General features: G+C 37.2%; 8 protein-coding genes across 12 annotated transcripts; 3 read left to right on the top strand and 5 right to left on the bottom strand.

Annotated features, from left to right (window-relative positions):
* Positions 1–16,223: 16,223 nt before the first annotated feature.
* Positions 16,224–26,690, bottom strand: tgm2a (transglutaminase 2, C polypeptide A). Its single transcript, XM_084098309.1, has 13 exons — positions 26,549–26,690; positions 25,723–25,902; positions 24,565–24,792; positions 23,823–23,941; positions 23,551–23,679; positions 23,114–23,291; positions 21,472–21,601; positions 20,975–21,078; positions 20,647–20,889; positions 19,194–19,469; positions 18,942–19,102; positions 18,179–18,315; positions 16,224–16,685 (listed from the first exon to the last, which is right to left on the bottom strand). Exons 1-13 carry the CDS (start codon positions 26,556–26,558, stop codon positions 16,538–16,540), a joined length of 2,043 nt encoding a protein of 680 aa, XP_083954435.1. The 5' UTR covers positions 26,559–26,690; the 3' UTR covers positions 16,224–16,537.
* A 1,258-nt stretch (positions 26,691–27,948) lies between these two features.
* On the bottom strand, positions 27,949–93,183 carry quoa (quattro a; the record flags this gene model as incomplete). Its single annotated transcript, XM_084098660.1, has 26 exons — positions 27,949–28,643; positions 28,850–28,908; positions 29,961–30,154; positions 30,268–30,444; positions 31,193–31,309; positions 31,528–31,705; positions 31,930–32,100; positions 33,022–33,246; positions 33,744–33,827; positions 33,921–34,170; positions 35,280–35,748; positions 36,705–36,996; positions 37,910–38,101; positions 39,165–39,287; positions 40,130–40,268; positions 43,292–43,443; positions 43,601–43,699; positions 45,367–45,483; positions 45,607–45,693; positions 45,781–45,874; positions 46,065–46,188; positions 48,508–48,675; positions 48,860–49,988; positions 52,715–52,912; positions 69,572–69,733; positions 93,103–93,183. 25 exons carry the CDS (start codon positions 93,181–93,183, stop codon positions 28,861–28,863), a joined length of 5,070 nt encoding a protein of 1,689 aa, XP_083954786.1. The 3' UTR covers positions 27,949–28,643; positions 28,850–28,860.
* dlgap4a (discs, large homolog-associated protein 4a) lies at positions 92,989–262,557 on the top strand. Its single transcript, XM_084098390.1, has 13 exons — positions 92,989–93,442; positions 129,011–129,111; positions 223,603–223,967; positions 226,001–226,846; positions 228,698–228,927; positions 234,876–235,032; positions 237,525–237,714; positions 250,582–250,982; positions 253,743–253,831; positions 254,888–255,222; positions 257,867–257,958; positions 259,945–260,097; positions 261,180–262,557. The coding sequence occupies exons 3-13, from the start codon at positions 223,674–223,676 to the stop codon at positions 261,402–261,404; spliced, it is 3,012 nt and encodes a 1,003-aa protein (XP_083954516.1). The 5' UTR covers positions 92,989–93,442; positions 129,011–129,111; positions 223,603–223,673; the 3' UTR covers positions 261,405–262,557.
* Positions 262,558–269,081: 6,524 nt separating this feature from the next.
* On the bottom strand, positions 269,082–275,386 carry myl9a (myosin, light chain 9a, regulatory). The gene is given in 8 exon segments (XM_084098349.1): positions 269,082–269,248; positions 272,041–272,212; positions 272,763–272,924; positions 273,782–273,988; positions 275,213–275,272; positions 275,275–275,299; positions 275,301–275,332; positions 275,335–275,386. Coding segments are annotated over 8 exon segments (699 nt in total). The 5' UTR covers positions 275,372–275,386; the 3' UTR covers positions 269,082–269,244.
* A 1,411-nt stretch (positions 275,387–276,797) lies between these two features.
* On the top strand, positions 276,798–302,260 carry pfkfb2a (6-phosphofructo-2-kinase/fructose-2,6-biphosphatase 2a). 2 transcript variants are annotated; one of them, XM_084098330.1, is made up of 16 exons: positions 276,798–277,053; positions 277,168–277,306; positions 280,309–280,434; positions 282,087–282,183; positions 283,064–283,130; positions 284,088–284,162; positions 284,301–284,357; positions 285,974–286,098; positions 288,274–288,481; positions 292,141–292,287; positions 293,614–293,718; positions 294,506–294,635; positions 294,879–294,941; positions 295,576–295,640; positions 298,084–298,275; positions 300,600–302,260. In XM_084098330.1, exons 2-16 carry the CDS (start codon positions 277,249–277,251, stop codon positions 300,642–300,644), a joined length of 1,560 nt encoding a protein of 519 aa, XP_083954456.1. In that variant the 5' UTR covers positions 276,798–277,053; positions 277,168–277,248; the 3' UTR covers positions 300,645–302,260. The 2 variants fall into 2 exon arrangements, with proteins under 2 accessions (XP_083954456.1, XP_083954455.1); XM_084098329.1 differs by having other exon boundaries at positions 276,798–277,306.
* Positions 302,261–306,877: 4,617 nt separating this feature from the next.
* Positions 306,878–319,900, top strand: LOC311073430 (complement receptor type 1). The gene is made up of 12 exons (XM_084099200.1): positions 306,878–307,168; positions 307,862–308,068; positions 308,160–308,256; positions 308,746–308,819; positions 309,939–310,154; positions 310,931–311,134; positions 311,402–311,590; positions 313,859–314,044; positions 314,557–314,653; positions 315,670–315,743; positions 318,076–318,255; positions 319,415–319,900. Exons 1-12 carry the CDS (start codon positions 307,117–307,119, stop codon positions 319,615–319,617), a joined length of 1,779 nt encoding a protein of 592 aa, XP_083955326.1. The 5' UTR covers positions 306,878–307,116; the 3' UTR covers positions 319,618–319,900.
* Positions 319,901–322,587: 2,687 nt separating this feature from the next.
* Positions 322,588–442,842, bottom strand: scube3 (signal peptide, CUB domain, EGF-like 3). 4 transcript variants are annotated; one of them, XM_084099083.1, is made up of 23 exons: positions 442,479–442,842; positions 410,401–410,523; positions 398,773–398,898; positions 388,927–389,061; positions 371,657–371,803; positions 370,968–371,084; positions 363,362–363,412; positions 357,143–357,259; positions 353,907–354,029; positions 344,561–344,677; positions 338,920–339,042; positions 338,576–338,692; positions 338,386–338,481; positions 336,667–336,783; positions 335,251–335,409; positions 333,729–333,932; positions 332,637–332,798; positions 332,001–332,168; positions 330,833–330,994; positions 328,016–328,213; positions 327,033–327,185; positions 326,872–326,951; positions 322,588–325,616 (listed from the first exon to the last, which is right to left on the bottom strand). In XM_084099083.1, exons 1-23 carry the CDS (start codon positions 442,567–442,569, stop codon positions 325,464–325,466), a joined length of 3,039 nt encoding a protein of 1,012 aa, XP_083955209.1. In that variant the 5' UTR covers positions 442,570–442,842; the 3' UTR covers positions 322,588–325,463. The 4 variants fall into 4 exon arrangements, with proteins under 4 accessions (XP_083955209.1, XP_083955208.1, XP_083955211.1 ...); XM_084099082.1 differs by having other exon boundaries at positions 410,401–410,526; positions 442,479–442,705; XM_084099085.1 differs by lacking the exon at positions 363,362–363,412.
* Positions 442,843–452,768: 9,926 nt separating this feature from the next.
* LOC311073321 (specifically androgen-regulated gene protein) lies at positions 452,769–464,171 on the bottom strand. The gene is made up of 4 exons (XM_084098961.1): positions 464,057–464,171; positions 456,475–456,656; positions 455,737–455,923; positions 452,769–455,631 (listed from the first exon to the last, which is right to left on the bottom strand). The coding sequence occupies exons 2-4, from the start codon at positions 456,577–456,579 to the stop codon at positions 453,839–453,841; spliced, it is 2,085 nt and encodes a 694-aa protein (XP_083955087.1). The 5' UTR covers positions 456,580–456,656; positions 464,057–464,171; the 3' UTR covers positions 452,769–453,838.
* Positions 464,172–480,306: the final 16,135 nt, after the last annotated feature.

The following is a 480,306-nucleotide window of genomic DNA, read 5'->3' as shown; positions in this document are numbered from 1 at the left end:
AACTGACTGTTCTACGACCGAGGAGGGTCGTAGAATGGTCAGTTCGGTTGTTCCCTGCCGGAAAACAATCGTATGGGGACGTTGACACTTGGCAGCGCTGCGACTCTCCTCAACGATCTCGACACCTCGGTGTGAAGATTGGGAAAAAACGGTAGTTCCCGACGAGGAGGTCGTGATCTAGATGGCAAAAATCGATCATCTAAAAGACTCTTCTTTTTTTTTTCAATACGATTTCAACATCATCGGCTGGCCAGTCAATATTTAATTTAGCTACAGCACGAGTCAAGACCTCCATTAGCTCCTCATCAACAGAGGTATGAGCTGGCGAAGACTCATAATCCCCTGTGTCAACACTAACGACACCCAGTTCCTCGGAACTGGATAGCCGCATCATTGGTGCATCAACCTGGGAAGGAGAAGCCGCAGAGCGGGCTCCTTCCTGGGCAGAGGCACTGGATTCAGGGGTGCTTTATAGTTTCCTGGTCGATGACGTCATTCGCCTATGACTCGTCTTTCCATTGGACTGATTATACACATGCTTCACGACACAATCATGCAGGGTGTTCCCACAGCATCTCAAACGCAGCTCGAGTTCCCTTGAAAGGGATCTGAACAATTCAAACTGATTTGCGAACCAATTCAGACAGTTTTGCCAACTTGTTTAATCAATTTTTTGAGAAGAATCGACTCAAAAGAGTGATTCATTTGTGAATGGGGCATCGCTCATGTCCCAGAAAAAAAGAGACAGCGCACGCTTGGAATAACTATAGCTATAACTATAAATGTATTGAGTTAAAGTACCCACATTTAAATCTACTCTTAAAAGTAAAAATTTTCCAAAAAAATACTAAATGTCAAGTAAACCCACCTCTGCAGATAAAGTTCATGGTATAATAAATCATGTATTTAAGGAAACAGGTCTTATTTGATTTTAACTTGTTCTTAGAGTTGTGAAAATGACTGAAGGTAAGACATTAACCCTTAAAGGTGCCATAGAATGGATTATTTTATTATTTTATAATGTTTCCTGGGGTGCCCTTATAATGTTAGTATGTTTTTTAGATCAAAATTTGTTATAATTTAGAAATAAAAGGCATATTTCCTAGCCTGATTTCATCCATTGATTTGAACACTCTGTTTGAAGGGGCGTGTCTGCTGTGAGACTTCAGTGTTGTTGCCCACTGCTGTGATTGGCTGACATGCTTGCATATGAAATATCTGGCATTACATGTAGAGCTATCTGGAAAACTTTTACTATTACAGCTTTTATATGTTTTTACTATTACAGCTATCGGGATTAACGAATCATGAGAAGTTTTTTGTTAAGTATTTAGATCTATTCCCATCACATAAAAGGTTTCAGTGATGAGCACTGAGCAGATGACAGCCTGTTGATCGCGTGAATGAAGATCTTATCACTGCAACGCGATATACTGATGCATAAACAGTGTTGAACGACTTTGAAAGAAAGATTATCTGTCTGAATTTGAACAATTACACATCAGAAATTCACATAACCCACTGGTTCTCCAGAGGCTCGGATGAAGGAGCAAAAAAATATTTTTGTGTTCATTTGTACAACCAAACACTGAGCAACTGCCATGCTTCGTTCGCTCGTTTGCAAGCCATGATGTCTCTCGAGGAAAAAACAATATCGCGCTGGATCTAGATAACACAATGTAAATTATCGTTAATAAAATCCCTACTTGCCGCTTGCGGGAATATAACGTTAGTTGAAATTGCCCCCTTCGTCCGTTTGAGACGCCGAGAGAAGCCTGGCTGCTTGATATTGTTGTAACAGTCCGTGGTGAAATGGGCAGAGCAACTAAACAACTTCGAATTAAACTGTAGCGGTATCCGATTATAGATAGATAGATTATAGATAGATCTGCCATTTTCCCTATGATCCTCCTCCTGCTTGTTTCTTCACCTGCAGAACTTCTGATGATTCGGCTGTGCAGTTTCGCCTGGCACTGAGCATGGGCTGGCATATGCAAATTTTTAGAGGCGTACATATTAATGATCCCATCGGTTTCGTCACAGTTGGTGTTATGTGGAGATTCGCCCGTTTTTCAGGGGTGTTTTTCAAAAACGAGATTTAAATAAGAAAGAGAAAACTATGGTGTTTGAGACTCACTGTATGTCATGTCCATGTACTGAACTCTTGTTATTTAACTATGCCAAGATAAATTCAATTTCACATTCTATGGCACCTTTAAAGAAAATTGCAAGAACCAAATAAATTGAATACTTTTTTAATGTCTCTGAACATTTTTATAAAAAAGTGTACTTTTTGGGAGAAGTACCCAAATAAATGTATAATGAAGAATAGAGGAAGCTTATAATGTATAATGAAGAACCCTTTTCTGCTGAAATGGTTCTTTGTGTTTGGGTTTAGGGTTCCTTTTTTTTTTTTTTTTTCTGTTACTGCCAAAGCCTCATTATTCATTTTCTGGAGCTCAACCATCAACTGCACAGACTATCAACACACTCTCAACAGATAAATTATTTCTTTCTTAAAATGTCTATAAATGGTTTCTAACTGGTTTCCTAATGATATCATTTTTTTCTTTTTAGTTTAACAGTACCAGCTCTGTTCAGTTGAGGATACTTCTCTACACTTCTCCACTAAGTAACAAATATATTGAATTTATAATCCATATTCTTAGATATTTTTATTATTATAATTATTCTATTTTAACATGAGCTAATTACTTTTACATGAACAAATGAAAGATACATTGTAACTCTAAACTCAAATGTCTATTTCAGATGCTGTTATATGGCAGAATCTCATCATCTGCTCAGAGAAACTGACGCTCAATTACACCAAAATATATACATACAATGATGGACCTATCAAAATTGAATTGCAAGATGATAGACATATTCACAAATAATGTCAAGAGGGATTGATAGATGCATCATCATTAAAAAGCTATTGCAGGTTTAACCATGGCAAAAAAGGCATTATTTGTTTGCAGGTTTTCATGGAATTAAGCCTATTAATATAGGCTTAATTAACAGATATGAGACACAAAATAACTATAGCGTGATATATATATTGTTAGCGTGAAATATAATTTCTCGGTAACACTTTATAATAACTGCATGGTATTAATCATTAGTTAAGCATTACTAAACAGTTAATTCAGCATTTATAAAGCATTAATATACATTAATAAGCAGTTTATAAATACAGCTATAAATGCTTTATTATTGATTTATAAGCATATCTATAACGTGTTTAATAATTGTATTTTCATACTTTATTAATGATCAATTTATCATTTCTAAATGAAGTATAGCATTTACAAACCAGTTACATTATTTACCATTATTTACAAACTAGGTGTTGTCATTGATTAGTAAGATCACTTAGAAAGTAAATGTAGTAAATGCAGGTAGTATAAAGCATTTAGAAGTGGTCTGTTAACTATTTTTGTGAGCTCATCTAAAGTGAGGACTAGTTATGCCTTGTAAAGCATTTATAAAGGAGATTTAAAGACTCATTGATCTTCTAAACAGAAACAGGAAACAATCACAACACAGTGATACAGAACATAGAAATATTTAACAGCCTTTAAATCTCCTTTATAACTGCTTTACAAGGCATAACTAGTCCTCACTTTAGATGAGCTCACAAAAATAGTTAACTGACCACTACTAAATGCTTTATAACTACCTGAATTAACCATGAATTACAGTAGAAATACATGTTAATAAAGCATTAATTAACACACTAAGTAACTATTACTATTTCTGAATAATAATATGTATTTAAACAGTTTATTAATCATTTACTTACACTTTCTAAGTGATCTTATGAACCACTGACAACTCCTAAATAACCGGTTTGTAAATAATGCAATACTTCATTTAGAAATGATAAATGGTTCATTAATAAAGTATGAAAATACAATTATTAAACACATTATAGATATGCTTATAAATCAAGAACAAAGCATTTATAACTATTTATAAACTGCTTATGTCTATTAATGCATTATAAACGACAAATTAACTGTTTACTAATGCTTAACTAATAGCGTGCAGTTATTATAAAGTGTTACCAATTTCTCATATCGTGAAATAAGAATTTGGTCATATCACCCACCCCTACACTATATGTGAATTGCCTCTAGCAAAATGGCAGTTTTCCAACTCTTTTGAGATAGAGGAAAGGCTGCACAAACCCTAACATGATCCCAATGCATGAGGCCCCAGACCAGGACAAAAGAAACATATTTAAATCTATAATATAATAAAGCACAAGAGAGATAATCACAGGACTGTGCATAAGCACTGTCGATGCCAGCACGATCCGAATGATGCGAAAAGCCTTGAGTTTGTCTTGATTCCCTCCATCTTTCCTCTTGAAGTCGTCACTAGGTCCAGGATGCTTCAGAGCTTTCAGGACCATCAAGCAGCTGAACGCTTTGATACTGAATAAAACAAGGAGCTCTGGTAAGACTAAGCTAGCAAGTTCAATGATGTTCACTGAAACTATTAAGCTTGAGCTAATGATCAGAATCCATCCAATGACAGATATGGCAATCCTGTACTTCATGGGTTTGAGCTTCAGGAAGGTCACAGGATGGAGAACCCCTATGTAACGCTCCACACAGATGCAGCTCTGAAACAGAGGACGGCCGACCAACAACACCAGTGCAGGAAAGTATACGGCAAACATGCAATCAGCACAATTAAAGAAATACAGCTTTATGACAAAAACATAGGAAGGGCAGTAGAAAACCTCAACCAGCGCTGCATTAAAGACAAAGATTTCAGTGGACTGTCCTTTAATCATCTCCTTCACGCTCAGCCATAGTATGTAACAGTTTGCTGGAAGACCAAGAACCAGGTTGATGCTGAGAGAGACAGCGATAAAATAGGAGGGTATAAAGAAGCTTGAGCTGGAGTTTGCTGAGAACAACGATTGTATGCATGTTGAAGTGTTGGTTTCCTCCCAAGTCACCATTTTTGTATTTTCTTTTCAATCTATAAGAAAGCAAAGGAAAAAGTGGAGAGATCAATAGGTAACAATAAGTGTAAAATTTAAAAAAATTTAGTATAAAGAATGTTTCCTCACAAGAAGCTCTTGATACGGTAGATGTTAGTTTGACTCCAGACGATTGAAAGTGGGACTGAATGTGGTTTGTTTTAAATGCTGAAGAACTGCATTACAGTGACTTATTGGAACATTTGAGACTTTTTTTTAGCAGTTTTGCATTGATGCAATATTCAAATTCTGTTTTTTTAACATGAGAAAAGCACATCAAACATGCAAAAGAAAGGCCATTTTTTCCAACCACACATCTATTTGTAAAGTGTAATAATTTGTCTGTGTTCACTGTAATTATAATAAATCAACAGTATAGTTGTGACAGTACAAACTATTCTGAAGCAATTTTTTAAGAAGCACACTGTCTTTTACAGATTTCTCCTGATTGTCTTCTGGGGCAGCAACAAGCATGGCCTGCTTTCTCTTTTAGACAGGTGATGTTTAGTTCTCCTCAGTGTTAATTTTGACAGCAAATTTTGATTTAGATTTAGTCATAGTCCTTTTGACTAAAATGACATTTAGTTTTAGTCATTTTAGTCATCTGAATTATTTTAGTTTTAGTCGACGAAATACAATAAGATTTTAGCCGACTAAATCTACAGTAGTTCTTTATTCTTTCAAGCCGACATATTTATTTGTATAATTATAAAATATAATTAATCTTTATTAAAGCTATAAAAGAGCAGTGAATGCTTTCCTCTATCTTTTGTTGTTTGATTAATTAATATTAAGGGCAAAGACTGCATTAGGTTTATGGCGCACTGTCACTTTAAGACCGAATGTGCGCTGATCCAATTTCACTGATACAGATCCGATATTCTCACAACTCTTTACGTTCTGTAAAAACATAACCAATTGTTTGCGTGAATACTCTCCAAAACTGACATTTAGACATAATGTTGTGTGTATTTGTCCATTCAGACACGAAAGAGAGCTCATTTCAGTATTTGCGTGCTGTACAGCTTTCTACTGTATGTGCATGGCTGGGTGTGTGCGCACAGAAAACCGTACTGAATACAGCTCTCTTTTGCGTCGTCACTCTTATTCAGATCTATCCATATGTCTGCTCTTCTCTTTCTCCCAGACGTTTACATTTTTGAACGTTTTATGATACATGCATCAAGCGCATGCCAACTCATGTCCCGCCGCGTAGATCAGTTACATTTCAAATCTGCCCATCTACCACAAATGCAGGACATCAGTTCTGACTGGATCTCTTCCCAAACCGTCCCTCCCTAACATTTTCTTCTAGTTTTTATTCATTGACGAAAATGTCAGTAGATTTTCGTCATAGTTTTTGTCATTCAAAACTGTTTTTATTTAGTTATCGTCTCGTTTTTGTCTGTGAAAAAATGTCGTTGACAAATAATTTTCATCATCATTTTCGTCTTTTCGTTTTTTCACAGACGAAAACGAGACAATAACTAAATAAAAAAAGAAATTAACACTGGTTGTCCTGTCTTCTTAACTTTGTACTCCATTCTGACAAAGTTGCTGCCAGAGTGGGTGATTCATGGCACTACTTTCTAGGGATGGGGCTTTATCTCACACTTTTTAAGAAAGCCTTTTAGTTGGCCTTTAAGCCTCTTTTTTTTACCTCCTGCAGAACAGCAGCCAAGATGTAAGATTAAGATTTCTTCCTTCCTTGCGCATGTATATTATAGAGATGCAGTGGCTAGTACTATCATCTATGTTGGTGAGAAAGGCACCTCTATACTGGGGATGGACTTGGTGTCTGGCTGTATTCACATTGCTGGAAATGAAGTGGTCTCACACCCTCATCTCCTACTGTTGTGAGACAAGTGATGGCTACAAGAACAGAGGCCCATATGCGGTAAATGGACTGCATTTATATAGCGCTTTCACAGACCTATGGCCACCAAAGCGCTTTACATAGCCTCACATTCACCCATTCATACACCGACGGCGGTGTCAGCCATGCAAGGCGCCAACCAGCTCGTCGGGAGCAGCTGGGGTTAGGTGTCTTGCTCATGGACACCTCGACACTTGGTCAGGTAGAACCGGGGATTGAACCACCAACCTTTCGGTTTGTAGACAACCTACATGAACCACTGAGCCACTGCCGCCCTTTGTAAGGCTTTGTAAATCGGGTGAAAATAAGAAAGTTAGAAAAAAGTTAGAAATGCAGTTATTAAAGAAGCCATCATTGTGCAGGTAGATGCCTTGGGACACACTATTATTGCGTAAGGCAATGACTGCCACATTCAGTCTATTTTGCTAGCACCAGGGTCCTGGATTTGTGGTTGTGCCAAACTACTTGGGTATGAGGGCATACTTAAAGAATGTGGGTGTTTTCAGTTAGACTGAGGACACACAGAAAAGCTTTGAGAAATAGAAGGAGCTCATTCTGAACAGCCCAGCTTTGGCGAACTTTGATCCAGCACTGCATACACTGGTTTCCGTCTGCAATCTCTTCATGCCAGCTTTGCCAAACCCATGACAAAAGTGCCAAAACACATACGCCTCCTCAGTGGTGGAAAGTAACTAATTACAAATACTTTCGTTACAGTACTTGAGTAGATTTTTAGATTTTTTCTACTTTCTTGAGTATAATTAAATTGTGGTACTTTTACTTGAGTAGAATTAAAATGAAGTATTCAACTTCGCTACATTTATTTTTCACCAAAAGTACAGAGTACATTTGACAAAGGTGCCGACGGAGCAACAGAGCGAGCTTACATTTCACAAACACTTTTCAAACGACTGCGTGCGGTGGAGACTGAGCCCTCAGCCCTGCGCTTCAGCCAATAACAGACAGTTCTGAAGCGCTTCAGCCAATAACAGACAGTTCTGAAGCGGGTGCAAAACCAATCAAAACTTCCAGTTCAGCTGGGGGGGGCGGGGCGTTCAAACCGCGCTTTGACATTCAATCACTGGCGCTCGTGTTTAGAATCCGTATTGCTAACGTTTCAATATTTGATTGAATATAAGCAAAGTGAGCTATGCTCATATTCTGATTTTAAAATGTAATTGTGGCAACTCCTGAAATGGGTCATTCCATTGATATTACCAGAGCATTGAGCAGTTGAAGTAAATAAAAAAACTTGGCTCATAACATGGAGCAAGAACAATGTAAGTGTCTTGAAAACATTAACACAGTTCAACTAAAAGGTAAAGCTCGCCCTCTTTAACAATACAGTTAAACTAAATGTACGAAGCAAACTTTGTACAAAGCTGAAAAACCCTCAACAACAGTGAAATAAGATTGCATGATTTGTCTGTCAATCAGATGCATGTAAAAGCAATAGTAGGCTCCCAGCACATTTTCGGTAGAACGAAAAAAAAAAGAGCATTTAATTTAACGTTAACCATACCCCACTTAATTTTTTTTACTGGCACTTTTTTATTCATACTACATCTCTCTTTTTTATCAGACCTTTCACTTAACCTTCTTTGCTTTCAAATATGAAATTATTCATATAAAAATATTCAAACATTTTCTCTTGACAACAGGGAAAGCTAGTATGTTTGCTTAGCATACTGTCAAAAACTACAATTTATGAGTTTAATATCATGTTTTGCTTCAAAATCTAAATTACTTGAAATTACTTATGTGGTTTCATGTGTGAGAATATATTATTTTATTAAATTCTATAATACAGGCTATGTTGATTAGCATTGCATTAATGGGTTAGTTCACCCAAAAATGAATATTAGCCCATGATTTAATGTCTTGGCTCCTCCAAGTTGAATGGCTGGAAAAAAATTAAAACCCAAAAAAGTGCATCCATTCATGATAAATAAAATAAAAAATACTCCATATTACTCCAGTGGGTTAATAAAGGCCTTCGGAAGCGAAGCCATGGGTTTTTGAAAAATACCCATATTTATAACTTTATAATCTAAAATAACTAGCTTCCGCCAGACGATTGTACGCATACTAAGCAAATTGACTTGCGCCACAAGAGTAACCTGTGACACATGTATGATGTAGTAGGAGTATCGTAAGCTTAGACGCCTCTCGTGGTTTAAACAAATAGGGCTGTGCAACAAACTGAAGCTCCTCTTCTACGTTGTGCGTCAAGTCAGGGGTTAGTCTTCCACCGTAAATCGATGCGTATGGTTGGTCGTCTGGCTGAAGCTAGTTATTTTAGATTATAAAGTTATAAATATGGGTATTTTCCTTACACAAACACATGGCTTCACTTCAGAAGGCCTTTATTAACCCCCTGGAGTAAAAGTGGAGCACTTTTATCGTGGATGGGTGTACTTTTTTGGGCTTCAAATTTTCTCTAGCCATTCACTGCCATTATAAAACTTGGAAGAGCCAGGACATTTTTTAATATAACTCTGATTGTATTTATCTGAAAGAAGAATGTCATATACACCTAGGATGGCTTGAGGGTGAATAAATCAGGGGCTAATTTTCCTTTTTTGGTGAACTACCCCTTTAAAGACATACATCATTCTTATGAAAATACCTAAGATATCGCTTATGTGTTTGTCTTCATGTTTCTTCAGTCAAATGTCTCTATTTGCATGTTATTATATCCATATAGGCATTTCCTGAAACGGCATAAGTGAATCATTCTATGAATCTCACTTGTGGTCTTTCTGCACGAGGTATGAATCAGTGTGTACTGGGCTTCCAGTATGAATGAAACAGAATTGACATGTTTAGCGCTCCATATCGCTATCATCTCCCCATTTTGGGTAAAAATAGAAAAATAATACTAAAGTACTTTGTAACGTAGTTACTTGAGTAGTTTTTAAGCAAACTACTTATTTACTCTTACTTGAGTCATATTATTTTTCAGTACTTCTACTTGTACTCAAGTAAATTATTGCTTAAGTAGCAATACTTTTACTTAAGTACAATTATTTAGTACTCTTTCCACCACTGCGCCTCCTCTTCAGCTCATACTACTTCCTTCAAGTCAAGTCAAGTCACATTTATTCATATAGCGCTTTTTACAATACAGATTGTTTCAAAGCAGCTTTACAAAGATAACAGGAAAATAATGCAAAAAAGTTTGTTTCCAGAAGAAAATTGCTTCACTGTCCAGCTTAAGCAAGTTCAGTGATGTTTAATTTTTGTTGTAAAAAAGTCTTGTCATGTGTTTGTTGAGTCCTGGTTGAGAAACATTTGTTTTATGCTCAACTTTAAAATTAAGTGATGTTATGTATGTCTAACTTGTTTCTTTCTTCTGTTTTGGAAGTGTTTGAACTATATTATTTGGACTGTTTATTTAGTATGGTTTGTTTTGAATGTTGTAGAAGGACTTGTTTGTTTTCTGGAGGATTATGATCCGTGAGACAGAATATGTTAGGAAGTTTTATAAGTTCTTTTATACACGAAGCTCTTCATACCATCATCTGACGATCACCTTTATTGTCCATGGACTCTACTATTGAGTACAGCAGGCATATGGATTAAGACTGACCGTTTTCTGGAGGATATACTGGACATTATGGAACTTAGAGAGAATAAAGTCTTATCTGAATTCCTCAATTATACTTACTTGCATCATCCATGGACATTGTTTTGTCTTAACTCTATATACATTTCTGTGTGTTGTGGTTTGGGGCGAATAATTTAAATGGAAGGTTGAACTGAATTGTTGTGCTAGTGAATGTGTTTATTTTTCTAAATATAAACTACTGAGATTTTGCATTAAATGAAGCCTTTGGTTTGTGTTTATGCTTGGTTTTGGGTTTAGTTAAATCTAAAACAGTTATAAGGTGATAAAAGTGAAAAAGGCGACAGTGGCAAGGAACTAAAACTCCATCATGTGGCAGAATGGAGAAAAAAACCTTGGGAGAAACCAGGCTCAGTAGGGGGGCCAGTTCTCCTCTGGCCAACGAACGAACAGTGTATGATTATGATTCAGGCAGCATTATAGGTCAGAAGTCAGATTGAATTGGAACAATATGAATATTTACAGTTCCATCTGGTTGAAGATCGGAGACATCACACCGGTATAGAGACGGGTTTGTTGAGGATCAGTGGCGATGGCTGTCATGTCGATGAGGTCTTCATAGGGGAGAGTCTAGTTGTCACAATCTCTGCTGACACTTCAGGGATGCGTTGTGGTTGTCTAGGTGCAGGTCCTCAATCTAATACGGCCCGGATCCGACTGACTACATCATGCGTTGTGGTCGTGTCTAGGCGCAGGTCCACCATCTGATCTGGATATGGCCCGGATCCAGCTGATTACATTTAACCTCGGAATAAGCAGAAAGACTAACATTAGCGTAGATGCCATTCTTCTTGTGATGTAACGAGTACATCGGGTGTTATAGGAAGTGTTCCCCGTTCCGGCTGACCTAATTTATGCAGCCCAATAATCATTTAACTGATTTGAATTATAGTAATGTAATTCAGTGTGTATGCCAGGTTAAAGAGATGTGTTTTTAGTCTACATTTAAACTGACAGAGTGTGTCTGCTTCCTGGACAATGTTAGGGAGACTGTTCCAGAATTTAGGTGCTAAATAAAAAAAGGATCTACCGCCAGGTGTCGATTTTGATATTCTAGGTATTATCAGCTGGCCAGAATTTTGAGATCACAATACACGTGAAGGACTATAATGCGTTGAGAGCTCGCTCAAGTACTGGGGAGCTAAACCATTTAATACTTTGTATACATTTTTAAATAATGCTGATTACTTTCAATGTTTAATAGGGAGCCACTGCAGTGTTGACAGAACCGGGCTAATATGGTCATACTTCCTGGTTCTAGTTAGAACTCTAGCTGCTGCGTTTTGGACCAGCTGTAGTTTGTTTATTATGCATGCAGGTCAACCACCCATTAGAGCATTACAATAATCTAGCCTTGAGGTCATGAACTAACTTTTCCACATTTTTCATTGAAAGGATATGTCGTAATTTAGGTATATTTTTAAGATGGAAGAATGCGGTTTTACAGATGCTAGAATTAGTATCGAAGAGAACAACCAGGTTCCTAACCGATTTGCAAGTTTCGTTTGGGCGCAAAGAAATATAGAGCTGAGTATCATCAGTATAACAGTGAAAACTAATCCCATGTTTCCTAATGATATCTCCCAAGGGTAGTATGTACAGAGTGAACAGCAACAGTCCTAGTACTGAGCCTTGCGGCACTCCACACCGAACCTGCGATCGATAAGACATCCCTTCATTTACTGCTACAGACTGATAACGGTCAGACAAGTATGATTTAAACCATGCTAGTGCAATTCCATTAATGCCAACATAATTTTTGAGTCTTATTTGAAAGAATGTTGTGGTTAATGGTATCAAATGCAGCACTTAGATCGAGTAACACTAATAGAGAGATAAAACCACGATCGGATGATAAGAGAAAATCATTTTTAACTCATTTTTAATCTCTGTATGAGTCTTTAATGAGTCTCAGTACTATGGTACGTTCTAAATCCTGACTGGAAATCCTTGCAGATACCATTTCTTTCTAAAAAGGAACAAGTTGCGTTTTTACACAAGAAGTTTAATACTAGCCAGCTTAAAAGTTTTCAGTACATATCCTATTGACAAAGATGAATTAATGATATTAAGAAGAGGATCTATGACCTCTTAAGTAGCTTAGTCGGTATAGGGTCTAACATACATGATGTTGATTTAGATGATTTAACGAGTTTAACGAGTTTAGACAATTCTTCCTCTCCTATCTCCTAATTTTTCCTCAGGGACACTAAAATGCACTGCCTGATGCGATACTGTAGTAGACTGTTGCATAGTTTCTCCCTAATATTATCAATCTTGTAAGTAAAGAAGTTCATAAAAAAAACGTAGCAACTAAATAGTTTATTATTATATTTCTCTGCATATTTCTTTGTTTTTTAAGTAATTTAACTCGCCGTTTCACTATTAACCTCGTAGAGAGATGCTGCACATACAGTAGGTAATTCACACATCCACAATCTCTGCCTGTGAGATGAATGGGAGGGTTTTGCTTATTTGCTTATTTATTTACTCATTCATTTCATTATTTATACAAAGTCTGTGGTGCCCGCATGCTGTATGCCTTAAGCATGTCATGTTTATACAAGAATATTTGTTTACACACTGATTGATTTACACAACAATAATTGCATAACGTTAAAAGTATACATAAAGAGTAAAGCTTAAATGATTAAATTAGAAACAGGAAGTCATTACAGGGGGAATAGGGGAAATTACAGATTAATAGTATCTGTCATAGTAAATGACACCACTAAAAAATATTGGGGTAGAATTGCTTGATATTGTTCCAAACAAAACCACCATTGTACATCTCTGAGCAACAACGGTGTTTTGATTTTGAATGAATCAGCGGTTTGGAATGGGTCATTAAGGCTATTGGCAGTTTTAGTTTCATATTTCAGTATGAATTAATTTCTTACGGTCACAATACCTATAGTTGGTAGCCTATTGAGTTTCCTCCTCCTGTGTGTGTCTTAAGAACATGGGTGGAGAAAGGTCTTGGTATAATAAATAATGTATTTAAGAGAACAGAACAATTATTTTCACAACTCCAAGAACAATTTAAGATTCCTTATAAAGATAGCTATCTTAACCTCAAATTAGACATTGTATCATTAACCCATAAAGAAAAATCGCAAGAACCAAATAAATTGAATACTTTATTAATGTCTCTAAAAATGTTATAAAAGAAATAGACAAGATTAGTTGATGTGCTTTTGGGAGAAGTACCCAAAGACATGTATAATTAAGCTTAGACAATGTCATGGATTGCAAAAAAAATGAATTGAATAAGGAAAAACCAACCATAGTTCACTCTAAATAGATATCTTTAAAGGTTCATCTAGCGGTTTTATTTAAAACCTGAAATGGCTCGTTGTGTTTGGGTTTAGGGTTCTTTATTCCCACCTTTTTGTTTTTTAAATCTGTAACTGCCAAAGCCTCATTATTCATTTTCTGGATACCATCAACTGCACAGACTATCAACACACTCTCAACAGGTAAATGATTTCTTTCTTAAAGGAGAACTCCGGTTTCTTGATTCTTAAAGGAGAATTTCCTGTTTTCGGTCGAAGCCCACAGTAGTCGATTGTCGAGTTCACGCGCTGTTGCTTAGATACATATGATCACGCGCGTGAACTCGACAATCGACTACTATGGACTTTGACCGAAAACAGGAAATAAATACAGGTATGAGCACTGGCTGAATTAACTTCATTTTTATCCATATCTTTCACATCTACTGCAGTCAGATTCACCGTGTTCACTCTGAAGGAATCACTCACATTGGCTGTGCACTTGTAATGACACATCAAGGATGTTAAGAGGCTATACTGACAGCACTCCAAATTTACAAAAAAAATGAGCTCAATGTTAAAATTGACCGGAGTTCTCCTTTAAAATGTCTATAAATTTCACTTTCAAATTGCAACTGGTTTCCTAAATCCTAATGATGTAATTTTCTCTTTTTAGTTTATCAGAACCAGCTCTGTTCAGTTGAGGATACTTCTCTACGTTTCTCCACTAAGTAACAAAGATATTGAATTGAATCCATATTCGTAGAATTTTTTTTTTTTTAACATTAAAAAAAAAATTATTCTAATTATTATATTTTAACATAGGCTAATTACTTTTACATAAACAAATGGAAGAGATACATTGTAACACATTGTAAACTCAAATGTCTATTTCAGATGTGGCAGAATCTCATCACCTGCAAAGAGAAACTGACACTCAATTTCACCAAAATATATACATGGACTTAAATGTATCATAAAGGATTGTGAAGATATTTCACTTTTTTTTTTTTATTTTTTTTTTTTACAGTTATCAAAATTGAATTGCAAGATGATAGACATATTTACAAATAAATGTCAAGAGGGATTGATAGACACATCACAATTATAAAGCTATATCGGCTTGAGCCATGGCGAAAAAGGCATAATTTGTCAGCAGTTTTTTTTAATGGAATTAAGCCTATTAATATATGGACTTGATTAACAGAAATGAAATAAAATACCACAAAATAACTATATCATGATATATATCGTTATTGTGAAATAAGAATTTGGTCATATCACCCACCCCTACACTATATGTGAATTGCCTCTAGCAAAATGGCAGTTTTCCAACTCTTTTGAGATAGAGAAAAGGCTGCACAAACCCTGACATGATCCCAATGCATGAGGCCCCAGACCAGGACAAAAGAAACGTCTTTAAATCCATAATGTAATAAAACACAAGAGAGATAATCATAGGACCGTACATAAGCACTGCAGACGCCAGCACGATCCGAATGATGCGAAAAGCCTTGAGTTTGTCTTGATTCACTCCATCTTTCCTCTTGAAGTCGTCACTAGGTCCAGGATGCTTCAGAGCCTTCAGGACCATCAAGCAGCTGAACGCTTTGATACTGAAAAAAACAAGGAGCTCTGGCAAGACTAAGATATGAAGTTCAATGATGTTCACTGAAACTATTAAGCTTGAGCTAATGATCAGAATCCATCCAATGACAGATATGGCAATCCTGTACTTCATGGGTTTGAGCTTCAGGAAGGTCACAGGATGGAGAACCCCTATGTAACGCTCCACGCAGATGCAGCTCTGAAACAGAGGACGGCCGACCAACAACACCAGTGCAGGAAAGTATACGGCAAACATGCAATCAGCACAATTAAAGAAATACAGCTTTATGACAAAAACATAGGAAGGGCAGTAGAAAACCTCAACCAGCGCTGCATTAAAGACAAAGATTTCAGTGGACTGTCCTTGAATCATCTCTTTCACGCTCAGCCATAGTATGTAACAGTTTGCTGGAAGACCAAGAACCAGGTTGATGCTGAGAGAGACAGCGATAAAATAGGTGGGTATAATGTAGCACGAGCTGGAGTTCGCTGAGAACAACGATTGTCTGCATGTTGAAGTGTTGGTTGCATCCCAAGTCACCATTTTTATATTTTCTTTGTAATCTATAAGAAAGCAAAGGAAAAAGTGGAGAGATAAATTGAAAACAATATGTAAGCATTTAAAAAAAGTATAAAGAATGTTTCCTCACAAGAAGCTCTTGATACGGTCGATGTTAGTTTGACTCCAGACGATTGAAAGTGGGACTGAATGTGGTTTGTTTTAAATGCTGAAGAACTGCATTACAGTGACTTATTGGAGAGTTTGAGACTTTTTTTTTAGCAGGTTTGCATTGATGCAATATGCAAATAATTTTTCTAACATGAGAAATGCACATCAGACATGCAAACGAGAGGCAATTTATTCCAACCACACTTCTATTTGTAAAGTGGAATATTTTTTTTCTGTGTTCACAGTAATTATAATAAATCAACAGTATAGTTTTAACAGAGCAAAATATTCAGAAGCAATTTGTGCACTAAAAGTGGCATTTGGGAAGTTCAAGTCATGTTTCTGAAAATTCAAAAGTGCCAGTGTCAAAATGATGTCTGGCCCTAAACATGGCCTCTGCACACCGCCGGCCCAAGTTAAAAAAGCTAGATACCATTAACAGAACAAGATATCACAAGCGTAAGTAAAAACAGCTCATTTATTCATAGATGACTAGATTCTCATAGGTCTCAATGTTGTGAAGTTTATCACTGGTAAAATCTATCAGTATTTTTCTTTGTCCTGGCAGCTTTGGTGTGAACTCCACTTTGGCGGTTGCAAACTCTTTAGCACCAACTGTTCCAACCCTGCGGGGAAAAAAACAACTGTTACAATAATGCATTTATTTTATTATATATTTTGTATTAAAAACAGCGACAAATATCTTGACAGTGTTGCACATCATGTGAAAAACGTCTGTAGTCAGAAAACAGTGTGACTGTTTAAGATGTTTAGGGTTTTAATGAGCAACTTAAATTCAGTCATTCATTTATATCTTCAATATCTTAAACATCAAAAATAAGTAAACAGAAAATTTTAAACCTACAATAGGACTAAATGTAGCAATGATGAAGTTTATTTTTAATGACATTTGAATACATGCTCATTTTTTCAGTCAGACAAAAAAAAGAAAAAAAAAATCTCTTTCAAATTTAGCATTCAGTACATGCTACAAAATTAGGATGGGTCTACGTGATTGCTATGGTGTTCTGAATGGTTGTTAGATGGACGGATGGATAGATATACAGATAGATATAGGACAATTTAAAGGGTTAGTTCACCCAAAAATGAAAATTCTGTCAGTAATTACTCACCCTCATGTTGTTCCAACCGCGTAAGACCTTCGTTCATCTTCGGAACACAAATTAAGATATTTTTGATGAAATCTGAGAGCTGATCACTTCTCCATAGGCTGCTAGGTGACCGAAACTTGCTGGCCCAGAAAAGTTATTAAAGAGATCGTTAATATAGTCCAAGTGACTACAGTGGCTCAATCTTAAGTATATCAAGTGACGAGAATACTTTTTGTGCGCAAAAACAAACAAAAATAACGACTTTATTCCACTATTCATTTCCTTCTCTCTGGGCCTCGTAGTGATTTTGCGCTGCGCGTTTGTGTTACACGTCATCACGCATCACACACATGACCAGCGTCGGGCCAATAGTGAGCCTACGTGGTGACGTGTAACACAGACGCGCTGCGCAAAAACACTACGTGAACCAACTAGAGGCCCAGAGAGAAGGAAATGAATAGTGGAATAAAGTCGTTATTTTTGTTTGTTTTTGCGCACAAAAAGTATTCTCGTCACTTGATATACTTAAGATTGAGCCACTGTAGTCACTTGGACTATATTAACGATCTCTTTAATAACTTTTCTGGGCCAGCAAGTTTCGGTCACCTAGCAGCCTATGGAGAAGTGATCCAGCACTCAGATTTCATCAAAAATATCTTAATTTGTGTTCCGAAGATGAACGAAAGTCTTACGCGGTTGGAACAACATGAGGGAGAGTAATTACTGACAGAATTTTCATTTTTGGGTGAACTAACCCTTTAATTGCAATATTCCTGGTTGGTCATGCATAGTTTTAACTATTTAGTAGCTTGTAGGCTACAATTTCAAAGTAACTTACACTGTGTTCATTATATTTATGTGTTGTACTAATGCATTACCACTGAAGAAATGCTGCATTTGTCTCCCAAACTGGCCAAGTGATGATTTAAAATGATACCAGTTATGTCTGCTGGCAGAGCGAGGGAATGTAGTTTCACACCCCAATCCTAAGTGAGCAGATGACTTACTCATGAGTGATGGGTTTCCCGTCAGTCAGGTTGGCACCATGTATAGTGAACACACAGTTCTCCAGAGGCTCCGGCAGTGGATTCTGCAGCGCTAAATCTGCCACCAGGATCTGGCCCACTTTCGGCACGCCCAGAATCTACGAGGGAACGAATCACACCTTATTAAATCTGTGAGTCATGTATACGTTATTCATATTAAATATGTACTGGCTGTCTCAATTTAGCGAGCAACTTGAGACTCTGCTGATTCAGTCCAGCTCTAATTAGGCCAAATAATTTAAATGAGCATAATCTAATTAGCCCCTGAATGTTTGTGAAGTCCAAAATGTGAACCACAAGTCATTCCACACTGTGCTTTTTCATAAAAGATTGAGGGATTTTACTTTAACCACTGAGACATTAACATTATTTTGTAGTTGTTTAATTAACTTAATAGAAGTAATTAAAAAGTTGTTAGATGGACATTTCTATTTAGATTTGGGGATGTTTGATCCACTATGCAAGTCCATAAAAAAAGTGTGTATATATATATATATACTGTATATAGAAAGTGGGATAAAAACAGGCTTTAGGTCTTTGCCATGTTTTGTGGATCTTGCTTGTAAACTCCACGAGTTGAATACTGTACAGCATTTTGGTGTTTATTTGGGATTTAATTGACAAAAAAAACTTCTGCCCAATAATATGCTAATTTTGTAAAGCCCACATACTGTAAATGTAAATTGTCAAGATCAGTATAATGAAACCAAAAGATTAGTTTTACATTGACGATTATTTCAGGGCTGTCCAGCATGATGGTCTTCTTTGCTCTGTAGAAATCCCGTGTCTCTGCGTCGATGAGTAAAGCCATCAGTTTGATCATCCTGTCATGAGTAATGGCTTTACTGTACTCCGCGTACTCCAGTCGAAGAGTTACCTTGCCCCCTGAAATATAAAACAAGGTGAGACAGGGTTACCTTTTTGAATACATATGAATACACAAAGTACAAGTTACAACTTAATGAACCAGTCTTACCCTCAGTAGAAGCTAAATTCATCTCTGTAAACTCGCCCAGTCCACAGGTTTCCCCAAGTTTGCCGTTGTAGGACACCGCCTGGGCGTAAAACATGACCCGACAGCACTTTGTGACCATAGTGTTGTTTTTGAGCTCTGCGTAAACGTCAAAGTCGGAGCCGATCTGCATATCTGGGGTCACTCTGATCTTGATGTGTAAACCTGGTTCCTCTCCGGCCTGTGCAAGTCTGTTGTGATGATTTGCTTTCTCAAAAACCTTTCTCTCCTCTTCAGAACCTGAACAGAATACAGTCTTTATCATGACGAGGGCAAGGGAAATTTGTTAACGTCACAATTTATCGGTACCAGACAATGCTCAGTCTTACTGCCCTACTGACACCAAGAAAAAAAAGGGAAACAGTTTTTTTTTTCATGTTTTGTATGCTGGTGTCTCTACCAGGCTTTTAACCTAGCCTCACCAAAGCCGCGTTTCCACTGAAATTAAACGGAACAATTTTTCCCTGGAACCCTTTCCCCCCTAGACCTGTTGCTGTCTGCGTTTCGATTGCGGTCTAAAGTACCGTGAAAATTAGCCAAATTAGTCCGGTGTCGTAGGACGTAGGACTGGATTTCGTTCTCTGTATATAAACTTAATAAAGCCTAAACCTCGTCGTCGGTCCATCTGACCTATTTTTTAAACTCCATTGTTGATTCGAATAGCAAACAACTCTTACGGCAAGCACCGCAACAGAATTTTAAAAATGGTGGTTGAAATAAAATGCTGTGTGAACTCAACCAATTCAGTGCCCAAGTTCCGCCACTGAAAGTACTACCTCGCGAGCAGGGACTTTCTGTTGGGAAATTTTTTACCTGGAACTTAATTTAGACCCTGGTTGAAACAAACCGAGTACCACCCCAAAGCCCTAGTTCCTGTGGAAAGTTCCTGCGGTGGAAACGTGGCTCAAGTCTACCATTGTTAACACACCAGCTAGACCAGTGCCAAACTACAACCAACTAACATACAGTAGCTTGGACCAGCATTGAAACTCAATTGAAGCTGTATTTACTTTATTACAATTAAATTCACAAGCTTTTGATTTGATTTTTGATTTTGAGAACTATTCAGTTCTGTTTCAATTTGACTCTGATCAATAGTTACAATGCCTGTTTTGTTTGCATACTTCTGAGCTACTGCTGTAAAGTTTTAATAACATTTTATAAATAAGAAAATAATTTGTCAGACTGATTCAAATGCAATCAAAAGATGTTTTTTTTTTGTTTTTGTTTTTGCATTCAGCCCTGTTTTTTCCCCAGCAGAACAGATACACCCATTCTAACCAAGTGGCTTTTTCAATGGTACACTGATGATATTTTATGGATTCCCTTTTGGGAATTGAACCTGTTGTGAATCCCGTTGCTTACCAATCTAAATCCTTAACAATGAATGAATGAAGAACCCAGAATGTCTCCCTACCCTCTGGATACTTGTAGTTGTGTGTAATGTCCTCTCTCTCATCTCTGCCCACTGCTTTAGTGCTGATGGATTTCCCAACCTCCGCAGTAGATCCTCCTATCTTAAAGACTCTTCCATCTCTCAGTTTGATGTACTCCACCACGTCTGCGTTTACCTCAGCGTACAAGAACGGGGTGTCATATTGGAAAGTGAGCTCACCCTCTTTGATTGCTCTGACGGAGGACGGACCACAACAGGGGACGCCTGACAAAAAGAAGACAACAGAATTGAAGTCCTTCTTCATTGACTCTGCTTTTTCTCTTTAATCAGTCATTGATCATTGGCTCACCATCACTCATATGCTGGGGTGTTGGGTCACTCGCTTGCCAACCTTCATACCCGAGTGCCAGGTCTGAACGTGTCATCCAGTTCTCCACCCAAACGTGGAAGTTCCTGAGCAAGGACAAGGTGCCTTTTTCATATTTGCTTTACACTTTAAAATAAAGGTCCCAAAATGGGGTTTTCACAGCGATACCATGAATTAAAAAGTTTTGGTTCCCCAAAGAACCTTTCAGTGAACAGTTTAATATTCTAAAGAAACATTTTCCTCTACCTTTTGTGCAATGGAAAGTTTCCATTAATGTTAAAGGTTCTACATGGAAACATACTAATAAAGAACCTTAATTTTTTTAAGAGTGATACTCAAGTTTAATATCTAAAGAACCTTTTGTGGAATGGAAAGGTTCTATGGATGTTAAATGGAACAATAGGCAATAAAGAACCTTTATTTTTTAAGAATGTACCACTTAACTTTATCTGGATTAATTTTAACTTCACTATACGTACCATATGGAGTCGTCAGCAATGTTCTCGTCAAATTCGTTGTAGAAACGCTCCATTATTAGGTCGCCATTGCTGTCATGTGCTGATCCAAAGTTAGTGACGACTCTGCATGGGATTCCCAAAGCTCTGGACACTGGGACACAAATAAAGCATAAAATGGGGATCAGAATCTGTCATAACTGAGATTGTTGGTACCTAACAGGTAGGAACAGTTTGAATAATTGGGACAGGCATATGCCTTTAAAAAGTAAACATGATTACTGAAAAGTGGAGGTTATGAACCAGGGTTATTAAAAACATTTGAATAGTGCAAATATAACATCTAGAAATGACCCCAACCATATTTATAATTATTCATTGTGTTACATATTCAGTACCACATACAAATAAAATTAACACAAACAAACCAAATTTGTTGAAAAATACAGTACAATGATGCATCTGCTTGCTATTTGGTTAAAGGGATACTTCACTTTAAAATGAAAATTCTGTCATCATTTACTCACCCTCAAGTTGTTTCAAACCTGTATGAATTTCTTTCTTCTGCTGCACAGAAAGATAGATATTTTGAAGAATGTCAGTAACCAAACAGTTAACTGGAACCATGGACTTCCATAGTAGGAAAAAAAAGTACTATGGAAGTCAATGGTTCCAGTTAACTCTGGTTACTAGGGGTGTAACGGTACGCAAAAATCACAGTTCGGTACGTACCTCGGTTTTAAAGTCACGGTTCGGTTCATTTTCGGTACAGTAAGGGAAAGAAATGCAAACATTAAACTGCAGGTTGTTTATTATTATAAACTTTTTTTAACAATTTGTTTACACTTTTTTAAACACTTTTGAATAAAATATATATAAAATAAAAAAAGAATAAGAAATAAAATACTGCTGCAAAGTTCTCCACTAAATAAAATACTCTCAGTCTCAAACCAATATCACATAATAAAATATAATGAAAAATATAAATAAATAACTATGATTACAGTGCAGCATTACCAATCCCAGCTTGTAGGCCTGCTCATATTATAATATATATAAATATATATATATAACTTTTCCAAAGTGTAAAGGGTGGCTCTTCAAGCTCCGGCTTGTCCATACTGCCACAAGGGCTTGTCTGCATTGGCCATAACGCTAGCTAGCGAGAGGCTGGGCTAAAGCGTGCCGTGTATGTTGTTGTACAGCGCGCGCTGCGCGGTGTGTGATTTTTTTTTTTTGCCCTGCAGTCAATTTCAGTGGTTTAGGTTACAGTGACGACGGGTAAAACTTTAGAATCAGCTGCAGGGCGGGATTTGCGCTGAACGCGGAGACTTCCGCCACTTAATATGTTTGTGTGGAAACACGAAAATGTACCTATGTTCCGCACACAAAATATTGCATTCGGTCATTCGGTGCACACGTGCACCGAACCGAAAGCCCTGTACCGAAACGGTCCGGTACGAATACACGTACCGTTACACCCCTACTGGTTACTGACATTCTTCAAAATATCTATCTTTCTGTGCAGCAGAAGAAAGAAATTCATACAGGTCTGAAACAACTTGAGGGTGAGTAAATGATGACAGGATTTTCATTTTAAAGTGAAGTATCCCTTTAAATGATTGTTAATAGACTTGAGATAATTTTTGCAAAGTTAATGAAGCACCTGTGCAGGCAACAGCTGCGAACACCCAGCACTGTGCGTAACGCACCGCTTCGCAGCCGTTGTTACTCCACTGCCCGAGGATGGAGCAACTGTCCTTCCAGACGGTGGGCTTTACCCCGTCCTCATAGTCACCTGACCAGTTACCCTCCAGAACTCCTTTATCTCCTCGACTGTTGATCTGAACAATACAAGACACCTTTAACATTTTCTTCAATGCTTGCAAGAATAAAATGATTATACACTACTAGACTAGATTATGTTGTTTAAGTCTTAAAAGAAGCAGAATTTGAATGTTTTGCTTAATGGAAATTGTAGATTAGAATCTAAACGTCAAGTTTTAGATTGTAACTGAATAGCGGTTAAGCTGGTGATAATCAAGCAGAACACTTTTATAGTTATTATAGTAACTTCAGTAATGTTTGAGGGCCGTTACTAACCATGGCACTGAGGACTCGAGTCACGTACACAGGGTTCCTTCTCTCAGAACAATCCAGAGCTGCATCACTAATGTATTTTGGACTTTCATTCAAAATCTGCAGACAGATGTCCAGTATGCCAGACTCAAACTGTGGAAACAGAAGACAAACATGTCAGTGAATTGTAAATGCTTTGTGCACTAATACCATCTCAGTGCTTTATTGGCTGCTTCTGCCACTAAAAATGATTGTATTAAAGGAAGTTGTCATAGAGATATTGCGAAAAGCAGAACCTGTCCAAAAAACCACGGTAGGGCCGTGATACGCTTGGGTATCCCGCGGTAGATCAGCCCGTCCTGAGAGAGGACGTATTCCTCCCTCTCTGCTTCACTCGCCAGATATACTGAGTCCTCTGAAACGGCCAACACAGATTGAGAATATTAATTTGAAATTGAAATATTAATTGAGAATATTTTAATTTGTAAAATGCGAAAGTAAGCAATATTAGCAGTGTCTTGAAATTTGCGATTTGACTAAAAACAATAATAATTTGGATTTGCCAAATGTTACCTAATACAAGGAAGATGAGTTATCTTGTATAATAATAATTGAAAATATAATTGAACGATAATTGAAAATATCAATTATTTTCATCAAGTATGCTTTTTTTTTTTTTTACAAAATAAGAATGAAGATTTTTTTAAATTATATATATATACCTATATATACCTATATATATATTCGCTTTAATGCATGTAGCAAAATAAAAGCAGTCAAATGTCAAAAGTAATTTAATTTATAATCTGTAAAACAGTAGAAAAAAGTGGAAATCAGGATTAGCCATAAAATAATGTCTTCAGGATCATTCATAAATGTGAAAATGGGCTGAGAATCGAACAAATAGCTGTAATCTGGCTCACAGGAAGAAAGGAATCATGTCTTTATAGCAATTTTCTGACCTCTTCACCTCATTTTCATTGTGTGCCCCTGGTTATGTGCTCATCAGTATTGATCACTCATTATAAAACAGCTTACTTTTGCACCAGGGGTTAAAGAGCAGGACAAAATCTCCCAGGCCAACTCCTTCTCCCTGATCCAGGATCAGCTTATAGACTCCAATAGGGGCGTTTGGGTGTGAGCACACGGTCAGAGAGACTGTGCTGTCGGACGCTGTCTCTGCAGTGGCACTCCAGCATGATCTGGAGAAGAATTTACTGAGGCTGAATTTGGCTTTGGTTTGTGCTTCCACTGAGGGTATCGGACCTGAAATCAAACAGGAAGACATGAATGGATAAACACAAGAACTCTAAATGTGACATGCATGTTTTGAAGCCTTTACATCATGTTTCTAATTATATACTAGCGTATGATCTGATGACTGTGTGTGCAGCATAACTGCCATGCCTTTCAGCACTGTAAATCCTCTAAATACAGAAGTAAACTTCACTGTCATGGGACGCCCTGTAATAAAACCAGCCCTGATTTATTGTAGCCTAAGTGTTTTAACAAAGTCATTAGCATCTAAAGTGAACATGCACGTTCCTGTTTTAATTGTAAATGATTTATAAGTGCGTGTTATTGGCGGAACAATTATTTTTTTTGGCATCATACTTATTTCATTAAAATCCGATGTCTCCAAGCTAGACCTCACAGGTGGATGCCTATTGTAATGATCTATCTAGGAGTGATTTTTATTTATTTTTTACAGCATTTTAATTGTGTTTGGTCACCAAGTAATTGTTGCTAGTAGTTGTTAAACTACGAATGGATCAAAGTTTGCTATTAGATGTCTTTTTTTTTTCATTGATAGCCTTTCAAAAATATGTGAATTTTGAATAATGTGAACGTTGTTTAAAATAAAATATATATATATATATATATATATATATGTATATGTATGTATGTTATATTTTGTGTGTGTGTGTGTGCGTTTATATATTTAATTACAGCATCTGCCAATTAAATTCTGACCCTTGTTAACTACAGTTTCCAGGCTTCACTTTCACTTGAGCTTCACTTTCTGCACTGCCATTGGTTGCTGCTGCTTAGTTAAGTCTGCTTAACTTTGTTGCAGTGGCAGTGGTTGCTTTCACTCATATCACCAACTCATGATGTTAGGTTGCTTTGGTGCCTAATGGTTCAGATATGTATGTTTGTTGTAAAGTCTGAATAGGATGGAAGTGATCGAGGAACCTGTTTTGGCGATGAAATTGATATCGGCCCCATTTTGAAAGTGAGTTCCCGGTGTCAGGTGTAGAGTAATGGTGAACGGCTGTCCTCTCCTCACGATCAGTCTGTCCACACCGTTCAGAAGCGTGTGGTGATCCGTGTTGTTCTTCTCACACGCCAGATCAATGCGTTCAATCTCCACGACTGTGAAGGGAAGAAATAGAAAATATGCAGTCATTGATTCTTTAATAAATGCCTTTGTGCATTTTGCAAATATTTATAATATTAATTTGCACTTGTCATTTTCAGTGACGAAGCACATGCACAACATGCTGCCATTTAAGCATTTCTATTTTTAGCACATGACCCATAGATTCTTGACTAACATTTGAGGAATCAGAATAAATGGGTTTGCATGTTTTGCAATGGACAGGAACATCATGCACAGCTAGAAACTGATGCAAAAGCATTGTGATTCTTTAGCACTCTGACCCATGAAGATATGTAGATATTTTAAACAGATAAACACCTCAGTCACGAGTGAAATCACAAGGTCACCAATACTGACTGTTGTAGAAGAAAAGTGTTGAGGATTAATTATTTCAACCTGAGAAAAACGTTTTTTTTAAGGTATTGCAATGCAATTATCTGTTCGATTGAAGTGAATAAATCTTCAGGTAACAGCTGTGGATGATCTTTACATCACAACCACATGTACGTTGAACAGGCTTTCACAGTTCCCGTAAAGACACTGTGGCAAATTATTTCTCATGCATTTTCCCAATAAGTATCCAAATTTACCACAAAAACGTGTTATTTGCTCCAAATGCTACCATGAAGTTGATCCTACCTTTGTCCATGGTCCCAGGCGGTAATGCTTGGCCTGCGCTAGGCGTGTGGCTCCGTGTTGGGTGACTTCAGCATGTGCTGGGGTCACTGGAGAGATATTTTGGGCGTTGTGTCCTAATGTTACGGTGGTGTCAGAAGACGTAGACATTGAACCCCGGCTCTTATTTATGACAGTTCCTGTCTTCTTCAAAATACTGATGCCATTAAATCACATTACAGCATGTCATGTTACATGAGTCTATTTCTGACGAACAGTCTCTGTGGGGTCATAGAAGCACATTAATTATGATCTATATATGTGCACCCCTGGACATGTCTGCTTACAACTGTAAAGCTGTAAATCAGAGTCACTTTCATTCATTTGAGGATGTGGTCTGTTTTAGCTCTAACAGAGTTTTTTGTGTGTCTGTGTTACAGTAGGTGTATTAAAGAGGACGTACTGTATTATGCCCTTTTACAAAGTCTTGTTGTTTTTGGACTCTACTAGAATGGGTTTTCCTGCTTGAATGTTGATTATTTTCCCCATATTCTCAATTGTTGCAGCTCCTCTCTTCCCAGTCTGTCAGTAACGCTCTGTTTAGTTCCTGTCTCTATAAGCTCCTCCTTCTGAAAAGCGCACTGTGCTCTGATTGGTTGGCTGGATCATTGTGTTGTGATTGGTCAAGCACTTTGAGTGTGTTTGGGAAATGTCCCACCCCTTACCATAACCGCCAGTTTCAACACTACTAACTAACTCAACCAGGCCCCGCCCCTTTATTCTGTATGTTAATTATTTAAATGAGGAATATTGTGACGTGTTTGTTCCTGGAAGAAAACTCAAGACTACAATGGAGGCATTTCAGGGAGTTCAGGAACACTGACACTGATATAGAGAAGAACTTTGTACCTTTGCAGAGCTTTTTCATGCTCAGACAGTAACATTACACACTAAAGAAAATTGGAAAAAATAATGTATAATCATAATAGGACCACTTTAAGTCACTTTTTGAATACATTTTTTAAACAAAAGACTTCTTGCACACACAATAGTGATTATTGTTAATGTAAAACATTTAGAAGTTACTACTATAGATGGTGCTGTAGAAGGCAGTAAACATTTGCATCAGATCTGCATTAGGTTGATTATAGTTAAGATTCTTTGTAATTTAGAATATAGAATGTCTTACAATTATTTTCATTATGTAAGAGGCCGCTTGGATAAGTGGATGTTTACTAGAACTTTATTTACATATATTAATTAATTAATTCACTAGATTGTGTTCAAAGCAAACCGTTTAGTGTTTAGTGCTGGAAGTCACTGGAAATAACGTATGGCTACTGTCTGTCTGTTTATCTGACTGTCTGTCGAAAGCAAGACACAATACTGCAAATTATAATTACCTTCTTTTATTTATTATAAATCTTTTAAATAATAAAATACAGTTTTCTCTCTCCAGTGAGGTACTGACATCCTGCATATTACAGTATACACAAAATGAACATAAAACCCTTAGACAGTCCAAATGAATTTTCAAAACAAATTTTCAAGCAATTGTTTTCATTATGTATGTATTTTCAAAATTCCCTGAACCCCACAAACTATACTGGGGTTTTTGAACTGGTTAAATGTACAAAGCACAGCATTTCAGTGGTATAGCAGGAAGTTTGATAATCATGACACATAAAATATTTGGCTATTAATTCAAATTCTGGTTAATGTAATATTAAACATTGCATTTTCTTATGTAATATGATTTTTAAACACATTTTTATTTACAGTTCATCAAGAAATTGTCTCATGCAAAACAGTGGCCAAGCTTAAACAGAATGTTTCTGTTCTTTTTCCAGAACTGCAACAGGAAAATGTCCATGTAGTTCCTCAAATGTGCCTTTTCTGATGATGATGATGATGATGATGAAGTAAACAACTGGTCCAACAAAAAGGTCTGGTCACTCTCATCTTGCTTTTTCTTCTTTCTTACTACAATTCTGTCAAAATATGAACTGATATATTTTCTGGTCTGTTCTGCATCAGGAGTTTCCAAACTGTAACATCTGACTTGTTGACTTCACTGGTTAGAGGTCACATGACCTGATCTGACATCAGTGAATTACCTCTGAAGAGATACAAGCAGAAATTTTGCATCATTAGTATAATTCAGAAATTGCATGATGTTGATGTTGATAAGTCACATTAATACATATAGTCTCATTAAACAGATTAGAGCTGTGCAATAGTTTACATTTTGCGAATGATACAAGATTTGAAATATATCACTTTATCCAAGTACTTTTTATTATTTGTATCTGTATTAAAACTTACCTCTATCACAGCTAAACTTCTGTTGATGCTTTGGATCGAATCGGCTCTTGAAACTGACACTGAGGTAAGCACAGAATAACATCATTAACATAAAATATGAACTTATTTTCCTCTTGAAATATCAGTGTTAAACTCTCCAAATCTTGATTGTCGAGTTCACGCGCGTGATCATAGGTAACTAAACCTATGCGCGTGAACTCGACAATCGATTACTATGGACTTCGACCGAAAACAGGATGTAAATACAGGTATGTCCGCTGGCTGAAATAACATCATTTTTATTAATATCTTTCACATCTACTGCAGTCAGATTCACCGTGTTCACTCTGAAGGAATCACTCACATTGGCTGTGCACTTGTAATGACACATCAAGGATGTTAAGAGGCTAAAAGCAGGTTTAAAACTTGCCCCATTGAAGTCAACAGGGTGCAAATTTTAAAAAGAGGATAACACGGTGTAGGCAACACCGATTTTTGTCGTTGTTCTCTGTACTGACAGCACTCCAAATTTACAAAAAAATGACCGGAGTTCTCCTTTAATTAGTCGTATAAGAGTAATTTATATTAGAGTCAGGGGAGTAATTTACTGAGGGGATTTTGGATATCCCTTTTTTCACTCCATAAATCAGAAAATACTGTCAACAGCCAGGAAAAAAAAACAATGTTTTTAGAAATAACGTTGTATAAAATCAGGCGAATGATACATGAACAAACCCCTCAGTAATAACCTTCACAATATAGATAGGAATAAAACTGTAAAGTTTGGTGTATATAAGTGCTGCTGAAGTGCAGTTAAAAAAAACATTTAACTTTTACTTATATGTACACTGTAATAGAAATCTACAGACGCAAATAGATGTAGTGCAAGAAATAAACATTTACATTTTTATTTTGGATGTTTTCTTTCCATTTGTCTGAAATAAATAGCCCACAATTGATCAGTGCATGGAAAAAAAACCGAAAAAAAAAACCTACTGCCTGTTGTGTCTTTGAATGTTTTTTACAATGTAGGATCTTTAGGACAGGTGAGCATAATTTTGCCTAATAATGTCGTCTAGGTAAACAGCTCACTGAGTTTTGGAAAAGAGGTGATTTGCATTTATGTCTCAACCTTGAGAGGGCCGTGAGCATCTGTGAGTGGACTGATCTTCTTTCTGGACAGGGTAGGTGAGCTGTAGTGAAGACCATGAGCAGGAGACGACTGAGGAGTTCTGGAGTGAACCAGTGATGACACAGACGCTCTCCTTCCTGTGGGGCAATTAGGATCCGCACAGCTAAATAAACCTGCGTTCTCCGCAGATGAGTCTATGAAGAATGGATGGAGAGAGAGATTTCATATTACTAAGCCCTTTCCCTTAATATACAGACACTTGTATTTATTTTCCTGTAATAGTAAGTAGATGTTTTTGCTCTGATACCGTATTTTCCTTGGAAAACGCTTGGGGACATGGAGCCCCGCCCAGACGAGGATGATGAGTGGCTGCCGGCGGTTGACGTGCTGCTGCCAGAGCCAATCGAATCAGGCCGTGGCAGAGACACGCCCCTTTGAAGGCTGGACACCAAGGGATTGGGAGTTTTCAGAATTCCTACAACTTCTGTCAAAACAAAAGTCACAGAAAGTTTAGGTGAATAGTTGTTTTACTTTATTAAGTCAAATACATACAGTATTTTTTTCAGCCGTGTAGCAACTAGGATAGAGAGATGCAGTGATGTATGTACTCAGCATCATCCTTGTTCCCTCATCAAAAAATCAAAAGGATTTTTCCATTGGCTTGAGAAGCAAAATGAATAAAGATATTAAGTCTTAAGTTCACGCTTAAAACAATGATAAAAAAATCTGCCAGTGGGATCAGAAAAAACAAACTTTATTTAAAGGGAAAACAAGTTTATTTTTCTTTCCACACTGGCAGACATTTGTTCTTGTTTTAAGCGTAGAGTAACTATGTTCATTATGAGATATTTTTCAGAAAACCAAAAATCTTAAGTAATTTTTCTTCTCAAGTAATGTTTAGATATTTGTACAGGAATTAGTTAGGGTGAACATCACATTGTAATTATCAGGTGCAGCTTGGGTCATGAATATTACAGTTTGTGGGCTGAGACTCTGAATAAACTAAATAAAACTGAGGAAAGACAAATTTTGATAAAACTGCATTTTGTTCATAGCTGTTGCAATAGTGTTTTAATCCTGATTGTGGTATTTTAATAATAAATATACTAGAATAACTAATTTCAGGATAGTTTTGCCCACCCTCTTTTTCAAACCGTTCCTTGAGTTTATTACTATGAGTGTTATGCATCAAAGAGAATTCAATCGTCAGCTTGTGATTGGCTGATAAATACCTCTTCCTGTAACATCACCGTTCACGGCGTGATTGTTAACGGCTGCATTTCTGGGCTGAAAGTTTATAAAAGGTTTCCAACTCATTCCCATGAACAACCTCTCTTGTCGTCTCATCTCTGAAACAGAAATATCAACAAGTTCTGTGGATCTACAAGGACATGCAAGCGTAGACAACATGTACAGTAACCTCTAAGTAAACATTTAAAGTTGTTAGGCTTTATCTCTAAATGACTCATTTACATTTTTTACCATATATTGTATTCCCAGGTGAAAAATACATTTTTAATACATTTAACAGTATGTCTTTTTCACCTGGGTTGTGCTATGCTCTGACCTCTGCTCTTCAGCGCTTGTTCCCACAGTATGTGTTCCAGGTCTCTGGTCCAGGCCTCCTTGATGTCCCGTGTCTCTGCCTGTAGGATGTAGGTGTCCTGGGATCGTCTCCTCCTGAACCAGATCTCGAAACTCCGGCCACTCAGACCGCAGGAGTGGGTCATGCCAATCTCACAGGTCTACAGAGAAACATTAAACAAGTTTAAAATGTAATCATAGGAGACACGGATCAAATTGTGCAAATGCAACAAACACTGATTTTATTTACTAATACCTTTATTTGAAAATAGAAAAATGCTGAATATGACCACAGCAAATCATTGCGTATTGATGCTAAGAGTTCAGTTTGTTTCACAAAGGAAAAAACGGACCAGATAAAATATTAATATTACCATACACATACCTTGATAGACAATTTGTAAACGTACACATCATCTCCACGGTCATTTTTTTTGGTCTTGGTGAAGAGAATGACGTCTTGGAAGAGAAACACTCGCCGGAGGGAACGTTTCTTGCGGAAAATTACCCAAAACTCATCCTGGCGAATCAGTTGGCCCTGCTCGTTCAGGTTCAGCTGAAGAAATAGAATGACAAAACCATGATTGCAACTTACATATTATGGAAAAACTGTTTCAGGTGTGTCAGGTGAATTTGGTTGAGTTGTGAGTATTTGAAGCTTGTTTCTGTATTTAGTTGCGTTGTGAGTATTTGAAGCGTGTTTCTGTATTTGGTTGAGTTGTGAGTGTTTGAAGCATGTTTCTGTATTTAGTTACGTTGTGAGTATTTGAAGCTTGTTTCTGTATTTGGTTGAGTTGCGAGTATTTGAAGCATGTTTCTGTATTTGGTTGAGTTGTGAGTATTTGAAGCTTGTTTCTGTATTTAGTTGCGTTGTGAGTATTTGAAGCGTGTTTCTGTATTTGGTTGAGTTGTGAGTATTTGAAGCTTGTTTCTGTATTTAGTTGCGTTGTGAGTATTTGAAGCGTGTTTCTGTATTTGGTTGAGTTGTGAGTGTTTGAAGCATGTTTCTGTATTTAGTTACGTTGTGAGTATTTGAAGCTTGTTTCTGTATTTGGTTGAGTTGCGAGTATTTGAAGCATGTTTCTGTATTTGGTTGAGTTGTGAGTATTTGAAGCATGTTTCTGTATTTGGTTGAGTTGTGAGTAGTTTGAAGCTTGTTTCTGTATTTGGTTGAGTTGTGAGTATTTGAAGCATGTTTCTGTATTTGGTTGCGTTGTGAGTGTTAAAAGATTGTTTCTGTATTTGGTTGAGTTGTGAGTATTTGCAGCATGTGTTGTCAAACTGTTGAAGATGTTTTCTTTATTTGCTGATGTTTTTTTACATTTGCATGTCTTCAGTTGCAGCACGTTGAGCTCTCTCGGCCACCGTACATAAAATGTGAGTGTATATGGTGACCAAAGTGCACATTTGGTGAACTATATCTTAAAAAAATTTTTTTATAGGTTATTAAAATTCAACTTGAAATTTCACCACTAACATCGCAGTCCCGGATGGCGTCCATGGTGAGCAGGTCGTTCCCGTGCCGCAGCTGGAACCGCACCACTTCTAGAGCCGCCCGGATCTCCTCTTGCTCTCCGCTCTGATCCGGCACACATTCGTCCAGGATCTCCTGCAGCAGAAGGCTGTATTTACTGATCCTCTGGACGGGCTTCAGCAGGTATGAGGAGAGATCCATGCTGTCACCCAACTCCATCTGCTTACGCTGGACATGAACGGAAGAAGTTTGATTTCATATATATCAGTAAGATATTTTTTGTAAATAAATGTATACTTTTATTCAGTAAGGATGCATTAAATTGATCAAAAGCAATTAGTAAAAACATTTATAATGTTACAAAAAAATTCTGTTTCAAATAAATGAAACTTGAACTTTCTATTCATCAAAGAATCCTGAAAAATAACATGTATCACTGTTTCCTCAAAAATATGAAGCAGCACAAATGTTTTCAACATTGATAATAATCATAAATGTTTCTTAAGCAGCAAATCATCATATTAGCATGATTTCTGAAGGATCATTTGACACTGAAGACTGGAGTAATGATGCTGAAAATTCCGCTTTGATCACAGGAATAAATTAAATTTTACAATAAATTTTACAATTTTACAATAAAGAAAACTATTGTAATAATATTTCACAATGCTACTGCCAATAGGTTTACATAAATTCCAGTATAACCAATATTGTAGGTTCCTCACCTTGAAGTATCTATGATGTTGAATGAGCGCATCAGACTGGGGTTTGTTCTTGCTGTAAAGTGCGTAAAGTCCAAAACTCTCTCTCTGTTTTAATAAATTTTCGTACAAGGTCAGAATGATATTCTGTAAGTTTTAAGAAGTGAAAGCAGCATGACTACGATTAAACTGTTGTCTTACATGATTTAGGAAGCAGCGTCCGACTCTGAGTGGTTCTGCCTGACAGGACTCCAGTTCCTGCTGGAAGTGCTGGCAGTGAAAGTCGTACAGTTTCTCCAGGTTTCCGAAGATTCGTCCGCGCTGACCGCGCAGATCCTGCGGGACGTCGGGTCTGGCCAACAGGGGGAAGTAATGAGTCAAGATGTATCCCAGAGAGCGGACGTACTCCACCTCCGTCAGCAGGAGCTCCTCCATAACGCGGTGAAGCTTCCTGACGGGAAATAAAGATAACGACAGATTTCAAAAATAATACAAATCCAAAGTATCATTATATTACCATGTATTTTTGCACATGGCTCCATGGTAATACTATAGCTATTTTGGATGTTCAAAATAGCTGGTCATGATCACAATGACACTATGGAAATCTACACTATTTACATATGGTATGTAAATAATGGTAAAGTCTTGTTTACCATTAGAATAACAATTATGGTTTCCAGTAGTACAATCTGAAACAACACGGTGTTGTCACTTTTATAATCCTATATTTGTTCTTATTACCGTAACTTTACCTTTCTGACATCAGTGAAAGCTTTTGGACAGAGAAAGAAATAGCAAATGAAAAATATTGAGAATTTTTTCCTCTGTTATACTGTTTAAAAGTTTGGGGAAAAAGAAAAGTTGTTTCAAAGGCAGAGAAAATGATTACATTTTAATTAATGATTATTTAAAAAACAACTCACACTGATGATTTTTTTTACAATTAGACCGGAAAAATGTATTAAAGTAAACGACAATAAGGTTCATTAGTTAACATTAGTTAAAACATTAACTAACATTAACTAACCATGAGCAATACATTATTTACTGTGTTTGTTAATCTTTGTTAATGTTAGTTAATAAAAAAAATACAGCTGTTCATTGTTTGTTCATTTTAGTTCACAGTGCATTAACTAATGTTAACAAGATTTGGTAACACTTTATTTTACAGTGTCCTTGTTACAGATGTTACATGTACTTACCGTAGTAATAACAGTAAATTATGCATAATTACATGCAACTAACCCTCAACCAAATCCTAACCTTATACATGTAGTTGCTTAATATTACTCAGTACTTATATAATTACACTGTAACAATGACACCTTAAAATAAAGTGTAACCCAAGATTTTAATAAAATATTAGTAAATGTTGAAATTAACAAAGCATTAACACAGATTAATAAATGCTGTATAAGTGCAGTTCATTCTTAGTTCATGCTAACTAATGTAGTTAACTAATGAACCGTATTGTAAAGTGTTACCAAGTGAACAGTATCAATATTCCATGTTGTCTTTAAGCATCTGGAATGGGCACAAGAACACAATATAACTCACATGGTTCTGTTTGGGCTTTCTGGGCTGGATGCAGTGTTTCCTCCATCAGTTCTCCAGTCGGTCTCGGATCCACGGGCCGTCTGAGAGCAGAAGCTGCCGCGACGAGGGTTCCCGTACTCCTGGTCCTGTGAGAGGATGGGCTCCGTGATGTGGAGCTCAGATCTCTTGATGTTTCTGTTTGTCGCTTGCCAAGGGAACCACTGACAGCCCACCGTACCCGAGCCTGCGACCGGCTTCTGGTCCTGGGAAGCTCTTCTGCTAACGTTTCTGCCTCTCTGCCCGCAGTCTGCTGGATTTTCCTTGGCGGTCTGTGGGGTTTTGGACTCTCTCCGGGTTTTGTGGTTGGATCTGAAGTTGAAGCAGGTGACATTGGTGTGCATGCTGTCTCTCGATCGACTCGCCCTGCTCTCTGACGGATCCGGCACAAACTCCTGCTCATCTTGTACTGGGTGGGCGATAGGACCAAAATCTTGGAGAAATGAGATGAGATATCACAATATAGTTCTTTTTGTTATTTAAAATAAGAACAAAAAAGCAACTTAGGACAAAGTACAATAGAACAAATATACAAATATGGAAGCTTATTTGGAATAAAAATAAAAAAAGTCAGAATTGTGAGATAAATAGTCAAAATTACCTTTTTTTTAATTTTTTTTATTCTGAATAAATAATTAACACAGAATAAATAAGAATTGTGAGAATGTAAACACAACAGAATTGTGTGATGTAAACTCATAATTCTGAGAAAAAAGTAAGAATTGTAAAATATAAATTCAACATTGTGAAAAAAAGAAGCCTGAATTGTGAGAAAAAATTGGCAATTACCTTTTTTTATTTTTATTCTGTGGCAGAAAGAAAAAACCCAAACAAAACAGAATCGCAAGATATAAACTCACAACTGGGAGAGAAAAAAAAGCCTGAATTGTGAGAGAGTGCAATGAAAAACAAAACATAACAAAAAAACAATAAAAAACAAAGAATAGCGAGATTTAAACTCATAATTCTGAGAAAAGAAGAGATAAGATTGTTAGATAAAAAGTCGCAATTATCCTTTTTATTTTGTGGCAGAAACAACAACAACAAAAAACTGAATTGCGAGGAAAAAAAAGTCAAAATTTCAAGATGTGAACAATTTTGAGGGGAAAAAAGCCTGAATTGTGAGAAGTAGCAATTATCTTTTTAATTTTTTTATTCTTTGGCAGAAAAAACAAAAACAACAACAAACCCCCCACCTCCACAAAAAACAGAATTGTCATATGTTAATAACTCAATGCAAACTCGCGATGTTGAGTTTCTTTAACTTAGAATTGTGAGGGGCGAAAAGCCTGAATTGTGAGAATTTTTTTATTTTTTTATTCTGGGACATAATCAAGCATCCATATCATCCCGCCCCACCCTATCTTACAGATGCTCCTGAATCCTCACCTGGAATCTTCTCCGGCCAGTCAGAGCCTCGTCCAGCGGGTGTTTGAGCTCCTGCCAGTCTCTCCTCCAGCCGGCGCCGGACGTCCTGGCAGTGGATCCAGGCAGCGTCCCACACCCGCAGAGCCCTGGGGCTGGAGCACGCCTGCGCTCTCACGTCCTGGAAGTGTTCGGGAGAAAACTCGTCTAACCTCTGCAGGTGAGCGTGAAGACGGGCCCAGCTCTCTTCATCTGGGGAACAGCTATATTGATCCTGATCCAAAAATCGCCTGCAGTCGCTGGCCACGGCTGAAGCCTGAGAGAGAAGATCGATTAGTTCATGATTTTTGGGGGGATTTTTGGCATTATATGGATTAAAAAAAGTCAAAATTCCAGTTATACTTTACTTTAAGGTGTCATTGTTACAGTGTAAATATATTTAAGTACTGAGTAATATTAAGCAACTACATGTGCTTACTATAGGGTTAGGGTAGGATTAGGGTTTGGTTGAAAGTTAGTTACATGTAATTATGCATAATTTACTGTTATTACTATGGTAAGTACGTGTAACAAATGTAACAAGGACACTGTAAAATAGTGTTACTGAAATTTCTTTGTTGAGCTAACCAGATGTATTTTTTGAAAGGCAAGTTTATATTTGATGACTAGTTATAACATAAAACACAAGATGGCAGTATGATCTCATGATCTGAATTTGCACGAAATCAGCATATTAGAATGATTTCTGAAGGACCATGTGACACTGACGACTGGAGTAATGATGCTGAAAATCCTATTTTAACTATTGTTACCATGACTTATTAAGCTTTAATGTTTATGTAACATAAATGACAAACCTCAAACATGGATTTTAAAGCCAACTCAAAAGAAGATATTTTTAAGAATATGGGTAACCGAACAGTTAATGTGCTTCATTGACTTCATGGGGGAAAAAAATACTATATAAGTTAATGGGGTCCATTAACTGTTTGGTTACCATCATTCTTCAAAATATCTTCGTTTGTATTCAGGTTTGGAACAACTTGAGACAGAATTGACCGAAGTTTCATTTTTGGGTGAACTATCCCTTTCATATACAGTCTTAAAGGGGTCATCAGATGCAAAATTCACTTTTATATGGTGTTTGCATATAAATGAGTCTTTCCAATGTTTTGGTTTTAGTTTATATATAAAGTATGTGGAGAAATGAATGAAACTGTCAGACGTACCCTCTCGCAGAAGTGGCAGACGTACACCATCATCCCCATCTCTTCACAGCAGCGCTCGGCCCGCAACACAAACTCAGCCAGGCTGGATTTAAACGTGGACACCCTCCTGTGAAACACCTCGGTCTCGGGATAGTTCGGCCCCTGCACTCTCTCCGCGTCGGACACCAGCATCATCGCCTGGTGCTTTCGCTCCTGGTATTTCAACAAATACACACGGTTAAACAGCTTCCCACACTCTTCTATATGGAATCGTAAAGGGTTCTTTCTGTCAGATGCTTCATACATAGAACCTTTCCATCATGGGATCATTTTTTGTACAGTATTTAGTTTTAATATTTTTTTTTTATGAATAATGCAGCTTGTAAACATACTTTATCACTAGAAGAAATTTAAATATCTTGTTAAACGACCCATCTTATGCAGTCATTTAAGATATTTCTTCAACCTTTTTGGCATAAAGCCTTCTTTAGAATTGAGTTAAGAACCGTAGGTGTAGTAATTGCAGGACGCAAGAGAATCCAAACAAACACTTCTTTATTAATCTTTATTAATTTGATCATGTTCTCAAAACATTAGCACAAAAATGTTATTTATACATCGTTTGTGATTTTTTTTTTCTTTTTTTTTTCTGAAATGTTTTAGTTGGATGGTTGTCTAATGTTTTTTTTTTATGTTTCAGAATGTTCAGACAACATTCAAAAGTAACATTCCCATAAATGTTTGTCAAATGATAAAATGGAATGTTCCCTTAAAGTCAATAATGATAATTAATAGTTAATAGTTAATAATTGATCCCTTACAACTCATCTTTGATCACCAAAATTACATATTTAAATGTTTTTTCCTTGAAAACATAAAACTTCATGCCTTAAAATATCCTGAATGTAACTCTACACTCTACACACAATATGCTAATTAGCCCCGCCTCCACTCACTCACAGCAGCTCAGAGATCCAATCGTTGACAATCACACGTTTTTGAGACTGTCTTTTGTTCACCACAGGTGGACTTAAATGTTTGCATACCCCCCCCCCCCCCCATTTAAAAAAATAAATAAATAAATAACGTTTTGAATGTTCAGAGAACGTTCAGAAATAACGTTTTCATAACGTAATTGGAACGTTCTTAGAACATATATTTGTTAGCTGGGTTAATGATTTTAAAACGTGCATAACATGAGAAAGGATTTCGTTTAATCCCTAAATGAAGTCACTTCTGCAGCAGCACAGCATTACGTTTCTTGACTTTCACTTACATTTGCTTCGGAGAGAAAAGCTTGGAAACTCTGCAGTGTGTGTTGGATTCGTTCACTGGAGTCGTCCACAGATTCGGCTTGCAGGAGCTGCGTTTCTCCTTCTGTGTCCAACCATTCCTTCATCTACACACAGACACGCTTACTGAACTACTCGCTACAGATCTACTCCAAATACAGAAGATGAATGTACACTATTGTTTTTTTACTTTTATTAACATCTTTATTCAGCAGGAATGCAGTAAAGACATTTATAATGTTACAAAAGATTTTTGTTTTAAATAAACTCTGTTCTTTTGAACTTTCTATTAATCAAAGAATCCAGTAAATCACGGTTTTCACAAATATGAAGCAGCACAACAGTTTTCAACATTGATAATAATCAGAAATGTTTCTTGAGCATCAAATCATCATATTAGAATGATTTCTGATCATGTGACACTGAAGACTGGAGTAATGATGCTGAAATTATCACAGGAATATATGACATTTTACAGTATATTCACATAGAAAACAGTTATTTTAAAGATTTACAATAATACTGTTATTACTGTATAATCTTAATGTAAAATTACTGTATTTAATCAAAGAATTAATGCTTTAGCGAGCATCAGACTTATTTCAAAAACATAAAAAAATCGTACCGACTTTCTCTTCGATTCTATTATAAAAAAATAAATAAAAAAATGACATGCATGTACTGCGTTAGACTAAACAGAGAAGGCTCATAGCACTTGCATATTGTTGTCCTACTGTTAGTTTAACTGCTTCTGTTGTTCTCATTTGTAAGTCGCTTTGGATAAAAGTGTCTGCTAAATAAATAAATGTAAATGTAATGTAAATGTATGACTCCAAACTTTTGAACGGTAGTGTACTGTACAGTATATTGTGGCTTTACCGTAGTACTAAAACCTTTGATTTTTCAAAACCTTTCCGTTTGTGTTTTGTGTTTAGATCTATGATTGTACCTTTGCAAACCTGGACTCCATCTCTCTGAGCTGTAACAGGAAGTCCAGGTGCTGCAGGGAGACATTGGACTTCCTGGCCAGAACATGCACCTGCTCCTCCATGGCATTGTACAGATGTGTGACTGTGTCAATCACCTCACTGCGGCAAAACAGATGATTTACTCCATCAGGGATCTTCAATATTATATGCATGATGATCAGTAGAATATGTTTTTTCCATTCCACCATTACTGGTGATTCCATCACATCACATGTACTTTGAAGTGATATTGGATACACAATTGTAGTTTAAAGGGATACTCCACCGTTTTTTCATATTAAACTATGTTATTCCCTTAAAGGGATACTTCAGGATTTAGCATTAAGCTTTGTATTAGTAGAAAACCTGTAGTATTTTCGAATTACCATGCTTTCCACCCTCATATCCCCCTGAGAGGAGAGATTTATGTATTTTTTGTCTGGAAAAAATCCTCCGATGACGCAAAAATCGTCATTTTGCGTCATCGGAGGATTTTCTGGCCTTAGGCTAAAGACTACAGCCAGTAGGAGGAGCTGTTCCGCCTGTTTTCAACCCGCCCATAGAGGGTGGGATCTCACTCACAGAATGTACACAGTGTCAGCCGTCTTTCTTTGGAAGCTAAGCTAGCAGGCTCTTGTTCTGTGGAGAAAGCGGAGTAAGTAGGGGTTACCATCCTCCTTTTCCCGGACTTGTCAGGCGGGCGAGATCGTTCAAAATGTCCGGGATTCGGCTTTTGCTTTCTGCGGTTGCCATTCATTGTTTACATGCACACCTTTAGTTTCAATCTAACTGAATTCATTCCGATCGGTGAATCTGAATGTAGTGTTTACATGAACGCTAAACAAGTGATCGGTTGATGTGCGTTTTAACATTGCTAAGAAAATTCCCGCACCTCCGTTGCGAGACCGGTGCGTCTCAGTAATGACGCCAACGGCCTCGCGCCGTTCTCCCGCCACCCTAGCCTCGTCCTGCTCGCCACAGTAAACAATGAATGGCGACTGTAGAACGCAAAAGCCGAATCCCGGACATTTTGGGTGATCCCGAAATCCCAGGCAGACTCGTCACGGAGACTCACTGGTAGCCTAACCTTAGGCTTGTTTGAGATGAGCAAAATCTGCGCAGAATCGATCACCGGTGATCAGCGCGAGATGCATGCCGGTTAGAAATGTGTCCAAGTGCGGTCCGCCTTGCTCTGATGTCATGCTGACGTATGTCAAAAATCTCTCGCGATCGCAAGGCGCACGTGTCGGATTCTGCAGGCGAGCGCAGTTGCTCTCCACCGACTGCGCTGATCAAAAGCATGATGGGAAACGACTTGCTGACGACACAGCTTAATGCTCATTGGTTTAAACAACTGCGATGTTGTTCTCTTTTAAAATGTTAAAACTGTAATATCATGTTTTATGTGTATATTTTATGTGTGAATATTCCCAAACTATCTGACAGTGCGATCTCTTTGGGTTATGCAATTTAATTTTTTATAAAAAAATAATAAAAAATAAAAACACATGTCTGTATTAAAGAAAAAAATATTGATAAACATGTATTTGGAATGGAATTAAATAACAAGTACTTTGGGTGTCTTGTTCATTTTATTTATTTTAATATAAAAGCAACAGAACTTAAATTACATCCAGTTTATTAGCAACACCGTGCACGAGCGTGAATATCGTGAATCCCGCGATATCCATCTTTGATCTCACAGGTGTCAGATCCATTGCGAGAAGAGAGAACTGTCCGTCTTGCCTGCGCTTTTTTCACTCCTCCCCTCACTGCAGCCGCCTACTCTCGCACACATTTCAGGCGAGGCTAGGCGCATCTCAAACAAGCCTCTTGTTTTCAACTGCGCTCTCTTACCGGTAGGCGTGGCCTCCTAGGGCAGCGAAGCAAGTGCATTCTGGGAGTTGTTGTCTTTCATCCACATAAGCCAAAAATACATTTTCTGGCTTTTCTCAGTCTAGAAAGCTCCAAATAAAAAAATTTCTTCACATTTCTTCTACATAAATGACCTATTTTAAATACACATTCATCTTTCCAGAGGTGAAGTATCCCTTTAACTAAGACGAGTTGATACATACCTCTCTCATCTCAGTGCGTGCACTTAATCGCTCTGGCGCGCGGTGACACTTTGAAAGCACTTAGCTTAGCCCAGTATATTCAATGGTATCTAACAGCAATGAATTTAGAAGTGACCAAACACATCAACGTTTTCCCTATTTAAAAAAAGTCACGCCTGATCCTCTTTCCACTATTGACAGAAGTGAGAGGAAGAGATGACTTTTGTACTGCGCTGAGTCAAAGTACTTCCAAAAGTGCTATTCCTCCATACATTATAGTTATCCTTTTTAACCCGCTTAGAAAAGCGCCACGTTTTATTTTGTGTCACCATACTTGGTAACTACTCGTGTAACTGTTTTTAAATAGGGAAAACGTTGATGTGTTTGGTCACTTCTAAATTCATTGCTGTTAGATACCACTGAATATACTGGGCTAAGCTAAGTGCTTTCAAAGTGTCACCGCGCGCCAGAGCGATTAAGTGCACGCACTGAGATGAGAGAGGTATGTATCAACTCGTCTTAGTTAAGGGAATAACATAGTTTAATATGAAAAAACGGTGGAGTATCCCTTTAATAGCTTAGTCATTCATCTAGCTCAAGTTTGTATGGAAGCGTTATTCCGCCACAGAATATAACATTTTAAAAGATAATTGTGACTTTTTATCTCAGAATTAAAGGTTATATCTCGCAATTCTGACATCTTTTCTCAGAATTGTGAGATATAAACTTGCAATTGCGAGTTATAAAGTCCAATTATATCAAAATTCTGACTTTATAGCACACAATTGCAACTTTATATCATGCAATTCTGAATTTATAACTCGCAATTGCGTGTTATAAAGTCAGAATTGCGAGATATAAATATGCAATTCCAATTTCAAGTTTATTATTCAAGTTAACTGAGACTTTATATCAGGCAATTCTGACTTTATATCACACAATTTTGACTTTATATCACGCAATTCTGGGATAAAAGTCATAATTGTGAGATATAACGTCGCAATTACCTTTTTTATTTTTCATTCTGTGGTGGAAACAAGCTTCCATAAGTTTGAGAGTGAAGTGTGTTGAAATGTGTGTTTTTACCAGCTCTGTTCACAGTGTGGCGACCTCACATCAGTTTCCAGCCTCAGCCTGGCCAGCATGGCTCCGCCTCCCCTCTGCAAGCCGACCAATCGCGTGTCTTCCATCACTTCCTTCATTAGAGCTGCCTGCTCCTCAATGCACTGATGCACATCCTGATTTCCACACAAGAATTTCTGCCATTTTACATATTCACAGAGGTCTGTGCATCATCTTTAAGTAAGAACAGCATGCTTTCATTTGTGGATGAATTTAGTTTGGAGGAAGTCAGTTTATGACAGGACAAGAGCAGATATAAATGTTTTACTTTACCTGCACTGTGTCGATTTTATGAACACCTTCCAGTTTCTTTATAGCTCCTGATAGCAGAGCGGACGCCTCTTGCAGGTCTGACACAAATGGATACAGTTTCTGTAACAGAAAAAGTGGAGCATGTTTGTACAGATATGCAAGGTTACAGAAACTTAAAAGTAAAATAGCTAATTTATTCCAACAATTGGGTTTTTACTTTAGAATTAAATCCTGTCTTTCTTTTGAGGCAAAAAAGAGGCTTGTTGCAGCGACTTTTATGTCTGTACTGGACTATGGTGATGTTATATATATGCATGCATCTTCACAGTGTTTACATGCTTTAGACACTGTTTATCATGGTGCACTGAGGTTTATAACAAATCTTAAAACCCTCACTCATTATTGTGTGTTGTATGCTCGGGTTGGCTGGTCTGCGTTGTCCATCCGAAGACAAAAACACTGGCATGTTTTTATTTATAAATCTATCCTGGGTTTACTTCCTTCATATCTTTGTACATACATCTGCAAAAAGAATCCTTCTCGCTATAGCCTCCGGTCACAGGAATTATTTTTTCTGTCTGTTCCAGTGGTACGAACTGAATTTGGGAAGAAGGCATTTAAATTTGCTGCTCCCTCTGCCTGGAATTGTTTGCAAAGTACATTGAAACTGAGGAAACTGGTCCCCGTTGAACACTTTTAAAATAGTTTTAAATGATTTGGAGAATGAAACATCGGGCTGTAGATGTTTTAGCTAGTTAAGTATTTGATATTGAAATTTTAATGGATTTGCTTGTGTGTGTATAGGTGTATGTATTGTTGGATGTTATTTGTTAAACTCAAACGTGCTGTGTCTGTCAGTCTTGGCCAGGACGCTCTTGTAAAAGAGATTCTTAATCTCAATGTGCTTCTTTCCTGGTAAAATAAAGGTTATAATAATAATAATTTACAAAGTAATAAATATATAATAATAATAATATTATAATAATTTCATAATTAATTTAATATAATGCTATTATAAATATTACATAATTCATACATAGTAATAACAATAAATAACAAAATAATTAAAAAAGTCATTTAATATAATAATGTTAATATATTATAATTATAATTGACAGTATAATAATACTAATAATGATAATAATAATAATAATAAATGTTATATATAATAATAATGACTATAAATATATAATATAATAGTAGTAGTAATAATAATAAATATTACAATATTATATTTTAAATAATGTGTATATATATATATATATATATATATATATATATATATACACACATTATTTAAAATATAATATTGTAATATTTATTGCAATATATAATGCTGTAATATATAATGCATATTACAATATAAGTTACTATTTTAGAATTTGTAATATTATTTTAAATATTATAATATTATAATTCATATAATAAGACATTTATAAAATACTAATTAAAATATAAAAATACATATATAATTTAATAATCAAAATATTATATAATAAATATTAAAATATTATTTAATTTAAAATAATATAATATAATTTAAATGATTATATATTAAATATATTATTATACTATTATAACTGATATGTAATAATGTAATATAATTATATTTAAATATAATTTCATATTAATATTATATTATTTTATTAAATATTGTATATTATCTATCATAATATTATATGTATAAAAATACTATTTCATAATAATAATACAAATAATAATAATAATCCTAAATATTATTATTACATTAATATTTTATTAATAATGCTGGCTACACAATAATGTACCTGATGTATTTGTATCCAGTCACAGTGATTGTACGGTAAGGACCCGTGTAGAGCCGCAGTTATCTGACCGACGTCCACTGTTTTATGTAGAGCCTTAAATGACGTCACTGTTTCCATCTGCAGAGCGTTGAGAAGATCAAAGTCTGTGAGAAATAATCTTACTTGCACAACTATATCATAAAGAGAACCACTGAAGCCAGTTGTGTGTGATTATAGGGGGAAAACAACAACTCTTCTGACCGTAACGCCTGGCCTTTTCTCATGACTGTGGAGATTGTCCTTATTCACCAGCAGAAGAATCCAGTGCACAGCACGAGGATCCTGTTCCTGTGGACAACGCTCAAGATTAATGCTCAAATATTTATTTAGAAATGTTCTCAAGCCACAGTTTTAACCCAAAAAACACACGGCCACCTGGAGCATCAGGAGAGCTTTGGCAAACTCTGGATGCGGCGGCTTCTTCCGTGCATCAAACACCACCGTCATCCCTACATCTTTCATCTCTTTCCTACAAAACACATGGTTAACATTCAAATTGCTGGCTGATATAATGCATACATGTAATTTAATGTTAGAAAATTATATTTCCACATTTGCTGAAAACATTTATTTTACATAATATTACAAATTACCACGAAAAGTTTGAAAGCTTAAAATTACAATGCTATTGACCTGTATGTGTGTGAGTGCTGTTGTACCTGGTGATGGTGTGGAAGTACAGCAGAAGCTTGCAGATCTCCGTGCTTGAGATGTGTGCAGAAGTCCAGACCTGATGATCTCCGTAAATCTCCAGAACTGCTCGACCTGAACGGTCCTGTCCACCTGGAGGAGGCAGATGAGGTTAGATGGACGTTGGACCGGGTAATGGTTTCATGACTGCAGTCTACTCTGAGATCATCTGCTTTCATTTGCCTTGCGGAGTGTAAAAAATATTCAGTTCCAATAGAAATCACAACCTACGTTGTGAACATTATATAAACATAATTATTTATTTACTTATTTATAAATTTATAATTTAAAATAAAAATATAGTTTATTGGTTTTAAATTATTCATTTTTAATATTTGTACACTTAAATGTATCATTTAAAAATAAATTTACATTTATTTATTTTAATTTCAAATGTAATGATTTTTATTTATTTATTATAATACAGTACAAATACATTTTTTTATACAAAAAATACAGTGGGTACGGAAAGTATTCAGACCCCCTTAAATTTTTCACTCTTTGTTATATTGCAGCCATTTGCTAAAATCATTTAAGTTCTTTTTTTTTTTTTCATTATTGTACACACAGCACCCCATATTGACAGAAAAACACAGAATTGTTGACATTTTTGCACATTTATTAAAAAAGAAAAACTGAAATATCACATGGTCCTAAGTATTCAGACCCTTGCTCAGTATTTAGTAGAAGCACCCTTTTGATCTAATACAGCCATGAGTCTTTTTGGGAAAGATGCAACAAGTTTTTCACAGCTGGATTTGGGTATCCTCTGCCATTCCTCCTTGCAGATCCTCTCCAGTTCTGTCAGGTTGGATGGTAAACGTTGGTGGACAGCCATTTTCAGGTCTCTCCAGAGATGCTCAATTGGGTTTAAGTCAGGGCTCTGGCTGGGCCATTCAAGAACAGTCACGGAGTTGTTGTGAAGCCACTCCTTCGTTATTTTAGCTGTGTGCTTAGGGTCATTGTCTTGTTGGAAGGTGAACCTTCGGCCCAGCCTGAGGTCCAGAGCACTCTGGAGAAGGTTTTCGTCCAGGATATCCCTGTACTTGGCCGCATTCATCTTTCCCTCGATTGCAACAGTCCTGTCCCTGCAGCTGAAAAACACCCCCACAGCATGATGCTGCCACCACCATGACTGTATTGGACAGGTGATGAGCAGTGCCTGGTTTTCTCCACACATACCGCTTAGAATTAAGGCCAAAAAGTTCTATCTTGGTCTCATCAGACCAGAGAATCTTATTTATCACCATCTTGGAGTCCTTCAGGTGTTTTTTAGCAAACTCCATGCAGGCTTGCACTGAGGAGAGGCTTCTGTCGGGCCACTCTGCCATAAAGCCCTGACTGGTGGATGGCTGCAGTGATGGTTGACTTACTACAACTTTCTCCTATCTCCCGACTGCATCTCTGGAGCTCAGCCACAGTGATCTTTGGGCTCTTCTCCCCCGATAGCTCAGTTTGGCCGGACGGCCAGCTCTAGGAAGGGTTCTGGTCGTCCCAAACATCTTCCATTTAAGGATTATGGAGGCCACTGTGCTCTTAGGAACCTTAAGTGCAGCAGACATTTTTTTGTAACCTTGGCCAGATCTGTGCCTTGCCACAATTCTGTCTCTGAGCTCTTCAGGCAGTTCCTTTGACCTCATGATTCTCATTTGCTCTGACATGCACTGTGAGCTGTAAGGTCTTATATAGACAGGTGTGTGGCTTTCCTAATCAAGTCCAATCAGTATAATCAAACACAGCTGGACTCAAATGAAGGTGTAGAACCATCTCAAGGATGATCAGAAGAAATGGACAGCACCTGAGTTAAATATATGAGTGTCACAGCAAAGGGTCTGAATACTTAGGACCATGTGATATTTCAGTTTTTCTTTTTTAATAAATGTGCAAAAATGTCAACAATTCTGTGTTTTTCTGTCAATATGGGGTGCTGTGTGTACAATAATGAGGAAAAAAATGAACTTAAATGATTTTAGCAAATGGCTGCAATATAACAAATAGTGAAAAATTTAAGGGGGTCTGAATACTTTCCGTACCCACTGTATATTATTGACAAAATATTATTTATTATATATTTTTTTTATACATCAAATGTTTTCTTTACAAAGATGATTTATAATAATAGTTGGAAATAATGGCATTTAATGCAAAGCATTACTGATTGGTTAATTATTTTTAACTAATTTTTAATGACGCTACCACCAAGACTGACACAAATCATACGACTTATCTACAGTATATCAGTCAGCCAGATCATTCAACCATTCAAAAAGGTTTCACATCCATTTCAATTTGCAAGGCATAAAATGCATTTACGTGATCAAAAGAAATTGTAAGTCAAAGGTCTGACTCAACTGACCAAATTACATTAATTTGGCATGATAAATGTTTGTGTGTGTGTGTTTTTTTTTTTACCTGTTAGACACACGATTCCTGAGTGAAGAAGGCCATCAGCTTTAAGTGAAGTAGGAGTTGATGATCTGGACGGTGGTCTCTCTGTTTCAGCTTGCGCTGAGGCGTCTGAATGATTCATCCGCGGTCCAGTAACAGGAGGGGACAGAGTTTTTGGGTCCTGAGAGAGATCTTCAAAGGAATAAGTCAACATGCATTAAAAACATGTTCAAAGAGATTGTTTTGCTTCTAATATGATGATCATAAGGACTGTAATATCATGTCTTTAAATAAAACATATTGAACATATTTGATCTTTTCCTTCTTTTTTTCTTAGATTAGCATCTTGCCTAGAAGAAACCGATATAATCCAAACCTTGAGTCACAACGAATCGTCTTCTGTTTATCTTCGGAGACACAAGCCCAAAAGTGGTGGTTTTCTTCCCTGGAACCACATGCAGCCTTGGGATCATTTCTAAGTAGCTGCTTCTGTCCACCTCACTTGTCTGTCCTTGGACAACAATGTGGCATTTCTCAGACGTCCCAACCACAGGTGGAGTAAAACAGTCCTGGGAATTGTTCTGGGTTTGTTCCTCACGCCCTCCGCTGGAGTAATTTCCTAACCAATCTGTTTTTGAAGAGCTGCACTGATTTGGAGTTTCCTGAGCAGGTTCATTTGGACGCTCAGATCTTCCTTTGGGTTTAATGGGTTCTTCCGTGAACCGACATTTTTGGGCTTTGGTCCCATGTTTCCTCTGCATGCACGGCGTACAGGGTTCCTCTGCGAACCTCACGGTGCGCACACAAGCAGTTCGGTCCCGAGTCGCACCGCTGGACCTCAGCAGAGGAGTCTGTGAATATCCTTGGGTTTCTTTGGTAAGGTCCATTAGAGCATTGCAATTGCTTACCAAACTGCTCTTACTTCTGCTGTCCCATGTGTTTGGAGACACCCATCCCACCGGCCGCATCCCAGATGGATCCATTTCAGCGTGTCTGGAACTACTGCTGTCTATCAAACGCAAGGACACTGCTATACCATCCCGTGCAGGACAAATCCTCGTCTCTACGGAGAAATTAGAAGGGGGAGGTGTGTGTGGACGGCACAAACTCAAAGACTCCTGTTGGTTTGACGGAGACGAGGAGGCCATACTCCGATTGTCCTTGAATTCAGGGTTGGCCACCTCTTCCCAGGGAACTTTGACTATGCCCTGTTCGGTTTTGAGGACGCAGCGAGCCAGAGGCGTTCCATGTCTCCCGTCGTTGAGCTCCTGAAGCCAGGCTTCAGTGAAGATGCTCGGGTAAGAGGTCTCGGGTATTGGGGTTTCCACCTCTAAAAGGCTCTGGACCACGATGCGGGCGGCCTGGTTCGCAGACGGCACAACCTGCAGGTAAAAGTCTCCCGGTCTGAGCAGCAAAGGGTTAACGGGAGCAAGCTGGATCACGATGCGATCCTTTAAACACAAAGGCCACCCGGCGCAGCTGAACACCCTCTGAGAGTACGGAGCCTGTTCAGGACACACAGAGAATTCCAAATGGAATTTTAACATTTAAATTTGAAATTAGGCGGCAAACATATTCAAATTCAAATTGGAATGCTGCATCCTAAGGAAGCAGTTAAAATGATTTTAAAATATGAATAAAAAAAATTCATAACACTTTTTTTAAAATAAAAACCTTGTCACTGTACTTAATTTACTTAATTTAACTTAACTCTTTTTTTTTTAATTAACAGTCAACTAAAGTTACATTTAACTGACAAAAAAAAGTTCAATTTTGTATATTGTATGTGAACTTATTTTGATGAGCAATGTAAAAACATGTTATAACTTTAATTATAAAGTTTTTTACATTTATAATGTATTTACAGTGTTAAGTTTTGAAAAGCCTTGGATGGATGGATGGATGGATGGATGGATGGATGGATGGATGGATGGATGGATGGAAAGAATGATAGAACAATAAAATGAATGATAGAACAAATGATAGATAGAACAAATGATAGATAGATAGATAGATAGATAGATAGATAGATAGATAGATAGATAGATAGATAGATAGATAGATAGATAGATAGATAGATAGATAGATAGATAGATAGAATTCACTCCCAAAGTATATATTACCTTTAGCACCAATGAAACGTGTGCATAGTCATGCATTTTGAAAACAACATTTGATTTGTAAATAATGAAGCAATAAGACTTCCTCAACATGTCACATGTAAGTGCTTTAATCATTTTAAAGCCTTTCTAAGTGTTCACATTCCAGTGTCAAATGCTGACAGCCAAGAATTAAGTAACAACAGCCAATTAAATTAAGATCATTCTTCTTTTACTAATATAGATAGTGATAGTGATTATGAATTAAAAATTATGCAGTGCAGCTCATGGCACTGGCTTCAGATGAATATCTGTGGAAGCAGACTGAAGAAGGGCTTTAAAGGACAGTGCATTATGTGAACAGCACGGAGTGATGCTCTTGATAATCACTGCTGGAGAACATCTGACGGACATCACAGTCACTCATTGACTGACCTCAGATACTGCAACGGTCTGAAACACTTATCTCAATAAGATATCGGAGTGATGATCTGTCTGAGAGCCTCTCATATTAGCTGAACTCAGACTGATGCGGCTAAATATCATCAGATAATGTGCTTCTAACAATTTTCAGACATTAATGTCAGTTTGAAAATGTTGTGTTTTTAGTAATCAGAAAGCATTTACAGTATAAGAGAATAAGAGCCAGCAATGTATACTGTTTCCATGGACGTTTTCCATCAACATAATATGCATGCATAAGAGAAAGTGTAAGGGTGTTTCTTCAACTTTGGGCATTTTATGTCTTAGATTGATTTTTATAAAAATAAAATATATAATTATATTCATATTTATTGATGGTCACATTTAATGCCCTGTTATGCCCTTTTACAAAGTCTTGATGTTGTTTTTGGGCTCTACTAGAACAGGTTTTCCTGCTTGAATTTTGATTATTTTCCCCATATTCTCCATTGTTGCAGCTCCTCTCTTCCCAGTCATAGACAGTATATAAACTGGACACAGCGACCCCATTGGATTCAAAGGAGACAAGTGAAGTCAATTAGAAGCACTCACTTCCTGATGGTCGAGCGCACTGTGCAGACTCAAACTGAGCTTGATGACGTAGATGTGACGTGAGCAACCTGTCTGTCTTCTAGTAGCTGTGCCAAGAGAAATCTGAATCATTCCCTTCCGAATCTCACAGAGACGGAGAGTGTGAGTAGGAGCTGTCCATGAGATAGGAGCAGGAGAAACTTTTGCTAAGTATTCTGATTAATTATTTTGTCATTTTGCCTCCACGTCCCCCCGATTGCCCGTTAGCTTCTCCTCCTGTCTATACAGTAATCTCTCTACTGTGCGACAGAGAGTCTCGTGGTTATGACGCAATCGTTAGCCTATTTTTCTACGGGGCCATAACGTAAGATACAAGGTAATGGAGCCTTTTATACATTTTCGTGTTTCTTTAGAAATAAATAATGGACAAATGGAGTCTTTAAACTCCTCAGATGTAAAGTTATTCGCTGTCAAAGTGACGCCAAAATGAATGGGAGTCAATGAGATGCTAACAGCAGGTGATGGTCTGCTAGCCAATGGAGGCGCCCGGGGAGACTTCAAAATAATATATTCCCAGTCTGTCAGTAACGCTCTGTTTAGTTCCTGTCTCTATGAAGCCCCTCCTTCTGAAAAGCACACTGTGCTCTGATTGGTCGGCTGGATCAGTGTGTTGTGATTGGTCAAGCACTTCGAGTGTGTTTTGGGAAATGTCCCACCCCTTACCATAACCGCCAGTTTCAACACACTGCTAACTAACTCAACCAGGCCCCACCCCTTTATTCTGTATATTAATTATTTAAATGAGGAATATTGTGACGCGTTCATTCCCGGAAGAAAATTCAAGACTACAATGGAGGCGTTTCAGGGAGTTTAGAAAGAGTGACACTGATATAGAGAAGAACTTTGTAACTTTGCAGAGCTTTTTCATGCTCAAACAGCAACATTACACACTAAAGAAGATGTAAAAAATAAAATAAAAAAAAAAGCACAATAGGACCCCTTCACCCCCTTCAAGTTTCTCAGTGTCCATACTTGAAGAAACATCTGTAGGTCCTGTAACTAGCAGCCATTTTTTTTGTATGTTACTAGTTCGACTGTAATTTCTAAGGTCACTTATACAATTTTCCCCTCACACTCACACAGGCCGACTGCTGCACTCGCTCCAGAAGATGCCTGGCAGGGATGAGGAATTCGGTCAGACACTGGAGGGCGTCTCCATGGTAACGAGCATCGATGACCTGGAAGAGTTGGCTGAGGACAGTGGAGGCCGTGACCTCAAACGGTGGGTAGAGGACAGACAGACAGCTCTGGATGGACGAGTCCAGGGACTCTGGGTTCTGCGGGACACACAGACATGCAGTCCATGAACATAATAAATAGCACATTTACATTTTCTGTGAAGAAAGTGCATAGTATTTTATACAGCTAAAAGGCCAGAAAGATATTTCATTTCATTTCTCAAATTGAAATGCAGCCAATAACAATCAGAAGTATTTCATATTCTGAATTACAGGCTGAATATCCATATTTAAATACAAAAAGAATCATAGCTTGCAAACACACATTTTCGTTGTGATAATAGGAAAAAGAGAAAACGGGGAAATCCTTATTAAGCTCAGTTTCCTCCGCTTTATAAATATATTATGGACCCATAATCTATCCGAGCCGTGTATTCTTTATGTTGACCCATAATCTACAAGATCCAGCTAGTTAAGACTCAACAGGGGTGGAACTAAAACTTCCGATAGTGCGTGTGTTTTTCTACACATAGGGAAAGTTTTAATGAACGAAACTGTCAGCCCACACTGACGTGCATGCACCGCCCCCCAAACAAACACTTTAACCGCGTGTATACCCGCTTATAATGTAGTGAGGGCAGGGAGGGACACGATTCAAAAGGCTGTTTGCTTTACATGAAGTGGCGAGTCTGTTTCGATAACTACAACATTCAGCTCCTCAGAACTGGATAATTGCAGTACCAGTGCCTCATTCGAGGTGGAAATAACGGCGAAGCGTGCTTCCGACCCAGGGATGAGACACTGGACCTGGCAGGTGAAGGCAGAGAAAGGGCGAAGCCCGTCTCTAACCCCTCTGCCAGATCCATTTGCGAACCCCACGACTCAGGCCCCCGCTCTGCCTGAGAATTTGTCTCTCCTGAATATTCAGCTCGACTTACAACCAAAAAACACAAGACTTCAATCAAGTGAGTATCACCGACAGACAGACAGGTGTGTGAGACGGTCTGTAGGGAGTTTTCAGTTTCAGTTTCAGATTGAGTTCTCTGACCCTCAGGCCCAAATCCTCCCCTTTAGTCTCTGGATCTGGATTTAGCCGCTCTGCTGGTTCAGCGGGGTTAATGGACATTCCTAGTGTCCAGTGGGCTCAAGCATGTGCACGCATATACGCACACCATAGAGGTGTTCATTTAAGGGCAAGGCCCCAAAGATGTTAGAGAAACCAGAGACGGGGACCGCTCAACTGTTATAGATCACACAGGATTTACTGTCCAGATCAAATATTAGATGAATTATTACTGTATATACAATCCAAAAGGAAAATGTAATATTTAAATGTAATATTTTTTACTTGTCCCTATTATACTATTTTGAAAGTTCATAATTTTGTTTTGGAGTCTCCTATAATAGGTTTACATGCATCCACTGTAACACTTTCATTTCCTCATAATATCCATTGCAGCATCATCTGTCTGAAACGGTTCAATAAAGAGTCGGTCTCTCTAAACCCCGCCTTTCTGTAAGCTTCCTCTGCTCTGATTGGTCAGATGGCCCAGTCTGTTGCGATTGGTCGACCGGTAACGATGGCATCGGTTTTACTGTATCTATCTCATCCTCTGGAAATGCATCAAAGTGGATTTTCTCTCACAGCAGAAAAACAGCGTCTTCTCGACATGAACAACACAAACCAAACTCTTCCAGTCTCAGCAACAACTACAGTGATCGAGGGTCAAAGTAGACGTAGTTCGCCGGCAGCCAATGAAGACCATAGGCTGGCATTATGCAAAATTGTTAAAATACTACATGGGTTCGAGCAGGAAGTGAGACTGGAATTACTGACGACTCATTTCAGGCAGTTCAGAGTCGATTCTTTCTTTTAAGAGACAATAACTCTATTTATCTGCATTTTTATCTTTGAAGCTTTGCAGACCTTTTACATCACAAACAGAGATATTACACTGCATGAAAGGTAATATTTGAAAAGGTATAATAGGGGCTCTTTAATGGCCATTCACACCATTCATATCTAAATGATAAAGTTTTAATAATCATTCTAATTTTTGAGAATAGCAAAGTTCAAACCGTAACTGTAAAGATAACACAGAGCAACAATATTGTTGGAATCACTTTCAGAATGATTTTTCCAGCCAATCAGAATACTTCTGACTCTAAACTGCTTAGAATAGACAGAATGTCCATTAAAAAAGAAAATTCTTCAAAATAATGCACTTTTAACTTTCATAAAAAATAAATCAACTTTCCATTTCTGCTGAGATTGCAAATTACAGTTGCTTTTTAGTGACTTTACAGTATTTACTGGTGTGATAATTTCAAGCAAAAATTAGAAATCTTTGAGAATAGATTACCTTCATTATTATTATTATTATATTAATAATATACTATTGCTCCTATACGATTGAATCCAGCTCGGATAATTTCTCGAGTTTTATCTTGTGTGGGATAGCAAGTGTCTGATGTGAGAATGGACACGTATGTGATACTGGATCTGTCCTGCCCGATATATTTCTGACTGATCCGCATTTATGTCGAGTGAGAAACCGACGCCACGTTTGAGGACTTGCTGAAATATTCTTGCAGCGACCTCGAATCTCCTCTGACCTCAGCGGCCATCCATCAAATCACATGACTGATGTTCTGTGTGTGTGTTGGGATATAGGAGTGATTCTTGAACACTAGTGTCCAGTTTCTCTCTCATACGCAGAGACACTCAAATATAAACAATATCCTATAGCACTGTAAAAAAATAAAATAATAATTATTAGAGTAAGTTTGATAAGAAAATACTATTTCAAACTTCACATTTAGTTTGTGTTACTTGCTGTTTTAGCAATTTCTGAGTGAAAATGGTTATTACACCAATTTTATTTGTGTCAGTGAGTGCATATAATAAATCCAGTCACTTTAGTGACGGACTAAAACAAGAACAGATTTCCATTTTAACTTCGCACTGACTTTCAGGGTTTATACGTTTCAAAGTAAAACCTACACCAAATGTTTTTTCATAGATTTTGTTGATAAAATTATTAATTGAGAATTAGATAACAAAAAGTAACTCTGTTATGTTCCTTAATCACGTGTTGGAGCAAATGTTTGCATGTTTATCCAGGCCAGTCAGGCAATAAAAGAGCATTCAAGCATCTGATGCATGAGGAACGAGGCGCTTGACTTTCCTCAGAGGAATGTCATGCGTTATGATTCACTGTTGACTTACAACACGGTCTAAAACTTCCATACATGCCATGAAGTGATTCTATAAAATGCCACAAAGTGTCATATTGGTTTTCAGAATGAAACGGAAGTTTATAAATTATCTCTTTGCATTATCATTCAAAGTTCATGACATGAAGTCACAGGTGCAGAAGGTTTGAATACAGAACAAAAAAAGTTACCGTACCATTCTGACCAGACGACAGCGCCTCTCCAGTTAAACCTCCATGTCAACTATCTCTGAAGTCCCTCTGAAGCAAGTAAGTGATTTATGTTGTTAAGCGGATCCATCCATTCTGTCCGTGTCTGTCTAAACTGAACACTGCAGGACTCTGATTCCTCTGTCTGTCTGCTATGTCTTTGAAAAGGGGCTGTCCACAGTTCAGAGAGAGAGAGAGAGAGAGCCCCTGTTATCAGGGATTTCCTTGTACTTTTAAAAGTAACGTGCCACAATAATGACAGTGACAACAGTTAATTTCTGTTTTGTTACTGGAAGCTTCTTTGAAACAGTCTGTATTGTTTAAAGCGATGTATAAAAACAAAGTTCTGTCATGAAACTCTAGTTGGTGGCGGCTGATAGGTCTTTAACTCAATCTGCTTGCAATCACATCATTCTCTATAGGGCACAGCTGATTGGTTCCTGCTGTATCAGTAGCCAATGAGTTCACGGCTCAACATTCAAATACTTGGTCAGCATTTGCTGTAGCAGTTGCAGTGCGCTTTCAGAAACCCTCCACCTTCCCCAGCTCCACCTGTATAGATCTGATACGGGTAATTCATGTATGCTGTATTGTACAGCAGCAGCAAGTCCCGTACTTGCTCTACAGCAGCAATAACAGCAACAGCAGCAGCAATAATCTTCAGCAGCAGCAATAACAGTAGAAGCAGTGTAGCAGATCTATTTCACCAAGACCAAACATATCAACATTGTCATATTCATTACCATGCCAAACACTCCAGAGTTGTCATGAAAGGACAACGACTTTAATGCAAAGTCGTCATGAAATGGCGTTTGCAATGCATTTATTTTCATAATGTGACAAATTTCACAGTGAAATATGATTATTTAATGAATATTTAGTGCATAAAAAAATGTAGATTTAGTACAATAATGTAACATGATTTTCCCCATCAGGATTTTATAGAACTTTGAAAAGTGATCACATTAATAAATTATATATATATATATATATATATATATATATATATATATATATATATATATATATATATATAAAACTTGCATTTACATTTTGATAAAAGATTACAAAAACTTTGCAGCAATGATTTGCAATAACATCAAGAAATCAAGAAAAATAAGGTTTATTTTGACTTCATGTTGACTGGAATATTTCTTTATTCATTCAAAAATAAGTCCGTTGTAATCGTATTTTCCATGTCGGTTGTATCAGCTGCTAGTTTCAGTACTTTCAGCTGATTTTCTGAATCCAGTTTGAAATTTGAAACAAACGAAGGTTCAAATGAAAAAACATAAAAGGTTTTCAAGAGAACGTTTGATTCAATGAACTTTTGATTTGAACTCCGCAGAGAACTTTTGATTCTTTAGAAAACCATCGTATTACTTGTGTTTTAAAGAACCTAGAAACCAGTGTGCTGATCTGAAATGAAATGTCAATATCTATAATTAAACATTTAAATCTTTTTTTAAATTTCCAATGAACCATTTAAAGCCAAAATGTTCTTGATGAAAAGGGAGTTCTTTACTGCCAATAAATAACTAATTAACAGACATTTATCTTTGTAAAAGTTGATAGTTAACAGATTACCGTTAAATACTGTAAAAGTTTTAATACAGTAAAACTTAAAGTTGTTACCATATGTAAATCCGTGACTCAAAGCGAGACATAGAACCTTGTAAAAGCAGTCGAACGGTTAACAAGTGCAAATCAACAATGATCCCTCAGATAACAGCTGACCACAATCACAGACCTCATGAGAACACACAGACACATTCCCCAGAACCACAGCGTTACGTAACTCAGTTACTCATGCAGCCAAGACAAATCATATGCTTACTTGCTAAATGCAATCAGCAAAAGACATGCAAACACAATTTGTCATTTAAGAAACAAAAATCTGCCATATAAACCACATACACACAGAAATACTAATGTTAGCCGGGTTGAGAGAGAGAGAGAGAGAGAGAGAGAGAGAGAGAGAGAGAGAGAAAGAGAGAGAGAGAGAGAGAGAGAGAGAGAGAGAGAGAGACGTGCTGTAGACGCACAGCTCGTAATTTCTCTTCATGCTGAGTGAGAAATTGCTGTTCTCTAGAGATCCATTAGATAAATAGCAGTTAAAGATAGCAGCCATTAAACCGGCCCGACCCACTCAATGAGAGAGACAGATGCGTGTGTGTGTGTGTGTGTGTGTGTGTGTGTGTGTGTGTTTAAATGATACGGAGAGTTTAGACACAAGCAGGAAACTATTATTGAAGGGTCTTGACATCAGATAGTGTTAAATGTCTATACTATGTGTACAATATGAATGAAAGTGCCCCTATTATGTTATTTTAAAGACTCCTAATTTTGTTTTGGAGTCTCTTACAACAGGTTGACTGCATCCAAGGTCAAAAAACACTCTTAATATACATTGCAGCATCAGCCCTTTTCTCACAGTGTCTGAAACGGTTCAATAAAGGATTCAGTCTCTCTAAACCCCTTCTTTCCAGCTATATTACAGACTACATAAGGCGATATCTGAAAAAGCATAATAGGGAGACATTTAATTATTTTATATAAAACATTGGAATAATCATATTGATCCATAATTCATAATCATTAAGCTGTAATATATATGATTTGCTACTTCATATTTTAGTGGAAACTGTGATACAGTTTCTTAGATGGATTATTAGATGAATAGAAAGTTCAAAGAACAGCATTTAAACAGACATCTTTGTAATATTAAATGTCTTTTGTGCATCAATTTAATTCACCCTTGCCTGATAATTTAAATATATGTATATATGTATATATATGTATATGTATATATATATATATATATATATATATATATATATATATATATATATATATATATACTGACCCCATTTTTTTTAACAGTATAGTGTACTTCAATAGCAAGTAGCAAGTTTTTTTAAAGGAATGAGCTCTATCAGCCATTTCAAGGGGAAATGTTTGCATGTAGAAATGCATCTAGTAAATGTTTGCTTTTATTGCAACTTGAAGTGAATACTATGAAATGTTAATGCAATTTAATTTAAACTAATTTGATATAATCAGTTGGTAGAAAACAGTGTTTTCCTCTAGCCTGGAAATCCAGACCCAAATCCGAAAGATTAAGTAATAAAAATCGCCCAACTCGAGGGGCGGCACCAAGCATGCATTTGAAAATCTCAGCACGCAATTGGATAACACTATGACCAATCACTGTCATGATTGCGCTGATCATCTGTTTAACTCGCCTTTGGCCCGCCCATATCATATACACCGATGTGATTGGTGCAGCTCGGCTACAAGGGCATAGTTAATGAGCATCATTACTCGACGTCAGAGAAACTCGCTGAGCAAATTCAAATTGTGCTCTCGCGACAACTCTGGATTTCTTCGGTTCCATCACCTCAGGCAACAAGAGTTCTTTTAAAGGATTTTTTATGGCTTTTACACACACACACACACACACACACACACACAAAAAAAAAAGATTGTGATGCTTTTGTGTTGTTGACAGCAGATGAATCGGCTCTGTTCACCCTACAGCAGTGCATTAAAGCTGATCACTGGTCCCACACGTCTGAGAACATCTAAACAGTCGTAACCTTAACAGAGGAAACACTGACTGATGCTCTTTCCTCTCTCTCCAGCACGGACTCCTCCGGGGAACCGGGAATGCCACAGCGCATCTCTGAAACCTGATCCGCACGGGCGAGAGCGAGAGTTATGCGGCCCGAGGCGTCTGGTCGTGCTGGTTTGACTGTCCTTGGCCTCGTGACAAATTCACATTACATAAGAATGTAAACTGAAGTGAATTGACAACAGCGCTAAAGTTAGTTCGGCTGTAACCGGGGAGTCCAGACGAATCATCCGTTAAAGAAACAGCGAGAAACTCAATCGTTACTACGATGAAGTTTAGTTCTTTCACATTTGACAATGATTATGTAAATGGTGTGTATCATAGAAAAGACTTTAGATAGCCTAACTATTTTTTTTTGTTGTTGTTGTTATATTTAGCATTCTCAAGGAAAAGTAAACAGGGCCATTCAGAATTCATCATTGTTATGTAAGTGTTAGTATGTTTTGCAAAGAGACTGTATAGATGTCTTTAAAGGGTTATTTCACCCAAAAAATGAAAATTCTGTCAGTAATAATCACTCTCCCTCATGTTGTTCCAACCCCGTAAGACTTTCGTACATCTTCTGAACACAAATTAAGATATTTTGATGAAATCTGAGAGCTGACTCACTCCTCCATAAGTTTCTAGGTAATTGCATCTGCCGGTCCAGAAAGTTAGTAAAGACATCGTTAAAATAGTCCAAATGACTACAGTGGCTCAACCTTAAGTTTATCAAGCGACGAGAATACTTTTTGTGTGCAAACCCCCCCCAAAATAACGACTTTATTCAACTCTTGATTTTCTTCTGTGTGGGTCTGAGTGAGTTCACGAGAGACACGACGCATGCGCGAGAACTGAGGAGATGATGCTCACGAGCATTTGATGGGAAAGTGTGAAAGGTAAGCCATTCATTTTGCGGCATTGGTAAAGCACTTTTACGTTTTCTCGTTGGTTTCTCACGATTCAGACATCCAGGAAATGCACACATCGAGACCCTCATCTTCTCAGTTCTCGCGCATGTGTCGTGGCGCTCTCGTGAACTCACTCAGAGGCCCAAAATAAAATAAAATAAAAGCAACAAAAGTGTCACATTTGGCATCTTGATGGGGCGGTTGAGTCAAAACAGGGAATTCTGTTGTCATCTACTTGCCCGTACCCAATTATTATGATTTTTCTTTTTTTTGCAAACACAAATAATGATTTATTCATGTTTGTTCCTCACAAACAGCATTCAAATGGTGCATTTAAGGTAAGTTCTTGTTTTCTTTTTCCTATTCACTTTTACTGTATGAATAAGAGAAGCTTGAACATTCTGCTAAATATCTTCTTTTGTGTTCCACAGAAAAAGAAAGGTTTGGAATGGTATGTAAATGGTGAGTAAATGATGCCAATTTTCATTTTTGGGTGAACTAACTCCCCAAATCATAATAATTTTTCTTGTTTAGAAAGATAATGACTCATTAACCCGTTTCTGAGAGGGTCACCCAATGCTGCAGCAGGTGCAGTGTGACGTTCACCGCGAGTGTTTGGATGAGAAACAGTGTGACTGGTCTAATCAGAGATCCGACTGTAGTTCCTCACTGTTGATGAGTGCACAGATCTGAAGTCATAATCCTCAGGGATGTTAATGTTACATGCAGTAATGTAACAGACGACGGGAATGTTGCAGTTATGCATCTGCCTGCTCTTGCCCGGACAATCGTTTGCGCTCGTTAAATTACCCACCGAGAGACGTGTGCTATTTTCAGTCATGGTGAGCAGAAGCACTCGTCTATCAGAGATTACTTGAGCTGTTTAGCATGGCCAATTTTCACGTAATGATATCCTTCACAACATCCACATGCGGTTGTGTGGCATTCTGGGATTTGGTGTCTTCTGAGGTTTAGTTTTGAGATTTTCCCTGAGCATGAAGGAATGTTAATGATGAAATCATCTAAAATCTGATTATTATTACTTTATCACGCAATTCTTCATTTTATTTAGCAAAATATCTCACCATTCACTTGTGTGTTCAGGTTGCACTCAGTCACCATTATATGTTTGGTCTAAAACTCGACTGCTTTCATGTTTTGCCGCAGGACAGCAGATGGAAGTACATTTTCTGTCATCTTTGCAGGACTGTGATATGAAGAGTGTGCAAAGTAACATATTTTAGCAACTCTGTAAAAAGTGAATAGCACATAACATACACAATACTGGTATAAACATGAATATCTATGGGTTCAATATGCGTCACATGACTAAACTTACGTCATCGTTTTCAAATCGTTTTCAAAGCTCTCGTTGCTAAAAACAAAAACAAATCCGTGTGGACGGAAGGCCAAAACAGAGAGAAAAAGATGCAGAAGTGTTAACAAAACCTTTGTCAAACCAACATTCATAGTCTGCCTTTTCTTGTTAAAAATGACAGTTACATGAATTGATTTGAATTCCAATTTATTTCAAATCTCCTACTTCACATTCTAATTCAGAATGCAACTTTGCATTGGGTTTGCCGCCTCAATTCAAAATCGAGTAACTGAACTGGAATTTAAAAGGCATTCTAATTATTTCCTAGTCCAGCTTTTTGGAGGGAAATGACAACAAAAAAGGGAATGTTTCGTTACTGCTCAGTTGTTCTGTGTCCTTTATTTACAGTTAGTCTTATATTTGCCTCCACACTTAAATACTGCTGTACTTCTCCTTCAGAATGACTTGTAGATGCTATCATGGGATGTCATCTTCCGCTTCCGTGTATCTGAAGGCAAATGTTACGAATTCCTTCCTGAGAGCCTCGCCAAAGAAAACGCTTTAGTTCAGTCATTGAACTTACAGCAGCTTCAGCTGTAAATTTACTGGAATTGCATTGGCTTATAACTTAATTTACGTACAGAATATGTGCTGAACATAACTAAAATATATGATATAAGTCACTCCGCTGCATGTCATGCCCTTTAACCGTGACTAAACACACAATACAGGACAGCCTCAAGTGTCTTACTGCTTCATTTATAAATTCAGACTATTCCAGAACCGCCTTTGAACTCATTTCATGTTCTCGGATCATTTTCACTTTTCATTTGCATATTAATGTCACGTCTCAATCCCATGATGCTCTCTGCTGGTCCCTGTGACCCCAGACAGTGACGACTGTACAGCTGCGTACACAAACAGAGATGAACAGCTGAGCCGCTCTCAGACGCCACCTTCACTGCTGAACCGCATTCATACCGCAGACATGAAGACAAGAACAGCTGAAGAACTGCTGTCATCTCTTCAAAGGGAAATTGATAGATCATTCTGATTTGTGGAGCTCTGTTTAGTAGATTGTGGCCAACCATTATAATGAAAAAGACGATTGTGAAATTTTTTACACATATTCTCCATTCTTGCAGCTCCTCTCTTCCCAGTCTGTCAGTAACGCTCTGTTTACTTCCTGTCTCTATGAAGCCCCTCCTTCTGAAAAGCACACTGTGCTCTAATTGGTCGGCTGGATCAGTGTGTTGTGATTGGTCAAGTGCTTTGAGTGTGTGTAGGGAAATGTCCCACTTCTTACCATAACCACCAGTTTCAACACACTACTAACTAACTCAACCAGGCCCCGTCCCTTTATTCTGCATATGAATTATTTAAATGAGGAATATTGTGACGTGTTTGTTCCCGGAAGAAAACTCAAGACTACAATGGAGGCGTTTCAGGGAGTTCAGAAACACTGACACTGATATAGAGAAGAACTTCTGCTGGAGGGACTTTTCAAAACTGATTGCTGATCAAACAGCAACATTACACACTAAAGTAAGATGAACATGTAAAAAAGAAAGAAAGCATAATAGGTTCTCTTACGCAACAGACCAATCAAAGCAGCATACAATTCATACTGTCACAGCAGTTTTGTTGAGTGTGTTGAGTGTGATGTTCTTGCTCAAGAAACTGGCCTTTCATAAAAAATGACTCTCAAACCACCACTGCAGCAGAATATTTCCATAGACACAGGCAAATAACAACGTTAAACCGGTAGGATCATATGGAATAATATATGACAATTAAAAAAAAAATCCAAGTCCAGCAAAAGCAACATGTGAACAGCTGAACAGAAAGCCAAGTCTAAATATCGCAGTCTGCCATGATACTAGTTCTCACAACTCAAACTTCAGCCGCACACCGTGTCATGATAAACCTTTGCTTTATCCTGTTATATAATGAAGCCTCACTATCATTTATTTACAGAAGATCTAACAGCCTCCAGGGGAACATTTTATTCTCTTCTCATCTTGTCTCGCATTTTTCTAGTTCGAGATGATACACTATGCTGTCGTTTGGTTTGGTGTTGTGCTGTTTTCTCACTATATATAATTGAGTTACTTTAAGTCAGTTTTAAGGGTGTTTATCGAAATAAAGCTGTTTGGTTCCCACAAGCGTGAGAAATTAATTTGCAATTAAATTAATATTTTTGAGGCAACTGTGGCTGATTATCACTGATGTTTTTGTCCCTCTACATTTTCTTCTTTTCCAACACAAGAACCTCTTATTATCAAGAACAATTTTGTCTGTTTAAATGTGATGAATTTGATCCGAGACGCTGGGCTCGGAGAAGCGGAATAGAGAATGATTGGATGCATTTTGGCAGTGTGAGGTTCTTGATGTGCTACATTACTGTTTTTTTTTGTTTTTTTCTCATCAAGGATACATTCAATTGATCAAAAGTGTAAAGACATTTATAATGTTACACACACAGTTCTTTTGAACTTTCTCAACATTAATAATAATAATGAATGTTTCTTTGAGAGAAAATATTACAATGATTTCTGAAGGATCATGTGACACTGAAGACTGGAGTAATGATGCTGAAAATTCAGCTTTGATCACAGGAATAATTTTTTTTAAAAAATATATTCACATAGAAAACAGTTATTTTAAATTGTAATAATATTTCATAATTTTACAGAATTTATCAAATAAATGCAGCCTTGCTGAGCAGAAGAGACATATTGACATTCCATATGTTCTTCATTGGTTCTTCAGATTAGTGTTTTAGTTTGGTTTATCTATGAAACCAGGCTGTAAAGCTGCTGTTTTTACTGAAGTCTTTACATTTTTGTATCATGTCATTTGTATTTGTTTAGCTGCCTCTGTTTTAGTAGATGCACTAGTAGTCCCACACAAACTGCCTCCTGTTTTACTATTAAATGAACAGAGACTAGGACCAAATCACACATTCTCTTGAGTACATACTTATTTTGAATAAGTAATTACTTTGCGAGTGCTAAAAAAGTATGTTCTATTTAGTATAAGCTGCATCACTTCACCTCTATTCACAAATCCTCTTCCGCTGGCTCATGGGATAGTGTCCATCATATGCATATTTCACCGAAAGTAGTAGGTCATCTGGGTCTTATTCCCTACTCTTTTATGAGAACTATGAATTTGGACATGGTTCTTTTGTCACATACTGTTTTTCGCCTACTATATAGGATGCGATTTCAGATGCGGCCTATGTTCAGAAAGGCATTCTAAGTATTTCTGCAGTATAGTTTATGAATACTGTGCATGTTCTGTGCAATTTTCTGCATGCATTATAATATCTCTTTCTTAATTTGACTAATGAAAGTGAAGACATTTTTATACAAACACAGCTGTGTGGACTTCCTACATGATAACTGGATGGCAACGAAATGACAGCAGATGATGATTTCAGCATACTATTTGAAATGGTTGCATAACGTGTACTCCTACAAATACTCTTTTTAAAAATAGTGTTCAGCATACTGTGCAGTAAGCAGAAGGCTAGTATTCCGTTCCCATCATAGCTGAGAGCAAGAGGGGAAAACGGGAGAGACGTTGCTGACACGGAATAGGTAAAAGAAGCAAACGGCACACAAGAGCGATCAATCGCCATTATCCTGGACAGAAGCGCTCTCTCTGGGAAAAGAGATGAGTTTCTGAAGACACATTAGTGTGTAATGTACCTTCACTGTGTCATAAACAAACAAGCGTCTTCACAGACAAACACACAAGGCATTTTCTCGTTTTACTGACTACAGCGAGGTATTGTAATGAAGCTTCAAACTCAGGATCACTGATGCGTTTGAGTGTCTTGAACGCTTCTCTGTATAATGGAATTCTGTATATAGAATCAGGCTTCATTCTGGGTCATTTATTGTAAATAAGCATTGCAATTAGAACTACATGATAAAAAAAAAAGTTGCTGCCTTACATTTTTTTTTAAGTATACAATCAATGTTTGGATGTTTAAGTAATTTCAACTTAAATTACATTAAACTGACTTAAAAATTAAGTTGAATCTTGTATAACTTAAAAAAAGTTGAAAATTGCTTAACTTATTTTGATGAGTTAAGCAATGTAATAACATGTTGTCGTAACTTATTGGTCATATAATTTTTTTTTACAGTGTATAAAGGGTTTTACAGCTTGATTCAATAAGGGAAACTATTGAGTTCCAAAAATAACTTTTCAATCTTGCACTGTAAACCCGAATAAGTTAGCAGAACTCAAAAAATTTAAGGCAATCGATTGCCTCAATTTTTTTAAGTTTTGAAATTCAAAGTTTAAGTAAGCAGAACTGGCAGATTTTAAGTTTGTACTTAAACAAGTTAAGAGCAATTAAAATCAGAGTACACTATTTCATACATTTAACTTAAAACCTTCATGTAATCTCAATGTGAACACTTTCATTAGTATTAACTTATAGTTTTAACAAGCTAGCTTGCTAACATACTATTATGTTATCATGCTAACAATAATATGTTATACAGCACTTGCTGCATGAGTGCAACAATATAAAGATTTTATTTGCTCTCAAATCAAGCTCATGCACCACTTGTCACCATGATGGTAACTATCCTAAAACCAACATTAACAGAAATTCTTCTAAATTAGCATAACAAAACATTAATCAATACTCAATCTCCCACTTAACATTAATCTTGCACAAAAAAAACATTATATTACACTTAATTTTAGCATGTACTCTCCCATTCAAGTGCCATCGGCAAAGCATGCTGGGAAATAGACATCCCAGCCGTTTCAGTTAAACTTAAGTTTATTTAAATTAAAATAAATAATTTCATAAAACTCAAAACAATGAAACAGTTCAGTTTACTTAAAATATATCAGTTCTGTGAACTTGAAAGAAAAAGAAAGTGCTAAATACTCATAAAAGTTAATTTGACTGAACTAATTAGTTTAATTTAAGTTTGTCCTACTCAAACCAATTAATTATTTTGAGCGTTAGGGTGTGTGTTTCTTATGAAAACTATCGTGCTTCAAAACCAAAATCAGGAGATCTGTATTCTCTAAAGAACCAATAACCAACTCAAGCTCCCCAAAAAATGGTTCTTGATCAGAAGAGGGTTAATTCAAACTAAAATGCTGCAAAGAACCAATGAGGAATGTTTATGTAAACCTCAAGCATTTTGATACTGAAATACTAGATGCTAAGAAAAGTTTAGGGGGATAATGAGGTTGTTTTTGATAAATTTATTCTCGTCATGATTAATAGATTAATTTAATACATTATATCATTTACTTTTAACAATGGACCCTTTTATACATTTCTGTGGTTCTCAGAAGCAGAAGTCATCACTGCTGGTTAAACTTCTATAATGGAGAATGGGAGATGGCAGCAAATATCAATTTTGCAAAAAGTTAAAATCCAACTTTTAAAAAGTTAAAAAAAAAGTTAAAAAGTGTTTCCATATATCAAGACATTTATTACATGGGTTAGAAAAGAGAAAAGATTCAGTGAACAGTTCTAAAAAAATATATAAAAAAGCAGATTGTCTGAATATTATGTTTCTACTGTAAATCTGATATAAATGGTTCCCATTTCTGTTAACCAAACATGTTTTAATCTCTCTGAATAGTTTTTTAGGAACTTTGTCAGGATGAAGATGCATTTTTGACCCAGAAATAAAACCTGATGCAAACTGACTTTATGTAAACATGATCTTTAATGAACTTCACAAATACACCGTATGCCAGTAAACATTATTTCAGCAGGTAAAGCATGTGCAGTGAATAATGACCCTGATGCAGGAGTGAGTGAGAACCTGAGCCGATGCTTCTCTCCACCTGTGCTGCTCATGTCAGCGAGAGGCTATTTCTGACCCTTCACTCCAGGACACTTTAACTGCCCCAGTCCCTCCTGTCAGAACCTCCAAGAGCTCAAAACACAGGCAAATCCTGACCCTTCGCTCCAGGATACTTTAACTTCCCCGGTCCCTCCTGTCAGAACCTCCAAGAGCTCAAAACACAGGCAAATCCTGACCCTTCACTCCAGGACACTTTAACTGCCCGGTTCCTCCTGTCAGAACCTCCAAGAGCTCAAAACACAGGCAAATACTGACCCTTCACTCCAGGACACTTTAACTGCCCGGTCCCTCCTGTCAGAACCTCCAAGAGCTCAAAACACAGGCAAATACTGACCCTTCACTCCAGGACACTTTAACTGCCCGGTTCCTCCTGTCAGAACCTCCAAGAGCTCAAAACACAGGCAAATACTGACCCTTCACTCCAGGACACTTTAACTGCCCGGTTCCTCCTGTCAGAACCTCCAAGAGCTCAAAACACAGGCAAATACTGACCCTTCACTCCAGGACACTTTAACTTCCCCGGTCCCTCCTGTCAGAACCTCCAAGAGCTCAAAACACAGGGGCAAATCCTGACCCTTCACTCCAGGACACTTTAACTGCCCGGTTCCTCCTGTCAGAACCTCCAAGAGCTCAAAACACAGGCAAATACTGACCCTTCACTCCAGGACACTTTAACTGCCCCGGTTCCTCCTGTCAGAACCTCCAAGAGCTCAAAACACAGGGAAAATACTGACCCTCCACTCCAGGACACTTTAACTGCCCCGGTCCCTCCTGTCAGAACCTCCAAGAGCTCAAAACACAGGGGCAAATACCGACCCTCCACTCCAGGACACTTTAACTGCCCCGGTTCCTCCTGTCAGAACCTCCAAGAGCTCAAAACACAGGGGCAAATACCGACCCTTCACTCCAGGACACTTTAACTGCCCTGGTTCCTCCTGTCAGAACCTCCAAGAGCTCAAAACACAGGGGCAAATACTCATGTGCCCAAATATCATCAGTGAAATATCATCACGCTTTAATTTTCTTTTTATTAGTCACTCAGTGGGCAAACTGTGACAATGACACTGACAGCATTTAATCATTTAGAATATAACAAACGTAAATTCTAACTAAAGTATCATTACAAAACTGGAAAGAAGAAGTAAACTAGTAAACATGTTTTGGTCATTAACAACAGCTTTGTTGACAATTTAAACTGCCACAATATTTTCTGTCATTTACAATAATTGATTTTATGAGTTTAACTGAATCAGTAAATAAATTAAAAGGTTGAGAAGGTTCAATTAACTTTTTTGAATACTGGAATCAGTTTGATTCGAATACTTGCACAATTTTCTTGTGCACGTTTCACTAACAAACAACAGTGCACGATGCTTAAGAAATTATAGTTTATGAACATTCAAAGAAGTTGATATTCAAACATTCGCATCTTTAGATGTTTGTAATTTAATGTGCTGATCTTTATATGGCTAATGTTTGCGGCGTAATAAGATTCCAAACACTTTCGCGCGCAAACAGCAGATTCTGATTTAACCTCCACAGTTTGAACCCAAACAGCTCTAGAACATCTTTAACACCATCATAGATGAAATGCAATAATCACATGAATAATTTCAGATGCGCGTCTTACCTGAACTGCGCTTTGGAGACTCCAGTTCTCTGCGTGTTTCACTCTCGAGTCGAGCGCGCCGGTCAGACAGACAGACAGACGGACAGACGGTGTGGGAATGTGAAAGCGAAGCTCGTGACTCTCTGAACTCTTGATCAATAGTGATGTGGATGACAGCAGCTGCTGTTGAGGTCCGGGTCTGTGTCAGTCACTCACCGCAGGGCCGAAGCGTCTCCAAACCCGCCCGAGCGACACCGGTGTCCTAAAATAAACTCCTGTGGTGGGAATTCCGCTGTAGTCCTCAGGAAAACATCTCGACCGCTGACAAAACACAGCAAATAACAGCAGCAGCGACTGAGAAGCGTTTAGAAACCACAGTCACGAACTCACAGAGATCGTCATACTGTATATGTCATTATATCATTATAGATCTTTGCAAATTCATTAGGCCTACATTATGTATAGGCTAAATAGTATCATTATAATTATTGATGATAATGAGGCTTTTGGTGTTTAGCATTCTGGATTTTTTTTTTTTTTTTTTTGTAGAATTATACATGATATATATGTATATTTTAAATATATCATTAATTTTGTAGAATTATATTTCATTCATATATGGTATATATAAATAGATTTAAAATAAATAATAGATGTTTGATAAAAATATATAAACAAAACAATCAATTTATAGGCTAATTATTGTCGTAATTAGGTTTTCAGCGTGTTGGAAATGTTTTTAGAAGTTTGTTGAGTTAATGTCTCATAAAATAAATAATGTGCAAAAATTTGGCCCTATTTTCCCCCCAGTTTATTTGTAGGCCAGTTTTGTCTGAGGAATTTGTCCCACATATCAACTGAATTCTTGATGAGTGACACATCTTGAGCGCTCTGGACTCAACAGCACAAACAAAGATCTCTCAAATGACGGTTTTGTTTGTTTATAATGTAGTTCGGACTAACAAGCTCTTCCGTCGTGCTGATAATAATGAAAATAGCTGATGAATAATTTAAGACCTTCTCGTGGGAAAATGCAGAGCAAAGTAGGCTATTCAGATCATGTTTAGATCATAAACTGCTTCTTCTCTTTTATTTATTTGATCATAATTAGTCTTCCAGCTACAAGTTTACAGGGTTCATACAAAGTATGTAGGCTATGACGAGAAATAAAGATATAAAAAAACAAATAAATATTGTTTATATTAGGCTATTTAAAACATTGACAAAGCTATGTAACATTTTCCTCCTTTAAAAGTAGAATTTGTATTTTATTAAAGGGTTAGTTCACCCAAAAATGAAAATTCTGTCAGTAATTACTCACCCTCATGTTGTTCCAGCCCCGTAAGACTTTCGTTAATCTTCAGAACACAAATTAAGATATTTTTGATGAAATCTAAGAGCTGTCTCAGTCCTCCATAGGCTTCTATGTAATTTCATTCTGCCAGCCCAGAAAAGTTAGTAAAGACAGTGTTTAAAATAGTCCAAGTGACTACAGTGGCTCAACCTTAAGTTTATCAAGTGACGAGAATACTTTTTGTGCGCAAAAATAAAATTCATTATTCATTATTCAACTATTGATTTTCTTCTGTGTGGGTCTGAGTGAGTTCACGTAGTGTAACAGCGCAGCGCTTCTGGGTTGTACATCAGAACGTAGGCTCACTATTGGCCAGTATCACACGCATCATGCATCATGAGCCTACGTTCTGACGTACAACCCAGAAGCGCTGCGCTGTTACACTATGTGAACTCACTCAGAGAAACACAGAGGAAAATCAATAGTTGAATAAAGTTGTTATTTTTGTTATTTTTTTGTGCACAAAAAGTATTCTCGTCGCTTGATAAACTTAAGGTTGAGCCACTGTAGTCACTTGGACTATTTTAACGATGTCTTTACCAACTTTTCTGGGCCGGCAAGTTTCAATTACATAGAAGCCTATGGAGTGAGACAGTGGAGTGAGACAGCTCTCAGATTTCATCAAAAATATCTTAATTTGTGTTCCGAAGATCGAAAGTCTTACGGGGTTGGAACAACATGAGGGTGAGTAATTACTGACAGAATTTTCATTTTTAGGCGAACTAACCCTTTAATACATTTAGTTCAAGTTTTCTCCATCCTCCTGCGATACATTAAATGTTCCAGTAGGTGGCGCTATGACGTCACACGTTTGATCTGTCCTCTAATGCTGCAGTGTAATTAACATTCATCTGTGTCTGTAAATGTGTCAGTGCTGTGATTGGTCAATGTGCTGCACACCCTTGAAGCTGATTGGCAGATGGTGTTCATTAAACAAATCTCCATTCTTAACAATGATAATGTAATGGTATTGATTATATAGTGAATGATTGCAGTAGATGGCTTTTTATGAGCAAACATAAACATCCAGCTTAATTCTGTATATTTTCCCATAACCTCCAAAGACAAACAGTCATAAATCCTCTCAACACGTCTCGTTTTTTTTACTGCATCTATAGTCTTAAAATATAGAGGCTGTCTGGCAGGCCTGAAGGGAATGTTAGAGCAAGTTCTCCAAGAGAAATGGAGTTTGTTTTATCTTTATCTCTGTTTTACTGAAGCTCATGACTGTATGAATCACAATGTATTGATCAGATTCAGGTCATTTAAACACAACAGAGCTGAGAAGACACAATGCAATCTGACTGGAGCATATACCTATATTTGAAATGTATAGTTTAAAAATATATATATATATATCATTTTGTATTCATTAAGATTATGCTTGTGAAGAAATAAGTTCACTTTTTAGCATACTTTTTAAAAGAGTTTGGAAATATCCTTAAGTGCAAACTGAGTGTAATGTTTTCAAACACGTAATTGCATATTAATTGCAGTGTGACTCAAGTATTAAACTATCGGCTTTATGATTTTGTCTTATATATTTGTCTTAGATAATATCTGAAGGCCCTTCAATACAGTATATTTCTGATACTTCTAAAATGACAAAGTTTATTTACATAAACTAGGAGTGACAGTACAGTCAAAATTCTTATAAAAACTTAATTCCATAGATCTAATAAACAAAATTAGTTTAATACCAATGACAATATGCTTAAAACAAATTATAAAAACGTATAATAATTAAATTTCACAATTCTAATAACCAAAATTAGTTTATTACCAATACGAATATAGTTATTTTTTTTAAATAAAACTTAAAATAATTAAATTCCATAATTCTAATAACCAAAATGTGTTTATTACAATAGCAATATAGTTAACTTTTTTTTTTAAATAAAACTTAAAATAATTAAATTCCATTATTCTAATAACCAAAATTATTTTATAACCAACTTTTGGTCATTTTTTAAAATGGTTTTTGGCTCACAAAAAGTTGTGCCAGGTAAATATTTTAAAATATTTTATCATACACCAGTTATATTCCATATAAAAAAAAATGACTTAAGATTTTATAAATTTACATGGCTTTTCCAGACCTAGAAATTATTACATATCCATGACATCCATTTTCTTATATAAAAATTACAGTGGTTAAGAGAATAAATTAGGAAATTAGCATCTAAGATTTAAATGAAGGATTTGAGCTTTTAGCTTGTTTTATCTTATTTTAAATCATTTTAAGCCATCTTAAAATTCGTTTTCTGAGGCCCCCTAGTGGCCAGAGACAGTGCAAAAACTCCCCTAGACTTGCACTGACAGAGGGACTCATGTCATATTCAGGATGATGTCTATATCTGCGGGTTTGAACAGTACATCCGACAATAAAGCACTGATTTCACAAAGCATGCTGTGAACAAACATAGTGCCACATTACAATTAGCATTACGCGTTCATATTCGGTTCAGAATATTCTCTGAAATTCTACCCATAAGCCTCTACTAATCCACACAAAAGCCTCCATAGACTCGATGAGAAAAGTGGCAAGCTGTCCTACTTCAGAACTGGATATCATCCACACATTGTCAGAGTTTAGACAAACACGTGAGTTTGTGACCCTCGACAGAGAACCTTCCCAGCAGGCCTTGAGGTGGAGCTGTGGAAAGGTGCAACTCTCTGCGGTGTGTTTTTCACGCTGTTGGTGTGTTCAGATTGTATTTAGCACAATGTGGTGAGTTCCTGCCAGCTCTCTGACACCCATCTGTGTGTGTGTGTGTGCTGAAGGCTGGATTACGTTACTGACGGTCCCTGGCACACGCCGCACGCGTCTACGTGAGCCAAGTCCACTGGGAAGCTGCTCTAGTTCTGGTTTGTGGGAACTGGGAAGTGCGTGTCCCGGTCGCGCTTCACGCTGAAGGCTGCTGGGATATAATTGATTTTTGTGGACGAGGTTGTCAAGTAAACTATAACACACAAATGATAACCAGAAACATTTATTTAAACAAAATGCCATCAAATGTAATCGGTCACACAGGAGATTCATGTTTTTTTTTTACTGTAAATTCTAAGATTATTGGCCTAATTGTTTTTACTCCCATAATCTGTACATTTCACAGTAATAACAATATCCTATTAGATCTATTACAGTTTTTCCCCATCATATATAGTCATGGAAACCTGCTGTTTACCAATGAACAGGCTTTGTAGCATTTTTACTGCTAAAATTACAAGCATTTTTACAGTGTAGGGATCTGCACTTAAGTACAGTGGAAGTTTATGAGGAAAGACATGGTTCATACATTGCGTTTTGTATGTTAAAAAGAGGCTAGTGTGATAGAATTGCTTGCCATCCTTGTTGATTGTCTTCTAATATATTTCGCTTCTTCTTCCACTCTTAAGTCTATGGCAGCCTATAGAACTGCTTGCGGGAAGGTTATTAAATTTGGCACACTGATAAAGGACAGTCTGAATATTAACCAAAGCGATTTCAGAGTCTCTGACTCAATCCCTCTAGCGCCACCAACTGTCCAAATTTGCACTTACGTTCATGCTAATAACTTCTGAACCATAGGGGCTAGAAACAAACTTTTTCTCTGATTCCTTGGCTCAAGACGATTCGATTGCATCATATGACGTCACTTCCGTCATGAAAATTTTCCCGCCGTTTTTAATTTTCAGACAAAAACTACTTTTTCGAACTCCTTCAGACCATGCCGAGTCAAGTTGATTCGTCAAAACATTCTAAAATAACAAAAGAAAGAATTCGATGAAGAGCACACGACATTAACATGAGGTTATATCTCTGCAATGCTTTGGCATATTGGTTGTGATATAACAACCATGACCTGAGGGTAACTGCACAGTTTCGGTGCAGTGCCACCTAGTGGTCAGGATATATGAAAAATTGACATTCTGCTTCCAACTTCTGAACAGTTTTGCCAAAAATCACAAAACTGGTCTCTTTAGATTTGCTGCAGCATGCCCAGTCGAACAATACCCAATTTTCCCATTTTGGGCTTGAATTGTTTGTAAAATGCTATATTTTACGAACGCATTGGTGTTTCATTATGAAACTTGGTATGTGTCATCGGCACCATGCCCTGAAGGTACTGAAAAAGTTGAGACATCGCCACCTTGTGGTCAAAGGTCAGAATGAAATTTCCAAACATGCTAATAACTTTTGACTTAATTAGCCTATTGTAATGAAACTGGTCTAAATAGATTCCAGTTGGTCTGATGCTCCCAGCCATGATGGCATGACTTGTCATGCCGCCTTTGTGCTTGGCCCCCTAATTGCTGCTTGCAGCTATAATCAATTTTGTGACTAACCATGGTAAACATTGCAAGAACACCAGAAACTGACTGCTTGCATAGAAGAAAATGGGAACACAGGATTTAAATCAGTAAAAATAGAAGTTTATATACCATGACAACAGCAGTCCTATTGCTAAAATGGGATATTTACACCTCCAGTAACATACTTTTTTTTTTTTTGTCAATTTGGTACACCATAGATTTATACTGTAAATATATTACTTCAAGTAATTTGTTCTTGTAGTTCAACTGTTAGACAATGGAGCTAGTAATGTAGGCAGTGAACATCAAGACAGTTTACTATGTTTTGAAAAAGAGCTTATTGATTTTTATTTGAACCAATAATTTCTGTGGTTGCAAAGGCTTTCTGAATGTTTTAATATGTTGCTATGTAGTTGCTTGAGGGTCCAGTTGCTATGCGATTGCTATGATGATCTATGTGTTTTTGTGTGTGTGCATTGCTTTGCAGTTAATAAAGTGTTCTAGAACATTACAAGGGTATTGCTAGTTATACACTGCTAAGTGTCAAAAGTTTGGGATCAGTAAGTTTTGTTTATGAAAATATCTTTTGCTCACCAAGGCTGTATTTCGTCTGATTGAGAATGCAGACGAAATGCAGATCAGTTTTCAAATGTAATATATTTTGAAATCTAAATTATTCCTGTGATCAAAGCTGAATTTTCAGCATCATTACTCCAGTCTTCAGTGTCACATGAACCTTCAGAAATCATTCTAATATGAGTGTTTTTTTCTTCCTCTTCATGTTTTCAGGATCAAATCTTTCGAGGAACCTTCCCTGCATGAATGCGTTCAAACGCAGCCCAGTGAACGCATCAGTTCAGAGATGCACACAGACTTCAGTTACATTATGAAGGCAGCGTTCAGCCTCCTGGTAAATAACACTGATGAATAAATGGACTCTAATGTACTACACTTACCTAGCAAGGGCAAATTTACTCCGGTCACTACTAAAGATCACACTGCACACTCTGCGGCTTCTCCTACAGGTCTGTGTCATTTAATTCCAGCCCATTAGAGCCGCACTCTTAATAATGGAGCAATAGGCAGTTTGCTTAGATTAAAAGCTTCCCTCTCAATATAGGGTTATAATAACAGAAGCGCAGTCCAGACCGCCTCTCTCGACGCTTGCATAATGATCTGCTTGCTGTAGCGCTGTGTCTTTCTGTCCAATTCACTCATTTACTCAGCTTCATGCCCTTTGCACGGAATGCCATTAGTATTATTATATTCATAAAATCCTCATTATATTACATAATTGGGGACTCATACAATGAATTCCACAATTATATGTCATATTCTGTAAAAAAAGAAAAAGTATTGTGGAGAGATGTGGTGAAATTGTTGTCCTGTAAGTGCCGTTTCTCTAAACACTACATGATCCAGTCAACATCCTTAGAAATGACTTGAGTTGCAAAATAGCACGATTATTTTCAGGAAAATAAATCTTAATTCAAGTTTATTTGACTCACCCTATTAACAAATCCTTTTTCTCTTGTAAGCAGACATTTTGTGAGTTTTATGCTTAGAACGTAAGATACAATAAAAAAAAATATACTCTCACTGGCCACTTTATTAGGTACACATTGCGAGTACCGGGTCTGACCACTTTTGACTTCAGAACTACTTTATTACTTCATAGGAAAGCTGCTGGAAACATTCCTCAGAGATTTTGGTCCATTTTGCCATGATAATATCACACAGTTGCACACACAACAGATTTTTCGGCTGCACATCCATGATGCGAATCTCCCGTTCCTCCACGTCCCAAATCTGCTCTATTGGATTGAGATCTGGTGACTGGAGGACGTTTGAGTTTAGTGAACTCACTGTCATCGTGATCATGAAACCAGTTTGAGATGATTTGAGCTTTGTGACGTGTGTGTTATCCCACTGTGGTCATAAAGGCAAGGCAAGGCAAGTTTACTTATATAGCACATTTCATACACTATGACACAGAAAGGAATAAAAATAATCACAAAATAAATGCAAGGAAAATTAAAACAGTTATAAAATCAATTAAAAAAGTAAAAAGATGATACATAGGTAAACTTCTCATCTGGCAAAACACCGGTGTATCATATTTTACTCTGAGATTTTCCCCATGGTGATTGTACTGTGTGTGTGTGGTGTTGGACACATACAGGGATGGACATGGTCACCAACAATACTCAGGTAGACTGTGGTGTTTAAATGATGCTCAATTGGTACTAAGAGACCCAAAGTGTGCCAAGAAAATATCCATTACACCATTAAACCTCCAGCAGCCTGAGCCGCTGATACACGGCAGGATGATCCATGCTTTCAGGTTGTTATTCTCTGAATGTTTTTTTTTTTTTTTTGTGCATTGCAGAGTACAAGGTGTTGTAGGTCATTAGCATTACCATGTCATTGCTAAGGTGTGTTTTCTGTTTTATTGCATGCCATATGAAAATTGTAAGTCTGACTGCAGTAATAGCTCTCCTCTCCTCAACAAGACACATGTTTTGAGGCCAGCTTCTGCTGAATTATGCAAAAAATTCGAACAACTTAAACGTCCTGAAATAGAGCAAACGTAACACCCGCCACAGGAACCCAAACAAGACCAACGGCCGGGGCGTCACATGCCTGTGATGTCAGCACATTTCCACAGTCACGATTGGCCGAGCTCAGCGTGAAAGGGGCGGGGTGATGCTGGGTACTGAGAGGTCTTGCGACCCCTTTTGCTTATTTTAAGCCAAAAACGCCTCCGCAAATAAACTGCCCCCACCGAGAGGAGTAATTGGTGTAGTATCTCCCAGCACTAGCATGAGATAATGTCTGCGTCGCACTGCCAGCGCTCCACAGGACAGACCCATTTCCATGAGCCACTGGGCCAGAGCAACACACACTCCAATGTTAATGACCTACAGTTTCAAACTCATAAAAGAGATAGATGTTCTCCTTTTGTGTGGGCAAATGTTCACTTTATATCTGTCAGGATGGCTTTTGAAAAAGGATCTTTTGTGGAATTATATAAAACGAGGGCTGGGCGTTGACACAAATTTCTCGATTCGTTTTGATTCGATATTGATTAATTGGGGCCTGTCAGGTTGGCTACAGTACATGGCAATTTTCCTACAACTAATGCTGTACACTATAAAGGTATATAAAGGTGTATAAAGGTGTATACCCAGTATACATTACTATAATATTACAGTTTAAAATGAACTGATTTGTAGGCTACTTACATTTCTGTCATGTTGACTCTCGGAGTGTTTGGCAGGGTAATGGATATGACAATGTTGATATGTTTGGTCTTGGTGGAATAGACCTATACACTGCTTCTACTGTTATTGCTGCTGTTGCAGAGCAAGTACGGGTGAGTAATTTACAATGGCTTCAAACGCGGCTCAACCAATCAGAAACAAGTACAGGAGCTATCTGATTTAAGTCAATTCTAGAATGATTTTTACAAATAATTGTATATTTGAATAAACTGCTATGTTAAGGCACTTTTACTCAAACAAAATGAACCTACTTTCTTTTTTAAATCATATTAATCTTTCATTTTGAAAGGGCAGTTTGAGGAGAGACAGAAAGCAGTCAAATATGTACTTGAACTCAATGCAAAGGCAAGGTAAAGTATCTATTTTTATATCCAAGATGGTAACTTGGAGGTAACTTAGTATACTAGTTTTGAAAGGTTTATCGTTAAATAATGTGTGCATGCATTTCACATACTATTTTTTGTTTTATGAAGCAATGTTATAGTATACAGTGTGCTAGTATTCCATTGTTGAAATAGCCCATATGAGTACATGAGTGATCAGAACATTTTGATAGATGATATTTGAACAGTGCATTTATTTTTATGCAGACAGCAGAGGCTGCCGTCTCCTCGTGGGACCAAAAATAAATACCACGGTAACATTTATTCAGTGCAGGACTAGTTAATGATTAATGCGCACACAGCAGCAGAGGTGATTCGAGCGGTTTCACTGTGAACAGAACGCTGTTAACTTGTGACGAGCATGTCTAGTTAATCTTTAATGTAAATCGCATTTCTGTAATTGTAGCGTGCTGATGTGACATGTCATGTTCCCGGAATCTAGTCGTGTGTTTCATGAATTACTGAAGAGGTGAACCAGCTGCTTACAACAAATGAATGTGGATTACCCTTTCTGTGTTTCTGCTGGTTAATGTCGCCCACTTCTTCTGGTCTGCAAATGTGGTTTGGGTCCCTCCTTCAGTGCAGGGTTATTATAGTTAACTACAAATAAAACTGAAACCAAAACTACACAAAAAAAATTACTTGAAATAAACTAAACGTTAACTGAAATAAAATAAAATATAGAAGAAAACCAAGGCAACATTTCTCATTTACATTTAGTTTAATTTGATGTAAAATAACTAAAAACTAAAAATGAAATACAATTAATAAAAGCTATGACTACAAAAAAAATACTAAAACTTTTAAGAAAATTAAAACGAAAACAGATTAACAAATTAAAAATAAAAACATATTTAAAATATTAAATAGTATATAGTAGAATAAATAAATAATAATAAATAATAATAAATAATAGTATCTCATACTTTAATTCTTAAATAACACTGTTCAATTTGTATCTGTGGGATTTCTTCACCTGTTTTCTCGTGCGATCAACAACACACATGATTTGAGGAATCATTCACATCTGAAGCATAGATGTAAACGCTGAAAGATGTTTAAAGGGGTCATGACATGGATTTTTTAAATTATTTTAATATGTTCCTTGAAGTAAAAAAACCCCACATATGCGGAAAAACGATTATTTTCAACCCTCATTCTGAAATGAATTGCTCCATTAAGGCTTGTCAGTGAACGACCACTCTTATGATTGGCTAACGTCACTGCATAGGAAACAGTATCAACACTCATTGAGCTATTGCACCTGAGTGAGTGTTTTGAAAACATTATCCATATAAAACCATAATTTACAGAGAATTATGCATAATTAAATAATTTCATAAGCATTATGAAATAATTTACTCACGGTTTGTGATGCAGCTGCTGTCAGATTTAATACAGTCTCTGCTTCATTTGTCAACAAAGGTTTATTTGCGAACTCTCCATTACACTGTGCCTCGTTTACAAAACAATCTGAAGTCAAATGCTCCGAACAAACATTTAATCTTCCGACAAGATTAAAAATAAACCATCCTCTTGTTTCTGACGCTGGGATCCTTCTGAAGTCTGTATAGAGACACAAATGAACTGTTTATTTGGTCGCATTAAAAGCGAACGTTCTTTCACTTTTCCATTTGATCACAGACTCAACGGGTATCATTACGATATCCAGTGTAGACAGCGTCACTGATTATAATGGGTTTTATTTGCTTTTGACGCGACACAACCATCCAGTGTTGGCAAATGTCAGCCGTTAAGTGACTGAACATCAGTGGGCGGGGCCTATAGTGTGATGATGTATAACTATTGGTGGATGTCTTGCTTTGGAGGCAGTCATTTGCAAATGTATGATGTCACAGATCCCTCAATATCAAAACGAGCCGTTTTTGGAGTTTGATTAAATAAAGGCTTTGTTTATTATGAGGACGTTTTAAGCTCTGAAACTTGCAGGATGTTTAATGGTACAAAGACCTCTCATATGTCAGAAGATCAAGGCAAATTTGATTTCGCATGTCATGACCCCTCTAATACTGTATGAGCATCAGTAATAGTGTTACATAAAGAACACTTTTTCTTGAGTATTTGCCTAGATGGAAAGTGTTTCTTTTCTCTTTTGGAGGGTTTTAGGAGCTTGGGATGGTTGCAACATGCACTCCGGAGACAATTTTGTGCTGTGAAGATAAAAATTGTTCTCAGTGGGGGTTTGAAATGAGTCACATTCACTGAAGAATCACACTCCAGTGGAACAGGCTCTGTGTTATGGCACAATCGCTTTCTGATGATATTTCACTTAAAGATATTTATTTAAATTCATTTTTAATAAACATAATGCACCCAACTTGACCTTTTATTTCCGGGGGTGAGGAAAGAAATGAACCAATTACAGCCATGACTTTTAGCATTTTGATTCATTATTTGATTAGACTACCAAAAGTTAAGACATTGTACACAAAATGCAATTAATAACTTAATAACTAAGAAAATGTTTAATCAAGGTAATAATCTGCCCGAGGCTGTAGATTACACTGATAATATAAGGGGGTCTACATCATGTCATACTGAAAAATACCCATTTTAACCATGGTAAAATCACTGTAACATGGCCATAAAAGTGTCTTAATTCTTTAATCAAGCCTATGGACCCAAAGAGATGAAAAAAGCAGTTAGAAAGAGAGCATTGGAGAGCAGAATCATGTAGAACCAGTGTTAGTTTGTGAGCTCAGTCTGTGCATGTTGTGCGTGTTTGTGTTGATCCTCTCGGCCTTGTAGCCGTGGGGTAATTCATCAGTCTGTTGTGGTTTGGGGTCTGAAGGGCCGGTAGTGACAGCAAACTGCATTACTCATGAGTTTCACTTGATGTCAATGACTTATACTAGTGCAGATGCCAGTGCAGCTCTAGAAATCACATTAACACACAGATATAATGATGTCTTTAAGCTGGTCGCATCATACTGTACGTCACAGATAAACACTTTCATTATACTCACACTTTGAGGAATCTGTATTGAGATGCAGCATTGGAAATGAAGCTGCACTGTAAAAGTAATAAAAGCAAATATGATAAGAGCAGCAAAGTAATATTCTCCATCTTATTTTATTATATAGCCAGACTGAAGACAATGTCACTTCCATAAACTTCTGCTTTCAGATTTTTCAGTATTGAGATTATGGATTTAACAAATGAATTATATTATGTTTTTTAGGTCTGAAATGCTTTTAGTGAAGGCATGTGGTGGAATAATCAGTCTGGCTGTGTCTCTTACCTGTCTTTAGCTAACCTGAGTCATGTTTAAGAACCGGAATATCATCTTTACAATTGGCCAGTAAGTGATGCCCTAGCAACCACCAAGAAAATCCTAGCAACACTCTAGCAACCTTCAAGGATACCCTACTTACTACCTAGATCTTTGAAACACCTAACAATGCACTAGAATCCACAATAGTGATTGCAATCCGCTCAGTTGATCACGGCCCAATGTTCCACTCATGTACTACTCATGCTCTCCGGTAAAATGCAGTCGCTCCAATCCCGCTCTGTCATGAAATTTCTCTGCACTATACGTCTTTCTGTTTGTAATGAATTTCTTGAATAAATGTCTCAATTACAGTAGGCCTATAAGCTAGATAACAGTTCAATTACACTAGATAACAGCTAGTTAACAGTATATCACAATGAATGAATTTCTTCTCCTTCTTTGTTCTTAACTTTGAAGTTTACTGTGCATATAAGTATAAGGTTCGCAACTTCATTAAAACAATATTTGAACGCCATGACCTCATATATTCTCGGACCAGCATATCACATAGGACATTCTGGGTTGAGCGAGTGACAAAAAGGTGCTCTCTGCTCTGGAGGAAATATTACTGGTCCACTTCGCTAACATGCTTTGATAGCAACAGCATAGAAACCAGCTATCAATGACCTGGCACCCTAGCAACCACTCATGACACCCGAGGAACCACTTAAAACATCTAGAACACCCTAGCAACCACCCAGAACATCTTAGAACAATGTAACAATTCACTAGAAACCACTAAAACACTGTAGTAACTTTATAGCAATGCCTTAGTAACCATCAACAACCTGACAACCACCTAAAAGTCCATAGCAACCACCCAGAACACCCCAGAAACCCTTTAAATCACCCAGAACATCTTAAAACCATGCAGCAACGGACAACAAACCACCAAAACATAGTCCTAGCAATATCATAGATCAATAACCTTGCAACCACCTAGAAGTCCCTAGCAACCACCCAGGACACCCCAGCAATCCATTAAAACACCTAAACCACCCTAGCAACCACCGATAACATCTTAGAACCATGTAGCAATGCACTAGAAACCACCAAAACACAGTTGTGACTGCATAGCAACACCTTAGTAACCATTAACAACCTGGCAACAACCTAGAAGATGCTAGCAACCACCCAGGAAATCCCACCAACCACTTATACCGCACTGAACACCCTAGCAACCACCCAGAACATCTTAGAACCATGCAGCAACACACTAGAAACCAAAAAAAACATAGCAACACCCTAGTAATGACTTAGTAAGCATAAACAATCTGGCAAACACCTAGAAGATGCTAGCAACCACCCAGGACATCCCAGCAACACTTAAAACACATAGAACACCCTAGAAACCACCCAGAACATCTTAGAACCATGATGCAATGCACTTGAAACCCTCAAAAGACTGTAGTGACTGCATAGCAATGCCTTAGTAACCATCAACAACCTGGCAAACACTTAGAAGTCCATAGAAACCACCAAGGACACCCCAGCAACCACTTGATTCACATAGAACACCCTGGCATCCATCCAGAACATCTTAGGACCATGTAACAATGCACTAGAAACCACCAAAACATAGCAATGCCCTAGCAACGCCTTTGTAACCATAGAGAACCTGCCAACCACATAGAAATCCCTAGAAACCAGCAAGGACACCCCAGCAACCACTTGATTCACCTAGAACACCCTGGCAACCATCCAGAACATCTTAGAACCACGTAACAATGCACTAGAAACCACCAAAACATATCGATGCCCTAGCAATGCCTTAGTAACCATCAACGACCTGGCAACCACCTAAAAGACCCTAGCAACCAGCTAGCAACCCCTTAACATCCATCCAGAATATCCTAGCATCATGGTGGTGAGTTTTACACATTTTATCATAGAATCTACTTTGCTCTTGGGATGCACTGAGTCCAGTAACACTATTCCAAATCCACTGCCTCAATCTCTCTCTCTCTCTCCCTCTTTCTCTGATCCAACCTCTTTCCCCACAGGCGGTTTAATAGTCCATCTGTGTGACAGACATGACTCTAAATGACCAGATTTCCCCATCGTCCTGCACAAAAGAGACACCCTGAAGGAACGTAACACAAATTTACATACTTTTTTTCAGGTCCTCCTGTTCCAAAAAGATCTTATCAGTTTTTTCCCCTCACCGTTTCTTCTTCATTCCCAGTTCCATTTCAGTGCAGAAGGATTATTTATGAGGGGGCTGCGTGTCAGGCCACTGAAATGAGCCTCAGACGCTGGAGAAGATTTCAATCACTGCAGATCCGTGGCTCAGGCCCTGACCTTCCTGTAAGAGCACTCTTCCTGGAATGAGGAATGGGGGCGGGTGAAGACTGGGATAGACACAGAGAATCCAGTCAGAATCATTCTTGTTGAAATGTGCAATATTCATTTGTAAAACACAGCCACATTTACAATGACAAAATTAATGACGAATAAAATGTGAGTCACTATTTGGCAGGAAAAAAAAATCTTAATTTGCAATGAAACTGCTGGAAAAATTAAAAGCAAGCTTGTCATTAACTGAATCTATTCCATTACATTGCAGTGTCGGAGCATTGTATTGGCTTTGTTATAGTGTATAGAGAAAAAGCTTTTTTGCGCCTCTCGTTTAGGATTCTCGGCACAAATACAGATGTAAGGGGATAAAACTGATCATTTCAAGGTTTATCAAACTGCATAACAATGTAATGTTTATGTGAAGAGCAGTATAGCTAATGTAAACTTAAACCTATTAAAAAGCATATTTTTTCATTGGAATAAAATATATATATTAATGCAAAGTCGTCATGAAATGGCGTTTGCAATGCATTTATTTTCATAATGTGACAAATTTCACAGTGAAATATGATTATTTAATGAATATTTAGTGCATAAAAAAATGTAGATTTAGTACAATAATGTAACATGATTTTCCCCATCAGGATTTTATAGAACTTTGAAAAGTGATCACATTAATAAATTATATATATATATATATATATACCTATATTTATCAAAGGATGCATTCAATTGATCAAAAGTCACAGTAAAGACATTCATAATGTTACAAAAGATGCTGTTCTATTGAACTTCCTATTCATAGTATCCTCACTGTTTTCAACATTGATAATAAAAAATGTTTTTCGAGCAGCAAATCAGCATATTAGAATTATTTCTGAAGGATCATATGACACTACATAAAATTATATGAAAAGCTTAAACTTAAAACATGAATGGAACCAAGGTTAGGTTGAAGTACTACACTCACTAAAACTGAAATAAAAATAAAGATAAATAGAAATATATTTAAAAAAAACTAATAAGCACAATAATTACTAAAATAGATTAATAATAATAATAATAATAATAAATACTATAAAAGTATATAAATAATACTTGTAAAGAGTGATGAATTGACTGTAGGATCTGTTGGCACTGGTGACCTCAGTGGATCTGGGTTTTAAGCAGACCACCAGCAATTCTGATAGAGATAAACAGTTAATCCATGACCTTTGAGAGTTAGTAACACATCATTAGTCTTTCCCCAGCAGCTCTTAGTGATGCAGACCATGTAGACGCCCTCAGCTGTGCTGTTTTCCTCCAAAAGAGTCTTACTGTTTCATCATGTGAGAGAATTCTGGCTTCTTTTCATTCTGATGATAACAGTCTTGCCTTGTTACCATTGTGTCCTTGAGGAAAAACTCCACCCTTGGTTTTTCATGAGTACTCCCCTCGATAATTAGTGTGCTGTAAGTAACTTTCATTAAAAAAGCACCTGTTAAATTACAAATAACATTAGTAAATGCAAGTCTGGAGTTGAATGCATAATGAAAAAATGGCAACACTTTACAATAAGGTCCCATTATTTAACATTTGCAAATGCATTTACAAACATTCAATGAGCAATACATTTATTATTATTTTATTCTTTTTTTACCGTTATTTTTTTCAAATACAGATAGCTCAGACCCATTAAATAATTAAATAATAATTAACTCATTAAATAAATCAGATACAGCATTTGATTTAAGTAATGTAATAGTTAATGTTGAAATTAACATGCATACCCAACGCTATCTCACGACCAATTTGTACAAATTCGTACGAATGAGTAAAAGGTGGCTAATTCGTACGAATTTGTACGATTTGTCTAAACCCCAGTGATGGGTAGGTTTATGGGCGGGGTCAGGGGTAGGTCATTCGTAAGAATTCATATGAATTGGAGAACTCGTAAAATATGTACGATTTTACATAAGACATTATCAAGACGATCTGCTGAAGTTGAAACTGAGCATCAGAACGAGGAAGAAAAATTATTTAAAGTCCCCCTGTGGTGTAAATTAAGCTTTTAATGTTGTTTATATGTCTATGTGGTGTTTTTAATCTGCTTTAAGACAAACCATATGTAAAATCATAATTCAACAGCATTGCTGAGCATTTTCTCCTTAAAACTGCAGTGAACCAAAGACAGTCTCAAAAACACAGTTTGAAATCGCTGGTGTTTCTGACGTCACAAACTACCTTGTAACCAATCAGATCAACGTGTGATCGTCAACGACTGGATCTCTGAGCTGAGTGAGTGAGATGAGGCAAGGGTATAGAGTTACATTCAATCTATTAATACTTTTTTTTCAAGAAAATGTTTTTAAATATGTCATTTTGGTGATCAAAGATGAGTTTTAAGGGATAAAATTATTGACTACAGGGGGACTTTAAGTGACTTTGAACGTGTCAAGGTTGTTGGTGCCAGACGGGCTGGTCTGAGTGTTTCAGAAACTGTTGATCTAATGGGATTTTCACGCACAACCATCTCTAGGGTTTACAGAGAATGGTCTGAAAAATAGAAAATATCCAGTGAATGTCAGTTCTGTGGGTGAAAATGCCTGGTTGATATCAGAGGTCAGAGGAGAATGACTAGACTGGTTCAGCTGATAGAAAGGCAACAGTAACTCAGATAAGCACTCGATACAACAGAGGTCTGTAGAAGAGCATCTCTGAACACACAACACATCAAACCTTGAAGCAGAAGAGCATCTCTGAACACTCAACAAACCAAACCTTGAAGCAGAAGAGCAACTCTGAACACACAACACACCAAACCTTGAAGCAGAAGAGCATCTCTGAACACACAACGCATCAAACCTTGAAGCAGAAGAGCATCTCTGAACACACAACACACCAAACCTTGAAGCAGAAGAGCAACTCTGAACACACAACACATCAAACCTTGAAGCAGAAGAGCATCTCTGAACACTCAACAAACCAAACCTTGAAGCAGAAGAGCAACTCTGAACACACAACACACCAAACCTTGAAGCAGAAGAGCAACTCTGAACACACAACACATCAAACCTTGAAGCAGAAGAGCAACTCTGAACACACAACACATCAAACCTTGAAGCAGAAGAGCATCTCTGAACACTCAACAAACCAAACCTTGAAGCAGAAGAGCATCTCTGAACACACAACACATCAAACCTTGAAGCAGAAGAGCATCTCTGAACACTCAACAAACCAAACCTTGAAGCAGAAGAGCAACTCTGAACACACAACACACCAAACCTTGAAGCAGAAGAGCATCTCTGAGCACACAACGCATCAAACCTTGAAGCAGAAGAGCATCTCTGAACACTCAACACATCAAACCTTGAAGCAGAAGAGCATCTCTGAATACACAACACATCAAACCTTGAAGCAGAAGAGCATCTCTGAACACTCAACACATCAAACCTTGAAGCAGAAGAGCATCTCTGAATACACAACACATCAAACCTTGAAGCAGAAGAGCATCTCTGAACACTCAACACGTCAAACCTTGAAGCAGAAGAGCATCTCTGAACACACAACACATCAAACCTTGAAGCAGAAGAGCATCTCTGAACACTCAACACACCAAACCTTGAAGCAGAAGAGCATCTCTAAACACACAACACATCAAACTTTGAAGCAGAAGAGCTCAAGCAGAAGAAGACACACACCGGTGAAACTCCTGTCAGATGAGAACAGAAACTGAGGCTATAATTCACATGGATTTACCAAAACTGGACAATAGAAGATTGGAAAAACATTCTGATGAGTCTCTATTTCTGCTGCGACAGTCAGATAATTGGGTCAGAATTTTGCACAACAACATGAAAGCAATGATCCGTCCTGCCTTGTATCAGCGGTTCAGGCTGCTGGTGGTTTAATGGTGTGAGGATATTTTCTTGGGTCTCTAAGTACCAATTGAGCTTTGTTTAAACACCAAAGTCTACCTAAGAATTGTTGCTGACCATGTCCATCCCTTTATGACCACAGTGTATCATCTTCTGATGACTTCCCGTAGGATAACACAGCATGTCACAAAGCTCAGATCATCTCAGACTGGTTTCTTGATCATGACTAAACTCAAACGGCCTCCAGTCTCCAGATCTCAATCGGATAGAGCAGCTTTGGGATGTGGAGGAACGGGAGATTCACATCATGGATCTGCAACTGTGATGCAATCATGACAATACGGACCAAAATCTGTGATAAATGTTTCCAGCAGCTTGTTGAATCTGTGCTATGAAGAATTAAGGTCGAAAAAATTGGTGCTAGCACAGTGTACCTAATGAAGTGGCCAGTCATTGCTTCATTGCTTTCATGTCTGCCAGTGTATAATCAAGAAATGTTTGTAATGATAATGCACTGAACTATTTCTGAACAACAGAGCTTAATTCTGAATTTGTATCATTGCATAACACATTTTCAATCAGCAAGAACGGAAGTAATCTGATCTCAGATCTGTACGACAGGTGCAGAATCATCTAACACTAATCTACCCGAACTAATCTATCTAATCACACTAATCTACCCTAACTGAGATAGGTCAAACTTCTCATATCGGAATGAATCAACATTCAATTAGTTTGGGTTGAGGTTGGTGTTGAGGTTGGTCGATGCACCCGTTACGCTATTCTGTGATGGATGCTTGATTATTTTAGCCCAGTGTTTTACATACTTGATTTTTACGCTCAAGAGCAGGTTTCCAGATGAAGGCTGCAGGAGATGAAGGAGAGAATGCGAGGCATATGGACTCAGCATCTGAGTGTTTGTCCCTGCTGGTTTGAGCTCAGATCCGTGTCAAACTCGACTTTCAAGCTTTTTGATGTTGGCCTAAATAACATCTAGATCTACAATCTAGATCATTTGAACTACTTTTAAAGTTTGAAAGCTGAAAGTAGCCCATTCGTGAAACTTATTTTATAGATTTGAGGAGTTTAACAGTAGCTTTTCTGCAAATATGTAAATGTTCCACATGGTTTGGTTATCATAATAGTGTCCTTTACAAAACCTAACAAACTTATTTTTTGCTTTGAGATTTTATAATATAATAAAAAAATAAGTGTGGCTTACAGTACTTTTGGTAACACCTTAGATTCCATTTGTTAACACTAGTAAATTACATGAGTTACATGAACATAACAATGAAGAATGCTACTAAATAATTTATTAATCATAGTTAATGTTAATTTCAACATTTAAGAACACTCTATTTAAATCAAAAGTTGTATCTGGTAATATTATTTAATGGACCTGAGCTGACATGAACTAACAACAAACAGTTGTACACTGTAAAAAAATATTTATCAAAGATTATAATATAATTATTATTATACAAATAAATACTTTTTCAGTTCTTGTACTTCAAAATTTCACATTGAATTCAGTGTTACTTGCCATTTTGGTAACACTTGATTTTAGGATCATTGTTACATGTTGCGTGTTGTCACTATAGTAATAATAATTGCTAATAATTACTAATAATTATAATATACATAACTATGCAACTAACCCTAAACCAAACCTCCTAACCCTAACCCTATAGTAAATACATGTAGTTAATTATTATTACTCAGTACTTAAAAGTATAAATACACCGTAACACTGTAATGTTAACAAAGATTGGTTACACTTTATTTAAGGTGTCATTGTTACAGTGTAATTATACAGTATATTTAAGTACTGAGTAATAATAAGCAACTGCATGTACTTATAGGGTTAGGGTAGGATTGGGATTTGAGGGTTAGTTGCATGTAATTATGCATAATTTACTGTTATTACTACGGTAATTACATGTTACATATGTAACAAGGACACTGTAAAATAAAGTGTTACCCAAAGATTTATAAATACTGTAACAAATGTGATGCTCATTGAATGTTAACTAATGGAACTTAGTGCTTCCAAACTTTTTAGGGTCACTGCACATTTACATTAATTTAGCAGATGCTTTGATCCAAACGCTTTTATAGTGAACAGAAGGTGGGCGAGATATGAGCCTATTTATTTAGTGGTTTGCTGAAGTGACCTTCAACCATGAATCTGAAACCTGCTCTTATAAACTCCAGTGTCCAGTTTCATCATTTAAAACGCATGACGTCGGTTATTTACAAATGTTCCTGCCTTTCATTTGCCCTTTAGGTGCAGACGAGCATTTGATGTGCGAACAGGAAACATCTACATCTGTGTGTGTGTGTGTTTGTGTGAAACCTTCTGCTCACCCCCTACAGCGCTGATGAGAGCAGCGAAAGCAGAAACATGACGTCCGTTCCAGTCATCTGGGAATATAACAGTTCATCCTTAAGGAAGGAGGGGTCAAGAAGTCAGAGTGGCTTTAGCGCAGCTTAATAACGTGTGTATGCGTTTGCCCTTGAGTGTACGTATAGCCATGTGTGCATTTACATGCAGCGTCCTCGTATAGAGAGTCACTGCAAACACACTTCAAACATTAAACCCTGTCAAGTGCACAAGCGCCTGCGGACATGAAGGGCTCTTGGTAACATAAGAGTAATCCATGCTTACATTCAGTGCTAAACCACACCGGCCGCATCCCAATCACTCGTTCATCAGTTCACACACGTCTGTTCTGCCCTTAACACTGAGCACAGGGACGTTTGTCTCCTTGAGCCGAGACCCCACGCAGACCATAACCAGAATGAGTCCAAACCCACATTACCAACATCTCCATCATCTCCACTTCACTTTTCTACACCTCTTAATATCAAAACAGTGTTTTGAAGATCATCCATTGCATTTGCATTTATTATATGACATGTTATTTGATTAATGGCCTGCTGTGGAAATGTTTCCATTAATCAATCAGTCAATCAATTCAAGTTTGAAAAGTGAAGGAATGACTCTTTCATCGCTCATGAGATTCATTGGGTTATCGCCTTTGTTTCATATGTTTCTCCTAAAATAGAACTATAAAATTAATGTTGATAAAATTAATCTTGTAGCTTTAGAAGCAACTGAGTTTGGTCTCAGAAGAATTTGGTTAATTTTCTTTTTGATGATAAAGTCCATTTTACTTTTAGCATAATTTAGTATCTTCAAAAAGGAGAAAAATCTAAGACTTTAACAAAAGATTCAAGTACACGTGCTCTAATTCATCTCACTGCTGTCTTGGAGACAAGTTGAGATATTAAAGAGATGTCATTTGTGATTTTTATTTATTTATTTTTTAAAAGAGATAATTTGGTCATTTTTTTGAATTAAATGATAAATATTTGAGAATCATTGGCATTTTGGCACATTGTGAGATCTTTAGAGGAGACTACAGGAGAAAAAGCTAAGAAACATGGGACTCTAATTGCTATTTGTTTAATCTCATTGCTGTCTTAGAGAATCGGTTGACATTTTAAAGAGATCTCATTTGTGATTTTCTTATGAGATACTCGGGTAATTTGGTCTCAATAATTAGATAAGTAATATTTAGGTAATATGGAAAAATCTGACTTTTCAATTCAATGCAAAATTTAAAACATATGAGACATTGATGAGACATCTAGAGGAGAAACGTGAGATCCCTGGGGTCTTAATTTAGGAGTAAAATCTGAGAAGCTGGAGACCATAATTGCTGTATTTAATCTCATTTTATCTGAAGAATTGACTGAGATGTCAAAGAGATCTCATTTGTGTTTTTTCTCAAGAGATATTTTGGGTAATTTGGTCTCAAAGGAATTAGATGAGAGAAATGTTTGAGGAGACACTGGCGAATCTGGCTTTTCAATGCAGATTTTCAATGCAACTTTGAGACATTGTTGAGATCTCTAGAAGAAAAACATGTGAGATCACTGGGGTCTTTTACTTTTGGAGACTAATTGCTCTATATTTAATCTCGCTGCTGTCCGTGAATCGATTGAGATGTTAAAGAGATCTTATTTGTGATTTTTCTGCATGCATTAGTCTCAGAACAAATAGATGAGAAATGTTTGAGTTCATATTGAATCTCACTTTTCAACACAGATTTTCAATGCAATGCAAGTTTGAAACATTATTGAGATCTCTAGAGGAGAAACATGAGACCACTGGGGTCTTTTAGGAGAATATATGAGAAGCAGGAAACTGGAAACTCTATCACTGTCTATCAGTTGATATGTTAAAGAGATCTCTCTTGTGTTGTTTCTACTTGGGTTATTTGGATCTCAGAAGAATTAGATGAGACATATTTGAGCTCATGTCGAAGAATCTGACTTTTCAATGCAGACTTTCAATGCAAGTTTGAGATATAGTTGAGATCTCGAGGAGAAACATGAGAAACCTCTGAAAAGCAGGAGACTGTAATTGCTCTACATTTAATCTCACTGCTGTTTATCAATTGATGTTAAAGAGATCTCATTTGTGTTTTTTCTACTTGATTTATTTGGGTCTCGGAAGAATTACATGAGACATATTTGAGCTCACATAGAAGAATCTGACTTTTCAATGCAATGCAGATTTGCACATAGTTTGAGACATTGCTGAGATCTAATAGGGGAGAAACATGACAAAAATTCTAAAAAGCAGGAGACTGTAATTCCTTCATATTTAATCTCATTGCTGTCCAGGAGAATCTCTGAGCGGTTACAGAGATCTCATTGCTATTTTTTCTTTCCTATGGGATGTCCAGTCATTGCAACACCCCCGTGTTTACCGTGTGGTGCAGCTCCTCAGTCTTCATGTTCACATTCATCCAGTGGTTGATGTGGGATCCGGTCGCGTCCTTCTCCCGCATCATCATCATCATCATCAGCGGCAGCGCTCGTCATGTAACCCGTCTTCCTCGTTCAGTGATGTGATGTGCGCTCGCCGTTTGTCATCATCATCATCTTCATCAGGAGCGGACAGACAGTAGCGGATTCTCTGCTCAGCTTCTCTAGAGGATGTACCGTGTTACCGGAGGGAAACGGCGGAGAGTCTTACCGGGGGCCCTTCCGTGAGAAAACGAACAAGGACGGAGAGGATCGACGCGGATTTTTGACTCGATCTGTGCGGTGAGTGAACCTGGCATCAACACTGACATGCTAAACGTGCGCCGAAATAAAAGACACATGCATGTAGGAACAGGGAAGAGCTTCATGCTGCTGTCAAACAAACATGCATGTAAATTTCTGCTGCATCGGGTCTGCTGACGCATTTTGCAGTTGTCTGTGTGCCAGGGGCCAAATCTGGGGCTCAATTCAGTCTGTTTGTTTCTCCCGGTGCTAAAGTTGTTTTTTTAGGGTTTTTTTTTTTTTTTTTTTTTTTTGTATTCACATGAATGCAACATTTGCTTGGGGATCTTCAATGACATCTTTGACAAGGCTGTTTGTTCGTCAAAGTTGTTTAATTCCATTAATTGGCTTTATATGCATGACAGGTGCACATCTCTAATATCATAGCACAGCAACTGTTACTATGCAAACTAAGATTTGTCTGTATAGTTTGTCTGAAATGCATAACGGTTAACCCTTTGATGTCTGTGTACTCTAAGAGATGCTGAGATGTTTGTTGTCATGGTATTAATGTTAATGGTCAGTTTTTTTTAATAAGATACCACAGATAGGGAGATATTTCTGAAGCATCACTGATGTTTAGTCTCTTTTTTTTCACTATTAAGTCTAATACACAATTGCTTGGGCGTCCTTAATAGGGTTTTTTTCCTTATATTTTTCCATATTAAATGCATTTTAATTGATCTGCATCACAATTAGTACACAATGTGTCATATGAGCTATTGTTTCTACCTGAACTGATGCTTAAAATGACTTAGCTTGTTTTTTAAGGGTCTTTCATTCATATAAAATATGTTTACTGAATGAAAACCAGGTATAGTTCAAATTTGAAGTTATGTTGTATATATAATGTCTGGCTGTGTTTGTCTGCAGTGTGTCTGAAACGCATCGTTAACCCTTTGAGTTAATTGTCTAAGTATAGTTACTGAGAGAGACTGTTGTCATGGTATCACAGTAAACAGACAGTTCCTTTCATAACACACTAATCAACTTATTTTGTTGATACTGTTACTGTAAGAGATACTGATATTTGGTTGTCATGGTATCAACTAAAAGTCAGAGCAGAGATTCAGTGGATGACAAGATCCGAATCAACTGTCAATGCACTTAAAGGGATTCACTCACCCAAATATGAAAACACTGTCATCATTTACTCACCCTAACAAAAGAAGCCTGTTAAGCTCCAAAAATAATAAAACAGAATCATAAAAGTACATAACATACACTCAAAAGATATTTAGGCCTATTTAAGCTTTAGTATTTCAATTATACATGTAATATCTCCATTTGCATTTGGATTACACCATTTAAATATAAAATAATACACTTAATGTGATGCATATTTGACAGTCATACATGAAATATGAATAGTTTTTACAATAACCAGGTTTATCATCAATAAATCCAATTAGTTTCAGTCTTTTGAAATAACTGATTATTGCTTGTTCCACAGATATTTGTTCATATTTTTAAATGAATACATGTAATTGTCTTAAAAATAAACAAATATATGCTGATTTGAATAAATGCATTTAGAAAAAAATATTATTTAAATAATCAATTATGCAAATAGTTATTAATAAGCCATGCCATGATTTTTTTTAGTGCAGGCATTTTACCTTTTTTTTTATTTATTTATGTATGATTGGCAATCAGAAATTGCTACAGTAGTAGGCTTGTACAAATAATTAGAAACGACATTGAATTAACCTTGACATTTTGAGGTAGAAAGACTGAAATAGTATTTTCTTTGAAAACAGTCTAGTCTTCTGTGATAGCTTTGTTTGCAAACTGGCCAAAAAGCTGTTATTGATCAAAAACTTCACCAAGAGCAACTAAATCTGTATTCTGATTCCAAATATTGAAGAACAACTTAAATTTCCGTCTGCTTGGAAAACTCTGTGTAAGGATTCTTAAACAATTCTCCCTTTGTTTTCCAAGGAAGAAACAACAGCATACATGTTGGCAACAACATTAAGGTGAGTGAATAATGACCATCCCTTCAACCCTTCATTAAATATTCTCTCAATCTCACGGTCAAAGACAGCCATTTCCACAGTGTTTTAACTGGCCTCCAGGGCGTCTTTCACTGCTGGTTTGCTCGAGAGACACAACCGCTGATAGATTCTCTTTCTCTAGCTAAACTGTAAGCAAAAAGCAGTCAGCGACAGATCCCAGCGTCCCACAGCTGCCTGATTTAACACATATTTTAGGGCTTTTCTCCCCCAGATGTTCCAGTTGTGATTGGTTCTCTCTGCAGGTATTTGACGGGCGAGGGCCCCGGTTGGACGGGACCTAATTAAAAGCCCGTTGTAGCGGTGGGGGGTTTTGATTGATTGCGCTTTTGGGTGTTGTGGCAAATCTAAAGAGCGCGCGGTGGGCGTCGCTCAGCTCAGCGAAGGGCTTGCAAGAATAAATCAGCATTTAAAACAAACATTGCCGTTCATCTCAATTAGAGGAAGCGCGGTGGGTCATGGGCACAGATTCAGTCGAATGTGTCCACGGATCTGAGCTCGCGCAGCCGCAGGCGGATGACCCTGTGTGTGTCTCTCCGACACACAGCCATTAGACAGCAGGCGCTTTTAATGAAACACTTTATACGTGTGATGTCAACAGGGATTTATCCTTCGGCTGTGATGCGGGATGAAGCTCAAACAGTGCAATCAGGATCCAAAATCAACCTTTTCCACACCTGCCAATGGCATGTGGACTGGGAAATTTACTAGCCATACATATTTCTTACCAGCGTGACTTAATTGTGCATTTATATTTTTTCAAAAAATGTTTTGTGCTATTGACAATGGAGTTTAGAGCCAAAATATCTTATATTCACCAGCATTTGATCATACAAATAGAAAAACAGTAATATTTTGAAATATTATTACAATTTAAAATAACCGTTTTCTATGTGAATATATTGTAAAATGTAATTTATTCCTGTGATCAAAGCTGAATTTTCAGCATCATTACTCCAGTCTTCAGAGTCACATGATCCTTCAGAAATCATTCTAATATGCTGATTTGATGCTCAAGATACATTTCTGATTATTATCAATGTTATAAACAGTTGTCCTGCTTCATATTTTTGTGGAAACTGTGATATATATCTTCTTTGATGAATAGAACGTTACCAAGAACAGCATTTATTTGAAATAGAAATCTTTTCTTCACTGTCACTTCTGATCAGTTTATAATATTTTCTTCAGTAGACGTTTGCATGTCTTGTGTTTAATTTGCACGTCACTTACACCAGTGAGGGTCAGTCTATCATTCTTACAGTTCAGTTTAAGCCGAATACAATGTTGCCAACAGTCGAGTAGCTGTTTAATGTATTTGCCAAGGCCAGTTTTTACTCGTGTTTTCTGCTTGGCAAGTGTTCATTTTGGACCCTGCGTTCAATGCATTGAAAAGAACAGCACACGAGTGTTTTTGCTGTCAGGATTGCATTGTTTAGGCACAGCTGCATTACCTAGCCACAACAAATCAAGCCACATGTTAGATTATGCTCAAACTAATTAGTTTTGATCTAGTTAATAGGGACTTGTGACTGAAATTCTTGTTAAACTGGTCTAGAAGGGTTTAAAACCGCACCAATGACTTACTGTACCAGATAATGGAAATGTAATTTTCTGGTTTCTGGTTTAAGGCAGGCTGGATAGGCAGATGTGCAACCTGAAGATTCAGGTACATGTTGAGAGTTTAAATGACTAATCTGGTCATATTTTTCTAATTGTAGTGCTGAGATGACAGTAGTTGACCTGAAAGAGAAAAACGATGGTAGAAAAAGACACTTTATACTAATGTCTGTTATAGCACCCCTTGTGGCCCCTTCAGGATGAATCTTTTATTTGCATTGCTTTCTGACATTTCAGTAGCCTGGGTGCCAGCCCGAACCCCGCCCACAACATTTTTTGGTCGGGAAGTTCGGTCTGGACTCGATCCGTTGAGGAGTAATTATGCTCGGCTCGCAGAAGGCCGAGCCAATCAAATTGCCAGGGCGGGCTTTAATCGATGATGGACAGATGATCTGCGGTTACGTAATCACCCACGTCACCAAAGAGCGCTTGGGTTGACTGCAGCAGGAGATGTTTAGATTCCGCTATCGCGTCTGTTATAAGAGAAATCGACAGTGGATTAATTTTAAAAGACGAACAGAGAACCGCAATCAAGGCATCTGTCGATCAGAAAGATGTGTTTGCCGTCCTTCCTACGGGATTCGGCAAAAGTTTAATTGATCAGCTGGCTCCGATGGTCGCTAAGAAGATGGGACGCAATGAAAACCCTGTGGTCATTGTGGTTTCTCCTTTGGTCACACTCATGGAGTGCTTTATTATTACTTTACTCATTACTTTACTACTTCTTCCTGCGTGTGTGCAGTTGAGCTCTGTTGACAACTATGCGTCGCGTAAGGTATCTGTTGTGATGATATACCATGATGATTTATGTTGCCCGTATATCTACATGTGATATTGCCCGTATCCCCCCTTATTAATTTTCAAGTATTGTAATATTTTTGATTTGCAATAAAAAAATAAAAAAATATGCGTCGCTCAACATACACCACTTACTGCGTTACTCTGATTGGTTGTAGGTCTATCCAATTGAGTGCAGAGTTTTTTTTTTTCCTGGTTCGGTTAAGACACGCCTCATAATCAAAGCTCTATTGAGCAGTATCAGACTCACATTCTGACTAGAATATGAGTATGATGAAGTCAGGCTAACATTTCAGATCATGATGTGTAAAATTGAATTTGCATAGCTGAAAGTGTCAATATTCACATATACTTCTCTTGTCATTCGTATTCTGATTGTATTAAGAAAACTAGCTTTGTATTTGATGCAATAGGGGGAAAAAATCAATGCAAGCTTAGCAAAGCAGTGTGAAGCTGTGTGACAACTGAGTTTGTTGTCTTGTGCAAATCATATAGCAGTGCAGAGAACTGAAGCAACAAAGCTTGTTTCTATTAGCTTTTTCTTCTTCAGTGGCTTTTGTGCTTAAGCATATTCATAAGTTCATGTCTTTTTAATGAAGTTTTATGTTGTATACTGTATAACACAGCTCTTATGCGCTTACGCTTGCTGTCAGCATCAATCTGCTGCCCAATCAGAACGACCCGGCCCTGTGACATCATAACCAGCCTCATATAGTATGGATCAGTTGTTTTTTTATCGTGACAGTGGTCACATGTCCTTTGTTTACGGCTCTCAGAGGATCGGAGAGGAACACAGCTGTAAGTGCGCTTCATCGATGTTGTTGTAGACTCTACCTGCTGTGATTATCAGGTGTAATAAAGGACCTCATACACAAGTGTCAGGAGTGATTGATTATTTTTACATCAGAGAAATGGCCCGTGAAATGGTGGAGTAACAGCGGCTTTTGTGTTGGCCGGTGCTCTAGTGGAGGGATTGTGGGTCTTGTGTGTTTGGATGTGTGTCTTTATTATCATAAATGAAATTAGTAATGAAATGTATGTATTTATGTATGTGTGTGGGGTTCAGGTAAACCCTACATTATGGTCCCCATGAGGAAATAGGGGTAGGGTTAATGTAAGGGGAAAAAATATGTCTACAAAACCACATGGGGTAAATTTTTTGAAATTTAGATTTAAACATCACATGAAAATTGAATAAATAAGCTTTCCATTGATGTATGATTTGTCAGGATAGGACAATGTTTGGCTGAGATACAACTATTTGAACATCTGGAATCTGATGGGGCAAAAAAAATCAAAACATTGAGAAAATCGCCTTTAAAGTTGTTCATTTATGTTCACGATTGTGCTGCATTCACTCACAAAAATAAATGTTTTATATATTTACGGTAGGAAATTTACAAAATATCTTTATGGAACATGATCTTTACTTAATATCCTAATGATTTTTGGCATAAAAGAAAAATCGATAATTTTGACTCATGCAATGTATCGTTGGCTATTGCCACAAATATACCCGTGCGACATGTGACTGGTTTTGTGATCCAGGGTCACATATAGAGTTTGTATAGTGTAAAAATCAGTATGTCTGTGGAAAGTCCCCATAAAACATGGCAACCCATTTTGTGTGCATGTGTGTGTGTGTGTGTGCGTGCGTGTGTGTGGAAAGTCCCCATAAAACATGGCAACCCTTCGTGTGTGTGTGTGTGTGTGTGCGTGTGTGCGTGCGCGTGTGTGTGTGTGTCTGTGTCTGTGTGTGTGTCTGTGTGCACTTGTTTATTGTCTGAAATGGCAAGTTTTGTTACATATAAAAAAATGGCTGATAGTTTTTATATGTGATTTGTGTAGACAGTTGTTGTACATTGCTGTTAGTCCAAAGTCAGGCTACACAAGACTAGATGTAGTTTGATAAACACGCTCCTTTTATACATCTACAGTCTATTCGGAGAGTCATCTCAATACTCAAAGTGACATCATGCCAAGACCAGGAACTGATGCGGCTAATTGGAAGATTTACCAAAGGTGGCAAGAAGACGCGGGCAAAATGTCTGTTGTAACCTTTGTAGAGACGAAAACATGAACTATGTGAAGTGAAAATGCTAAAATAACCATTGGCGAAGTCGTACATTAATAGCCGAGGAGCCTTCGAGCAGTTATTTTAACAGTCATTGTTGTTTTAAGACATTATCTCCACAGGCTATTGACTCTTATCTCAATATATGCAAAGTTATTATAATAATAACATAAACCCTTGGGTGTTAAGCATGTTACTTTATTAAAGACTGAATATTGTATCTACAGTAGATAATTATATTCAACTGAATATATCCACATTTGTGAAAGTTAATGTCGTTATAAATAAACTTTATTTAGTGTACAAATATAATTTCCGGCATTTAAGACTTTATGCTAAAAATATGCCGATTCTTTTCTTTTTCTTTTTTTTTAACACTTGTACAGTCGGCACATGGCTATTTCTGAATTCTGAGCCCATAAAAGCCTCATAAAGGTGACTGAAAGCACTTCTGTAATGTGTATTTCCTGTCCTTGAGTTGATGTATTTTTAGAGAGGCTTCTTTTATACTGGGGGCTTTTGTTTGTAGAGAAAATGACAGTTATATTTCCCATCTAACAATCACTTTCACAGTAATGATGTCCAAGATGAAGAGAAACGAGATCTGACTGAGGATCCGGGTCTTTGAAGAGTGTTTATTTACAGATTGGATCTGTTGGATCAACTGTCCCGTTCACTATACTGTACATAGACCTTCTTAAATACTTGATTCTAATTGGTCCATGACAGATTTTATTGCATACTGTATTTATATACAAATATACCAAAAAACATTATATACAAATTTATTTCTATATTTTATTTCCCACACGCCATGCAGCTATTTTCAGTTTTGCTTTAAATAAATTTGTTTAGGATTGGCGCTTATAATTGTTGTTTTTAATAAATGCCATAATTTGTGTCTGTTTACTGAATATCGTTACATTTAAAGGATTTGTCGAGGAGGGGATCTAAAATATAATGTATATATCCAGCTAACAGGAAACGTTCTCAGAACTTTGGCTAACGTTCTGGCGAGGTAATGCACAAACATTCTTCTTCCAGTAACATTAATCTTTAGTCTTTGATTAAAAAATAATTCTGCAACATTTTAGTTGGATATTTGTCTAATATTTTTTAAACGCTACAACTTGTTTCAGAATGTTCAGAAGACATTCAAAAGTAACATTCCCATAATGTTTGAAGAATGATCAAATGGAATGTTCCTTTAAAGGGAAAGTTCACCCAAAAATTAAAAAATCTGTCATCATTTACTCACCCTCAAGTTGTTCCAAACCTGTTTGAGTTTCTTTCTTCGGTTGAACACAAAAGAAGATATTTTGAAGAATGTTGATAACCAGACAGTTGACGGTAGCCATTTTTTTCCTACTATGGAAGTCAATGGGGTCCATCAACATTCTTCAAAATATCTTCTTTTGTGTTCAACCGAAGAAAGAAACTCAAACAGGTTTGGAACAACATGAGGGTGAGTAAATGATGACAGAATTAAAAAAATTGGGTGAACAGTCCCTTTAACATTCACATAACCGATAAGATTTTTAAAAACATTTTTAAAAAACAACACAGAAATAGCTTTTTCACATCTAAAAGGGAACATTAGCAAAACGCTAAGAAAATAGTTTTGTTAGCTGGGTATATGTTTGCAAATGTTTCATTTTACTAACTGTTAGGCTATTCAACATTAATGTGGGCTAAATGTAGGCCTACATACTTCAAGAGGGTCCTGTACCAGCCGAATCATTGATATATTGAGGAATAACATCCAGCTTTCTCCAGGTATTGTAGATCTCCTTGACTATGATCTCAGGTCAGTTCACTTAAGTTCTCTGTCATATTCCTGGACTAGGCCTATTTATCTCCATGATCACTGCCCTTTGTAAAGCTCCTGTGCTTTAGGACATTCTCTGTCAGCTCTGATCTCTCAACGTTTGTTCTCTTGAGCTTGGACTGTCCTCTAATAAAATAAGCCATCACTTTCTTACTTCGTTGGGTTATACGAGTGTTTGGTGCAGCACAAGCACTTTAAACCATCTGACAGACTCAACGCTTAATTTACTATCATTTTCTCGAGACAATCCACCTGACGTTCCTCGCGGAACAGCTTGTGCTACAGCCGGCAGAGATTAGCTACCGTTTCCACGTCACCGTTCTCCCTTTAATTCAACTTCCTCATTATTTAAGTGTCTCGCAGAATAAGAAAGAGCGACAGAGAGGGAGATAAGCAGAGAGCATGAGGAGAGACAAATGGAGAGCAGATTGTTGAAGTTTAATTGAATCCATCAGAGAAATGAAGTGAGCTTGTGGCGCAATTACAATATAAGATTTGCATTTCTCCCGTATTTGTCATGTTTGACAGCATTCGAGTCCCTGCGTTCGTTTCCAGACAGAAGGATCTGCTCGTTAACTTCCTGTAAGTGACCCGCGCGTGTGAACTTGACCAATCAGGTGGCGGCAAAGCACGTTCACCAATGCATTTGCATGTAAAAAGACGCGACGACCTCAGGCGATGTTTTGTCCCCCCGCAGCTACTAATGACGCCGTTTCCCCGGGTAATTAATTAGTGTCCGAGCAGAAGCGATGTGGCGTGTGGTAATAACAGATGTTTGTTCTATTTACAACTGCACAGTTGAAAACGGCTGCAGTCTGTTGGGGTATTCCTAATTGTGTAATTGCGCCTTCAGCGATAAAGATGACGAATGCTGCTTTGAACGCCGGCCCCCCGGAAGGGCCCTCATCGCATTATGAAGACATGCGCACCAGCGGGGCTTACGTTAAAGCTCATTTGCTGCTCTAAAGCATGCAAACTTTCAGAGTTCGGTTGGGAGACGACAACGGCAATGTTTGAACTTAATGCTTAGTAAAACTTAAGTATGCACTGAAGAGTGCTGCAGGCATGACGTATTTGTGTAGCTACAGCAAAAACCCAGAAATGAGTTTGTATTTTAGCACTGGTTCCATCGTCCTGAAGTCAATGGGTTTCTGGTTAAATGCCTGGAATGACATCTGTGGTGAACACAAGCTCAAGATATTTTCACGTTTAATTCCATAACATAAAACACACCTTTGTGAATGATTTTTTAAAGCAGTTGCTAACACGTGTCTAAATGAGTCTACAGAGGTTGTCGGACATTAAACATCATCTACTCACTAGTCGATTTCACAGCCTCATGGTGTCTATAATCTCGCTCTTGCAAACTATTCCAACTCAAACTTTCAGGGAAAATGTTTTTATATAAAGACTGAAAGAGTGGCGGTGACATTGAAGTCATGTGACTGTAGAACGTTTATAGCCTACGTTTAGCTTTTTACTGCTGCTGATCGTATTTATGCTTCAAAATTCATAAAAGTTGGGTTCACTTGTGAAGATTATCACGTTGAAACAAAACGTGTTAGAATTATAAACATTTGTTGGTCACAGAGCTTATTTTCTGCAATAATCCAAAAGCCAATGGAAAAATCCTATTGGGTTTTTGTGGAGGGAACTGCCAATTCTTTGGGTCCGAGTCGTTCGTTCATTGCGAGTTATGGAAAAGAACCATCATAACTAAATTCACAAGTTTATAAATTGTACGAAATTTGAGACTAGAAATGCATCACAACTGTAAGAGTAAAAAATAAACTAACTACGCACTTGTTTGTAAGGAAATTTGGGAAATATTAGTTAATTTCTGTATCCAATACGGCCTTCACGTCAAGAGACAAAAGAGCGAACGACTCATATCTGAAGACTCAGGAGGTGAACGAATGAGTAATGTTTCCTGTACAGAACAAAACAAACAAAACACTCTCTAAGGCAACTCGTTGTTCCCGAGTCACATTAAAGATTAGTTCAAAATAAGTCATGATCGACCCATCACTATTTGGCAGTCAGAACCAAGGGCTCAATGTTTGCGTTAGAAACCCTGCTGGAAGATAATGGAATTACACCATTATTGGGTTAAAAGCATATTTCTCCAAGAACAAGTGTAAATTTACTTGCAAGCTATGTATAAATTGCAAAGATTTCTTCATATTATTATAGTTGATGTTTTAGCAATTTTTGGAGTGCTGTTAAAGTATGAAAGGCATTTTTTTTAACGTTTTCTCATTTCAGTTGAAATTTGTGCAACTGTGTTTGAGAGAAATGGCAATGCTAACAAATGGCTCTTTTCAGGTACTATAGGCATCATTAGTTCATTCACATAATGAGTCAAAAAGAGATTGAGACCGAAATGACTTCCAGTTCATCAGTCACAATTGAAATTGAAGGTTAAATGGAGACCGTTGCATTATGGGATGCAGCCAAATGTCATCCGGACATTCTGTTCAAACAGAAAATCTGCATTTGCAGACACACTGCAGAAATGTTAAAGTTCCCCTTTGCTGAAAATCAAGCTTTTAATGTTGTTTATGTCTATGTGGTGTTTGTTAAGACAAACCATGTGTAAATTCATAAGTCGACAGCATTGCTGAGTATTTTCTCCTTAAAACTGCAGTGAACCAAAGACAGTCTCAAAAACACGCTTTGAAATCACTGGTGTTTCTGACGTCACAAACTACCTTGTAACCAATCAGATCAACGTGTGATCGTCAACCAGTGGATCTCTGAGCTGAGTGGAGGCGGGGCTCATTTGCATATTAATAGAACCACATATACTAAATGAGGCAAGGGTGTCGAGTTACATTCAAGCTATTTTAAGACATGAATAATCTTTTTTCCAAAGAAAAAACGCTTAAATATGTCATTTTGGTGATCAAAGATGAGTTTTAAGGGACAGAATTATTGACTACAGGGGGACTTTAAGGTTTCCTGTCCAACCGGCATTAAATATAGCGGTACTGTAGTGTGCTACGTTTCTGAACTCATTCTAATTGGAAATCTTCTGCTTCCTAGACAGACAAGCTCTGAAAAGCAGAGCAAGGAGCCGATAGAACAGCAGCTGGGCCTTTCGTTTGCCTGAGCGGCCACGTTCCAGTACAGACGAAACCTCGCCAACACTGTTCAGATGAAATTCAAGCACTTAAATCCCTCTGCAAAGTGCTTCTTTCTCTAATATTTACATTTAAATGCATTCATTCGTCAGATAGCGACTCGCTGTTGGGTTATACAGTCAGAATGTGCTGTGGATGCAGTTTAACACTAGTAAATGCATGCCTGGCAGCGCTAAAGAGCTAAACGTTCGGGAAAATCCAACAGACTTTGCTATAAAAAGGCAATCTGGGGTTTAACAGCGTTCTTTGTGTCTCATTGTCCTGGATGGAACATTGAAGTGAGATAAAGAGCACAATGAAGACCTGCTATTTTAGAAGAATGCTAGTCAATAGCACAATGTAAAGAGAGGAATTGTCATATGGTACTTTTTCAAAAGCAATTCATATAGGATCACGGACAGGAAATAATTAGTGCGTCTCGTTTTAAAGTATGTGTAATGTGTATTGTCTATAGATCTCATTCTGTTTCCAAACAGAGAAAGTGATCCGAACCGCTCCGGGTGTTGTTGTATATGTACAGTATAATCAAAAAACTTTTCTTTTACAGAAAAACTGCAAAGTCAGTGTGAAGGACTGAAGCCTAGTGCACACTGTACACATTTGTCTGTCCTTTTCATTATTTATTGACAGATTGCACATTATGACCCCAGTAAACAGTCATAATTTGTTGCGTTTCTATAAATGCACAGCATTTGTGCGACAGTAGCTCTGCTTTTTCGAAACACCATAGCTTTTGTGTGTTGTTGTGTTTTGTGTGTGACATTTGCAGTTTTCTAAACTATTGTTTCTCACATATAATTCTGGAAATGTATTGATTCTATTTAATTGGTTGATTCAAATTAAATTCATTTTCAGTGAACCAAATAAAAAATAGTTCAATGATTCATTTGAGTCCACAGACGCTGGCATTGAATTTTGAATGTGGCTTTTATTTATTTATTTTTTCAATATATAGAAATTAATTATAAAAAATATAATTAAAAATGAAAAAAATATTTATTACAATAATGTAGCTAAATATTTATCTAATGGGATTCATATCTAAATTAAATGAAACCGTCGGTGAGAATGCAATATAATATGATTTTGCAACAAACTAACAGAATTTTGTAAAAGTTTTAGCAAGTTTTTTTTTTTTAATTTGAGCTTTTGTGTTTTTAATATTTCTTTTCTTGTTTTCATTAATTTTCAGTTCAGTTTTAGATAAACTGAGCAGTGTAGAGTAATTTAAAGAAATTACAGTAATTTTAGTACTTTTCATTAATTTTAGTAATTTCAGTTAGTTGTCAGGGCAACATTTCTAATGGATTTTTAAGTTATAGATATATTTTTCCAGTTGAATTTCGATTACCTGAAATGTTTTTTTTTTTTTTTTTTTCATTAGTTTAAGTTTTAGGTTTTGTTAAGGATACTGCTATGTGGTTACTAAGGTATTCTGAGTAGTGTGTTATACATTGCTATGTGGTTGCTAGGACTTTCTTGGTGGTTGCTAGGTGAGTTTTAGATGACTTGCACATCCTACAGGCATTCAGGTGCTGTATCTATTATCAAGTGATGGCTATGGCCTTGAAATAATTTGACAAGGTAAATGGTTTGCAGTCATGTCATAACTACTGCACTCTCTCTGACCCCACAAGCTGCCTTCCATCTTCACCTTTGACCTCTCATGCATTACCCTGAAAATCTCCAGGTGAGCATTTCTACCTTGATGAGATTTGAACAGGACTCATGAAATATTCATTCTTCGTCATTTAATGCAATGCACAAACACACGCACACATGTCTGAAGAATTAAACCACCTATTATTTGACAGGTATAAAATAAAAATAAAACGACATGAAACGGCAGTTGCAACCAAATAGATGAAATAATGAGTATGTGTGGCAGGACTTGACTTTTTCATCAGGAATTGTCTGAATCTTAGTATGTATTTCATATCAAAATGAAGTCTGATTATTATGTTTCATTATCTGATATGATTGTTGTAACCTTTATAGCATTAACCAGAATTAAATTACTGCATATAGTGGAAAGAATGTAAAAAGGCTGCGTTACCTAAAACAGGGATGAAATAGCTATTTGGCTTTTAGCTAACATTATTTTCCCTGTCCGCTATGATATCAGTGCAAAAAGAGACTTTCTGATGTGGAGAAAATTATAGATATCATGACATTTTGATTTCAAGGTGTGCAAACTTGCACTACAAGAACATGAGCATGTATTTAAGGCAAAATACTACAGGGTAAACATTTTAAAGGTGCACTGTGTAACATTTAGGAGGATCTGTTGACAGAAATGCCGACATGTTTCTACAGTGGCCCTAAACGGACAATCGCGTTTCGTCATATGTTGCTCTATAGCAGTGGTTCCCAATTCCAGTCCTCGTGACCCACTGCTCTGCACATTTTGTATGTCTCTCTTATCTGACACACTCAGTTCAGTTCATGGAGTCTCTCCTAATGAGCTGATGATCTGGTTCAGGTGTGTTAAATAAGGGAGACATACAAAATGTGCAGAGCAGTGGGTCCCGAGGACTGGAATTGGGAACCACTGCTCTATAGAGAAACCCGCGAGCAAAAAGCAAATGCATAGCACTGCTTTAACTGGCTACTCTCTGCTGTCTCAGACGACGACATCACTTCCTGTCAGCCACCGTAACTTCTGTTGGGTGCAATTCGCAACCTCACCACTAGATGCCGCTAAAAATTACACAGTGCACCTTTAACTAAAAAATATCATCATACAATTGTTTTCTATTATGTTTTCTAAAATGGTATGTTTAAATATGCAAATGTGACTTTATCTAATCAAATCTACATTCATTTGCACAGATAAATTTGAACACTGGATAAAGCCATGTTCAAAATTCTTGTTTCATTCTGTTGACATATTAGAGTTAAAGGTTTTTACAGTGGGGATTTTGGAAATCTCTTTTTATCACTCCATAAATCAGAAAATACTGTCAAAACAAAAGCCATAAAAAATACATTTTCACCATGTTTTTAGATATAAAATGTAATATATACCAGGCAAATGATATAGGAACAAACCCTTCAGTAAAGTCCTTCAGAATAGGAATAAAACTGTAAAGTTTGGTGTATATAAGTGCTGCTTAAGTGGAGGAAAAAACTTTTAACACTTTAAAGATGTATATTGTAATTGAAATCTACAGACGCAAATACATAAAGTGTAAATAAACACTTAAATGTGTATTTTGGAAATAAGCAATGGAAGCAAAACAGCCCAAAATCTCAGTGCATGAAAAAACAATGTAGTGTCTTGTCTATAAGTGAATAAAAATGATCCATTTTTATCTAATTTTGTCTTCAAAGGAACATCTGTGCATAATGTATCTTTAATATCACATTAGTAACTTTTTCAAAAGGCTAAATCTAAAATTGTGGCATATTAGCATCAGTTTCAGGCTGGTGTATTTCACAGATCACAGGCCTATTGGTCACTATCATAATGCTTTGCTTAAGAAAGATATATGGGCCACTTTAGCAATTGTACAGTAAGAGATAATGGATCTAGAAATCGAGGAACGGCTCAAAGAAAAGCCGCAGTGCGTAATCAGCGTTCTTCCTCAATACTCATGCATTTAATCCCGGTTCAGAGAGCCAGCAGGCTTTTGTGCTGATTTCCTGAGTAATTAAAATGGGAAAAAGCTCATTTAGCTTTACTTCTCTCTGCTGACAGGGTTGGTCATGGCCTGGGATTTAAAAGGGAATTTTCTGCTCTTGACGGAGAAGCTTCATGCCCTGCACTGTATCCTGAGATTAAGCTGGTATGCTTTTCTTTTCTTCAAGTGTTCAAAGTCGCACTCTGGATTCTGGCAGCTGGAGATTTATTTATTCCTCAAATGAAGTGAACAAAAACACAATTTTGTAGGAAACAAAATCAATGAATGGTTCAGATGAAAGAAATAGACTAAGCAAAACCTTCTGAATGACACGTTTCATTATAAAGTAATGTATAAAATTGCTTAGTGGAATTAACTAAAGAACTATTCCTTTAAAATGTAAAATCTTGTGCCCTACTGTGCCTGATAAATAATCGTCAGCCATTACATTTGGTTGAATGGCTGCTGAAACTAAGTGCGACTTAAATCTTGCTAATAATGTACACAGCGTGAAAGCAAAGGCAAGATGGTAACATATTTCGTGTCGCATAATTACTTGTTCTAAAGAAAGCTTTAGTTGTGTTGGAGTTCAGTTGGGGGGAAGTTGGAACAGAAGTTGTTTTAGCTCAAAGGGTTTTGACGTGTGGAGCGTGAAGGGAACATTCAGCATGCGTTCACGTGTTTAATGTACAGCACGGCTTAAATAAATGACTGCGCTTTCTTGTGGAGAATAAAAGTTGCTTGTGTTGATGGATTGAACTGGTTTGCTGGATAATGTTGCATAAAAGTATTTTTTATTGATTATTGTGTTCACTGGTTGGTTTTGCAATCATCAAAATAGTTGCAATGGACAAAATAGTATTGTTTGTTGCTTTAATTGGCCATTTATTGACCATAATATGAACTTGCATATTTCAGAGCATAATTTTCATGGTTTAATCATGCACACTGGCTTTGAATAGGACAAATATTATTTATACAGTGGGTACGGAAAGTATTCAGACCCCCTTAAATTTTTCACTATTTGTTATATTGCAGCCATTTGCTAAAATCATTTAAGTTCATTTTTTTCCTCATTATTGTACACACAGCACCCCATATTGACAGAAAAACATAGAATTGTTGACATTTTTGCACATTTATTAAAAAAGAAAAACTGAAATATCACATGGTCCTAAGTATTCAGACCCTTTGCTGTGAAACTCATATATTTAACTCAGGTGCTGTCCATTTCTTCTGATCATCCTTGAGATGGTTCTACACCTTCATTTGAGTCCAGCTGTGTTTGATTATACTGATTGGACTTGATTAGGAAAGCCACACACCTGTCTATATAAAACCTTACAGCTCACAGTGCATGTCAGAGCAAATGAGAATCATGAGGTCAAAGGAACTGCCTGAAGAGCTCAGAGACAGAATTGTGGCAAGGCACAGATCTGGCCAAGGTTACAAAAAAATGTCTGCTGCACTTAAGGTTCCTAAGAGCACAGTGGCCTCCATAATCCTTAAATGGAAGATGTTTGGGATGACCAGAACCCTTCCTAGAGCTGGCCGTCCGGCCAAACTGAGCTATCGGGGGAGAAGAGCTTTGGTGAGAGAGGTAAAGAAGAACCCAAAGATCACTGTGGCTGAGCTCCAGAGATGCAGTCGGGAGATGGGAGAAAGGGGGGACAGGGACAGGACGACTGGTTGCAATCGAGGGAAAGATGAATGCGGCCAAGTACAGGGATATCCTGGACGAAAACCTTCTCCAGAGTGCTCTGGACCTCAGACTGGGCCGAAGGTTCACCTTCCAACAAGACAATGACCCTAAGCACACAGCTAAAATAACGAAGGAGTGGCTTCACAACAACTCCGTGACTGTTCTTGAATGGCCCAGCCAGAGCCCTGACTTAAACCCAATTGAGCATCTCTGGAGAGACCTGAAAATGGCTGTCCACCAACGTTTACCATCCAACCTGACAGAACTGGAGAGGATCTGCAAGGAGGAATGGCAGAGGATACCCAAATCCAGCTGTGAAAAACTTGTTGCATCTTTCCCAAAAAGACTCATGGCTGTATTAGATCAAAAGGGTGCTTCTACTAAATACTGAGCAAGGGTCTGAATACTTAGGACCATGTGATATTTCAGTTTTTCTTTTTTAATAAATGTGCAAAAATGTCAACAATTCTGTGTTTTTCTGTCAATATGGGGTGCTGTGTGTACAATAATGAGGAAAAAAATTTTAACTTAAATGATTTTAGCAAATGGCTGCAATATAACAAAGAGTGAAAAATTTAAGGGGGTCTGAATACTTTCCGTACCCACTGTATATATTTATATTTATTAGGGATGCACAATATATCTGCCACCATATCAGTATCGGCCAATATATGTTCACTTTTAATGTTATCGTTATCGGCCCGATAAAAAAATATATTAAATTTATATATTAAAGCCGATAAATAATGGTTTATTTCCTTGAGCTGAGATGCTTCAGATGCGCACTGTTCAACATGATGGTTTTGAATTGCTTGAAATATGATTAGAATCACTTCAAAAAAGGAAAATACAGTAAAGTGCAACAGTTCAGTGTGCCATATAGGCTATGTAAAATTATATTGAGAACATTATAATTGTGTGCTTGGGACATGGCTTTTAATGGTGAGACTTTTGTTTTTGTTATCAGGCTCTAAAAAATCTCTAGTTTCAGATTTATCGGCCAATATATCGGTTATCGGCTTAACGCTACTGTATGTCTTCAGTAAACCTGGAAAGAGAGTAGAAATATGCATGTGCTCTACTTGCACTTTGAATTAAACCATAGTCCAGCGCTCTTGTTAATCTTTGATTATGCTTTCGGGAAACGTGCCGTAGATATGAAGACCGACTGACATGTTGCTTGGGATACTCTTTTGTCTGCGGTTAAAAGTGTGCTCATGCTCTACCTGTATGTTCGGTTTTGGTTCAGTTTAATCCCTGAATAATATCCAACTTAAACTGATTCTGTCTTTACCACAGAATATGGCGACGACCAACAGAGCAGGTCGATCAAAAACCCAGAAACGCCTTCAGGATTCACAGCAAAGCTGAAAAGCCCAGTTGAAATGCTGATGGATCCGTGTGCCTGCTCTTGTGCTCTCTCATGCTGTGACTGATGAACACGGTATGGGCTCTTTGGCAAGACCGTCTCTTTTCTCTGCTCTCAGGAAAGGGGTCCGTTCTGCTCAGCTGAACACTCAGACACTTGTGCACTGCAAATGTACAGTGGGATTGACCCACGCTCTCAGAGGAGCCGCTCTGCGCCTTTCTTCTTCTCCGAAATGTAGCTTTCCTGAAGCAGCGGCACCATTTTTGGTCCTTTCAGTGTAGTTTTGTTGTTTAGTAGTGTGAGCGTTGGATTGGTGGTGATTTATATGATTTTTTTTTAAAGTACACATCAAGTGTGGTTGTGATTTAAAAGGTCGTATCGTGGAGAACGGTATTTATTTGTGCTTGACATACTCAACATTCACAACACCGGCTGCAAAGGCCATTCACAGAAACTGAGGTCAAAGCAGCACATGATGCTTGTGTTGAGAGGCGCACTGAAGCCCTGACTTTATCATTTCAAGATTGATCAAGTCAAGTCACCTTTATTTATATAGTGCTTTATACAATACAGCCTACATGTTTCAAAGCAGCTTCACAGTAATAAACAGGAAAATAACAGATTCAATGATGCAAGTGGAATTCAATTCTTCTGTAAAGCAGCTGCAAAAAGACATTAGTGTCATAATTCTGCTCAAGTCAGTTCAGTGTGGATTCAGTTCCATTCAATAACTTTGTTCATTCATTGTGAAACGAGTTCAGTTCAGCTGTAAGGAGCAGTAGAAATATTGTCATTATTCACTTTGAGTCAATTCAGTGTTGATTCAGTTCAGTAACAGTGTTAATTATGAAATCAGATTTAATTAAATAAGATTTCAATTGTTTCAATAATCAAGAAGCAAAGCATTGGGATATGCGAATGCTTTCATGACTGACTGTTGGACATATAATGGATTTAGTTTGAAATTTGAATTCATTTAGTTTTAATTCATTATTTATTTTAATTTAATTTTATGAACTAAACACCTAGATTGAAACATTTTAAATAACCTGTTAAACATGAAAGTGTTATGCAATAATGTAAGACATTTTTCCTTTTATAGAACCTTTTTGGCATAAAGTGTTCTTCAAAATTGAGTCAAGAACCCTAGAGTTCTATATGGAACCCATTGAACGTTTTTTTCTAAGAGTGTGATGTTTTCAAATCATTTTACCACTTGATTTGTTAGTCATATAATGATATTTCTGCATTGATGAGTTCTCGCTGTCGGGGCCAAATGCATTAATTCAGCAACCACAGAAAGACAGTTTAATTAAGGTGAATATATCAGCACACAAGTGGAAAATCAAAGTCGCATCTTGGTGAATTTAACTGTGAATTGAATGCGCCACAATTTGAATAGAAGTGCTGCGCAGATGAGATCTCCAGATACCGAATCTCTTTCTTTGTGAAGTGGAGCTCCACTTATAGCGCAGATATCATGTTGTTCTGTCAGAGATTTCCCCGAGGAGAGACAGAGAGAGAGATACAGCGAGACCGGCCGTGGTTCAGTCCCTAGATCAGGCTGACAATTGAAAAGCTCCACACGGAGCCGGAGAACTCCGGCTGACACCATCATTTAGCGTCTCTCCTCAGGACTGACCTTCATCTGGGCGAGAAGACCTCGTGAATCTGGCAGTCCTCCAAACCCAACAGACGGCCCATGATCCTGTGCGGGACGGAGCGGGTCTTTGAGTTCCTGACAAACACACTCAAGACAGTTTGTGCCCCTGTTGTTGTTGCTCCAAATCTGTATGCTGTTATTTTATGAATAATATTACTAAAATAAATTCATATAAAATATATATATATTTTTGAAGAATCTGCAAAACTGCTGCATGATGTCACTGACGTTCAGTTTGGGGTTTAATTTTTTTAATTTATCTCTTCTGCTCACTGAGGCTGCATTTATTTGATAAAAGTATAGTAAAAACAGTACTATTGTGAAATATTATTAGAATTTAATATAGTTGTTTTCTATGTGAATATATCATAGCTGAATTTTCAGCATCATTACTCCAGTCTTCAGTGTCACATGATCCTTCAGAAATCATTCTAATATGATGACGACTGAATTTACATTTTTGCATGAAGTATTTCTTACTTAACTATAAAGCAAAAAATAAAAATAAATTTCCATTAATTCTGTTAATGAACCGCACTCCAACAATGAAGTCTATTCCAGAAAAGACCCTTGCCCTGGTCTTGTAAACAACACTGACCTTTAACAGATCTGAGGGAAAGTATGTCCTGAAAATGTCATTTTAGCTTCATGAAACAGTATTCTGCTTTGATTGGTAAAGATCGTTTCAACGGTCAGTTCTACGAGCTGATGGATGTAAAGCGTGATTTGTCATGACAGGCCTGTTGGTTTCGGCCGACTGCAGGATGTCTTACTGTAACGCTACGCTAGCATGAGGCCGTTCTGGGTTGTGCTAGTTGTGTTTACAGAGGGAAGCGGAAGGCTTGAACGCGGTGCTGTTTATTCACGGTGTAATCGGCCCACTCTGTAACTGCTGAAGTGTCTCCCAAGGGTCTCCAAAAGCGTTTTTTGTTGTTCTGTATTATTGTCCTCAGTGGAGCTGTTGCTTTTTTAATTTAATCAGCGCTGAAAAGAACCCAATAGAGATGAATGAGGGGGAAAATACAACCAGAGCAAGAGCTTCAGGAATACATGAAGGAGAAAACGACTAAACCTACAGGGAAAACCAAAAACGTTCTCTCTCTCTCTCTCTCTCTCTCGCTCGCTCTCCCTCTCTTTCTCTTGCTTTTTCCCAGCATGCCGTATCCAGCTAATCTCTGGGGTTGGAATGGTTGTCAGTTTAAGCCGGTGGAGTTTGAATCTGTTCTCATGACTGGTTTTAATCCTGCCATCATATCTGCATGATATTTAATTCATTTCCTCACTTTTACCTAATAATCATGTGCTGCATATTTTATTAGAGATATTAAAATTGATAAAAAATTAAGTGATTTTATGCTTTAAAAAATCTGCCATTCAGGTCAGAAAAAAAAATGTAACTATGGAGAAAACGAGTTTATTTGTCTGAACCCACTGGTAGATATTTTTTGTGACACTTTACTCAAAGCTATTATATATAATGCTTTATAAAAGTGTTTTTAATGCATTAATTATGCACCTTATAATGCATTGTATGGTGTGAATAATAATAATAATAATTGTAAGCACAGTTATAATACATTAATATACGTATCTAGTCATTTCTGCACCTTTTGAAATTATAAAGCATTAAAAGCATAACAAACAACCAATTTCAGATGCAACAAGGAATCTGCAAATATTATAATGCATTTTAACTTTACAATCAATTATAAACATATATAATGCATTATGAATGCCTTTATAATCAAGACTTGTTGTCTGATGTGATTTTACCTCTCAAGTAAATGTATCTTGATTTAAGAATGTTTAGATATGTGTGCTGGAAAACAATTACAATCTTTTTTAATTCACTGCAGCTCATAGTCAAAATGCATCAAAACAAAGCTTGAGAATCAATGTCTTAAGCATGCATTTACTCTTCAAAAGGACTGTTTGTCTGAAAACAGTTTCTTTAACCAGTATTTAGTCTGTAAAGTGACTATAAACAAATGATTCAGCTCTTCACCTCTGGATCTGAAGGAATGGCTCTCCTCTTTTTTTGCTGTGGTTCATGGAAACAGTGAATTCATGCGTTGGTTCGTACAGATCAGAACTGCGCCGGCACATTCTATCGACCTTGTCAGACTTGTTCTGTTAGCAGAAGAGAAAGTGCAGCAGTTTAACACAGACACATGACCGTCTGCATTATTCACCGTCAGAGGACCCGCTGCTCCTTCAGACACAGAGATATCAGCGCACATGCCTTCCAGAAGTAAAATACCAATCATAATCATTATGTAATTGTTCATATATACACAGAAACATTCAGGAGCAAAGAAACTTAACAAATAAAATAGCTACATTATATTTCTCAGCAATGATTGGTTAACATTGTTGGTTTTGAAATAATTCAACTTAAATCTCTGTTGATAATAGACATTAGATAGACCCCGCATATATATCTCTTTCGCTCTCATTCAAATAAATGCTATAGTTCATTCAAATACATTTTAATCTTACGCACTACTTTATTTCTGTGTCTGATTTAAAGCGGGCAGAAGGCTGGATCTAACGAGACATTAATGACCGTAATTTTTACCCTTTTGTTCAAATATTGTGCTGCAAACTTCAATAACAGCTTTAAATTGATATTTTCAACACTAATATTAATCAGAAATGTTTCTTGAGCATCAAATCATCATATCAGAATGATTTCTGAAGGAGTAATGATGTTGAAAAAGCATTATTTATATGCATACTACCCACTTTGCACATTAGGTGATATTTCTTTATGCATGCAACACCTGGATGAACTATTACAGAGGAGCTTTGCAGATGAACTTTATCACACAATGCAATGTGTTTATATGCAGCATATGCTGTAGTGTATTCTGTACAGTATTCAGTTAGTATGCTTCCATTCTAAACATAATGAAAGAAAGAAAGAAAGTGTAAGAGAGATACTGAGAAACAAACTGACAGAGAGTGTCCACCTCTTTAGTTATCATCTTCTGCTGATAGACTCTGACTCTTCAGAGTTTGATGCGTACAGAATCAGAGGTCACGGGCGGCCACATTAAAGAGGTTAAGTGGCAGAAAAGTGGAGCATAATAGTTTTGATCTTCATGCTAGCGCTCGGATTGTTCTCGGATCGCATCACTGCAGGCCGTGTCCCATTTCTTCGGCCACTCAGGACAGAATGAGCGTGTTAGGGATTCATCATAGGACAAGAGACAGAAATAAGAGGCTCTAAATAACTATTTTACTCTGTCTCTCCACCACCACACACTGCTTTAGGAAGGAAGGTGATGTGATTCTGGGCCAAAGGAGAATCATTACAGAGGAAACTCCGTAAATTCCTCTTCCTGTTGTTCCAGTTCCTATTCAGGTGTGACCAATTTATTCAGTTTAGTTCCCATCTCATATATTAAAAGCAAAACCTGCATTTCACATGTTCATCTTTCTTTAGTGTGTAATGTTGCTGTTTGAGAATGAAAAAGGTCCCTCCAGCTGGAGTTATTCTCTATATCAGTGTCAGTGTTTCTGAACTCCCTGAAACGCCTCCATTGTAGTCTTGAGTTTCCTCCGGGAACAAACAAATATTATATAATTAATATGCATAATAAAGGGGCGGGGCCTGGTTGAGATTGTAGTGTGTTGAAACTGGTGTTTATGGAAAGGGGCGGGACATTTCCCAAACACACTCGTAGCGCTTGACCAATCACAACACAACGGTCCAGCCGACCAATCAGAGCACAGTGTGCTTTTCAGAAGGAGGGGCTTCATAGAGACAGGAACTAAACAGGGGTGTGTTTCCCAAAAGCATCGTTAGTAAACTATGTTTGCAAGTTCCTTCGTTATCAGCAGTTCAATGAGTCTGTGTTTCCCGAAACCATTGTTCCAACAAACATTTGCAAACAGCATCGCAGAGTTGTGTTTGGATTGACAACTCTCGATCTGTGGTTAGAAGCAGAGTTTCTGGTTTACTTGACATGTGAACTCAATAAATCCTTATCTTGAGGAATATAAGCAAGCTGACATTCAGTACAACCTGTGTCTTTAATTTAGAACAAATACAAATGTCATTTACATCTTTTAGTTTGTCAAGATATTTAAAGCGTTGTTTTTGAAGAGTGCTCATGTGCGAACGAGGTCTATTACGTAAGAACGAGCCTATGATTGAATCTGGAAATAAAGAAAAATAACTGAGAATGTCATGTCCGTAATTTATAGCAAAACATCTAGCATTAATTCAATCTCAAACAGATTCATTAAAATAAGTTACCACCTGTGTGACATCATTAACCAACATGGTTGAACGACCAATATATGACAATACGGCTTTGGGAAACAGTCGTGACTGGCTAGTTGATTTCTTCAACGATGCATCATACTATAGTAGTGAAGCAGAGAGTTACAACGTTGTACGGGAAACACACCCCTGAGCGTTACTGACAGACCGGGAAGGGAGGAGTTGCAACAATGGAGAATATGAGGAAAATAATATGTTTTTGAACATTTAAACATGAAAACCTATTTTAGTAGAGCCTAACAACAAAATCAATACTTTGTAAAAGACACATCAGGTGATAAACAGGCTGTTAGTTCAACACTGCTATATAGCAGCAGAATGTGTTGCTTTAGTCCAGTGAATGTCTCAGCGTCCGCAGCAGAACGATGCTGTCAGACGGTGACAGCGCTTCTTTGTGGAACAAAAGACATGAGACACACAGATGCCGGTGCAACAAACTACAGGTGAGGCAGTGGGAACGAGTCACTCGACGGTCAGACGCGGATGGAGTTTATCCGCTGAGACGTTTAGTGTCGGTTCACTGAGAGTTCGGCCTATTGTTCGGGGTTTTTGTGAGAGTGTGTGTGTTTACTGGGTGAAATGAATGGAAAAAGAGATTTTTAATAAACATGTCCTCTTCTGTATGGAGAACTAACAATGATTCAGCACATCAAAGGGACGCTGTGTATGTAAATGACATGTTTCTGCAGTTGTTGTGCACAAGCATCTATATGCACCTGGGTCACGCAAACCCTCTGCAACCCTCATCAGTATGTGCGTCTCGCTGTCTTCCTCTCTCAATGCTAATACGAGACGCTTGCCGCATTGTGCTCGAATGGCTGGTCTGAACCTCCGTACGAGAGGTGAGAATCTCCAGGGATCTCACCATGGCAAGCGTTATTGTGATCTCTCTTATATTTTGTGATGCGCCTTTCATATGCAATTCTCACCACTTGCAGTTTGGGTGTGCGATACTCGGCTCAGATATTTAAATGCCATAGTGCTGCAAACCGAAGTGAATTTGATTGGACCGAGCATTCAGTTCAGCACAATGCCAAATTATTTTCTCATTCTGTATTTTTGAGACTTGAAAATAGTCTTGTTTTCTGAAAAATGCATCAAAATTAATTGAGTTTATGCTTAAAGCAAGAGAAACTCACTTAAGTTTGATACATTTTTCAGAAAAGCTTAAATCTTTGTCAGAAGAACACTATGACTTATAATGACTAATACATTTAGTATACTAATAAATATAATGAAACTCTCAAAAAAATGTCCACATTCTGTTTTGAAATATTTGTGTTGTTATTTTTAATAGTAACGTTTGCGATACAAATAATGCAATTAAATGCAATAAAAATAGATAAATAAAAATACAATAATTTAGAAAATTATTTTTAAATAATAATTTCTTAGAAAATGTATTAATTAATTTCATACCCGACTGTCACATTGTATGTGTAATCTTTTTAAAATGTATATATATATATATTTTCATTTTTATTTTATATCGCTTTTAGCAGATCTCTTAATAATTATATAGTAAAAATAAAAATATTTGTTTGTCATACTGTACATCATAATGTTGTGATGTCTAAATTAACTTGTAAAATGAAAAAAAAGTTTTTACTGTTTTTATTTTTTTATTTTTTTAGATAAAATTGCGTAAATAATTAACATTTTGTTTAGACAAAGTAGTATACATTTTTATATTGGACATTTATTGGTTATCACCATAACAGTGTTTGGCTATTAAAAGACTTTTATGCATCCCTACTAAAAATACACATGAGTTTTAGGTAAAAGTGTCCATTTTTAACAACAGGTTTTTTTTATCTATTTGTTTCGGTAATGGGTAGAATATATTAATAATTGACATTTTTCTTGACTCTGCTATCTTGGATTCATTTTTGATTTTGGCTTTTTGAGTGGCCAATGCTCTAGTTAGTCAGCTCACATGGTTTTGTAAGAGAACTGTTGTGTGAAATTTGTGTAAAGTGATTCTCTGGTCTCGTGGTATTACAGTATGTGAAGTTTCTGCTTGAGAAATCAGGAGCTCTTCTTTGAAGATCAAACTTTGAGATTTTCTCAGCGTTCATCTCGATCTGATCTTCTAATCCTGCTTTCTGGCCTTTCCATTGTTGATCCGTGTCTCCATTTGCCTTCTCGCTCTCATTCATGGTGTTGCTATTGGAAATGCATGGCTTCAGACTGTAAATGAGCGCTGCGGTCTGACAACTGTGGCGGTTTAATCAGGTATTTTACTGGAAACGCTGTCGCTGTGACAACTCTGTCAGTGTGGCGATGCTTGTTAAAGACCCTGTTTCACCCTGAGAAACACCCGGAAAAAGCCAACAGACAGATCCTACCACCCTGCACAGACTGAGCCATGTAGTTACACGTACCGTGATGCGCCATAAGTGTTTTTCTGACGAGATCTCTTTCACACACCCACCTTTTTTTTCCAAAGCTAAAGATAAAACATGTTTTCAGGTTTACTTCCAGGGGAGAGAGTGGAACACTTTTGCTTACTGCTTAAGACACTTACTTTAGCATATACTGTGAGGCAGTATAATTTGTTTTATTAAAGACCCCATGTGGTGAAAATCAAGTTTTTGATGTTGTTTATATGTCTATGTGGTGTTTTTTAATATGCTTTAAGACCACCCATGTGCAAATTCATCAGTCAACACCAATGCTGTGTATTTTCTCAGTTTGGCCTACTGTATCTCTCAACTCAAATGTTTTTCCCTAAATATCCAAAACAGAAGCAAATGTGTTAATGGTTGACATGCTGAGTATTTTGACTGCAGGCTTTGGCACATCTGAACATAGATTGAGACGTTTGTTGAGATCTGTTCAGAAAATCTTGTTGACACTTGGGTGTTTTATTTAAGAAAAGTCTCCATTTATTCTCATTGATGTCTAAGATAAACTGTTGATATAAAGGAAAATACAAAGTTCTTTCATGAAACTCTAGATGGCGGCGGCTGATTGGTCCTTAACTCAATCTGCTTGCAATCACATCATTCTCTATAGGGCACAGCTGATTGGTTCCTGTTGTATCAGTAGCCAATGAGCTGCTCAACATTCAAATACTTGGTCAGCATTTGCTGTAGCAGTTGCAGTGTGCTTTCAGAAACCCTCCACCTTCCCCAGCTCCACCTGTACAGATCTGATACGGGTAATTCATGTATGTTATATTGTACAGCACCAGCATGTCTTACTTGCTCACAGCAGCGTGTTGTGTGTGTATTGGCAGTAGCAAGTCATGTACATGTGCAACAATAACAGTAAAAGCAGTGTAGCAGGTCTATTCCACCAAGACCAAACATATCAACATTGTCATATCCATTACCATGTCAAACACTCAGTTTTTATCTCAAATGTTTCTCCTACAGTTCCTTAGGGGAAATGTAAAAAAATGAAATACAGTAAAGTACAATATGTGCATCAAAAGTGTCATATACGACATACGATTATAATGAGAACATTATAATTGTCACCACTGTGTTCATGGACTTTTCAGTTAGTTGTCATTTGTCACATGTTCCTATGTTCATCTGTATCACCTGTGTCCTATTAATTACCATCATCTGTGTTTGCTATTTAGTTCCTCCTGTCTTCACATCAGTTCACTCTGTCTTTGTCTGATCTCTGTTTTCATCCTGCCTGCTTGGAGAACTTGGGAACTAGATGTACAATCTGTTTGTCTTCGTCTTCCTATCTAAGCCAACCGTGACAATAATTGTGTGCTTGAGACATGGCTTTTAATGGTGAGACTTTTGTTTTTGTAATCAAGCTCTCAAAAACATATAAAAAATTTTATTTAAAAGATCAGCTTTCAAATATGAAGAATTATCGGTTTCTGCCAAAATCTTCATATCAGTGCATCCCTAGTTATAGCGGTCTTAATGAGAAATGTTTGAGTTCATATTGAGATCTCTGGCTTGACTGACTGACAGATTTTGGAATCTCGGCAAATCTCAGCACAGTTTGAGACATTATTGAGATCTCTTCTGATGACTAGGGTCTTTCTGTACTTCAGAAAAGTCTCTCACATTTCCATTTAATCTCTTTGACACCTAAGAGAAAATATTGAGATATTAAAGAGATCTCATTTGTGATTTCTCCATCGCCTGCTGCATCGTATAGCGCGAGTTATGCCTCTTCCACAGACGACAAGCATTATGTATGAATTTCTGGAGAGCGGGGCGCTAAGCAGCCATTAGCTCCAGGATGAACCCGCTGAGTGGCAGCGCTTCCTTCTACGACTCTAAATAAACTGAACTTCCCAGTGGAATCATCACGGGTGGATGACAGGCTGGAAATGGGATTTTGCTAGCGAGCAGATGAATCTCTAAATGGGAAGGCAGGAGGGATATTTGGCCATTTCCCCCATAAAGATTTCATTTGACAACCCTTCAGCCTCCACCCACTGCAATATCTGCGTGAGTGTGTGTGTGTTACTGAGTAAATCGCATGTCAATCTTGCTTGTTAGTCTAGTTTGGTGTCTTGAGTGGGTCTTCCAGGTAGAGCACACCTACACGACAAACTTTCACATGTGGGCGAGTGTGAATTAGACAGCTATAAGGTGGCACAGACCAGTCAACGAATCTGTGACAGCAAAATGAATATCACTGGAAATGGTGAAAATATATTCCCACATTTATTCCCCAGATGGTGAGATTTTCGTTCAGAGCAAAACACAGCTTGTCACAAATAATGTGTCTCCGGTCGGACAGAATATCGACAGTCGTTTGTCTTTTTTGAATGTGATTTAGTGTGTTTGGTAATGTGTGTTTTGACTAGTGCTGAGATTCGACATTTTTGTTCTGCTTAATCAGATGGGATTTGTATTCACAGATTTGTGATTTAAATCTCTTCTGAATTAAACACATCTGTGTTTTTTTTGTTTTGTTTTTTTTTGTTTTTTTTTTACACAGTCTCTGTAAAAGAGCAAGTGACTTGTTTTCTGCTCTCTGAGAAATCAAATCTAGATATGAATGTCTGGGATTGGGGATTTTTATTTTTTAATAAACTGGAGATGTTTGGCTTTTTTTTTTTTAAATATCAGCATAAGTTTTCTGTTTGGCTGATGTGTCGAAAGAGGGACTTTTATTTTGTCTTATTTCATCTTCATTCTTTTACGCTGGTCTCTATTTAACAGTCCCATCTAATATGTTTTATCGGCCAATATATCGGTTATCGGCTTTCAAATATAAAGAAATATCGGTTTTGGACAACATTTTCATATCAGTGCATCCCTAATTATAGAGGTATAAATGAATAAAAGTTTAATGATATCAATGTCTGTGATTGTGGAATATTATTTGTTAATTAACCGGAGGTAGTAGAATGTTTGGCGTTTTTTAAATATCGGCATTGGCCGAAAAGTTTTTCTGTTTGGCCGACGTGTCGGAAGCAGGACTTTTATTTTGTCTTATTTCATCTTCATTCGTTTACGCCGAACTCTGTTTAACAGTCCTGTCTAATATATTTTATTGGAAGATATATCGGTTATCAGCTTTCAAATATAAAGAAATATCGGTCTCTGCCAAAAATTTTATATCAGTGCATCCCTAATTATTAATTAATTATAAAAGAGGGATAAATTAATGAAAGGAATGAATGTCTGTGATTATTATTTTGTAATAAACCGGAGGCAGTGGCATGTTTGGCATTTGTCGGAAGCAGGACTTTTATTTTGTTTTATTTAATCGTCATTCGTTTACGACAGTCTCTGTTTAACAATCCTATCTAATACGTTATTTGATAGAACTGTTGAACAAAGAAAATAAATGCCATATGCAAAGTATTATAGCGTTTGCTTTTATATTTTATATTTTTATTTTAATAATAAAAAGACAAACACTACTTTCTCAATTACCGTCAGCATATACACATTATATCATGTAAACAAATCTTTGAATATCTAATAAACATTTAATTTCACAAACTTTGTTGAATCCAGCTGTGTGTACTGACGATCGGTTCGTGTGAACTGAATGTGGACAGGAGGAGAGAACTTCACGATCAACAAACATCAAACCCTTCATTTCAAACTATGCTGTTTTATATATAATTGTCCAATATGTCATATTCGTGCCATTTTCACTGTGTGCTGTATGTAAAACTAATTCCATTCCAGACATAACCACACATTATCTTTAAAGACATAGTCAGCATCTGTGTATACTGTGCATTATGCAACAGTATATATCCCGAAGGATTAAACTCATTATCTAAAATGTTCTGCTGTGCTGATTTAAGTGAGGCAGAACCTTCTTAAGTTCTAAAACAGTCCCATGTTGTTGGTGTTTTCTGGACTCAGCGTATAGCGTGGCACTAAAATAAGCCCGTGACCCTGTGACATCAGTTCCTTCAGCGTTTCTTCTGCTCATTTTGCTGTTAGTGCCCGCAGAGAATGTGTTCATGAATAATTTAGCGGTCCTTCGCAAGGGGGCCTCAAATTGGGTCTTGAGGCGAGACTGGCGAACCTTGACGGAGAGTGTTGTAGAATTTCCTGGAATATTTTCATTTCGTATATTTGTTTCCTAACACACAGCAAAATGCAATGGACATTCTGTCTGATTATGATGTGAGCTTGTATTGCCTCCTCTATGATGTCATAGTTGTCGCAGAGTGGGCTGAGAGAGAGAGATGGAGAGAGAGATGAAGAGAGAGATGGAGAGAGAGATGAAGAGAGAGATGGAGAGAGAGATGGAGAGAGAGATGAAGAGAGAGATGGAGAGAGAGATGAAGAGAGAGATGGAGAGAGAGATGAAGAGAGAGATGGAGAGAGAGATGGAGAGAGAGATAAAGAGAGAGATGGAGAGAGAGATGGAGAGAGAGATGGAGAGAGAGATGAAGAGAGAGATGGAGAGAGAGATGGAGAGAGATAAAGAGAGAGATGGAGAGAGAATGAAACGGTCACAGGCAGATGTGTGTGCAGACGCCAGTAGGAGTGAGCATGAAAGCCTGTGTTTTCACTGACGTTGTTGTGCAAGATTGAGTCCCTCGCAAGAATACGACACCAAACAGTTCAAACACTCCTGCTGTTTGACCCCTGTGGTAGACACTGCTGTCAAAACATCTTTCCTTATTGACGACCATTCAAAAATACAGTAACTGTGTGTTTTAGAGAGGAAAAAAATGCAAGCAAAAAAAAAGATATATATAAAAAAAAATATATATATATATATATATATACACATTATAATTACATATTATATTTTAACATTTAATTTTAGTTTTTGTTTGTTTAATTAGTTATTTAATTGTTTATTTAAACATTTAATTATAATCTTTGTCTGTTTAATTAGTTATTTATTTGTTTATTTAAATATTTAATTATGGTTTTATTTATTTACAGCTGAATGCTGTTTAAACATAAATAGATCATCATCATCAATCAACATTTACTACATGAGTCAATGCACCATCAATCCTTCTTCCAGAATGTGTTTTTGTCTTCCCCTGATTCACTATGGTTAGCATATTATAAGTGTTTATAATTTAGACCTGTCGGGATGGTTTTCGTTGTAAATTGTGTTTGCGTCACTCGCCTGTGTGTGTCTCGTCAGATCCATAAACAGAGAAAAATTGCTCCAGTAACTTTCCCGCGTGTCTGGTGTATGAGTGGCAGAGGTTAGTTGAGTGTGTGTGTGTGTGTGTGTGTGTGTGGTGTGTGAGTGTCCAGCCTGATCTCATGAAAATGCGTCTCTATAGCACGCATTGTGTTTATCGTACAATTTACACACGAAAATGAGTTTTTAAGTGCCTATGATATGCAGTTTTCGGGTGCATTTGATACGCACTTTATTGAGTGTAATACACACCACTAATCCTAACCAAACGTATAATACACACGCACCCCACACCACTACTAAACCTACCCATGCATATGCTATGCACATAAAAACTCATTTCCGGGTATAAATTGCACGATAAATACAATGTGTGCTATAGAGACGCATTTAGAGAGAAAGGTTGACATGGAGCAGTTAAATCTCCAACCTCTGGAGAATCTCCCGCTTTAAACGCCGAACAGAGGAGAGTCTGCTGGCAGAGCGAGAACGAGACAGAGCTCGTAATAAAACAAGAATCAACATCGACTCGGCTTTTCAATGATGACGAGAACTGATGGATTTGAAATGTTGTAAAAGCGACGCAGAGATGAAGGTGTTTTTATTACTCAACATGTGAGGAAGGTGTTTTATTGAACAGATATATTGTCATATGTAGCTCTTTAACAGTGTTCATGTAAAGCATTATCTATTGTGAAGATCATTTCATTATGGTTGTTGTAGCGCTGTGCTGGAATTTATTGTCTATTATTGGGTAAAGCTACAGTAATGTTATCAGCTAGTCAACTTGAAATCCTCTTCATCTAAACTGGTCATATCTCTGAAGCCTAGTACTGAATGTTTTATGAGCAGTAGGAGAATCATATTCATCTTCATCCAGTCACGCAGAGCCGAAGAACAATGTTCTTCCTCAAAATACATGCAGTTTTGTTTTTTAACTGCTAGAGGGCCGAAAGTTACATATAGTGTACCGATAACTTAGACTAAAAAATAAATAAAATAAAAGCTAAATAAAATAAAATATTTATAAAACCTTAAACTTAATGTATTTCAGCTAGTTGCCAAGGCAATATTTCTTAGTTTAACTTGATGTACTAAAATAACTAAAACTAATTAATTAATAATTTATAAAAAATATGTTTTAAAAATGACAAAAACACAACAAATTTACTAAAACTTTAACTAAATTTAAAATGAGAACAGAAAATCTCTCTATAAAAATATTATATTAAAAACTACAATAGTATCTCAATGGTAAATGGATCAGACATTATAAAAAGCGATCCTTGGGGTCGAAGGAGGATGGGATTCACGGTTCCTGGTCATGTCGAGTCATTGTTTAGCACTTCCTTTTCATTTAGACTCATATTTTCTTGGTATTTTCCCAAGCATATCTTTAAAGGGCACCAAACACACTCTATGAAGATGAAAAAGATGAAAAGGGTGAAGAAACGCTGTCTTGTAAATCAGATAAATTAGCTATTTATAAGAGCGTTATTTGAAGAATCAAAGCTTTCGCAGGGCGTCTGTCACAGCGGCCGGCCGTGTGTGTTTCTGAGTCCAGCAGCATTGAATAATTGAAGATATTTGTTTTTGCATAGTCATGTTTCAGATGAGAGTTAATGCTCTTTCATATACTCTCACAAAACAAGCTCTGTGACCTCTCAAACGCTTGCACATTAATGATGGCTTTCCCACCGCTCTCAAACATATTACTCGACTCATTCATTCTGGGTCTTATTGTGGTGTTTTTATTTTCCTGTTTGGCACTGTTTAGCACTTTTTTATTACTGTCATTGCAAACCCTGATCAGTGAGTTGTATTTTCTCTGGAGAACTCGAACCGTAAGCATTCCCGTTTCTCAGTTGTTTGGCTAGCGAATGCAGAGCTGGATGCGACTGGCATTGAGATGCACGACAGATAATATAGACTCATTGTCTTTATCTTTGTAGACATATAACCTTTGTCTGTTGTTGTTTATTAAACTATATGAGTCTTGTTGCACAGGCTATGTTCAGAACAAGTACTGGAGTATGCACATTTTCTGCATACTGTACATTGAATGGCCACTACATTTCCAAAAATGTGCAGTATGCAACAGTTTTCACAATGCAATGCATTGAGCTTGACCTTCCATTTCCATTGTGATGGAAAAAGCCATGATGTTTAATGTTTTTATATTTAATTAGACTGCCAAGTGTTTTAACACAAAATTGGATTCAAAATTCAAAAATAAACAGTTTTATATCTGACAGAGCTGAAAGCCTCTTGCTGAATTAAACATGCATGTAATGAGTTAATATGACTGCAATATCTATCCATCCATCCATCCATCCACTCACCCATCCATCCATCCATCCATCCATCCACTCACCCATCCATCCGTCCGTCCATCCATCCATCCATCCATCCATCCACCCACACACCCACCCACCCACACACCCATCCATCCATCCATCCATCCATCCACTCACCCATCCATCCATCCATCCATCCATCCATCCATCCATCCACTCACCCATCCATCCGTCCATCCATCCATCCGTCCATCCATCCATCCGTCCATCCATCCATCCATCCATCCATCCATCCATCCATCCACTCACCCATCCATCCATCCATCCATCCATCCGTCCATCCATCCACCCATCCACCCATCCACCCATCCACCCATCCATCCATCCATCCATCCATCCACCCACCCATCCATCCATCCATCCACCCACCCACCCACCCACACACCCATCCATCCATCCATCCATCCACCCACCCACCCACCCATCCACCCATCCATCCACCCATCCATCCATCCACCCACACACCCATCCATCCATCCATCCATCCATCCATCCATCCACCCATCCATCCATCCACCCACCCACCCACCCACCCATCCATTGTGTGTCTGTTTATTGACAGTAATGAGCTGAAGCATCTTTAATTGCTTCATGTGGACAGATATTTAATGTAAGATAATGTAATCTTCTCAATTATGATACATTTTAAATGATAATTAATGCTGATTTTGCATTGGAACATTATACATTAGCGTGGTCTGGCTTTCTTTTTGAATACCGTTGTGTACAAAATATCCAGCTCTGAATTAAACCGAATGGCTGATGAAATAAAGGTTAACACTGATCCCAACTTTATTGCATTGTTTCTTTTTGGTGACAAGAGTAATTGATGAACCCCAGGATTAAAATCATCATATTCAGGGACAGGGAGATCTCCATTCCCTTTCATTAGATTTGAGTGAGCTGTTCGTACTCGCTTGGTTTATTGAATCTGCTGCTAAATTCATTTGGTTCAGACCTTGGTGCAATAAAACCCAAGTTATATCGCTGAGGGAAATGTTTTAAGGATATTTAATCAGGACAGGATCAGAATTAATTTTCGGTGACTCAGGAAACCTGAACTCAATCTGAGTTGCTTCTCAGACCTTGAAATGATTGTCGATGGAGAATCGTCATTAGACAAACACTTATTCCGGAACATTCTTAAATCCTGTTAGTCTGGTAAGGTTTAACTTACGGCGTTTGCTAAAACAGCATCACTAATGCTCATATTTAGGATGTGAATAAACTCATGACTCTAATTATTTGTGCTACGGATCATGTGGCTTGTTGAAGAGAAGAACTATTACCCTTTCTTAACAAAAAACACAGTGTTTCGCTTTTTGAAACGCCACACAATGCAAAGACGGAACGTTTAGTCAATCATTAGTCTCTTGATTGTGGTATTATATTCTGGCTAATTATCTGTGAAGATTAATTTCATCCTCTTGAGCTGCTTAAACACTGAATGTGTTCATTTCAGAGGAATATGAAGGTTCTGATGTGAATGTCTAACTGAGCCGCCGTCTGCTTCCAGAATGACACAAACCGCAGTGAGGATTTGTCCGAATGTGAGGAGCGCTCCGGACCGTCCGTCCAGTCTCACGCAATGATGAGCATGTAAAGAACCCGACTGAGGTAAGCACACTTTTATTAAAGTTGTTCTCAACTGGTTTTTGCTAAAGGGCTCAGATTGGACAGCTAGTGATGAATGAACACACACTCAATTTTTTTTTTTTTTTTTAGCTGGGTGAATTTTCCAGTAAGTTATTTATTTTAAAAATGTATATGTTAAATCAACTAAATCAGTTCAGAGATGTTTATCTGCATGAAGCAATAAACAGTTTAATAACACTTTTTTTTATTCATATTTATAAATGTAAAGATATATATATATATATTTATATATTTTTTTCATTTATGAATTCAAATCACATAAACTAAATGGTCCATTCTCTTGTTCCATTAAGAATTAACAAAATTTTTAATTAAGCTCTAGTTTTTTTACTCACTTAAAATTCTTAATTCATAATATGAATAATATATAAGAAGTATTCAATTCAATTTGATGGAATTTTACTATGCAATTGAAACTCGTAAATCTGAAAAAAGGGCTTGAATGTTTTGGGTGCACGGGGAAAAGCAGAAATGTAGTATTATTGAAATGTATTATTTGTAGTTTTAATTTATTAGAATTTATTATTTAAATAAAATAAAATACATTATTGCTAATTAAAATAAGTTGTTTAAAATATTGTTTACCTAATATTTATATGACTTATATATAATAATGTATAATGCTGTTTATAAAAAAATTGAATGTTTTATTAAATATTGTTAAAATATATTCTTTAACATTTTTATTTAATTTTATATTTATATATATTTAATTTATATATATATTTATTCGCAGATAATTAGCCAGAATATAAAGACCACAATAACAAAAATATTATCATTGAAATGTATTATTAAAATAAACTAAAATAAAGGATTGTTAATTAATAAATAAATTGTTTAAAATAAGTTGTATCTATTATATGCTATATATATATATATATATATATATATATATATGTGTGTGTGTGTGTGTGTGTGTGTGTGTGTGTGTGTGTGTATATATAGCCTATATATATATATTATAAAAAACATTAAATGTATTATTATTATTGAAATGTATTATTTGTAGTTTAAATTGAAATTATTGACCTTAGCTTTATTCATTTTCGTTAAGTTAGTATAGCCAACAACTAAACATATGGGAAGGGTTTTCACCTTCCTTTTAAAAGTTGATAATCCTGTTTATGTCATTTTAAGTATCCACAATAATTGCATTTTTTGTAAGTATCATTTTGCACCGTTGACCTGCAGCCCATGTGTGGTTGACGACACACCAGTTGAGAACGGCTGTTTTCTAGCATGCTGCGTTTGAGCCTGCGTTTGCTGAAACGCCTTTGAACACAAGCATTGAGCCTCTGCTGTTTTTTCATTGTTCACTCTGCCAGCGCAGTGGCCTTGGTTGTGCTGATTTGCTGCATGTGTAATGCACTTCAGAACGGGAAGATCAAGTTTGTGCTCTCGCAATCTTGTTCAATCAATAATGAAACGAGGTCTTGTCAGAATTGTCTAGCACCCTCTCAGACTTGTCTTTTTGCTCAAATCTTGACTGGAAACACGGTGAATCAGTGGTGGCTTATGCATGCATGAGATTTTGAGGCTCCGAACCCTCCTAGAGGAAAGGCAGACTTTGTTGTCGAAAAGATAAATGACTCCCTATCGGAGCGCTGGTGGACTATAAACGAAGTAATCTGTACAATGTCCCCTAACTGCAACAACGTGCACGTAGGCAACATAGTCAACAAAAGCCAATTTGATTTAACCTTCATGACATGCTCATTTTTTCTAGTTGATCCTATAGTGTTCTTGAGATTGAATGAGTGGCCCCTGGGGGCCGGTGTTGTATATGAAGAGTCAAACATGGAGATCTGTGTGCAGATTGATGGGCTGCCTGCCAATTGTTCATCAGCCGGCTGTACGCGCCACTTGCTCGAGCGCAGATTTATGAAGTCATAATGCCGACGAGTGACCTCCACTGAGGAAAAAACCCCTGCTGCATTTTCATCACTTTGATGAGAGCTGCATCTTTACCTTTGCCAATAACTTTTAGACGGACGATCCATCCAAAACTAGAACTTCACCGGATACGTGTTGAATTGTGCGGTCGTATTGTGAGACAACTATGAGTAAGCTATTTATTCCTGTGATGGTAAAGCTGAATATATAAAAACGTCAAGCCCATGTGAGAATGGCTTGTTGAAGTTTATGTGTTACAATACCATGATATTGGCTCCAAAACTGGTCAATTTTACATTACAGATCCTTCCTCATGAATTGCCTGCATGCATCACGGGCTTGAGGACAGGGTTTTCTGCACTGAAAAGCTAAAGGTCATTCACATTGAGCTCTGACGTACAGCTCCGAAGTCAATGCAGTGATAATCTGGCTGTTGGTGAGTGACAGGCGTTGAAGACGTGTTGACCTGAACTGAAGATCATTTCTCACACTCTCTTCTAGCAGTTCTGGAGGAGATATTCACCCCATTCAAGTTTGACACTGTGTTGTTCACTTCATTACTGATCAGATGAAAATGATACCATAGCATTTGTAAGTTAGCATGTATACACTGACTAATGGAAAATGCAGCTTTATTTCCAGACACAGCTCACAGGAACTTTCTGGCAAGATCCTCTCAAAGTTATGAACAAACGTTCTTCCGGTAACATTAATAGAACGTTCTTTCAAAGTTATCTAGTATTAACTCTTTCTGTCCGGCTTTCTGTGTTTTCACTGTTATACGGTGGGCGCTATTACGCATCTTCTGAAAGAGTACTGAATCTCAAAACACAGGCAAAGAAGAGGCAGAAACATTACTTATGCGTTGCAGTCTTTGAAAAAAAACATTTTCTCAGCTTTTTGTTCAAAATGTTGCTTTTTTATGAAACTTTTATAAAAACTTATGAAAGTGTTGATAAAAAAAGAATGCATGAAGCTAGAATAAAACTTTTTTTTGTTTAAAAGCAGATGCTCTGTTCTTTCTTTTTATATGCGTGTTCAGATATTCATACAACAAAATTCTTCTGGGGGCCATGACAGTTTTGTGAAAATGATCAAAAATGCTGGCGGTGGCAGGCAACTTAAAAAAAAAAAAAAAAAAAAAAAAACGCTGGCGGGGATGTTCTCAAAACATTTATACTGTACATTGTTCATGGAAGTTTTTTTCATTTTTTTTTTTCTTGAAACCTTTAGTTGGATGTTCATCTAACATTTTTTAAATGTTGCACTTGTTACTTTTGAATGTTCTCTGAATATTCCGAAATGTTCCCATTATGTTTGCAAATGATAAAATGGAATGTTCTATTTTTAAATCATTTTAAAAAGAGGATGAACTAAACATTCAGAGAACACTGACAAATAATGGTTTTATAACTTAATTGGGAATGTTAGCAAAGCCCTTTTAGATCATATTTTTGTTAGCTGGGTGAATTTTCCAATAAGTTATTTCTTTTAAAAATGTATATGTTAAATCAACTAAATCAGTTCAGAGATGTTTATCTGCATGAAGCTTTAAACAGTTTAATAGCTTTAATAGCTCAGTGCTTCTCTCTGATCATCTCCATGAGATCCCATCATACAGCAGAGACACATTAAAAGCAAGGGAATCTAAATCTACAGACTTTTAAGTGTTTGTGTTGGATTTTGACAGAATCATTGATGTCTATAGTGGCAGTGGTGTGGGTGGGTTATGTCTCAGCGAACAGCACTTATCCAGCCGTGTCTCAGTGCTGGACAGAAACAGTGTGACTGGTATTATAGGATGTCATTGTGAGTGTAGATGTCCTCTGTGCTTCATCCTCAGGCTAAATGATTCAGCAACTTCACATGAGAATGACAAAGATTAACAGCGCATGCTTGCGTTCAGCAGAATCACACACATTAGCGTTTGAGAACACATGACTGAGAGAGTCATATTGTGTTTAAAGAAAATGCTCTTTAACTTTTGTTTAGACATTGTCGATACTGGATCGATTAAACTCCTACACAGTTCACAGGATGGTAGATTCATTCCAGCAGTTTTTCTGTCTGTAATTATTACAGAGGAGTATTGCTTCCACACCTCTCTCATTCTGTTTAGTATGTACAGTATGTGATGGTTTTTTGAGATGTACAGTAAAATGCAGATATAGACTGAGGTCTCACAATGTCACAGCATTTTCTCTCTGAGTCACCCTCATTTTGCTCTTGTTTATGTCAGAGGACAAACAAATCGAGAGCGATGCTGGGAGGTTCGAATGCTAGCATGAATTTATCATTTGTTTTTAAAGAATTTTATATTTTATGAATAAATTATGAGCCTTACTTGCTAGTGCAAAGATAGATAGATAGATAGATAGATAGATAGATAGATAGATAGATAGATAGATAGATAGATAGATAGATAGATGGAGGGATGATGGATGGATGGATGGATGGATGGAGGAGGGATGGATGGATTGATGTAGGGAGGGATGGATGGATTGATGTAGGGATGGATAGATACATGGATGATGGATGGATGAATGGAGGGAGGAAGGGATGGTTGGTTGGATGGATGTATCTATGCATCCATTGAGAGAGATGGGGGATGGATGGATAGATGGATGGATGGATGGATGGATGGATGGATCTATGTATCCATCGAGGGAGGGATAGGAGATAGATAGATGGATAGATGGATGGATGGATGGATGGATGGATGGATAGATCGAGGGAGGAGGGATGGATGGATTGATGTAGGGAGGGATGGATGGATTGATGTAGGGAGGGATGGATGGAGGGATGGATGATGGATTGATGTAGGGATGATAGATGGAGGGATGGATGATGGATTGATGTAGGGATGGATAGATACATGGATGATGGATGGATGAATGGAGGGAGGAAGGGATGGTTGGTTGGATGGATGTATCTATGCATCCATCGAGAGAGTGAGGGATGGGGGATAGATGGATAGATAGATAGATAGATAGATAGATAGATAGATAGATAGATAGATGGATAGATGGATAGATAGATAGATGGATAAAATTAGGGATGGATGGATGGAATTGGTTCAAACTAATCTTTATAAAAGGTTGGGCATTAGTGAGAAGGCATCTGTCAATAACATAAATGTGTACATGAGTGTGAGCTTGTGTGTGTGTGTGTGAGATAGTGTGTGCACACGCTCATAAATGTCCACAATCCACACTCCGACCTCGGTCTGGTTTTCCTGCTTTTGTTGCAGTGAGTGTGGAGCCAAGACCCGCTCCATAAGGAACATCCCGTATCAGAACCTCTCTCGCTCCAGCTTCAGAAGAGAAGCAGTGACATTCACACACACTCGTGACTCTCTGAAGCGTCCCGCTCATGAATATGGATGTGGCCGTCCTGTGATTGGCTCAGCTGTGGTTGAATGACAACCTCTGACAGATCCCCACTGCACGCTATATTAAAGATCCCTGGAGACCCCGGACTCATAATTCACACTCAGATTTAAGACGTGACCGCCATTAGATATGAAGAGCGCAGTGGGGTTTTATGTGGGCTGAACATACAGTATGAATGATCTATGTAAAACTGTAGTTTTCATAGTATGAGTGGTAACATCACAATAAGGACTTATTTGTTAGTATTACAGGTAGTTAATGCATTAGCTGACATGAAGTAACAATGAGCAATACTTTATATTTTTAAAGTATTTATTGACCTTTTTTAATGTTAGTTAATAAAAAAGTTCATGTTCATATTAGTTACTAAGGTTACAAGATACATTTTTTTATCTTAAAGGTGCTATATGTAAGATCTTTCATGTATTATTCGCTTTTCATTTCCAACGTGTGAACAGCTTGTAACGAAACTTAAAAAACAAGACCTTCCTTTACTTTCTAGGTTGCCTATGAAAACATGTAGACTGATGCAAACATCGCTGTGATCCGATGCTTTCTGAACTGCTGTTTTCTTTATTTAGGCTATATAGAACTTTATACAATACAGATAGTTTCAAAGCAGCTTTACAGTAGCCGCATTTCCATTACCCTTCAAATTGCGCATATTGAAATTGCGAATTGAAAATACGCTTAATGGAAAAGCGTAATTTTCGCAAAAACTCCCATTTATCGCAAAAAAGTTTTTCGTGGTTTTTCAGGCAATTCGAAAAAGAAATATTTCGCAAAACTGCAATGGAAACAGTTTTTGCGCATTTACAGTCACCTGACGTAGATGACGCGGTGTGTTTGGACAGAATACGAGACAGAGTTCTTTATTAAATTCATAAAAGACAGAAGAATTACAGGAATACTGGATTCTAAACCTCAAATAAATGCCACAATCAAGACCTCAGAGCAGATATGAGGGAGAAACACCCAGAAACACCTCATATGTGCCGCTCACAGTATAACTGTCTTTCCTTACCATTAATGCTTGGATAACACACCTATCTCCTTCGATTAATAATAATGGCCAGTGTGGCGGCTGCAATATATAAGCCTACCAACATTCGTTGCCATGATTTTTGTAATGACTTCTCACGAGAGGGAAAAATTACGTTTTAGTCGCAAAACATCGGTTAATGGAAAGTTTTTATCAACATTTAGAACAAATCGCAAAAGTTTTGGGGACAACAAGGGTTTCTGAATTCTACATATAGCCTCTTTATTGTATTAGCACACTGAAAAAACTTGGTGTAGACACACTTTTACAGACAGACAGACAGATCATGTTAACTGCATGATGTAGTTAACAAATGATCTCATATGAATTAAAATCAATACAAACAACTGGAGATGCAATTCCGTACAGTTTTCAGGAATCTCACAGATGTGTCTAACAAGCTTCGACTCGCGATTTTGATTTTTGTTCCTCGTCTAACTGGCTTTCTAAGTTACCAGTGCTTAACATCGGGGAATCAATATTAAACTGATCCGTCCCTTCAGACGGTGTTTGTGCTGGAATGGCATTGACAAGCTAGCGGTTCATATAAATGCTTGTCTAAGAAGTCAGGTTCACATTCATCTATTATTCATATACACTCAATACAGCAGCAAGAGCACCGTAATAGACCCTTTGTCATTCACATCAAAATATTAAGCACCAGAAAAAGATTTCAACATTGATAATAATAAGAACCATTATTAATAATTGCCCACTAATAATAATTACGTCTTTGTCTGCCAATGGCTGTATACGTGTGCACTTTTTAGTAAACATGTTAGGACAGGAATGGAAAAAAGACTGAATCTTTAGCAGTGACAGTATGGAGATGCAAATGAGGATTGTGATTGGAGGAGATGGGTCACATGACCTGAATCTCAGTCAGGTAGCTAAAATGTTTTGTATTTTTTGTTTGTTTTTTGCTTCTTTAATGAATGTAATGTGATTGTTCCATTATTTTAAGTCAACTTGCCCCCAACGTGATCCAGCCAGCACATCTCTGTGTGTGTGTGCAGATGTTGAGGTCAGACCGAGGATAGAGAGCCAATATCCAGCTGTGATATAGCACATGTGTTTTCTGGCTGCTTCAGCTGACCGCTTCATAAACCGTGTGAACGCTTCACTTTCCTCCTGTAACGCTGATCTCATCCTCCTCCTTAGAAATATATACCAGCATGTGTGTGTGTGTGTGTGTGTGTGTGTACTACCCAGCTCTCGTCACGTTGATTTATTGTGCAGCTTTGTGCAGGTGGAGATGGATGTGCTCAATGATATGTAACCAAGACATGAACAATATTCATGCATGATGTAAACTCATTGACATCACTTGGCTGTAGTTGCATGTTGTCTAGTCAGCTGTCCACTGCCAAATAAACTACCTGAGGGAAACCTTCACTTCCTGTAACCTTGTCTCCTCAGTTCTGATTAGATAAGAGCATTGCTATTTTTTATTGTCATTTTTCAAGATACTACAATAATCAGGCATGTCATGCAAATTCCTTTGGCTTTAGTTGCGTGTTCAAGCATGACGGTCGTTTCATACACTTCTGTTGGATGAAGCTATGTTTATATATATATATATATATATATATAATTTGTGCATTTATTATTAGTATTTATATATATTATAGGTCAAGCTAAATATTATATAACTTGGACACAAATCCTGACGTGTTTTGTAGCAATAAGCATGGAAATTAAATAGATACAATTTATTATTAATTGTATTATTAATAATAATAATAATATACCCTAGAAAATTTATGTCGTTTTCATAAATGTACATTACCCATGATTTTTAATAACTTTGGTGACAGAATGGATTGGTTGACAAGTAAATAATAAATCTATGCATCATATCAGCTGAGTTTTTGTCTGTTGTTGTGTGTTGTTTGGTCGGCTGTTGTTCCTCACAGCTAAAGCTGTCTCTCTCTCTGAGACAAAGCACTCGTAAACCTGAACCCTGCACAGCCTCATGAATAATTCATTACATGCTAAAGTACTCTTTAAATCTTTAAGGCCATTCTCGCTGCGTCATCAGCACATTCATGACCCACCGCTGTGTGTCTGTCTCTGTGTGTGTGTGTGTATTTGTCTCATACACGCGTCTCTACTCCGTTCCAACTTACAGACGTAATCCACACGTTAACTTCTAACGTGACACCACCGTGACATCTGTATAGATCAACAGCTACACGTTATTGACGTGTTTACGTGACGTGATATTTGCGTGTACGTCTCTATTGAAGGCCAAAAGGGCCAAAACATGTGAAACTGCCATGTAAACACGCAAATTCGTCTTAACGCATTGTACGCGTTAACACGTCATTTACACGTTAATACGTAATTAAATGAAATTTTATTCCGTCAGTTTCACGCAATTTACGCGCTAACCCGTTAAGCGTTAATACGTAATGTTAACGTGTAAATTACGTGTTAATGCGTAAATGACGTGTCACATGTAAATTGTGTGTTAAGACGTAATTACGTGTTTACACAGCAGTTTCATACGTTTTGGCCCTTTTGGCCTTCCATACGTCTCCATATAAAACAAACGGAGACGTACACGCACGTATACACGCGTTATCTGTCGTGCTTGTCAGTCTCATCGCCGAATGGATCATTTCGAGCGCCATACTCGTGTGGATAGAATTCAAATGAGGGCTCCTTCACTCACTACATGTTTCTTTCACACCATCAGCGAATGAATCTCAAGCTCTCATCCGTCATGTGTGCTACGGACGGGACGGTCATGCTGTCACCCTCTTTGAACCTTTCATTTGCTTGCTGCTCACAGACATATAACAATTTCATTTATTACTTATCATTTATAACAAGCAATTTCACTTTGTTGCTCCATCAGTGCATAATGAATCAGGCAAGCAAGCCAGAAGTGACTTCAGATGTCTTCCCTGCGGCAGGGTTAGTTAAAATGGCTGTAATGAGGCTGTTTAATATCAATAGGATCCTGATAATTAATAAGACAAGCTAAGTGAAAAAAATACATGGCACACACTAATACAAATATTCTATATTTTAAGATTAACAGCAATTTTGTGATATTCACAATACTATGTTGGTGATTAAGTTCCCAGAATGTTCTCTGGTGTGATTAAATTATGTATTTTTGTATGATTGTTTATATAATATTATTAATAATATATATCTCTTTAAAAATTTATGAATAAGCTCTCTGAAGCGCGTATGTGGCAGTATTGACTGAGCGGCACTGTTTTTTTTGTGTGTGTAAGAAGTCTGGGAAAATATTGAAGTATAAAATATTTATCCTATGGTCCCTTTAATAGTAAGTGTTCCTTTATTCTTGCTTATGTACAGTAATAGGATTACATGTGGCCAGTGTGATATATTAATCGTTTTTAATGAATGTAGCGCACATTATTTACGTCACGCATGTGAAATGGCACCAGACTTGGGCCTTTGGCTCTTTTTCTCTTTGTGCACTACTGGTGCTCAGCTGTTTAATTACCCAGAATGCTCTGTTCTGCGTCATGCTGCAGGGTGAAGGAGCCCATTTCAAATGATTTGTTTCCTTCTCTTGCATAAATATGGACAAAAAGGAATGCAGTTTCTGCACTGAGCTGAAGATATTTGTGTGCGCAGACGAATCTGACATGCCACAGTAACTGCACTGTCCTGCGTACATGAAGATCTCTGAAATATACATGTTTTTTCTATGATGCAGGATATTACAGTTTTTCTCAATTGCTAAAACACATTTCTTGAAACTATGCCCCAATTCCCCAAACATCCTATTTTCAGGTCAAAATGAAGCTCTACACTCAAAACCATTCACTCTTGCTGAAAAAGCAAACTTTGCCCTCAGACATCACACACTAGCCCTCACAAACACACACTACAACATAGTCTAACACACTGGTGCAATAAATTCAAAACAACATTTCCAAAACTGGTAAGTTATGTTGCTTGTGGTTCCCCCCCTCACTTTTCATATGATGAACACAAAAGACACAACCAATGGATACATTGCCACATTTTGTTATTCCTTAATGTACTGTACTGTACATTACATCAAACAAACAAACAAACAAACAAACAAAAGAAATACTCTGCCCCAGCATCCCGTCTTTGGTCTGGGTCAGGCCAGAGGATCTCTTCAGCATCACAGGCTGTATTGGCCCTATAGGCAGCGGGGGGGAAATCCTCTTGCTAACCTGTTCCCCGCTGGCACACGTCAACTGAAATAATTGACAGGCTTCTTCCATTTCATCGTCTCTGTGTAGAAAAATAGAAGTACTGATTACTGTAACTGTAACACATCCTTTTTACAAAATGGAAGCATTCAGAAATTTTATTAAAAATGTCTTTTTATTACAGAATTATAGGGCAACAGCTACAGTACATGTATGTGTTGTCACAGCACAGTGTGTACTGCACTCAAAAGTTACAGTAAAGAGCAGTCTGAAGTACATCTACTGTGCCTGTTGTTCTCCATGAAGGTTCTTATGATCGAAGTGACGGTGAAGCGACTCAAGTTTGGCTGAACTCGTTGCCCAGCCTCCCTCATAGTCACACCATGGACAAAGACATGGGCAACTAGAGTGGCACCAATTTCATCCGAGACTTGTCTCCTTACCCTTCACCTTCCTCCTCCTCCTCCTCGAGCTGATGCTTCATGGATCTGTGGATCCATTGTTCCAAAACTCAATAAACTGATTCGGGCCCTTTCATCTATCTATTGAAGAATCTGATTGATGTGTGTTCAATTTTGACTCTTAGTGTTTCCACTTGGGTAATTGTGTGCTAACTGAGCTGAAGCTGTGCTGACTTGAGTGAACAATATTGAATGCTAGTGCTTTCTAAATGACAACATGGTGTAGGCAATGAGAAATTAAGGGATTTGTAGAGTTATGGAGTTTTGCAGTAACAGTTCAACAAATCGGACTCATGTGTCAAAACAGGGAATAGTGTTTATAGTTTAGGGAAATGGGTGTGATTTTAATAATAATAATAATTCATTACATTTATATAGCGCTTTTCTCTGCACTCAAAGCGCTTTACATAGAAGGGGGAATCTTCTACAGTCTATCAACCACCACCAATGTGCAGCATCCACTTGGATGATGCGACGGCAGCCATATTGGCGCCAGAACGCCCACCACTACTTACCAGAGGTAAAGCTAATGCTTTAGCACCAGAGGATTTTTGAAATTTTAGTTCAAAAGCCTGGTTATAGTGTTTAAGCAATCAAGAAAAACTGTAATCTCACATCATTAACGTTATTCATTGAACTTAATCCTTCTCGGGTCACTTTCATCTGTAGTGTTTAGATGATTCCTGCAGCACATGTGTTGTAATCTAAACTCTTTCTGAGTTCCTGATGTGCTGTAAATGCTTTGGGCCGTTGTTTCGTCTCTCATTATTTTCTCAGAGTATATGAAGCGTCTAAAGAGCTTATCTTCTGCTTTCTAGGCTATTGAGAGGCAGTTTTGTTTGCTGAAAACATCAAAGAACTTTAGATAAGCACAAGTTTATTAATAAATAAGCCTTTTCACCAAATCTGCACAACAAAATGCACAACATATTTTGTGAGAAAGTGACTGTCACTATTTTAGAATCAGCTCACCATTTATTAGATCCAGTTATTGGATTTCATTCAGCAAATATGATGCAGGGCAGTATAACGATAGAATTGTCATTTTTGGGTGATCTATCCCTTTAAGAATTGCAAATGCATAGGAATAAAGCCAAGCAGAGCTTTGATGGCTCGGTTGGGCTGTTCATTGCCATCGCTGTGTGGAGTCCAGATCCTGGACATGCGATCAGGCACGCCTGAGGTGTCGTGATATGCCAGACGTCATTGATCTCCAGCGCTTTCCTTGCTCTTGGCATGTTCCTTCCTTTCCCTTGTTTTGGAAACACTGTCTCCGGAAACACTACTGGGTCATGCATAATCAAGCACATCTAGCTCCTAATGCAACGTTTTGCACGTTATAGATCATTCTTTAAAAGGTTTGTTTGATTAGTCATGTTAGATAGTGAGTTTTGCACAGGCAGACACCACACACATTCCCTTCAGAGTATTACAAATCAAAATGTCTTACTTTTTTCCACTGTTTTAAGCACTTTATTTTACATAGAACATGTATTTTGACCATTAGATGGTCATTACTGTCACAGTATGATTCTACTGTATTTGATGAAACTTGGCGCACAGATAGAGGACAGTCTGAAAATTAACCACAGCAAATTTGGAGTATCTAACTCAATTCCTCTAGCGCCACCAACTGTCCAAATTTGCACTTACGTTTATACTAATAACTTTTGAACCATAAGAGCAAAACAAAATACTTTCCCCCATTATGATTCCTTGACTCACGACGATTCGCTTGCACCCTGTGATGTCCTTTTCTGTCATAAAAAAAATTCCGCCATTTAGAATTTTCTGAAAAAACTATTTTTTTTAACCTTCTTCTAAACGATTCGTCCGATTTTCACCAAAATTGGCTCAATTCATCTTCAGACCATTCTGGCAAAAAGATATTAAAAGATTTTTGATAAACCCAACCGTTATAACACGATTATTATTATCGAATAACACGCAAATAAGTTTGGAAGAAGAGCACGCCAATATCAATATCTCAGCAATATCTCCGTAACGCTTTAGCATATTAAGACGAATCTTGGTACATGCCATCACAAGCATGACCGGAAGCTACAAGTTACGTTTTGGCACAACGCCACCTACTGGTCATGTGATATGAAAAATGCCTTTATATTACGATATTATGGTAATACAATTATTTGTATTTAAATCAGACTAAATTAAAGGCAGTACAACAAATAGCCTACTACCATATAGAACTACTTAAAAAAGTATTATAGTAATGGAGGGAAAATGTGCTTAATTGCGATTTGGCAATTAATATGGTTTCTTTTTTAAGCAAAATTGTATTTATTTATTTGTTTGCGGTTTATAGGTACATGGTCTTCAGAGAATTTAAAAATAATATTTTCTTACACTGTCCTGAGTGCTGTATTTTACACTGAACATGAAGTTACAAGGATATTTTTTGTAATTTGTTTCCTGTTGTAATCACAGACAAAGACATCTCATTATTTGAGGCCTGGATGATTTTTGGCAGTGAAATGCTCTGTGAATATTACATTGGTCCCTTAGGCTGATGAAACCTGATGTAAGGTGATTTGAAACATGTTGCACACCTGCTTCAGTCTGCTTGACCACTACACTCAAGCTGCACTGAAAAACAAATAAAAATAGAAAGGCACAGAGAGCTAAACATTCTGCCATCATAAAACTGATTCATCTCTTCCTCATGGGACTAATTAACATCATGATTTAAAACCATTTATAAAGTCTCTTTTTAGTTCTATTGAGATTATTTTCATAATCATTTAAGGACTTAATTTTACTATAATTCATCTGGACATTCCAATACTGATGGTCAATAGTGTAATGAGTAATATTTTATTGTATCACAATATAATATAAGCTATATATTAGCTTGGCAAGTCACTCCTGGAAGTTGTTTTGAGATTTTTATGTAATGCAATGTATTCTATGTTATTTAAGAAGAATTATTTTAAAATAGATTAAAGCATTCATATATATATATATATATATATATATATATATATATATATATATATATATATATATATATATATATAATTATTATTATTTTATTTTTTTTTCATACATTTTTCCTGAAAAAGTATGAAGCTGAATATATGTATGTATATATACGTTTTTTTTTTTTTTTTTTATTCATTAATTTGAATAAATAAAAATATTAAAATATAATTGCATTGTGACATTTTTTACATTTATTTATTTGTCATTTCCATTATTTCAAATGCTGATAGGCTACTTATTGGATGGTTATTAGTGTAATGGAGTAATCTTTTCCTGTATCACATTAACAATATTATTGTAAAAAATGTTTTTATTAAATCAGACTAAATTAAAGTCAGTACATCAAATACAACCTTGTGTACAAATATTATAATACTTCAAATGTTAATAGTATTTAATTGAAAATAATGTCACAATGCAAACATTAACACCCTAAAAAGGCTTCATAGTTTTAAGCGAAATTGTATTTATTTATTTAGGGGTGACATCAATAAAGTCTGTCATGTTCCTGAAAGGTTTTGTGAGATTTTTGCAATGCAGTGCATTTTATACAGTGCTTCATTTATTCATTTTAAAGGGGTTTTGTAATGATTTCGGAGTGATGTTTTGGTTAATCAGACTTCCTGTTTCACATCCAGAACATCATGATATCTGACCTGTGATGCATGAAACCACAAAACAACTTTTTCCACACAAACAGTCCTGTTGTTTTGCTCCAGAAAACACCCTCAGAGCAATTGATCGCGCACTCTGTGCACCTGTGTGTTGTGCTTTGCTCTGTTATTGCTTTTTTCCTCTTGTTTTTCCTGTGAGGAGGAAGATGAGGAGGAAGATGAGGAGGAAATAGGCTGAGCAGCAGCTGGAATTCACACAGCTGGTGTGTTTGCTCTCGCCCAAAATGAGCAAACGAACATTTTTAAGTGCTTTTTTAAGGTTAACAAGATCCTCAGACCCGGGGAGGTTGACTGACAGCAGGACTGATTGCTTTTAAGAGTTCCACTGTCGACCAAAACCAGAGTTTTTTGGGGTCTCATTTTGCCTTAAAAGTGTGAAATTTACCTGATAAAATATACCAACTTCAAATGCAGAGGCAACTAGACATTATACAGTAGGTTGATTCCCGCTATTGATCTGTGTCTTTATTACCTTCCTACAATTTTAAAACTATTTAAATGAAATGCTACATTTTCCAAAATAATTTTTTTACAGGGAAATCGAGTAATTATTTATTTCATGTTCACAAAATAAATGTGAAACGTATTACAGTTTTTCTTGATTGCTTAAACACTATAACCAGGCTTTTGAACTAAAATTTCGAAACCATAACGCCATTTATCAAAAAACACACACATTTCCCTAAACTATAAACACTATTCCCTGTTTTGACACGCGAGTCAGATTTGTTGAACTGTTACTGCAAAACTCTACACACAAATCCCAATGGATCCAGAAAGACATGAAGGAAGAGGTCGAGGCAGCAACACAAGCAACATAACTTTCCAGTTTTGGAAATGTTGTTTTGAATTTATTGCGTGTGTAAGACTATGTTGTAGTGTGTGTGTGAAGTTTGGTTTTTCAGCAAGAGTGAATGGTTTTGAGTGTAGAGCTTCATTTTGACCTGAAAAAAGGATGTTTGGGGAATTGGGTGAGACGTTATGGATTTGTGTTTACTTTTTTGAGAATACTAGGCATATTTTCAAAAAATGTGTTTAAGCAATCGAGAAAAACTGTATTTTTCTAATATATATATATATATATATTTTTTTTATCTTAAGAATTTATGCACAAGTAAACAAAATCTATATTAATTAATATTACCATCAATTGGATATACAGTAAGTGTGTGTGTGTGTGTGTGTGTGTGTGTGTGTGTGTGTGTGTGTGTGTGTGTGTGTGTGTGTGTGTGTGTGTGTGAAAGAATTTCTCTCAACTTATTTCTGAGTCTGCTTCCATTTATTTGTGAATATGAAAAAATATGAATATATATTTAATATTTGTCTTCTATGAACATGTACTTACTTCATGTTTGTTCAGTGATCATCAGATCTCACGCCTCCGTTACAGGCTGGACTCTCAGAGGAAATACTGATATGAACTGAAAGATATTTTCCATAACTAATCTACCGGGGGATTGAGTTCAGTGCTTTGAGTTTGTTCAAATAAAAGGAAAGGCTTTCCAATCCTGTACGGCTGATAGTTTAAGTGTGTTTCTGACTCTCCTACATCGCTGTGGATTTAAATATTTAATAAAGATGGCTATTTCCATTTGCATAATTCCATATGTGGATTGCCATGCATAATTAATATGCATCAGATTTCATCCCACGAGGCACTGAAGGACCTTCTGCTTAGTCAGACCAAGAGAACCCTGGAGTATTGGACTAAGTGTTTATGAAAATGGCCTGATGAAATCATGAAAGTTTGAGGATAGTGATCTTTATTTAACATCATCAGTGTCAGTAAATTACATCCCAGCTGACAAACATTTAGCTAATGTTCCCATTAAAGCTGCAGTCCGTAACTTTTTTGGGTTGAAATTTATCCAAAATAATTTTCAGTGTTCAAAACTCTCTGCTTGCCTCAGCTCGATTCATAACAGTAAGCTTGTAATAATGTTTTTAGTTCCAGTGGTTCTGGTGGAGCATGTCTTTGCGTCATTACGTCACATCTGTCCACATAAAGAAGAGTCTCGGCTAGTAGGCTATGAGTGTGAGGATGTTGGTGGTGGAGATTTATAGCCTTTTCTCACAGCACTTGATATAATTAAAATTAAACCAGAAAGGTTCAAACGACAATCACCAACTGGAGATTCACCCGATGTAAAACGCAAAAGACTTCAGACTTCAGACTTCGGAGTGGCCACAGAAAAAAAGAGACTGCAACCGGCCCATGAAAAAACAAGGATAATATCGGAAGGGCATTAAATGTAGTCACGCAATGCTGATGTTGTTAACATTAACAATTTCAGAACAAAGTATAATTTGCATGGTTTGACGTGATATGATAAGCAATCATTAGATTTAATCAGCATGATTTACTGCAATGCTTTTTCCGCTTAGTTGGTCAGAACAAAAGTGGATGTTACTTGTTCAGACGACATTTTCCAGTGAAAATCCTTATGTTGGTCATACTTCCAAAAAGTAGAATCTGTGATTGTGAATGACAGGATCCACACCGGCGGCGACTGACAGCCGCACGTTCTCCTCAAAACATTGGATTCATCCGCGCTGTGCCGTGTCGAGGCACAACCCATGTAATGTTGATAATTATGCGAATAACTGCAATTGCAGATTTCGAACAGAGATGGCGACAAAGAGTTATTCTTAAGGCTGAATTTTTAAAATAGAGAAATTAGTTTTGGCTGTACTGCTCAGTGACTTGAAAAACCAACATGAAAAAGAATTGTGAGAGGATTGTGGCCAAAAAAATAATAATCATAAAATCATAATATCAATCCTGATATGATATTTTTGCTGTTTCGCCCACCCCTAGTGTGTATTTATCATATGAATATGTGTCTGATGTGTCAGGGTTCTGTCACCTCTGTTTGGTGTATATCTGGTTTGGTGACAGAGCTCTGGCATTCCCGGTTTGTCATGTGTTTGTGTTTAGTCTGGTTTGTTGTGAGCACATGGCTTGTCTTGTATTCCTTGTCCCAGGTGCTCTCTTGTCAATTGTCTGGCCCCTCCCATCTTGTTACCTGATTATTGATTAATTTGCCACACCTGCCTTGTTCGTTACCCTCTTTTGTTTGCTTCCTATTTAGTCTCCCTGTGTTTGCAGTCCTGTGCTGGTTCGTTGTCTATGGTTCCCTTGTGTTATGTTCCTGTGTAATGCCTGTCTCGTTTTTTCCCCCCATGGGGAGGTTTTTATTTGTAGTTTTGTTTATTTATTTCTTTAATAAATATCCTAATCTGCACTTGAATCCTCGCTTCACTTTTTGACCTGCTGTGACATAATGAACTATTATATATTCAAATAACCTATAAAATCATTTTCTATACTTACTTATTTATATCCTATAAGAGCTATAAGAATATTGCAACCTGCACATATTTCTAACAGGAAATCATTATTTTTTGTTTTACCTGCTTTAGGCTTCAGCTCAAGGTCACATGCTATAAAAATTCTATGAAGTACAGTATGCAATAATATGCAATATCTTCCCAATAAGATGATAACTGGATGTAATTCTCTGAATCCAGCGTTAGAGACATGCAAGTTCACAAACAGTGCAGGAGTTCATTACAGTTTCCAGTGCAGATGGACAATTTGATGAATTAGAGTTAGAACAGCGTAATATGGAGCGCAGGTGTACAATACTTGCCTAAATAGATTATATTGTAACACTATAGATCATATTGCAATTCTAGTGATCTGCTTTGGGACTTCATTTTTCTTCAAGGTTCATTTTTGTTGAATTTAAGATACAGTTCCTCATGCATGTATTTATAAGACTTAGTATTTTTATTTTTTTCATAGAGCCCAGATATGATTACCTAACTGGGGCAAGGAAGGAACAATCCCTCTCTCTGAGACAGAAATCAATGCCAGCGCTGCGTTGAGGAGGGATTGCTCAGTGCCGGTGGGTCGATCCGGTTTCTGCGCAGCTTTTCGAGCAGAATTAATGCTACAAGACCTCACTGTGATAGATCAGCGCCGGTCTTTGCTCAATGTCTTCAGGTCGCCTCAACATGTGTGTTTGCAGGAGCACTTCAGCAATGACAACGGCTTGGCCTGACGGCGGAAAAGAGGCGAAAAGATTATTAAAGAATGTTTTATTAGAATTAGAAAATACTATTTCAGTCCTTCGACTTCAAAATTTCACATTTAATTCAATGTGTTACTTGCCCATTGTTTTGTAATTATTTGTGGAAATTTACTGGCGATTTCTGAGTGAAAATTGTCTCTACAGTAGTTTTTTTTATATTTTTGTTATAACAACATTTTTTAGATACCAGTGAAATTTTACAATTCCTGATTCCAATTTTGATATCACAAAAAATACTAGCCTAATATATAATTAATAAATGAACATTATTAAAGACAAGTAAACAGTTATGAATAAAATAACAAATTACATGTGATAGCACAAAAAATTTATTAAAACAAAGATAAAAATGAAATAAAAAGTGCTTTTCAAGAAGGTTGAAATTGAAAAGAAATTGAATAGGGTACTAAAATGTAAAATAACACTGCACAGTCTTCACTGTATAAATTACATAGAGATAGGGATGTGACAGTGGGATGTGGCGGGAATTCGGGGGTGGATTGCTTGAATGGTGAGTTCATTAGCCTATTATTTTTAATGAAAAACACAAAAACAAAACAGTAGCCTACAATGACAAACTCATAAATAGGCGGCCCAATATTTGGGCACACTTTTTGGGGGCTTGTGCCCCAATACGGATGAAAGACTGGAAACGCCTCTGTTAAGCGCAAGAAGATGCGAAAGAGAATTCAATTCGCTATTCACGCACTGTCTCGCTTCTGTATATCAACTTGCTGTTTATTCTGGCCAAGAACCGGCCAATTTCACAAGTTTGATTGACATGTAAAGTCGCCAACCGGAGCTCAGACAAATCTCACTACAATAACAGACAAAAAAAATTGGCATGTTTGAATAATTAAATATAGCCAGTACTATAACGTCAGAATGTGGCTCATACAATCACATTTCAGAAGCATAACTATGCTTTTTATAATAATTACTCTGCAATTGAATGCTTCCTGTTCTTATTTGGTCTTCCCAGTCATCACTGAACACACTGTGTCACACTACTTTACACTAATGTGCTCATGCTGCTGGAAATTGTTCTCATTTCACAGTGAGATTAGATTTGTGCCGCAACAAACAGGTCTGAGGATGAGACTCCACCTCCTTCATTTATCATTTGCAGCATTGTGTTATATATTTAAATAATATATTCTTGTCTGAAAGCAGACTTATGATCACAGAAGGGAAGATGATTATTATGCTGTTATTTATGTTTTATTTGCTGTCACGCTATTTGTCTACTGGAAAGTGTCTAATCTAGAAGTGTTGTTGTTCATAGCTGGGTGATACAGATAAAAAAAAAAGATATCTATTAGTCAGCCATTGTCGTCAGTTAGATTAAAATTTTAAGTAGAATACAGGAAAAAATCTAGTTAAAATCATTTAAGGTTTTTCACAAAAAATAGCTCTACCGTTAAAGTGTGGAATAATTCTGATATTTATTATATTATCAGTTATTATTAGTACTCAATTTTAATTAGGGTTCTGATTACCATCAATGTTGTTTCAATGTTGAAATGTTTCTTGAGCATCAAATCATCATATTAGAATGATTTCTGCAGGATCATGTGACACTGAAGACTGGAGTAATAATGCTGAAAATTCAGCTTTGATCACAGGAATAAAATACATTTTCCTATATATTCACATATAGACAGTTATTTTAAGCTGTATTATTTCAGAATATTCCTGATTTTATTGTAGTTATTTTTAAATAAAGTCTTGGTGAGCAGAAACATAAAAAAAATATATAAATTAATCCAAAAACATTTACTAGTAGTGTTACATGTACTTTTGCTATGAAAAATGCCATGGTGAGATTTCCATGAACATTTTTGAATGGTGACATAAATGAATCAGTGTTGACACTTTCTCAGTCACATTCAATCTTTAATGACATTGTGTTTTTTTTTTGTGCCTCTACAAAATCTCTGAATTGTGTGTAAACGAAAGAGATATTTAAATGAATGATTAATTTGATCAGCAGAGAAGAACAGAGGAGGTTGATACAGTATATGTTCAATAAAGGCCTTTTATTTTAAATCTCTGCCATGAATGAGTCCTGCTCTTACTGAAGGTTGAACACACGGTCACAAGTGTTTGGTGAGGAAAAGTGAACCAGGCTGCATGACAGAGATTCTGCTGAAACGCTCCTCTTTACGGCAGGGACAGATGGTGCGGTTTGTTCTGACGCTCAACCATCGTGTGCTGAATGGATAACACTGACCAACCTCCAAATACAAGCACAACAACAGCCAAAATATCCCAAAACTTTTCTGATGAGTCATTTGGCTCACACAACCTTAATATGTGACCGTTTTTGATTCATGGGCAATTTCATGTTTGTTTTTTATCTTCATATTTTTTTATTAATATGTTTTTATCTTTTTAAGACAATTGCCTGAACTAACTGATTTCACTGAGCCCTACAATAAAGAGTGCACGTATAATTACATTCTAAAAAATAATTACATTCTTGGGTGATTTTTTTTACCCAAATCCTGGATTGACGTAGATTTTTGGGTCATTTTTTGGGGTTATTTTTTAAAGTGTTTGGGTAGTTTTTGTGTTACCCTGCTCCTGGGTCAGACGTAACAACCCAGTGTTTGGGTGTTTTTTGTGTTACCCAGATCCTGGGTCAGATATAACAACACAGGGATTGAGTTATTTATCGCTGGATTTTGCAACCTCTTCAGGAGAGAGCAGTGCAGCTCCGTCAAAATGGTCAATGTCTTCAGTAGTTGTGAGGAGTATTTTTTTTTTTTTAAAGTTTAGAGGATTTAAATTAATCCGTAAACATTAATTCATGTATGAAGTAAAAAAAGAAAGAAAAGAAAACTAGTACTATGGTAAAAATGAATCAACCCAGTATGCTGGGTTAACTAATCAGCCCAATTTGCTGGGTAAATTTAACCCAACATTCTGTTCTATATTTAACCCAAATTGGGTTGTTTTTAACCCGGTGTTTTTTAGAGTGTACGCATGGTAAACATAATTTGAATGTTTACGTTCAAATAATTTTGGAGCCTGCAGATGAACTACAATATACATCACAGATCAGTGACACACAGCTTCAGCACAGGCTTAGATTAGCCAGAACGCTTGAGTCTGAAGGTGTGGAAGCAGAGGGCATCTGGTCTCATGTCGTACAGGACGATGCTTTGATGCCTGCTGGGAGATTGTGTCTGTCAGTAAGGATGTGATCAGTCAGAGTTGGTCCAGAGATGTACCATGATCCTCACCCCCACTGCTCCTCATGGGACTGACGGGAACAGCTGTGTCAGCGCCCTCCATCGACTGTCTTCAGAAGTGATCTAGCTCTCCTCCACAGCACAGATGTCATGGGCAGGTGTGTTTAAAGGGGCCATATTCTACTGCACCTGTCCTTAATTTTAAGCAAGGTTTCCTGTACCAAAAACATTACCATTTTTTGACACTATATTTTTCCTCAGATATACAGTAAAAGCAGCATATTGTGAAATATTATTAGAATTTAAAAGACGTGTTTTCAGTGTGAATATATTGTAAAAATGATCAAAGCTGAATTTTCAGCATCATTACTCCAGTCTTCAGTGTCACATGATCTTTCAGAAATCATTCTAATATGCGGATTTTCTGCTCAAGAAACATTTCTAAATATTATCAGTTTCTGAAGGATCATGTGACACTGAAGACTGGAGTAATGATGCTGAAAATTCAGCTTTGCATCACACATTTTAACATACTGTATATTAATATGGAAAACAGTTATGTTGATTTGTAATAATATTTAATAATATGACTGTTTTTACACTGTATTTAAAAATAAATAAGTGCAGCCCTGCTGAGCATAAGATAGCCTAGTTAAAACAAAAATCTTAATTATGTATTGACATACTGTCTCTGTGACTCTCTCTGTATGTTACATCGTATAACACCAGTAGGTGGCGACTAGGGACTGTCATCTTGAGATAATCAGTGGATTATTTACTCATTAAAAATGAGTCCAAAACAACTGATTAGCTGAGAATTGTTCAGATAAATGATTAATTGAATAATTTACTTAACCGATTCCCAGATCCAGCCCACAGCTGGTACGTGTTGAATCCACATGTACCAGATGTGGCCCGGATCTGGGCAATCACTATGTTGCTGTCTGAGAGGAAAGAATGTAAATAGCGAATCTGCCATGGCACGAGCGAACTGGATTTTAAAGGGAATGGGAGATGAGACTCTGATTGGTTTATTGCACGTTACACCCAAAACACACCCATTACTCATTAAGAGAATAGAGACAACCCTTTTAGACCATGTGCCGGGCATGCAGACCATTTTTCCCGTCGTTAAACTAGCAAAAGTGGATTCGGAAAAAGAAATATGTGCCTAAGTGCACTTGCACAGTGCGCTTTAGACCATGCGCTTAGATTGTTAAAATATGGCCAATAATGTTTTTTGCCTACTGTATAGTAGGGAAGTATGTGATTTCAGATGCAGTGTTTATGATTCTAAGAATCATTCATGTAAGCGATTCATTCAAGAAACAAGTAATGAGTCATTGATCCGTTCACTCAATCGATTTGTTCAAAAACGATGATTTACTCAATAACGTCAATAGTGTTGCTTCTCGCTGGTCCTGCCTTTCCTTTGGAAATATTTATGTTGACGGAGCAAAAATAGAGAAGGTAACTTGGCTAGCAATATTGTCTGAAATGTCTTAATCAGTATTGGAAGTCGTGTGTCTCAGACAGCAATATAGCGTCGGCCCAGATTTGGCCCACATCTGGTACGCATCGAATCCACGTGTACCAGATGTGGGCCGGATCTGGGCGGATGCTATGTTGCTGTGTGGGCGTTGGTCTGAATCTCAGAAATTAATCAGATGACAGTTGTGACACCCATAGCTGTCAGGAATAATGTGATTTGAAGGCTTTAGTGGTGGTTTGAGTGGAACTGTTGATCTTAAGGTATTTCGCCCTGCTGCAGCTAGTGTTAATGAACACAGGAATCAGATCCTTTTATCTATTTACCTTGGAAATGTACACATAAAGTGGCTTATATGTGGTTATCTTTATAATGAAACACTTTACCCAGTAAAAACATACTGGATAAAATATAGACAGGAATACAGTAAAGGTGCAGTCATGTGCAATTGTTCAGTGAATGATTGTTGTTGTTGATTTTATCACATAACTGATCGTCTTGTTGTTGTCAGGATGCCTTTGGTCGATACTCCAAATTGTCCGTTAGTTGATTGTGTTTCTTGTACAAGTGTTGAGGTCAGTTCAAGACAACAAGCACTGTGTTCTCCATGACACGGACATTTTTCATAGAAAACATTTGTGAAAATATAAACATGATGGAAATAAAGGAGACTGTTTGCATAGAGATTTTTTTAATAGGTTATTTTGGTAGATAATTGTTGCAATGATATGGCAACTTGACATTTTAAGGTCAGTCAAGACATTTGCTTCCAAAAGATTAAGTAAATTAATTAAAGCCTTGAACCAGTTGCCTTCTCTTTTTGTACTTCCATGCCTTTTTGTTTAGTTTTTTACAGTGTAATCTTGAAATAACAAGAATTGATGCTTTGGAATTGAAAATGAAAAGCAGACTCCTTCGATGAATACAAAAGAAAAGAGCTCTTAAACATTTTCTGGATAATTTTTACTTTATGCCAGAGAGCCAGCAGTGAAACTTGCAAGAATGCAGTCCCATATGACCATAATATCACATATGAGATCTCTTTAAAGATGATGTGTGTAATTTTTTTGGATGGTAAAACCCTTTCTCGTATCCCAGCCTAATGTTCAGAGAGAGCTAAGTAAGTCATTTGTAGGCTGATTTCCCTAAGAAATATAAACACTGTGACTCAATCAAAACATTATTTGCACATTCACCTTGATGCAACAACATCTCCTCAACCAATGGCGTGAGTTTGGTGTGTGACTATCTATTTTTCCAACCAATATTTTTGGTATTGAATGAAGTTTTTCTCTCATTTTGAATACTTTTTTTCTCTGACATCATCTGAATTCTAGGAATGCTTTCTCTTTGATGATAATTTGGCAAAAAAATAAGTTTATTTTAATGTCCAATGTTCTTTTTTCATACAAAGTTGTCACACTTTTACTATCAGGTTTTAAGACAAAACCCATGAAAGTAGCAGTCTACATGTGCTAAATATTTCACACCATATACAGCATGTTTTATATGAGGAATTAAAGGGATAGTTCACCCCAAAACTCTCAAGTTGTTCAAAACCTGTATTACCGTAATTGCTTTGTTATGTGTTATGTGGGACATGAATGTTTGTAACCAAACAGTAAGCCATTGACTTCCATAGTTATTTTATTCATATACTATGGAAGTCAATTGGGTTCACAACTGTTTGATTACCCATATTGTTCAAAATATCTTCTTTTGTGTTCAGCAGAAGACTTTATTAAGGCAGCATTTTAAGGCATTATAGACACACTCCTGATGCAGATCCAAGATGGCAAACGAAGCAAGAAAAATGCTGATTATTGACAATTCACAGGTCACTACATTTTGCATCACATTTGATTCCTCTTCCTTGGTCCAGGCTAAAATAAATGTCTTTTATGTTGCATATTTTGTGCGTTTAGGTGACGGATACTAATCTAGCAGGCAAAAGGAGAAGAGATACAGAAAGACTATGATGGCTCTGATAGATGACTTGAAAATGAAGTGCTTTCGATGATGAACTTTCGAATGGAATAATCACTGACTCCTTATTTAGAAATTATGGTAACGCTTTATAATAATGTTCAGTTGTAAGTCATTAATAAGTGGTTAGTTAATGATGAACTAATCATTTACAAAACTCATAATTAATTCATAAATGATTAGTTCATCATTAACTATCCACTTATAAATGACTTACAACTGAACATTATTATAAAGTTTTACCAAAATTATATCATTATACACTCAGATACACTGGACATTAGAATGTCTTTGTACTTTAAATCTGTCTGAGAGAATAATAATGTGTTAAGTAGACGAACAGCATAAAGGAACATGTTAAAAAAATTTGTAATGGTAAAATGCCTAAAGCCTTGGTTATCTCATGTGTTTGAAGGAAGCAGGATATAGGAGAGACTAGAATGCAAATGTGGTGAGAGATTTCAAATTACAGCATTGTATGAATTGCATTAGCTTGTTTGATAGCTGCATTCTTAAATTTATGTTTATTAATTTAGCAGATACTTTAATATAAAATGATTTACAAATGAGGAACCAAAAGCTATTCATCCTATAGTGAGAGCATGAGAAGTACTATGATACAAAGTTCTATGATACAAAGTACAAAATATTATATAGATAAGATGCAGATCCTAATAATTTAGTAGATATTTTATGTATTTATTCATTAAAGCAGGAAGATGAATATGCATTTGGCGTTTTTGGGTAACCTCTGTTTTTATGCAGACATCTCCAGGGTAGATTTTGAAGTAAAGGGTAAGTCAGAGCTGTAGGGGACAGATGGGATTTTAGTGCTCTGTTTAACTACACAATAGTGGCAGAGTCACCTTTGCAATGCAAAGTATAAAGGCAAAGTCACAACAGCTCTGTGAAATCTCTAAGCTATATCACGACCGCTTTTGTGAGCAGGACTTCAAAATAGTTTTCTTTTTCATGCACGTATATATTTTAGGTAACAACCTAAAGTTCATTATAAGTTCCCTTACATTGTTTTGCCAAGCTTGACAGCTGTTGACAGCAAATGCTAAATGTTCAAAGTGTTTTCCCCTAAGTGCTATAGAAGTTTCATCAAGCCATTTTTGAAAAATGTTAACAAAACGGCAGCTTCCCAACACTTTTAAGATAGACGAAAGGATACACAAACCCTAACATGACCGACAAACTCAAGGAAATGGACCAGGACAGAAGAAACTTCTCATGATCTATGAAATAATAAAGCACAAGAGAGATGATGTTAGGGCCGTATATTATATTCCACCCGATGGCCGAACAGGCGATCCTATATTTCATGGGTTTGAACTTCAGGAAGGTCACGGGATGGAGAACACCTATGTAACGCTCCACACAGATGCAGCTCTGAAACAGAGGACGACCAACCCAAAGAACCAGTCCAAGAAAGAGCAAGCCAAACTCACAGTCACTACAGCCAAAGAAAAAACGCCGTATGAGAAAAACGTAGGAGACGCAGAAGATGACCTCAACAAGTGCCGTGTTGAAGATGAAGATTTTAGTGGACTGTCCTTTAATCATCTCCTTCAAGCTCAGCCATAGTATGTAACAGTTTGCTGGAAAACCAAGAAACAGGTTGATGGCGAGAGAGACGGCGACGACATGGGAGGGTAAAACGTGGCATTCACTGGAGTTTACTACGTACATTAACGGCAAGCACATCGAAGCATTTGTCACCTCTGACATGGTCATAGTGTTTTTGAAACCCTTGGAAGAAGGTGTAAGGAATAAAGATCTATTAGGACTCTAAGAGTGACTATTACAAACAAATTTTCTAGTTTTAAAGTAAATTAAGAGTGTTTCCTCACCAACTTGATTTCAGTCGTTCCTCAGTGTTTAGGTTGTCCACTGAAGACTCGAAATCACAGTAACTAACTGCTAGTTTGGCTCTGAACGGGTTAATGGTCCACTGAATATGATTAGTTTCATATGCTGCTAAAATACTTTATAGTTATGATTCATGACTTGGATCATTTGAGCAGTTTTGCATTGATGCAGCATTCAAATTTTGTTATCAAGCTTGGGAAACAATACGTATGCAAATGAAAAAAACTATTTATCACAATTTATCACATTTGTCAGGTTTAGAATAACTTATTTTCACCTTAGATTCCCTTTGGTCATGTTAAATTCATAAAGTGGAAAATATAGTGTAAACTTTTTTGACATCTCTTGAATTCAGATGTGTTTTGCTAAAGTGAATTTTAAATGTTGTTTTCTATTTTTTGTTAGTTTATTTTTTTAAATGTCTTTATAGATTTTACTATGCATCACAGTATCGAAGAACAGGGAACTCCGTTGATTTCATTTGTTTGCCTTATGCATCAGATCAAGACACATCTAATTCATTGCATTTGCATATTTATTTACTTTTGAGACACTACTTTTGTAACCCTCGTTCCCTGAAGGAGGGAACGGGAGATGTAACGTCGACATTACGACGTAATTGGGATTACTTCTTCGGGCGGCAATTTTTAAATGTGTGCATAGTGGGAAAACGGCGGATGGAGACGGTGATCTGTTTTAAGTCTGTTCTTCACACAAATCAAATGTTTGGACTCTGAACACTTGGAATATTTGTTCTTTTTGAATACATTTCTTGGCCAGGTCACTCTTGTAAAGGAGTTTTTTAACCTGGTTAAATAAAGAATGAATGAATGAAAATTGTGTCTGTCATCATATCCTGCCTGTTATATCCTGTGTTTTATATTATATAATACACATGGGTCAGTTTAGATGTGGGGTTGGGTTACGTGTCCAAACGTGTCTAGATAGCGTAAATACAATAAATGTAAATAAAATTATGCTGGCTGATAAAATTGAAATTGAACCCAACCCAACATTTCTTAATGGAAAAATTATAACTTAATATATAATTTCATCATGACGGTAACATTCCCATGACCAACTGTGTATGACGTCAAAGATTTCTCATTGAAATCAATGGAGTTCCCTGTTTGTTGATACCATGACACCTAGGGGTACCTTTAGCATCTTCATTGTGACGTGGAAGGCACTTGGGTCATGTATTCAAATCCCAAGTATGAGCAATAATAATAGTAAGGTTTATCATATAGCAAGCAAAAAGAATTAGTGGCAGAACGGTAAATGACATAAAACATGGTTTCTGACAAGAGAGAGGCAGAGATTATCGGTTTAGACATTGTCTGTAATTGGTAAGGTGTGATTGGTCTAAATTATTCAGATTTAACTTTTCACTGTAAATGATTGTCTCAGTGCTAACGTAACCTGCCAGAACTTACGCTATGCTTGATGTTTACTGCCCAGTGTTTTAGCTACACAACAGTGGTATTCAAAAAGGGCCAATTTCTAGTCACTTTTGCAATTCAAATTAGAGCAGCAGATTTCTCCGATACACAACTACACCAGACAGGCAACAATGATGAGACCAAGTGCACATTTGATTGGATTTAATGTGTATTTTTTAAATAAAGAGGTTTAAAATACTCAGAAGCATATTAACCCTAGGTTATTTTGTTGAATGAGTTTATATTAATGAAGGAAAGGGTAAAAGTATGGTTTTGTCCTCTGCTGGACAAGAATTTTCAATAAAACTCTTATTTCAATGTTAACAAAAGGGCAGTTTTCCAATTTTTTTGAGATGGAGGACAGAATACATAATCCCTAACATAATCCCAAAAGCCAAGGAAATGGACCAGGATAAGAGAAACTTCTCTAAATCTAAAATATGATAAAGAACAAGAGAAACAAAGATAGGACCATATGCTAGTAATGAAGAGACGAGCAGGACCAGAATGTTCTGAAAAGCCTTGATTTTGTCCAGGTTTCCTCCATTCCTCTTTTTGCCGCCATCACCAGGCCCAGGACGCAGCAGAGCCTTCAGGACCATTAAGCAGCTGTACAGTTTTACAAAGAAAAATAAGAGTAATTGTAGTAGAAGTAAGTTATAAAGTTTAATCACGCCCGTTGTAGAGATTACACATGAGCTAATAATAATAATCCATCCGACAGCGGATATGGCGATCCTGTATTTCATGGGTTTGAGCTTCAGGAAGAGCAGAGGATGGAGAACGCCTATGTAACGCTCCACACAGATGCAGCTCAAAAACAAAGGACGACCGACCAACAGCACCATTCCTAAAAAGTCCACTGCTAACCTACAATCAATGCAGTCAAAGAAATATTCTGGTATAGCAAAAAAAAGAGAAAAACAGAAGGTGATTTCAACGAGTGCCGCGTTGAACATGAAGATTTTAGTGGACTGTCCTTGAATCATCTCCTTCACGCTCAGCCACAGGATGTAACAGTTTGTTGGAAAAGAAAAAATCAGGTTGAGGCCAAATGCAGTTGTGATAAAGTAGGAGTTTACAACATTGAAAATGGTGGAGTTCACAGGGAAAAGCGATGTCCTACATGTTGAGTAGTTTGTCATCTCCAACAGATCCATTTTTGTTTAGTTTTTCTTTTATCTGTTAAAAAAAGAAAAATAACTATGTTGAAGGACAAAATATGAATTAGTTAAGTAAAGAAAAAAAGTTTCAAAGCAAGTTTAAAAAAGGTAATACAATTTTTGTATACAAAATGTGTACTCACAACAAGCTGATGTTGAATTTATTTTCAGTCGTTCCCGAACAAGCACGGTCTCTATAACTGCTAGTATGACTGCCGAACGTGTTGAATGTGAGCTGTAAAGATCTCCTTTCGACTAAATGAGGTGTCTTTGACATATTGAACAGCTTTGCATGGATTAAACATTCAAATTCTCATTTTTCAAGGCCAAAAATTCCATATCAGGCATGCAAATGAATTTTTTTTTGAAATGTATACTGTATAAATAACATCAGACTGTTCAAACTCAGATGAACAATAACAAATGACATATTACAGTGTCATTATTTATTTAACAAAAATAAAGCCAAAATGGAAAAGGCATGGGTGACAAACTAAGTACACCACCCTATGATTCAGTTGCTTGTAGAGCCACTTTTTGCAGAAATAAGTTGAAATAATCATTTTCTGTTTAACAGTATCACTCTCGCATCATTCTGGAAGAAATTTTGGCCAGCTCTTCTTTACAATGTTGCTTCAGTTCATTGAGGTTTGGGGGCATTTGTTTATGCCACAGCTCTCTGAAGTTCCTGCCGCAACATTTTAGTCGGGTTGAGGTCTGGACTTTGACTGGGCCAGTGCAACACCTTCTTTTCCAGCCTTTCTGTTATACAGGTGCTGGTCATAAAATTAGAATATCATCAAAAAGTTGATTTATTTCAAGAATTCAACTTAACAGGTGAAACTAATATATTATATAGACTCATTACATGCAAAGTGAGATATTTCAAGCCTTTATTTGTTATAATTTTGATGATTATGGCTTACAGCTTATGAAACCCACAAAATCAAAATCCCAGAAAATTAGAATATTACATGAAATCACACAGTAATTACACAGTGATACCATGGTCATTGAACCAGGTTTTGGTTCTTTTGGCAGTGTGGGTAGGTGCAAATCCTGCTGGAGAATGAAGGAAGCATGAAGTGCTCTGGAAATGTCCTGGTAGACGGCTGCGTTGACTCTGGATTTAATAAAGCACAGTGGACCAAAGTCCTCTTTTCTGATGAGAGCAAATTTTGCATCTCATTTGGAAACCAAGGTCCCAGAGTCTGGAGGAAGAATGGAGAGGCACACAATCCAAGATGCTTGAAGTCCATTGTGAAGTTTCCACAGTCTGTGTTGGTTTGGGGAGCCATGTCATCGGCTGGTGTTGGTCCACTGTGCTGTCCACTCAACGCAGCCGTCTACCAGGACATTTCCAGAGCACTTCATGCTTCCTTCAGCAGACAAGCTTTATGGAGATGCTGACTTCATTATCCAGCAGGATTTGCACCAGCCCACACTGCCAAAATAACCAAAACCTGGTTCAATGACCATGGTATCACTGTGTAATTACTGTGTGATTTAATGTAATATTCTAATTTTCTGGGATTTTGATTTCGTGGGTTTCATAAGCTGTAAGCCATAATCATCAAAATTATAACAAATAAAGGCTTGAAATCTCTCACTTTGCATGTAATGAGTCCATATAATATATTAGTTTCACCTGTTAAGTTGAATTCTTGAAATAAATCAACTTTTTGATGATATTCTAATTTTATGACCAGCACCTGTATATTTGCTGGTGTGCTTCGGATCATTGTCCTGTTGCATGACCCAATATCAGCCAAGCTTTCAGTTCATGGTCGACCCAGTGACTCCATCAGCGTAATGGACAGTTGGTATGAGGTGTTTGTGCTGATATGCTGTGTTTAGTTTTTGGCTAACTCAGCACTGTGCGTTATGGCCAAACATCTCCACTTTGGTCTCTTCTGTCCAAAGGATATTGTTCCAGAAGTCTTGAGGTTTGTTCAGATGCAACTTTGCAATTCTAGGCCATGCTGCCATTTTCTTTTTAAAGAGAAGAAGCTTTCTCCTGGCAACCCTTCCAAACATGCCATACTTGTCCAGTCTTTTTATAATTGTACTGCCATGAACATTAACACTTAACATGTTAACTGAGGCCTGTAGAGTCTGAGGTGTAGCTCTTGGGAGTTTTGTGATTCCTCTGAACATTGCACACTCTGACCTTGGAGTGAATTTGCTGGGATGTCCACTCCTGGGACGATTGGCAACTGTTTTAAATGTTTTCCACTTGTGAATAATCTTCATTACTGTAGAATATGGACTTCAGATGGTTTGGACATGACTGTATAACCCTTCTCAGATTGATGGCAGCAACAATTGCTTCTCTAAGATCACTGCTGATGTCTTTCCTCCTTGGCCTTGTGTTAACACACACCTGAATGCTCCAGACCAGCACCCACTTGCTGAGGATCAATTAATCAAAGACATTTGATTAGCAGCGCCTGACTGCTACTTACCCTCTTAGATCCCATGGAAGCAGTAAGGGTGTATTTAGATTGTTACCCATGGCTTTTCCATTTTGCCCTAATTTTTGTTAAATAAATAATGACACGGTGTGATATGTCATGTGTTGTTGTTCAACTAAGGTTGTATTTACCTCATTTTAGGATCTTTCAAGGACCAGATGATTTTATATTATGCCCTGATACATAAAACCACAGAATTCAATAGGGTGTCCTTTCTTTTTCACATTACTGTGTATACTGTATATACTGTATATATATATATATATATATATATATATATATATTAGGCCTGTCAATTAAATATTTTAATCTAACCCTTTTGTGCGGGGGTTAATAAAGGCCTTCTGAAGTAAAGTGAAGTGATTGTGTAAGAAAAATATTCATATTTAACTTTATCGACTAAAATAACTAGCTTCCGGCAGACGGCCAGAAGCATTATAAAGCTTGGAAGAGCAAGGACATTTTTTAATGTAACTCCGATTGTATTCGTCTGAAAGAAGAATGTCATATACTGTACACCAAGGATGACTTGAGGGTGAGTAAATAATATTTTCATTTTTGGGTGAACTAACCCTTTAAGCATACATCATTTATCTTGTTTAAAGGGGTCCTATTGTGCGTTTTCACTTTTTCAACTTTAGTTAGTGTGTAATGTTGCTGTTTGAGCATAAAAAAGATCTGCAAAATCACAAAGCTCAAAGTTCACTCCAAAGAGAGATGTTTTATTTAACAGAATTCACTTTCCAAGAACTACAAAGTATGGCTCCTTTGCCGTCTAGAAACTTGTTTTCTTAGGATCTTATGAAGTCACAATGTTTCTCATTTAAATAATCTCCGCCCACGGAATATGCAAAAAATGGGATGAGGTCTGGTTGAGCTGCATTACAGAAGACAGTGTTGTCGCTATGTTGAAGAGACGCTGTTTTTCCTTCCTGTTACCAAAACAAATTTGTTTGACCTTCCTAAGGCTGAAAAAAAGCATCTCCTGAAATAGAGCAGTTCCCACCTAGTCAGGAAAATCTGCCGTACTGAAAAAAATTATTCGTTGAATTTAATAATTTTTTTTATCATAAGTGGTTGCACACAATTGATTTTACCTACATTTAAACAAATGCATTAAGTTGAACTTAATCAATTTTAGTTCAACTTAATGCATTTGTTTAAATGTAGGTAAAATCAATTGTGTGCAACCACTTATGATAAAAAAAATTATTAAATTCAACGAATAATTTTTTTCAGTGTAGGTGGATCACAACTTGTAAGTATGTCTTATTATTTGTAGCTTTTGTAAGCTCTCGCTTTTGTAAGACTGTTCACCACCCCTTAGGAAAATGGTATGGATTGTGACATTTCCCGAACATGTGTTAAGTGTTGCCAATCACAGCACATTTCGTATTTCGGAAGAAGGGGCTTTATCGAAACCAGAACTAAACAGCGTTTTCTAACTAGACTGGGTAGAGAGGTGCTGTAATAATGTAAAATATGTGGATTGTATTGATTTATTTTTTTAATAATCAAGCATGAAAACAAATTCTAGTACACCACAAAAACAAAATCAAGACATTGTAAAAGGGCATAATAGGACCCCTTTAAACAATTTCAAAGGACTACAGTAAGACCCAAAAAATGTCCTAAGATTTGTATACGGCTCATGTTTACTGCCCAATGTTTTAGCTACACTACAGTGGTTTTCAAAATGGGCCAATTTCTAGTCACTTTTGCAATTCAAATTAGAGCAGCAGATCTTTCAGATTCACAACTACTCCAGACAGGACACAATGACGAGACCAAGTGCACATTTGATTGGATTTAATGTGTATTTTTTATATAAAGAGATTTAAAATAATCAGAAGCATTTTAACCCTAGGTTGTTTTGTTGAATGAGTTTATATTAATGAAGGAAAGGGTAAAAGTATGGTTTTGTCCTCTGCTGGACAAGAAGTTTCAATAAAACTCTTTTTTCAATGTTAACAAAAGGGCAGTTTTCCAATTCTTTTGAGATGGAGGACAGGATACATAATCCCTAACATAATCCCAAAAGCCAAGGAAATGGACCAGGATATGAGAAACTTCTCTAAATCTAAAATATGATAAAGAACAAGAGAAACAAAGATAGGACCATATGTTAGTGATGAAGAGACGAGCAGGACCAGAATGATCTGAAAAGCCTTGATTTTGTCCAGGTTTCCTCCATTCCTCTTTTTGCCGCCATCACCAGGTCCAGGACGCAGCAGAGCCTTCAGGACCATTAAGCAGCTGTACAGTTGTACAAAGAAAAATAAGAGTAATTGTGGGAGAAATAAGTTGTAAAGTTTAATCACACCCGTCGTACAGATTACACACGAGGTAATAATAATAATCCATCCGACAGCGGATATGGCGATCCTGTATTTCATGGGTTTGAGCTTCAGGAAGAGCAGAGGATGGAGAACGCCTATGTAACGCTCCACACAGATGAAGCTCAAAAACAAAGGACGACCGACCAACAGCACCATTCCAAAAAAGACCGCTGGGAACTTACAATCAATGCAGTCAAAGAAATATTGTGGTATAACAAAAAAAAGACCAAAACAGAAGATGATTCCAGCGAGTGCCTCGTTGAACATGAAGATTTTAGTGGACTGTCCTTGAATCATCTCCTTCACGCTCAGCCACAGGATGTAACAGTTTGTTGGAAAAGCGAGAACCAGGTTGAGGCCAAATGCAGTTGTGATAAAGTAGGAGTGTAAAACATTAAAAATGGTGGAGTTTGCAGGGAAAAGCGAGATGTTTGTCATCTCCAACATGTCCATTTTTGTTTAGTTTTTCTTTTATCTGTTAAAAAAAGAAAAATAACTATGTTGAAGGACAAAATATGAATTAGTTAAATAAAGAAAAAAAGTTTCAAAGCAAGTTTAAAAAAGATAATGCAATTTTTGTATAGAAAATGTGTACTCACAACAAGCTGATGTTGAATTTAACAAGCACGTTCTCTATAACTGCTAGTATGACTGCCGAACGTGTTGAATGTGAGCTGTAAAGATCTCCTTTCGACTAAATGAGGTGTCTTTGACATTGAACAGCTTTGCATTGAAGTACCATTCAAATTCTCATTTCAAGGCCAAAAATTCCATATCAGGCATGCAAATGAAATGTATTTTGAAATGTATACTGTGTAAACAACATCAGAGTTCACATAATGTCCGAATCTACAATATGACCCATACTTCTGTCATGTCTAGTTTTGAGTTTTGTTTGACAAAACAGTCAAAATTGTTTTTATGTCCTTTATTTTTAAGTTTTCCCATTGTCATGTTCCTGATTTTGTCATGTGCTCCCCTTTGTCATGTGATCCTGTCAATTGGCTTGATTATGTTCACAGGTGTGTCTTGTTTAGTCAGTAATCCTTGTGTATTTAAGCCCTCATGTTTTCCATGTTACCTGGTCTAGTATTGTCCCTGTTACTCCAAGTCCAAGTCCAAGTCCAAGTCCAAGTCCAAGTCCAAGTCCAAGTCCAGTCAGTTCATTATTTTGTTTCTGTTCACATTGGAAGTTAATAAATATTACACTTTGTCAGGATCATCAAGCTAGTGATGGGCAAATCGAGGTTTCGTGAAACTGAAACAGTTGAAGCAAATGTGCCGTATTGTGTCGAGAAGATTTTCAAGATTATCAAGTGTATATAGGTTATTTTATTAATTGTCACGTTTTGTTTTGTTTGTTATATGATTGGCTCAGCTAAACAGACCAATAAGAGACTATTAACTACCATTATTCATTTTAATTATACTAATGTCTAATTAAATGTCTACAAATGTATAAAACTGATCAGAGATCAGGTAAACAGACACTTGTTCATTGGTTCTCAGTGACTCCTCATGATCCATGGGTTGACAGAGATAATTGCCCCCAGCGGCGAATCATTGAAATTTCGAAGTGTTTCGAAATGTTTTGAAACAGTTATGACGTAATGAAGCCTCGTTTACTGAAATCACGTGACTCTGGCAGTTTGATACACTCTCCGAACCACTGATTCGGAAACAAAAGATTCGTAAAGGTTTCAAAACTTCATGAAGCAGTGTTTTGAAAATGTAATCACCACATCAAACAAGTGAAGAGTTCAATGCTGAAAAAAATAAGAAATCCTGTCAAAAGTAGATTGTAAAGTACAATGACGTTCACCGACACTAATATGCATAAACAGATGATCAGAATCCATCCAATGATGGATATTGCAATCCTACATTTCTTGGGTTTGAGCTTCAGGAAGGTCACAGGATGGAGAATGCCAAATGTAACACCCCACACAGATGCAGCTCTGAAACAGAGGACGATGATCAACAACACCAGTCCAAGAAAGACCACACCAAATCCACATTCAATACATAAAAAAAAAATGTGGTATGAGAAAAATGTAGGAGGTGCAGAAGAAAATGTGCAGCTAGTGCTGCTTTGAAAACGATTTAAGTGGATCTCCTTCATGCTCAGCCACAGTATATAGCCGTTTTGGTGGAAGACCAAGATCCAGGTTGATGCTGAGAGCGACGGCGATAAAATAGGAGGAGAGAATGCTGCATGTCCTAAAGTTCTCCCACATATTTTACCTAGATCTTTTGAACTCTTTTAGTTTAGTAGGTTTAGTTTTAGTTTAGCAGATTCTAGTTTGACACCTGCCGTGTATGTTGAAGGTCTACAAAGATTATAGTTTGTTTCAAATGCTGCCGACAGGTTTGATTTAACAGTTTTGTCTTGTTTAGCAGTTTTGCACTGTTGAAATATTCAAATTCTGTATGGAAATGCCTCATCAGACATGCAAATTAAACAGCACTTTTTTTTACAACAGCACTATTTTCCATGCTAAGTATCTTTGCCCATTTTCACAGTAAGATTATAGAAATAACACTGTCCGATGCAATTACATGAAATGAATATGTGAAATATTCCAAAACCGTTTGTTTTGCACCTGCGTTAAGTCTCATGGCAAAATTATTAGATGCGTAACGTATTTAAGGTGTGATGTGAAGGAATTCTGTGAGATGCAGTGAGCCTAAATTTCAGAATTTTGATGTTAAATGTTTCATACTGCAAAAGGAAAGGATTTTCATGATACAATTGCTGTCTGTTTTTTAAATGTTATTGAAACATATTGTTGACAGAGAGTTTTTGGAGAATTCAGTCTTTGACCATTGAAGTAGAGCTATAGTTGTCTAGAAAGTAACTACTCGGGAGTGTTAAGTTAAATCAAGTCAAATTTATTTGTAAAGCATGTTTTGTTTTGTTTTGTTTGTTTTTTTACAATACACATTGTCTCAAAGCAGCTTTACAGAAAATCATAATGTTTATGTTAATAATATTTTAATACATTCATGCATTTATAGTTGCATTTAGAAGATTAGAACTGAGTGATTATATAGTTTACATTTTGCAATGATACAAGCAATCAAGCAGTTGAGATTTCCAATAGTACAAAATTAATACAATTAGTATTATTAAAACATAATTGTCATTCATTTTGACTACTAAACATATTTTATACTGTTAAAGCAATGTAATCAAAACTAGTGTTGAGGGTAACATTATAAGTTACAACATTACAACAAATTTAAACTCAAATACGCGAACCTGCAATAATTAAATATGTAAAATAACACAAATATACTTTATGTATTTAATCTCACTTTATTAACCAATGTCTTTGCTGCTGAACTTATGTTCCAATTCATCCATACGAATGAGCAAAAATTACTTTAGATAACCAGCACATTGCTGAAGTAAGAGTGTTGAACTTTCTTCTCATGCATTTTTTCTTACGTAATATTGTAATGCATTACTTTTAACTGAATGTGAAACGTGAATGGTGCACAAACCATGCAAAGCTTTCTGTATTTCAGCAGTATTGCAGAAGTTGTGTGCATTGACACCTGTGTGTGTTTGAACAGATCTGAGTGTGTGACATCCATCCATCCATCCATCCATCAATCTGTCATGTGGGTTCATGTTCACATGTTGTTTCTGTCACTTCAAATGTTTTGAGAAATGAGCATCTGACTGTGTGTGAGCAGGTGAGAGAGCAGATGAGATTTTCCACGATGGAAATAATGTGTGGTTGTCCACATGCTGTCTGCTTAAGACTCATACATTACAAATTATTGACAAAACTGAAAATGGTTTTCTTTATACTGTTAATAACTAAACTCAAGATCATTCTTAAAAAATAAATCTGAAGTTTTATTGATGTTTACAATCATTGAATGCACATTAAATATTAAAACATTTTCCTAATTTTATCATTATGATTAACTGTAAGTCTCACCAAATCTACTCTTTAAATCGAGAAAATATTGAATCAGGAGAGACAGATGGCAAAAAAATTCACAGTATATTCATAATGATTTTGCTGGCGTGGTGAATATCACAATGATTTTAGTGGCTTTTTTGGTCATTAATTTTGACGTTCAAACTCAAATTGTCAGATGTTTTAATGCCATCTTTAAACTTGAGGACAAAAAAAATGGTGTTAGAGTTGCTAAGTTTGATTCATTCCCATGAATCAGTTTGAACTGTCCATTTCAGTGAATCAGAACACTGAAGATTCATGAATCAGTGATTCGTTTGTCATTACTCAAATTTGTTCATGTTCAAGTCTTTTACCATTTTAAATACTGCTTTATTAGTGAATATATTGCATTAAACATTATGTATACTTGGCTACAAATATTTATTTGAAATTCAATTAATTGGCTTAAAGTAAGTTTTCAAGAACAGAAGCTTAAGATAATGGGGTAAGATAACCAAATGAGTTTTAATTGAAATGGAAACTTGTTTGATTGTAGTTTGAAGTTGTTAGTTCTGCACTAATGGGCAATCTGAAAAAGTTTCTCTGCAATTATTTTCCTATCGTCCATTAAGACAGGAAAAGGAAATCACTGTGACTAGTGTGAAAGATGTCATCCTTTACTCTCTGCAGGAAATAAAGTCAATCCAGTCGAATGCCGAGTTCTAGTTAATGCAGATCTGACCATTGTTGCTTATACCTTGCTTCCAGCATTACATAAGGGGTGAAATATTCCCAACAGAAATGCACAACTCATTGCATTGACTTTGTCTCTGAAAGTAACCTTTAGATGTCTTTCTATTTTTACTATTTTCTCACGTTGAGGCCATTTCACACATTGGGTCTCATTCATGAAACACGAGCAGAACGAATTTTTGTGTAAATCGTGTGTAAAGTGGTTCTGGCGTAAATTTTCGGATTCATTAAAATGTTCGTATTTCCCAAATGTTAGTTGGTACGAAAGAAATCTACACCTGCTCCCAGCCACGCGTAAATAGTACGTTTAACATCCGAACGTTTTGCTCATTAATAAACTGCATTTTAATTCAACGTAATCGGGTACATATTTACACAGCATTTTGAAAAAGTATTATATATAGTAATTACATACGGTTTTTCTTTTTACTTGTATTACGAGAGCCAGTAATAGCATCTGCAAAAGGAACACAAGTCCACAAGTTTTTTTTATTTTTTTATATTCAAGCTGTTTTTTTTTTTTTGTTTTTTTTTACAAGTCCGCAAGTTACAAGTGTTGCAGTCAAGCTTCATGTCGAACCATTTTCTTTTCACTTCTGGGACTGTTCGATTAAAAGATGAAACTCCATTAACTGCATCTGTAATATGCTGCCAAGCATTTTTACCTAAAGCATGTAGCCTATTACCTAAAAAAATCCTTTTTTTTTAGGACCTGATACGCCACTATGTACGCTTGAAAATAAAATGTGGCGTTTTGAATGAACTTCTGATAATAAAACTTCAATTTCTGCATCTGAGAAATTTCTCTTCTTCATTCGCTTTTTTTTTTTTTTTTTTTTCCAAAATTATACATGTAATAATACAATAGCATTCGCTTTTGAGAAGACATGTTGAAATCCTTCGTTTCGTGTCATAATATGATGCCCATATATAGCTGTCAGTCGGTTTTAATTGGCGGGATTTATGGTAATTGAGAATGAGCGTGCACGCGCGTCCCATTTACGAGTGATTGGAATTCATTAACCCACACACACATTTCACTATCAAATCTGACGTTTACGAAGTATTTGTGAATCAGGAGAAGAATTTTCGGGAATGTCTCTTTACGCGCAAATCACTCACATATTTACTCGTATATTTACGAATGTTTCATGAATGAGACCCATTGTGCGTAAGCGGTGTGTATTTATTTCGGCACACTTATTAACAGTTTGTGGCATTCACACTGCACACGTAAGGTGCTACGTATAGCAGAAGCTTTATGAGATAAAATACTGTAAAATACTCACAGCTCACAATGACACAAAAACTTGGTAACACTTTACAGTAAGGTTTGTTAGTTAACATTGGTTAACTACCTTAGTTAACATAAACTATAAATGAACAATACTTCTTCAGCATTTATTAATCTTAGTTAATATTAATTTCAACATTTACTAAAACGTTATTAAAATCAAAGGTGGTTAACATTAGTTAATGCATTAGTTTTTGTTTTTTTTACTAACAAGTATGTTTTGCTCATTGTTAGTTCATGTTAATTAATGTTAACTAATGAACCTTATTGTAAAGTGTTACCAAAAACTTGCTGTTCTGTAAATTTGATGTGTATTAATTCTCAACAGAACACTATTTTAACCCACAAATCAGTGTGTCTGTTTGTTTTGTTACGCAGCAGAAACACAGTCAGTGTGATAGTACATAACCTAATTTGGTTTACTGAATCAGTCACATGACATGTATGAAGTTCATGAAAGTGTAACCGCATTTTGTCATGATCCACTGCATGCATTTTGTGTCATGTAATTCATTCAGACCACAAAATTAGTCTTGGCACCCCATAAACATTTTACAGAATGTTTTATCCAAACAATAACAGTCTGATTTGAACATTTAAATATGCTGAATTCCTGTGCATTTGCATGATATTGATACTAACATTGAGCAATTGTCGCACATGGGCGATTTACGACAGTCTCCTGCCATGTTTTGTAGGATAGTCAGGTTGTGTGTGTGTGTGTGTGTGTGTGTGTGTGTGTGTGTGTGTGTGTGTGTGTGTGTGTTATAAACTTGCTTATACATAAGGCTATTGCCCTGATGGCTGTAGTTTAAAGTTCCTTTGGCACTTGAGAAGCCACAGAATGAAATGTGTTCATTTGTTGTGCTTTGTGATTCGTCTCAGAAGAGGCTTTCTGGCTGGTATAGTCCTGAAACTGAGGAGCAATTTACTCTAGTCAAACAAGATTTTTCACTGGTGTTTAACCGTCTTTTTCATTTTTTCTGTATATTTTACCATTTGAGAGATGATTTGCATTATTAGCTGTGTTTGCTAAGTTAAGGTGCCCCTATTATGCTTTTTTGGATTTTACCTTTAATGGAGTGTGTAATTTAGCTGTTTGTGAATGTAATGTACTTAGCCCTGCCCTCAAACACTTGTAGCTGAGACTGGAAGAGTTTGGTTTGTGTTGTCGACACAAGAAGACGCTGTTTTCTGCTCAGCAAAAGCAAATCCACTTTGCTGCTCTTCCAAAGGATGCGATTCATATGGTAAAATCGACGCCATCGTTACTGTTCGTATCACTGTGTATCAAGGGCTGAGGAAGATCCAGAGCTGAACTTCAGTAATGGTAATGGCCATTTGATTTCCGACACGTGCTTCAAGCGGTAGACTAGTCACAACAGACTGGGTCATCTGTCCAATCAGAACAGAAACCAATCACAACAGACTGGGTCATCTGACCAATCAGAGCAGAGACCAGTCACAACAGACTGGGTCATCTGACCAATCAGAGCAGAGACCAATCACAACAGACTGGGTCATCTGACCAATCAGAGCAGAGACCAATCACAACAGACTGGGTCATCTGTCCAATCAGAGCAGAGTAGATCAATCACAACAGACTGGGTCATCTGTCCAATCAGAACAGAAACCAATCACAACAGACTGGGTCATCTGACCAATCAGAGCAGAGTAGACCAATCACAACAGACTGGAACGTCTGACCAATCAGAGCAGAGTAGACCAATCACAACAGACTGGGTCATCTGTCCAATCAGAGCAGAGTAGATCAATCACAACAGACTGGGTCATCTGACCAATCAGAGCAGAGTAGACCAATCACAACAGACTGGGCCATCTGACCAATCAGAGCAGAGACCAATTTCAACAGACTGGGCCATCTGACCAATCAGAGCAGAGTAGATCAATCACAACAGACTGGGCCATCTGACCAATCAGAACAGAGTAGACCAATCACAACAGACTGGGTCATCTGACCAATCAGAGCAGAGTAGGCCAAACACAAGGAGTTTAGAGAGACTGAATCTTCGAACGAATGCTTTCTATCACTGTGAGAAAATATTTGATGCTCACGTCCAGTGCTGGCAAATATCAGCCGCTAAGCGACTAGTTATGGTGTGATGATTCATAACTTTTGGTTCAATGTCTTGCCCTGGAGGCAGTTATATGCATATTTGCCCGTTTGATGTCACAGATCCCGCAATATCAAATACGAGCCGTTTTTGAAGCTTGAATAAATAATGAAGAGGACTTTTTAAGCTCTGAAACATGCAGGATGTTTTAACGGTACAAAGACCTCTTATATGTCAAAAGATCAAGGCAAATTTGATTTTGCATGTCATGACCCATTTAAACTAATATATTATTTTAGTAATATTTTGATTTACTTTTCATTTTCAATTTCATTTCAATTTTAAGTTTCATTTTAGTTGAAGTTTTACTATTACTAGTACTGTTTTACATTTTAAACCACTCATTGTCTACTGAAAATGACAAAAGTATTTTATTTTTTAAAATAGAGAAACATTTTAGAATTGTATTGTAATTCTAGTGTGCACTGAAAAAATTAAATAAAATGTCATGTAACACAATGAATTAAACGTGAAATTTTGAAGTAGAAAGACTGAATAGTGTTTTCTTGTTAAAAAAAAAAAAACAATTCCAAAAGTTTATGTACAACTTCTCGTGTGCAGATGCGAAGCAGATGCGAAGTGGCAGACAGGGGAGGGGGCATGGGGGCACTGGCCCCTCCTGAAAACTGATTGGCCCCCCAATGTGCCACACCCTTCTACTTGTCTGTCACTCAAAAATTCAAATGATATCTTTCGGCTTGCATCTCTCTATAAATTACAGGAATGTCTGTCTGTCTGTGTGTCTGTCTGTCTGTCTGTCTCTCTCTGTGTGTGTGTGTGTGTGTGTGTGTTAACCACATATCTCTCGAACCGTTAGTCCGATGGATTTCAAATTCGACAGGTGTCTTGCCACGGGCACGAGTAAGTGCAGTGCCAAGTTTGACGTTGTTTGGATGAGAAATGCTAAAGATATCGTTAAATATATAATTTTTAAAAGGTTGTGGTTTAAAAATAAACATTCTGACATTAGAGGGTTGTATCGGTCAAAGAAGCCCCAAGAAGGTCGTGGTTTAAAAATAAACATTCTGACATAAACACTCAGTCAGCTACACTGTTTACTTCTGAATATTATAGTTTGGTTCCAGAACGTGATAAATCCATTTTGATTAATTTGAGTAAAAATGTGTTTTCTTTACCAAGAAAGTGGCAAGATGAAAACCACTATTTTCTGTTTCAAACTTTCACAAAGCATCTTTAGGTTATAATATCATAAAAAATTCAAATCCAGATTTGGATTTTCAAAGATTTATTATAAAAACGGATTATTTTCCCCCAAAAATGCAATAAATTCATGACACTTTTTTTTCGAAAATGCTATCATATTGAAACTGTTGAAATCAGCCTCACTAAGAAATATCTCCTGAACTTTTTTGTTCAGCGAGCAGCTCACAAAAACTGATTTTGCACGGGCACTTTGCACTGCTCCCTGAATCGACGCGCTTATTCATTTGTGGATGTAAACTGAATCTGTAAGTCAGCTATGCTGTTTACTTCTGAATATTATATTTCATTCTGGTGCGCTTAACGTTATCGCTGCTGTGTAATAGTAGCCTATGCTATTCACCAACTAAACATATCCTATTCAATGTGTTCACAGTCTCTTTCACGGGCATCATTTGTAGTTGCCTATTCACAAACTGTTTGCTCAAGCGTAGTGTTTTCTTGGAGTTCACTGTGTGCTTTCTATCATGCACAAATAAAAATGTCACTGAACTTTTGCTGTATAATTGTAACAATGAGCACTCAAACACACCAAACCAACAATTACTAAAAACACACTCAAAAATTGATTTTGCACGGCATTTTGCACTAGCACTTAGAAGGTTGTGGTACACATAAACACTCAGTCAGCTACCGGTACACTGTTTACTTCTGAATATTATAGTTTATTCACAGCCATCATTTGTAGTAACCTAGCCTGCTCCCTGAATTCAATGCATTCACAGTCTCTTTCACGGGCACCAAACCAACAATTACTAAAAACACACACAAAAACTGATTTTGCATGGGCATTTTGCACTAGTTTGAATAATTAACGGTTCGGCAATACTTCTCAACAACCAGACTAAGAATAGCGAGCTTCTGTTTTCCAACTTTAAAAAAAGCACATGGTAAGTTGAGCTTATTTATAGGCTATTCCTTTTTTTAATTAGCAAGATTTTGCTAATGAGTTTGAGTTGTTGGTACCGTGTTTCAGTGTTAGGACAGACCAGGTTCGATGTCATTACAATGCTCTGTGGCTGAATGAATGTAATAAATAGCCCAATAACACAATCAGGGGTTTCCTGTGTTGTGATTTTTTTTTTTCCGGCCGATAAGCAAGTGATATTGCAAGCCAGATGCCGAAGCAAATCGTATTATCTCACGTTCCACACTTTAAAAGCTGTAAATATCAAAGGTGACTGGTGAGTCTAGATTCTAATTAATGAAGAAAATGACTTGACTTTGACTTGAGAACGAGTACTCTAAATTAAATCAGTGTCGTACCGCATGACTCCATAATGACTTTATAAGAATTGTAATTAAACTTTAAGAAATCAATACAAAATTATTGCGAATCTACGAATATTGTTTGTTTGGATTTAAACACTTCGAAATGGACCATATTCATAAAGAGAATTTAGCTGTTTGCACAATTTGCAACCCGGACATGGTATGTAACTGTCTCTTATGGATAATTTCTCATAATATCTAGAGATTATGAAGATATTTGATGTTGAGTTTTCTTGCTGTCTGAAATAAAATAGATGGTGTTTTCCTCAAATATCTTGTAGTTTTGCAATGTTGTGTGGCACAATCTGGCAATTTCTTGAATTTTATAACAAGCAAAGTGAAATCAAAATCAAATCAAATTTAGTGTGAAGTCCTAATGTATGTATTTTCTATGAAGATAGACTTTACAGAAGTTAGTGACAAAACGGCATGACATCCAGAAACATTCTCAAATAAAAAACATAAATATAAATAGCAACGTAAATAAAATATTACTAAAATGTATAATAGCATACATGTATACAGTATATATATATATATATATATATATATATATATATATATATATATATATATATATATATAAAATACTAAAATAACTCTGGACTAACTTAATTAAGCTATTCTACACTGTTTTTATAAGATTCATATCATTTACAAACTAGACAATTTACAAAGTAGTTAAACTAAAGGTACCCTTTTGAAAAAGTAGCTATCTAACAGAAAGTATGGATATATGATACAGTCATATATGCACAAGGCTTAGCCTTGGCATATTTCAATTTTGTCTATTCATCAATGCATTTTACTGCAAATGCTGCTATGCAAATTTAATGTTGATGTTGATACAAGTTATTATTCTTGTATTTACTTAATAAAGTTATATTCATTAATTGTGTATTTATTATATGAATGATTAATATACTTCGGCATTTATAAGGCTGTTCTATTTATTTATTTCTGCCCGTGTATAAGGTTGTGAGGATTTGTGTAAAGTTTATATAACCTAATCTTGAGTTTTATTATTTTTGTGAGTTGTACTCTATTCACAGATTGGATTCATTTATTTATTACAGTTTTTCACTTCTGAAAAGTGAAAAGTTAATACAAATTGAATTTGACTGTTCTTATTTACAGCAGTGAATAAATGCCATTAAAAGATAATAATGTATCACCGTTTATTGCTGATTTTAAAGCTTACTGAACTTTAAATGATTTGGATATCTACAGTTTTACATATAAACACAACATAAGATTGGCCCCTCTGTATTAACTGTGGCCCCTCTTGTGCCCCCCAGTTGAAAAAACCCTAGAATCGCCCCATCGTGAAATTGAATGTCTGTGCTCGATCGACTCGAGGGGAACATGAGAAGTGGAGAAAGTGTTTGGGAATTACACTGAGTCACAGATGAACGTGGGCTGTAGTGAGCATGTGTGCTTGAATCGCCCCAGAGAAACGCGCCTCGCTCCCCTGTAATTACACTCGTGATGGTGCAGCGCCACTGAGATGTGTGTGTGTGGGTCGAACTTTAATAGTGAAGGTGTTGTTGGCAGAACCCAGCTGAGATGTGCAATACACGCTGAATATTTCATAGCATATTTTCCTCCTGGTTTCGGCTCGGAGGATGAAACCTCAGAAACACACGTCAGCAGAAATGCTGTAAATAGTGTTTCATTTTAGAAGGACAAAGAATGCAGGGATTGTTTTGTCATTTTCATTTATAGGATAATTTCCCAGGTGTAAAGCTATAGAAAAGATAAACTACCAGTGATTTTTCCTCTTTATGGGGGAAGGTGGAGAGAACATTCAGAGACAAAATGGAACGAAACATCCATTATCCGATACAATATAGCAATACAATTTATGTCAACATCATTATGAAAGTTCAGAAAGCTTGTCTGCATCTTATGATATAAATGCGCATTCAGTATAATTTTTAAAGGTGCATTATGGTATTGCAATCTGTGGTTGAAGCATAAAATTGCAAGAAACGTAAAATTTTGTTTTCTAAATTTATTTAATATAATATTAGATTTAAAACTAATATTTTATATTATTTTGTTTTTCTCATGTCTAATGTCAAGATGACGTCTCACTTCAAATACAGGGAATTATGGGAAGTGAAAAGAAATGTTAAAAAAAGTATCTATTATTTTACCCCAAAATGAATAGTAACAAATAAACAATATTTTGCCTAGAGAAAAAAAAAGGTGTATTTTTAGGACCTTCAAGATGTTTTTCACTAGCCTGGATGCCAGCCGAACTTAGCCCCGCCCACAACATTTTTAGGTCGGGAAGTTCGGTCTGGACTTGATCCGTTGTGGAGCTATTATGCCCGAACCAAAGCTGTTCCGACCAATCAAATTGTCAGGGCGGGCTTTATACGATGATGGACAGATGATCAACAGTAACGTAATCATCCACGTCACTAACGAGCGCTTGGGTTGAATTCGTTTACAACAAAGATGTCTGCCGCTGGAGAATTGAGATTTCACACTTACAAATAAGTCAGATAGAATAAATGCATATTTGACATGCTGTCCGAGGTGAGGGCTCCGGGATCGGTATTCGGCCCGAACCCAAAGTACTCCCCCCGTATTCCTGGCTGTGGAAGAACAAGCCGAGAGTGAGTGGATGGATGCTGAAAAGTGAACTGTCAAGGAATGTTAGATGAGTTGTTAGATGAGTGAATAAATATATGCTTCCTCATGCTGATATGTAGACATGGTAATTGTTTGATGACATGTTGACTGGATTGATTATTTGAACGTGCTCTTCCCAAACTTTGTTTATGAAACATCATGTGTAGATTCCGCCATCGCGTCTGTTATAGAAGATATCGACCACGATCAAGGCATTTGTCGATTGGAAACATGAATGAAGAACATGCGTCACTGACTCCGTTGCTCTGATTGGTTGTAGGTCTATCCAATTGAGTGCAGAGGCATTTTCCTTCCTGGTTCAGTTGAAACATGCTCCATAATCACAGCCCAATGGAGCAGTATCAGACTCACATTCTGACTAGAATCTGAGTATGACGACGTCAGGTTAGTTTTTCAAATGAGCCTGTCATAAAAATTATGTAATAAAACAAACAAAAAATGTACGGAAACATTATAGGGAAGTTGCGATAGTCTTTTTTTCCCTATTGTGACGGATATCAGAGTGAAACAGCTTCTCAAACAAGAACAAATGTAAGGCGGGGCTTGTGGAACTGATTGGATGGTTGTGATTTGCTATTGGTGGATCTCATGTGAGTGACAGGTTGCCCCGCCCTCAAAATCAGAGAAGAGAAGATATGTCGCTGCAAGAGGGTGGTGAAGTTATTCTAATTTGAGATTACGAGGCACATAAATTGAAAATATAATGATGTGCATGGATAAATAATTTATAATAAATACAGCAAAATTCCATAAAAAACTATTTCATGGTTCCATTCCAATTTGATTTCATGGTGACTTTAATGGTCTTACAAACAGGCTTCATTTTCAAGCAAAATATATTTATGGGCGAAATATAACATGCAACTAATCCAAAATAAGATAATTTAAGTTCGTCAACTGCAAATACAATATTTTGTGGTGTATTCTTTGTGCTCTGTTGGCTAGCATACATTATGTAAAAGAGGAGGATAATACAGCAATTGCTGCTTCATGCCATTCATCCGTCGTCATCATCATCATCATCATGGCTGTTTGAAGTACTAATGAAATGAGGATATTTTCCACCCTTGTTTACTAGTGGAACATTTGAGCACAAAAGTTTGCGTGTGTGCACAAAAGCAGGATATGTGCGATTGTGAGGAGATGTTGGTAGAAGCTAAACTTCTGGAAGGGAAATGTATGTCCTCATTTTCACTATCAGATCAAAATGTCCTCGGTGAACAGTCAGCCAAGTGAATGATTTCCATCAAATACTTGCCTTTTCTTTATCTCCAGCCTCCTAATGTAAGACATTCACTTACGCTCACAGGGGACGCTGGCTTGATTAACGTTTCTTATCATCCCTGTTGAGTTTAGGCAGATAATTTATTCTAAACAGCACCAATTGCTGAGAGATCTGCTGTAAATAATGGATATACTGCGATATTTTCAATTAATTTTAAACGATTTCACGCCTGTTTGAGTTAAAGTGCTCTGCACTGTAAAAATGAATACGCTATATCTACTCAATAAAATTGTGGCAACAGATTACAAGCAATATTATTAATTAAATGTAACAAATTAGAATTGAGTAATAATTAATTCCTTAAAAGTTAACCATTTAAAATGAGTAAAATTTACACAAAAAAAAATTTCAACAAAAATATCTGAACAGACAGACGTCAAAGATGAATTAAGAACTCTTTATTTTTTATTGTCAACATTGAAGATGTTAACAAGCAGAATCACTGAAGGAGAAAACCATAATTGCACCATTATGGTGGTCGGTGTTTGTTTTAGTTGGGCTCTTGACCCTTAAATCATTAACTTTAGATTTTCTTTGGCTGCTGTACCTGAGTTATAACAGCCAGATGAACAAATAGAAAAGGTGATCTGATGGTGATGGTTGTGTTTTAACATAATCATTATTTCACAATCATTTGACCTGAATCACTGAACTCATATAGAGCCCAATTTCTGAGTTAGGTTTACTTTATTAATTATAGCAGCACTATAAAATTTGTTGTAAATTTTACTCATTTTAAATTGTTAACTTTTAAGGAATTAATTTGATTAATTATTACTCAATTCTAATTTGTTAAATTTAATTAATAATATTGCTTGTAATCTGTTGCCACAATTTTATTGAGTAGATATAGCGTATTCATTTTTACAGTGTTTTAAACCACTCTCATAATAAACTAACTGTTTGCAAGAAGTCTACATTTACACTCTTTACTTTAAAACTCAATCCTGGTCGTATTGTGAATAATTAATCAGTGCATATCAACAAAGAATGAGAAAGAACATTTCTTTTTCTCATTTAGTATCCTTTTACATTGGAAAACGTGACATTATGGAAACAAAGTGTGAATGCTGTTTCATGCTGACTAACTTTAGTTCGTTTTTGTGTGCGTCCAGACACATGATCTGGATTGTTTATCGATTGATTGATTAATTAAGTTTTATTTAAACTTTATTTTATAGTTACTGAAATAGGTTTGAGTTGCTAAAGAGTTTGAGTTGTTTTTCCCAAATTGTTCAGTCCTACTGTGAAAGGCTGGTTTGCCAAAGGGGGTACAATGGTGTTTCATGTATTCAGAGTTGTTTACAGTGTTAAAGAGATGGATTATCATGCTAAACATGGCCAAAGTTTTAAAAAAATATTTTGGACGAATAACGGAGAATTTCTGTGCCGAAAATCTTACTTCCGGGTTGGTACAAGTTTCGGCTGTTTTTTTTCGATCGTGGATCTAATGACGTAGATGAGAGTGGAACTCCTTATATGAGCATTTCTCTCGGAAAAGCGCGCCCGCGCACACGTCGACCAGAGGAGAGCGAGACCGCGCACATCAACGCGCTTCAACAGGAAATCATCGGCAGCGCTGCATAGGATTTGTTCAAGAATGTCTCTTCAAAGTGTGTTTTTGGATGTGAGGGAAAGCTTATCGTGTTCAGCTTCCCAAAGAACCCAACGTTACAGGAACAGTGGATGCAGATTGTTTTTCCGGGGCAGCAACGGAGTGTAGCAAGTGCGGTTGTGTGTTCTGGTCATTTCAGTGACGAACGTTTTATTAACAAGGCCCAGGTCGACGCTGGATTTGCAGATCGTTTGCTATTAAAACGTGGAGCGTTCCCAGTGATAAAAGACCCCATTCATGTAAGTACAACTGGATCAGATTTCTGTCTTTTGCTGGAAATCAGCACATAAGTGAATATACGTTGACTCTCTATAGCTCCGCCCACGGCACGCCTGCAGGAGCTCGGCTTTTTCCGGAGAGAATCGGAAAGCTGTATTTTTCTTTTATAAGAAAGACATTCACTTACGCTCACGGGGGACGCTGGCTTGATTCACGTTTCTTATCATCCCTGTTGAGTTTAGGGAGATAATTTATTCTAAACAGCACCGATTGCTGAGAGACCCGCTGTAAATAAGTAAATGCGATATTTTCAATTAATTTTAAACGATATCATGCCTGTTTGAGTTAAATTCCTCTGCAATGCTCTTTAAACCACTCTAGGTATCTCATAATAAACTGTTTGGTTTGAAAAAAGGTTTCAAAAAGAGGTTTTGAGCTGCTGCTCATAAAGAGTAGTTTTTCCCAAATTGTTCAGCCCTAAAAGGCTGGTTTGCCAAAGTCTTTAGAGTTAAGAAGTCATTTTTCATCATTTTAAAATTTTATTTTATTTTGTACTCCCCAACAAAATCATTCTACAATTATTCAGTCATCATCATTAAGTCATCATCATTAAATCATCTGGTTTAAATTCCTGTATTTTATCATGTTACAAAATGTTGCAGAACAACTAAATATTGCAATTCCAAAATTCGTTCAGCCATATCATAGACTCTTTATCACATACAGACATCTATAATAATCAAAAGCATGACAAAAGTCGGTAACACTTTATTTTACAGTGTCCTTGTTACATATGTTACGTGTACGTACCATAGTAATAACAGTAAATCATGCATAATTACATACAATTATACTTCAATTATACAACTGGAGTGACTTCTGCAGATTCGTTTCATGTTACAGAGGTTCCGGAGACAAACATCTTAGAAATTATTAATAAATTGTCTAATTCCAAAACAAATGATTTATATATGATGAATAGTTGGTTTAAAAAAAAAAATGTAACAGTGTTAGTTAAACCTCTTACACATCTTGTCAATCTTTCTATAAGAACCTGTACATTTCCTTTAGGATGGAAAAAAGCAGGAATTGTGCCAGTATTTAAATCAGGAAGTCAGGACTCTATGTGTAACTATCGTCCCATATCTATTTTACCTATTTTATCTAAAGTTATTGAGAAAGTTGTAGCAGCACAAATGGTTGATCACTTAGAAGCCAATCAGTTCCTCCACCCACAGCAGTTTGGTTTTAGATCAGGTTATTCCACTGAAATTGCAAACTGCTGTTTTATTGAAAATGTGAAGAAATCACTGGATAGGGGTGATGTGGTGGGAGCTGTTTTCCTTGACCTTAAAAAGGCATTTGATACAATCAACCATAGTTTACTTTTAACTAAAATGTCATCTTTTAATTTTTCTACTAAGGCAGTACAGTGGTTTGCGTCTTATCTTCAGGCTAGAGTTCAGTGTGTTAAAGTTAACCAGGAAAAATCCTCACTCTTGAACATCAAAATGGGCATACCACAGGGCTCCGTACTTGGTCCTTTGCTGTTCAGTCTTTTTTTAATGACCTACCATTAAACTGTTCAGGTGCCAGCTTCCAGCTCTATGCAGATGATGCAGTTCTTTATGCACCCGCTAAGTCACCAGAGTTGGCTGCTGATGTTCTCTCTGCATGTATGGCTGATGTCGGACAGTGGCTCAATCAAAATCATTTGGTGCTAAATTTTACAAAGACAGTCTCCATGTGTTTTTCCATTAAGAAACTTGATCTAAATAAAAGATTTAAAATTAACTTGCAAAATGAAAAAATTCAATCTGTAACAGAATTCACATACCTTGGATTGGTTATAGATCCTCAACTTAATTTTACTAAACATATCAAGAAAATCTCTAAAACAATACAAAGAAATCTTAACTGTTTTAAATTAATCAGACACTATATACCAAACCAGGCAGCCCTACTGTACATGCATGCTATGCTGTTTTCACATATTTCATACTGCATGACAGTTTGGGGGCAAGCAGCTCCGTCTGCAACAAAACACATTGGTTCACTTTACAATCGAGCAATAAAAATTATGGATAAAAAGCCAATCCGCTATCATCACTGTTACATACTGGAGAAATATAAAATATTAAGCTTTGAAAGCTTTAGTAATTTATGTTTCCTTAAATTAATCTTCAAGTGTATTAATAATTTAGCACCTTTGAGCCTCTTAGTAAATTTATTGAAATACAGAACAGCCAAAGAGTTACTAGAAGTAGTACAAATCATAACTGTACAATACCATACTGTAGGACAAGCTTTGCACAGACTGCCTTTTCTGTTAAGAGCTGTAGCCTATGGAATGCATTACCATCTGATATTAAGGCCATATCTGACTTCAAAAAGTTCACTTCCAGGATTAAGCTGTGGCTAAAGACAAACCAAAACTGTATACATTTTTAATTGTTGTTATAATTGTGTATGATTATGTATGTATATGTGTGTATGTGTATATATATATATATATATATATATATACATACATGTATAGTTTTGTATTATTTCTTGTTTTTTATGTATGTATCTGTTTTATAATGTTCTTAGAAATGCCCAACCAGGGACAGGAGTTGAAAATTAGCACTAGCTATAAACTCTATATGCTGCGCATCAGTTACAGGCTTTGTATTGTAACTATGTTTGCTTGTATGGTCCCTGTTAAATAAACTTTAAATAAATAAATAAATAAATAAACAAATAACCCTCAACCCAACCCTAATCCTACCCTAACCCCATAGTAAGTACATGTAGTTGCTTAATATTACTCAGTACTTAAATATATAATTAAACTGTAACAACGACACCTTAAAATAAAGTGTAACCCAAAAGTCTCTAGTGTTTTTGTCAAATATGTTGTTAAGCAACAGGAAATGTTAAAGTTTCAAATTTTCATCTCAGCTACATAATCTAAAACCAAGGCCCACTTTTCTAATTCTTTTGAGATAGAGGAGAGGCTGCAAAAACCCTAAGATGACATCTGAACACACGCAAAAAGACCATGAGATGAGAAATGTGTTAGTATCACAAGTAAAGTAGAGCACCAGACAGATAACCATAGGAGGGTACGTCACCACTGAAGACACCAGCATGATCTGAATGATCCGGAAAGCCTTGACTTTATCCCGGTTCACTCTATCTTTCTTCTTGACGTCTTCACCCGGTCCAGGACGCTTCAGAGCCTTCAGGACCATCAAGCAAGTGAACACTTTCATGATGAGAAAAGTTAAGTATTCTGGCAAAAGTAAGACGTTGAAGTCAATGACTCCCATTCCAGTCAAAAGGCATGAACAGAAGATTAGAATCCATCCGATGGCAGAAATGGTGATCCTGTATTTTATGGGTTTGAGCTTCAGGAAGGTCACAGGATGGAGAACGCCTATGTAACGCTCCACACAGGTGAAGGTTTGAAACAGAGGACGACCGACCAACAGCAACATTCCAAGAGTGTTTGTTACATACTCACATTCAGAGCAATTGAAGAAGTACTCTTTGATTACAAAGGGATAGCAGAAGTTGAAAATGACCTCGATGAGTGATGTGTTGAAAACGAAGACTTCGAAAGACTGTCCTCGGATCATTTCTTTCATGCTCAGCCACAAGATGTAACAGTGAGCCGGCAAACCAAGAACCAGGTTTGTGCCGAAACAGAAGGCGACTGAATAATGATGTAAATTGTAGAATTGGCTGGAGTTGTTTGCGAAAATGGACGTCTGCCATGTCGAATTGTTTGTCGCTATTGACATGATTACACCTGGATTTTGAAATAAAGTTAAGAAGAAGGAGGAAGAAAAGGTTAGGACAATGTGAACGTTAAAGACACATTAAAACATCTTTAAATTTGATACGTTACCTCACAAGGACAACCGTGCCGGTTAAATGTGGGACTGAATCGGGTTTGTTTCAAAAACTGCAAGATCTGCTTTATAATTTTGAGTTGATTAATTATTGGATAATCTTTGAATTAGTTTTGCATTCATGCCTGTGAAATATCATACCAGCCTGTGAAATGCTATACTAGACATGCAAATGAAATATATTACTGTGATAAATTAGACACTATTTTCTACTGTACATTTCTCATTTAGCAAGTTGTGATGAAAATGTTAATAGTGCTTTCATGCAAAACTTGCTGCCACGTTGGTTGGGTGGTTTCCAACTTACAGTGTGTTGAATTTGACATATCATACTGCTCTTACTATCTTTATGGTAAAAATAGAAGTGGTGTGCTAGCATGCTATTCAGAAATCAGCCATAGCATCAGTGTTCGGCAGAGGTGGAAACTAATGAATTTTTCTACTTATTTCGTTGCAGAACTTGAGTGCATTTTCTTTAAATTGTGATACATTTATTTGAGTTGAGAAAAAAAGTATTCAACTTCCCACCATTGTACTTTTGGTTAAAAAAAACCAAAACAAATCAAAAACAACAAAGGTTGTGCAATTGTGAGGAGATGTTGGTAGAAGCTATAAACTTCTGGAAGGGAAATGTATGTCCTCATTTTCACTATCAGATCAAAATGTCCTCGGTGAACAGTCAGCCAAGTGAATGATTTCCATCAAATACTTTCCTTTTCTTTATCTCCAGCCTCCTAATGTAAGACATTCACTTACGCTCACGGGGGACACTGGCTTGATTAACGTTTCTTATCATCCCTGTTGAGTTTAGGGAGATAATTTATTCTAAACAGCACCGATTGCTGAGAGACCCGCTATAAATAAGTAAATGCGATATTTTCAATTAATTTTAAACGATATCATGCCTGTTTGAGTTAAATTCCTCTGCAATGCTCTTTAAACCACTATAGGTATCTCATAATAAACTGTTTGGTTTGAAAAAAGGTTTCAAAAAGAGGTTTTGAGCTGCTGCTCATAAAGAGTAGTTTTTCCCAAATTGTTCAGCCCTAAAAGGCTGGTTTGGCAAAGTCTTTAGAGTTAAGAAGTCATTTTTCATCATTTTAAAATTTTATTTTATTTTGTACTCCCCAACAAAATCATTCTACAATTATTCAGTCATCATTAAGTCATCATCATTAAATCATCTGATTTAAATTCCTGTATTTTATCATGTTACAAAATGTTGCAGAACAACTAAATATTGCAATTCCAAAATTCGTTCAGCCATATCATAGACTCTTTATCACATACAGACATCTATAATAATCAAAAGCATGACAAAAGTCGGTAACACTTTATTTTACAGTGTCCTTGTTACATATGTTACATGTACTTACCATAGTAATAACAGTAAATCATACATAATTACATACAAATAACCCTCAACCCAACCCTAATCCTACCCTAACCCTATAGTAAGTACATGTAGTTGCTTAATATTACTCAGTACTTAAATCTATAATTACACTGTAACAACCCAAACGTCGCTAGTGTTTTCGTCAAATATGTTGTTAAGCAACAGGAAATGTTAAAGTTTCAAATTTTCATCTCAGCTGCATAATCTAAAACCAAGGCCCACTTTTCTAATTCTTTTGAGATAGAGGAGAGGCTGCAAAAACCCTAAGATGATCGCTGAACACATGCAAAAAGACCATGAGATGAGAAATGTGTTAGTATCACGAGTAAAATAGAGCACCAGACAGATAACCATAGGAGCGTACGTCACCACCGAAGACACCAGCACGATCTGAATGATCCGGAAAGCCTTGACTTTATCCCGGTTCACTCTATCTTTCTTCTTGACATCTTCACCCGGTCCAGGACGCTTCAGAGCCTTCAGGACCATCAAGCAAGTGAACACTTTCGTGATGAGAAAAGTTAAGTATTCTAGCAAAAGTAAGACATTGAAGTGAATGACTCCCATTGTAGTCAAAAGACATGAACAGAAGATCAGAATCCATCCGATGACGGAAATAGTAATCCTGTATTTTATGGGTTTGAGCTTCAGGAAGGTCACAGGATGGAGAACGCCTATGTAACGCTCCACACAGGTGAAGGTTTGAAACAGAGGACGACCGACCAACAGAACCACTCCAAGAGTGTTTGTTACATACTCACATTTAGAGCAATTGAAGAAGTACTGTTTGATTACAAAGGCAAAGCAGAAGTTAAAGATGATCTCGATGAGTGATGTGTTGAAAACGAAGACTTCGAGAGACTGTCCTCGGATCATTTCTTTCATGCTCAGCCACAGGATGTAACAGTGAGCCGGCAAACCAAGAACCAGGTTTGTGCCGAAACAGAAGGCGACTGAATAATAATATAAATTGTAGAATTGGCTGGAGTTGTTTGCGAAAATGGACGTCTGCCATGTTGAATTGTTTGTCGCCATTGACATGATTACACCTGGATTTTGAAATAAAGTTAAGAAGAAGGAGGAAGAAAAGGTTAGGACAATGTGAACGTTAAAGACGCATTAAAACATCTTTAAATTTGATATGTTACCTCACAAGGACAACCGTGCCGGTTAAATGTGGGACTGAATCGGGTTTGTTTCAAAAACTGCAAGATCTGCTTTATAATTTTGAGTTGATTAATTATTGGATTATCTTTGAATTAGTTTTGCATTCATGCCTGTGAAATATCATACCAGCCTGTGAAATGCTATACTAGACATGCAAATGAAATATATTACTATGATAAATTAGACACTATTTCTACATTTCTCATTTAACAAGTTGTGATGAAAATGTTAATAGTGCTTTCATGCAAAACTTGCTGCCACGTTGGTTGGGTGGTTTCCATCTTACAGTGTGTTGAATTTGACATATCATACTGCTCTTAATTGAGCGTCAGCATCAGTTCTGGCAGGCCAGTTAGTCAAGACGCTGCTAATGCTATTTGCTAACAACACTGTCCCGTCAGCTGATCTGCTCCAGCTGAGCTGCATTAGCTGGTTAACTCCCCTCGCTGCTCAATGGCCAAAGCTCAAACAAGGCGCCCTATTTAAAGCACATTCAGTTTGCTCATACTTGCATGCTGCTCGCTTCTGCTGATCTGTTGCTGGTAAGAAATCCGCTCCGGTTTTAACCCTTAAAGCTATGGGGCGGTGGTCTTCTGCTGCTTACGAACGATACCTCCGTCCCGACGTTCGGGCTATTCTTGACGCCAAGAAAGCCATGAGCTCAAGTCTCTGATTTGTTTCGCTAATTAACACATTTGATCATTATTTTGCTCGCGCTCTGCTCAGTATAACGCTCCTGGATGCGCTACCAGCTGTTTAATTCCTTCATCTAGCTTGTTTCTCAGAAGCTGGCTTAGTCATCTTTTCATAGCGCTTACACTGTAGACCGTCAAAACAGTTCAAAGACAGATAATTCTAGGTAACAGCATGTTTTAGCTATTGCGATCTTGAATAGTCATTTCAGTAATTAATTAATCATTTTTACTATAATATAAATCGCTAAATTAGGGCGGCTCAGACGACACCGTTCGAGACACTCAATTTCTGTTTTGGGGGGGATGGCTCATTTAGTCAAAATAACGTGAGCGCCCTTATGCTGCTGCTGCATCCCCTCATGCTGATAATGCTGTCCCTATATGCGGCTGCTATCTCCTCATACTGCTGCTGTCCCCTGACTTCTGCTAATTCATGAATGGTCAGGGGACTCATCTGATCAGAATATACTGCTGCTGGTCCCCTGATTCTGCTAACTCATGGGTGGTCAGGACTCATCTGATTATAACATTGCAAATTATCTGTATATTCGTAGATTACTAAGCATATAAATTGTTAAAAATCATCCTCTGTATCTCAGAGGATTGCCAGGTGTGGTTTTGTTTGGGGGGATATTTTAGCTCTCACAGTCCTAAACTGTGTGAGCGTTCCCTAATGCTGCTGCTGCTGCTGTCCTCTGACTCTCTGCTATTTCATGGTGCTCGTGAAAGGTCAGAGGACTCCCTGAACAGAGCCATACCGCCAAATTTCAATTCAGGAACATCAACTTGTTTGCAATCTATTCAATAAAAATTCTTAATTATTTTTATTGTCTGTGTGTTCTTGACTTAATGGACCTGACAGAACTATCTTTATATGGTAAAAATAGTAGTGGTGTGCTAGCATGCTATTCAGAAATCAGCCATAGCATCAGTGTTTGGCAGAGGTGGAAACTAATGAATTTTTTAACTTATTTTGTTGCAGAACTTGAGTGCATTTTCATTAAATTGTGATACTTTTATTTGAGTTGAGAAAAAAAGTATTCAACTTCCCACCATTGTACTTTTGGTAAAAACCAAAAAAAACAACAAAGGTTGTGCAATTGTAGGGAGGTGTTGGTAGATGCTATAAACTTCTGGAAGGAAAATGTATGTCCTCATTTTCACTATTAGATCAAAATGTCCTCGGTGAACAGTCAGCCAAGTGAATGATTTCCATCAAATACTTTCCTTTTCTTTATCTCCAGCCTCCTAATGTAAGACATTCACTTACGCTCACGGGGGACGCTGGCTTGATTAACGTTTCTTATCATCCCTGTTGAGTTTAGGGAGATAATTTATTCTAAACAGCACCGATTGCTGAGAGATCTGCTGTAAATAATGGATATACTGCGATATTTTCAATTAATTTTAAACGATATCACGCCTGTTTGAGTTAAATTGCTCTGCAATGCTCTTTAAACCACTATAGGTATCTCATAATAAACTGTTTGGTTTGAAAAAAGGTTTCAAAAAGAGGTTTTGAGCTGCTTCTGGTAAAGAGTAGTTTTTCCCAAATTGTTCAGCCCTAAATGGCTGGTTTGGCAAAGTCTTTAGGGTTAAGAAGTCATTTTTCATCATTTTAAAAATTTATTCTATTTTGTACTCCCCAACAAAATCATTCTACAATTATTCAGTCATCATTAAGTCATCATCATTAAATCATCTGGTTTAAATTCCTGTATTTTATCATGTTGCAAAATTATGCAGAACAACTAAATATTGCAATTCCAATATCATTCAGCCATATCATAGACTCTTTAGCACATACAGACATCTATAATAATCAAAAGCACAACAAAAGTCTCTAGTGTTTTCGTCAAATATGTTGTTAAGCAACAGGAAATGTTAAAGTTTCAAATTTTCATCTCAGCTACATAATCTAAAACCAAGGCCCACTTTTCTAATTCTTTTGAGATAGAGGAGAGGCTGCAAAAACCCTAACATGGTCGCTGAACACGAGCAAGCGGACCATGAGATGAAAAATGTGTAATTATCACAAATATAATAGAGCACCAGACAGATAACCATAGGAGCGTACGTCACCACCGAAGACACCAGCACAATCTGAATGATCTGGAAAGCCTTGACTTTATCCCGGTTCACTCCATCTTTCTTCTTGACGTCTTCACCCGGTCCAGGACGCTTCAGAGCCTTCAGGACCATCAAGCAAGTGAACACTTTCGTGATGAGAAAAGAAAGGTATTGTGGTAAAAGTAAACTGCATATGTCAATGACTCCCATTGTAGTCAAAAGGCATGAACAGAAGATCAGAATCCATCCGATGACGGAAATGGTGATCCTGTATTTTATGGGTTTGAGCTTCAGGAAGGTCACAGGATGGAGAACGCCTATGTAACGCTCCACACAGGTGAAGGTTTGAAACAGAGGACGACCGACCAACAGCACCAGTCCAAGAGTGTTTGTTACATACTAACATTTAGAGCAATTGAAGAAGTACTGTTTGATTACAAAGGCAAAGCAGAAGTTAAAGATGATCTCGATGAGTGATGTGTTGAAAACGAAGACTTCGAGAGACTGTCCTCGGATCATTTCTTTCATGCTCAGCCACAGGATGTAACAGTGAGCCGGCAAACCAAGAACCAGGTTTGTGCCGATAGAGAAGGCGGTTAAATAATGATGTAAATTGTAGAAGTCGCTGGAGTCGTTTGCGAAAATGGACGTCTGCCATGTTGAATTGTTTGTCGCCATTGACATGATTACACCTGGATGATGAAATAAAGTTAAAAAGAAGGTGGAAGAAAAGGTTAGGACAATGTGAACGTTAAAGACACATTAAAACATCTTTAAATTTGATACGTTACCTCACAAGGACAACCATGCTGGTTAAATGTGGGACTGAATCGGGTTTGTTTCAAAAACTGCAAGATCTGCTTTATAATTTTGAGTTGATTAATTATTGGATTATCTTTGAATTAGTTTTGCATTCATGCCTGTGAAATATCATACCAGCCTGTGAAATGCTATACTAGACATGCAAATGAAATATATTACTGTGATAAATTAGACACTATTTCTACATTTCTCATTTAACAAGTTGTGATGAAAATGTTAATAGTGCTTTCATGCAAAACTTGCTGCCACGTTGGTTGGGTGGTTTCCATCTTACAGTGTGTTGAATTTGACATATCATACTGCTCTTACTATCTTTATGGTAAAAATAGTAGTGGTGTGCTAGCATGCTATTCAGAAATCAGCCATAGCATCAGTGTTCGGCAGAGGTGGAAACTAATTATTTTTTTTTTACTTATTTCGTTGCAGAACTTGAGTGCATTTTCTTTAAATTGTGGTACTTTTATTTGAGTTGAGAAAAAAGGTTTTCAACTTCCCTACTTTGTACTTTTGGTTAAAAAAAAAGAAAACTCAAATTAATGAAACGAATTTGACGAAACTCAAATTTATTTTTTTATTTTTTTACTGATGTGCTTCTATCCCAGGGCCGTGCACAGGGGGGTGGCCCGGTGGCTAGAGCCACTGCCCCTATGCCCTCATCGACTGAGGTGCCCCTCTTCCCCATCCCCACCGCTCCGCTCAAAGCATTCCGCTGATTCCGCTAATCCGCTCCAGGTTTTCCCGCTCGCTCCGCAGCATCACTCACAGTATACGACAGTTCACGAAAGCTGTCGCATTAACAGGTAGGCTATGCAAGACAGTGGTTGAATCTGCGAAATTAGTCATTTGTTTTTGTTGTATTTATGTCGGTAATGTTTTGCTCTTGGTCTTCTGGCTTCTGGCTCTTTCTTTGATTTATATCAACCAGGGCTGGACTGGCCATCGGGCATACCGCGCACTTTCCCGGTGGGCCGACGTGCTTTTTGGGCCAACACATCTCATACTCATGGGCCGATACATCTCATACTCATAAAAATTATTAGGCTTATTATTTTTTCTTTTTCTTTTTAACGGCCTATAAAATTTGTACATCGGCGGCCCATTCATTTTGTTTTGTTTTGTTTTGCTTAATTGGCGGTGCCGGGTTTGTGCCAGTGTAATGCATTGGTCAGAAAAAGTCAGCGTTAGGTTTTTTTTTTTTTTTTTTCTGACAGACCAGCCCATGAAACACGTAGATCAGCGGCCCATTGGTTATTTTCTTGATTGACACTGGGCTGGGCCAATCACATCTTTAAACGAGTGAGCGAGAGTGCAGCAGTGTCAGTGTGTATCTGTCAAAATAGTCAGCGAGATGGAGAAGAAACGGAAGGAATGTGCAGAAAAACAGCTTGAAAAAATGGAAACAGGCCCTTGAAGCAGACACTGTAAAATGTGTCAAAATAGACACTACCGTTCAAAAGTTTGGGGTCAGTAAGATTTTTTAATGTTTTTAAAAGAAGTAGCCTATCTTCTGCTCACCAAGGCTGCATTATTTGATAAAAAACAAACAGTAATATTGTGAAATATTATGACAATTTAAAATGACTGTTTTCTATTTTAATATATTTTAAATTGTAATTTATTCCTGTGATCAAAGCTGAATGTTCAGCATCATTACTCCAGTCTTCAGTGTCACATGATCCTTCAGAAATCACTCTAATATGATGATTTGATGCTCAAGAAAAAATCATTATTATTATCAATGTTGAAAACAGTTGTGTACATTTTTTTTTTCAAAATTCTTTGATAAATAGAAAGTTCAAAAGAACAGCATTACTGTATATTCACATAGAAAACAGCTGTTTTAAATTGGAATAATATTTCAGAATATTACTGTTTTTGTTTGCATTTTTAATCAAATAAATGCAGCCTTGGTGAGCAGAAGATACTTCTTTTAAAAACATTAAAAATCTTACTGACCCCAAACTTTTGAATGGTAGTGTATATTTTCTGACCTTCACAGCTCCAGTGGCAGATGATGATAGTGAGGAGGATCAGGAGAGAGACGAGAGAGTGTAGAGCCTGCGGTATTAAAGCAGAACTACTTTCAAAACACTTTGGCTATGTCATGAGTGTAGGAACCCATAACCCAGTTACAGATTATTTAGCACATCTGCATAGTTGACGATTACCGCAATTCACTAGAAATCTAATGAGAGGCGTTTGTAAACCATGTTTTCCGCCAAAATAAAAGCTTGAAGCAGTTTGCGTCAAAATAAAATATCATGTGCTTATCTCTTTCAAGTATAGAAATTGGTACAAAACTAATTATGAAAGTTTCCTTTATTGTTTTACAAAATATGGCTATTACTGTCATTGGATTAATATTATAACTATTATTATGTTTTACCACTAAAATAGGTTTGAATTTTTCTTTGTTTAATTTGCACACTGAATATGGGTTGGAGCTTTTAATTTTGAACTCTCAAAGTGCACCAGATTGATGAATTTAACATTAAAATGCACAAAATTTTCTTACAGGGGGGGCATGCCCCCAACCCCCCCTAGAAGGACAGAGGTCCCACCACAGTTTTACCAAAAATCCTGTGAGAAACACTGGTATTGCTATGCCAGTGCAGCTTATAGCTTGTTTTAGGATTCATCACTAGTATTAATAAATGTCAAATTTTTACTTATTTCATCTGTTAACTCTCACTTGTTCATATACTCACTCATTACATGGCATTAGTGGTTTTAAGGAATTGGAGTTGGTATGCATATATTTAAGGGCGTGCAAAGATGGGTGCTGTTTATGATCATATAGTGGGCCAGTCTGGGCCAAAATGCCAGGGCCGATTTATTTTATTTTTTTGCCCCAGTCCAGCCCTGTGTACAACATATCCACGTTCTTAGAATTAGCTGCTTGTCTAATCAAATTATTGTACTCTTGATCAGATCTAATAAAAGTAACTAAATTTTGGCACACTAGCACACAAATTTTGGCACACTTAAAATGTCTGTGCACGGCCCTGTTCTATCCACACAGTTTTAACATTGATCATACGTGAACTTCCTTTCAGCTAACTTGTTAGCTTAACATAGCGCCAAAACACAATTTACGAGATGAATACCACTACATAACTTCAGTCGAGTGTTTGAAATAACTTCCTTCTTGTGAAATGACATGGCTTCGTATCAGAATGAGGCAGAAAGTATTTCATAGGAGGCTATTCTAAGCTATAGCATAGGCTATGTCGATATCGATCGATGTCAATCATAATATACCTTATTCTTATGAAAATTCCCAATAAGACTTGAAGAACACAGATGAACCATATATTGTTGCAATCAAGTGTTTATTATCTTCATGTTTCATCAGTCTCAATCTCAATCTGAATTGTCTTGGTCTAAGCTGTTGTCCATATTAGGGTTTCCTGAAACATCATTTGTTAATGAGAAGTATTGGAGTTTTTTTTCTTAATGCATGCATAATATGCTCTTATTTCATATTAAAGACAAAAGATATTCCGGTCAAACATTTTAAAAACTGGGCAGCTGAAGAGTTAGACTTTATAGTCATATATTCTGCAACATCTGTGTTTCTTTATTCTATTATACCAAAAATCACAAAAAAATAAATATATATATATATATATATATATATATATATATATATATATATATATATATATTCAAAAATATTTATTTTCTTTTTTTATTTCACATAACAAAACTATGAAATTTGTATTTACATACAATTAGTAATTACATTGCTAAGAACATACATTTATTGAGGATTTGTCTGACATTTTTGAGTCACCTAACTGTTCAGGTTTATCTCAATAGGACTAAGTGTTCCCAAAATGTAACTTCTAGAAGGAGTTGTGAAAAATGACAGACAATCTGTTTGCTGGAATCAAAAACCAGTGAGGAAGATGAACTCGCCATGACCAATAAAATCTGAAGAGAAAAGAATAAAATGTGTAGCACTTGGTGGCGCTGTAGAGTTTGAGTGGCAGATTGGAACTCGTTTTCAAAAAAATATCAAGTTTATTTTTGAGTGTGACTTGATTTCGAAATTGCACTCTACATATAAACATTTAGAATAATCAAAAGTATCTAGTGGTTGTTATGTCAGATATGTTCTTATATTGACCTTATGAGCCCAAATAGGCTAAAAAGCCTTGTTGCTATCTGCTATTTTGTTTGTCAAGGACTGAACCCATACAAACCTCCAAATTTCTATTTCTATAAAGTATATTAAAAAGGTGTTTTTTGGCACATTGAATTTGAATATTAGGTATCCAGAATAAATCAGACAGTAATCTTGAAAAATGCAAGTCAACTTGTAGTTTTTTCTGACATTGACCTTATACTTCTGTGATTCCTTGATGTTTTCTCTCCATTAAAAATAAAGACTGTGTGAATAAAGCGTGAGTTATGGGAGTTTCCATTAACTCTAGACCCAGATCAGCCGATTACATGGAAGTTTATATGGCAGTATGCTTCATCATCAGAAAATTTATGAAGGATATTTGCATAATACCCTTTGTAAAACATCTGTACATGTTTTAAACTAAACAGGCTTCATTCAAGATACTTGTACATCTGTTGATTTCATTTTATGTGTGGATTATTTGGTTTTATTTGATAAACAGAAGCATGCTGAATGGACTTCAGTGTGAATCTCTGGTTTCAACATCTGTGCTTAATAAGTAATAATGCAGATAAGTAGACATGCAGACAAAGCTCACTTTATTTTAAGAAAAACACAAAAAAAACATGTTTGCATCTGCAAAGCATTACACTTTTTATCTGTGTTAATGTCAATGTTTATGACTGTTGGACTTGTTGATGCTTGGTTAGATTTTCTCTTAAAATTTCACTTATTTACTCATGTTCTTCAGTTATATTTAGAATTTCACCATAACGACTTCTTATCCGATTCCTGGACACTTGTTTAGGCTTTTCCCTTGAAATCTCACTGTTGTCTTGTATTCTACCATTATATTTAGTGTTTCAATATAACAACCTGGTACAAAAGCTTGTGCTTGCTAACTTTTGCACACTGATAAACTATGATGAACTAAATTTGAAGTAATGTGTTCAAAAATGATCAGGCTCTTGAAAAGTGCTGGACGTGGTTAGCCGCTGTCGTAAGGTCATTTGAACAATAAATGTAAAAGTTTCACATTTTTACCCCAGCTACACAGTTTTAAAAGGGCTACATGTAGAATTCAGAAACCTTTGTTATTAGGGACACCGGTGGTCGTTAAGTGAACTGCAACCAGTGATTTATTGCTCTTGTTCACACGTAACGCACAAGAGACTGAGGGCCCCATTTTAACAATCTAAGGAAATGGTCTAAAGTGCACGGCGCAAGGGAACTTAGGGCGTGTCCAAATCCACTTTTGCTAGTTTAACGACGGGAAAAATGGTCTGCGCGCCCGACACATGGTCTAAAAGGGTTGTCCCTATTCTCTTAGTGAGTAATGAGTAATGGGTGTGTTTTGGGCGTGACGTGCAATAAACAAATCATAGTCTCATCTCTTATTCCCTTGCCATGGCGGATTCGCTATTTACATGGCGGAATTTGCAAGTGGAAAGACTGAACGCTCCTCTAGCGAGGAAACAGATCTGCTCATGCGCGAGGATAAAGCATGCAGGCAAGACCATCTATGGGACAAAGTGTACATGTGTTGTGGACCCACCTATTGGCGCACAGTACTAACACGCTCTTTAAATAACAAAAATAAATATTGCTCCATTGACTTTAGACCAGGTTTCAGTTGGTCAATGGTGCAGTCTATTTCAGTTGCCTCAAAATAGCAACGCGCCAACAATGCGCCTGAACACACTAGTTTTCAGACCAGCACACCCATGGGCACACAAATGGGCGCAAATGCATTTGCTATTTGAACAATGTGGCGCAGGATGTGAAAATGAAAACTGCGTCAGGCTGAAACTAGCAAAAAACACTTGCGTGACGCCTGGTGCCGCATTGCGCCAAGTGTATGGCCCATAATGTGATTAAATGCCCGATATACTCACAGCAAAGTTATTTTTAATTCTTCGCTAAGTAAAACGTTGGAAATACCTTTGCAGTGATATGCTGTAAGCGAACATCCTGACGCCTCTCAATAGCAAAATAAACACAACAAAGATGACAGCGGTGAGAAAACAGCAGTTAAAAAAGCATCTGATCATAGCAATGTAGATATGTTTGCACCAGCTCTGCGATTCACGGCATCATGTCGACAGATGAAGTAATTAATAGGGCTTCCTCCTAATAGTCGTGGCTAAGTCACACAGACTGTGACGGACAGATCGTTTAAATCTGGTCCTTGTGGTAATTACATTATGTCGGGTCATGTATATGCATGACATGGAGGCGCCAGCGTTTTTTCCAGATAACAGCAGAAACAACTCAAAATACTACGTAATACATGATTCGAAACTGTAAAAGGGTCTACTTTTATTTGTGTGAACTCATAATAACATCAAAACCTTTTGCTTTTGTAAAATAAAGGAAACAAACAGGATACGCTTTCTGTCATCTCAGTCTCTTTGAACTGGAGCGTGTCACGAAAATGAACCAAAACTCAGCATATAGACTACCTGCCTCACAAACATGACTAATATATCTAAAGAAAGCTTGAAATGTCTACTTTTAAACTAACCAATTAAAATACAAAATACTCTCTGATTATGTAAAAGGTGCATTTCTCTCTAAAGTCAGCATCATCAACTTCATCTTCAAGTTCAAAGTCTTTATTGTCGTACAATGAAATTCTTACTTTGCTTTCCACTGCATGCCGTTAAAAAAGAAATAAAAAATAGAAGATAGAAAACAGCATTAATAAATAAATAAGAAGAAACGTATAAATTACAAATATACAAACAGTGCAATATAGTACAGTATAGTTGTGTAAAGTCTCTGCAGGTCGCATATGTGCGTCAATGCCTGTGGTGCAGAATATGAATATAAGGACGGCCGACAACGGTTTGGTGAGTCTTTGTTGAAATAGTTTTGAGTAATATCAGGGTGATATCAGGGTCAATGAATGTTTATACCATTTAATATTCTGATGGCTACTGGATAAAAACTATTTCTCATTCTAGACATCCTGCATTTGATACTTTTGTACCTCTTTGCAGAGGACAGTTTGTGTTGGGGGTGGGTAGAGTCTTTAACAATGGAGCTGGCTCTTCTTCAGGCCTCTGTGGATGTTCTGCAAGGAGGGTAATGGTGTTGTAATGATCCTCTCAGCAGTCTTTACCGTTCTCTGTGGGTGCTTACGGTCCATTTCTGTGGTGCTACCATACCACACTGTGATACAGCTGGCTAGGATGCTCTCAATGACTCTGCTGTAAAAACTGATGAGGATCTTGGATGACATGCCAGATTTCCTCATCCTTCTGAGGAAGTAAAGCCGCTGTTTTGCTTTCTTTGACCAGCTGGGTGGTGTTATGTAACCAAGTGAAGTCATCACTGTTGTAGACGCCCAAGAATTTAAATCAGTGATCAGTGGACAATGAGTTCTTCTCTCCTTCCTCATGTCTATGAACATCTCCTTGGTTTTGTCTGTGTTGAGACTGAGATTGTTCTCCTCACACCATTTCACTATAGACTTGCTACCTCTCGCTCCTATATGTGGTTTGGTCACCACCAGTAATAAGTCCAGTAATAAGTAAGGATGATGTTATTCTTATGGGTGGCGACGCAGCCGACACTGACTCAGAAAACACATAGGCCTACTAGTTTATTAATAAATAATAAAACTCCTTGCTGTAGCCTAGGGCTGCATAATTAATCGAATTTCTAATCGCGATTACAATTACGGATGCCACGATTCCGTAATCGTTCAAAGGTGCGATTACAAAAGAAAATCCACTATGCGTGCGTGTTTAGAGCATGTTATGTTTTGAGAGGCGAATCAGACTACTTCAGAAAACCCAGCACAATAGGAACTACCAGGCAGTGACGTAAGTGTACGCTGAAATAAAAAGTCTTTCACCTCAGAAAAACGGACTTTCCTGTCATGTCAGCCGTTATACTGTGCTCGTAGCGCACACTCTTCAATTGCATGCGCAAATGCGGCGGCGCGCGCTGTGTATTGCTTCACTGTATATAAAGTGCAAAAGAAACTACGAGCATGATGCAACGTCGTTAAGTTAGTAAATTAGTAAGTCACGAAATAAAAGTAAAATACCAATAAATCCTGTTACTGGTACGTCGTGTGTTAGCTAAGAAGGATTTGTATGATTTTCATTCTATTCACCAGGAGAAGTTTCCATGTTTCATTAACAGTTTTGTTAGTATTGTGTATTCACCATGGTAACTGTCGTTTCCTTATTAACCCCAAAATGCCACTTTATTTTCATTTTGTGTTATTTTTTATATTTTTAAATGACTGTGGTGGCTCATACCAACATTGTATTAACACAAAGTTTGGGACTGCTAAACATTTGATGATACTGCTAATGTTTATTTATTAGTAGTCTTTAGCCTACTATTAGTCATATTCTTACAATTTATGCGTATGTTAAGTAAAGGGGGACAGTACTTGTGTGTGTCTTTTTTTTTGTGTGTAAACATGTATTATAATATGCATATATATATATATATATATATATATATATATATATATATATATATTCAATGTAAAATGTGGTAATCGTCATTAATAGCCTAATGCCAATTACAATTTCAATGGAATAATCGGCAATTATGATTTTTGTCATAATTGTGCAGCCCTACTATAGCCTATATATAAAAGGCTCATTATGGTTTAGTATCCCCCCTCCACCCCCATATAAGTAATTAAATTAATATAAACCAGCGATTAGTCAACTAATGGACTACTAGTCGACTAGAAATATGTTTAGTCTGGGGCAGTCCTACTAAAATGATAACTGATATGATAGTTTGATTATAAAGTATATTTGAGACTATAGACTATATAGATCTAACTTTGTGAGACTATTAATTCCTTTTCTTTGCATGACACATTGAAATTTGGCTCTTACATTGAATAAGCATTCATTTCATGTGTCATTGAACGGAAGTGAGGTTACCGGGAGCATAGTGATTAGTAAATGATTAACTAATTATTTATGAAACATGGTTAGTGCGTTCATAAATGATTAATAAGTGATATGTTCATTATTTTATGTATATTTTGTAGATTCAGTTATAAGTCATTTACAATTGATTAGTTAATGATTAACTAATCATTTACAAAACATGAATATGCGTTTCATAAATGTTTAATAAATTGTTTTGTTTTTTTGTATGTAGCAATTAGAGGGTGCAGAAAGTGTTGTAAATGCCTTGTATATACAGATCATTTGTAACTGGTAAGAACAGTGTTCAACACAATGATGTGTAAACGCATGAATAAATCATTTACATCACTTTCTGCATCCCCTAATATAAAGTGTAAACTATTCATCACTTGTAAATGTGTTACACATCATTCGTAGATAAGATTCGTTGATCTTATGCCTTATTGATTCTTGAAGTGGTAATCTACGAATGATGTGTAACACATTTACAAGTGATGAATAGTTTACACTTTAGATTAGGGGTGTTACGAACTGCTCCGAGACTCGAAGGTAAAGATCCAAACGCAGCTTTATTTAGGGGTAATCCAAAGAACAAGCAATAGGTCATACACTGGAAGGCAGTCCAAACAAACAAACAAAACAAACAAACAAAACAGGCAGGGACCAGAGGCAAGAGAGTAATCCAGGGACCAGAGGCAAGAGAGTAATCCAGGGAACAGGGCAAGATATCCAAAAACCAAGAGACACAAAACCAGGGAAAAACGCTCAGAAGTGCAGTGCAACAACATACAAAACTTTGCAGTGAGTGATGGGGTGAATCAGGCTTATATGGGGTGAACTAAACAAGAAGATGAGATACAGGTGAATGTGATAATGAGTGCTGATGAGTCCAGGCAGAGAATGATGGGAGATGTAGTCTGTGAGTGAACATGAGAGTCAGGTGTGGAGTGCCCTCTGGTGGCTCTCAAGGGCACTCCAGCTGGTTATCGTTACATAGCCCCTCCCCAAAGAGCGGCTTCCAGACGCTCCAAAACTGTCCAGGTGGGAGGTGGCCCGGAGGCGGATCCGGGGGCGGGATGGAGGGCCAGGTCCGTGGAGCGGAAGAGGACCTTGAGACTGCGGTAATACGGGAGGCCAGGACGGAGCAGGCAGTGCAGGCGACCAGGGCGGAGCAGGCGGCCAGGGCGGAGCAGGCTGTGCAGGCGACCAGGGCGGAGCAGGCTGTGCAGGCGACCAGGGAGGAGACGACCCTTCAGGCGGCCAGGGAGGCGACCATGGCACAGGAACAGACACCGGCTCAGGAACAGACACCGGCTCAGGAACAGGAACAGACACCGGCTCAGGAACAGACACCGGCTCAGGGACAGGAACAGGAACAGACACCGGCTCAGGAACAGGAACCGACACCGGCTCAGGAACAGGAACAGACACCGGCTCAGCGGCGGCCATCTTTTCCGAAGACACTGGCTCGGCGGAAGCCATCTTGTCCGAAGACACAGGCGCAGAAAGAGGAAGAGGAACAGATTCAGGCTCAGTATCAGGATCAGATTCAGGCTCAGGAATAGATTCAGTCTCGGCGGGACGAGACTCTTGACCGGCGGACGTGACGTGAAGCTCAGTCTCTGGATCGGCTGACGTGACGTGAAGCTCAGTCTCTGGATCGGCTGACGTGACGTGAAGCTCAGTCTCTGGATCGGCAGAAGTGACGTGAAGCTCAGTCTCTGGATCGGCAGAAGTGACGTGAAGCTCAGTCTCTGGATCGGCAGAAGTGACGTGAAGCTCAGTCTCTGGATCGGCAGAAGTGTCGGGAAGCTCAGTCTCTGGATCGGCAGAAGTGACGTGAACAGTCTCTGGATCGGCAGAAGTGACGTGAACAGTCTCTGGATCGGCAGAAGTGACGTGAAGCTCAGTCTCTGGATCGGCAGAAGTGTCGGGAAGCTCAGTCTCTGGATCGGCAGAAGTGACGTGAACAGTCTCTGGATCGGCAGAAGTGACGTGAACAGTCTCTGGATCGGCAGAAGTGACGTGAAGCTCAGTCTCTGGATCGGCAGAAGTGTCGGGAAGCTCAGTCTCTGGATCGGCAGAAGTGACGTGAACAGTCTCTGGATCGGCAGAAGTGACGTGAACAGTCTCTGGCTCAGGATCAGCGCGCTCTGAGCTTGACGGGACCAGCGGCGAGGGCTTTGAGCTGGTTAGGACCAGCGATGAAGAGGGCTTTGAGCTGGAAAGGACCAGCGATGAAGAGGGCTCTGAACTGGACGGAACCAGCGGCGAAGAGGGCTCTGAGCTGGGCAGGACCAGCGGCGAAGAGGGCTCTGAGCTGGACGGAACCAGCGATGAAGAGGGCTCTGTGCTGGGCAGGACCAGCGGCGAAGAGGGCTCTGTGCTGGATGGAACCAGCAGTGAAGGCTCTGTGCTGGACGGGACCAGCGGTGAAGACTCTAGCTTGGCGGGCATGTCGCTTGCTGTCTCAGGCGCGGCGGGCATGATGCTCTCAGTCTCAGGGGCGGCGGGCATGACGCATACTGCCTTGGCTTCGGCAGATCTGGCGTGAAGTGCGGCCTCGGCTGGACTGGCGTGAAGTGCGGGCTCGGCTGGACTGGCGTGAAGTGCAGGCTCGGCAGGGCTGACGAGGAGAAGCTCAGGCTGAGGGGATACTGCAGGCTCACGGAGCTCCTCCTCTACCCCGCCCACAGTAAACGATGATCCGCTTAACAAAAGGGCCAGATCAATATAGTGCTCCAAAGTCTCGTGAGGATCATGCAAGGGCATGAATGAACTGAGCGGTTCAGATAGCCCTCCCCGAAAAAAGATCTTAAGGCATTCTGTGTTCATTGAGGTGAGATTTGCCAGTTCAATAAACTCCTCGACATACCTCTCAATCGGCCTATTCCCCTGACGGAGACGCAGGATTTGTACTGCTGTATCTGATGGCATCGCTGCTGGATCTAGGTATGGCGAAGTTTTCTGTTACGAACTGCTCCGAGACTCGAAGGTAAAGATCCAAACGCAGCTTTATTTAGGGGTAATCCAAAGAACAAGCAATAGGTCATACACTGGAAGGCAGTCCAAACAAACAAACAAAACAAACAAACAAAACAGGCAGGGACCAGAGGCAAGAGAGTAATCCAGGGACCAGAGGCAAGAGAGTAATCCAGGGAACAGGGCAAGATATCCAAAAACCAAGAGACACAAAACCAGGGAAAAACGCTCAGAAGTGCAGTGCAACAACATACAAAACTTTGCAGTGAGTGATGGGGTGAACCAGGCTTATATGGGGTGAACTAAACAAGAAGATGAGATACAGGTGAATGTGATAATGAGTGCTGATGAGTCCAGGCAGAGAATGATGGGAGATGTAGTCTGTGAGTGAACATGAGAGTCAGGTGTGGAGTGCCCTCTGGTGGCTCTCAAGGGCACTCCAGCTGGTTATCGTTACAAGGGGATGCAGAAAGTGTTGTAAATGATTTATTCATGCATTTACACATCATCTATAACAGGTGTTGCATCACTGTAGTGTGTACTGCAGTGTTGGTGCTGACTGGTGAGGGTATAGACAGCTGTCTTCTCTGAAACACATGGAGTCTTTAACCACTGTGCACCTGATGTGAGCAAAACATACAAAAAAATTTAACATCATTTATTAAACATTTATGAAACGCATAGTCATGTTTTGTAAATGATTAGATAATCATTAACTAATCAATTGTAAATGACTTATAACTGAATCTACAAAATATACATAAAATAATGAACATATCACTTATTAATCATTTATGAACGCACTAACCATGTTTCATAAATAATTAGTTAATCATTTACTAATCACTTGTAAATGACTTGTAACGTAATTTACAAAACATATATAAAATGTTAGCATATCACTTGCTAATCATTTATGAATGTTTTGTAAATGATTAGTTCATCATTAACTAACCACTTATAAATGATTTACAACTGAACGTTATTATAAAGTGTTACCCAATCGGGGTATCATAGACAACCTAGAAAGTCGAGGAAGGTCTCGTTTTAAAGTTTTGTTGCAAGCTGCTCACACATTGGCAATACAAAACGCAATTAATTCATTAAAATTCGTACCTACCCCTTTAAATGTTAAAACAAAGGACCACTTTTCTAATTCTTTTGAGATAGAGGAAAGGCTGCACGAAGCCTGTCATGATCCCTGAACACAAGCTCACAGACCAGGACAGAAGAAATGTGTTATAATCTATAATGTAATAGAGCACCAGACAGATAACCATAGGAGCGTACGTCACCACCGAAGACACCAGCACAATTTGAATGATCCGAAAAGCCTTGACTTTATCCCGGTTCACTCTATCTTTCTTCTTGACGTCTTCACCCGGTCCACGACGCTTCAGAGCCTTCAGGACTGCCAAGCAAGTGAACACTTTTGTGATGAGAAAAGAAAGATTTTGTGGTAAAAGTAAGACATTGAAGTCAATGCCTCCCATTGAAAATAAAAGGCATGAACAGAAGATCAGAATCCATCCGATGATGGAAATAGTGATCCTGTATTTTATGGGTTTGAGCTTCAGGAAGGTCACAGGATGGAGAACGCCTATGTAACGCTCCACACAGGTGAAGGTTTGAAACAGAGGACGACCGACCATCAGCACCAGTCCAAGAATGATTGTTACATACTCACATTTAGAGCAATTGAAGAAGAACTGTTTGACTACAAAGGCAAAGCAGAAGTTGAAGATGATCTCGATGAGTGATGTGTTGAAAACGAAGACTTCGAGAGACTGTCCTCGGATCATTTCTTTCATGCTCAGCCACAGGATGTAACAGTGGGCCGGCAAACCAAGAACCAGGTTTGTGCCGAAACAGAAGGCGATGAAATGGACAGGTAAATTGTGGCATTCGCTGGAGTTCTTTGCGAAAATGGATGTTCGGCATGTTGAAATGTTTGCCGCCGTTGACATGATCACACCTGGATGTTTGGAAGTTGAATGAAAATCAATGGAAAAGTGGAAGGAAAGGCACATTAAAAACACATTTAAACATCTTTAAAGTTGATATGCTACCTTACAGATTAGTTTTCAGTCGTTCTTCAGTGTTTTTGTTATCCACCGACAGTCACTAAACACCCAGACTGCTTGAGCTGTGCCGGTTGAATGTGGGACTGAATGTGGTTTGTTTCAGATGCTGCAAACCAGAGTTTTGAACAATGACTAATTGGATCACTTTTGGCTTAGTTTTGCATTAACGCCTGTGAAATATCATCCCAGCCTGTGAAATGCTATACTTGACATGCAAATGAAATAATGAGATAAATAACTTGTCAAGTGTTGCTTCCCTTATAAAAAAAAGCTGCCTCATTGCTAGGGTGTTGCTAGACTGTTCTGAGTGATTGTCATATATATTTCTTGCTTACTCTATACCAGGGATAGGCAACTCCGGTCCTGGAGGGCCACTGTCCTGCAGAGTTTAGCTCCAACCCTAATTAAACACACCTGAATAAGGCAATCCGTGTTTTCAGGATTACTAGATAGATACAGGCAGGTGAGTTTTTATCAGGGCTGAAGCTAAACTCTGCAGGACACTGGCCCTCCAGGACTGGAGTTGCCTATCCCTGCTCTATACTGTATATAATATTGCTTTTTGTATAAATATATACAGTGTATGGACTCAGCAGCTCGGGTTGAGTTAGGCAGGTCATTCCACCAGCAGGGAACAAGGTGAAGGTTTGTGAAAGTGATTTTGTGCCTCTTTGAGATGTCACAACAAGACGACTTTCACTTGTAGAACACAAGCTTCTGGAGGGCGCATAAGTCTAGAGTAATGAGTTTAGGTAAAAGGGAGCAGAGCCAGTGGTTGTTCTGTAGCCAAGCATCAATGCCTTGAATTTGATGCGAGTGGCAACTGGCAACCAGTGCAATTTTGTGAGGAGAGGTGTGACGTGCTCTCTTCGGCTCGATAAAGATCGCTCTAGCTACAGCATCTGCATCAGTTGCTAAGGTTTGACAGTGCAAGCTGGAAGACCTGCCAAGAAAGCATTACAATAGTCCAGTCTGGATAGAACAAGAGCTTGGACAAGGAGTTGCGTAGCATGCTCTGATAGGAAGGGCCTGATCCTCCTGATGTTGTGTAGGGCAAATCTGTAGGACCGGGCAGATCTAGCAATGTGGTCTGTGAAGATCAATTGATCATCAATCACAACTCCAAGGTTCCTGGCTGACCTTGATGGAGTTATGGTTGATGAACCCAGCTGAATGGATTAGTTGTGGTGTAGTGTTGGGTTGGCCGGGACCACAAGCAACTCTGTCTTCGCAAGGTTTAGTTGAAGGTGGTGGTCCTTCACCCAGCCAGAAATGTCTGTCAGGCAGGCTGAGATACGAGCAGCAACCGTCGGATCCTCTGGTTGGATTGAGAGGTAGAGTTGTGTGTCGTCAGCATAACAGTGATAGGAAAAAACAGGTTTCTGAATGACAGATCCTAGTGATGACTGTTGATGGAGAAGTGGTCCCAGCACTGAGCCCTGAGGCACTCCAGTAGCTAGATGTTGCGACTTAGACACCTCACCCCTCCACTGATTATAAGCCTGGATGTATAGATTAAAATCTCTGAATATTAAAGGTAGGCTAAATTGTACTGGAATATATATTTATAAATCCTGACTATATAAATGCAAATCTGAATATATTGTCTACATCTCAAAATGAATACATCTTTATGATCTGGCACATCATTATACTGTAGATATTGGCAACATCTGTATGTATTTGCTCTTTGATACCAAAAATCACAAAACACATTTTATTTGATATATTTATTTTATTTCACAGAACAAAGTTATGAAATATAACTGCAGACAGCAATTTGTTCAAAAAAAGTTTTTGTTTTATCTAATTGCTCAGGGTCCCATAGAACATAATGCTAAAGACCTCTAAGAAATTTTATTTCAGTAGGAAAAATGTTCCTGAAATATAACCTGACTTCTAGTAGGAGTCGTAGTGAAATCGTATAATCTGCTAAAATAGAAACTAGTGAGTATGATGAACTTGCTTGACGAATGAAATTTGAAGAGAAAGAGTAATGTTTCAAGGCCTAAGTTCATGCATGCATTTGCAAATTTTGAACTCATGGTGGCGCTGTAGAGTTTGAGTGGAAGATGCCAAAGTTGGTCTGAGAACTTTTCAGTCCATTCCCAATTCGTGAGCTTTTGTAGACTACAAGAAAACTGATTTACTCTTTTGTTATAAGTTGAACTCATTTCACCCAGTCAATTGAGTCATCAAAAGTCTCTAGTGGTTGTATTGTCATATATGTTTTTATTTTTGAACAGTAAGTCTAAATGTTTTTTTACCTCAGTTACACAGGAAGGCTCATTGAAACTCTTAAATACCAAAACAAAGGCACACATTTCTAATTCTTTTGAGATAGAGAAAAGGCTGCATGAAACCAAACATGATCCCTGAACAAAAGCAAGCAGACCAGGCTTGAAGAAATGTGTTATAATCTATAATATAATACAGCAAGAGACAGATAACCATAGGAGCATACGTCACCACCGAAGACACCAGCACGATCTGAATGATCCGGAAAGCCTTGACTTTATCCCGGTTCACTCCATCTTTCTTCTTGACGTCTTCACCCGGACCAGGACGCTTCAGAGCCTTCAGGACCATCAAGCAAGTGAACACTTTCATGATGAGTAAAGTTAAGTATTCTGGCAAAAGTAAGACGTTGAAGTCAATGACTCCCATTCCAGTCAAAAGGCATGAACAGAAGATTAAAATCCATCCGATGGCGGAAATGGTGATCCGGTATTTTATGGGTTTGAGCTTCAGGAAGGTCACAGGATGGAGAACGCCTATGTAACGCTCCACACAGGTGAAGGTTTGAAACAGAGGACGACCGACCAACAGCAACAGGCCAAAACAGAATGTAATGAGCTTACAATCAGAGCAACTGAAGAAGTACTGTTTGACTAGAAAAGCATAGCAGAAGTTGAAGATGACCTCGATGAGTGATGTGTTGAAAACGAAGACTTCGAGAGACTGTCCTCGGATCATTTCTTTCATGCTCAGCCACAGGATGTAACAGTGAGCCGGCAAACCAAGAACCAGGTTTGTGCCGAAACAGAAGGCAATGAAATTGAAAGGTAAATTGTGGCATTCGCTGGAGTTCTTTGCGAAAATAGCTGTTCGGCATGTTGAAATGTTTGTCGCCGCTGACATGATCACACCTGGATGTTTGGAAGTTGAATGGAAATCAATGAGAAGTTGGATGGAAAACAGCGTTAAAGAACATTAAAACAACTGTAAAATTGATACGTTACCTCACAAAGAGAACCGTTCCGGTTAAATGTGAGACTGAATGGGGTTTGTTTCTAATACTGCAAGATCTGCTTTATAATTTTGATTGGATTATCTTTGACTTAGTTTTGCATTAACGTCTGTGAAATATCACGCAAGCCTGTGAAATGCAAATGAAGTATCACTGATATGCATCATTCATTACTGATATGCATCACATCATTCATCACTCATTTTGTTGAGTGGAAGTGATCCTTCCATGCAAAACTTGCTGGTTGCCAGAAATGGCATACTAACATACTACTCTTGGAATTTCTTGCCTACTTTTACTATCATTATATGGCAGAATTAGCACGCTCTCCCGAATTCAGACATTGCATCAGTATCATTTAGTCGCTAAGATGTTGCTAGGTGGTTGCAAGTCAAAAGACCCCACACCCAGATATTGTGCTCAGGTCCCTCCTTCTGTGTAAGTCTGTGGGATTTTACACAAGCCTGAGTTTGGAATCACACCTGACACCTGCGTGTCTGTCCGTTTATGTTAATGAGTTAATGTTGTTTCTATCCTGTCAAACATTACTGAAAACTGAGTAGCTCAAGATTTTGACTTTTGACTAAGAGTAAATTAATAATTTTCTGTGTATATATATATATATATATATATATATATATATATATATATATATATATAGAAACAATAACAATATATCAATATTATTATTAGTAATAATAATTGTTTTACAAAAAACAATATTTTATTTTGTCCATGTATATTGCTTAGCAAACGTTTTTTACACATTTTTGTAAATCTAGACCGAGATACAGTTTGGGAATTTTTTTTAATTATTTTTTTTTATATAAATTGTTAATGCGTTTTAGTGAGAGGGGACCCTGTTTATGCACTTTTATTGTAATTTGGAGTGAGTTTTGACTTTTGTATGTTCTGTATAGTACATGGAATTGTTTTGTTTAAATGGAAATTTTTCATGATTTGACAAGGAAATAAGAGTGTGGCGAGCAATGTAAAATGTATGGATTCGTGTGAGAGAGCGGCACGAGGCCAGTGGCGTGATTACTGATGAGCGACACCTGCGCGACACACCTGTCCTCGCTTGCTCTTCACTGTCATCGCTCCTCCGTTATGCTTCCGCTCCTCCATGAGAGATACGAGACCGGTGCGTCGCGCAGGTGTCGCTCATCAGTAATCACGCCACCGGCCTCGTCCTGCTCACCACAAAGAGGCTTTACATGCTAAAGTGATGATGTTAGGTGCAGAGTGAAGTGAAAAAGTGGCGGCAACCGCAATATGACAAAAGAAACTGATGTTGATCTGTTTTATAACATGTATCTCAACACTCCTGACATTAGCACTGACTGCAAACTCTGAAAAATAATGCTTCTTTATTGGCATCGATGGTTCCCTTGAGCACAAAAGGTTCTTTATAGTGGAAAAGGGTTCTTAAGATTTTTAGAATGTTCATCTTCACACTAAGAAAAAAAAGGTTATTTTTAAGAACTGTTCACTGAACAGTTCTTTGAGGAACCAAAAACGGTTGTTCTATGTGAAAATTCCCATTTGGAAACTTTATTTTTAATAGTGCAGGGCACAGCATCAAAGACGCAATCTGGTTAAACTCTCTCTCTCTCCCCTTCCAAATTATAATTATCATCCACAAAGATGCTGAACGCATGGAGCCTTCAAAGGACAGGAAATGACATGACAGTTTGGACGCCTCTGGTCCTCTACTTCACTCGTGGGCTGAAACACTTGAGGACTGTGACAGGCTCTGAGAGCTCTTGCTGTATATTATCAGTGGAAGGATTTCATTATTTAATATTATATATTTCTGAGATTAGCAAGGAGGAAAAGATTATACAATCAAGGTTCTTAAGGTTTAAAGGTGTTTTGGAACATTATTTGCTCTGAAGAACTGCATGACGTCAGGTCCTCCTCCACAAAAAAAAAAAAAACCTTCCTCAAAGCTTCTTACTTATGAAGTATGACTAGTTTTATTGCTAAGTTTGGCCACAATCTTTTATTACTGTATGAGCAATTTTAGATTATTTTAACAGTATATATCACGTTAATATATCAAGTTATATATATCAAGTTAATCTTCCTGAAAATCAACAAAAAAATGGTCTCAGGGATTATCATCATAAAAAATAAATAATAAAACTATAAACTAAACTATAAAAAAAAAACTATTGACATCCATTCAAAAGTACCAGATTTTTATTTTTATCTTTTTTGCAATCATCATTTAAAGATTCCTATCTGCAGTCGCATATAAAATATTCTAAAATATATTTATTTATATATAAAAAATATATAATATATATCATTTTATAATATAATTTATATATAAATATGTGGGGGTTTTTTTTCCTGTATTTGACCTCTTGCATAAAACATTTTGAATCTCAGAGCAAATAGGTTTGTTTTGAGATATTAAATATTGTGCAATGGCTGTAAAATAGCAAGATGCATATTTTTTAGATATATATCGCCCAGCTCTACCCCTTAAAGGCCCCCTGAAATCAAAATGCACTTTTTTTAGCTTTTAGTATGAATATGTTAGACTTAAGGTTATGAGTAAGCTGGTGTGTTTCCAAAACAATGACAACATTTGCATTTAGGAGATATGAGCATTCAAAACTTAGTCTCACTTCCGCTAAAATGGATCACGGGTTTTTATGACATCACCGCGGACTTCAGCTTCTCATCACATCTTCTGTCCAATCAAATGCTCTCTAGAATCTAAAGCTCCGCCCCCTATGTTATAAACACCACCTGGCCAAAGCTACCTTTGACACATTAGAGCAATATAGGTTTGAGATGTGTGTTCGGTTGCTCAAACGCTCGAGTTTTATTCCGTTTCCCAACTGTACGTTGGTTAAGAATGAAAAGGCTAGAACTTATTCACACCTCTACTATTGAATCCAACGTATCATCAGTGCTCAGTGCCATTCAATATGTCCCGCTTTAGCTTCATGTTTCATTGGAAATATGTCATCATACGTCATACGTCAACGCATCATACAAAGCTGCACGTTCCAATGCACTTCAGTGGGTCTTTAACATCTTAGTCAGACTAGTTAGAGTCCTGAAAGGAATGTTCCACTGGAAATCCGTCGGCATTGAAATGTGTTCGACAAACAGAGAAAATGAGGAAGGCGAGTTTTCTTGTGCAACTCTCACACTCTCAAAGCAGCCATTTCTCACACTTTCACACGTCCAGCGCCAAACCACACACACACACACATCTGAGTCATCAGCCTCACAGGGACGTGTGACATCTCTGTTTTTCTGTCATTCTCACAACTTCTCCTCTCGGGCTCGTGTTGGGCACGTGAACGGAGGGTTTCTGCGGTCTTATCTCGCAGGGTTTGATCGTTATGTTAGTGATCGTCCGTGGAGCCGAGAGAGAGAGAGAGAGAGAGAGAGAGAGAGAGAGAGAGAGAGAGAGAGAGAGAGAGAGAGAGAGAGAGAGAGAGAGAGAGAGAGAGAGAGAGAGAGAGAGAGAGAGAGAGAGAGAGAGAGAGAGAGAGAGAGAGAGAGAGAGAGAGAGAGAGAGAGAGAGAGAGAGAGAGAGAGACACCCTTTGACCCTTTGCTCTGGGAAGGACTTCTGTGTTCAGTATTCCGACACGCATTAAAATGAATCTTGAAATCATTTTATTCTAGATCAACACTCTCCATAATTTAATACACTGATTTAAATGTTCGGGGTTGATTTATTTTTATGATATATTTAATGTTTTTAAAGTCTGTTCTGCTCACCAAAGGCTGAATTTATTTGATCAAAAATACAGTAAAAACACACACTAAAAAAAAACAGCATGGTTGTTTTTAACCCAATTTTGGGTCAAATTTGGATGAACCCAACCGTTGGGTTAAAAAAGTTAATTACAAAAAATGTAACCCAATGGCTGAGTTTGTCTAGCCTGCAAATCCAGAGTTCTCACGAGAGCACAAGTTGAATTTGCTCAGCGAGTTACTCTGGTGTCGAGTAATGATGCTCATTAAATACGCCCCTCGATCTGAGCTGCACCAATCACATCGGGTTATCTGATATAGGCGGGCCAGAGGCGAGATGACGACAGCACTGTGACGTCGAAGTCATTAGTAAACATTGCAAGATGGCTATGGATGAACACCAGTTGTTTGAAACGGCTTTGGCCGCTACAATGAACAAGTTAGACTTGGCTTTTTATCTAAAAGAGGAACAGAAGACGCCACTCGAATCCTTCCTTTGCAAGAAGGGTGTTTTTGCTGTTTTGCCGACCGGATACGGCAAGAGTCTAATCTACCAGTTAGCTCCCCTGGTAGCTAGCGTATGGGGCTTGTTGTGATTGGTCGTAGTGTTATCCAATTGCGTGCAGTGAGATTTTCTAATGCATGCTTGGTGCCGCCCCTCGAGCTGGCCGATTTTCATTAGTCGATGCCAGACCATTAATCTTCCAGATTTAGGTCTGGATTTCCAGGCTAGGGTTTGTCCATATTTGACTTAAATTTGGGTTGAAACAACTCTGCATTTTTTGAGTGCATTTCTCAATATAGTTATTGAAACCTTGCTTAATATTTCTAGTGGAAACCATGATATAGCCTATATAGATTCCACACTTAATGATTCCATATAGAAGAGTTTATTATGTGCAAAAGAGCAAGAAAAGCCCTGTTTTCCTCTTTATTGTGGTTTTGTAGTTCTGTGTCAGTAGAAGCTTCATATAAAATGTGACCTGTGTCTTCAGGATCATGTAGTTCTGCATGTATTCAGTCTACACACATCTGGCAGATGCTCTCGTTCATCAGTCGGTGAAGTGAACGTCCTCCTCCTGTCCTTCACTCTTCTCCTCCACAGGAAGTGGTTGAGAGCCAGTGTGAAGCGTGATGAACGACCGCAGAGTCTGGTGTGTGCCGGCTCGTCCTTGTACCTGGGAGGTCGTGCTCAGTTCATGACAGTGATTATTGGTGTTAAGTGCTTGAAAGTGGATCACGAGCAGTACAGAGAGATTCACAGACAGACCCGCTCAAGAACTGCAGCAGAGTGACAAGAATGTCGTATCTATAAGAATGGCTTATTTAATATTAATGTGGCAAGTTGTTTCAAACCACAGTTATGCTATTGAATTATAATATTTGTGAAAGAAGTGTTTGTTGTAATTTTTTGGTATTGATACATTTAATTATTAGGGTTCACATCTTCATGGAACACCTTGAAATATCAGGGAATTTTAACATTTTGTTTTACAGGCCTGGAATAATAATGGAAATTTCTATAGTGAAAACATACACTGCTGTTCAAAATTAATACTTATATTTAGCAAGGATGCATTGAATCGATCAAAGGTGACAGTAAAATATAATGTTACATAATATTTCATACAAATGCTGTTCTTTTGAACTTTATATTCATCCGGGGGAAAAAAATTATCTCACATTTTTTACACACACACATTTTCAGCCTTGGTGAGCAGAAGAAACTTCTTTCAAAAACATTAAAATTGAACAGTTTAGTGTTATTTATATTTATAGTTTTTTCATTAGTGATTTAATTTTTTTAAATAAAAATCCTCATCCAAATCACAATAATATTAATAATTTTAGTGTTTATAACCCTTCAACAAAAAAATAATCAAATATTCTGCCTCTTAAATAAATGTATGGCTGTGTTTATTTATTTTATTGTTTTTATGGTATGGGTTTGTTTTTTTTTTGGTAAAAAAAATCTTAGGGTAAAATAATTGTTTTATGTTTCTTGATTTGTTTTATTTGTATTATATGCTCTGTATAAAGTATGTATTTTATGTCTTTTATTTATTTTTCTGTACAGCACTTCTGTTGTTTTAAAGTGCTTTATAAATTGTTTGATTGATTGATTGATTGATTGATTGATTGATTGATTTCATCAAAATCAAACAATCTGCCTCTTAAACAACTTTATGGCTGTGTGTGTTCTTGGTGAGTGTCAACCAGCTGTTTAGTCATTGTTTTCAGCTACTGTTGTTAATAACACAGCTTTTCAAAATCTAAGCTGTAAACGTATATATTAAAATTCATTAGCAATGGGAGACAGAAGCTCTGGAGGGTGAGCTTGACCTTCAGACCGGGCCAAAACAATGTGCAATAGTGATGCTTGTCTTTGCAAACACCACTAACAATGTAAACTATAGTTTTAGCAGCTGCAGGCGTCTTTTCAAGGTCTCAATGAGTGTAAGATCTGCTGTCAGGCGCATTTTAATAAAGGCCGAATAATGAATGAGCTGCAGTGGCGTTCAGTCCTTCAGTCATAAATGCAATCAGTGAGGAACAGAAGCGGCTCCTGTTAAGTGGCGGTTACAATGACGGAAGTCTTTTGTGTGCCATTCAGATATAGAACAGATGTGTTTGATGCCTCAACCGAGCGGAGGAAGCTCACTTATTTCCTAATGAATTTCAACTCGACTCCAACGCTTCACAAGCACTGCCATCTTGAAAGTAAAAAAAAAGGATGTTTTTGGTGTCCTGGTGCGACGCTATGAAGGAATAGATTGTATTAGGGCTGCAGGATTTGGGTGGGGGGGTGGGGGGGAATGTATGGATTCGCATATGTTTACTTCGAATTTCTTTAGAGAGAGGTATTATTTTTCCTACACTGAACTCACCCTTTAAGTCAGATGTCTTCACCAAAAACAAATCATCCTGCTGTTTCTGGAAAGCTTGACAGCTGAGGTAGGCTGTGTTCGAAATCGCCCCCTATACCCTCCTTTACTGTTCTCTACATTAATATAGTCCACTTGAAGGAGTGAATGAAAACGAGTGAGTGAATCCGGACACTGAGTGCGCTGGAAGGGCTACCAACTTAGCAAACTGGCAGCTCCAGTAGTAATTAAAGTCCCCCTGTGGTGAAAATCCAGCTTTTTAATGTTGTTTATGTGTCTATGTGGTGTTTTTAATCTGCTTTAAGTCAAATTCATAAGTCGACAGCATTGCTGAGTATTTTCTCCTTAAAACTGCAGTGAACCAAAGACAGTCTCAAAAACACGCTTTGAAATCACTGGTGTTTCTGACGTCACAAACTACCTGGTAACCAATCAGATCAACGTGTGATCGTCAACCAGTGGATCTCTGAGCTGAGTGAGTGAGTGAAGGCGGGGCTCATTTGCATATTCATAGAACCGCGTATACTAAATGAGGCAAGGGTGTAGAGTTACATTCAAGATATTTGAAGACATGAAGATTTTTTTTTCAAGGAAAAAACATTTAAATATGTCATTTTGGTGATTAAAGATGAGTTTTAAGGCATAAAAAGATTGACTACTGGGGGACTTTAAAGATTTATTTTCATCTGTGTCGTGGAAACTAGCATCTGTAAACTTTTTTATTTAACAATTTAATAATCAGCAAAAAAGAATTTATACCTTTATAATATTACACAGTACCCCATTGGACCAGTGGCTTGAAAAATTTGGCACAACTGTCACAGTGCATTATGGGTATTCTCTAGCCAATGATTGTTCATCGTCTGTACATTGTGGGATTGAATGAGTGCACTCCATAATGTCACAGCCACTACAAATTTACATTTACATTTATGCATTTGGCAGACGCTTACATTGCATTTCAAGGTACACATTTTACATTCTTATCAGTTCTTGCTTTCCCTGGTAATCAAACCCATGACCTTAGCGTTGCAAGCTCCAACGCTCTACTGTTTGAGCTAGCAGGAAATTGCTGGGGCGATTTCGGACTCAGCCATAGTGTTGGGGCGTCCCTGTCTGATTCAACACTCCCTATCAAACACCAAAGCACTCAAGGAGGTCATCCTCATTTTCAATCTTATGAAATATCTCCACGACAGCAATTTGGATCACACCAGGGTTATGTTTACCACCAGATGAAGTTTGTCCATAAGGGAATACGGCTCTGTTTAGCCTTTGACTGACACTTCCAGATGGTTTGAACACACAGCCTCTTCACTAAACATTAGCCGTTAACACCATTACCACCACGTTCACCACAATTTCATATTCACCCCACCTTCCACTTATGACTTTTGAAGCCTTATACCTCTCCCCTCTCTCCTCTCACTCCACCGAGCCTGATAAGCATTACTGTCACGAACACACAGCTCTCGCTCTCTCCTGTGTCTCTTCACTCTCTCACCCTACGCCAATCAGCCCGCCTTCATAAGTCACTCAGTCATGGTCTCCCATTGGGATTCAGACTGCTCACCTGCAGTCCATAACGATTGCTGCAAGGCAAGCTACAGTGCATGCATTTGTGCATTTCACCACATGGTGGCGCTGTAGAGTTTGAGTGGCAGATTGGAACTTTTAGTGGCTGTGTACTCAAAGAAGACTCATTTTCAAAAGATATCAAGTACAGTTTTGTGTGGGACTTGATTTTGAAGTTGCTCTCTACATAAACATTTAGAATAATCAAAAGTATTGTAAGCCTCTGGGTTGTTTTGTCAGATATGCTATTACTATTGACCTTATGAAAGCTAAATGATTGACAGCGCAAATAGTCAATCAATTCGCTGCACTGAGAAGCCTTGTTGCTATCAGTCATTTTTAAAGATTACTGAACACATACAAACCTCTTTTTTTTAATCAAATTCCTTTAACTATTGTAAAAAAAAGGTGTTGTTTTTGGCAAATATATTTTTTATATAATCCAGAGTGGCTAGTTGATTGAGTTTTGTTTTGTTCAATTCCCGAAACGATCCAGTAATCTTGAAAAATGCAAGCCAACTAATTTTCCATGATTGTATGATGTTTTTTCCATTAACCGTCTGGTGCTGTTCGCTAATTTTTGGCTGAAAAATTATTTTACTTAATCGGAATGGTACGAAACTTTTGGCATTTGCTGTGTGAACACACACACACACACACACACACACAAATCATGGACATGATTCAAAAAGGTTAAGTGGTCCTGAAAATAATACTCACACTTAAAACACTCAGAAATGACACATTTGAAACGAATGGGAAGCGAATTTCATCTAGTGGAAGCGTTTGGTACTGCGCCCAAACTAAATCTTACTGAAAGCTCATTTTTGGAGATTATGGAAAACAACTTGTTCAGATTTATGGCTTTGGTTTTCTCACAGTTTTAGAGTAAAACATGTTTTAGCAAATACATTTTTATTCATAATAAATAAATAAAACTAACTTTTATTTCTAACTTCTAAAACCTTTTTTTTAATTTTCTACTTTTTAAAAACTTTTTTCACTTCAGCAATAATCTGCCAAGTGTTTTCTTTAAAAATAAGTCTGTGCTTCAAAGCATTCGAGATTTACGACAGTTTAAGGGCCAGATTTTTTTCGAACAGCTTGCGGCGCCAGTGCAATCCCCTATTTTGGCGTTAAAGAACTACTGTCAGGATTTACTAAAGACATGCATTGAAAATTTAGCGACGAAAGTCTCCCTAAGACAGTAACTTCACCAAGACATAATGACAATTACATCAGAAATATGATATATATATATATATATACTGTATATATATAAGCACTGTGTCTAATCAGGACCCATAAGCCCTGGGTTGGTCTCACTGAAGGAAATTATCTCAGTTCATCATTCATTGCTCTTTCATATCTCAGCCTTTTGAAACTCTCATCATCCGCTTATGGCAATAATAAGCACTGATCTGGAAACAGTTCGCTCTGCAGTCTCTGCTCTTCCTCATTAGAATAAGCCGAGGAGTCTTAGCCGTCCTGGATCAGTCATTATCTTACAGCCCTGTTCGTAACGTCTATCATTTCCCTGGCCCCTATTTAGTTTGTTAAACGCAGCCATAGATCCATCAAAGGCCCATTAATGACTTTCTAAACCTGACAGGTCCATGTAAGGTTTTAATCATCTCCAGAGGGGATAACTGCTTTAAATGAGCGCCCGCAGATGGTCCATCTCAGTTTCGCACACCATTTGCTTCCTGCCACGGTCACAGGCACAACACTTTAATGAGCTTTCGCACGTGCAATGATTCTTCTGTCAGATTCATCCATCATTCGTTGTGCCGGGGGCGTGGCCAGAGGTGGGGTGGTTGCGGCCTGTTGGGCTGGAGGGGGAGGAGTTACGTGATTGGATTAGGTGTGCTGGAGGTCATGTTTTGACTGGGTAGCTGTGTGTGTGTGTGTGTGTGTGTGTGTGTGTGTGTGTGTGTGTGTGTGTGTGTGTGTGTGTGTGTGTGTAAAAAGCATATTTCTCTATTTGACAGCCCTTTAAAAGTAGCCATGGTAAGTAGACATCTTATTTTTTGCAGCCAACAGATAAAATTATATATTATATTGATAACACTTTACAATAAGGTTCCATTAGTTAACAAGAGCTGACAATGAAAAATACTTTTAAAGCATTTATTAATCTTTGTTAATCGTTAATGGAGATTACATGAACTAACAATGAACAGTTGTCATTTTTATTATTTTTAATATATTAACAAATATTAATAAAATACTGTAACTAATGTATTGCTCAAATGCAAACTGCAATGTACTGTATTGTTAGTTCATGTAAATGCATTAACTAATGCTAACTAATGGGACCTTAAAAAGTTAACATTTTTATATTAATCACAGATACTTTATAGAAGATATATTTATAGAAACTTTTATTGTATTGCAATGATACGAAAATTACACTATTAAGTATTTCAAATAAGTTCCATACTTTATACAGGTTATAGTCTCGATAATGAATTTCTTGCCATTTTTTATGCAAATCGAAAAAATATGTTTTAGCTGCTCAAATAATCAGAAGGAAGGTTTAAAAAATCATGATTGATATAGTTTCTGGTTCGTTCATTATGCTAGAAATGGATAGTCAAGTTTAAAGCAGTGCATTGTTGGATAGATAGGACTTATTTATACATGTCACCAGTGTTACCAAAGTTTATATATATATATATATATATATATATATATATATATATATATATATATATATATTGCATTGCTCCCTAAAAATGTAGCTAATTACGCAGTACATTTTTATGGAAAGAAATGCGTTACGTTACTTTTGCATTACTTTTTCTCATCTGGGCTGGGCTTGCCTGTTTGTTTTTAAATAACAAAAAAGTTATTGTATTTTTGGCAAATGTAAAGGCCCTTTCACACCATGGGCCCTATTTTAACGATCTGAAATGCAAGTGTCAAAGCGCAAGTAACTTTGTGGGCGGGTCTCGGCGCTGTTGCTATTTTCCCGGTGGGATAAATGACTCTTGCGCCCGGCGCAAATCTAAAATGGGTTGGTCTGAAGTAGCTTCATTATTCATAGGTGTGGTTTGGGCGTAACGTGAAATAAACCAATCAGAGCATCATCTCACATTCCCTTTAAGAGCAGACGCGCTTTTTCCTTGGCGTATTGCTATTATAATGGCGGATTTGCCAGGCGTGCACCAGGAGCGGTTCACAGCCGAGGAGAGCAACGCTCTCGTCACGGCCGTAAAAGAGAGAGAAGTGACATTGGGGATGGAGAAACACACCCAAATTAGCTTCGGTTAAACAGGTATATAATAATGTGGGTAAATGTGTAAGCTAGATGTATGCTTTTATAATAAATTATCTATCTATCTATCTATCTATCTATCTATCTATCGTTTGTAATAATATGATTTGCAAAAATGAAAACTGCTGCTTCTGTGTAGATTAGAGAATCAAAGTGTATGCGCGTTGTGCACGCTATACATTATGGTCAAGCATGCGCCCTTAAAATTGCATAATGAACAACGCGCAACGCGCCACTGACTTTAGACTAGGGGCCCTATCTTGCACCCAGCAATTGACTCTGTACACCGACGCATGTATCATTCCTATTTTGCACCCGCGCAAAGCGGACTTTTCCCTCCACAGACGCACGTCGGTTAACTAAGAAATACACTTGCGCTCCCCTGGGCGGTTCAGCGCAAAGAGGAGGCGTGTTCCGGCGCAAACGTTCCCTCGTGCTATTTTACAGGTTTAGAAAACAATTCCGTCACTGACCGAAAAAAAAAACAGTTTAAAGTCAGTGGCGCGTTGCGCATGTTATTCATTATGCTATTTTAAGGGCGCATGCTTGGCCTTAATCAATGTAGCGTGTGCTTTAAGTGTCACAAGCATACACTTTGATTCTCTCATCTACACACAGACGCAGCAGTTTTCATTTTTGCAAATCATACATTATTACGATAGATAGATAGATAGATAGATAGATAGATAGATAGATAGATAGATAGATAGATAGATAGATAGACAGTTTATTATAAAAGCATACCTCTAGCTTACACATTTACCCAAATTATCATACGCCTGTTTAACCGAAGTTAATTTGGGTGTGTTTCTCCATCCCCAACGTCCCTGACGAGAGCGTTGCTCTCCTTGGCTGTGAACCGCTCCTGGCATGCGCCTGGCAAATCCGCCGTTACAATAGGAATCCGCTATAGAACAAGCAAACCTGCTCTTAAAGGGAATGTGAGATGACGCTCTGATTGGTTTATTTCACGTTACGCCCAAACCACACCTATGAATAATGAAGCTACTTCAGACCAACCCATTTTAGATTTGCGTCGGGTGCAAGAGTCATTTATCCCGCCAGTATAATAGCAACAGCGCTCGAGATCCACCCACAAAGTTACTTGCGTTTTGCGCTTGATACTTGCGTTTCAGATCGTTAAAATAGGGCCCTAGGTTTTTTCTGGCCAGTGGCGCAATTGTTTTATGGAACAGTAAAATAGCACCAGGGATTGTTTGCGCCGGAACACGCCTCCTTTTTTGCGCTGAACCGCCCAGGGAGCGCAAGTTCATTCCCTAGTTTAGCGACGTGCTTCTGTGGAGGGAAAAGCGCGCTTTGCGCGGGTGCAAAATAGGAATGAAACATGCGTCGGTGTACAAAGTCAATTGTGCTGGGTGCAAGATAGGGCCCCATAAGTGAAATGAATAAGCCTCAGGCTGAAGGAAAGGCAAATTCACATCTGTACAGTAGAGGACGCAGCTCAGACAAGAATGTTCAGCGCTCTTCAACAATAAAAAACAAAAAATATGGGTGTGGCTTCAACAACCAGATGCATTTACACTTGTCCAGTTTGGTCTGTAATGCGTCTTAAACTTCCTGAAGTGGTTTGAGTGATCAGATTTAAACCTGGTCTTTTCACAATAGGATGGCTATTGGATCAGAGAAAACCCATGAAGTGACCAGATGTAAATAGGCCCATAATGCTCTATTGTATACTGCAAAACCTTAACAAATGGAGTAAGGTCATCTCGATATTGTATGCATACAGAAAATGCATACTGTGCATAGTACAAACTATCTACTGCAGAATTATTCCTATAGTAGCCTATGTAGTAGCCTATGCTGTTTTGACAGTCTTCCTCAGTATGTAGATGTTCATGACATCTGTGTGTTTGCAGTCAGGTGCTGTGTTCGGGATAAAGAGGAGCGCTGGGATAGTGATCACTGAGGCTGTCATCTCAGTGTGATCTGAGGAAGGAAGGACGTCCTGCTGGCATGTGTCCTTGCTTTAAATTCAGGTTTAGGGGTTCAGGGTTGTGAGGCTTTTCTAAGAGATAAACCAAACCCGACTGAATCTGTTTAGATGAAACACATTCTAAAAGTGATTATGATTAGGTTTTGGTGTTTTGGTTTCATTCACAAGATGCATTGGAGTGCATTTAGTGCCCGCCCACTTTTTTAGAGATGTTGGTTCTGTATTTTTTCCATTAATTTCTCCCATAGGGATTTTTAAAAAGTCTTTGTTAATGCGTTATAAGCCATGAACCAAGCCAACCAGCTACGAGGAGAATCATAACATTATTGATTTGAAGCAAAATTATTTGAAAATTGGACAAAAATACAAAGGTAAAGACTGTACTATAATATAATATAAAGATATAGCGGCTTTAGTGAAGGAAAGAACTACAATCCCATGAAGCATTGCAAACAGCATAATCGAATTAAAAACAACTGAGAAATATAAAACTAGTATCAAGTAGTGACAAGTATTTGATACATCAGGCATTTATAATTAGAATATGGAGCTCATGCATTAGTGGATGAAAAAAAAAACACCTCAATTTTATTCGGAGGCCCAAACGGAACAAAAATCTTAAATTTGATGTAGATGCTGATATTTATGGTCAAAAAGAAATGTGAAATTCTGATTGCTTGTATGTAAATCTATGAGATTTCTATAACAGCATAACAGGCTTAAATAAAAATATAAATATCAGTTGTCACTGTCTGCCAATAGTTTTAACACATAGCCTATAATCCAATACAATGCAATGCAATGATGATTGACAGATGAACAAATAAACCTTCCTTAAAAGCCTGATGATCATATTTGATGCTCACATTTGTCTAAAAAAAAAATAATAATAAAAAACTTGTTTAAACCCCAAATGACATGATGGTTATAGTGATTGCATTTTTATTTTAACAGATGACCCAGACAACAACATAGTGTCGGCCCAGATCCGGGCCACATCTGGTAGACTACATGTGGATCCCACCCGTTCCAGATGTGGGTCGACACTATGTTGCTGGATGAAGGTTGATGGAGTGACTTTTCCTCATTGTAGTTTCACATTATCCACACAAAACACGTCTCACCACAGGCAATTTCTTTTTTACTTTCAGCCCGGCATCAGAAGCTCAGTTGGTGGCTCTCAAATTGTGCAAAAATGACTGTCAAGTTTTCTCCTCGCAAACGTGTGTGCTCGCGTGTCTCGCGCCGAGCGCGGGAGAGAGTGCAGCTGCGGGCTGAATGCTAATGAAGTTTTCAGGTTCGTGACTCATCGACTGCGGAGTGCAGTAATGACAGATGAAAACAGCGATGCTTTGCATGCCGACAGAAGCTGGCGTTTTTGTGAATGGCGCTCCGTCGGTTCAGAGTCATTGTCTCGTGCGATTCGGCTCCCGACGAGCACGTGACTCACATATTCAGCTCGAGATGAATGAATGTCGAAGGGAAGAGTGACTCGCACACAACGAGGACGCTAGTTTCATGAATATTGTGCTGCAAAACTTATTGAATGTGAGCATGAGATTCTTTGATTTGGAAGAATTTGCATGCATAAAAACCTTGACAATTTTTTTTATGCACTATGTGCCATTGATTTACTGTGTTCTGTTTTGAAATATTGAAGATGTGCACTCAGAGCTTTGAGCTTTTAAGTCTCACATAGGCAGAGTTTTGACGTGCTGTATAGTGCTGTGTTTAGTGCTGTGTTATATTTATCAGAATAAATAAAACTCTGCCAAATGCATAAATGTTTAAAAAGTGTGCTTGACTGCATGACACAGCTGGATGTGTGCCAAGTTGTTGTAATGCTCATCTCCATTATTTGATCATCATATGATGAATCACTGCACACACACTACCGTTCAAAAGTTTTGGATCAGTAAGATTTAGGCTATTCATGTTTCTAAAAAAAGTCTTCTGCTCCCCAAGGATGCTTTTATTTGATGTTAAACAGTAGCCTATATTATGAAATATCACTACAATTTAAAGTGTCCCTATGCTATTTTAAAGGTTCTTTATTTTGTTTTGGAGTCTCCTACAACAGGTTTACATGCATCCAATGTAAATAAAAAAAAAAGGAAAATAAAAAAACTACTTTCATTTTCTCATAATATACTTTGCAGCATCAGCTCATTTCTCATTGTCTGAAACGGTTTGATCAAGGATTCGGTCTCTCTAAACCCTACCTTTCTGCGAGCTTCTTCTGCTCTGATTGGTCAGATGACCCAGTCTGTTGTGATTGGTCTACTCTGCTCTGATTAGTCAGAGGGATCAGTCTGTTGTGATTGGTCTACTCTGCTCTGATTGGTCAGATGGCCCAGTCTGTTGTGATTGGTTGATCGCTTAATGCGTTTGTCAGAAACAAAACGACCATGACCATATCTGAATTTCAGCACAGTGATACGAATAGTGATAACAATTTACTCTCAGCATGTTCCCATGACAAATAAATTCCATTGGAACTGAGACTGACTTCACATGTGTTTACGCTCTCTGTCCTCTAGGGGTCGCCCTCCAGGGCCGCAGTCTCTCTTCATCTGGGAGCATGTTTTAGGACGGACCCTGCACAGCAACCATGAAAAGCTTAGGGGCCAATCGTAGCCGACATCTGTCAGACACCTGTGACCCCACCGCGGGCCCCCAGGAGCCCTTGTGTCCCTTGGCCCCGGACCCCCACGCCGCCTTCTTCCTAAGCCCCACCGTCAACCATTATGGCACTCTGGATCCTCACCTCCATCATTTTCCCGTTTCCCCCCCGACGACCCTGCAGTCGGACTGCTTGTTGCCTCTAAACAACCAGCTGACCAATAGCAGCACTTTCCCACGCCTGCACTACAGCAACCAGCCGGAGCAGAGCGACTACACGCAGGTACTTATATTTTTTTACCTATGTTCTTACTTCTGTCAGGACCACTATCGTCAAATACGATTGAGAATTAGCTAACAGTGTGGATTGGCGGTATGGTTCTGTCCTGGGCGAGAACTCCCTGCGCATCCATGCAGCCTAGCATGAATAAGAGCAGCAATAACCCCCCTTAGGGTAAACAGAACAGAACCAACATGAATGTATGCAGATATCATTAATGCAAGATTTTAAAGTACAACATAATTCGAGAATTTATTCTGATTCAAGGGGAATCAGAATGCCAAATCCTGACTGACGAGAGGAGGAGCTCGGGATGGAGGAGGGTAATTAGCTCCTGAGAAACGCGATTGCTGCTGATAATACTGAAGGAGCTTATATATGTATACAGTGATAGGCGTTGTATTCCAATAGACGTGGATCAGCTGAGGGTCAGCTGATGCGAGCTTGACTAACGTAACCTGCCAGAACGTCGTTACTGCTATTGTAACAAATCTAATTTCCAGAGAAGTATTAATAAAGTATCTATCTATCTACTAGCATGAGGATTGTGTTGCAAAACATTCTTCAAAAGGATCCTGCGTTAAGGACCGTTCATACTGGATGTGATTTGCAGCAATACAGTGATTAGAAGAAGGAATGTGCAAACCTACAGTACATATTTTTAAGACCGACTAGTCAGTGGTCAATTTACTAATTGGTTTAATGGAAGCACTGTATAGTATAGCCTGGCTTTATCTTCATCTGATCCCAATCAAACACATTATACAGTATGTGTGTTTTTGTATATTATATAAAAACTTTAATATGTAAAATACTGGTATAGAAGTTTGGGGTTGGTGAGAATGTTTTTGTTCATGAAAGAAGTCTCTGCATTTATTTGTTGAAAAATACAGTACAATTTTGAAATATTATTACAATTTTAAATAACTGTTTTCTATTTTATATATATTTAATAATACAGCCACTTGACAACTGCGATAATATCCCCGTTACCGACTTTTCACAAATGTTTTGCGAAGGTCAAAATAGATCTCTAGTTTCCAATTTACAATAATTGTAGTATTGTGCATGTGGCATTTAATACAGTTTACAAATGTCCAATTTTTAACCCACATATAGTAAATGTCTAGTACAGAGGTGCAAAACTGAGAGTTTATTTCCAACCCTGCTTCAACACACCTGTAGTTTTCAAAGAAGCCTGAAGGGTGATGATCTTGATGACCCTCTGGTGGTCTGCGAAAATTTTTACATTTGTTTTATTTATTTTTTATTTTACTTCATCGGAATGGTACAGAACTTGGTAAAGGTTTTGGTAAAAAATCATGGACATGATTCGAACAGGTTAAATGGTCCTGAAAAAATTGTCATACTTGTGCTCCTCGCAGTCAAAAATGAGCACATTGGAAATTAATGGGAGACTAATTTAATCTGGTGAAATCTTTTGGTACTGCGGCCAAACAAAATCTTACTGAAAGCAATTTTTTTAAGATATCAGGCTCAAATTTCTAACATAACTTGTTTGGGAGTAAAACATGTTTTTGAAAATATATATTTCATATAATTGAATACAATATTTTACATTTTTCATATAATAAACGTAAAATTCTGTAACTTTTTTTAAGTTAACTTTTCAGAACTGTTTTTACTTCAGCAATAATCTGCCAAGTGTCATCTTTAAAATGAGATCAAACTTACGTCTGTGCTCTAAAGGTTTCAAGATTTACAACAGTTTAAGTTGAAAATGAAATTTTCAGGTCTATACTCAAAAAGTGAATAAATGGATTATAAATACAGCATACATATAATGAAGTACCATAAAACCATACAAAATATGAAATAAAAAACATTATCCAACTAAAATATAGCACATTAATTTCATTGAAAAAAGAAAAAACAAATTCGGTCACCTTTGACCGACACGCGAAGAGCACCAAAGGGTTAATTAGGATTGAAGCTAAACTGAGTTTTTGATCCCTGGTCTAGTACATCTGCATAATTTTAACGTAATTTCGTGATGATATGGTTTGTCTCCTCAGGGTTGTTTGGCTCAGACAGGCAGTCGCTCTGGTACCCTCACGTCCTCCATGTCCATGGGTTTGGGCTTGGGACTGGGCGCCCCGGCCATGATCAGCAGCGGCACGGCCACCATCTCCTCCGCGGCCGCCGCCAAGATGAACCGGCTCCCGGCAAACCTTCTGGACCAGCTGGAGCGCCACCTACCGCTACAGCGTGACGGGTTTAGCACGTTACAGTTCCACCGGCGCAGCCGCGGCGCAAAGCCGCGCAGCGAGAGTCCCAGCCGCATCCGAAACCTGGTCCAATCCGTCCAGAAACTCTTCGCCAAGTCGCAATCCCTGGAGGGATCGGCGGTTAAAGGAAGCATAACCGCTGGTGACACGGCGAAAACGACCCGGCGAAGCAAAAGCAAAGACCGCGCTAAGACAGAAGGCACCAAACGGCGTCCGCGGCCCAATCTCTCAGGCTTCTGGAGCTCAGATGACGGTTTAGAGGACGATCCACCGACTCAACCCGCCGCCGGGCCGCTAGCAGTGGCGTATCGAAACCCTCTGAGCATGATGACGCTGGGAAGAGCCGTGTCGGACAGTCAAGCGCCACCCAGACTGAATCCGCAAGGCTACAACACCATCGCTGCGCACACTCTCAAATCCTCCAAGAGCAGCGGAGACCTCAAGCCTCAGGGCAGCGTGCCCGCCGGGGGCCAGACGGGGGACAGCGTGCTGGTTAAGAGAGGCTCCTGGTCAACGCTGACCCTCAGCCAGGCCCGACAGGTGCTTCAGAAGGGCTCCGCAACCATCAACCAGACCCTGCTCAAGTCCAAGTCCTGCCACGGACAGGAGATGGTGACCTGCAACTTCCTACAGGTGACATGCAGGAACAAAAGAAAGACAGTTAAAGGCTGGCTGTAGTCAATCATTTCATCCCTTAAAATTCATCTTTAATCACCAAAATTACATATTTAAAAGTTTTTTCCTCGAAAAAAAAAATATTCATGCCTTAAAATAGCTTGAATGTAACTCGACACCCTTGCCTCATTTAGTATACGCGGTTCTATGAATATGCAAATGAGCCCCGCCTCCACTCACTCACTCAGCTCAGAGATCCACTGGTTGACAATCACACGTTGATCTGATTGGTTACAAGGTAGTTTGTGACGTCAGAAACACCAGCGATTTCAAAGCATGTTTTTGGTTCACTGCAGTTTTAAGGAGAAAATACTCAGCAATGGTGTTGAATTATGAATTTATACATTATCTTAAAAAAATTATCTTAAAGCATATTAAAAACACCACATAGACATATAAACAAAATTAAAAGCTTGATTTACACCACAGAGGAATAGTTTAAGGAATAGTACACCCCAAAATGAGAATTCTCTCATCGTTTACTCATTCCAAACCTGTAAGACTTTTGTCGTCAAGTAAGTACGGTTCTGTTTACCATATTTGAGTCCTCTATGTACAATCACTGATCAATGCTGATATGTGAATAAAAGCCTGAATTAAATCTGTTAATTAAATCATATAAAGCGATTGTTTCTCTTCAGAACACTCGGATTGAAGTGCTCGATTCATATCTATTAGTTTTATGATCTCTTTTGAAGCGTCAGAGTTTTGGGTGAACCGACTTTTAATGGAGGCTCAGAAATCTCTCAGAACTAATTAAAAATATCTTCATTTGTGTTCAGAAGATGAACGAATGTCTTACGGGTTTGGAACGAAATGACAGAATTTTCATTTTTGGGTGAACTAACTCTTTTAAGTGCACGAAAAATGGAGAAATAGAAAGATGGATTTCTTGATATTTGAGGCAAATGTTACTAGGATAAGACATACAAGATTTCATAATAGGGTGTTTTTGAATTATAACATTGATTATAATGCCAGATAAGCACTTTATTTCATTTTTATTATACTTTATATATATTTTTAATTGTTAACAGCGAGGTTAACATTTAAAAAAATAATAATCATGTATTACTGTTAAAAATATATTATTCATTTAAACATTTTTTTAAATGTTAATGGTATATATACTTACAAATATTTGCATAATAATAAATACATGTATAATAGTAAATGCAATAAAAAATATACTTGATAATAATTTGTGGTCGTTTTGAATAGCATTTAAAAAACAGAACATATATGTGTGTGATAAGTCCAATAATAATAAATACAAATATTTTAATAATAATAGATACATATTTATTAGAATATGTATATTAGAAATATATATACATTTTTAACCAGTATTTGATTTTACATATAACAACAATATTTGAACAATAATTGAACATATGAATGGCATTTCAAGTGTTATGTTGAAAAAACATCTTATGCATAAAATAATAATAATACCTATTTGTAAAAATATATGATTAATATTTGAGCAGAGTTTTTCAATATTTACAAATATTTGTATGATAATAAATACACAAAGTGCAATAGTAATAATAAATAAAAATATTTCTATACTTATTAATAATAAATACAAATATTTGTCACAAATATCAATTAATATTCGAACTAAAACGGTAAAAAAATAATTTTTAATAATATTTGTTGTCATTCTGGATGACATTTCAACAGTAAAACCAGCATGAATGAAAAGAGCTTGTCACCTGCATTTTATGCTTTATTTCAAAAAGTTTTAATTGAGATCTTTGACCCAGATGCAGATTGTGTGTATTGTAACAGTAAGTGTTTTGGCAGGTGCCTGGAGGTGAGTGGAGCGGGACGCTGGGTAAAGCAGGAGAGATCCCGTGCAGACGCATGCGCAGCGGCAGTTACGTTAAAGCCATGGGAGACGTGGAGGACAGCGAGGACTCAGACGGACCCCCTTCACCCAAACCCTCACCCAAGACCGCAGCTCGACGACAGAGTTACCTGAAGGCCACCCAGCAGTCCCTCAGCGAGCAGCAGCCGCCCCTACCGCCCCGCAGGTGAGTCCCGCAGCAAACACAACATCAGGGGTGAGGGAGCATTTGTCTTCTTTCACACCTGACTTAAAGGGTTAGTTCACCCAAAAATGAACATTCTGTCAGTAATTACTCTCCCTCATGTTGTTCCAGCCCCGTAAGACTTTCGTTCATCTTCAGAACACAAACTAAGATATTTTTGATTAAATCTGAGAGCTGATCACTCCTCCATAGGCTGCAAGGCAATTTCATTCTGCCGGTCCAGAAAGTTAGTAAAGACATTGTTAAAATAGTCCAAGTGACTACAGTGGCTCAACTTTGAGTTTATCAAGCGACGAGAATACTTTTTGTGCGCAAAAAATACGTTCTTACGTACAATCCAGAAGCGCTGCGCTGTTACACTACGTGAACTCACTCAGAGGAACACAGAGAAGAAAATGAAGAGTTGAATAAAGTCGTTATTTTTATTTGTTTTTTTGCGCACAAAAAGTATTCTCGTCGCTTGATAAACTTAAGGTTGAGCCACTGTAGTCACTTGGACTATTTTAAGAATGTCTTTACTAACTTTTATGGTCCGGCAAGTTTCAATTACAGAGAAGCCTATGAAGGAGTGAGACAGCTCTCAGGTTTCATCAAAAATATCTTAATTTGTGTTCCGAAGATGAACGAAAGTCTTACGGGGTTGGAACAACATGAGGGAGAGTAATTACTGACAGAATTTTCATTTTTGGGTGAATTAACCCTTTAAGTCTACCTGGGTCTCGTCTATAATCGACGTCCCGGTTCAATAATATTTATACTCTAGCGCGTCTCCTCATCGACGTCGGCTGAGTTCCCAAACCAGGCAGACTTCAGTAAATGTCCTTCAAATGCTTTTAATCATGGCTAGGAGAGTTCTCAAGCATTTCTCAGAAATCTCTCCTAAAAAGAAAAATACATCAGGTTTTATAGGATAAAGACAGACATAACAGTATGATCAATGTGACTAAACTCATGTCAGGTTAAAATCTTTGCAAAAACAAGCCCCCATTTCACCCTCTGTTACTGGCAGAGCAAATTTCGATCTCAAATCATCATTTTTTTTTAAAATGGTTAGAAGTTCAGTTGACTCAACATGTCATGAGACTATTCTAGACAGTTTATTTCTTATATAGTCTGGTCCGCATCTCAGAATTTTTGGATACCAAAATGGACACCAACAATATTCAGAGTACATTTTGTTCGAGTGTTAGAATGTTAGGCCTAAAGGAGTAGTAAGGTTTAGATGTTAGACTTATGGTTAGTTTAAAATACAGTTTACTATCTTATCTATTAAAAACCCATCACAGGGTGATTCTAGGGTTTTTCAGTAGCACCTCACTGCAGTACACGAGATCCAGGGGGCGGAGTTGGATCCAGATCTAAGGGGTGGAGATTGGTAGGTTTTGGCGGTGGGTTTAGGGATCAGGGGGTGGAGATGGGTAGGTTTTGGCGGTGGGTTTAGGGATCAGGGGGTGGAGATGGGTAGGTTTTGGCGGTGGGTATAGGGATCAGGGGGTGGAGATGGGTAGGTTTTGGCGGTGGGTTTAGGGATCAGGGGGTGGAGATGGGTAGGTTTTGGCGGTGGGTATAGGGATCAGGGGGTGGAGATGGGTAGGTTTTGGCGTGGGTTTAGGGACCAGGAGGTGGAGATGGGTAGGTTTTGGCGGTGGGTTTAGGGATCAGGGGGTGGAGATGGGTAGGTTTTGGCGGTGGGTTTAGGGATCAGGGGGTGGAGATGGGTAGGTTTTGGCGGTGGGTTTAGGGATCAGGGGGTGGAGATGGGTAGGTTTTGGCGGTGGGTTTAGGGATCAGGGGGTGGAGATTGGTAGGTTTTGGCGGTGGGTTTAGGGATCAGGGCGTGGAGATGGGTAGGTTTTGGCGGTGGGTTTAGGGATCAGGGGGTGGAGATGGGTAGGTTTTGGCGGTGGGTTTAGGGATCAGGGGGTGGAGATGGGTAGGTTTTGGCGGTGGGTTTAGGGATCAGGGGGTGGAGATTGGTAGGTTTTGGCGGTGGGTTTAGGGATCAGGGGGTGGAGATGGGTAGGTTTTGGCGGTGGGTATAGGGATCAGGGGGTGGAGATGGGTAGGTTTTGGCGGTGGGTTTAGGGATCAGGGGGTGGAGATGGGTAGGTTTTGGCGGTGGGTTTAGGGATCAGGGCGTGGAGATGGGTAGGTTTTGGCGGTGGGTTTAGGGATCAGGGGGTGGAGATGGGTAGGTTTTGGCGGTGGGTTTAGGGATCAGGGGGTGGAGATGGGTAGGTTTTGGCGGTGGGTTTAGGGATCAGGGGGTGGAGATGGGTAGGTTTTGGCGGTGGGTATAGGGATCAGGGGGTGGAGATGGGTAGGTTTTGGCGGTGGGTTTAGGGATCAGGGGGTGGAGATGGGTAGGTTTTGGCGGTGGGTTTAGGGATCAGGGGGTGGAGATGGGTAGGTTTTGGCGGTGGGTTTAGGGATCAGGGCGTGGAGATGGGTAGGTTTTGGCGGTGGGTTTAGGGATCAGGGCGTGGAGATGTGTAGGTTTTGGCGGTGGGTATAGGGATCAGGGGGTGGTGATGGGTAGGTTTTGGCGGTGGGTATAGGGATCAGGGCGTGGAGATGGGTAGGTTTTGGCGGTGGGTTTAGGGATCAGGGGGTGGAGATGGGTAGGTTTTGGCGGTGGGTATAGGGATCAGGGGGTGGAGATGGGTAGGTTTTGGCGGTGGGTTTAGGGATCAGGGGGTGGAGATGGGTAGGTTTTGGCGGTGGGTATAGGGATCAGGGGGTGGAGATGGGTAGGTTTAGGGGTGGGTTTAGGGATCAGGGGGTGGAGATGGGTAGGTTTTGGCGGTGGGTATAGGGATCAGGGGGTGGAGATGGGTAGGTTTAGGGGTGGGTTTAGGGATCAGGGGGTGGAGATGGGTAGGTTTAGGTATATGTAAGGTAGGAGGAGTTGGATCTGGATCCAACTCCTCCCCCTGGATTTCGTGTTCTGCAGTGAGGACCATCTCGGGTTTTTTTAACACAAGAGGGGCCACAGTTAAGGGGCCAATCTATACAGAGGGGCCAATCTAATGTTGTGTTTATAAAACTGTAGATATCCAATAATTTAAAGTTCAGTAAGCTTTAAAATCAGCAATAAACGGTGATACATTATTATCTTTTAATGGCATTTATTCACTGCTGTAAATAAGAACAGTCAAATTCAATTTGTATTAACTTTTCACTTTTCAGAAGTGAAAAACTGTAATAAATAAATTAATCCGATCTGTGAATAGAGTACAACTCATAAAAATAATAACACTCAACATTAGGTTATATAAACTTTACACAAATCCTCACAACCTTATATTGGGCAAAAATAAATAAATAGAACAGCCTTATTTATACAAATGCAGAAGTATATTAATCATTCATATAATAAATACACAATTAATTAATATAACTTTATTAAGTAAATGCAATAATAATAACTTGTATCCACATCCTATTAAATCTGCATAGCAGCAGTTGCAGTAAATTTGCATTGATGAATAGACAAAATTGAAATATGCCAAAGCTAATTAGCCTTTTGCATATATCACTGTATAATATCATATATCCTTATGTTAGATGCTACTTTTTCAAAAGGGTACCTTTAGTTTAACTACATGTAAATTACATGAATCTTATAAAAACAGTTTAGAATAGCTTAATTAGTCTAGTGTTATTTTAGTATTATTTATTTATATATATATATATATATATATATAGTATAATTTAGTAATATTTTATTTGAGAATGTTTCTGGATGTCATGACGTTTTGTCACTAACTTCTGTGAAGTCTATCGTCACAGAAAACACATACATTACCCACTAAATTTAACTTGAGACTCGTGTCGTTCACTTAGCTTGACACAAAATTCAAGAAATTAGCCAGATTGTGCCACACAACATTGCAAAACACCATCTATTTTATGTTTCAGACAGCAAGAAAACTCAACATCAAATATCTTCATAATCTCTAGATATTATGAGAAATTACAACATGCACACACTCAATGCAATCAAACACATCTCCAGACAAACACAAGGCTCCACATGCACGCATGATGACTTTAAACTTTAAATGTGATTCTCTCTGTGATAATTGCTAATGCCCATCACATACGGAGCATTATTTAGTGCCTCATCTTAATCAAATGTCCTAAATTGAACATTTGATCATTGATGCTATCAGGAACATATTCCCTGTGTCCAGCAGATGGCAGCATGTTGATTAGGAACTATAAAGCTTCATATCTGAAGTGTTCAACCATAGGATGATTCTCATTAAACAAGACTCACTTTATCCACGGTCAACAAAAACTACAAAGTTTTTAATATCTCTTTAATATCTTGATTGTTCCTCCTAGATGGTGTGATTAAAAGGAGGGCAAATTGAGGCTCTTTTTGAAGTAATATCAAACTGCAAAGAGTTTTGTATCAAACTTCCATTAGAAATGCCACTCACTGGATTAACATGCACGCTGCATAATGCTGACTGTGAACATGATGCATACTATTTGTTCTAAGTATAGTGATATAGAATACACTACATATGAAGTATAGTAAACTATACACTACGTACTACACATTATGCATGTATTCAATTTCAAACACAGTAAACACAGGCCTCAGCAAACTTACACATGATTTAAAATAAATTAAAACTACTAGAATAAATTAATTTAATTTGTATAGAAATTTTAAATAAAATATATTTAAAAAAAAATATTTAATTTTAATCCTTATCCAGCAAATCACGGAAGACTGGAAAAGTCATGCAAATTGAGTGGAAACCAGAAAAACATTTGCCTCTTAAAATTTCTGGAATCCTGTTTTTTTACTGTTTTTTATTTTTATTAAAATTGATTAATTTTGATCTACTTTGCTACCTTTAAGGAGACATATAAAACTGACATTTTTTTATTTATTTTTTTACAAATATCTGTATAATAATAAATTCATAAATAATCAAAGTAAATATGTATAGTCATATGTAATGTGTATATGTACCGTATATATGTAAATTTGTATAGTGATATACAATATATATTGTAAATATTATAATACATACAAATATTTGTTAGAAATATATGTCAGAATTTGAATAAATATTAATTATATATATAATATTTGAACAATTTTTATTGGCATTTCAAAAGTGGTACGTTGAAAAAAAAAATTCAATACATGAATTAAAAAATTCCTTAATCATATAAAATAGTTCACGGACAACTGGAAAAGTCATGCAAATTCACTGGTTAATAAAAGTTCAAACCCTAACGAACATTTGGGAAACGATGGCGTTTCTATTTACTGTTTCACATACTAGCGTTTTTTCATAACAATAATCAGTCGAGCCAGTGTTGATGAACCTTAGAAACAAACATCAGTCTTCCATGTAACGGCCCACCCTTCCTATACTAGCAGACAGAGTCCCTGTCGGTTTGGAGTGGTTTGGTCTCCTCTGCAGAGCGCCACATCAGTGCCACACCTGCACAGGTCAGTGTTTAAGCCCCGCCTCCACCTGATCACGTGACACATTCTACCTCTATACACTAAAAACACGTTCCCCACGAAACCCCCCGATGCACGACCTGATCACGTGACACATTGTCACTCTATACGCTAAAAACACGTTCCCCACGAAACACCCCGATGCACGACCTGATCACGTGACACATTCTCACTCTATACGCTAAAAACACGTTCCCCACGAAACACCCCGGTGCACGACGTCCACCTCCACTAGAATCCTGGCTGAATCCTCACCAAACTTTCTTTATTTTTTATTTTTTATTTAGTTCCTAACGTCCTGCACCTGGCTCTCTCTCACCTCGCCTATGACGCTACTAAAAAATAAAGTCACGTTATTGGCTAAGTAGCATAAGCAAAGGTTTACTGTAGAATGCATTGTGATCTGATGCTCTTGTGTTTGCGTTCCTCTCAGCTGTATGCCGCCTCTATGCGAGGTCCCCACCAATCGCAGCCTGGATAACCTGGACTGTTTGATGACATCAGGGGAAGTGGGTCTGCAGAACTGGGACACTGATGGGGGGTTCGGTCAGCGCTGCTCCACGCTGGGACGAGGGTCTACCATGAGACAGGTCACAGACATCCTTTCATTTATTGCAAATCATTAATGCATCATTGTTATTATTGCTAATACTTAAAGTACATTGTAGTTTTTAATACTTAGTTTAATTAACTGGTGCACATTATCATAAAAGAAACAGAACTTAAATTGAAGGAGGGATCCAGCCCATACCTAGTGACCTGCAACACCCTAGCAACCATATAACAATCCACAGAACATCATAGCAAACATATAGCAGCACCATGGCAACCCCCAGGCCAGAATGCCCTAGTAACTACATTCCAACTCCCTGAACAAACTTAAAACCACATAGCAACACCCTAGCAACCCCTATAACACCCTAATAACCACATGGTAACACCATAGCAACCACCAGAACCCCCTAGTAACCACATAGAAAACCACAGAACAGCAAACATGTGTACCATGGAACCATATCACTCCCAGAACATTCTTACAGTAGCAACCCCTATAACACCCTAGTAACCACATGTTAATACCATAGAAACCCCCATAACATTCTAGTAACGACATACAGTACTAAAATCATAGCAACCCCCAGAACACCCTAGAAACCACATAAAAAAAAAAAAATCACCATAGCAACCCACTGAACATCCTAGTAACTACAAAGCAACCCCCGAACAACACTGCAATACCCTAGCAATCCCTATAACACTCTAATAACCACATTGCAACACCATAGCAACCCCTAGAACATTCTGTTAACTACAAAGCAACCCCCGAACAACATTGCAATACCCTAGCAATCCCTGTAACACTCTAATAACCACATGGCAACACCATAGCAACCCCTAGAACATTCTAGTAACCACATACAGTGGCAACCCCAGAACACCCTAGCAACAATAACAGCCTAGTAACCACATAGCAACCAAAACACCCTAACAGCCACCCACAGCAACCAATCATCTTATCAGAGAGTTTTGCTCACACTTTCTTCAGAGGATGTAAAAGTCTATTTCTGTTTAGTCTTGTAAATCACGCCGTTATGTGTTCCACATCGCAGACTCAGAGCAAATGCTGAAATGTGTCAGAGAGGTTTTGCTGTTCACTCGACCTCAGATTAAAAATGCTGTAAGACATCCTAAAGCTAGTTTAAGGAGACGTGGAGGGTGGGAAATCAGTTTGAGGGCATGTTATCGGGAGGAGATACTTGGGTGTTCGCCTACATTCCCTCTCAGTATGCTGATGAAGACATCAGGACCAGTGAAGCCAGTCGAGGGCTTGAAATGTTGTTGATTTCTAAAGAGGAAAGAGAATTGATTTTTTCTGAAGATCTACTTTGCCTGCTGGGATTATTGTGAAGACTGATGGATGCTTCATGGAGAAGTTGTTTCTGAGATTGGAAGAACGCTGTCGGAGAGTAATTGCGTGAATCAAAGGGAAAGAAGTCAAGAAAAAAAATCCTAGGAATTATCTTGGGATTTCTTTTTTTAATTCAATGAGCTTTTTCACTTATTTTTTCAGTTACTGCAGTTTGGTATTTCTGTCTATTTGTTTGCCTTTAATTGTCAGGTTTATTCTTGACAAACACACACAAATCTGCTGTGTCCCTGTGGAAAGTGTCACATGCTGGATGAACAAACACAAACTCTCTCTTTACTCTTCAACATCTGAACGGCTCATGCAGGCTTGCACACTACCGCCGCTTTTCCTTCGAGAGAGTTTGATCCGTGATTGTGTTTTGGTTGCAGGATAGTTTGGAAAGACTTAAAGGTCATTTGAAGCACAGAAGGACTCATTGACTCTTTCTTCCTGATGGATTTGGAGAGAAAAAGAGAGGACTATTATATTTCAGGTTTAAGACATCCTACACTGGCAGTGCCACAAAGATCAGCTTAGAAAAGCAAATCCCTTTGTAAATAATTTGTGTGTCCTTCTTAAGTTTCGCAAGGCATATTATATTATATAATAAATTAAAATATAAACATTAGAAATATTTAAATTATAATTATTTTATTAAAATATAATAAAAAAATGAATTAAAAAAATGTAATAGACAGATACAATTTTTTTTTTTATTTTTTTTTTTACAGTTTTCCCAGTTTTATGGGAGTTTTCTAAATCTGAATATTTTGGTGAAAAGTTATCTAAATTACTAGCATTTTATAAAAAATAGTTCTCATCAACAGACAAGGACCAGTGCAACTTTGAAAGGAATACATTTTTCTCATTTAATGGCACATTTGTTGCATAGACTTACCTTAAAGGGTTAGTTCACCCAAAATGAACGGAGGTCTTACGGGCTTGAAACGACATGAGGGTGAGTCATTAATGACATAATTTTCATTTTTGGGTGAACTAACCCTTTAATGGAAACCACTCAAGATTCACTAAAGCATGGACATCTGCTGTTGGATTTAGAGCCTTTTCCTCTTCATGTCCGCTCGGTCCACGTTAAAGTGGCGTACCCATCTCTCCCCATGCGAGGCACGCATCCTTTACGAGGGTCGATTCAACCTTCATGTGTCGTTTCAGGTGGAGCAGGGCTACGGGGGACACGCGGCGTACGGGCAGGTGGACTCTCACACGGTGGAGGCCTTGGATCTGCCCACACCGACCTGCTTCCGGTCTCGAAGCCACAGTTACCTGAGGGCCATCCAGGCCGGCTGCTCCCAGGACGACGATACGGACTCCGACGAGACTCCACCTATAACGTCATCCATCAGTAGCTATAACAGCGTCACCAGTGAGTATTGCACGCATGCAAACGCACCTTCAGAGAGGATCACATTCATGGACCTGCTATATACAAAGTTCTGTCATGAAACTCTAGATGGCACAGGCTGATTGGTCCTTAACTCAATCTGCTCGCAATCATATCATTCTTTATAGGGCACAGCTGATTGGGTTCCTGCTGTGTCAGTAGCCAATGAGCTCGCAGCTCAGCCCTCAAATACTTTCAGAAGTTTGCTGTAGCAGTTGCAGTGTGCTTTCAGAAACCCTTCACCTTCCTTAGCTCCACCTGTATAGATCTGCTACGGGTAATTCATGTATGTTATATTGTACAGCAGCAGCATGTCTTACTTGCTCACAGCAGCGTGTCGTGTGTGTACTGGCAGTAGCGAGTCCCGTACTTGCTCTACAGCAGCAATAACAACAGCAGAAGTGTAGCAGATCTATTCCACCCAGACCAATATCAAACATCGTAATCATTATCATGCCAAACACTCCCGAGTTGTCATGACAGAATATAAACCACCCCAAAATCAAAAGAAAAAAGTATGTTTTGTGTAAAGAAAATCAAGCCTGTTTCTATGACAGTTATAATTTGTGCACTTTTACCCATTAAATTCTCATTGTTTTAATGCATCCAGACATTTTTTTGTGCGTTTAATTTTCATTATTTTCAATTTGGATTCTCATTTAGTGGCTCTGTAAAAAGGAAAATGTACACCAGCATCATGTTTTTCATGAGATTCACTCGTTTATAGTCATTAATCCCAAACTGTATTGTTTTAAGACAAAAATGTATAGCTGAGACATAAAATAAGTGGTGAATTATATACGCTGGTTCAAAAGTTTAGGGTTGGTAAGATTTATTTCCACAAAAAAATGAAGCAGCACAACTGTTTTCAACATTGATCATTATCATAAATGTTTCTTGAGCATCAAATCATCATATTATACTGATTTCTGAAGCATCATGTGACTCTGAAGACTGGAGTAATGATGCTGAAAATTCAGCTTTGATCACAGGAATAAATTACATTTTACAATATATTCACATAGAAAACCGTTATTTTACATTGTAATAATATTTCACAATATTACTGTATTTCAGATCACATAAATGCAGCCTTGGTGAGCAGAAGAGACTCTTTCAAAAACATTAATAAATCTTAGTAATCCCACTTCTGAATGCTAGTGCATGTTGTACTCCGGTGGACCTGATTGATTTGGTCTTGTTTAGTGCATTTAAAACATTGTATGACATAAAAAACTGATGAAGGCAAGTGAATGAATGATGCATGTGATAATATAATCACTGAACACCTTAAAGTAATGATGCCAAAAAACTAAATGTTGAGGTGGTTGTCGACAATCACAGGGACAGTACTGAATTTGCATGTGCATAAACAGAAACCATAAGCTTTGATAATGTGGACAAAGTTCACGTCGACAGGCAATATAAAAACTTCATGATAAGCACAGGCCTCATGGACTTTTTGAATATCATGAGGTCATTTTATTGCCTCCAAAGTTGATGTCAGTGCAACCAAACAAGCCCTGTTTTTCTTTCACAGTAATAAAGACCTTAGTGTGAAGTCGGACCGCTTTTCCTTTGAGAGGTCGGCATGTGGGCAAGTCCAGACAGATGATCTGGAATCATGGTGTGAGAGTCAAAACAGCCGTAGACCATGAAGACTGTCTCATGATGGTCCTCTTAAAGAGATAGTTCACGTAAAACATGAAAATACTGTCGTCATTTACTCACTCATCTCAAAAGGCGTATATATTTTGTATGCAAGTGCATGCATCATATGAACATGCAGTCATGATGTTTATTACATCTCAAATGGCCAGTGCCAAGTGTGTAACAGTGAGCTGTCTCTCTCACACACACATACACTAGTTTTCTGACCTACATTTGTGCTGGTGGTGTCCTGCGGAGATGAATCCTTGAGCTTAACGGCTAATGTTTCTCGTCCCATCATGACCGACTCTGGCAAGACTTCCACTGCAAATTAAACCTCATCTTAGGCGGTTTTCCGAGGAATTAACAGACATCAATCAGATTAGTTTGGCACAACGCTTGATAAACCAGCAGCCAGCTTTTTCACGTTTCATTAAAGATGATCTACTTTATTTTTTATTGCTTTTCACTGTATTTCGATATGTCTTATAATTTAATATGCAAGCCGGACACAGTCCAGATTTATTAAATCAAACAACATTCTCATAATTTCATGATGTACTGACATTCATCTTGAGTCTTGAAAAGTGTACTAACAGTAGAGCTACACTCAGAACACCGAATAATAAAATCAAGTCTATTTTTGGAGAGGAATCTGGCTAATGCAATTTAGTTTAGGTAGTAAGCTGTCAAGAAAAACAAATCTTGGCCGTCTGTTTATCTCTTCTACACTTCTGCTGCGTTAAAAAGCCAGTGCTATCATTGTCCAGTCCAGCTATGTTTGGAATAGCATGCTATAATATGCACACATACTGTGCACAGTTGTTGTGAATGTGATTTTTCTATATGCAACACCCAGATGACCTAGTATATATGACACAATGAGCAGCTGCATTGAAAACTATATCCCACAATGCAATGCACTCGACTTGACGCATCACAAATGCTACGTTCCAAGTTAATGGCTAAACGTATCTTTAGAAAAGTTCACAATGTCAGGTTAGATAATAATTATTATTCACTCACACCCCTTTATCTAAACGTCTCTACTTAACCATCAGACTCACTCATCTACCATGTTTGTAGTTTTTAACACCTTTTATTCATGTTTGTAGTTCTAATCGAATCCACGTCCAACATGCAATGGGTTGTGGGTAATATTAGCTGTTAAAGTGTGCACGTATCTGCACTTTGGATTCTAACTGTTAAAAGTAGATCTTTGAACTACTCACTTCAACATACTAGGATTCGGGACACACTAATTATAATTTCGAATACTATTTAGGACGGATCACGAATTGGGACGCAGCAAAAGACTTAATATATAGAAAGATGGTGCACTCATATTACCTTGAATGGGAGAAAGTGCAATGTGCAATATGGCGGAATAAGTCCCGCCTTCTACTGTAAATAAAAGAGCCAATCACTGATTGGTAAAGTCATCATTTTTTTAATGCTATTTGAGAATAAGAAACAACATATGGAACAGTCGATGTCAGATTTTATTGCTGATTTGAAATATGTTATTTAAATGCAAGTGTGGCAAGCATTTTTTTGAGATTTCAGGAATTCCCCATTCAAGTAGATAGGAGTTGGGGTTTTTTTAATGCCTGAAACAGCTTTCTGGAGGCGTTGCAAATATGGCCGCTGAGAAAACAGACTTTCCTTGAAAGGGACTTTGCCTATCATTTCCGTGAATGGAAGTAATATCAGCCGTGATCTTTGAACATCTCTTTCAGTCGAGCATATTGCCAAACACAAAATTAGATAGCTTTCTGTATCATAAACATGGAGCATGATGAGGTCATGTGTACTGTTTATGGTGGAAACTCTTTCACTTCCCTCTTAAAAATAGTGGGCAGAATATAAGTTAGTCCCTTTAAAAAAAACGGTCCACCAACTCCCACCCACAGCACGTTATTTATTGACCAAATGACCTGGCATAAAGGCACTGAATTCATTAATGTCTTTAAAACTCATAAAACAAAATTGCATAATCTCCTGACACTTCATTTTCTCCTGCTATCTAAATAAGATACTGTTTATGTCTTGCTGTTGCATCAAAAGCATTTTATAATGACATAAATATGCTGTATCTTAAAAATATGCCTTTTAAGATGCTTAAGATGTGAAAACTAGACTGATAAAAAGTTAATAGTTAGTTAAAACACTAAATAACGATAAAGCGAGCATACGTATTGTTCTATGTGTTTCAACCAGTAACAAGCCCAAAAACGCACCTTTATTGAGCAAATAGAACCAAAACCAGATCAACCCGCGACTGCCTAAATCTAAATTTGGGGAACAAGCCTAAAATTGCTTATAATAAGCAGTTTTGGCAACTCTGCTGCTGAGAAGTGAGAGCGCGCACGCAAGCGGGGATTCTGTGTGACGCACAAAAACAGCGATTCTGATTCGACCGCGTCAAGACCTTACGCCCCGCCCCCCGACCAATCAGAGCGCAGCAAGTGAACGCCTCGAGCGCGTCTTTCTCCAATCCCGCGTCCTGAAAGCGGATTACCGGATCGGTTCTTTTTCCTCGACTCCTCGAGACGTGGATGGTGGGATCCGTTGAACGGAAGGATATTATAGCGGGTGGGAGGAAACAACACAGACAGAAAAAAAAAAAAAAAAAAAAGCCTTTCAGTGGATCACTTAATTGCGTCTTTTCTGTTCTACGTGACGTGATGGAAGTACGCCATCGACGGTGATCGCTTTACACCGAGAGGAAGAGGAGAATGAGAAGGTGTGTGGATTTTTATACCCGGAGTGCGGGGAGCGAACGCGCGCGCATCGCCTCGAGACGGATCGCGTGTGCTGCTGGTTTTGGCATGTGCTCGGGGTCAGAGGAAGTCACGAACATCACATCTGATGATAGCGAGATTTAGTGTCAGGAATGCATTTCCGTTGATCATTTTAATATTTGATTTAGGGATATTTTGATTGTATTAGCAGGTTAGCTCATGTTAGCATGTCATGTTGGCTACTGGAGGTGTGTTTATACTGATGCATCCGTCTAGACAGGCAAAGCATGACAGCATTTCCTACCTAAACATGACAGCTTACATTTCAGGCATGCTGCTTTTCATGCAAATGCTGCCTTAGGGCATTTAATGCATCTGGGTTTCGGTTGCACGTGTGAGATCTGAATCTGATCACACACACAATGGCCAGTTTCTATGCACCGTGTTTTGAACGAGGTCAAATGCATTTGTCAGGGAGGGATAACTTTAACTTTGGATAGTGTTTGCATCGTATTTAAATCTCACTTGATTCATGCTGAAAATGTAAAGCTGCAGGGTGCCTAACCCAAACATAAGGTTGGGGTTAGGTATTATTTTGCATAATCTCATGCAAAAGAATGAGATTGCATGGAGAATATTGTGAATTTATGCATTTATAATATATGTTTGAAAAGTTTACTTTTATACTCAATATTTTCAGCCGAATGGACTAGATTGTCCTACTTTCAGCCAAATGTTTCTCTTCTTGGTAAACATGTGCTGTGGTATGGAGAGATGTAATCCTTATTAGGATGTGTGTTTCTGATTAATTGCACAAGTCTGCATGTGATGAAAGGGAAGGGATGAGTTCAGTCTGTGTAGTGTGGTCTGTTACACATCTTTGCATTTATGCATTGTATGGAGTGGACCAGGATTTATTATTTAGTTGTGACCAGTTAAAGGGTTAGTTCACCCAAAAAAATAAAAATTCTTTCATAATTTACTCATCCTCATGTCGTTCCAAACCTGTAAGACTTTCGTTCATCTTCGGAACAGAAATAAAATCTGAGAGCTTTCTGTCCCTCCATTGACAGCTACGCAACTACCACTTTGACGCTTCAAAAAGGTCATACAGAGATTGTAAAACTAATCCATTTGAATTGAGTGGTTTAGTCCAAATTTTCTAAAGAGACTCGAATCGCTTTATGATGAACAGATTGAATTTAGTCTTTTATTCACATATAATCATTCATCAACTCACACATCAGTTGTGATAAACGGAAGCTCAAGTATAGTTCGCTTGATGTGCGAGAACCAATGAGGTTCATTCTCGTGTTACGCAGCACGTTTGAGCTTCTGCAAGAACCAATGAGGTTCATTCTTGAGTTACGCAGCACGTTTGAGCTTCTGCAAGAACCAATGAGGTTCATTCTCATGTTACGCAGCACGTTTGAGCTTCAGCAAGAACCAATGAGGTTCATTCTCGTGTTACGCATCACGTTTGAGCTTCAGCAAGAACCAATGAGGTTCATTCTCGTGTTACGCAGCACGTTTGAGCTTCGGCAAGAACCAATGAGGTTCATTCTCGTGTTACGCAGCACGTTTGAGCTTCTGCAAGAACCAATGAGGTTTGTTCTCGCGGGTCAAGCAGGTTCGGTTGATCTTCTGTTTATATTCGCTAACCCAGGGACAGAAATCGCTTAGATTTCATTAAAAAATATCTTCATTTGTGTTCCAAAGATGAACAAAAGACTTACAGGTTTGGAACGACATGTGTGAGTAAATTATGACAGAATTTTTTTTTTTGGGTGAACTAATCAATGTTTCCAACATGTTTTAAATCATTTACTCACTCTCGTGTTGTTCCAAACCTTTATGCTGTTATTTTTCCATTGCAGCACAAAATAATTATTAGCTCTTATGCTTAAAACAACAGTCCACAGTCCCTTAGTCAAGCTTCAAAAAGCATCATAAAACTAGTTCATATTGACTCAAGCAATGGCTTTTTGATAGACGTGGTCACAATGAAGTGTCATATGAAAAATAAGTTTCTCCTTTTGTGCCTCACAGAATAAATAAATTGGAGCATCATAAAAGCGAGTAGCTAAATAAAATCAGAATTTCAATTTTGGGTTCTTTAATATTTTTAACAGCGACACTTTAACAACACGTTTAACACTGAAGGAGGGAGATCCACAGCGCCTCTCAGACTCAGTTTGGTGGTATTTTAGTGCCTGTCCTCTGTGCTCACAGAAAGGCCATGCGAGGTTTGGCAGGGGCCCCGGGGCAAAGCGACTGGCTCTAATGCGTTAATCTGGCCTGAGCCTTCCCTGTAGAGCCAGAACTGTGTCATAAACTCATATCACCCTCAGTGCAAAGTACCAAATATAAAGAGCAAACTCAAACTGTATTTTATTCACGCCACTCAACTGTTAAAGTTCCAGAGGGAGGTCTTGTTGTAATTAATACAGTGCTGCATTGAGATTTGTTCTCAGTATAAAAGTGTTTAATTAAATTGCCACTACATCTCAGAGAAGCCCTGCTGAAGTAAGTCGTTCAATATCTGTCAGGGGAAATAATTAGCCGTTGCACTTTCGTTACTATGGGGTTTGTGCTTTCCTTGATGGCATCTTGAGTAACTGATTTCCATGCTTTTAGAGGTGAGTATCACTGTTACCAATGATCATGCTTTTCACTCTGAGTGCCATAGTTTAGCTTGTAGGGCTGGGCATTGTCTGGCTTTTTTGAGGTAAATGTGACGTTACATGACATTTTTTATTAGCTGTTTTATTGATGTCTTTCCGCGGCTGAAACAATGATTACACGAGACCTGATAAATTTACATTTATGCATTTGGCAGACGCTTTTATCCAAAGCGACTTGCATTTCATTTCAACGTACACATTTACATTCTTATCAGTTCTTGCTTTCCCTGGGAATCGAACCCATGACCTTGGCGTTGCAAGCGTCAACGCTCTACTGTTTGAGCTACAACTTACATTTTTGTAAATTGTGCTGTATCTTTATGATACAGCACATGTTCATGTCTTTCTTTCTTCAGTAGAAAAGAAATTAAGTTTTTTTGAGGAAAACATTTCAGGATTTTTCTCCACACAATGGACTTCAATGGCAACCAGAATGTTGAAGTTCAAATCAATGCAGTTTCAAAGGGCTCTGATGACCTTTCCAACGTGATGACGTAATACGTGGCGCGTCGCAGACCAGCACAAGACGAACAATTGTGGTTAAAAAGTATATACATTTTTATTTTTTTTAGAAAATGACGGATTGTTTCGCTAGACAAGACCCTTATTTCTCAACTGGGATTGTGCAGAGCCCTTTGAAACTACATTGATTTGAACTTCATCATTCTGGTTGCCATTGAAGTCCACTGTGTGGAGAAAAATCCTGAAATGTTTTCCTCAAAGTACTTAATTTATTTTCCACTGAAGAAAGAAAGACATGAACATCTTGGATGGCACTGGGGTGAGTAAATTATCAGGAAAATTTCATTTTGAGGTCAACTAATCCTTTAAGAGTGACAAAACAACACTTATTGTTTGAATTTTGCACAATTTTTTTCTACATATCATGTTCAGTTAAGTTTTGTTCAGGCATCAACTCAAAAGACGACTAAGGGTACATTTACTAAATGCTTTTCCTTTGCGTTTTTCGCATACAGATGACAGTGTTGTCAAAACGACCAAACACGCTGTATTCTGCTGCCGGGCCAGAAGGTGGCGATATCACTTTGTAAAGAAACACTATAGACTGAACACGTAATATGCATGCGCATGATGTCACCAGTTTCACAAAGTCCTGGTTTTGTAGTTTACACTGAGTTGATAGCGCTATCGTTTCCTAAAACTTGACTCTGAATACTGCTTTCAAAAGTGTGTGGTTTCAGGGCCCCAAAATGCCATTATCGTGTAAATGAACAGCCGAAACGCATACAAAGTTTTCAGTTTTAAGCTAAAACAGTGTTGTGTAAATGACCCCTTAAAGATCGTTTCTTTGCATTTTAAGAATCAATATCAAAATTAGAATAAATTAAAATCAAGAAATCGATATTTGCCCTAGTAGCTTATGTTTATTGGCTATTTGATGTCAAATCATCCTGTGTCATATTATCATTCATCTGTATTAGCAATGCTATCGCGTTTACACTTGGCATTAACATGCGACCTGTATCCGGATGTTTCCATTACAGCATCTTTCCACATTATTAGCACTTCCGGCCTCAATATCCTCCTAATTTTGTGAGATTTGTAAAACATCCCCCGACTGAAAACTGTTTTTAAAAGAAAACCCATTCATTCAGGTCGACTTTGCACCGACTTTTTTTCCATGGGAATGCGAGATCCGATCTGTTATCCAGATACAGAAGCCACTTGATGTGGACAGGTGTAAACGCTAGGGCTTCACAATATATCGAAATATCGCAAATGTATATATCGCAATATGCATATCGCAACGGCTTGCGATAACTAGGGTCATGAACAACATACAAAGAGAAAATCACTCACTGCTCTTGGCTGAATAACTTTCGTAGCTTCAATAAGAATCATATTTAATTCATACAGTGAAAACTAAGCCAATGTTAAAATAACACTTCTTATGCTACAGTAAAACACTGCTGGTCACTTTCAGAAGTTGTAGGGATGTTTTCTTGTCACAAAAAGAATGTGAAACACATATGTAGGTTATATAATTTTAAATATATATCAAAGATAATTTACGTTTATTTTACACACTTTAAGCATCATCGTATCGCATATCGCATTATTTAATGAGTTATCGCATTTTTCTTCAATATCGTGCAGCCCTAGTAAACACACCATGTCCTGATTGGCTTATGATCTGATCTGCTTGATCACATGTTAATGTGTGTAAACGCAGTCATAGACTGCTGTGTGGCATCTGTCCTGGCACCAGACGGCGAGCACAACACACAGTGGACAATGCCAGTCATCTGTGCGAGAGAGAGGGAACAGATTTATCCAATATTGTCTGTGAGCTCCACAGTCCCACATTGGACTTGTCCTGGCACTGAGTCCTCTATACAGCACAGACAAGACAGAGGAGGATTGTTCACCAACAGTTCTTCCTCTTCAGGAAGGGCAGATTTCAGCCCTGATTGTTCAGGAACACGAGTCATTGTGCTTGTCGCAAAACAGTCCTATTTTATACCCAACCATGTTCTTCAGTATTGATTGACATTACACAAATATTACATTTCATGACAACTCTCTTGAGTGTTTGGGATGGTATATGACCAGGGTTGGGCATGTTACTTAAAAAAAGTAATTAGTTATAGTTACTTCTCACAAATAGTAACTGAGTTACATCATTATGAAAGTAACTAATTACCAGGGAAAGTAACTATTGCGTTACTTTTTTAATAAAATGTTCAAATATGTGAAATAACTTGGATTCCCCCAATACTAAATATGTTAAATGAATGAAATGGACACTATATAGAATAAATTATTATTATAAAACATTGTACACTAATCTACATTTTCCAGTTCAGTGATTTTAGTTATATTTAGGCTTATTGAGAGACTTATTTTTTTCCTTGAAAAAAAAAAACGTTTAAAAAACTGAAACACTCTATACCGGTCAAAAGTTTGGGGTTGGTAAGATTTTTTTTTATGCTTTTGAAAGTCTCTTCTGCTCACCAAGGCTGCATTTATTTGTTAAAAAATACAGTAATATTGTGAAATATTATTACAATTAAAAGACCTGTTTTCTATTTGAATAAAATGTAATTTATTCCTGTGATCAAATCTGAATTTTCAGCTGCTCAAGAAACATTTCTGCTTATTGTGTTTTATACATCTATATTTTGTGCTGATTTGTTTAATTCCTTTTTTGCCAAAAAAAAAAAAAGAAAAAAAAAAAAATATATATATATATATATTTAAATTGAATTATTATTATGAATGCAATTTAAAATAATCTGATAATTATTTATCAGATATTGACTTTTTAAGTTTCAGTCTAGTTTAAGGCATAGTTCAAATATGTCTCATCCAGTCATATTTGTGATGTATTCATGTTTTTCTTGTTTGTGTTTCATAATGTGAAGCTGTTGCACTGATATCTTTCTTGCCATTCATTTCTTACCAATAATCTGTTGGTTTGCAACAGATTATTTGCATAATATATATATATATATATATATATATATATATATATATATATTATCAAACAGACATCACAACATTTCATTTCATAATATATAAAACATTTTGGGGTTAAATCTCATGCAAAAGTAACTGTATGGTGATATAAAATGACTGTATGTAAAATCATACCGTATGAATATGGTCATGCCGCCCATTATCTCGTGCGGTTTCAGAGTAGCTTCTCCTACACTGTTCAGCAGGCTAATAATACGGCGTTAAGCGTTATCATCAGGGTTCATGACACGCCGTACAAAACCTGGAGTCTCGTCAGCAGATTTAGGCCATGTTTTGTGGGCGCAGGCCAACACATTCCTGACGCGGTCTGCCATCGGCCGGCATGAGAGGAATGCTGTTGAGATTCGAGTATGTAAATGCCTGTCTTTGTCTCATCTCTTCCTGTTGCCCCCAAGAGCAGAGGCTGCTGGGAAAAAAACATTTGACATTCTGAAGAGACTTTGTATTGAGGTTGTTTCTGGGTTGGTGAGAATTAGTGTCAGTGCCAAAAATGTCAGTAGTCAGTGCCAATACCAGTGAAACTTCAGCTCACTGTACCAGTGTTTTTAAATTGTAACTGTATTATTTTAATAGTTCTTTAACTAAAAAAAAATGTAAATAAATGTGATTAGTTCATTATTAATGCTGTTTGAAAGTCTTAAATAGTCGAAAATGTAAAAAGGTCCTCTTTAAGTGTCAACTTGGTATTGAAGTAAACACTAGTGAGAACTAGACGCTTGTCGGAAGTTTAAAATCATTGGTTACCCGTAAGCCAATCACATAACGTTTGGTTATGGCGTGTGTTATGCGCATGCTCAGCCGCATCTAACTTCCACTGTAATCACATGTATGATGCGAAAACAAAACCATCGAGCGAAATACCGGAGTGAACATGGCTGTGAACGACTTTTGCAGATTATGTGAAGTAAATCTACGCATCCACGGTACAATCAGCGTCTACGTCACGGCTCTCAGCCCGCCCTCTGTTCGTTGATTGGCCGGCTGTTTTCAGGCCGGAGGAAAACGGAAAGCTATTATGCTGTCTCAGACTGAATACAGAAGCGAAATGAAATTGAGCGGAAGTAGGAAGTCTGACGTAGTCAGGCTAGTGGTTTTTCAGGCAATTCGAAAAATAAATATTTCACAAAACTGCAATGGAAACAGTTTTTGCGCATTTACAGGTCAGCTGACGTAGATGACGCGGTGTGTTTGGACAGAATACGAGACAGAGTTCTTTATTAAATTCATATAAGACAAAATAATTACAGGAATAATGGATTCTAAACCTTGAATAAATGCCACAATCAAGACTTCGGAGCAGATATGACGGAGAAACACCCAGAAACACCTCATATGTGCCGCTCTCAAGTATAATAAGGGTCGTTCCTTACCATTAATGATTGGATAACACACATACGTCTCCTTCCGTGGCTGGGATATAGTACATATACCTACCAACGTAGTTTTACCTACAAACTTCATGAAGTTTTAGTCGTATAACATCGGTTAATGGAAATGGCGTCATTTCACAATAGTTTTTTGTCAACATTTAGAAAAAATCACAAAAGTTTTGCACAAATATTAGCAAAATATTAGCAAAATTGTATCCTATGCTCGAAAGCGAGCACAATAAACAAGTATAAACCAAATCAAACATCTTATCGACGTTCACTTTTTAAAGTGCATTAACTTTTAAAACAATTGTTCTTAAATAAAATATAATTTCCTTAATGTGCATGCAAGAAAAATTAGGTTACAATGGTGCATAAAACTGCATCAGTAACCTGAGAAAACACGCTTACGTCATCATCATGTCTCGCGCGCCTCTTGACACACCAAAAATTCGAAAGTTCAGTTTTATTTTATTTTATTTGACAAATGTTTGAAATTCAAATTTTTATGTGACAGCCCTTAGTTAGTTACCCATAGTAAAAAAATATGAAATAAATGTGATTAGTTAATTATTAATGCTGTTTGATGGATGGATGGAATAATGGATGGATGGATGGATGGATTGATGGATAGATGGATAGCCTAGTTTTTGTCCTCAAGAGGAAAGTTGTTTCCACCGTAGATGCGTACATGACACATAACATGTTAAATTATCGACATATCATAATACAATCAAAAACAATCTCAGACATCACAAAAAAAGTGAAAACATTATAAAGTCAAAAATGTAAAAAGGTCCTCTTTAAGTATCGACTTGGTACTGAAGTAAACACTAGTGAGAACATTCTTGACGGTCCATCTTCCTGTCTTTTTTCTAGTCTCCACGTGTACGGCTGTTTGTAAGAAGGCTCCTCCTCCTATTCCTCCACGCACCACCTCCAAACCCTACATCTCGGTTACGGTCCAGAGCAGCACCGAATCTGCCCAGGACACGTACCTGGACAGCCAGGACCAGCGCAGCGACGTCAACAGCCAATCAGGACGCAGCAACTCCTCCGACAGCCTCGCCAGCTCTCGGACTGGAAGTTTGGCCAAGAGCGTGAAGCGGCCGCCCATCCCTGCCCCGCGGGAACCCGTGCATCTGCCCAGCGCGAGAGTGACCACGCCTCCTCCCGCTATAGTCCCGCCCTCGCCCGCCCCGGAGCCTGTGAGTCTCACGCTGGCACCTGAAGACCTGCAAGCTCCGCCCAAGAGGAAACTCTCATCGATTGGTATTCAGGTGCGTGCATGAATATGTTTGAAATGTATGCATAAAGATGTTGTCGTGATGTATGCTATTGGATTGCAGTTTTGGTATCCGGTCATGTGACGTCACCTCCATTGGTAGTCGCTGCTCATTTGCATATAAGCTTGAAGTCTGCTCAGTTTTGTTGCATCTCCTGTAGTTGCTCATCAAAAGTTTGTATTTACAAAATATATGTGTGTGTATAATTATTTTGTATATATAAATACACACATATGCATGTATATATTTAAGAAAAATTTTATTTATATATATATAATATATAAACATATAACTTTATAAATATATATACAGTATATACAAGCAAATATTTGCTAAATATATACATGCATATGTGTGTATTTATAAATACAAAATTATTATACACAACACACACACACTAATACATATTATGTAAACAAACTTTTATTTTGGATGCCATTAATCGTTGCCCAGCACTAATTTAGATATTAAAAAAGCTGCTTTTGCTAGCTTTTAAGACTTATAGATATTTAGGATTTTACAATTTATTGTGATAAAATAAATGCGCTTCTATACTGTGGAGGGCCATTTAAGATATTTGTTAAATATTTAAAGAAAATCAATAAATACATAATTAAATAGTGAATAAAGATGAAAAATAGTTTCATTATTAAATCACCAAACAAATTGATAAATATCTGTCACATTTAATTTTTCTTTTATGCATTAAGAAAACACTTATCCAAAGCGACTAAAGAGGAACAAAAGCAATTCATTCATTTGTTTAGGATTATTTTGCATTTTCTTTTTTATCATTTGGCCCTCTATGCTTTACCCTTTTATTTACAAAAATAATAAAAATAAATATAAACCATTAATATATAATAAAAATGGTAAATGATACATTTTATTGGTCATGCAAAATTGTATAGTATTATACAATTATAGACATTTCAATTTTTTTTTTTTTTTATTATAATATTAATATGCATTATAATATATAATATTTTGATATAATAAGAAATGCATAGTCATGTTTAGGAACAATTTTATTGGTATATAATTAGTTTTTTTATGAAACTTTTATGAAGTTATAGATACTGTCTGTTTTTTGTTATAACGTGTGTAAAATCATCTTATGATGTTATGCGTACAGTTCATACGGTCATTCATCAGGACAGGCTAGTTTGTTGAATGCAGAGATGGCTCTGATATGTAAATGTGGGCAGTCATATGTTAATGAGCTCATGGATGTGACGTACCATGACTAATGAAATTCATTCAATGCTCTGGGGAAACTAGGTTTGATTTATAAATGTTAAGTACGTCACATAATACGTTGCTTTATTTCAGAAGAGCAGGAAAAATCCTGCTTTGCATCAAATGCCAAATGACCTGTTAGTGACGTGTTGCACTAATAGGCTTTATGCCCAGCTGCACTACTTCCTGAACTTCAGCCAGCTCCTTTGTTTCCTGTCTGCCATTATTGGACAAACTGATTAATCCAGGTGCGCCTGACCTCAGTAGTCACAACAACAATAATCAGACACAACTGGATTAATCAGTTTGTCCAATAATGGCAGACAGGAAACAAAGGAGCTGGCTGAAGTTCAGGAAGTAGTGTAGCTGGGCATAAAGCCTATTGTATAAGAAGATTTGAGTTGTATCTAGTGGTCGACCGATATAGTTTTTTTGATGGCCGATGCTGATATCTTAGAGAGCAGGGTGGCTGATATCCGATATAAAGCATATATAATAAATATAATATATATAATAATATAATTAATTAAATATAATATATTAATCAATATTTACTAAATTATAAATAAATTAGAAAACAAATCCATAAAATAAACATGCTTATACTTTAGATGGCAACTACTTGAATCTGCAATAAAGAATTTATTTGAATCACAAATAAAGTAATTGTTTATACATAAACGAATATGTGAATAAAAAGGAAGTAAACACTGTAACAGGCACTCAGTAATCTGGTAATTTTGTGCGCACTGGTAATCATATTTTTTCAAATAAAAACAAGGTAACGCTAATATTACATACAGCACACAGTGAAAACGATATGAATATGACACAGTTGGCAACTGGATATAGCACAGCATATTTTAAAATGAAGGATTTCCAGTTTTTCGATCGTGTCTCCTGTGAAGCTGATCTTCTGTTCGCATTCACTCACTTCGCACGGACCGACCGTCACTCGCTGACAGTAATGCACACTTCACAAGATATCACAGCTGGATTCCATTAAATCTGCAAGGTTTGTGAAATTAAATGTTTATAAGATATTCAGAGATTTGTTTAAATTATGTAGATGCACATTTGCTGAATGTTGACTGTAAATGAAAGTATTTCAGCCTGATTGTTTGCCTTTTTTGTTACAAATAATATAAAAGCAAACGCTTTACTTTTTCGCATACCATTTACTTTCTTTGTTTACCAGTTCTGTCTAACAAAAGATTAGATATGACTGACAGAGATCGTAAACTAATGAAGACGGAGAATGTGAGTGAGCGCTGTGTGATCAGGCGCTGGTGTTCTCAGCCCCGCCCGTCAAAATAAAAGTCCGTAGCGCTGTCAAAATAAAAGTCTTGCTTTCAACACATCGGCCAATCAGAAAAACTGATCGGCCTTGGCGATATATCGGTCGACCACTACACCTGAGTACTGGCATCAGTATCGGTGCATCCCTAATCATAACTATTGTTTAGCAATAGATTTGTTGGATCCTTTTCAGAGGAATATTTTGTTTTGCCGCAGGTGGATTGTGTGCAGCCGTTTCAGAAAGAGGAATACACTCCCACGACCAGGTTCCAGTCCATCGGGGTTCAGGTTGAAGACGGCAGGCCGTGAGTTTCCTCTCTGACTTCTGCATCCTTGAGCAAAGAAATGTCGGTCCTCCGTTTAGCGCTGTGGAATTTGATACGGCAGCACTTCTCTCTGAGAGCGAGTCTGTGAGTCAGCTCTCTCAGCCATGTATGGTGCTGGAAACACTCACAAGTAATGATTCAGTGTAGACGGCAGGAGATAATGAGATTCTGCTTGCTTTGTTTCCTGGCGCTCTGCGTTTCAGTCTATTTTCATATCTTTGCATCTCTCTCTCTTTAAGTATGCTGTCTCCCACACACCAGCTGTCTGTCTTTCTCCCGGCCTACGGCCTCTCTTCTGCTCCTCCGGTTCAGTTCTCGCTGCTTTTTTTCCTAGGACGGACAAATGAAATGAAGCAGATCTAACTCTTTTCTACTTTATTAACATTTTAATTGATATTCATAAATTGATTTAAAGTTCTGTTTGTTTGGAGCGATTATTTTAGAGAAATAAATAATGTTGAAGAATATGGCGGTATTTTGGAGGATTGTTAATTGATTTGTTTTATTTTTCTTCCTTTCACTCATCTGCTATTCTTTATTTTTTTATTAAATATGACAGATTTTTTTCATGTATAAATGTGTGTGTGTAGTATGTATGTGTGTGTGTGTATATATATATATATATATATATATATATATATATATATATATAAATAATAAAATGAAGTTATTGGTGGTGATAAAAGAGAAAAAATTTAATATTGAAGATTTTGTTTTTTAATAATTTCTGAAAAATAAATGTTTTGTGAAATCAGTAGTTAAGATGGCACACCTTTTTAATAATAATATCAATAAAATGAAACAAACAAAAAACTATATATATGTATTTATAATATTATTATTATACTTTTTTTGTTGTTGTTGTTTTAGTTTTTTTTGCCCTAGTACTTTCAAACGGTCTTCCAGCTTATCGATTTTTACATAATGGATTCATAATGGAAACTAAAGTACGTGTCCAGTAGAGTCGCGTGTGGACCTCGAGCTGAACTGCTGTCAGTGTTGGTCAGTGTCTCTTCTCTCTCTGTGTGTGTCTAGACTCAGTCGCTTCACGAGCATGGCGTCGAGACAGGAGACGACGGAGACCGAATCCCAGGAGCAGAACGACGGTAAACCCTCGGAGAGTCAGACGGCCAGCCGGTCTCTGGAGAAGCTGGACCCGGCGCTGGACCCGTCCTCCCTGCCCCCGCCGGACCCCTCTCTGCAGGCCGGGACGGGGAGCGTGAACGGGTCCGCGGAGCAGCCCGGGGGGTCGGCGGGCCTCAGGGACGGGCGCTGCTTCCAGAAGCTTCTCCAGGCCGAGACGGACCGCATGGAGGCCTGGTGTCGACAGATGGACCTCGAGACCAAAGACAAACAGCTGTCAGAGGAGGGTGAGATACTCGCTCGACAAATAACTCACAAGGAGTTTCATTAAAGGGATAGTTCACCCAAAAATTTAAATTAGCCCATGATTTACTCACTCTGAAGCCATCCTAGGTGTATATGACATTCTTCTTTCAGACGAATACAGTCGGAGTTATATTAAAAAATGTCCTGGCTCTTCCAAGCTTTATAAATGCAAAATAACTAGCTTCCGGCAGACGGAAAATCATGGGCTATTTTTTTTTTTTTTTTTTTTGGGTGAACTATCCCTTTAATCAAGCAATTCCTGATGGATAAAACCAAATTAAGTTAATTCACTTCAGTTGGATCAACTAATTATTAATAAAAATAACTGACTATTAATTTCATTAAGCCAACCAATTCCTGGTGGATAAAATCAAATAATTTAAAATATGTAACTAATTTCAGTTGAATTGTTCAGTTAAAAAATCTATTCAGTTACTTAAAAAGTAATTGATAATAATTCATATTATTGATTTTAATAAATAATTCACTTCATTTTTATTATTCAATCAATACCTGATGGCTAATCAAGTTTTTCCTTACTTTTTTTTTTTTTTCAAATATTTATTTATTATTATTATTATTATTATTATTATTACAATTATTGTTTATTTTATTGCACAGAAATAATTATAATATACATATAAATTATAATTATGCATAAAAATAAAATTTATTATAAAATATATTATACATAAAATAAATTGTGTAATTTTATTACTTTTTTATCTTTTTTATAAATAATTGTGTTTGCTATTTTTTTATATATATATATATATGTATGTATGTATGTATGTATATATGTATGTATATATATATATATATATATATGTATATGTATATATATATATATATATATATATGTATATATGTATATATATATATATGTATATATGTATATATATATATATATATATATGTATATATATATGTATATATATATATATATATATATATATATATGTATATATGTATATATATATGTATATATATATATATATATATATATATATGTATATATGTATATATATATATATATATATATGTATGTGTATATGTATGTATATGTGTATATAATTTAATATTTAGATTTATTTATAAAAAGTAAAAAATAAGAATGTTTTTATATATAGACACACACAAACACACTTACATATGCTCAAAACTTAAAATAATAAAACAAAAATAACTACAGTGGCTTTGTTGGTGACTGTCATTGTTTAAGAAGAATGTCACCCTGACGTACCCACTGTGAATAATAACCTTAAATGACCTTTTTACCATATTTAACTGAACCTGATTTCAGACTTACTAAATCTTAATTCAGACTTTTCTAGAGTATTTTCAGTGCCAATACTACTGATATAAATGTGCAGGAGCTTCCCTTTACAGACGCGCATCAAACGCCCTGCGGATCCGTGAATAAAGGATGATATCTCTCTCTCTAAACGTGCGGCCTCATTAATGAGCTTTAATCAGAAACGGCTCTCTGTCGCCTGCTAATTTTGGCTCCTCGAGCCTGTGATTAAAGTCATTAGGTTTGAACCTGGAAGAGAGAGAGAGAGAGAGAGGGAGAGAGAGGGAGAGGGAGAGAGAGAGAGGGAGGAGAAAGTCAATGGCAGCTTCTGTGACATGAAAATGCAGGAATGATGATGTGTTTCTCGCTCCTCCACAGCAGGCACATGCAAACGTACTGAATCAATGTTTCTGCTGTCTGTGTGGTTTGATTGACGGCACGCTGTCGACACAGAGATAATAGTAGGGCTTGTTATTGACTCATTTCACGATTCGGTTCGATTCACAAGCTTGCAGTTCGATTCGATAGAGATTATTTTGGGTATATATCAGGTACAGTACATGGCAAATTATCTCTCAACTAATGCTGAAAAAATAACTGATTTGTATAAATTACTAAAGTTATGATACTAACTTCATAATGGCATAATTATGTTTCTACTCCAATTCATTTGTTGAAATAAAAACATTAGGGATGCACTATATATATCGCCACCATATCGGTATCGGCCGACATATATATGTTCCAAAATAAATATAATGAATATTTACTATGTGCATATATTTATCAAAATGCTTCTCTCTAGAGTTAATTTGTTGTCTCACTAATGAGTTTATGGTGATTGAATGGCTTTTTTGAGGTAAATGTAACATTACATACTACAGTATGCACGTGACACTGTTTACAAGCGGTTTTATTGACGTCTTTCCGCGGTTGAAACACTGATTGAGTGATTACATGAGATGTGATACTGATTTCAATAAGTTCTACTGCATCTTTCAACACAATTTCTGATGTTTTTTCATGTTTATTTGATGCTATAACTAGTAGTAAAGCTGAAGAGATGATCGGTTCACGTGCTGCTTGATCTGAGGCACTACAGCGATTAAAGAGCAACAACATGGACAGAATTTGAAATCTGAGACTTTGTTTCATATCAGAAGTAACAAAGCACAAAGCTTGTTGCGATTTATCCGATATCGGTTCATAAAAATGAGAATCGATTAAAATGGATAAATGGATATTTTTTTGGCCAGCTCTAATAGATAGCAGGCTTACGAAGATTGTGTGTGTGTGTGTGTGTGTGTGTGTGTGTGTGTGTGTTCCTGTAGTGCTGGGAGAGGTCCGCAGTGCCGTCGGATGCGCTCAGCTCTTGATGTCTCAGAAGTTCAAGCAGTTCCGGGGCCTTTGTGAGCAGAACCTGGTGAGTATCCTGAGAGCCGATCACTCACAGCGGCAGTTCATAGAAAGACAAGAAATGAACCCAGAAAAAAAAAAACCCAGAAGTTTTAAAGTTTTTTGCATGTACATATACGATACATATATATTACTGTAATTGAAGGATTAAAAATTGTGAAAATTTAACAATGCAAATTTTAATGGCCATACAAAAATATAAAAATGATAAAAGTAACTATATATATATATATAGTAATTAAAATTACTATATATATATAATATATATATATATTCAAATGAATAATAATTATAATTATAATTGTTTTAACTTATAAAACAATAAAGCAAAAAAAAACACATTAATATATATATATATATATATATATATATATATATATATATATAATGTGTTGTTGTTGTTTTTTTGCTTTATTTTTTTATAAGTTACAATTATTAATTTTAATTTTGAATTCATTTAAATTAATTAATTAAATTTATTTATTTTATAAAATTAATTTAAATGGAATAATTATACATTGTATTTTGTTATTTAAGGATAAAATGTGTGTATGTAATATAAATATAGAAAGTGTGTATATATAAATGTATCTTTTTATTGTCATGTTATTTTTTTACCTATATATATATATATATATATATATGAAGATTGATGTGAAGATGTGAATTGAACAGACTGAGAACATAAAAAGTATATTATGTGGACAAAGTTTGCCTTTTGGGGGCATTTGCAGTTAAATTAAAGATAATAAATCGCTATGTGAATCACAATTTGTGTTACTGCAATACATAGCACATCACAAAATGTTTAAAATCTCAATAATATCTTTAGTGTGGCTTTTTTCTGCTGATGTAACAGGCGACAGGATGAGGAGAAATACCATCCAATAATATCTTGCATTGTTCTATAACTTTAATTCTGTTGGATAAAATCTTGTCCGCCATTCTTCTGTCCTGCTCAATACTTCCTTTGACTTAGAAATACTGCAGGAGTGCTGATCATCAACCCAGATCCGGTCATGTGACTCACAGATATGATATCATGCTGTAGAAGCGCCCTCTGCTGGCACTCTGTCCTCATCACCTCAGTTCAGTTCAGTCATATAACAGCCATTGAAGATGTCATGAGGTCATATCAGTGCTGTAGTGTGTGTGTGTACCGTTACACACAGGGTTTGAAATTTACTTTTTCACTCACCGGCCAATCTGGCTACTAAATTAACTTACTGGCCATTCAAAACTTCTACTAGCCCCCCACCAGATTAATTACATCACAGTTTATATATATATATATATATATAAAATTTGGATGATCTTTTCTTATTCAAACTAAATCCTGTCATCCAGCCGTCTCCTCCTTCCTCTTTCATCCTCATCACCATAAATGTGTTTTAGGTGGCCAGATTAATACAGTACAAAGAACATCAAAAAAATGTAGGATGTTGGAAAATATTAATGTCTTTTCTGTTAACCAAATGCTTTTTAATCTTCGCTATTGCTTCAATGCAAATGAACAAGCGTGCCGTTATTTGTTGTGCAGTGACGAGTGTGTTCATGTAAGCCAGATATGAGCAGATTCTGTGCAATACTCTGTGTTTAATATCTCATGATGACTCGAGTTGAGTGTTTGCTCTAAATCTGTACAGATTTGCTTACACAAACTTCCCCAGCAAAGTGAGTAAACGTAATAAGTAATGACAAATTGTCTGGTGAGAGTCAGCGTTACCCGATACAGTGGATTTTTACCCGCATTTGGCCGGTTAATGGGTGTTAACTTCAAACCCTGGTTACACAGTCGTAAATTATCATTGTTCTGGTTTCTCTGTTGTTTTGTCTTGTATTGTGGCAAACAGAAACATTGAAAGCCGTTTCAGAAACAGAATCATATTGAAAATGTGTCATTTTGACACCAAAACCGATTTGATGGACCTGAAGTGGATAGATGTTCTTCCAAGAGCTATGAAATGAGTGTGGCCGTGTCTGTTTCCGTCAGGATGTGAACGCTCAGCCGCGACCCACCGCGCAGGATCTGGCCGGGTTCTGGGATCTACTCCAGCTGTCCATCGAGGACATCAGCATGAAGTTCGACGAGCTCCACCTCCTCAAGTCCAACGACTGGAAGATGTCTGAGACCCAGGACAAAAAGGTCCAACTCATGTACCTTTCCAACATCCTAACGCTTCCTTTTGCTTGTTTAACCGATGTGAAGGTAGAATGAAGTTCTGGTTTCTGGTTATACTTCAGTGTTTAGATCTAGAAGCGTTCCCTTGTTGGAGCTGCCCGTCCTCGTAATACGGTCATGTGATGAACATGTAGCGCGTCAGATGCTACTAGTAGTTGGCATGAATAGTAATATCCAGTGCAAACAGAGAGAGTGATACTTTAGCGTAATGTATTTATATGTTAAGAATTAACATGAATGATTACATATTCATTTGATAATTGATTTTATTATTATTTTATACATATATTTAATATACTGCACATTATTAATTTTATCAATTTTGTTTTGTTCTATATATGTACTTTACAAATAATTTCTACTCTATATGTATTTATTTTTTAAATCATTTAAAATGTAATGTTTATTTTATAAATGTATTTTAGATTTGCTTTATTATTTTCAGTAAATGTAATTTTTAAGCTAGCATAGTGTATTTTAACAGTTACATTTAATTTTAATGATTAAATAAATATTTTTTCTGTTTTATCAATAACTTTATTAAATATTCTTCATTAATGAATTGCTTTATATTTTATCTATATTTGGTTTTATTTGATGAATAAATTATTAAATATTTAGTATTTATATGTATTTTGTGTTTTATATTTTTTAAATAAACGTAATATTTAAAATAGTGTACTATATTTTAATAGTGCAAATTAATATTAGTGATTTAATACTAATTTTAATTTATTTTATTAAATAGTTAAAAATAAAGATTAAATATTACTTTTTATGTTATTGCAAAACTCAGGTCATATATATATATATATATTATTATAATTATTATTATTATTATTATTATTTATTTATTTATTTTATTTTTCCTCTGGTGTAACTGAGGTTGCTGGATAATATTTAATAAAAATGATTCATTATGAATTTTTATTTTATTATTTAATATTTAATGTAATGGTTAAAAATTGTAATGGTTAAAAAATAGTTTAAAAAAATGATACTCCTAAATGATAATCCTATTTTAACTGTTGAATGATTGTCCTCAGGAGGAGAAGAAGCCTGCTCCAGCCCACACACCAAAGAAGACTGTAAAGATAAAGTCCAGCGGCGGGAAGGAGAAGAGCCTGGACTCTGTGGCCGATAAGCAGCGTCAGGAGGCCAGGAAGCGTTTAATGGCGGCCAAACGCGCCGTTTCCGAGCGGCAGAACTCCGCCACCGAGAGCGCCGAAAGCATCGAGATCTACGTCCCCGAGGCTCAGACACGGCTCTAATAAACCACCAAACCATAAACTCCTCCCACTCCTAGAGACGCTGTCTGGCGCTCACGGACACGCTCACTCTTGCGGAGCCGGAGCGCACCACGCCTGGATCTAAAGGTGAACGGCCGGAAACAATGAGCAAAAAAAAAAAAAAAAAACAATAAAAAGAGCGAAAAATTGAATTTGAACGCTTCCGCGTCGCCGCTGCCACTGAAGAACCTCCTGTTGACCGTTTGTTTATATGGCTTCCCCTTGTTATAATTATAAATGTTATAAAAGGTAACTATCTCATGGAATATATCAAGACTTTGTCTGTAAATTGTGCTAATATCTCTGATGATGAAAAGACCGCGTCAGATCTCAGACCCTTTACTCGCGTCACATGACCCGCTTCACCCGTCACATGACCCACGGACAGCATGCACTCAGGATCCTGCACGTGTGCACTTGTCTTTCATCAGCGCAGTCTTCCCGTTCTCACAAACACCTTTCTTTTCCCTTTTTTTCCGGCTGTGTGGAGCGCCGCCGTCGGGAGCACGAACACGAACACGTGACTTTATCACTCGAAGCGTTTGAATGGCGTTGCGTATGTGAATGTGGATTTCTGCGGTCGAGGTTTTGATGGTACAGTAGATACTTGAAGTGTGAAGCGGATCACCGCAGGAAGTCGTAGAATAGCACAGGAAGCAGATTTTTAGCACTGTTTGTTTCACGTCACTTTTCACTCCAGTAAAATTGAATGCAGAAACGCATTTCAGCTTGATTTATTTTCCACGTCAAACAATCCATTTTTATTTAATAGGGTGCAAATATGACCACTCGACTTTGTTTTTATGATGAATGTTTTAAAACTTCAACAATGACAATGTCCAGATTTTGACTTGGACCAACAGCCTGTTTGTTTTGTATTATTATTATTATTATTATTATTATTATTATTATTATTAATATTATTTTAATTTGAAAGGTTTCAGTTGTTTTCTGTTGTCCATTCCTTCATGTGTTCTTCAGCACGGTTTCCTGATGCTACGGTTCCAGCGATGACCGTACAGCCGTGTCTCTGTGTGACCAATTAGAGCCCATCATTTGTGATCAAATGTGTTTTTTTTATTTTTTATTATTATTATTTTCTTTGACAGATATTAAAAACATCCGTTACCCAAAACTCCGCTGATTTTAGTTTGGAAAAGTTGTTTCAGTGTCAGATTTCCACACATTGAGTATCACAGTATTGACTGTCTTCAGCATGTTGACCAACAGATGGTTTCCTGAGCATATTAAACTGGGTTCAAATGTGTTTAACACACTTCACCTTTCAGATCTCGGAGAATCACTGCCGGTTTGTTCATGTGCCGAATTACGTATAATCCTAATATACACTTCCTGGACAAAAGAAAAAAGTCTCTGTTTGGATTTAAATAGGCAAATGCTTAAGAGTCTATGATTGGATCATTATTGCAGTGATTATTATGTATGGCAACAGTTCCTCTAACCCTGATTGATGGAGTGTGTAGCTTTTCATTTCTTAAACAACCGTGTATGAAGACACATCATGACCATATTCCAGGATGACCATGTCAAGATTCAGCAGGCTCAGATTGTGAAAGAATGGTTGGGAGGGAGCATGAATCATTTCCAGAGCTTAAAGGGATATTTCACTGCTGGAAAGATGAATGTGTATTTAAATTGGGTCATTTATGTAGTAGAAATGTGAAATTATTTAGAAGTTGGTGCCCTCTAGACTGAGAAAAACCAGAAAATGTATTTTTGGCTCATGTGGATGAAAGACAACGACTCCCAGAATGCACTTGCTTCGCTGCCCTACGAGGACACTCCCAAGCCACGCCTACCGGTTACAGAGGGCAGTGTCGGGAGAAATGATACAACTAGGCTACTAGTTGACTCGAAACTGAAAAGATGGCGTTTTATCGTGAGATCCCCCTATGGGCGGGTTGAACACATGCGGGACGAGCTCCTCCTACTGGCTGTAGTCTCTCGCCTCTGGACAAACAAGCCTCCGATGATCATGACGCTAAATGCCGATTTTTGCATCATCAGAGGTTTTTTTACAGACACACAATACAGAAATCTCTCGTCTCAGGGGGACACGAGGGAGGGAAGCACGGGCATTTTGAAAATACTACCGGGTTTCTACTGATACAAAGCTTAATGCTAATCGGTGAAGGATCCCTTTAAATTGATTGAGAGTCTTTGGGATGTGCCCGAGGAGACTTTACAGAGTGCTGGACTCTGGCATTGACAATACAAGATCTTGACCAAAAAATTCATGGAAATAAATGTTGTAATGTCTTCCTGGAATATGGCCGTAATGTGTCTTCATACACGGTTGTTTAAGAAATGAAAAGCTACACACTCCATCAGTTAGGCTTAGAAGAACGGTTCCCATACATAATAATCACTGCAATAATGATCCAATCATAGACTCTGAAGCATTTGCCTATTTAAATCCAAACAGAGACTTTTATTATTATTATTATTTATTTATTTTTGGCCAGCAGTGTATGAGGCCTTTAGTTCACAAGCAAACCATTTTCTGAAGCTGGAGAAAAATTGCGTTTAAATGGTGAGTGTTTATGCAGGAGATTAGATGGCACTATTATTAATAATTCATACATTTTTCAGAGTGTGTATTCCATTGTAAGCGTTAAAGGGATAGTTCACCCAAAAATGAAAATTATGCTTGCTATAAAGTTCTGACTGAGAAGATCCCAGTGTTTCAGAAGCTTGATTCTCATGGTTTGTGTGGTGTGTGTGAAGTTCAGACTTGCTTCAGTTTGAACTCAACATGTAGAAGAACGTGAGTCATGTTCATAAAATCTTTTCTTTGTTCACATGATGACTGAGGCATGAACACACATGATTCAGTTTTCTTAAGATCTGGATTTTAGCAGCCCCTCCTGTCTTCTCGTAATAGGCAATTATTATTATATAGTGTATGTCTTTTTTTTTTTTTTGGGAAACTGTGAAACTCTACCATTCAAAGGTTTGGGGTAGCCTAAATAAGGTTTTTAAAAAGACTAAAAGTGATAGTAAAAACATTTATAATCTTACAAAATAATTCTATTTCTAAATAAATACTGTTCTTTTGAACTTTCTATTCATCAAAGAACCCTTAAAAAGTATTATTGCAAAAATATTACGTTTTTTATTAAGCGGAAAAACTGGCAACATATTGATAATAGTAAGAAATATTTCTTGAGCATCAAATCATCATATTATAATGATTTTTGAAGGATCATGTAAGACTGGAGTAATGATGCTGAAAATTCAGCTTTGATCACAGGAATAAATTACATTCACATTTATGTATAAAAAAAACATAAATTTTTAATAATAATTCACAGTCATACTGTTTTCCCTGTAATTGTTTGATCACATAATGCAGTCCTGGCGAGCAAAAGAGTCAAAAACGGCACGAGGGTGAGTAAAATATGACTGTTTTATGGAAATGTTTACATGCACTGATATTCCTCAAATCCGAATAAATCCAATGCAATTCTAGATTCTGAAAGTTGTTTATATAAACTTTGCAGTCCGTTTCTTTGCATCTGTTCCGAACTAAATTTCAGCAGACACACAAATATTAAAATATTGTATGCAATGCGACTGCGATTCTCATCTCTGTTAGGCCTATATTTAACAATATTAACTCATATTTGACTCTTAATAGTGGCATTTATAAACGCGTTCTATCTAACTTACCACTATCCACACATTATTTACAATCAAATCAACATTCATTCAATTCAGTCAGACGAATAGGCAGGAAATATTTAACACTTATTACTCCGATTTTGACGTTTAGAGTTTGGCTTTCTGATTCGTATCCAGCGATCTCATAATGTCGTGTTCATTGACATCTGGGCAAGTGTGGACAGTCTTTCACACAAAGAACGATAACTATAGTTAAGTGAAAAGTCAACGATATAGTTAAATAACAGAGTCCACACCACAACTGTAACGATAACGGCACCGATAAATTATATCGTTGGAATCACTTTCAGAACGATTTTTTTCCCCGCTAATGAACGATAAAACATTCACAGCCAATCAGAATCCATCTTGCTTGAAAGAGCTCGAGCATTTAAAGTGACAGACTTATAATAAACAATGATATCGTGCATTAGTGTGGACACAATATGGTTAGGCTATGTTCTTTGTGTGATCAAACTTTAGGTTAATGATCTACAGCAAAACAGAGCAATTAAGCGTTGGTGCTGGTTTTTAATTGCTACAATAGTAATTTCTCGTTAGAAATAACATCGAAAAAGTTGGTCAAAACCGTAGCCTACATTTACACACAACTTTCACTTTCAGACGCCACATATTTTTTAGCTCTGCACTGTTCTATAAAATCAGTAGGCTTCTTCACGTTTGCAATAGTGCTGATATTCGGGAAAACGACATCCTCAGTTATAAACATAAATATAGGCTAAAACTTAAAAACAAGAACTCATAAAGCAGGGCTATATGTATGACATACAGGGACTTTTTTGTTTTTTTGCCCTATATATCTAGAATTTAGGGAGTATTTTTTATTAATTTTGGTGGCATTTTTGCCTCAAGACCCGATAATTTCCGCCCCTGGTGAGTGTGAGGCGTGATGGCCGGGGAAGCGGCTCTTTTTCAAGGCCCGTTTCAAGTCAAACAGGTGAAACAGCAAATATTAATAAATATTATTATGTTTAAACAGTAGCGATATTGTTTAAACATAACATTTGTTAAGAGTAGTTGAATCATTCACATTCAGGTTGCATATTGACTTTTTTATTATCTGACCACAGTTGTTTTTCTAAGCATGACATTTTATGACAGATAGGAATACTTGTCTTAATGAACTTCTGGACCAATCACAGCTCAGAATGCTCGGATTTATCAAACGTTTTACACAATTGACTCGAGCAATAAAGTAGCATCTTATGTTACTGTTTGTCATAGATCGTCCAGTCGTGTGAACGGTGACTGTTTGTCCTTGTTCATCATGTTCAACTTGTCTGTTTTGTGTTCTCAAGTTTCCTGACCTGCTTTTCCAACAGATACTGAAACTCAGCACAAATTTCTGAACTCTGCATGTCAGCAATATCAGAGTCTTCAAACCTTTGTGTTCTGGTGGGAGGATTGATTATTTGCTTTGGATTGAATATCAATGAACTCAAATACATTGAATCTTAATAGGGCTAAACTGGACTGAACACACTAATGGACTTTCAGTGGACATCTCCCCTGCCTTTGTATATTTTATTTATTGTTTTATTCTTTTTTCTTTTTTTTTTTACATGTGATGCCTCAGATTTTATTGAAAGGATATTGTTGTATATATACACACACACACAAACATACGTGTGTGTGTGTGTGTGTGTGTCAGATGCTAATGGACACAAATCAAATGTACTTCACATTGTCATGTTTTTGTTTTTATGCCAACTTTGGAGAGAAATAGTCTAGACGTAGAGGGCCGATACTGACGCTTTCATGCACAACATTTGTTCAATCCATCAGGTTGTTTCTTGCACTTTTGTTTGTGTGTTTATAGTGAAAAACCAGGGTTAAATGAACCGTTTTAGTGGTAAATGGCACTTTCCATTAATGGGCGGCAAATTTGTGTTTAATTGTCACTTAGTTTCAAACTACAGATATGCTGTATTCAATATAGATACAAATATACATTTTAATGAATGTATTTTTATTTAACTGGCTAAAATTTTCATGATCTTCCCCCAAATGACAAAATTTGTATGACAAATGACAAAAAAACAGTATGTACAGTATACCATACCATACATACACACACATATTTACAAACTTGTGTTAGATGAGATTAATCGATATATATATATATATATATATATATATATATATATATATATATATATATATATATATATATATATATATATATATATATATATATATATATATAAATCGATATATATATTTAAGAAATATTTGCATGTATATCCTGTATATATATTTATACATAATTTATATTATATATAAATATTAATATTTTATATATAAATAACACATTTTTCTTAAATATATACATGCATGTGTGTGTATTTATATATACAAAATAATTATACACAGTACACACACATATATTATGTAAACAAAAAACTTTATTTTGGATGTGATTAATCATTGACCAGCACTAATATTAACATAAATATATACACACATACACATTACACACACACATATACTGTACAAACATTTATGTTAGATGCGATTAATCGATTAGATGGGACTTATATAAATATATATATATATATATATATATATGTGTGTGTGTGTGTGTGTGTGTGTATAGCCTCTATATATATATATATATATATATATATATGTGTGTGTGTGTGTGTATAGCCTCTATATATATATATATATATATATATGTGTGTGTGTGTGTATATATATATATATATGCGTATATATTTATATATATATATATATGTATATATGTGTGTGTGTATATGTGTGTGTATATATATATATATATATATATATATATATATATATATATATATATATATATATGCGTATATATTTATATATATGTGTGTGTGTGTGTATATATATATATATATATATGTGTGTGTGTGTGTGTGTATGTGTGTGTGTGTGTATGTATGTATGTATGTATATGTATGTGAAATAGATTTCAAACCTTTTATAGAAAGAATGGAAAATTGTAGTTTGTCATTTTGAGGTCGTAAGCTCCTCCTTTCACTGAACCTTCAGACCAAATGACTTCATTAAAGAGATTTAAGCATTACCCCTTTTGTGGAAAGTGCCAGAACACGATTAACTGGTTTAACACTGATGAATTTCTCTGTGTGGTTTGGTTTTGAGCACCAATATAATAATGAACACATGAAATCTGATCTTGGATCAGTGAATTCAATATGCATACAGGTCCAAATCTCATCCTTGCGTCTCCAAAGTCCAGAGAAAGAGAGATTTACTATAGATATCTATCATTGATGGTTATTATTTTTCAGAACTGACATGTTTTAAAGTAATATAGATATACAATGTTACACTCTGTAGATTGTAGGATTGTTGTGGGAATATTTCTTTTACAATCAAAATAAAGTTTTATTTAACAAGAACAGCAGAACAATGTATGGAGTGTTTGTTCCTCGAGCCCTATCGGGTGGCGTCGCTTTTATATTGTTCATGTTCATTTATTATTGTTCAGCACTGTAAAAAATGATATGATCAATAAGTCATGACAACATATGTTTTTCCATTACTTTACGTCATCAAAATAATTTAACCAATTGTAAATTTGTTTGTTTTGTTCAAGTTTAAACTATAGGCAAACATTTTTTATTTTTTAATTAGTTGAAATTACTTTTTGATTATATTTAAAAATGTAAGGCAGCAACTGAACTTTTTATTTTGTTTAATTTTCAAGTTGAACTGGGAGGTTTTTTTGTTTTTTACAGTGAGTCCATCTCATGAAATCTTGGCTCATATTTCACCGATTTTATAGTAAAATGTGATTGAATTGTTTGTTTTAAAAGCTGTAAAACCTATTTATCTTGTGTTAAATTTTGTGTGATGATGCAGAAATACTTTGTATTTCTATTTAAAATGATGCTTGTATCGGCCCACGTGACGATCCGTTTGCAGAACAAATAATGATTCATTCAGATTCTTATAGAATTTATTCTCAAATGTACAAACTTTATTTTCAATAGAGAAATTCAGCAAAATGACATTGTGGAGATTGGACTTCTTGATATCTTTTTGATAACTTCATATCTTTATCTTCATGTGAAGGACTGTTTTTGTCTCCTGCAGATTCAGTCTGATAACTTACACAGGTTTATCTGGAGAGACAAAGAAAGAAAACAGGTCAAATACTGGATCTTTATTTTGTGAAGTATGTGCAAAACTCATGTGAAATATATGACAGTGGTTTCTAGTGCATTGCAGTGTGTTTTCTTATATATGGATGACGTCAAAACCCGGAAAACTGAGTGCCAGTTCACACATATATTTCATAACATATATTTGCTCTTAAAGACGCGAGACACAGGTCAGTAGAACCAGAGCCCATCTACGGAGAGCCTGGCCACTCCCTATTAAAGGAATAGTTCACTTTAAAATTCTGTCATCATATAATCACCCTCATGTTGTTTCAAACCTGTATGAATTTCCTTCTGCTGAACACAAAGGAAGATATTTAGAATAATATCAGTAACCAGGCAGTTTTTGGGTCCCATTGACTTCCATAGTAGGAAAAAAATATACTATGGAAGTCAATGGGACCCAAAAACTGTCTGGTTACTGACATTCTTCTAAATATCTTCCTTTGTGTTCAGCAGAAGAAAGAAATTCATACAGGTTTGAAACAACATGAGGGTGAGTATATGATGACAGAATTTTCATTTTAAAGTGAACTACTCCTTTAAGTCCTATTGTACCGAATTGTAGTTCCACCAGAGTTCCACTGGGGGCGACTGCCCACGAGTGCAAAATGAATGGGAGTCTAGGGGGCTAGACGGCTAAATGATTGGTCAGTGAAGGACTGATTACGACCAGAGATACCGCTTGATGGCATCGTGGCATCCGAAGTGGGACCAGAAACAAACCAAACAGAAACTCTTCTAGCACGTGTATTTACCTGTGTCAGCTGTGTTGTCGATGCCTCGAGAGAAAAGAAAGTGCAGAGCGCGAAAGCACCAAAGTGACTGAAGGACTGCCGTAAAGCAGTATCTCTGGTCGTACGATGTGTATGACGTCATTGACATTTTAAAAGACTTTTTAAAGCAAATAAGTGACTCTAAAAAATCTAACACCCAGCAATGTGTAATTTCTTTGTATCTCCTTTCGAATACAACATTCAAATTACTAGACAAAAAATTATATCCTGAGAAAAGTGGATTTTGATGTGTATAGCGCCATAGACCTCCATTCATTCTGCACTCGTCCTGTGAGCGCCCTCATATGGAATCAGAGAGGAACTGCAACCAGTTCAGAAGCCGGAAGTGTGCTGAGAGTGAAACTTCTTGCCTTATTAGACATTCTCTGGTAGAACGAAAGAAAGCGCAAGCCGCTTTGAGCGCCGTGTCAGACTTTACAAAAGACAATTAACACTTAAAGATATGGCAAGCCAAAAGGGTCAGAATTACGCAATAGATGAATCGCATTTACATCCAAAACGCCTTTTTGAGCACCGTCAAATATACTCCAAACGCTGTAAAAATAAGTGCGCATTAGACGGCGCTTTAGTTTTTGTGAAATGCGGCGCTTATTACGGCATTTGGCTCGCCACAAGACGCTGTAAAACAGGCCGTTTTAATTGCACAAAAGCGAACGTTATTTACGGCACTTTTCCTTGTAGATGAGCCAAGTTTGATAAGTTTAAACTGTTCTCACCCAATCATTGATGGCCTAAGCATGCGAAATGATGCGTTTGTGTAAGAACAATATCCATATTTATAACTTTATTGAATAAAATATCTTGATTTCGACAGACGGCCGTACGCATCGATTTACGGCAATAGACCTGACACATGATGTACTGACGAACACTGAAGTGCAGAGGATAGAGCAAAACAAAACACCAGTCACCAGTCTAAAACAAGAACTTGTAAAGAAATATGTCAGAGGATTTCGATAGAAGAGAAGAGGAGCTTGAGTTTGTTGCCCAGCCCTGTTTGTTTGAACCGCGAGAGGCATCAAAGCTTACGCTACTCCTCTACATCGCGTCAGGGTTAAGCCTTTCGCATAAGTTGAGTTGCCAAGGCTGTCTGCCAGAAGCTTGTTTTAGTTTATAAAGTTTTAAACAAGGATATTTTTCTTACAAAAACCCATCGCTTTGCTTCAGAAGGCCTTTATTAACCCCATGGAGCCGTATGGATTACTTTTATGATGGATGGATGCACTTTTTTGGACTTCAAAATCAGGACACGCCATTCACTATAAAGCTTGGAAGAGCCAGGATATTTTTTAATATAACTCAGATTGTGTTCGTCTGAAAGAAGATAGTCATATACACCTGCTTGAGGGTGAGTAAATCATGGGATCATTTTCATTTTTAGCGTGTTTATATTGTAAAACAGTGGAAATGTAGTGCAGTGGAATAAAAAAAATACACGTATTGTGTGAACGGCCAGTAATCGCCACAGGTTCCCTCTACATTTTTTCCTACGGGTTTTTAATTATTATTATTTTATTTTTTTTCAGTTTATGAGCAAAATAAGGTCTGTGGTGAAAATACCTTGGTAATTACCAAGTGAATACCAAGGTAAAAATACCTTGACACTACTTCGAAGTTTTGTCCTGCAACGTAAAGTGCACATACTCACACCCCAAATGTCCTTATCTAGTTACTTATTAAAAAACATAGCCTACATTTTTTTAAATAAACAGCTTCAAAATTCGCTTTCTAGATTCTAGTTTACATTGTAGAGCAAAACGTTCAAGTAACATCAAGTTATGTTTACCACAGACCTTATATTGAAAACCCCCATTATAAAAATGCATAGGAAAATCTAGAGGGAACCACTGGTGATAAAGTGATAAAACTGAACTAATGGATCATCAAAATCATTAGATGTAAGGGATCAGTACATATATAATAAGTTGCTAAATGAATCTGGCTGCTGTTTTTTACATGTCGTCCTTGTCTTTGGCGCCGTGTTTGAGGATGCGAGTGAACTCGACGTAGTTGAAGTTCCCTTTCTTGTCGATGGGCGCCTCTCGGAAGAGCTCGTCCACTTCTTCATCTGTGAAACGATCACCCATGGTGGTCAGCAGCTCTCGGAGATGATCCTCGTGGATGAAACCTGTTACACACGGCAGATTACAGGCTTATGGCAACATCACAACCATTTAAGAGCGCAGTTAAAAGAAAAAACTTTTTAAAATACGTCAGGGTCTGTCTACTAAACACAAAAATCCAATTATTTTAAAAGATTTTTTTTTTGTTGAAAAAAATGACTTTTTATGGTTTTAGTTAGTTAACTATAATAATCATGTTTAGGTTTTAGGAATAATGAATTTATGGTTTTAGTGATATTTCAGGGTCATATTTAAGCCAAAAAATCTAAAGAAAAATATTTATGTATACAATATATATATATATATATATATATATATATATAAAGTGCATTTTTGCTATTATTTCGTAGGCTTATGCCTTTAACCTATGCTGTACATTTTAATATGAACTATTCAAGAAGTTGTTAATGAAACTGTCAATCCTGTGAACTTTATGAGGGAATAATTACACCCCGACATATATTAAAATGCATTCATTTAGCTTGAGATGGTGCAATGCAGTTTATTAACACTTGGACATGTTATTTGTCTGCCAGATTAAAGTCCTCGCTGTACCAGAAGCGTCTTCATCGAAGCATGTGAAGGCGTTTCGTATGACGTCTTCAGGGTCGGTCCCGTTCAGACGTTCTCCAAACATGGTGAGGAACATGGTGAAGTTGATGGGACCCGGAGCTTCACTCATCATTCCCTCCAGATACTCGTCAGACGGGTTCTTCCCTGGATCAAACAATCACATCGATATAAGCCCTCACATGCACACACACACACACACACTTCAACTTCGAAGTTTCATTGGTGTTGGTAAAATCATTCCAGTGTGGTTGATGACAAATGGTTGATATTTTGTATGTTATTTGGCCTGCAAAATATTACTAACAAAAGACATTATTGTTGGAATCCTACAAAACCTCATCTTACATAAGGTAATATTTCAGCCCAAAATCAAGAGAAAAACGAAGCCTATTTAAAAAAAAATAAAAAATTAGGGGAAAAATATATTATTGCATTAATCTTACAAACCCTGTTCTTATTACCTACTTTCTTTCAGGCTAAATTCAAAAGAAAAATGAAGCATATTTAAAAAAAGAAAGAAAGAAAATATTTATGCTATATATGTAACTACCTTATATATATATACCAGGAAGATTTTAAAAGGAGCGCTTCATTCATAAATCCGTAAGATCTTGCCTTCATGCTGTGGAAACACAAACCGGAAGACTGAACACAACGAGCGCTGAAAAGAGGCGGAGCTACATTTGGTAATGTTGACCACTCCCATTTTATAAATGACCCCATTATAGCTATCCAAACGGTAAAGATAAAAAATTTTTTTTATAACTATTGACCTAGAGAGTCCGGAGAATTTTACTGTGGTGGTTTTATTGAGGTTGAGCAAAAAAACGTATGACTAGTTCATAAAAGTGTGTATATAGCTTTAGGTTTTTATATATATATATATAAAATCATGCTTCAGCCCGTTGAACCTACAGGACCAAAGTAAAAAGATGTACCTTAAAGCATCTATTGAGTACACTGAAGTTATTTCCCATGTTATATAAAACCATCTATATTACCAAGAGAGGCCAGCATGTCGTGCAGATCCTCCTTATCGATGAAGCCGTCTCTGTTCTGATCGATCATATTGAAGGCCTCCTTGAACTCCTGGATCTGTGATTGGTCGAACATGGCGAAGACGTTGGAAGTGGCCCTCTGCGGGCGCTTCTTCGTGGTCTTTCCTTTGGCACGCTTGGCTGCGGACATTTTGACTGTTGGGTTTGGTTCTGCAGAAGGAAGAGATGCGAGATTAAAGTCATTAAAGTCGCTTATCGCAGTCTGGAGGGAAATGCAATGCAATAGAGCAATGCCATCGACTCGTATGATGGATGAAGTGTAAGCTTCATTAGTTAACATTAGTTAATGCATTAACTAACATGAACAATACATTTGTTACAGTATTTATTAAGATTTGTTAATGTTAGTTAATCAAAATATAGCTGTTCATTGTTAGTTCACGGTGCATTTACTAATGTTAACAGATACAACCTTTGATTTTAATAATGTATTAGTAAATGTTATAATTAATATTAACTAAAATTAATAAGTGCTGAAGAAGTATTGTTCATTCTTAGTTCATGTTATCTAACCAACCTTATTGAAAGGTGTTACCAATGAAGTACACTCTAAAAAATGCTGTGTTGTTTCAATCCATATTTGGATCAAAAATGGTCAAATATGGACAAACACAACCATTGGGTTTAAAGCATTTTAAACATTTAAACCCATGACCCCAACAGGGATTTAAAAAACCCCAGCATTTTTAGAGTCTGTTTTCAATCTTATTCGGTGGGAAAATATGTATGAAATGCGTATGAAATATGCATCCAGTCTTAAATCATAATAGTTAGAGGCACATTTGATGCTTTCGACATTAAATTGACATGAATTTTCAAGATGTTTCAACAGAATCCTGCGGTGTGACATGCTATTATTCATCTAAAACTTCATTTTTTGTACTGCTTGGAATATTTTACTGAAAACAATTTATTTATCAAACCGCAAGGCCAACTAAATCAAGCCAGTAAAGACTGAAAATGGTGACACTTTACAAAACTTTTGATTTCACTTATACATTCAGTATATGAATATTTGGGTTAAGTACATGTTAACTACATGTACTTACTATAGGCTTAGGATTAATTGCATGTAATTATGCATAATTTATAGCGATAGTAGCTACATGTAACATATGTAACAGACACTTGTAACAGTAAAATAAAGTGTCACCCAAAATCTTGATGTTGAATTATAAAATGTTTATTGTTATATGTGAACAACAGAACAGAATCCCATTTCAGACTTTACATATTTCAAATGTAAAATATCATATATGACCAGTTTTGAAACTATGCATGTTCTCTGCCAGTACTGTTCAGACTGAAAGTGTATTATATCTGTTAACCATTAACAAAACCAACAACGATTGACAGTTCTTAGAGTAAGTGTACCTGGTTTAGCTGTTGAAGACGGTGGAGAATGCCGTGTGTGTTGGATCTGTTCCTCTCTGGGCTGAAGGGAAGTTTGTTTGGTTTTTCAGGCTTTTCTCCACACCTCCCTGTTCCTGAGCGGCCAATGAGGTCAGCCTCCCGTCTGGAGCCTTTAGCCATACAAGGCAAAGGAATCTGAGAGCCACAGACCTCGCATATCCTGAGAAACAGCAGAACGTTTTCACAATGGCCCGGGTCTGGCCAGAACGAGGCCTTATTTAGCAAATAAATGATTAAGTGTGCAGGACAAAAGAAACATTTCCTTTGGCAGCCAGTGCAGATGAAGACAAGCACAGGCTGGCTTTCTAAAGTCATTTCAGGCCCTGCTGAGGGATTTGCATTAGAGGGGGAAAAAAACATGCAAATTTACGAGCTGCTGGCTTGGTAACAGAGATATATCTTCGTTCTTCTTCTTCTTCTCAAATATTTATATACACAAATGATTGGAGAGCTATAAAAATGTTCCTGCTGCAAGCAGTGTCTATTGTTTTACATTGTTTAACACAGTTTGCATAAAGCTACAGCATTTATTGCATAAATAAAACAACTAGGTGATGTTGCAAAAGTTCACACAGTATTTTTCCATATTTTTTGGGGGAAGAAAGCCAATATCAATGTAAGTCTATACACCAATGTTCAGCTGAACAATGACACTATTGTCTTTTTTAGAGCTGCTTTATGGCAGAATTGAACTCTGTTTGCATCATTGAATCATTATGTTCCTGTTTATCCCTGCAAAGCTGCTTAGAAACAATCTGTATAGTGTAAAGCGCTATAGAAAAAAAGGAAACTTGACACTTTCCTTAATTATATTAGACTAAACAACATTCATCCTCAATAATACTCAAGTATTATACACAAATCCGCCCAAAAACACTTTTTACTATAATACAAACCACGGTTAATTTTAGTAAGGGAAGGTTTTAAATGTTTTAATTTCATAAAATAATCAATCTACCATCATAACCGCTAGATATTTCACTGCTTCACTGGCACCTCACACTCTCTGATTGATGTAAAGTGTAACCAATCAGATTAGCGCAATAAACCCCGCCCCCAGCATCTTCATCGCAGTGATTGGTTCAGACGTTGAGCGGCAAATCTTACTGGCTTATCATTAATCACAGATGTTCTTCCTACAGAGGGCGCTTTACGGCTCACCGGTCTGAAACCATAATGCTAATCTCATCATTTAATCCTCTTTACTAGAGACATTTGTTAGCCAAAACTTTAAAAATAGCCAAAACTTTAAAAAATAATTTCATTTATTTATACCTGACACACAAATAAAAATGAGCGCAACTCTCAACTACAATATTGTTTTGAAAAGCCTCATCCAGTTAATCAGCGCTGTGAAAAGTAACATGTATCACGAGACAACGTTTTTTTCCCCAGAGGTGTTCTGGACATTTTTGTGCACCTGAATAATGATACCGAGAAACATCAATAGTGTCGAATCGTAAAAAAACACAATGAATAGTAAAGATAAAATAATTATTATTTACACCCATCGCGCCTGACCAATCACTGACAAGATCTATGCCGCTAACCCCGCCCATTCTGTTATTTACATGCTAATCACCGTTCTAGCATTTATTCTTTTTCTAGGGGCTGGATCTTTTACCGTGGGCAGCTCCAACCATAGATATCATATGATATCTATGGCTCCAACAGACACACACACTTCCTGAATCGCAGCGGTCACATCAAATCTTCTCTTTTCCAGAGCTCTTAAAGGATTTTTTTTTTAGCTGAGTTTGAATGGAAAATGTGCCGTGCGTTTGAGTCCTCTCCGATGCAGGGTTAGTAAAAGCAGCTTTGGTTTTTAATAACTCTCGGAGACTAATAAAGCAGGAGATGTGGAATGATACCAGGCCATTAATGATCTTATCTTGAGTTGCGTGATACCTGCGCAGGTGGACTGACCTCTAACGTTACTGACCTCTGATCACCTGCGCTGACCCTCACACCTGTCCGTCAAGCTGCATATCGAAGTCATGGACAGTTCAAATGACAGCAAGAAGGCGGAGCCCAGAGTCAATGAGAAGAAATGCTGTGAGTTATTATTATTATTTGTGCTAATTTTAGTACCATGTGTCTTCATAAAATGCTCAATGGTGGATCAACCTTTGTGGGGATTCAAACTGGTAACCTTTTGGTCACTATAGTGTTATACTATTGGTATACCCAATTATTAGATGCTATAAGGTATGCTTTTTTAATTTGCTGTTATGAATTATAAATGCTTATTAAATGGCTCATTTAGAGTGTATTGATGTGGTTATGAATATATTTTTCTGTAAAAACATAATTTCTATCCCTGTATAGTGTGCAAAGAGCCCTTATCTGCACTTCAAAACTAGCTGTAGTTAAAAGTACCCCTGTGGTGAAAATCCAGTTTTTAATGTTGTTTAGATGTCTGTGTGGTTTTATTCATATGCTTTAAGACAAACCATGTGTAAATTCATAAGTCGACACCATTGCTGAGTATTTTCTCCTTAAAACTGCAGTGAACCAAAGACAGTCTCAAAAACACGGTTTGAAATCGCTGATGTTTCTGACGTCACAAACTACCTTGTAACCAATCAGATCAACGTGTGATCTCTAAGCTGGTGTGAGTGAGTGGAGGTGGGGCTAATTTGCATATTCATATAACCGCGTATACTAAATGAGGCTGGGGTCTAGAGTTACATTCAAGCTATTCAGGCAAACACGTTTAAATATGTCATTTTGGTGATCAAAGATGAGTTTTAAGTGATAAAATGGTTGACTAAAGGTGGACTTTAACAGAATGAGCCTGTCATTCAAACGCAGAGCAGAGAGTTGAGCATTAACATGTTCGTTCAAGCTGACAGAGAATCTAAATCAGATTGGAATTTGAGCTCTGGGTCCAGACAGTGTTTTTATGGAATGTAAAGCCCATTGGATGGCATGTCGGGTCATGTTTCTGTAGAGTAATATACTGATGAATAGTAAAGAATATCAAAGAGAGCAACCACCTAACAACAACCCTGAACATCATAGCAACACCCTGGCGATCATCCCGAACGCCTTAGTAACCTTATCCTCCTGAGACCCAGCAATAGAGTTTTATCCTCTGTTATATTATAGCGAATTTCTCTGACAACATACATGCCACAGTTTTAAATCTGGGTGTCCTGGAAAGAGCACATTCAGGGCTTTGCAGAGATACCAAATGTTTGGAGGTGTAACCACGGCAACTCCCTCTCCTTGGACTTTAAAATGACCGAATGATCAAATGTAGCACTCTTATGGAAATATGATAATGGTTTGTAATGATCATTTAAATCTGACTAATTTTCAGATTGTTTGTCATAAATCAGCATCTCAGGAAAATGTTATGGTTTCTAATCAGAATATGACTGACCGAAATTCTGTTAAGTAACAGGGCATTGATTTCATACATGACCACCACTGTAGAGACATCAGGACTTAAATCATGTTTATCAGGCATTCTGGGAGACACAACAAGTGAATAGGGAAAGAAATGATCTATCAATATTCCTATGACATATTAGATATTATTATTATTATTATTATGAAAATATTCCAAATTATTATTCCCATTATTACACGTCTTAGACTTTTTTCATTACATGTTGCTCCAAGAACACATTCATTTGCAATTTAGATACATTGTAAAGATACATTGCATTGAATGGGAATGGCATTTATGGCCATGTTTACACGCATATTGCATAAAGTAAAATGGTATATCAAATCATTCTGTTAAATCTTTCACAACATAGTTGAGAATCATCTTTATACAAAGTTTTGATAAAAAAAGGTTGAAACCTAATACATTATTTGTGAATTAAAATAAATAAATAGTCGATTCATGTCTTAATTTTCTCAATAAATGGGTCCTGGTGTCCTCTAGAGAAGTCATAGCATAACATATGAATACAATATCAAAAATGTCCATTCAATTGTTTCTTATGGTCCAGACAATGTAATGAATTTGCATTTCCTTCAGCCTGAGGCTTATTTATTTCACTGTTGGTGTGAAAGGGCCTTTACGTTTGCCAAACATAGAATAACTTTTTTTGTTACTAAAAAACAAACGAGCCAGCCCAGCCCAGAGGAGAAAAGTTATGTGACGCATTACTTCACATAAAAAGTGACTAAGTAACGCAATTAGTTGCTTTTTTAGGGAGCAATGCAACATTGTAATGCCTTACTTTTAAAAATAACTTTCCCCCAAACTGAAAATGACAAGAATTTAAATCTTGTTTTATGAAAAATGTATCAAAATAAAGTGAGTTTATGCTTAAAACAAGAGAAAATCATGTAAAAATACATGTAATTCAAAGGGAAAACAAGCTTATTTTTCTTTCCCCATTGGCAGACATTTTATCCTGTTAAACCTACATCAAAAAAAAAAAAAAAAAAAAAAAAATTGATAACACTTTATTTTAGTGTCCTTGTTACATATGTTACATGTACTTACCATGGTAATAACAGTAAATTATGCATAATTACATGTAACTAACCCTCAACCAAATCCTAATCCTACCTGTAGATGTACATGTAGTTGCTTAATATTACTCAGTACTTAAATATATAATTACACTGTAACAACGACACCTTAAAATAAAGTGTAACCAAAAATTTTATCAGAATTTTATGTCTTAGGAGGACATTTTGCTTCTCAAGTAAATGCATCTTGATGTAAGAATGCTTTTAGAAACCAGAAAACAAGACAAAAACACTGAGTTGGAAATTCATTTTTGCAGTTTCATTCTCAGAAACACGCGATTCCATTAATAGAAGAAGCCTCAAGCTACATTAATGCATAATTGACAAGGTTATGCAATAATGTCAATAACTTGAGCGGCATGAAAGCGCAGTGCCTTCGGTCCCGGGGAAATCCTCACTGATTTCCACCAGCAGAGAAACTGACACTTCTGAAGTGTGTGGGACTGTTATGAGTATACATATGGTGTTATCTTCTTTCATTATACTGGTTTGTGCTGCTCTGAGTCTGAGAAGAACATTGTTGGCAGTAAATCATGTGTGTGTGTTTGGGGTCATAGCATGGGCTTCATACATGACCAACTCGCCCACCGTGATCGTGCTGATCGGCCTTCCCGCCAGAGGAAAGACCTACATATCTAAGAAGCTGACGCGCTACCTCAACTGGATCGGGGTTCCCACGAAAGGTGAGTGTGTGTGTGTGTGTGAGTGAGCTGTTTTGCCTGCAACATCACAGCCGGCAAAGAGAGACGATGGCGCACATCCTTAATGGCTGTTCTGCCTACAAAGGACTGTACATCGCGCGCCACGACCGTATTGTTGCACTATCAGTGAAGGAGCTCAGAGACAATGTCAACCTTACCACAATCCATTGTAATGAAAAGATCAAGACAGACTGGTTCTCCATCACACACGAACAGTGCGTTACACTGGAAACTGCCATAAATCACTTACCAAATACACCTGATATAGTTGTAATTAATGAACACACCAAAGCCGTTACAATAATAGAAATTGGTTGCTCTTTTGATGCTTATATGGACACCTGCTATGCTTCAAAACTGCTGAAATATCAACCATGGTATAATGTTCTCAATAACTCTGGCTACTCATGCAAAGTTATTGCCCTCATTTTTGGTAGTTTAGGCCATGTGCACAAGTTGTGTGTAAGAGGCCTGCAGATCTGCGGACTACATAAGAACAAGGCCAAAAAACTGACAAGATATTGCTCTGTATCAGCAGTAATTGGTAGCCTCTACATTTGGAGGCGCAGGTGCTACCTTTACCCTTAATGTGCGTAATGGACTGAGTTATTGGCTGCTGTTGTACATCTTTCTGTCAAATTTGAATTATGCCATGATATATGCTTATCTTCTAATTCAAATAAAGAATTTAAATGTGTGTGAGAGTGTGTGAGAGTGTGAGTGAGTGTGAGTGTGAGTGAGTGAGTGTGAGTGAGTGTGAGTGAGTGTGAGTGAGTGAGTGAGTGTGAGTGAGTGAGTGTGAGTGAGTGTGAGTGAGTGTGAGTGAGTGTGTGTGAGTGTGTGTGAGTGTGTGTGAGTTTACAGACCAGACCGCTTTTCAGTGGCGCTGCTTATTCAGCTTCAGTCCAGCATACCGATACTTCTGTACTGATTCTGCCAGCGAAATATCATTATTCCTGGGGTTGATACACCAAAAGAAATTAATTAAAATACATAAAAAAATAAATAAAATAAAAAAGTAAATTATGATTATTACAGGATTCCAACTATCGTGTAAAACTAAGGGAAAAGATATCAGGGGATTCTAACATTGTCATTAAGGTTTTTTTTTTTTCCAGCTCTACAATATTCATACAGCTTGAAATGACTCTTAATCCAGACTTAATAATGACGTCATGAAAATTTGTTGTTCAAAAGATGTGGGAACCCTATTTTAACATTTCTAACATTCGTACTGCTATTAAATATCATACTAGCTTTATGGCCCGTTCACACCAAGGACGACAACTATAATGATGAAGATACAGTTTTATAAAAATCGTTCAATATGTAAAAGAATAGACCAGACCATAACGATAACATCACAGAGGAACTGGAATCACGTTCACAACGATATTTTCTCGCTAATAAATGATAAAAACATTGACAGCCAATCAGAATCCATCCTGCTGTAACAAGCTCGAGCATTTAAAGTGACAGACGGCAAAACTGTGCTTAGGATAAACCGATCATAGCAGTCGTTCTTAGTGTGAACGGGTCTTTACGTTAAAGTTTCCCAAAAGACTGCTGTGTGTTCGTAACAGTTGTGTGTTCGTAACAGTTGTGTGTTCGTAACAGTTGTGTGTTTCTGTCAGTTTTTAACCTGGGCGTTTACAGACGCGAGGCCGTACAGTCGTACAAGTCTTACGACTTCTTCCGTCATGACAATGAAGAGGCCATGAAAATCAGGAAGTAAGTGTTTCCCCAGCGTTCTGTGTACGGTTTAAACTCGCCTGAAGCCGTTTCAGTCAGGAAATGTTAAGGGGAGGAAGTTCTGAGTTGCATTATGTGACTTTACTGTAATATTCACATCAAACTATGTTTGTGGACCTATTACAAAGTCTTGATTTGGTTTTTAGGCTCAGCTAGAATAGGTTTTCATGCTTTTTTTTTCCATATATTTGACTATGAGCACATTTATAGGGCCCTATGAAATCCGTTTTAATTTTTCTGGATTCCTTTTTTTTTTTGGTTAAATATTTAAAATATTTAATTCAAATTCCGTTTTAATTTTTCTGGATTCCGTTTATTTTTATTTTTTTTTATTTTTTTCGGTAAACATTTTTTTTTTTTGACTCCATTTTAATAGTTAAATTAAAATATTTAATAATCAAAAAGCATGTCTAATTAATTGAAACCATGAAACTTGTACAATTTAACAATCATTTATTTAAAGATTTACAAAAATTTAATGTTTAGGGCCATATTAATTTTTTTTTCCTCATATTCCATTTTTTTTTTTTTTTTTTTTAAACCAAATTCTGTTTTCTGGACTCCATTTTAAGGATTTAATTAAATTTTAATAATCAAAAAGCATGTCTCATTAATTGAATTGGAAAAAACAACCATTTTCTATTTTTTATTTGTTTTTTATTTTTTTATTTTAAAAAATGCAATGGAGGCGTTTCAGAGAGTTCAGAAACACTGACACTGATATAGAGAAGAACTTTGTAACTTTTTCATGCTCAGACAGCAACATTACACACTAAAGAAAGAAGAACATGTCAGAAAGCACAACAGATCCTCTTTACATGACTTGTGTTTGTGGTGTGACGCTGTGTTTGTCTCTCAGACAGTGTGCCATCGTGGCTCTGCAGGATGTGAAGTCGTACCTGAGCGAGGAGGGAGGGCAGATCGCTGTGAGTTCTGCTCTGAACACGTTTACACACTCAAACAACAATTTCTCCATCTATTACGTCAAATATTATTCACATGTATTGTTTTGTGTTATCTGTGTTGCATAAATATGCAGCTGTTTCACAATTTATTGTTAACCTCAAATAAAACTATTTAAATAAAAACGGTACTTAAAACCTTTTTATATAATGCATTCTAAAAATATTTTTAATACATGAATTATGCCTTATAATACAACATAATTATTGAACACATCTTTAGATAGTATAATGCATTAAAACGCATGACAAACGATCAATTTCAGAATCTGAAAATATTATTATGCATTTTTACTTTGGTTACAATTATTTATGAAAAGCATTATAATGTACACTATGAATACCTTTATAATGCATTATACAGAAGGGCTTTAAGTAAAGTTAACAAAAATCTATTGACATAAAGCTAAAATAATATAAATATTAAATGAAAAACTTTATCAAATGATTAATATATGCTACAATAGTATATAAATAATACTAAAATGATTAACATCAGTAGATCATCATGCATGTCTCTTTCTTTTCACTTTTTTCCTCCGTCTCTTTTATTCAGATGGTGTTTTGCTGATTTGTAATGGATGCACGAAGTTAAATTTCGAAGGTTTTCAAGAATTAATGCATTTTGGATGAATTTGAGATGTTCTGCTATCACATTTTCATCAGAAATGCTTATATTCAAATATTAGCTGTCATGTTTGGACATTATTCCATTCCTGCGTCTGTACCTATAACTGAGCATATAAAAAAAAAAGAGCATATAAATCAATGTCATTACAATTAATACAATAACTATTTTCCTGTTATTATCTAATTGCAGTTGAATCATAAACGAATAGCTATAATATATCCATTATGATTGCTGATTTATCCCTCATTGTGTGATGTGCTGGTGTCTTATGAAGCATTTGTCTCTGGCAGGTTTTTGATGCCACAAACACAACGCGAGAGAGACGTAACCTCATCCTGAGTTTTGCGCAGGACAACGCATATAAGGTGAATATCAGTCGCTTGCTGAAATATTATCAGTTGTGTGAAATGTTGCAGTCGTCAGGTTACGCTGGAGAAACAGAACATGCAGAGGTCAAGTATAGAAACACTCTTTGATGTGATTATTTTTGCTTTTGTTTCCAGGTGTTTTTTGTCGAGTCGCTCTGTGACGACCCAGAAGTCATTGCTGCCAACATACTGGTGAGTGTCGACGCTGGAAATATTCATATTCTGCAATTAAAGGGATGGTTCAGAGTAAAATCAACCTAGGGTCCTTTGCACCATGACCTCGAGCCAAACACCCCCCCAGAAGAGATATCAGCCGAATGGCTTAGAAGTTTGGTACCATTCTGGGCATTATTAGTGGGGTAATTTACGAGATACATCATAGGATCCATTAGCGGCTGCACTAAACCATTCGGCTGATATCTCTAAATAAGCTCTAACTTTAATAATGTTCAACCAAGGGAGAAAAGTCTTCTGGGGGGTGTTTGGCTCGAGGTCATGGTGCAAAGGACCCTAGGTTGATTTTACTCTGAACCATCCCTTTAATTCCATCTGCTTATCACTGCTGTTACATCATAAGATGTTGTTAAAGGTAGATGACACGAAATGTTTTATTATAATTATGCAGCTTTTATGCACTCATATTAATTGAGACTATATGGAAATATTTGTACGTTTAAAAATATACATTTATAACACTGAAAGATTATTTCAAATTATCGTTATTGATTAAAAATGGACAAATTAAAAGTAGGGGAGACCGGGGACAGTTGCAACACTTTTTACATTTCTCTCAGTTACTCAGAGACTATTTGGACTAGACCAACCAAAATTGTATATATTAAACTTGCATATGTCTGCTAATTACCCATACCATTTAAAGATGATTATATATGACATATCGTTCACAGTATTTATTTGAATGGAAGAAGTCAGATGTTGCAACTGACCCCGACCCAGGGAACAGTTGCAACACAACCCAGGGACAGTTGCAACACGTTAAAAATACCTTAAATTTCATTAATTAACTTAAACTTTTTGTCTCAATGAGCATAGAATTCTGAAAATATTAACTGTTTTAGGCCTACTATAATATTATAGTATAATTTATTTCAGTAATATTATTGTAGCCTATTATTTATCTATTTAGTCATATTTATCAAATAACAGTTATTGAGTTTTGTTTGTTCATGTGTAGAACATAGGCCTACATATATTCAGTGTGCAGGTGTTACAGATGCTATTCAATCTCCTTATATTTCAGTATCAGACAGGAAGAATTGAACAATTTGTAATGCAGCAAACTTTTATTAAACATGCAATTTATAACTTGTTGCAACCGTCCCCAACCCTATCAGCCACGACAGAACATCATATTCCTGCTAGACACACTGACTTTGACACATGCTAACCATGTCACTTAGAAGTCAACAAAACAATAATTAAAACTAAGTAAGTTTTGATTAATTCATACAAAATTTCAGGACAGTATGACAAAAATATATCTCATGAAAAAATTTACTTTCATACCTCCAAAACAAGTTTTGTTCAATAAATGCAGCAGCAGATGTTGAATATGCCTACTGTCTTTTTGGTGGGGGGAGGGTCTATAACTGTGCATGTACAGTATGAGTGTCATCACTCTAGCTTGTTTCTGATTGGAGAAAAATGACATGTTGCAACCATCCCCTGTTGCAACTGTCCCTGGTCTCCTCTAACACCTAACCATTCCACTATGCATTTATGTAAATTATACATAAGCTATGATCTTGATGCTGATAAAAGTTAATATCAGTGCAATTCTGGATCAGGATGTGAAGGTTTCCAGTCCGGATTATCCTGAGAGACACAGAGAGAGCGTGATGGAGGATTTCCTGAAGAGAATCGAGTGCTACAAAGTCACATATCAGCCGTTAGATCCAGATGAACATGACAAGTAACATTACACTTTCATTTTTTTTTTTTTTATAAGTATCTTTCAATCCATTATTAAACATAATCTAGAAGCTGATTGATCTTGAAGGAGACTTTTCCTTTGGGCAACTGTTTTCTTTTTTTTCTTTTTTTTAATGAAATAAAATTGTTTCTCTTTGTATTTTACAGTTTTTTTGGGAAATTATATTATAATATTCAATTTCAGCATTTCATCTGTGTCTTTTAAAGGGTTAGTTCACCCAAAAATGAAAACTCTCTCAGTAATTACTCTCCCTCATGTTGTTCCAACCCCATAAGACTTTCGTTCATCTTCAGAACACAAATTAAGATATTTTTAATTAAATCTGAGAGCTGATCACTCCTTCATAGGCTTTTCTCTAATTGAAACTTGCCAGCCGAGAAAAGTTAGTAAAGACATTGTTAAAATAGTCCAAGTAATACTTTTTGTGTACCACTGTAGTCACTTGGACTATTTTAACGATGTCTTTACTAACTTTCTGGACCGGCAGATGCAATTACCTAGAAGCCTATGAAGGAGTGAGACAGCTCTCAGATTTAATAAAAAATATCTTGCAGGTATTGGTATAGTCAGGTATAGTCTTACAGGGTTGGAACAACATGAGGGAGAGTAATTACTGACAGAGTTTTCATTTTTAGGTGAACTAACCCTTTAACTTTTCTGTTGTCATGTCAGAAAGCCTCCAGCAGAGAGCAGTGCAGATTCAATAAAGTCTGCTGAATTTACTTTGTTCATTTGTAAGCGTGTGGTTTTGTTTAATGATCATAATAACATGTCATAAATACCTTCTAGTAGATTAGGTTACGTTCAAATTATGTGGCTATTTAAATATCAAACTAGAATCTTTGAAAAACCTGTAAGGATTGTTTGGACGGTCAGAAGCATTTCTGTAATTCCTCAGCCGTTGCTTTTGGCTTCATCGTGAGATAATCTTGCTTGGAAAATTCAACGTCTCAGTAGAGCTGGCAGACAGAGCCACGGCCATTAAATCTGTCCTTGCCTTCAGACGTGTTGGATTATCTCTTATTCTCTGCTGTAAAAGTGCTTAAAGGGACAGTTCACCCAACAATTTTGTCATTTACTCATCCTCAAGTTGTTCCAAACCTGTATTTTTATATATATATATACTATGGAAGTCAATGGGTCCCTTTAACTGTTTGATTACTCATGTTCTCCAAAATATCTTCTTTTGTGTTTAGCAGAAGGAATAAATGAATGCAGGTTTAGAGCATCTTGAAGTAAATGATGACAGAATTTTAATTTTTGGGGGAACCATCACTTTAAATCCAGCATCTTTAAAACTGTTAAATTCAACTTACAACCTATACAGCCATTTATTCCTGACATTTATTTGTAATATTTAACTATTGTAAGCTACATTCTTAAAAAAAAAAAAAGTATTTGGTTTTAATCAACAGTGTTATTTTAGTGGTATTTAAATTAAACTACTAATAAATGTAATACTATTTATATATACATGTATGTATATGTGTGTGTGTGTATGTATATATATATATATATATATATATATATATATATATACTGTATCGTCTATGGTGTAAACGGGCCTTTAGTCCAGCATTTTTGTTTTTATACAGTTACTGTAGCAGAAGCTTATATCCATGACTTACAAATTAATGAATCAATAGTATAACCTATTTTTAACTAAACAACATATTGATTTCTCTACTCCTTTATTAATTGTAGTGTACAGATTGCTTATAAACACGAATAGGCTACTGTATAAACAAGAGAAGGGATTGTTGTTAAGATAAGCTAATTAAGTACAAGTTGATCTGGGAACACTTTATTTCACAGTGTCCTTGTTACATGTTACATGTACCGTACTTACCATAGTAATAACAGTAAATCATGCATAATTACATGCAACTAACCCTAAACCCAACCCTAATCCTACCCTGATCCTATAGTAAGTACAACTAGCTTAATATTACTCAGTACTTAAATATATAATTGCACTGTGGCACGTCTTGTAGATAATTAAATGCAGAAACTGTGGACAATATTAAGACATAACTGTGAGTATAGTAACTCTCTTTCTGTGTAAATCCTTAAATCATTAGGCCACAAACAACCACATATTTAACAGTTTGCACATTATGGGGTGTTTAACGGATCTTTCTCTGGCTGTTTCAGGGACCTGTCCTTCATCCAGGTGATTAACGTCGGCCAGCGTTTCCTGGTGAACCGAGTTCAGGATTATATCCAGAGTAAGATCGTCTACTACCTGATGAATATTCACGTTCAGAAACACTCCATCTACCTCTGCCGGCACGGCGAGAGCCAACACAACGTCCAGTGCTGCATCGGCGGAGACTCTGAGCTCTCCTCCAGAGGAAAAGAGGTATTCCTTTCAATCACCACACGGATGGATGAGTGGAATACAGCTCACTTAAAGCATGCTTGTTTTGTTATGCATCAAACCTGAGAGTTATTTGCAATGTGTGCATTTGATAATTACTGTATTGTGAGGTTAAAAAGCCTTAAAATGAAAATATACCATTTAAGAGGTTCAAAATTTAGGGATTGAAAAACAGGACTTGTGATACGGCGAATGCGATTTATTTGGCAATGCGACTTTTAACTTCAAAAGATGAGGATTGATTTAAATACATGAGCAGTGCACGTTCAAAGTGAAAATATGGATGAATCTTTTATTATAATAAATGCTGCAATATTCCATAATAAAATAAGAATTTATCAATATCAATAGGCACTGATATGAAAATTTTGGCTGAAACCGATAATTCTTTATACTTGAAAGCCGATACATTGGCCGATAAATCTAAATCCAAATTTTTATATAATTTTTGAGAGCCTGATTACAAAAACAAAAGTCTCACCATTAAAATCATGTCTCAAGCACACAATTATGATGTTCTCAATATCATTTTATGTAGCGTATATGACAGACTTATGTTGCACTTTACTGTATTTTCCTTTTTTGAAGTGATTCCAGTCATATTAAGCAATTCAAAAGCATCATGTTGAACAGTGCACATCTGAAGTGTTTCAGCTGAAGGAAATAATCCATTATTTATCGGCTTTAATATATCAGCCAAATTTTCGAATCAGTAGGGCAATTACAGAGTAATCAGGCCAGTAACGATAACATTAAAAATAGACGTATATCGGCCGATACCGATATGGTGGCCGGTATATCGTGCATATCTAACTGTCAGTTTTGTTGTTTTTAATGAACTACTCTTGATGAATTATGACAATGTTTACTTTATGGTTTTGATATTGTAATAATATGTTGTAGATGATTGTAAGTGCATATTTAATCCCTCTCATCTTTTCGAATGAGCAGCTGGAAGTAGTAAAGCAGACATTTCAATATGAGATTTTGAAAGTCGGGCTTGTTTATAATTAAAAGTACCATATTATATACTTATAACATGTCTTGGGTATTTTAAAGTCGGCATGAAACAGAAGTTGTGATTTCTTCTCTATTGTGACGTATATCTGAGTGAAACAGCTTCTTGAACAAGGCGGAGCTTGTGGAACTGATTGGATGGTTGTGTTTTGTGATTGGTGGATCTCATGTGAGTGACAGGTTGCCCCGCCCTCATCATCAGAGAAGAGATGTTGCTGAAAGAAGGAGTTAAAGATTAAAAAGATTAAATGGGATATAGTATGCCCTTTTACAAAGTCTTGATTTTGTTTTTTGGACTCTACTAGAACAGGTTTTCATGCTTGAATGTCCAAAAACACATTATTTTCCCATATTCTCCATTGTTGCAGCTCCTCTCTTCCCAGTCTGTCAGTAACGCTCCTTTAGTTCCTGTCTCTATGAAGCCCCTCCTTCTGAAAAGCACACTGTGCTCTGATTGGTCAGCTGGATCAGTGTGTTGTGATTGGTCAAGCACTGTGGGTGCTTGCAGATGAGGAACACCTGATTCAAGTTAGGAGGTGGAGATATGTGTTTCGGTTCCGAGGGGGTGTACGGAGAGGTGACATCATCTATGGCTGGCCTCTTGTTTCTTCGCTAAAACGGGATCTAGCGTCTGTCGGCATTTTGGGATATTTCAGATGGCATAAAATGTATTATTGCACTTTGAAACCCCTAGAATTATGTAATAAACCTTATTCATTATATCGCTCTGTTGTTTTGATTTCCCTATATTGTTGCGGCCCCGAGTCGGCCGTAACAGTAGGTGTGTTCGACATCGACTGCGGCTGAATGTAACCGATCGGCGAGAGTAGCCGGGTGCAGGCGGGAGGAGCTACAAACGGAGACGTGAAGTCGGACACTTTCTGGTTCCCCTAGTGACCGCTCACGTGGTGTTTGCATACTTTACCACAGCTGAAGTGAAATAAATGCAATATTTGCCAAATAATACACAGATGTTTCAGAGACATTTTCATTCAATACTTTATGTACTGCTTCATACAGCGTCTGTTTGAACAAGAATAAAGTTCAACTTAAAGGGATAGTTCGCCCAGAAATGATATTTAAGCCATGATTTACTCACCCTCAAGCCGTTCGAGATGCATATGTCAATCTTTTTTCAGACGAACACATTTTCAGTTATTTTAGAAAATGTCTTAGATCTTTCAGTGGTTATAATGTGAAGCAGTGGGGTCCAGCTGATTCAAGTCGCAAAATGTGCATGCATCCTTCTCAAAAATAATCCATCCGGCTCCAGGGGGATAAACGAAGGCCTTCTGAGGGTAATCCGTGCGGTTTTGTCGTAAAAATATACATATTTAAAACTTTATAAACTAAAATAACTGGCTTCCGGTGGCGGTCGGTGCGCGTTCACAGAGATGGAAAGCGTCGTGACGTAGAACGAACGTTGAGTTTTGTTTTGCTCTGCTCTCTGGCTGCGCTGTCACGTTCGTTCTACGTCACGACGCTTCCTGCGCTACGTCCTACGTCATAAGCCAGCAACCATCTCCATGAACGCGCGCCGACCGCCACCGGAAGCCAGTTATTTTAGTTTATAAAGTTTTAAATATGTATATTTTTACGACAAAACCGCACGGATTACCCTCAGAAGGCCTTCGTTTATCCCCCTGGAGCCGGATGGATTATTTTTGAGAAGGATGCATGCACATTTTGCGACTTGAATCAGCTGGACCCCACTGCTTCACATTATAACCACTGAAAGATCTAAGACATTTTCTAAAATAACTGAAAATGTGTTCGTCTGAAAAAAGATTGACATATGCACCTCGAACGGCTTGAGGGTGAGTAAATCATGGCTTAAATATCATTTTTGGGCGAACTATCCCTTTAAGCTACTATCAATGAAGTGGAGTCTACTACATGAAAAGAGTGTTTACTGTTATAAAAAAGTGATTTGTGAGCTTTAGAGGAACTAAAGGTGTTGGAATAAACACGAAACACACGTGATCGTTGTCATGCGGTGAATCCGGCCAATCGTGGAACAGCTGTGTCGTCATCAGCCCAGTGCAGCCGCTCTTGAGAAGCTGCGCTGGCTGAGTTCTCCAGCTACTCTCGAATCGCTCTCGCGGTACTTTGATGGCACACGTCACAGTCACGTGGCGTCGGCGCTGCATGCACTGCTTCAAGTCAGCCGCCGATCGGTCTGCGCAGAGCTGCATGAAGTCGAACAAGCCTAGTGTGTGTTTGGGAAATGTCCCACCCTTTACCATAATCGCCAGTTTCAACACACTGCTAACTAACTCAACCAGGCCCCGCCCCTTTATTCTGCATATGAATTATTTAAATGAGGAATATTGTGACGTGTTCGTTCCCGGAAGAAACTTAAGACTACAATGGAGGCGTTTCAGGGAGTTCAGAAACACTGACACTGAGAGAATAACTTTGAAACTTTGCAGAGCCTTTTTCATGCTCAAACAGCAACATTACACACTAAACAAAGAAGAACATGTCAGAAAGCACAATAAAACCCCTTTAAATGTGATTTTTATAAAATCTGCAAATACCCTGTAGTCACCCTGTGTCGATTCCCAGCATGCTCTGGGAGAAATGTTTGGAGGCTTGTTAACATGTTTCCCGCTCTGTGTTAGTTTTCTAAAGCCCTGCGTGGGTTCCTGGAAAGCCAGAAGATCCCAGACCTGAAGGTGTGGACCAGTCAGCTCAGACGCACCATCCAGACGGCGGAGGAGTTGGGCGTCCCGTACGAGCAGTGGAAAATACTCAACGAGATCGACGCCGTGAGTTACGCACCGCTGGGTTTATTAGAGAAGTTTAATGGTCTTCATATTAACACTGGGCTGTTGTTCATTATCTACCCTGATAAAACACAGGTGTTTTCTGTGAACATGCAATTAGTCAATTTGAATCAGATGTATCATATTTAACTCATTCACCACACCAAAACTAATTCGGCTATATAATCCTGTGTCATGATTGCAATAAAAGTCTCATATATAACCGTTGCGTGGCACAAAACAAGCCCTGAAAGAGTTCTGACGCATAAGCTGTGATTTATAAAAACAAACTTGACGGGAAAATTTGCGCACCTGCACGCAAACTCTGAGCCATGCGTACGAACGTTTTGTAGACGGAGCAGTTTGGCGACACCGATGGTGAGCTGAGGGACTGACGGCAGATGAAGGAAAACCACTTTAAATCCTAATCATAAATACAGTGCATGTTCACAGTATCAGTTTAAATAAATAAAAGAATGATTTAACCTATGTTTTACATCTGATATACACATTCAGATTAAATATACCATTCTCAATAATGGAGGTAAGCACTTAAATTACATGAAATCATTACTGAGAAGTTACAACATTTTTTATATTCTAATAAATAGAAATATTTGTAGTGGATGTGATGCTTTTGAACACTTTTCCTGTAATGTTTTAACTACAGCGAGGATTGCGTAGCGCATGATAATAGCAGAACTCATGGTCTGAGGAAATATTTCCACGCAAATAATGATCAATAATTCACAATAAGGCCAATCTGTTTCCACTAAAAATATAAAGCAATTAAAATGACTATTTGTCCAGTGGAAAAGATTGAGGAAAACTTCCTCTGAAATGTATTTTATATTATTTGATTTATTTATTCAAAAACAAGGCAAGGATTGGCTACTAAATGATTTTTAGCAATTTAATGTGACAACACATCCGTATCTCATATTTTCCTAATGTCTTGTACCGTTAAACACGTGGATGAATATGCATATGCAAATGATATGCAGATGAGGATATGCATAGTAAAACTAGGCGTTGTCACCTCCATATATGGTTATTTCGGGGTGGAGACGCATGTGAACACAATCTTCCGCTGACTTTGATTTATAAAGGGAATTCTGCGGAGGTTCTGGCATACACACGCTTTTATAAGTGAATATTTTTTGACGTACGCCATTTTTGGTTTTCAGGCGCACGTACACTTTTAATAAGGATCCTACCCACATTTTTTTATTGCAAAAGTGAAAACGAAATCACATTATTGCAACAGATCAGAGTTGATGATGGAGAAATGTTTGTGCCGTTTGTTAAATGTTTATTTTTCTGTATCAGGGCATTTGTGAGGAAATGACATATGAAAAGATAAAAGAAACGTATCCGGATGAATATTCTCTCAGAGACCAGGACAAGTACCATTACAGATACCCAGGAGGAGAGGTTTGTGCACTGTAAAAATGACTTTTGAAGATTTTACAGGAAAATACCATTTCAGTCTTTCTGCTTAAAATTTCACGTTTAATTTTCTTTATTGTTTTGTGAAATTTACAAAGAGTGAGTGAATAATCCTAGAACATTTCCCCCAGTGTACCATTATGACATGCATGCATGACCTTTCCAGTTAAATGCTGTTTGTCATTCACCAAATGAATTATTCAGACAAAAAGAATGATTTCACTTCGGACATCTTTGTGAGCAAGTTTTACTCAACACAGGAGTGATATATTGAAATATTATGCACTTCCTGTTCAAAAGTTTGGGGCTGGTAAGATTTTTTTTAATGTTTAAAAGAGTCTCTTTTGTTAAAAAAATAAATGAATAAATAAATAAATAAATACAGTAACATTGTGAAATATTACAGTTCGTAAGAACTGTTTTCTATGTGAATATACAGTAGGTTAAAATGTAATGTATTCCTGTGATCAAAGCAATAGAAAGTTTGAAAAAACAGCATTTATTTGAAATTAGAATCTTTTGCAACATTATTAATGTCTTTACTGTCACTTTTGATCAATTTAATGCATCCTAGCTAAATAAAAGTATTAATTTCTTGAACAAAAAAAAAAAATCTTACTGACCTCAAACGTCTAAAGGTCTAATAGAAGTGGCGATACTGAACTTTAAGCTGAAGTGTGCAGTTTGTTTTAAATCTTACAATACTTTCTCCTGTCTAATATGGAGAGTCAGCTGTAAATAAGCCCGTCATGTCCCTCTTCTCTTGCCGTAGTCCTATCAGGACCTGGTGCAGCGGTTGGAGCCGGTTATCATGGAGCTGGAGAGACAAGGCAATGTTCTGGTCATCTGCCACCAGGCTGTCATGCGCTGCCTCCTCGCCTACTTCCTGGACAAGAGCGCTGGTGCGTCACACACACACACACACACACACACACACTCCAATCATAGCAGGCCTCTTGTGACTTCAATCAGATAATGAGAGACACGAGTATGTGGGTTTCTGACTGCTGGTGTTCAAGCTTCCACAGAAGTGATCCTGTGACAAACACTGCGGGATGAAGTTGAGGATTTTCCCTGAGTGAAACCCTTCCATTCACGACATGTTCGACTCAATTATGTGTTTAAAATCTGCTTGTATTGTACAGATGATTTGCCGTATCTGAAGTGCCCCCTCCATGCAGTCATGAAACTGACACCAGTGGCTTATGGTATGTGTTGATTTTCATTCACCTAGACCTAAAAACAAATGTTATATATATATATATATATATATATATATATATATAATATAGAAAATATAAAATATTTAGATATTATTTACATTTCAAATATTTTATTTAAATTGCTTCCATTAAAACTATTAAAAAATGTATAGTTAATGTTAAATAAATTATATAAGAAATAATAATTAAAAAATATATAGACAATGTATGTATCTGTATATATTTGTGTGTGTGTAAATGTTTATTATTATTTGAATACTTTTACATTTTTTTTCAAATTTGTATCAAATGTTAAATATTTGATTTAAATTGTAAATTTGTAAATATGTATGAATATGTGTATGTATATGTGTGTGTGTGTATATATATATATACTGTGTGTATTTTTATTTATGTGTTTGTTTATTTAAATGCTATTAAATTATTATTTATTTTATTTAAAAAGTTTAATTAAAATAACAATTAATCAAATTTAAATTAATTATTGGCATGTAATTGGCATATATAATGTTTTTATAGTATTTTTTTATTTATTTAAGTGAGATATAAATACTGTTTCTATATAAAGATATAAATTCTGATCATTTTCAATATTGTTGTTTGTGTTTTCCTGTTCCAGGCTGTAAAGTTGACAAGTTTGACCTGAAAGTAGAAGCTGTAAACACACACCGGGACAGACCACTCGTAAGCAAACATAACATTTAGCAGATGTTTAGGGAGTTTGCTGAAGCAGCATCACTGTTATTACTAACAACCACACACTGTTACTAATTACTACACACTGTTTCTCATCTTCAGGGAAATTTATTTTTATTTCGTGAACATCGTTTGGTTTTTACCATAATTTCATATGCATTTTCTTTTGTTTTGTTGTGGTGAATGATTCTGCATGCTTATTTTGCAGTGATATTTTTAGAATCATATGCATCTATGATCTTGGGTCTACCCAACACAAATACAGCTTCTGTATATCAGCCGCTGAAAGCCCTCGAGCAAGAATAACCTCCTGAACTCTTGTCATGTTCCTCTAACGGAGAACTAAAGGCTGACTGTCCACAGAGTTTGCTCGTAAAGTGTGGTCTGTTTGTGCAGTGTAAGTCTGTAGGTGTGAGTTTGCCACTGAAAAACACACACCACAGTTCTGCGGTGAGAGAGTCACTACAGCACTGAGATTATCTCTGTATTTCTGGCTTGTTTTTGTTCTTTACTTAATTGCTTGGTTGTGGATGAGATCAGCATGTGATTATGGGCGGCAGTGTCCGGTACAGACGACACAGGGAGTTCCCTCAGTCTGAGCTTTAATGTCATTTGATTTTAAAGGGCCGATATCATGAAAAACATTTGACCTCAGTTGGATGTAATATGTCGACATACTGTGACATTCTCCAATCCACCCAGAGGATTTATAGTCAAGAAGAATATCGTACCGTCTGGATATGAGGACTTTAATGAATTCATTCATTTATTTATTTAAATCAATAAAATCACATTATTTACATTTTAAATATTTGATCTACCTTTTTTCTGTTAAAATAACTATTAATAAAATTAATAGTTCATATTAAATAAGAAATAATAATTAAAAATAAAAATATGTACGATGAATATGCATGAAAAATTAATCAAATATAAAATAATGCATTGATTTAAATAAACAAATATATATAATTGTTTATTTAAATCAATGCATTATTTTATATTTAATTAATTTTAATTACTAAAATAACTTAATAAAATTGAAATTAAATAATAAAACTTAATACATTAAAAATTGGCATATATATATATACATATATATTTGCTATTTATTTTTAATTTAATTATTTATTTAATGGTTTAATGATTTATTTATTTAAAATAAGCATAAATTAAATTCTGTACATACAGTGCAATGCATAAGTTAATACACCCATGCTAAAGTTGACTAAAAAGAGGAATAAAAAATCATATTTTGGAAATTGAACTTAATGCCTTAATTTAAAAAATTAGGAAAAATCCAACCTTTTAGGACACCAATTTTCTTTGTGAATGAATAATGTATGGTAAATAAATAAATGTTCTTCCTTAAAATACATGGTGCATAAGTGAGTACACCCCTATGTTAAATTCCCATAGAGGCAGGCAGATTTTTATTTTTAAGTATTTTTTTTATTTATTAATTTTTAGGATACTATGCATCCTGATAAAGTTCCCTTGGCCTTTGGAATTAAAATAGCCCCACATCATCACATAGCCTTCACCATACCTAGAGATTGGCATGGTTTTATTTCAGTTAGCCTAAAAGCTAGTTTGATTTGCATTGAGAGATGATCTTATGGAAAGTACCCCATGCCAATCTCTAGGTATGGTGAAGGCTATGTGATGATGTGGGGCTATTTTAATTCCAAAGGCTGAGGGAACTTTATCAGGATGCATAGTATCCTAAAAATTAATTAAAAAAAAAATACTTAAAAATAAAAATCTGCCTGCCTCTATGGGAATTTAACATAGGGGTGTACACACTTATGCACCATGTATTTTAAGGAAGAACATTTATTTATTTACCATACATTATTCATTCACAAAGAAAATTGGTGTCCTAAAAGGTTGGATTTTTCCTAATTTTTTAAATTAAGGCATTAAGTTCAATTTCCAAAATATGATTTTTTATTCCTCTTTTTAGTCAACTTTAGCATGGGTGTATTAACTTATGCATTGCACTGTAGATAGTTGTTGATAGTAGTGCTTAAATCTTAATAATACAGAAAATAATCTTTGTGTTCTTCAACCCAAATATAATTTATTCATTCTTTTGATTTGTGTGTAATATGTCCCAGACATTTTTTTTTGTGAGACACTAGAAGGAACTAAGATGTCTTATTCAGAAAATGTCACGGTCATGATGTTATAGTACATAGAGTACATTATTATATGACCACCCACATTTACACATCAACACCTTAATTTCTCATGCAAAACTGTTAGCCAATCACAACAGATGTCATTTACATACAATAGCAGAAAGAGCCCGTTTAATTCTAAGGATCAAATTTGGGTGTGAGAAGCCTTGACTCATTATAGCCCTTTATAAACATGCCTTTGTCACAGTGTCACCCACACACGTAATTCCTAATGTGTGTGTTATCAGGGAAGCACCAGACAAGAATTGCCGCCCACTCTGCTGAGGAGAAACAGCTTTACGCCACTGTCTAGTCAGGATCAAGTCAAGCGACCTCGTCTCTTCAGCGTCGGCAACCCGCCCCGGATAACCAGCATTCCTGCCGTACCCTCCTCTCGACTCCCTCAGGCGCAGGAGAACGAGGAACTGAACGAGAGCCAGGTTCTGTTTAATTAGATGTCAAAATGTGATTTACCCCTGTGATCAAAGCTGTATCATTACTCCAGTCTTCAGTGTCACGTGATCCTTCAGAAATCATGATTTTCTGATCAAGAAATATTTGAAAACAGTTGTGGAAACCGTAATACACTACTGTTCGACAGTACGATTTAATATTTTTATTCAGCAAGGTATTAAATTGATCAAAAGTGACAGTAAAGACATTTATAATGTTACAAAAATTATATTTCAAATAAATGCTGTTCTTTTGAAGTTTCAATTCATCAAGAATCCTGAAAAATAAAAGTATCACTGTTTCCACAAAAATATCACTTTGCAGTTGTGATGCTGAATATTTTTTGTGGAAACTGATGGATAAATCATATAAATCTCTCGAAATCAGTTGAGCTGCCTTCAAATTGTAGGCATTAATATATGTATGCATGTATACAAAAGTTGTGTTACATACTGTATATACATACAGTGGGGAAAAAAAGTATTTAGTCAGCCACCAATTGTGCAAGTTCTTCCACTTAAAAAGATGAGAGAGGCCTGTAATTTTCATCACAGGTACACTTCAACTATGAGAGACAAAATGAGAAAAAAAAATGCAGAAAAAAAACATTGTAGGATTTTTAATTAATTTATTTGCAAATTATGGTGGAAAATAAGTATTTGGTCACCTACAAGCAAGCAAGATTTCTGGCTCTCACAGACCTGTAACTTCTTCTTTAAGAGGTTCCTCTGTCCTCCACTCGTTACCTGTATTAATGGCACCTTTTTGAACTTGTTATCAGTATAAAAGACACCTGTCCACAACCTCAAACAGTCACACTCCAAACTCCACTATGGCCAAGACCAAAGAGCTGTCAAAGGACACCAGAAACAAAATTGTAGACCTGCACCAGCCTGGGAAGACTGAATCTGCAATAGGTAGGTAACTTGGTGTGAAGAAATCAACTTTGGGAGCAATTATTAGGAAATGGAAGACATACAAGACCACTGATAATCTCCCTCGATCTGGGGCTCCACGCAAGATCTCACCCCGTGAGGTCAAAATGATCACAAGAACGGTGAGCAAAAATCCCAGAACCACACGGGGGGACCTAGTGAATGACCTGCAGAGAGCTGGGACCAAAGTAACAAAGGCTACCATCAGTAACACACTACGCCGCCAGGGACTCAAATCCTGCAGTGCCAGACGTGTCCTCCTGCTTAAGCCAGTACATGTCCAGGCCCGTCCGAAGTTTGCTAGAGAGCATTTGGATGATCCAGAAGAGGATTGGGAGAATGTCATATGGTCAGATGAAACCAAAATAGAACTTTTTGGTAAAAACTCAACCTGTCGTGTTTGGAGGAGAAGTTGCATCCAAAGAACACCATACCTACTGTGAAGCATGGGGGTGGAAACATCATGCTTCGGGGCTGTTTTTCTGCAAAGGGACCAGGACGACTGATCTGTGTAAAGGAAAGAATGAATGGGGCCATGTATCATGAGATTTTGAGTGAAAACCTCCTTCCATCAGCAAGGGCATTGAAGATGAAACGTGGCTGGGTCTTTCAGCATGACAATGATCCCAAACACACCGCCCGGGCAACGAAGGAGTGGCTTCGTAAGAAGCATTTCAAGGTCCTGGAGTGGCCTAGCCAGTCTCCAGATCTCAACCCAATAGAAAATCTTTGGAGGGAGTTGAAAGTCCATGTTGCCCAGCGACAGCCCCAAAACATCACTGCTCTAGAGGAGATCTGCATGGAGGAATGGGCCAAAATACCAGCAACAGTGTGTGAAAACCTTGTGAAGACTTACAGAAAACCTTTGACCTCTGTCATTGCCAACAAAGGATATATAACAAAGTATTGAGATAAACTTTTGTTATTGACCAAATACTTATTTTCCACCATAATTTGCAAATAAATTCATTAAAAATCCTACAATGTGATTTTCTGGATTTTTTTTTCTCATTTTGTCTCTCATAATTGAAGTGTACCTATGATGAAAATTACAGACCTCTCTCATCTTTTTAAGTGGGAGAACTTGCACAATTGGTGGCTGACTAAATACTTTTTTTTCCCCACTGTATATACATATACACACATACACATTCACATATACACATATACACATACACACACACACACACACACACACACACACATATATATATATATATATATAGACAACACAAACACACACACAAATTACAATTACAAATAGGTAGGAATATTTTTTTATATGTGTTTTTCAGTCAGAAGTGGTTGTCGAGAGTCTCTCAAGCATGATTTATGTGTTGACACCAACAAAGTAACCTGTGTCTTCTGTCTTACAGGAAGTCCTGAACTGCTTCAGACCGGCAGACTCCATCCAAGAGTGACAACACAAACCACAAGTTGTGCGACACCCCTCGCCAATTAAACCAGTTCAAACGCTTTCTCCAGACATGATTCAACCGTTTCTGATGCCCACTCAGAATCAGCAGCATAAACACTGCTTTATGTAACGCACATTAGTGACATTCATCCATCCATCCTTCTCAACCTTCATCCATCCACAAGCGCTTGGAGGTACGGTAAAACAACAGCTACAATATCATTGTAGAGTCATTGATTGAAATATTTAACAATTAATGCAAGGAAAATTCACTGGCATTGAATGTATTGACATCTATTGAATAGATTGACAGCTTGTGGAACCAATTAGAGCACAGTTGAACTGATTGAGTGGGCGTGTCTTATGCCAGTCAAGCTGATTGGCTCTCCAGGATCAGAATTCTTAAAAACACTTCCTGAGACGGATCTAGAAGTGAATGTTCAAGCACTCTTTTTGTTGTCCCGTCTTCTTAGTAATGCCTTAGTTATGTGACTGATTAAGGCCAAATCAGACTGGATAATCATGTAAATATTTGTCATGATTATAGCTGTTAATTGTTTGTGATGTTCTTGCCGTCGTTATTTCCTAATATAGACTCATTCTGCTTTTTGATGGTTTTGATGTTGTGCAGAATGTTTTATTGATTTATAATGAATGTGTAACGAGGAAGTTTATGTTCCACCGGGTTTTTCCTCCCATCAAGCTTTCTGTAATTTGGAAAGGAACATCAGGGTGATTATTTTAATAGAAAAGCAGATTGTTTTAGTCATAACTGATATTCAAGGAAAACTTGTATACTCTATCATTCAGTCTTGAACGAATGTGTCCTTTCATAAGCACAGAATTAGTAAATAGTTATCTTGAGTTTTTAGTTTTACAAATGTATCTGTGAGAACATTTAAAACTACTGAGAATATGGCAAGCCATACTGTTATATTACTTTTCATGTTTAATGTTATTTAGATCATCATTTGTTATGAAGAGATATTTATAAACGCTGATATTTTGGAAGGATGTTCTTAAAGGTTATTGTAAAATATCTTATAACTATAATGTTTTATAGTTATGTTTTATAATTTGAGTTGATGTGGTCTGATTTTTACATGTCTAATTTTATAATGCAGAAAGTATGTTCTTAAAGTGCTTAATACGTGTCGAATGTTATGATGGACTGTGAAGACCATGTTCTATCCATCAAATGTCATACAAAGTGGCTGCATTGTAGTTGCTTCTTGCAGCTTATTCATTTTTCATGATTGGATATTGTCAGAAGTGCCTTTGCTTCGCAACCAAAGTGTAACTAATCAAAGTCAACCGATCTCTGAGACAGACTGAAGATTCTTGGACCCAAAAAGACACATTTACCTCAGAGCCGAGTCCTTTATTTTAATGTAATAATATTGCAGAAGATAAGCTTTGTGTTCTGGTTTCATTATGACATCATGATAGCATTACAATATCAATATAAGTGGTGACTAACTATGTAATGTCATGCTCATCTATTGATAAAACTTGTGATTTAATAAACCAGTCTGTGATTCAAGTAAAGTTTTTTTTGTCATTTAAGTACATAAGCAATCAAAATTGAATAAAGTAATCATATATGCATTATTTATTTTACATGCTTTGTATTACATCTTTTTTCTTATAATTTTTATAAAAATATATATAAAGAAATTGCTCCACGTAATAGCTGCCAATCATATACAGTGAGGAAAATAAGTATTTGAACACCCTGCTATTTTGCAAGTTCTCCCACTTAGAAATCATGGAGGGGTCTGAAATTGTCATCGTAGGTGCATGTCCACTGTGAGAGACATAATCTAAAAAAAAAAAAATCCAGAAATCACAATATATGATTTTTTTAACTATTTATTTGTATGATACAGCTGCAAATAAGTATTTGAACACCTGTCTATCAGCTAGAATTCTGCCCCTCAAAGACCTGTTAGTCTGCCTTTAAAATGTCCACCTCCACTCCATTTATTATCCTAAATTAGATGCACCTGTTTGAGGTCGTTAGCTGCATAAAGACACCTGTCCACCCCATACAATCAGTAAGAATCCAACTACTAACATGGCCAAGACCAAAGAGCTGTCCAAAGACACTAGAGACAAAATTGTACACCTCCACAAGGCTGGAAAGAGCTACGGGGAAATTGCCAAGCAGCTTGGTGAAAAAAGGTCCACTGTTGGAGCAATCATTAGAAAATGGAAGAAGCTAAACATGACTGTCAATTTCCCTCGGACTGGGGCTCCATGCAAGATCTCACCTCGTGGGGTCTCAATGATCCTAAGAAAGGTGAGAAATCAGCCCAGAACTACACGGGAGGAGCTGGTCAATGACCTGAAAAGAGCTGGGACCACCGTTTCCAAGGTTACTGTTGGTAATACACTAAGACGTCATGGTTTGAAATCATGCATGGCACGGAAGGTTCCCCTGCTTAAACCAACACATGTCAAGGCCCGTCTTAAGTTTGCCAATGACCATTTGTATGATCCAGAGGAGTCATGGGAGAAAGTCATGTGGTCAGATGAGACCAAAATAGAACTTTTTGGTCATAATTTCACTAAACGTGTTTGGAGGAAGAAGAATGATGAGTACCATCCCAAGAACACCATCCCTACTGTGAAGCATGGGGGTGGTAGCATCAAGCTTTGGGGGTGTTTTTCTGCACATGGGACAGGGCGACTGCACTGTATTAAGGAGAGGATGACCGGGGCCATGTATTGCGAGATTTTGGGGAACAACCTCCTTCCCTCAGTTAGAGCATTGAAGATGGGTCGAGGCTGGGTCTTCCAACATGACAATGACCCGAAGCACACAGCCAGGATAACCAAGGAGTGGCTCTGTAAGAAGCACATCAAGGTTCTGGCGTGGCCTAGCCAGTCTCCAGACCTAAACCCAATAGAGAATCTTTGGAGGGAGCTCAAACTCCGTGTTTCTCAGCGACAGCCCAGAAACCTGACTGATCTAGAGAAGATCTGTGTGGAGGAGTGGGCCAAAATCCCTCCTGCAGTGTGTGCAAACCTGGTGAAAAACTACAGGAAACGTTTGACCTCTGTAATTGCAAACAAAGGCTACTGTACCAAATATTAACATTGATTTTCTCAGGTGTTCAAATACTTATTTGCAGCTGTATCATACAAATAAATAGTTAAAAAATCATACATTGTGATTTCTGGATTTTTTTTTTTAGATTATGTCTCTCACAGTGGACATGCACCTACGATGACAATTTCAGACCCCTCCATGATTTCTAAGTGGGAGAACTTGCAAAATAGCAGGGTGTTCAAATACTTATTTTCCTCACTGTATATGCCATTTAAATATATTAGCAATCAAAATGTGCAATATTGCAGTTATCATACATGCATTATTAAGTTTACATGCTTTATCAAATAAAGGCACCATTATTTCTATTGTGCTTTAAACAATACAGATTGTTTTTAAGCGGATTTACAGTGATAACAGGAAATAATGATTCAGTGATGCAGTTCTTTAAAGCAGCTTTAAAAAGACAATAGTGTCATTGTCCAGCTGAATTCAGTTCAGTGGTTCATTTTGGTTAAATAACTGTAAAGTGAATCAATTATGAAGCCATCAAGTGTTCGATATTATTCTAGGTTACTACGTGCGGAGGATTTGACCTAGTAATTAACAGAATTTAGTTGTAGGAAAGTACTAATCTTCCAATTTTTATATCAGTTATGCATTCTGTTAGTTTTGTGAATTGGTAAGTTTCATCAAGCTTGCAAAGAAGTGTCGGGCTATCATCAGCATTAGAGTGAAATCTAACGTCATGTTTTCTAATGATATCTCCCAAGGGTAGCATGTACAGGGTGAAAAGCAACGGTCCCAGTAGTGAGCCTTGAGGTACTCCATACTGAACTTGTGATCGATAAGACATCTCTTCATTTACTGCTACGAATTGATGACGGTCAGATGAGTACAATTTGAACCATGCCAATGCAATTCCACTAATGCCAAACATAATTTGGATTGCATATTTTTCTTAATGATGCCAATCATCATTTTTCTTTCATTTAATTATGATAAATTGTGGAATATTGCAGTAATCATAAAAAATATTATATAAAATCATCTTTTTGCTCTGGTTAATGGTTGATTGAATTTCTGGAATGATTTATGTTTAATGTCCTTCATAGTGTCCACAGTCGCACAAACAGCTCTGGTTCAGACTAGTCTGCCATGTGGAAAAGGGTGTGGTTTGTGCCATTGCCTTGAGCATCGCCACAGCATTGGGAAAATGTATTCACACAGCTCTGGAATAAACATAATGCTGTCCTTTTTTTTTTAGAGAATGTTTGTAGCTTGTCCTGAAATAACATCAAGCACGTGAGGCATTAATATTGTTTAAAATAATATTTAAGAATATGGTAAATGGTCAAAAAAAAAATCTTTTTTTTTCTTAAGTACAGTGATTAGAGGATGTTGAATTCTTGGGAAAATCATTCCAGTTTGTTATTTCCTGGAATTTTGATCCAATCACGTTATAGGCAAAACAACGTGGCATTTGCCAAACACATCAAAGTTAAAACTGCACGTTTTGTCTCCACAGTGAATTCATCAAAACCCTGAAGACGGAAAAGATCCGTCAAGGTTGGACAACAGAAACTGTGACATCATCACCATGTATTAAAACGGTGCCCCACCCACAGTAGATGTAACGCTTATATCTTTCTCAAGGTGGGGTGTCGGTTATGCGTAAGACCTGCTTGAATGTACATTCATGAATCCTCTTTTAACCTTCATTTTACCAGCCTCACCTCAAACCGCCAGCTTGTTTTACTGGATCTCTCAACTATGAGGCTGTTAGAATAATAACATCCATATCATTGTTTAGCATGTCAAACATATCAGATGATTATATGCCTCTGTTACGATTGCCCGGTCAAGGATGACGCTAATAAACAATCTTGTTTATCGCAGAGATATTTCTGAATCCAAAATGTCTCAAGGACTACAAAAGATAACCATGAATGTTTAGGCTGTTGGGCCTGGAAGTCAAGTAAAACATTCAACATTTTCAAACTGTATTTGAGAACATGGGTTCAGTTGCTCTTATTTTCAAATCTGCCAACCATCTTGTCCACGAAGATACAATATATGATTTATGACCAGTTTATGACAGAGTGATAATTCTCTGGGTGAAAAATCCTAGACATTAAAAGTGCATGTATGGGCTTGTTTTAATGATATCTTGCAAAACCTTTACCAGATGTGAACCGCAGTAGCTACTGCTATCAAAGAAAAACAATGCATTTAATAAAATGAAATATAAATGAGACAATGCATTTGTGTGGTATAATAATAACAACAGCACACCGTAGATGAAAGTACTGCATTAACATTATTAGACTAGCCTATGGGAACATAATATGTAGCCTGAATGTACTGTATAATGCAGTATAAAGTGAATTCACAGTGTATTGTTAGGCATGTTTTAACATTTATTCCTTCATTATATGTTACTAATTTATTTACATATTATTTTGTTCATTAATGTATTAGCAAAAAACAAACAAACAAACAAACAAACATGGTATAACATAGTAACCATGTTTTTTTATTTTAATTGTTGTAAAACCATGGTTAATTTTAGTTTAATTGTAAAAATACAGCAGCCGCACACTCAAACACTGTGCAAAATCAATTTATTAATAATATAATAATAATAATAATAATAATTAATAATAAATTGATTTTGCACAGTGTTTGAGTGTGCGGCTGCTGTATTTTTACTATTTTCAATGATGATTTAGTTTAGCAGCACCTCACTACAATACTTTTTTTGACGGATGAGCGGTGGCTTTTTCTATTTTCTAATTTTAGTTTAATAAAATGGTTTACAATAGTTGGACGATGGTATTTGTATACAAATGGTAGTCAATCCGCCAAAAAAACATGGTTAATTTTCGTAAGTATATTCAATTAGTCACTGCTGGTCTCATTCATTTGCTAGGCTAGTCACTCCTAATCAACTTGGCAGAAAGGAAAAAAGAAAAAGTAAGCTACTAATAGAAATAGGCCTATTAGTATAGTAGCAAACTATAGTACTGATTATTAATATAGCCTAATACTAGAGTAACTGAAAAAGCTAGTCACTAAGATAGTAGGCTAATAAAAAATAAAAGTTAGTTTTATTGGATAATGTTTGCCACGAGGATCAAAACCACGACCAATGTTCTGTTCCATTCGCATTTTTCAAGTTTGTAGTTTATTGATATTATTTGAATGAGTAGGTCGTTTATTGTTGTTTTACAAGAACTATACCGAATATAGAAGTGTTTATGCGGATTTACACCGAATGAGGGCAGGGTTTGATTTCGTCACGACAGCGGGCGTGTTATAACGTTAACCATCTATAACAAGCACTAGGAATGTAATTTGAACACATTATTTGTTTTCCTTCAGACAGACTCCTTCTCTTCGTCTGCAGAAATCCGTGAATATGGCGACTGTTTGGGGGATTATACTCGTACTTGTGTTTGCGCATTTTGTAGGTGAGTAGCCTTACCTTTTAAATAAGGTTACATTAAATGTAACAAAACTAGATCGCGTCATTATAATCAACAACTTTAAGCACTTAACGTGGCACTCTGTGTCAGATGACGTCGAGACGTATAACGCAGTGATCCGCTATTCAAGAGACTTATATATTTTCCACATATTATGTTTGTGAGATTATGGCTATTTAGTTTAATGGCTGAATGTATTTAAACAACTTTATTTGTCTAGTATGATGGATACCTGTAAGATCAGTAAGCTGGTTCATCTGATTTTAAAAATAAATAAATAATAATGTATAAACAGTTTTATCAATATTCAAGGTTATTGGAAGATTCTGTAGTTTCATAAATAGGCATAAACATAAAGTTAAACTTAAGGTCAAAGTAACTGGAGGTATTTTATTTTCTTGTGCATAACGTTACCTTAAGAATTTGTTTTCCCATGACGTTTAAAATAGATTTGCTGCCATCTAGATTGCATAATATCTTCCAGTTGCAGGTCATTCGTTCTTTACAACATTTACACTCAAATCACTTTACTCAGACTATCAGTATTTACTTCATATTGATGATTAAGTTGCAATGTTATTTTCAGTATGGTTGCCAAAATGCATAACTAATAAAAGCTGCATTACCTAATCATATGAAAAGCATTTTTTTCAGTTCTATCATTTTTGTGCTTTTCAGTGTCCATTTCAAGGGTTCAAACTAAATGTGGTGAACCAGCCAAATATCTGGACAAGCAGCTGGACTCCAAATACCTTAACAAAGTACAGTTCAATGACCAGGAAAAAGTGGCTTATAGATGTGTTCGGGGTTATTCACAATCAGAAGGAAGTCGAATATCATACTGTAAGAAAGGACACTGGACAGCCTTGACCATGAAATGCCAAAGTAAGATGAATCCATTTATCTATGTCTCTAAAATATCTCTTATTCATTCATTGCACTCCACCTTTTCATATTTTCTCATTTATTCTCACAGAGAGAAAGTGCAATGCACTGGGTGACATAGAGAATGGCCAATACGGACGAAATGGACAATCGTTCGGTGATAAAGCCATTGCTATGTGCAATCCAGGGTACTGAAAGCTTATTTTGATTCTTAAAGGTGCTCTAAGCGATGTTCGGTGACGTCACTTCTTGTTGACGTTCGAAGTACTGTCAAACAAAACGGAGGCTAGCTCGACCCTCCCTCCTCCTCATCCCGTCCCCTCCCCCTCCCTTCCATGCTTTTCCGATGTAAATTCGGGACTTGCACGTTCCTTCTCCTTTTCCCTCTTCTTTGCTATTTGTTCATCGGAACGTCGTCTCTTTGGTCGTGTGTCGGCCATATCAAAATTCAAGAGAATATAATTCTAACGTTAGTCGTTGTCGTTGTCTAGGACATCTCTCCTCTAGCTAACTTCTCTCTTCATGCTTCTCTCTCCTCCACTCCCCACACCACCCTTCATGTGCACGCGCACTAACCCCCCCACCCCCACCCCCACCCCCACCGGCTAATAATGTTTCACATTTCATGATGTTTTATGTCTTTTTTCTGTTGTTAATATACTTGTTTTCTCATGCAGATATGTTTTGAGAGGAGAAAAGGTCCGTATGTGTCAGGAAAATGGTTGGAACGGGACAGACCCCATCTGTGAAGGTGATTTTAACCCTTTGTCATGTTAAAATCACCCCAACCCTTCAACTTGTATACATCAATTACAATACTCAATACACACACTCATAAAATGCAATTATGTCTTCTAAAAACCATAAACTATGAAAAAGCATGATGCAGTAGCGTTTCACCAGACCTTTACAGTGCATTAGGTGTAAGAGGATTGTATGGCAGTAAATCCGCTTTGATCTATTGAGTTTGACTCAAATCAGAGGTGGGTTTTCCAAGATTTGGGCTCTGCAGTTTATTATCGTCCTCTAGTGGTGTTTACTGATAATTCATCATCAGAAGCTTTTGGGGAAACATGTCAAGTTTTTGTCTTTTTTTACATTCAAATACAGACACTGGCACAAAGCAAAGGCAATGTTCACACTCCAGCTGAACTAAATTCTCACTTCACCTATTAATATGGGAAAAATAACAAGCTCAAAGATGCCTATAATAAGTGGACATGGCAACGCTGCAAATGCGTGCTTTACAAACATAAACAAAAACACAGCAGATCGAGAACCGAGCGCAACAGTCAAACATGTTCAAGCATGTTTACATAGAAAAATTATGTAAAAGTAGCACAATGGAATGGACAAAAACCTTAACGTTTAGCCAACAAAATTAACATGGTTATACCCCGCTCTCTCTCTCACACACACACACACACACACACACACAGAGTAGCCTGTATTACTCACATCCTGTGATAGCACAAAGAAATGTGCAGCCATTTGCATTTGTACTTTGCTAAATGAATGTTTACTAACAGCTGCAAGCTGTTTAATCGATTCTAGTCTACTCAAGGAGCTCTACGGGTGATTGATGGCGTTTGTGTCGGAGTCTTGGAGACTCCTTGTCTATGGCTATGGAAGAGAATTTATGTCAGACAAAAATCCAATCATTACACAGGAACGATGATCCAGATGCAGTTACATGAAATTAGTTTAATGTGTGCCATTCCACATCCGTTTTAAGGCAGCCTGTTACACGCAGGCTTCACAGTTTGCATGTTAATTGATTTTCTCTAGATTTGAAGCAGGAATTAATTAATTATTTTTTGCCACCCCTATAAAATCACTGGGTCTTAATTGGCCACCCCTGGAAAAAAAGTTCTGGCTACGCCCCTGCCTGGTTTAGTGTCAAAGATCATCTGTTCAGCACCTGATGTGGCAAACCGAAGGATTTATCCCGGAGAGAGGACAGAGTACACACCCCAAGACACCGTAACCATCACCTGCAGTGAGGGATTCGATCTGATTGGCTCATCAGCGGTCACGTGTGGACCAGATGGCCAATGGCTGAACTTGCCTGAGTGTCACCCTAAAGGTAATTAAGGCTGTTTTCACACTTAAGCTGCATCCAAAATCACATACTTTGATACTATATAGAAGGCAAAGACAGTATGTGTCAAAATAATTCACAGTACTCATTGTGATTGTGAAGTGCGCATATGATGGACACTTTACTATCCCATGAGGCCATGGGAGAGCATTTGTGAATGGCTTTAAAGTGACGCACATGTGGATGTAGGATGTAATGACAACATGGTGGATGTAGTATGTTCAGATTAAATTCATAATATAGAACATACTTTTTTAGCGTGAAGTTATTCATTATTCAAAACAACTACCTACTCAAGAGAGTATGCGATTTCAGATGCAGCGCTGGTTTGAATACGTGATCTGTTTGTTTCATTTCAAGTGATACGAAGAATGCATTCTGCTCACTAAAGGTAGTTTCTTGCTCTAAACTCAGTTTAACATCAGAAAGATGTCAGCCTCCAACATTGGATAGACATGAAAAGATCATCTTATAGTCTTGGTGATTTTTTTTTTGTGCCAAAAACAATGTGTTTATATTTTTCATGTCCATTTTCAACCCTTTCTCTGACCTTTTGAATGGTCTGTTTTTTTGACGCTGCTCCTTTAAGAAACCGTTCACATGTGAAATGAAAATGTTTTTGCAACTTTGCTTTAATAAATGCTCTTTTATTCCTGTTATCTTTAAACATTAAGGAACATTTGATTTGACCTGTTTAAATGTGTTGTATAAATATTCACTTCACTTCAGTCTTTCTCCTTGTTTTTCCTTCATCTCAAAAGTTTTATTATCAAGAGGTGTTGATCTCATTCGCAAAATGTGTCCCACTCCTGAAATGGGAAAAAGTGGTTCAGTGGAACAGCCGAAGTCTGTTTACGTGCCGGGAGAGTACGTATCCATCACCTGCAATGAGGGATTCAATGGATCTGGAGTTTTCATGTGTAACACCAGCGCCAAATGGTTCCCACATGAGCCGAAGTGTCAAAGTAAGCACAGATGATGTTTTGGGAATTTTTTTTTTTATTGCATTTAATACTGTGAATAAAGTAATTTTATCCTGATAACATCAGCTCTTTCAAAATTGCATCCTGATAAAGAAGAACATGTATCTAAACAAGCTGGTAAACAAATAGACATTTTAAAATCTTACATGTCAAATGTAGCCATTGGATAAAAATGTGTCTGCTAAATGCAAATTGTTCTTCACTACAAATAAAAGCAGTAAGAGTATTTTTACCCTTGTTCATTATCAGTGATCCGCTGTTCAGCACCTACTGTGGCAAACGGAAGGATACATGGATCTAGTTTTCTGTACAAATCCACAGTGGACGTCAGCTGCAGTGAGGGCTTTGATCTGATTGGCTCACCACAGGTCACGTGTGGGCCAGACGGCCAATGGCAGGGCTTGCCTGAGTGTCGCCCTAAAAGGATTTCAGCTACTGGTTGGTGCATTAATGTGTTGAAACCATAAAAAAGTGTCAAACAGTAGTATGCTTTGTAGTCACATGACCTCAAAACCCTGACAAGGTGATCAGGACCCTGACTTGTATCACACTGAAGGGGTTTATTACGACCGATGTTCATTATCTTGCTTATCACACGTCTACTTTCCACATGAGTTAATAATAAGACATAATATTAATTTAAATTGAAATATTTTATTAGCTCATTAAATGCGAAGAAAAACAGTTTCTAGCAGCTTTGAGCCTTAGAAGACAAACAAGTTCAAACAAGAAGGACGTTTAAGGGATAACTTATCATTATGCAGTGTTGCAATCTTGGAATAACTGACCTTGGAATGACGCGACTGACTGATATTATATTCTTTGATGAATAGAAGGTTAAAAAACAGCATTTATTTAAAATGGAACATTTTTGTAACATTATAAATGTGTTTACTGTCACCTTTGATAAATGATAAATGAATGCTTCCTTGCTGAAAGATCTGAAGGATCATGTGACAGTAATGCTACTGGAAATTCAGCTTTGCATCACAGGAATAAATTACATTTTAAATTATATTAAAACATAGTAAACAATTATTTTAACTTGAAATAATATTGTCACAGTTATTACTGTTTTTACTGTGTGTTGAGAAAATTTATGCAGCCTTGGTAAGCAAAAACCTTTTGACTGGGTTGTGAACAATAATTTCCCCCCACATTTTTTTTTTTTTAATATAAGAAATACAATAGACCAATACAAAATATATATATATGTATATGAAGAGTTCAGATGCAAAAGCCTCTAAGTGCCATCTGAAATTTTCTTCTAGAATGATCATTTTTATCAAGCTCGTATATTTAAATTCAATAATTTCACTTAAATGACAATGAAAATTACCTATGAATTGTCATTTAAGTGAAATTACTGAACTTAAATATACGAGCTTGATAAAAATGATCATTCTAGAAGAAAACTTCAGATGGCACTTAGGCCAGAGGCTTTTGCATCTGAACTCTTCATCTCTCTATCTCTCTCTCTTTCTCTCTCTCTCTCTCTCTCTCTCTCTCTCTCTCTCTCTCTCTCTCTCTCTCTCTCTCTCTCTCTCTCTCTCTCTTTCTCTCTCTCTCTCTCTCTCTCTCTCTCTCTCTCTCAATATATATATATTTATTTTTTAATAAATTGGTCTATTTGGTCTATTGTATTTCTTATATTTAAAAAAAAAAAATGTGGGGGAAAATTATTGTTCACTTCATTCACCCTTGAAATGGAAGTTGAGTGTGTTGCATTATGGGATACTTACTGTATCTCATGCAGTGTGCTTGTACTTCCCATTAGATCAAATGCAGTACATTATCCAGGAATTCAGTCTTTAATACTGCACTATATACTGCAAAAATAGGTTAAGTTGTATGTGTCACGGGTGGTTATATAGAAGTAGCGCACAAGGAAACAAAACTATAAACTTTTAATAACACGATAGAGAACTGCAGACAAATACAACCGACACATTAACGAGACAGGACCAGGAACACAGGAGAACTCAGGGCTTAAATACACAGGGACTAACCAGTTCATTAATATAACAAGAGGTGAACGGAATACATCATCAGACACACTGGGAAACTGGGGATACGTCTACATTAATCCGGATAGATTTAAAAACTGAGTTTTCGTTTCAAAACACTCCGTCCACACTAGCGTTTTCCAAAAGTTTCTCGGAAAACACTAAATTCACCTCACAGCGCATGAGTAAACCTCACAAAATCTCACTGAGATATAGATACAGAACAAGACAAAATCAAGTTATCACGCAATTCTTCATTTTATTTAGCAAAATATCTCAGCATTTTATATTGCCGCAGGACAGCAGATGCAAGTACATTTTCTGTCATCTTTGCAGGACTGTGATATGAAGAGTGTGCAAAGTAACATATTTTAGCAAAAGTGTGAAAGTGAATGCACATAACAGGCACAATACCGGTATAAACGTGAATATCTATGGGTTCAATATGCGTCACACGACTAAACGTACGTCATCGTTTTTAAACCGTATTAGACAAGGCCTGGGTCAAATGACAGGCACAGGGAAAACATAACCGAAACACAGTACTCATGTTACATGTTAGTTTTCCATTCCAGATTCAGGTTATGTTTACTAGTGTTTCCTTCTTTTTAAAGACCAACTTTCTTTTAGTATTGTCTCTGTTGTTGAGATCAGTGAATAATATGGATAAGATTCAGTGCTTAAAACTCATTTCCCACAGGTAAATGTGGCCCAGCGCCGTCACACCCCAAGGTGGAGCTCAGAGACGAGTCCTCCGCGCTGAGAGAGTACCCGTCTGGCGTTCGCATCCGTTACCAATGCGGTTTGGGATACCGGCGGACCAGAGGGAGTGACAGTATACACTGTCAAGCTGGCCAGTGGACGCCGCTGCGGATCCAATGTGAACGTATGTTTTAAAGTCAACATTTTAACATTTGCTCGTACAACTATCTTTGTGAGGACCAGTTTGAGTTTTAGACCATTGGAGTGAGGACAAAGAGAGTAAAGTGAGGACATTTTGGCCGGTCCTCACTTTCTGAGAGCCTTTAAAGGCCTGTTTGAGGGTCAAGACTTGGTTTTAGGGATAAGGCTATAATGAGGTTAAGGGTTTGGCACTTAGTTGTGATGGGTAAGGTTAGGGTAAGCGGCTAGAGATTGCATTGTGTCAATGAATGTCCTCATAAATAGATAGATGTACAAGAATGTGTGTGTGTGTGTGTGTGTGTGTGTGTGTGTGTGAAGTTTCAGGAGAGCAGCCATACATTTCTTGCTAGAGTAACCATACATCTGCTTTCTGCCTTCATATCCAGAGACATTTAATATGAGGCAGTTAATGATAGTTTTGGATACCAGACTGATTTTACATTCTTGACTTTCCTGATGTGTTAAAATAATCTAAAAATATGTTTGTATCAAAAGGGAAAAGATGCGGATCTGCTGGAGAGATTTCTAATGGCCGATTTGAGTACACAGGAGTGTCATTCGGAGATTCAGCCAAAGCCATCTGTCAAGAAGGGTGATTATAATGCTTCCTTTTGAGTTTTGTTAAATTTACATGAGACACTATGCCTGAACTAAATCAAGGGCTCTGCTCCAAAAGCTAGTAAACTGCCAAAATACGCAGCATTTTAAGGTACGTAAAGAGATAGGTGTCTATGATACCTTATTTTGGGCACATTTGCATGTGACTATCCCATAATGCACTGCAATGACTTAAAATAATTAATACGTATGAAAAGAATGTTTTCATAACTTTTATTCAATACCAAAAAACAAAACAAATCTATGTACAGTATGTTCATGCTATCTGTAAGCATTGCTAAAGCCAAACTCAATCAGGGGCCGTTCACGTTTCGTCTTTTGCACGCTTATTATAATGTCGCAGCAAGATGAAAAAATCCCAACTTTTCAGAACTCCGCAATGTGACAAGAACCAACCAATCAGCTTCACTCTTTCCGTAAGAATGTTTTTTCCCTCTTCTCCATAAATAAATCTAGTCATTTTTGGTGCTGGTAATCCATTTAAACTTTGCTGAAACGTGTAGAACATTCCAGATCATTTAGAGAGAAGACAGCGGCCTACACTCTGAAAAATAAAGCTTTATTGGCATTGACAATTCCATTAAGAACCTTTAACATCCACGGGATCTTTCCATTCCACTAAAGGTTATTGATGATGGGAAAAGGTTCTTTAGATTATTAAAATGCTCTTCACACGAAGAGAAATCGTCTTTGGGGAACCAAAAATGGTTCTTGTATTATATCATTGAAAAATTTCGGGCTCCCCAAAGACCCTTTCACTGATCGGTTCGTAAAAGAACCGTTATTTGATCAATCTAAAGAACCTTTTGTGGAATGGAAATATTCTATGGGTGTTTGAGGTTCTTCATGGAACCATCTATGCCAAAACAAAAAGATGCTTTATAATAGTGAAGGCAGCTCACTAGTGTTTGGAGCAGAGCCACACTGTGGAACATTAGACATTCGTCCATCTTTGTTTCATTTCTTTTTTCCTCTGTTTGCTCTCTTTAGGTATGAGCTGATTGGCCCACAGATGCGGACCTGCCGGGATAAAGGCTGGGATGGAAGGATCCCTGTGTGCGAGCGTATGATGCTTTATGAGATTTTGGATTATTCTATAGCTTGATTTCATATCTGAATCTCGACTCAATCCTTTAAATAACGCAATGCACAACTACATACATGAGAATGCAGATTATCACTTTGTTTTATCGCGGCCAATTGATTAAAACAATGAATTATGATCTCTGTGTTAATTATCTTGAGCCTGCTGAAATGTGCCTATACATATATTTTCTTTCCAACTGTGCATTCTGAATAATAAATAGCTAAATATATTTATCCACTAAGCTGCAGCAGTCCTATAGGCTCGTCATTTTCTTTTTCTGACATTTCATACCTTTTGGGTTTACATTTTAAATGAAATTGACTATTAAAAGGATTGCTTGTGTGCGCCGGTGTTCATTCCAGTCTTTTAAAATAGCTGAATGAATGAGTGCTCGCGAGGTGCCTGTACCGATGTTAAATAGGTTAGGCTATTTAATCAGTATTGATTTAACACAGCGTTAGAGGAGAATGAGAATGACAGTCAACTACTTTGAATATTATAGCATTTTGGGCATAAACATGTAAATAGTGAAAAGATTGACATTGAAAAATGAGAATGATTAAAATATTTAATCCAGATAAATAAATGTTGGTGGTTCGTACTGATGTTATTGCTCTGTTCTCACACACTTCAGCGTCGCGTCACTAGTTTAGACGAACACTGACTAAACTAGTGAATCGGCTTCATGTTCCGATAAGTTTGGAAAATTCTGCACACAGTAAACATCAGAATATCCCTTCTCCTGTCAATAAAAATTGCCAAATTTTTAAATCTTATTGCAGACACTCATTTTAGGTGGCGTTTGTTCAACTCATTGACCACAGTACACTGAAAGTAAACATAACCGGAAATAAGTGAGACGAACTATTTCCAAACGGAAGTGCGTCACGAAGCTCAGTGCAAGTGCTCCATTGCAAACCAAAAGATGCCATTTACTTTACATCTAAACAGGGTCAGCAATAGAACACAAGATTACAGTCGTTATTGCACACTAAATTTATTCTTTTTATCCTTAGCCTTAAATTCCCTTTATTAGACAACACACTTTTAGCGTTGAAGGATCGAAGGGTTTTAAATAACAACCTGTTTTACTGTAAGCAGTGTTCTTTGTTTTTATATTTGTCATTTATGTAGTTGTCATTTGATTCATCATTTATTCATTTTATTATTATTTGATTTACATAATTTATCATTTAATAATTTTATTATTATTATTATTCATTTATGTCGTTGTTTTTATATTTTATATTACTTATTTTACTTATTTCCTTGGTCTTGCAATGCTTGCTATTGTTGTTAAATCTCATGATTGTGTGGTTTAAAGAGATGTTTTGTCTTCATGAGTTCGAGATAAGAGAATGTCTCCATTTCAAGGTTTATAATGTCACAGGACGATGTTGTGACGCAGTCATTTTCCATTGTTTTCCCCTTGGTATAACAACACTTGTTGGAATCGTACGGGACCGAGGAAGTCAGAGCTTTGAGAAGTGTAACATCTAGATGAACATTGAAACACACGCAACTAAGATTATCATCACTTCATCTCCTGCTTCTGCTCTTCTCTGGCTTTCTCGGTCAAACTCTCAGACTGATAGAAGACTGTTAGAGTCTTGAGGTAAAAGACAAATCTCTCTGTTGACAGGTTTTACTGGGTTGCACACCAGACAAAACGGATATCTTTTGACAAGGGGTCGGATTTTATATTTCTGACGTGGGAATTCCATCCGATCAATCTGTGAATTGGACTAAGTGTCCAAATTAGTCCAATTCAATATCAGTGTTGTTGCCAATAGCTATTTTTACAGAGATAGAAGTTACGAGAAACAGCCGTGGATGAATATTATTTCAGAATTAAATGAGAGCGAATGCGATCATCTCTTGTCTAACAGCTGCTTACACAGGAGAGTCAAGATACTAAAGACAATAATGTACACTCATTAATGTGTTTATTCTTGATGTGAGCTTTTTTGATTTGTTTGATTGATTATGCACTCATATTAGAGTAACCATGCAAAACCAAATTAATGTTGCATTAATTGGCACTGCCGTATGTATAATTACAATATGAAGTTTTTTAAGTAAGCTACATGCAGGATAAAGTTATGTAACAAATTTGTCGTGTCCGAATTCATCGCTTCGTTTCGTTTACTCCTTGCTGATGTAGTGCACTCAACTGTCAATCATTATATAGGGTTTAGAGAACGAGTAAACAAGTGAGCGATTTCAGAGACTAACAAGTCAACAAGGGTCGATTCCTACGGTGTTAATATTCCTAATATTTAGTGTTTGTGTGTCTGTGTGTTTTGCAGCGGTTCACTGTCCTCCACCCCCAGAGGCCCAGTATGCTGAGATCTCTGAGCCCATATATGACGCTGTTCCCTTCGGTCACGTGGTGTCCTATCACTGCCCTTCTGGCACCCTGATTGGTGCGAGAGAGCTTTACTGCACACAGGAGGGCACGTGGAACGCCCCGCCTCCGGAGTGTAAAGGTAACTATTAAAACGTATGCATGAAGTTGTGTATTTTATGATATTTTAGGTTTTCAGGTTGGGTTAGATGAACCAACCAAAGTTTCTACTGTGCACAATGATTTTTTTGGCCATATATTCAGGAAGAGCCCATCATTTTTAAAGTGCTCCAATTATGCTATTCTTAGATTCTTAGATTTGTTGTGGAGTCTCATAGAACAGGTTTACATGCATCAAAATGTTCAAGCGCTTTCATTTTCTCATAGTATCCACTGCAGCATCAGCTCTTTTCTCAGTGTCTGAAACGGTTCGATAAAGGATTCAGTCTCTCTAAACTCCTCCTTTCTGCGAGCCTGCTCCTCTCTGATTGGTCAGATTGCCCGGTTTGTTGTGATTGGTCGGAAACCAAACACTCATTACCATATCTGAATTTCAGCTCTTCCTCAGCACTTGATACACAGTGATACGCACAGTAACGATGGCGTCGGGTTTACCGTATCTATCTCATCCTTTGGAAGTGCATCAAAGTGGATTTTCTTTCGTAGTGCAGAAAACAGCGTCTTCTCGACATGAACAACACAAACCAGTCTCAGCTACAACTACATAGCCTAGAAATCTAGACACACCCTAGCAGCAACAAAATTTATTTTGCAGTCAGTGTCTATCAACTCTCCGTTGGCTTTCGAGCTGGAAAAACCAAACTCAAACCGACCGGATACGGCAAAAGTTTAATCTATCAACTAGCTCCGCTGGTGGGAAAATGCTCTGGTTGGTTGCAGCGCTATCCTATTGCGTGCAGAGGGAATTTGAAAGACAGCCGTTTATCCCGCCCCTCGGATTGAGCCCTGCCAATGGTGTGTTCCCAGACCCAACATCTTCATGTGGGTCTGGCTTGTCAGGCTAACAACTACAGTGTTTGAGGGTCAAAGTATACATAGTTCACCGGCAGCCAATGAAGACCACAGGCTGGCATTATGCAAATTTGTTACAGACCTTCATGCAGGAATTGAGACTGGAATTACTGACGACTCGTTTCAGGATGTTCGGAATCATTTCTTTTTGTTTGGGAGACAATAACTTCCATTTATCGTGAATTTTGCTGAACACATATTTGTGAAATATTTCTGTGGCCCCTTTATTTGAATACATGAATTAACAGACTATTTCCTGTGCCTTTCAGACATTGTCTGTCCTCGCCCACATGTGCCACATGGATCAAGAATGAGTGGTTTCAGGTTTGTCTATAAATTCGGGAACACTGTGACAATCATCTGCAATCCTGGTTTGAGGCTTATTGGAGAGAGTTTCGTCACCTGTGGCCCAGACGGGAAGTGGAAACCAAAACTTCCACAATGTGTGCGATGGAACAGACAAATAAACTGAAAGTCACACACAATACAGCTGCCCGTCTCAGTCATAATAAAGCTATTTTCTTATCACTTTATTTCATTAAAATGAGCAGAGCACTATTTAATATTTACTCGAGAGTATTTATTGTCATAAAAGAACTATAATGACTAGATTAAACACTTTTTGGAAGTCATGACTTTTTATATATGAATTATGTTAATCTATTCTATAGCATTATGGATACTATTTTTATAGCTTGTTTTCATGTTCTTTTCTTTGTTCTATTCAGTATAAATAAAAATGAGAAAACATTACATTTCTTAAAAAAGAAACGTTTGGTTATTTAATCAGCACAAAATGGGCATAAAGCAACAAATGTTATGATAACGCTTCACAATAAGGTTCCATTTGTTATATTAGTTAGAGTTATTATGATCATATGGTGGTTGATTATGATTTCACTTTTCTATCTTTAGTTAGTGTGTAATGTTGCTGTTTGAGCATATACAACATCTGCAAAGTTACAAAGTTCAAAGCAAAGGGAGATATTGTCTTTTAAATAAATAGCTTTTTAAGGACTACAACAAACGGCTGGTAGAGACATTCCTCCTGGGTTAGTGACATGCTAAAATTTACGTAACCCCCCCCATCGCCTGACACGGTTTGAACATAAAAGGCTAAAAGTTTTTGAAATTTTCACTGCATGTCTGTGTGAGTGCTAGCTGTTGAAGCTCCGCCCCCTGTGCCCGGAGCAGCAGCTCATTCGCATTTAAAGGAACAGACACAAATCTCTGCGTTTTTGCTCACCCTCAAAAAATGACAACTTTAACATGCTATGTAAAAATATCTGTGGGGTATTTTGAGCTAAAACTTCACACACACACTCTGGGGACATCAAAGACCTATTTTACATCTTGTGAAAGGGGCATTATACCACCCCTTTAATATGAACTAACAATAAAAAAGATTTTAAAGCATGTATTAATCTTAGTTGAAGTTAATTTCAACATTTACTAATACTTTGATAAAATTAAAAGTCGTACCTGTTAATATTATTTAATGGACCTGAGCTGACATGAACAAACAATATAACAAATAAATTTACTTTTGTTAATTACGTCAACGAATGTTAATAAATACTGTAGCAAATGTATTGCTCATTGTTAGTTCATGTTAGTTGCATGAAGGTGTTAGTGAGTCCAGCAGGGGGCGCTGCTCATCATGCGGTCTCAGTGGGTCCTAACGCCCCAGTATGATGTTCAACTGTACTGTAAAAAAGGCACATCTGTGGTTAATATAAGTTAATATAAGTCTTTCTAGTGTAACCCTGGTGTAAAAGAAGAGAACAGGAAAAAAAGATGAGCAGAAACACAAGCACTACAACTGACTTCCAGCCTCAGCCTTAGATGCAATCATCTGAAGATAAAAGAAGACATTAATTATCTCAAGATCTGATTAAACAACTCCAAAAACAGCATTACCGTCTTCACTCATTACAAGCCAGACTGACTTTATTTCTGTCAGATGTCTACAGAAGCTCTTATTGAGAATTAACAGGTTTAGATGATGTTGTACTGAAATCTTTCATTTGAAGTCACCATTATTGTGATCAGTGTTTGTCTTAGTTGGGCTCTTGACCTTTGATTTTTCTTCTTCTTTTCTTTTTTTTTTTTTTCAACAATTGCAATAGTGTTTTCCATTTCGATCATCATTATTGTGATCAGTGTTTGTCCTTTTTTTTTACTATTGCAATAGTGTTTTACTAAAGGCATTTGTTTGTTGTTGCAGACAGAAATTGAGGAACAGATCAGCTGAATTGAACATTGACATTTGAATGAGTGCCATGAAATGGTTTAATCACTAATCGTTTTTCTGTAATTAGATGATTTAAAAAAGCAATTGGTGTAGAAAGATTGTTAATGTATTTGTACCTTTAAGGTGAACAGAAATCATCTCTCAATGATGCTACAATATTTTTTGTGCAAGCCTTTTAAACGGCATTGAGACACAATCAACTCTCATCATACAAACCTCAACAATGGTGACAATCAACAAAGTATTCAGATAAACAGATCAACACTGAACAACACAAAACATGCCACTAAAGTCACGACAAACAGCAAATAGTTAGAATTCAAGAAAATAATTAGGACAGTTCAGCTGCATTATTTATGCATGCCGCAATGCATGCTGGGAGTTTTGCACTATGCTGCCACCCAGCATGCATTGCGGCATGAAGATTTTTGTTGATTGTTGATGTCTGAATGAGACAGTAATACTACTGTATTACAGTGATTATAATGAGCCTCTATTTAATGGATTTGTTTTTAAATTTCCTTAATAAAATGAGTAATTATAGCCATTCAACATAGCAACAAAACAAAATTATTAATAATACTAAATACTAAAATGAATAAAAAAAATAAATTTAAGTGAACTTAAAACAGTGTTAACATAAACCCATTATAATAGGCTGAATGTCACATTTAGCTATGCCTTGAATGCTAGTTCATTTTCCCCACTTTAATTTTTTTTTTCACATTCTTTTTCATGATAATTAATAAAATTACTAGTTAAACGATTTGGGATCGATCTTAAAGTTGTAAATATGCATACTTTTTCTGCACTTACACCTGTGTGTCTTAGTCATCACTGACAGGCTCAAAACAAGGCATGCGGCTCAAGCTTTTTGTTGATCGGCACCATTTTTGAGTCGTATTCTGATTTTTGATGTCTGTGAATGATACAGTAGGACAAAACTTTTTTGTGTGTGTTTTTAAAATCATGCTGCATCCCTGGATTGATACATCATTTAAATGTATTAATGACTCCACTTCATGATGATATTACCATCAAGAGTTAGCCAACATCACCTGGAATAACTTATAGTTATAAATGTATGCTCAGAATATTATTGTGACAATGACAAATAAATACCCTGTGTATTAAGTTTAACTCCAAAAAAATTAAATTATTCTGAAATAATGAAGGCACAAGTTTAGCTATAGTTGACTTAATATAGTTTACTTTTCATCTACCTTTGGTGTTTGTTTTTTTCTGTACCTGTGAATTAAGAAATCAAAATAGACAACTTTAAGAACACCAATTTCTTTCATTTAAAAAGACAATACAAAATCCAGACATTTTTACATGAGCATAAACAAATTTCAAGTGCAAATACCATTTCCCATTCCATGAATCATTGTGGCAAAGTCATTTCTTTTTCTCAAAAAAAAAGAAAAAAAAAAAGAAGACATTTTGAAAAAGAAAAATGGGGGAAAAAGACCATAGAAAAACACAGACAAAAAAAAAAAAAAAAACATTAAACAGCAACATGGATTGATCATTTATCGATGTTTGAAATGGGTTTGGTAGAGCAAAGACAAGGGGAAATTATAAAAAAAAAAAAAAAGCAGTCACAGACCGCCAATGACACTGACTAGATAGAGCAGCAAATACTCTGCATTTCTTTTAGTGAACATTCAACAAAACATTAACTACTTTGCCACAAACTTTTCATCCAGGCAATCATGGCTATTTCACATATGACCCATCCTTTACATTTCACGGAGACATCCAACCTGCAGTGCTGCAACATGTTTAGTAGTATGAACTGGTTTCTGCAAGTGGGGCAATATTGACAGTTCACTTCTTCTTGGGTTAACCCAAGGTGTTGTTGTTTTTTTCTTCTATTCTATCATATTTATACATTTAAACAATTATATTAGTGACCATTGTAATAGATGACAAAATGTACATAATACCTAAAACGTCAATAAATGCTTCATCAAATAACCCACACACATTCAGTTCGTTTCAATTCTGGATTTTAGGATCTAGTCTTGAGGGTTAGACTTGAAAAAAAAATGGCCTGGGACAATTCTTGTGTGTTTGAATACAGATTAACTTTAAAAAGAGGTTGGGTCAAGTGTTACACATAGACACGTTTGACCACATGTGGAGCCAGCTTTTCAGTCAACACCACAACTTTGTGTGTTTTTTTTTTCCCAGCACAGAAATAGTCCCAAAACATTCTACGCAAATGTAAATGTGCAAGTACTGTATGTGTCGCATTAGATCTTTTTACGGTAAGTTTCAGCTACTGAGATCTTGTTTAGCGAGTTAAAGTCGACATGTATAGCTATGTAACTATCGTCTCGTTGAGTCCCGAGGCTTGTTACCATCGCAGGAATGCGTGTTTATGTACATTGGACGAGCGTCTGCGTACTTGCGTAGAGCGTTTCTGGCCTTGATGCTCGATGTCTGAACACACCCTCTTCTGTGTCCGCATTTGAAAGGGAGGCTAGTACAGCGGAAAGTTTCTAAGTACAAGTTTGGGAGAACAACTTGTGTTTGGACTTATCTCTCAGACTCCAATTAGTCTACGTTTATTTCATATTTACAATATACAAAAAAAAAAAAAAGAGACAACAGTAAACTACCATTTTGACCAGTCCTTTTCTGGTTACATATAAAAACTGGGTATGGTTTGACCTTCTCGAAGTTTGGTTCTTTTTCGCATGTGAAGGGCTCTACCTATGAACACATTCATGAGGAATACTAATTCATAATTAATACAGGAAACACTCATAAATGTCGACATCCACAGGCTTATCCTGACACTATTTGCACTTCAGGCACTTGCAAGCAAATCTAACCGCGGTCCGGTGAAACCCAACACTTGTAACCTGAACGCTGCTTCTCTTTGGGTCCTTCTATAATGTGCAAAACAAACTCAAAACACTGTCATTTCATCTTGCTCGTGACTGAAAAGTCCATCCGCGTCAACCCCGTGCTTTACGTTTATCAGTGATTCGTGTCTGCACTGTCAAATCATTTCTTCCAACCTGTGAAAGAGTTCGGCCCCTCGACTGCTCTTCTCTGTAGGACATTTCTTGAATTGCGATAGGCAAAACCGAAGGCTTAAAGTGACGTTTCTGAAGAAGCAGCAATTGCATGTCCTGCAAAAAACTCACAGAAATGAGTGTTAACAGTCCACCGTTCTCAAAATCCCAACCGACCTTCTCATCACCCGAGCCTTTCCAATAACGCACGATTTGTTAAATTAACTTGAATATTAGGAAATAGACGAATATGCAGTTGACAATAATACAATCTGAACTGGCAGACCTTAACGAAACATTACTGTTTTAACAGCATGACCTTTAGAGATTACATGTATGCTCTAGGAGCTCAAATATAATGTTTTAACATTGTGAAATGCTTGATATGAATTAGATCTTACCAAGAGCACACTAAAAGTACAGATATACAAAAGATTGTACATTTATTCCGAGAACTAGCAGAGTTTACGACGGCTGGAACTTGGGGAAAGCCTATTTTTTTTAAAGCACGATCACAGCTAGCTCCAGTTCAACAAGTAGATTTTCTTTTCTTTGACATGCGCCAACTTTCTTTTGTCTGTACAACACGCTCTTTAACTCAAATCATGTCTATGAAAACCAGGCGTGCGTTTAGACTCGCACGTCGCTCTTAACGGGAGGAGCGGGAGCACCCGAACCGTCGTCTTCCTCTACGGGACGCCTCAGGACTGAGCGCGCAAACGTTCATACGACCGGACAAAACCATCATCGACACAGCACAGAATGGTGACGTAGAGAAAGGAAACACGTTCATTGTCTCGATACGACTGCGTTACATGTAGACTACACAGAAGCTTTTTTCCCCTCGGAGGTGACGGACAAGAAAAAGAAAAGAAAAAGGTAAAGTGAAGTGAAACATCTGAAATCTGCATAGTGTGGTTGTGTGTGTGCTGTTGAATATGTGTGTGCGTGTGTATTTCCTTTAAATGTGTGTAGGATCCCGTTGACTCGAGGCCAGGTGACTGGAGGTGTGTGGATGTGGACGGAGCTCTTGGATTATTTGTACGGGCGCAGGAAAGCGGAGACTTTGCTGTGGATGAGACGTATGAATGAACGCGGGAGCATCTCCGTGGAGTCCCGGGTGGAGTACTTGTAGTAATTGTTTGGGTGAGCCAGCACGTCGAACAGAGTTTTAATCAGTTTTTTATCCTGGTGGGAACAGAAAGGAGAAAGATCGAATGAGACTGGCATGAAATGGACATCATTTAAAAATCGAAATGCTTTCATCATGTGCGGTCAGTGTATAGAAATAAGCAGTTAATCTTAACATTCCTTCAACACAATTTTCTCGTCCGAAATTTCCGCATGTTAAAAAATAAATACGACCTCACGTTGTGTCGATCACGTACACACTGCTTCCGAAACTTTTGTCCGTCATAAAAAATTCGGATCATGTTCGATTATCTGCGTTTTTCACATCCGTAGCAAGCGTTTTGAGAGGTGTTTTGACAATTCAGAGCCACTGAATGACGAATACGAAAAAACGCATACGTCATCCTAAAAATTCGTCACGCACAGAAACCTTGCACACTGAGTCCGATGCGTGTTAATTAGTCAGTTAAAATTGGCAAAGCAATAGGCTACAAAATGGAGTCTTCAAGCAGTGAGGATGATTTTGTTGTCCTCTCTTCTTAAAAAGAGAAAAAGAATGAGGAAATATTGGGTCCATCCAACAATCCTGAGACTGCGTAGAGAGGAAGGAGAGTTCGCTGCAGGATTATCCCGAGTTTACTTCAGGATGTCAGTGGCTCAGTTTGATGCTTTGCTAGCGATACTGAAGCCACATATTAAAAAGAAGACCACCAATTTACGTGAACCAATTGATCCTGAACAGTTCTGGATTTGGGCGTTCACTTGTACGGTGGCTCTGAATTGTCAAAACACCTCTCAAAATGCTTGCTACCGATGCGAAAAATTATCAGAATTTTTTTATGACGGACGGAAGTTTCGGAGGCAGTGACCTTTCAACGTGATGACGTAGTTCCCTGTCCGTTTGTTGATCAGCTCAATCCGAACTATTGAAGGTAAAAAGTCTATAATTTTTTTTTTTTTTGAAAATGATCTATCGTTTCGCTAGATAACAACCTCTTCTTCAGCTGAGATCGCGTACAGCCCATTTAAACACTTCAAAGACTTTTGAAACTGCATTGATTTGGACTTAAAAACGATGGTAACCAATGAAGTCCATTGTTAGAAGAAAAATCCAGAAATGTTTTCCTCAAAAAACATAATTTCTCTCCCACTGAGGAAAGAAAGACATGGATATCTTGGATGGCATTGGGGTGAGTAAATTATTAGGAAATTTTCTTTTAGGGGTGAACTAATCCTTTAAGGGTTTTGAATAAAGAGTAAACACACGTTCATTACTGTTACTGCCAAATCAGATTTCACTAGTAAAACTAACCTTGAGTATTTCTTGATGGTTTTCAGAGGCATAAAGTCTTCCATCTCTTACAATGTCCTCAACCAGCTGCTCGTAGTCTTCTAAAGAAAAATAAAATCATGCGCATTTTAGTGACAATGAACGTCAAGAATGGACAGAAATCCACCTAAAATCCATCGTACCATCATAAGTGACGTATGGGATCTGGAACCCGCGAGCGCTGTTGACATCGTTGGATTTGAAGTTGATCCAGAGGCGGCGAGATCGGGCCGTGAACGCGATCGGCCTCTCGTATGTCTGACACGTCTCATAGGTGGTGATGGAGGTTGCTGACCCTGAGAAGAACATTTTTTAGTGTTTAAATCAAAGCTTAAGAAACCATCACCACTAACATAGAGAAATTAGTCGTGACAAGTCAATATTTCAAATGTCTTTTATGCAAAGATTAGATCCTTCATGCATGATAACACCGTTTCATTACTTTCAGTACAACATACTTAAAGAGTAAAATAGTGTTTGACACTTGATATAGAGTGCAACAGTTGAGTTCAGTAAGTAAAAACTCTACAGGGGAATTGATTTTTAACGATAACATATAAACTTTTAAAGACAGACCTACTCTGAGCTCCAAGGTTGTTAATCGATGATATGCTCTTGCTGAAGCCATGAGTTTGCATTATTTCAACTTATTTATTTTAACAGTGAAATTCCTGGTGAAAAACTACATTACCCATGATGCTGTTAAGAAAATTTCACCAATCAGAAATTTGTGGCAAGCAAATCTCGCCAAAAGTTTTTAGCTCCACCCACTCCCATGAAGCACCACGAATGACATAATCAAGTCAGTTCTTGATACGCTCTCTAAATTTGTAAATGTTTGTATCATTCGCAATGCTTCATGGGATTGTAGTTCTTTCCTTCATTAAAGCTGTTAAGTTTTGCCCAGTTTTCAAATACTTTTTTGCTTCAAATAAAAGTTAGTAATGTTGATTCGTTGGTTTTTGGTTGGTTTGGATCTTAGCTTATAATGCTTTTACAAACACTTTTAAAATCTCTATGGGAAAAATGAATGGAAAAAATACTTCTGTAACCAACGCCACAGAAAAAGTGGGCAGGCACTAATGCACCCTATAAAGGCTAAACCTGGAAAAGCACAAACACGTACAGTTCTTCCTCATGACTAGGACGTCTCCGCACTCATCCTCAGATGGGAGGAAGATCTCTGGGACCACGATCAGAATCTTGCGTTTGTGTGGAGGGTTGATGGTCCAGACACACTCTACATTGGCTGGGTAGTTTCCAGGATAGTTGGGGGACTCTATGTATCCGATGAACTCGCCAATTTCACCCCCACATTCCCGATCTGAACACACCAACAAATGAACAAAAATATCACGTTACGGTAAATTTCTCATTAAGAACATTTACATGACTTTAATAGACTTGGTAACTTTTTATTAGAGATGCACCGATATGAACATTTTGGCTGATACCGATAGTGATAATTCTTTATATTTGAAAGCCGATATATTGGCCGATAAATCTAAATCCAAATTTTTATATCATTTTTGAAAGCCTGATTACAAAACTAAAAGTCTCATCATTAAAATCCATGTCCCAAGCACACAATTGTGATGTTCTTATTATAATTGTTTTTCGCCTATATCACAGACTTGTGCTGCACATGTTGCACTTTACTGTATTTTCCTTTTTTGAAGTGATTCCAATCATATTTCAAGCAATTCAAAACCATCATATTGAACAGTGCGCATCTGAAGTGTCTCAGCTGAAGGAAATAATCCATTATTTATCGGCTTCAATATATCGGCCACATTTTCTTATTGGGCTGATAACGATAACATTAAAAATGAACATATATCGGCCGATACCGATATGGTGGGCGACATATCGTGCATCTCTACTTTATTCCTTAAATGCTTGGAATGTTTTATATTCCCTGATATTTCAATGTTTATTTCAAGAGCATGATGAGTTTAAAACATTTCTTCTTTGACTTGGTGAAGATGAATTTCAACAGAACCATATGATAGACACTGACCCTGTAGAGAAATCTTCACATCACATAAACACAACAAATCATCAGTCCAAGTCCCCAAATAGATGCGTGTCCTTTAAAGCACTTTGACAAACTAAGGATGTATATAATTAACTGGCAAATTTGTTAACCGATTGTAAGAATTTTGACCAGTTAATTCTATTAGTTAAAAAAATAACTATAGTAATTTAAAAGGACTATATGTTAAAATTCAGAAACCCTTGTTATTAGCGACACCGGTGGCTGTTAAGTGAACTGCAGCCAGCAAATCTCTTTTTTTAAAATTACGTTACAAGCTATTCACACATTGACAATACAGTAAGTTAGGGCTGCTCGATTATGGAAAAAATCATAATCACAATTATTTTGGTCAGTATTGAAATCACGATTATGTAACACAATTATTTCACATGACTTTGGGAACGTGTTGCATTTATTAAAAAGACACGGTAACACTTTACAATAATGTTAATTAGTTAACATTAGTTAATGTATTAACTAACATGAACTAACAATGAGAAATACATTTGTTACAGTAGCCTATTTATTAATCTTTTTTAATGCTAGTTAATAAAAATACAGTTGTTCATTGTTTGTTCATGTTAGTTTACAGTGCATTAACTAATGTTAACAAATACAACCTTTCATTTTAATAACGTATTAGTAAATGGTGAAATTAATATTAACTAAGATTAGTAAATGCTGTAGAAGTATTGTTCATTATTAGTTAATCTTAACAAAGGTAGTTAACTAATGCTAATTAATGAACCTTATTGTAAAGTGTTACCGAAGACACCTTTCAACAATTCTTAAAAAATCGAAATTTGAACATTGATTGTACTTTTTGAAATATTAAAATAAATACTATATAACAGATAATATTTCAATGAGTATTTTAATAATTCCCGCAGGTCTACCACTTATAATGCGGGAAATTCCCCCGCAAACATTGATTCACTTTAGCATGTAGATTGTATGAGTAGCCTAAATTAATCCACACAGACTATAAAATCAAATCAATCATTTTAAAACTTTCTCCAAGACGCAATTTCACAAACCGTGTTCAGCGGTGCCGCGTCTTCTCTCTCTCCGTCTCTCAAAATGCGCTGGACAAGGCAAGCGTCGAAACTACACATTCGCGTTTAGGAGTCGGGACATGACGGAATTGTCACTTGTACAATCGGGCCAGCATTGCATCGTAACTAAAGTTTATCATTTTCACTTCTTTTTAAGTTTTATCAGTTTAAACATTCAAGCTGAGAGAGTTTATGGCATCGGGAGGGCGGATGTGCGCGCGTCATTCAGAACACAAGACAAAATAAGAGCGTTCTTTCAAAACAGAACATGGCAAAATAATCGTTTTTACTCGATTATACTATTTTGGTGATCGTTGGGAGCAAAAATCGAAATCGAAATCGAAATGCAATTAATTGCACAGCCCTACAGTAAGTGATTAACACATGAAAATTCTTACCTATAGCCCCTTTAACAAGTAAATATATGGCCGCAGATAAATTCAGTTCACACTTCAACTTTTAGTGATGCTTATACACAGTTCAGTAAACCATATTCTATAACCGAATTTACTCGATTCTATAACCAAATTAACTAATGCTCCAGTTATGCCTTTAAAAATAAACCTGTGGGGAAAAAAACATTTGTTGGTATTTTTAATGGGTCATAGATGGGTCCATTCTAATTTAAATTTAATTTAACATTCTAATCTTGTCAGTTAAGAGTGTCGGCCATCTGTCAGGAAAAAAAAAAAATATAAAATGAGGATCCCAATGACAAAACACATAATTTCACTCAAAATGCCATTTGTTGATCTGATGTTGGTTTTACTTCGAGAGTTTCAGTCAACTTGTATAGTGATAAGGGACTCATACGAAGTCCACACTTGTGCTTTAGGATGAACAGACTCACTCTTGCATTGAGAGACGCTGATGGCCCCGTCAAAGTCTGTGGTGGTGTTTCCAGGGCAGGAGATGCAGTAATTCTGCCTGAACTCAGCCTGGTAGGTTCCATGAGGACAGCGGATGCAACGATGAACTGAGGTGTTATAATAATGACCTGGAGAACACAACACTACACACACACACACAACACAGATGTCACATGGGCTGATTTAGCATGAAGCTTCCCCTTACACACACATGGACTACAAGAGTCTAATTTTAGTAAATGTAAGAGTTAATTTGTCCAGTTTTTATGGTCTAATCAATATCTGAACTCTATTACACTTGAGGAAAACACTTCTGCATGTTTTATTTGGTTTTGTGAGTCAAACATTCATTGCTGGTGTGTATGAAACGTAAAACCTAAACTATTTTCTCTTACGAATATACACACAAACATACCCCAAATTAATTTTGTGTTAACCAGGGTTATTATTGTTAATAACAACAACAAAAACTAGTAAACAAAAATATAATAAAATACTAAAAAAATTTAACTTAATTTATTTCAGTCATTTGCCAAGGCAACATTTCTCATTTTCAATTTACCTTGACCCAAACCAGAAAAAAAAAACTATATACACATATATAAAAAAAAGAAAACTAATAAATGTATAACAAAAAATTGGACTCAAATTTTAAAGCTAGGTTAGGCAACTTCGGAGGCTAGCAATAGCAAGCTAGCGAGAATTCTACAGAAGATAAATGTAATTTTTTTTTATCTTTAGACGACTTCTATTATTGATTGCTATCAGGATGTGAAGAGTACGGTGGCCCAGTAGTGCACAACACAATGAAACAAAAATAAGTTAACAACACTGCAGGATAGTGACCATTAGGAGGAGCAAGAGAGAAAGGAAAGGGGATGAGTATGTTGGCAATAGGGAACAATAAAGGTGTGTGTTCAACAGCAAATGTGTGCATCTGATGTGATATGCACTACAGACACAACAGAATCAAGTTCGGACTCAAGGAGATTTCATTGTATTGTGTAACAAAAAGTGTTTATAAAAAAACATTGCCTACCTCTATAACTAAAAATTGTGCACCGTGTTTTGCTCCAAACATCATGAATATATTACAGTAGTTTTTATGCACACTGTTTAGCTTGATGTGAATGTGTCAAAATGCCTGACCTTTGACCTCACAGTCATTGAAGGAGCTGGCACCCTCTCTTTTGGTACCGAGCCCGCCTCCACAGGGGAAACAGAGAGTTCGTCCTGGGTCGGGCTGGTACGTTCCCAGGGGACACGACTGACAGGGCTTGAACCCATCGCTGGAGAAATACCCTGGTGGACATTGTCCTATAAAAAGACAAAAATTACTTCTTTACTTTATTGTATAATCATACAATTACAGATACCATTGATTGATGTCATTCTCAATATACACACACATATCGCCATTAAAATATATTCTGTATCTATTATTAATAAAAAGGTCCTTGCGTCAAGTCAAGTCACCTTTATTTATATAGTGCTTTTTACAATACAGATTGTTTCAAAGCAGATTTACAGTGATAACAGGAAAATAATGCAACAAAGTTTGTTTCTAGAAGAAAATAGCGTCATAGTCCAGCTTAAGTAAGTTCAGTGATGGTTCATTTTTGTTGTAAAAAAGAGAAAGAGAAACAGAACAAAGTTACTCCAAGAGAAAATTGCTTCAAGGTTTTACAATAGTGGATTCATCATACGATACAATGTCACATACTTTTAGTTTAACACATTTACATCCATTAGCAAGTAGAAGGCACATGGATTAAGGCTGGTCACCTGCACATGACGTGATGTTGCGGGCCCCTGGTGGACCATGGCGGTCTCCTCCAGGGCAAAGGTCACAGGCCAGCTGACCTTCACGCTCCTGAAAGGTTCCAGGTGGGCAGTGGACGCAGCGCTCCTGCTCTCCATGGTAGTATGACCCAGGCAAACATCTGACTGAGAGAGAGCAGCCAGCAGGGGGCAGCAGTGAGGACGCTGAAACTGACTTTAACTCTGAAGACCCTGAAGTTTCAAATTCACGTATTGTATGTTTAATTTCTATTGCTTTCTATTGACTTTTTTGTAGACTGTCTCTGTTTACTGTATCTTGTTTGAAAATGTTTTTTTTTTTGTGATGCATGTATCCCCTGGGATCTTTGTTCAATGATAATAATAAAACAAACCCTGCAGTTTCAAGCGATCAATGCAAAATGCTCAAATTCGTCTTGCAAATATTTACTAACAAGCTAAACTTTGCTTTAGTCAGTTCAGTCAGTTATTCCGGTGTCACTATTGTCCTGTGCATTGGGTTACAAGCAAGCCTATTCATTTACTAATACCAAATTTAGCATTTGAATCAACAACTACATTTTTTGTGAACCTTTTATCATATGTGTTGCAGTATCGCAATAATATCCTATCGTGAGTTCAGTATAGTGATATGTATCGAATCGTGACGTGAGGGTATCGTTACACCCCTAATATCCATTCAAGTCTCAAACCATCTTGAGTTTCTATCTCTAGTAGATGCTCTTGCTCATTCTTATCTGTTGATAGTATCCCAGCAAGCAATTTTGCGGTTTAAAAGGCGTCTAATAGCCTTGTTTTTTGATGTCTGGGCTGTGTTTGGACGGCTATTAGATGTCTTTAAAATGCAAAATTGCTTGCTGGGATGTTTTATGATATAGCACCCTTACATTTAAACATTTGGCAGTGCTTTTATCCAATGCAACTCTGCATTCATTACATTTATATTTAATTCCCTGGGAATCAAACCCATGACTTTGGCGTAGAAGGCGCCATGCTCTACTGTTTGGGCAATAGGAAGCCCTTGCATTATTCAAGGGGTTCATGAATAACAGGCCCCACTCACTCTTCCGTTCTTACCACAGCGGCCGCTGTCTTTCTCTCGGCCCGGTCCGCAGTTCTCCTGCCTCAGTGCCGCCTGCGGGAGCTTCTGCGCGACCTCGTACTCCAGCCCAGCCACACGGATGAGGAAACGCTCCTGGTTAATGGATTTTTTCAGGGCTTTAATGTACGACTTCATCTGCTGCTCCATGCGCTGCCTTTGACACATCATGTTACAGCTCCCTACAGGAGAACAAGATGAACGTCATGACTTAAAATGCAGTGCACTTCGTTCATCCTGTGCAGTGCAAAAAATTATGTTCTTCCTCAGTATTTTTGTCTTGTTTTCCAATACAAATATAAAAAAAAAAATCTTCATAAAAGATGCATTTACTTGAGGTGGAAAATTGCTGAAGATAGTGAGCCTTGTTTTCCGAAAAATGTATCAAAATTAAGTGACTTTATGCTTTAAGTGTAAAGTTACTTAATGTTGAGAATCATTTTTTTCCAAAACAAGACTTAATATCTTAAGTCATTTTGCTTCTCAAGTAAATGTATCTTGATTTAAAGGCATAATATGTAAGATTAAAATCTCCAAAAACCACTAGAACAGTGTTATACTTACATTATCCCAGATGTTTCCAAAAATGTATAAATCCAGAGAATTAAGCAATTTTAACCAGGACACGGACTGTGTCATTGCGTCGCCTATGTGGCATCATGCCCGCGTTACCCTCGATTTCCGAGGGTAACACCAAACCATGGAAACAACAAAGTCGCTTTAATATATTATGTTTTATTAGACAAGGGAACAACTGTTTGGATACATTTATAGGCAGAAAACTAATCATTGTTATACACCTCAACACTGTTAGTCTTATTGTTTGAATCGCTTGTTTTCTTGATTTTGCCAGAGTACCATGTTTTTACCATGTTTTGCCTCAGAGACAACACTATTTTGTCAAGTGGCTAACATAACATAATCAGATGCAGCTTTATTTTTAGGAACAGTAATGCAGCATTTTCTCCATCATACAGTATGTTTTAAAATTAATTGCATGCATTAATCCAGCATTTATTAATATAATATTCTAATGTCGATAGTGCAGTGTGCAACAAGTGTCTCACAGCAGCCGCCGAGCGAACGCACAGAGTAATGTTATAACATCATTTTCAACAGGCAAATGTTAATGATAAAACAGCGCTGCGTTACCCCACATACGCTTGACCTGAAGACGCCGAAACAACGTCTGTGGCATGATAAAAGTCATTAGCAATCGCTCCAGCTCTGCTTCATACTACAGTGACGTTAATAATCTCAGCTATGAATATTATTTCTGCCCGAGTCCCGTCAGATTCTTTTCCACGGGTTGTGAGGTGAAGACAACATCTCCCATGATTCTGCGCTCAATCTCGCAAGCTACGCCTTTGTTTTGAATAGGCGACCTCTAGTGGCGAAAAACTACATATTGCACCTTTAAGAATGTTTAGATATTTGTACTGGAAAACAAGACAAAAATACTGAGGAAGTGTTTATTTTAGGCGAGGATGTGAGACTCACCGGTGGTGTCCCCTGGCTTGACCTCAGCCTCCAGCTCCAGAGTGATGCGTGTGACCTCTTTGCTTGACGGGTTACGCGCTCGACGACCTTTGGACTTCTTAGACGAGTCACACTTCAGGTTAACAAATGTGACCAGGCAGTTGTTGCATGGTTGACCACCTACAAATCAAGTTATTATTCACAAAAAGGGCATTTAAATGTCAGTGTTTCACATTTCGGAGTGACATTGTTAATAGATTATGTCAACAAGTCCTTAACCGTTTTTAAATATATTGCATGGAATTTAGAATGTGTGAGATTTAAAGAAATAGTTCACCCAAAAATGAAAAGTGTCATAATTTATTCACCTTCATGTTATTTCAAACCTATAAGACTTTGATCATAATATTACCAGTACTCAAGTTTTCTAAGTAATCCCTAGTCACAGGTTTTTTTGGGGTGCGGACTGATGGGGCAGTGAACCCGAGGTCAGTCGTAGAGCTCCTCCTGTCTGATTTTAGGGAAAAATCGGGTCCATTGGAGACGTCCAATGGAATTCTTACTGTAGGCCCACCGAATAAACACCACAGACACAGTGTCAGAGTAAAACTATATGCAAAATAAGATACACCGGTGTTTTTCTGATGAGAAGTTTATTCTATGTATCATCTTTTTACTACTTTAATTAATTTTCCTCTAATAACTGTATCATTTATCTCTTTTAATTCCTTTTATAACTGTTTTAATTTCCCTTGCTTTAATTTTGTGCTTATTTTCTATGCAAAGCACTTTGAATTGCCATAGTGCGATATTTTAATTCCTTTCTATGTAAAGCATTTTGAATAACTGTTTTAATTTTCCTTGCTTTTATTTTTGTGATTATTTTTATTCCTCTCTATGTAAAGCACTTTGAATTGCCATAGTGTATGAAATGTGCTATATAAATAAACTTGCCTTGCCTTGCCTAATGTAATTTTGCTTCTCAAGTAAATGCATCTTTTGTGATGCATGAAAACAATGAGGTTTGTGTATGTATGTGTGTCGATTATTGTTTAGATGCAAATAAAAGCCAAAATTAAAATGCTTCATAATATAAAATGACTATCTTTTTAACCTGGATCATACCACTCAGTTCATATGAATTAATTTTAAGATAACTTTTTGCCTATAACCTTTTACGGTTTGGTTACCTGGACCTACTTACTACCTACTTAATTTGTGTTTCAAAGATTAACCAAAGTCTTACTGGTTTAGAAACGACATGAGGGCGAGTTTTCAGAATTTTAATTTTTGGGCAACTATCTCTTTAATGTCGCAATTATCACTGTTTATGTAGCAAAACAAGAATGCAACTCCCTCTACTAAAAGCTTATTCCACTACAGGGACCATCAAAATGATATGGTACCCTTCATTTCCTGGGCCCTATGACCTCTGACCTGGCCCGATCTGTCTGCCGCTGTCCTCCGCTCTCCCCTTATGCTTCGGGTGCAGGTAGCATTTGGCGTTCTTGATCCGAAAGGATGCCGTCTGCTTCACTGGAGGAGCCTGAGTCTCTAAACCAAACAAAGAGGCTTTGACACACAACTCAACATGATTCATATAAAGCCCTTCCTGACAACTACTAGCTAACTACATTCATTCACAGCTGCTGGCTCGCTACATTAGACATGTTTGACTGGAGAAATAAAACCAGCTGGGCTGGTTTGTGGTCTTTGAACATTTGAAGCAGATTCATGTTAGCTTCATGCTCACTCTGAACACTTATGAGGAACAGCAATTTGAGATTATAGTGTGCCGTGACAGGCATCCTAATGTGAAACGAGTCTGACATCAAAACAAACATCAGGCATGGTAAACAAGTTTCTAATTTGCCAAGCGCATCAAGTGATCATGTAATTGGATAGCTGTGATGTATCTGTCATTATGTTTCTCAGAATCATTGGCTGCAGCTGCTCAAAAGAAACGTCTCATCGGTTTCCAGGTTCTGTTTGCTGGCACTTTCAACAAAATACAAAAATAGGGCATGAATGTCTTAGAAAATGACTTTTTTTTCTCCTTTTCAGCAAATGATCAGTGAAATTGAGGTGCTTAACATTTAGAAAATGTTGACTGATAACAACAGGAGATGAGTTAATGATCTGTTTGATTTTTTATTCATTTTATATGTGGCATCCATTACCATAAGGATATCTAAAAATACCCTTTGACTGTGATTTTTATTTATTACCATTAAAAACAACAACACTAATCAGACTAATAACTTTTTTTTTACACCAGAACAGGTAACAGCGTTGCAAGTTTAGCCTTAATTAAGGCATTACACCACAGATGAATAGGCTAAACAAATTAACTAATAATATCACCATACTTTTCCAGCTGGTTAATTACATTAAGAGTTATTTTGTTTTGTCTAATGTCTAATTTGCATCAAATTCCAGAACAAAAATATGAACATTGGATAAAGCCAGGTTTAAAATTCTTGTTTCATTTTGTTGACATATTAGAGTTAAAGGTTTTTACTGAGGGGATTTTGGATATCTCTTTTTATCACTCCATAAATCAGAAAATACTGTGAACAGACAGGAAAAAAAATACATTTTCACCATGTTTTTAGGATTAAAATTTTGTATAGAATCAGGCGAATGATATACAAACAAACCCGTCAGAGAAAAAAGACTTTTAACCCTTTAAAGATGTGTATTGTAATTAAAATCTACAGCCGACAGCCGCATATAGATAAAGTGCAATAATATAAACACTTAAAGTGTATTTTTAATGTTTTCTTTCCACTAGCCTGAAACAACATGTTATGAAAGGCCAAACAGCCCAAAATCTCAAAATTGACTGATGGATGAAAAACAACAACAACAACATAAACAATATTTTTTCCTGTAGTGTCTTGCCTTAAGCTGATACTCAGCCGGGGCTAGCTAGTTTATGGCCAAATGTTGATTTATAGTTATTGATACACACATAGCTAATATATTTACCAGTTTCTATAATAGTATTTACAACAAAAATGGGATCACCTGTATGGGTTCCTACAGTATACTGTTAAAAAGGAAATACAATGAGACACCAAAGTGTCCCCTATTTGCGGACCATTAATAACCAATAACCAAGAAGGTGTTCAGAGGACGTGTGTATGGTCTTACCTATGCATGTGTGGATGTTGCTTGCGTTTAATCTGCTCTGGGATTTACCTCGCAGGATGGGTATTCCACAGCTGACAGAATAACTGCTGTCTGATTCTGTGAAACGTAAAACCAAAATTGGCATTAGAGTTGAATGGTCAAGTGTGTTATGTGGTTATACTGAAGTTACAAAGTGTTTTTTGGTGTGTACCTGATAGATAATGTGCTTTGGACGCACATGTGAGAGAGCAGCTCTCTTTTTTCCCCGTCTTACTGCAAGTGAGGGTGGCTTTGGGGGACACCAGACTGGACGCACATTTCACGAGCTCTGTATGATGTGCAGAAACTACAGGTTTGACTTAATAACATTGCATTTGTCCTGTATTAGTATGCATTAAAACATCTCATTGGTCCAATAATTTTTTGCAAAGACAAGGAATTGACTTATTTATGACAACTGAAAGCACTCTTTGGCATTTGCATCTGAACCTGAAGAGTTCAGTTATGTTCTAGTGGCTTCTGAATGGCCTCTAGGTGGCACTCTTGTCCACATACCGACACAATCCTTCCTGTTCCAGAGCAGTTTGTATCCAGGAGGACAGGTACACTCGTAACTCCCCAGAGTGTTCACGCATCCGAATTTACAGCCGCCCCGGTTAATGCTGCACTCATCGATATCTATAAAACAAAACAATTACAAATATCTGGTCTTTGTTATAAAGGCCATTTGTTAGAACAATAATGACTGAATTGCAAAAACTAAAAACATATCTCTTTGAGAAGGCTTATAATAAAGTCTAAATGAAGCGGATGTAAGCATTTAAATACATGTATTTGTGTTATGACTTTTCCCCCTGTATGGCGAATGTGCAGTGCTGTTGAATTCCAGAATTTATATGATGTTGTCTAGCCCAATTTTCGACTATCTTTGTTCTCACTTTACAAATAAATGATTGATTGATTGATTTAAAGGAAAATATGGGCATTCAACTGGATTTACTGTATGCACAGACTTTCTGGATAAACTACTGCAGAATACAACCAGAGCAACCCACACTGTATCCCACAATGCATTGCACTCCATTTGACCTTCCATTTCCAGTGTGACTAAACAGACAGGCATGGGCTGATCTAACAGACATGACTTGTGTCCTAAATGACGCACTATAAATCAATTAAATTAAACTATAAATAAATTAAATTAAATTCAATGCACTATGTAAACGTCAACCGTATATGAATGTAACATCCCATAATTTTTTTTGTTTGTTTTTTTTTGGTAAATTAAGAGCATCATCTAGACATTTAAAGTGCACTTTTTAAAGTACTTTTTACTCTACAAAACTTCACAGAATAGTGCATAATAAAGGTTAAACAGGTTAATAAGTACGTGAATTGAATGTACCTATGGACAAAAAAAAAAGATATCTGACAAGTTGGCATTAGCAATTTTCACAGAAAAAAATTGGTGTAGAAACAATTTTCACTCAGAAATTGCTTTACAGAAAGTAATTACGAAGAAACAGCATGTAACTTTGAATTAAAGTGACATTTTAAAGTAGAAAAACTGAAATAGTATTTTCTTGTAAAACATACTCTAATAAACTCTCTAAACTTTTTTTACAATAGAAAAATACATCCCAACACCGGAACAAAACCAGAAAATCCCCAGAAATCCAAAGGCAAATGAGAGGAAAAAAGTTTGACCGAGTGTATTAGAAACAGAGTCAGAGAAAAAAGGTGTGTTTCAACAAATTTGCTTTCTGAAAAGTGGGAGTGCGAGAGTTTCTTGAAGAAATAAAGATCTTGCTTGCTAGGCTAGTCTGGTTTCACTTCTCTTTGTCAATCTCTTATTCCCCATCAGATTTGAACCGGCTCCAGGCTAAACCTTTCACTTTCACTTTTCCTTTACCTGTCTGGAGCCCGAGCCTTCATTAATTTAAAGATCGAGGAAGGGGGACAGGGGAAGAGAAAAATCAACATTGTGCTGACACTTCTATAGCTAAAAAGTCCCTTTTAGGGCAGGTGGCCTTCTTGGTAACACCCTCAGACAGCCATTTCCAGTCCAGCTCACATCTACTGGAATGGAGAAAGACTAAAACCAGACTATACTGTACGTGTACTATTACTGTAAACTCTGCAACAATCAATTCTGAACTAAAGTCTGTTGCAGCTTTAAAGGGGACATACTGTGCTTTTTAACGTGTTCATCTTTCTTTAGTGTGTAATGTTGCTGTTTGAGCATGAAAAAGCTCTGCAAAGCACAAAGTCCCTCCAGCGGGAGTTCATCTCTATATCAGTGTCAGTGTTTCTGAACTCCCTGAAACGCCTCCATTGTAGTCTTGAGTTTTCTTCCGGGAACAAACACGTCACAATATTCCTCATTTAAATAATTCATACGCAGAATAAAGGGGCGGGGCCTGGTTGAGTTAGTTAGTAGTGTCTTGAAACTGGTGGTTATGGTAAGGGGAAGGACATTTCCCAAACACGCTCGAAGCTCTTGACCAATCACAACACACCAGTCCAGCTGACCAATCAGAGCACAGTGTGCTTTTCAGAAGGAGGGGCTTCATAGGGACAGGAACTAAACAGAGCGTTACTGACAGACTGGGAAGAGAGGAACTGCAACAATTGACCCTTCGCAGGGAGTTTGATTGACAGGCGATCTGACCAATCATAATCCGCCATCCGCCGAATCTGCCATTTTTGTCCGACAAAGCAGTCAGGAGAGTTAGTAGATTAACGTTGGAGGATTTGAACTTGAAAAACGGAGTGTACTGATGTCTTTCCGCGGTTAAAACAACACTTCTGATGTTCTTTCATGTTTATTTGATGCTATAAATTAACTAGAAGGAAGAGATGATCGGTTCACGAGCAGCTTTAAGAGGCTCTACAGCGATCTGTCAGACACATTAAAGAGCCACAAAACGGTATTTATTGTTTAAATTTCGTAAAAAAATTACCAAATTTGAAAGTTGAGACTTTGTTTCATATCAAAAGTAAGCTGGTCTGTCCTGCCTGTCAGCGGGTTGTCACTGTCCTCTCTGCTCCACGATGTATTATTCACTGCGTGAAAACATGGTGTGTGTGTGTGTGTGAGAGCGGCGTCGCATGTCGGACATAGCAACCATAACTAAAGGGGAAGTAGTCTTTGCGAATGGTCAATTGAGAATATGGGAAAAATAATGTGTTTTTGAACATTCAAGCATACTATTCTGGTAGAGCCAAAAATAAAATCAAGACTGAAAAAGGACATAATATGGCAATCTTTAACATCTATTTCCCAGCAGATAAGCTGTCAATGGGAAACTGGTGACCATTCTCTGTAGACAAAAGAGAGTGCTTCATTAATCTAGGTGTTATCTAAAAGCTAACGGAGTGAAACATTCATTATTTCTGGTCATCTCAACAATAGTAAGACACATATATCACTAAATGAGCTGTCCTCATCTGCTTAATCAACCCTGAAACAAGTGCACTGGTGCAGCCTAGAGTCACACACTTAGACAAGAAGAAACCATCTCACATGATAGCCACGGTTTGATTCTGCATGCCATTTAACACTGGCTTTATCTGAAATTGGTTATTTACACTGCAAAAAAAATTATTTTCGTATACTTAGTATTTTTTTTGCCATGATTTCCAGTAAAATTCTTAAATCAAGATACATTTACTTGAGAAGCAAAATGACTTAAGATATTAAGTCTTGTTTCCTGAAGTCACAGTTCACTTCACTGGAAAGATAAATGTGTATTAAATTGGGTCATTTATGTAGTAGAAATGTGAAATTATTTTAGAAGTTGGTGCCTTCTAGACTGAGAAAAGCCAGAAAATGTATTTTTGGCTCATGTGGATGAAAGACAACAACTCCCAGAATGCACTTGCTTCGCTGCCCTACGAGGACACTCCCAAGCCACGCCTACCGGTTACAGAGGGCAGTGTCAGAAGAAATGATACAACTAGGCTACTAGTCGACTCGAAACTGAAAAGACGGCGTTTTATCGTGAGATCCCCCTATGGGCGCTTTGAACACATGCGGAACGAGCTCCTCCTACTGGCTGGAGTCTCTCGCCTCTGGACAAACAAGCCTTTTTGGACAAACAAGGTTTTTTTCCAGACACACAATACAGAGATCTCTCGTCTCAGGGGGACACAAGGGAGGGAAGCACGGGCATTCGAAAATACTACTGGGTTTCTACTGATACAAAGCTTAATGCTAATCGGTGAAGTATCCCTTTAAGTACATGGATACTTTTTGGGGATTTCTAGGTGTCGTATTTCATGTTGCGCATCTATTAATCTTGATTTTCTGGGTGAGTTGGAGTGAACTGCGGCACCAATAGAGTCTCAAGAACACGCATGTCGGCCAAGGTCAGGGTTTTCCTTACATTACATTTCTGGTTGTTTTTCACCAAACCCTATCGTATACCCGAGCGCGAGCGGGACATTATTTTTCTTTAATTACCCTTTTGTGGTCCGAAAAAAAAAGAACAATATACTGCATTAGAACAACACCAGGGTAAGTAAATGACGAATTCATTTTCATTTGAGGGTGAACTTTCCCTTTAAGAATGTTTAGATATTTGTACTGGAAAACAGGACAAAAATACTAAGGAAGAAAATGGCTTTTTTTTGCAGTGTACAAGAGACCTTATTCCTGACCATCCAAAAGTAGTAAGTGCCATTTCACAGATAAACCTGCAAATATATATGTTATTTGCTGAGTAATCTAGTTAAGTGCCTTACACCAAGCTCTGAACATCTTTTAAAGATTGGTTCAGGGTCCTGACTGCTGCCCGAGGAAACTAAAGAGCATTTATATGGGACAGGCTCAGTTTTCATTGGATGTGTTTGCCCAAGGTAGAGTTAGTGAGTCTACCAACATGAGTTATCTATTAGAAGTTTCTCTACACTGGAAAAATTATGTTCAGTATTTGTGTCTTGTTTTCCAGTACAAATATCTAAACGTTCTTAAATCCAGATACATTTACTTGAGAAGCAAAATGATGTTAGATAACAAAATGCACACTTTTAAACTTCAAACAAGAAAAAACAAACTTGTTTTCCCTTTAAATTAAGTTCCTTTTTCTTACACCCGTATTTAATTTGTTTTAAGCATAGAGTGAAATCAGAAAACAAGACTTAATATCTTAAGTAATTTTGCTTCTCAAGTACATGTATTATGATTAAAGGGTAACTCTCGCCAAAATGCAACCTAGGCTCTTTTTGTTAATCTACCTGAGGCAAACTTTCGTTTAAAAGCATAATTAGAATGGAAACACCACTTTTAAGTTTGACCGTATTTTCGTTTTCGGTCAAATTGCCTTGTGAATGGGAGTGCATGGGGCACTTCTATGATAGCATAAAAAAAAATCACTATTTTTAAAACACTAAGAAGGCTCGACACAACATGAAGCCACCAGGGGTGGCTCACATGAACTCAAGCATTGAGAACACTGTTTGTGAACACAGAGTTTACTAAAAAGAAAGATTTTGAACAACTCACTGTAGCTGTTGTTGTTTCCGTCCGCCGACATTTTGTCAAAAATCAGTCAAAAATAGTCGATCTCCGAATGTGAATGAACTGACTCATTCTGAATTTTAGTATTGCTTCTTATATGAGGATCCTTTTTCAAATACAAGGTCAATATTGATTTTCACTAACGAGAAAACAACAAATTATCCGTGAATTTATATGGAACTAAGCTTTAGGAGCTTTCCATCCTTACTCTCCTCCCTGTGACGGAGATCGACTATTTTTGACTGACAAAATGCCGGCGGACGAAAACACAGTGAGTTGTTCAAAATCTTTCTTTTTAGTAAACTCTTTGTACACAAACAATGTTCTCAATGCTCGAGTTCATGTGTAGAGCCCCTGGTGATACTTCGAGCAAAGTTTCATGTTGTGTCGAGCCTTCTTAGTGTTTTAAAAAATAGTGATTTTTGATGCTATCATAGTCGTGCCCCATTCACTTCCATTCACAAGGCATTTTAACCTAAAACGAAAATACGGTCAAACTTAAAAGTGGCGTTTCCTTTCTAATTATGCTTTTAAACGAAAGTTTGCCTAGAGTAGATTAAAAAGAGCCTAGGTTGCATTTTGGCGAGAGTTACCCTTTATAGAATGTTTAGATATTCTTGAAACACAGAAACTCACAAAACTCTCCAGAAAAAAATCCCACAATGCATCACGTACCTCCGCAGTGAGCCACGCCGTAGAGGACGTAACCTTTGTGGCAGTAGCACTGGAAACTTCCAGGTGAGTTCACACATGTGTGGTCACACGCCCGGTCAAAAGAGCACTCGTCTATATCTGCAGAAACAGCAAACGCAAGCACTTTTATTCATATAACTGTTGAATTCACACTGGTGTGGAAAATTGTGAAGCCCTGAAAACATCAGACCCGTAGCGGTAGCCACGATGAACAGTACCATGTGGCGTCCTTCCCCTCAACTCCATCTGACGTCAATCATTTCAGTGTAATCCCCAATTAGGCCTTAATAAACCCTCTGCTGTTCATTAACACACATTACCTGGCTAGAGCTGAGGTATTTAAACCCCTCATCCTTATTTCCTCAGGACATGTGGAAATGATTTACCCTTAAACGCTCCCACAGCATGTGTCATATCTTGAGACTGTTTCGGGTTAGCCTCTGGATTTTGTTAACTGCCACTTCACTCATTACTGCCGAAGTTCCCTGTTCACCTCATCTATGTCTGGGTGAATCCCACGAAAAAATGTGCAGGTCATATTTCACCCCAAAATCGCATATTTTTTAACGATAACAACACTGATTCTTATGGATGCTTGTTTCCGCCACAGGTAATTGTGACTTTTTATCTCACAATACATAAAGTCGCAATTGCGTGTTATAAATTCGTAATTGTGAGAAATAATCTTTGCAATAATGACTTTATAACACGCAATTGGTAGATATTAAGAATTGTGACATATAAACCCGCAATTCTGAGGAAAAAAGTCTGAATTAAACAGACTTTTTAAAGTCTTTTAAAAACTTTTTTTTTTTGAGAAAAGATGTCAGAATTGCGAGATATAAACTCGCAATTGCGTCCAATTCTAAGAAAAAAAAGACTGCCTTTATTCCTCAGAATTGCGAAAAAATTGTGAGTTTATTTCTCGCAATTCTCATTTTATATCTCACAGTTGTGAGATGAAAAGTCGCAATTATCTTTTAAAATGTTTTATTCTGTGGCGGAAACAGGCTTCCATAGATTCTCAACTCAACTTTATTTATAACACGCAATTGCGACTTTATGTATTGTGAGATAAAAAGTCACAATTACCTGTGGCGGAAACAAGCATCCATAAGAATCAGTGTTGTTATCGTTAAAAAATATGCGATTTTGGGGTGAAATATGACCTGCACATTTTTTCGTGGGATTCACCCAGACATAGATGAGGTGAACAGGGAACTTTTTCTCATTAAGCAAGAACAAAATTAGTTTACCAATTAAATAGTAAAAAATCTACAATTTGTATTTTTCTTATATATGCCATTTTTGACAGATTTTTTTTTATTCATCTTAGTAGATGATCTAAAACGGATGTAACTCAACCACCATAAAGATGCAATGTTGTGTGTGAATGAGTTAACAAGGTCAAGCTTATTAACTCGTTCCCCGCCGTTCTCGTTCTGTGTTTTCACTGTTATACAGTAGGGTGTGCTATTACACATCATCTGAAAGAGTCCTGTAGCATACGTGATAGCATATGTAAGCAGATGCATATGTAAAATAACACAATCATCAACACTAACAGCATATAAATGCCTAATGTTACAGAATAAAAAGTTGACCCAGGACGAGGGATGTTGATGGACTCGAACTGCTCCATATTTGTTTGGATCATCGTTCTGAATCTGATCCAGATGTGGTCTTCGACAAAAACGCAATATTCTCAGCTTTTTGCTCAAAATGTTGTTGTTTTTTAATGAAACTTACCCACTTTCAAGTGTTGATCAAATGCATGAAGCTAGAATAAAACAAGTTGTTTTTGTCTAAAAGCAGAGGCTCTGTTCTTTTTTTCTTTTTCTTTTTTGATATATTGCATGTTCAGATATTCATAAACAATATATTCTGGGGGCCAAGAAACTCTTCTGAAAACTAACAATTCTGAAGAAAAAACTCTGAATCAAACAGACTTTTTAAAGTGAGTTTATATCTCACAATTCTGAGAAAAGATGTCACTCGCAATTGCGTCCAATTCTAAGGGAAAAAAGACTACCTTTATTCCTCAGAATTGCAAAAAAAAGTGAGAATTATGAGTTTATTTCTCGCAATTGTGAAAATACAAAAATTTTACCCACTTTCAAGTGTTGATCAAATGCATGAAGCTAGAATAAAACAAGTTTTTGTCTTAAAGCAGAGGCTCTGTTCTTTTTGTTGTTAATATATTTTGTGTTCAGATATTCATAAATCTTGTCAGATCAGTTCAGGCCACATTGTCCTCAAGTTAAAGTACCTCAAAGTGTATTACCAAGAAGCAGCTTCATCAGTCAGGGCTTGAGAAAGCACAGCTCCATGACTGAAGGTTACACAATCAATACACGCCCCAGAAACCCTTGTTCAATCTAACAAATCACCTCACTGGTGTCTGCGCTGGGGTTTCTCGCCTTCGGTGAACATCAATTCTCGGATTGGATGTGAGGGGCTGATATCACTCAACAGCTCAGTTGGAGAATAACTTTGAAGGACTTTATAGACTCCACAGGCAAAAATAAATATCCCCACATCCTTCTTATGATTAGGAGACTCAACACTGCCTGGATTCAGTGTAAAAAGTTGGATTTCACTTGTTTTCCAAAAGGCAACTGAAGCCAAACAACACCCTTGACTGGCATTGGCTCCAAGAGGTTTATTTTATGCATTTGGACAGTTGAAATGACATGTCAAGCAGTATCAATAGCTGCGTTTCCATCCAAAGTTGCAATTTTATTTTAGCAAAATTGGAATATCGCATTAACATTTGCGAATAGAGCCATGTTTCCGTCCCATGTGTTCAAGAAAACAAAACCGTCACTTCCTGGGAAATTGGCGCCAAAGAAAATCAGTAATAAAAAAGGAGTTGCAGCAATCGGGGAGCCACTGTGGCTCTTTATTCCTCCATCATAAATGAGTTGCGTCTCAGAGCTGCAGACGAGACGCAATAAACGCTGTCATGATCTTGCGCTCGGATGCTGGTGTTTGAGAACTTAATCGTGTGAGACGCTTCTGGGAGGAATTAAACCAAATCACTCTGATGACAGACTTTAGCTCAAGCATTTCCAAACAACAAAACCAACATTCGAGATGCTGCAATGCGATTGGTCCGCTGGTTAGTCCAGTTATCCAATCACAGCCTCTGCTGAGGCAAAGTCATGTCAGTTTGTTGTTGCTCATCGAGGGATTTATTCGGTAAATGTGTTTCCATCGTAGTTTATGAGCATGTCGTCTTATCAGATAAAAAAAATTATCCACCTTTATTGAGCGTATACATTTTTTATGTGCATTTTTAGAATTTATGGTGTTTCTATCCAGCATTGTTTTTATGCGACATCCCAAAAATGTGCATAAAAAGAGGTGGATGGAAACATTGCCAGTGTGACATGCTATACTTCATCTAAAACAATTTGAAACAACATTTTTCATGTCCAGACTTTGGTAGCATCATTAAAATGTGACTAAAACGTGGAAAAAAGACACCATGGCCATTATAGCACCTTAAATTGGTTGCTGAATGAAAAGATCATGTTATTTGTCAACTACCCAATTATAATCTTGCCAGCTTCAGAGCATCAGATTTAAAACAACAGATGTTAAATATATATATTTATAAAAACTCTTTTTTGGAGTTGTTTTGAAGGTCAGGCAGTTTCTAAGATGCCAGGAAGCATATTTTTAGAGCGTTTGGGTGTTAGTCTAACAGCAGGTGTGTGTTCATATTCTCTCATTCTTTTATCGGCACATTTCAGCTCTCTGTACTGTGGATACCAGGAACAAACAACTTAGAAAAACTAAAGGAAAGGGCAACATTGAGGGGGGTTAGTTATATTAGAAATATTAACCAGATTTTCTGAAGAAAATGGGAGTGCTTATTGCTCATCCATGCAAACCCACGGCTATGATGCCACGCACTGCAATGAAATGATTTTCTTCCTCTGTATTTTTGTCTTGTTGCTATGTGGTTGCTAGGGTGTTTAGGGTGGCTTCTTACTGGTCCAAGTGAAAGGAGTCCAGCATTCTCAGGTGATATTTTGGTCTTTAGAAATGGCTTGGGTCTCTCCCTCATGCAATCCTGTGGGATTTTTGCATGTTTTATCATCAGCCAGATTAACATTTTAAGTCCGATCATTTAGACAAATAATACCAAATGTCTCTATCCAACACTGTCCTAACCACAACTCAAAAATATTTGAGGAAATCAGTTAAAAAAATAAATCTAACGTTTTTTAAGTAAACAAACTCAAAGATTAAGTTAGAAAAACTGTTGATTTTGATTTTGCACAAGAATATTAATTGCAATTTACCTGAAATATTGACTAAGCTAACTCATCGAAATTTGATCGTATAAACATTATATCAAGTCAAATATTTTGACTAGCAACCAATAGCAGACTTGCATGTGCTAATGTAAGCTAGCAAAGAGACTATCACATCTCTAAATTAAAGGCTCCAATATACTGTACTTCAAGCAAAATCGAAGAACAATCTGGTGTGACATCATTTTGAAACAAAATCAGGCTAAAACGATGTTTGTTTGAAGTTTGTTCTTTGAGTTCGAAACAGCTTGTCAATGCAAACTTTCAGGAAGTTCGCTCTGGCTTTTAAAAAATTGGTCCGTGACTCTGAGGCTCCGCCTTCTTTTACGTGGAAACCTACTTTGATTTATTTCTTCTGTTCAGTCCGTCGAGGTCTGACGTCCGCGATTAAAAACATGAGCACACTGGAGAGACGCTTTATAGCAGAAAATGAAGTTGACTGACATTGTTTTTCCATGATTAATACTGTAAAGCTGCTTGCGAAAAGAAGTATGTCAAGGCCTTTATTCTTGTGGAAAAACACACTTAATTTCAACATTTATTCTCCTTACTCAGTCTGTCTCAAAGCATGCTGGGAACTATAAATCTGTCGCAACTCATTCAGTTTAAGTTCAGCTTAATATAATCAATTACTGAGTTCATGTTAACTTTTTTCTATTATTGAACTTTCAGTACTTTTTGAGTGAAATGAACGAATTAATTTTACTGTTCGATTTTACAGTAGCCGCATATCCATTACAGATTCGCGCAAAAAACTTTTGCGATATTTTCTAAATGTTGATAAAAAACTATTTTAAAAACATATATTAACTAACGGCGTTTCCAATCAACTGATGTTATGTGACTAAAGAGTATTTTTTTCTTCTTGTGATAAGTCATTCCAAAAATGATGGCTACAGGCGTTGGTAGGTTTAAGTATATCCCAGCTACCGCTCTAGCCAGTGTTTTAAATCGAAGGAGACGTAGGCGTGTTATCCGAACATTAATCTAAACAAGACCCTTATACTTGTGAGCGACACATATAAGGTGTTTCGCCCTCATTTCTTCTTCAAGGTCTTGATGAATGTGGCATTTCTTTGTTGTTTAGAATCCAGTATTCCCATAATACTTTTGTCTTTTATGAGTTTAATAAAGAACTCTGTCTCGTCTTCTGTCCAAACATATCACGCCATCTTTAAAGAATGATCGACTGTTATGTACGTCAGGTGACTGTAAATGCGCAAAAACTGTTTCCATTTCAGTTTTGCGAAATATAAATTTTTTGAATTGCCTGAAAAAACACCTCATGCGAGCGTAAAAACTTTTTTGCAATATATGGGAGTTTTAGCGAAATTGACATGTTTCCATTGCCGTATGTTCAATTCACAATTTCAATATGCGCAATTTGAAGGGAAATGGAAACGCGGCTAGTGAAGTCTGAGCAATGCAATGGCAATAGTCTTAGCAAGCACCACAAACCAAGAAAAATGAGATATTCTGACTTTTTCACCCCTATAGACACAGGCATGCCGGTCCCACTTAATCTCGCAGTCTGAAACAATGGCATTGTGAGAGTAAAATGACAGCTGGTGTGTTTATAGAGCGCAGAGAGGGGCTTTATCAGCAAACTCCCACCTCAAGAACACTGGGGATCTGATAACACCTCCCCCTAAATACACTTCAGAAAGCTCTTAAGCGACCGAGGAATGTCTCCAGGCTTTCTGAGAGGTGTTGAAGGACAAGTCCCGTCCCCGCTGATGGTCTTTGGGTTGATGACAGCAGGGGAACACTGAAGCTGTTAATCCCGAGATAGAGCACATATTCTGTTTACACCTTTCAGCCACTCGTTTCCTCACGAACGACACGCACATGGACAACTATGCAATCTGATTTGTAGCTGAAGGTCTGATAAAATGATTGTTTTCAACAGGTTATCCTCCCGGCCAATGACATTTTCTTATTTTTTTTACCTGCTCTGCCATTCATCAAGAGCTTTTACACTGCAAAAAAGATTTTCTTCCTCAGTGTTTTTGCCCTGTTTTCCAGTACAACCATCTAAACATCCTCAAATCAAGATACAGCTACTTGAGAAGCAAAATTACAGAAGATATTAAGTTTTGTTTTCTGAAAATTTTATCAGAATTAAGTGACTTTACGAGAAAAAATATCTGCTAATGGGGTAAGAAAAACTTTAAATTAAGTTTATATATATATTTTTTTTTTAGGTTTAAGCATAAACTTCTTTCATTTTCTTTTCAAGTACTTCTAATTTGATTTAAGAATGTCTAGATATATTTACTGGAAATATATTCAGTGGAAATATCAAATCTTCTTAGAACTGTTAAATGCTATATAGATCATCAATTAATAATTCATGCACAAAGCGTCACATGTACACTAAGACACTTAGTATTCAATAATATCATCAGTTTGACTCCAATGACACTTTGAGAGCTAAACTCGAAATGAATAATAACACTATTGTCTGCTTTATATTTGTTTCATAATTGATGAATTCTGCAACATCGACACTGTTATTGGACTGAATTAATCAACACTGAATGATTAATGACACTATTGTCTTCTGTAGAGCTGCTTTACTGCAGAGTTGAATTGTGTTTGCATCACTAATCATTATTTCCCCGTTTATCACTATAAAGCTGCTTTGAAACAATCTCTATTGTATAAAGCACTTTATACTTAAAGGTGACTTGACACGCTAAAGTACTTAAAGTAAGTGATTTGAACAAACCTCTAACCCTTAGTATGAGCAAAAATAATAGTGATGAAAGCTACAGAAATAAACCTAGAAAATGCCAGACAATCTTGTTTCTCCCAGTCCTGGAGGCTATTGTAGATGAGGGCAAAAGGTCATGGATAATTTTATCACTTGACATTCCTTACAACAATGGTTACAGCATTTGAACGGACAGGAGGAGATGCCCTCCCTGCCCCGCAGAGACCCGCACACGGGCACAGGCCGTTCCCACACCCACCCAATCTGAGAAACAGGAAAAACAACAAGAAGAGAACATCAGCTCACATGGAGATGGTATAACTTTAAAGCTGCAGTCCGTAGTTTTTCCTCTTTGTCGCCATCTCTGTTCGAAATCTGCAATCGCAGTTATTCACGTAATTATCAGCTTTACGTGGGTTGTGCCTCGACACGGCACAGCGCGGATGAATCCAATGTTTTGAGGAGAATGTGCGGCTGTCAGTCGCCGCCGGTGTGGATCCTGTCATTCACAATCACAGATTCTACTTTTTGGAAGTATGAACAACATAAGGATTTTCATGTCGTCTGAACAAGTAACATCCACTTTTGTTCTGACCAACTAAGGGGAAAAAAGCATTGCAGTAAATCGCGCTGATTAAATCTAACGATCGCTTATCATCATATCACGTCAAACCGTGCAAATTATACTTTGTTCTCAAATTGTTAATGTTAACAACACCAGCATTGCCTGACTACATTTAATGTCCTTCCGATATTTGTCCTTGTTTTCGCATGCAGTCTCTTTTTTTCTCCGAAGTCTGAAGTCTGAAGTCTTTTGCGTTTTACATCGGGTGAATCTCCAGTTGTCACTGCTGATTGTCGTTTGAACCTTTCTGGATCCGCCATCAAACTGATAAGTTTAATTATATCAAGTGCTGTGAGAAAAGGCTATAAATCTCCACCTCCAACATCCTCACACTCATAGCCTACTAGCCGAGACTCTTCTTTATGTGGACAGATGTGACGTAATGACGCAAAGACATGCTCCACCAGAACCACTGGAACTAAAAACATTATTACAAGCTTACTGTTATGAATCGAGCTGAGGCAAGCAGAGAGTTTTGAACACTGGCTGGTTATGTACTTGCTCAAAAATTTATTTTGAATAATTTTTAACCCAAAAAAGTTACGGACTGCAGCTTTAACAGTGATAGAATCAAAATGTATGATTTTATTTAATGGCCCTGGCCATGAGTATTCACCGTCCCAATGTGTGGTGAACGAGGGTCCTTACCAGTGCCCGAATTTATGTACACGATATACTGAGCGGTCAGGAGCTGATTGAGACACAGCCTTTGTTTCTTATCAGAAGTCACAAATCTCTTAGTGATTATTGGATGGGCGGCACGCTACAAATAATGTTTGGTGTATGGAAAAACTGCAGACCTGACAACCATTCATAGGGTCAAATAGAGCCTGGTTTAACCTCGCTATCTTTAAATGTTAATGCGTTATTATGTCGTTAACTTTGACAGCCCTAAATTCAACACAAGAGAGATTGTCTTCACACACCGTATGAGTTGCAGTTTTTCCGCCCCCTTTTGATTGACAGGATATAATCGGCTCTGATCATTGGCTGTTTTTCTGCTCTTTTCAGCCAATGGCAAAATAACTGCTTTCATAATATAAAATTTATACATAATATATAATTTTTAATTGCTTTTTAATTTAATTTACTGCTTTCATGGCTGACACATAATATAAAATTGATACATAATGTATCATTTTTAATTGCTTTAGAATTTAATTTAAATATATTATAATAATATTAATGCCATTTTCATCATGCTGAGATGTTGGCTGAAGTGTGTTTGGCTTAGAAATGCTGTTACTGATGCTGTAATGAGAGTCTATATTGAGAAACTGAATAGACTGACATCAAACCATCTTTTCCAGAAATATTCTCAGGCCTGGTGTGTGCATTAGTGTCGATCGACAGGAACATTTTAAAGACCAGCGAGGGGACTCGGGATAGGAGGTGTGCGTTTATGAAGACTGGCAGGATAGTATCACCTTAAATGTTCTCTGAGGGATTCCTCCTGTATTAAACACCAAGCTCTCCTGACCAAACTAACCGCCAGCTCATAAACCTCATAAACCCTGCTGGATCACAAACAATCTGTCCACAGTATCTCTGAGAGCAGTAAACCAGCAGCAGGGAAGGAGCTGAGCAAACCCTCTTTGCATTTCATTTACTGAGGTTTATGCTTTAAACATAATGACATAACATTTTCCTTGTCTAGTGTACCTTGGCACGTCCTCTCATTGGTCAGAAGTTTATATCCTTTCTTGCAGCTGCACTCGAAGCTGCCCACCGTGTTTCTACACACATGGTCACACCCTCCGTTGTTCATGCGGCATTCATCAATGTCTGAGAGAGAGAGAGAGAGAGAGAGAGAGAGAGAGAGAGAGAGAGAGAGAGAGAGAGAGAGAGAGGAATGAACGCTGGGTAGTTTGAGCACATACACATGCACAGGATTAGTACCGTCGCTTTCAGTTTACCATGATTCAAACCAGGAGGAGGGGATGAATGAGAAAATAATAAAAAGGTAAAAGGGGTGATTGACCGCAAATATGAGAGATTTGTCTGGGCTTAAACTATCAGCTCACTGTTTGAATCCGAATAAAAATAATAATAATAAAATAATAATAATAGTACATATAATAATACATAAAAAAGTAAATAATTTTTTTTTATACCTTCCTCCTTTAAAAAAAAATACAAAATGGAAAACCTTATGACACACTTTACAATAAGGTCTCATTTGTTAACATTAGTTAATGCATTAGCTATTCAAATATAATACTATATTAATATATGTTGAAGCATTAGCTAGCAATATTTTTAAAGCATTTATTAATCTTTGTTAATGTTAGTTAATACAAATCTAATTGTTCATTGTTAGTTCATGTTAACTAAATATATATATAGTTAATTAATGTTAATCAATGAAACCTTATTGTAAAGAATTCAAATATTTAAGAAAAAATGTCACCCAACTCTGAATTAATTCACCTTGACTGCAGACTGTTTGTCATTTTGTAAAAAAACAAACGTTGCTAAATTGATGATATTTACAGTTATTGAAGTGAACTGAATCAACACTGAACTGACTCGATATGAATAAAAATAATGACACTATTGTCTTTTTACAGCAGAATTTGAATTTATCTCATATTTGATGAAGTTTGCAACACTGATTCTGTTATTTTCCTATTTTTCACAATAGAAACAATCTGTTATATAAAGCGCTGTATAAATACATGCCTTAAATATTGCTACCATATTGATAATTTTGCTTCACCCACCATACAATTTACCAGAGAAATGCACTTTATTTTCTGAAGTAACATATTTAAGTCCAAATATGAAGTTTGTGATATTAAACAGTTGCACAGCCACTCCTCTAAAATCTAAAATTATTACATTTACATTTATGCATTAGGTAAAGGCTTTTATCCAACGCGACTTGCATAGCATTCAAGGAATAAAAAAAAAAAAGAAAATAAGTTTTTTCTCAGTATTTTTGTCTTGTTTTCCAGTACAAATATTGAAACATTCTTAAAAAGAGATACATTGAGAAACAATGTATTTTCTGCAAAAATGTATCAAAATGAAGTGACTTTATGCTCAAAACATAAAACAAATCTGCCAATAGAGCAAAAAAAGAAAAAGAAAAAAAGAATAGATTCCCCTTTAAATGAAGTGTTAACTCTTTACAATAAGGCTCCATTAGTTAACACTTGTTTGTGTATTAACTAACATAAACTAGCAATGAGCAATACATTTTTTACAGTATAATTAATCTTTGTTAACAATACAAATAGTCCTACAATCCTAATAGTTAGCTGATGTCAGCTCAGGTCCATTAAATGATTAACAGATCCAACTTTTGATTTGAATAATGTATTAGTAAATGTTGAAATTAACATCAACTGATATTACATAGAGTCACTTAATTTTGATACATTTTTCAGAAAACACGACCAAGTATTTCAAGTAATTTTGCTTCTCAAGTAAATGTATCTTGATTTATGAATGTTTAGATATTTGTACTGGACAACGAGACAAAAACACTGAGAAAGAAAATATTTTTTTTTTTTGCAGTTCATGAGCTAAACTTACAGTGCGAGCGACGGGAATCTAAGAAAAGAAGTGCGAAACTGAGGGAAAGAGAGGAGGATAAGAGAAATGACTGAAAATGGAAGAAGACGTATTGTGCCAGACACACATGGAGTGAATGTGCGACTGCTGGAACACTAGACCTCATGGGGCTCGAACAGGAGAAACTCTTTCAGCACCGCGTCTCCTCTGGCCTGTTCTCTCAGAATCGGGGATCAGTATATCATCAGCTCGTCCGGCTCCGCTCAGGCTTTGATTGAGCTGGTCTGGATGTTTCTGATTACGGCTGAATCATCGGAGTAAATGAGGCGTTCATCTCAGAGAGAGGCTGCATCATCTGGATAAAATAACGGCTCCTTCGCTCGTGTCTTCTCGTGCCAGTGCTGTCTGGGGATATTTCCTTTGTTTCTTCTACAGCAGAACTAATAAAACTCAATGTTCTTGTATCGGTCTTGTTAGCGTAACGTTATGAGCGCTCGAGGCGACGCAGACTCCCAGTCTTGGCCGAAACAACACACAAGTCTCCACTTCCAGTTTGCTCTTCGCCTCTTTTATTCTTCGTTAAACTCTTTTGTGTTCATCAAGCACTTATTGATTTTCTTAATAAGTATTCATTAATTCATGTAGACTTTATTTGCGATCAAGAGCGAGAGTGTTTAAGGAAATTTCATCTTGGTGGCTATACAATTCAGAGATTTCATTTGTAGCCTTGCACTCCAGCCTTTAATTTACAACAAGGTTTCATTGGTTTCATTTACATTAGTTAACATGAACTAACCAAGAAGAAATACTTCTAAAGCATTAATGTTCATTTCAACATTTACTACTACACCAAAAGTTGTATCTGTTAATATTTTTTAATGGATCAGAGCAAACAAACTCACAATCAACAGGTCTATTTTTATTAAACTAAAGTTAGTTCCAATCTATTGTGAACAGATAGATAGATAGATAGATAGATAGATAGATAGATAGATAGATAGATAGATAGATAGATAGATAGATAGATAGATAGATAGATAGATAGATAGACAGATGGAGATAGACAGATAGATAGATAGATAGATAGATAGATAGATAGATAGATAGATAGATAGACAGATAGACAGATAGACAGACAGACAGACAGACAGATAGATCTCTTCTGTGATATACTACATGTTTGCAAAGAAAGGCGATAAGAAATTGTAGCTCTCACTGAAACCTCGAAAATCTGTCTCCACATAAAGTCTGTTCTGATTGGCTGGAATTGTATTATTTTCTCTTATCTAGGACAGAAGAGTGATGTGATGCATGTCGGACTAACCAGGATTCGACCGATCCTTCAGATGAGCGGATGATCTCAGTGTGTGTGTTCGTACCTTTGCAGGTCTTGCGGTCCGGCTGTAATGTGAATCCCACCGGACAACTGCATCGCACTCCGGTCACAGCGTCATGACACGTGCTGTCGCAGCCTCCGTTATTGACCGCGCACGTCTCTGAAAACACACACACACACACACACACAGCAGCAGTCAAGACAGGAACAACGCAACATGTTTGTCCACATCAAACTTTATAGAGTTCTCATTTTCCAGACTCTGAACAGCTTTTGATGAGTTAGTCATAAACGCAGCACATGCAAGTGAGCAGCAAACGCCTGTGCGTCGAGTGTAAGAGCGTCGCCTGGCGGGAGGGTTAGAGCTCAGCGTTGGGCATAAGCAGCATATTAATACTTCACAATGACCATGATGCTTAAAGCATTACAAATGTACATAAACTTGAACTTTGCTCAACTTTGTTGCATCACCAAAAGTCATTTTGTTCCTGGAAACTGTTGTACAAGTTAACCACCCTTTTAAAGTATCCCTATTTTGCTATTTTAAAGGCTCATAATTTTGTTTTGGAGACTCAAACAATAGGTTTACATGCATCCAATGTCAAAAACATAATAAACACTGCAGCACCAGCTCTTTTCTCACAGCGTCTGAATCAGTTCAATCGAGGATTCTGTCACTCTAAACCCCGCCTTTCCGAGAGCCTGCTCTGCTCTGATTGGTCAGATGGAACACAGTCTGTTGTGATTGGTCCACTGCTCACAGCGTGTGTCGGAAACCAAACGCCTATTGCCATTTCTGAATTTCAGCTCTTCTTCAGCACTTGATACAGTGATACGAACAGTAACAATCGTCGGTTTTGTGTTGTGTTGTCGTTGTCTGTCGTTGTGTCTGTTTTACTGTATCTTTGAAACTTTGCAGACCTTTTACCTTCACACACAGATATATTACACACTACATGAAAGGTAATATCCGAGAAAGCATAATAGGGCACTTTAAATGGTCATTATTATTATAATCTTGTTATTTATTTTATTTGTTCCTTTCAGTGTTTGGGATAGTCAATAAAACCAATTTTAATATATGAACAAATAACAAAAGCAAACAATGTTAATCTATTGTATAGTGATGTAAATAAACAAACAAACAAATAAATAAATTTAAAAAGCAACACAATGTTTTCTCTCTTTATACTACTCTCTTCAAAATCGAAGCACAATAACTGTCATGAATAAGGGTTTAGCATAAAGCTCTGCTGGCATTCAGAAGAACAACTTTATAATAGAGAGAGAGATGGATAGATATACATGTTGGTTGTGTGTGCCAGGGTGCGGGTGTGTGTCACAACATGCCTCTAAAACGCTTAAGAGATTCACTTACTGCATCAATCTCTGATTATAAGGTTTGACATCTTTGGCTTTTGAGAGCTGAAAAATGCTCACACACAAAACCTCCTCTTTGTGTGGGTAAATTCTGCAACCTGAAAAGATTTGATTCAGCTGTGCGAGTGGATATAAATATAATCTTTTGATAGAGGAGATGATAAGCGGTGTCTGATGTGCTGGCAGACTCTGTAAGACACCTGTGAGGTTACTGAAGCGCTCTTTCCACTAAACGCTAATGATCCATGCAGCGAGCAGAGCATCGGCAATGTTAACCATAAACTCAAAACATCATGGCTACTGATGTAACCCTCGTTCCCTGATGGAGGGAACGGAGACGTTATGTCGAAGACTGAAAATGGGGTCTCACTTGGGAACACCAATCACCTCTGACTTGTAGAAAAATTATGTTTTATTAACAAAGTTCGGGAGAAGGAATGGACCTAATTATCATGGGAGGAGCTCATCCAGTCAACTCAATTAACATCAGGAGGTATATATACACATATATATATCCAGCATCCCTCCACCAACCCATCTCCTCACTTACTAGTCCTATCCCAACCTGGAATGGGGAGAATAATCTGAGTTCGGGCCAAAATCCGAGCTCGGATGCCACGCCAAATACTCATATCCTTTACTCTATTTAATTATATGTAAGTGTGAACTTGTGAAACAGCCAATGGAATTGGAGAGTGGAATTTGCATGCCAAGCCACTCCCCCATACATACAGGCATATAAGATGGTGGCACGCATCCACTCATTCAGGTTTATGCTGTTCATTCACCCTTCAGCGGTGGTTCAGGATCGTAGCAGGAGGGACGTAACGTCTCCGTTCTCTCCTTCAGGGAACGAGGGTTACATCAGTAACTACGACGTTAGTTCGAAGACTGATAAATGGGTCCCTATGGAAAGCACCACAGCCACTGAACCGTTGAGTGTTGGAGACAGATGCTGGCAAGCCAGAGCGTGCCCTTTTGGCAACTGCTCTCTTATAGTCATAACCTACCCAGCATCCCACGTAAGCCCACAGAATAATAGTCCTCCATGCCAACAGGATGGAAGGGACGAGGCTTACCATGGAGACGGTTTTATCTGCTGTTCCTTTTACATGTTGTTTCATGGGAAGAGTGCTTTGGTTCTCAATTCCCTTTGTTTCAGCCATGACCAATGTTATTAATGCTGGGAAAGCATACTAGTCCATTGGAGAGGGAAGGTACAGAGGCCATTTTTTTATTATTAAAGTGTTTAAATGTTCGTCGGTTCCCGCCTCCTCCTTCCCATGACAACATACCTTCGCTACATTACTGTAATCAGTTTACCATTAAATGACTCAATTTTTCCCAAGGTTTATTTCTCCATTCTGTCATCTGATGGAGTTTTGGTTCCTTACCACTGTCGCCTTTTTCAACTTTGGCTTTTGGTTTGCTTAGTTGGGGACATTTAATTTAATATTCAACAATAATATTGATCTGCCTGCATTGACATCATTATATGAGAACTGAACTGAACTGGACGATGACATCACGGTTTTCTCCAGAGCTGTTATTTTACAACAAAAATGAACTGAACTTACTTAAGCTGGACTGTGATGCTATTTTCTTCTAGAAACAAACGTTGTTGCATTATTTTCCTGTTATCTCTGTAAATCTGCTTTGAAACAATCGGTATTGTAAAAAGCGCTGTATAAATAAAGGTGACTATTAAAACCACTCATAATTACATGCATTTTATGACCTTACTCTTTAATGTTCTAAAAAAATAAAAAAGTTAAAATATAAAAAACAATGATCATTTTTTAATTGATCACTCACTCCTACGAGCCTACATCCCTACCAGAAGCCTACGATCGGTCAACGAGCAACGTCTCGTGGTTCCATCACAGAGAGCCACAAAATCACTTTCCAGAACATTCTCATTCACAGTTCCTTGCTGGTGGAATGCTCTCCCCACCCTCATCCGGAATGCAGAATCCCTGACAACATTCAAAAGACAGCTGAAAACCCATCTCTTCTGTGAGCAATTAACCTTAAAAAATTCCTTTTTCATTTAAATCCTCGCTTATCGGACTTATGCTACTCCGAACAATACTTGAACTTCGTATTTTGAGCCTTTCTTGCATTGTTTCTTGCCTCTTCACGACGACTCACTTAATTTATTTAGTCCTAATTTGTAAGTCGCTTTGGACAAAAGCGTCTGCTAAATGTAAATGTAATTTTATTTCATTTTATAACAAAAAAACAAAACAAAAAAAACAATCAACAAATATTTATTTATTTATTTTCCAGACAAAGCGTTCCTTACCCCGCACTCAGAAGAGGATTAGCAAATACTGGGAAAGTTGTCATGTCAACTCCAGCATTATAGTGGCACATTTCTCATGGGCAAGCACCATTCATATAGTCTTAAGCATAATATAAAGCTCTAGTTTTAGAACCAGAGTACACCTCATCCAGATATAGCTATCATTTCAGCAATGCTGTAGCTTTAAAAAAGGATGTCTTTAAAAAAGTATTTCGCCAAAGGCATCAGGCTCCTCTCAGAGGAGAGGGCTACAAATAAACTATCATAAGACCTTCTTTTCAGACTTCAACCATGCACTTCAAACATCATGCATCTAACACCTTCCTCATGCAACATAGACAAAACAGCGGCTTTTGAGGATTTTGAGGCACCTGTGCGTGCCGAGACCCATTCAAAACACTTTTCACTCGTGTCAAGAGTACATAAATGAACGACTTTGCTTTGGATGCATCGCAACACTCAGGAATCTTCTGAATACAGCCATCATTTCCATAAACTCTCTCTCTTCGGCACTCTTTGAGAGGAGTTCACTGTTAAGAGTCTTCATGTTAAGAGAAAGCACACTCATTAACTAGTACCCAGCAGGCAGGTTGCGGTGTATAAAATCACCTCCAAGGAAAGTTCAGGGAGAAGGAATTTCTGCCGAGGCAATATTCGAGATTGCACTCAGTTAATTGCAATTAGGTCATTTAATGTTTTCCCCAGAGATCTGATCATCTCATCTGTCCTCGCTTCTGCCATTCTGACCACTGAAGCTTTAACCAAAAAAAAGACAGCTGACAGTACATTTTGCAAGTGTATTTTGTGAAATAACGAATATAAACCCTAGACTCTAGTGGAATGTTAGTAACACTATGGTAATTGGAAGGTTCAACTAATGCCCTTTTACAAAGTCTTTGGCCTCTACTAGAATAAGTAAAAAAAAAAAAAAAAAAAAACATTATTCCCCATATTCTCCATTGTTGCAGCTCCTCTCTTCCCAGTCTGTCAGTAACGCTCTGTTTAGTTCCTGTCTCTATGAAGCCCCTCCTTCTGAAAAGCACAATGTGCTCTGATTGGTCGGCTGGACCGGTGTTTTGTGATTGGTCGAGCGTGAGTGTGTTTTTGGGAAGTGTCCCGCCTCTTACCATAACCGCCAGTTTCAACACACTACTAACTAACTCAACCAGGCCCCGCCCCTTGATTCTGCGTATGAATTATTTAAATGAGGAATATTGTGATGTGTTTGTTCCCGGAAGAAAACTCAAAACAACAATGGAGGCGTTTCAGGGAGTTCAGAAACACTGACACTGATATAGAGAAGAACTCCCGCTGGAGGGACTTTGTGCTTTGGAAATTTGCAGAGCTTTTTCATGCTCAAACAGCAACATTACACAAAGGTGACAATGTAAAACAGCATAATGGGTCCTCTTTAAGAAAAACCCTCCTCTGATGTTCAGCTAGTGCTCAGGAATTGCAAGTGTTGGCACAATTAGTTTCTGTAAGGGTTGGAACAAGTCGGGAACATGCCGCCAGAGGTAGAGCTATTTGGTAAATATGACAGCTGTTGGCACAGGTCTATCTCAGCCTCGACCAAACACATCGGTCCACATTAAATCCACTCTGTTAAAAGGTTGTCGTGCAAACAAGCTCGTTTTTCAAAAATGCCATTGCTTTCCAGGGCGAGAAAATAACATGAGATGACAGAAAGAGAAACAAAGTGAGATGAGATTTTGGTACTGGGACAAAGGTTGTCCTTGGGCTTTGGCGTACAGTATTTGCCGTGCGCTTATTTCAGGCCGAATAAACAGGATCCGAGACACCGACAGCCAGCATGCAGATTTAGTGCCAGAACGAATCAGTCTCCTTTATAACCTCAGAGCCCTGTGCAATCAAAAGTGTGTAAACCAAAACAAAACGCTTTCACAATCTGAAGTCATGCATGATGCACTTTGAAAAACGAAGTACAGTGATGTGTTATAGCAAGTCCGATTGAATTCCATCACAAGAATTTATCCCCAGAAAAAAATTATTCTAATATATATATATATGTATACTAAGCTCTGCAGAATAAAGGCCCATTCACATCAAGGATGATAACTATAATAACGATAAAGATATATTTTTAAAAAATCATTTTACATTTAGAAGAATAGCAGAGTCCACACCACAACGATAACGACAGAGAGGAACGATATCGTTGGAATCGATTTCAGAATGATTTGAAGATTTGATTTCAGTCTTTGGAAAAACGTGAGCTGAATCTGACCCGTTTTTCCCTTCATAGTAAAGAGTCATAGGAGACTGCAGCGACTTCATTGTTAAACCCTCATTAGACATGCTTTCTGATTAAAGAATGGGCAGTTCCTAATGAGGAGGTTGCAAGCAAGATTGGTGTCAGGTTTTCATTCAGGCAATTCTAGAGAATAACCATTTTAACATGGGTAAAGTTCATTTTGTTGATCTCCTGATTGCCAGAATGGACCCACAACCCAAGAAATTGGTGCAATAAAGGTTAGTAAGAGCTCCAGCATAACCACACCCACTGTGGAAAGAAGTAGCCAATAGGAATCAAGCTAGAGAAATTAACATATTTACCATTGGGTAACAGCTGTGGCTGCAGTGGCTGCTGTTGGACACTCCTTTCCTCTGCATACACACACACACACATTACAAAAACACTGCTTAGTCTTCCAAGATTTACTTTTTTAAAACTTTATAAGACACCCTGGCCAGTCAAATAAAAATTTTAGTAACCCTGGTGCTCAAACTGACCCTTTTATGAGGCTGCAAGAGCAATTTACACTGCAAAAATGATGTTCTTCCTCTAGTATTTTTGTCCTGTTTTCCAGTACAAATATCTAAATATTCTAAAATCAAGATATATTTACTTGAAAGATTAAATTCCTTAAGATAGTGTTGTTTTCTGAAAAAAATATCAAAATGAACTGACTACTCTTAACACATGTCAGGAAAATGAACTTGTTTTTCCTCTGAATTAAATAATTTTTTCTTACTCCACTGGCATATTTTTCTTGTTTTAGACATAGTCACTTCAATTAGATTTTTTTCAGAAGTAAATGTATCTTAATTTAAGAATGTTTAGATATTTGTACTGCAAAACAAGACAAAAATACTGAGGAAGAAAGTCATTTTTTGCAGAGTAGTTCATAAACTCCCTGTCGAAAGACCAGCTTAAACCAGTCTAAGGTTTGCAGGTACTGATTGTAGTTGGTTTAAGCTGGTTAAAAGCCCCAAATCCCAGTTAAACCATCAAACGAGGCCAGCCTGATCAGTGGAAACCTGCTGGTTTAAGATGGTGGTGTTTTCAGCACTCGAATCAGTTTCGTACACTTTCGTACAGAGAACAACAAGGCCGAGTGTTAGTCTTCTCATGCAACACTCTCACGTATTTGTGTCTTGTTTACCAGTACAAATATCGAAACATTCTAAAATCAAGATACAGTTACTTGAGGAGCATATTAATATTGTTTAGATATTTGTACTGGAAAACAAGCCACAAATACTGAGAAAGAACAGCACTTTTTGCAGTGTAGACGCAGACCAGTTAGTGTGAGTCTGACTACAACCAGACACTTCATGGTAAACATCCAAAATGAGCAGGAAGGCTTGATTTGATGTCATGCAGAGACAAATTGTGGCAATGATTCCCGCTGCAGTTCATCTAAGACATTCGATCACTTACCTGTGCTGTGACTTCTCTGTTTACATCTACAGATAACCAAACTACCACGTAAACAAAGTCTGTCCGACCAAAAGACAAAACACTAACAAAAATATGTTCCAAGAATGTTTTGCTAATCTTCCCATTAAGTAATGAAAATGTTATTTCTAAACATACGCTGAACGTTAAAAACGTTAAAATGTTTTTACGAAAATGGTTCTACGAATGTTAAAGGAACATTACATTTTAGAATTTTGCAAACATTATAGGAATGTTACTTTTAAATGTTCTCGGAATGTTCTGAAACGGTAGTAACATTTAAAAAACGGTAACACTTTACAATAAGGTTCGTTAGTTAACATTAGTTAACTACATTAGTTAACATGAACTAACAATGAACTGCACGTATACAGCATTTATTAATCTTTGTTAATGTTAATTTCAACATTTACTAATACTTTATTAAAATCTTGTTAACATTAGTTAATGCATTGTGAACTAACATGAACTAACAAACATGAATGAACAGCTGTATTTTTATTAACTAACGTTAACAAAGATTAACAAATACAATAACAAATGGATTGCTCATGGTTAGTTCATGTTAGTTAATACATTAACTAATGTTAACTAATGAACCTTATTGTAAAGTGTTACCAAAAAAACAAACATTAAATGAACGTACAACTGAAATGTTTCAGATAACTTTGAATGAACATTCTATTAGCGTTAACGTTACATTAGCGTAACGTTTGTTCATAACTTTGAGAGAACCTTGCCAGAACATTAGCCAAAGTTCTGAGAAAGTTCCCTGTTAGATGGGGAACTTGCTTATGAAACAAACGTTTTAAACAATATGATGCCTGGGGATTGTGTGTACCAGCCAGATGTGAGCATCTGTTTCGGATTAGCATCACTCTCAGGCTAAGAATCTCCACAACCCTTTTGTTTGCTAAGTGTCTTCTGAGGAAATGTTCGTGCAAATCTACTGGCTTATGCTTGTCGTTTGATTGCAGGATCACATGAAGATGCCTAGACCCATGTGGAAAAACACTTAGCGGTTAGCTGTTAGCTGTTAAATATATAGGATATGTTAAGAGTGAATTCCACTGGAAAGCGAGCATCACTTACTACAGTACTTGCTCCGAAGAAAACGTTGTGTACAGCCTACAAGAAGACATACGACTGTTAAGATTGCTGTGGCAGATTCACTATGGCTGGTTGTGTTTTTAAAGGGATAGTTAATCTTGTCATCATTTACTCACTCTCATGTCGTTCCAAAGCTTTCATCGAATGAAGGACCCCTTTGATATTCAATGTATTGAGAAAAAACAGAAACATTCTTAAAAATATCTTCTTTTGTGTTCTCCAGAAGAAGGAAATTCATAAAGGTTTGGAACAAAATGAGGGTGAGACAATTATTTTAATTTTCGGGTAAACAACCCATTTAAGGTGCACTACCATTTAAAAGTGTCGGTCAGTTAAAAAAAAAATGTAAAAAATAATCGAAAATAAAACAATTTACGGGAGCAAGCATAGCCTTCCTCTTCCTGCTATTGCTTCTGATTGCTTTTAGAAGGAAAAGCTGTCCATAACTGCTGGTCTAGGATCAGTTTTCTCCGCGAAACAGATTCGGAAAGCGATCCATTGCTTATCTGTGTTTACGCTCTTGAGAGCATCAAAGGTTTCTATTTACAACGTGTTTTTGCAGCGTTGAGCAATGTAGCCAATCACAGACATGTCTGTTGATCTTATGAACGCAGTGGCCAATCAGAGGTGTTTAAGTTAGAATCCACTAACCACTGAAAACACCAGAGTGTTTGTTCAGCGCCGAGTTCTGCATGCTCGCAAATCCTCTCATTATAACAAACGAAATGTAGACACAATGTAAATAAATGATACCTTGTGCAATACAGACAACTTTATTGATTATAACATAACTTTGTGAGATCGTGATGAACTTTTTGGCGATTCTAAAGCTGTTTGGGTGGTTTATGCCAATGCCAAATCATGCATGCAGTAGCCTATGCTTGCTTGGCTTGGTTTGTGAATGTAGATGTTTTAATAACCAATCATTTTTGGGGAGTATATGGCTAGGCGACATGTAACTTGAAACAATTTCATGGAAATTTCCTGAACGTACTGAAAAACTGATGGTTCTTAAATCCCAGATGAGACGGATAAGACGAATCACAATGAATTGCCATTCGGGATCATATGATCATAAACAGGAAAATTACTATAAAAATATACAGATGCTGTAACTACAAAGTGCATCTTTGTCCACTGATGAACATTCAAAAGTAGTCATTCTGACTAAATAAAATGTATTTCATTATATCACAGTCAATGTTTTACCAGTGCCCAAATTTATCACCACTTTGGAGAGTCGCTAACGGGACGGTGTGCGACTGCAACTGCCATTGAGACGAATGGGAACGCATTCAGGTATTATCTGTCAATAAACGCGGATGTGTGCTATTGGGTTTGTTTTATTGCCTTCCCATCTGCTCACCGTGCGCTTTCGAATCAAACCCCTTTGCTAAACCTGCCACGGCAAAACTTCAGCGACAGATTGTGAAGGATGGAAGCCGCATAAAGTGCAAAAGTAATCAGAACGGCTGAAATCCATCACTTCTGAAGAAAAGAAGTCAATGAGGATGAAGAGAGAAGGGTTTAGAGAATAGATGAAGCAGCTCAAGGAACACAAAAAGCCACCCAGTGAGATCAGAGTGATTGATTTTACTCTACCAATGTGCCATTTCAAGATTAAAGTCCCAGAACTATTGCGCAGAGACCCGAATCAAAGGATGTTAGGTTAAAAATGACAAGAGATCGCCTAAAGCTATTCCGAGCAAAATTGTTAACACCTGTTCATAAGGATCCATATCGTATTAATGAGGTCTGACTAACAAAAATACATGCGATCTGACGCACTGATGCAAACGCTGAGCTATTTCTGGTTTCTGGGCAAATCCATCCAGAGATGCTGAAGTGTTGGTCGGGCTCCAGTCACTGACCAAATCACTGCAATGGCATCTGAAAATGTCTTTAACACATGCTCCGTCTGGTCCTCTCAACCATTTTATTCATAATATGTAGTAAACAACGTGAGGTGGGGATGGCAAGACTTGAAAAGAATGAAAAATGAAAGCTTGTGCTGAATGTTTCTTCGACTAGGACACTTTTGGCCGTGTGGACGTTTAGAAAATAAATTCCCTTAAAGTACACTCTGACTAGTTTAAGTCATTTGTCAATTTGCAATTGCCAACAGTGGAAGAATTCTTTTTTTTTAATCATTATTCCGAACCAACAAATTTTATTCCCACCACATCATTTTTAAAAATAAACTCCTTTTGTTGCTATGGCAATTTTATGCTTTTTATTCCAGCATAAATACACAGAAATACTTTCACACTTTCTTCAAAGTTAGGCATAATAAAAAATTACAACTTGACAATCATCTTTACACACACACACACACACACAAACACACACACACAAAGGATGCATTAAACTGATCAAAAGTGAGAGTAAAGACATTTATAATGTTACAAAATATTTATATTTCAAATAAATGCTGTTCTTTTGAACTTTCTATTCATCAAAGAAAATAATGCATCACATTTTCCACTCAAATATTATGTAGCACAACTGTTTTCAACATTAATATTAATCAGAAATGTGAGCATCAAATCATCATATTTGAATGATTTCTGAAGGATCATGTGACACTGAAGACTGCAGTAATGATGCTGAAAATCCAGCTTTGATCACAGGAATAAATTAAATTGTACAATATATTCACATAGAAAATAGCTATTTTAAATGGTAATAATATTTCACAATATTACTGATTTTACTGTATTTTTGATCAAATAAATGCAGCCTTGATGAGCAGAAGAGACCTCTTTCAAAAGCATTAAAAATCTTACAATAGTAGTGTATTTGGTAACACACATTTTACTATTGTGTTTGAAAAGGAGCAAATAAGTGCATAATAAAGTCACATTAAAAAGTTTCCACAAAAGTTTAAATGTGACTTTCATAACACAAAAAGTCTGAGTCTGTTTTATAAAAATCAATCCCCCAGGACATAAAAGTGGCTGTCGTTGAGGAAACATCCATCTCTCCTCTCTCTTCTCACCTTCTCTTATCATGCCAACGGTTTCCATCTCCTCAGGGGATTGTGGGTAGGCCACATCAATTACTCTGTGACTCCAGCCCATCGCTCAACAGGGGCTCATTAATAAGTTCAGCTTGTTTTATTGTGGCTTTCTGGCCTATTAGAGCCTGTGAGAGAGCGAGGCCTGGATTCCTGCGACCCTGACAGATTCACCGCACGCCTCTGGCCTCTGTGGCCTGAGCTTTACTCTTTCAGTTTGGTCTTCGGGGGCCGTCAGACACGCCAGACGTCTCATTTGCGGAGCTGCTGGCAGGTTTTGGGGGGAACAGAGGGGTAATAATAGGGCGTCTGAGCGAGACCTTGACATAAGAGCTGGATCCAGTCGAGGAGAGAGAGTGCAAAAGAACGGATCAGAAGCCAGACTAACCACCGTTCGGTCGGGAAACAAGGTCCCTGATATTTAGGCTGCTTTTAAAGGTCTGTCTTTGAGAGCGTGTGTATGTTTGTTTCTATTTGGATGTGGCCGCTGAGAGGAGCGGTTGCTAACTTAAGGATTCATAATGCCATCCTGAAGTCTGCGGATCCGCTTGTTTTATGACTTTTCCAGCTGTTATGGCCAACGCTCCCAAGATCCATTTTCAGCTTCAGCTTACACAAACAGATAAAAAGTGTCTTTTACATATGAGCATTAGTTTCTGTCGCTGAGTAGCGGTAATAATGGCGATCAAATTCAATGCGACTAAACAACATAAAAAAGTATTAAATATTCACTTTTTTCTCTCCAAAAAATAAAGAAATATTTATTGGTGATTCTCAAAAACAAATGTCCAGATATTAAGAGAAATAGAAACAAATTATTAATTAGCAAAATTATCATTATTATGATTTATTTATTATATTTTAAAATTAAGCTATTGATCGATTAGAATTTTTTTTTTAACTTAACTAATTTAACTCAAAATCAATATATATATATTTGAATTTTCCTAAAAACCTTGTCTCCTATATCTGGTACACAACTTCTTTTATATGTATTTATGTATTTATTTAATTACTGTTCATGTTCTGAGTAGTTTTGCAAAAAATGATTAAATAAATATAATAGAAATATATATATAAATGGGGTCATTTTCCCTAAAAAATGTTAACGGTAGTTTTTCAAATAATAAATAAAAAATTAAATAAAAATTCTACTCTCTTATCAAAAAATACACAACTATGAATCATCACAAAATGATTTTTTGGCACAGAGATTAATATTTTGTATGACATGTAATTCAGACTTGGCGTAAACAGCCGTAAGTCTGCTGTGGATCGCTAGTCCTTCAGGAATCACGGCTCAGTAATACAGAGGTCTGCTGTGATTGGTTGCAGTAATACAAAGCAAAGCTGTGATTGGCTAAAGAGGTGCAAAGAACAGCTGTGATTGACACACAAACGCACACACTTTTTATTCAGGTCATAAGCTGCTGGGTGTAATAAAAAATAAATGCTAATTATGCAGAGACAACTATAAGAAAACCAGCTTAGACAATCTTTATTTTTGCAAATTCGTTTGGTGACGCTAATGGCTCATAAATTACACACAGCATTGTGACCAAACAGTGCTCTTCAAGAACGTGAAAAGTCGAAGGGAAATGTGTTCAAGCAAGCAAGGTTAAATAGAAAAAAAGACGAATAGAGCAGGAAGGCACATAACTCTTCACATTCAGTGATCTTGATTTCCTAAGTTTGATATATCGTCAAATACATCAAGTTTATACCTCATGCGTAAGTGTCTTTCTGCGCTCAACTTTCTGTTTATAGCTCCCACGATGCCTGTAAATCCTCATCCGTGACTAGACTAATGGAAACACTAACATATGCATGTAAATGAAGCGTAACTAAAGGACAATGTGCTCACTGTCAAACACTTGAGGTGCACAGAAGAGCCCATTTCTCACTGTATGTTCTGAACGTTGAGTGAAACTCTGAGATTTGGTTCCACCGCATAAAATCAAGCCAAACTCTGGACTTAACAGAGCATTAAGTTTAGAGTTTCCATTAGAAGTCTCTTAAAGTCAATGCCTTTGCTTTAACAGTGTCTGCAGCTCACTAAGAATATTTTAAAGTCAATGTGAAATCAAAATCAACCCTATTTGCTAAATATTTAAGTGGTGCACATTATTCCCCCAATTTTTTCTTAAAGATCTTCATTATCTTTCAACAAATGTAATTATGTCTAAAACTATTTTCCTTTTGGCTGATGTCAGCAATCACCCTTATTTTACCATCACCTGTCAACAACTTTTCCACTCCAAACAGTTGACTGTGGATAAAACTGGTAAAAACAAGCAGATTTCTTTACTCTAGTTTAAGTAGAGTCGTGTGTTGCAGTGCGAGTGTTCACTAACCTACACAGGTCTTCCCATCAGAGTGAAGTGCAAACTTCATGTGGCAGGAACATCTGGGCCCATGGTCCATCTCCTCACAGATGTGCTGACAGCCACCGTTACCATAGTTACACGTCACTAGTCAAGAACATCAACAGAGATTAGAGATCACTAACTTCTAATCACTAACATCTGTCTATCTATCTATCTATGACATTTGCGGTAAAGATTAATAATTTTTCATCTGCTGCTCCTGTAATTTATGAGGTACCTCAGGGCTCTACTTTATGGCCGTTACTTTTTTCCCTTTGCATGATTCCGCTGGGCTCTAGATCTGATAAATATGACATTTCATATCATAGTTATGCTGATGATACGCAGTTGTATCTTCCTTTTAAAGCAGTTAGTAATGAGGCTGAAAATTCTCTGCTGGATTGGCCTTGAGGAGGTGAAACGTTGGATTAACAAAAATTCCCTTTACATGATTCCGCTGGGCTCTAGATTTGATTTCTTCCACACTATCTATCTATCTATCTATCTATCTATCTATCTATCTATCTATCTATCTATCTATCTATCTATCTATCTATCTATCTATCTATCTATCTATCTATCTATCTATCCATCCATCCATCCATCCATCCATCCATCCATCCATCCATCCATCCATCCATCCATCCATCCATCCATCCATCCATCCATCCACTCACATTTACAGTCTCGGCTGTTCTTGGTGAGCTGAAATCCCGGTCTGCATTCACAGGCGATGGATCCTTTGGGCGTCTCTCTGCAAATGTGGGCACAGCCGTGATTTTTATCCATGCAGGTGGGCACGTCTTTAGTTCCATTAAAACGCACTGTAGAACGTTAAGGGGGGGGGGGGGGGGGGGGGGGGGGCGGGGGGGGGGGGAGACAGAAATTATGATTCCTTTACAAAACAGAGATGTCTGAATTGTTTACAAATGTCATGCAATAAATCACTCCACATTTATTTGTTTCTAGGCATATAAAAAGCCTAGAAACTAGGCCTAGAAAAAAGCCTAGAAGCATAATAAATGCTTTATTTAAAAAAATAAAGCATTTATTTAAAATCTTTTTGTAACACTGTAAAAGTCTTTACTGTCATGTTTTGCTGAGTAAAAGGAAATTTTCTTTCAGGAATGAAAACTTACTGACCTCAAACTTTTGATAGATAGCGTATATGTATATCAACAATCACATATATTTTGACTGGCTCTGATTTTGTTGCTTTGCTCACCATTTTCAATTTCAGAAAAAAATTACTAAAAAAAACACATGGGAAACTTTTATCACTTCTGGTTAGGAAACAGTTTGATTACTGATGCATGACAAACAGTTCAATTTCTCTCAGGAACAACAGCTTTGGGATTACCTTCAGTTTATACCACAAGTCTGAGCACAAACACATACCAACAGACCTATGAAAATAAAAAGTTTGTGATCTCATTTATCAATGTATTCCAAAAATGTGCATACATTACTCCATTGTTTCACTATTGTATTACTATACACCTTCAAGCATATACAAGATCCCCGGCTTGGTTCAAAGTCATCATGAAACAGAAGTTGCGATCGTCTTTTCTTCCCTATAGTGACGTATATCTGAGTGAAACAGCTTCTCGAACAAGAACAAATGTAGGGCGGGGCTTGTGGAACTGATTGGATGGTTGTGATTTGCTATTGGTTGATCTCATGTGAGTGACAGGTTGCCCCGCCCTCAAAATCAGAGAAGAAGAGATGTCACTGCAAGAGGGAGGGGAAGTTATTTTAATTCAAGATCACGAGGGATTCATCCATAATAAGTAAGAATTGTCAATCATTTTTGATTTCACGGTGACTTTAAGAGCATTTGGACGTCTGGTTCGGCTCGGTGAGAAAAGTATCAGCTGTTCAGAACCAGAGGAACTGGGTGAGTGTTGCTTTTCTTTGACTGACCCCAGATCAGACTTATGTTCACCAGTGTTTGAACAGTAAGAGGAGAATGAAAGCACCCCTCTGACTTCAGACCCCAGGACGCATCTGTGTCAACAGACTCGCGGCACCCTGGGAAAGCAGCACACAGAATGGAACATCTATACCCAAGGTTATATGAGAAAACAGCTTATATCACATTTATCGACAGGAGTCAGTTACATATGCAGCCAAACTTGACAGAATTTTTACAGTAAAAAAAAAAAAAAACTCAACAGGAAAATATACCAGTAATATTCTAAATGCCTTGCAACTGCATACTACTTTTTCGTAAAGTATGTGAAACAAAATACATTATGCAATGATGATATTTCAAACAGTAGTATGATACATTGTTGGCACATGGCCTCATCATGCGCATGTGAATGGCATCCAATTCAGTGTTGCTCTTGTTAACTAAAACTAAAAAAGTCGTTTTTACAAATCATTTTCATTAACTGAAATGAAGCTGAAAAAAATATACAAAATAAATATTAGATGAAAAATATAAAAAATGTATTAAAGCTAAATGGGAATATTTAAAAAACTAATTATAAAGACAAAAGCACATTACAGTATCACTAAAAATTTGACTAAAACTAAAATGAACACTGAAAATGTAAAAAATGCTATACTGTAATAGTATATAAAATATAGCTGCAAGCAGCCATTACCGGGGCCAAGCAGAATAAGACGACAAGACATGCCAACATGTCTGAAAGTGTCAGACCAACTGCAACAATGAGCAATTAAAGACATTTAAAGAGGATTTTAGGCAAAATGCCTGAAAAATCATAGAAACAATAATTAAAAATATGATTTAATGGATTATCACTTTTGACCAATAGGTGGCGCAGTTACAAAACTGATGTGATGTGGTCAGAGTGAAGTGACAATGACACATACAAAGTTGTTGGTGTCAATATGTCAAGGCATTGCAGAGATAAAGCCTGAATAGTGCTATTAGCATCATGCCTCAACTTTGCTGCTGCGCTATACGAAAACGGTTTCGTCTATCGACACGAAATCCATAACTTTTAGTCGGCACGGTCTGGAGATGATACGATTCGATTTTGGTGAAAATCGGACAAACGGTCTAGGAGGAGTTCGAAAAAGTAGGTTTTGACTGAAAATCAAGATGGCGGACAGGAAGTTCGGCCAAATTAGGAAAACTTGGTATCTATGTTCTCGGCTTGACCCACGGAATCTATTAAGACCAGTGGCATTTCAATAGCCAGATGTATTCAAAAGTTATTAGCCTTTTTGGAAATTTTGTTATAACTTTTTACCACTAGGTGGCGCTGTTTCGAAATATTTTGAGTACCTTCAGGGGATGGTGTTGTTGGCACATTCTGAGTTTCCTAATATTACACCAATGCATTTGTTTAGTATAGCATTTTATTTCACAAAACTGTATTGAAGTCAATGGGAATTTCATGTTTTGTTCTATTATAGCGCCACCAAGAGGCTCAGTCCCACAATTTTTTTTATGTGTCCTCAGAGTGAGCCCATACTGTGTGTCAATTTTGGTGAAAATATCTCAATTCACTTCAGAGTTATAGACATTTATATGAAAAAAACACGTAAAAAATGACTGACACATGATTTTGATTGAATTTTACTACCCTTTACTATCAATATTTTCACATTTGGGCATTGGTGTATAGCTATCGACCTATGTTTCCAAACTTCTGACGGTGGTTTCATCTCGATTGGACAAGCGGTTTCGAAGATATAGCCAAATGTTTTTTAAGCGCTAAATCACAACGCTAAACAAACCGTAAGGCGAAACCTAGCATGTTTGGTATCGTAGGACTCGGCAAGGTTTCAGGAGTCTAATTAGATGAGTCTCGTGAAAATAAGTCGACCACATCCAAAGTTATAAGCATTTGAAAAAACAATTTCACCAATAGGTGGCGCTGTTTTGAAACTTCTCAGGTTCCTTCAGGACATTGTGCTGATGACCCATACCAAGTTTCGTAACAATCCGTTCATGCATTCTTAAAATACAGCATTTTAGCACAAAATTCAAAATGGCCGACAGTCAAAATGGCCGATATGGTAAAATCGGCATGTCGCCCTGAATCTAACAAGACCAATTTTATGATTTTTGGACAAACTGTTCAGAAGTTATAAGCAAAAATAGCCATTTTTCATATCTCCGGACCAGTAGGTGGTGCTGCGCCGAAACGCAGCATGTAGCCTCAGGTCATGCTTGTGATGACATGTACCAAGTTTGGTCTGAATCCGATAAAGAGTTGCGGAGATACAGCCTTACGTCTGTTTTTGCAGGCGCTACGTAAAATTTGTTCGAGCGTTTATCGAAAAAAGTTTGACGAATCAATTTGAATTCCATAACTTTTGGTCAGCACTGCCTGAAGATGATCTGGTTCAATTTTCGTGCAAATCGGACAAACCATCTATGACACGTTCGAAAAATTAGGTTTTTAGAAAAATTCAAAATGGCGTCCATATTTTAATGACGGAAAATGACGTCATATGATGCAATCGAATCTCGAATTTTGTTGATTGGCCTTACGGTTCAAAAGTTATTAGAAAAATAATATTGAAACTTTGGACAGGTGGTGGCGCTAGAGAGAATGATTTAGAAACACCAAAATTGGTGTATTTAATGTTGGGACTGTCCTCTATCAGAATGTCAAACCAAAACAACTTTCCCGCAATCGGTTCTATGGGCTGCCATAGACTCCCATGGCGGAAGAATAATAATAATAAGAAATGGAACAGATACAATAGGTGCCTCCGCACCTTCGGTGCTTGGCCCCTAATAATACTAAAATAACACCTCTCAGAAATAAAAACACTTATTGTGCATTTTTAATTCTTTAAAAACGGCAATTCAGTTAAATAATTTAACATTTTTTAAAAACATAACGGCTGATATTTTTTCATTTTAGTTCATTCGTCGCATGACTGTTGTATACTTCACATTTCAGCCTATATTCCATGCATACAGAAAATTACACGTATGCATATTGCAGAAATAATACGGTAGCATGCAATTCCCAACATAGTCATTGACTGTACATTTTAAATGTGCATATCTGCTAAATGCTTATTCAGTCAACCTCCAAACACAGCTCATCTCTTAACAGGTTTGGTCAGTCAAAATGCTTGTAATAAAATCTAGCAGTTTAGGCCTCAAATAACAACACTGAGAGCAGAAATATACTTTTAAAGACACACACACACACACACACACACACACGTAGACCCCGAGGCCAGTATTTTAGCAGCTTTACAGGAAACCTTTCCCCTCCACACATGAAAAGCGCTGACAAATGTGGACAGAGGGGCGACAGGACCGAATGTTTTGCTTTCAATTGGTAATTCACAACCTTTCACATCTGCCGGCATCACTTTGATTAATTAGAACCTTTTGTTTTCCATTTCTTCTGCCAGAAAACAAAATCGGACCATTTTTTATTCTCGTTGCTCCTGGGAACTGATGTCTGAGGAACTTTCCAATTTCTCTAATTCATTCTCTGGGTCTAAATCTCCCCCGTTCTGCAGCCGTGAATGATAATGTTTCGCTGAACGCTTCAACGTCATCGCCCTACAAAACTTGAGCTTTGAGAATAAACGGCTCGTCCTGCCGCATATTTGCGCGGTTCCCTGGGAAACAGACAGATGGAGGAACTTCTGTTGTTGGTAAACCACCGACTCCATACTTAAGGTCATTTCACGTGACTCAGCGTTAATGTTGCTAAGTTTATGCCAACACATTAAACTCTAAACAAAGCATAAACCCGTCAGAATTCAAATAATTTCAATTTTAGACCTTTTGTTACTGACCTTTCAAAGTAAAATCAATAAATGGGACAATTTGAATGACATGCATTTTTTGTTTGCATTACAATGTACAACTTTGCTCATAAGTTTGTGATGTGACGTCTTTTTTGCTCTTAAATATTAACTTTCCTCGCCATTGATGGAATTTTCCGGCTTTCCGTGTTTTCACTGTTATATGGTAGGGGGCGCTGTTACACATCTTCTGAAAGAGAACTGAATATCTGGATCAAAACACAGGCGAAGAAGAAGAAGAAACAAGTGAGATCATATGTAAGCAGATGCATATGTAAAATAACATGATCATCAACATTAAACTATGTTTACTATATCATACCTAATGTTACTGAATAAAACGTCGACCAAGGACAAACAACTTGTGAAACTTTGGGGGTGTTGATGGACTATATCTACTTCATATATGTTTTAATCTGTTCTGACACCGTGTCCTAACCAGACGCAATGCGATAAGATTCTAGCGACAAATAATTTGTCTGTCCACAATAGACAAGACGCGACTGCGAGATGCGTAAAAATCAATCAAAACCCACAGCCAATCAGAACAGCGCATGGGAGGAGTCAGCCAATCGGAACAGCGCATGGGAGGAGTCTCGCGGCGAGTGCACGGCACCAGAGAGTAATCTTGATGGCAATCGCATGAAAATGGATAAGTAGCTACATAATCAAATTCACAAATATTACACCATTTAAACATTATTAAAAATACATAGGTTGAGTTACTAAAACAATCTTTGTCAAATAATACACTTGTTTGTTCACAGTTTGAACGTTCTTGTTTCCATTTGTTTAATTTCAAGATCTGAGGTGAATTATCCATTGTTGCTTTTACAGCTACAAAGCTGGAGCACTAAATGATATTCAAAGTCACATTACACGCTTTTAACATTAGAAGAAGGTGTGCAGGTCACTTTACGTAGACCTAAAAAATGAGACGTAAATCATGCAAGTTCAAAAACAGTCCAGAGAGAGAGAGTCATATCACTTACCGAGGGTCTAGGACCTCTACATCTACAGACCCATTCATCACAGCCGGGTCAGAGAGACCCGAAGACTCTCAGAAGAGCAGTAAAACGCTCAAGTGCTGATACAATGAGCCCACCCGTAACTCCCTGCCGAATTCCTGCCGTTTTTATCATTACGGGCGTTATTCTAATCTCTCCCGAGACTCCCGGCTTAAGAAAAATGGAGTCGAATGATCGGAAATAGGGAGAAATTCACACAAGCGCTCGGAAAAAACGATGGGAAAGCCATTTGAAGGGAATAAAACGTGGTCGATTAGGGTCTGCAGCCTGTTAAAACAAATACAAGCCTGTTAAACGCGTCCATACGTGGAGGACGGCGAAATATGCACAGACACTTCATTGAGTGACGGCCAGGGACAAGAGTTTGAGGAGAAATCACCAGGATTTCACGGCAGAGCACCGAGAAACTGCATTTCATTCAATTTTCTACATCAAACGATCATAATGCACTCACTCGAAAGGCTTTTCACAGATGATTATAGAACATCAAAGACTCTAGGATGATTCATCTTGCGTCATGATAGATTTACCGTAATTATGAGACTTTGCAAAGACTTGAAGAACAAAGAAAGTGCAACAGATAATGAAATGACACATCAAACTTCAACTGTTGATGGCGCTGGCTGCTATTTTTGACATGATAATGGGAATGCATTTCATACAATTATACAAAGCGTAAGCACTGTGATAGAAGATTTATCGAAGTTGTAAATAAAGCAAAGATTACTGGAATTTGTTTTACAAGAAAATACTAAGATCTATTAAGTACTTGTATATTAAGATTGAGACTGTACTGTTCAGTTACTGGAAATTATTCAAATGATCAATGATTCAATGGTTCAGAGTCATTTATGATGGAATCTTTTTGTTGACATTTTCCATATAAATGTGGAGGGAAAACTACAGAATGAATTTAAACTTTGTAACTTGTTAGATTGGTAAAAAAAATGATTGGAGATCATTTGAGTATGTTTTTAAAAGAAAATTATATTTCAGTCTTTCTTCACGTTTTAATGCAATGTGTTACTTTGCCATTTCTTTATTTGGTAACTTTACAATGAGGTTTCACTTGTAAACATTGGTTAATGCATTAGATAACATGAACTAGCAACAAGCAATTCATTTTGAAAAGCATTTATTAACCTTTTTAACGTTAGTTGGTAAGAATAAATTGTTTATGTTAGTTCACAATGCATTAACTAATGTTAACAAATACAACTTTATATTTATAATACAAATTTCCATTGACTAAGATTAAAGGGTTACTTCACCCAAAAAATGGAAATTACCCCATGATTTACTCACCCTCAAGCCATAGATGTATATGACTTTCTTCTGTCAGCCGAACACAATCTGAGTTATATAATAAAGAATATCCTGGCTCTTCCCAGCTTCATAATGGGTGTGAATGGTAACTGAGATTTTGAAGCCTAAAAAAGCTCATTCATCCAAAAGTAATCCACATGACTCCAGGGGGTTAATAAACGCCTTCTGAAGCGAAATTATGTGTTTTTGTAAGAAAAATATCCATATTTATAAATGTTTAAACTATAATCACTGGCTTCCGATAACGGCTGTACGCAAGTCGAGTTCCGGCGGAAGAGCCAGGATATGTTTTACTGTAACTCAGATTGTGTTTGGCTGAAAGATGAAGCTCATATACACCTAGGATGGCTTGAGGATGAGTAAATCATGGAATAATTTAAATTTTTGGTATAATTTTAATCTAACCCTTTAACAAATGTAATAGAAGTATTGTTTGCTATTAACTAATATAGTTAACTAATCTTAACAACACTAGGCACGTTTCCATTACAGATTTGCGCAAAACTTTTCAGATTTTTTCTAAATGTTGCCAAAAAACTATTGCAAAATGACAGCGTTTCCATTAACTGATGTTATGCGACTAAAACTTCATTTTTTCCTCTGGCGATGAGTCATTCCAAAAATCATAGCAATGGACGTTGGTAGGTTTATGTATATCTCAGCCACTGCACTGGCCATTGTTATTAATCAATGGAGACGTATGTGTGTTATCCAGTCATTAATGGCAAGGAAAGACCCTTAGCCTATACTAGTGAGCGGCACATAAGAGGTGTTTCTGGGTGTTTCTCCCTCATATCTGCTCTGAGGTCTTGATTGTGGCTTATCTTTGAGGTCTAGAATCCATTATTCCTGTAATTCTTTTGTCTTTTACGAATTTAATAAAGAACTCTGTCTCGTATTCTGTCCAAACACACTGCGTCATCTACGTCAGGTGACTGTAAATGCGCATTCCATTGCAGTTTTGCGAAATATTTCTTTTTCGAATTGCCTGAAAAACCTCCTCAAGCTAGAGCAAAAACTTTTTTGCGATAAATGCGAGTTTTTGCGAAATTTATGTTTCCATTGGGCGTATTTTCAATTCACAATTTCAATTTGCGCAATTTGAAGGGTAATGGAAACGCGGCTAATAAAACCTTATTGTTAAGTGTTGCCGTGAAATTTCACAGTAGTTGAAAACAATCAAATTAGCCTAAACATCCAATATACTAACAAATACTGTCTCTTCCTTTAACTGTTCTCTAAACTGCTCTGCTCTTCCCTTTGGAAACTATATTACCAGGAGCCTAAGGCTTCATGCAAAGAAAAGGGTAAAAATTCCACTGTAATATCAAAGCTATTTCTTAAGGAATTGTCGGATCCAGGTCTCAGATCGGCTTGCCAACACTAACAGCGGTCTGACATGAAGGACGCGCTCTGACGTCTCTGTTCTCTTGAGTAAGCGGCAGGTTTTTAACACCTCTCTGGAAGAGTTGGCGCAGTGAAAAGCTGCACTGATTGGCTGTCGGCTGATGTGTAAACACGACTCTTCTCACATCTCCTGAACCACATAGACATGCTTTCTTCCACAAGACAAACAGCAGACCTATGGAGTGTTTTGTGTGTGTTGTGTAATACAAAGTTGTTTCCAAACAAACATGAATCGAAAGCCATATCGAAGTGCGCCCAACAGCGCAGAAATGGTTCACAAACAGAACACAAAGAAAAGAGCAAATAAATATAACATATTAGCAGGTTTGAAACAAATATAGTCGTCTGTGAAACTTGTTCTGCTCAATTCACAGTTTAACAGATGAAATAACACTACCTGAGAACATTTAAACCCCAACACTTGCTCCTGAAGCATATCAAATGCTCAAACTATATTGAGGCCAGTGTGCTGCAATTTCCAAGAATAGAGAACACTGTGTTAACCTGTGACTTTATGGCATTCATGTAACACGTCTAACAATGTTTTTTTTTTTTTTTTATGTTCAATAAACTATCTGACATAAGATCTCAAAATTAATAATTGAATTGCTCATTCAGCATTTTTTTTTTACAAAGAAATTGCAGTGTTGACTGCATGTCAAGATCTTTCAAATATATTAGCAAAATTATTGTAAGAAATATTTTAAGCCTTAAAATGTAAGCCTTATTTAAGATTTACGAATTTCAATTAATACTAAAATTCCTTCAAATTGAATTTAATAATCTGTACATATTATTATTATTATTAATTAATAATATTAATTATTATTAATAAATTTAAATGAGTAAAAAAAAAAATATATATATATATATAGCTTAATAAAACATTAAAATAAAACAGTATAAATCTTAATGGAACAAGAGAATGGACCATTTAGTTTATGTGAATCGTATTCATAAATTGAAACATATATATATTTTTTTTTTAATTCAATGTATGAATATTCATCACAAACTGAAATGGTTTGTTCCCTTGTTCTATTAAGATTTATACAAAATGTTTTATTAAGCTCTATTTTTTTTTTTTTTTACTCAGTTAAAATTCTTAATTCATAATATGAATAATATGTAAGGATTATTCAATTCATGTTGATGGAATTTTACTGATTTATAACTGAAATTCGTAAATCTTAAAAACAGGTTGAATTTTTTTTAGTGTATTATATACAATACTATAACACATACTATACTATATTATATTATATTATATACTATAATATCTATAATACTAATAAAAGCATTTAAAAGAATACAAAAATATTATAAAATATACATTGTTATTTGTTTTTATAATTTCTTTTAAATATTGATATTACTATTATTATTTTTAATATATTACGTCATATTAATATAATACTGATACATTATAAAAAAGTTATAATATATAGTTTGACCTGCTGAAAAGACATTATAAACTACTGTATTATACTATACTATAATATCTGTAATACTAATATAAATATTCAAATACAATACAAAATATTATATATGATTTTTTTATTGTCCATATTTATATTACTATTATATATATAAAAAAAATAAAAAAAATAAAATATATATATATAAAACTAAAATAAAAAAGTTATAATACATAGACCTGCTGAAAAAGAAAAGTCCACAACTTTCGTGAATGACATGTATTTTAGGCTAAATGATGAATTAATTTGTTTCCCAAACATGTTCGTTTGGAAAACGCTAGAAAACACATTTATTAGCTGACGACAGTCATAAACAGAAAAGGTTAATGTAGCAGTAAAGGTCAAAATTTGCTCACAGCACGCAGGGGAAAAGCATCTTGCACATGAATATAGGACAATTAAACAATTCTAATGGACCATTAAACATTTAACAAGTTGATATAAACGCCAGTGAGTGGAAACATGGAGACGAAGCGACGGTTATTGGATGGCTGCTGTCTACAAGCCATCCCACAGAAAGCAAGGAGCAAAACAACATTTAGATGAGTGTAATCTATCAGGACAGAGAAAAAAGTACAACAGAAAACCCTATCCACCATTTAACCAGCCTAAATTATGTTTGTTCAACCAATACACCAGCAGATCTGATTCTACAAGGCCAAGAAGGAAATAACATAACTGATTTGGATTTGGGTTTGATTACACTAAGTTCCAGAATGGCATTTAATCGAAAACCATTCAGGCTTGGCAGAGCTGTACCTCCTCTTCTTTCTAGCCCGAAGCAAAGAGATTTTTCAGTTTGATGAAGTTGTAAATCTGAAGAGAAAAAAAAAATGACTAGGCTTATGTTTGACACCTCAGGGATGGAGGTAAACTTATACTCTTAGATTTCCAGCACGCAGTGGAGTTGGACTAATGGTTAGGTCATTGGAGCCCTGCAGGCGCAGTTTAGCAGGAATCCTGGAAATTCTATGATTACATGTGACAAGCACCTTTGATGCCTGGCAATTATGAACTTATTTATATACAGAATGCGTTCCAAAAACAATCCTCACATGGTTTCGTAATGATGTGAACTCCAGCCTGCGTCGCTGGAATACTTGCGATTGGAATGGCCAGATTAGACATGTTTTCCTCGGAAACGCTCTCTGGGGTTTTCCTCAAATGAGCAATGTGCAAAAGAATTTAAAAATTATACTCACAATTATTTTGGTCAATAGTGAGATCAAAATTATTCACCATGATTGCTCGATTTTCATCTCGTGCATGTATTGTTATAAAAGTTATACAATTAGATAAATAAAAGCATAATTTATTTTAAACCATTCAAAAGTTCGGGGTTAGTAGAATCCTGAAAAAAATTATAATAATATGTTTTTTGAACAAATTAGCATATTAGAAGTATTTCTGAAGAATCATGTTATTTACGCACAATAAGACCAGACGTTTTTCATTTGGCAAAATCTAAATATGTTATGGCTCAGGTCCCTTCTGTTGGTTAGACATCCACCAAGTCATATTGTTAATAAGAGTGAAAGTCTTTGAGAATGCTCAACAAGACACATTGTTTGAAGAATCAAGACAAATGCAAGACAAATTACGTGCCAAATTATAATACTATAGGACTATCAACACCGCTATATCATAGCCAAACATATTCTCTCCATTAAAAAAACAACGAATATCACTTTGTACACAACAAAACATCAGATTACAGGAGTTAAATATGTTGCAAATGCAGTTTCACGTTGTGTAAATGCACATCATTTTTAATCAATGTGTTAATATGCAACTTAACATCAACAAAAAATTGAGCTCAAAAAGTCTCTCAATTACTTTAAGATGATGGAAATGCATCCACTAAACATTACAATACAGAACTACACGTGTGTGTGTTTATTATGTGAGCGACTATGTGTGTGTGTGTGTGTGAATACTCATGTAAGCCATATGTCCAGAGAGACCCCCTGAAACAAACGAGACTTTAAGACGAAGGGAGCAGTTTTTTATTACTAAGCAAACATTTCCCAGACCACTGCAAAAAAAAAAAAAAAAAAAAAAAAACACACATGGACTGACATTCATGAACTTTAAAAGCTATTTGTGTTGTGCAGGTGTGCGAAACCGGGGAAAAAAGCAACAAAACGGGAACTACAGTAAAACTTGTATTACAAGTACTTGAGACAAATCAAAAATCGATGTGAAATAAAATGAACATGATGGCATCCGCAAGCCTTTTATTCCTTCTATAATGTGACATTCCCAGGCAAAACAGAGTCTTTTTTTTTTTAAATAGGCCTGAGTTTGCAGTGTGTTGTTGACCAAAGCCCTGTTCGGACGGGACTAGTTTAAGGGCGTTTTCACACCTGAAAGTCCGCACCAAGGTCCGAACCAAAGTTCATGTTTGGATACATTGTATACATTCGGTTAGTTTTGGTTTGGTTTCACATTGCAATTATGCGAAAGAACTAAAGAACTTTACATGACGTACTTGCGTCCCGTCGTCATCATCTATGTGGGCTGCATCTTGACATTGATTGGTTTGTAATCGGACGTGCGCCTGACGTCAGCGTGTTGTCAATTCGGCGGGAAACTTTGACATGAATGAACAGACGCATATCGGTGCCACTATACTTTTATTATTATGGCATTACTCCCTGCAGCACCAACTATACTAGAGGCTAGTTCACATTCGCCAAATGAACGTCCTCGTTGTGCGAAGATTTTATCGTCGCCGGCAAGACGCAGGACAAATATGTATGTGTGTGTGTGTGTGTGTGTGCGCTGTGGGCAGGACTGACAGATCTGCACATAAATATTCTTCTTCAGTTGTTTAGGCTACGCGGGAACCACTGGAACTGTAAATGGTCTGAAAGTCCGAACCAAACAGAAAATGCTTTCACACTAGAAACGAACCAAACCTTTGTTCAGTTTGATCCGGACCGAGACTACCTCTTTTCGTCAGACCAAATTCCGTCTGTTTGGTCCGGACCGTGGTCCGGGGGAGGTTTCACACCTGTAATTTTGATTCGGGCTAAGCTGAAAAGTCTGAAAATCCGGACCAAACAAGGTAGGTGTGAAAGGGCCCTAACATGGAAAGGAGGGGTAAAGTAATAATCACCAGAGCTTCTCAGTGATTTTAGTCCTGTCTGAATGTGCATCTCAGTGATCATGACGGATGTCAGTAAAGATTACACAGACTTTTACCTTCTGGAAAATGGTCTGGAAAAATTACCTCAGGTGATACTGATCCCGTGCAAATAGACCCGCTGTAAATATGTACGTAAATATTCCGTCATTTCCTGTTTAAAAGTAGTTTTCCGCGTTTTTTCAAGTATGGAGACGCTTGTAAAAGCATCAGTTGTGTTCTAGACGCTGGAACGAGTCTGGCAAAACTCAAGTATTTCACACACACCATCAGATCAGAGAGAAGATCGACAGCACTTGTTAGAGGCACGAAACATCTTTTAGCGCTAGATAAGAGCCTATTACCAGCACAATCCAATCTGAAGTTAATTAATACATCGCTCGAGTGGACATAACTGTTTTATTTATATATAAATATAGGTTGTTTGCGCATGTGATATCAGGAAGCAGCGTAACACACACATGACGACAGGAGTGACGGCGATGTGCAAATCTCTCCCACTTCTGCTAGTTTTACTGAGATTTCTTATCCAGTGTGAATTGGCCATTACTATTACAGACGCCCTGTGGTAAAATTACATTACTCCATCCATCTACCCTTGTGAAGTTAATCCCATCCGAATAGGGCTCAAGACGTGTAGGCTAAAGGTCAAGCTCACCCTCCAGTGCATCTCCGAGACACGATGAATTTGTGCCGTAGAGTCTGATTGGACGCATGACCTTTGACATGAACAACAAAAGCTATAGCACGCATTTTCCCAGCGGTCAGTGACAGAACAGACCCCAATTCTGCATTCAGTGAGCGCCGGTGTGTTTGATTAGCAGGTTGTTCGCGTGACATTACTGCACTGCCTCGAGCAGACACAGGCCTTCATTTCCTACAGTTTTATTCTCCACTCGCTCTGCGTCCATCTGAGAGACTTTATCCATGATTTAAGAAAGTGTTTGTGAAGACAACCAGACAGCGCACACCACCACAGGTGCCAACTGAGCTGCAATGACACAAAATACATCTATATGTCTGGAATTCTTCTGCGAAGCAAAGCACAGATTGTTGACATGAGAAAACTCGATATATGAATTTATATCAACCAATAAATCTCCTATTTGCAAAATCTGAGGTTGAATTTTTTAATTACAATTATTTTAATGATGATTATAATCATATTTTACAAATATTTATATTAAAAGTAGGGCTGTGAAACGATTAATCGCGATTAATCGCATCCAAAATAAAGGTTTGTTTTCACATAATATATGTGTGTGTACTGTGCATAATTATTTTGTATATATAAATACACACACATGCATGTATATATTTAATTTTTTTTTTTTATTTATACATAAAATATTTATATTTATATATAATACAAATTATATATACAATATATTTAAGCAAATATTTCTTAAATATATACATGCATGTGTGTGTATTTATATATACAAAATAATTATGCACAGTACACATTCATATATTATGTGAACACAAACTTTTATTTTGGATGCGATTAATCACGATTAATCATTCCACAGCCCTAATTAAAAGTTAAAATGTTTTTAACAATATTAATATTTAAATAAAATGTAAAAAATTTGTTAAAAGTTTTAATATTAATAAATATTTAAAATGTTTCATATCAATACTTAAAAATTAATGTTAATATTATAGAAATATTTTAAAAAGTGATATTATTACTATTAAAAAGTTAAAACGTTTTTAATAGTATTAACATTTAAATAAAAAATAAATGAATTGTTTAATATTATACAAATTAATATAAAACTAATATTTAAAAAAACATTGGTCACATTACATACAGGTAAGCAATTAAAGCATAATTTTTATCTTTAAATTAAAACATTTTAACATCGCTTTTTAAATTGTTTCTAACATTTTAAAATTGTTTTTATTTTCAAATTATTTCTTAATTTTAATTTGACATTTTTAAGTTTTTTAATAACTATAGCTAACTCATGAACCCAGTTTTGAGAATCCCTGCTTTAAAAGAAAATAAACCAGCGGCATACAACGTTCACGTAAGTGTTGATTGTGTGATTTTTCTGTTTGACTATCATCCGTCAATCCGTCAGCACACCGGATGAAGAATTACGTCACTCTGTCGAGTTGTCACACTCCAGTATCTGAAGCACATTGTGCTGCAACAATAACTGTAATAGCAAACGAAGATCCCTTCGTTCTGATCACAACAGAAGTATCCGGCTTTTCCCAATCAAAGCGTTTGTGGATTTATGGTGCCATAACCTCTTCTCCAAGAGGTTTTAATCTGGGAGCAATAAAACTAATATTAACATGAAATATGAGGGATTAACAACGGTATTTATCAACCTCATTCCAACAGGGAAAAACCCCGACAGAATATAGACAATAAAGGCCTTGAAACATATGATCCAAGACTCAAATAACAGTGTGCTTATGAAACGCAAACATTGACAAGTTCATCGGGCCAAAAGCTTCTCCTGAGATTCGGCTTTGAAGAGAGAAGCGGGTTTACACTGACATTGTTAAATCTCAACATAAACATGTTCACAATCAAATACATGCTTACTACTTACTGAATACTATGCAGTATGTGATGTATACACACTACTATTGTTTAAAAAAAATAGCGAGTGAAACAAAAGCATGCTGTCACCAGTGTTGTACTTTTACCTAAAATTAAACTATTAAAGTTTTTGATAAAATAAAATAAAATAAAATAATAAAATATACCAAACTAAAATAAAAATAAACCAAAATAACATAACATAGCATAGCATAGCATAACATAACATAACATAACATAACATAACACAAACCAAAATAATAAAACTAAACTATATAATATAATATAATATAATATAATATAATATAATATAATATAATATAATATAATATAATATAATATAATATAATATAATATAATATAAACCAAAATCATAAAATAAAAATAAACCAAACTAAAATAACACAACAAAACCCAGAATCAAATCAATCAAACAAACAAATAAATAAAAGATGAAAAACCTACACTTAAAAGAACTTAAATGAATATTAGAAATGTTGCTACTGCAACTAACTGGAATATAATACGTTTAAGTTAAAGCTAAAACTGAATAATAATAAAAAAGATAAATATAAATAAATAAAATAAATATTTAATAAATGATCAAATAAATATCATAAAAATGACAAAAGCACAGAAACCTACTAAAACCTAAACTAAAAAATGAACATAAAAATAAATGCCAAATCAATAAATAATATTAAAATAACACTGGCTGTCACATGACCATTGCATATGAGTGGTATCAAGTGATTTATTTATGCAAATTAAATTGTCATTTTACATCTTTGATTTAATACTCCAGTCAAATAATGATACAAAAAGAGATTCATCAATTGCATTATGAGACACAGTCGTGTTGGATGCAGTTTGCTCTGTTGTATAATGCACCGTTAAACAAATCTAGTAGGTCATCCAAATATTTAATGACGAGAAAAAAGACATGCTGTGTACATACACATACAGTACTATTCACTGCACTGTAAAAAGTGTTACTACTTACTAAAATTTAGCAAACCTGTTACCTTAAAAATAATAAGTAAAAAAACGTAATGCTTAATTGAAAAAATTAAGTTATGTGAACTTGACAAATCGACATTACTTAATTTTTTCAATTAAGCATGAAGTTTATTTACTTAATAATGGATTTCCTCAATCTTTTTTACGGTAAGTCAACTGATCACTTTTTCCAGTGAGCTCACAGATGTTAACTCATGCTGATATGCGCTCTCACCTTTGGGCCTCTGGATGCAGGTGTGCTGGTTGTCGGACAGCAGGAACCCGTCTCGGCACCGGCATTCATAACTCCCCATCATGTTGACACAGATCTGCTGGCAACCACCGTTTCCTTCCGAGCACTCGTCCACATCTGACAGGAGACAACACGTGAAAACAGTCAGATCACCTCAACTGTGTGATTATAACTGTGCCTATTCATTTATAAAAACGTTTAGGGTCGGTAAGATGTCTTATGCTCACCAAATATACATTTATTTGATGAAAAAATACAGTAAAATCACTACTATTGTGATATATTATTATAATACAAAATAACTGTTTTTAATGTGAATATATTTTGAAATGTAATTTATTCCTGTGATCAAAGCTGAATTTTCAGCATCATTAGTCCAGTCTTCAGTGTCACATGATCCTTCAGAAATCATTCTAATATGATAAGAAACATTTGTGTTATTATCAATGTTGAAAACAGTTGAGCTGCTTCATATATTTTGTGGAAACCGTGATACATTTTTCAGGATTCTTTGATGAATGGAAAGTTCAAAATAACAGCATTTATTTTAACATCATAACTGAGTTTACTGTCACTTTTGATCAATTTTAATGCGCCCTTGCTAAATAAAAGTATTCATTTCTTTTTTTAAACTTTCTTCATAATTGTATTTCTTCATAATTTTCATATAAATATAAAATAAATAAAATAATAAACATAAATAAAATAATAAACATAAATTTTAATAAATAAATTGCAAAAACAGTCTGTCCCAAACGCTTTTCCCTGTCCCTCATTGTTTAGTCTATAAATAATTTAAATAATAAAAGAAAAAAGAAAAGAAATAATTAAATAAATAAAACAATAAGCAATAAATACGTGCAACCAGATGTTCGAATAGTTCGAATATATGTGTTTTTTTAGAGGGAATATTCGAACGTCATTTTTGAGCAATTTTGACAGCCCTAGTAGCCAATAAATAATTAAAATAATAAAATAAAATAAAAATAAATAATGAAATAAATAAAACAATAAGCAATAAATACAAAAAGCCATAATTAGATATACAAATATATTGATATATTGCCATAAAATTTGGCTGAGAGGAAATAGGCAAAACACTTGGCCTGATTTCAAGGTTCAAGTCGATGAGAAGCGCACACACTCTGTATAACGCATGATGAGAGACTCTAGTGCCACTGACAGTGACATCAGGTGCATCGAGTTCAACCCGCTTACTACTAAAACTCAACTGTGTTCACAGCGAGGTTCGGCTCCCGTCAAACTGACAACTGTGTGTGTGTGTTTGTTCTCATTCCAGATGTTTCTGTGTGTCGTCTGCCTCTCTGAGGATGAGACCGCAACCTGATCTCTCCCTTAGATACGTCGCATCAGTGTCAGTCTGTATACACAAGCTTGCTCTTTATAAACCCTCATGCGAAACTAATTTTCTGTCTATTTGTCCAATGTTACTGAGGTCTTGGGATAGAGTTTCCAATCTAGGCCATTTTCAGCAGAGCCGAGGGAGGAATATAACCATTTCCCAGCGCTCTCATTACACACACACACACACACACACACACACACACACACACACACACACACACACACACACACACACACACACACACACACACACACACACACACACACACACACACACACACACACACACACACACACACACAATTGGACAATTGTGACACAAAGTTACCTGCATTACATTTTTTGGAACTAAAAATCCCGAGATGACAAAAATAGTTAATCAGAACATACTGGATGTTTAATATGCGTGGTGCAGGACCAATCGGATGTCATTGTGGGCGTGGCTGTTGAACGTATCAGAATTAGAAAGGCCAGAAACTTACTCTATGCAAAAAGTCAACGTATTGTCTTAGCATGCATTTGTATTATTGAAGCAGTATACATCAAGGCACTAGTTTCCTTCAAATGTATGAGTCATGAAATCTTATCTGTTGTTTTTGTCAACAGGCGACTACCATGCTCTCAATGAGAAAACTGACAGAATAAAGGGGACAATTTTAGGCCAGTTTAGCAATACTGAATGAAATGCGTTCTTGTGTTGCATTATAAATTACGTATTGACACATTTCAGAGCACCACGAGTGAAACCAAGCAGCTACAAAACAGCTAGAAGCTTAAAGGCCCACTGAAGTGCCTTAACGCGTAGCTTTGTACATTTTACATTTACATTTATTCATTTAGCAGATGCTTTTATCCAAAGCGACTTACAAATGAGAACAATAGAAGCAGTTAAACTAACAATAGGACAACAATGTGCAAGTGCTTTGTATGATGCGTTGACGTAATTTCCACTGAAACATGAAGCTAAGGCCTTTTCCCCCTTTTCACATAGCCAATAGCCAAGTCGTACTTGACAGCACCATGGAAGCGAATCTGATCACTGATGATACGTTGAATTCAATAGTAGAGGTGTGAATAAATTCTAGCCATTTCATTCTTAACCAACGTGCAGTTGAAAAATGGAAAAAAACTTGAGCGTTTGAGCAACCGAACACTCATCTCAAACCTATATTGCTCCGGTCGCTTTGGCCAGGTGGTGTTTATAGCATAGGGGGCGGAGCCTTAGATTCTAGAGAGCATTTGATTGGACAAAAGATGTGATGAGAAGCTGAAGTCCGCGGTGATGTCATAAAAACCTGTGATCTATTTTAGCGGAAGTGAGAGACTTGCTTGAAATTTGAGACTTGAAGTTTTGAATGCTTATATCTCCTAAATGCGAATTTTGTCATTGTTTTGGAAACACACCAGCTAAAAAAAACGTACATTTTAATTTCAGGAAGCCCTTGATTTTCTAGCAGGGAATATTTACAGTTTTGCATTCAAGTGTTACTACTGACGGCAATCAGGTGTGAGACGCTGAGCGTCTACGTTTACTGCTAACTTATCTGTCGGCCCTCCAAGCATTTGGAAACCATTTAACGTATGGCGACACCCATAAGGACTGCTAAACGTTTCCACAGAACTTGCATTAGTATATTTGCAAGTGCAGAACTTCACCACGAGACCCTGACGCTTCAAACCCCAAACACCTTGCTCCCGCAGCATAAACAAACCAAAGATTTCCTGCCGCGTTGAGTTTTGCGAAGCTCTCCTGCATTAGGGACATGTGTTATGTGCAGGCCGCAGCCGGCGTCCAAAGCAAATATTTGGAAAAGGAACCGGATTCTGGCGAAACCCGGAGCAGAGCTCATGCTATTTGCACTTAAAACATTTCTTAAAAATTCTCCTGAGAGGATTCATCAGTGTTGAAAAATTCCCTCTCTTTTTCTTTCTCTCATACCTCGTTCCGGTCCTTTCCCCAGTCAGTCCCTCTTTACCTTTTCCTCACTCCATTCCTTCCTCTGTGCCTCACTGAATGACAATCTATCACTCAAAATCAGGAGGAGATTATGAGGTTAAATTTCTTCCTAATGTTCAAACAGTACTTTGTATTTTTATGGCTTTTAATTTAAGACAATTTGGATAATTTGCTTAGCAAATGTCTATGTATGCAACCATAGTGGACGTTATCGAGTGCAGGGGGGCGAACCAATGAGGTTCATTCTTGTGTTACGCAGCACGTTTGAGCTTCAGCAAGAACCAATGAGGTTCAGTCTCGTGTTACGCAGCACGTTTGAGCTTCGGCAAGAACCAATGAGGTTCATTCTCGTGTTACGCAGCACGTTTGAGCTTCGGCAAGAACCAATGAGGTTCATTCTCGTGTTACGCAGCACGTTTGAGCTTCGGCAAGAACCAATGAGGTTCAGTCTCGTGTTACGCAGCACGTTTGAGCTTCGGCAAGAGCCAATGAGGTTCATTCTCGTGTTACGCATCACGTTTGAGCTTCTGCAAAGAACATTGGCTAAACAATGTATTTTGCAAACTGAATATTGCATATTTTCATCTATTTTATCTAGCCTATTGTATTGTTTCAACTGACAGCCGATGGGAATATCGTCCATTATAATTAATTAATTTATTAATTAATTATAATTAATTAATAATCAATTTATTTGATATTAGTTATGTAAAATAAATATAAATTAAATTGATATTGATATTTGTGGCTGTCAACTGAAACAAAAAGTAGGCTAGATAAAATAGATGCAATATTCAGTATGCAAATATTATGCTGTTGTCATCAATGCTGGTTACATTTTGAATGGTGAATTTTAAAAAAATATAGTGGGAGATTTTCCAACTTTAACCATAGAATGTCTTTTTAAAAAGTACCACACAATAGAGATGGCACAGCTATGGCCGAAATGATCCACAAAAAAAAGAAAGGAGGGCTGTTCGGGCTGAATTAATTGATGAAAATTGTAGAGAAGAAGAAAAAACTGGAGGATGAGGGACATCAATACAACACAAGCGCTGCAATCAGACTACCGTTTCTTGCAGTTTCTCAAAGATGCATCTGTGAGCAAATCGATCTGCAAATCAATCCGTTAAATGCTCCATACAGCACAACCTGCACATTGATTGCATGAAATAAACAGAGGAAAATCATCATTACGCATCAAGCAGGATTTTTCATCCCGTTTGGATGATTGTAACGCATTGTATCTGTGTGTGAGTCAGGCCTCTCTTTCTCTCTCGCCTACATCTTGTTTAAAATTCAGCTGCTATAGGCCTTTAACTGGTATTAAGAAGCGAGAGCACAATACTCCTGTTCTAATCAAATGAAACTGGTTACCTATAGACCAATTTCGAGCCGACGTCACAGTTACGTCACGGCGTTAGCTGGTGGCAAAACAAAGGGAAAACTGGAGGCGGCCAATATAAACCAGCACAGATTCGGCTACATAGTGAGCTTAAATTATTATTATTGTTATTAAATGTCATCTTGTTGTGTTGTTGGGTGCGAGAATCAACAGAGTGCAGGATCCAATTTTTAATTTTATCGCATAATGTTTTCTAAATGATTATGATTATTTGTGAATCATCTATGATTGTATACATTGTTTTGATTGATTGTAACTAGACTTTTTGAAGGACCTGGTAAGAAAGTGTAATCAAATACATAGTTAAAAAATGAATATGTTGTATCTGGAATTTTTATTTCTAGAAAATATTCTGATCATTAAAATTGCACCGTAATGTCATCTTTACATTGTCGTCTTCTGTCTGGCCATGGCGCTGGCTAGGCAGAACTGCGGATCGTAGGCTACCACACAAGTCTTGTACGTGACTATTTAGTACAGTTATAGGCATCTAAAGATTAATATGCCCTCAGTTTCTCTTTACGCTCAGTTTCTCTATCAGGTAGGTGTAGAAGTCAGGCCACTCAACCGGAGGTATTGTTAACGTTAATTCTGTCAGATCGTCCATCCATTGAATGAGCGTGTACGGGTCAGCCAGTCTGGGATGTCCGTTAAAATTAACTTTTGCAAATAACAATCGCGGTCCTGGACAGTGAGTGACCTTGCACATTAAGATAAAATCGGATTTTCTCCAGTCATTATTAAAAAACAAGCTAACAAAACATGCAAACTAACGTTAGTGAAGCGGCCAGGGGGATCGTTCTGCCTCCACCTAAGCTCCGCCCACAAAAAACGTCACCATGTTTACCAACTGAAAAGGGGTCTATACGATACAGAATCCATTACAACCCAGTAAGCAATTTTGCGTTTAAAATATGTCTAATAGCCGTCCAAACACAGCCCTGACATCTAGGCAAGTCATTTTATTTTTAAAACAAGGCAAAATTTGGTCTGTCAGTGAAAATTTTATAGACGTCTAACCATAGCCCAAGAAAAGACTAGTCATCTAGAACATGAACATGTCAAAGAAATGAAACCAAACACCATGTAATCACTGTAGACTTTGTTTACATGATGGAATAGCATACATCTCGCAAGTTATTTTGGCAAAAACGACATGTAACCAAATTCAAGGTTATTTTGGCTAGAAGTAGGTTACTCATAGCCAGACTATATCGGGTCTATAGTTAACCTAGATGGTGAAATGATAGCTACTGCTTGCTGGGAAAGTGCTGCTATATGTTTTCAAAGCTTTGCATGGCTTAGCACCAGAGTATGTTTCTGATTTAATCAGTCTCTATGAATCATCTAATAGGTCTCTTCGCTTAAATAATTGGCTACGTCTTACGGTTCCTCGATCTTGTTAAAAATGCAAAGGTGGCCGGGCCTTTTCTGTAGCCACTCCTTCCTCTGTCCTTAAAAACATCGCCTACAACTAGTGTGTATTTCAGCGCGCTAAAAACTCGTTTGAGTGTTTATGTCGGTTTGTATCTTCTTTTGTACAGCACTTTGGTTCTACATCGTGGTGTTGAAAGTGCTTCTATTGCTTCATTGAATAGTAATAAGAAATGTGATTAATGAGCAAGGTCAACTTTATTTTGCCTTAACTATGAAAGTAAGCAAAGATAACGTTAAGAGCAAATCCACACAAAAGAGTCTTTCCTGCATAGATTACAAGAGTTTTGACTTTCCTTCCCACTAAAAATATCATGGAAACAAAACAACTTCATATTCTCCGTCTGATATCAGAGTCAAACCGAGAACACACTAACCTTAGAGCACAAGTTATTTGGTATGCTAAAGAAACCTTGGGGATGGGACAGACTCGTAGTTAACAGAATACAGATACTTTAGAACTGGGTTGTTTATTTTACCCACAGTTCATTGGTGTAAATCATTCATTTGTGAAGAACAGAATGCAGAGTTACAAAAGAGTTAGTGAAGGGTGTATGAAAGATAACAGACCGGCTCGGATATCAAAAGCGGCTGCTGGTGGGCCGAGGGACAGCAGATATAGATAATTTCAGACCCGCATACATGAGCACAGCTCATCCATACAGTTTTACAAATGATCCTGAGTAAAACATGCGGCTGACGCTAAATAGATTGGAACAAATCATTGGTGTGTGTGGCAAGAACGGTTACAGAACAATTTGAGAATATATATATATATATATATATATATATATATATATATATATATATATATATATATATATATATATATATATATATATTTAGATTTTATTGACCGATATTGAATGCTCTCATTTTAATTAGTGCAGTCAAATCGATTAATTTTAATATATTTAATTTTAATATTATATAATATTTATATTCAATATATATTTCAAATATTAATCACCGTTATCATACACAACATATAGTGTTTGTTGTGTTTTCAGAAACTACGATACATCAGATAAAAAAAAATTCCATCATGGTTACTAAAGGTCTTTATTGATCCTGAATACTGTGAATATTTATCCCAAATTATACTTTATTACAGAAGATTTAATATGGGTCCCAAATATTCATTTAATATTAATATTTATTTCTATAAAAGTGATTTAAAAATATGAAATCTGAAATTGCGGTGGCAATGTTAATTGACCCTTCGCTAAGCCCCGCCCTCCTTAGTTACAGTTGCTATGCCTGACAAGCTTTCGCACCTCGCACGTCTATTACAGTATGTATGCACCGGTGTCAGACATTCCCAAGAAGATAATTAGTCATTTTTGGCGAACAGGTGAAATATCTGAGAGAGCAAGACAAAAGGGACTGCAGTATGCATTCGAGGGATAAATCCACGACATGATATGCAACCAATTAGAGAATAATTTAACAAAAATTTATGCTAAAGCCTATACTGTAGGTCCCAGCGCAAGCAGCAGCCGCCTCATACACTGACCATTCAAATGGGAAACACACAAATTGAGGAACAGCTATGTTCATGCACAGCAGGGTAAGTGAAATTTGAAAATAATCTAATAATTATAAATCAAACAGCTTATCCATAAATCAGACATTAGTCCGACCACTTTGCAATGATAACATTCTCCCGCTTATATTTTTAGCGCGCCAGGCTACTGATCACACGTCGTGGAGCAAACGTAGGTGTTTTTGTTAATCCTGTCGACATTTAGTTGTGAATGTGGCCTCCCACACTGCTTGATCCACGCCCGGCATTTCTCCCTTTGGGTTTTAGGTTTCGGGAAGGGAAAAAATTAAGTTGCTAAGCCACGATTGGCGTGTGGCGGTTTTCGGGCGTGGCTTAGCGAAGGGTCAATTGAGAAAGTTTAGAGAAATTTGCTTGAACAATATTCTACAAATCAATCACACAAATTTATTCCCAACTTATTGAACAAAAATGAAAAGAAATTCAAAACAACACTGCAAAAAAAAAAAGTTGCTGCCTTAAATTTTTTCAAATACAGGATGTTTAAGTCATTACATTAAACCGACTTAAAAAAAAAGTGTTGAATCTTGTATAACTTATAAAAACTTATTTTGATTAAAGTAATGTAAAACACATGTTGTCATAACTTATTGATTATATATTTTTTACTGTGTTTTGAGAATAAATTGTCAGTCAAAATCGATGCAATTATCACAAAACGTGCTAACTCTCGTTCTGATAAAAATCTGAGCTCGAGCTCAGTTTCGAGCTCTTCAGAAGAACCGCAGGTGACGGGACGATCCGGTTACTCCAGCAGAGCTAAAGCTGCCAGAGAAAACCTCAATACTTCAAAATGTGCTCCTAAAAATTGCAGACGGGACCTTTAAAAGTCTGCGAAGGGCTGAAATCCCAGGGTTCAGTTGTGCAGTTCAGCACCACGCAGTGCGAGTAAACCCACATAACCCACACAAACACTCACTGAAAACCACCCATTGGAAAAAAGCACATCTTCATTGGGCCGATTGTTCGACGCACCGGACATCTGTTTTGAGTTAAAGAGTCGGGGTCAGTATAAGACTGTAACCCCATGTAAATCTCCCAGACAAACACACACATTTCCCTTAGACTGATTTAACTGACCTGGAAACGACTGGGTATATGAGCCACCGAATGTAGAAAACGGTCTGAAAATACAATTAATACCACAGAACCGCGTGGAAGTCGGCGCACAAATCTGACAGATTTACAGTCCTCTCCCATTGGTTAACCGCATAACCCACTTCATTTTGACACAGAGGGTAGAGTGACTGTGTTCTGGCGGTTGGTGAAGAGTTTGATTAGACATCAGCCATTATAAGTTTGGTTCCAGCAATGATGGCGAGACCCACAAGCTTCTGTGTGTTTGTGTTGTGTGGGATGAAGTCCTCAGAGGACGGAGATTTGCGGTGTTAAGGAATGACCCACTCTGAATATTTATCCCAAATTATACTTTATTACAGTAGATTTAATATTTGTCCTAAATATTAATTAAATATTCATATTTATGTCTATAAAAGTGATCTAAAAACATGAAATCTAAACTTGCGGCGACACTGTTAAATGAGAATGTTTAGAAAAATTTGCTCGAACAATATTCTACAAAAAATTCCCAACTTATTGAACAAAAATTCAAAGAAATTCAAAACAACACTGCAAAAAAAAGTTGCTGCCTTAAATTTTTAAGTACAATCAACTTGGATGTTTAAGTCATTTCATCTTAAATGACATTAAACCGACTTGAAAAATGAGTTGAATCTGGTAAACAAAAAAAGTTGAAAATTGCTTAACTTAATTTGATGAGTGAAAGCAATGTAAAACACGTTGTCATAACTTATTGATTATATATATATATTTTTTACAGTGAAAAGATGAAACTTTATTAGGCCATTTTACATTTTATTAGACTACTTTTGACTTCTTGTGTTTTGAGAATAAATTGTCAGTCAAAGTTGATGCAATTATCACAAAACGTGTTGGTCTAATAAAGGTCTTTGAATTGCATTTCAGTAAACTCTTCTTCCTGTCACTCCAACTTAAAATCCAATCCACTAGCAAAAGGTGTTGTCTGAACATCTATGGATATTTTCCAGCGATTTTGGCTTAGGAAAAGAAGCGATATCTTACCCAGACAGTTGTGTCCATCGTGGGCCAAACGGAAGCCGTCGTAACACGTGCATCTGTAGTTTCCAGGGATGTTGATACAGTCGTGAACGCATCCTCCATTATATTCACTGGCACACTCATCGATATCTGTAGGACAAATTAAAAGATAAAGGGGTCACGTCACAGAAAAAAATTGTTTTTACATTTTACATTAATTTAAATGCAGACGTCTTGTGCATAAGAGACTTACTAAAGCATTAAATAAAATCTTACAGACTCCATACATACAGTGGGGAGAACAAGTATTTGATACACTGCCGATTTTGCAGGTTTTCCCACTTACAAAGCATGTAGAAGTCTGTAATTTTTATCATAGGTACTCTTCAACAGTGAGTGACGGAATCTAAAACAAAAATTCAGAAAATCACATTGTATGATTTTTAAGTAATTAATTTGCATTTTATTGCATGACATAAGTATGTGATACATCAGAAAAGCAGAACTTAATATTTGGTACAGAAACCTTTGTTTGCAATTACAGAGATCATACGTTTCCTGTAGTTCTTGACCAGGTTTGCACACACTGCAGCAGGGATTCTGGCCCACTCCTCCATACAGAGCTTCTCCAGATCTTTCAGGTTTCGGGGCTGTCGCTGGGCAATACGGACTTTCAGCTCCCGCCAAAGATTTCCTATTGGGTTCAGGTCTGGAGACTGGCTAGGCCACTCCAGGACCTTGAGATGCTTCTTACAGAGCCACTCCTTAGTTGCCCTGGCTGTGTTTCGGGTTGTTGTCATGCTGGAAGACCCAGCCACAACCCATCTTCAATGCTCTTACTGAGGGAAGGAGGTTGTTGGCCAAGATCTCGCGATACATGGCCCCATCCATCCTCCCCTCAATACGGTGCAGTCGCCCTGTCCCCTTTGCAGAAAAGCATCCCCAAAGAATGATGTTTCCACCTCCATGCTTCACGGTTAGGATGGTGTTCTTGGGGTTGTACTCATCCTTCTTCCTCCAAACACGGTGAGTGGAGTTTAGACCAAAAAGCTCTATTTTTGTCTCATCAGACCACATGACCTTCTCCCATTCCTCCTCTGGATCATCCAGATGGTCATTGGCAAACTTCAGATGGGCCTGGACATGCGCTGGCTTGAGCAGGGGGACCTTGCGTGCGCTGCAAGATTTTAATTCATGACGGCGTAGTGTGTTACTAATGGTTTTCTTTGAGACTGTGGTCCCAGCTCTCTTCAGGTCCTGCCGTGTAGTTCTGGGCTGATCCCTCACCTTCCTCATGATCACTGATGGCCCACGAGGTGAGATCTTGCATGGTGCCCCAGACCGAGGGAGACTGACCGTCATCTTGAACTTCTTCCATTTTCTAATAACTGCGCCAACAGTTGTTGCCTTCTCACCAAGCTGCTTGCCTATTGTCCTGTAGCCCATCCCAGCCTCGTGCAGGTCTACAATTTTATCCCTGATGTCCTTACACAGCTCTCTGGTCTTGGCCATTGTGGAGAGGTTGAGTCTGTTTGATTGAGTGTGTGGACGGGTGTCTTTTATACAGGTAACGAGTTCAAACAGGTGCAGTTAATACAGGTAATGAGTGGAGAACAGGAGGGCTTCTTAAAGAAAAACTAACAGGTCTTTGAGAGCTGGAATTCTTACTGGTTGATAGGTGATCAAATACTTATGTCATGCAATAAACTGCAAATTAATTATTTAAAAATCATACAATGTGATTTTCTGGATTTTTGTTTTAGATTCCATCTCTCACAGTTGAAATGTACCTATGATAAAAATTACAGACTTCTACATGCTTTGTAAGTAGGAAAACCTGCAAAATCGGCAGTGTATCAAATACTTGTTCTCCCCACTGTATGTATATATAGTATAGTATATACAGTACAATATATATATATGAGTGACTTTTTTTCCAGGATTTTTTTTAAGGTTTATAAAGCTTTTTAAAGCATTTTGGTCAGCCTAGTGGCTGTTGTAGATGTGCTATATAAATTCTATATAAACTCTTTGATGCATAGAAAGATCAAAAGATGTAAAATGCATGATGCGAATCTCCCGTTCCTCCACATCCCAAATCTGCTCTATTGGATTGAGATCTGGAGACTGGAGGCCGTTTGAGTTCAGAACTCACTGTCATGATCAAGAAACCAGTCTGAGATGATCTGAGCTTTATGACGTGTGTGTTATCCTGCTGGAAGTAGAAGATGATACACTGTGGTCATAAAGGGATGGACATGATCAGCAACAATACTCAGGTAGACCTTGGCATTTAAACAAAGCTCAGTTGGTACTAAGAGACCCAAGAAAATATCCTCACACCATTAAACCACCAGCAGCCTGAACCGCTGATACAAGGCAGGACAGATCGCTGCTTTCATGTTGTTTACGCCAAATTCTGAACCAATTATCTGACTGTCGCAGCAGAAATAGAGACTTATCAGACCAGGCAATGAATTGTAGCCTTAGTTTCTGTTCTCATCTGACAGGAGTTTCACCGGTGTGTGTCTTCTTCTGCTGCTTCAAGGTTTGGTGTGTTGAGTGTTCAGAGATGCTCTTCTGCTTCAAGGTTTGGTGTGTTGTGTGTTCAGAGATGCTCTTCTGCTTCAAGGTTTGATGTGTTGTGTGTTCAGAGATGCTCTTCTGCTTCAAGGCTTGATGTGTTGTGTGTTCAGAGTTGCTCTTCTGCTTCAAGGTTTGATGTGTTGTGTGTTCAGAGATGCTCTTCTGCTTCAAGGTTTGGTGTGTTGATCGTTCAGAAATGCTCTTCTGCTTCAAGGTTTGGTGTGTTGTGTGTTCAGAGATGCTCTTCTGCTTCAAGGTTTGATGTGTTGTGTGTTTAGAGATGCTCTTCTGCTTCAAGGTTTGGTGTGTGATGTGTTCAGAGATGCTCTTCTGCTTCAAGGTTTGATGTGTTGTGTGTTCAGAGATGCTCTTCTGCTTCAAGGTTTGATGTGTTGAGTGTTCAGAGATGCTCTTCTGCTTCAAGGTTTGATGTGTTGTGTGTTCAGAGATGCTCTTCTGCTTCAAGGTTTGATGTGTTGTGTGTTCAGAGATTCTCTTCTGCTTCAAGGTTTGATGTGTTGTGTGTTCAGAGATGCTCTTCTGCTTCAAGGTTTGATGTGTTGTGTGTTCAGAGATGCTCTTCTGCTTCAAGGTTTGATGTGTTGTGTGTTCAGAGATGCTCTTCTGCTTCAAGGTTTGATGTGTTCAGTGTTCAGAGATGCTCTTCTAATCTGCTTCAAGGTTTGATGTGTTGTGTGTTCAGAGATGCTCTTCTGCTTCAAGGTTTGATGTGTTGTGTGTTCAGAGATGCTCTTCTGCTTCAAGGTTTGATGTGTTGTGTGTTCAGAGATTCTCTTCTGCTTCAAGGTTTGATGTGTTGTGTGTTCAGAGATGCTCTTCTGCTTCAAGGTTTGATGTGTTGTGTGTTCAGAGATGCTCTTCTGCTTCAAGGTTTGATGTGTTGTGTGTTCAGAGATGCTCTTCTGCTTCAAGGTTTGATGTGTTCAGTGTTCAGAGATGCTCTTCTAATCTGCTTCAAGGTTTGATGTGTTGAGTGTTCAGAGATGCTCTTCTGCTTCAAGGTTTGATGTGTTGCGTGTTCAGAGATGCTCTTCTGCTTCAAGGTTTGGTGTGTTCAGAGATGCTCTTCTGCTTCAAGGTTTGATGTGTTGTGTGTTCAGAGATGCTCTTCTGCTTCAAGGTTTGGTGTGTTGTGTGTTCAGAGATGCTCTTCTGCTTCAAGGTTTGGTGTGTTCAGAGATGCTCTTCTGCTTCAAGGTTTGATGTGTTGTGTGTTCAGAGATGCTCTTCTGCTTCAAGATTTGATGTGTTGTGTGTTCAGAGATGCTCTTCTGCTTCAAGATTTGATGTGTTGTGTGTTCAGAGATGCTCTTCTGCTTCAAGATTTGATGTGTTGTGTGTTCAGAGATGCTCTTCTGCTTCAAGGTTTGATGTGTTGTGTGTTCAGAGATGCTCTTCTGCTTCAAGATTTGATGTGTTGTGTGTTCAGAGATGCTCTTCTGCTTCAAGGTTTGATGTGTTGTGTGTTCAGTGATGCTCTTCTGCTTCAAGGTTTGATGTGTTGTGTATTCAGAGATGCTCTTCTGCTTCAAGGTTTGATGTGTTGATGTGCTTTTTTGAGTTAATGTTGTCTTTCTATCAGCTGAACCAGTCTGGTCATTCTCCTCTGACCTCTGATATCAACCAGGCATTTTCACCCACAGAACTGATGCTCACTGGATATTTTCTCTTTTTCAGACCATTCTCTGTAAACCCTAGAGATGGTTGTGCGTGAAAATCCCATTAGATCAACAGTTTTTGAAACACTCAGACCAGCCCGTCTCGCACCAACAACCATGACACGTTCAAAGTAATTTAAATCACCTTTCTTCCTCATTCTGATGCTCAGTTTGAACTTCAGCAGATCGTCTTGATCATGTCTACATGCCTAAATGCATTGAGTTGTTGCCATGTGATTGGCTGATTAGATATTTGCATTAACCAGCAGTTGAAAATTACAGATTTTACAGAACATTTACAGAAACCAGCTTTAAAAAAACGTAATAAATTGTGACAGTTATGATGTCACAACAATAAGCTCATTAACATATGACTGTCCCCTTTTCATATAGACACCTATTCAGTATTCAACAAGTTCTGCTCTTCATGTCAATCAACACTGTGAAGATTCCAGTACATGGAGCTTTTTTGCTGCGAAAACACTGACCAACATTAAATGTTAACTTATAATGTCTAGAATATGACCCCTTTAAAATCCATCTGCTCCTTTAAATGGTTCCTAATTCATTTATTTTGGTCAATATGAGCTTCTGTGTGCCGGTAACTGTGGTGATTATAGTGAATTATGCCTTATGTTTGTATGGCGAGAGCAGCTGAATAAACATCTCAGAGCCAGAGAGAGAAGTGGATGACTGTGGGGGGGTGGGGGGGTGGGGGGGCATCCCCACTCATTTGACGCCCAATTGAGCACTAATTACCCAGACTCCTCTGCTCTGCTTTGTAGTCGTCTGGGCTCAGTGAGTATGGAGAGGCACTCACAGCCTGGAGTACAATGCTTTATTTTTCTTTATTCCTGAATGCTGTTTATTCCACCTCCAACACAGTACAAAGTCTTTGCACTTTTCAATTTTATTTCGGTTTTGCACAAAAGCAACACCTTCACTCCATCGAACTAAAAGCTATTTTACCTCCAGTAATGCGTCTCTGTGTGAGGCCAAGCAATCTATGGGACGAGCAGTTCGGAGAAGTGGAAGGAAAAAAAGCATTTTGCACTATTCATATCGTATTGTTTACGGGTCGTAAGTGTCACGCTGAGATGATTGCAGATGTGGAATAAACGTTCTTTCTGTATCCAAGAAAAATAATAAATAGCCTATTAAGACTCAGATGATGGAGTATACAGTGTAGATTAAACAATGCAAAATTAACCTGAAAAACATCTAGAACTGTCTGCATGGATAGGCCTGCCAAATAACCAACATTTTTAAGGTTAAAGCTGGTTTATAGTTAACATGACAATTCAAGCAGTGACAGGAGCGTCCTGCAGAAAACAGGAAAAAAACAACTTTATGATCTTGTATAATATATTTATGCATTTTTTGTGAATGTATTTACCTCATTTTAATACTTGCTAAGGACCAGATGATTTTTTTTTTTTAGAGCCTGATTACAAAAACAAAAGTCTCACCATTAAAATCCATGTCTCAAGCACACAATTATGATGTTCTCATTATAATTTTATGTCGCCTATATGACAGACTAGCGCTGCACATGTTGCACTTAAATGTGTTTTCCTTTTTTGAAGTGATTCCAATCATAATTTAAGCAATTTATATATATATATATATATATATATATATATATACACTCACCTAAAGGATTATTAGGAACACCTGTTCAATTTCTCATTAATGCAATTATCTAATCAACCAATCACATGGCAGTTACTTCAATGCATTTAGGGGTGTGGTCCTGGTCAAGACAATCTCCTGAACTCCAAACTGAATGTCAGAATGGGAAAGAAAGGTGATTTAAGCAATTTTGAGCGTGGCATGGTTGTTGGTGCCAGGCGGGCCGGTCTGAGTATTTCACAATCTGCTCAGTTACTGGGATTTTCACACACAACCATTTCTAGGGTTTACAAAGAATGGTGTGAAAAGGGAAAAACATCCAGTATGCGGCAGTCCTGTGGGCAAAAATGCCTTGTTGATGCTAGAGGTCAGAGGAGAATGGGCCGACTGATTCAAGCTGATAGAAGAGCAACTTTGACTGAAATAACCACTCGTTACAACCGAGGTATGCAGCAAAGCATTTGTGAAGCCACAACACGCACAACCTTGAGGCGGATGGGCTACAACAGCAGAAGACCCAACCGGGTACCACTCATCTCCACTACAAATATGAAAAAGAGGCTACAATTTGCACGAGCTCACCAAAATTGGACAGTTGAAGACAGTTGAAAATGTTGCCTGGTCTGATGAGTCTCGATTTCTGTTGAGACATTCAGATGGTAGAGTCAGAATTTGGCGTAAACAGAATGAGAACATGGATCCATCATGCCTTGTTACCACTGTGCAGGCTGGTGGTGGTGGTGGTGTAATGGTGTGGGGGATGTTTTCTTGGCACACTTTAGGCCCCTTAGTGCCAATTGAGCATCGTTTAAATGCCACGGCCTACCTGAGCATTGTTTCTGACCATGTCCATCCCTTTATGACCACCATGTACCCATCCTCTGATGGCTACTTCCAGCAGGATAATGCACCATGTCACAAAGCTCGAATCATTTCAAATTGGTTTCTTGAACATGACAATGAGTTCACTGTACTAAAATGGCCCCCACAGTCACCAGATCTCAACCCAATAGAGCATCTTTGGGATGTGGTGGAACGGGAGCTTCGTGCCCTGGATGTGCATCCCACAAATCTCCATCAACTGCAAGATGCTATCCTATCAATATGGGCCAACATTTCTAAAGAATGCTTTCAGCACCTTGTTGAATCAATGCCACGTAGAATTAAGGCAGTTCTGAAGGCGAAAGGGGGTCAAACACAGTATTAGTATGGTGTTCCTAATATTCCTTTAGGTGAGTGTGTATATATATATATATATACAGTAGAGATCAAAATTAGAGAACAATTAAGAAACACTTGATTATTTTCAGAAATATTGTTAATCTTCATTGCTTGAAATTTGAAGGATTATTAGCTGTGGGTATACCATTGTTCTACTAGCAGTTTATTACAAAATAACCAAGGTAGTTCACCAAAAACCTTTATTTTGTGGAAAACACTGCGATCAAAATTAGAGAACAATAACCATTGCAGCACAAAAGAAAGCATTACAACTCAAATTTGAGGCTTACAGCAGTCACAATTTAGTAGGAAGTGTAGAGGCCCTTGCTTTGAATGACCTGAGCACATCTGCGGCCACAGGACATCACTAGATTCTCACACTGCTCTGGTGTGATCTTGGTCCACTCGTCTTCCAGTCTCTTCCAAAGTTCGGTAACTGTAGTGGGTTTCTTAGCCATAACTTTGTCACCAAGGATTTTCCAAAGATTTTCAATCGGGTTTAGATCAGGACTCTGGGCTGGCCATTTCATTATTTAAATTTTCTGAGTTTCAAGGTACTGCTTCACCCGTTTTGCAGTGTGACAGGGGGCATTGTCTTGCATGAAAATTGCAGGCTGATTGGGAGATGCTTGCAGGGAAGAAACCGCATGTTGCCGAAGGAGGTTCTGATAAACATTTGCATTCACCCTGCCATGCAGCTGTATAATAGGCCCAACTCCTGCTGCAGAAAACATCCCCCAAACCATGACACTTCCTCCTCCACCTCTGACTGACTTCTTTACGCACTTTGGGTTCAATCTTTCCCCAGTTTGACGCCGAACATAATGTTTCCCATCGGACCCAAATAAATTAAACTTACTTTCATCACTAAAGTGAACTTTTGACCAGTTCTCCTCTGTCCACACAACATGCTCCTCCGCAAAGGTTAGTCTAGCCTTTTGATTCTTTCTGCTGATGAGAGGCTTGGTCACTGCAGAGTGGGCTTTCAGTCCGAATCCTCTTAAACGACGAGACACTGTATGCCGAGACAGAACCTTACCATGTTCAGCTCTGAACTGGCGAGCAATTCCAGCTGCAGTGTTGAACCGATTCCCCATTGAAAGTCTCCGCATCGTCCTGTCCTCTCGTGCATTTGTCTTACGTGGACGACCAGCCTTTTTGGGGGACTTGAATGAACGAGTATCTTTGTAAAGCTTCAATATTCTAGAAATCACAGATTTTGAACGACCAATTTCTGTAGCAATAGCTGAAAGGGTCATCCCTTTGGCCTTCATCTGGACAACCTGGTGTCGTAGGGTTTCAGTCACCTTAGAGCGGCTTGCCATCTTGCAAAGTCAGTTAAAATTGGAAAGTTTGCTGCCAGTTAAATAAGGTGTGCCAGATAATTAAGGAAATTAGCACCAGGTGCCACATTATCACCAATAACTTGGAGGTATCTAAAAGAGTTCTCTAATTTTGACCAGAGTTATTTTTTAATAGTCTCGTTTAAGTTTTATATACTGTAGTTCAAAATACATTTAATTTATGAAATATGCAAAAAAAAACTGCTCTTTTGCTCTTGTTTGTTTAACTTTAACTACGACTAAGCAGTGACCTTGAAATTTAGGAAATAGTATGTTGTTCTTTAATTTTGATCTCTACTGTATATATATATATATATCACTTAAACTTTATGATCTTACAAATGTATGCTTTATTTATATTCCATTGATCTAAAGCTTTATGCTTAAAAAGCATGATATTAGTTTTGTAGCTATATAAATTGTGCCTAAATTTAAATATAAAGAGATGTAAAGACATTAAAATCTTGCTGGTTAAGCTAGTTGGGAAGAAGTGTGACCAGCCATGCCATTCTTTTCAACAGGCGTGTGCTGCTTTCTCAAAGCTAAGGACTGTTATTTACTCATAACCCACGTTATTTGTAGCAAATAGCTATCAAGAGTTTTGCAATAGCTTTCAGAGGATTAGGATCCAGTTCTGGTTCTTGTCTTTTTTGTGTGTGCAGAAATTCAGCACGTGGAGAAGTATATTTGAACAACGATCTTCATATCTCCCCGGCACACATTTGTGTTTCCACACCATATCAATGGTTTTACGCGCTTATCCCAGTTTAGTCAGGAGTGGCGTTTTAACACAGCACAAACATTACCGAACCCCTTCGCTTTCCAGTGTTTTGCCTGGGCTTAGGATGTTTGTATCCAGAAAGGATCGCATTGGCTAAGTTGGTCTAAAAGCAGCATACACCTCTCCAAATACAACTGAGCTTTAAAAACTTCCCCCATAAAGGCAAACGGCCTCAAGAAAACAATATTTCCAAAGACATGGCTATATCATCATGCAATTTAGTGCTGTTAACTCACATTAACGTGATTGGAAATGCAAACCGTTTTTTGGTGGTGGAAACATCTCTGTGTAATTACCAGGCCAAGTCATTATCGGTAACGTGTAAGATATTTCATGCTCTATTTCACGTCCAAAGTGTAAAGAATTGAGTCTGTCATCTTTTTAATCTTGTATTTGAACACCTATTTCCCTTCCCTCAGGATAGTCTGAAAATGAAGCCAAGGAACTGCAGAAATGAGACATGGAGACGTAGACCTTGAAGTGTCTGAACACTGTACACACACACACACACACACACACACACGCACACGCACACACACACACACACGCACACACTCAGCCAAAGTGATCTTATTATAGACTACACAGCAAAAACAACAGATTTTATGAGTAATTTTGTCTTCATTCCAAGTAAAAAAATATCTCACTATCCTTAAACAAGATAATTGTATTTGAGAAGCATATGATATTAAGATTAGAATTAGGTCCCCACAGGCAAATTGTTTTCTCATGTTTTAAACCTCAAGTATGGGTAAATTTGTACTTAAAACAAGAGAACAGTCGGTTACACTATTTCTATTGTCCACTTTCGACATTCTATTAAATATAATTAACTTTACAACCACATGTCAACTAACTCTCACTAGAGTATTAGTAAACTGTTAGGTTAGGGTTAATAGGGATCAGGGTTTATAGGGTTAGGGTTGGTAGAATTGGTTTCCATGTAAAATTCTTCATGTAAAATTCAATAGTATGATGCTAGGGTGCTGTGGGTGGTTGCCAAGGCATTGCTTTGCAGTTGCTAAGGTGTTCTGGGTGGTTCCCAGGGTGTTGTTATGCAGCTACTAAGGTGTTTTAGGTGGTTCCAAGAACGTTGCTGTGCAGTTGTTGTTGCCAGATGTTGTTATGCAGTTGCTAAGGCACATTGGGTGGTTGCCAGGGTGTCGCTATGCAGTTGCTAAAGTGTTTTGAGTAGTTGCCAGGTCATTGCTATGCAGTTGCTAGGGTATTCTGGGTGGTTGCCAGGACGCTGCTATTCAGTTACTAAGGTGTTGTGGGTGTTTGCCAATGCATTGCTATGTAGTGGCTAAGGTGCTTTGAATGGTTGCCAGGGAGGTCCTATGGAGTTGCTAGGGTGTTCTGGGTGGTTGACAGGACGTTTCTATATATTTTCTAAGAATTTTTGTGTGGTTGCCTGGATGTTGCTAATATGGTGTTTTTGGCTGGTTGCCATTTGCCAGTCCATATGTTATGTAGTGGCTAAGGTGATTTGATTGGTTGTCAGGGCGTTGCTATGGAGTTGTTAGGGTGTTCTGGGTGGTTGCCAGGACGTTGATATGCATTTGCTAAGCATTTTTTTGTGGTTGCAAGGGTGTTGCTATACAGTTGCCAAGTTATTTTGGGTGGTTGCCAGCGTATTGCTGTACAGCTACTAATGTGTTTTGGTGGTTGCCAGGGTGTTGCTATGAAGTTACTAAAGTGCAGTTACTAAAGTAGTTGTAAAGTTACTTATAGTCAGCAGAATATCTGTTGATGGAGCATCAAAATAAAGTGTTAGCAGAAATTATGCAGACAGTCTACTAAAACTCTAATAAGAGTTAGTTGACATGTATTGAATGTTCAGTTATTCATGCAACTAAATATTCTGGGGGCAATTACATTTTTGTGAAAATTATCAAAAAAGATGGTGATGGCTGGCAACTTTTTTTTATTCTGGCGGGGAAAGAGTTAAAGACATTATTGTGGCAACTGAGATCTGTCTAAAGTAGACCTTGTGATTAATTATTTTATTGCATTATTTATGATTAATTGTACTAAATTAACTTCTTAAATCAACAGCCATAAGTATATTCTCTTATGCAGTTTGATCTCAAATAAGTTGATCTTGTTTTAAATCTAACTTCAAAGTGTGAAACTTGGAAATATTATTATTTTTTAATTTTAATTTTAATTAATTGAATAAATTAATTGTCACAAATAATAATGTCTGTGTTTAAACGGGTTGTTTCAACATATTAAGCTGGGATACAAGAAAGCTTTTTAACATACAGTAGAACTTCATCAGCACTGTATGCTTAATAGTTTTACTCTAAACTAAGACAAAAATACAAATGTTTTTGAAGTGTATTCTAAATATACAGAATCAAGTTTTGATAAGTCCTTATGTTTTTGTATCTTTAGTGTTTCTTACCTTCGCAGTGTTTCCCATCACCTTTGTATCCTGATTTGCAGATGCATTTGTATGACTTGAGGGTGTTCTGACAGATGGCATCTATACTGCAGCTGTCCAGGGCCTCGGCGCACTCGTCCACATCTGCTGAGAGAAAAGGAAATCAAGAGGCTTAGAAGAGCTTGGGCACGCTCTATTTTGAGAAATACCGACACATGTTTTTGCCCCGGGCAGGTACATAGAAACACTCAAGCGAAAACTTGATGATCCAGCATGCAAGAACAGTAATGTGACAACTAATTAATTGAACAATTCCACCAAAAACCATGTCCAGAGGTGAAGAGACAGCAATCCAGCATCTCCAAACCAGACCTGAGCACAAAACCGAGCTGTTCCCAGTTGAGACGTAATTCTGAGGACTTCAGCATCTCATATTCCTGTGACCTCTGGGATTAAAGCCAAAACCAACATTTCCCGCACAGGGATACTTCACCAGCGCTCTGGCATTTCCTGCAGTTGAGTTGGTGCTACGCATCGCTTTGACTAAACCGTAACAACAAAAATACATTCTGTCCTCATCAAAGGTCAATAACGTTGTCATGGTTACCCCTAACAAAAGACAGTCTTCCAATACTCTTTTTCTTCAGAAAATATACAAATCTAATTTGACATCTACCATGACAGAGTTAAAACTAGATCTTTATGTTGTCCGAACAAAAAGAGTGTTTTTCTTCATGTAAAATTCAATAGGATGATGCTAGGGTGCTGTGGGTGGTTGGCAAGGCATTGCTTCGCAGTTGCTAAGGTGTTCTGGGTGGTTTCCAGGGTGTTGTTATGCAGGTATTAAGGCGTTTTAGGTGGTTCCAAGATCGTTGCTATGCAGTTTTTGTTGCCAGGGTGTTACTATGCAGTTGCTAATGTGCTTAGGGTGGTTGCCAGGGCATCGCTATGCAGTTGCTCAGGTGTTTTGTGTACTTGCCAGGACGCTGCTATGCAGTTAATAAGGTGTTTTGGGTGGTTGCCAATGCATTGCTATGTACAGTAGTTGCTAAGGTGCTTTGAGTAGTTGCCAGGGAGTTGCTACATGTATGCAGTTGCTAGGGTGTTCTGGGTTGTTGTCAGTATGTTGCTATGCAGTTACTATGGTGTTTTTGGGGGGTTGCCACTGCATTGCTATGTAGTAGTTAAGGTGGTTTGAATGGTTGCCAGGGACTTGGTATAAAGTTGCTAGGGTGTTTTGAGTGGATGCCAGGGAGTTTCTAGGGTGTTCTGGGTGGTTGCCAAGAAGTTGCTATGCAGTGAAGGCTGATTTATACTTCTGCGTCGGACCTACGCCGGAGCCTCTACGCTGTAGGCAACGCGTTGGTTTTCATTTATACTTCTGCGTTGTTGTCCGCGTTGACGCGCGCAGAGGGAGCATGTGAAACCCGAGGGAGCGGTCCTAGCAGACCAATCACAGCGCTTGCGTCCGCGTAGAGTTGACGCGTTGTTACATTTTTGGAGAGGTGCACGTCAGGGTACGCCGAAGGGTATGCGCGCTACACACAGCCTACGACGTAGCTACGGCGTGAGTTCGACGCAGAAGTATAAATTGGGCTTTACTATAATGTTTTTAGTGGTTGCCAGTACATTGCTATGTACAGTAGTTGCTAAGGTGATTTGAGGGGTTGCCAGAGAGTTGCTATGGAGTTTCTAGGGTGTTCTGGGTGGATGCCAGGGTGTTGCTATGCATTTGCTAAGCATTTTTGTGTGGTTGCCAGGATGTTGCTATGCAATTGCTAAGCATTTTTGTGTTGTTGCAAGGTGATGCTTTACAGTTGCTAAGTTGTTTTGGGTGGTTGCCAGCGTATTTTCGTACAGCTACTAAAGTGTTTTGGTGATTGCCAGGGCGTTTATATGCAGTTCCTAAAATGTTTTGGATGGTTGAAGGGCATTGCTGTCTTTCTACAGTTTCCAGGATGTTCTGTGTGATTTCTGTCTGGCCCAAGTCATACCACCCTGCCATAAATCAAATTATGCAGTAAATTCTAATAGCTCTTTGGCAAATATGCATTGAACACGAGGGGGTGTTGTGCAAAATTAAACTAAACTACAAAACTGTTTGGCACTGGCTGGAAAACAAAGTGATTTCACATGGCTTCAACAGTCAAATCTGTCTTTCTCCTTCTGGAGTCTATCACAAAACAGTTCTGTCTCATTGCTCGTCTTTTGTGAATGCAGTTCACAAAAAACAGATGCCCATCAAAGCAGGAGACTGCTTATTACAGGGTTAGAGGTCCAACAATCTTGAACCAGTTTCCACAGAGTCTCCTCAAAGCTGCTGGTAAGAAACGACAACCGTTTAATTTGAACATTTGCCGGCCACCACTAGTACTGATATCTCATCAAGCTGAAACCTCTAACCCATCCACAGTTTTCACTCTAGAATCCACAGATGTCTCTCACTTCTTTTAAAGAATTCATTACAAATGAGAAAATCTCTTTGCGGAGGCTGCAGGAAAGCGGTGGATGTTCTTTGTGGTGGCATAAGTCATTGAATTACTCACATGTTGTTTACAGTACAAAGCTTTTAGGGGTTTAGTACAGCACTCAGAGTGCTTGTTCATTACTAAAGTGTCTTTATGCTGCAGGAAAATTGGTATTTTTTCTTAAGAGCCCTAATACTATAAAACATACCATTTGTCAGCTCCCATGCTGAGGCCAGCGAAAATAAGGAAAATGATGCATTCAACAACATTTAAAGTCAGAAACACATTAGTCCAAATCCTGGAGACCATGACCTACGATCATCATACGCTCATGTCATTCCTTATGACTTTCTAATTTCCATGCATCACAAAAAGAGAAATTTAGAAGAATCCTCACAGCTTTTTACATACAGTTCAACAACGGCTCATGTTGGCCCCGTCTGTCAAGTTTTAAAAAAAGAACAAAATGCACAATGAAAGTAGTCTATATGACTTATGCACAATGTCAAGTATTTTTTTTATACAAGTGCTTTGTGTGAGGAACAGACTAAAATAAAAGGCATTATTCAAAATATTTTTTTCCCAATTCAGTTCAGTAACGACACATGCCGGATCCGGGCCGTATCCAGATCAGATGGAGGACCTGCGCCTAGACACGACCACAACGCACGATGTAGTCAGCTGGATCTGGGCCATTTCCAGATCAGATGGTGGACCTGCGCCTAGACACGACCACAATGCATTCCTGAAGTGTCAGCAGAGATTGTGTCAACTAGACTCTCCCCTGTAAGGCCTCATCGACACGACAGCCATCGGCACTGATCCTCAACAAACCCGTCTCTATACCGGTGTGATGACTCCGATCTTCAACCAGATGGAACTGGAAATAATCTGATTGTTCCAAATCAATCTGACTTATGACATATAATGCTGCTTGAATCATAATCATACACTGTTCGTTCATTGGCCAGAGGAGAACTGGTTTGAATGGTCGCCAGGGACTTGCTATAGGGTGTTTTGAGTGGATGCCAGGGAGTTTCAAGGGTGTTCTGGGTGGTTGCGTTATTTACCTGTTATCTCTGTAAAGCTGATTTGAAACAATCTGTATTGTAAAAAGCGCTATATAAATAAATGTGACTTGACTTGACATGCAAGCACCAATGCCATTTGGCATCAATAATAACATCAAATATAACATGGAGCTTCAACACACCATTTTTTGCAATTCAACACTGATGCAAATACAACATTTTGCAGGAGGTTTTCAGTGAATAACGTCTTAAATTTCAGTCTTCTCATCACACAAAGCTATCGTGCATGCTTAGGTGAACTATTCCTACTGAAAAGTAAAATGTACTCAGCAGACGCCAAAGCAGAGGACTGATATCTTAAATTGCACATTAAAAAAAATTGCTCAAAAATATTGCTTGGTTGGATATAAAATGAATATCAATAAAAGCTCTTTTACGGGGGAATGGCAATTTAGCCACGGCTAATGGTCAGTGTGAAAGAACAATGAGTTTTTACATGTTAGCAAATGAGAAAACAGACTATAACGTCAAGGTCAGACCAATTCAACCCTCCAATAGCTGGAAAATGAAAAGTCATTTGTTTAGTGGAGGGAGCTTGGAAACTCCTAAATGTTTTCAAAGAAAAATTAAGTGATTACAACCTCATTTCCCTTGCGAACCAATTACCCACAAATTATCCAATCCCCACACAACACAGATTCATTAGTCATAATCATGCTTATACATAATAGAATTAGTCAAAATCATTAGCCTGGATGCCAGCCGAACTTAGCCCCGCCCACAAAATGTTTAGGTCGGGAAGTTCGGTCTGGACTTGATCCGTTGTGGAGCTATTATGCCCGAACAAAAGTTGTTCGGACCAATCGAATTGTCAGGGCGGGCTTTATACGATGATGGACAGATGATCAACAGGAACGTAATCATCCACGTCACTAACGAGCGCTTGGGTTGAATTCGTTTACAACAAAGATGACTGCCGCTGGAGAATTGAGATTTCATGAGATCACACTTACAAATAAGTCAGATAGAATAAATGCGTATTTGGGGTGCTGTCCGAGGAGAGGAGAGGGCTCCGGGCTCAGTATTCGGCCCGAACCCAAAGTACTCCCCCCGTATTCCAGGCTGTGGAAGAACAGGCCAAGAGTGAGTGGAGGGATGCTGAAAACTGTCAAGGAATGTTAGGTGAGTTGACAGAGTGAATATATATATGCTTCCTCTCATGCAGATAGGGTAGACATGGCAATTGTTTGATGACAAGTTGATTGGATTGATTATTTGAACATGCTCCTCCCGAACTTTGTTTATGAAACATCATCGCGTCAGTTATAGAAGATATTGACCGCGATCAAGGCATTTGTCGATCGGAAACATGAATGAAAAACATACGTCACTTACTCCGTTGCTCTGATTGGTTGTAGGTCTATCCAATTGAGTGCAGAGGCATTTTCTTTCCTGGTTCGGTTGAAACACACCCCATAATCACAGCCCAATGGAGCAGATCAGACTCACATTCTGATCAGAATCTGAGTATGACGACGTCAGGCTACAAAATCATATTTTATACCACAGAACTGATGAAATTATGGTAATTGTGTGGCTGGTTAGCTTGATCTAGTTAGTCCAGCATGGTGTAGTTACAAGATCAAACTGAACCAGTCAAACCCTGACCCCTTGATTCCGCCAGTGAAAACTCGAGCCAATCATAATCAGTCAGATTCACTGACCACAATCACACGTCCTCAACAGAGCCAATCAGATCCATTACCCACAATCACGGTCACACAGCAGATCCAACGAGACCAATTAGCTGCAATCACGCTCGCACGGCAAAATCAATCAGCGTCTCCATTCAGTCCCAGAAGAAAACAGTTTTTCATGTAATAAAATGGATGAAACAGACTCCTTATTACTGCTAAATCAATCACAAAGTGCTCTAGTGGTTGTAAACCCAAATGCTGTTTTAGAGAGAAAATAAACATGTCACTGTTAATCTGTTCATGAGTTTAGAGAAGCTTTCACGGCGCTCTAGCAGAGAAGGGAGGCGTATTTTAAGACATGCATGATGCCAAACAATTTTTCTGGCTGTTTTGTTCTTTCTTTTCTGAGATTTGATTACATTGATCGAAATAAAGAAAATATGTGGTCTGGGAAGGTTTTTAAAGGGATAGTTCACTCAAAAATGAGAATTCTGCCTTCATTTATTCACCTTCGTGTTGGTTTCAAACCTGCATGAATTTTTCTCCTTGACACGTTCATGGGAGTAAATGTATGGAAGACTGTTTTCACCACAGAATAAAAAATAAAAAAAGGTTGCGAGTTTATATCTAACAATTCTGACTTTATAACACGCAATTGTGAGTTTGTATCTTGCAGTTCTGAGAAATAAAGTCAGAATTGCGAGATGTAAACTCGCAATTGTGAGATAAAAAGTCACAATTATCTTTTAAAATATTGTATTCTGTGGCGGAAACAAGCTTCCATATAAATGAGAGAAGTCAGATTCATCAACAAATAATAATTTTGAGTTTGATCTTTTATAAGAATCAGTTAATCTGGTTCATATCTGAGTGATTTGTTAATGATCGTCCACCAACTCAATGGTTTAGTTGCATTTCCACAACTTCAGAAGACTCATTTTTGAAGCTTGAGATTTTTCCTTTCCGGCTATATTGAAGAATGAAACAACTCGAGGATGAGTAAATGCAAATTTTGGGGTGAACTGTCCCTTTAAAGAGCTCAAACTGCTGACGAACATGTTTGAACGATATTTTGTAGATTCAAATTCAGCTTCTCTATCACAAGAAACCCAAACCAAGTCAAAAACTTTTCCAAATGTGTCAAATGTTGTGAAGATCCACATTATTTCCCCATGCTTCAGAGAGATTTATGTGCTCCACCAGAACATAAAATGTCTTTATTACTTTGGCTAACATGAAAGTGACTTGAATACTTTCCTCCGTTGACCTAGAAACATAAACCTTTAAGAATCCTCAATAAAGTGTTCACGGCTGCTGTAATCTTTCTATGTAACTGAACTCTGTTTATGAGATTTTGTTTCCACTAGCAACACATCTGAGGATTCGACTCGAGAGCTTGAGACTTGCATTTCTTTCTTTGTATTAACCGAGAGCCAGCCGTTAGCATTACCATTCATCTCAATGGCAGCTTCTCAGCTAGCTTTCTCGCAAGTCAAAAACATGAGCTGTAAATACCATGTGACTAATCACTTTAGACGCGCAGGAACATGATGTCATGACAAAACTGACAACACCTCAAGAACACATTTTTAAGTAGAAAGAATTTTAAATAGCATACTACTCTTATTATTTCTCTCATAATTATGTTTATTTATGGCATAAACAGTACGAGTAGTGTGCAAGCATGTTATCCCGAATTCAGACAATCTTGAGCTGAGCTGTCAAAGACAGAAGAAAAAGTTCAATTCACACATATTTGATGTAAAACTAATTAGAAATGTTCCTTTGCAGACTAACTGAAACAAAATAAGTTTAAGCTGAAGTAGTAAAATTACAAAAAAAAGCTGAAAAAAATGTAAAACAAAATAAAAATACAATAAAATAAATTAGAAAGCAACAAATTAGAATAAAAGAAAAAATATATATATATATTTTTTAAATAAAATAGTTAAAAATATAGGCTAACATAACCAAAATCAACATAAAATATAATAAAATTAAATAATCTAATTATAAAAGCAGTATAAAATATATTAAAATAAAAATAAAATATTTAAAAACTAATAAAAATTACAAAAGCACAAAACAAAATTACTAAAATTAATATGAAAACTTAAAATATAAAAAATAAAGCCAATTCTAAATATTATTAAATACTATAATAGCATATAAATAATACTAAATTATAAATCCTAAATTAACAGTTGTTTAATGAAAGTGAATTGTGTTTGCAAACTATAAAAGCACCATACATGTATCATAAATTAAGTCTTGCGCTGTATTTCTCCATTTTTAAATTGGAAAAAATAATTTTCACTGGTTTAAGGGCCTTCTACTAAAAACTACTCAAATATACTTAAAACATATACTTATAATGCAATTTATACATTTTGCATTTGGCAAATGCTTTTACCCAAAGCAACTTTGCAAGCTACAGTATACATTGTTTCAGTTCATGCATTCCCTGCGAACTGAATCCATGATTTTTGCGTTGCAAGCAGAATGCTCTAGAACTTTAGCTACAGGAAGCCTATATATTCTTATGCATTAGTTGTATATATGATATGATTGCAATACAGTTTGTCAACAGAGAAAGATCGTGTAGTACTGGCATCTGCCAGTGGGGGATAGTGAGGTCATGCTGCCGAGACTAATCTTGACTCCTTGAAGTTTTAAGCTTTCCTTGAAAGTGTGGTTTGTGTATGTAGTTTTTTCTGGATGTTGTGCTCACTGGGCAGTTTATTTAGACGTACGGACTCACTGAAGGTGTGTAGTTCAAACACATGGCGATGTTTGCTCCCAGTCAAATCCTCAGTGTTTGTCCAAGCCCTGCTTCACACACGCTACAGAAATAATCTCAGAAGCACACAGCACAAATTCTACATGTGAAACTTTGTCAATAATTAATAATATAGTTTTCCATTTACTAAGATATCATTGTTAGTAGGTAGCCTAAACTTTATGAAATTGTTTAAAAGAATAAGAATAAACTTGAATGTACGTTTTATGAAGAAACACAAGTGGTGCTTACATGTGCAATATCATCAACGCAATATTGTGGCTGGTTGCTAGGGTGTTCTAGGTGGTTGTTAGGTGATTATTTGGAGGCAGAATATAGTCAAAATAGTTAATATACCTAAGCATTATCTGGTCACATCTAAATTACTATACACCACAAATAGTTATACATTTAAATTGAGCTGGAACATTGGACAAAATCATAATTTACTTAATTTAATCATAATTAATTTTTTTTAAATTAAATAAAATATTAAAAAGCAACATAAAATATAATGAAATAAATTAAAATAAAAATACAATAAAATTAGAATGCAACATAAAATAGAATAAAATAAAATAACTTAAAAAATAAAATATTTTAAAAAATATAAAATGAAATAACCAAATAAAAAATATATATAAAAAAATATATAAACTGTAATGAAATAAAAAACAAAATATTTGAAAATAAAATATTTTAAAGCAACATAAAATATAATAAAATTAAAAAAAAATTTTTAAATAAAATATTTAAAAAAGAAAATAACCAAATAAAATAAAATATTAAAAAGAAACAAAATATAATAATAATAATATAAAATATTAAATATAAAAAAAATTATAATAATAAAATAACTGCATCAACAGCTGTCCTGGTCAGTGCATTAAAACCAAAGTAAAATATGTCAGTAATACTGTACTAGTGTATGAAGTTATGTCTTCAGTTAAGTGATCCAAATTCAGAGCTAAATCCAAAAGCATCCCGACCACTTCACACTCACTCTCAGGTGGTTCCACCAACTAAATCAATATTATTTTAGCAAGTGGATCTAACTTTGCCCTCACAAGTTTGGCAGCCAATCCTCCGAGCTGGTGTAAAGCCAGATACAGTAGCGCCGAGACAGCCTCTCGTTTCTGGCCAAGCATCCGTTAGCATGTGGCGGAGCGATGTTTGAGCGAGAGAGGTGTTGGTTGTGTGAGCTGGCGGGCCGTCACATGCGAAGCCAGCACAAAGTCTTCATCTCATGGGCTATTAGGCGACGCACAGACGGGACGAAAGAAAAAAGGGTGTTGATGAAATGCAGACGTCAACATTAGAGCAGAATTTAGCATCCTCCCCCCCGCCGTCTCTTCCCAGATCGCCTTCATCTAATGAAGGAACTCACTGTTTGTCCTCCGAACAGCTCGTAAAAGAAATATCGCCTGCTTCTATTTGTGCCCGGCGTCCTCGGCGCGCTGGAAAAGCCGTGTGTGTTACTGTAAGCGCTGAGTGATGGTGGCTGTCTTCAAACAACAACAGCGGTCATTTAAAGCTCAGAGTTTATGAACTGCTGAAATTGCAGTGCAGTTGACCCGTCGCTTAAAAGGTTAGTTCACCAAAAAATGAAAACTCTGTCAGTAATTACTCACCCGCATGTTGTTCCAACCACGTAAGACTTTCGTTCATCTTCGGAACACAAATTAAGATATTTTTAATTAAATCTGATAAATCTAAATAGTGAGCCTATGTTCTGACGTACAACCCAGAAGCGCTGCACTGTTACACTACGTGAACTCACTCAGAGAAACACAGAAGAAAATGAAGAGTTGAATAAAGTATTCTTGTCGCTTGATAAACTCAAGGTTGAGCCACTGTAGTCACTTGGACTATTTTAACGATGTCTTTACTAACTTTCTGGACCGGCAAATTTCAATTAGAGAGAAGCCTATGGAGGAGTGAGACAGCTCTCAGATTTAATAAAAAATATCTTAATTTGTGTTCTGAAGATGAACGAAAGTCTTACGGGGTTGGAACAACATGAGGGTGAGTAATTACTGACAGAATTTTCATTTTTGCGTGAACTAAGCCTTTAAGCCTTGTATTAAAGGGACAGTTCAGCCAAACATAACAATTTATGTCCTTCCAAACCAACCCGGTCTCACGCATACCTAAACCTACCCATAACCCGAATCGTCAAATATGGACGTTTTAGGGGTACCCTTTTCGTCGTATGTTGCCGTTTGGTCAAGACCCGTCAGTACGTGACGTTTTGGGGTGAGACTGTGTTATCCAAACCTGTATGACTTCTATTCTTTCATTCTTCTTTGTAAGTACAGGGAAATTCAATGGGGTCCAATGTTATTTGGACCCCGATATTCTTTAAAATATCTACTTTTATGTTCAGAAAAAAAATTGGTGTAGGTTTTAGGTTTTGAAACAATTTTTACAAATTGCTAGTAAATTTCACCAAATATTACAAAGAAACGGCAAGTAACACACTGAATTAAATGTGGAATTTTGCAGTAGAAAATCTGAAATAGTATGTTCTTTCCAATCTTTGTTTTATTTACAATTTTGAATTTTGATTTTTTTTTTACAATGTATAGGTTTGGAACAATTTTTTTTGTTGTTTTTGTTTTTTGGGTGAACTATTCCTTTAAAAACATTACTTGATCATACTTCAGCAACTGTTTGAAATATCATCATCTTAAATTAAATGAATCTTGAAGTTCATGCTGTGAATGAAAATAACTGCTCATGTCAGTTCATGTTTAACTAAAATGCTGTACAAGTATTTTTATTTTTTTTAATTCTTAGTTTAAGTTAACAAATGGAACCTCAGCTTGTTTCCGCCATGGAATAACACAATTTAAAAGATAATTGCAACTTTTTATCTTGAAATTCTGATTTTTTTTCTCAGAATTGCGAGATATGAACTCGTAATTGCGAATTATAAAGACAGAATTGTGAGATATAAACTTGCAATTGTGAAAAAAAATTGTAATTGCGAGAAAAGTCAGAATTGCAAGAAAAAAAGTCAGAATTGCGATATAAGCTTGCAATTGCGGAAAAAAAAGTCAGAATTGCGAGATATAAAGTCAGAAATGCGAGATATAAAGTCAGATGCGAGATATAGTGTCAGAATGGCAAGGCAAAAATCAGAATTGCGAGATTTAAACTTGCAATTGCAACAAAAAAAATCGTAATTGCAAGATATGAAGTCAGAATTGCGAGATATAAAGTCAGAATTGCGAGATAAACTTGCAAATGCGAGAAAGTCAGAATGGCAAGAAAAAAGTCAGAATTACGAGATATAAAGTCAGATGCGAGATATAGTGTCAGAACTGCAAGACAAAAGTCAGAATTGCGAGATTTAAACTTGCAATTGCAACAAAAAAAATCCTAATTGCGAAATATGAAGTCAGAATAGCGAGATATAGGCCTAAAGTCAGAATTGTGAGATAAACTTGCAAGTGTGAGAAAACAATTCAGAATTGCAAGAAAAACAATTCAGAATTGCGAGATATGAAGTCAGAATTGTGAGATATAATGTCAGATGTAATATATTGTCAGAATTGCAAGAAAAAAGTCAGAATTGCAAGATATAAATTTGCAGTGGCAACAAAAAAATCGTAATTACGAGATATGAAGTCAGAATTGTGATAAAGTCAGAATTGAGAGATATAAACTCGCAATTGCAATAAAAAAGTAAGAATTTTGAGATTTAAGACTGATTTTTTTATATCTTGCAATTCTGACTTTATAACATGCAATTCTGAGAAAAAGAGTCTTGTGAGATAAAAAGTCGCTGTTACCTTTTTTGTTTTTTATTCTGTGGCGGAAACAAGATTCATTATGAACTTTTTTGTAAAGTGTCACCATTATTTCTCTAAAGAAAAATGGGGGATAAAAATGATAAAAATGTCAGTTCATTCCAGCCAGTAATATCCAATCAAAATTTTACCACTTTATGAGCACATTTTACTGGAAAATCACAGAAATCTACAGTTGATTCCTTTGAGATGTTCCGTAAAGCTTGTCTGAGTTTGCAACACTAACACCCAACGAAGGCTCAATGCAGTTAACTCAAAATGTGAAACCCGCACATTTTGTTCAGTCATCTAAGACTAGTCTAGACAGAATAAACAGACGACTGCTTGCATTTAATATACTGCTGTTGTATGAAAAACCAGCCAATGGGAAACTGGTACGATTGAAATTACACAGAGAAAATTTTGCAGTGCAGGCAAAGCCCAAATGACATGATGCTGATATGGCAGTTCATAACCTTTCATCACAGACAGGGAAAGTTCCAGTACGGCTCGTGATCAAGGTTTTCTCAGTCAGAATGAAGGCAGCCTGTTAACAGACGGATTACCAGACGTGTCGGTCGGGGTGGAGGTTCAGGGTTGGCAGAGGACCTGCTAAAGGTTGTCATCTTTTCACCAGCTCATAAAACTGCACTCAGTGCCATTGGCCCGGTTTGGAATAACTCAGACCGATCCAAACGAAGCTCAACTTGTTGTTAAAGGGACAGTTCACCCAAAAATGAAAATTCTGTCATCATTTTCTCACCCTCAAGTTGTTCTAAACCTGTATGAATTTCTTTCTTCTTCTGAACCCAAAAGAAGATATTTTGATGAATGTTCATAACCAAACAGTTGATGAACCGTGTATTGCTGTTCATAAATGATGACTAGTTTTTGAATCCAATTGCCATTTTTGTACACTATTCATGTTGTTTTAGAACCATCTTGACTATGAATTAGGAATTATGATGTGTAACTGGCTTATTCATATTTATTGACTTTTGGTGCATATTGTGTGGAGTACACTCCTATTTCTCCACTTGGAGATCTCTCATTTGGTCTTGTATTTGTATGGTTTAACCTCTGGCATTAGACATGACCTGAACTATTGCCTCTAGTGGCCAAGAAATTGTGTTGCAAGTGCCAGAGTGGCACATCTGAAATCAATGCAACTATAAGTATGGCTTGATTCTGTCTGTTTGTTACCAACACCCTGATGAAGGCCAGTGGGCCGATACGCGTTGGTGTTTTAATGTTTTAGCTCTCAAAAACAATAAACTTTTGCATCCCACTGAGTGCCTGGACCTGGATTTTTTCCAATTCTTTTTTATAGTTGATGGACCCCATTGACTTCCATATTATTTTTTCCATACTATGGAAGTCAATATAAACACTTACACTAGGCTTACCATAGTGAATCAGGGTAAGACAAGGATTGATGATGTATTGACTCATTATTTACATTTTGTTAATAACAATAAAAAATAAAAAAAGCTCCATAGTGTATCTTTAACTATTATAACCCTGCCTTAAGGCTGTGGGTAAAAGCTTTTTTTTTTGCTACATCACTTGCTACTGATAGTCAGTCCAGTGCCAGTGATCAATTTTAAAAGTGCACATTTGCTAAAAGCCTATTTTTTAGGCGTACCCTACATAGATGACCTCAAAGCTAACAGGCCAATTTAACACCAATTTCGTGTCATCTTTTCAATCTATAGATAATATCAATTTTTCTTAAAAGCAACTTCAATGGCTTCAAGGCCAGCTGAAATCAGCGAGTTAATCAAGGTGATATTTTGTTCTAGAACAGTTGTTCTCAGACTCTTAAAGCCATTCAAGTGTAGTTGTTCTCCTCTTTTTGAGTGCAAGCTGACTGAGAGCTTCATATAAGGCCATATTTCGATTCATATTTATCACCATATTGCATATAATTGCAGAAGCATTTAGGTTGTGCATTGGAGCCTTAGATCCATAAATCTATTTTAAAACGTTATATAAAATTGAAGTTATCAATCTAAATCAGCAATAGCAATTTTTTAACAAAGTGGCAAACCCTATTTTAGAACAAATGTACATTTCTTATACAGATTAATGTTCTAAATCTCATTAACCTACTCAGTGATTCATTTTTATAATTAACATTATATTAATTCATTTACTATATTTAAATACAGGCTTTCTAAAGCAGCATCCAAACTGACCCAACAATTGATTCCATTACATTAACGTTGCTAAGATAATATCGCTATATTCTAATGCGCATAAAAATATACACACACAAATATTGGGTAAAATTTTACATTTTGCACAGTTTGCATCCTGCATTGCAGATGCATTTAGGTTATGCATTAAAGTCTTAGATGCACAAATAAGTAAACATGTATATAGATTGAAAGTTATTTATATTGCTAAGAAATAGCAATTTAAATGTAAATGTCTTTATTTTTTTAATAATGTAAAGCTGCATGCCACTGTTCTAGAACAAACACACCATTCCAGTGTTGGTCTCTTCAGTTTATTCATAAGCCGTATCATCATGCTAATAACCAGGGCCGTAGCTAGAGGATTCGGGGCCCCCTGAAAAAATATTGATGTGGGCCCCCTCCACCGATAACATATACTGTAAATAGATGAGTATGGAGGCCCACATATAACAGAAGATGGTGATGTTGTTGTAAAACCTTTATTTTAAAAGTTAAATGTATATAAAAATTACAACTAATAAAAATAAATTGTTAAATAATAATAAAACCAATTTTTAAAAAGTAGCAGCAAAATAATGTTTTTTCCCCCATCAGTCTGTTATACTTCATAAATCAAAAAGTAAACATTTATAAATTGACAAGAATGCAGTCAAATTTAAAAAATAAAGTCATTTATTGTCTTATTTTTTAATAAAGATAATATTATTAAATAAAGCTAAAATTTATTCATTCAAGTGCAGTGTGTTGTATTCGTGTTTTCTTGATTTAATAAATACATCATCAGCCGGCAGGTCAGGTGCATAATGCAATGCGTCGTGACTCGTGTCAATTTTTTAACTATTTACAATAGTGTAAAAAGATAGGAATTTTGACCACGTAATCATTCGGTCGATTGTGGTGCGCACCGATAGGCTAATGGAGAGTGACAGTACCGGCACGTTAGTTTTCTTATTCCCAGCGAAATAACAATACAACCTGTCTTTAAGAACGTCTTGATCGACTGGGATACAACAACTCTCCTGGCCTCCCTCTCCTTCTTTTCATAGAGTTTCTGGTACCCTGATTTATGTTTTCTTTCCCCGACATTTTGTCAGTCAATCTCCTGCTCTTCCACCAAGTTCATCGTTAACTTCAGGACCTGCCGCCTCAACTCTGATTGGTTCTGTTCACGAGCTGGGGTGGGACTTACTATTTTATTGGGTCCATCTGATGTTTGTCACTGACTGAATAATTAATAAATACTTTAGATCGGACTAAACCATTTATAGGGAGGTAAGAGATATTTGGAAAAAATATTTAACCAAATTGCATGTTTTTGTGGTTTTCATTTAAATCTCAGGCATATAACTAATATAAATATTAGAATTTTTCATACAACAGGGGCCTATATAGTATAACTGCTGGATTTTGTGGGGCCCCCTGGGCAGTGGGGGCCCCTATAATTGTCACCACCTTTCACCCCACTAGCGACGGCCCTGCTAATAACATAAACTGCCAGTATTTAGCACTTCATCATAACTTTGATGTTTAATGCATGCTCAGGCAACAAAAGTCTGACTTTCTTTCGACAATCTCCAAGTGTAAGAAGAACGTTATCTTTGACAAAATCACTGATCGCTATCTCACGGCCCTCGAGGCACATCCGACAGACAACGACGAGCAAAGCCAAAACCCAGACATGAAAAGAGTCCATGTCTGAAAGAGCCAGAGGATGTTTCCATCAGAGGTGAAGTACTACATCCAGACAAACTGAGCGGATCATAGAGCGACAATGTCACCGAATACAGTGACGAGGCGTCAACAGTTCTCAGTTGTTTCAGGCACACTATTTTACTTCCGCATCTGACATATTTCAGAGTGAAACATGATATGCAATAAGAAAAATAGCCTGCACTCTGGAATTTATTGGGTCATGCACAATAAAACCAGGAGCCTCATTTAAAAAGATGAGCATCTAAATCATCCAATATGTGAATGTGCATGTCATTGCAACTGGTGGGTTTAATATATTTGCCTAACAGGGTCATTTGTTTGCCTAGATTTTAAGATAGGTTTATTAGATTTTAAGAGGCAAATAATACCCATATCATGCAGTGCTCTTTAAAAAAAAAAGTTATGAAAGATCACGGTTCTTCAATTGCTCAATGCAAAACAATCGTGATTGCCTTGACAAGAATTTTTTAATTCAATAGACTGCATGTTACTCAGATGAACAAAATTATTTACGTTTTCTGTAACAAATTGTATGCTCACACACACAAATGCTTGCATGCACTACAGATATTCTCATATGTTTAAAGAGAATGCAAATGAAATGCAAGTTATATATTCATAATGAATGTTTGGCTCATTACATAATATTTTGGCAGGTGAGATGTGAGCATCGTACAATTTCACAGTTTCTGCCGATATGCAGACTAATGTATTCAACTCATTAACATTTGCATTAGAATCATTAATTTATTTAAATGAATGTAAATACTGTGTGTATATACAGTATATATATATATTAGCAGCATCCAAATTGACCCAACATTTGCTAAGCTAAAATCAGTACTCTAATAAGCATACCAATATACTGTAGAACGCAAATATAGGGCAAAATATTCACTTAAAATAAATTATTTAAACTACTTTTTTGTTCATATTTTAAACATGTTTCTAAGCTAATACTGTAGTACTCTAATGAGCTCATTTCCAGGAAGGAAACCTGCAATTCTTCCCATCAATTGGGGTGAAATAAGGTATCTTCGGAGGCAGCATAATGACACGGCCTACCTTTAAAGCCTTTAAACGCCTATGATGCCTTAAAACGCCGAAACACTAGGAATTGGTACACAGGTGACGTTTAACTGCATTAGTAAGAGTTTCCCGGTCTTTCCCAGGGTCTCCTCTTATGGCGTCGGGGAACATCGTGCCGTCTTGGTGCGAGCTGGCAGCCGGCAGCTTCATTTTCACCACAGCTGAATTCGTGGAGTGTTTTTCCATTACCGAGCAGAATAAAGCATTTCCTTTCATTCATTTACTGCAGTCTCTGAAGCTTGGACCGGCTCCCCGGAATGTAAACACATGCAGTCTGTAAACAGACTCACACAAACACACACTCGCTCAGATACACACACAAACACACATCCATCTCGCTGTCCTACAACAACATTGTCTGCATTATGCTGTTTTGTGTTCGCCATCTGAATTACCCTAACAACACTGATGAATTAAGACATTGTGCATAATTTGGTCGATTTGTAGTGGTTTTAAATAATTATTAATTATGCTGATCTTGTACAAATGAGGTCTGCAAGAAGTGCAGATTATAAAGTTGATGCTAGTTTGAATCTGGCTCATGTCAAATCCTCATGCATCACTTTCTGTCCTTTCTTCATAACCCTATAAATAATAAAAGCAACAAAAAAAAGGTGTTTTATATTCTGATAAACCAGTAAATGATGATGAATATGCAAAAATATCCATGTTTTGTACAGAGATTCAAATTAGAGCTGTGTTGACAATGACAATATGGATGAAAAAATTTGAATCGATTTTCATTTTGATGAACTGATGGATGCCTAAACAAAACTTCACTAAACATTGTATTGCAGCTCGCAATACGTTTTGTTCTTTGTTAGTTATGATATGAAACAAAGTCCCAGCTAGCTTTCAAATTCTGTCACTTTTTATTATGAAATTCAAACAATAAATACCGTTTTGGCGCTTTTTAATGTGGCGTGACAGATCGCTGTAGTAGCGCCTCAGTTCAGGCGCACGTGATGTGAACACATCGTCTCTTCCGTTTAACTAGGCTACTAGCAAGTCTTTGCTACTTGTTAGATCACGAAATAAACAAGAATGAGCATTAAAAGGTATGTTGAAAGATACAGTACAACTTACCGTAATGTATCAGGTCTCATGTAATAATCACTCAAAGTAGCTGCGTTTCGACCGCGAAAAGACGTTAGTAAAACACGTACAAAACAGGCCAATGTCACGTGACGATACGTTACCTCAGAAACGCTATTCAATGACCAGAAATTCTATAGTTAGCTAGAAAATTAACTCTAGGTAGGAGCATTTTGATGTATGTCACATTTATGGCATGTCTAAATAAATATATTATGAAAAGTTGTTTATAGGCTACAGTCACTGTAAATTTCCACGAAGAAACATAATTACATCATTAAGTTGATATAAACGCTGTCTTAAATGTAAATGTTTATAACTCATATTGACTTGAACAACTATATAATGTAAACAACCAAAATTAAGCTTTTATCTATTTCCTTGGACATAAAGTTCCTTGCAAAGAAACTAGTTAAATCAACATTTCCTCTCTAGAGATCCACTAACAAGGTTCCTATATTTTTTGACCAATTCAGTATGATGGTTTTTGAAGCATTGTAATACAAAGTACTGTTTAAAATACCTTCGATTATGATTTAAACACCTCATTTAAATCATTGTACTACCATTGCCATTGTATTTTAAACACCTTAGTTAAATCATTGTAAATAAGCATTGTATTACCATCGGATAGTCGTCACATCGTTCACATAGTACCGAATCGAATGAGCTAAACTAGCCATGAGCTTCTATAACCAGGTTACCTTTAAACACTGACCATCACCTGGGCATCAATATGCCTTCCCAGAATGCTTTGCACCTGAATCTGTTTCCTAAAATCCAAAAGTCTCATGTTTCAGCTCCATCTGGTCAAAAAAAAAAAAGAGGGTACACTCAAAAAACGTTTGAATCCCAGAAGAGTAACATTGCAGACGTAATCTGAGGCATGCTGTTTATATTACGACGCAATAAATAAGTGTGCTTTTGGAGAGGCCGAGGTCAGCAGGGAGAATCCGGATGCTTGTTTGCGTTCACTGACGCTTACAGTACAAATGAGGTGAAAAAGAAATGAAGAAATATTGAGCTTTGGGGCCATTGTAGGTGAATATTTTGACTTTAGATGTACCACCTTCACAAATGCTTCAATACTGTTCATGAAAACACAAGCTAAGATAAAATATAATATTGCAGTGTCAAATGACAGAAGAATTTAGATTTTCTTTTGCTACGCAGTACTCGAATGATGTATGAGTTTCAGCTGTAACAAAATGTTTTGCAAAAAGACAGTATAAATGTTAAATATCTAAATGTTTGACTTTAAGAAGACTTTTGCTCAAACAAAAACCAGTGTTAATTGATTATAGCTAAAATTATGACTTCTGAAAGTTTACTTGGCCTATATCTCAAAGCTGAAAGGAGCAAGAGCTAAACTGTAGACACATTTTTGGCTGCTATAAGCAGTTCAAAGTAAAAAATAAATCCAGTTTTTAAATGTCTCACTTAATTATTTTCAATAGCCCATTACTGTTGTGCAATTCAAAGCCCTGGCTTTGCTTAGCGCCCTAAAAACCTATTTAAGCATAAGCATTTAAAAAAGTCTTTAGATCATGATAAACATGCATTCAGTCAGCTGTGCCTAAATGTTTGACCAAGAGATATTATATGACACTCATCAAGGGTTTTGATTTACGAAAGAATAAGAAAGATTGTTATTTCTTACCATCTACATCCTAAACAATGCTGGGTTGTTTCAACCCATGTTTGGGTCAAATATGGACAAACCCAAGCGTTGGTAAATTTTCAAATACATTTTAAACCCAATGGATGTGTTTGTCCATATTTGACCCAAACATGGGTTGAAACAACCCACATTTTTAGAGTATAGATGATTGACAACTGAACAGACCGTGTTCATTCATTCAGTAACGATGCAGTGTTACAGTTTTTCTCAGTCGCTTTGGTGCATTTCTCAGATCAGAAATGAAACTCTCAAAACTACTTGTTCATCCTCCATATCATCTAGTCACTTGTGCACATCATAAAAGCAGTTTCTCATTCTTTTGAACAAGTTGCAATTGCTTTGGTACATTCATGCAATTGATTATGTACAATTGTCTGCGGTTTCCTACATTATCAGTTGCTAATGCCATGTTGCTCAAAATGTATTAAATAGTTCTCTGTGCAATAGTCTTACCCCTCAAAACATCTAGTCATTAGTTCATGTGTATTTTCTACACATTTCTATTAGACTTTTTGTAAATGTGCCATGAATTGATGAATTGTGCAGGTGAATCTTGACTTTCACTAATGAAGAGAATGTAGATCAACCAATGAGAAACCAGTTCTCTGAAATAGCTCAGAGTTGCATCTCATGCACCTTCGATTGGCAAGCATATATACAGAGCTGCCTAAGTTCTGCCTAAGGGGTCTTTCCTGTGTTTGCCTTTCTAATGTTGTATTTTCACCTTTGTGCCCCTATTTCTTTTTCTTTTCTATATCACAATAATATTGTAATGTTTTAGTTTTTTTGTCAGACCACTAGTAAAAGTGTAACTGTGAATCCTATCCAGTCTCTTTCAATCAATAACTTACATACAGTAGTGTGTAAATTTGTACTTTTGATGGATATATGGCATACAGAAGAAGCCAGCTTTGTACATTTCAATACAGTAACTGTCACCCAAACTGCCATAGATTACATCAGGTAATACTAACAGAGTGCAGTGTTTTATTGACAACATGACTATGTCTATGTCTTATCTGTACACAATGACACAAGGACTTGCCATTCTGATGGCACTGACATGTTCATTGACACAGATATTTACTTTTGAGAGAGGATCTAGGGATTTTGAGCAAGAGACTGGCTTTTGCAGGTAACCCATGGTGTTTTGCTATTTGTACGAATTGTTTTGAGAAATGCACTTACTGTTTTGCAAATGTCGAGGATGATTTGAGAAATGTACCAAAGCGACTGAGAAAAACTGTAAACAACCAGCCACTATTAGTTATAAGTAATGCAAAAGAGTACTCACAATCATATCGAGGTAAATGCAGGACTACGTGTGCACGGTTTGCGTGTTCTTGGGAATCGAGACGGCATTAATTTGATGTCAAGAAGGAAAATGTGAGTCAGAGGGTTTTTATACTGACATTGCGGCTGCTCAGCCCTCGGCGCCCGAGTCCTGATATCGATAAATGCGCCACAACAAATGGAAGGAAGTCTCATGAAAAGAACTAATTCCCTTGAGCGGGAACAATGTGTTGCAGACCTACAACAGAATTAAAATGAATACAAGCAGCCATTGTGCAGCTGCTTCTAGAAATGTTGATGTTTCGGGGAATCACAAAAAGGCTCTACAGGAATATATATTCATATTCACAGTTTATACAGTTTATTATTACCATAATTTAGAAAATGGTAATAAAAATGACAAGAACTCAGAGTTATCAAATCAGTAGTTAGACTGTCTCACAAATGAATTATGTTGAATAGCTGTCAGCTGTTAAATTTAAGTACACAATTAGATTATACCAATTTAGGTCAACCCATTACCAAGCAATGCTTCATTTGTTCAGTCTGTGGTGTAAAAAGGTTGCATTAGCAATTAAAGAAAAAAACTTAAGCAAAACATGTCAGGTCAAAGTGTCTGAATCATTTTTGATCCCAAATTTTTATACATTTTACTGGTCACTGTATGAAGAATTTTTGGGTATAATATGTCACAGTTTATTTTATTTTGCTATCCTCACTTACATAAATGAACTATAGTGTCCTGCACCCACTAGTAAAACAATATCAAAAATTATATCTGGGGTCTGAATAATTTTGTTTTGACTGCATGTATATATATATATATATATATATAAAACTCTTGTTAAATATAGATTCTCCTCATTTCTGCCATTCCACTGGTATAATCCCACTCTGTGCCTGACATCACTGTGAATAAGCCTGCGCTTTGCTCCAGCAGCTCTGCTTGTGTTTTGTTAACAGGAGTGGGATTATCACGAACACCCCTGTGCAAACAGCGCCGGTACCTGCAGGGCCGCTGACGGACAACCCATTCAGATCCCGTCTGAGGACACGGCCATCCGTGACAGGAGGGAAAAGCCTCATTAAAGGGAACGAGGCTGGATTTCGTATCCACTTTCACTTAAATCCGTTCAGGGTTGTGACTAGTTCTGGCTGAGAGTTTATGTACACCGCTAAATGAAGGGATGTTCAGACAAGGTGAGCGAGGAAAGGCTGTTTCCTTCTTAATTCTGTTCACGGCTTAAAAATTTGACAACTAAAACACTCTCTTTCTTTGCACTGTGTATCTGCATTTATTATGCATACTGTGGAAACTAGCTTCCAATTCTTGGCTATTTTTTTGGATTATATTTTATATTTTTAAGAGATTGATCAACACAGCCCAAAAACAGTGGTCCTTCTGTCTATAGCACCAGTTCTAGAGATAGATAGATAGATAGATAGATAGATAGATAGATAGATAGATAGATAGATAGATAGATAGATAGATAGATAGATGATAGAGGATAGAGGATAGATAGACGGATAGATAGATAAAATGACAGACAGATGGTTTCTGAGATTCACACTTGAAGTGTCTTATCAAAGGCTCCACGTTGCCTGATTTCCTCAATAGAGAACAGCTTAAGCAGAGAGTGAAGGATGACCTCAGGTCGCTTTCAGACATTTCAAAGATGAAACTCTTTATGTGAATATCATCATTAAAAAAGTGAAGCTCTTCATCTTACAGTTAGTTCTCTCACTTCGGTTTAGAAGCTCTTCATTGACGTAATTCATCTCAACATCAGGTTTCTTGAATATCTCCCTCCCTGCCATCTGTTTTAACTACGGTGACCGGGAGGGGACATGTTCGGTTCACTTAGTTTTGTCGTGGCTACAACATATTAAGTCGTGGGAACGTGATAATAAATCGTGGCCACGAGATAATTTTGTTGAGGTAACGACATCATTATGTCGTGGCCACGCGATGTAAAGTCGTGGCCTCGAGATCATATGTTGAGGGAAACCACACCGGTCAATACTGTAACCATATACAGCAGTCGGAGATGGAGATGATTGATGAAATAACATTTTACTTTGAATTAGGAATGTCATATAAAGATATAGTGTGGTCTCTGGCATTAAGACATGGGTACGTTATAAGTGAAAGACAACTGATGCGCATTCTTAAGTTGAATGGGCTTTTTCGTCGAAAATTTGCTGGCCTGAATGAAATACTCGGGTCACGAATAAAGTCCCGTTTAAGTCAATAAACAAAAACAAATTATGAGAAACTTAAATTAACAAATAACTAAGTAAATTATGACCGCGGTAAAAGGAGGAGCCCGTGTCGCATGTGAATATTCGGTTCCCACATGTTATAAAACTGGCAGCCATGAGAAATGGATGTCGTTCCCTCAACATATTAAGTCGTGGCCACGAGAAACGGATATCGTTCGCTCAACATACGATCTCGTGCCCACGAGATATTATGACGTTAATATCACGTTCCACGAGTTTATATGTTGTGGCCACGACAAAACTAAGTGAACCGAACACGTCCCCTCCCGGTCACCATATTTAACAGATGTGAAGCCTCTCTCTCGTCATACTCTTACAGGAAGGGTCCAGAATGAACTTTTTCCACACCTGCCGTCGGCAAGTTTAGTGGTACTACTTATAACTGGTCATGAAAATATTTCATTATAGCATTTAGTCCCTATGGCAGAGATGCAAAAAAGCATCATATACCAGTGAAACATTATAAAACATCAAAACACTAAGGGGAATCTTTAATTTACCTCATTTCAAGTGTACAATATTTAGCATAAATACATATTTCTTTTTCCGTATTTTTATGGGGTCTTCATCTTAGCCTTGTGTTAACTGCTCTCCTGCCACTGAGACGCTTAAAATAGACGCCTGTCTGAGACACTCAGGATTTTACACGTGCATGTGAAGATTCAGCAAAGCACGAGGTGCAACACATTCAGAATATCATACGTTTCTTTGGAACGTTCTGGAAAGGATCTCTAAAAGTTCAGAACAAATGTTCCTGCAGTAACATTAACAGAACGTTTTTTTGTTTGGTCTAGTATTTAATCTAGTATCTAGTAACGTTCTCAAAACATTAGCATAAAAATACACCATTCATGGAACGTTCATCTAATGTTTGTTTTTTAAATGTTATACTTGTTACTTAACATTCTGAAACATTCCAATAATGTTTTCAAAATGATACAAATGGAATGTTCCATTAAAAAATGTTTTTAGAATGTTTAAAAAACTGGAAGTTTTAAACGGTCAGTGAACGTTCAGAAATAACTGAGCAAAACATACTTAGAGCATATTTTTGTTAGCTGGGTATATGTTAATTTTTTACTAATCCTAAACTCCTAAAACGGAACAGAACGCACGGTGTTAAAAACACAAAACGCGGTCGTTTAATGCATTAATCCAACTCTGTTTTCACCATAAAAGGCTTCAATTAAGATGCATTTCCTCCCTCCTCATGTGACATTGACACGTTTAACTAGGAAGGCATTCACGCGCTCTCGCTAACACCTACAGATGTGGTCTCCACACTTCCTCTGAAACTGACCGCACCATCAGTGTAAACTCTTAATGATCTAAACCCAGCAGTGTCACTTCTGGCTTAGTAATTGTACGTTAGAGCGTAAAGCGCACACAGGCTATGTATATACCTCCAGCCCAACCCGCTAATTAGCAGAGGCATGTTTGCTTTCCTTCTGTCTGCTAACGATGCCTTCGACGAGGAAAAAACCACCCGTCCTGACTGCTAACAGTCACCAACCATTATATCAGAGAAAAGCTGTTCCACTCCAACTGCCTTTCATTTGAAGAAATACGCTTGACTCTTCGTGATATAGTGTCTTAACACTGAGGTAAATCATTTTATTAATCATTCATTTGTCTTGTTTTTCAGTAAAAATATCGTAACATACTTTAAAACAAGATACATTTACTTGTGAAGCAAGATTGTGTAAGACATTGAGATATTTGATAGATATTTGTTAGCATGACGCAAACATGGTAATACCATGTTGTGAATATGGTAATCATTCAGTAATATGGTGTATATCAAAGTACATTTACAGTAAAAAAATATATATGATCAATAAGTCATCATGACAACATTTGTTTTTGCATTACTTAAAGGTGTTTAGTTAAGTGTTAAGTTAAACAGTTATTCTACTTTAGAATGTGAGTTCAGTGTCTGTTTTTGTTTTGATCTGTGTGATCCCGCCCACTGCCAATTTACCCAATAGTATTTCGCCAGTTGGTGGAAAACGGCGTATCGCAGCCATTGGAGTGAGCATACGAACTGGGTCCAAAATCATAGATTCTACCCGTCCTAAAAAGCCTCTGCAATAAAAACATTGCGAATCGGTACATTGTCAATCGGTAAAAACCTCACAAAATTATCACGGTAGCAGAAAGTCTGTGCTTTTCCAGTTTTGTACACTTAGACACTAGCCTGGCAAGCCAGACCTCAAGATGTTAGGTCTGGCAACTCACCATAGACACGGCTCAATCCGAGGGGCGGGATAAACGGCTGTCTTTCAAATTCCCTCTGCACGCAATAGGACAGCGCTTCAACCAACCAGAGCATTTTCCCAACAGCGGAGCTAGTTGATAGATTCAACTTTTGAATCTGGCCGGCAAAACGACGAACACATCTTCCTTTTTTTAAGAATGACTTAAGTGCCGTTCTTTGCTCTTTTCTCAAAGAAAAATTTAACTCCAAGTCCTCCAGAGTCGCGGCCAAAGCCGATTCGACAGACTGTTCTCCAGCAGCAGCCTTTTTGCCATTCTTTGTTTTCAAGTAGCAGGGAACCGTTACAGAGGAAACTCTGTCGTCATTATGTTAAGCCCTCCCCGCCTACTCTATACACGACGTGATTGGCCTGACCCAATTTAGGTTTTTGCAGCTCGAAAGTCAATGGAGAGCTGCTAGACTGCCCTGGCTGCAAAATACATTTTGCTGCCGCTAGGGTGCGTCTAGATTTCTAGGCTACTTAGACACATGAACAGTAAACATACTTCACCATGTGGCCAACTATAAACGCTGCCTCAAAAATGCACACTCCACTTTGGGACAAAAATGGAATATTGAGAGAAAAAACTGGGAGACTTTCTGGATTGTGGGTTAAATGGAGAGAAAGCGAGGCATTTGTGAAAAAGACAGATAAGAACAGAGACTTTTAGAACCTTTAAACAACAAGGCAGGAAGAGACTGGCTAGATGCATTAAACAGAAAAGCCCAACAACATCTACATAACATCTACCAAAGCCACAATAAAACAACTATACATGAAATAGCTTATAACAACCACCAAAGTCTCATTTCGCCAAAACAGAAAAACACAATATTGCAAATGTCAAAATTTCTGTCATTGCTCTGGATGGACTAGTTGTTTATATTAACTTTGCCTGAGATGCTTCTCCTGAAAGAAAGGAGTAAAAATTGGTGTCATAAAAATATAGTTGACATATGTGACCCTGGATCACAAAACCAATCACAAGTCGCACGGGTATATTTGTGGCAATAGCCAACAATACATTGCATGGGTCAAAATTATCGATTTTTCTTATATCATTAGGATATTAAGTAAAGATCATGTTCCATAAAGATATTTTGTGAATTTCCTACCGTAAATATATAAAACATTTATTTTTGTGAGTGAATGCAGCACAATCGTGAACATAAATGAACAACTTTAAAGGCGATTTTCTCAATGTTTTGCACCCTCAGATTCCAGATGTTCAAATAGTTGTATCACGACCAAATATTGTCCTATCCTAACAAACCATACATCAATGGACAGCTTATTTATTCAGCTTTCAAATGATGTATAAATCTCAATTTAAAAAAATTGACCCATTTGACTGGTTTTGTGGTCCAGGGTCACATATAGATATGTAAATGTGAATGTTGATAGGATTTGATGAGAAATACTGAGATCTCTGACTTCTGATTGTTGAGTCTTTTTCCTCAAGAGGAAAATTTGAAAAGCAGAAAAAGTTTCCAAATGTTGTGAATGTAATATTACTGTTTAGGAGAAAAAGGCTGAGGTATTAAAGATCTCAGTGTTTTTTCTTTCCAATTGATGGCTCAGATATGTTGTTTTTGCAAGGATTTGATGATAAATGCTTGAAGATGACAGTGAAATTACATTTGATTACAGATTTTATGTTCTCAGCAAATCCAAGCCTAATTTAAGACATTAAAATCTCCTGTGAAACTCTAGAAGAGAGGTGTGTGAGAATACCGGGGTCTTTTTCCACAAGAGAAAAATCTGAGAAGCAGGAGACACGTCAGTCATCTTCCATTCAATCTCATGCAGTCTGGGAGAAAACACTGAGACATTACTGAGATCCCATTGTTTTTTATGTCCAAATGCATGCTCATATCATTTGTTTTGGGGAGAATTTGATGATAAACTTTTGAAATTTCACATCGAAATTACTTTAGATTCTAGATTAAAATAAGCACAGTTTGAGACATTAAAATGTCCTCTGAAACCCTAAAGGAGACAAACACGCGCTCTTTTACCTCATGAGAGACATCTGAGAAGCATGAAACTTTGGCAAAAGTAATTTTCTCCATTCAGTCTTATGGTTTTGTGGTCCAGGGTCACATATAGATATATAAATGCGAATGTTAATAGGATTTGATGAGAAATACTGAGATACTCAAGAGGAAAAACAACTGAGGCATTACTGAGATCTCAGTGTGTGTGTGTGTGTTGTACAAATGCATGTTCAGATCCTTTGTTTTTGGAAGAATTTGATGCTAAACTTTTGAAGTTTCACATTGAAATTCTTTTGATTATAGGTTGATGTCTGAGCACAGTTTGAAACATTAAAATGTCCTCTGAAACCATTAAGGAGACACTGAAACACTTTTAACTCAAGAGAAACATCTGAGAAGCATAAAACTTTGGCAATTTTCTCCATTCAACCTCATTTATCCATTTGGCAGACGCTTTTATCCAAAGCGACTTACAAATGAGAACAATAGAAGCAGTTAAACTAACAATAGGACAACAATACGTAAGTGCTACGACCCTTCCCAGTTTAATCTAACGCAGTACGTGTATTTTCTTTAAAAAAAAAGATAATAGATATAGAATAGAATAGAAGATAAAGTGTTAGTATTAACGGATCAAGTGTTGTTCTGTTCAGATGCATCCTCATATCATTTGTTTTTGGGAGAATTTGAAGTTTAAAATTAAACATTAAAATCACTTTTGATAATAAAATGTTGGTGTCTGTGCACAGTTTGAGGCATTAGGATGTTCTTATGTTTAATAAAGAAAAAAAAAAAAACTTTTTTTCCTCAAGAGAAACATCCAAGAAGCATAAACCTACATTTTCTCCATTTAATCTGACAGTCTAGAAGCAAAACCAGCGATAATAAAGAGATCTCATTCACTAGTTCTCTCCTACAGGGTTGTTTCAGATATTCTCTAAACCGAAGCACTGAGAGATCATCCGTCCCCGCCTCTGACAAGGCCATTGCTCCAGACTTACAAAAGAATACTCCAACTTCATTGAGTGAAAGGCAACACAAAGCAAACAAACCCCCAAACCGCTGTCACGCCACCCCTCCCCGGCAGGCCTCCTTCTCGGGCTCCTGCTATTCAAGGGAAATGTGTATTTCCCACACTGGAGTTGTCCAGCAGGGTCTGCTTGGCAGGGGTTTTGCCTCGGGGTGAACGGGGAGACGGACTAGAGGTTACATCAACACACACACCGCTGTGGCATGTCACAAACTCACCGCCGGTTGCCTTGGCACTGTTAGCCAGCAGATCCGGGCCAGAAACACTCAGAAGTGGTGGACGGCAAAAAGTCCTTCTGCACCTCAAGAAAACCAGCGTTTTTTCGTATTCCTTTCTCTTCGAGTCATTTACTGCACATGGAGTTTTAAAAGCATCCTTATTCCAGTAACAATGAATTATGATGATCTTACGGTGCTGCTGGAAACCTGCAGTTACGCTGACACCGGTGAAGGATCTGGCGAACATCTGCGTTTGATAAATACTGACCTGACGAACGGCACACTTTAATCACTCACTGTTTTATATGCCACTGATGCGTTTGATAATCAAAACATTCACATCCAGACTGAATGAAAAAGAACCAATGAATGGACGAAAGAAGATCGTGACATTTTACAAATTTGTGAAGAATAGTTAACTGCATTATTTAACAGGAACTAACAACAAATGAATTTAATCTTAGTTTGTTAACTTAAACATTTACTAATGCATTATCATTTCAAAAGTTGCATCTGATAAATATTATTAAATGGACCTGAGCTAACATGAACGTACAAGGAACAGTTGTATTTGATTAACTAAAGTTAACGGTAATACATTCTGGAACAAATAAGCACTCGAAATAATGAATGAATGAATGAATGAATGAATGAATGAATGAATGAATGAATGAATGAATGAATGAATGAATGAACCAACCAACCAGTGAATGAAAGAGTGTCAGAGCAACATAAAGAGGAAAAAAAGAAAACGTATAGCAAACAGATTAATGAAAAGAAGAATGACAGCGCAACAGTAAATGAACAAATGAAAGAAATGAAGAACAAAGGAGAATAACCAATAAATAAAAAAGAGACAGACAGATAGATAGATAGATAGATAGATAGATAGATAGAAAGATAGACGGATAGATAGATAGATAGACAGATAGATAGATAGATAGATAGATAGATAGATAGATAGATAGATAGATAGATAGACAGATGACAGACAGATCGATAGATAGATAGATAGATAGATAGATAGATAGATAGATAGATAGATAGATAGATAGATAGATAGATAGATAGATCAAAGCAAAAGTGAATAAGCGTACAACAGGGTTACAGAAAAAAATGACAGAAAGCAAACTAAGAAAGAAATTTTTTTTTTTAAATGATCTATATAAAAACTGCAACTACTGTGCAATTTCCCTCTCCATTATGTCGTTTCAGTGCATTATCACAAACTCAACAGCTTTGCCATGACATGTGGAGCACAAAACTCAAAAAGCAGAACCACTTCTATGAACAACACCAATTCTCTCTCTACACACACACACACACGCAGCGCTGACCTGAGCGTTTAGCGGTGATGAACAGGTGCAGGACATTAGGCCCGACGCTGCCACCTTCCCCTGGAAGATGTGCGTAAATCCTTGTTGTGGAAAATGAAAGAGTGAAAGCAGTTCTAATTACAAAATGTAAATATTGAGTTTTCCCACAATGGGAAGCAGACCACCCAAGATGAACAACAACCCCCAGCTCCCTCCCTCCCTCCCGCTCTCTTTCTCTCTGTCGTCCGCACGGCCCGTCAGGAAAACCTTCTGAGCATCAGCAATACACACATACCAGACATGAACATATGTACACGAGCGTTCGCTGACATCATCGCGTCATGCTTGCGTAACAGTCCATTAGCCGGGACCTCCAAACGAAACGAAACGCAATTCCTGCAGTCCTCATGCAGAAGCGTGGTGAACACCCAGAGGTTTACTGCGCACTTTCAGGCTCTAGATCATGATCAGGTCTCAGGTGAACGTCAAATACTTGACTTTATGGTGCTAAATGCCTTTAAATGGCCTCCGTGAGACTGTTTTCCATATGGAACTGCGCAACATGTGGTCAGCATGGATGGAGCCCCAGGAGTTGCCATTTGTTGACGTTTGTTTGTGCGGAGAGCATGCCGCTGAGTGATGGGGAATGGAGGTGAATGAGTGCTCAGCTGGGATCTAGATCTCCTCAATCTGACGTTGAGATGTCTTTATTCTGAGAGCGTTCTAGAGACACTGAAAAACGCTCGTGTCTATCGTCACCAATAGATCTACACAGGTTCCAAAAGAACGTTTTCACAGTGATGTCATAGAAGAACCATTTTGGGTTCCTTTCAGTGAACAGTTCTTAAAAGAACCATTATAAAAGTAAAAAAAGGTAAAGGTAAAATTAAGCTACTTTATTGGCATCAATGGTTCCATTTAGAACCTTTAACATCCATGGAATCTTTCCATTGGACAAAAGGTTCTTTAGATTATTAAAATGGTTATTTTAACTCTGAAAGGTTCTTTGGGGAACCTTTATTTTTAAGAATGTATAGTTTGAAGAACATTTTAATAATCTAAAGAACCTTTTTTTTTTTTACTACAAAGATTTTTCAGTGCAGTGGAAGTATACCGTGCAGTATACCATGGATGTTAAAGGTTCTTAATGTAACCATCAAAGCCAACAAATAACATTTATTTTTTAGAGTTTAGTCTGTTCTTACAGCCAAATGTTGTCGAAACTGACTACATAAGTTCATTAACATGCTCACAAACAAACATAACGCATCACTGAGTTTAAAAACATGATGAAATCCATACCAATCCATAAAAGTGCCTGGATTTGAGTTTTATGAACATCTGAAGTAATTTGTTTCAGAGTCTATGCCATCACAGGCTGCTTTTGATGAAATAGTTAGACATTATTTAATATATATTACTAATACAATTCACAGAAAACATATTAATAAAATGCATGGAATGGTTCCAGCTCATCTGTGTGTCATACAATATGTGTCATACTGTGAATAAATCATTTAAATCATGACCCTGTTCTACAGGTGCTTTAGACGGATCTGCAGATAAATCCAACAAACCCCATAAGTTAAGAAAACCCTGTGATCATTTGTTTATAATTATAACCTTTTTTGGATTTTGGGCCGTGCCCTCTGGACTCGAGGTTGCTTTACTCAAGAACACATTTAGAGAGTTTTATCCAGTTGTGTAAGCAGCCCTAATTGCTAAGTCAGTCAAAATGCAGAACAAAAAAAAACAAAAAACATGCAAAACAAAATTTGACAACATGCATACCTATGCAATGAGCAAAAACGTACAAAAACGAGCATAAGAAAGAGAGCGAACAGGACTGGTTTCTTCAGCATCTAGTAAACGTACAGAAAAAAATGCTCTATTTTTTACAGTCTGGTGCATCATAATCGCTGTCAAGAAGAAAATGAATCCATCATGAAATTCCCCACAGGCATGATAATAAACACACCTGCACAGTATAAACAGTTCAAATATGTTAAAAATACCCGTTTAAGTCTACTTCAGCGCTGTGTTTGGGGAAACTGTGTCCCATAAGTTGTTGTTACTGAGCACAAATCATCAAACAGGAGTAATTCCTCAGCCAGAAGGAGATCATGATCATGTGGAGGATCGAGAGGGAAACTTACCTTGCGGGTTTCTGTTGACAGAAGCTCCGACTGGCCGCTGGACAAAGACGATCAGAGAGACGCTGAATAATCCAACATACATCAACATCATATCACACACACCTTGAGCCTTCACACAGAGACTGATTCAATAAAAGCGCACAGCTGCGAGACTGTGAGTCCAAGCGTGGATGAAGCTTTATTCCCGGCGCTGCTGCTGTGAATATGAGAGAGAGAGAGAGAGAGAGAGAGAGAGAGAGAGAGTGTGTGTGTATGTGCGTGTTTGTGTGTTTTATTTCTTGGTCTTGCGGAGACTGTGCGCGCGGAGATCAGGAGGAGAAACACGGTCGAGTTGAGCGCTCATGATCTTCAGTCCTTCAGGAGTGAGAGAGAGAGAGAGAGAGAGAGAGAGAGAGAGGAAGGGGGAGGAGAGATGCACAACAGCGCGTTGCTCTCTTTCTCTCTCTATGGATTTGTATTGGTAAAAGTAAAATAAATAAAAATGAAAAGTTCCATCCACACACACACACACAAAAAAAAACCCTGAATGCAAACAAATTAATAGACCATTTGATGCTTTTGCCAGTTATTTAAATCTAAAAACACAACAGTGTAAAACACATAATTTGTCTGCTAATTGGTGAGGCTACATGAGAAAATTAAAAACTGTATTATTATTTTATATGCTGATTTCAAAAGGGAAGTTATACATCTTGTTCATTGTGATTGTGATGTGAATGTTGCTTCAATGTGATGTTACATGCATTAAAAGGCTATTTTCGGTCACTTTAATTGGTAACACTTTATTTTACAGTGTCCTTGTTACTTGTAGTTACTATAGTAATTACTATAAATTATGCATAATTACATGTAACAGATCCTAACACTATAGTAAGTATGTAGTTAATTAATACTCAGTACTTAAATGTATAATTTCACTGTAACAAGGACACCTTATTTTAAGGTGATGCAGTTATACCTTACTACATGTAGGCTACTTACTATAGTAATAACAGTAAATTATGCATAATTACAACTAACTAACCCTAAACCAAACCCTAACCCTAACCATAACTCTATAGTGAGTGCATGTAGTTAATTTATATTACTCAATACTTATATAAGTAAGTTGCCTATGTAAATACGTCACCTTAAAATAAAGTGTAACTCTATTTTCTTGTAGTTATTGCTTCAGCAAACTTAAAGTATACTTCTTTTAAGTTTTAAATGTTGTTGCCCTCAGGCTTGAAAAGTTCAAATTTGGCAGCAGACAAAAGCAGCTCCCTTTACAAAAGCATGTGTCAATAATTCAAAAAATGTATTATTTATATTATATCTGTATGTATTTACTTCTCTCTAAATGGTTTATTTAAGATTTTATATTTTTAAATGCACATCCTGTCCTAAGCATTCAATAACAAATTAGGACGGGGGGGAACTGGGTCATGTTAAACCAGTGCAGTTTGCTTTATCAATGTCTCCAAGTGCACATACGAGTCTCTCTCTTTCTGACCTTGCAGGAATTCACAATCAGCAGAGGGAGGGGCTTCGGGTGAGTGGGGGGTTGCCATGGAAACGGCTCCCGTGGGGGCAACGGAGGTCAGACACTCCGGGATCCACGTGCAACTCGTGGATTCTCTCTCATCTCACCGCAAACTTCTGAAACTACGCGCAGCAGAGACTCTTCATAGACTCTAGGGCACTTGAGTCATGTTGGGCAACTGATTTAGCATATTTGGGCTTTAAGGCTGCGTCGAACCGTCTCCCAGATTCGCATCCTCAAGGCATTCGCTTTCCAGCTGCTCGCGCATCCCACGTACTGAAAGACTGTAGGCCGCGAGAATAATCGTGTCAGAACAGGCCTGCTCAAACACAAAAATGATTCAGTGTTTTTGAGAGCAGACAATTAACCCCTGCAACAATTAAAAAAGGCATGCCAGAGTTGTGACTTCATGCTAAAACTCATTAAGCACATGGGAAAAAAACAAACTTAGCCAAACTTGTCTGAAGGGTCCTTCGCGACTTCAGACATCTGGTGCGATTACGGCTCGCTTTTACCTTTGGCATTTCTGCCGGTTTCATAACGGGGAATTTACCATGGCTTTTGTCCTGGAGAACAAGTCGTCATTATTCACACATCCAAACAAAGTGAATGAGATACTCAGTCTTTTTTGGAAAGACAACCGGTGTGCGTTCAAAATTGCCAGATAATTGCATTCCTCTGGCTTTCACGTTAACACAGGGTCACTCCTCCGTAGTGTTCGTGGAATAACAGATTCCTTGCTTTCATTAAACATTCTGCTCCAGCTTTCTCCAAACTTCCTCCTCCTGTCAAGCCCCAGTACAGTTCAACAAAGGCAGAGGGAGGCAAGCTTCAGCCTGTCCCGCTCCATCATTACTGCACTCGCCGAAGTTACTGTTTAGTTTTTATATGCTTCGCCTTTTTTAAACGAACTGCTTCGTGCTTGATTCGCATGACTTCACCTCTCTGCACACTGTAATATTCTCGATGTGTGGCGTGAATTTGTCACGATGTAAGAACTGGGTCACAACACAAAGCTTTCAAACACCATCCCTTCAGCACCAAATCTATTCCTCACAGACACATTTATTTTGAAATTTGGTAAAAGCATGCTTATTTTAGTTACTATGCATGCTTTCGTGAACAACTGATGATCTGATGCTCTGGATCAGAGAAAACCTTACGTTTTCCCTATATAAACCTCTAAATAAAACTTGATGCAAAGTGATGACAACTTTTTTCAGGATTTGTTGATGAGTAAAATGTTCAATATTATTTAAACATTAGTCAGTTTTGGTGAATTACATGAATCCTAGCTTTAAAAAAGTAATAAAGGGAGACTTCACCAATTAGCATTAAGCTTTGTATCAGTAGAAACCCGGTAGTATTTTGGAATGCCCGTGCTTCCCTCCCTCATGTCCCCCTGAGACGAGAGATTTCTGTATTGTGTGTCTGGAAAAAAACCTCAGATAACACAAAAATCGTCATTTAGCGCCATGATCATCGGAGGCTTGTTTGGAGGCCGTCTTTTCAGTTTCGAGTCGACTAGTAGCCTAGTTGTATCATTTCTTCTGACACTGCCCTCTGTAACCGGTAGGCGTGGCTTGGGAGTGGCCTCGTAGGGCAGCGAAGCAAGTGCATTCTGGGAGTTGTTGTCTTTCATCCACATTTTCTGGCTTTTCTCAGTCTAGAGGGCACCAACTTCTTAAATAATTTCACATTTCTACTACATAAATGACCCAATTTAAATGCACATTCATCTTTCCAGCGGTGAAATATCTCTTTAAATTATTAAACTTTTGATATATAAAAAGTTATTTCATGAAACTCTAGATGGCACAAGCTGTTTGGTCTTTAACTCAATCTGCTTGCAATCACATCATTCTCTATAGGGCACAGCTGATTGGTTCCTGTTGTATCAGTAGCCAATGAGCTGATCAATTTTCAAATACTAGTCAGCATTTGCTGTGCAGTTGCAGTGCGCTTTCAGAAACCCTCCACCTTCCCCAGCTCCACCTGTACAGATCTGCTACGGGTAATTCATGTACAATTGTAATATTGTACAGCAGCATGTCTTGCTCACAGCAGCGTGACGTGTATGTATTGGCAGTAGCAAGTCCTGTACTTGCTCTGCAGCAGCAGATATAAACATCAGCAACAGCAATAACCAAAAGCAGCAGCAACATCCAACATCAGAAATAACAGCAGCAGTAATAACCAGCATCAGAAACATCAGAAATAACAGCAGCAGTAATAACCAACAGCACCATAATCAACAGTAGCAATAGCGATAAACAAGATCAACAGCAGCAGATCTATTCCACGAACACCAAACATATCAACACTGTCATATCCACTGCCATGCCAAAGACTCGTGTGCTCGTGTGCCATGATAGAAATGTATATATTACAGGCTACAGACGTATCCATTTGAGCTCAAATCATTCTATAGAGCATGATAATACGTTGTTTAGCTCCAGTAGCTGACTGTTGTCATTAAAGCTAAATGGAGAGATAAATATTGTTTTCAACATAAATGAGAAAATGCAAATTAGAAGCATTTTCACTCATGGTCTCAGACGTGCTGTCTGTCTCTACCACATACTTTCACATTAGTCACACTGGTCGAATGGACCACACAGTGGACAGATGTTTTGCAACATCAGGCAGGATATTTTGATTGTCTTGTAAGCTCCATCAACCTGGATTTGCCCACACAGTTTTTGAGTATACTAGAGTCTGAGTCATGCAATTAGACTAAACCAAGCGCAGTCTCGCTACATCTCAGAAAGACACAATCAGAAAGCCAACACGATTCCCTCTTTATCTGCTTGATTGGATTCTGACTCAACTGACTTTAATCTTTTCAAAGGAGAAACAGATTCGAAAGATTGCGGAAAGCATCAATTGGATTTATGTAATCTGATGGAAACTCCAGGTGGGCTCTAGGGACATCTAGAGGTCATACCGAGCAGCACAACATACAAATGATGATGATGAGCAGATAGAAATGTGAAGAAAAACACTTTAAACATAACATTCTGTCCTTATTTATACACCTTCAAAAATTGTGAAAATGTGCAGGTCTTCGGCAAGGTTTTGATGCATGGCAGTTCATAGTGATCCTCTGTAAAGCTCCCAAACGTACACAAACCATCATTAAAAATGTCCATATAAAATACAGGATTAAAGCTACATGAAATAAGTTACAAGTCAATGTATGGTGGAGATGCAGCTATAATGTAGATGTGGGTTTGTTTTAGATCAGATGATGCGATGTGTTTTGGCCGGAGTACAGTCATGAGTCACGACATCGTCTGGTATTCTGGTGGAAACTCCTCTGGACACAATTAAACAATATCTGACTAAGATTAAAGCTCTTTTCCAAAACCTAGGGAGCAGAATTTTAAGGCATCATAGGCCCTAAAATCAGCTTAAAGCACATTAATTTTTAGATTTACATAAACTACAATTGGTGAGTGTGTGTGTTAAGTATGTCAAACTCAACTAATGGCAAACTCAAGTCAAATGTGAGTCAACTCTCTTGTCTGCATCACTTTATCTGTGTAGCACTTCTTCCATTTCAATTAGACACTCCCTTAGAAGGGACCGAAACACAATGAAGCAGCTCCAATATAGCTTATATTTGTCTCTAATGAGCCAATAAACCAAAGTAAGCAGTAATTGTGTTGCACCCTTAGGCTTGGAGGAGGGTTTCATCTGAGTTCAGCTGTGAGGGTAATTGCTGGAGATATGAGCTCAAAAGATTATCTTTGTTGATTGCTCTGGTAATCAGCTACTGTAAGTAGGCCTACATGTTCTCATGAGGTCCCGGCCTACCTGTGGGATGAGGCACTCGGGCCTGCAAAGATCATACGGGCGTACAAGGAAAGTAATCCCATGATATCATTCCTCTCTGATGTTTTTCTAGTACAACATGTCTCCTCAAGCCTTCAACTATTAGTTAAAGCAGCTTTGAAGGGTTAGCCATATTGCTAATTTGCCAAAGAAGCCACTGAATTAAACCACCGCCAACTCCTTCGATCACACTCTTTTCCCCACCGGGGTTTAACTGGTTAGCTTCAGCATTTAGATGACTACCAGTGGGTGTTGAACTACACAATTCTGTGTACAATAATGACACCTACAGTACAACTACACTTCTCAATTCCTTTCACCATTTGAAATGATCTGTATACTTTAAAAATATTTTGCAAGAAACATATAATAAAAATTGTCATTATGTTACAGTAGATGTTTTACCATTGCTCAAATTTTTTGAAAGGCTCTTAATGCTATGAAATATGTGTGCATCCCTCATATATATATTAGAAATGCACAGATATGAACATTTTGGCCGATATCGATAACCGATAATTCTTTATGTTTGCTAACAGATATATTGGCCGATACATTTAAATCCAAATTTTTTTATAATTTTTGGGAGCCTGATCACAAAAAAACAGTCTCACTATTAAAATCCATGTCCCAAGCACACAATTATGATGTTCTCATTATAATTTTATGTCGCCGATATGACAGATTGCGCTGCACATGTTGCACTTTACTGTATATTCCTTTTTGAAGTGATTCCAATCATATTTCAAGCCACTCAAAACCATCTTGGTGAACAGTGCACGTCTTAAGTGTCTCAGCTGAAGGAAATAATCCATTATTTATCGGCTTTAATATATCGGCCGGTGAAATTATCATATATTGTGTTCAGCGTTATATTGTGCATTCCCAATATATATACTCAAAGTAGCTGACCAATCACAACACACTGGTCCAGCTCATATATATATATATATATGGTCAGCTATGGAAGATACAGTAAAGTGCAACATGTGCAGTGCAATCTTTCATATCGGTGACATAAAATTATATATATATATATATATATATATATATATATATATAGAGAGAGAGAGAGAGAGAGAGAGAGAGAGAGAGAGAGAATAATTTCACTGTTATTACAATTAGTAGATAATGCCCTCACTCACATGAAAAGTATTTTGTTGACGCAGGCTATAATGGCTCTTAACAATCATTCCCTAGGACATTTCATCCCTCACCATATCAACAAACAGAAAAAGAAATAAATCAGCTCCAAATCTAATAGTCCAGTCATTTCACAGAAATGTCCAAATATCTGTTTGATTATTAGTGCAAGTTCTTCTGGGGGGCCGTTGCAGGGGTTTGGTAACTTTGCTGTTGAAAACCGCAGTGATCTCCAGAAGCTCTGTTTGAGGAGATCCTGATGTGGGTCTGATTCACCGTCCTCTTCCAGATGTGTGGCGAGTCTCTGCGGTTGAAGCGCTCTAGGATGTCGCAATAAAGGCATTCTCTTCAAATGTGTTGCTTCCTCTTCTTCAGATGTGAAGGAGGGGGGCGTATTAAAGTACTTTTGCAGATTGCTCTCTTCTTTTGCTAACTAGACCTAATAAAATATTTTTAAAGGGATCCTATTATGCTTTTTCACGTTCATCTTTGTTTAGTGTGCAATTTGCGGTTTGATATAGAGAATAACTCTGAAACTTTGCAGAGCTTTTTCATGCTCAGTGTCAGTGTTTCTGAACTCCCTGAAACGCCTCCATTGTAGTCTTGAGTTTTCTTCCAGGGACGAACACATCACAATATTCCTCATTTAAATAATTCATACGCAGAATAAAGGGGCGGGGCCTGGTTGAGTTAGTTAGTAGTGTGTTGAAACTGGCGGTTATGGTAAGGGGCGGGACATTTCCCAAACACACTCGAAGCGCTTGACCAATCACAACACACTAATCCAGCTGACCAATCATAGCACAGTGTCCTTTTCAAAAAGAGGGGCTTCATAGAGACAGGAACTAAACAGAGCGTTACTGACAGACTGGGAAGAGAGGAGCTGCAACAATGGAGAATATGGGGAAAATAATGTGTCTTTGAACATTAAAGCATTAAAACTTGTATAGCCCAAAAACAAAATCAAGACACAACAAGAAAAAGGGCATAAGTCCCCTTTAAATTGAATAAAAACAGCTAGTCAGATATAGCATTTCAGTACATTAGTAGATGTTTCACTTGAACTAAGATGAATGACAGCTAGCATCGGTTCTACGGTTTAACAACAGAACACCAGCAACCCAAAAAAGACATGTTTACTCTCCCTTCATTTATCATTAACGAGGCTGGAAACAGCTCTGACCCCTAGAAGCCGACCATCTGGACCTCCTGGGGATATTTAATTACTACCTACTCATTTAGCTGAGGCTTTTATCTAAAGTGACTTACAGTTTTACAAGGACAATCCTCCTGGAGGAACCTGAGGTGTCTCGCTCAAGGGCACAATTGATGGTTGTTCATGAACCAGTCCTCGGGAGGTTTGAACCTGCAAACTTTTGTTTACCACAGATGTTTGTTAACCACCGGGATACAAGAGCGCTATGGTGATTTACACGTATTTACATTCTCTGCATGGTCTGCAGTGTTCTCGCCACGGTCAGGGTTATGCTATTCGAATATTCAGAATGATTATGTTCGGAATATCAAACTAGTATCTACTCTATATCTACTCTATTGATGCTAAATATGATATGCACAGTATGCAAATTTCTAATGGACTACTACCATTTTCTAATGGCAGATATAATAAAAGTACTAATTCAGCCCGAGCTTACTGTTGCCATGTTTAAATAAAACCAAGGGTGTCATGGGGTTTAACTAAAACCAGGAGTTGCCATAACAGGGGGTGTGGAGAGGATGATTGTAAGGGTCCTGGTCAGAGAAGGGGCCCGTTGACTGATTGATTTCATTTATAGATCGATTAGCTAAGCACTCTGAGTTTCATCTTTCACTTTGGAGAGTACACACACAAATAATTTGTTCATTTAACTTAAACTAAGGAAAACTTGGTAACACTTTATTTTACTGTGTCCTTGTTACACGTTACATAGTTATGGTAGTAATAACTATAATTTATGCATAATTACATGCCACTAACCCTAAACCAAACCCTAATCTTTATTTTACAGTGTCCAAGGACATGTAGTTCATTATAATTACACAGTACTTAGGCTAAATGTATAATTACACTGTAACACGGACACCTTAAAATAAAGGGGTAACACTTTATTTTACAGTGTCCTTGACATGTTACATGTACAACTATAAATTGTGCATAATTACATGCAACTAACCCTAAAACAAACCCCAATCCTAACTCTAAAGTAAGTACATGTAATTATTGATTATTACTCAGTACTTAAATGCATAATTACACTGTAACATGGACACCTTAAAATAAAGTGTAACCAAATAAAGTGTAACCGAAAACCTTCCTACAGCAAGAGCAAGTCCAAATAAAGTTTTGTTGAACAAACTTAAAAGTTCTTGTGTTGTGGAAACTGAATTTAGTAAACCCCAAAACAACTATAATATCCAATAATTATTTTAGTTAATTGATAGCTATAGCAATGTCACATGCTAGCAAGCTAAAAATAACTATTTTTAAAGGCCAAAGGTTAGGTCACATTAGCGCTATTTCAGCGATTTTTTATGGGCAAAAAAGATCGAGAAGTATTGCGATCTGTATAAAGCGCAGCTCACACAGAACTCACTTTCAAAACAAGCAGCTTTCGTTTGGTCTGCAAGCATTGCAAATGAGCGAAATCTGGGGAAGGTCTCAACCTCATGGGAAGCTCTCGATCGCGCGAGTTCCGATTGGAATTAATTAATTGTGCCCGCGAAATTTCGCCGAGCAGCAATAAATGTGACGGTACCAATGACCTTTGGTATGACTATAATAATAGTGATTTATCAATGTGTTAATATTACCACAGTATTCAAATTGTTTTCTTTTTTACTTGTAGCCGCCCACAACCTAAACACCAGCACCCTAAACTAACCACAAAAACACCAACATAAAGTCTTCTAAACCCGAGACATAACTCAACATTAGACACAAACAAGTCTCTCCATTCGCCTACTCAATATAATATAATATAATATAATATAATATAATATATATATATATATATATATATATATATATATATATATATATATATATAAATATATATATATATATATACAAAGTTCTCAACAAAAGAAAAAACATTAATGTAAGTTAACTTATATTTTTCAAATGTATGTGTCAAAACATTTTCTAGAACTGTTGCTTTAGTTCATTTAATAAATAGATTTTTGTTCACATGGATCATTTCATAAACATTTCCACTAGAGGGCATCACAGGTTTAAGAAACTGCAGTAGATCTAGTCTTACAAGTTAAAACACAAATACACAAAATATCTCAGGTAGGGTCAGGGTATATTTTATCAGTTCTCATGTTGTCAAATGCGATTTAAAATCAACTGAAGTGAGAGATTTAAGACGTATTTTCACTCTCAAAGGAATTTCATCTCCTGTCTTGTCATCCCACAGAGTCTAACATAACTTGATTCCTTTCGTCTATTGCTCGATCTTATGGTGCCATTTTTATTATATTTTGTCAAATAAACAGCATACAAACTGCTGCACCTGTTCAAATGACAATGATATTCTTACGCTTGACAAAGCACGTAAATGAGCTGAAAACTTGATCAGTGCATTGCAGGCTCAAATGGTTGATGACAAAGCAGGTCATTAACCCCAGATCACAAAACCAGATCAGGTTTGACGAGTTCCAGCCTCGTTGCAGCTGATGTTACGAAAGGAACTCTGAGAATTTTAACTCACCTCGGCAAAACTGTTGACAAGAAAAACATGGATCCGGAATGTGTGCGTCAGAAACAAGGACAATGAACTCTTGACTCCAAACGTTTCTCGGACTTTAATGTGAATCATATATTTACATATTTTACATAAGTCCTCCAAAATGTAGATGTCTGAAATCTTCAGTGTAATTTGATTCTTTATTTAACAAGAAACCCTCATAAATAGGTGAGTTATTATGAATTTAATGTGTTAATATTTATGAAGAGTGTGTTCTTTTACAAGAATAACAGGTTTTATTTTCATTTAAAAAGAGAGAAGGGCAAAGAAATATATGCACCAACGATTAGATTTGAGCCACTGGAAAACAAATAATCAGAATATAGAATAATTGAACATTCTATTCAATTCTTTAGGCGGAAAATACTGCAAACTACATTAGTTTACATAATACAAAAGGTGAAAGTGATCTGGAAACTATAATTATCTTAATTCTATGCCAAAATAAATTGCATTTACATTTCCTTTTCTTAGGCTACATCCACATTAATCAGGATAAATCTGAAAACGCATCAGGAAAATTGAGGCATCTCTGCGTTTTGGACCACACTGAAACAATGTTTTTGTCCAGCAAAAACTGAGCTTTAAAAAAAAAAAAAAAAATTTTTTTTGAAAAGCCATTTTCGAGTTTTAGTATGGCTGTTGAAAATGGAGGAATTTGAAACCTACAACACATATTTAGTCGTGACGCACTTAAGAGATAACACTTTGAAAGCAGGTAACAAGATAAGATATGTTAAGTTGTACAATCTTCATTTAGCATTCCTGTGTTTTCAGATGTCTCCGAGTGGACAATCAACTTTTGAATGGATGGACAGCGTTTCGAAACGAAAATTCAAATTTATCCAGATTCATGCGGACGTAGCCTTACCGAAACAATTCAGAAGAAAGTGCATATATTAAACTGTGTTAATTACTTAAGCAGGTAGTTAAGGAAGCAAATCGACCACCAAGTCGAAACCAAAGGCATCACAAATTATGTCCATTTCATGTGAGACATTTTCAGCATTCTTCCTTTCAATGCTTTCAACGGTCCAAAAACCAACTGTCCAACGGTCCAGAATAAATTGTGAAATAAGTTCACAGAGAAAGGCCATTAGCACCATCTGTTAGTCCCGCAGTAATCCTAGTTTCTTCAAGGCTTCCCGCCGGTTCTCGCCATTTTGACCGTGCGGGGAGATCATCACGCTTATTCCATTGGAGCGGGGCAATTTTTGGGCATCGTTGCCTGGCTGAACCGCAGCAGCGTGGATTGATTTGGTTGAATCATCAGCCTGATGGCCAATACCAAAGTCCTTTGCGCTCCCTACAGAAGGAGTTCGACCTTGAGTCTTTCGTAACTGAGCTGGCGACAACCCAACATGAGTCCTGTCAGGGTTTTTCATCTGTGGCGCAGGTTCAATGACCATTCCAGGTCCTGTGCGCTCCAGGGATGCCGATTTGATCTCGTAGGACCTTACTGGTTGCTTCTTCAAAGAACCTTCCCTGGTTTTAGCATCTTGGTGCCTTAGAGTATCTGTACGAAGTTGCACGTCCCCTGGTACAGGACTTTCAGATAGTCTAGATACAGAAGGAGTTCGAGCTTGAGTCTTTCGTAACTGACCTGGCGACAACTCAACATGGGTCTTGTCGGGGGTTTTCATCTGTGGCGCAGGTTCAATGACCATTCCAGATTCTGTGCGCTCCAGGGATGCCGATTTGATCTCGTAGGACCTTACTGGTTGCTTCTTAAAAGAACCTTCCCTGCTTTTAGCGTCTTGGTGCTTTAGAGTATCTACACGTAGTTGCATGTCCCCTGGTACGGGACTTTCAGATAGTCTAGGTAGTTCTTGCACGGGTTCAACAGGTGCTGAAGACTGTGGACGAGCTTTAGCTTTGAACTTTGGCGATTGGCAGGGAGAGATGCTGGGACCTGTTTCAACCTCTTCGTTCTTCAGCAGGCCCAATTTTTTCAAAGCCTCCATTCGAATCTTCTGAGGATCCATCTGAGTGCGCTCGCTCTGCAGAAGTAACGAATGCGTGCTCCCGCTGTCTTTGTGGCTTTTGAAGATGATATTAGATGGGAGTTTCTTGGGTTTGGGCGCCACAGCTGGTGGGCTTTTGGGGTCGCCGTACTCTTTTGGCACAGCAGGAACATGTTCTGAAGATGGTGAAGGTGTCATTGGTTTGTCTGCCACAGAATGTTGCGCAATCGTTATGGGTGTCAAGTGAGATGCTTTCTTCATGGAGGGCTCCTTGTGCAGGTTTACGATCTCATTGTGGGATAACGGCCCTCTTGACGTTTCTGGGTCTGCACTCCTTGATTTGGTCACTTCGGTTGGTTTGATGGATCCACCAGAAACATGCGGCTCCATTTTGGGGAGTTCGGGAATCCATTCTGGTGGCCCATCGTAAGCAGGTGGAGGTAGTGGCGAATAAGTGAGGCTTATCTTCTTCATTGGATCATCCATGAAGTCTGAGGGTGGAGGAATGAATTCCAGCGGCACCCCTGAGGAAACTTCCTGCTGCTTCGGCTGAGACTTCACATCCAAACTCTTATGAATGCCATCTTTGGCTTTAGAGTCACTAGGCAAACTTGTTCTAATGGGAGGTTCAGGTATGAAAGAAGGTGGCAAGTCCACTACATTACTTGATTGTCCAATTCTTTGTCTAGCAGTTGCTACTTCCAAAGCAGCTTTTACAGAAACTGTCCGTCCAGGTTGTTGATGGTTAGGGCTTGATCTGAACCCATCAGGTGCATCAATAAATGCCTCTGGTACTTCTATGTGAGATGACTCCATTGGTTTGCTGATTGTCTTGGCATTCCCACTGGCAAGGAGCAATGGAGTTGGCACAAGGTACTTCTGAGAAGGTTTATGATCTCTTCCGATCACTTTGTTTGGATCCTCATGGGCTGATAGCTCTGAAAGAGAACATTTACTGTATGAGCCATTGTTTAAACAGACCAAGTTATTTCACTTTGTGTGTGTGGATATATTCTCTAGATATTTCTAGTGGTAATGCTTACCCTCAGTATTGTTCTGGTAGATGGGTGTGCGATGAGCAGTTTGTCCTTCCAGTCCATTAGATAGGCCATCAGGCTCGTCATTAGACAATCCGCTGTCCTCCTCTACATCCAGAGACTCAATGGTCTCTTCAAGAAACATGAGACATGCTCTCTCCTCAACAGAAAGGTACTCCAGACTGTCATCACTCTATCACACAAAGAAAAGTGTGCTTTTTAAAAGAAATTAATACTTTTATTCAGCAAAAATTGATTAAAAAGTATATATTTTTTTGTAAATGAATGAATGCTGTGTTGAGGAGAAACTCAACTTTTTAACTGCCAACATTCACAATGAGCAGAGACAGTTCCTTATGTTAAAAAATCAAATGTTGGTTAAAGAAATGGTTCACCCAGAAATACAAATTTTACTCGCCCTTGTATCATACTCAATCCGTCATATAGAGTACTTTTATGGTACTTTTATAGTGTTTTTGTCTTTTTCGGAGCATAACAGATGTGAACACTATTGTATGGAAAAGATCTATTCAAAAATTCCATGGATAAAATAACTGCAAAAGCAGGTTTGGAATTACGTGATGGTGAGTCAGTGAGTAGAAACTGGGATAGGTTCAATTCCTATGACCCTGGAAGGTTGTGTAAGGATCAATGAATGAATGAATGAGTCAGTGAGAGTTATTTTTAGGGTGAACTGTCACTTTAAGATATTCTAGGAAATCAAAAAAATGTCTTGATACTCACAAATCCAGAGTTGATGCTGAGCACACTATCACAGCTTTCTGCACTGTCCATACCAGACACAGATTCAATGGCAACGTCCCCGGGCCAGGTGTCACTTTTTGGCATCGCACAAAAAGTGCGAGTCAGTTAGTGACACGGGTCTTTAAGGAGCTTTGTTTAATGATGGCAAATAGAGGACCAATCTATAAAAATATAACCAAATAAATAATCAGATAACGCAATAATAATAACTATAGTAATACTTATAATGAAAGAACTACTAAAAATACACATTATTTATTATGGTGTTTTTTAGACATGGTATTTTGGACACTACTATGATGATGTATGATGAAGTACTTTTGAGTATCACATAAATACCATTGCATATGACTATAAAAATCACACAGAATGTAAAAAATGATTTTTCATTTTTCAAGTTTAGATTATTGGAGTATGTTTTACAAGAAAACACTATGCCGCTGCTTCTGAAATTGAATAATTCCCTACTAGGATGCGGAAAACGGTACACCAACAGAGTAGTATGTCCGAATACTAGAAAAACGGTAAGCGAAAAGTACCCGGAAATTCCTACTTATATCGGCATATGCATCCGATGGACACTTTACTATCCAATGAGGCCACGGGATAGGATTTGTGAATGGTGGTGAAGCGACTCCGTAGATCACATTGTGACAACATGGCAGATGTAGTACGTGTGGATTACATTCATACTACACACATTCATATTATGTAGAATAAACTTTTTTAACGGTCACAAAGTATATTTTAAACCAAACGTAGTACCTACCATACAGTATGTGATTTCAGATGCAACACGTCAGTTTTTCTACTTTTGAATTTCATGTTTAATTCAATGGGTTACTTGCCATTTCTTTGTAATTATTTGTGAAATTGACTACCAATTTCTGAGTGAAAATAGTTTCAAAGTAAATCCTTGTCGTCCTTGTTAGCGCCCGCCTCCTATGCCGGAATGATGGTTCGATCGATGTTTGCATCTGTATAATTTGACTAAATTATACTGAATGGAAGATACATTTATGCCAAAATACTGTAGTTTAACTCGACACACAGCTTTTGACATCAGATGTAGGAAACCTATTTCTAACTATGCACGATAATATGGTAAGTTGCATTTGTGTGTTTGCATTTAGCATTGTTTGTCCCTGCTGACCATAGTTTTGTTACGCAGACCTGGCAACCCTGCTGACAATTTTGCATGATTTGCACAGGCTGTGAATCGATTAGTTCATCAATGAATCTCTAAGCACAGATGGCTAGATGTTCACTAAGGCTACGTTTACACGTGGATGGCTATTTTCATAAATGAACATTTCACCCCTCTTCGTTTTCAAAAATAACATTGTGCACACGAACCCGTGTATATGCCGTCAAGAGCATGCCAAACTTGTAGGTGGCAGTGTAACGAGACGCTCAAGCCCACATTAGCCAATCAGAATCCTGAAAATAGTCACATTCTGTGACGTCGCTGCCTAAAACTTTTTCTCAGTTTACATGCAAACGTGCAAACGAAGTTTTCCAAAATCTCCACTCTGGCCGGAGTTTTTAGAAAGAATCGTTTTCAGAAGTGAATTCTCCGTTTTCGTGTAAACGAAGGGCACAAACGAAGGGAAATGTCTCCGTTTTTCAAAATAGCCATGTAACAGGGCCTAAATATCTGGAGGTAAACTGCATCCACCTTGTACACAAGTGCACTGTTACATGAACACACCTGTTCAGAATAAAACCACACTGAATGAAACAGCTAAAAGCCAACGCCCAGAGAACACAATGTGCCCATATTGCAGATGGGCAGTTAAAAGTAGTATTACTTAAAGGAGAACTCCGGTCAATTTTAACATTGAGCTCATTTTTTTGTAAATTTGGAGTGCTGTCAGTACAGAGAACAACGGCAAAAATCGGTGTTGCCTACACCGTGTTATCCTCTTTTTAAAATTTGCACCCTGTTGACTTAAATGGGGCAAGTTTTAAACCTGCTTTTAGCCTCTTAACATCCTTGATGTGTCATTACAAGTGCACAGCCAATGTGAGTGATTCCTTCAGAGTGAACACGGTGAATCTGACTGCAGTAGATGTAAAAGATATGAATAAAAATGAAGTTAATTCAGCCAGCGCTCATACCTGTATTTATTTCCTGTTTTCGGTCGAAGTCCACAGTAGTCGATTGTCGAGTTCTCCACTGTTGCTTAGAGTTCTCCACTGTTGCTTAGTTACCTATGATCACACGTGTGAACTCGACAATCGACTACTGTGGACTTCGACCGAAAACAGGAAATAAATACAGGTATGAGCGCTGGCTGAATTAACATTTTTATTCATATCTTTCACATCTACTGTAGTCAGATTCACCGTGTTCACTCTGAAGGAATCACTCACATTGGCTGTGCACTTGTAATGACACATCAAGGATGTTAAGAAGCTAAAAGCAGGTTTAAAACTTGCCCCATTGAAGTCAACAGGGTGTGAATTTTAAAAAGAGGATAACACGGTGTAGGCAACACCGATTTTTGTCGTTGTTCTCTGTACTGACAGCACTCCAAATTTAAAATGAAAATTAGCCCATGATTTACTCACCCTCAAGTCATCCTAGGTGTATATGACATTCTTCTTTCAGACGAATACTGTCGGAGTTATATTAAAAAATGTCCTGGCTCTTCCAAGCTTTATAATGGCAGTGAATGGCTGTTACTGTTTTGAAGTCCATAAAAGTGCTTTAAACTTCAAGCTTTTAAAACTTTCTTTCTTTCTTTCTTTCTAACTCCAAACTCCAACTGTCAAAATTCTAATATTATGGAGAGGCCAATTAGACTCCATTCTAACTCCATTACTATCTCTAATCCATTGAGACTCATTTAAGCTTCCATTCTATCTAATATTTCTAAACTGAAAACCTTCAAAATTCAAACTTTTAAAACTACTAAACTAAAATTAAACTAATTAAAACCTTAAAACTTCAAGCTTTTAAAACTTCTTCAAACTTTCTGGCTAGGCTTTTTCATGCCAACTTAAAGTTTGTCTAAAAACTTCATCTCTAGTTCTCGAAACGGCTCTGGGGGGTTAATAAAGGCCTTCTGAAGTGAAGCAAAAGTTTGTGTAAGAAAAATATAAATTTTTAACACATTACAAAGTAAAATTCTAGCTTCCGGCCAAACGACCATATGTACTTGTGCAACTTACGAAACTTGTGACGTCAGAAGTAGCGTAGTGCGTCATGACGTAGCGTAAATATCAGCAATACGTCGCATTACTCGCGTTAGTTGCGCTTTAGACTTAAGTCAAATCCATATGTTCGGTTTGCCGGAAGCTAGTTATTTTACTTTATAAAGTTTTAAATATGGATATTTTTCTTACACGAACGCATCACTTCACTTCAGAAGGCCTTTATTAACCCCCCGGGAGCAGTGTCGAGCACTTTAATCATGAATAGATGAACTTTTATGGACTTCAAAACAGTAACAGCCATTCACTGCCATTATAAAGCTTGGAAGAGCCAGGACATTTTTTAATATAACTCCGACAGTATTCGTCTGAAAGAAGAATGTCATATACATCAAGGATGACTTGAGGGTGAGTAAATCATGGGCAAATTTTCATTTTTGGGTGAACTAACCCTTTAAGCATTTGATTTTAGCACAGTCAATGAAACCTCTTAGGGAGAAATCTGCACTTTAAACTGCAGCGAAGCTTCTGTCTCCATCTTAATAAGGTCTTTGGGAGACGTTAACAAACCACAAAACCATAAAGTGAGCTGCCTGTGTAGGAAGCATTTTAAGGCATCATATACTGTAGGTGCACTTCTGAAGAAAAGGTTTTTCCAAAAGGTAGACAGCAAAATTATGGTGCATTTTAAGATACCTTTTCAACAAATTCTAAAAAACAACCCCAGAAATAATTGAGATAAGCTCACTGAAAAAAAAAAAAAAAAAAAAAATTAAAAATATATATATATACATATATATATACACACACACACACACACACAGTATACTTAAAATTCATTTAATCAATTAAGTTTTTTTAAATTAAAATTAAATTAAATAATTAAAAATAATTGCATAATATAAAAATACCTAATAAATAGCACAAATTATTTTTCAATTAAATATTGTAAATATTTAATATATATATAATTTCAATTAAATATTGAAACCCCTTTACATAATATATGTGTTTAATTTGTGAGTTATTTGTGAGTTAATCACCATGCATTCTGGGACTGCTTTCTCCACAAAGAAACCAGTGCTAGTTTAGCAACATATTCTGCTGAAGACAATTCTCAATGTTCCAGTCAAAATCTTTTCAGAGGTTCTTTTTCAGGATGTTGCTTCTTTTTTTTTTCTTTTCTTTTTTTTATTAAATGTTAAAATGTAATTTATTCCTGTGATCAAAGCTGAACTTTCAGCATCATTACTCCAGTCTTCAGTGTCACATGATCCTTCAGAAATCATTCTAATGATTTGCTGCTCAAGCAATTATTATTATTATATACAGCTCAATATTTTTGTGGAAACCGTGATGAATTGTATTTCAAGATTCTCTGATGAATAGAAAGTTCAAAAGAACAGCATTTATTTGAACAGAAATCTTTATAAAATGTCTTTACTGTCACTTTTGATCACTTTTTAATGCATCCTTGCTGATTAATTATTAATTTCTTACTGACACCAGACTTTTGAACAGTAGTGTATATCATGTAAATGCGTTCTACTGTATGTGAATGGCTCCCTAGGCAGATCACTAGGTTTTGAAACAGAGCCCACATTTCATTTTTCTATACATTCCTAACAAAATTAACTTGAGGAGCAAATGAGAGACAGTGAAACACAAATGACAGCAGTGCCTCGAGAAACGTGAACAAGTGTGAATAACAGCCATTGTTACAGTGAAAGTTTTCAAGTTGTTCAGCATATTTCAGTCCGCTCTGCCCCGATGAGGTGAGGTAATTACGAGGACACACACCTTCTTCTCCGTGACTCCGTGAGAGAAACAGCGATGGCTTGGGCCGACACCTAAAGCTGCGTTCGCACTGGAATGCCACTGTGCCTGATCAGATCTGCTGCAAATTCCAGATGTTCACCGAATTTATTCACGTATTAACAAATTCTCCTTGCCTTTTGGGCTTGGGAATGTTTGACTTTGACTATGACTAGAATGCAAACAAGTGAAATCAGGTATAATGAGACAACTGAGCTTAATGAACCTTTCAAATAGTATGAAGTAATCAGGTTCTGCGGCGTATCGTTGGGTTTGCCCTTGAGCCCACACACACTATTGTTTTCATAAAATGAACATGTTCGTGTGTATTTCAGGGAGTGGCAGCTTAAAATAAAATGCGAGCCGGAACAAAGACATTAGTGTCCAAGTAGAACCACTAAATATCAGCATTTGTTTAAATTTAATTGAACGTTTCACAGCCAATTGAAACTTCAGCATAAGCATGTGATGTGGACGAGAGAAAATGATTAAAGGTCAATAGCTGTATTTCCATCTAAAGATGCAAATTTAACTTATGTGCAAACTTGGAATATCACATAAAACATTTTTGATCAAAGCAGCGTTTCCCTCTCGTGTTCAAGAGAACAAAATCGACACTTTCAGGGAAATTGACGCAAAATATCTGTGATAAAATGGAAGTCGCTGCAATCTGGGAAACACTGTGGCTCTTCTTTCCTCCATCATAAATGATGAAAGACGAAACGCAACGCTGTCATGATCTCTTGTGTTCGGATGCTAGTGTGTGATGCTTCTGGGAGAGAAATTAAACCAAATCATTCTGATGAAAGACTTTGTCTAAGGCATCTCAGAACGACAAAACCAACATTTGAGATGCTGTGATGTGATTGGTCCGCTGGTTAGTCCAGTTATCCAATCACAGCCTCTGCTGAGGGAAAGTCACATGAGCTTTTTTGTTGCGCGTCAAAGGATTTATTTGTGAAAGTGTTTCCATCGTAGTTGATGAGCATGTCTTCATATTAGATAAAATAATATCAATTGAGTGCATAAGTTTTGTATGTGCATTTTTGGAATTTATGTGCATCAATTCTGATTGGCCAATCGCAGCAATCTGTAGTCGCATATTTTAGCATAATGATGCTGAGCTGTGTAATTGATAGTTGTCCCAGACAACTGATTTTCTACATAATTGCACTATTATACAAAGTTCAACAAGCTTAATGTGACGAAATGAGAGAAAAAAATGTTGCACAATATATTGAAATCATCGAAATATCGCAAATGTACATATCGCAATATGCATATCGCAACAGCTTGCAATAACAGGGGTCATGAACAAACGACGAAGAGAAAATCACTCACTGCTCTTGGCTGAATAACTTTGGTATGCTTTAATAAGAATCATATTTAATTCATACAGTGAAGACTAAGCAGTGTTTTATTTTTTACATTTTGATTATTCAGTTTCTGTTGTTAAATAAACCTGATGTAGGATAACCTGAAACCCTAAACCCTGTGGTTTACACTGATGTTAAAATAACACTTCTTATGCTACAGTAAAACACTGATGTTCACTTTCAGAAGTTGTAGGTATGTTTTCTTTTCACTAAAGAACGTGAAACACATATAGATTATATCATTTTAAATATATTTTAAAGATAATTTAAGTTCATTTTACATACTTTGAGCATTATTATATCGCATTATTTAATGAGCTATCGCATAACGCATTTTTCTTCAATGTCGTGCAGAACTAAGGCCTATGACATGTAGGCCTGTCATCTGCCGGTCCTGGCCAATCATTTACTTATATAAACACACATAGTCCGAATACACATGCAAAGCAAACATGAAAGCTGCAGACCTCTCTGTTTGCATAATTAGATATACTGTCCCCATAATTTATACACATCACCTATTTAACAACATGACACCATGGAAAGATTTATGATTGGCCCTCGACTGTTCAGCTGTCTAGTGCTCTGAACACTAAATAAAACATGCTTTTGGCTTCATCAGACCAATTCAACAAATGAGCTTTTGTAAAATAAAAAAAAGGCTTAGGATAATCCTGGAACCATCACACAAATGATTAACAATATGCAAATGTTTCCCAGCAAAATTTTGAGTTCATTATAGCAGACTTACATTATAGCAGTGTAATTTCCAGTTATTCTTGCAAATAAAAATGTAACAAATATTTAGTAGTAACTTAGTTGTAAATATATATGTGTGTGTGTGTGTGTGTGTGTGTCAGTTATCAGTTATGATCTTTTTAAACACAATATTAAATCAAAATGTTAAGTTCTAACTATACATTTAATTATGAAACAAAGTCTTTCACTTACAAACACAATATAACATACATCGATAATAAATACATTAAGCGTCTGTAAAGTGTATGTGAACAGGGATTTGACATCTGTCACATAAACTCCTACTGCCATGATAGTGGACATTAAAAACTGCTATTGACACACAGGTAACCTGTCACCTAAATTTACGCTGCGATAGTGAAGTTTTCAGACGATTTATTTTACTATTAAGGCATATGCAACACGCTGTCATTAGTCTGAAAATAGCCGTCAAAAGGCAGTTAAAGTCTTACCTGTCCGTCAGGAAGTGCAGTCGCTCACCTGGGTGTCTCTCTCAGTTGTTCTGAAGTAAACCAGTCAGAGCGCGAGACTCTTCAACAGCGCAGCTCATCTGAGCTCATCTGCGCATGCGTCACACACAAAGCCGCAGCTGATTGGCTGAACGCCCGAGACAATGTGTAAACTACAGTTTACAGTAAACACGGCTTGTACTGTGCCGTAAATATTATCTAAAAATATAACGTAAACCAATAGGCCTATACATAATGTAACAATAATACCCATGGATTATTGTCACATAACCTCATCACGTTTCATGTTTAGGCTATTTCAACTAATTAATAGTTTTTGTTTTTTTTTCAAATCCAATTTAAAAAAGTGAAATTATTATTAGTGAATAAGCAGCTAGTGTAAATGTTAATTTGTCTAAAAAAAAAAAAAAAAAAAAAAATCGACAGCATTGCATTGTGGGATACAGTACTCCATCCACATTGCTTATGTTCTGCACTTCTTGACAAATGTAGAATTCCATGCATGGAATTCCAGAATTAATAAACAGTACATTCAGCATTATGAATTTGCCATAGATGAGAAGACCATTATAACCATCGACTAATAACTGAAGTATGATGAGATGTAGCCTAAAAATGGAAATTAAATGCAAGTAACTTGTAAAAGTTGTTGTAATACCTCATTAATTTCACTTACACAACCATGATAAAAGACATGTAATAATTAAAATATGTAATTAATTCCAGGCCAGATGAGTCCTTCCCCAAACCGCTCGAGCGTCAGACTTGTGATTCATGTTTTATTATGTTGTTATTATAATAGGCTTAGATGCATTAATTTGTTTTTCCAGGAACTGAACAAATGCTCTTTTCTTTGAGGGGAAGTACTTTACTGCCTTCCCTATCAGCAAAAGCAAACAGAAGTCGCCTAACTCTGAGGAATCAGCTCTTGGCTTTTGTTTAACAGTGACATTCCACCTGGTCATTCATTTACCTGGTTACGTACTCAAGTTTATGGTATGTGATCAATGCAAACCTGCCTGAGTTCAGGGTGTAATCGGGTTTATGTCAGACAAAATGGTTCTTTATTAAAGTCAAGGTGCTGGAATAACCATTAAAGAGCATTTACAATGATCTGACTGTATTGGTGCTTATGTTATTTTTCAGTTTGTTAAATCAAAGATATGTTTTACGTTTCGCTTTCATCACAGATACAAAGCAAAGAACAAGATCGGGCAATTATAAGGGAGGCTCCCTTTCTTTTGTACTATTGAAAAATAATGCAAGAACTGGAATCCCAGTCGGAAAATATTATTAATGACGTAAAATCAAAGTGCTATGACTTGCATGAATCATCATGTGATATAAAAAAAACATGTGAATCACAAACCGGAAAAAAGATCATGTTTAATAATTTGATTTGTGGGGTCCTTATAGTGCTCATTGATCTTTTTTGATCTATGTCTAGAGCCGTCCCAACATGATTAACCCCTAACACTCTTGTTTTACAGTGTCAGAATTAGCCTGAATTAACTTCTCTCCATCTACCTTAACCAACTGTGACTTAATCCCACACCACCTGCTAAAACTACAACTGTGTTGGTATTTCATCAACACATGAACTTAATACTTCCCTGAATGTCATGCCCTATGGCAGTCGTTCAGCTAAAGCAGAAGTACAAACACAAGCACAAAGATCAGCATTAGCTTTAGTTACATCAGGGTTTCTTCTAACTTGTGAGTAATAAGAGAACTAACTACATACAGATTATAAATGCACAAAGCTCCTTTAAACATTAGCCTTTATTACGACTCAATTAATCAAGTGGACGACAGATATTAAATCATGTTGTCATAGGCGTTCCTGCATCAACTGTGCAACTTCAGGTTATAACAGGTTATAACGAAATCCTTATAAACTTTATTCTTATTTCTGTATTTTACTGGGTCTGCTATCTACTGTATCTATTGTTTCTTTTCTTTTTTGTGCCTGTAAAGCACTTTGAACTGCATTGATTTGTTTGGAAAAGTGCTATATAAATAACATTGGCTTGCTTGCTGGGAAGGATCTCGGTTTGGAGACCTCTTTAGTCTGTTAGTCCAACAGAGACATCTAGAGGAGAAGAAATTAAAGTACACCATTAACATCTCAGCAAATTGTTCAAAATCATTGTTTAAAAATATTAGATTTCCAGGGGAGATCATTAGCTGCATAGTAGGTGCATGTTAAAACTTTTTTACAAATAATTTGTAACTTTTTATCTATTTTTTAACCTACATTTACCTAACCTTTAAAATATTTGAAAAGTAAATGTCAAGTACGTATTTACAGTTCTAAAATATTAATATTTTAAAATAACTCAAGAAACATTTCACCTTGTTGTAATTTGGAATATTATATATATATATATATATATATATATATAAAATGTGAAATATTATTACAATTTAAATAAACTGGTTTCTGTTGTAATATATTTTAAAATGTATAGGCCTAATTTATTCCTGTGATCAGGAATTTTATTTTCAGGATTCTTTGATGAATAGAAAGTTCAAAAGAACAGCACTTATTATAAATATTACTTTTTGTAATATTGATTAGTTTCATAAATGCCTTTGTCTTTCATAAATGCTCTTTGCCTTAGCTTCATCATGTGCCTTTGCTAAATAAAATAATTCACTTTTTTTCTTTTTTAAAAATCTTACTTACCCCAAACTTTTAATGGCAGTGTATTAATTTCATAAATGCCTTTACTGATTATTTTTTTATCATAATGTGCCTTTTCTAAATAAAAGAGTTATCTTCTTTCTTTTTTTAAAAATCGTATACTTTCCCCAAACATTATTATGTTTATTATGTGTATTATGATTCCCCATACACATACACACACACACACACACACACACACACGTACACGCGCGCACGCACACACACACACACACACACACACACACACACACACACACACACACACACACACACACGTCTATATTACTAACAGGGGACTATCGCTCTACACTGGCCAAGAGGGGACTAGTGTTTCTGGTCATTTTGAAGAAACAAAAAAAATTCTTTTAAGGTCTTTTTTCATAATATAACTTTAAAAATGCATTTTTTTATTTTCAAAAAACATGCCAAGTGGGGACCTGCAACTCTAACTGATCTCTACCTATCGGACAGGGGACTCCCATAGCCTGCAATGGAACTGTGTGTGTGTGAACAGTGAAGTGAACTGGCAGTGAAGTCTGTCTTCATATATATATGAAGAGTTCAGATGCAAAAGCCTCTAAGTGCCATCTGAAAATTTCTCCTAGAATGGTCATTTTTATCAAGCTCGTATTTTTAAGTTCAGTAATTTCACTTAAATGACAATTAATAGGTAATTTTCATTGCCATTTAAGTGAAATTACTGAACTTAAATATACACACACACACAGTTCCATTGTAGGCTATGGGAGTCAAGGTTTTTTTCGTAAACGAAAAATGAAACTAAGACTAAAACTACTGGTCAAAAAACATTTGCGTAAACTGAAATAAAATAGAAATTTCAACAAAAATAAAAAACTAAAACTAAACGAAACTTTTTTCTGTTTTTCCAATCCAAGCAAAACCGCTTTCTGTGTGAACCAGCCCTAAGAAGCAGAAATAGCCAATTCAATATTTCTATCATGACTAGACTTTATGCAAATACAGCTGTACATTAATTCCAGGTAAGATAACCATCTCATGTGAAACTAAACCACACATATTAGATTAGATACCACACTGAGCAGAAAACAGAAAAAACAAATAGCATGTCTAGCCCAGAGATAGATGTAGGCTACATTTGTCAGAGTAGAAGTAGGCCTATACTAATTGTCTGGTCTGAATAGAACATTTGAATATGAGTATAACTATGAGTATATGATTTTTAACGATGCAATAGACAAAAGGCATAAATGTATCAATACAAGAATAATGTTTGAAAGGATTAATCATAGAAACAACCTTAAAGAATAATCATAATAATCATACACATATTTTTCCCCTTTTCTTATACACCATGTTTAACAAGATTTAATTTTTAATATGAATGAGTATGAATGAATAATTTGTACTTTTTAGTTGCATATGTTTGGTTCTTTGTTCATCCTCAAACTATTATTTTATTTTTATTATTAATAGGTTTTCACAAGAGTTAACTGTAAACTGCAAACATTACTGACTGAAAATTTGAAAATGATATTAAAATAAAAACTAAATTAAAAATGCCAGACTACAATAACCTTGATGGGAGTCCCCTGTTGGATAGACATCGGTCAGAGAGTCCCCTTTTGGCCAGTGTAGAGCGATAGTGCTCTGTTAGGAATATAGACATGTATGTGTGTGTGTGTGTGCAATGGCAAATAACAATGGCAAGTAAATTGTTAGGGACTGCATAACCAAGCATAGAAAGTATCTATGAAGAGATAGCGTTAAATAAGAAAAATAATATTATGAATGATTTTCATGAATGATATGCTTTTGAACTGTTGCATATACTGTATGTTTGGGCATGTTTGAAAATACTTGAAAGTTCAGTAACACTTGTAAAAGTTCTTGTAAAGCATTTATAAAGGAGATTTAAAGGCTCACTGATCTTCTAAACAGAAAAAGAAAACAATCACAACACAGTGATACAGAACATACAGATATTTAACTGAGCCTTTAAATCTCCTTTATAAATGCTTTACAAGGCATAACTAGTCCTCACTTTAGATGAGCTCACAAAAATAGTTAACAGACCACTACTAAATGCTTTATAACTACCTGAATTAATCATGAATTACAGTAGAAATACATGTTAATAAACCATTTATTAATACACTAAGTAACTATTACTATATGTCTGAATAATAAGATGTATGAAGGTACATTGAAATAGTTTATTAATCATTTACTTACACTTTCTAAGTGATCTTATGAACCACTGACAACTCCTAAACAACTGGTTTGTAAATAATGCTATATTTCATTTAGAAATGATACATTGATCATTAATAAAGTATGAAAATACAATTATTAAACACATTATAGATATGTTTTTAAAACAAGAATAAAGCATTTATAGCTGTATTTATAAACTGCTTATTAATGTCTATTAATGCTTTATAAATGAATTAACTGTTTACTAATGCTTAACTAATGATTAATAGCGTGGAGTTATTATAAAGTGTTACTGAAAGTTCCTCAACTAAGCATATTCCAAGTTATGAGGCAAAATGCATTTAAAATATTGGAATATATTAGGGCTTCAGTGTGAATTCTAGAAACAGTATTTACATTTTTAACAAGTAAAAAAAAAAAAAAAAAAACATTTCAGGTCTATCCACCTTTTTCCTAACAAGCCTATTGCGTTTTAGTTTACGGGTGGCACTTTGGTGACTGAAACAAAGATTACTGTAATCAAATCATGCTTTCAAATTTAATTGTCTCCCCTTTTCACATCTAATCCCTATTAATAGTCCAGTCATTTTATGAAAAAAGGTTGAACAAATTGCAACAGAAGCAAACTCAACTGATTTTGTATCCTCAATATGTCCTTTATTACGCATGTGCTAATTTGCATAAATACCACAACAGGTCTAAACATTGGGTTTAGCCAGGTGAAAATGTCTTGTTGAATCTTGTTGACACATAACAGTAAAATACCTAATGTTAAGGTCTGAATGGAACCCATTTAGGCTACCCATGAGCATTAATACAAAGAGGCAGGAAGAAGTACTTTAGAAACCAGCCTTTATTCATTATTATTGCAGAGATGGGGTTTGGGGCTGGGTCCATGGGACTGTTTCTGGGGATTCACTTTTTATTTTGCCTACCTTTTGTCTTCTGCATTCTCCTCACCCTTGTCTCCTGTTCTTCCCTCAGATTCGTCCCCCAGAAACAGTCCCACGGACCCAGCCCCAAACCCAATCTCTTAAAAATTAATAAAGGCTGGTTTCTAAAGTTCTTCCTACCTCTTTGTATTAATGCTCATGGGTAGCCTAAATGGGTTCCATTCAGACCTTAACATTAAGGATTTTACTGTTATATGTCAACAAGATTCAACAAGACGTTTTCACCTGGCTAGACCCAATGTTTAGACCTGTTGGGGTATTTATGCAAATTAGCACATACATAATTAGATTATGCACCATTTGTCCATGTTAACAAACCATTTAAAAAAACTTGTAATATATTTTTTGTTTGGCTTGATGTAAGTAATCAACTCAGTAATTTTCATGGTGATATCTAAAGGTTACATTTTTTACCCTATATTCACCTAAGAAAAAGAATGAATAGGCGAATGAATAGGCTATATTTGGGTCTTTTTCGAAACTTTCCCCTAATGGGATTCTTCGGGGCTTTTTTTTTCCTTACTCAGGACATATTGAGGATACAAAATCAGTTGAGTATGCTTCTGTTGCAATTTGTTCAAGGTTGACCCCATTTTGGCTTAAAATGACTGGACTATAACTCTGTTTACTGGAATGGTTCTAGGTAAATACAATATTCATTGTCTGTCACAGTGACGGAAATTACTTTGAATTATCACTTAAACAGAAGTTACTCCCACAGTTCACACAAAGCATCATGGGGCGTAGGAAAAAGGTGGATAGATTGCAACAAGTATTTTTTTTCCCATTAATTTCTCCCATTAGCCATGAACCAAGCCAACCAGCTACGAGGAGAATCACAACACTAAACTTTGATTTGAAGCAAAAAAGTTTTTGAAAATCAGACAAAAATACAAAGGTAAAGACTGTGTACTTAACGGCTTTAGTGAGGGAAAGAACTACAATCCCATGAAGCATTGCAAACAGAAGAAAAATAAAAACTACTCTTTTAAAATGTTGATTATATAAATGTAAAAAACAATATATTTTAAGTTCATTGCGTTGATTGCATTCAAGTTCAAAAGTTGAAATAATGTGAAGCAAACTGAAGCAAATATAGCTGACAGTAGGCCTGTCTTTAAAGGTTTATAAGTTACTGTTAAAAATAATTTTCCCTATGGAGTTTTTACTTCTGGAGCGTGACTGTTGCACTCCAACCCAGACATTAAATCATAATGAACTTGTTTTGATCAGATTCTTTTACCAATTCAGATCTTTGGTCAGAACATTCTGTGTTTTTTAAATGGTGACATCAGGACGGGACGGGCAGCTGCAGAAACCAAGGTTCCCCAGAGAGACATCCTTCTCCCGATTCTCCCCTCCCACCACATCTGGAACTGCTCTACCATGTTTCTACACTTAAAGCAAAGGCAGGGTGAGCGGTGACCAGAACAGTCCCAAACTCACAATAACAATCCCAACTGCACTTCTAAGCAACAGCCCTGTAACATCATTTGAATATCAACTACGTTAAATAATGTTACAGACATTGGTATGACCTGTGAAGTCATCTGACATGAAATGTACATTAGTGAAGGACATCACCTAATGTTATTTGTGAAGTATTTTTAATATACTATGTGATTTCTCATGAGTGAAGGATGCTGGGTAAAGTGCTCTCCACCCATGTGAATCACTTTCATTTAAAGACATCTTGACATGTTCAGTTCAAAACAAATCACATATAACTACTGTATGGCTGATTCTGCTTCTAGCTTGAAAAAAACATTATATATAGTACGTGTGTGTGTGTGTGTGTGTGTGTGTGTGTGTGTGTGTGTGTGTGTTTAAAGGATAAATGACAAAATCTCTCTGTTTAGGACTGTTTGGACAAGCAATATTGCACTTTTTGCTTTACTAATACTAAAAATAAAATTCAGTTCATTTGATATGCGTGAACAGTTTGTATTTGTTTTTGTTTTTTTTAATCGCTGATTTAGTATTGCTGTCATTATGTTACACATTCACAAATAACACGGGTCTGCAGCCAAAATGCTTCTGAAATAAATGTGGTCAAACTTTATTAATTCTGGGTCACTGAGAATGAAAATTGTGCCTAAAACTGCTGATTGGCTCTAGTTTTCAAGTTATGCATTTCAATAGCATATAGCAAATGTTAACTCATTCCCAGGGTCATACGGTATGTATACTGACCTAATAGCAGCTATTGTGACTTTGTGAAATTTTGAATCTTCACTGGTATCTAAAGGCTTGGTGTCATAACTGCATTTTTGCAAAAACAGTTTCATGGCTGGTAAAAAATATTTATGGCCGGTAAATTTCCTTAAGTCATTGGTCATTGGCAGGTGTGGCAAAAATGGCCCTGAAGTCATGGATGATGCAATCATAATGAAGCTTCCATCACTCAGCTGAACAAATGACCCTATGCCAGCTCTAGAAACCATAAATCAGGGGTGCAGAACTCCTGGAGGACCGCAGCCCGACAGAGTTTAGGTTTAACCCATACCTAATTTTCAGAGAAGCCTGAAGGACTTGATGAGCTGGATCAGGTGTGTTTAATTAAAGGATTAGTTCACTTCAGAATTAAAAATGTCCTTATAATTTACTCTCCCCACGTCATCCAAGATGTTCATGTCTTTCTTTCTTCAGTCGAAAATAAATTAAGGTTTTTGAGGAAAACATTCCAGGATTTCTCTCTATATAGTGGACTTCAATGGGGTCCAATGGGTTGAAGGTCCAAATTGCAGTTTCAGTGCAACTTCAAAGTCTCTACACAATCCCAGCTGAGGAATAAGGGTCTTACCTAGCCAAACCATCGGTGTGTTTAATAGAAATAAATATAAACATAGAGATAATATAAATAGTATTGTTATTATTATTATTATTTCTCATTTTAAAAAGATGTCACTGTATATAATATTATTACAATCAATTCACCTTTTTCTACAGGTTAGATAGATTCCACTCCTGTTGGCATAAACTCCACTCCACATTTCAAGCAGTTAAAATGAAGATCCACTTGAAACTGCAAAACTTGAATGAGCAAACACATGTATGAGTGATATAAGACACATCTGGGAAACACAAAGCAGAGATTCAGCTGCAGTCTGAATGAGTTTTTGGTCAGATGAGCTGTTTGTTTTCTCATCTCTAAGCATCTCTGTCCAATAAACAAATTACCCATTATTGCATATGCAAAAATATGAGTATGTACTATTAATATATACTGTATGATGTATATGACAAGTGACATTATTTTTAAAACACAAAACAGGTTCAAAATACAGGGGATTTTGGTGCATTTTTGTACAGTGCTGCAATACATCATTAAACGTGTGCAGTGTTGTGGTGCTTGGAGACTGGTGTTGCTATGCCTGTACATCTGGAAATGGAAATGATTATCTGAACAGCAAAAACGGTCCCCGCCTAGAACAACACCCTATAGAAGAAAGAAAATACATAAACTAGTTCAGCACAACCCTTCCCTTTCAAAATCAGTAGTAAAAACTTTACTGGAGAGCTACATGCAAGTGAATTACGATCGAATGTAATAACTGATAAGAGAAGGCATCTGTTGTTTAGACACAATCCATCAGGTCATTTACACGGGATACATCATGTAATCATACATCAGAGTCCGACAGGTGTGTGAAAATGAGTTCCCTAACATGAGGATGCCAATCACTCAAAGACACACGTCAACAGTTAAGAAATCGCACCCTATAACCTTAAAGGGATAGTTCACACAATTAATGAAAATTCTGTCATTATTTACTCACCCTCATGTTGTTCCAAACATGTATGAGCTTCATTCTTCTGTTGAACACAAAATAAGATATTTGGAAAAAATGTGGTTATCCGAAATTTAGCCATTGGCTTCCATAGTATTTTTTTTTCCTACTATGGAAGTCAATGGCTACCGTCAACTGTTTGATGAGAATTTTGAGTTGTTTCCGCTGTTAAAATGAGACAAAATCATTTAGCATTAATAATAATAATAAACTTTATTTTATATAGCGCCTTTAAATGCTACTTCTCAAAGCGCTTTTGTAACGAAAGAATCCACTGGAGGCAAGATGGAGCGGACCCAAATGCAACTTTAATAATAATAAACAAAATCAAACATAAAGGCTGTAAACTGGTAACTCAAAACAAGAACAAGAACCTGGACAAGGAATAAACACAACTAGAAACATTCAATACTAGACAAAGACACAGGGCAAACATAAGGGCTTAAATACACAAGACTAAAGACTAGACAAGGGACACCTGTGAACGATGAAACAATGAACCAATGACAACATGACACATCAGACAAGGGAACACATAGCAGGATCACATGACTTTATTTTATTTATTTGTTTATTTGACAGGGACAATGAACAACAAATGTGTTGCACAGACCAGAAATAGCTACAAGCTCATTTTCATCTGCTAATTTTTTCTGTACTTGAACAAGGGATGACTTGACATACATGAAACAGGAACAAGGAACAACCCACAACGTGACAGCTTTACACAGAAAAGGATACAATGTTAAGTAAAATAGTAAATGCATAAATAACAAGAGAGATAAAAACATCAAAACAATAAACTAGCAGTATGTTTAACATTCAATATTCAAAATAAAATATATTTTTACACTACAAAATCGCAAAAAAGCAACTCAACAAAAGTGAGTTAAAAGCACTAAAAGATTCAGCATGTCTAATCTCAAATGGGTAACACTTTAATTTACAGTGTCCTTGTTACATATGTTCCCTTTCAGTCGAGAACGTCAGACGAAGTCGATCATTTACCTGTAGAACAGCCTTGCACCCCTCACCCCCCTCTTGTTCGCCAACCGGAAGCTTTGTGCGGTTCGAGGAGTCAGTCATCCGCCTTCTAATGCATCCCCTGCCGCACAGTGGAGACAGGTAAGTGTTGCACTGCACACTCACATCCCTGTCCTCCACTTCGCTGCCCCACCTCGGGTATGTCTGTGGTCTTCTGGGCCCGGGCCTGGATCGTAGAAGCAGAAAAAGCTTCCCAACCGGTCCGGATCAGTCTGTGACCATCAGACTTGGCTATGAGATTATCGCTCAGCGCCCGCTTAAGTTCAGTGATAGTCATCACACTCAGGTGTTGAGCAGATATGCTCCTGAAGCTCAGTGATATTCATCACACCTGTTGAGTAGTGCTCCTGTCTTGGGTGCGCATGTTGCTGTCCTACAGGTCAAGCACACAATATAGCCGCTTCCTCCAGCCGATGTGAAGGCCAGTTTTTATAAACTCGTTCTTCATGGTACTTAGTATGTGGTGGGTCGTGACCATCTTGGACCTGTGTCACTTGAAACGGGCCCTTTCTCCATCCAAGTGGTTAACACAGAGAGGCATTTTTCATAATGCCCCGTCCCCAAGCCTGGTCTGCAGCGTTTGACCTCAATGACATGTACTTCAGATCTCTAGCCTTCCGCACCACAGGCCATCCTGCGTGTTGCGTTTGAGGGTTCGAAGTATCAGTACAGAGTCCTACCCTTCGAGTGCTCCATAGCTAGTTGGGTCTTCAGGTCAACTGGGAGAGAGTATTCTCACCCACGGGCTGAGGATCTCTTTTTCCGGTATGGAGGTGGACTCGGTCCGACACGCCTCTTCAAGAAGAGAGTGTGTCCGGTCGGTGCTACACAGAAATGAGAAAGGGTCCCACTGAAAGAACTTTCAGAGGCTCCTGGGGCATATGGCAGACGCAGCCGTATGGCTTCCTCCATATGAAGACGGCTTCAGCACTGGCTTCATGGTCGAGTCCCGAGTTGACTGTGGCAGAGCAGCACGCCCTGTGTGACAACAAATCACCCCGGCCTGCAGCCAAACCCTCAGCCCGTGATCAGACCTTCCTGACTTTCCCCTGAATACATTCTCAGGGACGGGGCATGATGGCACCCACGTTCAGACCCCTGGAGGGATTCTAGGCCGGTCCTAAAAATGGACGCGGAGGTTCAGGTAGCTACCACAGGATTATGTCACCATCACTTCTGCGAGAGCACCCCCTAAAAGGAAGTTTGCTTACGCCAAATAGAAGTGGAACCTATTCGTTGAGTGAGTCTTCTCTCCGTGAGGAGATCCTGATGGCGTTCGGTCATTTCAGTGCTCTCTTTCCTGCATGATGGGTTGGAGTGAGGGCTGAGTCCGCCACCCTCAAAATGATGTTGCCTCTATTTTTTGACACATCATGATGCAGTAGCATGGGAAGCATGTCCTGATCGTCAGGTTCCTGAGGGAGCAAGGAAAATTAATCTGCCTTGTGCCCCTCTTTATCCTCTTGGGCCTTATCTCTGGTGCTACTGCACTGCAGAGACCGCCCCTGAGCCACTGCAGGCAGTGAGTTAAAAATGTAGTTTTTAAAGAAACAGTTCTCCTCCTCGCGTGGTCTCTACTAGAGGGTAGGGACTTGCTCGCTTTCGGTCAGTGAGTTGTGCCTGGAATCCGGGCCTGCTAAATCTCATGAGCTGAGACCCTGACCTGGATATGTGCCCAAGGTTCCTACCTCTCCCTAAAAATGGGACCAGGTAGTGAGCCTGCAAGTGCTGCCCCGGAGGAGACAGACTCAGCCCTGGCTTTCTCTGTCCGTCCGCTTCATTGCGGTTATACGTGCACAGAACGCAAGCCTTAGGACCTCAGACCAGCTCTTGTCTGTTACGGAAATCAGCAGAAAGGGAAAGCTGTTTCCAAGCGAGGTTGGCCCACTGAAATGGTGGCTGCCTTCATCTTGGTGAAAATCCTAAGATGCACGTGTCCATCTAGGTGGTGAGCTCCTCTGAAGTGAGTGTGTGCTCCCGCCTAGGCATTGACACAGCGTGCTTCACTGACAGGTAGCTCCCAGTGGTCCTATAGGAACAGCAGTTACTTCCCTGGCCTAAAGCCCTGTAGCCCTTCTGAAGGAGGGAATGGAGGACATAGTCTCCTCGCCAGTATTGCTGAACCACCGCTGACTCCGGGGGCCGCTCGGCTCCTCGGTGAAAAAGCAACTGGTGTGTGCATCCACTTCCGTGTTTATACCCCCACTGCGGGGCGGAGCGTGTTATCGCTTAACAAAGCGTGGCTTGATTAAGTAGTAGTACGAAGAAGACAGGCTCCCTAAGCGTGATCCCCATTCAGTCGACGTCGACTATGTCCTCCGTTCCCTCCTTCAGGACGTTACATGCAACCAGGACGTTACATGTACTTGTACTATGGGTGAGCCATGCAAGGCCTTATAAGTAAGCATAAGAATTTTAAAATCTATATGAACCCTACAGGGAGCCAGTGTAGGGATTCTAAAATTGGACTTATGTGCTCTCTAGTCCTGGTCCCTGTCAGGATAGAAGCTGAATTTTGTACATATTGCAATTAATGTAGAGTAGTTTTCGAGAGCCCTGCAAGCAAAGCATTGCAATAATCAATATGGAAGAAAACGTCTCGGGTTCCGACTGTAACCCTTTAACCCAGAGGAGTGTGGAAACCCGCAATGGCAGCCACGTACACCTTAATTGTGGATGGGGTAAGACCAGCCGAGAAGCAATCTTGGAGGAGCTCCAGCACTGAAGCCAACCGGGCAGTTAACTGGGTCCACCTCACGCTCTCTACACCAAGTGGAAACACATTCCACTTTAGGCCGTACAATCTCCTTGTGGAAGGATCTCTGGAACTGAGTATGGTCTCAACCACTCCAACCGACAGGCCAGCCTCTAGGTACTGAGTCCCCTCTGGGGCCAGGCCCAAAGCTTCCACAGGTCTGGTCGAGGGTGAATATTGAGCCCCCGGCCTGTGGAAGCAGGTACCTCCTCAGAGGGATCTGCCAAGGCTGGCCTGCCAGGATTGCTATGATGTCTGAAAACCATACTCAGGCCGGCCAGTACAGGGCTAGTAGAAGTAAGCTGATCCCGTCTCGACGGACCCTTTCCAGAACTCCTGGGAGCAGAGTGATTGAGGGAAAAGCGGACAGGCGTAGCCTCGGCCAGTCTCATGACATCCATACCCAATGGGATCTCAGAACCCCTTGATGAATCAAATAGGAGACCACCAACACACTTTCTGCATGGTGACCCCTGAGGTCTGGGAGGAAGCTCCTCAGAGCCCTGCCATCCATGACCGCGCCCCAGTCCGTGAGGGAGGCGTCTGTCGAATCGGCTTTCTGCTGTATCGGCTGTACGTAATCCTGATCATGCAGAACAGGTTCCCCCTCGGTTTTCAACCACCACTGCTGGGCCCTCATGTGCAGCAGGCCGAATGGAATGACGATGGATGCTGCTGCCATTAACCCTAAAACTCACCGTGACCAGGATGGACTTGATCCGTGCAGGAGACATTTGTGACTGCATCGTGACTGAGTCCCACACCGCTGGTGCCAACACGTTTTTTTTTTTCGTGTTGAGTCTCAACCCCAGGCTCTGGATGTGGGCAAAGACGACATCTCGATGCCGAACTGCCAGCTCTTTTGACTGGGCCATAATAAGCCAGTCGTCAATATAATTTAGCACCCTGATACCCTGAAGTCTAAGTGGAGCTAGCATTTGTGGAGCTTAAGCCTAAGTGGAGCTAGCATCCATGCATTTGGTAAACGTGCGAGGGGAGAGAGCTAAACACCGACTGAACGTAACTGTCTCTGACTCTGCTTGTTTGGGCATGATCAGTCATAAGTATCAGATTGCATTCACAATTGGCCTTACAGTCGCTAATTGTGTCCCAGGCTTAAGTGTGAACTCGTGAAAGTAGGCTGTACTGTACCAACTCAGGGGGGGACTAAATGTGCTATTGAAACAAACTGTAATTTGCACTACTGTCTGTTCAAAATAAATGAAACAAAACCTAGAATGAGGATTTGTTGCTTTTTCCTGTTGTACCGAACTCGTATCGAACCATGACCCCAAAACCGAGGTACGTGCCAAACCGTGACTTCTGTGTACCGACCGTTACACTCCTGATATGAACGGTATTGAAATCTTTTTCGAACGCGTGCTCACTTTTCACTTTTACATTTTTGCATTTTTCACAAGAACAAAAAAAAAAAAAAAATCTAGTTCTTGAAATGTTGTAGGGCAAAAGGTTGTTGTAGGGCATAGTTGTAGGCCAAAAGGAACAGCTCAACTGTTCTGTCAATTTTAACAATTCAAATCTTATCCTTATCAAATAATCCTGTCAGCTAACAGCTCAGCTAAAGAGGGGAAGAATATCAATGGCGTCACTTACAGTAAAGGAGATGTGGGTTTGTGTAACCCTCCGCGGGGAGGTACCCACTAATATAAGGGTGAATCCTCGCCGGAGAGAGCAGAACCTGGTACAAAGGAAATTACTTCCATAATATGAGTACAGAAGATTTTCATGGAAAACACGGGCAAGATAAATCAAATCATATCCCTGTTATCTCAGGCATTCCTCAAGCAGAGCTGTTATAACATGCCCTGTGACTAAAACCCAATTATTTCTCAACGCCTTGGAGACCTAGTTCCTCATATTGGACTTGTTGGACAGCCGGACAGAGTCACGTATTCCCAGTATTATGAATAAACCGGTGGAGTATGTTTATGTGCATGTGAGATGTATACTATGGGTGGCTTGAGTACAGGATAAAAAGGGTGGAAGTTTCATTCTGGGGTCATAACTTTGGTACTAACTTTCTCTCTCACACACACTAACAGCTCTGAGAGAGATACTTTTACAGGTTCTGAAGGTATTAAGGACAGTGAGTGACGGGGTAAGATAGCGAAGAACAACTCAGAACAAGAGAAGAGGTTTTTGTCCAGCTGATCTAGTGTCCTCTCAGTCGGACAGGCAGCATGTATTGGGACGTGGCCCTCTGGAGCGCCAGGATCTGGGCGATTCTGAGTTTAGCTGCTGGACAACTGACCGAGCAGGAGAAATCAACCATCGTGGACATGCACAACAAACTTCGCTCTCAGGTTCAGCCCAGCGCTGCCTTCATGCAGAAAGTGGTAAGAGATGCACCTGACTGGAGAAACATATGATCAACATACTTCGCTTCGGTTCTAGAGGTGAAAACGTGATTGTTCCAAGTTACTGAACAAAAAGTATTTTTGTCATTCCAAGCTTTACTTTACAAGCTATATATATATATGTGTGTATTAAATGGTAGTATACATGATACATAGAAAATAACGTTCCCAAACACATGTGTGTGAAGTCTGCGTTTGATCTCTGACTGTTGATGTTTTGGTCTCTGGATGCTCTTATGAGGCCAAAGCATCTAATCATCTGCCATCAATCACAGGAATCCCATCTATATAGTCCCATTATTGCTGCTGTAAACAACAATTATCACATTAATATACATGGAAATTGTGTCATGATGCTTATTCACAGATCTTAGTATGGAATATGACCAGGCTTTGCAAGATTATGTTAATGTTAATTAATGTTAA

This window comes from Abramis brama (genome assembly GCF_963993115.1).
Source record: "Abramis brama genome assembly, chromosome: 22".
NCBI classification, from domain to species: Eukaryota; Metazoa; Chordata; class Actinopteri; order Cypriniformes; family Leuciscidae; genus Abramis; species Abramis brama.
The sequence above is the reverse complement of the archived record's forward strand: the minus strand, read 5'-3'. Positions and strand labels throughout refer to the sequence as shown.

What these genes read in the sequence shown, in the direction of transcription:
- pfkfb2a (XM_084098330.1), top strand. Translation starts at nt 277,249, where the DNA reads ATGGACAGTTCAAATGACAGCAAGAAGGCGGAGCCCAGAGTCAATGAG. An exon ending in GATCGGGGTTCCCACGAAAG is followed by an intron (nt 280,435 to 282,086) that starts GTGAGTGTGTGT and finishes TGTTTCTGTCAG; the next exon opens with TTTTTAACCTGGGCGTTTAC. An exon ending in TCATTGCTGCCAACATACTG is followed by an intron (nt 284,358 to 285,973) that starts GTGAGTGTCGAC and finishes ATTCTGGATCAG; the next exon opens with GATGTGAAGGTTTCCAGTCC.
- tgm2a (XM_084098309.1), bottom strand. An exon ending in ACCCCAGCATATGAGTGATG is followed by an intron (nt 20,890 to 20,974) that starts GTGAGCCAATGA and finishes TCTTTTTGTCAG; the next exon opens with GCGTCCCCTGTTGTGGTCCG. An exon ending in GCCCTGAAATAATCGTCAAT is followed by an intron (nt 18,316 to 18,941) that starts GTAAAACTAATC and finishes GTTCCCTCGTAG; the next exon opens with ATTCTGGGCGTGCCGAAAGT.
- scube3 (XM_084099082.1), bottom strand. Translation starts at nt 442,569, where the DNA reads ATGATGTTGATGTATGTTGGATTATTCAGCGTCTCTCTGATCGTCTTT. An exon ending in TGATGGGAAGACCTGTGTAG is followed by an intron (nt 363,413 to 370,967) that starts GTTAGTGAACAC and finishes GTGTGTATGCAG; the next exon opens with AGGAAAGGAGTGTCCAACAG. An exon ending in GCCACAGCTGTTACCCAATG is followed by an intron (nt 357,260 to 363,361) that starts GTAAATATGTTA and finishes GTGTGTTTTCAG; the next exon opens with AGACGTGCGCGGTCAATAAC.
- dlgap4a (XM_084098390.1), top strand. Translation starts at nt 223,674, where the DNA reads ATGAAAAGCTTAGGGGCCAATCGTAGCCGACATCTGTCAGACACCTGT. An exon ending in TGACCTGCAACTTCCTACAG is followed by an intron (nt 226,847 to 228,697) that starts GTGACATGCAGG and finishes GTGTTTTGGCAG; the next exon opens with GTGCCTGGAGGTGAGTGGAG. An exon ending in GAGGGTCTACCATGAGACAG is followed by an intron (nt 235,033 to 237,524) that starts GTCACAGACATC and finishes GTGTCGTTTCAG; the next exon opens with GTGGAGCAGGGCTACGGGGG.
- LOC311073321 (XM_084098961.1), bottom strand. Translation starts at nt 456,579, where the DNA reads ATGCCAAAAAGTGACACCTGGCCCGGGGACGTTGCCATTGAATCTGTG. An exon ending in TCAGCATCAACTCTGGATTT is followed by an intron (nt 455,924 to 456,474) that starts GTGAGTATCAAG and finishes TTTGTGTGATAG; the next exon opens with AGTGATGACAGTCTGGAGTA. An exon ending in CTACCAGAACAATACTGAGG is followed by an intron (nt 455,632 to 455,736) that starts GTAAGCATTACC and finishes GTTCTCTTTCAG; the next exon opens with AGCTATCAGCCCATGAGGAT.
- LOC311073430 (XM_084099200.1), top strand. Translation starts at nt 307,117, where the DNA reads ATGGCGACTGTTTGGGGGATTATACTCGTACTTGTGTTTGCGCATTTT. An exon ending in TGTGTTTGCGCATTTTGTAG is followed by an intron (nt 307,169 to 307,861) that starts GTGAGTAGCCTT and finishes TGTGCTTTTCAG; the next exon opens with TGTCCATTTCAAGGGTTCAA. An exon ending in AAAGCCATCTGTCAAGAAGG is followed by an intron (nt 314,654 to 315,669) that starts GTGATTATAATG and finishes TGCTCTCTTTAG; the next exon opens with GTATGAGCTGATTGGCCCAC.